The 461,306-nt window shown below is 40.3% G+C and overlaps 29 protein-coding genes and 2 long non-coding RNA genes across 61 annotated transcripts in view; 16 read left to right on the plus strand and 15 right to left on the minus strand.

Annotated features, from left to right (window-relative positions):
- Nucleotides 1–3,781: 3,781 nt before the first annotated feature.
- Nucleotides 3,782–11,457, minus strand: mlycd (malonyl-CoA decarboxylase). 2 transcript variants are annotated; one of them, XM_061283443.1, is made up of 5 exons: nucleotides 11,004–11,457; nucleotides 9,059–9,171; nucleotides 8,785–8,941; nucleotides 8,353–8,505; nucleotides 3,782–6,286 (listed from the first exon to the last, which is right to left on the minus strand). In XM_061283443.1, exons 1-5 carry the CDS (start codon nucleotides 11,391–11,393, stop codon nucleotides 5,741–5,743), a joined length of 1,359 nt encoding a protein of 452 aa, XP_061139427.1. In that variant the 5' UTR covers nucleotides 11,394–11,457; the 3' UTR covers nucleotides 3,782–5,740. The 2 variants fall into 2 exon arrangements, with proteins under 2 accessions (XP_061139427.1, XP_061139426.1); XM_061283442.1 differs by having other exon boundaries at nucleotides 10,848–11,456.
- An 842-nt stretch (nucleotides 11,458–12,299) lies between these two features.
- zgc:173742 (DNA topoisomerase I, mitochondrial) lies at nucleotides 12,300–28,766 on the plus strand. Its single transcript, XM_061282571.1, has 20 exons — nucleotides 12,300–12,522; nucleotides 12,601–12,718; nucleotides 14,812–14,863; nucleotides 15,396–15,442; nucleotides 16,106–16,210; nucleotides 16,786–16,876; nucleotides 16,988–17,115; nucleotides 17,257–17,372; nucleotides 17,987–18,108; nucleotides 20,589–20,711; nucleotides 20,815–21,002; nucleotides 21,334–21,478; nucleotides 21,805–21,948; nucleotides 22,864–23,049; nucleotides 23,692–23,760; nucleotides 25,748–25,862; nucleotides 26,489–26,619; nucleotides 27,391–27,491; nucleotides 27,794–27,943; nucleotides 28,418–28,766. The coding sequence occupies exons 2-20, from the start codon at nucleotides 12,675–12,677 to the stop codon at nucleotides 28,518–28,520; spliced, it is 2,160 nt and encodes a 719-aa protein (XP_061138555.1). The 5' UTR covers nucleotides 12,300–12,522; nucleotides 12,601–12,674; the 3' UTR covers nucleotides 28,521–28,766.
- Nucleotides 28,767–28,776: 10 nt separating this feature from the next.
- Nucleotides 28,777–31,551, minus strand: hsbp1b (heat shock factor binding protein 1b). Its single transcript, XM_061282576.1, has 4 exons — nucleotides 31,359–31,551; nucleotides 30,087–30,153; nucleotides 29,744–29,870; nucleotides 28,777–29,414 (listed from the first exon to the last, which is right to left on the minus strand). The coding sequence occupies exons 1-3, from the start codon at nucleotides 31,401–31,403 to the stop codon at nucleotides 29,746–29,748; spliced, it is 237 nt and encodes a 78-aa protein (XP_061138560.1). The 5' UTR covers nucleotides 31,404–31,551; the 3' UTR covers nucleotides 28,777–29,414; nucleotides 29,744–29,745.
- A 22-nt stretch (nucleotides 31,552–31,573) lies between these two features.
- si:dkey-246g23.2 (solute carrier family 66 member 2) lies at nucleotides 31,574–56,875 on the plus strand. 3 transcript variants are annotated; one of them, XM_061282573.1, is made up of 6 exons: nucleotides 31,574–31,708; nucleotides 31,778–31,940; nucleotides 33,577–33,810; nucleotides 33,989–34,122; nucleotides 46,901–47,117; nucleotides 54,255–56,875. In XM_061282573.1, exons 3-6 carry the CDS (start codon nucleotides 33,611–33,613, stop codon nucleotides 54,427–54,429), a joined length of 726 nt encoding a protein of 241 aa, XP_061138557.1. In that variant the 5' UTR covers nucleotides 31,574–31,708; nucleotides 31,778–31,940; nucleotides 33,577–33,610; the 3' UTR covers nucleotides 54,430–56,875. The 3 variants fall into 3 exon arrangements, with proteins under 3 accessions (XP_061138557.1, XP_061138558.1, XP_061138556.1); XM_061282574.1 differs by adding an exon at nucleotides 32,123–32,189 and having other exon boundaries at nucleotides 31,581–31,940; XM_061282572.1 differs by having other exon boundaries at nucleotides 31,581–31,940.
- Nucleotides 56,876–71,316: 14,441 nt separating this feature from the next.
- On the plus strand, nucleotides 71,317–92,023 carry kcng4a (potassium voltage-gated channel, subfamily G, member 4a). Its single transcript, XM_061284268.1, has 4 exons — nucleotides 71,317–71,539; nucleotides 74,837–75,480; nucleotides 76,911–77,552; nucleotides 90,174–92,023. The coding sequence occupies exons 2-4, from the start codon at nucleotides 75,373–75,375 to the stop codon at nucleotides 91,089–91,091; spliced, it is 1,668 nt and encodes a 555-aa protein (XP_061140252.1). The 5' UTR covers nucleotides 71,317–71,539; nucleotides 74,837–75,372; the 3' UTR covers nucleotides 91,092–92,023.
- A 15,384-nt stretch (nucleotides 92,024–107,407) lies between these two features.
- Nucleotides 107,408–114,731, plus strand: wfdc1 (WAP four-disulfide core domain 1). Its single transcript, XM_061283941.1, has 6 exons — nucleotides 107,408–107,858; nucleotides 112,483–112,678; nucleotides 112,752–112,835; nucleotides 113,154–113,294; nucleotides 113,578–113,628; nucleotides 113,725–114,731. Exons 1-6 carry the CDS (start codon nucleotides 107,763–107,765, stop codon nucleotides 113,778–113,780), a joined length of 624 nt encoding a protein of 207 aa, XP_061139925.1. The 5' UTR covers nucleotides 107,408–107,762; the 3' UTR covers nucleotides 113,781–114,731.
- Nucleotides 114,732–120,780: 6,049 nt separating this feature from the next.
- Nucleotides 120,781–130,137, plus strand: dyrk4 (dual-specificity tyrosine-(Y)-phosphorylation regulated kinase 4). 2 transcript variants are annotated; one of them, XM_061284227.1, is made up of 14 exons: nucleotides 120,781–121,275; nucleotides 123,210–123,287; nucleotides 124,167–124,322; nucleotides 124,531–124,681; nucleotides 124,855–125,018; nucleotides 125,385–125,521; nucleotides 125,591–125,731; nucleotides 126,221–126,359; nucleotides 126,843–126,924; nucleotides 127,564–127,736; nucleotides 127,831–127,891; nucleotides 128,185–128,314; nucleotides 128,402–128,583; nucleotides 128,755–130,137. In XM_061284227.1, the coding sequence occupies exons 1-14, from the start codon at nucleotides 121,255–121,257 to the stop codon at nucleotides 129,009–129,011; spliced, it is 1,872 nt and encodes a 623-aa protein (XP_061140211.1). In that variant the 5' UTR covers nucleotides 120,781–121,254; the 3' UTR covers nucleotides 129,012–130,137. The 2 variants fall into 2 exon arrangements, with proteins under 2 accessions (XP_061140211.1, XP_061140210.1); XM_061284226.1 differs by having other exon boundaries at nucleotides 120,783–121,275; nucleotides 128,752–130,137.
- A 728-nt stretch (nucleotides 130,138–130,865) lies between these two features.
- On the plus strand, nucleotides 130,866–133,911 carry ndufa9a (NADH:ubiquinone oxidoreductase subunit A9a). The gene is made up of 11 exons (XM_061283424.1): nucleotides 130,866–130,984; nucleotides 131,538–131,714; nucleotides 131,887–131,984; nucleotides 132,086–132,177; nucleotides 132,262–132,403; nucleotides 132,548–132,650; nucleotides 132,721–132,791; nucleotides 132,959–133,035; nucleotides 133,161–133,256; nucleotides 133,496–133,562; nucleotides 133,657–133,911. The coding sequence occupies exons 1-11, from the start codon at nucleotides 130,930–130,932 to the stop codon at nucleotides 133,825–133,827; spliced, it is 1,149 nt and encodes a 382-aa protein (XP_061139408.1). The 5' UTR covers nucleotides 130,866–130,929; the 3' UTR covers nucleotides 133,828–133,911.
- A 90-nt stretch (nucleotides 133,912–134,001) lies between these two features.
- On the plus strand, nucleotides 134,002–135,508 carry LOC133157137 (apelin receptor B-like). Of its 3 annotated transcripts, none has more exons than XM_061283429.1 (2): nucleotides 134,002–135,017; nucleotides 135,176–135,508. In XM_061283429.1, the coding sequence occupies exons 1-2, from the start codon at nucleotides 134,220–134,222 to the stop codon at nucleotides 135,284–135,286; spliced, it is 909 nt and encodes a 302-aa protein (XP_061139413.1). In that variant the 5' UTR covers nucleotides 134,002–134,219; the 3' UTR covers nucleotides 135,287–135,508. The 3 variants fall into 3 exon arrangements, with proteins under 3 accessions (XP_061139413.1, XP_061139412.1, XP_061139411.1); XM_061283428.1 differs by having other exon boundaries at nucleotides 134,002–134,563; nucleotides 134,651–135,508; XM_061283427.1 differs by having other exon boundaries at nucleotides 134,002–135,508.
- A 729-nt stretch (nucleotides 135,509–136,237) lies between these two features.
- On the plus strand, nucleotides 136,238–137,942 carry LOC133157138 (apelin receptor B-like). The gene has a single exon (XM_061283430.1). The coding sequence runs from the start codon at nucleotides 136,314–136,316 to the stop codon at nucleotides 137,328–137,330; it is 1,017 nt and encodes a 338-aa protein (XP_061139414.1). The 5' UTR covers nucleotides 136,238–136,313; the 3' UTR covers nucleotides 137,331–137,942.
- A 983-nt stretch (nucleotides 137,943–138,925) lies between these two features.
- Nucleotides 138,926–141,342, plus strand: ribc2 (RIB43A domain with coiled-coils 2). Of its 2 annotated transcripts, none has more exons than XM_061283425.1 (7): nucleotides 138,926–139,157; nucleotides 139,240–139,321; nucleotides 140,079–140,366; nucleotides 140,438–140,556; nucleotides 140,699–140,872; nucleotides 140,958–141,124; nucleotides 141,199–141,342. In XM_061283425.1, the coding sequence occupies exons 1-7, from the start codon at nucleotides 139,035–139,037 to the stop codon at nucleotides 141,266–141,268; spliced, it is 1,023 nt and encodes a 340-aa protein (XP_061139409.1). In that variant the 5' UTR covers nucleotides 138,926–139,034; the 3' UTR covers nucleotides 141,269–141,342. The 2 variants fall into 2 exon arrangements, with proteins under 2 accessions (XP_061139409.1, XP_061139410.1); XM_061283426.1 differs by having other exon boundaries at nucleotides 139,143–139,157; nucleotides 140,066–140,366.
- Nucleotides 141,336–145,687, minus strand: ada2a (adenosine deaminase 2a). Of its 6 annotated transcripts, none has more exons than XM_061283419.1 (10): nucleotides 145,626–145,687; nucleotides 144,844–145,178; nucleotides 144,413–144,632; nucleotides 144,097–144,310; nucleotides 143,894–144,021; nucleotides 143,731–143,821; nucleotides 143,055–143,163; nucleotides 142,797–142,954; nucleotides 142,168–142,370; nucleotides 141,336–142,099 (listed from the first exon to the last, which is right to left on the minus strand). In XM_061283419.1, the coding sequence occupies exons 2-10, from the start codon at nucleotides 145,148–145,150 to the stop codon at nucleotides 141,952–141,954; spliced, it is 1,578 nt and encodes a 525-aa protein (XP_061139403.1). In that variant the 5' UTR covers nucleotides 145,151–145,178; nucleotides 145,626–145,687; the 3' UTR covers nucleotides 141,336–141,951. The 6 variants fall into 6 exon arrangements, with proteins under 6 accessions (XP_061139403.1, XP_061139401.1, XP_061139404.1 ...); XM_061283417.1 differs by having other exon boundaries at nucleotides 144,844–145,153; nucleotides 145,626–145,676; XM_061283420.1 differs by having other exon boundaries at nucleotides 144,844–145,191; nucleotides 145,626–145,654.
- A 430-nt stretch (nucleotides 145,688–146,117) lies between these two features.
- LOC133156785 (chromatin remodeling regulator CECR2) lies at nucleotides 146,118–169,965 on the minus strand. Of its 5 annotated transcripts, XM_061282753.1 has the most exons (20): nucleotides 169,682–169,719; nucleotides 162,721–162,815; nucleotides 160,939–160,992; nucleotides 160,138–160,321; nucleotides 159,777–159,904; nucleotides 159,544–159,627; nucleotides 158,310–158,368; nucleotides 158,050–158,213; nucleotides 155,153–155,239; nucleotides 154,863–155,013; nucleotides 153,961–154,090; nucleotides 153,839–153,876; nucleotides 153,678–153,769; nucleotides 153,465–153,591; nucleotides 152,638–152,990; nucleotides 152,427–152,558; nucleotides 151,464–152,247; nucleotides 148,810–150,673; nucleotides 148,574–148,616; nucleotides 146,118–148,224 (listed from the first exon to the last, which is right to left on the minus strand). In XM_061282753.1, the coding sequence occupies exons 5-20, from the start codon at nucleotides 159,818–159,820 to the stop codon at nucleotides 148,219–148,221; spliced, it is 4,158 nt and encodes a 1,385-aa protein (XP_061138737.1). In that variant the 5' UTR covers nucleotides 159,821–159,904; nucleotides 160,138–160,321; nucleotides 160,939–160,992; nucleotides 162,721–162,815; nucleotides 169,682–169,719; the 3' UTR covers nucleotides 146,118–148,218. The 5 variants fall into 5 exon arrangements, with proteins under 5 accessions (XP_061138737.1, XP_061138734.1, XP_061138733.1 ...); XM_061282750.1 differs by lacking the exon at nucleotides 160,939–160,992 and having other exon boundaries at nucleotides 158,050–158,210; nucleotides 169,682–169,965; XM_061282749.1 differs by lacking the exon at nucleotides 160,939–160,992 and having other exon boundaries at nucleotides 169,682–169,965.
- Nucleotides 169,966–172,655: 2,690 nt separating this feature from the next.
- On the plus strand, nucleotides 172,656–180,203 carry slc25a18 (solute carrier family 25 member 18). Its single transcript, XM_061284323.1, has 10 exons — nucleotides 172,656–172,788; nucleotides 173,559–173,880; nucleotides 174,180–174,302; nucleotides 175,043–175,098; nucleotides 175,257–175,347; nucleotides 177,446–177,561; nucleotides 177,686–177,869; nucleotides 178,519–178,691; nucleotides 179,000–179,075; nucleotides 179,150–180,203. The coding sequence occupies exons 2-10, from the start codon at nucleotides 173,861–173,863 to the stop codon at nucleotides 179,289–179,291; spliced, it is 981 nt and encodes a 326-aa protein (XP_061140307.1). The 5' UTR covers nucleotides 172,656–172,788; nucleotides 173,559–173,860; the 3' UTR covers nucleotides 179,292–180,203.
- A 2-nt stretch (nucleotides 180,204–180,205) lies between these two features.
- Nucleotides 180,206–183,114, minus strand: atp6v1e1a (ATPase H+ transporting V1 subunit E1a). The gene is made up of 9 exons (XM_061284325.1): nucleotides 182,943–183,114; nucleotides 182,676–182,741; nucleotides 182,455–182,564; nucleotides 181,785–181,851; nucleotides 181,563–181,652; nucleotides 181,162–181,230; nucleotides 180,985–181,079; nucleotides 180,766–180,853; nucleotides 180,206–180,490 (listed from the first exon to the last, which is right to left on the minus strand). The coding sequence occupies exons 1-9, from the start codon at nucleotides 182,973–182,975 to the stop codon at nucleotides 180,428–180,430; spliced, it is 681 nt and encodes a 226-aa protein (XP_061140309.1). The 5' UTR covers nucleotides 182,976–183,114; the 3' UTR covers nucleotides 180,206–180,427.
- A 252-nt stretch (nucleotides 183,115–183,366) lies between these two features.
- On the plus strand, nucleotides 183,367–193,006 carry bcl2l13 (BCL2 like 13). The gene is made up of 7 exons (XM_061284321.1): nucleotides 183,367–183,501; nucleotides 183,994–184,196; nucleotides 186,101–186,181; nucleotides 186,271–186,427; nucleotides 186,915–186,987; nucleotides 187,345–187,476; nucleotides 191,633–193,006. Exons 2-7 carry the CDS (start codon nucleotides 184,049–184,051, stop codon nucleotides 192,632–192,634), a joined length of 1,593 nt encoding a protein of 530 aa, XP_061140305.1. The 5' UTR covers nucleotides 183,367–183,501; nucleotides 183,994–184,048; the 3' UTR covers nucleotides 192,635–193,006.
- A 272-nt stretch (nucleotides 193,007–193,278) lies between these two features.
- Nucleotides 193,279–194,852, minus strand: LOC133157636 (BH3-interacting domain death agonist-like). 2 transcript variants are annotated; one of them, XM_061284327.1, is made up of 4 exons: nucleotides 194,692–194,852; nucleotides 194,167–194,435; nucleotides 193,859–193,992; nucleotides 193,279–193,768 (listed from the first exon to the last, which is right to left on the minus strand). In XM_061284327.1, the coding sequence occupies exons 2-4, from the start codon at nucleotides 194,411–194,413 to the stop codon at nucleotides 193,574–193,576; spliced, it is 576 nt and encodes a 191-aa protein (XP_061140311.1). In that variant the 5' UTR covers nucleotides 194,414–194,435; nucleotides 194,692–194,852; the 3' UTR covers nucleotides 193,279–193,573. The 2 variants fall into 2 exon arrangements, with proteins under 2 accessions (XP_061140311.1, XP_061140310.1); XM_061284326.1 differs by having other exon boundaries at nucleotides 194,167–194,462; nucleotides 194,692–194,851.
- A 279-nt stretch (nucleotides 194,853–195,131) lies between these two features.
- On the minus strand, nucleotides 195,132–201,020 carry wee2 (WEE2 oocyte meiosis inhibiting kinase). Of its 3 annotated transcripts, none has more exons than XM_061284320.1 (12): nucleotides 200,570–201,020; nucleotides 199,779–200,068; nucleotides 199,468–199,676; nucleotides 198,846–198,903; nucleotides 198,385–198,554; nucleotides 197,833–197,954; nucleotides 197,497–197,643; nucleotides 197,240–197,347; nucleotides 196,915–197,000; nucleotides 196,662–196,832; nucleotides 196,417–196,565; nucleotides 195,132–195,464 (listed from the first exon to the last, which is right to left on the minus strand). In XM_061284320.1, exons 2-12 carry the CDS (start codon nucleotides 200,058–200,060, stop codon nucleotides 195,302–195,304), a joined length of 1,665 nt encoding a protein of 554 aa, XP_061140304.1. In that variant the 5' UTR covers nucleotides 200,061–200,068; nucleotides 200,570–201,020; the 3' UTR covers nucleotides 195,132–195,301. The 3 variants fall into 3 exon arrangements, with proteins under 3 accessions (XP_061140304.1, XP_061140302.1, XP_061140301.1); XM_061284318.1 differs by having other exon boundaries at nucleotides 200,481–201,020; XM_061284317.1 differs by having other exon boundaries at nucleotides 199,779–201,020.
- Nucleotides 201,021–201,199: 179 nt separating this feature from the next.
- dennd11 (DENN domain containing 11) lies at nucleotides 201,200–206,565 on the plus strand. The gene is made up of 9 exons (XM_061284322.1): nucleotides 201,200–201,569; nucleotides 202,309–202,408; nucleotides 202,503–202,661; nucleotides 203,136–203,289; nucleotides 203,368–203,506; nucleotides 203,663–203,794; nucleotides 203,894–204,044; nucleotides 204,268–204,336; nucleotides 204,500–206,565. Exons 1-9 carry the CDS (start codon nucleotides 201,200–201,202, stop codon nucleotides 204,693–204,695), a joined length of 1,470 nt encoding a protein of 489 aa, XP_061140306.1. The 3' UTR covers nucleotides 204,696–206,565.
- Nucleotides 206,566–207,118: 553 nt separating this feature from the next.
- Nucleotides 207,119–210,615, minus strand: agk (acylglycerol kinase). The gene is made up of 14 exons (XM_061284114.1): nucleotides 210,182–210,615; nucleotides 210,062–210,101; nucleotides 209,890–209,969; nucleotides 209,738–209,813; nucleotides 209,528–209,653; nucleotides 209,343–209,437; nucleotides 208,754–208,823; nucleotides 208,579–208,658; nucleotides 208,300–208,357; nucleotides 208,071–208,218; nucleotides 207,899–207,996; nucleotides 207,738–207,808; nucleotides 207,574–207,658; nucleotides 207,119–207,492 (listed from the first exon to the last, which is right to left on the minus strand). The coding sequence occupies exons 1-14, from the start codon at nucleotides 210,289–210,291 to the stop codon at nucleotides 207,358–207,360; spliced, it is 1,272 nt and encodes a 423-aa protein (XP_061140098.1). The 5' UTR covers nucleotides 210,292–210,615; the 3' UTR covers nucleotides 207,119–207,357.
- Nucleotides 210,616–210,795: 180 nt separating this feature from the next.
- nup205 (nucleoporin 205) lies at nucleotides 210,796–234,216 on the plus strand. The gene is made up of 42 exons (XM_061284140.1): nucleotides 210,796–210,869; nucleotides 220,065–220,207; nucleotides 220,318–220,489; nucleotides 220,595–220,739; nucleotides 220,873–221,032; nucleotides 221,128–221,356; nucleotides 221,708–221,872; nucleotides 221,967–222,142; nucleotides 222,236–222,352; nucleotides 222,703–222,840; nucleotides 222,956–223,106; nucleotides 223,214–223,419; nucleotides 223,510–223,692; nucleotides 223,898–223,948; nucleotides 224,221–224,430; nucleotides 224,504–224,741; nucleotides 224,834–225,023; nucleotides 225,106–225,226; nucleotides 225,535–225,616; nucleotides 225,697–225,861; nucleotides 225,960–226,084; nucleotides 226,190–226,304; nucleotides 226,571–226,720; nucleotides 227,250–227,324; nucleotides 227,560–227,717; nucleotides 227,791–227,871; nucleotides 227,986–228,177; nucleotides 228,507–228,708; nucleotides 228,779–228,877; nucleotides 228,992–229,140; nucleotides 229,272–229,463; nucleotides 229,539–229,660; nucleotides 229,743–229,875; nucleotides 230,019–230,145; nucleotides 230,217–230,290; nucleotides 230,373–230,501; nucleotides 230,824–230,950; nucleotides 231,273–231,445; nucleotides 231,533–231,662; nucleotides 231,847–231,975; nucleotides 232,451–232,524; nucleotides 232,605–234,216. Exons 1-42 carry the CDS (start codon nucleotides 210,842–210,844, stop codon nucleotides 232,755–232,757), a joined length of 5,979 nt encoding a protein of 1,992 aa, XP_061140124.1. The 5' UTR covers nucleotides 210,796–210,841; the 3' UTR covers nucleotides 232,758–234,216.
- Nucleotides 211,702–219,154, minus strand: LOC133157530 (uncharacterized). 4 transcript variants are annotated; one of them, XR_009715027.1, is made up of 2 exons: nucleotides 212,166–219,154; nucleotides 211,702–211,792 (listed from the first exon to the last, which is right to left on the minus strand). XR_009715027.1 is itself a non-coding variant. In XM_061284142.1 (2 exons), exon 2 carries the CDS (start codon nucleotides 218,322–218,324, stop codon nucleotides 212,445–212,447), a length of 5,880 nt encoding a protein of 1,959 aa, XP_061140126.1. In that variant the 5' UTR covers nucleotides 218,325–218,551; nucleotides 218,925–219,154; the 3' UTR covers nucleotides 211,702–212,444. The 4 variants fall into 4 exon arrangements, 2 of the variants coding, with proteins under 2 accessions (XP_061140126.1, XP_061140125.1); XR_009715026.1 differs by having other exon boundaries at nucleotides 211,918–219,154; XM_061284142.1 differs by having other exon boundaries at nucleotides 211,702–218,551; nucleotides 218,925–219,154.
- Nucleotides 233,448–266,404, minus strand: fgd4a (FYVE, RhoGEF and PH domain containing 4a). Its single transcript, XM_061284143.1, has 19 exons — nucleotides 266,053–266,404; nucleotides 252,152–252,235; nucleotides 251,879–251,962; nucleotides 244,879–245,031; nucleotides 243,767–243,962; nucleotides 240,892–241,318; nucleotides 238,903–238,992; nucleotides 238,669–238,814; nucleotides 238,357–238,513; nucleotides 238,128–238,266; nucleotides 237,689–237,747; nucleotides 237,471–237,617; nucleotides 237,028–237,200; nucleotides 236,709–236,739; nucleotides 236,523–236,603; nucleotides 236,316–236,441; nucleotides 235,455–235,592; nucleotides 235,234–235,374; nucleotides 233,448–234,990 (listed from the first exon to the last, which is right to left on the minus strand). Exons 1-19 carry the CDS (start codon nucleotides 266,201–266,203, stop codon nucleotides 234,730–234,732), a joined length of 2,784 nt encoding a protein of 927 aa, XP_061140127.1. The 5' UTR covers nucleotides 266,204–266,404; the 3' UTR covers nucleotides 233,448–234,729.
- A 4,201-nt stretch (nucleotides 266,405–270,605) lies between these two features.
- On the minus strand, nucleotides 270,606–289,458 carry bicd1a (bicaudal D homolog 1a). 2 transcript variants are annotated; one of them, XM_061284214.1, is made up of 10 exons: nucleotides 289,137–289,458; nucleotides 279,398–279,610; nucleotides 277,859–278,011; nucleotides 277,196–277,687; nucleotides 275,904–276,296; nucleotides 274,926–275,684; nucleotides 274,516–274,667; nucleotides 274,213–274,423; nucleotides 273,274–273,349; nucleotides 270,606–272,302 (listed from the first exon to the last, which is right to left on the minus strand). In XM_061284214.1, the coding sequence occupies exons 1-9, from the start codon at nucleotides 289,350–289,352 to the stop codon at nucleotides 273,302–273,304; spliced, it is 2,637 nt and encodes an 878-aa protein (XP_061140198.1). In that variant the 5' UTR covers nucleotides 289,353–289,458; the 3' UTR covers nucleotides 270,606–272,302; nucleotides 273,274–273,301. The 2 variants fall into 2 exon arrangements, with proteins under 2 accessions (XP_061140198.1, XP_061140199.1); XM_061284215.1 differs by lacking the exon at nucleotides 273,274–273,349.
- Nucleotides 289,459–290,426: 968 nt separating this feature from the next.
- Nucleotides 290,427–293,675, minus strand: LOC133157404 (ALX homeobox protein 1). The gene is made up of 5 exons (XM_061283904.1): nucleotides 292,162–293,675; nucleotides 292,022–292,078; nucleotides 291,727–291,875; nucleotides 291,409–291,522; nucleotides 290,427–291,019 (listed from the first exon to the last, which is right to left on the minus strand). The coding sequence occupies exons 1-5, from the start codon at nucleotides 292,346–292,348 to the stop codon at nucleotides 290,834–290,836; spliced, it is 693 nt and encodes a 230-aa protein (XP_061139888.1). The 5' UTR covers nucleotides 292,349–293,675; the 3' UTR covers nucleotides 290,427–290,833.
- Nucleotides 293,676–296,550: 2,875 nt separating this feature from the next.
- Nucleotides 296,551–304,719, plus strand: slc23a4 (solute carrier family 23 member 4). Its single transcript, XM_061284090.1, has 12 exons — nucleotides 296,551–296,788; nucleotides 297,872–298,012; nucleotides 298,673–298,830; nucleotides 300,153–300,312; nucleotides 300,744–300,925; nucleotides 301,271–301,391; nucleotides 301,962–302,118; nucleotides 302,197–302,450; nucleotides 302,526–302,690; nucleotides 303,091–303,199; nucleotides 303,308–303,403; nucleotides 303,950–304,719. The coding sequence occupies exons 1-12, from the start codon at nucleotides 296,741–296,743 to the stop codon at nucleotides 304,222–304,224; spliced, it is 1,866 nt and encodes a 621-aa protein (XP_061140074.1). The 5' UTR covers nucleotides 296,551–296,740; the 3' UTR covers nucleotides 304,225–304,719.
- Nucleotides 304,720–326,883: 22,164 nt separating this feature from the next.
- On the minus strand, nucleotides 326,884–391,033 carry tmtc2b (transmembrane O-mannosyltransferase targeting cadherins 2b). Of its 2 annotated transcripts, XM_061283583.1 has the most exons (12): nucleotides 390,578–391,033; nucleotides 362,030–362,606; nucleotides 348,439–349,279; nucleotides 346,719–346,833; nucleotides 345,457–345,542; nucleotides 344,148–344,332; nucleotides 342,993–343,071; nucleotides 339,970–340,091; nucleotides 335,985–336,066; nucleotides 334,601–334,715; nucleotides 330,780–330,843; nucleotides 326,884–328,961 (listed from the first exon to the last, which is right to left on the minus strand). In XM_061283583.1, the coding sequence occupies exons 1-12, from the start codon at nucleotides 390,658–390,660 to the stop codon at nucleotides 328,782–328,784; spliced, it is 2,529 nt and encodes an 842-aa protein (XP_061139567.1). In that variant the 5' UTR covers nucleotides 390,661–391,033; the 3' UTR covers nucleotides 326,884–328,781. The 2 variants fall into 2 exon arrangements, with proteins under 2 accessions (XP_061139567.1, XP_061139568.1); XM_061283584.1 differs by lacking the exon at nucleotides 362,030–362,606.
- Nucleotides 391,034–401,638: 10,605 nt separating this feature from the next.
- LOC133157570 (uncharacterized) lies at nucleotides 401,639–408,754 on the plus strand. The gene is made up of 2 exons (XR_009715032.1): nucleotides 401,639–401,910; nucleotides 407,858–408,754. It is a non-coding gene; the product is annotated as an uncharacterized LOC133157570 (long non-coding RNA).
- A 3,710-nt stretch (nucleotides 408,755–412,464) lies between these two features.
- Nucleotides 412,465–423,086, plus strand: cracr2aa (calcium release activated channel regulator 2Aa). Of its 7 annotated transcripts, none has more exons than XM_061283568.1 (20): nucleotides 412,489–412,603; nucleotides 413,587–413,628; nucleotides 414,017–414,147; nucleotides 414,225–414,423; nucleotides 416,064–416,175; nucleotides 416,264–416,450; nucleotides 417,717–417,863; nucleotides 418,124–418,214; nucleotides 418,320–418,415; nucleotides 418,837–419,024; nucleotides 419,156–419,227; nucleotides 419,616–419,661; nucleotides 419,776–419,855; nucleotides 420,435–420,756; nucleotides 420,857–420,989; nucleotides 421,129–421,210; nucleotides 421,432–421,546; nucleotides 421,642–421,743; nucleotides 421,848–421,924; nucleotides 422,308–423,086. In XM_061283568.1, exons 4-20 carry the CDS (start codon nucleotides 414,244–414,246, stop codon nucleotides 422,393–422,395), a joined length of 2,118 nt encoding a protein of 705 aa, XP_061139552.1. In that variant the 5' UTR covers nucleotides 412,489–412,603; nucleotides 413,587–413,628; nucleotides 414,017–414,147; nucleotides 414,225–414,243; the 3' UTR covers nucleotides 422,396–423,086. The 7 variants fall into 7 exon arrangements, with proteins under 7 accessions (XP_061139553.1, XP_061139551.1, XP_061139554.1 ...); XM_061283572.1 differs by having other exon boundaries at nucleotides 414,017–414,095; XM_061283569.1 differs by lacking the exon at nucleotides 413,587–413,628 and having other exon boundaries at nucleotides 412,465–412,603; nucleotides 414,017–414,158.
- Nucleotides 423,087–423,821: 735 nt separating this feature from the next.
- Nucleotides 423,822–440,243, minus strand: LOC133157204 (protein arginine N-methyltransferase 8). The gene is given in 10 exon segments (XM_061283574.1): nucleotides 423,822–425,047; nucleotides 425,473–425,594; nucleotides 427,055–427,205; nucleotides 428,883–428,998; nucleotides 431,182–431,269; nucleotides 432,387–432,529; nucleotides 433,747–433,810; nucleotides 435,850–436,005; nucleotides 437,324–437,563; nucleotides 439,826–440,243. Coding segments are annotated over 10 exon segments (1,245 nt in total). The 5' UTR covers nucleotides 439,907–440,243; the 3' UTR covers nucleotides 423,822–424,963.
- Nucleotides 440,244–459,933: 19,690 nt separating this feature from the next.
- Nucleotides 459,934–461,306, minus strand: part of LOC133156411 (uncharacterized) — a 2,230-nt gene continuing 857 nt past the window's right edge. Inside the window, exon 3 of the long non-coding RNA XR_009714861.1 lies at nucleotides 459,934–460,250. This is a non-coding gene — a long non-coding RNA (uncharacterized LOC133156411). The remainder of the gene's footprint in view (nucleotides 460,251–461,306) is intronic.

A 461,306-nucleotide genomic window follows, 5' to 3' on the forward strand; every position in this document is an offset into this window, starting at 1 on the left:
ATTTAATCTCGATCATAACCACCATTATAAGCCTTCAATCCCACTGTGTAGTGCAAGAAGTGAAACAAGATGGTTGTTGCTGTTGGCTGCCAGTGTAGTGAAATACTGGCAAGAAATGAATCAGTGAAATGAGAAATGCTTGTCATTCCAGCAGCTTGCAGCATCTTTTAAATGAGACAACACTAAGTGGAACCTGTGCTTCCTTTCAATATGTGAAGCTGCAACCAGTGAGCAGTTTGGATGAAGGGTGCTAGCAAAATAAATCCCGAAAGCGGCATAGATGGTATGTCGTTATGACGGAAAGACATAGTTTTTGAGAACACATCTCAAAGGAGTAATGAATGAGAACATCTTAAGGAGGTCTCAGGAATGCAACTTGACAAAATGCACTTGGATAGTCCTTGGCAGACTGTTGACAAGAAAAGCTTCACCACAGCAAACACAACAGAGGTAATGCATCGTTAAGATTCTAATTTAATTAACGTCTTTTTACTTGATTCATTGTACGGTGTTTTCAAATTAGCCTACACTACATAATTCAAATAAATTCATCATATAAGGTACACCGACCTTTTAAGTGCAGTCTGAAACAGACCTTGTTTGGATTACTCTAATATGAAAGATGAGGACATATTTGTCAGTTTTCTGTTTATTTCTTTACATGAGATTTGATGGTATAAAAGATGAAAGAAACAAGGTTATAGGTTTTTTTATGAGGCACTGAACTACCTTATCATGGTTGTTACTCATGATTCATAGTCAAACCTTATTTACGTAAATTTTCCATTCATCCATTTTCTATACTGCTTTTCCTCATTAGGCTGCTGGTGATAAGAGGCCTCATTTATCAAAAGTGTAGATGCACAGAGATGTGCGTAAAGCATACAAACAAACATGCCCACTCAAAGTATGAGATATATCAACTTGGATTTTTGCACGTGGATGTGCGTAAATTTACACACAGCTCACAAAACCTTGTGATAGAACAGTGACTGTAAGAGCCATTTCTGTTTTTATTTTACAAAACATGTAACAGTGTGCTACAGAAGCACTTGAAACTTTGATTGAGCTTTAGTTGACTTTTTATTGATCTTACATTGAGTTGTTATTGGACTCTTATTTTGATATTATTATTAAAGTACCTTAGACTCTTATTTTGAAGTACTTTAGAGGTAAGATGACTGACAGTCACCTTTGACCTTATGAGGCACACCTAGGCAGTAGAATTGTTTGAAGACCTGGTGGTCACACAGCTCTTTACAAGCCTTTTGGGAAGCCTGTGGAAATCATTACGAAATCACGAGAAAGCTTTTTTGAAACCTACTTGAAAGTTTAAATTTCAGACTAATACCGGACTCTGGGAAACTCACCAATACAGAGCCACTTCACTGGATTGTTGATTTCCTTGGAACCTTGCCTGCTAACTTGGCCTGCTACCCTTGCTCGCTGACCCTACCCTACCCCATCAACCACCTGACAAGGTACATACAAAGCTTGTTAAAGAAAGCCACAAGGTCTGCTAGAGCCTTTGAAATTGGACGCAACAGTGATTACATTTATGTATATGCGTTCAATAATTAAATTTGATAACCCTTTTGAAACCCAAACATTGGCAGTATTGTGGATTTTAAAAGCCATATAAATATATGTAAAAAATACGCTTTTATTCAGTTTATTAAAAACCTGAATAAGTTACCTCGTTTCTAACTAACCAATATTGTGTCATGTAAACACGATCAAATTAGCTCCTTAAAACGGGGCATTGGTTTGCGTTTTGCCCATGCTCAATCTATCTGCACAGAATTTTGGTTTCTATAAGTGAGAAAGGTTTTTCTTTTTTAACCATGTATCCTAAGGCATTAAAAAAATTGACCATCTATGGTAAGGCTTTTTTAAATTATCATGTATAGTGGGGCTTTTTTTTTTTTTCCCGAAATGACCATGTATAGTAAGGATTATTTTTGTAAAAAAAAAAAAAGCATGTATAGTAAGGCATTTTTTAATGACCATGTATAGTGAGGCTTTTTAGTAAAAAAAACACACGTAATGTAATGCTTTTATTTAATAATAATAAAAAAAATGCCCTTGTATGGTAAAGCTTTAAAACAATGACCATGTAAAGTAAGGCTTTTTACATTATATTTCAGTCCAGTAAATGAATTTAGGACCTGCTTTATTCACGCTTTGAATAATGAATGTCTTACACAGCTGTATTTGAATGGATGAGATGTCATTCCTTCAGAGTCTACACACTTTAAACACAAAGGTCATGATTTATTTAAGGATTGTGTTTGTAAAACAGGCACAAACAAGTTGTTGCTTGCACAGTCAAACAGATGTGGCTGCTGGTAAAACAATAGCTATGCAGTACATCACATTGGCATAAGATAACCAGATGTACTCTCATTTCAAGTTATGTATTAATCCTGAGAAGGTTGTCTCTATTTGTTGCCAATATTACATTTGTCTGTTAACCTTTTCCCCCGATTTAATAATTCAAAATGATACAAGACATCAGGTCAGCTAATGATGACTAATTGGAATAGATGAAGAGGGGATACCATCAGCAATTCAAATGAGTTTGCAACCTCCAACCAGATGTGGAAGCTTTGTCAATCTCCAACTCATTCACTTGAGGACCGAGAGTGTGATAGAAGTGAAGTGAGAAAAATAACAGTATTGAAGCACAATGGAAGCTCTCAGTCTACAGACATGAGAAATAAGTTGTAGAAACAATTAGAGAACATATAAGTTGTGGACTCGTGATCAAACGCCATATGAAGGAATGGAACGCCACTGCCCCCTATAGGTGATAATAAGCACGATAAGATGGGTTAAATGGCTGAGAATGGAGTCTATTTGTCATAATTGCTCCCAAAGCATAGAAGGAACCCTTGGTTAAGAGGGAACTTTGATTGGCATGGCTGTAGAGGCAAGGCAAGCAGAGCAGGACTTATGGAAGAAGGCAAATGGTGACAGTGCTGTGAGATGAGATGCATGACGGAGAGCAAGCGGCAGCCTACCAATATGGATGATCACACTCAAACACCCTTTTTCCTTTACTAAATGACATACATACATACTGTACACTATATTCAAGGCGCTGCCAATTGTTGGAAAGTTTTCCCTCCCACCCCCGTCAAGTGAAAATGTAATTTTCTTCATCAAATACTGCAAGTGCTGCTATGAATACATATTTCAAACAGCACAAATGCAAAAGTCACAGTCATTAAATTGGCCCCAAGCCTAGCTGGCAAGAGTATAGGTTTTCTTAAATGTCAGGCATACTTTTAAAAATATGACATTCCCTAATAATTATTCAATTGATCGGAGTTTTTACAACAACACATCTGATACTTTTAAACTTGAAAGTGTGTGCAACTCTGAAAAGTCATTAATGGGCAACCAAGAAGTAGTTCTGTTGGATGGATGCTGGCTAAAGGAGAACAAGCCACCCACACAACCCAACCCAAGCTTAGCTCTCGCCAACATTGTTTTGATTGTTGCATTGGTGTTTTTATCAGCACACATCTCTTCAAAAGCCTGATAACAATCTTGATCATTTGAATTAGGGGTGTCGAAGGAGGGAAAAATACCATGGTAGATTCAACATGAACTGTATCAAAGAAGCTGCTTTAGTTTCTACAACCACAAAAGAAATTACATGAATTTCTAATTAACGTGACGGCACTGGGGTGTTACGGAATGTCAGACAAACGCCATTGAGGGGACATGAGTCACTGAAAAAGTGCAGTAATGAGATCAACTTAAAGACAGAAAGTGCACAAAGAGATTTTATTATTTTCACATATGCACATAGGTCAGCACATTGGCAAACACCGCTGTAGGAAGAACAGAAGGCAAGATGATTCTTGTTGGGATGTGAATTAGGATTTCGGCTTTCTTTTTTTATCTGCATTTTGTCTATTAACTTGTATTGTTAAAATACCTCCAGTATCATTGCATTTGAGGGATGGGATGTATCGATAAATCAAATTACAGTGCTGTAACCACTCACTGAACAAGCAATTTGTCTTCTTTCTCCTACAGGAAATGCCAGACTGACAAAAAAAAAAAAACTAACTGTACAGCATTCAATAATATTTCAAAAATGATGAATTACAGTTGATTTCCTCAAAAACTGCTTTATGGTTATTTATTTAAAGAAATAATTAAATATGGCACAGTTTTTTTTTCCCACTGGTACCCACTCCACACGTGCATGGAGCACCGCGGGCGTTTGAAGAGACAAACAGGTCTCTCAAGGGCATCCTATAACCAACAGTCCTTTTTATGGTTCTTTGTTCTCCTCCCCCCTGCTTCACAATTGAACCCCATCAATCTAACCATTTACTTTAATTTTATTTCTCACTCCATTAGTTTCAGGACATAGAGCAGCACTGTGAGAGAAAAGGGTGGAGAAAAAGCACGGTAAGAAAAAAAAGAGAAGAAAGTTTGGCTCCTTGGAGACATAAAATGTAATTTCACAGTCAACTTGCTGCGATGTATTATTTCACAACAATGGGGTGTGGGCCGATATGAGTCCTCCTTGGCACCTGCACAGAACTGTTAGAACAGCACCGATGGCTCTCTGGGGGAGCTCGGTGCTGTGTGTGTCAGCAAAATTATCGGAAGAAAAAGGGGGGAAATACATCAAGCGGATCCTTCCTAACGCTTCAGGTGAGAAACTGGTGAACTACGAAGGTCACAATAGATCGTAAAAATAATTAAAGTCATGTTCTATGTTTATTGTCACGGTCTGACATACTTTACTGCCCCGCAAATGATTTATGTGGATGGATTACGTCTATTAATTTCAAACATTTTTCCTGAATTTGACAGTGACAGGATAATAAAAGCCTCACTTGTTACCATAACATTTAGCCCCCCTAACATCTGGGGTCATCCAGAAGGTACAAAAGTATTACTGTATTTTCCGGACAATAAGGCGCACCTAAAAACCTAAAATTTACTCAAAAGCCGACAGTGCCCCTTATAGTCCGGTGCGCCTTATATATGGACTAAATTCCTAAATTTAAACTGTCCGGAAGCATTGTGTCATGAAATCAATCATAAGTGGCCCGCTGAAGACTATGAATCATAAATCAAAAAGACTATGGATCATTATTTTGTGATTATAAAGTAATTTGTTGCATCTGAAGTTGAAATAAAGATAAAATTGAGATCGATTTGGATTAAAAATCTGACGTGACGCATTAATGGTGCGCCTTATAGAAGGACAAAGTTTTAAAATAGGCCATTCATTGAAGGTGCGCCTTATAGTCTGGAAAATACGGTAATAGAAACATCTTTTGTTTGTGTTTTGGAGGATTTGAAGTTCATTTGTGGGAAAGTGAAGCATGTGAAGCATAACAGCAGGTGTTTTTTAGACATTAAAACGATACTCTATGCGCTCCCTTATTGTTTTCTAAGAAACTGCAACAAAGTGTACGGACCATTTATTCCAGTAGCTGCACAGCTTCGTTGCTCCTACTTAAACCATTACACTGTTATCCTGGAACACGCTAAATCGTATAAAGATGCAGGGTGCTTCATTAGCTGCAGTCTCTTATCATCAACTACTAAGCCAACCAGATGCAAACACCTAACCCATGAATGTACTTCAAATGAGCCAACAAAACCAGTAGAGGATGCTCACCAAGCTGGCCCGCAACCAAAAGCAGATTATTTTATCGTGCAGGCGTTACTCTGGATTCATAAATGCACACGGTGTCTTTTTTCAGAGTTTACTGTTTTTCTGAAATTGCGAGACCAATCCGAGAACTTCATCTGATGCCAAGATGACTTTATTCTGCAAGTAAAGAGCGCTGTTTTTTGACGTCTCATTCAAGAAGTAACGATAGTTCACCATAATCCCGCAGGAGTTGGACACGCCTTTTGGGCTTGTGTCTGCGTGCCAGTTGAGCCGCCACATGGTAGCGCCATTTTGAAGGTGGAAGTTGGCCACTGGGTTAAGTGCATAACCTCGCCTCTTCTCCCCGTAAAGATACCAGGCACAAAGTCGCATCAGGACAGGCTCCAGTAAACGCGAGAGACGTTCGGAGCGCATCCATTCACCGGTGGCTATTAACATGCGAAGGGCATCTATGGCACTAGCGTCTGAGGATAGGTCAGTGAATTGCCTCATTTCCTCCCACTCCTGCTCAGAGAGGAGGTCCGAGGCACGTCCTTCTTTCCGGTACTGGCTCAGGAGGCCTTGAAGCCACAGGGAAAAGCCTGGAATGGGGGATAGGCTGGAAAACTGGGCCATGTGGGGAAACTCACTCTAGAGAGAGAAAAGAAAACAAAGTATGCATAGAACAATTGTGGAAAAAAACAACTCAATGTTTTCAAATGTGTGCATGATCCTGCTGCTGATGGTTACACAAACACACATACAAATCCGCATACACTTCCTCAACGGTCACTTCCACGATTCTCACCTTCAATTTTACTTCAAAAATGCTCCCCCCTTATTTATTTGTACACTATCCAACTCTCACGCTTTGATTTAGCCTTCTTCTAAAACCATCTTGGCAAGCTGGCATCTTGGCAAGTTGATGTAACAGAGGTGAAAAAAGCTTCAGATGAAAGAGCAAGCACCAGACAGCCCCCAGAGAGTTGACTTTGTCGTTGAGCTGTATAACTCTGCTGAGTTAGCCTTCCTTGCTATCATCATCCAGATGGTTGCAGACTTTCTTTTCATATCAGGATCATTCTTCTATTTCTTCCATAGTGTGTGATTCTTGGGAGGGCTGACAATGAAAGATGGCATTGGAAATAATGCTAAAAAAAACCTATAATACAGATAATGTATTTGAAGAAGATCAAAACGCAATTTGAGCAGCAGGATATTTGGGAAAAGTTGTCACGTACGTGCTTAGTTGAAGGCTTTTCCCCACATTGGACCAGCAAAGTTTTGACAGAAGGGGATCGAAATGATTTTAAAAACTTATTTTTTTTTAATAAAATTCACCATTACACTTAATGGAGTTGTCGTAATAAGTGGGAGCCTTGTGATTGTTCCAGAAAGCCAGTCTCCTTTTGGGCTAGTGAAAGACACGGGCACCCAAAGTGATTTTATTTTTATTTAATTTGGTTAATGTTATTTATCTCCCGCATGAGCCACCACCTTTTTGATAGTTTGAAGGCTTCACTGGATGTGCGGATGTGTAAAACTGAAATAACCGGTGACTTGAGCACCACTACTGGTAGTCAAGAGAGACATTTTCAACAGATTAGATTGGTCAATAGAAATAACACCCACCACGTGTAGACTGACCATTTTGAAACAAAACATGGAAATGACCAAATTGTCACTTATGAGGTTTCAGTCCGAGGGCAGCAATATATTATTTTCAAAGAGGAGAAACGTTTTCTGCATGTGCAACTGATAATTATGTGGTACCCCCCCCCCCCCCCCCCCGGACAAGCCTTGGACAAACTGTTTTGTATTGTATTAAAGGGTAAAAAAAAAAAAACTATTTGCGGTGCTTACTCTTCCATGTAAATTAAAATGCCAATAAATAAATTGCAGCAGTCTCCTTGAACTAAAAACTAAAGTGCACTGCAAAGCTGGAAAACAGATTTTATGAGGGTGCATTACAAAGACGCATATTCCCCCCCATTTGTTGGGCATAGTGGCCACTTGAATCTTGATGGTCCATTCAATGCATCTAATCATTTCATAAGAGCTGGCAAGAGTCCGCGGACTTTTCTAGACTTATTAAAAAAGATGGATGGGATTTCATTACAGTGTCAATGTGGTAGTCACTGTTTTGTCTCTCTTCATTCAGCAATCTCAGTTTGTAAACAAATGCTTGAATAGCAGGAGATTAATACTTTATGTAAGAGATTGAAAGAAAGACCATTAAATGTTTGAAGAACAACAAAACTCTTGTCAGGTAATTTTGCACACGAAAAAATATAGCGACATGGGCCGCACCTGAAGGCTACAGACCAAGTAGGTTAGTTCCAGTTTGGCATTGTTGCTTACGTAGTGTATACAAAAGTCGAGAACGGAGAGGAGAGCACAGCTGAATCGTTGCAATCTTTGGGCTTATTTTACTCATGTATGTATAAGAAAACTAACAGAATTTGATTTGATTTTCAGAAAACAAAGCTCTAAAGTCACTGCCAGACCTCCCAGTTTGATACCAATGGTATTACAGTGGCTTGCCTGTTAACGGCAGCTAATGAGTTCATTTGTACCATTCACCAAACTAATACTTTATAAAATTGCAGCTAAACTGCCGTTCCCATCTGGGAATGCATCATTCAGAACTGTGGATGATTAGTTTGGACAGAGCATTGACTTGCAGCATCTAATACCAACTACAAAACTACACCCACCTGCAGTTCCCGCACCACCCGCTTGATGAGATAGTTTCCCAGCTCAACACCTTGTAGACCAGCTTGGGTGGAGGAGATGGAGTAGAAGATTGCTGCATTTACCTTGTTTACATCTTCTTCCAGGTCCAGGGCTGAAAATTCCCGAACAATACTCTAAAAAAAGAGGCCACAGTATGCTGTAAAACTCTGCACGTCACCAAGATGAATTAGAAACACTATAATGTGGTAAAAGAAATACTCATTCTTATGTGTTGCTTTAATACGGTTACAATACCTTAACTAGTATTATAAGAAATTAATTTACAGTATGACAGAAAATGTATGAATCAATTTCCGAGTTAATATGAATTTAATGAATATATATCATGAATTTCCGTTTTCCTTTACAGTGTGAAAATTTGATAGGAATTCTCCAAATCCTTTCCTTCTAACCTGTATGTTGTCTGAGATTTCATCGGTGAGGGCTACATGCAGCACGACCAGAGGCTCCCCGGGCATTGCGGCATGGGTGAAGGCGTAGCAACGACGGTATGGCCCCACTCTGCGTTTCAGATCAGCCCAGTTCCTAACAGGGTGCACCGCCTCATACCTGACAGAAGATTTGTCATTATACTTTTCATTTCTCAAATTGAGTTGCATGATTCAGACATTTGTTTATTATGGACCTCAAAAATGACAAATTGACGAATCACATTTGCTGCCTTACTGGCTGATCTTTTGTAGGATCTCACAGGGTGACTGCCAAGTGATCCGCTCTAGTCGGAGTAGACCGACAGAGAACCACTCAGACAGCAAGCTCTTCAGGGTTCCATTCAGGTCCTAAGAAGGAGGATAGAGAGTCATTCCACACTTGTGTAGTACTTGAGATATCTTCTCAAAATGACTACTGAAAAACAGGACAACCAAAAGAATGACAGCAGAGTCACTTAATACCAGATAAATCACATCCTTGTTGGAGCCGTGTGTTCCCTTCCCTTGATGTATGTTTGCTTTTTGAGTCTTCTCACATGATGAGAAATGGGGTTTCTGAGCTTGTAATATTTACACAGGAGCCTCTTCAATAAGCAACTTGCCATTTGAAAGCAGGACTGATGCCCTTGAAAGATCAGATTTCATTTAAAAGCGCTATCTTGCAAACACACAAACTGCAAAGTTTATGAACCCAGACACTATATAGACAGCTCCATAGGAAGACTACAGGTTTGCGTTTCAGTTGTATCATTAGCAAGCTCCGCTCAGCTTCACTCCTGCTGTGTGTGCTACAATAATATTGTGAACATGAGAGCAAACATAACTGCAGTAAGTTAAAAGGAAGTGTCCATCTAAATGACCAGACCACTGACACCTTTACCCCAGTAGGATGGGTGCACAGATCCATCCCAGGATTCTTTCAGTAGGGGCAAAAAATAGCCAGCCTGACTTTTGTAACCCACACCACCCACTGATGTCACTAACAGTAGACTGAGACAGCGGCAAGATTAATTGGAATGTTAATTACTTGATGACCAATGCAAGTTGGGATTTGTCTAAAAATGGATTTACCCTCTTAAAATCTACAGACGGCACCAAGAGCAAAGCCATTAGCAGTCTAATACAAGTGTGGAAATCGTTTTAAGAGTTACACACAAAAAAAAGCATGGGTATTATTGGGATCCTATTAATCACAAACTTCTTAAGATTAATATAAATGGCCAGATGGCTTGTGCCTAAAGTGTGGCTTTGAACTCTAGATAAACTCGTGGAGGAATTCCATTTAATTATACTACAAGCAAGGGATGAAAATAAGAGCTGTAAAAATATTATATAAAGTTACACTTAAATGTTCACAAAGTTTATGACGTGTAAGAAATACTAGTTCATGAAATTTAAACAACTCAAATAAGGCTGATTTACAAATTATGATGGATAATTTATTTTTATGTAGGCAATCACTTTGTAATTATTGAGTTTGGCTTTGCTGGAGTTATTCTTGCAATTGAACTGAAAACATACCTTTAAATTAATTGGCAATTCAACTACATGACATTTCACTGGGATGAGTTAACAGTAAATGATTCATAGCCTCTAATTACAATAAAAAGGTCTTGAATATTTCTAATAGCGCTATGCAGTTCAAAATCGTGATGTTATGATAAACAACTCAGAAATCAGGGTGTTTTTCATGTGGCAAATTATTTGGGCATGCTTACTTGCAAAAAACAACAACAAAACAACTCCACAGGGAGAATAAAATGTAACTAGGGTAAAGGGCACTGTGGCAGTGCGTTCTGAAATGTGAACCATGTGAGTCGGCCTTGTTTGGGGGGGGTATGACGTCTCTGTGGGTTAACCGCCCACCACCAAAATGTTATCCATGTGGGGATGTCAAACTACATTGGAATACTAAGTTAAAAATCAACTAATAGATAGAGCCTTTGGAGATCTTGCAAACATGCAATTTGTATGTATTGAGTCATGCGAGCTTCCGTAGAATATGTAAACAAACCAATGCTTACCCTTAAGTGAGGGCTCTCGCTACTTTTGGATGAGATAATTTCAAGCACGTCGGCTCTAAGGTCAACCAGAAACTTCACCCCCCCTTCCACCTTGCTTATGTGGTTCAGAAGCTGCTTATATCGGGGTGTCAAGCTATATCGAAGTCTGTCCTCCACCTGCAAAATGGTCGCCAAGTCCCTGAGTTGGGTGTGTAGAAGCTTCCCAGCGAACTCCGAAACGCTTTTATGATCCACTCCAAATTCATGTGAGAGCTTTGCCAGAAAATTTAGTTTTTCTTCCTTGTCAAGACTTGTGTAGAAATGCATGAACTCCAAGCTGTTGGCTTCTGGAGGAGGCGGAGATTTCTCTCTTGTTTCGTATGTCGGTAAAGGTGATACGACTCTTGCCAATATTTCCTCCATACCAGTAACGGCTCTACTTGATGGTGAAGACAACCAACGGCACTTGCCGAAGTCCAACAACCCCAGAGTAGCTTTTCGGACAGCCCAATGTCGCCAACACTTCAGACTGGCACGAAAAGCACACATTGCGGGTTGGGATAGCATTGCTGGGAGGGATCACGGGTTGTTTATGGACCCAAGGCTTGATAACGTAGACCGTAACTGTTTCCGGGTATCTTAAAGTGACAGTGTATCTAATTGTGAGGTTGTTTTCTTTTATGAACGTGCCTCCCTGAAGTGGATCATAAGGGAGGGCGAGGTGACCTATTTTCCATTCACAAACTCTCACCGTGTATTTTGTGACCGGGTAAATAATATTAGCTTGAATTTGTAATTTTATCAATGTGTTTTGTTGAAATCAGTAAATGACAAATCGCCAGCAGAATGGTCCCTTTCCACGGTAACGCCCCTTTCCAAGATCACGCCCTGGTGGTCACGCAGTCTGCTGGGACCCGTCACCCCTCTCTCTTTTTCATCAGCAATATGCCAATCAATGGTGCCTCTAATAAGAAAATGCGATACGTGTATCGATCAAAGCTTTATTATGAACTCATAGTATTGTAGGGATTTATTCTCTCAACTGCCCCATCCATCCATCCATCCATCCATCCATCCATCCATCCATCCATCCATCCATCCATCCATCCATCCATCCATCCATCCATCCATCCATCCATCCATCCATGCCACTTTACAAACTAGTCACTGCTGTATCAGATCAGACGTACTGCGTCACCATCTTAATTAATGTCATGGAACCTGTCATCAGCCAGCCAAATTGAACAATTCTTAACAAGATTTTTTTGTTCACATAAATTGTTATTGTCGAAGGACGTCAGTTTGAATCACTCAGTGAAGTTGGGATCCATATTTTCTTCTCGACCTTTCTTTTTCATGGTCACGGCCCACAGTTTAACTCGCTGGTCGGAGGTCTGAAGACTCCGACTTCCCACTGTCATGGAATGCAGCACTCGTCCCTCGTTTTTTTCATAGTGATTGAATGACGTAAAGTGTTTCTGGCTTTTTATCATATAGGCCTATCTTGTACTCTCGTGTTTTGAAAACGCTGGACGTTTCTTGCCCACAGTTGGGTACATAAAATACTTTTGTACGGATACTGCATCATTTTATTCACTATTACCTGCAGCTTAATGGAATTGCAGCTGGATAGAATTGATGCGTTAATTGGCTAACACCTCGAAGTTTAGCCGAGTGCGACTGAGTGTACTAGCTGGTATGGTAATATCAAGACGTTAATCGTGGCGTTTTCTTGGCCTGTTGATTCATTCTTTCTATCATCTGTCTCTCATAGGAACTTGTGAGGGAAGGGAAGAGATAAGGACGCGAAAGAAGACAGGAAGACCAAACAAAGTTACAAAACTGAACATGAGGCCAAACGGCAATGAGGTTGCTGAAGCTGGGGGCGACACGTGAGTACTCTTGACCACAAATACATGCAATGAAAGACGCTGTATTTTTATGATGCATACATTAACCTCGATGTTTAACAACAACAATAAAAAATAATGGAAGGGAAACTGGACACATCGTAAAAACTGCACATTGGAAAGTGAACAAATACAATTGAGGTAAATATGCAAGGTTCCATGCCATCTGAGTGCATGTTTATGGCGTTCGATTTGTGCCAAAAACTCGAACGTATCGTCATGACGTGTCATTTGACAAAGTACTGTTGCTAATCGTCGTCTGACGATGTCGCCTCACTCGGCTAATGTTAAGAGACTGCGCAATCTGCCTGCACCCTCATTTACACACTGCACAATATCTTTACACTAAAACAAAGAGCTATATATGTGTACATTTGCAGTCTTTGTTACAGTGCACAATTTCTTATTCTTTAATGGAAGCACTAATTTTTCTTGCAATTTTTGGGGGGCTCGCACTCTTCCTTTCTCACTCTTTTTTTTTTTTATATAAATCCTATTTCTGTCTATGTTGGGGGAAACGTCCAAGTTGAATAACTGCATGAGCGGCCAGGACCGCATAAACTAATATTTAAAATTTATTCAAGTATAAATTAAGTTAGTGTTAGAGTACAGTTGCAGTGGGACATTTCCTCAGGGAGTGTCCCTCCGCGCACTGCGAAAGGTAAGACGTGGCACCTAGTGTAACAGCACATAGCAAAAGCACTTGCAATGGCATTGTCTGGTGACACTTAACGGCAGCACTTAAGGCAGTGGTGCTTAACCTTGTCGGAGGTACCGAACCCCACCAGTTTCATATGCGCGTTCACCGAACCCCTCTTTAGTGAAAGATTCACCCCAAAAAATCTAATTCAAGACATTGATGTTTTTTACTGGTGCACAAAATGAGCCGTGCATGATCGTCATCTTGTTCAAAGAAAAACAACAACACAATGCATGAACTCAACGAATTACATACCTGCAAATCAGTGTGCCTCTGCAAGACTAGTTCCGATATGCGTTATCACAAATTTACATGATAGATCACGTGTGTTCGGACCTCCCCATTGGAGGCTCTGCCGAACCCCTGAGACCGACTTACCGAACCCCTAGGGTTCGATCAAACCCAGGTTAAGAGCCACTGACTTAAGCATAGGGAGAAAACAGGTAAAATCGCAGAGTGAGATGACAGAGTAGTACAACCAGAGAATCACATTGCGTGTGCGGGCTGAGAGGCTGAATAAAGACTTGTGGAATAATATTGACTGATGTTAAATGATATCCAGTACAATGACTGAGAATGACCTGAGCATGTTGAATTGTTCTAATTTCTCCCCAAATATTTTTTGCTGGTCATTTTCATTGAGAAAATGTTTGTTTTTTTATGCTTTTTGGTAAGTGTGAACAGGTTGAAAGGACAATATGAAGTGTGACAGAAAGATTTGAATAGGTCAAAAAAATGTAGAATTGATAGGTGTAACACCCAATAAATCATAAACATTTAATATTTTTGTTGGTATTTTTGAATTTTTGAATTCTGATTTTTTGGTGTGTGAAAAATTTACTCCATGAGGGCATGCATTTGTTGAAATTCAAATGATGATAATCGGTCAAAAATGTAGACTTAGAGGAATAAAATCCAATGTATAATAATAATAAAGTGAATGGTGTAGAATAACATGTGATAGATTCATATAACAGATTTTTATTGTATGGACTACAACCTTTTGAATTTTTCTTTTCTCAAAAGAATACAATAAAGGCGCCGGGGTCATAATTACAACCCGGTGTCTTGTTTCTCAAGCGTGAAAAGGTTAGACAGAGAAGAAACATGCAAGAGCTCCGTGAAGAACCTCTTGCATGCTGCTTGACTAATTTGTGGCATTTTACTGCATTGTCTGGCTAGAATATCAACCAGGTCAAGATACAAGCCTAACAACTGCTTTGGCTTTTTTTGTAAAGCACAAAGAGTCATTAAAGGGACCAATACGTCAACTTAAAGCAAGTCTTTAATCAGATGCTTCAGTTCCAACTACTTGTTTTTCATACTCTTGGATTCTCATCTCTTAAATGTCTCCTCTTTTTCGTATGACCTGCAGTGCAAAGTCAACCAAATCTACAGAGAAAACTCCTAATGGAAAAATCAAGAAGGTAAAATCACCATTGCTCTCTACTGTGGAACTCAAGGATTCTTTTTCATCATTATGAGGAAGCATGCTTATCAACCTCAATGAACATTCAAAGTTAAACAGCTACGTTTTTCTTAGAGGTACAAGTGTGTGCACTAGCGCTGATGCTTTTTGACGTCCACTTAATTTTCTTTGTAATTACTAGACTACATTTACACTAACCAGCTGCAATATTAAGTAGATCTACACAAGCCAATGCATTCTAATACAATCATTGAATTGCATTGCTCTCAAAGACAGCCTTGCCCTATACTGTTACTGACAAGGACTTGTCCCCATGGGTAGCTGTGGCTGAGAAGAAATCCCAAATTTAATTTTTCCAGACCAGCAAAAGGATAGACAGGGATAAACTAATGAGTCTCACTTGTCTCAACCTATTCATGTCTGAGTTGCCCTTTAGAAAAATACCCAGATTAGCATACATCCCATGTCAATCAGCTCATGTAGCAAGTGTGTTTCATCGGTCCGCTGAGCTTTGATTTGTCTCCCTGCAGATAAAAGCGCCAAAAACTGAGAAGCTGGAATCACCAAGCAATTTCAGGTAGAAATGAAATTTTAACGCCAGGCCCAGATAATATCTGACAAGCCATGCTGAAATGATTGAACCTAAAATCTTCCCCCCCCCCCCCCCCCCATTCCTGGTTCATTTCTTTCATTTTGATATTCAATGATATTCAAACAACTTGCACAAAATTCATCCACATTTTATAGCGTTTTCCCACGGAAATAATTATACCTGTATTAAGAATGACATTTCAAAGACAGAATCGACTTCTAAAACATTATTCGTATTTGTGGCTTCACATGGTTCTGTCCAATGGTTTGGGTAACAATTGAGCGAGTTCACACAGGGGGTAAATTATGGTTGCAATGATTCGGTAATAAACGTACATTTGGGTAGAAAACAAGAAAATGTGGGTATTGTCACAATACAAAATTTTTTACTTCTCTACTCTTCCTGCATATAGTACCTTGATGCTGAGACGGAAATGATGCTATGGCAAAAACCTAATAGTACAATTGAAACACACTCGTTTTCGCTCCCATTTTTTTGTGCACTGGACGAAAGAAATTCCAACATACCCAAAAGGCCATTCCCTTTAAATATTCTTTACACATCTGCCTAAATGTGTTTGTGATCATTTCCCCTTTGTCTAGAATCAGACTCTAAATGGATGGTGTTTGTGTGCATGCATGTTTGTAGTAGTCGTGAGCCAGATGATGGTAATTTCACTACAAAGAAGAAAGGAGTGAAAAGAAGAAGAACCAAGGATGAACCTGCAGATGTTCCCACCAGTGAAGCACTAAAGTAAGTCAGTGTTAGCAATCTAAGGTGTTGAGTATCCTATAAAAGAAAGCACTGACTAAGACAGACTTGCCAAGAATTTAAGTTTTTTTTCTAATAAAGTACAGTGTCATGGCAATTGGTCTATAAAATGGAACTACGTGTGTCACCTTTCTATTGGAATATTAACGAATGCTGCACTACATTTAGGATAACATTTGACACCACTGTTGGGAGAATTTTCATTTTTGTGCTACAGTAGGATTGTAATGGTATAAGTGGAAAAATAAAAAACTAAATGGATTGCAACGGAGAGTGGGGTTATACGGAGCTTTGTGAGCTGTGCTTTCTTCCAGTGATGCAATCTCTTAACTGTTGCAGTGTTTCTCAGTTGAGTCCTGGGAATGAAAGCAGGTTTATGGCAAGGATGTTTTTTGACAGGATTCAAGACCATTCAACCTAAGCAAGCCAAATTGTATACAGGACATTGTCGATTGTTTGTTTGTTTTTTCCCCTTACAGGAATTCCTTCTCGACTAAAAGATGTCTGCTGAATTGCACTGCCTCATTGTAAAATCATTTGATATTCTGTTTGCGTAGAAACGGCGGCAAACATAGAAAACGGCATCATTCAGAGGAAGAAAGCGATGGAGAACCTCTGAAAAAGCATGCTAAGAAAAAAACTAAAACGGTAAACCTGTCTCCTCGGCTTGATCTGTCATCAACAATAATGTGCGAGTTATAAGATTGGTCAATGCTGGAACGTATTGAATTCACCTTTTGAATGTACTTTTGCGTACAGGATGTGAAGATAGAGGAAGGAGAGCAGCCGATTTCCAAAAAGTCTAAGAAGACAAAGGAGGAGATTAAAGAAGCAAGAGAATTGAAGATTCGACAGAAGGAAGAGGAGGAACAGAAGCGCTGGCGATGGTTTGGAGATGCTGCTTTTCAACTTTTCAACCTTTCCTCATATTTCTCTTGCTCTTGGGCTCGCTTTCTCTCCCTCACACATGCGCACACACACTTGGGCAATTAGAATTGTCAAATATATCCTCATATCACATCCGTCAGGTGGGAAGAAGAGAAGTATGAAGCTGGGGTAAAATGGAGGTTTCTGGAACACAAAGGGCCCTATTTTCCGCCTGACTACCAGCCCCTACCAGACAACGTTCACTTCTACTACAAAGGTAAACGATCTGCCCAAGAGAATGTGCAAACATTTACCCAAGAAGAATCTCTCTCCTAAAAGTAATCAAACATTATTGAAAAAAAACATAGGCTTCCAATGTGTAACATTGCTGTTTTGTTCAGTCTGTTCAAACAATGTCTTCAGGAAATGTTTCAGTCATCCGCATTGACCCTCAATCAGATAATCTTGTGATCTTTTCTTTACCATTTGCATAATATACAGTTCCGTTCGGCCACCCTGATTTCGTTCACTTTTCTCTACCTCATAAGCTCGCTTACACTGTATATATTGACTTTTGGAGAAATGTTGAGAATTTTTCAAACTAAACCACCATATGACAAATGTGTAAGAAGTTGCATCACTGTCAAGACAAAAACAATGATTGATTGTACTAAAGGCCTGTTACACAAAGGGTGTAAGGGGGAAAAATGATTATTTTTAAGATGAGTCAATTGAATTGTTCCACTTCAAAGTATATAGATGTGTATTGGTTTGTGTTTTTGCTGAAGAACAATATCTTAAAAGAAATGCTACATTTGACCCCACTACTGCTACCCTACCATTAAATAGAAACAAATCATCTTGCTTTGTTTTGTTTGTGTTTGTGCGCAGGGGATCCAGTGAAGCTGAGCCTGGCAGCTGAGGAGGTGGCTGTGTTTTTTGCTCAGATGTTAGATCATGAATACACCACAAAAAAGGTTTTTCGGGAGAACTTCTTCAAATCTTGGAGACGGGTAAATATAAACTTGGGATTAAACATGAATTCTCCACAATATGAACAACCCCAATAGTATATTTTGTACTGCTATCTTGTAATTCTTATATTTGATTGAGTCTAAATGTTCTTGAATCTAGTTTTATCTCCCCTTTCAAGATGCTTAAAGATACACTTAGGAATTATAAAAACTTGAAATGTGCATGACACTCCATATATGTTGAATTTCCCTATATCTGGTGAATCAATTTTACTGCGTCGTTCTAAAGAAATTGTGTCCTTCTAAATTCTACACACAACACCCCATAATAGAAACAGAAAAACATTTTGAAATTCATAAAACTTTACTGAGAATAAAAAGGTAATCACCTGGTACAGACATTTGCCTTTGTCAATCTATTATTCCTGCACATATAACAGCGATGACATTTTGGAAAAATATGTCTCAAGCTTTGGAAAAGCCTAATTGGTGGATTTCTGCAGAAATGGCTCTTATTCTGGTTAGTTCTTGGTTTCTACAGAGAAACGCTGCCTAGAGCCTTGACAGACTGACCAAATGATGGAGGCCACTGTGGTCAATGGGAAGTTCAAAACAACCGAAATCTTTCTCAACCCTTATCCAAACGACTAACTCAAGACAATCTTGTCTCGAAAGTCAAGGCTTCAACTTCATGTTTAGTTTGTGCAGTGACGTTTAATATGCACTGTCAATTTGATTACTCTTTATTAACCGGTGTCCGCCAATCCAAACAAAAAAGTTCATTTCCCTTCTCTGATCTGAGAACTCCAATTACGCTTGTAGAAACAGCTCGAGGAATATGAATGGATATGAGTGAGCTCTGTGAGAACTGTTTTCTTCTACCGAAAATAGAGTTTTTAAGATTTCAAGAAAACGTTTCATGTTTGCATTATTGGGTGGGGTTTGGAATTTTAATGGAGAAACTAATGCATTCATTCATTTTAGATCAAGGCTGTAAACGTACAAAATGGAAACACACCGAATACTTTTAAGATGTACAGTTCTTTTCCCATGTCTGGTGACATGGATCTTGCTAGTACTATTTAACTGCCTTACTGGTTACATTGACAAATGTTGATAATACCTGCATGTTTTCCAGGTTTGCGTAAAATGTGACGTATGTTTTCTAAATATTGAAATGATGTGCAAGTAAGACTACCACCATTGACACTGCTGTCAGTCAGAGGTGTCTTTTGTGGAGGGGAAATGATGCGCCAAGCTTGGGGGCATATCATGCAGAATTAATTTTGCACTGCTTAGTGCTCAATGCACTTGAAAATATAATTTGTAGCAATGCATTGATATGCTAATCCATACAAGTAGCTTCTCTGCATATGAACAAATCCAATTAAACTGTTATATTAGAGGCGGAAAAAACTCTTCTCGCTCCACTGCCCTCAGTGCCCACCTCCTGTCGTTTGTCAGTCATGCTTAGATACGCTGACTGACTGGATGTCCATACAGCCACCGTGTTTTTCCAAGCGTACACTGTTAAGTATGTTACTCGACACTTGAGGTTTTGCATTTTTAAACTCTTTTGACCTAGAGACTGCATTGGTGGAAATTGATGACAAAGATGATCAACTCATTAAAGTCCTCTTCAATGTTTGTCACTAGTTTGGGCCAAGCCATTTGCTATACAGTAGTTGCTGTATACTTTCCCACCTTATATGATACATAAATCTCCTTCCATATAATCTAGTTGGTACAGCACAAACCGTTAACAAGTGCAGGTTGAAAAATAAGTGATTTGTTTTGGTAGCTTGGTTCTATCTTCTCCTTAGGCATTAATGGTATGTCCTGGTGTAAGATGGTTCATTAGGTTGCAATTGCGTGACTAACATGGAAAAGCACTTGATGCTTTTGACTTAATACATTTTTTGTCTTTTAATTTCTCTACAAAGAAAAAGATCAAGTCAAAAATGTACTTTAATGTGTAACGTACATGTTCTATGCTGTCGACTGAAAATGACATCACTATTACTCAGGGCTGAGGTAACAACCAACTATGGTGTTTTTTAGATATGTGGACAGAGTCCAGTTTTATATATTTTTTTGGGTTTCACATTTTGGTCCCACACGTTGCCATGACATTTTTTCAACCTTAACATCTTAGATAATCAAGTGTCCACCGAAAGCAAGCGTTTATTGATGCCAAGTTACAGCAGTCTTTTTTAAGAGTAAAATCTTTTGTGCAAAAAGCTCAGCTCAACTGCCTAACATGCAGATACGCCAAACTGCATCTTCTTTCATATGTCACATTACAGTGTCACAAATGCTGCATGTTGGTCAAAGATGGCTCTAGACACAGTTCCAATGTAATTGTTTTTGTGTTGAAATGATAATGACAACAAATCAATAAACCAGAGAGGGCCATGCAACAATAATGTCGTGTCAAACCTTTTTGCACTCAATCGTGTTTATTTTCCCCCATGCCCTTGTAACAGACTTGTCTGTAACAAACCTTTCACTTGTTATAGGAGATGACGCATGAGGAGCAGTTGTTGATTCAAGACCTTGACAAATGTGATTTTGGAGAGATTCATGCAATGCATAAAGCCAAGGTAGAGGAAAAGCGAAACTTAAGCAAGGAGGAAAAACTGGTAAGATTACGTTCTAATATGTGTGAGCATCGAGTGGACTTGTCGGTATTAAGTGTCTATGCCATAGTTTCTATCATTTGGCATTTGGGTGTGTGTCGTGCAGGTTTTGAAAGAGGCCAATCAGAAGATATTGGAGGAGTTTGGCTACTGTACGCTAGACCACCACAGAGAGCGAATTGGCAACTTTAAGATTGAACCTCCAGGGCTGTTCAGAGGTAGAGGCGAGCATCCCAAACAAGGCAAGCTGAAGAAAAGGATCCAGCCTGAAGATGTCATAATCAACTGCAGCAGGTGAGCGAGAGGCCAAGTTTGTCCATGTGTGATATTAATTTGACGTAAATGTGAAGAACGACTTGCCAAAAAGCTTAGTGATTGAAGTCGACGCCCAAATTGAAAATCCGAGTATCAGTCATCTATCAGTTTTGATCGGATTTAGCGATAACCCGAGCAGTCCCACTCCCTTCTGAAAATCAAGCTCTTTTCTAAATCTACTAACACAAAGAGGTGAAGTATGATCATTTCTGGCAGATTTGGAAAGATAAAGCATGTATATCTGAGAGGTTGCTTCCAAAACATTACGCTTGGTGTACTTTGTGATTCTTTTTTGCTCCGTTTGCCTCAGAGAATCCTGCATCCCTGTACCTCCTGCCGGCCATCACTGGAAGGAAGTCCGCCATGACAACACTGTGACATGGTTGGCCAGTTGGACAGAAAACATCCAGGGGAGCATTAAATATGTCATGCTGAATGCCAACTCCAAACTCAAAGTCAGTCTGGGAAAATCTTGTTTTGGTGTAACAGACATGAACAACACGCATTATGTTCTAAGACTTAGACTCAACTTTATTTATCCCTTAGAAGTACTGCCTCGAGAAATTCCGATTCCAGTAGCAAATACAGAAAAACAGAACAAAACAATAGTGCACATGTAATAAAGAGTCAATCAAGCATTGAGTAATAAAGTACTGTAGATTTTGTTAGTAAATGAACTGTTTGCAGTAGTTTCTTTGATTTGTTTAGATTGCTGTTTGTCCTTTTGACTCTTTACCAACATTGGTTGTCTCCACTTTTGCGTTACTTTCTTGGATTGCAGGGTGAAAAGGACTGGGAGAAATATGAGGTTGCTCGCAAACTGAAGCAGCATGTGGATGGCATCCGTGAACAGTACCTTATTGATATGAAGTCCAAAGAGATGCGTATTCGACAGAGAGCTGTGGCCCTCTACTTCATTGACAAGGTCTGATTATGTATAAATCAATTAATGCAAATACCAAGTTTTCCATTATTACACACCGTTAAGATGAACTTATCACACGGGTCCTTCTTAACACTCGGGTCTAATTGGAAGACACATGAGCAAATGGAAAAATCCATCTCTGTGTGTCTGGATAACTTTTCTGCCTTCTCACGTACAATACAATGCATTTTGCAAGGACAATAATTGATTGGATGTAAACTTTCTTTCCTCCTGTGTTTCCATCTCCTACTTTTTCCTTATTGGCTTTTTGGAAGTTTTGTTTCCTGCCCACAGGGTGCAGTTTAGGCAATTTGTACATACTACTGCTGTATTTACAATTGCCATATCAAAGATAATAAATATTTTGGCATTTCCAAATGCTTTATATTTTGGACAGGTAAGGAGTGTAAACCTCAAATAGTGTGTTGGTCTTGTAAATGTGTTAAAGGGGAAGTCAAGTCACAAATTTTCTTGACAATAGAATGTGCTGTGCGCCCCCCACTAGTCTAAAAAAAGCATTCTGATGAACATTTCTTCAGTGGAATATGAACTAACCTGTTTTGACCTAATTACGACGCCCATGGGGACAAGCGGTACGGATAATGGATGGATGAATGGAGGGGAAAAAAAATCAAACTGCCTAAGGGCTCATGTAGTGACCCATCATGGCGGACCTGTTTTCTGGGTTTGGTCATGTGACATTCGCAAGCCTTTCGACCCTCTGTCGATTTCAGTTGACAGCGAGTCACAAAATGGCCACCCCACTAAAGAGAAGAAGAAAAAGTATGACTTGATTTCCCCGTAAAGCTCTGCATGTTGTTGGTTTTACTGCTTGTTCTGAAATTTTGTACTGAAGATGAAAGCATCCCTACTGTGGATTTGATATTGATCTCTTCATCTTTTGACCTGGAAAAGCTGGCGCTGAGAGCTGGTAATGAAAAGGAGGAGGGAGAGACGGCAGACACAGTGGGCTGCTGTTCACTACGTGTTGAGCACATCACACTCCATAAGCAGCTGGATGGCAACGAATGTGTAGTGGAATTTGATTTCCTGGGTAAAGATTCCATTCGCTATTACAACAAGGTCCCAGTCATCAGTAAGGTAAAGGAACAAAAGTCTTCTTCACTCGTGTATACATACAATACATACACATGTGTACACGCACTCACGCACATGCAAACTTTTTGATTTGTGACCATGCAAAGAACAGTGTGAAGAAAAAAGAGTTATTGTCTTGGTGTTCACAAGCATCTTGCAACTTTTGCTTGCCTGCAGTTTTTGTCTGATGAAAAGCACATCTCTGTTTTTCAGAAATTTGTGAGGGTTGTATTTTGTATGCTTGGCAATCTGATATTTCTTTTACTGTATCTGTTTTTTCTGTGCGCGTGAAATGAAACGAGCGTGTACAAAAGCAATATACTCGACAGGATGACTTGGTTTCCTGCCAAATAGCGAACCTCATTCTCAGGAAATGGGAGATTGCTAAATGTCACTGAATTTTAAACATTTCTATTTGTGAAACCAGTGAGTCAGGAATGCACAGGATGGTATTCCTCTGGTATGCCTTATCTATGCATTTAAAATTGAAGGGTAATGTCATGCAGCAGAAGCTGGGAGCTCAGATGACCCTGCGTTTTAATTTGTGAGGTTGTCTTGGCACGCAAGCTGCAAATTGGAGAATCGTATCATTATGCAACTGTGAACATAAACATTTTGTTTAAACAACTGTTTTTCCTTTGCCAGGCATTTAAGAATCTCAAGATTTTCATGGAAAACAAGGACCCTGGCGATGAGCTCTTTGACCGCCTCACTGTGAGTGTCCCGAGTTTCCTTTCTGTCCCTCTTTCTCTCAAGTTTTTGTAATTTATAGAACAACTTTAATTGAAAGCACTCAAGACTCCATTGAATTGAAAATACGATTATTTGAGATTTTTATATATATATATATATATATATATATATATATATATATATATATATATATATATATTCCTTTATATTCCATTCAAAAAAAAAAGGAATATATATATATATATATATATATATATATATATATAATTTCTTAATATAAATATCCCTTTTCAGTCTGTCATAGAGTTGCAGGCAACAAATTCCAACGGTTCCTTCACCGTTAGGACACAGAGCTTGTCAATGTTAGTCATTTGTCATATAAAAACATAACCCAGGCTAACAGATTGTCTTGACTGCGAGGCCAGGAGTCTCCCCCTTAGTATTAATTCTTGTAGTGCAGTAATGCTGACAACCTGCTGACAGGTGACCCTGTGTTAAGTGCTTGGACGGTTGCGGAGCACATTAGTTTCTGTAGCGTAACAGAGCCGGAGGTGAGAGCAGATACAACAGTTGAGTTGACATTTTGTAGCAAAATACGTAGTTAAATGAAGCTGAAAGAAAATCAATTAGATAAGCTCAAGAGCGTCTGCCAGCCCGCTACCTCTATCTTGTGGCAAAGGGAAAAGACGAGACAGGATTAGATAGGGGACAATTGGCAGCAAAAGTGCACTGCTTATGTTGTGTAGCCTTCGGCCTGTTCGAAAATGTCAAGTTGTGTTAGAGGTGGCAAAGTAATGGCTGCTTTGGGCAGATTGTTTGATTGACATGCCGAAAGGTAAGGTCACGCAAAAAGCGGAAGGTGGACAGTGAGGGGAGTGGAGGAGTAAGAAATGTTATATGATGGCCGGACTAAAAGAGGAATGAGAGAAGGGATGTCGAAGGGTCAAGAGCAGCCCAAAATCCCATTGACTGTTTATTACTCTAAGTCGTAACAGTGACTAGATTGGGGTTAGTATGGTAAGATTACTCTCAACTGCATGTAAACATGAAATGCAACTGCTGCTAGAATTTCCCTTTACTTCAATCTATGGCCACGTTACCAACATAAGTATATTGATAGGGGTTTGTGCCGATTTCGAAAATGCTTCCATCAAGCTGATCTGAAACTCTTCACACTCTTATGAGGGACGCTGGCGTGCTTATGCAGTCTTTGACTTTCACCACCAGCCCAAATGTGTAGTTTGAGTTCCAATTGACGCGCACACACACACGTCAAACAACTCAAAATGACTACGCTGACTTAAATCAAGATGTTTGCTTTGACCTATGTCTATAGTGGCCGTCATTAAATATCTCCCATTACTTTATATGCAATAAGGATGGATTTGCCAGCAGCACGTTAGAGATTCTCAAAACCTTCATTAGCATGGCCAATGATGAGTTGGCTCCCTCATTAGTAAGGTAGAAGCTGCAGTAGCCGTGTGCCGGTCGGTGTCCTTCATCATGTGAATGCACATGTAAACATACATGTCACAGGCAAGGTCGATTTAATAGGCTCACATTCATCCAAAAGTGTGGCCTCAGAAAGCCGGGTGCTGGACCCGCTTTGATTAAACCAAGCTTCATCATTATTGCAATCTTAATCTGAATAATTTATTCTTTTGCCAGACCTGTAATGACCCACCCACAAGTGAATGTTAGCACGGGGGCATTGCAGCCTTTCATCCCTGCTGCGGTGTTGAGGCTCCAGCCAATGGCTGGCTGCTGCCTACAACACGTCAAACTTGTTATGATACCACCACACTGCCAGAGGGTGGAAGATCTTCTGAACTTTTTAAAAATGAAATACTATGACTGGGTACAGAATAGACGTGGGTTCTAAATACCACAGTGCCACCCAGTGGTAGTAAAGAGATATTCCATTTGTATAATGACCGTGTACGTACCTTTTAGTCAAATGGGGTATTTAATCTGTCTCTCTGTTCTGTTTTGTTTCTCCCCGTGACAGACCACCATGTTAAATAAGCATCTGAGTTCCCTCATGCCAGGTCTGACTGCAAAGGTTTTCAGGACATACAATGCCTCGACCACTCTGCAGCAGCAACTGAAAGAACTCACAAATGGTAATCAAAGATGTTCTAAACACACATAAACCTAACCAATATATCTGGTTTTCCCTGAGTTGGTACCAGCACCCTGTTGGTACATTTTGTGTTAATTATTCACAAATGGCATGCTTATTACATATTGCTTAAAAGTCACAAATACATTACAAACAAAATACAATTTTATTCATACGCTGGTTTCAATTTAAATTCAAATGTGATCATGGATACGCATTTACCTACTAGTCCATGTGACAGTTTATATTCTAAAGAACACTGATGTCACTCCGCCTTTCCATTTTGACAGGTTGACCTTCACAGTTAACCATTCAGATACTTATTAGCGGGTTGAATCCTTTTGCGTGATATATAGCCTCCCACTTTATACTTTGACCTAAGTCATAGTTTCCTCAAGATGGGCTATCTGTAATCTTACTTAAGTACGGCTACTCTACCCACCACGGTAGAAGAGATCTAGTCGATTTTAGTACCGTGAAATTCTGAATGCTTGTATGATTTTTGTGAGCAGATAGTTGAGCTGGCGGTAATTAAACCAGCAGTCCCCCCAATTAGATTGCAGTGAATGACAGTGATACTCATCACAATTGTCTAAATGCAAATTATTATTCCGTCACCCTCCACAGACTCGATGGTCAATGATGCAGAGAAACTTCTCGGCTACAACAGAGCGAACAGAGCGGTTGCAATCCTCTGTAACCATCAGCGGGCGCCGCCAAAGACCTTTGAACAGTCTATGGCGAACCTTCAGGCCAAGGTACGATTTTTTGTACAAGTGTAGTAGTTTATGGCATATTTATAGGGTGGAGGCAACATTTTCTGTTACCGTTGTTACTGTACAATTCATTGTCACGAGTGGCATTTCACTATATATATTCTTTTTTATTTTAATTTTCAGACAGGTGTCAACTTTTTTTTTTTTTGTTAAAGGAATAGAATTACTGCAGATTTAAATTGGCAGTATATGAATTGTCACAAAAATACATTTCAAATGCAAACAGAGGACCTTGTGGCATGTGAAGCATAGAGGGTGACACAAGAGTGGGTTTTCATTTGCGCCCCACTCCCAATACAAAAAATCATGTCCTGTCCTGGTGGAAAAAGACTCCTGCCCCATGTTCTATTTTGGAGGTCAGCTACATAAAAAATAAATCATTCATTCTCCGAGCCCCCCGCCCCTACTGGATAATCCTGCTCCCTCGAAATGTTCATTCTGTACGGTCCAGATCCCTGTATTAAAGGGAAAGGTGACTCCCGCGTTGTGGGAATCCCTCAGGATTTCCCAAAAATGTCAGCCTCTAGCAAAGCTTCTGGCTGCATCATAATGACAACACTCCTGCTCACAAGGCCCTGAGCATCTCACAGTTCCTGGCTGAGAACGTCGCTGAAGCAAACTACCTACTCACCTGACTTGGCTCCATGGGATTGTTAGACTCCGAGTTCAGAGCAGTTTGGATTTGAAATGTGACTTTTGTGACACCGGTTCTGGAACTTTGCTGACCCATTGTGTATCACAACTGTCTTTCAGATTACTGCAAGAAAAGAGCAACTGGCACATGCCAAGACGGAGCTGGAGCAAGCTAAGAAGGACGCAAAGGTTAAACGCAGCTCAGACCCCAAGCTGGAGATGTATGTATTGCACTTAAAAAGAGACCGCTTTACTGGGTTACAGGACAGGTTTAAGAAAATTAAGAGGAGTTTTTTTTGTGACTACTGAAGCAGGAATATATGAGGGTCCAGTATATTTTAGTACTTCATATCACCTCGTTGAGTTTTTCATTGCCATAATCAGCCAACTTGGCCTGCTGCCCGTCGTTCAGTAGCTCATTAACAAAACTTTCGTGATAATTATTGTAAGATTTTTCTGATCAGCGGTAGAATTCCTGAAAATGAAGTATTATTGTGATTTGTTTCTGATCCATAATACTCAGACTGGTGGAGAAGAAGAAAGCAGCTGTGAAGCGTTGTTCGGAGAGTCTTTTGAAGCTGGAAGTCCAGGCCACCGATCGAGAGGAGAACAAGCAGATTGCACTGGGTACCTCCAAGCTTAACTATCTGGATCCACGCATCAGTGTGGCCTGGTGAGTGGATAAGGCAACCAGTCAAATTGATAGCGAGATGGCAAAATTACATTGGGACACCTTACAATCGACAAACAGTGCCTGCAAGAGCCAATTATTGAAAGAGCCAAAGTTATAACTGTTATGTGACGATTTTTATTATTGCTCATTTGTTATTTCACCTTAAACTGGCAATGATTATAGTCAATGTATCCAGTCAAACATCTGAACTAGTAAATAGCAGTTGTTAATGGGGCAGAAAAAGCGTGTCCTAGCTGTAAATGAATAGGATAAACTGATTTAATTGTATAACACACCATGTCAAGTTGCTTCTATTACGCTTCTGTGAAGCGATTATTGAAGGATGGCAGTAATGAATGCTTTTCAGATTGTCTAGATTTTTGAGGCAAAGGCATGTTGCACTTCAAACTCAATTTGTTCATATATAATTTTGCTGAAAGTAATCTGACTATGTATTTTTTGTACTTGTTTCAGGTGCAAAAAAATGGGGGTGCCAATTGAAAAAATCTACAATAAGACCCAGAGGGACAAGTTTGCCTGGGCAATTGACATGACAGAGACAAACTTTGAGTTCTGAATATTTACTTGGACAGTTTTATTTGCGCAAATGCAATTAAGGGACCTCTGTCGTTAACATTCAGTAGTTTAACGTTACATTCATAATGTTCTCTGGCTGTTTTTGTTTTCTCTCCATGCAGTGTTGTGACATGACCAATGACTGCTTGATGTTTTGACAGGTTTGCTTTGTTTGGCACTTTATTCATTAGATTACTGTAGTGTTATGTTTGTACAGTTTTGTTTGCATTCATCTGAATAAAGGTTCCTATTGTGCATTCAAGTGCCAAGTGTGTTTCAGTTGAACACAGTTTATTTGGATTAAATATTAAACAGAGTGAACATGTATCGATTGGATTGTAAAATGGTTGTTTACAAAAAGCACCTCCTGATTAGTATATTTAAAAGCACCTAGCACCAAATATATACTATGCAATTCAACAGCATTTTAGTCAATATATTTAATAGAAGAAAACCTGTTAAGACGGAATGCATCTCACCGCTGATGAACAGTGGCTGTCAAATAATGCAAGCATCGGATGTTAATTTTCCTGTCTTTGAAAGGCAGTTCTTGAAATCTATCAGCCCACAGTGTGATGTCATCATGACAGGGCTGGACAACAGTAACTCCCATCAGCCAGCATTTCATTTCACAAGAATCGATTACAATATAGGACAACATCCCTGTCAGTGCACAAACTGCATTAATTTGTATCTTTGCAGAACTAAAATTTTAACAGGCAGAACACACTATTCTAGCTTACAAATAACGTTCTATTTGTCTTTATTTCACCACAAACATTTCTCATAATAGTCAATATATGTATATAAAAAAAACATCACACAAGTCAATGTCATTATCAGGACTGGAATTCCGCTGCTCCAGTACCTAGAATGCAGCGTATGGTCTCTGGAGCTGTGGGGAACACACAAGTGTTTACTTAGTAATACATAAACAGGACATCACATAATTGGTCATTTGTATGTAAATATCATTCCGTCGGGCTCAATCAAAATGACAACTTTTTAAGAAATCAAAATGCCAGCCCAGAAACCACATTGTCCAAGCTGTATTATGTCTTACTGTATCTTGCTATCATGTACCTAGGTCTGTCACCATTTAATATTTTTAGAACCGATTATCGATTTCTTTGGTTGAATAATCTTTGCATGTTTTCCTGGATTACTGTGCATTAACCAATTATTTTTGTTTATTTGGTATTTAGATTGGACAAAATGGCTTACTTTCATGAGGAGCCTTGACCTTCTTTCGGCTTTTCTGGTATGGCCCCATTTTCTTCTACACCCGCCTGTGTCATCAGGTCAGCAATGTTCTTCTCCAAGTCATCAATCCGCGTGCTCATCTCATCAAGTAAAGAGGCAGTTAAGGTAAACTGTATCAATGACTCTTAGGTGGGGTGAAATGATTGCCTTCATCACACTCTGCATCCATGTCTACAAATTAGATGGAAGTATGAGGACGCTAGTATGATCATTTGCATCATTAATGCCCTGGCGCACAATAAATACTAGCTTTATATTCAGTCCATAAAACACATTTCCCAATGATAATTTGAAATTAGGATATTCCTTCCGATGATTTGGTCCGACATGGTCTGGAACTTGTCTTGCATTTGTTGCAGCAAAGTTTGGACCTGGAAAACAATCAGCAATAGTCCATCCATCTATTTTCCATACCGCTTGTCCCCAGGGGGGTCGCGGGAGTGCTGGGGCATATCTCAGCAGTAACACCCTGAACTGGTTGCCAGAAAATCACATGGCACACGGGGAACAACCACAATCAGCAATAATTTAACAATTTATTTTCCATTATACCAGAGTCACACCTGAGCAACAGAATGGCCTAATTCGCCTGTGAGCTTTTCCATCACCCTTTTTGGGGGCTGTGCAATCACAATAAAACTGTTTTTCGAAATCCCCGCCACCGGACGGCTTCAGACACCGGAGAGTGAAGGACCACATGTCGGTAACATGGATGTGCGAAAATATGAAAGTCCAACCTCTCTACTCAGAGTGATTAGGAGAGAGTGGCGTGCTTTACATGCCGCTTGCAAAATATTTCATCTCAAGCTTCAATATTCTCTCTCTCTTGCCTTCTACTGCTCGTTCCCATTCATACTAAATGGAGAGTAAGGGCTCATTCAAGTGGTCGCTTTTCCCAGTCCCCGGCATGTTGTCCTCACTACCGGCGTCCGAAGCTTTTCAGCGGTTCTCTGAAGAAGAAGATCTCAATTGAAATGCGACGGTGCATGATTTTCTTAACATCAAACCAAACTGAATTAAGCAAACATGGGAGAGATAATGCTTTAAAAATCATAAGCCACACTGCATACTCTAGTTCAGGGGTCACCAAATGCACTCCATGGAGAGCCCCTATCTAGTCAAGTCAATAATGTAATGTTTTAGACAAACGTACGGCAAGAAAAAGAGTGATACAACGTGAAGGTTTGGGAGGAAAGCCTCTTGGAATCGTTTCCATGGCAATCAGACTAACCCATCCGCTACTAACAAACGTATTTTTTATGTATTCTGTATTACGATCAAAATCAACAAAGGGATAGTTACGGTGTTTAGTATCCCCTACACCCACTAAATAATGTATTATTAAAAATAATGAATTAAAGAGCCTAAACACGGTTTTGCAGCCCCTTGTAGCCGCGAATAAAAATGCGAATTTATAACACGTTATTACCGCTAAATAGGTTAATTGAAATGCACGTCATATATTTGTATACAACTTGAGTAACACACTGGCTAGCCAGCTGCGATAGCTTTGTTAGCCAGCTTGAGCTAAGATGGTGTAGCTAACGCAAGCTTGCTTTCAAAGCTTACGACTCACCACGTTTGTAAAGTCCTGAACGGACTTGGGATCCGTCTCGGCCATTGACAGTTGGGAATAAATATCTAAAACCCTAAAGGTCAGTTCGTAATTTACACAAAATGATCTTGTCCTGCTCGGAATGGATATTGGCTAGCAATCCGTTTGCACAAGCCACTGCGTAGTCAGCTGTTCCGCTCGAGAAAATGAAATCACGCGAGAGTTCACAGCGCCACTCAAAGGAATGTGGGACTTTGTGTTTTTAAGGAGGGACATAAACAGTAGCGTGTAGTTTTCTTTTGCGATTTGAAACCTTTATCTCAGGAAGCTCACAAGACTTGCTGATAAGCTCCGTGGACGAACTCATATCGGTATTTTGTGCGCTATCGGAATGTTTGGTGCACAAACTGTATTGACTGCTATTATTATCCGGCCTTTAGGAAAGGAGCGTGTACGTGTGCGCGCATGGGGGCGCGTCCCTGCAGCTTTAAATTTTAAAGTTGCAAGTGTCAAGAATCTTCGATTGTTGTTCTGACGCCACTTTTGCTCCAGTGAACCGACTGGTGTTTGGTTTCGGTGCAGAAAACTGGATGACGCCAACAGGTAAAGCAGCAAGTTGCTCAGCAAAGTGTCGTCTCAACCGGTTACAATTGCTGTTTTTATATTAACAAAATAAATGATGATATTCGGCCTAATTTAAACTGTTTTCTGACAATAAAGCAATCTATTCAGATATTGTCATGAGCATGTTTGTTATTAATACTTTTTATGTACCGCCAAAACAGTACTCAGTGGCCCAACCCCATGAAGCTATGCTTTGCAAGACTGTTCCTCGGGGGGCAGTAATTCCAGGTGACGATGCAGTGATGGGTCACTCATAACATGACAAGGCTATAGAATCGGTATTGACGAATAACTAGTAAACGATCTAAAACACCATTTGACAGGTTCCAGAATGATCTGTCTTGTAAAATCTCTCAATCTTCTGACGTCTGTCTTTTGCAATGCCCCCTTTGTTTATGTGTGTATTCATTCTTTCTTTCATTTAAGGCTTGCCCTTGGAGAACTTGTTTTGGAGTTTTTTCTTGTTCTCTACCATTTGACCAGTTTGGTCTTTCTGCAGCCACTTTAAGCTGTAAAGTGTGACAAAAGTGTGACACTGATCCCTTATTTAAAATGGGAAAAAGCTATGCTTCCAGTGCTGGTGTGACGGTCACATTCACCAAGTGCATACATTTACTAGTGACTGAAGAATGAGCGATCAGCAGCTCTTGGCTCATCTTTGCATTTTTTTTTTTTTTGCAAAGTATTCAGTGGCGGCATAAACATTTTTTTGGGAATTAATTAAGTCCTTTATTTCAATTAAGTCCTGTTTAGTGGACATGAGAATTTATTAATTCTGGGATTAGGGTGTATATAAATACCGTAGCTGGTCTAAATGTGTAATATTTAATGAGATCTTGACAGGGAGGAGGCCAGAAATGTATCTTCATGCTGAGGCAGCTAATAGCGAAACCTCGCCCCCGCAGTTGTCTGCAGTATATCATGTCCGTTAGCATTAGTGAGGCTGTGACGCACTCGCTTCGGGTCAGGTCATCTGCATTTTCACATGAACATATAAACACCCAGCTGTGATGTTGAAAATTGTTATATTTTGATTTCTGCACTAGAGTTAGTTAGCACGATGATGCAAACACGACAGTATGGTTCCACAAATCTTTTTTGGATCAGTGGCCCATGGGTCAAGGAAGAACCTGTTGCACTTGTGTGACGATGCAAATAAAAACACGGATTTCGGAAAATATTTTTTATTTTTGCTTGCATTGGGGCGTTCTCAGCAGTTACTCGATAGATCCAGCAGGGAGAGCTATAGAGAAAGAATATCTGTGCAGCAGACTGAAATACTTATTACCATGACCTTTAGGACTGAAGCTCTCCAGTTTTCATTAGCATTTTACAATTTAAAAAAAGTTGAATCTGGGGTCTTCACGTGTTGTTCTTAAACACCTTGACTGCCTACCACATTTCAAATAGTAAAACAAAGTAGGCAGAGTACTGTAATTTATCTACCAAGGATCCTCAGTTTATAAGGAACATAGTCCGTCAGCACTACTGTTGGGGGGGAAAAAAACAGTTGACGTGCCAACTGTCACCATGAAACGATTTATGTTGATTGTTGAGACAGTTAAAAAGCAAGCTCATGATGCTCACCAAACCTCATGACTTCTGTTCTTCTCAGGTTCCTTGGACACTTCTGATCCCCTCCTAGCATAATGAATCCTCAGGAGGAGGAGGAAACTGAAGGCTCGTGGATGCTATTGTCCTGGCTGGCTTCTTGCCTCATGGTGATTGGAGGTGCCCTGCCTTACGTGCCCCAATACCAGGAGATCCAGAGGAGCAGCAACACTGAAGGCTTCTCCACCAGAGTGTGTCTAGTCTTGCTCATAGCCAACATCCTGCGAATCTTCTTCTGGTAAGGGAAAACACAGATGTTCTGAATTTTGTCAGCAGTCATCATGCTAACAAAAGCTCACTTCCTCATTAAATTGAATCTTGACGCACTCCAGCTCAGTGGTTACACTGGCCTACTGCTTCAAAGAAATTGACGACCTGGTGCCTTAAGTGATTTGTTTCCTTTTCGGCCTGTGCAGGATTGGAAAGCAGTTTGAGTTCACCTTGCTGCTCCAAAGTGTGGTGATGATACTCACCATGTTTGCTATGCTCCACCTCTGCTGCTTTGTCCAAAACAGCAACCGCGTGAGCACCAAGCAGCACCGAATTACAGGTAACCAGCATGACACTTGAAGGTTTCAGAAGCAGTGATAAGAAATGGTGTCGCATGCAGCACAATTCCTACTTTTTGCTGAAAGATAGACCCAATGCAAAACTTGGAATGCCCTAACCTCTTTTGAAGAGTATTTTCTCCTCTCTCTCTGACCCCTTCCACACACTTCAATTCTCATTTCTTTTACAGCACCTTTAGTTGTTTATACACAAAATTAGTTTAGTTGATTGCTTTTGGAAGGAGCCCCGCAGAAACTCAGGCTTTGGTTCACATTTTATTCGGTAGGTTATTGGTATGAAACTGATTTAATCGATTTAAAACAAAAAGGGAAACTTTGCTTTCCAATGTGTTTCCTCTTGTCTTGTTACTTGGCTCAGGCAATACAGACTGGCTGCATTCTGCCACATAATGTTATGAGAGCTGGCCTATAGCTACTCTGGGATAAAACAGGGGAGCCCATTTATCACACAAGACACTGTACACTCTTCTATGCTGATATGCTAACAATATACAATGCCAAGTGAAGAAGTTAAACATAGAAGTGAAAAAGAACAAGTATTCCTTCTATGACTACATGCCAAACTACTCAATCCTTGCTTTGTAAGTGTCCCTGGAGGTTCGGTTTCACTGTAAAGGGGGGATGGTGGGCTCTGAACGAGAATAGATCAGAGCTGCCTTCAAATGAAAATGAGCTGTCTTCTCTCCACTGGCAAACATGTCCCAACAAATCAGAATCAGCGTCATGTGAAGTTAACTTCCTCTAAAAGGTGTGTGTGTGTGTGTCAATACGTTTTCCAAATATGCAACTATTTCATACTCTCTTTCTTGAGAAACAACGTTCACTTCAATTTGGACACTTCTGATCTGCTCCCAGCACTATCATTGTATTTGTATAGAAATAATTTATTTCTCCTCTCTGACCCTTTCCACTGTAAACAACATAATGTATGTAATATAACTGCCAATTAAACTGTAAAACACACGTCACACAAAATCACTTGAATGTGATTTACTGTCTTCTGAGCAAATAACGGCTACTTGGATTCCCCCTAAACATCCATGTCTTATGTTTGTCAAGGCAATGTCAGTTTTGATGGATTTAAACCAGGCCAAGCATTTTACAAAACACTTTCATTCAACTTTATGTTCACTTAATGTGTGCTACACTTTCTCCATCTCACGGCTGATGGTGGTATTGCCAAACTGGCAAAGATCATTTCATTTGGAAAGTTGCTTTGAATTGGAATGAGTTGAAATCAGTGCATAATTGTTTTTATTCATCGCTATTACAGAATCAATCAAAACTAATTGTTAGTTTTAATCACCCAGCTCTACTATATAAGGATTATTCTGTGGAGAAAAATGAATACAAATGAGATTCGCTTAATTATTTCAAACATTTTAAAGGGCACCATCAATACTTTATTGCTTATTTTTTTTGTGTACAATCGCCTTCTGAATTCTAGTGAGAATATGTTGCATTAGTAGTCACTGCGAGGGTAAATTGTTAATAGATGTAGTGATTGAATAATATACATAATGGCTTTTTGATGGCTAGGGTACCTTTTGGCCAAAAGGGGGCAGTATTTACCAAGTTATAAATTAAACTACCGTACTGATTGCAGCTAGTCTTGGTTGTAACAAATTGGACTAAACAATTACCGTAATTGAAATTGCCACACAAAGGTACTTGTGCACACTTCTGTCTGTAAATATAAACTACACCACATTAAGTTTTGTGCTCAACCTCTAAAACACCTATCGACACAAAATGCCTCATCAACTCACTGTTATTGTTCTATAAATGTACTGTACTTAGCAGAAATATTATTTAAATTTATCTTATTCATTGTATTTAAATTAAGTCTTGTTTACATCACACATTATTATTGGACTTCTGGATTCCGTTCAGTCAGCAATGCGGTTTCCCAAAATTGTGTGTAATGCACTCAAGGAAGCACACGCACTAAATACCCATGATATAGCCCATCCATGCTTTCACACACGGAAAAAGTGTTCTGTATGCTTCCAGTGTGCTTAATTAACCCCCTGATGAAGTTGATTAGCAAGGCAAATTAAATCAGCAGAAGCACTGTAGTTCAAGAGCAGTCATGTTTTTAGAGTTGCTTGCACAGAATCATTTAGAAATGCAAAAGATTGTCCCTGCGGGAGAACGCCTGGACACAATTTTCTTTTTACACTACAGTGCATTTTTTAACCTAGCTATGATTCAGTAATTGTAATAAGTGTGGGGGTTTTTGTTATTTTGCTGAGAAGACATTTCTGGGCCTGTCTAATTAGTTTTGTCTTAAATCACGTCTGCAATTGATCTTTTGTTGAGTTTCTAACTGTTTTTATTTTTGCAAGTTTTTGAATTTAGTGCTGTAAGAGATCGAAATCTTTATTGTCTTTGAGTGTAGTTGAGTTTTCATCACTGGACATTATTTGAGCACCAATATAAAAAAAAATAAAAAAACTCTCCAGCTTGTAGTTTTTTTCTCAGATTTTTCTCTCTAACCTAGTCCAATGTCATCTATGTATTGTAACAGGGACTCATTTTGGTTGAAATTGCACAAAAATGTCAATGAATTGCCCTTCAAGCCCATGTGCATAAATTCTGAGTGTTTGTTTTTTACTTGCATTACATGTCATTCTTGGAAGCTGAGTGCATGTCGCTCCTTGACTCTGCAATGTCAAGGAGGAGCTGTGATGGGCACACATCCCTGTGATCTTTAAGATCATTATTCTCCCCGTTAAGCTAAACTGAAGCACCAACAATTGCTCCTCCACTCTCACGGCTTTGTTTCGCAGCGCACTCTGATTAAACCCCATCACAGTGAATGATGTGATAAGAGTAAAACTTGAACGCCCTCCGGCATTCATGCTATAACATGCTCTTTGTTTCTCATGCACACAGTTCAAACTAAATCTACTATAGGTTGTGTCTACCCTTACGTAAACCACAGTCGAAATCCACCTTTCCATACAACGGGCTTGTCATTTCGTTTGAGCAACTTCTTCCATATCCAGTTATGGATATGCATCGCTTAAAAGTCAGAGGGATGCTGGAATATTAATTTCTACTTCACAAAAATGGAAAGGTTTTGAGCTATAACAAAGAACTGCATGGTACAGGATAGAATATTTATCAGGGCATCTTCTGGGAACATCACTCCCCGTGGGACAAGAAGACGAAGCGCAGGCAGGCGTTTGCTTCATTTGCATGGGAGAGTTCTAACCCCAAGCTCGCTATCAAGTGCTCTGTCACTGGTTTGCCGTGCTGCGTTGCTCTTGTTGTCGGCCTTGATGGATTGCTGGGTACCCGCTGTTCATCCCAGTTCGGTCATTGATCTTGACCCCACACTGAAACGGCTGTGAGATTGTTTTAAAAGATGCTGACAAATCACTTTACAGAGACTTACTGAACATGGCTTATACAAAATAGCACATGACAAAAAAAAAGATGAGGATATTATATTGACAGTATTTGGATCATCACCCTGATGGCTTCTTGCGTTATTGTCCTGAAACATACAAATAAACAAACCACCAGAAGAGGTCAAGACAATATTACTACCCCTTTATTTGCTTCTTTCTTGACGACTATAAACCCGATAATGTGACAGTAAAGATAAATGCACGGATATTGTAAAAACACTATTTAGAAATTATATTAAAAACATCATTTTGCTTAAAACACCACATCATAAAGTTTGTATTATATCTTTTATTGATATTCTGTTGCACCAAAATCTGCAACATCTCTCCATAATCATGTTCAATCACTCATGACACTGTCACTGATGTGACGGACACGTCGCCACTGTCAAAGTCGGCAAAAGCTATCGACTGTGCTAACGTCATCTTCCCAGACTTTTTTTTTTTTTAAAGGTCAGGGACAATCTTTTCCATTTCTAAACTATAAAGTGACCTTCATGCTTTTGAGTCTTCCTTCTGAAACTACAAAGCAGCAAAAGTTCCCACGTATGTAGCTTACCTACATCTGTGTCTTTCACAGTGACGAGTCCTCCAAAAGCACGGCACAGTATGTTGAACTACAGAACAAACTTGTAATTCAGGCAAGGGTAGAGTTGAGTCTTGAATAATCGACCAGTCAAAGCCAAGAAGAGTATTTCAAAAATTTAGTAAAGCAAGTTCTAAAAATTGGCGGTTTGTGCCTTCCTCCTCACTTCTGTCGTATTGTTTGCAGTATAGCTCTGGCTGTGTTGGAGAGCAGCTAAATAGGGTCACATGAAGGTCAATTTACTCTTCAACTAAATAACTTCTAATGAGGCCCTCCTGTGCTAATTATTATTCTGCTCTTGGACTGTGTTAGGGTAATTGTAAATTGAGGAGATTAATTGAGCACATGAAGTACCCTATGGAGCTGTGCATTTTTCCCCAATTTAAATTTTTATTGTTGTTTTTCTTGCATTGCTCATACAAAACTCCCTGTTTGTTTTTCTGTTAGCAAATTGGACTAATTGTGTGTATGTGCAGTGAGGAGTGGTTTCCTGCCCCTTCTCCGATCCAGGCAATTGGCGGGTTCTGTGGGTAATGGGCAGTAGAAGAGTGCACATACAATGTATTGTGTATGCAGGGTGTGTATGAGAGGAAACGACACGGCTTTGAGCAATGTGACTGAAGAGAATTGCCACTTACATGTTTCTGTATTAATGGGAAATGTAATCATGTGTTCTACAAAAGATCTTTGCCTGTAGTACCAAAGTCACCCTATGAAGGTCAATTTGTTTGAACCGTTCGACGCACCGTGTTATTGTGCCTCCAATAACAGTCGTTTATCAATTGCTGTCTACCCCAAGCTTTGTTTTCAAGACACAATATCTTTGATTTATACCTGCTTATCTCATGAGGAAGAAAGCCTCCATTGATGATGTGTCTGCCCTAGAGGACCCTATTAAATAGTTTGCTCTACTGGGCTGTTATCTCAACCCCAGGACTGCTCCCCCTATTTAACAATTGATTATCAGACCCGATCACCTTCACCTTCACACGCACACGCACACGCGCGCACAAGCTTAGTCTTGAATAAATGTTCTTAATTGCGGTATTTTCCGGACTATAAGGCGCACCTGACTATAAAGCGCACCTTCAATGAATGGCCCATTTTAAAACTTTGTTCTTATATAAGGACCATTAATGCATCATGTCAGATTTTTAATCCAAATCAAATCCTTCTCCATTTTATCCTTTTTATTTCAACTTCAGACGCAAGAAATTATTTTATAATCACAAAATAATGATCCATAGTCTTTTTGATTCATGATCCATAGTCTTTAGCAGGCCACTTATGATTGATTTCATGATACAATACTTCGAGCCAGTTTAAATTTAGGAATTTGGTCCATATGTAAGGCACACCGGACTACAAGGCGCACTGTCGGTGTTTGAGAAAATTTTAGGTTTTTAGTTGCGCCTTATAGTCCGGAAAATACGGTAGAAGAAAATTGGTGTGCATAATCAAATGTTAAGTGTACATGCTGATTCATAAACACAAATACAAGCAATATTAAAGTTTAGTATGCACATTTACAAAGGAGGTTTTGCAATTTTTCAATTTGTCATGACATGTCAGTACTGATCTGTTATGTGTCTGCCTGTGATTGACACTGCATTGGTCAAAGACTGGTGAGCATCAATTCACGTGTACGGTAATATTAGGGTTAGGATGCATACATCATGCATAATTTAATATTGAGATTTTTTTCCAAGGAAAAATATCTGTGCTCAAGATATATAAGCTATAGTACAGTAAATGCGTAAAAATGTAAGAACTTGCCCCCGCCCCCCCAAAAATGTTCCCGCCACAACTGTCACACTTGTCCACTCTATTTTTCAAAAACATTTCCCACAATCACCACATCGCTTTACACTCACACTTGATCACTGCTTACACCAAGTGATGTTGATACATAAGAAATACGCCTCATCCGCAGAGAGCAATTTGTTTCCGACTTCAAACTACTAGCTCAGCTGTGTAAATACATGAAATCTTTGAAATCTATCTCTACCTTGACATGAGTATTAACACGGCAAAAATTCCAAAAGTCTTGGACTGCGTTTGTGAGATATGAGTTAGATAGAACAAGTCAAATCAAAACAAAAGAACAAGAGAAGCCAAGTGTAGCTAATTGGATGTCCTGCTGCTGTCTTTGTCCAGCTCTCCCAGCATATGTTAGGAGGAGTAAAGCGCTCCAGTGATGCATTACCTCTTTCATGCCATCCTCCTCTATCAGCAACTCTTTCAAACTCAGCACCAAGGTCAGTGCTGTTCAGCAACTTTGGCTTCTCCTCAGCATGCCCATCAAAAACATACAGTACATGCTGCAAAATAATTGGATTGACAAACTATTTTTCGAATTATTTGAATAGTTGACATACCATGATTGTAAATTTCATTTCTCATTGCAGCATTCTTGACAACTTCAAAATGAAATATTATCGAGCAAATGCTAAAAAATAAATAAATGTGTATTTACACCATAAAATTATAGCCAACTATAAAAGTAATAAGTGCAGCACTGTTTTTAGATTACATTTATGTCATTGGCTTCTCGCTGGAATAATAATTTATTGAGTTTTATTCCACAAATACGTTCTTTAGAAGGGAGAAACTGCAGAGTAATTAAAAAAAAAAAAATGGTGCATACCAAAATCCAACATCCTCAATACATCCAATATACAGTATGTATGTATATCCTCGACTCCAACATACCGCATTAGCCCGGAGCAAGCTACATTTATAAGAGATAATGAGTCCAAGCAATTGCACGATTGCACACCTGGGGGAAGCTGTTACCTTTGACACATTCTGTGCATTTGTAATGCGGATGGATAAATGTTTTTCACCTGCAGGGCTGTCTTCAAAGTTGAACGTTCCATTCCCCCTCTAGCACTCTCTGTAGAACACACAGACACTTCCACATGCAGGCAGGCACTCACATGTCTCTCCCTTGCTGCACGCACACAAATCCAAAGCTATGCACCAATGTTAATAGCTTCTTTTTAAGGCTTTAGAAAATGCAATTTTGAAATATTTTTCGAGTGGTCACGGTACAATTCCTTTCTGAAAATAATGTATTAATCCATGGAGTGAAATTTCTCTTTATAGTCACGCACACAATTGAATCATTGACTTGCAGGCAAGGGAGAGATGTCAGAGTGAAGAGGTTGTGTAACAGCGTCGCAACAACACTGTGCAAGCAGTACAGTATCTTTCAAACAACCAGTGCTAATTGTTTCCCTTTTCACCCTATTTTCCGTACGGCTTATGTTGTTCAGGGTGGAGGGAAATTGTATCCCAGATGATTTTAGGGGAAAAGGTGGGTAAACTGGACTGATTGCATATCAGTCACAGGACTGAGTGAATGGAACACGGAGTTGATTGACACAGATGTAATTATCAGATTGTCATCGTTGAATGCTTGCATTTGAAGATGCAAATTTGAACATTTAATCGCCCACTGACAGCATACTGTGGGTCAGCAAGTGTACCCTGGCTGGGTGGGAATCCGTTGAGCGGCTTGCAGGTTTGGGGGTGTTTTACTATGTGTGTGACAATCAGTGAGGTTGTCATTGTGGTGGTGGTGTTGAGGAGGATGTTGGCAGACACTCTGTGGCAGATGTCATCAAACGGTTTAGACAGACATGACTTTTTTTCTCACAGTGTGAAATGATGTGGTCGGTCCACAGGCAGAATCTTAATTTGTTTGGCTATTCATTGTACACAAAAGATGCTAACGTATTTGTGACAAGTCGGGCAGTGAAGCAACAAATTGAAAACTGGATTAAGCATCAAAGCGGCAACCATGTGTGAAAAATAAATAACTGTGTCTGCTGTTGTGAACCCAATACAGCGCTGCGGTAGATTGAAAAAAACCAAACATAATTATGGTAATTTAGATTTAGCCTTTCTTTCAGTGGACACGTGTGTGGGAATTTGTGTCTGCTACTGTCTAATTAAATGTTATGCTTTTAATGCAGAGAGACAAAATTAGAAAAGGTACACAAGTCAGGCAACAATAGTCCTACATAAACAAAAATATCGCCGAAGTCTCCAAAGTCACAAATTCTGAAATTTCATATTTTTTCACAAATCAATCCTAGTGGCCACTCCACATTTGTGTGTTATTATTTTGTAAGAAATTAATTAACAATCTAGAATGTTGACAAACGCTTGCCCTTTTTTTCAGAATGCAATGTGTTAATGATTGCATGTTTTGGGGGGCCTCTCAAAGTGAGGTCTTTGACGGGACAAGAATTCGGCTGGATGCCAGCGATATATAATTAGTTTGGAACCTTGGCTTCGGGTGCTTGGGGTACTATGCACGTGAAGTGTCGACACCTGGCTATAGTGGCAAAGTTCCTCTGATTAGTTATTATTCATGCATTAATTGTGGAGGGTGCTATTTAGCTCAGGTCAAAGGAAAAACTAATTAAGTGCTATCAACCTTTCATTTGCTTGTGCTGTCAATCTTTAATTGCGTTTGGTAAAATTGATTGTTTGAAATAACTTTTTCTTCCCAAATAATCTCAAACTTGTTTTTATGACACAGAAACAGCCTCAAGATTAAAGAGAGCAAGTGAGTGTTGAGGTCTGAGCTACTAATTGCAGAGCACCTTAGGTGATCCCAGTGAAACTTGACAAAAAAAAAGAGCTTCTACTTTTGGCTCATATTCTGTGAGAAGAAGGTTATCAGCCAGAAATTCTGGGTTAGGTGTTGTAGGTGTACGTAGATTTGAACAAAGTGAAAAAATAAAATGAGTTTCATTGCAAAAGCTCGATCAGAAATTCTGCCTTTTCAATGATAATAATGCTCGGTTTTGACTTACACTGCCCAGAGATGTAGTGTGCTCGATTTGAGTCACGTAAAATTGTGCCTCATCCTCCTAAAAGGTAAACAAAATCTGTTACCGCTAAATGACATCAAAGTATCTGAAACAGCTGCGATATCATTGTGAACTAAAATCCCCATAACAAACACTAAAATGTTCGACTGTTCATCCATATGAGAGAGCGCAAAAATAACATGACAAGCTGGTGATGTCGGACCAACTTGAGACCAGTGAGCTCTGACAAACGGCCAACAGGAGAATAGCATCTTCCACGCATCTTAAAAGCAGCAGACAGACTTCATTCTCACAGTGCTGAGTCAGCATGTCTTCAAGCCCCGTAATCTGTCACTCTTTATCTCCGTCTCAGCGCCTCTCCTCTCTCCTCTGTGCTGTACTCTCAGCTCGGCGTAATGGGAGATGCCTGCACTATGCTGTGATATTCGTACATCTCCTTGAAGGATTCACGGCCACTCTCTCCCTCCCTGAATCACTCTTGCTCAGTTCTGTCAGTGCTGCAAAGACTCCAGAAGACGATAAACTGTCAAATGGTTGCCAGACTTTACATCTAACTGGGAACTGATATGAGGATACAGTCCCCTAGCCCACAGACCTCTTTGGATGTTGTTATGGTGATTTAATTGTTTTATCTTGATTGTGCTTGAAGAGTGAAAAGATCCTTACCTTCTTGGAGACATTTGAAGCATCTTCTTTACCTCATTACACATCAAAACAGGGTCATTTGTTGAAGGCCACATCCTTCAGCTGGCAGCATCACAAACACAGATCCAGTTCTCAATCAATAAAAGTTGATAATGTCTCGCCAAGTGGCAATCGATCCTTTTTTGTAGATTCCTTAATTTATTCAATTATTTGTTGTTATTTATTTATTGAGTTTGTGGGCTTTTCCTCAATTTCCTTTAGGAGAATTTTGGGAGAATTGATTTTTTTCTTTGTTTCTTTCTTTGTTTCTTTGTTTCTTTGTTTCTTTCTTTCTTTGTTTCTTTCTTTCTTTCTTTCTTTCTTTGTTTCTTTGTTTCTTTCTTTCTTTCTTTCTTTCTTTCTTTCTTTCTTTCTTTCTTTCTTTCTTTCTTTCTTTCTTTCTTTCTTTCTTTCTTTCTTTCTTTCTTTCTTTCTTTCTTTCTTTCTTTCTTTCTTTCTTTCTTTCTTTCTTTCTTTCTTTCTTTCTTTCTTTCTTTCGCAAATCCAAATCAATGGGTTTCAATCATATGTGGATTTTGGCTATTCATTGGCCCGGTCGAAATCTCCACTTCATTCTGAAGGCATTTGGAGAACATGGAAACGGCCTCAAAGTTGGGTACTGGTCCAGAGATCTGTTAGTCTTCTCATTGACTGGTGATCATTCGAGATTGTTCTCAGCATATGTGTTTTCTGATGTGACAAAGATCAAGTAAAATACAGAATAGATGGAATTTCAATTGACCGTGTCTTCACACTTAAGGTGCACCACAGCTTGCAAGGTTCTAAAATGTGTCAAGTAGTTATTTTCGTCACTCTTTCAAACTTTTAACAATGGAAAAGCAAAACATTGCATGCGTTACTGCTTGATGAAACTTTTAGTGTCAGCGAGTCAGAAGAAAAAAAAACTTTGGAGTTGGCTTGTTTTGCTTGTCCAGATAAAGCTTGGGATGCTGTATGGAGAAAGTGGGTGGAGTGGAAAAATAAAAGAAAAGCCCTCATGAATGATGCATGACTTTTCTTAGCAATTTCATTATTCTGGTAAACATAGCAGGCAGACTGACTGGGGGAAATGGGACGGACAGATACGTAATAGGAAAGGAAGTAGTTGTGTAGCACTGAATGATGGACCTGAGTGTGGGTATGAGGGAGAGTGCTTAAGTGTTTCCATCGGAACACAAAATCATGTTGACGTTGCAGGAAAAAGTTCACGAGTTGGTGGTGTCAGCATGGTTTTACTTGAACATCTCAGCCTGACTGGAAAGTTGATTAATGGACTTTGTTAATGACTAAGGACAATCTACAAATGTCGTTGCAGTCTCTGCTATCCATGATGGGTTTTCAGTAAATCCAGGTCCAGGGGTGCGGTCTGGTCATTTTGTTTTTGTACTGTTACAAAATGTTATGTTTTAAATCTAGTCTATTGTTGGTGTAATTCTATTCTCAATTCTATTTTACCATCTCATTGGTATCGGGCTTTTAGTCTGCAACAGTCAATGGGTGCACGGTGGACATGAATGGTTTTATGTTTGTGTAACTCCTTTCCTTGTTTGATCAGCTGTGAGCAATGTTCAATTTCTTGTTGTTTGTGGTAATAAAGCTATTAATCATGTTCACTGTTTGCCACAAATGTGCCACAGTGCACTCGCTTACAAGACGTCTCCTCTCTGACATTTGAAATGCAAAAAGAGATGTGTAACATTCCAGAGTGCTTGGAGGGGGTGCCCACGTGCATATCTCATATTGATTATCCATCCCTGCTGACTTCGGGCAGTGACAAACAACCAGTCGCACTGGCCCACGGACAATTTGGAGTGGTCAATTGGCCTAGCACGCGTGTCTTTGGAATGTGGGGGGAAACTGGAGTACCTGTAGGAAACCCACGCAGGCACGGGGAGAACATGCAAACGCCACACAGGAAGGCCAGGGCCGGAATCGAACCTATAACCTTCACACTGTGAGGCGGACGTGCCAACCAGTGCGTCACCGTGCCGCCCCATATTGATTATTTGTACAACAAAAAAATAGCACTAATATAAGACCATTTCAAAGCTCAGAGCTGTGACTGCATGAGCAGAAAGAGAAAAGCTTGAATGCCATTGTTTCCTCTTGTCTCCTGTCACTCACTGACAGGTGACATTTGTTTTTTTTCCTCCATGCTATCAGCAGTACATCTTCATCTGCTAGTCTCCATGACAACTAAGTAAACACCTTAAAAAGGATCAATTCCCAGATGTGTTTCCCACAAATATTAAACCCAGACATTTCTTTTTTGGTCATCGGCACAATCTAAAATGATAATTAATAAAAGATTTGAATCATAAATTGTTTATTAATACCACCATATGTGTTATGGGTAACATTTCCAAAGCCAATTTACTGTTGACATGTGAAAAACACCATCTTTCAACAGTTTTCTTCAAGGAAACATCTCGGGTGCGGGGCGTCACTAAAAAAACTTAAAAACATATCTTACAAACCCAACAAATTCTTTGAAATCGCTGATATACATCCATCAGATGTTCTCTACGGACAATGGGGAGAAATGCGGGAAAACAATTGCGGTAAAAATGGAAAACACCAAATTATCTGACCTGGCAAGCGTATGTCAGGTGGGGCCAGTGACTCCCCCCCCCCCCTAGCTCTGCCAATGAACATGACTAAAATGTGTTGAAATATTGAGAAACGCAGATAGTATCTGAGAATTGTAATCTTGTCATCTGCTTCAAATTTGACCTTTTTCTTGGTTATTGGTGATTGCGTCTTTCTATATTCAAGAAGAGAATCTGCTCTTTGGAAAAAAAAAATACTTTGAACTGCTTTGAACTGCAGACATATTTCTATGGGTCTGTCTTTCTAAAGTAGAATGTGATAAATGAATTTTGTAAGTGGAAAAATGGCAAGAAAGCCTTTTAACCTCATGTAATAAACTTTCTAAATCTTCGACCCACTCTTACCAAAGGCCAGGTTATACTAAAGTAATTGAAATGTAAGAGCGTTGGATCTCCTCATTTGTCTTGTGCTATTCCTTCACGTCTGTGTGCAATATTGATTTAGGTTTGCTGTTTTTGCCGAATTTCTATACATCCTTTATAGTGTATTGCTTTCAATCATTTCTTGTCTCTGCTATTCTTACCCTTTCATATTTGCAAACTGTCACCACACATGTACTCCTGCATACCTAAAGTTCTGCTTTTCTTTTTTTCTTCTTTTTTGCCCTTGCTAGACTTAGATCTACACTACTTCTGGAAGTGGAATGCGTTTGAGGACTACCTACTCTTCTGTTTCGGCCTCAGTGTCCTATGTGCAGTGGTCACCATAATCCTGCTGGACTCTGCCGTGTTTGTAGAGATGCTGGGCTCCCTGGCTGTGATGTTTGAGGCCATGCTGGGCCTCCCGCAACTAATGCAGAACTTCCAGAACCGCTCTACCAAAGGCATGAGGTATGGCACCGATCGAGGTCAAATAGGATTTAGGAATGAGCTGCAATTTTGCACCTTTTCTCCCTCACTGACCACAAAATCAAGTAATTGAATTTACATGAACAAAGTATGCAAATCGGGTAATTTATAATCACATGGGGCAATGTGAGAAAAAAAAGAACACTTGAGTCAAGGTTTTTTTCTTTTACACCCATAATCTGCATACATTTAGACCTTGGTATATTAAAGATAGCAGTTTATCACAGCAAGCTTCTGCAGTGCCTTTAGGATAAAATCTATGGATACATCCTTCGAGTGAAAGAGCTCATTATGATTCACAGCTTGCCCTTCCTCGCTCTACAGCAGAGCTGCCGAATGAATTGTCCATATTTTGTTACGGTGATCACTCAAGGCTGACTCGCTACGTTTGTGACACTTATTGTTCCAGAGAGTTAATTTTTTTTTAATGCTGGCCAGTATGGCGCTAGCAAGCCAGTGGCGGGCCGTGCTTTTCACACGTAGGCTTTCACTAAGCCATCGCATGACATATTATACTATCTGTACTGTGTTTTGACAAACTATAACAAATGTATGGAAATGCAGGTATGTTACAAAAGTGATTTACTAATTACTATCAATTGACAGCTCTGCTACATGCATGTCAAATGGTGTCTTTACACTAATAATGTTGGGTAGCTTTTGCTCTTTACTTGGCTTTGAAGGGTTACTTTCTAACTCAGCTTCCACAGTCACTCAGGCATCCCCTCCCAAATATGTTCTCAATGTTCTTTTGCAGTTGGCTATGCTTTATTTGCTGGATGTTGATTCCCCGAGGAATCTTAAATATACTTATATCGATCTTGTTTGAACATGAAGAAGAGAAAGGCGGGCATGGCCTTGGTTCCAGCTGCTTTTCGCCTTGAAAGACCGTTCCCTTTAACTGCTGCAGAAACGAGGCAAAGATAACATCTATTTAATATTTTCCAAACATACTGCATGTTTTGCTGTAATGCTGCAGCTCGACTGCTTTTCGTTTTCCATCTAGACTTCATCTCAGTGAACAGAGACTATATTTTCGGGGAACACATGCAGCTTGGACATTACCAATGACTTCATATTAGCCATATGTCTGTCCAAATTTTTTTTCAAGCTTTATTTTTTTAATACAAAGAAGCAGTGCACAGTCGTGTCTGTCTGTAATGACCTAAGGTTCCCTTTGTCTCCCATTTCACATAGTGTCCTCAGAGGTTACAGCTGGGGTTTGAATGCAGCAGCCATAAAACCAATCAAGTAAAAACCTTGGTGAAGAAAACCGTTAACAATTATGAATGATTTAGAACTACATTGCTTGCTTCCAAGCTGATATTATTACCTTCTCAGAGCACCACCTGCACAACACAACTGTCTTTCCTCATCTCTTATACTCCTGAAAATGTAGTTTCACTCAATTTGATTTGTTTTGTCTGCTCTGTTACATTCCCGTCGCCTACAGGCTTTGTCCACACTGACATTCATGGTTAATTAAATTGCTTTTCACTGTTGTAACAAAGCGCACAAACAACTGCATATACCAACAAGTAACCAGATTCATAAAACAATGATGCGAAGACACAAACGATGTAGATTCTGTGTCGGTGTTTGACTCCCACTCCCACGCAAATTCAGATTTTCCCCTTATCTCTTCTACCCATACTGCTGACCAAAGTCAGTTACGCAGATGAGGGCTTTGAATTTGCAAGAGCATAGACCAATTTGTGTGCAATCATTCATGTGGATTAAATTCACATACATCCACACTTTTTAGGTAGAAAAAAGAATTACAGTCAGTCTTTGCCTTCAGGTTTGTGTGCATGTACGTGTGTGATGTCCTTGACACACCTTCGCAGCCAACAGCTTATTTCGTTCTCCCAATTGTGAGCAGAACTGAACAGTAGCCTGATGACGGTTACATGTTTCTGTCAAGGTGGCCTTTACCTCACAGCTATTTCAGACAAGGGACCAATACCTTTACAGTCAGACCCTGGAGGATATAGAGCAAACATGGTGATGACCTCAAATTGTTTTGTGACCTATAAATCAGTGTTATTCCCCAGAGGGAAGTTTTTGTTAGGAAGGTGAAAGATGCACTGTCTTTGCAAAAGTGGAATAGCATCTGTTTTTTGCAATCATGCATTTATTTATTTGGGGAAGGTGACTTTACAAAAGTTGAGTCTTTTCCATCCAGATGCGATGTAAGTCAGTGTGACACAACATTCGTGTTATACATTCATGTTAGTCTGCTCATACCCATTACTATTTACACATTAACAGCAGTACCGTAATTTTCGGACTATAAATCGCACCGGAGTATAAGTCGCACCAGCCATAAAATGCCCAAAAAAGTGAAAAAAACATATATGTATATAAGTTGCTCCTGAGTATAAGTCGCCCCCCCACCCAAAGTATGAAAAAAAAAAAACCGCGACTTATAGTCCGAAAATTACGGTAAATACACATTTAATTCCACTACTCCTGCTTTCTGCAAAAATATTGGGAATAACTTCAGGCAAACCGAGTGATACGCCTCTTCGCCTAACCTTTGTTTCATTTTGTAGAATCCATTATGATACACGTATTGTGACTTTTCTGCATTTGCCCATGTGCGATCAATAAACATGCATTATTCATAGTTAGTGGGCCTGCAAGCGCTTCTACGGTATCTCCACACACATCCTTATGTGTGGGCATACAGACAGATGCACAAACAAGCATGCGTGAACTCATCGTCCTGCCGGATGCGAGCAAAGTTGTGCTGAAAAAAGCAGCCATTGAAGCTTCACACATCTGCACATTGGCTCCAGGCTATATGTGGAGAGAGTACATACGCACTATTGGTTGCTGGCTGCCAAATTCCACTCTCTGATACAAGCCATACAAAGCTCATATGTCAACGTCATGATTTTAGAAACAGTTTAGTGACTATGAATTCTCATCACTCAACATTTAATGCCCAAACATGCAAAGGACAAGCACATAGTGTACTGAAGTGCCAAGGACACTTTGGCCATTTGGCTGTCATTCAAGCCCACATTAAGACATCCAAGCATGTCTTGGTCAGTGGACTGTGCAAATCAGGAGGCTAGAAAGAAATAAGATGAAAGTAGCTGATGGAAATTGAGTCTGAAGAGTGAAAGAAGGGTGAGGGGGGAAAAGGGATTGTGAGGAATTTTAATTTGATATCGGTTTATGATAATTTAGTTTATCACGAGAGTCAGGTATACGTTTGCAGAGACGAAGCGATGGTATACTGTAGTATAAATACTGTCATTAAAACAAATATTATTTCTAATTGACATAATCAAATATTTCTCCATAATCTGGGTGGGTGATGATTTTCAGTGACGATAGTTTGCGACCCTTATCTTAATATAAAAGGTGTATGTTTGTGTGGCCCGTGATTTTGATATGAATGGTTGTGTGCGGTGCTGATTTGAATGTGTCTTTTTGGGAGCACATAGTGCTTGTGCAAAAAGCTCTTTTCTACCTTGAACTTCATTAAATCTAAATAGAGGTCCAGACTTACTGATGCGCATCTTCAAGCCCTAATGAGGGTCTCAACTGCTTCCTCCCTCACGCCAAATGTGGCTCAGCTATGCGAGAGGAAGCGCTGCCAGGTCTTTTGTAGCAAGACGTAGGCAGAAGCCATGTTCAGAACAATGTTAAATTTGTGGTTTAATCTTGAGAACAGGGGTGTAAATGTTTTTATCCGGGCCTAAAGAAACCTAATGCGGCCCAGGCTCACCCCAGACTCTACCTCTAGTGGCCCCCAGGTAAATTGAGTTTGAGACCCCTGCTCCACACTTACTGAGACTTGAAATGAGTAAACTGCAAATTGCCCACCATTGTCCTTTGAATTCCTCCTGTGTATTTGTGTCTCTTTCCAAATGCCACTCCAACCCAGATTGAACACTCGTCCACCCAAGCTGAGCCCGTGAGCTAACAGTTGTCCTGACGGCCTCAATCAATATCTGTCCCAGTTGTGGCTTGCTTGCATGTATTGCAGGCGTTCATGATACAGTCAGACCTCCATCATTTTGTTCATTGCTTTCTCCTGTCCCGTCACTCTGACCATTAAAGTGGTTTTGTTATTCACCTTTTGCAATATTTACAGTTACATACACCAGAATGTCATCCATCTCTCGCCATTTTCCCCTCGCCTCCATGTATTGTCATCATCTGCTCTTTTTATAGCTATCCTTCAAGTACCCGGTTCACCATCTCACCCTTTCCTCTCTCATTTCTCAGCACTTAGCTCAAATCAGTGCTTCTCAATTATTTTCTGTTACGCCCCCCCCTAGCAAGAAGAAAACTATTCGCGCCCCCCCTCCCCACCGTGACTATCCTAACTTGTCTTGTAAGTCGTAAAATGTTGCACTGTCGCAAACGTGACAGAAGTAACAATGAGAGCGCCACTGCCCCCTGCTGTAGTAAACGCGCAATTACACTTTATTCTAGTACTGCCAAAAAAACAGCCTGTTCCCCAGGGTCACACGCGCCCCCCCAGGAATAGCACCGCGCCCCCCAAGGGGGGCGCGCCCCACTATTTGAGAAGCACTGGCTCAAATGAAGGTGTCGGGTCAAGACTGATCAATGCAACTTGACCAGGCTGAGTTATGGTGTTTGCTTGTGTGTGTGTGCGTTTACACTGCGTATACACGTTGGTGAGAATGAAAGGTTAGTATGCAATTTCATGGTTTGCACATTTGGTTTCGCTTGGTTTCTTGTATTGTGCAAATAAAAGCATACACTGCTGGTTAATATGTGTGTGTGTTACTGTAAAAGGTGGTATAGTCACTTACTTAGTCTTTTGAATCAATACTATAATCATTTCCTCTCTGTGTGCATATAGAAAGCATGACTATGGCCCAAATTCCATCATTTGTTCTCAAGGTCATTCATCAGTTGTCAGCACAGCCAAGCCGCATCAAGGCCTACTATGAATGCGCCCGCTGTCACCTGGCGCTATGTGAGACTAGCATGATAAAGAGTAAAGAGTAAATTGTGGAAATTGGATGCCAGCCAAAGTTAAATGACCCCCAATGGGGTTTGGTTCCCTTTCTGCTGCATTGCATCCGAGACTATACATGTACAAGTGACCTGCCCTCTATTTTTGCTATTCACTTGAGTTATGAATAAATTTTAGAATAAAATGGCTCACACAAGGCTCAAGAAATTATCTATGAAAGGTGATTCTTCCCAAAACTTAATTCTTCATCTTTACAAGACACTTTAGAAAATAAATAAATACACTTCCTCCCAGTGTGTACGTAATATGTTTGGAACACAGCAAATCATATTTTTCAATAAAGAACTTAATACATACTTATAATAGTACTTAATAAATATTGACAAGTATCAGGAGTCTGATTTCTTTTATTTACCATTTTGGAGCAGCTCTAGCAAAATCTGCAATGTTTACTCGAAAGTTTAAATTGTTAAGGGGGCAAAACGTCAGTGAGAATCCCGTGTTCTAAACAAGCGCTCCTCTGGCAGCCTTGGGAGGAGGATAATGAAGCAGACTGAGACTGACAAAAGCCTGCTGCCGGATTTGGAGTTAGAGGAGAATGGAGGCAGGGATCATGTGTTGACAAAGATGAAGTTTGTTTTGTCATCAGGTTGTCGTGCTTAAGGTCGACTGTTATCAAACGTGTAACTGAAATTAGTTCAGTCAATGTAACCTTTTGAAGATCAAAACCTTCTGAAGAAACAAGCTACGTATACGTTACTGTGGAGAGGCAAGCATTCATATCGCGTGACGATCATAGCTCTTTGAAAGCAACCAATCAGGAAGCCCTGATGTCACGACAGAAATTTTGGGGCTCTATTTGTATGCTTTCTGAGTATTGCAACGATGCGCGCTTATCTTCTTCATGAACATTATAAACTTGTATTTTTCTTTTTGGCATTTTGACGCAACAACAGCAACATGGCATTTACTCACAGATTTAGAGAAATATTGTGTATTCTTTTTACTAAACTTATTCACAGTTTGCACTACAGCAACTTTGCCCATGCAGCCATTATCTGCTTGGTACTAGGAACTTGGTTTATAATGTTATTGTTTTTCCTTGCCAATGTTTCCGTTCCTTGTCAGTGCCTTTAGGGACCCCAGGGGAGAAATGGCAGTTTGACGTGACTCTGCAAGGACAGCCCAAGGATAGTACAGTCCATACATCCCTATGGTCATTAGGCTGCTTCCTAACCCATGCAGACTCATCATCCGTATCATTCTCATCTCTGTCTCTCGTGATTTCCTGGTTGCGCCATTGCGCGTTGGATAGACATTATTTTTTGACTTTCCGTTCTCCTCCACCTCTGCAAGACCCCCCACATATCTCTTTGATGACTGATGGCCTTTCTTTTTTTGCTTTGGTCCAGTCAAGTCCAATAAAAGTATAAACTCATGTTCCATTCATACCAATGAGTAGTCACTGTCGGGGGATCGAGGTGGAGAACAGCAGGAGCAGAGTTGTTGGAGCAGAAGTGAGGTACAGACGATCAAGTGTGAAGGGTAACAAAGTAAAGAAACATGACAGTAAGTGAGGCCAAAGGGGCACCGAATGTAAAGGAAGGAAGGAGAGCATGAATAATACAGAAATTACGCGAGACGAAGAATGAGATACAATTCAGATGAAATAAAACGGCATGGGTGTGAAGATGTGATGCAAGATGAAGAACATGTTGCATATTCTGTCTGCCTGCTGTGCTTGCATCAGGCTGATAACTAGACTTTTTCCTTACAGCTCGTGGGTACATTAGTGTATGGTAGGCTATACTGTATGGCAATCATTAGCAGAAAAAATGTTGAAGTTATTTCAGGGTGTTAAAGAAGCCCACTTTGACCTTGAGTGAGCTCTGTTTGTTTATCACTCATTTACCTACAGTTTCTTTACAAAAATTAAGTATTTAACCCAAACACACATACAGCACTGAAGGTCCACTGACGTCCACCAGAGGAGGGTTGCCATGGCAACTAGATGATCACATTTAGAGGGTAGTTGTATGTAATGGAGATTGGGCTACTGCTCCCAAACCTGCCATGGTTGTTTGCTCTGATCATGTCTCACCTGTATCAACCAATATGATTGATACTTATCTTTTTGCGTCTCCTTGCTGCAGTGTGAAGATGGTGCTGCTGTGGATGGCCGGAGATGTCTTCAAGACATCCTACTTTCTGATCAACCAAAGCCCATCTCAGTTCTGGGTGTGTGGTTCTGTCCAGATCCTAATTGACGTGGCCATTCTCCTCCAGGTGCTCTTCTACAGCCAGGACAGCCGTATCAAGCTCGGCTGAAGAAGACAGCACAGGAACTTTTCTTCAGGTGTGAACATATAAAACCATAAGTGAAATGTTGTTATTTGCTGGGAAGACTTTAGCTCTAAATGGAACTTTTATTTTTATACACCACAGTTTTATCCACGAGGAACCTCCAACTTAGCTTTCCAAAGATAAAGCAACACTTACTGTCGATGTGCTTTTAGTTGTTTTTAGTTATAAGAGACTGAATCGGACAGTTCTTTTTCGTGGGCATAGGGAGTGTAAAAGGCAGACATTACTCACATTGGCAGCTCCCTAACGGCAGTTCTGTGAAGCTCTAATGCCAGCTGTAACACACAGTCTTGCACCAGTAGACCTCCACTGGCCTCTATCACTTGACTGATGGGTCTCCCACTCCACATTTCACCAGATTGGTCCCATGTCACGCAATGTGTGTTTGTGTGTGTGTGCACATGTGTCCAAGCCAGGCAGCACAATGTTCAGCTACTAATGCGCTCTGCAAAAGCCACCAGTCTGTGTGTTAAGACTCAATTTATGAGCTTGATTGACAAGGACTGAAGTTATTAACATATAAAACAATGAACGAATTTCCCCTTCTCGGTCCAAATTCGTACCATCTCCCGGACTGCGCGCACAGTGTCAGACCCTTGGAGAACGCAATGTGGGAAAAACATACGGCTCACTGCATTGTCACCCTTTGTTGCATTCACGCCACATGACCACAGCCAATCATGTTTCTTCGCACAGTGACTACCATGACACAGTTTTATTTTTTTACATTTTCAAACTTTGGCCCGGCAATCAGCTCCTGTTGTATTTGCCCATTTCATCACCCCACATTCATTCATGTCCATCTTGTTTTGGACACAGTTGCCTCAAATGTGATTACCATGACTGCTCAGAACACAGTGTCAATGTAGCATAGAAATGTGCACATCACGTTTATAACACACCAAGCACTGAGTGTATGTTTTGCATCATTCAGGAATTAGTTAAATCAGCAAATTGCAATCTCCAGAAAGAATGTACAATGCCAAAAATCCTTTGTGTATCATGAATCTTTGAGCCTGTATTGTATTTATATATTTCAAGAATATTTATATATCTTACATTTTTAGGTTAACATTGCACCCCCAATCAACCCACAGTATAGTTAGTGTATGTGAAATCATATAAAACTCATATGGGGTGACATGCTAGTATAGACTATCTGTGAAACATCAGCACATATGTGATGTGTGCGCTAATTTGCAGCCCATATAGTATGCATATATGACCCCGTCACATACTATGTGTTGGTATCACATCTTTGATGGATGTGGAACTCACAGTGCCACATTATGCATGAGCTGCAAAAGCATCCCGACCCGGGCTTTACATGTCAAATTCTTATATTTATAGAAGTGTCCAAGCGGTAGATAGATTTTTTTTCAGATGTCCGGTTAATACTGCAGCTGTCAGCATTGTTTGCCTGTGACCTTCTATTGTTTATTTGCTCTCTGTGTTTTTTGCACTTGGGTTTCTTGTGTGCATGCATTTTGCAAATCCATGTATCTCAATTTACATATAGTTGGTAATATCTTGCACTTCTTTGTGTTGTTTCTTTTTCAAAAAGTATTCATCATCAGATATGTTGTATTTCTGAATACCTTATTAATAGGATTTATTTTCCACTTGACTTCAATTCCATTGGCTAATACACCTAAATCTCGATCTTACGCGGTCTTTGGTGTCCAGGATTTGGGAATCACGTTAACCTCGATAGCGCGTTGTATAGAAATATTTTTATTTTTATTTTTTTTAGAAAGGCATGTTTTTAGGCTGTCAAAGGGGTTCATTGTTACAATAATTCAAGTCAGCCATGTTGTTTGGCAGCCCAAGGGGTCAGGTTGCTCCACACACATCGAAGTCTATTGACATTTTATTAAAAGAGAAGCAACACGCAGATGACAATATCAGGCGGACTGAGTAAGTCATTTTAATGCTACGTATGTGAATTGGATGGAAGAGGGAATAAAACCACATATTCTACTACTTAAAAATGTATTTATGATAAAAAAAAATGGAGGTCCATGACCAAACCGCATTAGACAAAGTCGAGTAGGATTTAAGCGAGTAAAATCGAGATTTAAGTGTACATGTTTGCCTCATGTTCATTGATTTTCATCTTGCGTTTCTTACCATTTTGTTACATAGTATGGAGAGAAAAATGTCAGAATGTTACATCTTTTACTTTGAATGTTTTTGCTCTGGAAACGTGTGTAATTGACTTATAATACAAAGAGAAGAGACAAACTGCTTTGCTAGTAAATTCAACACTATTAAGGTTACATTTGTGAAATGAAACGATGCAAATTTACTGTCCGCATTTTTCAATGAATGTTTTTCAGTCTTCTAGAGACCGTATGTTGGCAAATATTGATGGTGTTACTTGTTTCAAGCATAAAATATGTATATTGCAGTATGCTGGTTTGCGTTGTTCTTGGTAGTGTGATTGCAACACAGTGACAATGACAAACAATGGAAAAACAAACAGAGAGCTTCTCTGTGCTCACCAGGCTGCCGCCACAGCTTCAAACTGGACTAATGTAGGATTCTGAAAACCTCATGTGATCCTTTCAAGGTCCAACTGTCTGAACATACAGAGAAGCACATGTGTGTGTCATGGAAAAACCTAGTGTATCTTTTTCATAGAATTCAGAGGTAGTCTGTTTGAACCTTATAAATCTGGCTGGTTTGATGTCAGCTGCTACTGCTGCTGGACACATGGCAGAATTTTGTAATTGTCTTTTGAAGATGTTTCAAAACCAGATGCACAAAAATAGATCTTATATTCTACTGCTCAGCAAAGAGTATTCCTTTGGTTTGTTTTTAGATGATGTTATTTATAAAGCTGTACCAGCTCGCCTTCACTTTAAAACCTAGAGGCTCATTGTGTGAAAATGTAGAGGACATCAAGTAAGGCATCATCCACTTATCCTTTCTTACATAAAGCTCTTGTATTTTAAAACATAAGCTCTTCAATAGGTATCTACTATGAAAATGAAGTCATATTCCTATTTTTTCTTTTCAAAAAACCCTTCACATATGTGGGTGAAAGGTAAAACCATCATATGCACTTTTATAGTTTCAAACACAAGTAAACGGCACATGATTACATTTTCCAAATGCCTTTCAGGGCACCTTAAGAAACATAACAAATGCTGATGGCAAAATCATTTATAAAATTACATATCACAATTGCACAAAATAGACTCAAAATCTTCTCATTCTGTCATTCCCAAAAATCAAAATAGTAGACTTTGAACAGAGATAATATACGTACGTACATAGAGAAAACGATAATCATCAGACTTAACATCATGTTAACATTTAATTTTTTTTTATTTAATATAGTTTAAAATAAAAAAAAAAACTACTTCTATGATAGGTGAAACATCTATGACAAAAAGAGCTGTCCAATTGCAATCAATTAATTGCCTTGCAAAGGAAATGACCTTGGTGAATGACACAAGCATGAAGTGTTTGACTGATTCAAAGGCTAATTGTCCAATCTTGACAATGCCATTTCTAGTGGGCTACTTGCATAACGTCATTGTATTATAATTTAATTAATTTTAAGTTTTTATCTTCAGACCAACCTGATAAAAATGATCAGTCAAATCAATGAAGCCCTTCTGTCTCACGTCAAGTTTAAACTACTCTACACATCATGCCAGTAGGTAAGTCAAGATGTAACCACATGCACCTGTCTTGTCTTCCTCCTTCTCGAAAATGACTCCATAAGTTGCCCTAATGGGGTGAGAGGCAGAGTGCGAGTGAAATATCCACCATGTCACAGAGCCACAGCTGGCCGGCAAATTGAAACCGAGCATTTTTGTGTCGTTTGCCTCATATGTTGTCGCTGTTGTATTTGTGTGGGGGGTTGCACCCTTTTGCCTCGTGATTGCTTCTGCCCATCTTTGCTATACTTTCTCTCCTCTACTCGTCAGACGGGATGTCAGGTCACGCATTCAGCGCAGTAGTCATCTACTCACGCAGCAGTTGTTTTCTTAGCGTTCAAAGTCTGAACAGGGGTGTCAAACTCATTTTTCTCGCGGGCCGCATTGTAATCATAGCTTCTTTCGAAGGGCCATTATGACTGTCAACCCAAATAAATGTATGAGCACCTAACATTATATACAGTAAAAGCTACAAAACAAACTGACAAATAACTCGTTTTCAAATCAGACGAGTAAAAACTGGTCAATTTTTAAAAAAATAGATATTTTTAAAAGTGAAGACAATTTGCAATTCTAGTAATGACACAAATTTGATGCACAATTTGTCTTCGCGGGCCACATAAGATGATGTGGTATCTGTATCTGGCCCCCAGGCCTTGAGTTTGACACCTGTGGTTTAGACAAAGCAGCGGAGCAAGGTGCTATGGTGAAAACCTCAGTTCTATATTGGAGACTCCTCTGCCTCCATTCGTTCACTGGGTTTTGATAAGCCTTCTCGTGTGCTTGATTCATTTATTCCTTCTGCCATTAGCTGGGGATGAATGTGAGGTCTGAGGTCTACTACACTCTCTTTTTAGGTCACTTCTTCAATGAATTACGATTTCTTTGCCGCTTCAATTTACAGTCACTGAATCCGTTTTTGAGCTTGGCTTTAAAGTGAGCTCTGGGACTCTTTTGTCACTTCTTGGCCTATTCCTTTTTTAATTCTCAGCACTCGTGATTGTATTCATAGAGCCATTGTATCAGGAGGGAAGTTGAAGCCACAAACCATACTATTTGGGACTATGGGTGATATGCAGGACAAATGATGGAAAGAGGTGTTGGTGCATGACAGTGTGGAGATGATTATGTGAGCTATAACCCTCATGGCCATTGCAGTAAAATGATCCTGTCATTGGAGGAAAAAGCAGGGCAGCTATTGGCCATGTTTCACACTCTGTCGCGTTGACAAACTATCATTGACAATCTCTAGTAGTCATTGCACCCAGCGTCATTTGCATACTTTTCTCTTGCGTGACAGTATCGCAGGGCGCATGGCTGTTGGCTGTTGGCCGGTGGCCATTTAACAAAAGGGCATCGGTGCAATTTATATGCCGATATACATCATCTGATCGAAAACACACTATGCACTTATGGCTATAACAACAATGTTGAGGTCAAGTTGCTCAAGCATTTCCTGAAGATTTCTTCAAGATTAAATAGAATGAATTTATGTTGACTACACGGAACCATAAAACATAGTATTAAATATTTCTTCAGACACTCAGACTTTTTCTTTTAACTTAGAGAGTGCAATCTCCACCCAGACAGCTCTATTTCCCAATAGTACCATAATCCTCTGAAAGCAGGGAATTGCTGCAGGGCGAATAATCTTGCAAAACGACAGACAAAACATAAAAAAAAAATAATAATAATAATAAAAAACAAAATCTGCGCATTCATAACGAGACGTGAACCGAATTGAGGTCCATGAGTCAGCTGTGCAATGCATTTGCAGCGTGTAAGCTCTATTATAATGTTCCCAAGCGGGAAAGTAAAAATCCAGGCACAGATGTTGGCGCTGCTCTTCAGATCCAAGGGCAATGGGGTCCTCACGGTTTTCACCCTGAGCGGGAACACTGATGGCTTCGGGGTGGGAGGACAGGAGAGAGGTTGGGAGGCTTAGAGGATGATGAGGAATGAAAAAACGGTGAATTGGACTGAGAAAAGAGGGCTAGGGTTAGAAAGACATGAAAGGAGGAGAAACGTGAAGATGGTTGGCCCGACGAGATAATGAAAAGGAAATGAGGTTATAGGCCATCAGCATAAGTGTATGGATGCTTTATACATGCATCATTGGCTTGACTCCTTCTTCTATAATTCTTCCATGTCATTACTCATAAGTCTTTTAGAAATAGAGTAGTGAACGTATATTGGTAATCACAACCACGCCATCACATTAAAGGCTTGTTTGGGCAACAGCAGATCACAAATGGCCTACTCATCTGCTATAAATCTTGCTTTTGCAGTCTAGGTACTTGTTAACAGTGCAGATTAATGTTCAATCACACTTTTGTACTCCTAATTTTCTCAAGTACAATATTTATGTTCGCAAACTCTGAAATTACATCCCCCCGTAGGGCTGTTTGTAATGTTTATTGTGATGCTAAATCATCCTCATTAGTGTGACTCACATTTATTCCACTGCCATGTAAAATAACTGATTCCAGCTTGATGTAGCAGTTGTTGTTTTTTTAAAGGTGCCTTTACTGAACAATTATTTTCCGGTAACATTTTTTTTCCCGTATTGATTAGCAGAGATTGTGCAAACATGTGGACGTATGATCTAATACGGGGCGACAAGTGCCGTATGCACGGTGGCACTGCTGCCTCACTACAACACGGTTTGGTGGAATCAGCCTTCAAATCTCTTGGGCATGTCTGTGGGAAGTTTGCATGGTCTCTCATATTTTGCTTGGTTGAGTTTCCTCTGGGTACTCTTTCTTCTCCCACTGTTCAAAAACATCAAATTCGCTGAAGATGTTAGTTATATTTATTGGGGCCCCTTTAAAGTATAAACTAGTTTGTCAAGACCAGTAAAATTCATTTCACCCTCCCCTTTGACTGATGATTTGATGATTATACTACAATTGGAGCAACTAACATCTCACATTTTTACAACCACACAAAGCTAGAATATTTGAGATGGATAGAATTGCAAGCGACTTGCTGCCTTTGTTAATCATGTTGCTTTTAAGGGATTAGAGCAGGCGACAGCTCAGTGGAACAATGTCATTTTGGCTAGTGCGCTGAAAATGTATGCTCATCAGTATTGAGAATATGAACGACCAAGGAGGATTATAGCTGTAAAAAATGAACATTTCATTATCATAGTGGGGTTAAGCATTAATATGTAAATTTCAGGCAGCACAGAGAACAACCGGTTAGCACTTCAATCGCGCCGTTCTTATATCAGTGCTTCAAATCCTGTTCCAGCCTCTTTTTTGAACTTTGCATATTTTTCCAGCGCTTGTGTGACTTTTCTCCAGGCACTTCTTTCCACATTCCAAATACATGCATGTTAGATACAGTGTATACTTATCCGAAGTCATCTGGTAGCGGCTTGAGCTCAACTGCAAATAGAAGTGGTATAGAAATGGATGGGAGGAATTACATTGACTTTTGAAAACCCCCTGAGGTTTTCATGGGTTTAATTGCATTTCAAAGGATGTATCCGTATAATTACTTGAATTAGCAATATATTGTGCCGTGTTGAATATATACTACAAAATAATACTTAACAAGTAGTGAACAATACATTTATTTAGTTCACTTGGACAGCCTAATGGGATCAATAAATCAATTTTCTTCTTCTGTGTGGCAAAAAATAACACCCTTCATTATAATGTGGTCCACTTACAAAAACCACAAGCCAAGAACATAAACACACACACACATTCACGTGTGGGTGCACATCACACAGGGGATGCCCACAGCGTCTCCAGTCTGGTGGTAAACAACTCCGTGACCTTTTTCCATATGTCCATCCACTGTGGGACGTACCAGCTCACATTAAGAGTATGCCTGATTGCGTCACGTGCCGGCTCACACATACAAATGCACTCCAATTGTGCTTTCTTTGCACTTGTTTCCTTTTAGAAACACGGCGCCGAGAAGGAGAGGTTGAGCAGGAAAGAGTAGACTTTTCTCCTCCCACACTGGTGCATAAAAACGAGCTTGCCTCTTTTCATCTTCTGTGCTATATCATTGCAGCCTTTATGGACCTCTAGCTCCCAGTGTGAATTATTAACTACCACGCTACAAGCCCAGACAAGCGACTTGAGAATCTCTCACTCCATTTAAAAGAAGAGAGCTTCACTTTGTTTTTAGCTGCCTCCCACTTTCCATTCAGTCATGGAAGCACTTGTGGAAAATGTGCTGGTTGTGTTAGTGTGTTTGGGGAGTCCATTACAGGCGGCTGAAGATGGAATAGCTATAAAACTCTTTGGATATATTAGTGAATAGTTTGTTGACATTATTTCGACTATTGAACATAACATATAGTTTGTAGAGGAAAGTTTTATAAAGAAAGATTAGGTGACTAATTTCACTTTGGCAGCTTCATATTTGTAATATTATTTGCCTAATCACTGTAGGGATTATTGTTTTCCTGTTATGTGACTTTAAAGGATCAGTTTCTGATTTTATTGAGCTTGGTCACACACGGACTCTCTGCCTGAGGGGTCCATTGGTATGTGATCTTTTTGACCGCTTGCTGTGGTGATATTTTAGACTCTTGCTGAGCCCTGACCGGGACCAACGGCCACAGAAAGTCGAGAGCATCACTAAATGGCCAGTCACCAGCCGACATGATATAAAGACAGACATTATATATGCTTTTTTTTATCGATAGTGGTTTTCATCAAATATTCTATGAACAAAGTGGTTGTCAACAACCGGTAGGCTTTATTACATTACTCTGTTTTGGGTGCTGTGTGCTTTTCTGTTCACAATTTTTCTTCCAAGTCACAAAAAGATAGCAGAATCCCAGATGACCAGTCAGTCGGGTTATTATCGATGGATTTCCTGGCAGTCACGAAGAGAATGTTTTATAGAGCGGAAGTCAGTGGGTCATGGGATTATTATAGATCTCCAGCTCCATTCATCATATCATTTCAAGAGTGTGGAATTTGACTCTTGTCCTGCTCGATGATCACATGTGTGACAGAGAGTGGCAGATATTGACATTGTTCATTTACTACTTCATTACAAGATGTCAGGGTATTTAAATTGCAAAATAGAAGTTAAGGTTCAGAGCACTAAAGCTAGTAGTAGGCACGAAAATATGCTAACAAACACAATTTACTAAAACATAAATTATCTAAGGTATTGAGACATAGTTACCTTTCCCTACATCACCTCAAAATGAGTGTCATCACAAATAACATGCATAATCTCTTTATTCTGATAAATGTGATATTTCTCTGTTTTGAGATACTTGTCTTAGATAAAGAATTCTAACCATAAACACTTGAACATTTCTGATATATTTTTATTTTAGAAAGAATGACACAAAATGATTGGGCACTTGGTGACAGTAACCGACTCAAGACTTTCATCCTTTTTCCTCTCATCCCTCATGGTGGTGTGTCCTCTGCTTACCTCCTGATGTAGCATGTTTGCCACGCAGCAATGTGTCCCTTGTTTGGAAACTTGCGTGTTAATTAGAGAGAACAGTTGGCCTTTCCCCAAAGCAGCTCTTTCCATCCATATGTTGATGCTGCTTAAAACATTGCTGTATTTTATACACTGAACAATAACTGGGGGTTAATTGTCATTGAATACACATCCCACTCCCCCTTTTGTCGGTACATTATTGGTTTAGTAGACAAGGAGTCTTGAGTCAGAAAAGTACGAGGCAAGGAAAAAAGGGAAAACTCAAGGGAGAAAGACATGAAGAGTGGTATTAAAACAAAAAAGTGACAACGGTAAACTGTAAGCACAATTTCTTTGGCTACCCAGATAATCTAATTGGATTCATGTATTCATTTGTTCATTTTCTGCCACCTGTCCCTTTTCGGGATCACTGAATGTAAATAGATAGTGGTCAACAATTTTGACACAACATAGTTTAAATCCACACTATCACATTTTGTAGCATGGGAAGAAAAACCTCTACAATATAAATAAATCCACAATTCTGCAAGTATGTATGTCATGAAAAAAAATCCCAAAACATCTCTATTTTGGTTGTAGTGTAACCAAGCTTCAAGTCAAGTCAAGTCAAGTCAAGTTTATTTGTATAGCCCCAAATCACAAGCAGTCTCAAAGGGCTTCACATAGACAGAAATTGACAATTATTCTCAAAGCATCCCCTGATCTTAAGCTTAAGCTTCAATATATGTCAGTTTTATTTATCACAACAAAACATTTCCTCCCATCCAAGTCTGTGTATGGTGTTGCGTTACAATGTCATTTCTGCTATTGTGATGCTCACTGCACATATATCAGCGCAGTCAATCTTGCATAGTAGAGTAGGTGAGGAGGAGCTGCTTCCTCCTGCTGATTGTGCATGTATAGATAAGACAAGGATCAAATGTTTCCGCTCCCTAGCTTCCTCCAAGAATTTTGTATGTTCCATTATTCCTAATCCATCAAGAAAAAGAATTGTGGATGCAAGGTATGATAATTTTTTTAACCCAACCTCATGTAACAGTGTAGCAGACATTTAAACAGTTTTTAAATAGAATCTTTCCAATCAGATAGATGGACAAGACAAATGAATAGCTTTTTCAAGCACAATAATATTATCCATACCCCCTGGATATTTTCAGCCTTGACTACATTAATCATTTTGCATCACTGTTTTTCTTTTTAACAGAAAGTTTAAGGCATGTAAACCATGTCGTATGTTTATTTTTGAGGAATTTTTGGCTTCGGTAATATCAATAAATATATTGAGACTCGGCTAATCTGTGTTGCGTTAAATCCAAGGAGGCTTTTGACGGGATGCTAATCTATTTCCGACAATATGACAGGCTGCTTTACAGTAGCGGACCAATGCGTGTGGTTAACCTCAGATGTGGTCAAATATTATGCATGTTTCTCCACCTCTAAGAGACTGACAGATTTGACAAAGTCTGCCATTTTTAACCTCCAGTTAGCACACTTTAGCCACAGTCTTTCTCACTCTGTCGACACACCAATTGCATGTATGCCTATGGCATGGGAGAGCACGGCTAAACCTGCTCAGAAGCCAACCAGGTAAGAGAAATCATCATTCTGCCTGAATTATACCTTGCTGACATGTTTAGAGGGGACGCTCTGATGAACCGTGAGGACAGCTGGCTTGAGCACACCAGGCTGCCCAAGTTAAATAGGAAAGGTGCAAAAAGACCTCAAGCGAGACACAGATGCACATCAGCAACTGGCCAACGAATCACATCACAGGCCACAAGCATGATCATGAGATTTCATTCTTATTGTCGATAGTTCCAAGTATATAAGTTAACATTTGGTTGTGCAATACTCGCAATGGAATTCATCATACCCATCCGGTCGGTGTACATCAAAGCTTTATATTTGGTCTTGTGTGCAAATATTCATATGCAACTGTGGCTAAAACCAAATCATGGCGGAGTTTTTACTTTCTGGACGTGGACCTTGACACCTCGATCCATTACAGAAGCCTGGCTTTTCTGTGGACAGATTTATGAGACTCTTTTGTGAATTAGTAGACCTGATCACCTCTTGTTCACCCTATTACATGCTCCCTTTTCATCCTAGAGTCCATTGGTGTGTATTCTGTTACCCAGTAATGAAAGTGCATAGGACAGACAAATATCTGAGCAATGAGAATGTAATGAGATTTGTATAGCCCTCATATTTGGAGTTGAACGGTCGCACTTTCTTTTCTGTCCCTGTGGAAGGGGAATTTTGATCATCAAATCAGGGCAATGAGCAGGAACAACACTTCTGGATGATTAAATATCTGAAAATGTCATTAAAACGTTCTGGCATGCAGGTAACCTCATTACCACTATAATTGTACAACTTTAGGTCAATGTGTTTAAAATTAAAATGAGTCCGTTATGACAGTAGTGATCTAATACAGGCATGGCGTATGATTGCAAAGGGCTCCAAACATTTTAGGGCTCCTGCAAAAAATAGCTGCTAAACTTTCAGCCCAAAAGTTAAGGCTTTTTTTTTTCATTTTTCTTCAGGAGCTTCTTAATAGTTTTGAAAAATACATTTTGAACTTACCTGGCCTCTGAGAATGTGAGATAGAGAAAGAGAAGGAAGGCGCTTTTTTTTTTTTTTTTTTACTTCCTTTTAACGTCAAATGAAAAATACCAGACATTACCCCTCTGCATTTCAATTTCAGTAAAGCCTCGACACTGTTCTGACAAAAGAGTTAGTTTAATGGCTTGAGTACAGCTTGAGCTTCAATGGGATGAAATAGCTTGGCTAGAGCAACGGTTAAAAAAAAAAGAGGACTTTGAAATTGGTGACATACTAAATGGATACATTGAGAAGACTGCAATCTGCAACTTTTCTGTTGTCCCGCCGTGGAGAAATGTCTGTTCGTTTAAAGCTGAGACAGACTGTGAAGTCAGTCGGAAACCTTGATAAGCTGTGAAAGTGCTCTGAATATGAATGCGGTTTATCTTACACCGCTGGCACTTTTGGAATGGTTCAGCTTTATGATCTCCATTTGTTTGGACTGTAAATCTGCTATAGCTCATTATTTAAGAAGGATTGATCTCAAATAGAATGCTGCACAATTAGCAACAACATCTGTCCTGCTTTATTCACTTCAAACCAGCTGTCCACAATGAAATGCCAGGATGTGACTCACTGTCTTGGCAGGAGTCATATGGTGGTGTATTTTTTTTTTTTTTTACTGAAATCTCTTTGCACAGACGGCAACCAATAAAATCCTACTGTAGTCCATGGTAAACACATTCAATTGTGTTTGGCAACTAAATATACACACACGAGCTCTAAATATGACACAGCATGAGAGGACAAGATAAACTTCCCATGAGAAAATTCCATTGACTTTATTGTAATTAGAGACAGTACCTGCACAATATAATGGAATCCAATACTGGAGCTGTATTGATAACAGCGTTTGCAAAAAGAAATACAGTATGCTAATTTCTTATTGACATTGATAGCCCATCGCATTGCACGGAGGAAATCCTTCCCGAGTTTAACGTTTTGAATCGCTTTCATATTGCTGGAAACATGATGTAGTATGGTAACCCAAGGAGTCCAAACATCTCGCTGTTGGATGTTTGGACGCCAAGCTAAGCTTACAGGTCCACATGTTTGTTCGACATAAATAATTGATCGGACGTGATATCACTGCGGTATATTTTGATAGAACAATACGTTTGCTGGAACTGCACCCGCATCGTGTTTTGATAATTTGGCTAATTAAGGTATTCTGATGGATCGTTAGATTATGCAGGCATACTTAATGGTCTGGCTGATGTTTGTCTTCGGTGAGTTAGATCTTTTAATGACCACTCAATCAACTACCCATCATTGCGACGTAGGAATATTATCACGAGTGTAAAAGAAAGTTGTGAAAAGGTAATTGGGTAATGATGTCATGTCTTCGAAAGAAATGAAAGCAAAATAATATTGTTTCTGTCCTCATGTATGTACAGTGATTGATTCCTTCTCTGTTCATCTTGTGAGGTTCTCAGTCATTACGTTCCATTGATTTCCATACCCACTCTACTCCAATATCCCAATCCAAAATACCATTTCTCCCAATGCAGCTATACAGTAGCTTCCATTTGTCACCTAGATCTTGAGGGTTAATCTTTCTTTTCACCCTATTGGCTGACGGACGAATTTACCTGATTAAAATGTAAGAGGTGGTAAGGCATTCCCTGAGCGAGGACTGCAATTACAGAAGACTCAGATGGAGGCTAAAAGTCAGGAGTGACATTGTGACAGTGTTTGTTTTAAATAGTCAGTGACTCCATCTTGACTCATTGCACTTCTCCTGCATGCACCTCACATCGCCGTAGACCCCAGCAGACCGGCTGCCGTGATTCAATCTCATCCTTGCTTGCCTGTGAGGGATTAAACCCTTAATCCACCAGAGTGAGGCCTGCTTGTGCAGACCAGGCTGCAGTTTTCTTTTGTTTGTTGCTGTGTTCTCTACCGTGTGTGTATAGTGTGTCGCATTGTGCGCTGCATGAGTTAATAATAAAACCTTTTAGGAGGAAAACACATTCCATAGTGGAGAGGGTAGAAAACATTTTCCTGTTGAAATTTCAGAATGCCACACATGTGCCAAATACACTTTGTGTATAACCTGAAACCTAAAACATGGAATTAAGTGTTATTGTCACATAAAGGCAAACTGCAGCACAGCTAATACATTCAACTCCAACTGAGGAATTGTCTTCTTTGAGCAAAAAAAAGGAAAAAGCAGTCCGAAAATTGATAGCCCAGAATGTGTGATCAGTGTCATGTTACATATACAAGGTAGCCGCAGGCACATGTTGCACTGGAGGTTAATGAATAGTGATGGGGGGATTCGATGATTTCAACATGACCAGTACACAAATGCACACACATATACATGCGTTCAATTTGAGTCCACTCCTGCTAATGTGTTTTTCACTCTATTAGCATCCATACACTCCTGGACAAACAAGTGTTTCCTTGTAAGAGTTGTTCTCTTAGCCATAGGCGACCAAATGAGGAACCTCTCAAGGACAAAGTGGGTGTGTTAGGTCACACTGTTAAGCTGTTTTCTGAGTATAATGACAGAAGTTTTCGGACTGTTAACTTTTGTGTCGCACTGCAGTGTCGTCAGCGGACTACCACTTATTATTTATTGTTGAAGGTGAAAATACGGTACTTGTCATACGGCACGAGTAGGCATGTTCAATTAGGGCAGGGGTGTCAAACTCATTTTTGTTTTGTTAAATTGTAGTCGAAGTTTCCTTCGGAGGGCCATTATGGCTGTCAACCCAAATAAATGTATTAACGCCTCATATTATCTACGGCAGCGGTCCCCAACCACCGGGCCGCGGACCAGTACCGGTCCGTGGGTCATTTGGTAACGGGCCGCACAGAAAAAAAAAATGTATCGACAATCAATTAATTCAGCTCAAGATCCAGTTGAGCCCGCAAAGCTAGAAAAAATAAGTAAGAATTCATCGCTGACTTAACAGTGAAATTGCATGTACAAGGTGTTAAAGGATTTATAGTGCCTTTAATGTCCAATTTAAAATAATTTGTTTCATGTTATCTTTTCCACCAAGTTTAAGAATGACATTCACAAGCAATGAAAGGGTGTGTAGAATTTACATGAAATATAGAATATACTTGAACATATCATCAAACAAAAGTCTGCAGTGTGCATTTCGGAAGACATTTAATGAAAATAATCCAAATAAAGGGCTGATGTGGCACTATGTACAAATTCAAAAGGAGGCAACACGTAAAAGGTGCACGGAATCATCCGTGAATCCATTATACAGATTTTATAACAGAGTGAAGATGGGCTTGTCTTTTGAGATAAGGGAAACTTCACACCAGGTGATTCGTGCTGGCTTTAAGCAGACGAAACACCGAAAAGTCACTTTATTTGGCTCGTGTGAGCTTTAGCCAGTGATTAGTGCCGAAGCGTGTAATACATTTCCCTGGCCCCACCCTGTGGCACAATTACTCATGCGTGAAGGCACTCACACGAGCTCCCCATCCTAGACATCTTGAGAAATCAACGCAGTTAATATCTACCTTGCATAATCGAAATACCCCCAAATATTCCAGATCCACTGCTCGACTTAAAAATAACAACCACGCGCTGCCCCCTGAGCCTCCTAATAAAAACTGCTTTCTTGATTAAAAAAACTCATTTAAAAATAGTACAGAAATGCTGAACAACAAAATATTTAATGCAAGAACTCACGTTGTGCACGTTTCCATAAAAATCAACTTACTCAAAGATTTAAACTTTTTCTACCACGTGCTTTTCCTCCCAAACAAATAGGCTGGCTCACTTACCTATGTGAACAGCATGGTAAAATTGGTCCTGGATCCGTTTCCTCGGTGAGTCCATCTCAAACGACGGTTTGTCCAATTTAGCAACTGCATGTGTTTGTAACAGTGTTGACGACATCAACCATGTTTTTGGAGGATGCAAATTTACTAATCCTCATACTCACTGTTGTTTGTTCATTTTTGAGATTGTATAAGTCTACAGAACAACTAGCTGTGTCAAGGTGTCTAACATTAAGAAATAAAGAGCAAAAATAAGGACTATAAAAACAATGACAGCATTTTGTTGTTGTTTATTTTTAAGAAACAATGCAAATAATTGTCAGGATTTTCCAAGGTTGAGGACCCAAGTTCAGGAAAGCACATGGGCAAGACCAGGGAGCAAAAAAAAAGCACAAACCAAGTATGAGAATTTATTGAAAGATGAACAAAAGTTCAAAAACAAGCATCAAAATAACAAACAAATACTCGGACAAGACTTGAGCACCTGACTACTGACAGGAGCCGATGCGGCAAACGCAATGAACCAACAAAGATAGCAAGAAACCACAGAACTAAATGCTGTACACACAGTCTGACAAGACCAAATTGGATGCTGAGAAACACTTGGACAAAACACGAGGGGCTGAGAGAGCTGACTGGAAGATACAAGGGGATCGGACCAGCCCATGAGGAACCAAAAAACCCCAAAGACAACAGGACAAGATAAAAGCACGAAGCAAAACCAACTACATATATAACAACAAAAACACAGATCACAAATCTAATCATGTCCCATGTCCATAATGAGATATGGGAATTTTATTTTGTGGAGTACCAAGTCTAGAAGGCTGAGAAATGTTTGAACTGCATGAATTCTTACTGTAGGCTAAATGTAAAATAAAAACATTTGAATGCTGTACGCACTGTAGGAAAACCTCAATAGTACTACAATACTTCTCTTACAATATTCAAAACGGGAATTGCATGTACATTTTCTTTTGTAAATGAATTGTTGTTTATACTAGAGTTCATTCACAAATCTTACAATTATTTTGGTGGGTGATTGGCATTCCAGACAAATAACATTTTCAGCACTTATACGACGAATGTTGTTGATGATGATTTTTTCAATGCCTTTTAAGTAACTAGCAGGAAAGACAGAGTGCAATGAAGACCGAATGTCCTTGAATTTCAAAGACAAAGGGAAGAGTTTGTCTGCGTGCATATTTTGTTGCGTGTCTGTCTGTACCCTTCAAATATGCACTACAGTAAGGATGTGGATTCTGGCCACCTTTGTGCAAACTTTAACTTTTGACGCTCCTGCTCCTCCTCCTCCTCCTCCTCCTCCTCCTCCTCCTCTTCTTCATCCCCATCTTTCTTCTCTTCCTGCTGCTGCAGCAACACGAACCGAGCTGAAACGGGATACTGTGAGCTCCCCTAGCTCGTGGGCGCATCCTGTCGCGGTGTGCTTCCAGAGCCAGTGCGCCATGCGCCGATACCGGACAGGTGTATCCATCTGCGGTACTACCAAGCTGCCATTCGCACCCTCTCGCTTTGGGCGTTAAGCGACCGATTATCCCATACCGAGCAGGTTCAATCGCATGAAGAGGAGTTCGAAGCCCGGGACGGTAAGTTAGGTTGATGTTCGCAATAGCGCCAGTCATCGCAGTGCAAGTTGAGATGTGTTCTCTATACTTCAATGCAAAGCTGTCTTGTTGTGCTTCTTCTCCCGCATTACAATCTATCGCACGTTCATTGAATTATTTCTGCAAAATTACTCATTTTTACAAGCGTCATTTAACTTTTTCCCTCGTCCCGATTCCCGTGAAATACGGGCGCGCAATTGTTTGCTTGCGCACGAAATGCGGGATCCAATTGCATTGTCACTTTTCTAAAAACAAAGATCAGATTTACGATCAATAACCTTTTATTGACATTTGACCATATACTAGCAATTCTTTACTTGGATGTTAATAATTGTTCCCATCACACCGTTTTCATACAACAAATTCACCATTGCAAGTATGTTTTTAAATTATATTTCAAACAGGATGTGATGGTTTCAGAAGGATAAGGTGGCCACTACAAGATAGCAACATCTGCTATCCAAAATGAATACATTCACCCCAAGGTGATTCCAAAACTTTGTTCAAAGCAAATTCCCTCATGCCATCATTTCCTTTTAAATGCAAAGTTGTATTGAGCAGCCGAGGCAGAGATGCATGTACTTCTTTCCCATGGTCTGCATCCATTTCTGGTCCTCTATTCTGATTGGTCGTTAACATGCCAAAGAAAAGGTAAATACACTTGTGGAGCTAATTCTTTAGATTCTCACTAAGACGAAGTCTTCTGAGATGTGTCAAAAATTTGTGAGACTTTTTTCAATCTTTTTACCCCATTGCTGAATTTTTCATTAGCGTGGTCTCAGCTCAATGATTCCACATTATCATATATTGATAAATGGGTCTCTTGATGTGTTTAGTGTTTTCCATGAGGCTTTAATGTGTTTAGAATTGGTTGAAGTTTCAATGGATATAAGATTGATGTAGACCGATCAAAGCTGTTCGTGCCAGTGTGCTACCAAAACCACCATCATCAATTAACCTCCCTCATAAAAATATCCACAGGGAATTCAAATTGATGTTGAAATAGTTGATCACGCTTTCCGCTCTCTGTGATGTGGTGCTGAAATGCCAACATTGTGACAGGCATGATTTATTGCTTTCACCAAATGTGAGTCGCTCTCCTGGTTCGGAATGAGCATTGCATATTGCCTGTCCAAGTCATTCACTGTAGACGTAATCTGCAGATTGTACTGTATACAACTGGTTAAGTATGCAGGTTGGCCTTGTATGACAAATTCCAGTGGGTCAATTATAAATAACTGTATGCTGTGTTGACATGGAAATGTGTATGTTAACAGTATATGGCACCTGGGCTGCCAGGCGATCATAAAATGTACTGACTGTTCTTAAAACTGTTTAGAATATACAGCAGAAACTATTTTATTTCAATTCTGTCACTGGATCATTGCTACCTTTTCAATGTGGTCTTCTTTACCATAATATGTTCTATCCATCCATATGATTGGTCATTATCTGAGCCCTGAGCAACTGGGATGTCATTTTCAGTCGACAATAAGTGGCAAAATGGCCACCCCCAAAAAGGGTGAAAATGGATGGATTTCGCTGCATAATTCATATTGCACAAACATGATATTCATCAGAATATCGTGTTTACACTGGTGCGTAGAACATTATGTAAAGACCATTTTTGAGTTTCTTCCTCTTTAATAATGTACAGCTTTGATCACTGATGTCTATCACCGATGCTTCAATGGGTGAACGTGACCTTTTCATCTAGAAAAAGATTTGGGATTATTATACTGTATGAAGATAAGTAAAGTGAGCATGTTTTTTTGTTATGGACACTGTTACGGCATCTTCAATTCTTTGAAGTTGACAAGGGTGAAATTATTATTTTGTCTTGCTTATTGAATGATAACGATTGCAAAATTCATGTTTTGGCATGTCAGCCGAGAAAAATATGTCTATTCACAAGGAGTATTTAATAGCCAGTTTGATTTGCGGCTAGCTACAGACAAGGTGGAAATTATAATGAGAAAATGGAGTTGATAACTATTAGGGCCTTGATACAGGGCAAGCCATTCTGGGCAACTGCAATCACTGTGTGTGCCAATAAGTTTCAGGGCAATCGTACTGCCAAGAAACACATTTCGAGCCTCCATCGACTTCACTCTGGGTGTGAATTACATTATTAAACCTGAATGTTCTCTTTTCCTCCTGTTCCTTAGTTTTAAATAGTACTCATGATGATCAAACCAACGTGATGAATGTTTCTTATGTTCTCACTCAAGTCCAGTATTGATCATGGTGACAAGATTGATTTTATTTTTATTATACCAAGTAAATTCAGTCGTGTGTCTAACATACAGCACATACTCTATTTGATTGAAAATAGCACGACAGGCATTTTTTGCTCTCTTTGACATGTTTTTTTTCTTTGAACCACCCAAAGTGTAAATCACCTACAAGTTTTGTTTTCAAGTACCGCCACCAAATATTCCCAAAGATAAAGGACTATTGTTTGGATTGTCATTGTTAAACAAGATTTATGCAAATAATAAACGAGCAATTTCCATGAAACTTGGTCAAGGTGTGGCACGGGCCGAGCGCATGTTGGTGCAAAACCAGAAAATATTGATTGATTGACAATCAATTGAGTCACCACTGTAAATGGTTTAATCCCATCTGTCATCCTAATGTACATTTTTTTTTAAAGTGACTAAGAACAGTGACTAAACCTTTCCATCCAGGCTGCAAATGAATAGTGTTGCTAAACTTGTCACAACTTTGAAAAACTCAGAATGGGGTTTCTCACAGGCACATTTTAGGAAATTTGTTAGTCCTTAATGTTTCCCCAACACTATTTAAAATTGCTCTACTGAATGCTATTATATTTTGTTGGTAAAATAATTTGTTGAATTGATGACAAAAAAAATTGATTCTGCTCATAAATCCAAATTGTAAGCATGATTTAGTTGCTTTTCATATTGCCATTAAAAGTCCTAGCATTGCCTTTGCCCACTTAATAATGTATATGATTGTATTATTTGGACATAAAAGTGTTTGACACAGAGTAACAGTTAAAAAGTTGTTAAAGATGTTAACAATTAGAATATTATGAGTCAGTTGTAACTGTAAAATAAAAGAATGGCAATTTATTTGTTGTTGGGTGGTATTAAGTATTTTGTGCTGTTTGGGGTTTTTTTTGCTCTGAAAAAAAAAAGTATGCATGCGTTAGATTTTATAATTAAATATCAAAATATCAGTATGTAATCCGAGTCAGCCATCTTAGCTCCTCACTGACATTTGTCCTTGTCTTTCTCTCGTTCTCTCTCCCAGATCCCGAATGATGCCACCACAGGCCCTCACTAATTCTGCCTGGGCCTCAGAGGATCACCATCTCTCCCTGGACACATCAGTACCACATTTGGCTCCTTGACGTATCCCTCTCATTCTCCACACTTGTCAGCCACTGATCCATCTAAATGCGCTCTTGCTTCACTCAAAGATTACACACTGATTTGCTGGTGGCTGCTGTTAAAGCAGGCAAGTCCATTTTATCCTCTGGTGGCAACATCAAAGTCACCCAAATGTGACAGCAGGTTGCCCGACACGCTCCCTCCTCCAATTTTGGGGTTTTGCCTCATCAGTTTAAAGCAAATGGACATCCATCGTCTATCACTGAAAAGGAGACTCGATAGCTCTGAGGTCAAAGAGACCTTGATGACGCTAAAGAAGGCTTTTGCTCAATTTGTTGACCTCTGACCTGGAAAAGGACTATAGACTGGAGATCTCTATCCTGAAAATTAAAACTAAAGAAAAAGCTTGCTCATCTTCCCAACTTTAGCTAAGCTGCCTACATTCCGGATGCTGCCATGCCCATCATCAGCAATGCTAACCACGACTTCAGCAATCTGTCCGTCAGTGACGACAGCAGTCTCGACCGCATATTCACCGAGATTCCCGAGACTGAGACCATCAAGGTATGAAACTTTGGATGTGATTGTCCCTGACAAATGTGTGGCAGATCTTCATACAGATCTGACACCCCGTGCATTTTCTTCTTTGTTCTTTTTTTCACGACACAAAATATCACCACAATCAAAACCAGCACCTCTTCCTCCATGATTGTTTTGTTGGCGCTATGAGAAGTTTATTTCTAGTAGCGTTGACCCATTTTTAGGTCGCACCTCTACTGGCCGCTTGAGTTGACCATATTAGTCCAATAATCTCAAAACGGAGTAAGATTGTGGCTTTGTATCTAATGGACTGTGCGGCACTAGTGTGACATGAGACATTGTGAGAGAGCAAATTGTCTTGCAGTCTGATCCAGGCACAAGGCTGAAACAAACACAACACCCAAGACAATTACAGGTACTGCTGCAGGATATAGAAACTAATAAAAACACATAATTTAGTGGAAATAGTACAATAAAGAAATGTGGGACACAATTCGGCATTAATTTTATCATGTGTCCAGTGAACAGCAATTGCATTGATCTGAAAGGGGCGGGGGGAGTAATTCATCTCCTTACAGATAATCCGCTGCAGAGGCAACCACCTTCTGCTTTGAATATCTTTACTGCAGCAACAACATCACTGCAAGCGGAAGGCAAATGTGCGTGCAAGCTCTGATGCTTAAAAGTTCAAACTTGTCATGATAACTACATACTTTAATCACATTGTGACTAGCACTGTTGGTTATATACTATAAATTACAGATTACATTTATTTAATAATGTGCAATTCATTGTTCTCTCATTTCAATATCATAAATTTAAGTCATTCTTTCCTACTCACCTTCTTTAGTATTGCCACCTGCCAAGTACAGGAATATTCAGCTTGCATTTAAATTTCCAATAGTGTACTCCATGGTGCAGCAAGCACATGCCAATGATTGTTTGACTGATGGGCCATGGCGTATCCTTGGTGTCTATGGGGTCTTATATTGCATCTCCTTATCTCAAGTGGATCTGGGGCCTACCACATTCAAAGTTTATCTATGGTTCCGAGAATGGAAAGGTGTTTGTGACAGCGTCTTAGTGGTGACGTTTGAGTTGTCTGTTGTACCAGGCATCAAAGCCTTCATGACCTATAGAATCTTGCACACAAAGCACACCAGTCTTATTCTAGTGTAAAGGAAACTTACGAGAAATGGACTGAATGCAAGTGCGAGCAATTGCGCCTTTTCAAAAAAAACGTTGTGGATCAAAGTCATTTAAAAGATGAACATATCATTGTATTTTAAAATCTGAAATATTAACTGTGGCGTTGGTGATTCATGAATTGTTATCGCTACATTTCAAAAATGATTGTGTGACTGTGAACGATACACAATGTCAACCGTATTGAAATCCGCAAATGTTCTATTTCTGGTGAAGTTGAGTTATACAAGTCCTGAACTTTTCCATAGGGCGTTTATTACCAAAGGGCTCAGTTCATCCGGCAGCCGGAGGACCTCGTCTCCGTCGACCACCGCTTGCTGGCAGTGATCAACGTTGGGGGGAACCGCTACACCTTCCCTTGGAGCACGCTGGAGCAGTTTCCTCTCACACGGCTTGGCCGCTTGTGCGGCTGCAGGTCACCTGAGGACATTGCCAGCGTCTGTGACGACTACGATGAAGCACGCAAGGAATTCTTCTTTGATCGCTCGCCATCCGCCTTCAGGGTTATTCTCAACTTCCTGGCCGCAGGTAAACTTCGCCTGTTGCGGGAGATGTGCATCCTCTCCCTCCATGACGAACTCACCTACTGGGGCGTGGAGATGGCGTACATGGAGCGCTGTTGCAAGAGGAAGATGTACACACGAATCGAGGAGGTGCACGAGCAAGAACGACAGGAGGAGGAGCGCAGGCAGAGGAACGCCATGCCGCGTGTTATCGTGGAGGAGACGACGTACCGAAAAATCATGAACTGGCTCCGAGATATGGTGGAGAATCCGCAGTCTGGCTTACCGGGGAAGATCTTTGCTTGCCTGTCAGTCATCATGGTCGCAGTGACTGTGGTGAGCTTGTGTATCAGCACCATGCCTGACCTCAGAGAGGAGGAGGAAAGGGTGAGTGTGTTACATAACGTGAACATTCAGTGAATATCCACCCCTGCGCAACCGTCGCAGGCCACCTCAATATTCTTCTTTTTCAGCAATACTGTAATGAGCATATATATATTGAAAATGTCCCTTCACAAAAGGCTTAACTAGAAACAAAAGTTGTGCATTTTGCGTGTGTGAGTACCGGGCATGAGTATCCCGTGAACTGCCTACCCATAACAGCGTGGATAACGAAGCCTCGTGCTCACTGAGGCCTGTCCAGAATCTGTCAGTAAACACTGGAGAAATAATTAAATGGCTTCACTTTGTCACTTACATAAGGAACAAGCAGACATGCAGATGTGCACATTAGCAGAGCCATCAAGTCATATAAAAAGCGACTGATAAAAAGTCATGCACACACAAATAGCATTGAACGTGTGCTTTTTGAATTAGGTTTACATTTACAAATACAACTCTAATGAAGTTGGGATGTTGTTTAAAAGTGGCGTATAAAGCTGTCGACAAACTTTATAATTATTCCTCAATATGTCGCGTAAACTAAATACCCAATATTTCAAATAATTAGATCACAAATGTCCCTTTTGCTAACCTAGGTGGAAGACAGAACAGACTGTAATGTCTCTGTGGAAATTAAAATCAAAATCGGTCAGAGTGTGACACCAGGAAGATTTTGCAGGAGAATTTGCAGAGGACCTTATTATTTAAAAGGCCTGAAAATAAGAATTTTGATTTCACGACCAGGAGGAGGTCTTGTCTGTCCAAGCAAAACTAATAAAGAAGCTCAGACAAAAGATTGAAACATAGCCTACCAATAAGCTCCATTGCAGGGATACTGAGAACCTTTGCATGATGTTGTCGATATGATGGAATGAATCTCAGAGGATAAAAACAGCCGAGTGGTGCATTGTGGTAGATATTTTCTTGTACACAAGGCTGAGAAGCAGCTAACGAGGCAAACAGGACTTATATTCTGAGAAATGTACTGTTTACAGTTTCATTGTCAAGACTGAGAGGAATTGGGCTTTTCCCTTTGTTGGTTCATCACAGCCAAAGTAAAACAGTGGCACACCATCAGAGAAAGTAAGCTATCCTCGGGGGCCACTACGCTCCAATGTGAACAGAGCACCTTACCCATCGACTCTTATTCACACAGCATTTTATTGATCCTTGGCAAGACATCCAGTGTGTTAGGAAACAATTTACAATGTACGGCTGACTGTATCTTCATACGTTTTCAACATTGTAGAGTGCGTATCGCCAGCTATTTGGAAAGTAAGACAATTTCATGCATCCATTTATCTGACTTGACCAGTGTCCAAGTGAAGCCTGGTGATAGCAGTGAGAGTCTTGTCATCTTTAATTCAAATGGTCCATCTCTGTGCTCCTTCCTGCTGGAGAGTGGCCAAAATTCCCTCATACGCTCATCATTCACCTGAGTCGAGTGTGGCTGTGTGAAAGAGTGCAGAGATGGATAAAGTAAGTCGAAGATGTCGGGTGAAAATGGGTTGGTTGCCTGAGAGAATGAACTATATGAACTAAGTATGGAGCTTCAAAAAGACAACATAATTGAATGAACTTTTTACCCCTGATTCTGTTCCTGCATAGACTTGCGCTTATGCTTGTCTTCAGCTCGTCACTTCAATCACTTAGTGATCTCGAAAGTTTTGGTTGCAATGCTATATTTTAGACATTTGGTTCATCCTTTGTCTGCTTTTTCATGAGTGCTCTTAATGTAAAACCTCTAAATTCTTTGTAATGGATTATCTGGATTTTGTTCTGTTGGGAAGCAGAGCCCTTCCTTGATGTGCTCCGTAAATGTATGAAACATTGATACCTGTCAAAAAGTTATCATCAGATCAAAATAGAAAACAAGATGCGAGAAGGATTGCTTGAGGAGGTCTGCAATCTGTTTGTCGAAAACAAAAACTTTAAAGTCACTAATTATAGCAGTGAAGTTTTGAAATATACTTGCATGTAAAGTACGTTAATGGACCACATTCCTCCAACACATCAGAATCAGGATTTTGGAGTCAAAATTCAATAGGTTACTAAGAAAAAGAGCAATTCTTTTACCTTTGCACCGCAATATAACACAGAAGAATAATAGGGTATTTTTGTCAAAGGAAGGCAAAAAAGGGCAGCTGTCGCCAAAAGCTGCTTTTCTCCTTCTGCGCCAGTCCATTTGAAGGTTAAATCGGTATCAGGGTGGAACAACTCTCACAACAAATCTCTTTCGGTCAAGCTCATAATAATTCACAGTTTATGGAGAAATACTGCCACAGATAAAAGTTTTAAAAGTTCATAAGCCTTCTCGCTGCCATACGCATTTTCACTTAGACTGTTCAATTGGGATGAAGGTCAATGTACTGATACCTAGTGCTGCTTTAATACTATTTTATTGCTAGTCCTGCAGTTCATGGCCCATTTGCTGTTTGAAGACAAAGATTTAACGGATTTCTGACTCGGGTTTTTTGGGGGGACTGATGAATGTGTCTGGGTATGTCTAATACCTGGATAGCAATTAACTTTATGAAGTGGAGTAGTCCCTCTTGCAGTCACTGTCACAAATCAGAACAATATGTTGCTAACAGATGATATGAGCTTGATCCTGTCTTTATTTGGTTTAGCTTTACGTGCCTACGTTTGTCTCACTACTTCAGACACATAGTGTATGAACATACAATTTCCACTCTAACTGGGTTATGTTTGACGCTAGCATTGATTTGACTGCACTGTGACCGCTAACCCAGCACTGACCCCGGTAAGCTCTCTCAGTAAAATCTCAGACATGATGTCTGCAGTACAAAAAGAGTTCGGTTCTGTGCAGTGGGAATCACACATCGATAACCTACTGCTGTATGCTGATGGTCCGAGTTTTTTTCCCATACCGTCACCCCCGCCGTCACTTGTAAGATGTCATTCTGCTCCTGCATACTCTGTTTTCATTTTTCTCACCCAATGACATTGTCTTTTAAAAGGACCATCAGATTTGCTCTTGTTTTGTAATTCGGTCATTTTATGGCCCGAGGAGTAATTGAAGTGGCCATTTACAACGTAGGATTTGCTGTTCAGTAATTACGCTCCCCAGCATCAATTTCAAGTATAGAGAGAGAAAAAGAGGTAGAGGATAATAAGAAAACCAACATCGTGAGAGCAATGTTGTGGTCAGTCTTGATACGATGAACATTTAGGATCTTTTTTATTTTATATTTTTTTTGTACGTACCCAAAAATATTTCTTCTTGGCTAAATAATTAAAATGAGGGTCAGTAGATTTTTTTATATGTACTGTGTAGTGCTCATTAAGTATTCATGTGGTGGATTGAAACAGAACTTTAAGGAAGACAGGGGCTGCAAGTCAAAAAGTTAAGAGAAAAATAAACTAAAAAGCGATGATCAAACATCAAACCAGCGATGTAAAGCCTCTTTTCTTTTTTTTTTCCTCATTCATCTCCTAGCATAGGGAAGTTATTAAAATTTTAGACCGTCTGACAATGCAAATGCCGTCTACTTTACATACGATGTTTTTGCAGTGGAATTATTTCAGTCCAAACCTGTTCAAGGGTAATTTAACATAGAAATGCTTGGTGGAATAGATTCTTAACACATTTGCCTCACAGTCAATAGGTCTTGGTAGCACTGATTATGAATTTAGGCCTTCCTGCGTGGAGTCTGCATGTTCTTCCAGCGGTTACATGGTTTTCTGCACGCACTTGAAAAACATGCACATTATGGCAAAACTGTAAAGGGAATGAGTCAATTAAATTAAATGGCTGTATTTCTGTGCAGTGTATGCCCCGTGATTGACCAGAAATCAGTCCATGGTGTGCACTGCCTTTTGCCCATAAGCAGCTGGGAGCTCCAACTCAAACATGGTCCCAGTGAGGACAATAAGTGCTATAGAAAATGGATGGATGGAATTGAATGCTAGGCAAATTAGTGCAAAACATCCCCAAGGGCTGGAAGTAAGGTAAAAGGTATTTGTAGTATAATTGCTAATTGCACTTAAGATAGTAGCCTGGATGTTGTGAGTCCTTGAAGGTATACTTGATTTTGCACAGGATGCAAGCATCTCAACGGTAGGTCTCACATGAACTAACAGAGGCACAGATCATTCAGACAAAATATCCACTAGTCCACTTCAGACCTTCAGGGGGCAGCGAAAAAAACTGCCATATCGCAATTTACCAAACTTCCTGTTAAATGCCAGGGACGGCCATATTGCCAACAGAACAGCATGCAAGTTGGGGGAACAAATAAAGGAAAGCCTGTTAGTGAAAGAAAAAAAAGCTTAAACAGTGAAAGCAAAGGAAAAAGACCCCAACAAGACTCCTCGGTTCCTGGTCAAACGCAACTGGTAGGAAATGGACTTGGATGTTAAGTTTGGTTAATGGTTTGAAATGTTTGGTTCAAGCTACAAGCTGTGTTTATCTGAACTTTGAGTGGCTCAATCAATTTGAAGTATTCACAAAGGCAAAGTGGATGTTTATGTTTGGCATATGCTTATGTTTAAACACTCAGTTAAGTTGCTCATTTACTTTATTAGTTACTTATGTTTCATACTTTCCCGGTATATGTATGCAATTACTGAACTTAGTTAAACTTAAAATAATGCCATGTTGTCTTTGTTTAAGGTTATCAACCTAACCACCCTCTAACCTTGCAATAAACTGTGAAAAGAAAAGGAAAAAGAGGAAGATCTGAGTTGTTCTAAGAACCAAGGCCCTTTTTCAAGTTGGAGCAAAGAACTCGGGAAAAATCAGGGCAACTTGACAGAAGAAATGCGATGATACAGTATGTACAAAAGTTGGCTTGAGCATGGTTCTAGTTTATTGGTCGTTTCTGTTGATTGTGTTAAATCCAAGCAACCGATGCAAAATGTGCACTACTAGCACAAGCGCCGTTGATTCACTATCAATCAGATTTTACATCGGCGATTGAGCCACATCCATGCAGACTTTCGATTGCACAACTCTCCAAGCAGCATTCTAGTGCAGCCGAAACAGGAGTTCAGAAGATTTGTCCCAGTATGAAGAGAAGTTAATTGTTAATATAAGAAAATACAGAATAGATCAAGAAAATTTTGTCGAACATCAACCTTGGTGTGCTACATGTTTATTTTCCCCTCATAATTTTCTTCATTAGGCTGATAAGTGAGGAGCACCACTTTGACTGTTCCGTTGAGATTGACATGAGCAGACTGCAAAAAAAGAAAACAAAATGACATTAGGCACAATGTGGCAGCTTGAAGGGAAAACAGATATGGAAACCATTGAACAGTCCCTGAGGCATTCATTCATTCATTCTATGATTTTCCAAACGCTTATCCTCGTGAGAGTCGTTGATGTGCTGGAGCCTATCCCAGCTGACTTCGGGCAGTAGGCGGAAGACACCCCAAAACAGTCGCCGGTTAATCACAGGGCGCACATAGACAAACAACCATTCACACTCACAATTACACCTACGGGTAATTGGAGTGGTCAATCGACTTACCTTGCATATTTTTGTAATGTTGAAGGATACCAGAGTACCTGGAGGAAACCCACGCAGGCACGGGGAGAACATGCAAACTCCACACAGGAAGGCCGGAGCTGAAATAGAACCGGCAAACTGTGCACTGAGGCAGACGTGCAGCCACTGTGCTGCAATCAGAGCAATCTTTCTGTCTGCCAATTGTATTGTTATCAAATCCGAGTCTTGTGATGTTTGTGTGTATTTGTGTGTGCATGCATGTGTGTGTGGTGTCACTTTTGAAGTGGTGCCTCGCTATCGTTTTAAAAATATGTGGCATCTCTCTTTAGAATCTGAAGTATCTGTGTGGATGAATACCAATATCCAGACTATCAAATATCAAACAATGCTTAGACATTTAATGTGAATGCTCAGGCATTCCCTGTGTGTTCGAGGATGTTTAACTCAGTTTGACAGTATCAGTGTGCAGCAGATTTTATGCCTATTATAGCCTATCTGGTTAGGAGATGTTTTCTTTCCATTCTTCGCTGCATGGCTGCCAAGTGGGATTAGGGGAGAGAACAGAAGTATGAGGTATTTATCTTGTCCGTGCCAGAACAGGATTGGACAGCTAACAGAGTACAGATATTCAACACAATGCAGGGCATTTCTTAGAGCTGAGCGATATATATGAGGGCAGGTAATGTTGTATGAACTTGACCAGTGATTACGGCAACTTCTTCACATGTAACGCTTAGATAAGGACACCTGTACATTATAAAAATGTGAAGCATTCATATTTATTTATTCATATACGTGCCGTCACGTCACGTTTCAACCAAATGAAAAATAACTGGCCATTTGTTAGAAGAGGTGGTTAGTATGCGTCACTTCTGCTCAAATCTGAACACAATCATGTTAAATTCAAATCAAAATTAAAGCATCACAGGAAATGAGGAAAACACATGCATCATCGGTGACGCTTGTCTGAGTCAGCATTTCTCAAAATACCTTTTAGAAGCTTCTAAACTGGTGAAAATAATGGCATAACAAACAGCATTTTTGGCTGGATAATATTAATTATATAATGCATGACAAATGTGCACCATTCACGTCTTGACATTATAGTCACAACTTTTGTTTGTATGAAAAAATGCCAGTGTAATTGCTAAGTGAAGAGCTAATGTATCTCTATTTATTTACTTTGGTCCAGACCACAAAACACCTGCCAGTATGAATGCTAAATGAAGGGCTAATGTATCTCTATTTATTTGATTTGGTCCAGACCACAAAAAAACAATGTTGTTCAACAAACAATGGTGAATTGTGCAGTCTCTTTAAAAATGTGCCAGGCCTCCAATACACAGCAAGTCATTTGGGGCCCATCGCAGAAGAGTTAGTGTTGAGTAAGTACACTCATTGATTTTTCACCAAGTCTTTGTTTATTAACAAGGTCTTTAACCGAATTGGAATTAATCCTTTACTGAAAAATGCTGTTGGCATTAAAATCAAAAGCAAAGGAGTGTGATTTTCCCAAGTGTGAAATGAAGATCTTTATCGCAGTTGGTGTGTAGTGTGATTGTTAAGTGAAGAGCTAATGTTCCATACTTGCACACAAAAGCAGCTTTCTGTGCAAGTATGGAACTATTCTCTGAAGGACCTTTGCCACAGTTTTCTTTTACGTTGCGGAGCGGCGTGGTGGCTTAGTTTGCATTTTACACAAAATTTATAGTTTGGGGTTCAAATCCCACCTCTGACTTTTCTGTGCAGCATTTGCATATTGTCCCTATGCTTGCCTTAACAGGGGTTTGTGGGATTGTTGGGTTAATTGAAGACTAATTCAGGCGTGCATGTGAGTTCATGTTTGTCTATACTGTATGTACCCGAGATTAACTAGTGACTATTTAGTCAGCTCGGATAAGCATTACTCCCGCGGAAAGAGAAAATTGATGGATGGAATGTTATCGACAAAGATGAACACCTTCCACTGTGCGTACGCGTACTTACAGCTCTCAGGTTACAAGGGGACAGTGCTGGTGACGGATGGAGATGTCACATAATACAAGGCCTTTAATAACCCATGACGCATGGACGCAGTACTTCTTTCTTTCTGTCATTGCTCCTCGCCGTTTGACTGACTTTGACCAAAGTGCTAGGTACGTATAGCAGCGGGCTCGGTGAAGTATGGCCAAGGTCCGTCACAAGGTAACGCTGATTGATGGTCCAAATATTTTGTTCCTATTTCTACCCACAACCTTTGAACACAGTGGGATTACAAGATTGATTCATCATCTTTTTTATGAATTGAAATATCGAACCTGCAATAAGATGAGGTATAATAGAGTTGCAGTAGATGCTGGACACTATGGTCTACTGTATTTTTATGTTGCTAGGGCAGACGTATCTAAGCTTTAACCTTGAAGCCCAAAAGACTTTTCTACAATTTTTTATTATGCTATTTATAATACTTCATCCATCTACTCTCTGTACCGCTGTCCTCACGATGCCAGATGACTTTGGGCAAGTGGCAAGGTAGACTCATGGACTTCCTGGTTACCGTGTAACTGCAGGACTTACATGAACAGATACAAGCAACAATTAAGGGTCTTCAGTTAACTTAATGGAACATGTTTTTGGAATGTAAGATGAAGCCAGACTACTGAAAGTAAACCCAAGCAAGTATGCAAGTAACATAAACCTCATACAGAAAGGCCGGAACCCAGATTCAAATCCTCAGCCTTAGAAGTGTAAGGCGCCTTATTGTAATACTGACACTATATTAGCTTAATATATTTTGATTTCATTATCCATCCATTTATGCAGTTATCCTGTTTGGAGTTGCATGGACAAGCATTGTTTTGACAAACAAGCATTGCACTCACATGGGGTATTATAAGCACAGGGACATTATACAAACTACACATAAAAAGTTCCGACTCAAGATTCGAACCCTCATGTGTGAATCTGATTCTGAATTAAGCTTCTTCATAGCAGGTTTGCTTATCTCTGAATATGCTTTATTTCCTGACTATTATTATCTATCACACATGTACTTTACATCTTTTATTTATAATAATAATAATAATAAATTATATTTATAACGCACTTTACATTTGGGGAAATCTCAAAGTGCTACATGGCAGATAAAAAACAAGAAAACAAAACAAGGACAAGTTTAGAACAACTGGACGACAACCAAGATATGAGAAAGAAAATTACGGAAATGCTAAGGTAAAGAGGTGAGTTTTAAGTCCAGTTTTGAAAGTGTCAGTGGATTGGGGTGCTCTTAGGTGGTCGGGGAGGGAGTTCCACAGTGTAGGGGCTGTATAGCAGAAGGCTCGGTCGCCCATGGTGCGCAGCTTGGTTTTAGGAACGTGGAGAAGGTGAGAATTGGATGAGCGGAGGCTTCGGGTGGCAGGTTTTGGGGCAAGGAGTTCTTTATCTTGTGGAATTTGTCAAAGACGGTACATAATATAGCGCATTAACTGATCCACTAGTGAAAAAAACAATAGAAGCTTCTTCTTGTCTTACAAGAAGAGGACACATTTACGCTTTAAACCCTGCATGCAATGTTCACATCTTGGTCCCATTGATGAGGCAGTTGCCTGTAAACCAAATCGTGAGGCGATGGTCCTCAATCCCAGTGGATGGCAGTGAACAAGAATTCTTACAAAAATCAATTCTGAATAGAATACAAAAGCCAGCAGCTGTCATATGCTTGACCGAGCGTGTTTGTGTGCGTGCGTGTGTGTGTGTATTTGATTCTGACTCAAAACCCAGCACAAATTAGATCCCTTCCAGTATCTTGACTAATTTCAATTGGAGCACATTATCACAGAAAGACAGATGTTTATGATACAGCAACTGACTATATTTCCTCACTTCTAGGTCCCTTACCATCTGTGCTACCATTAGTACCGACATCAAAGTAAAGCATATATTTTCCCCAAGTGCTAGGTGTTTACATTCAATTCTATGTGAATTACAGCAAACAGAGACAACTGCTACAGTTTCCATTATTAGCATTTACAGCTTTTTCAATGCTATCTGTATTATGTATTTTTTAGGGGTCAGAATTGTTCTCAAATTTACTAATCTCAACACATCAGGCTATGGCGTATAATGTTTTTGGAAGCTTTTAGACTCTTGATCCCAACACAGCACACATTTTTGTGACGTGTTAAAAACAAATGTGATCTCAATTGTGATTGTGTCTTCAAGCATCACAGTTGCAAGCTTCTAATGTTAATCCAAAACTCACTGGCGGGAAATGACGCGTTGAGTGTTGACGACAGCTGCTTTCCACTCATTAATGTTAATCAGGGGAGAAATCGAATGCGGCCACTTGCGTGTGTCTGCTGCATGACTGTCTGTGTGAGTATCAAGTTTGTTCCCGTGGTTCTTGGCAAACATTCCGCCATATTATATTGCCATTACACTAAACTTCCTTTGAAGAAGAGAACTGACCATCAAGCCATACATTTTCCATACTGCTTATCCTGTTCTAGGTCATGGACGGATAGATTACATGAAGCATATCACTACCCAAGGAAAATATGTCAAAGAATCAATCGTTTCACCTGAGTGATTCTGTCTCCTCCTCTTTTCTCACCATGGTGGAGTTTGACTAAATTTGACAATGAATCTGGATGAAATGAAAATTCAAAAACCCGTTTGGGTCGTCTGCTGCGTTCATGTTGAAATGAGCTGTCACAAAGTTCCAGGGAGAGTAACACAAAGGAGATAAGGTCAGCCACTCGCTGTGACTGTTTGAAGAGACAGAAGAAGAAATCCTGTCACTGTAACAAATGGCCTTTCATACCAGGGGTGAGAACAGTGGCACAAAGCCCTAATGGGACAAATGTCGGCACGCAAGACAGAAAGAGCAAAGAGGAGGGAAATAAATGAGAGATAGAAAGTGCACATGAGAGACAAAACATGTGAGCAGAGGGCACAAAGTGTCCGAAAGATTGATGTGGGAATGGCAGCCCTGAATTCCCACAGTGCTTTAAGGGCTGGATGTCACACCGAGGCAGTGTGAAGAATGTTGGCTTGTTTGAGGAAGACGGCAGGTGTAGAAGCTGATGTTTACTTTGCTTTACCACTTGCTTTTCTCAGATAAAGACTTCTTTTAATTATATTTGTCCTTTCCTTCAATACAAATCTGCTTGAAGTTGCTTCGGTGATTAGGAATACATTGTTCATTTTCTGGGCTATATTTGTGGTATTTGATTGATTCTAGATGAATAATATCCACATTTTATTTATTTGGGCATTAAGTTGAAGAGAGTAGTCATGGTACTATTACAGTATCAGCAGTTTTTCCATAATGCTGGCTCGGTATTGAAAATCACAATCGCTGTTCTATTTCGTTCCTAATGGGGTTAGCTTCTTATGTTTGTGCACACCACACTCATCCAACCATGACTTATGTACGGACACCTGGGCATGGTCAAGCTCCTTCCTCAGACTGTTCGCACTAATTTGCATGCATAGAATTGCCAACGTTTTAATCGTGATGATTTTGCATTTGCTAAACGTAACACATCTATTTTGTATTGCATACCGGGTAAACAACCATTTGAGGACATTAGCTATATATATAAAAAAGAAAAAGTAAGGGAAATATTCATGATTTTATGTTGGATGACGCATGCAGGATGCTGATGCTGCAATTTCCAGCTTGAAAAGAACATTCCCATAAAACCTCTTAATGCTACTTACCCAAGAACTGAATGGAAGGCTGACCGTGCCCAAGCTGCTAATAGAAATAATTTGTTTCGCTGCCAAAAACAGCTCATCTCAGCTAAATAATAGAAATATGCCCAAAGGGAGGCTAGTGAAGCCCACACGGCAGACGTCAAAGACTTAAAGTCACATTGAGTTTAGAGATTCAGAGGGGAAAGAAGTGATAAATGAGAATCAGAGGAATGGGACGCATATGTGTCATGTAGAGAAACAACCGAGGGAGTTGTCTTTCACTTGGGGGGGAACTGAAACCGATGAAGACTTTAAAGGAGAAAGGGTGAGCTGCATCTGGGACGACCGGCAAATGACGGATGAGAGGGTGGGAGTGCGGAGAGGCTGATGAAGGAGGAACCGCAATGAATGATGAGGAGGAGTTGAAAATGAGAGGGAGATGGTTGCTGGGTGAGGAAATACAAGAGAATGGAAATACATGAGCACAGAGTCAATGCCCAAAGGGCAGAGAGAAGCTGTTGGTAGCCAAATGTCTTTCCTTTATATAATTTTAAGCATCTAATTCAGATATGCACAAGCTAGAAAATTAAAAATACGCACACTGGAAAAATCTAGATTCTGGATCTGCTTCACACTTATCAATCAAGTAAAAAAATATATATTATGCAACCCCACTAGTCTAAAACATTCTGATGAATCTTGCACTTTTGGAATATGAACTAAGCAGAAAAATCCATCTCATTGCCGTGTTGCCTTTTGTCAACTGATAATGACATCACAGAGCCTAACGGCTCAGCTTGCGAACGGCACATGAGCAACCCCAGAAAACAGGGAAGTCATGATGCCATTTGGAGTCGACAGCAAGTGGCAGTGCAAGGAAAAGCCCCGAGATGAATAAAAACAGGATGCTTCTGCTTAATTAATAATCCATAAATCCAATATCAAGCCGAATTCAGCGTTTTGACTACTTGGTGGGAGTGAATGGACCATTTTATTTTAAAGAATTTGGGGGTACTTGACTTCTTCCCCTTTAAGTATTCACTCTCTATAGTATTTCTTCAAAATTGAAGAGATTATCATCCGTGTTTACTGAAAACGAAAATAGCATTCTTAATATGTTCAATATTGCATATTTTTTGCAACTGAATTTGGTGGATTAACATGGTGGTGAGAATCCTTGTCTGAAGCGTGATTTAGTATTTGTACATTGTGTTATCGCAACCTTTATCTCATTATTTAGTTGCGCTAGTGTGTCTTTCTGCCAGTCTTCATTTTCTCGATCATAAAAGTGATTTATTGTGTCCCATTTCTGTCGATTCAATGCAGCTGTAGCAGTTTGGGTTTCCCCGTTATGATTTGTTACGGATAACAAAGAGTGACAGTTACGTGTGAGGCTTGCTAATGATTCTTCCCTTCATCTCACACTTTCCTCTTCCGTTTTTTTTCTCGTCATCCAACCCTCTGTCCTCTCCAGGGCGAGTGCTCGTCCAAGTGCCAGAACATGTTCATCATCGAAACGGTGTGCGTGGCCTGGTTCTCTCTGGAGTTCATCCTACGCTTCATTCAGGCTCGCAGCAAGTTAGAATTCCTGCGCGGGCCACTCAACATCATCGACGCCATGGCCATCTTGCCTTACTATGTGTCCCTGGTGGTAAAAGAAGACCCCAACCTGGAGAGCGATCGTCCAGGGGGAGGTAAAGGCTACTTGGACAAGCTGGGTCTGGTGCTGAGGATCTTGCGGGCGTTGAGAATTCTTTACGTGATGCGGCTGGCTCGCCACTCCCTCGGCCTGCAGACGCTCGGATTGACAGTGAGACGCAGCACTCGTGAGTTTGGCCTGCTCCTGCTTTTCCTCTGCGTGGCAGTCACCCTTTTCTCACCGTTGGTCCACCTGGCTGAAAGTGAACTTACGGGCCCTCACGACTTTAGCAGCATCCCCGCCTCCTACTGGTGGGCTATCATCTCCATGACAACAGTGGGCTATGGTGACATGGTGCCTCGATCCATCCCTGGGCAGGTTGTAGCGCTGAGCAGCATCCTGAGCGGGATCCTGATCATGGCCTTCCCTGCGACCTCCATCTTCCACATGTTCTCCCGCTCCTACCAAGAACTCAAGATGGAGCACGACCGTTTGTTCAAAGAGGAGTGCGCCGCCGCCGCAGCTGCCGCCGCCGCAGCTGGTGCCACCGCAGCTGGTGCCACTGGCGAGTTGCAGGAGGTAGGGATGGCCGGAGAAGAAGGTGGGAACGTGAAACTAGAGGGCTCGGCCGCTATTGGACTTGCCTACCATCTGGACAAGGATAGTGTGCACTCACTAGAATATCTGGCTCTTTTAGGAAAAGGGGACGATGCTGCAGCAAATAATCACAGCCTCCCAGCATCAGCTTTCTGAATGAACATCTCCTTGCTGTCAATTCAAACATTCCAATCCCCATGTTACATGAAGAAAATAAACTCATCTCTTTCCACGTGTATTTTAAATGCATTCAAAATAAGGAGATTACATCTGCTGCATTTATTTGGCTCTTCAGTGTGACGCACTGGCACAGACCTTTCGAAAGACTCTTTAAAACCCTTTAAACCCTTTGGTACAGGTTGACCTCTTGAAAGCCTTCGCTGCAATATTCGTGACTCTTTACTTCCATGAACATGCAATATCAATCCAAAGTTGCTTTTTTTTTTTCTTCCACTGTGAAAAATACTGTGCAACTTCAAATGTAATACTCACTAGCCTCAATGTCAATGTATCAAATGACTCATATTCTCGCGCTTCATTGGACATACGTGCACATCTAATTCGCCCGGAAGCAGTTTCACTGCAATGCAAACAAATATAAACATTATTCCACAAATTAATCTAAGCTATGTAAACGCACAATTTTTGGCATACAAAGGGATATCCAAAGCCAAGCTAGAATGTGGTGAAACAATTGTATGGAAAAATGCGCTTTAAAAAAACTCAAGCAAAATGTTACGTTGTTCGAGACATGAAAAATAATGTAATGGATCCTTTTAGTTCCTTTCTGAGATGCCTATTGCCATGTAATCTGATTTGGTTAATGCATGTATGTCTAACCATTTCTTGTCGGTTTTCAAAAATATTTTGGGGACTTTTTTTAATTCTGAGCATAGAAGTGAAAACCTATACAATACAAATGACGAGAGATAGATTTAAAAAAAAAAATCAAACATGATACTTTTATAAACTGCTAGAGAGAAAGGGACAAACGAAGGCATGATTTTTGTGAGTGACTAGTAGAGAATGAGCGCTAACAACCATGAAATGTACTTTGCAAGGCTCCAAATAAAAGCTCTTTCAATAATCAGAGGCAAATCCAATTTTTGTCTCAAGTGTAAGCCTCAGTGATGTGCAGAGTCACGCTGCGGAACATTTCAAAGAAGAAATAGAAGAGAGCTTCTCCAGCCAGCCTTGTAGATAAGTATTCCACAAACAACAATCTTCATCTGTTCGTCGTCACACGCACAATTACACTCAAGGTAGATGAATGCCATTTCTCTGTCAAGCCCTATAAAGTAGTGTGATAGGTAACATCTCCAAGTTAGGGATAAAGCCACTACATACTGTTAAGGGGAGTAACCTGCCCCTCCCCAATGAAAGCACACAAGGACGTACCAGATGTGAGCACAACCTAGATTAAATTTAGGATTATGGGACACAGCCAAATTGTCAGAAACTCAACTGTAACCAATGGTTTGAAATGTGATCTTCTGGATAGTGTTTTCTCTCCACAGATTACCAGTGATTCTTTTTTTTTGGCCATATGGTGTCCTATTTCATTTCAGTGACAATTTTGATTCATGTGATCAACATATGGTTTGGAGTATATATCTATTTGGATTGGGTAATCCTGATTCACACAAATAGGTGTGATGGATTACACAAGGTATAGAAGTCAGTTTTAGAGTTTAGAATTAATCTAAATAGTCAATATCTCAGTGAAAAGCTTTTGAAATGCCATGTCTTGAATTTTTTAAAAAGTTTTTATTTTGATTTTATGATTATTTTGAGGTCTTCACTAGAACTGTTAATTCTGCTTTTGTTTGCTGTAACGTTGAGTTATATGCTCCACCCGGGAGTGGAAAATAAGATAAAGACATGTCCTGCAAAACACATCCTCCTTGTTGAGAATAATAAGATTGCTGCGGGAGCAGAGTTCGGAGTTGCTTTCAAGCACTTTTGTGTTGCACAAAAGCGATGCTGGCTCTCCCATGGATATTTATTTCATGCCGAGAGCAAGAGGTACACCTCCTTCCAGACGGACTTGCTGTCAGGCCAAACAGTTCAATGAGTTGTCCCAGATTTTCCACTCTCGACTAGACTCATTTTACCTCAACCCATAAATCCACCAATATTTAATGTGTGTGGTTTTGATGAGCTCTACCATCACACAGTGCCCCATGGTCAAATAGCACCACTGAGCACAAATTCAGTCATGGCCCATTTCCTCCACACTCCGTTTAAAACAAATATGTGCTTCACTCCAAGCAGAGAAGTAAAAGTAGCTGTTCTTATCCATGTTAAATATGTGGCTTTCACAAATAAAGCCCAACTCACTCCCCTCTGCAGTTTGGTAAATATAAATACCCGAAGACACAAGATGAGAAAATATCTTCACATTTCGGTTTTTAAAGTTGGCTGGCTTTATGCTCTCTGCAGATTATGTCAATGTAAGTGAACTCCACAAGACATCTGATAAGAAATTAAATCTAATTAAACCAAGCAGCCAATCTGTAGGAATTCCCCCCACACACAGGCAACATCCCCTCATTGACGAGATCAAAAGCACAGAAGTACAACTTTAAATTATTATCTGCTCAGTCAGTCTAAAGTGAACCCGGGAGAAACTTTAGCTCCTAATTGAAGTGACAGAAATGAAAATGGAATGACAATCCGTGCCACAGTCTGACAAGCATTTTGTGGACGTGTGAAGCAATCTAGGGAGATATAAAAAATATGTAACTGAAAAAATGGTTTTACAAAGCGTACTGGATTTCTGGGAAAGGAATGAGTTATATAGACACACTGTTCATGTGCTATTTCGAGGTTATTTATTTTGCAAGAAAATCCAACTAAGTTGGCTAAAGCACTCAGAACGAACTCACATTTGTTTGTTTTGGGTGAACCCTAATTTTCTGCAGAAAAATTCACTCTTCCGAAAAGTTCCATTAGGAAAGAGTTGGACTCCAAATAAAACTCAATGCATTTCAATGTGAAAATGTAACAATGCAACCATGCACACAATGCAAGTGTCAAAACACAATAACAACAGCCAATTTCCAGGGTACATGGAGACAGTCAAACAACTGTGTTCAAAAATTGGGATTGCAAAAGCTTTTTATCAATCAAATTTAAAAACAAAACACAAAATCTCCCAAAAACTGATCTGATTAAAATTTGCTGCTGACCAGGGTAGTCTCATAATATATTTGCTACTGGCAGTATTATGCAATGCAATTTGACCAATATTTAACAGAGCAATTGTATTAAAATGTGTTTTCTCGCTGTGACTATTCTAAAATAAATGTTTGCTCGCAAGGAAACGTTCCCTCGCCCACATATTAGTAGAAATGGGAGTGATTAAAGTTTGTGTTGTAGTTTAAGAGTGAGGAAAGGGTCCGGCATGTCTGGTGGGTGACCTGCGTGCGCTGTGAGATTGTTGGCTGCTTCCCCTCAGCATCGGCAGCGTGGCCATCTGGGTAATCCCACACATACACCTGCGCTTTCTGAGAGGGTGCCATCAGAGGTCATGCATAGGCCGCTACCCTGAAGCGAAGGAAGGGGGGTGGGAGACATGGCTTATAAAAAGTAGAGACTTTTGTGGTAATGCTATCTCCCCAATTTGTTTGTTTAGTTGCGTGCTTTCTTTCAATCTTTGCCGGATCATTGTGGCTGTCACAATTCATATATCATGATGCCCTCCTGGTTATATCACGAGGATCACGGGTGAGCCTAAAGTAATCCACTCATAGACCATAGAACAGAAAGACAATATACAGACAATTTAGTGTTAAATTAACCTCCTATCACATTCTCACTGTAAGACCAAAGACCAAAGCCAGCATTCAATCCCAATCTATCCTTCGAACAAAAGAAATGAATGGAAAGAAATGCACTGGGTTATTTTGGGATCTTCAAATTCCTTTGCACATGGATGACCATGTTATGGAAGAGAAGATTAAAGAGGTTGTGTAATCTGTAATAGGGGATGATGATATGATCTGTCTTTTTATCCGTTCCAAAATCAGCTCGCGCTCAGCAAACAAAGGAGGGGTGGTGGGCCATACACCTGTTGTCATGCCTACTTGGGCACGTACAGTCCAGACTGATCCACAGATCATTACTTATTCACATCTAAAGGTCAGATCTTCTTCCCCTGAGGTTTGCTGTGAGTGCTGGCTGAGTTTGTGTGTGTCTGCAGATTTTTTTGACAAGGACTGTCAGACACCAACTATAATAACTTCCTCAATTCTCACCAGCATCACTTCACTCTGAACATCCACTGTGGTTGGTGCTAGACAGTACATCCAAATAGATAAAAGCAAGTCTGTAAGCTGCCCTGTTGGGAAACTCCACAGTCAGGATTGTCTTTGTTCATCTCACACAAGGCAGAAAGAGACTGACCGAGCTCAGATCTGGCCAACATGCCCAGCTTAACAATTACAGAGTTCAACTTTCTTGAAAGTTTTCCACACACAAAGAAAGCAGCAATGAGGGTTTGCATACTGATGAATCTTGCTAAAAGCAAACATTGCAATGCTGCTTCTCGTAATTTACAAAGATATTGTCATAATTGTTCTTTATGCAAACTGCGACGACACCTGACATTACAACAAACTTTGCAGATATACTATGTAAGCAGGCACCTGGCCTAGCAGTTAGCACTGTCTAGCAAAAATCTTCTCCTCATTTTGGCATACTTTCGCCAACATGTTGGAGCTTGTGGAGAATTACTGTCCATTCACCCAGAAGGAGGCTTGTGAGGTCAAATATAATTGATGTTGGTTCACACTCTCTGATATAGTCCCTCACAAAGGAGTTGGATGGGGTGAAGGTCAGGGCTCTCAAATTTGCACCAAACCCAGCCAACCGGGCCTTAATGAACCTTGCAGTGTGCAAAATTTGCCTCAAATATAGTAATTCCACAAGACTTTATCTGACCCCTGATCTACACCATACGGTTCCCAAAATGTTTTAAAAAGCCAGATAGATTATTTGAAAATGTATTAGGCAAACGTATTGCTGACTTACCATAAGTAGAATCTAACATCGCATTGTGGCCAACGGTGCAATCTGGGTCGCTTATTGCAAATGTTGGCGTCGCAAAATAGTGATTAAAAAGTCTTCACGGCAAACGCTGGATGGGTTAGCGTGCATGTTTCTTCTACTTGGTAGCTGGTTGCCAAGATCATAGACAGACAACAGCTAAAATGTTTGTGTGGATCTTGTGAAAAAAATAATTATTCAAAGTTTAAATTGCTCCAATAATAAGGTGTTCTCAAATGTACTTTGTACCTCTATATCTGATGTGTGTTTTGAAGGCTATTTTCATGTGATTGGGGGAGGGGAATACTATGTGATTTGACTTCTATAAAAGTGCATCCTAACGTAATAATCACCATAGAAGAATTAGAATCCTTGAGTGAGACCAGTTAAATTAGAATTACTGTCTGTCATTGACAGTGATTGTGTCTTTCTCAATTACGTTTCTCTCAGGGGGGCATCTACAAAGACTGAGCCATTGTAAACACTCAAGCAGACACTTTTCCAGATGAGAAAACAACTGTGACTTTGTTGATAAGGTGTGTCATTGGGTGCTTGTGTGCATCTGTCATCTCCTCAGCGGACACGGAGATAAAACTAGACAACAAATATGCAGAGAAGTGAGGCCAACAGTGGGAGTAGGTCACTCGGTGATGGTAGAGTGTCCTCCCCCCCAAATAATTACAATGTTTTACAATGCTTACACAATGACCTTGGATCACAATCAAGTCACACATGCACACAAACACCCACGCACACATATGCATGTTATCTTTTGTGGTAATTACATATATTTACAAATCTGTCCAACTGTTGATGTAAATGTAACATTGCAGTATAACAATATGGTGCCTAAATAACACAACACTTGAGCTAATTCTTATGGGGATTCTATACCAGCACACAAGCACAAGTCACAAGTGTATATTAGTAGTGTAGAAATGTGCACATAATTGTAAATCAAAAGATTTTTTTTCTCAGACAAAAAAGTCCTCTACATTCATTCAAGGTCAGGAAAGCTCAATGATTTGTATCACAAAATTCAATATAGAAAATACCAGTTTTCCCCTTGACTATAAGCCAGCCAATCAACTGAGACGTCTACAATGAGATTGTGCAATGTTTGCTTCGTTCAGTGCATGAGTAGCGCGAGAGTTGTGGCAGGACAATTCCACTTAATCGTGATATTATGGCTGCTCACAATACCCCGAGTATTAGACAATTCCTGGTAGAAAATATAAAAAAGTTGCCAGAAGGCTGGGGAAGCGCATTTGATACCAGGGGGATTATTTCAAAGGAGAAAATCTAAAGTTTGAATATGTGCATTTGCTCACTACTTGACAACTCCAAGCCACTGCTTCTCTTATGCTCTACATGCTAGGCTGTTACATTATACTGTTAGGTAGCAATGTTATGCTACAATGTATACGTTATCTTGCAGTACCTTATATCGTATTTGTTGTGTAATGCTACATTACTTTATGCAAATTTAGGCTACACTGCATCACATTATGTTGTGTTGCGTGGCCAGCGCTACCATTTATTAATGGTGGTAGGAAAATCCAGAAATGAAAAATTATTAGTATTTTAGAAATCCAAATGTTGTTTATTAAATTCTGTTTCGGTCTATCCAAGACTATATAGCTTACAGTAGTTGGATCTATGCAACATGACCACCTATCAAGAAAGCCTTTTTGATGATGTGTTTGTCCCGAGACAAGCAAGTGCAAAACAACCTGATGCCAAAGACAGTGACGCATGCTCAAGACACACGGCGGTGGAACAGTCCTTCAGCAGATAACACTTCCCTCTGGCCTATAGTGTGTCACTCCTCCTCTGCACATATTTATAATTCAGGAGGTGTTCCTCACCGTCTTTACCACTGCTGCAACCTTCCCAGTCATCCCCACCACAGATTTATAATTTATCAGCCATGCCTATAAATCTTTGATTGTTTTTAGAGCACCCGTTGGGGATGTACTGTATAATTTAATATTCTGTAGCCGACGTAAGCCTATTCAGTCAGAACATTCAAACTTTTTTTGTTTTAATTGCAAGGTCATGGAATTTCCATCAATAGACCGTTCACAGTATGTCAACCAAACAGGGCAATTTTTAAATACCGAATCATTTTGTTATTCATCAAGTAAAAGGAGTATTTTTGCTATTCACCAACTGCATGCATTTTAGAAGCCTGTTGACGAGGGGGTGAAGTTTATACAGGAGCATTTAATTCTCATTGGGAGCTTCATCAGAGCAACCGCCGAAAGGCAAATACATTGTGATTCTTCCAAAAAAATGTTTGATTTGGCTCGGGCTGCAGAATTCTCATAATATGACAACATCAAATCAAGTTCATTTCATAAACAGAGGCATACAATAAGAACTGTACCCTTAGTTGTGGGACTAAATGCAGATGCACCCAGCAGAGCACCATTCTGGGAATCACGCCAATTTGCTGCTTAAGTGTTGCTTTGACATTACCAAAAGCTCCAGTGTTATCAGAAGACCATAAATACAAAATTGTTGTCATATTAAGGATACACTGTAAATTAACTGCTCTCACTGCTGCTGTTGATTTTGCTGACTCAGGTGCCTGCAGAGTTTTGGCTTCAATAAAGTGCACATGGCTGATTGTGGCCAGTAATGATTTGGCCCACTCCAAACGTCACGGTCAAAGTCTCAATTAATAGACTCAAGACTCAATTAATAGTTTGGTAAAGTTTGTTGGTACCCGCACTTAAGGGCAGCACAGGGTAATTTAGGAACAACTGCTGATTGGATGAAATGGACTCTATTTTCAGATATGTCACAGTCAATATAAACCTTTGATATCAGTCAAGGATGTATCAATGTGTTTTTATTCAAATGAACGTTTTGTTCTCAGTCATTTTATGACCTACAATACAACCATCCATGAGAGTACGTTTTAGCTATGTGGAGTTTGTATTGACACCAGAATCTTTTGGAAAATATCGCTATTGATATTCTTTTTAAAACAATGTACCAGACTGTTGATATGACCGCCTTAACTATTTTTACCAAGTCTTAATTTTTGTTTGTTTTTAAGCATTGTGATGACTTTCTTTATCTTGCTTGGTCCTAGGACTTTATATAAGTAGCTTCTGTCAAAAAGTTGTCAAATGCCAACTCAAAACTTTATATATATATATATATATATATATATATATATATATATATATATATAGTATATATATCCTTATATATAGATACACTACCGTTCAAAAGTTTGGGGTCACAAAATTGTTTGGGTGACCCCAAACTTTTGAACGGTAGTGTAAATATTATTATAATAAAATATTATGAATTAAATATTATAAATTATATCTTATATTTGTATAAGATTATATATAATCTATGAATATAAATTTACATATATATTATAAGATTTTTTACACAGAAGATTATATATATAATCTATAAATAATTATCAAAATAAATATATACACTACCGTTCAAAAGTTTGGGGTCACCCAAACAATTTTTTGACCCCAAACTTTTGAACGGTAGTGTATATATATATATGTATATATATATATACATACACACACACACTATAAAAAGGATCTTCTTTTATTTTTGTACGTTTTTGTCAATGCAAGAAGATATACGTATATCTCTTCTCATTAGTGTTTTGCTATGTCAAAATGACCATTGCTTTATAAGAATGTTAGTGCGGCCATTTGTAAGGACGTTTGCAAGGACATTTGCACAGTAGGCTACTGCATATATTAGTCTTACTTTCTTTTTGCTGAAGGTAAGAAAAGTAGGCGAGTACTCTTTTCATGCTGAGACTTCTAAAACGTCATCTAAGTAGATTTGCAAAGACGCTGAAAGACCGGTGTCTTTGTCAATCTTTGGAAAATGTCAGCAGTTGGCTATCAAATGCGTATTGACCATCGAATTTAACACCCTACAAGAAAACACAACAAGTGCACACTGATGATAAACTGCTGCAACTACCAAACATTAAGTGTCTGGTTGTACAGTTGGTTTTAATGGTTGTTGGAAATGGACCAATGATGCTTGTGCTGCTTTTGCTCTAACATGCAGGTCCCGCATCTGAAACCCACCATTCAGCGGCGTTTATTTCCTGGTCCACGGCACCACACTCACCAACATCATAGTGCTAGTGGGGAGTCGTGAGCGGATGCATGCTTAGAAGTTTACTGAGCTTTTTAATGCTCATACGAGCCAGAGGAGGCTTGCTCAGATCGCCACTGCGAGTTAAGTGAGAAGGCTGCTGTAAAATTCCTCAAGAACCCTCCCACCATGCACCTGGTTATCATGAACATTTAACATTACTAAAGGAACATATTCCATTATTTGCAAAAGGAACTAAATTAGAAAAGTTGTCGCTCTTTAACATTAGCACAATCATTATTGAAATATATGAACACAAAGTCAATTGTTTTCCTGTCGAATTTGATAACTTCTATTTTGTTGCTTAATGACACGGTTTTCTCCACTGGATCAAAGCAAATGACTCTTAAAAAAAAGCGGCTAATTTGGTTCTCTGCTTTAGGCTGAAACTGACCTTGACTACAGTTAAATGCTAATTACAGCGTCGTTGCTGTAAACACCGCCTGGTGCCTTATTTAGAACTACATAGTCCCTCTGACACATGAACTATTTCAAATGTAGTCTTTAGTCCTGTGAATTCCTAATACACTGATGAGCACAAAGATGATAGATGTTGAGGATGCTCAAAGCATACTAATTATGTTTGACTCGCGCAAGGAAGGAACTGCCGGTAAGCGTTTAGATAAAAATGAATCTTGTTGCAATCTTCTGTGCCTTATCTTGAACTCACTCTTTTGTCGCCTTCTTATCAAGCAGTATGTCAGTGAATGAAGATCGTATGATAACGGATCATTGTGTATTCTGGTGCTATGGGGTGCATGACAAAGTACTCACGGACAATCGCTCCCTTTTCAGGATTCTTTATTGACAAGAAGAGTGATTATGGAATGAGTTTCCTTGCGGCAGGTGTGGCTCTCGTTCCATTCTCTTCCTGCATCAAATGGATCACGAAGGTCAAGGGATGGAACAACAAGGACCGTGAGTTACGTCAAGTCGTGACACACTGAGTGAAAGACAGCGGGTGACCTTGCTGTGTGACCCAGCAGTGAAAAAGAAAAGATGCTGTCAAAATGCAGTAATAAAAAACGGTGTCTTTCGCAAAAAACACTCACCATTACACAGGAACGCAAAATGAGTCTTCAATAACTAATTAAATGAAAAACGTCTAAAATATTGTGACTTGCATAAAAAAATTACGATTCTTGATTTTGTAAATTAGACGGATTCCTTTCTTGTCTTCCAAATAATGAAATCCAGGCAATGATTTGGATCAATTCATTGGAAGGAACGATTGCCTCAAAGTTACCTATGCTAGTTACGTAAACTATAACTAGCAGCTCTCAGTGTCAAATGGTAAACCACTTCAATCTATCCATGCATCCATGCTCTTTTAAAGAACATGTCCTTATTAGGGTTGTGAGTAACTGGAGTCTATCCCAGCCCGAGGTATCAAATCCAGGTCCAGAAGGTGGAGATTCTTCCACAGGTGCTTCTAACTAACTGAGCCAGACTAACTGGTTTACCTGCTGGTTGATTAGAAGCATCTATCTTAAAGCCAAACTGCAGAAGATTTCTACTTTCTGGACCTGGATTTGACATCTCTGATCAGAGTTGGGAATGGAATGGAATGTTGCCAATTATATTGTTAAGTGTGTGCTGAATATAGGGACACGCAAGGGGTAGGGCCAACAGGGCTAGTGCCCTGGGATCCACCCTTTGCCTTGTTCTTTTTATGCCACACATTTTTGGTCTAAATGCATAAGTGACTTTTCCCAAGACACGTCTCTGTGTGCCCTGCGATTGGCTGGCAACCGTTTCATGGTGTCACCCGCTTACTGCCCGATGACTGCTGGGATAGGCTCCAGCACGCCCGCAAACCCCGTGGGGACAAGCGGTATAGAAAATGGATGGATGGACTATTGTATGTGTGGCAAGTGGCACCACAGGAGGGCGATCTGGGACAGGGTATAAATAGGAAGTCCCTAATTGTTGCGAGATGCCAGCTTCTTGTGGGTGGCCACAGAGATTGCTGGGCCCACGTGGTACGGTAGTGACTCTTGATAATTTGGTAATTATTGTATTTGTATTTCAGTAATTTTTTATGATTATCTGTGGTAAATGTGTTTTTATGTGACAGGGTCGATTGGTGGTCAAGGCATGGTGTGTGAGTGACCTCTCAGGTATGCGGTATTTTAATTAAGCGTTGTATTAAAACGTATTTTTAACTGTTTAGTGACACCTGTTTTACTTTTTACAGTTGTTCACATTTACCAATGCCTGCTGTCCTTTTTCTTTTTATGTTCATCCTGTCCTTCTTTTTTTTTTATCACTTACCGTTAATGTGTTCCTAATACATTTTGTAAACTTTAATTTTCTCCTGCATTACATTAGTATGAAGAGTTAATATACTGGTCACTTGTAAAATCTTTTTAAAACTGTCTTGACTAATGTTCTTATAATTGATTGCAATTGGACAGACTAGTGAGAGTGTTTATCAGTGTATTACTAATCAAATTATTTCAAGGGGTCATGTGATATGGTACCTGCATTATTATTAATATCAGTATTAGTATCATTACAGACGTATGATTACTCTATATTAAAAATAAACACCGTATTACACCACAATCTATTAAAAAGGCTTGAAGAAAATAAATGTCCTATGTTACGAGAGTGAAAATGAGTCTTGATTGCCCTCTAGTGAAATCCCTCTATGCATTGGCCACTGTAAATGTTTCAAGTGTTTTTAAAATCACAAGCAAATGAATAACGGATTCGTTCTTGCCCAGTGAAATTCATAGTATGCCAATTGAATAGTTTAATTAAATTAGTGAAGTGAAATAGTTGAAACAAATTATTGCTGAAACACTCAAATTGCAAACAGTATCTGTTAATAAAGTAGCTAACAGCAAATGCTATAATGACAATCTCACTAACATCCTAAAATGACTTTACAGCAACAACAACACATTAAGTTGGAAGCAGCGTAATGAATTCTCTTCCCCAATGCTGACTGGAATGTAACTAAAAAAAACTTTTCATCATTTTCTTTGTCTGCAGAATGCTTGGTATGTGCAACGGTCGAGAAAAGTAGCCTTTATATTCCTGAACAAGCAAGAGGCCCCAACTCTTCACGGTCTAACGCAAATGCAGTTGTTTGAATAAACAGATCACCCTCCATAAAATTACAATAACAAATTCTCAACTGAAGTGTATAAACACTCTTCTACCTCTGACTCACTCCACAAACCAATAGACACAAAGTTGTATGAAATCAGTGAAATCAGAATTTAAAGAAACTCAACATTAAAACACACACATGCCGTAATGGCTGAAGGCCAACAGGAAAGGGAGGCCACTCATTATTAGAGAGGAAAGGAGCCATTTCTAATCTCTCTGAGCACTTCCTGCTGTAGTGAACCGATAAGTTGCTGCCTCAAGGTCGACGTGAAATTTGCGCTTTTACAGTCTGCACCTCATAAGATCCCAGGTACAGGTGAAGTTAGACATCATTTATGAAGTTATACCAAGTGATGAAACATGTAAGAATAGATGGTGACATCACGGTAAGCACAGCTGCTCCAAATAATTCACCGATAATCTATTTGATCACAAAATCCAACAACTGAGAATCGCATTCATCATGACCTGCGGTTAGTTTTGTTGAAGCCAGAAAAAGGTTATTTACTTGAATCTTCTGTGTGCGAGGTTAAGAGGACCGGCTTGCTTTTCACACTCTGGGCTAGAATGTGCAGGATCTCATGCATGTGCTTTCACTTTGGGCAAATGCATGGGCCACTTTTCACATTCACCTCCCACTGTGCCTTGTATTTGCAACAAAAAAAAGGCGAACCGACTGAGCTCTATCTGAACCCTCTCAGCATTGCGGCCCATAAAGCAGAAAAGAAAAGAAAAGAAAAGAAAAGAAAAGAAAAGAAAAGAAAAGAAAAGAAAAGAAAAGAAAAGAAAAGAAAAGAAAAGAAAAGAAAAGAAAAGAAAAGAAAAGAAAAGAAAAGCTTTGAAGTCTGTGAAGACTTGGTGAAGCATCTCCTGGTCATTTTCACTTCCCAGAAGTGAACCGTGACCAAAAGATCTCCATGGAAACAAGTGAAAGTGTTGGAGTTGTTTACTGACGTTACTTTTTTTCCATCTTCTTCCGTGAACTACCTGCTTAGGGTCATGTTAAGAAATGCTGCACTGGTATGATAGCTTAAGTAAGTAACAGGGTAATGACAAAGTGGAGGTAAGAGGAGGAGGAGGAGTATGATGAAGAAAAGGCAAAACCCAGCATGAGGAAGAAAGTTGGGTAAGAAATCCTCTGAAGCCACAAGATGATGGCTGGGTCTTCTATTGGAACACGGTATGCAGGCTTTGCTTCAGATTAGGGTTGGCAGGGAGGGGCGGGTTCAAAGCGAGACGGAAGAAAGTGCAGAAAGAAGCAATTATGGTGGGAAAACTTTGAGGTAACTGAACGTATGTAAAGACTTGGTGCTGGTTAGGGCCATTAAAGGATTAGGAGACAGTCATTAAAAGGGAGCAGCCAGGCTTTGCAGTAGTCACTGATTCGAAGAGAGCAGATAAACAGGATTTTAATGACGAATGATTAGCTCTACTTCTGAGAGTTTAGTTTAATGACTATATAAGTAGCAACCTGATATGCATAACACTCCCGGCAAAGGCACACTTGCACATTTCTAGTTCTAGCTCTTTCTACTGGCTTCCTTTATTTTCTACGTTGCTTAAAGCTTGCCTAAAAAGATATGTGAACCTGTGCATATTCAGTTTAATTTTGAACGTTATTTTGATTACATATTTGTTGTTTGTGTATAATTCAAGGCAGTGGACCTTTATCTCAGTGAAGCTATTATTGCCCGTTTTATTCAACAATTTATTCCAATTCCCTTTGTTTAGTTCAGCCTCCCTCTGCCTCTTATTTTGTGCACATTTTGAGATCATTCCTTGGCCAGGTCCTCTTCTCTAATCGAATAACTCTTTTTAGTTCTGCTGTTGCCAACTCACAACATGTAAAATGGCCCGCTGTCAAAGTTTTGTATTTCAGAAAGCACGTTTCTTTGATTTACAGAAATGCCGCAGGAAAGAGGCAATGGTCTCACTAAGGAAAGTGTCAACAAGCCAAACAAGATAAAGACAGCCAATAGCAATCTGCACTCAAACAGCATTATGTTCCACCCAAAGCAAATCAAAACCAAATGCTCACTGGGCCTTTATAGCACTTTTATTGCTGCAGAAATGCAGCGCATTAAAAAACAGAAAAACCAAACCACTCTGTCATCTAGTAAAACTGATACCAAACTGTTGCGTTTTGGTGAAGACCACGTAAAATCACTGGCACCCTTAGTTAATTGTAGCATCGGGTAAAACAAATGCAGCATGTACGGCAACTAGTGGCTTCAATAAAATGACATGAGCTTGAAAAACTGGTGGACGCTGTTTAGAAAACGTGATGAGTCACTGCTTTAAATATTTGCAATTTTTTTCCTACACTCACACACGCACTTCAGTGTTGGAAAAAAGTCACTTCAAATGGGATACTCAATTGCATCAGTTTTTCCTCATATTAAGTGTCCATTTAGACAGATTTCAACAGATGAAAACACTCTTGTGTTATTTCTACATTGTGGCCTCCAACTTTATTTGTGTAATTTCTCCGCAGCTTAAAAGATTTTACAAAAAATAATAAAAATATGCACAGACACTTACTGGCCACCACATTTGGTACAACCGCACAATTTTATTTTTTATGGGTCTGGATAAGTTACACAGTACTGTGTTTACGCTTACTTGCCATGCGAGAGCTGTACACCACTACAAACAACATTCACAATAAGAGTTAAAACGACACAAATTCTAACCAGATGCATTTGGAAGCTATTTAGACAATTTGGCTCAAATCAGCTCACTCGTCATTGCCAATAGTCATCACACAAAGCAACGGCCAATTCTTCACTTTTACACCATAAGTTTATTCATAGATGAAAATCTTGCATGTTCATCAGTCACTATCATTGCGTTTTGCTTTAATTTGTTACATACAGCATTATACATAGTGTAAGTAAGTTCAGATGGAGCATGCAAGTGTGACCTGCATACTTCAGTGTGCAACTGTTTATGCAATATAAATGTTTACATTCCAGAAATAGCAATTGAGCAGGATGATGATATACGTGAGACGAGGTCAGCAAATATCATTTGAAGGATCACAGTGGGGAAACTTGCCAGTGACAAATTCCCTTGTTAACTGTGGAAGAGAAAGAAAGCACTCTGATAATAACAGTAAAGGCCTTGCATTTTTACCATGCTACAAAAAAATCTAGGATTAAAAATAACTTCAAGATGCATTTGTGATAGTTTTTGTGTCTGTACGCAAAGTCACCGATTAGGCTGTCTGTCACACAGGTTGCAAGTTCCAATAAAAATGATCAAAATACAAAATGCAAGCTATTTGGAACATTAAAATGTTACCGCTGTAATTTATTCTTAGTAAATGAAGGAAAAACTTAACTAGAGCTAAATTCAGTCAACATTGTATTAGATTTATTCCATTGCAGTTCTCTTGTTCTCTTTTTTGTTTTTAAATCTACCTAGGTTTAAGGTCAAATGAGACTGTATTTGCTCAACCAGACACTGAATAACAGTACACTGACTATTTACACACTGCTTGTCACTCTTTCACCCATTCACTGGAGTTGTACATATTTAGTGGCCCCTTCCTGTACTTCCCTCTTGACTCTTTTGTTCAAGTGTAGCTGGGGCCTCCCAATGACATGATGGCTTGTTCCTGTAAAACTAATAATGACTGAGATTTGTGCGGGCTTAGCATTCTTTCACCCCTTCACGGCTTGCCACTGGGAACGGAACAAGGGGAGGGGTAGAAGGGTCCGAGTGAGGTTTGCTTAACACACGTTTGTGGAAAAGAAAGAAAATGCAAAAGGTCAGTTAAAAGTTTTTTTTTAAAAAGCTAATGTCACAAAGTGGTCAGTTTCATTTTCCAGAAGCACAACGGATGCACTACTGCAGGATCACCGAGTTGAACGTATGAAAACTCCTCTGCTGCTTTCCCAGCCGCACTCTCGTAAATCATCCTCTCCCGGAGATGCAGTCACCGGCGTCCGCCGAGGGGGTCAGCAAAGCTCACCAGCAACATGTGTAAATCTAAACTGCAAACTATGAAACACATTTCACATATTCTTGACCTAGAAATCCACATAAGGATCCCCAGATGTGGGAGGAGATAAAACGAAAGGGCAAAGGGGGAGGCCTCACTGGGACTCCCCTCTTGCTGGGACATGTGCGCACAGTGTGCCAGCAGACAACTCTGATGCACAGACAGCTGCCATTTCTCTCTTCTCCCTCTTATGTTTCTCTCCTGCACCGCCACCACCACCCCCCCCCCCCCCCTCTCTCAACTACGTATTCCCTTTCCTTCAGTCTACTGCTGGCCCGCACTTTTCCTCAGGCGAATATAAAGGCAGGTCCTGTTGGAGAGCGCTTGTGTAATCTTGGCTGCACATGAGCACCGGGGTCTCTTTGCCTGATTCAGCTGCAAAAGCTCACACGGATGAGCTCTCGCTGCTCGGTGGACAAGGTTGAGAGAGGGAAGAAGGAGCACCTTTAAGGACAAAGTTGGAATTAAGGTACTGGAACTTTACGCGCACCATGACGGGATCTCTGCTGCTGCTGCTGCTGTCCCTGTTGGTGCTCTCCACAGGAAGTGATAGCAGAAGAATCAGGAAAAGAGGACTGAACCAAAAGGTGGGATTAATGATGTCACCTTCACAGCCTCACAATGATTCAACTCAAACAGGTGTGAGTTAGAAGGGACTCCATTTATGATTTTTGTTTGCGGAAGGAGGTGAAAGCTCCAGGTGATACAGCACAACGGCTGCTCTGTTACAAAGAATGTGATGAGGTGAAAGGTCATCAAAGTTGGATGGCTATTTGATTTTTATTCTTGTTTGGCAGTTCAATGCTATGTGTGATTTAAATGATAGGTTAATGAATAAACAGGTGTACTATTAGATATTTTATATGATGCTTTATGAAAAATACCGGAGACTGATTACTAAATTACTTAACAGGAACTCTACATTTCATTAAGTGGCTGGGCAGAATTAGTGGAGCACAATTATTTGTACCCCGTAGCCACGGTGGGAAAAACTAACCATAAAACCCTAAATGTGATTATATGTATTCATCATCAAGTTCCATACAGTGAGTGTAAATTGTGCAAGCAGGTTGGAATAAGTCACCCATTTTCATATTTCATGTGAGCTTGTGAAGAGGAGACTGTGTGCATTCGAATGTGCGTGTGTGCGTGCGTACGTGTGTGTGCGTGTGTGTGTGTGTGTAGGGACAGAGCGGGCCCCTGCTTGTTAAGTCAGCTCAGTGTGGCTGAGTGATCAAAAGTTCAGTGTAGCGTGATGCCTTGTCATCCTCTTGTGCTTCAATGTTCTCCCTTTCTGACCAGTTGAGGATATTGTCGGCTCTTCCTCTTCCCTTGACTTAGCTGGTAACCATTCCACCTCTCCTTAAAAATACTTTCTCTCCTACCCTCGGCCGTGTGCTTCTTTTACGCTCACACGGCGTGCCCATCTTAGTTTATGGAATGGGCTCAAAGTTTGGACTTCAGCCTCAAAGCTGCTCCAATTGGAATGTGCTGAGATGGCTGTTCGCAGGCAATTTGCCTCTTTTCTTTTCATCTCTATCAGTCTCTTTCAGTCTGTCATTTCTTTCAAAATCACCCCCATACTCCATACTAAGTCATACTTCAGCCAAATCCAGTTCCAATGCATTTTATGAAGGCAGAGGAGATATTTGTTCAGCGACTTTTCCAATAGTTTTTCTTCTACACCTTCTTATATATGACATTTATGTAGTTGAAGTTAAGACTATATATTTGACTGCTTTTACAATTTCATATTAACAGTGGTCAACTTAATCTTTACAAAAAAAATAAAGCAGGAGATGCATCTGAGAATGATGCCATTATACATTTGCCATTTTTTGTGTTTGTTATTTTTACTTGATTTCTTCACTTCTTTTTACACTTGCAAATATAATCGGTCCAAAACTTTAAAGTAGTCAGGTCCTAATAATTCGAGCAGCAAACAAGCCAACATGAATAGGAAACTTGAGTTAAGACCACAATCTATTTTATAGTTGTTTTACTGTCACAAAACCTCAAGAGGGTCAGAATAGTTGGCTTTTTTTCTAATTGAAACGCTCTCTCTTGGTCATACTAAAGATGACAAGTTCAGCAAAGTACACCTCCATGTCTGCCTTCTTTCGATGGTATGACTCATTGTTTATTCATTATTTCATCATTACCCATTTGACCTGGTGTCAGATAGTTTCTCTCACTTAAATTGTGTACATCACCTCCTCCCTTATCTAAACCTCTTGTGACCAAGGTCAAAGGTCAACAATAGCAGTTACTCAACATTGTCTCCGTGTTTGAAAGGGAGTGGAGCCAGACATGCTTGACAGACAGACTAAAGAGCTAATGGAAAAATAGATTCCATGTGACAATAAGTGGTAAGACAAGTAAATAGAAAAGCTTGTGTGTGATGTAAAGATTGAACACAAGATTTCCACCGCAGCGAGTTCTTTGAAAGTACCTGAACTTGCACACACATGCACATCATGAGACTCGTGCAGACACAACACAGTCGTCTGGCTCACACCTGCATGGGCACTGGTGATGTGCATTCCAGTTCGTTTAGGTGAACTGGATCTTTAGAATCAGTTCACTCAAAAGATTCGTACCAAACGAATCGTCAGCTCTGCAGACAGTCACAAATATATGCTTACCTTGGCCTGGGCCCTCTGGGAAAAGAAACTTGCAAGCGGGAAGAATTTCAGCATTTATGAAAAGGAATATAATGCTATGCTATCCTATGCTAGGCAGATGGAAAGATGTATGGAAGGGTTATTTTGCAAGAGTAGGCAAATTGCAGAACTTTGACTGCATTTACCGTACATGAAATTGAGTGGAGCTGCAGAAAATGAGGCCTGACAACCCAAGAGCTAACCAGATGTCTGCTGTGGGCAATGACACTTGGAAGACATGTTCTTTCCTGTCCACGCAAGAGTGGGTTTGACTGGGACCTTGGTCTCAAGAGGCTATAGCATTCAAACATTGTGTGTTAGTGTGTGCATTCACGTGCAAAGCCAACCCTATATTTATTTTTTATATTTAAAATAAGGACATGTTAGCCAAACTTGTAAGCAACTACTCAGACATCTCCAAGCAACTTGATGTTCCTGTGACTACAGTTGCACAGATTCTGTTTAGTAATTAAACATCCACAAGACTATAGCTAACCTCCTGGCTGTAGCCACAGGAGGTATATTGCTGACGGATTGAAGAGACGGATTATCCAAATGGTAACAAAGAGCCCAGAAGAATTGCCAAAGGAATTAGACATTAGCCTATTCCAAATGACCTTGAGCAAAAGGCTGACTGCAATGTGGACTGGTCGTTGGCCAGCTAATCACACATTTGCAGGGTCAAAGTGGAAACAACCCACCCACCCTGCCTGCATTAAAATCAGGCAAATGTACCATGATGATGTTGAATAAAGATGGAGTACGCTGTGTATGAAACCCATACATCATGTCAGACAGGAAGGAAATATCCTACATCTTGATGGAGAGTTTTGCAGGAGCAATTGGGATGTGATCGGATACAAGATAATGGGTAGTTACACTATTACGCAGTCCCAGTCGACTTTGTGCTCCTTGTGCACGAGTTTAACTGTACTAAAGTTGGTTATTGTATGTAATATTCTAGATATATTACAAACAGAAAACAAAATATTTTGGCTTTTTGTAAAAAGACGACAAACAACGATAAGCAAGAAAGATTTAAACTGTCTCTCACAAAGTAATACAATGTAATAATTAGCACATTTTGAAAGTCCCTTCCAACTTCACATAATGTGAATCAAGCACTCAAATAGCCATCAGCCCACTTAGCTAAATGCTGCCAGACAAACTAATTTGTGTCTAACACACATTCTCAGTGTGTGATGGCACTTCCCGTGCCAAACGTGGTTGGCTTTTATTTTCCGAGCTGAATTGCAAGCACGTTTGTCTACGCTGCCAAAAAAAAAAAAAAAATCCCATCACAGTGTGAGGCATTGTGTGCAGCCTACATAGGCTGATTACTGATTTAAGACAGAGTTCACAGAAGGATCCAAAGAAGTTGAGAATGCAATGAGACACAAATTGAATTACTTTGATTTCTGCTTATCAAAAGGAAACCAAAAGAAAAAAAGTTTTCAGTCTACCATCACATAAACCACACAGACTACCATGACCGTAGCATAGCAGAAAGACCATGAAACCTGTGTTGGATATGAGGAACATTATTTTCCCACGGTACAGTTCACTCGTTTTGCCACAGCTCAACTCACCATTGACACCATTTTTGGACATGTGGCTTATAATACCATAAAATAACCTATACGCTGCTTCTCTTGTTATATTGTGGCTGTCATGAGTTGTGCAGTCAACCCTATAAAATAATATGGCGCCATGAGGTTATTCCAAAGCGAAAATGAGAAAATGGGATTTTAGGAACAATGACCTTACCCCGGAAAAGGAATTCAAGTCTCAAATAACAGAATCCAAGTTTTCACAACATCAAACCACAGACACAATGGCTGTGATGCACATTCCATCACGTTAGCACACAAGAGCAGATGTCAGCAGCAGTGTGTGCATTCCTGGCTGCACGCAATTGTCCACGCAGGCCTCGAAAATTTATGTTTGTCGAAGTCTGATGTGAGGTTGCTTGCCTCCGGGTTTTGTGGCCTACTTTCCGTTCACTCTCAGATACACCATGGAAATGTGTGTGCGTGTTCCAACTGTAAACTACCTACTCGATCCAGGTCAAGACATTTAGAAGGCAGCGTGCAGTCTGTACTAAAGCCAAATCTTAGAACACAGTGACTGATGGGTCAGGACCCAAAAGTGGGTCGTGGGAACATTTTAGGTGGGTCACAGACAGATAGTAAAAATGTGTAGCATAGCAAAATAGTGTATATTTAGATAATTCCGGTCTTATATGCACTTATTCATTTTTCAACGCAATGCTGCAAAGTGTTAGATACCAAGTTAAACATTAATGTTTACAATTGTTACAACAATTGTTGGTACACTGAAAGTCACTTTCAACATGTAAGCACATGTTCATGTTTTTAAAGGGTATTGTTGAAAGAGAAATATTTTGTACAATAAGGCCCGTATCTCTGAATTATATACGGGTCCTCGGGTGACAAGGGTTCAGAATCAACACGAGAAGACATTTTGCTGCTCTCTAGCGGCCGATTTTGCAAAGACAAATTCACCAACTTATTTTCTGGGCTCCTAGGACTACGAGCATCCCAACCACCCGCAATCCACACAGCACCAGAAGAATGACCGCTGCCCACCACCCCCTCAGATGCTCCCAGAAAGGGCCTGTGAGGTCCCAGGCTGCCGTTCAGACTCAGAGTGTGAGCGCCACAAACGCTGCTGCTACAACGGCTGCATCTACGCCTGCCTGGAGTCTGTTCAGCCCCCACCAGGTCTGTGTAACCAACAAATCCAATCCTTCATCAATGTTTATAACTGCTTCTGTGTCTTTGTCATCACGAGTAGTCCTTGACTGGCTCGTGCAGCCCAAGCCTAGGTGGTTGGGAGGCAACGGCTGGCTACTGGATGGTCCTGAGGAGGTGCTGCAGGGTGAGTGTGCAGTTACTGGAATCATTGCAATGTCAACCTGCAAGTTCACCGAGAAATTAAAACCATTAACCAACAAGTGCAGGGCTTCACTAAATGGGAGAAATTTAATAACTGCTGCCTTTGTATGAACATTAACTACCTAGAACAGTGGTTTTCACATTATTTACAAAAAATATTCAACGAGTGCCATCATCACGACCGACAATAAAATACAGTAGCACTGTATCATTACAAGGCCCGAAGGCTTATCCACCCTTTGCTAAAAATGTTTCATTCCCTTATGCTGGACATGCACTAATATGTATTTTTAATGAGCAGCCGAGGCGTGCAGTACAACAGAAGATGGCGACGAACCTCTCCACTGTCCCACTGGATACGAGTGCCACATCATCAACCCAGGAAACCCCGCCACTGGCATCCCTAACCGGGGACAGTGCATCAAGCAACGTGCCAACTCTGGTAGAACTTCATGAACTCTTGGACATACTGTATTCTTCATTTGAATCTAGAGCTTCAAATGACCTAAACTAATAATCACCAGAGTTAAAAAAGGACTAAATCCTTATGATAGAAACAAAAGCTGATGAGATCCCGGATTGGCAATCCGTGAACAGTGCTAAATAAAATCCTTAGTCCATTTTTGCTGCATTCATTTTGGCTCAATTACGTAAAGCATTTTTCAGTATTTGCATGCATTGATTAAGTGCTGCGATACAACTTTGTTACCTCTTTTTCCTTTAAGATGGACGCGGTCTAAGACACAAATTTTTCAAGGACTACAAGGACTACTTAGGTAAGTGTGGTAATAAGACCAAATGGTAGCACACAACCATCATGACTAAGTCTGAAGCATTAACAGTTCACCTGACCTGATACTTTTTCCTTGCAGGTACCAGTACAAACAATGCAGTGGGCTATGAGAAGCATCACAAGCACCTGGGATAAGCAACACCTAGTACTCTTTTTTTTTCTTCTCTTATGCTCTTGCTTTCAAACTACACTTTCCTTTTTATGTTGTAAGTTCTCCAATTAAACAACCCCAACACTTGCACTGGTGTTGAAGCTGCTTTTCACCACACATCAGTCAGAAGAGAGTAAACGCTACTACCTCTTCTCGTCTCTACGCTCCACAAAGCCCTAATCTCAGGCATGCTACTATCTGACAGCCAAAGAAAGTTGGTGCTTTTCCACATTATGTATCATCTCTGAGTAAAGGTCAAGTCGAGAAGTTGTGAGGGTATCAATGATGCTTACCAAATATCTCAAGTAGTAATTCTATTACCATAGTCTTAGGACCATTCCTATTTGGAAAATTTCCTCCACTCTACTCAAGGCCTGGGGGCCATATCTGGCACACAACATTTTATGTGGCCCCCAGTAGCAACTCAATGTTTTTGCAGATTGTGCCTGCGTGCGTGCGTATAACAAATCCATCTTCCTGGCAAGGTTAAAGTTTTAAGGCTGGTCAATTGGAAAAAAAGGAAGACAATCTGGTTCTAGAGGATTCTCTCTCTTTCTCTGAAGGCCAAATTTCCTGCCCTGAAAGCTGGAATGTTTCACGGGCAAACTGAACATTTCCATATGTGGTAGTTGAAATTTAAGATTTTCAGATTGAATATATTAGCAACAAATGTGTCACAAATAATACACGCCATAGCAATTTGATTTGTAGACTTGCATGGCTTCACCGGTGCAACGCTATCGACCAAGAAAACATGCAATTTTACGTCATTGATGCTGCTCAATTTTTTTCTGCCTGCAATAACTAACAGCAGGATAAGCTGTTTTCCATCATTAATGCACAAAACAAGATGACTGTGTTGAACAAAAGCCGTAACATTGACTCTGTGGTGCTCTCTTGTTTTTAGTAAATAAAACATAATATGTGAAATAAGAGAGCAATGTGTCAAGTTTTTAAGGAGACACTGCATGAATCACACATTTCTCTTTCTTTATTCTTTTCTTCATTTCTTCATTCAACATTAGGTTTTGTTTGAATTGGACACAGACAAGTATTAATATAACAATATTTATGTAATTGTGAGGTGAGGAACTGCCCTGCGCAATAATCTCTCCACGTCTAACATTTGATGCTATCTTTTCAACTTAATTTTATGTACATCAGGGGGGAAAAACTGACATTTTCATCTGACACCACACAACTCCAGCCTTTTTAGATATGGTTATTTAGTTAAGATTTGTTTTATGTGTTTGCCCTAGTGGTGTTACCGTAACACCAAAGGCTGCAACAAAACACACTTTTAATTTAGTCTCCAATGACTCCGGTTTGTACAATTTATAAATTCAAGTCTACATGTGTCCACTAGATGTCAGTGTGATTTAAAGTAGATCTACTGAACCGCCAAGAATCCTCACACAGCAACTTGTACATTATTTCACGTCATCCCTGTAAAGTTTTTTCATTTTGTTAAATGGGGATGGGATGATGACTTTTGCTTCAGGACTGGCTTGCCAGATGGAATTCTGCAGCTGCAGCCCATGTCATGTTTGTATGTGCTGGTACTTTATGCATTTGACTATCAAAGGGTTTGATGGTGAGCAATTTACACGAGTAAAACGTGACAACCAACAAACCTTTCACCTACTGTATGTAATAAAGGCCTTGTATGGAAGTTCAAAGATGGTAATGAAAACAAGTCCATGCAGTCCTGTCCTGTACTATGTGCACAAAGTACGCTTGGCCTTGTGGGGATTGTGCATCTTTTATTCTGATGAACCTCTGACCCTGATAAGGTTTCACACCACATCTTTGTCTCTTGAATAAAATACAACTATTAGTGAGAGCACTCAGCTCTTCTGGGCAATATACTTATATCAATATCCCCGAGTAGAGTATTGGTGTTGATACGATCATTTCATCCACTATTTGGTTCAAGTGTGCTTATTCTCATTTCAACACATTATTCATGCACCCTAGTTTTGCATGCCTTTCGCAACAGAACCGCCTGGGGCTTGTTGTTGGGGAGCTGTCACATGGCTCGGGCATCACTGCACGTGAGTCTCCATGTGGTAGCATAGCAGCCTCCTTTGAGATCTTAAATCGCTTTATCACTCCCACTGCTTCACCGAGCAATCTGGAAGCGTGTGTAGCAGCCAGCCAAATTCTTTCAAAGTGCTGGAAAAGATAAACATTAATTGGATACACAAGGAATTGTGGCTCACCACCCAGGGAGATTTGTTAATGAATGCCTAGCTTGCATCCAGTGCCTGTTTTCCTTTAACAGTGAGTCACGCAAAAGAGAACGGCTACGTCGCGTATGCCAACATCCTCCCCCATTGCACCTTCTCCTTCTATCGCCGTAGACCCAGGAGAATTGTTGTGTAATAAAATGTGAGGCGTTATCTAAAATGTTATATATAAAAAGATCTCCTTGTTTACCATGTTTGACTCACCAATCTATTTTTGTTGTAACATCAGATTTAAATCTGTAATCATGTTAAGCAAAGAGACAAAAAGAGACTTGGCTGTTCAGATGTTTGACATCATTGTAAAGACGGTCACTTTGAGAGCATGGAACTCTACCACAACTCTTGAGTTATTATAAATGCACCAATGATATATTGTCTTGACATTTTATTGATCATATCAAGACGACTCAACCTGTAACCTCTGGGAACAGATCTGTGGACTCTGCTCATCTCGTTCTGTCCCGTTGGACTTTTCCTGACTAAATATATGGACTGTATGTATTAAGTTGTATACTTTATGGGAATATTTCTTAGCACTGGCCGTGTTTGTGTTCATGTTTGGAGTCTTGTATAAAAAAAAAAACAATAGAATAAAACCTTATTGCAAATTAAAAGTCAATCGTAGACTGATGGTGAATCTTATTTTGAGTGCAGCTTGCCAGCTGCACAAAAGTGAGCTATGTGAACCACTTCCCTACCAGTGGCAATAGGACAAGCCACAAGTGAAAAGGTTGCTTCCTGATTGTGTGTCAATCTATGTGACATCTGGAGATTGACAAAGTTCTGCATGCCAGTACAGAAGATTACGCCTGAGTCTTTGACAGTAATGCAATTAACATCTAAGAGGCTTTGCATACTCCAAATGTTATCCCAATACGTTTGTCTGAATGGGACCGAGTGAAATACTATCACCTCATGAAACAAGCGTTTCAGTAACTATTGTCTAGATGTCATTATTTAAGCCCGGCAATTTCTTGTATTTGTTGTGATTTGAAGACAGTGGATTGTCTGCGTATCAAGTGAGCCAGGACAAAGGGGGATCACCTTGCTGGGTTTTCTGTGGAGGGTGACAGGAAGGTTAGCACTTAAAGACTAACAGTGCTCATTTTACATGCGTGACAAAGCTCACAATTACGCATTGCCTCCCAAGGACCAAATGAGAACCCTAAGTCAGTCACTGGCTAATTTTGGGGGGGGGTTCCCATTGCTGCGTAAACTCCTGTAATGTGATCACACTATAGTGTAATCACCACGCCTATGGTTTTTAAAATCAAGAAGAGAACCAGCGCAAGCTCTCCGACATAGAGTGGATCTGAGACTCATGCTTATCTTTCGGCGCGGTTATTGTAAAAATAATGAATAATGTATTCCGGATCATGAGTGGATTATGTGTTTGTAGGTGGTCTACTCGGGCTGGCACAGTTGACACAGATATACAATACTAGGTCAGCCTCTACCTGGATCAGCAGACAAGCACAAATGAAATGAATATCTCATAATGTCTTCCTTAACTCTTTAGTAAGTAAAATAATGGGACAAGTAGGATCCCATTTAGCCTATCCTTACAAATATTTATCAAAGCAGATTCAAAGTAGATTAGACATATTCACTCCAGAAGGAAAATTTCAAGGAGAAATGTGTTGACCTATATTTTAAATAAGGCCAGAGAGCCATTGAGAAGCTTACTGTGTATCTAAAAATTCACCTCGTACCCGCTGGTGAGGGTGAGCTACACCCCTCCGCTTCTCTGGCAAACGGCAACGGTCATTGATGCTATATCATTTGCCTGCGATGTCGCTGCACTTTGCTTCATCAGACAACTTGCAGCAATAAACCCATGCTCCAAGGGCACAGCTTGTTATTCTCCAAACTGAATTTTGTGTGACCAGTCTCCTTTAGCCCTGGCTAGCCCTTCTAACACCTGCTGTTCATTGTTGTTACCAACTTTGGCTTAATGACCCAAATTTGTGAGCCAACTATCAAAGCATGAGCAGAACAACCAAGATGGTCTGAGTGAGCTGTAATGGAATACACTATGCTTCAGAAATAGCAAGATATTACCTGTCACCAAAACAAAGTGATATACTGTTTTTATTTTTGGCCAAACGACTGCAAGCGAAGGTATTACAGCTCCTAAGAGGATGGAGTAGGATTGCGGTCATTTCAGTGGGAAACATTGCGCTGATTCGCAAAGTGGAGGTTCCGAAAGAAGTCTGTTTGTCAACCGAGGTTCCGCTGAATTTTAATTTATTTGGTGTGCTAGAGATGAGGACCAATGGGAGGCAATCTGACAGCTTCCGCTGACTTTGTCTCCAAGATACGGTGAGAAGAGAGAAGGCAGAGGAAAGTCTGAACCTCAGGGGGGATCCACTGTAGTGACACTACCTCCCATTCTGACTTCCTTGTTCACATGGGAAGTTCTCCTGAGATAGGTATCTATAGTAACTCTGTCTCTCCTCCGATACCCACCCAACCCCTTTTATCAAGATACACTCCCTGAGGCCTCCATCGCAGGAAGCCAAGTGCCAGGCCCGTCACCGATGTCTCCGGCTGCACGATGGGTCCCTTGTTGAATCACATACACACATCATTGTCAGCAGCAAAACAGAGGCAAACTCCCTCACTGGGTACAGTGACAGAGCAAAAAAAAGAAAGTTGCGTCTCTCTGGGTGTCAGTACCTGCCTTACTCAGTGCATCCTGAGTCGTGGGGGAATCAGACAAGAAACACCTGCACGATAGCTGGATACGGAATGGAAGCATAAGTGATTGCTTTCTACATTATGTAGAAAGATCTGAAGTAAAGTCACCGGTTTGCGTTGAAAGATACTCGACTCTATTTCATCAGCATCCAGTGAATAGCAATGGAACAAAACTGGGACCTTACAGGATGCAGTCATTCTAGACAAGGCGATCGTAATATGTCGTCTTTGACATGCTGAGTACTCCAAATCTCTCCGGCTGACAGTGGACGGGTAGAGGTTGACTTCAGTGCGTGGTTGTGGAAGCATGGATGGGTTGCATGATGCGGGATGACGGGAACTCACCTGCCTGTGGTGGCTTTAATGTCCTCCGAGGCTGCTGTTGGAGCAGGAAGAGGAGGATCCAACCTGAGGTAAAACGTGAGCGATCAATACATAAGTTTATGCACTATTTTGTATTGCTGGTGCACAGCTTTTTATTTTCACTGACTTTTTTTTCCAAATAATAATATTAGGGTTGCTTTAGACAATGCTTTGTCACCATGGTGAAGATTAACTACGACTGGTGAACAATGGCAAAGCTTGTTGTAAACGGTTATTTGACCATTGCTCATACCTTTAGGCTTAAGTTATGGATAACATACGCTCAGAAAAAAACCTATGTAAGTTTGTTGAAAATGGCCATGTATTTCTAAATATTACATAAGTGAAGAGTGATAGAATGGGGCCTTCAAAAATCCTTTTTTTTTAACTTGAAAGAAATGTCCAACATATCTTTTCATCCTGATCCTGGTCCATTCAGCTGCAATTACGTTTGAGCTTTTCAAAGATGGATGCCTACTGATTGTTAATCAAGCTACACGGAAAGAAGGTCCACATAAGTGTACTCTGTCTTCCCCTTGCGAGCGCTCCACTCCACCAGCTCAGCCCAATCAGTCTCAGCACCAAATCCGGACTATGGCATCAGGGCCCGCAGGCTCGTTGCTTTGTACAGCAACCTGATATACATGAAACCTGCACACAACAGTTGCTTAGGGGCTTGACTAGCGTAATAAGCAGCTTTTTGAATAGGTACACATCGTGTCCCGGGGAAGAGATGGATTACTGAAGTGACCACGTCCATTGCATAAGAACTATCAGCTAATCATACTCAGCTCCTGGGCCCCTTATCACATGGATAAAGAGTGTTGCTTCCCCCCGCTCAGGGAATTAGTCAATGGAAGATAAATGTCCATCACTCACTTGCATGTGCAACAGTTCGTTTCAAAATCGACCTGTTACATTACGAGCGGTTTTGAATAGCTGACCTTGCAACAATTCCCCTTTTAAAATGCACCCTCAATATTCTCTTTTTGTTCATCCATTAATGAAATGCTGTTTCTGTGATGGTTGTATTTGTCTTTTTTTGAGTGGTGATAATCATCTAATTTGATCGATCCGACACATATAGCTGTTTAGTCGCTGCTTCACTTGGCCCAAGGCAAGCAGACTTTTAAAGCACAAATGAACAAATTCCTTGATGCACACCATTTTGTACACTAGAGCTGTACCCAAACTGCTAACAAATCATCCATCCATCCATCCATCCATCCATCCATCCATCCATCCATCCATCCATCCATCATCCATCCATCCATCCATCCATCCATCCATCCATCCATCCATTTGAAAACAGCAATGACATTTTCTTGGCAAAATATTGCTCGTTCAATGCCACATTTTCGGCGAGGCGAGAAAAGGAATGATTCATGTAACTCCCATTGCTGTATTAAGACATTTTTTTTAAAACTGTCAGTCATAATTGAGGATGACCATTTTGGTTGAGGCAGAATGTTTCCACAGCTCTTGTTTTGTTTATGTGAATCTCATGTGGTCATTAGCAAACCTATAATATTTCCTTAGGCGTAAGGTGATATAGTCTTGTGATGACATAGAAGGGGTTGTTATGTGGGAAATGCTGCAAAGCACGCTTGTCTGCCAGGTAATCATGTATCTCCATCCCATAGTGGAGATAGTGAGCAAGGAGAATTCTAAGCGGCGCGGCTGACGTGCGTGAGTGCGTCGGTGGAAATCTGCTCCTCGGAGCGTCGGTGTTAAGAGGGGCAGCACGGTGTAGGTGGACAGAGGGAGAGGGATAGAGAAGACACATGCGCGTCTATATCGGGACATCCCCAGCTGTCCGCGGCAGAAACCAAGCGGACCAGGTGGCGTATCACGACGCACAGAGCCTACAACAGCTTGCCTCTCACTAATCTCCACCTTGGTGACGGCAGCACTGCACGTAAAAATCCTGGAATGCGATATGTTCCATTTCGTTTGGTCTTCTTTGTCATCCGTGGTTCCGATCAGCTTCTAAGGTACTCAACGCACTCATCACTGGAGGACTCGGACAGCGGGGCTTTGCCATTTGACGCTCCTGAATGAGTTGGATACAATGAGTCTTTTTGCCTGGATTTGATCCAAGTCTCTCGAGTCAGAGTCACTTTTTTTTATTATTCTCGCTGTAGTTATGTTGCCAGAAATAAATAAGGTGAGGAAACTTGTTTTTATTAACATTCGTATATAGTTTTCGAATTGCACTTAGATTTATTTAGGCTATCACTCCTGATGTCACATATATCATCTTGTTTTACTGACTAACAAGACAATACTTAAAATATAGACAACATATTGTATGCAATTTAATATTAACTTAGATATTTGCTAAGGCAACATGTTTTATGCCACTCATTTGAGCTCATATAATTTTGTGGCAATATTGTCTGTATTTGCTTCACTATCCATGAATTTAGTTTCCCAGTAAATGCCAGCTTAGTCGAATGTTGGGAAAGCCCTGCGGTGCATTTGTTATGATGATACTATCGCTGCACACTGATGCATAATGTCAATTCCTCATCCACAAATTCCACAGAGATGATCATTCGCCTGTGTCTCCTGACCACATATTTTAGCTGCGCAATCACATCCCATTCTATTTCAATTGTTGGCACTTTGTATGGCAAAATTCAAGTAGTGATTTGAATTAAATATGACTTTGCCTTTGATGCATATTTTGACCCTCTGACCAAGTAACCAGAGAGGCTCACACTGAGGCTTCTGAGCTTCCCTCGTGCACCTGATGGGATGACCCTTCATTCTAATTCTTTTGCCCAGGCAACATTAATGAATTGGATTCTCTCACATCTTGAGAGATGAGTATTTGACGACCTTTATTGAGCTGAGGCAGATAGAGATATTTTAGCTTAGTAACATCTTATGGCACACCACAAAACAAACATTTCCACAAAAGATCAATACTCACTGTCACTTTTGTCTGTGGAAAAAACATTTCATTATTGTACCTCTAGCTACATTAACACTATATATGAAATTATTTTTGTCAAAGAATTTTGAGATTATATTATTCAAATATTTTTTTGCAGCACACTGATTGTAAATGATTGTCTCAGCATATAAGCATGAAAACAAAGAGAACCAGGATCTGTCGAGTGACCCAAACAAGAAAATACTGACGAGTTTTGGGTTTCCAGTGGAGAATGAGACGTATGAAAAGCATTTATGTGAATAAATTGTTTCCTAAAACTTATTGACAGTCAAGTTGGCATCTGGTTACATGACGTCATAGGGCTTCTACAAGCTCATCACTCCTTAGTCAGCTCATCTATCCAGGTGTTTTTTTTAACGTCAGAGTGACCTACATGGCCCTGCTGCTTCAAGTGAAGACCAGCCATGGTTTTATCCACCTACCAAAGGAATGGCTTTAATGGCGAGACTGACGCTATTTCTTTTACTTAGCACAGATGATTCTTTTGGAATGAATTTATTTTCAAGTTTGTCTCACAAAAACAGAATAAGCTTTATATTATAATGTATGTTTTTCCAGTATATTGGTGAGCATGGCTGTTCCAGTTCTACCTATTCCTTCCATTCTGGGCACGTGCTGTATCTTGAAATTGGGTTAAGCTTTATTTCACCCGTATGGAGCCAACAGGCTCACACGTTGATTAAAAAGGCACGTGCCGGGCAGATTGGTGACAAAGGCGCTTCATCCCAAATATCCCAGTTCCTTTTTATAGATTGTTGCTTCTCTTGAACACATTCAGGCATACACGTGCACATGCAAAGGCAAGCACGTGGATGTGCACATGTTCAGAAACTGCACAGCAGGAGGGAAAAGTGCAGCATATGAGAGCGATTGGTTGTTGCTGGGTTTTTGCGGGAGTGGTATATTTTTAGATCGCATTATTTTTGGTAGCATGGCTGTTGTTCAGCTGCCCTTCTGTGTGTGTTAGTTTGTGACTGGAGAAAGAATGTGAAAAGCAATTTCCGCTAGAATCCTAAAACTGATATTGTGTGTGTGACTTTCTAAGTGTTGCTCCATTCCAACTTTGCCACAAATAAACAGAAGTAGATAAGCTTCAGCTATCTCGCCGTGGATTTTAAACGTTATTGTTCCACCCACAGACATCACGCCCGGAGGCCTTCCCTCACAGACAGCAAGCAGAGGGCAGTCGTCTTGGGACCAACCGTTCCTGCTTACAGGTCAGATTTTAACCCCTGCAAGATGCTGCAGAAACTTGAATATTCTTCTACATAAATTAGATTTAATTAGATAATTTGATATTTTTGTAACTTACAGGACCCCCAAATAAACCAATCCTGTATGTCTGCATTGCATATGAGCAAAGCACATCTCACACCAATGATACTTAACGGTGGTGTTGTGTTTGATTCTTGTCATATTTAAGAAGAATGTTATTCTAATCGATTTAACTGAACGTATTGTCACGGAATGTCAGCCAACAAAATAAAGGCTTGTCCTAAATTCTCTCTCTAATCCCCCCCATGATACCGATATGGATCTTTACGATATCTAATTCTTCCTAGCGGACTTGGCATTGCAAAGGGGTTTAATTTTACCCATCAGGCTATCAGAGTATGCCTGATGGCAGCCAGAGAGAAACAAGTTGCCGCTCTTCTCCCCCACAAAGCTCCCAGAGAAGGCACCACGAGCCGGCTTGTCCCCATTACCCTCTGTAACTCCAGCCGCTCCCTGCTGGGGGTTCTTTATCACCTGAGCCTCCAACTAAAAAGCGATCAGCCTAACACAAAGATATACAGCTGAATGGGGCCGTGACAGGCGTGCAAGGACAGTGTAAAAAAGATATCATTCATTTATAGGTCACATTCACTGACACACTCTACTTCTTTGGTTTTTACAAGTGTGCTGTATTTGGGCCATTGTGAATATTTATTTTCTATCTCTCTGTGTCTGTCTTTATCAATGTCAACTATAAACCAGTAGAAGTGAAAAGATTTTAAAAAAAAAAAAATTCTATCCAATTACTGTAAATAGTATTCATTGTCAGCCTTTTTGGTTTAGTGGAAGTTGGTAGTAAAACCTTTTTCTTCCATTTACAGAAGTTTGGTGGAGGTGTGGAAACTTTGCCTCAGCTTGAGCCTCCAGTTGTCCAGATGGTTGTCAGCAATGCCAAGAACCAGCACCAGCAGCAGTCCGACCACATCCTGCCCCAAATTGTCAATCAGGGGGTCCAGAACCACTACCAAACAAACACAGTAAGTATATCATTAGAGCAGCTTTTAAACTTTCATTTTGTTGATAATATTAAAAGTGAGGTGACTGGTTTAGTGTATGATTTTTGAGGAGCAGCTTGAAGGTCAATGTGTTGTCTTACGTTGTAGACGTGCGACTGTAAGCTCTTTTAATAGCTTTGTGTGGATGAGTAAGATGACACAGAGCTAAAATCTGAATCTCCGTGAACAGATTGAGAGGCCAAATCCCACTCAACAGTTCACCATGCGATTTGGTGCAGCCATGGATAAAATATCAGCATCCCGCAACAACAAACTCTTCAGTAACAGACTGAACAAAGAAAAAGCACCCGAGGGTCGAAGGCTACCCATGTCTCCCACAGGTATGATTTTGTGGAGCACAGAAAAACACGATATACTCAAAAGTAAATCTATTCCTTGACTCATAGTTTGCATCACAGGCACTTGTTCATCCTCCTCTGCTCTTTGATCAATATGATAACATGACTCATCTGGTCCTCCTCTTCCACCTCCTCCTCTTCCAATCTGCTAACAGACTCAGTCAACACTTTCCAAGATCGTCTGACTGACTTTGAGAAGGAGGAAATCATGGACTACTCAGAGATCTGGTTCCTCGGGCTTGGCGCTCAGAAGATTGAGGCCTCCCAAAGTGCGCCGCAGAACAGCGGATATGATGACGAGCATGGGAGCTACATCAGGGTAAATTCATGATGCCGCCTACCATCATCTTTCACCTTTTATAAATGCCCTCTTAAAGGACAGAATGAGTTGGAAACGGTTGATCTGCTGTGTGCCGAAAGAAGAAGATGGAGCAGACGTTCAAATTTGGCAAAGCGTTATTGTTTGTATTTTGGGGTTGATTTAATTAGAACGCTAGCACAGCGTCCACTTTTCTTGGAAATCTCTGCCCCATAGTTTACCCCAAAGGGATTCGAGTCAGGGCTACATTCGACTCACCAGGGTCATTAACAGTGGCCTGATGACCCAAAGCCACTGTGACCGTGTAGGGCCATCCGATGTTCACTGACGTCAATGTCAAGTTATGTGATCCTTTTGTTGTCACAGGTCCTGCACGACCACATTGCCTACAGATTTGAAGTACTCGAAGTGATTGGCAAAGGCTCCTTTGGGCAGGTTCTGAAATGCTTGGACCACAAGACAAACGAACTTGTGGCTGTTAAAATGATACGCAACAAGAAGAGGTGCATATTGGGAATTTTGTTTTAATTTTTGGGTGGCCAATGGTAAATACATGTTACTTTCCTCTCCAGGTTTCATCACCAAGCTTTAGTTGAGCTGAAGATCCTGGATGTGATAAAGAGGAAAGATAAAGACAATCTTCATAACGTCATCCACATGAAGGAGTACTTCTACTTTCGAAATCACCTCTGCATCTCTTTTGAGCTTCTCGGGTTGGTGCATACTTTTGTTTTTTGCTGCTCAACATCCACAAAAACACAGACAAAACTGGTCCAATCACTCTTGGCCTATCACATTGATGTCAGTGTGTGACTTGAAGGGATTAGGGGTAACGTGATTAGTGTGTACCGTAGGCACAGTTTTGTGTCTCCCTTTAAATGGATGTCCTTTAGAGGACGTCTTGGACTGCCACCTTGTCTTACGTTACTGTCACCAAATCCTTTAGTTAAAGCCTTGATCAGAGCGCTATCTCTTACCCCTTCGAGCTTCATGGTGCGGCCGCTCAAATTACACCATCCATAGAGCAGCTCATCACAACAGACAGAAGGACAACATTGCTGGCACAATCATGTAATATTCCCAAGAGGAGGGGACTCTACTCAACTGTAAAGTGTGCAAAAATGTTTGAAACCTTAATAAAGTGACAAAAATGCAACCTTGATCTTGATCTTCACTTTACCAAATGGTTCATTTCTTTTCAGGGTGAACTTGTACGAGCTCATCAAAAAGAACAACTTCCAGGGCTTCAGTGTGGCTCTCATCCGTCGCTTCACTCACGCTCTGCTCAGGTGCCTGCAGATGCTGCACAGAGAGAAGATCATCCACTGCGATCTCAAACCGGTATTGATTCGTGCAGATGGTTGCATAAAACTGGAGTGAAAGTACATTCAAGGCACAATTGAGCTACTTTTTAAGTGCCCTGCCCAGCTCGGTCTGTAAAAATAATGTCGTAGTGCAGGGATTATCAACAGGTGGTCTGCGGCCCTCTAGTAATCATGGAAAATAATTGTAACATTTTTAAAAAATAAAATAGATGTATTATTTGGACTTGATTTATTTTCCAGCTAATTTTGTGAATCATTTACCCATCCAAATGATGTCAAATGTAGCTGAGATTCCCAAAATAGACATACAGATGCAAATAAATAGCCCTAATATGTCTATCCTCCTTCGGTGAAAAAAAAAAAAAAAATCCGCCAAAGCAGTGGTTCCCGAGTTGCTTGTTGAAAACGCCTGTTACGAGAATATCTGTGCTACCCTGTGGAGCAGTATAGTATTACAACAAGACTGCAGCTGAGAAACTAAAGAGGTTTTCTTCCACAGGAGAATATCCTATTGTCTCAGAGAGGACCAGGGAACATCAAGGTGATTGATTTTGGATCAAGCTGTTACGAACAACAAAGAGGTAAGAGCTTGCTGCATGTGAACATTTATCTTGTAAACAAAATGAGCTTGTGGAGTAAATTAAGTACCGTATTTTCCGCCCTATAAGGCGCACCTAAAAACCTCAAATCTTCTCAAAAACCAACAGTGCGCCTTATAGTCCGGTGCGCCTTATATATGGACCAAATTCCTAAATTCAAACTGGCCCGAAGTATTGTGTCATGAAATCAATCATAAGTGGCCCGCTGAAGACTATGAATCATGACTCAAAAAGACTATGGATCATTATTTTATGATTATAAAGTAATTTGTTCCGTCTGAAGTTGAAATAAAAAAGATAAAATGGAGAATGATTTGATTTGGATTAAAAATCTGACATGATGCATTAATGGTGCGCCTTATAGTCCGGTGCGCCTTATATAAGGATAAAGTTTTAAAATGGGCCATTCATTGAAGGTGCGCCTTATAGTCCGGTGCGCCTTATAGGCCGGAAAATACGGTAGTAGTAGTAAAGAGTGGTGGTAACTCATACCTTCATCAATAGACTGGAAGAACCGTAACAATGTAACTGAAGATAAAAAAAACATATAGGAACGGAGTTCTTCAGTCAAATTCAAAGTATGTGTAGGTGAAGTAAATCTCTCCTCTCTTCACCTCGTAGTGTACACCTACATCCAGAGCCGCTTCTACCGCTCCCCAGAGGTCATCCTGGGTCACCCCTACAGCATGGCCATTGACATGTGGAGCCTGGGCTGCATCCTGGCTGAGCTCTACACTGGTTACCCGCTCTTCCCTGGGGAGAGTGAAGTGGAGCAGATAGCATGTATCATGGAGGTGTGCATGTGATTAATCACTCTCTCACATGTGTTGTAAATTCTACTTCTTTTGGTTGTTTGATTCAAGAGTCCTATTTCCTTTTTGTTTGCAGCTTCTTGGAATGCCACCAAATGATTTTGTTCAGTCTGCATCCAGGAGGAGATTGTTCTTTGGTAAGAGGTTATCCTCACCCTTTTTGTATTACATTTTGTGACGATTATACAAATAGCTTGTCGAGTTTTTTTAGATGTTAAAAACTTATTTGAGCAATACTTTTTAACTGAAAGAAGAAGCCAAATGAGAGAAAAAAATAATGGTCACGAAAGCATTATTCCACTAATTATCTTGTTGAAGTGCTGAGATTTAAAGTGCTTGTGGGTAAGACTAAAAACATTTGAAAAAGTAGGATTCATTCATGAGTGTAATATTCACCTCTAACAACACCTCTGCTTGTATTGATGTTCAGACTCAAAAGGAAATCCCAGAAACACAACAAATAGTAAGGGGAAGAAACGAAGACCCAATTCCAAGGACCTGTCAACTACTTTGAAGACAAATGATGCTTTATTCTTGGACTTCATCACACGCTGCCTTACGTATGCTGCTGCTCTAGTTTCGAAATAGGCACCATTTTAATTCCGTTGCTCTAAAAACACTCTTTTCTTATCCCTTGGGCCTTTCAGTTGGGATCCAACTAAACGTATGACACCAGATGAGGGGTTACAGCATGGCTGGATCCTGGAGGGGAATTTCAACAAGGCAAAGCCCAGAACCAAACCATCAGGGAAGAAGCCTACGGACAGTGTGACTACCACAGAGAAAAATGGTGACTACAGTTACAGCAAACAAGCAAACAGCAAATCTGGTGAGTAAATATTGTAAGTGCTGCTAAAATATGGCAACAGTTTGAATCTGGAATTGATTACTATTTCCAAATCCGAACACCAGGAGCAGGAATATGATGCACATTTTCCAAATGTGTAAAGCATCCCCACTTTGCAGGAATTTAATATTCTTTGTTGTGGCGGTTCAGCAGAGAGGTTCAGCTCAGAAGAAAACTGTGACGAAGGCAAGTTGCAGAAACACAGTTCAGAGTCAAAGACAACCCCCGGTGAGCGTCTGCGACCTATCGGGGCTTCAGCGGAGGACGAAGTGTGCGAGAGTGAGGATTCCAAGCTTCAAGATGGTGGTTTAGAGAGGCCTGTTCACATCGTCATCAAAACTCGGGAAGAAGAGTGCACGGAAAGGCAAGACAGCCTCGTGTCATCTCAGTGTTTGCCTCCTATCATCTAAGAGCAGAGGAGAGCGGTGCTGCGTTCAAGAAAAACAGGAAAGTCATGTGGCCGCTGAGATTTGCTCCTGCTTTTGCATTCATCAGTCAGGAATACAAACTAAAACGGTATTAGCCAAGTTTTCCTGCAGGGTGGTTGTGATAGATTATTGAAACACTGCCATGTTGTGTTGTCTGAACACGACAAAAAACAATTCTGAGAATGGACGAACAATTGTTCTACAAGTGACCGACAAGATTTTAGATGATGTATAGAAGAGGTTACAATTAAAATATCCATGAAAATATTGCACTTTTGTTATTTATAATGTTTGTATGTTTGTTAACCACATGTGATGCTCGGAGAATGTAGTTTAAATCTTAGTTTATTATTATTATTATTATGGCATAGTCTTGGTTGAGTGTTGAAATCTGTGATAAATGTTTATTTTGTAAGGGGAGAAAAAATAAGGCAAATTTTTAAAACACCAAGAACAATAAAATTCTTATATTCATTCTTTTTTTTTCATTTTTATCCTCTTTTACAATCATTCTCATGTTAAACTACGAAAGTGTGTGTGCAATAAAGTTGAGCCAAAACTGTTTTTGTATGCAGACACGCAATGTCATGTACATTTTAACTGGAACACATATACTGCTTAAATTATTATTTAATTTATTTGCTTTAGCTAATGTATCTTGTATGATTGGCAAAACATGTGCACCTCAACCATTATGTATCTGTGTCCAAAATAAGTGTAGTTCAGAATACCCATTTATTGTTACTGAATGATAATACTTTGGATGTCTGTGTTTTTACACTAGAAACTGAAAGACAATCTTAGTTTGTGCCTTGCAGTATTAGACATATTGCACTTTACTGGTGTTTAGAAACTGTTGGCTAACTTCTTATAATTGTGCAGTACAATACGAAACCTTCCCACAGTTGTCTAATAGTGAAGAAATGCTTTTTTGTCTTATTGATTATTTTTGTTGTGAGTCAACGCCAGGTTGAAACAGGCAGTAAAGTCATATAGTGACAATCAGGCCAACAATCAGAAACTCTAATAGGAAAGAGACTGACGGTGATATATGAAAATTGAATCCTATTTATGTACTCAATGCTTAAATAAAATGGTTTTTAAAATGTGCGTGTCTATGAATTTGATACTGTGTTTAGAATATTCAGAGCTGTCTTTCGGAAGAAGGAACATATCAATATTTGAGTTGTAATTTGAAGAATAAGAAAAAGTCAGCCCTCCACTTTATAGCTGTAATGTGCTGCTTATTATGTTTGGGCAAACCAATCAACCAATCATACATTATGAATAAGTAAGTATTTATATCATTGAAAATTGATAATGATAATGCAACATTTCATAAATACTCATAAAATAAAATACAGTACAGCTAAAATACATTTGTCAGCTAGAAATATATATATTTTTTTTAATTTAATTTAAATCCCTCGTAGAAACATAAATATAGGAAAATACAAGGTGTGTCAGCAGTTTTAGGACCGCTTTCACCAAAGACAATGAATATATACATTCTGATACATTTATCAGAAATTGTCAACATAGTTACAGTTGAATTAAAAACGATCCTTTTCAAAAATAAATACATAATATAGGAACATAGTATCTGAAGAGATTCCAAATATTTGAACTGTACTATGCCAAAGGCACCAGATGGCAGCATTTAAACAATACTATATTTCAGGATCATTCTCCCACTTTGTTTTTATTTTTTGAAGGGAACAAACTAATAAACGTACAAATAACTATGCAAATGTCATTATTAGTATGTGTGCATACAGTGCGGTGTGAACGTGGTCTTTCTTGGCCCTTCAATGTGTTTTAGTGGTCCTCTGAACACTGTTGACACTTTCGCAAAATCGCTTTGCAAATTTGGTCGTCAACGGATGCCGTAGACGAAAACATGGCGACTGTTTTGCTGGTTGGCCGTCCTGCGAGTGTCCTTCCGAAAATTACGAGTGAGTAACGTCAAAATAGTCCTTAGCATGCGTCTACGTGGTTTTGTAAACTTTAGGCATGGTTCATACAATAGCTTCACACAGACTCACACTGGAAGCAAGCTCGTATTTTGAATGACCTTGCTAATCTGCTTGCCTTAAGATCCGCCGGCTAACGCTAGCAAGGTGCTAATGTTAGCTGTTTTTATTTCACTAGCTGCCTGACAGAACATAAAGACACTCGCTTCACATTAAGTCATGTGTAACTGTAATGTAGTACTTTGTTGTACGACTGGGCTTACTAGCCTAAACCCATGCCAATCGAATATTTCTTCTCTTTCCATTGTAATTATTGAAATCAAATGTAGAATTAAGTCCAACACAGTGTACACCAAAATAAATGAAATAACTGCTTATTATTTCTTGCGAAACCAACGTGTCATTTAAACAGTTTCAATTTAGTTTATTCTTATCATGAATTACTTAGATCTTAATTTATATTCTACCAAAATGATTACCGCTGACCCATAATAGCTGGCATCCCAAATGTAGTAATCTACCTTCTTCCAATTAGAGGGTAGCTGTCCTCCCGCTGTGTTGTCAGCCTCTGGCTTGGGCCCAGTTCAGCAGAGGAAGGTGCACCATGCTGTCATCCCCAAAGGCAAAGGAGGCCGCTCGTCGTCCAGTGGCATCGCCGCCACCGTGTTTGGCGCTACCGGCTTCCTGGGGCGATATGTGGTCAATCGGCTAGGTGAGCAGATAAGAAAATAGACTCTCACTTCCTTCAATGCAAAACCAACATTAAATGCCAATAATAAACCTAATGTTGCTTGTTATTTTTACTAAATTGAAATGGGGGGAAAAAAACTTGAATGACTTATTTTCTGACAGTTACACACAGATTTGATTTTATTGGTTTACAGGTCGGATTGGCTCTCAGATCGTAGTCCCTCATCGCTGTGATCAGTATGACACCATGTATTTCAAGCCTATGGGGGACCTCGGACAAATCATTTTTATGGTGCGTAAATTACATAGGAGTTCAACAATGATCCACCCAACCAGAATGGTGGAATATTTCTCAAATACCTCAGATTGACTTTATTTGGAATTCTGCTACAGGAGTGGGATGCCAAGAACAAAGACTCCATCAAACGAGCTTTGGAGCACTCCAACGTTGTCATCAATCTTGTGAGTAAAGAGTGGGAAACAAGGTATGACCTGTATTGACATCATTACTAACTACAACATTGAATACTAGCATTTATTGATTTTTTTGTTTGCCTCTATTTGTGAAGGAACTTCCCATTTGAGGAGGTCTTTGTGAGCATTCCTCAGCAGATCGCCAAGGCAACCAGAGAAGCTGGCATTACTAAGTTCATTCACATGTCTCACCTCAACGCTGACATCCGCAGCTCGTCCAAATACCTGAGGAACAAGGTTTGAAACATGTTATGAGATAATGGATGACATTGTAGTCATGCTTGCCCTCAGTGGGGTGGTTGTTATGGTAAAATGATGTCGAGGGTTGGATCTGGTTGGCAGGTCTCGTATGAAACCTTTGTGTTCTATTGTGTGTCCCAGGCTGTGGGAGAGACGGCAGTGAGAGATGAGTTTCCTGACGCTATCATCATGAAGCCCTCAGAGATGTTTGGGAGGGAAGACAGGTTCTTCAACTACTACGCAAGTAAGACTAACCACTTATCAACAGTGATGGGCAAATCAAAGCTTTGCTGACGATTATGTCATTCCTGCAGACATGCGTTGGTTTGGCAATGCCATTCCGCTCATCAGCCTTGGAAAGAAAACTGTCAAGCAGCCGATTCACGTAAGTGGACTTTCTTTCCTCCTTCATTATTCCGTCATCTCCCTGCTCCGTTGCTGTGTAGTGCAGAGCAGCGGACTCTATGGGAGCTAAAGCCTGTTCTTACATACATAGTATTTGCGTCTCTAAATCAACAAACATATAGAATAAAAAGTCATCCTCTTCGTTAGGTTGTCGACGTGGCAAAGGCCATCATCAGCGCAGTCAGAGACCCAGAGGCCAATGGCAAGACGTACGCATTAGTCGGGTAAGTGACCGAATGTTTGTATTGAAGGTGTCCATGATTTCTGCATGCCTTAGTGGCGTGAGACATCCAGTTGATTGAGACGATATCATGATGTAACATTTTTGAGGGGGGTTTCTGTCTCACAGTCCCAACCGGTACCTGCTCCACGACCTGGTGGAGTACATTTACGCCGTTGCTCACAGACGCTTTGTGCCCTATCCACTCCCCCGCCCACTCTTTCAGTAAGTTTTTAACATTCATACACATTTGTGGTTGGTCCTCATCAGATACACTTCAAAGTTGAGGATCCGATGCTTGTTTTAAAGGATCATAATTTCACAGTTGTTTGTATCCACATTGACAAAGATACATAGAGGAGCGGTGACTCCCTTCTTAATGCTTTTCTACATGCCTCGACCAAATAATCTGGCAGCTGAAAATCTGTATGAATCTCTTCATGTGCTTCTGTTTGTCTTTTCAGCCTGGCCGCTCAGTTCTTTGCATTGAACCCATTTGAGCCTTGGACAACCCCAGATAAAGTAGAAAGGGTAAGAAAGAAAATTTTTGGGGGAGTTCAGAGTAAAGGTTGCAGCTTACTGCAGTTCATCGGAGTTTAGCGTGATGAAAACGTTTTTTTCCCAGTTTCACACAACTGACATGAAGTACCCAGGACTCCCTGGTCTAGAGGATCTTGGTATCAGTCCCTCCACCGTCGAGCAAAGGGCGATTGAGATTCTGAGGCGCCATCGCCGATACCGTTTCCTGGAAGCTGATCTAGATGCAACCAAGCCAGCAAAAACCGTCAACTATTAAAGTCCTAAATTAGTGGCTTATTGTCACTTCAGAATGCTTTAGCTATTCTGTATGTAAATAAAAAAAATACTTGTATCCTTAAAAGTGTTTTATGTTTGTCTCTTGGTAGATATAGTATCCAGTGTTGGCCATATAGAATCAGCCCAAGTAGAGGAGACAGGCAAATATTCATCTATCTAACCAATTTTATGTAGTGCGTGTCTTCATTCATCTCATGGGAGTGTCTAACCACAGACCCAGATAGATAAGCATTCAAACTTCACACGTAAAGGTTTAGAGGTTTTTCGCAGATCGTGTATCTCATTCGTGTCAAACTCAAGGCCCGGAAGCCAGATACGGCCCACCACATCATTTTACGTGGCCTGCGAAGACAAGACCAAGAAAGAAAAGAAATGGAGCCTACTGAGACGCCCGACGAGTACCATTACTACGAGGAGACTGAAAACAACACCACGTGCAACTACACCATGGGGACGGCGTCCCGGACGCTCATTTCAGTGTTCCTCATGCTCATCTTCATTTTGAGCCTGTTTGGCAACAGCGTGGTCATTTCCACCGTGTGGAAGGTGCAAAGGAAGCGGCGAACGGCCTTCCTCTATATCGGCAACCTGGCCCTGGCCGACCTGGCCTTCACCGTCTCACTGCCCCTGTGGGCGGTGTACATGGCCATGGACAACCACTGGCCCTTCGGGATGGCCCTGTGCAAGATCCTCAGCTATGTGGAGCTCCTCAACATGTACGCCAGCGTCTTCCTCCTCACCTGCTTGAGCTTTGACCGCTACCTGGCCATTGTGCACTCACTGTCCTGGCTGTGCACCGGCAGCCACATCTACGCTTCCATTGCTGCCGTCTGGATGCTGTCGGGACTCCTGCCAACCCCCGCCCTCGTCTTCCTCACCACCTTGGACGAGCTGAGGGGCAACCGCACTCTCTGCACGTTCGACTTCAGCTTTGTCACGACCAGTAAGCATCAGGCGAGTTTGCTGTATATCGGGTTTGGCTTTTCCTTATCCACCCTGGGGTTCCTGCTCCCCTTACTGACCATGGTGGTGTGCTATGGGTTGATCGGCTGTACGGTGTTTCGCCACTTCAACACTTGCCGCAAAGGAGACCAACGCAAGTGGCAACTCTTGAAGGTCATCACCACAATGGTTGTGGTTTTCGCCGTCTGCTGGATCCCCTACCATGTGGTGAGAACCGTGGACATCCTCTCTGATTTGAACCTGTTTCCAGCCACCTGTGCTTTCCGGCGCTCTCTGCTGCTGGCCTACCCATACGCCGCCTGCCTGGCCTATTTCAACAGCTGCCTCAATCCCTTCCTCTACGCCTTCTTGGACCTGCGTTTCAGGTCACGTTGCCTGCACTTGCTTCAGCTCAAGAAGTACTGCCACAAACCCACCAGGGTCTAGTGGGCCTGGAGGACTCAATCAACACTAGGTGTTTACTCCCAGGTTCTTGACTCTGTACTTTCCTGACAAATAAATCTCAAGGGATGAAATGTGAATCGTCTTTGTGTAATGCAGGGATAAACAGGCCTGCGTGATAAGTAAAAATAAAAACAAAATACAAATGTTTATCTGATATTTTTCCCCACTCTCATTCTGTGTTCTCTCCTTTATAGAAACTGTTTTTTTTAAGCCAATCATTTTTATGAACCAACAATAAAACTGAATTTGCATATTACCTGTTCAAATACTTGTCAAAGTCTGCTTTATTGTCAATTTCTTCACATGCCAAGACACACAAAGAGATTGAAATAACGTTCCCACTATCCCACGGTGACAAGACATAGTACACAATATGTGTGAGACAGGAAGTGTGACAACGAGCAACCAGCCTCACCTCAAATTGCGGAGTTGGGCACAGAAGTCAGAAATAGCCCTGTTATTGGTCAGATAATATTTATGGATGCTTATGAGTCAGGGGGCAGAAAAAGTCTAATAAGTAAAACAATATTTTATTCTTAAATACAGCTTTGTCTTGTATTTCTTTGTAATGTTTACATATTTTGCATCTGTGTATTTTTTTTCAATTTCTTTTGATCTAACATTTTTGCATTTCTCCCTCCTAGATCTTGATTATAATAATTCAAGCATTTTTTTTGTGTGTTGGCTCTCTTTAAATCGTACAAGTTTACCACATCCAGTTTCACCTTGTTTGTGTGTGTCCAGTTACAACGAGAAAACATGTCGTGTACCTTCTATTCTCTGTCAAATGTATATATGCATACTGTCGCTTCGATAAAACGGAAATACCTTTTTGCATGATATTCATAATACCATGCTTTCAACAAGGCAAGTAAAGAAAAGAGCAATAGTAGATGACATAATAGAAAATAATTTTCTAGGTTAAATAGGTCAGTGGCTGTGTTTGCACCCAAAGTGGGCGGTGGAGGAGGCCATGCATCCTCACGGCACGGGATTGTGCAAGATTAGGCAAATGACACAAGAAGCAACACGTTACCCCGAGACCAAGACAGAAAAGAAATGGAGCCTGCTGAGACGCCCGACGAGTACTATTACTACGAGGAGACTGAGAACAACACCATGTGCGACTACCCCATGTGGACGGCGTCCCGGCCGCTCATTTCAGTGTTCCTCCTGCTCGTCTTCATTTTGAGCCTGTTTGGCAACAGCGTGGTCATTTCCACTGTGTGGAAGGTGCAAAGGAAGCGGCAAGCGGCCTTCCTCTATATCGGCAACCTGGCCCTGGCCGACCTGGCCTTCACCGTCTCACTGCCCCTGTGGGCGGTGTACACGGCCATGGACAACCACTGGCCCTTCGGGATGGCCCTGTGCAAGATCATCAGCTATGTGGATCTCCTCAGCATGTACGCCAGCGTCTTCCTCCTCACCTGCATGAGCTTTGACCGCTACCTGGCCATTGTGCACTCACTGTCCTGGCCGTGCACCGGCAGCCACATCTACGCTTCCATTGTTGCCGTCTGGATACTGTCGGGACTCCTGTCTACACCCGCCCTCGTCTTCCGCACCACCTTGGACGACCTGAGCGGCAACCGCACTTTCTGCAAGTTAGACTTTAGGTTTGTCATCACCAGTGCGCATCAGGCGAGTTTGCTGTATGCCGGGTTTAGCTTTTCCTTATCCACCCTGGGGTTTCTGGTCCCCTTACTGGCCATGGTGGTGTGCTATGGGTTGATCGGCTGTACGGTGTTTCGCCACTTCAACACTTGCCGCAAAGGAGACCAACGCAAGTGGCAACTCTTGAAGGTCATCACCACAGTGGTTGTGGTTTTCGCCGTCTGCTGGATCCCCTACCATGTGGTGAGAACCGTGGGCACCCTCTCTGATTTGAACCTGTTTCCAGACACCTGTGCTTTCAAGCGCTCTCTGCTGCTGGCCTACCCATACACCGCCTGCGTGGCCTATATCAACAGTTGCCTCAACCCCTTCCTCTACGCCTTCTTGGACCTGCGTTTCAGGTCACGTTGCCTGCAATTGCTTCAGCTCAAGAAGTACTGCCACAAACCCACCAGGGTCTAGTGCAGGGGTGGGCAAACTGTTTGACTGGCGGGCCGAATTTGGTTCTAAATTTTGATCGGGGGGCCGAACCAGGAGCAGATGGATGTACCGTAATTTTCGGACTATAAGTCGCACCGGAGTATAAGTCGCACCAGCCATAATATGCCCAAAAAAGTGAAAAAAAACATATATATGTATATAAGTCGCTCCTGAGTATAAGTCGCCCCCCCCACCCGAACTATGAAAAAAAAACCGCGACTTATAGTCCGAAAATTACGGTAGTGTTTGTGTGAAGTAATAGAAATGACATGTAAAGGTCATTGCATAAAAGGTTTGTACTTTTAGTAGGTAGTAAAGCATGACTATTCAAAAAAAGCTTTTAGAAAACAAATGCATTTATCAACAACCATTAAAAAAAAAATCACCAAAAAACTACTACCAGTGATTCTCATTAAATACGACACTGTTATTATGAATAATAGTTTCCATCACTTCAGCGCCTGCAGGTCAGATTTATGGAATATGTTTATCTAATGAGGCAAAATCACATCCAACGGCAAACATTCTGACCAAATACATCATCTTGAAGAATCAATGAAAGAATACTTCTAAATAAAGTAATAAAGAAATCAATAGTATTGTTGGTCTTCCCTTTTTTGCTAGTGCATCATGGTCTGGAGTAAAATTTGTTGTGGTAATTCTTAGGATAGAGCCGAGGTGTCTGTTAACCTAGATCTGTGACGGGCTTTGTTGACGTTCATGTGGCTGAACGTCTGCTCACACACTTAGGTCGAGTCAAATTGTCCTCTCTTTTAAATAAACACTATTTCCAGTGATGCATACGCTTGGTTACAATTTAATCATAACATTGGTTGTCAAATACATTTGAAACCAAAAACATCACTAACCAATCCAATGGTGCATTGTAAAATAGCAAGTTTAGTACCTTTGCTGCTACCCTAAATTGTAAGAACATCCGAATATTGCTTTGGTTTCCTGAGTTGCGCAAAACAACTTGAAATGGCCCTGTGCTGATGAAGCAAAGCAGGATGTGTGACACATAATCAGGACCCAGATCATCATATCAAATCCGAGTGGTTTGCTAAAGTTCCCTTGCTTTGACACTATGATGACAAAATGTTTTCATGTGTAATAGAAGGAAGGATAAGGAGGAAGGTTGCAGAGGGACTATATTTCAAAACACAAAATCACTGAAGAGCACAAGATTACCGTGTAAATCATTCAAGTGGTACCTTGGCAACGTGTATACATGGGATGACCTGCTGGGTGGCCTTCACGTCTACTGAAGTCCCCATCCAACTTCCACTAACTGCAGGCACCTTTCATGAAAACATCAAGAATTATACAATTACTACCTTGTACAGTACACATTTCTGGGCCACATATTTATTAGTGGAGAATTTTGAATAGCCATGTTTAAAAATACTGCAAGGTCTCATGAAAACATCAAATCCGTTTTTAATACCAGCATTGCTGGTACAATTGTAACGGGGGAATCATTGTTGGTGAGAAACCTGTTTTTAAAAAACGTACAGCGAGATGGCATTGTGCAGCTGTCTCGGAGACATCGCGGAAATAGCCGATTTGTTCCGAAGAAGCAGGAAGCGTTGCCTTAGCAACCCGTGTGTTTGGTACAACGCCCACTGGAAAAAAGTGCTCCTAACTTTTCTACGGTGAACATCTTCGACTCGCCAGTGTCTGACGATGATGATGAGCAACACTCAATTGTTATTGGAAGGCCTGTCAAATGTCAAAGTGCAGAGACGTCGAGACATTGAGGCTCGCAGAAGAGCGAGGTTGTTTGACGACAAGTTGAGGTGCATCGGAGTAAGTTTTTTGTGTTGAACATTTTCTTTTGCATTTAAAATTATTTATAACCCCGTACTCCCCCGCAACAAAAAAAAAAAAGGTTGATAAGGAATTTCTTGACAAGCAAGTGGCTGAGAAGATTGCAAGGAAAAAGGCAGAAAAAGAAGAACAAGATGCCTATGGTAAGCAGATAAAAAAAAATTGCCTTGTAGTAAAACTGTTCTCAATGTTTTTCATATTTACCTATTTTCCAAGTTAATTTATTTCTGTGGTTTAATTAAAAAGGTAAAACTGATTCATCTAATCACACGCATGGAAAATACTTTTCAAAAGGTCAGTTCCTGTAATTACTAGAGTAAAATCAATTCTGATTACTTCTTATGTACTATAAAAATATTTTTTGGACATGTTGAATTGGAATCATGAAAATTGTTAAATGAAACTTTTTAAGTGGAAGACTGAAATAAATTATTTTCCATGGTGCTCATGCATCGTACAAAATAACAAATAGAGATGTTAGAGGGGGAACTTTTTAAGTCTACAGCATTTAGGTCCATAATCAGATGTCCTCCAAGGGATATACTGTACTTAACCTTTGCAAATACAATACATGATGGAACTATTTAACATCATTCAGTATTCTATATCACTCTGACCTTTGCGGGTTAAATATTTTAAGCCTATCGGTACAGTTCACCTGGCTGAATCTAATCTTAACAATAGCAACAAGGTGGGGGAGTGGTTAGCACATCTCCTCAAGTTCTGGGGTCAAATCCTTCATCCAATGTGGAGTCTTCCTACACTACCCTGCATCTGGCCTGAAGTCACTTGGGCTGACCAAGTCACCCACTTGTGCGCAAATAAGGACAAACTACTGCAAATCAAACAATAATATTCTATTAGAATGTCTGACTAACCAGTTGTAGGTGCTCCTCGTAGATGCTGCTATGATGGAAGATATCAATCAAGCTTCCTTGCTCCATACTCAACAACTAAAAGTCAAACATGACACGGAGAAGGCCATAGCGGACCTCTGTTGTCAGTACCAGCAGCCTCAGGATGGACAGGAGTTGGGCTCGGAAGCACAGATGACGATGTTCCCTGGTCTGCTTGGGGAGGATCCAGACAGCAGGCCACGAACGCAGAGGCAGAGGGAGCAGCTCCAAAGGTGGCTCATCCAGCAGCAGGAAGAGAAGAGCGCAGAAAAACACAGACAGAAGATGGAGAGTAGGTTTTAATAACATTCACACACGTGCACACAAACCGAAGCTCACTCATTGTGTTGTCCGGGCCTTCAGAACTGCAGGACGACCGAAGCCGAGTAGAAATGGACAATGAAGCTCTGCAGCTCCAGAACAGAGAGCTGGAGAGGAGGAAAGCAGTAGCGGCTGCAACTAAAGAGTGGAATATGAACACAGTGAGTCATGCCTCAAGGTTGGGAATGTGGTTCACCTCAATGGCGTGAGGGCCTGTTACAAATAATTATATTTGTTTCAGAAATGACCAAGCAGAGTTGCAAACTTGAAAAGTCTAAACTTGGATTTGCCTCTGCTGTTAAGATGACAAAGGCAGAAGAAAGGCGTCGTCAAGAGAAGGAGGACATCCAGCAGCACGGTCTGCACACGGGAATGATGGGAGCACCCGGCCTTCATCTTAACAGCGACAGGAAGCCGCCTCCCGAGAGCGTGATGCAGATCTCTCAAATCCACAAGCATCAAATTGAAGAGAAATCGGTAACAGCCGCAAAGTTACACCAAAGTCAAATTTTCTTTCTGTCTAAATAAAAAATGCTTGACTCGAAATGGACACGCATTCTAGAGGGCAGAATTCGCAAAGAAAAGAGAAGAGATGCAACACGATGGCATCCGTCTGAATTCGGCTCGTACGGCCGTGCTCCTGGAGAGGCAGCAGGTTCGATATCGAAAGCAGCTAAGACGACACGTGGACGGCACCAACAAACAGCTGGCTGCATCACAGGAGCACAGGTGGAACACACGCACACGAATCTGAGCCATTGGTTCTTTTAGAGACGCTTCATAAGTCACGTTTCTGTTTTAAGGAAAGAGGACCTTGGGAGGGGACACATTGATGAGCGATTCTTCTCCCAATTCAACACCAGCAGCCGCTGATGATCTAAAGCGGAGTTATTGTGTGTCTCAAAATAAGACTTCAAATGAGGAAATAAAATATAATGCCTTTTAAATATGCAACGTTTTAGTGAGAGTTTTTGACAATTTTCACAGTCAATGCGACAAAACCGCTCTTCTTATAGAAACAGGACAGTTTAAGAATACGCATTGTCAGAGAGCATTTCCTGAGCCACGTCATAAAACACAAGCAAAGCACACACACGACTACATGATCCACAGTTAAAAACATGTTCACCTTACTTTTGGGGTCTTGAGAGCCTCTTCAATAAAAATCTACATTTATAGTGACAAAACAAAAGGAGGTACTATAACCTCACACTCTGAAGTCATCATTATAGCCAATTGGAAACTTGAAAATTGATTTTCAGAAAAGACTCAGTGTGACATTTACTGTACACTTTTGAAAATTTGATCTTGGGCCGAAATGTTCCACTAGTTATAAACACAATTTGTTGTGACCGAAATGCATATGAAATGTTTAAAAATAGTTTTTCCTATGGCGATGGCAAAAGAAAGCATGCTGCATTGCACACTTAAACAAACCCAAAGAACACCATTACAAAGTGAAAATTCAAGTAAAAAACAACGGTGCCTTTTGTCCACACAAAAGCGTGAGCGGTAAAGCCCCACGTTCCTGCTCACAGAACAGCAGTATAGTCTCCTCAAAGAACACATGCTGAGATAAGACCCCAAAATTTGCCAGAATCACACTTTTGTGTTTGGAAAACATTTTCAGAAACAAACTTGTCCCATTTCATCTGCCACAAACCCAAAGCTTTGTTCTGCAGTTCTGGGCTGAGTGAGCTGTACCTGGAAGAAAACAATAACCACATGTCAGCAGGTGAGCACAATTTTCATTTTACATGGGCTGAACTCACAGAATAGAGTTGATGGCCAATTGCTTGAGAGTGCCCAAATGGGAGCCGTTGCCCCCGAAGCCCACGAAGGCTTCATAAAAGTCGTAGGAGAGACCGGAGGAACCGAACATGGCCGGGTCGTCTGAACTGATGACCATCGGGTGGTTCTGGGACATCAGTGCCGCCGCCGGGTGGTTTCGTAGGTCATTTACCAGCTTCAATACCTGCTCCAGGATGAGAGGAATTTCATTGGTAAACTACAACCAGAGATTCACTGACTACTTGGCTTGGAAAATTCTGATGGGAAATTCATTAAAAACACACAAAGAAAAAAAATTCCAACCTAATGTGAACCTTTACAATTATTTTAATTGTTTCTTGTATAACGCTCTCATTTCTTGTGATGGTATTTTTATATCTTGGAATGAGGGTGTCTGTCAGCTATACTCATCAGAATTATAGATGAAGCAAATAATGAAATATTTTATCTATGAGATTTTTTAAATGAAAGACAAAAGTGAAATAAATTGATAATGATGATATAGTGAATGATAAAACTGTGTTTTACGGCTACTGTATTGCTAAATTAATATCATTGTCAAATGCTGAATGACATCAGTTCATGTGTGGAAACACAAGAGCGTGCGTACCTGGTTGGATATGGGGCACACTTCCACAGCCACACCTCTCTTCCTGGACAGTTCTCGAGCCAAAGGGTGACGATTCAGAGCAAACCCATGGCCGATGCGTGAAGTATTAAACAAAATGGCATCAAGCAAGTTCTGGTCCACATCCGTGCCCTCCAGATCTACGATAAGGTAGTCCAAACATATATTTGAAATTCATGGATTCCACTTTTTCTAATGCTCCCCTCAATCCCTTTCATCGGAAGCAGCTCAAGGTCTTACTTGTTTCTCCAGCGTGGAAAAAGTAGGGAAGTGTCACGCCCATCTCTGCAGGTAGCGACAAGGCATCTCGGAAATACCAAAGCGGCTTTCCGGCATCTTCGCGACCGACCTGCGCATAGGGAATTCAACAAAATTCAAAACATAGTTTGCTATCACAACTACATTGAATACAAAAGGTCAAGTGTGGAGCAAGGTTAGCAAAAACTAAAATTGAAAAAAATTAATAAATAAAACACAATGCTTTAAAATTCTAATTGAAAATACATCCGAAGTTTATAAAACTAACTAGAATTCTATGAAAATGTCTGATTTCGTCTTGGTCAATTAAGATCATACATGAGACTTTGGGAGTTCACTTTGAATGTATTCAATTTTGGTATTGTTGTGCATCTTAGAACACATTTTATTTATTGACTTTTGGCTCAGCAGGGCACTTGGACTTGGGTGTACTGTTTTTTGTATTATTTGACATTGTTATTAATTTCTTCTTTTATCTTGTTGTATGACTTAATTTTGCTCCACATTGCTTGCACGAGTGGTTGCTATCAAGACCATATTTTCTTTAGAAAAAAACTATTTTCTCTCATTTCATGTATTTGTATAAATTTTGTTGTTTTAGCCCGATTTGTACTTTTGTACTCAAGTAGCACAATTTATTCCAACTGTAGTTTCTTACCAAATCAAAGCCCACCATCAAGTCTGGGAAATCTCTCTGGAGCTGCATTGCCTTTTGCACTATCCCCTTCAACACTGATGCATCCATTGTTCTGAAAGATAAACCACGATTAATGTTCACTTGCAGTTTGGTTATTCGTAAAAGGCAGGATTCCTTGGGGCACCTGTGGCCAACAACGATGAATCTGCTTCCAAAAAAATCTGGATGGTCAGCTATGAATTGTTTGGTGACATCGCTATAGGTTTTCAGAACCCATGCTGAGTCGTGAATGGTGCCGTCCAGCTCGTATACCTGAATGCAGTCAAGTATGGTATCAGGAAACGACCAACATCAAAACCATTCAACGGAGTCATGAAAACAACTGACCTGCAAAAGTAAAGTGCGCACTTCCACATACATGACATTATCCTTGTAGAATTGACCGAGGCTATGATAGAAATAGTCTCTGAACACTGGAGCATATGTGAGTAGACCCATCACAGCCATGAAGTTCAGATCAAACTTCTCCCAAACCACACCCTGGTCAGGATACAAGGCCTCGGGATCACCATCAGTGAAGAGAGTTAAGTTGGCCAGGATGCTGGGGAAAAAAAACAACAACAAAGGTTTTCATGACATAAAAACTTGATAAATGTGACGACTAAATTTTATATTATGTTGCTTCTACTGTAAGAAAGGTCACCTTCTGTCTAAATCTGTGACGTTGATGACTTTGTTTCTGAGTGTTTCCAAGAGGATCCAGGAAGAGCAGTGAGGCTCACTCTTAGGCTGCCCTGAAGAGAAGATGAACCTGACTGACTGTTTGTCACTGACGCACATATAGCAGTTTGGCCGATATGTCACATTCTTCACTAGCCATTCAGGGTCCCCCAAGGCGAGGTCGTGGACATGCAAGGCTCCACCTAAAAAAAAACCTCCATTACAGGTGTGCCTTTTTTGATGGGTGGGCATCTCAAAATGAGTGATTAAATCAGCGATTACCACCATTATGCAGAAGCGCACCAGTCAATGTACTCAAAAATTATTTAAAACAAATAATGCATTTTTGTTCATCTCTCGGGCAGTACAGATTGGACCAGTGAAGGTTGGGAAACATTAGATCAACTGAATCACCTTTGGGCATTTTCTGCAGCAAGCTAAAGATGGGGCTGCGCTCGATTAAAGTTTTGGCCCGGAAGAAGTGCATGGCAGGGGGGAAATGAGCTTTGGCCATCTCATCTTGCTTCATTTTGTATAGCCGGGCATCCAGAAGCTTCTCCAAGTCCGTTAGCACAATTTCCCCCCCAATTTGCTGGGACGTCTCAAGTTTGATGAGCGCCTCCCTCTTCTTGGGGTCTGGCAGGGAGAAGACACCTGCTGCATGCCACAGCAGTAGATAGGCAACCGCCGCGAGGGGGCGCTGTAACTCAGCCACCATCATACACTGGGAAACCGCAGAAAGTGACGACCTTAAACACAAAACTGCATTTTATTCAACCTTTTTAACGTCCCTGTGGATTTAAAGCAAATGAAACAAATTTTAGAACCAATTGCTTTAACTGGATAAATGTACCGAAATTAGTGCATTCGTGTCAAATTACCAGTAGTACCCGTTGTACGTGTAAATCGTAGTTTAGTGTATCAGGTTTCATGGCGAAAATGGTTACAGTAGTGAAACCTAACAGAGAATGGCTCCCAAATTACATGAAAGCAAAGGGTAAATACAACACACAAAGGATATTATAAACGGAGATGTAAACACTCATTTGCATTTTTACAAAACAAAGGATTGACGGATCCAACGGACCCATTGGGATTTATTCAACAGGATTTACCTTAAAACGTGGCAGTCCCAACAACAAAAATTAAAATAAATACACTGGCGATCAGACAATATAAAATGCTGTAAAACGTACCCTCTTCGCAACCCGGGCTGCGAGTAGTCCTGTCATAAGCAGCTCCCCGAAGCCGGTAAGCCCCGCCCCTTACAAAACCGCGTCTAACACTTGCAATTCTTAATTTCTTCCACCTCCATTAAGTCACATTGTCCCAATAAACGCGGATCACGGCTGGATAAACGGGAAAAATGTCAAAATATGACGCATAACTCACACAAAATATTTGGTATAATTCCGTTCAAAGTTCAATGCTGTTAAATTACATGGTATAATTCCGTTCAAAGTTCATCAGACGCAGCATGCGCAGAGCCGTGCCTAGTAATTTCCAATGGGTGCACAGTTGTATAAAACGCATTAAGAGAAATCATCGGTTTTGCTATGGAGAAATTTTCAATTTCACTGAAATAAATGACAATTCTCAGGCCATTATTACAAGTGTATTTTCTCTCATCTACACATGGCAGCAACTAGTTGTGAGTACATTTCGACAAATCAGTCAACACACATCAATTTGAGGAATTGTTTTTATTTCTAAGAAATGTACAGTATAGAAAATACACCAGTCCATTTCCCAAACAATCTGACATTCAAGTAAAAAAAAAAAATCTGTAAACACCCTTCAAAATTAGGTAATTCCTTACAGATTGACACTTAAAAAGACATGGCCAGCACATTTATATTTAACAAGGAAAAAAAAAAAAAGCAAATAAATATATTTCACATCTAAATGGTTTTGACTAATGAATGACAATGGACTTACACATGCTTAACTGATAACTGGCATCAATTCTGCACAACAGACACACACAGGCATACATTCAGACATACACGCGCACACACACACACCTGTAGATCTTTAGATACCACCACGCACAACTTCACATACTGTAGCCTTGAAAAACAGTTTTCTAAAGATAAAACAGCACTGAAGGCAGTACCCCGAAGTACCCACCCCCTTAGATCCACTACAGTGAGACAATTCACAATTTTAATAGCGTACCACGTCATGCGTCTTGGAAGCTCCTAACTTTTTACTTTTAATCCTGAATCAACATACGATATAAAACGTAGGCAGCTATTGCTATAAATGTTGGTTTCTTGCCAAACTGTCAAACTTGTACTCCTGGCACTGAGCAAAAATGTGTAGTTGGGAAGCCAAACAAATGCATCAACATCATGTAGAGTACCCAATGTTGGTGTCAAAGTTTCATTTAGCATGATTCAATGAGAATTTATTTTGCCAGGGTTATACAGTGTTTTGTAAGTCAAGGAGCAACACCACTTTTACTAAAGATGCTAATGCTGCTAACATCAGCTCAACTGGTAAAAGTGATGGACTCACAGGACCCTGCTGAATCCAGATTTGATCATTGAGGTAGATTGATTTACTTCCAAACAGACTGCGTAATAAAACAAAAACAGTGGTAACTTCGAGGTGAAACCTATCAAAGATCTAATAATCCCCAAACCAATAAATCCACAATCACATCAAATTAAGCCCAGTGTGGAATAAGCAGTTCAAGTTCACGCAAAGTGACTTCATCAAAACGACCTCCTTTAAAAGAGGAGCTTACCAAAAATGTAAACTTGTTTTAAGATGCAACTCTTGAAAATCAGTAGCGAGAAATACCCGTACAAAGTGTGATCCCTGAGAAGCGGAAGTGAATTCCAGAAGCAAATGTAGAACCAGACTGTGCAGTTCACATCAAACACCAAATATCACACTACATGTTTACGTTGCAACCTTCTAACAGCAGGCGGAACGTCACACATTAAGTCATTCCTTTCATTAAAGATAAAACGACTCAAAAAAGGGTTTGCTGATAGATTTGTACTTATACATATACACAAATGAGGATTTACTAAAACAAACTAAAGACTATCCAAGGCCACTCAGTTTCAGGAGATTTAGTCAAAGAAAGCCACAGTGCATAATGGAATCAGGTACAAGCCGATACAAGCAGCGTTGTCTTTGTTTGCCCCAGACGGACGGTCTCACCAGTGAAGGAGCTATTAATAGTGTATTTTTAGTTCACAAAACTCTGTGTCTGGGTGGAAATGGTTAAGTGAGTACAAATAATTAGGTTATTTATCCAGAATCTTTGACTCTCATTCACAGCGAGTGTGCTTATCGATGAAACATTCACTCGTACATTCAAAAAAAGAAACCAAGACAACTGGACCTGGAATTTGTCTTGGTCAGAGAGGCCTCTCACGGTACCGCCTTCTTCCTTTACAGTACCTGAGTTTTTAACAATTTGAGTCAGTAGATAATGGCACAATATAAAAAGGCTCGGCCCCTCTCCCTGTGTATATTTTGATTGTTCACAGTGGACAGGGTAGACCAAAGGTAAAAAGCAATAAAGTGGAAGATGTTGTGAGACGACCACAACTGTTGTTTCCCAACAATGGTAGTTTTAAAGATCTGTAATCTATACACTTTTGTTCACAAGGGCTCAGTAGAATTCAGTATTATGATTATTCACTCCAACCAAAATTGAAAGCCAGGATGACAAATGTGAACAAGTTGCTGTAGACTGGAAGCTGGAAGTCATGCCCTCTGCTGCTGTCTGTCAGGTGGGTCACTATGTCTTTCTTTTGGTTCAATTCATTACACCTGAAAGAGGGAGCGAGGGGGCGAAGAGGGTGAGGGAAGAAATAAGGTTCATCAAGTTAAACATGTAGTTGTGTATGTTTGAAGTAAATGTTGAGGTACTACTATAATGTGCCTTTTGGTGTCCTCGTCTGAATCACTGTCATCATAAAAAATGTAGGGGACTAACTCAGTGGTCGATTATAAAAAATCTTTTTCCTTTTGAGCTCCACTTATTTGAATGAAATTACACTTCATTAAAAGCTCAATCGCACCTTACGATATTTATTCATATAGATGACAATATTATACAGTATTATGAAAAGGAAGATCTACCATTTGAAGTACAATGTAATGTGAGGACCACACTTACTTGCTTGGTGCTTGATCCACCCGGTGCAGTCATCACGTGTTGCCTGTGATGCATGAAAACAAGTGATCAGGTTTATGGTGTTCATTTTGAGACTCTTACTGAATCAAATTGAAAACTTGTGAGTGAGGTAACGGCCTCACACGAAATGCACGAAAATATGGCGTGACAGGCAGATAAAACTAGAATTGCCTTTCGAGATTTGCTTTTTTGCTATGAGAAAAGGAAAATCTTTTTACCCTGGGTGGAGGAAATGTTCAGATGCCAAGCCTCTCTGCTGAATCATCACACTTTGAAAGTGGCCACCAGAGTGAGGGTACATGGCCATGCGCATCTGACCAGGGGAGAGAGGCAACTGCTGGGGCCGCTGAAGAGCCTCCATCAGGTGTGGGTGAGGTCTCTGCACACTAAATCGTCCTGCATCTTGGTATGGTGGTCTAGGGTAAAGGGCTCCATTCCCAACTCCACAGTGGGACGGTGGAGCACCGCCTGGATGCATTGGCGGGTGCACAGTGCGGGTGTCATACATAAAGCCAGGAGGAATGTGTGCAGTGGAGGCGAGCGATTGGTTGCTATGACGGCGAGTGGCGGCGTTGTGGCTATCGAGGTCCAGGATTTCTTTTGGACTTTCAGGCTGCTCCAAGTTCCCCTTAGTGCGACTGCGTTTGGCTGGGCTATCACTTCCACTGTTTCTGCTTTCCCATTTGCTCTCCTCCAAGCCTCCAGAGACTGACCCGGCTTCGGGGGACAACAAACTCACTATAGTGGAGCCCTCAGAGGCTTTTGGTGACACACACCCCTCATTGGCCTGATTGTTCCCTTTTGCACTGGATGCGGGCAGATAGGTTGTAGGCAGCATGGGCTGATGAGATGGCTGCCAACCGTCTGAAGGATAAGCACCTCTACTGTTAACAAAATTATGGGCCTGCGGTAGGGTGTAATACTGTTCCTGCTGGAATGGCGGGTACATGTTGGTGTGGGCATGGAGATGCTGAGGGCCAGGCATATGAATTGAATACACAGTTCTTTGCTGCTGGTGGTACCTGGAATGGTCTTGGGTACTCTGGAGGGGGTTGATGTTCTGCGTGTAATAAGGGTGATGTGAAGAGTGCCTGGTCATGCTTGTCTGGCTATACTGTGGATGTGGAGGGTTCTCTATGGTGTATGGACCCATGTCTCCATTTTCTTGGGAATGAGGAGGCATGGCAGCATTGTGAGGAGGTGCTCGCACTCTTTCTGCCTGCACACTTGCATGACTGTCCACCGTTTGGGTTCCGTGATGGTTTGGACTAAACGCCTGCTGTTGTTTATAAGCAGTATTAGAAAAGTCAAATTTCATTGCATGTGGACCTTCGGTGTCTCGCCAACTTGCAGGTTTGCGCGGTGTTTGTTCTCCATGCTCTGCTGGGCTTGGCTGGGAGGGTAAATGTGGAGGAGGGTGGCTGGGTGTCAGAGAGGTGAGAGGGGTTGGATGAGGGGGTCCAGGTTGGGTTCTCTGTAAGACACCATGTGAAATGCTACGTATAGAGTTGCTCTGAGTGCTTTGCGTGATATGTGGAGCTTGCAGTTGTGTCATATTCAGGGTCATCTGTGGAGGAGAGTTCTGACAGTGGTTGCGAGGTGCTGTCCTATTTAGAATTTCTTGGGTTGGACGTTGCTGGTGTTGTTTTCGAACATTCTGCTCATGCCGTTGTGGCGAGTTGCAGTCTGATGTGGCATTCAAAGATGGTGACGCACACTGCTGAACAAGTGCAGGGCTCTGGAGAGGACTGCTCTGTGCATGCTGAGCAGTGGTAAGTGGATATGGATTCTTAGAATTCTTATTACTAACATGGAAGTGCAAGGGCACAGAAGTGGGACCATTATTTTGAAGTTGGCCACCTACTTCCTGCATAAGGCACTCTGCTCCACTCTCTGACTTCAGTTTTTCCCCAGACACATTTTCCTGAGGTTGTTGAGGGCTGTGCAATCCCTCTGCTGGCCCACTGTGGTGTTGAGTAGGGTTTGGAATGGATGGGTGCTCCTGGTTAAGCGAAACAGTGTTCTCTGATGAAGGAGGTTCATTGGAAATGTCTTTGATACTCGCTTTGTTTTCGGGAGGTCCTGTCAACAAAAACGGAATGGACATAAACTCAAGCGGAAGTAGATGATCACCATAGAGTATGTATCCCATCGGTCATATTTGATACATTTTATGTACAGAGCAATCAAAGTTAGAGATCATCTGTCCAAAAATACATTTCAGAATTTACATTTGTATTGAACTTTAATAATTGCTTTCTTTTTACATTGTGGACTATACTACCTTATCACCTCACCCTCGATTCATTGATGCAGTCAGATACCGTGCAACCCTGTTATTGTTCTAGCAACGTGTTCTGAAAGTTCTCTCACATGCAATATTAAAAAGTAAGACAGAAGCAAAACTATGTGCACAGTAGCACTCAGCAATTGCCAAACCTCAATTTAGTTTTTCTAATATAACCCACGTTCAAGCTATGTACTGGCACAGTACTGCCTTAGTTCCAGTTCATGTATAGTACTGTGCAAAAGACTTTTGTATTAAAAATATATATTGGATTAACAATGCAATAAATTACACAATTACATTAGTAATACGTAATTCTTGAGTTGACTATCTGATTGAATAAACATAAGTGGTGACGTGCCAGTTATTTTGTACTCAAAGCAAAGCGCAAGGCATTCAATCGAGCTTTTGAATACTCAATCTAGCTCTTACTATGAGAAACAATTTGAATTGAATGGACAAATGCTGATGACCTATAGCTGTTCCGAGTCGTTACTGTAAAACACCAGATTAGATTGTTTTCAGGTTATAAGAAGCAGCATAAACAAACCCCCCCCCCAAAAAAAGAACTTGGGTCAGATCTACCTTTGGGCTGAATGTCTGTCTGTGGGGAAGACTGGCTGTCTGGCCCTTTGTCTCCAGCAGGACGCAGCAGCTGAACCTCAGGGGCTGGGGGAGGCTGCTGAGAGGGGCAAGTTGGGACGTTGCCAACCCCTGAGGGGGGCTTGGACTGTTGAAAGTGGCCCATGTCGCGATGGGGGGAACCAACGGGAGGTCTGGAAGAGGCAGACAGCTGCTGTAGAGCTAGCATTTCTGGACTTTCCAACATAGAGGCTAACCGCATCTTGGTGGAGGGGTCCGGGTGGGTTAAGGGAGGGCGTTGCTGCACAGGGCCTGGGGGGCTGGCCACTGCTGCAGAATTTTGATATTGTGAATTTAGAGGAGGATGGGGATATCCGGCAGCTTCCGGCCATGGTTTATGTCCCACTGGAGGTGGCACTCCTCCATAACTCAGGTTGTGCTGATTGACCAAACTAGGGTCTTCTTGCATGTGCATTCCACTAGGTCTCTCTGGACAGTGGTGATTCAAACTAGTCCACATGTTAGAGCGTACCATACCAGGAGAGCTCATGCCTGTGTAATTGTGCTGTTGAGGTCCTGACAACTGGTTCCCCATTGGGTGCATCGTGTGGCTCTCTGGACGGTAATGGGCTGGGTATATGCTGGCTTCAGGAGGAGGTCTCAGTTGAAGGGCCATTGGACGGGGACCCAGAGATGGGCCATGTGTTGGACCCATATAGGGGTGCTGCTGCTGGGGAAGAAGCTGGTTACCATCAGGGCCTATTGGATACCTATGGCCCATAGGATGCTGAAAGTAAAACCAAAGTCACTTTAATTCATTTCCACTTCTTCCTATTTTTTTGTCCAATTATTTTGATTTACCATTAATACTCAAAAAAGCTTTAATGTAAAAGAACCAACATACTCCGATGACCTGACATTTTCCACATAAATATGATATACCATATGTGTACAAGGACTTTGTACCTGCATGTTCAAGTCGTGCTGCATACGATTCAAGCCAGGGCCTCCATGCCTTGGAATGTGACCTGGGAAGGCAAAACGGGGATCCGTGCCCATTCTATGAGCATACATGTGCGGACCATGAGGACGATGTAACTGGCAAGATGAAAAGAAAATTTAAGTGGCAGTTTTTGGAAACAAATAAAATCAAACATTGATACGGATCAAAATATACCCATTGTTCTGGATGGTACATGCCCTTGATGTCGCCATGTCGGTGTTGCTGACTTGGAGGAAAGCCCCAATGAGAATGTGTAAGTGGTCGAACTGGCTTGAGGACCTTGTCCTCCAACAGCATTTGGCCTTTGCCTCCCTGCACACTTCGTTTACGCTGAACATCCTGAGTCGCCTTGATTAGACTTTCAGGTCCCAAATGTTTACTGCTACGATTTCGCTTTTTCTCCTTGCGCTCCTTGTCTTCTTTGCTGATGTAGAATTCTTCATCAGTATCACCCTCCTCTGCTGGCAAGTGTTTTAATTGGGCCCGGTTAAAACAGCGTTCGAGAGACTGTGCCATCACAGTGTATTCTGGGGAGGGGGGCAGAAATTTTATTTAGACTCACAAAACAAGCATGTAGAAAACACAAATACACAACAGCTCACAGATTCTCCTGCATATAGACTCTTTTCAGGCCGAGGCTGATCATTCCAATAGGTCAGAGGGCATATGTTGACCCCTGCTCCTTCTATAAACTCCCATCTACCGTGGTCCATCACCACTCCCACTCACCCCCATCCCAAGGGAAAGTATTCCCCAAGGATGAATAGCTCTAGAAGGGGGTTTAGGAATGGAATGTCTCTCTGGCACTGCAGGGCTCAGCTCCTCCTGAGCATTGGAGCACTGCTCAATCATTTTTCATTAATCACTGTCAAGGCTGCCCTGAACTTAGCCCATTTCAACATTGAGTATGTTTCTTTCTTTTGGGCTGTCATAGCCAACTCTGGTTTACTGCTTGGCATGGTGTGTGTTTAAGTGAATGAAAAAAAAAAAATCATATTTACCACTATCTTCTCCGTTGTACTCAATACAGTTTTTAAATATGAGCTTCACATCAGAAATAAACTCCTCCTTTGCCACATATTCTCCATCATTGAGTTTCCTCTCAATGGTGGAAAGGTCCATGGGAGTCTGAGATAAAAAAAGAAAATAAAATGGTTTATTTTTGAAGAACTGACACATTCTACATTCAACTGATCACTATAGGGATTTTGTACCTGTATTATGTCATGGTAATTGGGGGCATAGGAGTCATCCACAGGTTCTAAGAAAGGCCAAGCATCTTTATGAGCCTTCAAGGCCTCCAGCACTAGGCAGGGAGAGTAGAGGTCAGAGATGACAATCGTTCAGACACTAAGCAAATTCCCTGGACGCCTACCTTTGTATAAACCTGTGTAGTCATCTTCCATGTCAAAGCTGAAAGACATCACATTGACACTCCAAGTTATTAATATTCAAATTGTATGCAAATGAATAATTTGTAACATAAAATCCTCATACAATTCCTTAGTAGTCCGTGTTCTGAGAACTGGTGAAGACGGCTCTAAATTCAGAAGTTCTGGTGGGAGGTCTTTTCCTACAGACAACAGGTAGGCCTTTTCCTCTCGCATCTTCCTTCTCCTGGCCCGCTCTAAGACCAAGAGAATGTCATAGGAGAGTGAGAGAAAGAGAGAAAGAGAGAAAGAGAGAAAGAGAGAAAGAGGAACAACCAACTGTCACATCAGAGAAATAATGCCAGCTGAACAAAAAACACATTTGGCCTTTAGCATCTTGACGACACATGCTGAAAATTGAGGCTGCAGAAAGGGTAGATGCCTTGGCCATTGCCGTAAGAAGTGGCTCCGATTATATGGAGCCCAGATGGAAAAGGAACAGAATCAAATACGGAGCAGAAAGAGCACATGAAAGGCATCCCAGGCCAGCCAAGCTCCCCGTCGTTTGGATTAAACATGTTCGAGGGAGGATTCCACATGTGTGATCCACACAGAACAGCCCAAGTCTAGCAGTTCATCTATAATCCATTAATAAAGCTGCTCAACTCAAACACAATCAGGTCATTAACCCTTGACAGATGACTGAGAGAGGCAGAGTGATCATGTAGCATCATGAATTTTGCCTGTTCAAATTACAATGAGCCGATGGTACTGTACTATCCTTTGGCGGCTTTTCAAGCTTCAAAGTTAAACACAAAATTAGAGAGAAGGACATGTGGAAGCCTTCTTGAAGGGTTCTCTTGATCTATTTGTTACAATTCCACCACGGCGGCCTATTCATTGATGATGATGGGTCTATGACAAAACACTGTGAAATCCTTGCTTAAAATGTATTCATTCCACAAGTGAATGAACTCGTATATCGGCAATGGCTTTGGCTTCTCCCTTTCTGTGTTCTAACCATCGTACCTTCCACAGCTTTGATCTTCTCCATTTTCTCTCGCTGTCGTTGTTCCTGCTGAAGCCTTTCTTCTTCTCGCCTCTGTTCGGCCAGCAAGACCTGCCTGTCCAGCTCTTCATCATTTCTCTTCTCAAACTCAACTGTGGCCTCCACATTATCCTGCGTATAAAGAAACACAAACATCAGAGACTGACAGACAGCGTCTCTATTCACAAGTGGACAGCATGCACAGAAAAATGACAACAGTATGACAAAGGTATACTCCATTACTGCTGCAGTAGAGAAAAATCACACATGCCTCCTCTTGGCTCATGTGTTTTTCAGAGAAACGCTGTGATGCACGGAATGGAGTTGGATCTTCAAGCTTCTGTTTCTGCTCGCGCTCCTGAAACAAGAGTTTAACGTTCAAGACTGCTTTTAGATTGTATTAGATGTTGAATTTATGATTAAAGTGACAAAGTATTGGAACAGCAAGGTCTACTTGTTTTTGTTGTATACTCAAGACATTTGGGGTTCAGATCAAAAGATGAACATGAGACTTAAGTTTAGAAGTCTTTGGAAGAAGCGATGTGGCCCACAACAAAAATTTGTTTGACACCCCCGATTTAAACGGTACAAAAGTACTCTTACAATATTACAACCTGCCAAGGGATGACAAATGGAAACTAGCCAACCGAGATTATCCAGCATCCTTACATGAAATGTTAACATACACTGTTCTCTTTTAAATAAATAAAATGAAAAAAACACAAACCCAACATATACTGTTATTTAAAGAGCGATATTGCTCCATTCTATGATCAAACAGGTTATCGTTTACACAAACCGACTGATAAACCCCCAAAATCCTAATTTGGTACTATGGCCTCATGAAAATACCAGGAAATAAAATCAACAAAAGTTGTTGAGCCTTCAAAACGAACAGAAAACCATCCAAGAAAGATAACTGTGAGGCCCCGGGGGTTTGGGTGAAGGAGCCATGAGTATTGCGAGGTCACTGGCTTTGGTTTTTCCACCCCCAGTTCCTCCTTCTCGCTTAAGATGCCAACATTCCCTCACATCTCCCTGGGGGTGACAGCCAAGCTGTATCAGACAAAAATGCATCTATATCTAACCGTGTCCTCCATACAAAGAGAGTGCGTAGACTCCTGTCTCCTAAATTTTAATACTGAAAAATACACACAACTTGCAGAAAAGTAACAGCAAATGAGTAGTATTTTCTTAAGGCTTAGATATATACTTGTTTTTGCCAAAGTACTACTACAAGTTCCATTTATTTCTGTAATAATTTTGTGACACCCATCAAAACCAGTGACATCTAAGTGAGTCTGTACATAGTAACTAAGCTAAAGTCAAGTTCTTAAAAAGTCTGTCAAAATTGAGAGACACTGTGCATCTCTTGTCAATTCTCACCAGAGAACTAAGACAAACCTGTCAACTCACAAGCCAGTCAAAGTAGGGGCTTCTTATGAAGTACATTTAGAGACATCTAAAAACTGCACATATGCAGGTGGGGGAGTGAAAACATGAGAGGAAGACAATGAAGGATGTGTGGGGGTGTACATGACCAAAAAAAGGAAGCAAGCACAAGAACAAAAGCGGCTGTTCCAGAACTGATCAAGTCTGCTCTGTTGTATTGCTGCCTCTTAAGTAAAGCATTGGGGGAAATGCCACAATTCATAATAATCCTAATAAAATGTTCTACAATGTACTTACCGTATGAGCAACCATAATTTTAAAACACCCATATAATATGACATAATAAACTATAGCAAACAGAATCAAGTGTATTATCTATTGAAGAAGCACAAGCAAGATGACCTCCAGTGTAACCACTTAGGCTGAGAGGATCTCGCAGCACAACAAAGCTGTCATTCAAGAGGCTTCGTCCTGCCTCAAGGTGAACCCCTGCCTGCTGTCACTGTCCATCATACGACTGTTGACTGCAGCTCAAGACACATGGAGGGGTGGATTAAAAAATTTAAGACTCTGTATTTGACAAGTCTGCATGTGTGGAACCGCCCTCACTCTTCCAACTAACAGACACGTTATGCACGTGCAAACACAGACCAAAAAAGTATATTCAATAAAGCGGAAGTGACACTGCATCCATGGTGTGCATGATTTGTGAGCCTTAACAGCAAGTGTCTTTAATGCAGCTGACTGAGCAACACTGTGGCTAAATTTAGTGATTAGTGACTAATTGATATGGGAGTAAAAAGACTAAAGCCTTCTTCAAAATTCTGATACAATCGAAAACAGTACTGTACTGATTTGACATGAAAGAAAATAAGGGAGGGGTCATAAAGCCTTCACTATCTAATAAAATCTAGAAACAGTACTATACTGACTTGACATTGAAGAGAATACGAGAATAAGTCAACATCTCTTTACACAAATACAAAGAATTAAAAATAATTAGGGCAGTTCATCGCCTGCTGATTGAACCAGAAAAATATGCAAGAGATTTGAAGAATTATATTCTCTTTGGTTAATATTAAATGATACTTGGAACTCAGTATGTGATTTCAGTTATCTTGACGCACTGAAGAGAATCCTGAGAAAGTGCCTAGTATATAATGAGTCAAGAAAATGTTTAGTATGTGGCAAGTGCACAGCAATGAAGACATACCCGTAACTCCTCTTTTGTCAGTTGGAAATGAAGGACCTCTTGACAACTAGATTATTTTTCATCTCCTAGCTCAGTGTATAGAGGCTCACTTTCCGTGGCAGCAGTTGGTGGTACTTGCATATAGTATGATGGGAATGGACAGGTGCAAAATACAGGACTGGTGTATGTGGCTTTACATTGTGTATGTAAGTTCACTGTCATGCAGTATGTTGCATTCTGTTTGAATGAATAATTGGATGGTGTTTTATTTGCCTTAAGTAGACCTTGAAGCACTGCACAGCAGGCTTTTGAGTTCATTGATTGTGGTGCTTGTAAGGTTGTAATACAAGGCTTTACAAAATCAGGACCTTGGAGCCGATGACGATCAGCGAGTTAAAGAAAACGGCCGCCAAAAAATAACAACAATGTCTTTCACGCTATTATTTGTCTAGAAATTTAACCATATAGTAACAAAGAACATAAATACAGATAATATTGAATTGTCATATGAATGCTTAAGAGTACAGACCTTGTGAAACACTAATGGTAAGCAAACAAATGGTATTGATTCTTTGGTATCTGACCTTGTGTTCAATCATGTTGCGTATCTCAGGTAGAAAATTCTGGCTGATGACACGGTACAGATGGCGGTCTTGGGGAGCCAGTTTATCCTTAATGCTTTCTGCCAAGTTAACCCACTGTTCTTCTGTTTCGCACACAAGGGACCAGGTACCTCGCTGACAACCTACTGGGAGCCAAAAGCACAAAGGCAGTTGGGAAAACAGGTTCCAAAAAAATAACAACAAATAGATCGCTGTTAATGTACTGCACATATATATTTCACCTTTCGCAGGAGCTATATCTTCCATTCCATTTTCTGTATCCTCTTCACTTTCTGCCTCACTAAAAAGACAAATATGACACAGCAAGTGAGAGGATTGTCACGCAACAGTGATTCATAAATCTGGTGGATCTTCATAAGGACTGGATGAGGCTGCTTTGCCACATATGGACATTTACATGACATGAGCTACAGCTTCAATGTGGCAAGCCATTCCTGAAACAAAAACATCGGAAGGGTCTGGGCTAGGCTATGTAGGAAAAGTACTGGTTGGTACACAGACCTCTTTTTAGATTAAAGTCAGTCTTGCATTTTACTAGGGAATCAAGGTCCCAGAGTCAGAAAAATAACTGGAAAAGCAGCTTTAAGTCCAGTGTTGAGCTGGAGAGCCATGTTATTTATTTCTATTGCTCCGTGGTCTTTTATCACCAAAAAACTTTACAGCACTTCCTGCTGCCGACGATCTATTTGGAGATAATGATTAAATTTTCCGGGAGGATTTAGCCCTTCTCCACAAAGCCCAAACTGCCAATACCTGGTTTGACAGCCATGGACTAAGATAACAGCATTTGATTGGCTAGCAAAGTCACCATTGAAATTGCAAAAAGGGAAAGATGCGAGAATAGAAACCAATTATCAAAGCAGCTTGGAGCACATGCTTGGTACACCCAGCCTGTCTGAGCCACATCCAATATGGGTGTGGAATTCAGCGCTCGACGGTACCTAATCATAAATGCGCATTGCATGAGGACCCACTTTGCCGGTCATATGTTTACAAGAGACTAGGCAATGTTTTTTGTGCTCAATACTCAAGTAAGTTGTCATTTATTACATTTTTATCCCTTTCACCGGGACTCAGCTGGGTGGTAGAACGAGAATCCCCCATTGTTGCAAACAAGAATAAGACTTAATTAGATATCTGTTTCTTTAAATGATATAGTCACATTAAGATTTATTTTGAAAAATGCCTCAAAAAGTCACCAAAGATAATCAGATATTATTCTGAGCAGGCAGGTCATGTAATTTGCCTGCGATTTCTATCGAATTCATTTTTTTTTATGTTCTACAACTGCACAGACTCTTGACGAAACTTTGCAATTGATGGCCACATGGCAATAGACAGCTGTGGAACCATCAACAGCAGTTTCCTTTAGACAAAGGCATCTGTGCAATTTATGCAACCAGATGTACAAGTTCTGCCTGTTATATTGAAATAAACTATTGTGAAAAAAATCACCTTAGCTCAGAGTCTTCCATTCTTTTTTTCTTTGGTGGTCTTCCTCTTTTCTTTTTCTCTGTTAATGTTAACCCGGGATTTTCACTGTAAGGAAGACCACATCAATTGAATTGAATCCTTTAAAAGCCTAGGTCCCAATATGATCAATTAGCACGAATTTAAAATTACTACAAGGGGGATGAACTAATGACCTGTTTTTCATAAGGAAAAGGAGACAACGCCGAGGCATTTACCTGATTTTCTCCACTTTTCTCATGAATATCTCTTCTTTGTACATACGGGTGCCATAAAAATACCAGTAGAGGGCTCCATTTCCATCTTGCCCAAGGGGTTCTACCCGCAGACTGTCTGCATCCAGACCCTGATGGGAGCCAAGGAAACCATTAATTCACTCAATTTTGGACATAATTTGGTCCTTGCAGTCCTTTACAGAAGTGGATGATAATAATAATGAAATGCAGGAGAATGAACATTTTCCACGTGGCTGCCATCGCTGAAATATTGGATATCATTTACAATCTTGAGTGTAGTTTTTGTGGGGGCGAAAATGACACGTAGAACTTTGAAAACATGACAAACATGTTGTGGGTTTACCTTCAGCAGGTCAAAGACATCAGCAGCATCCAGCCGATAATCGCAGAGACGGTGCAGCAGTTCAACCTGAGTGCGAGGGGGCAAGTTTTCAAAGGACTCCTCCCGAAGTGGGTTGGGTTTCCCCTCTTCAAGCTCCCATCTGTAGCTGATGATGTCATCCAGATATCTGCTGAATGCCTGGGGACTGAAATGCTTAAGGATGAGTATGTGATTTATTCTTTTTTTCACAGCAAGTGCTAACTCTACTGATGTGGAATATCGGTTCCGTGACCAATAAGGTCTTTCATATTTCTACATAGACCAATCCAATAATGCCTTGCTTTGTACAGAACGGTCACAAGCAAAGCCACTAAGAATTTTTTTTTTGCCAAAGCCTTCCAGCATCAAGAAGGATACAACGTGTAACTGGTTCATCAAGCCAATGTCTTTTTTTTTTTTTTTAACCAGTTCATTAATGAAATCCTGCTTATCATGTGAACTGATACTTAGTTAACTAAAAGGTGTGTTTATGTATATTCAAAAATAATAATTGTTGATATCTGGCTTTTCAAACACTGGGATTTGGCATATTTTCAAGAAAAAAATGCCTTTCAATTAGTATCAAAAGGTTTTTGAGAATGAATGTCACAATGTCTGACCTTAGTACAGTGAAAAATTGCAGCACGGTGCATCATTCAAGTTGCCCATGCCCGATTTGCACCATTGCTCTGCATAATGTAAGTTAATTGAAATGTCCTTTTTTGTTTTTTCAAAGTTGAATTGGCAAACGTTACGGTTCAGGCATACCCGATTAATCGCTACCTTTTAGTTCCAACTCAGAAGAAAAGAACAGGGCCTTGGGGCAGGGGTGAGCATCTTTGCAACATAGAGAAAGAGGACCAGAGAAAAAAGGCTTATCTTGAAAGAGCAGTGTGCACTTTTGAAACAGCTGTAGGCTCCCCTTCACACTAACCCCATCTAGCTCTTCCTTTCTGTCCCTTGTTCTCGCCAAAAGCCTCCCTCCCTCCCACCTTCCCCCGCTCCGGCAGAGCGTTTAACACGTGTGGATGAAAAGGGCAGCTCTGTGAAAGGCCAGCAGTGAGCAGGCAGCCCCAGGATGCCAGCGCCTGTCCTGTCCAATAAAACAGGTTGTCCTACAGTTGCTGCTTGCCTGGGTGGAGAAACTGGCTCATGCTTGCCTCTCTGTTTATCTGTCTGTTGGTACCATTATATTTCTTCCCAATCTTGAGTAGACAATATTTGTAAGAGAAACACTATCTGGGCATTAATACTTGACTGTGTTGGAGTGACACTCACCGATAATTACTTTGTTCCATATTTGAGAATGTGTCGATGCTATGTTTATAAATTCAATAAGATTATAATGTAATAATGAATAACCTACAATGGGTAGAAATAACTAGAATATTGAATTTATTTTTGGCTTCCTCGAAACACTTATAACCTTATTTTACTGGTTCTTTTATCACAAACCAATTATTTAGGTTTCATTACCTGACATGTTTCGGCTATCACTTCCGCCTTCGTCAGAGTGTCACCGGTGTGGTTGTGACGCGTCTTTATCGGCTGTTGGATGAAGGCGGGGCTCACCTGTCAGATTTGACGGCTGAGTCTTGCCCTCTGCTGTCCGTTCACCCCTCCAAAATGCTGCTCCAGGTGGTAGCGAGCATGAAAGCTCCCTCGTCCCTGTTGATGGTCCTCGGGCCCCGCTTGCCTCCCTGATCATACGCTGATGTTTGTTTTCTTTGGTGCGGATGACTCTGGCCTTTTCCCAGTCCATGATGTGATTTTCTCTTTTGCAGTGGTCGGTAATGGCTGACTTGTAGTGTTCCTGTTCTGCTTGTTGTTTTGTTGCTCTTGTTTGTCTTGTGGCTGTCTCTTTCTCACACTCCTTCCTGTGTTCTGTTTTTCTTGCGATGAAGTTTCTCCCTGTCTGCCCGATGTATGATTTATTGCATGATTTGCATGGGATTTCGTATATGGAGTTGCATTTATTTTCCGGGTGAATCCTGTTCTTTGGGTGACCCAGTGTCTGACGGAGTGTTGTGTGTGGTTTGCTGGGTGTGTTTACGTTGTATTTTTTCATGGCTCTTTTCATGCGTTCCGTAATCCCTCTCACGTACGGCAACGTCACCATTCCGCTGTGTTCTTGTTTACTTGTTTCCCCCCGCCCCCCCCCCCCCTGTGTTGTGTTGTTTTTTCCCTTCCCTGCACCTTTGTGAGCACCGTTGGGAGCTTTCATGCTCTCTACCACCTGGAGCAGCATTTTGGATGGGTGAACGGACGGCAGTTTATCCATCAGCTAATAAAGACGCGTCACAACCACACCGGTGACACTCTGATGAAGGCGGAAGTGATAGCCGAAACATGTCAGATAATGAAACCTAAATAATCGGTTTGTGATAAAAGAACCAGTAAAATAATTGACAATTGAAAACAAGATGAACATAGTACAACTAACATTTATAACCACACATGCCTTTACACCAATACATAATACCTTGTGCATTAATATAAAAATGAAGTGGCTACGTCTAAGATCATTTTACCGATAAATATGATTTCGATTCAATCTTAACATACGTAATGTCAGTGCGCTGGTAACATCCCTGCAGTAGACAAGCAATAAGATCCCCGAGGAAGTTCAAGTCCTGTTCTGAGAGCGCTTTCTCCAATTCCTAGGACACAGAGAAAAAAAATAATTTGTAAAAAAAAAAACATTGTAAAATATTACAGTAGAAACTACAAAAAACAAATGAAATTCATATTAGTGCTTGATGTAAAGAGATCACTGTCACATATTTAACCTGCTTGCTGTTTGTTCATCTGCTTGTCTATGCTACTCGCTTTTACAGCTACATACAGCCAGATAGAGGGTGGAAAAGTAAAAATGTCATGATTGCAGTCTGTGTAAACTGAAAATTATATATACAAAACACGGCCAGCTTTCAAGCCACGTTTTTCCTTACAGCTCTTATGGAGAAACAGTTATGGGAGCTCGAGAATTGAATATTCAATTGAATTCAATTTTATTTGGATTTAAGCTTATTAAAAAACATGTTTCCGCAATTACTGTTCGCTACCCAATTATTTGTGTTTATTGGTATGTTTTTGTGAGTTAAAAAGAAACTAAACAGTAAAGCAACATCACACGAGAGGGATTTCTGGTCATTGATTTCCCAAGTAAAAGCAGATCTTCTTATTTTGTTTCAACATAAATGATAAATCCGTTGTCTTTCATGAAAGACTAGAAACATTTGATAATTACCAACTTTGAGTGCCTGAAATCACAAGATTTGGACAATCTTTAGGTAAGTGTAACGGTTACCCAATTCTAAAAATATGAGGAAATATATTTGAATGAATTGGTCTGTCGATAAATCAATTAATTCTGACACATCTAATGGGAGTGATTTCCTGTAAGACAGCAGAAGTAGCGATGTGGAAGTCGTGGCTACCCTAACAGCAGACAGTTTCCATGTCACTGCTGTTGACAGCTCAACTGGGGTTCACATCACTAATAGTTGGCGTGCGAAGGCGGGAAGGGGGAAGGGATACCTGCTTGTTGAGTATGGACTCCTCCATTACTATGCTTTGATTCTTTCTCCCCCAACACATCCAATTCACTGGTTCCTGCTAGATTACTCACCTGACGAAACCTGCACCCCCGCATGGAAAATGCATGACAAACATGCATGCACAATCACAAAAACCACAGGAAAATGTTTAACATTTCTTGATCAAGCGTGACGAATCCTCTCTCTGGCATAGTTGTTGAGACACTGATGCAAGCCCGACAATGGTAAATTGCCAGATTAGTCATCTTTAAAACATCTGTCAAAGCCACTTCCACACCTCTAGCGCAAGCACGGTGTTGGTGAGACCATCAATCTGTGGGACACCTTTTGCTCATTAAGTCAGAGAAGGACGAGTTAATATTGGGGTCTGTAATAAGCCCCTTTTACATGGTCTGTCAAAGGCGTCTTGTCGTTTTCCTGAACGGCTCAAGCAGAATTGACAATTTCCTGGCTTTGTAGGTAGGTGGTACCCGAACCGTATCAAAGACAAGGTGGTGCTGAAATCATAAAGGTAATGGCACCTTTTAAGTGTGTGGTAAAGAAAACAAGTCCGTTCAATTGGACTGATCAGACGTCAAACGTCAATATTAACAGTCTATACTCAAAACAAAATAATGTTGCTGGTAGATTGAATTGGATAATTAATGCACATATAATATTTCCGTCTTTGACATGCTATTTTTCTATTTCCGGAATGCACGATTGCTGCTAAAACAATACGAATTCCTCGAATGTGGGACCAATAAACGTTCTATTATTTTGAATATGTATTATGTTCGGAGACCCTCTCGCCATCTAAGTTGAGGTGCAAACATGGTCAGAATTTATGGCCCAATTGATTACCTGTCCATAGACATGCCTATGTACTGTAAACTAAGTATATTTCACGTCCATGTTAAGTTTTCCAGACCTCCCATCACATGACTTCCCTCTTATCTCTGCTTTACAACCAGTACCAAAGACAAGTGCCTTTACAACGTTGAAGGGAAGTCGCGCCCAGACTGGAGACAGGGAGAAGGAACCATGGGGAGCTAAGACAATGGGGCTGGCTGAGACAAACCCTAGTGTATGTGCCCCCCTTGCTTCCCCCCATCTGATGCATGTACTGCTGCCCTCAGTTGTCACTCACAACTGGGGGAGGAGGCTGCAGCCTTTTACAAAGCCCCCCACGACTTTATGAATAGCCTGATGTGGAAAGACGAGTGCGAGTGGTTAGTGACTCACAGGTCATCACACAGGCCGAGTTGGAGATGTGTCAGTAGGTGCGAGGGGGGGAAGGATGCAAGTGAGTGAATTGCCTTGAGAATAGAATACGCAAGTATTGCTGTGCAGGGGGGGTTCTTCATGTCACTGGCATTTGACGGAAAGTAAAGGGACTACGGTCGTTTGAGTGTTTAATGTAGACAACTTTGAGGTGTCTGCGATTCTTTTGTGCCCACCAAAGCGTATTCGTTGACGGGGGTAAGCAGCCGACGTGCTAAAACGTATTTGTTGGGGGGGGGGGGGGGGGGGGGCTAGCCCTGGAAAATGGCAGTTCAGGACATCTCACAAAATTCTCAATGGCCACCACATTGCTAGACCGCTAAGGATTAAGGCTAAACGATTCATTGTATTTGCACTGTGATCGTGATTTGACAAAAATGCGGTATTGTAATCTCAAAGACTGGGGTTTACATGTGCATTATCATATAGGCAGGGGGGGATGCACAGAACTCTTTATGCTAATGCAGCCGTGCTGGATTTCAACGATTGTTTTCAAAGCTATTAATTGTTCACTATTAATAAACGTTGTCAAATGTCCTGCAGTGTTATGGTCATTTTGGTATCTAAGATACATTTGGGATGGAGAGGTGGGCCTCCAATTTGGTCAGGAGCAGTCTTGACTCTATGGTGCTAAAGTAAAATGTATCATCTTCCTATCAGTAAAAAAAAAAATTGGATTTGCCAAGGGACTGAGAACACCCATCTAACCATATTCTGAAACACTTAAAGCTTTATTGTCCCTCCGGGGCTAATCCATTTACCTTTTAGACAACAGAAACAAAGACACACTCACAGGCAGCTTGCACACTTATTTACCAAACCTAATAGGACTAAAATATACACAATCAGAGGACTCCATGGAAAAACAACAACAAAAACGCCCCAGAAGCAGCAGCTTGCACCCAGTCAAAGTGGGAAGCCTTCACCTTTCAAGGGGAAGGGAAAGAAATAACCACCATCTGGGGTTTAGTCATGGTAATGCCAGTCAGGGGCTGGGGCTTAGTGATTGGAAAACATCTTAGGGATAAAGAATAGGATAGGGCCGAGGTTCTGTTAGTAGCTATGAGCCCAACAAGTGGCTGCAAATAGTGGACTTGGAGTGAGGTGCACTGAGGCAAGCCTACACAATGTCAAAACATCAAACTGCTGGATGGATGGCGGAAGGCATCCTACATTGTCTAACAATCGGTTACAATAGCAAGAACTTCAATGAACAGCAATCATTCATCACCGTTATGAGCAAAGTAGCAAAGGTTAACAGGTGGGCAGACTATGAAGATGTCTTGTTCATCAGATTCTAAGAACGCAATCAGATTAAATATCAAATCCAGTGAAGCCTCTATTTCTGTCTTGTTTTCGTTACACGGTCTTGACACAGACGAGATAATGGATATGTGGTGCTTCTCGCAATGTGTAACCATAATTTGCAAGTTGCATCAGGCATAAGGCGGAAAGATGTTGCATATGTAGGCTGACGTTCCACTTCAGCATCCAATCACATATCCAGCGCCTAGTTCAAACTGACTACGGAAGACATGCCTTGTAATATAATGCGTGTAAGCAAATCTGCACCCACAACACCAGAAGATCACAGAGGTTCACGCTGAAGAGTTGACAACAGTGTATATAGAGAGCTACTTGTAAACAACAGCCACCCCTGCCTCCCCTTTTGTTTACATTGATATGCTGTATGGACGTCATTTGGGGGACTTGGCTCTTCGAACCAGTGTATGTATGTGCTGTGTTCAGAGTTATTTTGTGTTTAGTTTATTCCAAGCTCCTTTCTTTTGTCTTTTAAATGTCCGACAAGTTTGCAGAACTTGTTGATTTTTAAATCTAACCGATCTACCTTGGATGCTGACCCCTGACTTTCTGTCTGGATAGTGTAATTACTTCAGCTGAAAGAATATACATATTTACAGTTAAAATGTAGCATCTCTAAGAAAATAAAACAATTATGTTGGTGTTCAAATAGACATCCACGCATATCACGAGGCGGAAGCACTGCCGACATCATTTCCCCAATGACAACATCTACAAACTCAGAGGGGAAAGACCTGGTCCCCAGCCATTATGACCATGTTGAAGTGTCCTTGAACAAGACATTGAAGCCCCAGTTGCTCCTGATGGTGTTAATGAGGAAGCGGTGTGACACGCCTTGAGTACCAAAAGGAAAAAAAAAAAAAAAAGTCACTATACAAGTGACCTGAATGAAATAATAATAATAGGATTGCAGTCGGAGCGGTCACCACCCAGCCTTCAAACAAAAGACAGACTATAAAACCGAATAACTTCCTGTTCCGTTTATTTAGTGTAATTGGTTTTTAATTGAGGAAATTAATCTTGACTTCAGCTGGATCTTTACAAGGTGTAATTTCAAACATAGCTTGTAGCAAATGTGAGCGACATCATGCACACTGTAGGCAACATCTGTATGATGCAAAGTACCTTTGACCTCACAACGTTACAAACATCTGTACTTCATACATGGGCAATCGGAGGGGAAGATGGCTGAACTAGAACTCCTCCATGCAAAGTGTCAATATAAAGGTTTTTTTATTGTATTATTCCTATTTTATATTCTATAAACAGCGTCTTGGCAGTTGTGGCTGTTATAAAAGTTGAGTTGATTGATTTAAACTATTTTACAACTAAAACCACGCAACTGGGCTTGTCCATATCAAGGTCGAGAGAAATGACAGTCATTGTAGAGCGTGTTGCTGTTGACAGCTGCCAAACCGGCTTCACCTGTTACAGGGACGTGGCATTGGATAGAACTCAATTTCCTTTTACAGTGGTACCTCAATTTTATAGACACAGAGTTAACAGATTTCAAATTTGACGGGTAAGGATAAATATATTCATCAAATGACTTAATAAATTATTAGAAACAAATAATCTGCAAATAATACATGTCAAACTTTAAATCTACATTCCTGTAGTCCTCCATGAGAGCAGACTAAGGTTGTGTGAACACTGCGCAAGTTTATGTTTTTTTTGGGTCAGAGTTGCTAAAAGCTTACAAACAGTTGTAAAAGGTTGTACTGTATTTCTTGTCACAAAGACATTTGTTTACAACCAGAAAAACTGTTCAGCACCATTAATACTGATGGCAAATGTCTGGCGAACATCTTTGCAATTCATCCCTGAAGAGAAAAATGTCAACATTAGGGTGTGCGCAAACACTAGCCAACCTTCACTACTCTGTTGGAAAATCGGGATCTGTTCTTTTTTTTGTGACAGTCCAGTTCAAGCCAGGTTTCGCCGCACGTGCCCCTGTGCTGCTTGCTGGTTTATCACTAAAGCTTCATAATTTGTCAAGCCACATATGCATAGGAAAGTGTATTTATTTAGTTTTCTATGATTGCATTATTATTTAAATTTAATGTCTTTTATGTTGAGCACTTATAGACAGCTGATTGCTGGCTAAGTACTAGAGCGGTCAAATTAAGAATGTAAAATAAACTGGCACCATGCAGTGGCAGACTGAAGACAGACACTTGACATTTCACTGCTAAAATGGCAAACAAGATATACAACCATTATTTAAGGGCGTCTCAGTCTCAGCTACCAGCTGATTATGTGAAAAGAAAGTATCACTTTTGAACACTTTTTCAATTTCGACAACAAAAAAAAAAAAAGAAGCAGCTCTTTCAAGCGTATTGCGCAAACACGTACAGTACACTACGCTTAGTGAGTCACTATGACGAACGGCGGACGAAGGGTGAATCTTAGCATTCCTTCAAAGAGTTTAAACGTTCCTTATACCAACTATTTAACCGATCGAAAACGCTAACTTTGAAGTTATTCTTGTAATTGCTTTTGGCCTTTTCGCTCTGATTTGAGTTGACAGAGCAATAAAGGAGTCATGGGGTGACCGTAAAATTCTATTTGAAGCCGATCAATTTTCGATTGACTCATAACGCAATGATCGATGATTATGTACCCTTCAATGAATAAAAGGGCTTCTGTGCGTTGGCCATGTGATATAGTTGCCAGGCTGTAAACATTTCGGAATTAATTCACATTGTATTTTGGCTCTCAAAGCGGTATTAGCAGGCACACGCTGAATCCAACTCTTTCACTCAATCCTAAACTGGGGGGAGCAAACAATGCCCCCGAGAAGCATCTGCGTCTCGCTCCACAAGCCAGATGGCTCACGACCGCAAGACAATAAACTCCAAAACCCACGCCATGAACTTAACTTTATGTGACAAATAAGGGGAGGAAATGTTATCTGAAGACACTTGTTCTGTATGATCGTTATCACGCTTATGTAGAATTTAAAAAAGTTTCACTTTGTATCGTAAAGCACATCATCACCCCGAAACTAAGATTTTAAGTGGGATTAAGTATGAACTATATATCTTGAGTGGACGGATCTTTTAGAATATCAATTAAAGTGGGAACATGAATGACTATAGAGAGCACTACGTAACAACAGCAATCTTATTATGAGGTCTCAAATCTCAATTTGGCCTCTCGATCGACCTTTATTGACGATCGATTAAAAGGTTTCACACCTAAGTTTTAGCGTTGCTAATCGGTTAGCTAGGTTGTTGCGGAGTCGTAACGTTCACGAGTAGAAGTTCAAAGGACATTTCTTAGGAGACTAGTAGTTGGTATAGCTGACACAAACAACGTTTAATTTCCACAGTGAGGGCGAGTGGTGTCACTTCCGTGAAGACAAGAATATCGTTTACCTCGATTTCAAAGTCGGGGAGGTTGAACGCTGCCCTGAACAGTGAGCAGAAGTGGGCTATGGCGGGGACTTCCCACCAAGATTGGACTTCTTCCACAGAAACTGTACATCCCCGGGACATTTTCAGACTGGAGGAATGCTGTCAGGTTGATTGCTCACATTAGAAAGGGGTTTGAAGTTCAAAAGTTCAATGAAACACTTCCGACAAAACTTGCTCGCGCAGTCCACTAAGTCCTTGCGTTGCTGCCATTCCGCCTCGCCGGGCTCATCAATCTGTTTCAATCAGTCCGAGCCAAGGCGAACAGATGGGCTGGGCCATACCATTATTCGTCAGAGAGGGGAGAACGTACGATTGACAACAAAGATACTACTACAAATATATAAAGCCATTGACTTTTGCTTCAAATATGATAATAACTTGATTGATTTGACTTAATTTTGATTTAATTCTGGTGATCGAACTGACAAATCCGTATGAACAGAAAGAGTTAAATGTCTATTAATCCCTATCGATTTTGATTGTTCGACCTTAGTTTAAAGGGAATGTTTTGAACGGTAAAATACCGATTCAAGTGTCGATATTGGACTTGTGTCAAGTAATTCTAAATTTAATTAAAAAACATTGATTGGTACACGTTCCTTTCAATGCCTTCACGCAGCGACGTTGTATTACAACATTTAAACCACAACAACAACAACAACAACATCATTGTAATCTCACATATACCTCTGGATTTAGTAAACATCCCATTAAAGAAAAATACCTCCCGCGGGCCAAATTTGGCCCGTGTCTAAATTTAGACCGCGATCGCTTATGATCGGATCGGATGTGAGTGCGTTCCTTCCCAGTTCACGCACACACAAGTTTGCATGATAATCAGTGACCCAGACACTTGCACATTTAAATATCCACACAAAAAGGTGACGCTAAAATCAAAGACGCTGCCAGGGACGTTGCTCACGGAAAGGCAAAATAAAATAAACCACGGACTATTGGTGAGAGCTCCGTCTACTAAACTACTAACTACTGCGCGTCCGTGCTGCCCACTCACAATGATCGCAAACAAACAAAAAGACTATGGGTTATTATTTTGTAATTATGAAGTATTTTGTTGTGTATGGAGTTAAAGTCAAAAAGATAAACCGGAGAATGATTTAGTTTGGATTAAAAATCTGACATGATACAATCGGTATGTAAAATATTAGTTTGTGTTAAAGTGCATGATTTATTGAGCTAAAAATATTTAGAGTACGCGATTAGACTGGTAAAAAGTATCTTTACTTTAATGCATGGAGTGCAAAATTGTACAAAAATCATTATTATAGTTTTGTAAATTCTCGCGTTGAAGGTTTTTCACCTGATGAATTAAAATGAGTGAAACTATGTCTTCGAATCAAGCCCTTCTTTTCATTATTTTAATCTTTAACTATCCTGGTAATGCAATTGGCAATATATTTTCATTTGCAATATGAACCTATCTGCAGACAGCAAAGGATATAGTTACATATTTACAAGTTAATTTACAATGGTAATGGTTCGAGGAATGTCAATCGGTCGGCCCCGATACATTTTTATCTAACCAAATCTGGCACCCTTTGCAAAATGTTTGGACACCCCTGCTTAAAGGCTTTGGCCTTTATACAACATAGGGGCTCCCCCTATCGCACCGAGCATAAATCACATGCATTTGGGAAAACTGACAAGTGAATCCTAACCAGTGAGATAGTCAAGGGTACCAAGTCATCCATGCATCCCTTGTCCGAACGGCATAAACCGGACTATTTAATTTATCAGACGATTCTAATTTCTGATTTGTTTTCCCAAATAAAACACAGTGACACAACAATTCAACACTCTCTGGTATTAGATGGCAGAGGACCTGTTGTCATTCAGGCTCCCTACAAACATATCAAATTTGTGTTAAATTAGACAGATTTCACACTGAGTGAGTTTGTAAGTCAATTCTTACAATATCATAACTTTAGTAATGTGCTGTGAGATTTTTCCAATGTAAAATGGGCGACTCGCTGCAACATCAAAGGTTTCATCAATGTCATTTATAGGTCTAAACTTACGAGGTTTTGCTCTGTTTGTATTATTATTATTATTTATATAGATATTTTTGCTGTTCGGCGACACTATATGTATCAAAAATCAATGGAAACATGATATGACTTTACCATGGATAAACTGACCAACCAATATTTATTTTACACCTTACTCATTTAAAGTAAGTGTTGTAATAAGATATTTTAGAGCAGGAAAATTTGTTTAGATTGGAAAAACTAAACTCTGGGCTATAGCAACTGGGCACAACAGAGTCATCAGTGCAAACGCATGTCTTATCTTGACTGGAACCCTTGGGAGCATCTTTCCTGAGAACAAAGTGAAGAGAAAACATGGCAATTCAGGAGCGGTACTCAAAGTATACGGCACATCAGACAGGGGAAAGAACAGAAATCCAACACACTGAAAGATGCATTTCCTTATTACCAGGAATCAATAGATTAGTCAGGGAGGGGGGAATGTGGTAGTCACATGCTCTTGTGGGTTACCTCCTCATATGAACCCTTGTTTATGCAAATTTGATTTTTAAGATCTTTCTGTACCAGTCAGCACAGTACTCCATCTTTGGCATTGGAGTACCCGAGCAATACATGTACTACAAGTCTGGAAACATTTTTGTTGGTTGATTCGTTTCAGACTGGGGTATTATGTAACGCAGAGGGCAATGAATAAAAGTGCTAATGAATGGATGCTATCTTTGCCTTTGCTTTTACCACCAACTACGCAACAAACACATTAAAAGTGAACCGTTGATGTGATCTTGTTGATTATGTTGGCTCAACAAGTACATGAGTATAGTATATGTCAATTGCGTTAAATGCAATTGTTCAGTTGTGTTAATGCAATTGCTGGGGGCTGTGTCTCACACAGTCACCACAAGAGGGAAGTACTTTGTCAATGAGACAATGGTTGTGTTTGTGCAACGACTGGCCTCTTTCTCAGCTCGCTCTGGGTGGGTTACCAGTACCACCGATGCACGCATGGTTGAAGGGAGAGGAAAGCGGACAGCTTGATCCAGCCTGTGGGATGCAGCCGCAGAGGTAAGGATCCTCATCTCCTCACTGTTACGGAAGAAAATGACTTCATTCTGTCAGAATATCCTAAATAAAGGGTCTTGCAGAGAGAGGTTGTCTAGGGGTGAGGCAGCCCTCTGTGTTTTGCCAGGGTCACTTCTCTGTGTGTGCGTGTGTGAATAGAGCCTGGTTGAAAGAAAGTTTCACTGAAAGGCTCGGGGAAAAGCATGTGCAGAATGTGGCTGGCAGTTGGCAATGAAAACAAATGAGTGGGGGCAAAAGATGAAAAAAATGCAAAAAGATATGCTGTAATGATGAAGCTATCCTAATCCTCGCCTGAGAAATAGTTTCCTGTCGTAAGAGTAAAGCTATAGTGAAGCTTAATGGTGTCAAAAATAGTGGCAGAGTAAAGGTGGAGATTAAGTCAGGTTAATTAGAGAGATGAGTAAAGAGGAAGTCGGGGATGAGTGTTTTAAATAAAGCGAAAGATCTGTGAAGTTTTGCAAAGTTTCCGACAAAACTCATCCTGTTATATAACCTCGACACCTTTAGGCCTACTTTATATATAATTCATAAAAATACTTATGTGTGGCAACAGGATAATGTGTTTTTATTTTGTTTCCAGTGCTTTATCAAAATACTTTTTTTCTGTGTTAGAAGAAAGTTTAGAGAGAGCACTCCCATTTTTTTTTTGTCTTAGTACTGTTATGTATATATTTTTTATTAGTCTTGAGAATGATTCCATAAAGATTTTGATCTCATGCAATCCCTTTTCCTGTATGTGTTTTCTATTCAAGGCAGAAGAAGAGAGTTTCTGCAATGTGGTGAGGGAGAGCAAAAACAGCAGAGGGGCTGGCCTTGGTACAGATCCACCATTGCTGGTTTGGGCCAGAACAGGGAAAAAAAGGCGTCCACCAGTGGGAGGAAAAAGAGCAATCCACTGGTGACACACTCAAAGACTGCATTAGTGGGAAGGACGAAGGGTGAGCCGACCATTTGAAGCTCAGTGCCAAATTGTGGAAGGCAAGAGGAAGAAGAGGAGGAAGTAGGCAGAGGACAACAAAGGGAGTTGAGGGCCAAGAGCCCAAACGCAAACAGGATGACGGAGAACAAAATAAGGTAATCTTTGTTTTGCCAAACATTCCATCTGCTGTTACTCCAGTCACCTGGCTAAACACTACAGAATAAATTGGTCTGACCCTAGAAATCGGTTTGACTTTAATCCTCTAAAGACGGATTTGTTTCCACTTTATTTATTTGCATTCCCTTTAAGCATGTTGATTCCATGATACTGTTTAAAGTCAACCACTGAGACATCTGAGTAGTTATTCAGCCATGCGTGGTGCTTGTGTTGACAGCTGCATGTCGTACATGTCTGTGTCCATGCATGTGTCCAATGTGTGTTGATTCCGTTGCAGTCTCCCAGCTAAGCTGATTAATGGGGGTGTGGCAGGCCTGGTTGGTGTGACATGTGTATTTCCTATCGATCTGGCCAAAACCCGCCTACAGAACCAACAGGGCGCTCAGGTTTACAAAGGAATGTGAGTATGGTTTCCAGAGCAAATCAAACAAATATCAGTTTCCAGCACAACTGCATTGTATCACTCTATTAAATTAGCAACTCGGCTAAACAACAAACCGCATTGTTAGATGGATCACAAAGAATCTAATTGAGAGGAGACTTGCAAAGATAAATGTCTCATCCCATTTTTTTTTTAGTGCTTGAGAAAGTCCCATGGAAAATCAGGATCATAACTAGCTGCATGTTTTGTTTTTATGTAACTCGACTCACTTATTATAAACATTTGTTTTAGTGGTAGAATATGTTTAAAAAGCAAAAATACATGATGTGGATAAATGTGTCAGCGTCCTTATAAGACCCTGAATTTTCTGTGGGGTGGGCAGCCTTGTGATGGTGGGTGTGACTATCCTGTGCTCAGAAGCACAAGATCCAGACCGCAGTTTTCCACAGTGACTCAGAGATGGAAAACTACCCAGAATGGCTTAACTCCCTTTCAAGGCCCAAGAATCAAAGTTGGATTGTGTGCTACCAGTTCAACATTAATCAACATACTAAATCTTTAGCCGTTTATACGATCTAAATTAGCAGCTGCTTGACAAAAGTCATTATTTGGCCAAGTCAGATGTAACTTCCCTCATTCTGGTGGTATAGTTTGACCTTTGGGGCATATCTAAATGGCAGTTGACCTCCAAATTAGGGCCACAGTAGTGAGCTTTACAATCCAACTGAGGCAATGTTATTTCTCTTTGGTCATATCAGGTGGGACTGTCTGGCTAAGACAATTCGCTCAGAAGGATATTTTGGATGCTACAGAGGTATTTTTTGCCTTACTAATGCCTGACACAAAGAAATATACAAGTTTGACTGTTTATTGTGACATTGCAAAGCATGGTAGTAGCCATCAGATAACGGTTCATCATATTTTTGGAGGATGGAAGTGTTTGTCTCTCATTAGCGTGCTTGCCTCCACCAGGCGCAGCAGTCAACCTCACTCTTGTCACACCGGAAAAAGCAATCAAACTGGCAGCTAACGATGCCTTTAGACAAAAACTCTCCAGAGACGGGTAAGCTTTCAAAACATCCATTTGAATACTAAGTTTATTTGCTATCTAGGATTCCATGAGGTGTGTAAATATTTGGACAATGTTGTGGTTTTGCAATTGTCTTATCAGAATGTGTTCCAAGCAATAGCTCTAAGATGTTTCTAAGAATTAACCATTTAGGATAATCTTGATCATTGATTTTGTCATCCACTCATGGCATGAATTTTGATTAAAAACACAAAGATAAGGCTAATTGTTGGAGTTGAAATTTCCCCATATTTGACAGGTTGCCAGGTGTCAATGGCAAACCCTGCATTTAACACCCAGTGCTCTACTTTGGTGACTGGTGTGAATCTGGCGGGGTGCGAAGATTACACCAAATGTTGGTAATTTGGCAGACAAGCGTAGGATGTGCGCAAAAAAAGGAGTGCTGCGATGCTGTGGTCACAATTAAAATCGATCAAAGCAACTGCTTTCCTCCTGTTGGGTTTTTGGTCCACAATTTAGGGAGCGCGCTATCTGCGCCTCACGGCAAAAGCCTTTGCCAATCACCTGTTATCCAATTTACTCACTGCGTTTGATTTCTTCAGATTTAGGAAAATGCTAAGACACTGAAGCAGAAATTAGACTTACACAGGTTGAGTTCAATCACAATTCTTGTTAAGAAAGCTCTGTTTTCAGGAAAGTACAATACAGCGCTGGGCCTTTCGTGCGACCATGCTCAAGAGCAGAAAGTCTCCATTCAGAAAAGGCAACGTTCAAGGTTCTTTGGTCAGCTTATATTCAGTTGCACATGCCGGTGTGGGCCGAGTTTGATGGGTGATGAGTCTTTGTGGTGGGGCAAGTTTGCAGGAGAGTTTGATTCAATGGGAGTGGGTGCTGGTTCGGTGGGGTTGGGTGCTGATTATGGGCGATTCGATGTGTGTGGGGGCTGTTGTTTTCCTTTCCGCCTTTCAGCCTTGACGATCATCTTTGGCCGGGTTCTTGGCTGTCTCCCTCTGGTTTTATCTCCAAGTGACCTTCCTGTAAACATTCTCCTCCATTCTTGCACATACACTGTCGCACCTCATCCATTCATCATTCTTTCAATTTTGTCATTTCGTACGGAATTATGTGAGCTTTTGGCTGTGACATCATCAATTTATTAATGTTCCCTGACTATGCAAAGTTTGTACTCACCACTTACCATGTTTTTGTTTGTTTGTCCTTTGATACTCCATGTACTTGCTTACGTCATCATATTCTTAGTTTAATCATGCTTCCAACCATATGTTTTCTTTGTTAGGCAAAATATTTCCCTCTGTCCTGAACGTTCAGTATTAATCGAAAACTGGCGTCTAGCATTAGTCAAAACATAAGATATAATCAAGTACTGAACATTTTTAGACGACTTCGGCAGTGTCCGTGATTTAGAAAATCATCAGGCATGCATTAAACAGTTCCATTAAGGGTCATTAAGCTATTCAGGCAATATATAAAAAAAACAGTTATTTCAAAGTGCTCAGAAATACATATCAGATCATAAAGTTATAAAAACCTTTGTCATTACCCCCTATCAAAAATGTCTAGTTATGTCTTCTTTATTGATTTGGCGTGTAGGTATAATTATATGTTTAAAATGTTTCTTTTATTGATTTAATATGTGAATATATGTACTTGTCTGCTTATGCACTTTATTCAATGAGGTTTGAGCGTATCTGTTTTTGTAGCTAGCCAGGACTTTGTATTTCGAACCCATTCCTTCACTCCCTAAAGGCAGCATACTAGTTCAGAATCTGTCTGTGCCCTGCATTAGATCAACTGCGCCACATGATCTGAATAGGCCTAAGTTTAGAATGTATTTCTGCCACCAAATTGTCACTCCACCAGGCGCATCTCAAAATGCTGGAAGTAGCGGGAGGCCCTGCTTGGTGGAAAAGGTCTGCCAACTTAGCAAATATGCACAGTGAGCCTTGTGCCTGTATAAAAGTCAAGAGATGTTAGCATTTGCCCATGTGCTGTCTACAAAAATGCTCCCTAGTGGGAGGTAAATAAACCCCAGATATTTGGTGATTCAATAATAATAATAAGAAGAAATGCCTGCCATACAATAATGTTTGTTGTCTTGTTTTGTCATTAGCCATTTGCCCCTTTGGGGGGAAGTTCTGGCAGGGTGTGGGGCCGGGACATGTCAAGTGGTGGTCACGACTCCCATGGAAATGCTCAAAATCCAACTACAAGATGCAGGGAGGCTGGGTGAGATTTATTTCATGTTGAATTCTAACTAATATAGCCAATAAAACGCAAACATTTCTTTTCACTAAGAAAATGACTTACCGTGTCGAGGACGTAAGTTCACAAAATATTTTTTTCTGATCAGCTGCCCAGAGGAAAGTCACACCAGCTCAGGCAACTGCTCCTGGTTCTGCTCCATCATTAGTGGCACCCCAGCCGCCCCGGCCCAGTCCTGCCCTACGGACATCTGCCACCAGCATCACAGCGGAGCTGCTGAGGACCCGAGGTCTTGCGGGCCTGTACAGGGGAGCGGGAGCCACCTTAATGAGGTTCTGCACACACAGGCCACTATATGCTCGTGCAAAATCAACTCAATTGAACTCAATCAGATTATTTGTGATCACAGTTATCATAAATAAGGAATTCCTCCCAAAGTGAGGTCGTTTAAGTGTGGTGAAAACCTCATACAAAGTGTTGCTCTGAATACAAGTACACATCAGGGGATTCAAGAGTTTTTGACTGTTATAGTCAACTTGCATTGGGGTTGAGGGGGCGGCAGTAAAAAGAAGCTTCCTGTATGTGGCACTGAAATAAACATTGCCTCATCCTATTTGACTGCACTAAAACAATCGTTAAAATGTCTGAGTTGGCCTTAATTGGCGGACGTCTGTGCTCTGATTTTATTATGTAAGGGCGAAGGAATTTACACCCAATGGATCTCATAAAAATGTGTCTATTGTTTCTACCACCATTCAACACCCTCATTATTCTGATTGGTGCATTGTGGATTACGTAACTAGACTACAATGTTTGTTGTACAGCAATTCCTGTCACCTCTAATCAACACTGATCAATAGATTCTCCAGCTATGTCTGGTTGCTATGTTACAAAGGGAAAGGCCACAGATCTTTTCTCACACCATTCTTCTCGTACGCGAGCTATACTTTACCTTAACACTTACCAAAATGTATTTTTTAGGGATGTCCCTTTCTCAATGATCTACTTCCCATTGTTTGCCAACCTGAATGCACTGGGGAGGGAAAAACACGGAAGTCCGGGAGAGGTGCAGGCAAAGGCTCCTTTCTGGCAGTCCTTTGTGGCGGGATGCGGCGCAGGCTCAGTGGCAGCTGTGGCTGTCACACCGCTGGATGGTGAGTGGAGAACTGATTGTAGAGAAGCGAGTTAGTGATTCAACTCGTAACAGCCCATTATAGAAGATAAGATTAAACATCGACATATCTGGATTTTATAGCACAGAGTGGTATTTTACAGTAAATGCAATCCTGGTCAATTGACAATTTTAAATGGTAACAGCACGGTACATAATCAACTATCTAAATCAATACATCTTGACAAATGCTGTACTAGGTACGCTGACATAATCTAATCAGTTTTTAGGGTCAGTACTACAGTGATAGTCGGAAGTAGTAACACATCTTTGATTTTGCCAACCGTACAGTGATAAAAACTCGACTGCAAACACTGCAAAAAGGTGAAGGGGAGGACACCTACAGAGGAATTGTAGACTGCACACGGTAAATATTTTACAATTGGATAGTAACTCTGTAGTGTATTGCTCGCCATTATTGATCACATGTATTTTTTGTAGGCGCGTAATGAGGCGAGAGGGACCCTCAGCATTCCTGAAAGGTGCAGCATGCCGCGCATTGGTCATTGCCCCCCTTTTTGGCATTGCGCAAGGTGTCTACTTTCTGGGTGTTGGGGAAGCAGTATTGGGATTTATGGAATAAAACAATCGTCAGTGGGTCGTGTTGTATCTGCACAATTCATTTTGCGCAGTCAATCTGGAGTACACTCATGAAGGCCCCAATGTACGTACGTGTGGACCCAGCAGCTCACACTCTTCTATGTTATCTGGGCTTGCAAGGTGCAGGCAACAGGGTCTTGTGTAATGTGTGTGCTGTGCCGAAGGCATTTTGAGTTTACGTCCGGAGTTATCCCTTCACCTAAAAGAGATCATCGTCTGGTTGCGAAGAAAAAGTTGCATGTCAATCAGGCTGCTGCTAACCATTTGCTTGGTTCCAAATCATTTCAAGTGGTCTCATTGCATGATCCTCAACCTCACAGATTAAAAAATTGGATCTTCTTTACTTGCCCCGTTATGATTTCTTCCCACTCAGTCTGTGTGGTCTGAGTTGTAACCTTGGATTCCCTATACCTGGATTGGGAAATGCTCCCTGTCAGTAGGTCCTTTGTTAATCTGACGGTAATGACTTAATCCCTGCATTAGTGTAAAATATACACACGCAGTTCACTTCCGGCCTAAAAGCGACACACTCTTGGGCTACTGCACTTAAACCATGCTGATGCTTCCTTCTGAACAGGTTTAAAATAAACCCAAAATAATGGGACCAAAACCTACTTCTAACAAATTTAAAAAAGAAAAAAAGGAAATTAAAATGAAAGCCTTATTATTGTTCTTTGTTAAAATAAAATAAAAAACAAGAAATGGTCTTGAATTTTCTAATTTGTGCTGTTCAGTATTCATTTTGTAAAACAAAACACTTAGGCACTTAAATAATTATTTTTAAAAAGTATTTTAAACGCAATGCTGTAGTTTGTATAACTAGGCAAGAATTTTCGCATAGCAAAATTCTGTGTAAAGTTTGTTTACAACTTGTAAATAAAGATACACACAGACAGCTTTGTTGTACTCATTTATTGTTTGGTTGTATACAGTTGTATACATTGTAATACTGTTCATTTCTCTTGAAGCAAAACAATTACACACAAATGGCTGAGACAAATTTAAATCTGTTCCATTATAAAATTAAGGCACTTGAGGAAATATACTAGTTGTCAGAAGTAGTATGCAACACAGTGTTGATCTACACGTGTGTAAATGCTGCGCCCGTCGCATGCGCTATTAATCTGTGAATTTGCGGTTGGGGTTGGCTCCAAATAAGGACACTCTGATTTCAGGCATCATCTGTTTGGAGGAAAAGGAACAAATCACACATAACTAGTCCAATATTTATTTGAATAATAAATATAATTAGACCAACATAATCGAATGCTCCCATGCAACGTTTTTTTTTTTTTTTTCCCTTTGAATGAAATATTCTGAGCCAGTTTGCCTTGAGGGGTCCCACCCGCTATTTTGACATTTTGTGGAGTGGAGCGCCCTCTCCTGACCAGATCTTAGAATAACTCTTGGTGATTTATTTTCAAGTTTTCCATGTTAACATACATGGCGTTCTTTACCTGTTGTGCTAGAAGTTCTAGTCTGTTCTCCAAAGTGTTGGATACTTTTATCTTGCCATTGTTGTTATACACCTCCACTCCCCCACAGCTGTGAAAACAATCATTCATGTGTCCCAAAAATTAAAAACAAGATTAATGAAAATTGTATTCACTATTTTAAAATGAAAGTGTATTATTTGAAATGTAGAATAACTATGATTGTATTTAGAATTTTCTTACATGCTTGATGGTAGAAAATGGTCCATGTCAATTTTGACTACAATGTGTTTTTTCACAGCCTCTTTGAAGATGGGGATGTTCTTATTCACAGCAGCCTACCAACAAAGCGCAAACACATGCAGCACTTACTAAAAACATTTGTGACTCCGCTTCCTTCCTCGGACTTTTCCACCTCACCTGAACCATCTCCACATCCTGCTGTCGACACCGAATGATAACTTTCTCTTCCAGCAGTTGGTAGAAACCCTACATAGTAGAGGAATAAACTCAAAAAAAGCCACCCAGTTTACTAATGCAACAACAGTTGCAATGTTTCCATGCCTGTACCTGTAGGCCATATGTATTGGCACTTTAATCGACAAAGTTACGCAATTCAATTTGCCTGCACGTCTATAGCAGTGTGATGACATGACAATCATACTCGTGTGCACGTTCTGATCAAGATACAATCAAGGGAAACCTGTCAGCAGCAGCCCGTGAACAAAATTATGGTTTGTTAAAGTAATCTCCAGAATGAGAGTGGCATCTTAACTACACAACAAATTAATGTTTCTTTTGCTTCACCCATTTTTTTTTACCTGAAGCACAAGACCCTCTAGCAATGCGGAGTATCTGGCAGAATCCTGAGCAATCGCTGCAAGCTTTTGTCGAGCTTCGAACAACATGTCCTGTGTCACATTGGGGCGTGGGATAGAAACATTTCAAATGAAATCCAAGAAATATTACGCTGATTGATTTTCGGTGCAAGACAAAGGGATATTTAAATATTGTGATATTTGCGAAACAGCATGACCGCTTACCGCTATCATGTCATCACGGGTCTTCAGCACTTTCAGCCTTGCTTGATTCATCAGGTTGGACATCTGGCTGTGGTTCATGGGAAGAAAGGTCACAGATTACTTCAGCGCACTGAAGAGGACAAGACCTTCACCATTCACCATTGTAATCAATGACTAAACAGCTCTGATCTTAAAAGTCTAGAAGAGGTCAAGTTTAATCATAATCCAAATTTCCCATGGAAAAGATCTCATGCTAGGAATTGAAAAGCTATTCGGATGGGATATGAGAGAAATCCATAATAGAAAGTTGCCAAATTTGCAGTATGTCTTAGATTCACATGAATCCCGATTTGACATTAGAGCATGAGTAGTCTGTATATAAATGAGTAACTTTAGTTATAATGGTATGAGATTGGACAGAGGCATATTAAGTCAGGAGTGCCCAACCAGTTGACTGCGGTCGACCTTTCACCAAATGTCAGAGGGGACTGGCTCCAGCTCCCTGCATGTCACCCTGAACAGCTAAAGTGAAGTGACCCTGAATAGGTAAAGTGACAATGTAAAAAAGGGATGTCTAGATGAATAACTTAAAGACAGAGAATACAAAATGTGCCCAATTAGACAAAAAAACAAAAATCAAAACCAGGGTTGTTGTTTCAGTTCTTGAGACCTCCCCTTAAAAGAAACTCACATTTTTTTATGCTGTTCAATCTGCTTTTCCTTTTTCTCATAGTATTCCATTATTTTCACCCTTTGCGTTTGGACCAAACGACCTTTTTCGATGTTGAACTCTTCCTCAGCCTGCAATCATAGAGCATAATAATAATAATGTCATTTTAGCAGTACATAAACATACAAATGTATTAATTGTGTGTGTGTGTGTGTGTGTGTTTGTGTGTGGGAGGCACCTACTCTGGCGTCAATTTCTTCAACCTTTTCATTGGCCTCTTGCTCAATGAAGGCCATCATGTGCTTGATCTGTCACAACAGACATCCAAAGATCTGTCAGATTCAAAGTCTCGACTGATGGAACTTTTAAAGGCTTTTTTCTCAAGGAAAATTTAAAATGAGAAACGTTATTTAGCACGATCATTTGGCAGCGTTAACGGCAGTTCAACGTTTTTACCGTTCATCAAACTTTTAGCTACTGTTAGTTTAGTATCTGATTATGATAGTTACCTGTTTTTGGACGTCCGCATCGGTGAGGGCCATTTTTGTTGTTAGTAAAATTAATGTTTACCCAAAAACAGTTTATAAAACGAGATTTGACGGCAACTTGTGAGATCTCGTTTGCACGACAGTATAACTTAGTGCTTCCGCTCGCAACACACTAAGTTGGGCGAAAATAAGTTATGACAAGAGTTCCGATTTTGTGTTTCAAAATAAAACAATTGGTTTGATTGTGTCTTAAGAAAGCATTAAAAAGTACGATTCAACAAAGTATAACACATTGTTTTTTCCCAATGCAATAAACAATTACGAGTGCATAATTAAAATAATACTTCCCCTGAAACTTGTGATTGTACGTTAAAAAAATTAATTCACTCATGGTTTTTGTATGAAGGCTGAACAAGAACTATTGGTATTCCACTTTTGCTAGCTTATGATTGTTCTTAACGCACACTGCCTTTTTGACGGTAAGGGCTCCCCTGTCGTGCAAAGATATCCTGCACGAGTGTTGCATAGTTCCCCTTCGGCCTCTCGTTTGTCAGTATCTGGCTGCCTTTATTCAAGGACGGTAGGTGTGTCCTTCATTGGGCTTCATTTCACTCAAAGTCAGGGTTGACGTTGCAGAAATAGCAATCGAAAACGCTGCGCTATCGAAACGTATTATTTTTTGTGGCTGTTGTGCGTGGTGGTTTGAAGATGACCTGTCGAACTAAGAATCTACTTTTCCCACTATTAAAAACACGTGTCTGATTTGCCATTGAAAATATTCATAACCACTGTCTGTCATCTTAATAGAGTTTGGCTGTACTTTGACTATAATTAGCATTTATGCATATTGCTAAATCTCAGTCATCTCAACAGTGCTCTATGACACATGGGCAAGTGGCATTATAAATGCCAAAATATATTTATTTATTCCTGCTGTGAGACACTCTTAAGCGTTGTTTTAGGACTAAATACACAAACTTCAATACTGATTTGCATTTAGTATGATGTGAATGGGTGTTTCTAATCATACTTGTGCTACCTCCAAAACTCTGCTGCCTCTTTCTCAATTCAGGTGGAGCGTCCTGCAGCAACATATGTGCCCAGGAGTGTGACACAACTTTTCATCCATGGCTACCTCATACTCCCCCCCTCCTTCTGCCTCGATCGCCGCCACTGTGCCTACAAATTTCCATTATGAAACCAAGTACATAGTGCTCACCTACCTGGGACGGCTGCCTGCAGGTCGACGGCACTCTGCACTCATTTCAGTTGAAGGTGAGCAAAAACAAGTCAAGTGTCCCAGTATAGCTATTCCGCGAACGATAATATGCCAAAATTGCAGCCTAGAGTATATTCCAATGCCGATATCTATCTAATATGGCATTGGCAGGGGGGATGCCTGCTTTTATTTATCATTTGTCCTTATTAGTCATTTGTCAAAATGTGCACACTATTCATTCCCTTTATAGTACACTATTAACGCCAATTTGTACGGGGGTCTAAATGTTCAAAAGAAAAATGCAGAGCACTCAAAATTATACACAGCACACTTGGGAAAGGAGTGAGCATCAACAGGTTAACCACAATACATTTCCAGCATGAGTTTTTAAAATTCATACATTGTCAGAGTTCTTAATGCTTGACTTTTTGTAAACATCTGTTATCCTTCTTAGAATATATTTATTTTTGTTTGTCATAATATAATACAGTAGTTATTGAAATATTCTTATAAAATGCTGATGTGGTAAAGTTGCACAGTAAGCAAAACTTTTGGCCATGACTGATTACATATGTATCAAATATGGAATGTGGTTACGTCCTGTGAGCTAAATTTAAAGATTGTTAGCATAACAAATGGATGATGAACACCACATACTCTCAAAAGTGAATTTACTACAGTGTCCTTGCTGATCAGTAAAATGACATCATACTCCTAAATTATGTTTAGGTTCTATAAATGGAGAGAAGCAGGATTAGAAAGTAAAATGAAAGTAACAGTGTGTTACATAAAATCTGCAAGTTATGTAAAAAAGTGAATTTTCTGTATTTCCCGTCTCCACTGATGTCGTGTGTTTGCTTGCTATAGGCGTGGCCGAGCTGATGAATGTCTGATCCCTGTTTTCCGCATGACCCGGTCCAATTTCTGACGGCTTGTCATGTGTAATCACGGCAGGATCACTCACACATTAATGGAGCCAAGCTGAATAGCTGGCCTTGTAACTGCAGGATTGAATGCTGAAACAGCACAGCAAAAAAAACAGCAGTGATTCTCTGGGTAGTCGTGTCCAAGCCACAGATAGAGACAATGTGTGGACAGTGGCCGCTTTTTGAAAACTGGTTGTATTCCCTCAGTTTAATTTTGCTGTTGCCAACAGTCAAGCTGCCTTTTTCTACAGAAACGCAGATGAATAATGCAAAAAAAAAAAAATCTACTTTATGAAATGCACGTATTTTATCTGTGATTTCTACATTGAAAGATTGTGCTCCGCGCCAGGTCGATGTTGAGTCAGTTGTTTTGTGTACCTTGCGTGATTCATCATGCCCTCAGCTGCGTAGACTGAACCTTATAAATATTTCACTCAGGGCGTGAGCTCGGCATGCGTGTCGTGTCTGTATGCAATATGTGGACACATTTTTCAGCCACGTGTTGAAAAGAGAATGTCTTAATGTTGTGAAACCTAAGGCTGCAGCATTTAGAATGTTTACACACTAATTCGACCGTCCAAAAAGTAGTGCTGCTGTACGCAGATTTCTCTATTATTAGTGAAACACCGCTATTTTCAGGAACTGTAGAGGGACTTGTAAAGCCCCATTACTCCCGTTTGATTGGATTTAGAAAGTGTCCCCTCTTAGGGCCGAATAAATAATGGAACCAAAAGTAATCTATTCCTGAGTCAAGTGTTTGAGAGTCTTTATTAAAAACCTGTACCATTCCACTTTTTTGTGCTCGCGCCTGTCTGATTTAAGTGCTCACTGAGCCTGCAGTTATGATAGTATCTTAAAATGTTGAGGATTATTCAAATCTCCAGGTACTCGCTTTTTAACGGTGTATTACATGACCGAGAGAGAGTAGCCACAAGGTGGCGCAGTTCCCCGGCAAACTCTACACGAAGCATTTTGTTAAAGGTTGTCTATTTGGCTAACAATATGTTGCGTGTTTCAAATTTTATTTTCAACAGACTCAGAAAGCAGGAGCGCCAGCATTGTTAAAGAGCAGGTAGAAAAAGAGCTGAGACAACTTGAAGATGAAATTGAGGCTTGTAAGTCACTCACTGACTGACACAAATAGTCACTCAACCTGTTGCTTTCTTGGCTTGTTTGCAAACCTGACTTCTTTTTGAATTCTCAGCCTTTTCCAGCACAGGGTTTGACCGTGGCACGTCCTTGGTGTTCAGTCCAGTCAACCCTGAGACGTCAATTGAAGACTGTCTCGCTGAGCTCGGAGATCGTCTAGTTGGAGAGCTGGACGCTCAACTGAGAGGAGCTGTCCACGCACTTCTCGCGGGGTCCGTTTGTTACTATGGCAACTTGTAAAAGCACCGTTTAACATTTGTGGGACAAGGACATTTCATTTTATTTAAAAGTCAAATCGAGTAGTTGTTGTTTCAAATGGGCATTTAGCTTTGGGGAAAATTGACCGTCACTAATCAATAAATGTCGGACTGCCTCTACAGCCCGGTAGAGACTTGATCAACCGAATTCTTAATAACATACTATTGAATTAATTTATTAATTTGATCGCTTTAAACTGTTTTAATGTACTTAATATTGCACGTGAGATTGTTATTTAAATATATTCTTGAATGTCTTAAGAAATTGCAAAACCAAAATAGTACATGTCAGACAGTTTTTAGGCAGACATTCCCATCAACTGAGAAAACTCAATTTACTTCACAGTCCAGCCAGCTTTATCAATAATATTCATTTATGTAAATTAAATCTGGATTAAAAGAAATCCCTTTTATATGTCATGACTCCACGTCTGTGTTTAAGGCCTCTCGTGTTTGAGAGATTCCGAGATACAACACTGGACCTGTTAACACACACACAGGGAGGATGGAGCAAGGTGAGCTTTAATTCTATCGAACACCTTTTTATTTATTTATTTGTTTTTTGAAAATCAAAGTGAACCCCATTATTTTGGGGTTTGCAGCATTGCTTGCTGATGTAGTTTCAATGTATATTCTTCTTCTTTGTTTTGACCCTTTCTTGGCGGCTTTAATCCAGCCGATATTTCCTCTGTTTCTTCCTCTTGTACTGCTCTCCCTTATTACAACTTTCTCCACTTCCCCTATATCTCTCGACCATTTAACTTCCTCTATTTCACTTGCTCCTACTTATTTTTGTACATCCTCTCTCCTTCCGCTCGGCTACTATTTCGTTTTCCTTGTTGCTGATTTACTACTTCCTGTCTGTATCCCAGGTGCTTGTGCCTTTGGTGCTGCTTCAGGCTTTGCAAAGTGAAAAAGAGCACAATGTTTCAACCCTGCTTCATCTCGGAGTGCGCTTCTTGGAGGAGGCTCAGGGAGAATACATCAGCCAGCAAGGGGGATACGTAAGTGCGATACATTTCCACTCACTGCATTCCGAGCTTCAAATGAGTGTTTATGTTTTTTAAAATTGCACCCGTACGGGTCGATAAATATCCATGCATTCATTAAGACAAAAAAAAAAAAGTCTCACCGCAAGCTCAAGTTATCCCAGACAATAGAGTGAAGAATAACGATCAGAATTTATAATTATATTTATTAAAGCAAAAAAGGGTATTGCCGGTGTCAGGTGGAAATCCTCCATTTCCAAAACGGGCCCAGCCCTGTTCAGCTATTTCTAACCCTTTAAATGAACAGAGGAGGGCGTCAGTGAGCCACTTTCATAGATCCAGTTTCACATTTTTCAGGTTCAACTGGTTAACAAGACTCAAAAATATAAATTCTATTACATAAGTATACTTAAGTACTATTGTACATACATAGGAATATAAATTTATGACCTACAATCTTGTGCTACTCTTGAGTTAATGTTCTGATTGATTTGCCCTGAGCAGAGAAGAGATGCAAATATTTACCTGCCCAATAGTTTACAACATTCTGCTGTTTGTAGTCATGAGTTGTAATGTCTCTCAGTAGTTACACTGTTACAGGATTTAGGGGGAAAAAATGTGTTTCCACAGGCACTCTACAATTAATAAAGATTTGAATATCCTGCAAGTCATTTTAATACACAGAGAAATTGCTTCTCAATTTCTTCAACTACTGTAGTGTCGCAATAGGAACACCGGCCTTTGTGATATCAGTGAGTTTCTTATAATCCATCATAGTTCACTAAAACATTAGGTCACAAATCATCCATATGAACAAGGTCAAGCTGACGTAAATGTTGCGTCATGAGATTTGACATATTAACCACGGCTTTAGTCCATATTACTACATATATATATATATTGATTTATTTTTTTAACGCAACCGAATAAGAACACAGTGTGCTCGTTCTGTACAAGGCTACATTCTTGCCCCAGCGTTATGTCATAGGGGATGAACAGATGATGTGCTGGGGCAGGATCAGCAACGGAGGGGTGAAGAGAAAGGAGGCGGCTGCCTGTGTACAGGCTTGATCATTGGAAGGGGAGGGAAAGTAGCTTGGTGGCAGCAAGAGTAACGTCGAGCTTGTCCTTGGCACTTTGCAGACTTTGCACTCAGGTAGGATGTACTTTCTCATTGCGTTATTCTATTATAGCTCCTGTAGTAGCATAAATCTTTGGAGCTCGGGTAGTATTTTCTGCCTTTGTCGTTATTCCGTTGGTGCTTCTGAATACAGAGATTAAAATGTTAGGTACTAAAAGATTTGGAGAATGACTGACTTTTAATAGTTTATATAGGAAAATTAGAAAAGAGTTAATAACGGCATAGACCACTTAAGCACTACACACGTTTCTTTCAGTGTCAATCTCCATAGCAAAAAATGGACATTATTGAATTTAATAAATCGCACGCTATATTTCACAGTTTTGTATTTCACACAAATTGGGCATACTTTTTATGGTACATTAAATGAAAAGCAAATCTGCCCTTATACAATCTTTGCGCAGGCGATTGAATGGTTCGGACGGAGTCGTTTGTTCAACATTTCCGAATACAATGCCGATTATTATGACCTGAATGTGGCGTATGCTTCATTTGGCCAGAACAAAACCAGTAGCCCCCAATAAACAGGACATAGCCAGGGGCACGCAAGAGGGGGGGAGGACATATTTGCGAAATGTTTATGAAGAGACTCGTGACCTTAAAGGTCGTCCAGCTAGCTTGTACTTTGTCCGCGATGTTGGTCTCAATGCTTGCAGTAGAAACTGCACATCGGCTATTTCACGGGACAGTCGGCTCGCATTTCGCCCAACTGCCTTTTGGAACCAAGTGTTGCTAGAACAAGAGTCTGTATGTAATGGGTTTGGCTCAGCCCTTGTCACGGCACGTTCCTCCCTCGTGCGACTGTACCCTCCTTATGTTATGTAAGAGCCAGCTCATGTGTGAAATATGTGCATCACCATGGCTTGACTTTGACACGAATCTGGAATAGAGCAGAGTGCCTGACTGGCCGCTCTAAAATAAAAATAGCTCTCACAACCCTGTGGAAGCATCATCAGAAGGGATTAAAATGGCCCACTTGTAATGCGTTTTTTTCTCCTCTACTTATCCTCTATTCAATGCAATAATTAAAATGATGTACTCATTATTACTCCCATGTAATATATTAGTGATCAGGTCCATACAATATTATCAATGGGTTTAGGAATGAAACTAATGTGAGTTCCAAAATGGGGACTGATGTTATTTTATGGCTGAATAGTATGGTATCACAGAAATGTCCCTCCACTGAGCAGGTTAATTTCCCTCATGTTGGCTTCTGTGTAACTCTGTGCTTCAGATGACCTTCACTTGTGAGGTAAAGGTGTCTTTTAAATGGGTGGAGAATGATGTGACGGAAGAATGACAAGAATGACAGACGTTGATATTGAAATGGATTTAGTAAAGTTGCTTGTTTTCTGGGTTCCTCATCTAGTTGTTCATTATTGCGTAAATCGTGGGTCAAGTATCAGCACACTTCTGTATATTCTGGTCCATTTTAACCAGTTTAATTGCTCAGTATAACTTTGTAAAGGTAAAAAGCATTGATTTAGGACTATTATTAAGCCCCCAATCAGATTGCTCTGACAACATCCCTTTGCTGCTCATAGCCACTACTGAGCACTGGAACGTCTTAGGTTGACATTGGTCAACCTTCAACTCCAAATTTTCCTTTAGGAAAGAAAAGCATGTCCATAATTGATATTTATGTATCTATTCCAGGTTTAATTTTCTTTCACCATTTTTAATTACTCCTACTCTCCCCTGATGCATTTTTGAACCTGCACGAAAGCCGAATGCAATACAAATTCCAGTATGGATTTTCTTTTTTCCAATGGATTTAACGCCACATGACAGCACTGTCCCCTCCAGATTAGTTGATGACGATGGATGATGTATCCTGATGGTGGACTCCCCCCCCCAAAGCACTCTCTCATGCAAATCAGCTTACAGCAAAAGCCAATGTTGGATAACGGTTGTGGCTATTAAATTTTAATCTAATTCCTGAATGGTGCAGCTGTTGTTGTTGTGGAGGGGGGGAATAAATAACCAAGCCATTTATGAATTATTGGTCAATCATTTTTAATTGTCAATCTTATCTTCAAACTGTCCTAAATGAGTCGCTCTGTCTTGAAGGTGTTCCCAGTAGGCAGAAAGCATGTCATGCAAATGAATAACTTAGGGCAAGTGTGTGACCTTTATAATGATTTGTTATCAAATGTAAATTCATTGTAACAAAGTTTTATTTGATGACATTGCGCTCACGGCTTTTGGCTTAGGCAGACGAACTGGTGTCATTCAGTTGTCGCACTAGATCATATGATATGTTTGGTTACGTAAGACAGGATGACGCAGCACAGGCATTCATGCTTGTACTGGCCAGTAGCTTTATTGCGCTAGGTGGCACGCAAAGCTAAGAAACAAAAACACAGTGCTGCAGGTGAATGACAGCACTTTTTAGCTTAGCGCAAATTAAAAGCACATTCGCAGATGAAACTATTAAATCAATAAGGCACCCTAAAAAGATGCAATTGGAAGATGTATACATAAACAGCGGGTGACGTTGAAGAATTGTTGTTTTTGCATGTATATTTTTTTCCCTAATTTTTCATCTTTGCGAAAAGGGCGCTTACAGGATGATTCAGTGCAGTTTTACACGATAAACATACTGTATTGAGAAATTCATACCTCTCTTTCCAGTAAATGAAATTGTGGATTTGTCAAGGTGGGTCATCGGTGTACCTTATGAAGTGTCCAGCCCACGAATGTCTGGATCCTTGACAATATTAATGGGTGCAATGAATGAAAAATGATACATTGGTTTGTGTGAGTGTCATTGATATGGTTTAACGGTTCACTTGCCTGACCTTTGAGCAGGCAGTGTGAGTTCAAGTCTCACTCTGTGATGCAAGGTTGTCCGTTATGTGTCCTGTGACTGACGTGACCGACCCAGAATGCACCATAGTCCGCCTTTTGCCCAAAATGTGCATCTGAAATGTACTTTACAGTTTGCTGCTGATCCCAAGTAGACTTGCATGTATTCTAGTTTGCTACTGTCCACAATATAAACTCAATACACTCTGTCCTCCGCAGGGGGAAATATTTGGCCTTAGTTCAGAAGACGAACGAGGCGTTGCCATCGCCGAAGACAGCAACGACATCTACATCCTGTCGGGGGAGCAAGCGCCCGACCGGCTGAGCCCGCAGTTGTCTCTGCTCTGTGCAGCAGACAGCAGCAGCGGGCACAGCTCCTGGCAGGCGGAGAGCTTACCCGTGTCGCTGGCCGGCCACGAGTCGTGGGCGCAGGTGTGCGCAATGGACCCCGAAGATATCAAGAGCCTGGACAGCAACGAGGGCGTAGCCCTGGCCGAAGAGCGCAGCGAAAACAATTCTTCCAACTCGGACATTGTCCATGTGGAGCGCGAGGAAGCCGAGTTGCTGGAGGAAGGAGGTGAAAGCGGTGCGATCGAGGAGAGCATGATGAGTGTGTTGGGTACAGAGAGTGAGCTAGCCCAGCTCAGAGAGGAAATTAGCAGCCAGATTCCTGTTGCTCCCGTGACCTTGGAGGAACCTGCCTCCCTGATTTCACTGGACGAGCCTGTAGTCATAGAAACACCTTTAAGCCTGTCTACAGAACCTTCCCTTATCTCTTTAGAACCAGAGCTTCCTCCTCCAGCCTCAGAGGTTGCTGCTCCTCCTCCACCTGAACCGCAACCTGTGGCCCCCTTACCTGCTCCTATAGTAGAACCAGCACCTGCACCAGAAAGCCCTACTGCTCCTGCTCCTGTGCCTGTAGAGGCTGCGCCCCCATCTCCGGCTAAGCAGGGCCAGACCGCAGAGCCCGAAGCCCCGTCTGAACCACAACTGGAGCCTGTAAGTGTGCCTCCCCAGTATGAACCAGAGGCCCCGAGCGAGCTCGATGTCCCACCAGCTGCAACCCCAGTACCAGAGACCCCCGCGCAGGCCGCTGCAGAAGAGCCCCCAGTGCCGGCAGATCCAACATCAGAGCTCCAGGTTCTGCTGTATGGTGGAGCTGCCTTGGTGCTCCTCACTGCTGTGATGGCGTATGGTGTCATAAACTATAGGAGGAAGTAGAATAGACTCCTTTCCTTCTCAGGGGATTAGATCACACATGAAAAGATGTGGTAGGAATCAATTAATTGAATAGACAAAAGATGCGTTTGCCATCGGTGGTCTATGGCTCCACTTCCCCTGATGTTTAAAACAATCATGGTTTGGGTTTTTGGTTTTTCTCCTTATCGTTTTGTGTGCCATCTGATTCCCTCTACACTTATTAAATTCTCCTAATGATTTGTACCACTAGCGTCACTGTTATGTGTAGTATTTTTAAATGAGTACAGTTCATACTCGTAAGATACTTTAGTCGATGCTTACATCGATCATTGAAAAAGCTGCAGCACATAAAAATGTTGTCTTTTTAAAAATAAACACATGGAAAATTCTTAATTTAGCAGACTTGTTGCTGTTCAGTTAACCTTGCCATATGAAAATCCACTTTAATATTCTGTTTTCCAAGCTGCTGTCTTTTATTTATGCATTTTTATTCAATACAGGTTTGATGTCACTGTGATGTAAACTGCAGAAAGTTTCCCTTTTGGGTGAACATTGAGTGGTGTCCAAAGCAGAAAAGTTAAACATAAAAAAGAATATCCATTGAGATTCCATCAAACTTTGTACCTTGAACAGCACACCACTTGAAAATAAAGAAAATGGCAATGTTTTTGATGGTATGATAAAAAAAAACACCATTTATTTTAACATTTTACAAAGTAGAGGTAATTGAATGCATACAGTGCTCTAATTTTTCTTCATTTTACATGAACATTTGACAAAAATAGAACTCACAAAATCACATGTCAAACGTTACACAAACGTTGCATTCCTGTTTACAAAATAAGACTAACGGTCGAAAACGATATTTCAACAGTCGTTTTTGAGAAGTGGCTTAACATTTCATTTTTTTCACCCTGCCAACATTTCACATTTATTCTTTCTCATCCTTCCCACTTGAAGTCACCTTGGCCTTGGAAGAGTGACATACCGCAGCGCGGTGTTGAAGAGATCTCGAAGCAATTGTGGGCTGTGTACACACACTTGCTTCATCAGGGTGAGGCTGAGGGCCAAGATGACCCTCTCCTGGGGCAGTTGCTCCAACCCAACCATCATCATGGCCCTCTGAACTTCACTTTTTAGGAGGTCCAGCCACTGCTACAAAACCACAGTCAAGCAGCAAATGACACTTTTTGGGAAAATGACTGTTGAGTTTATGGTGAGTATCGTAATTGAGAGAAGACTCACCTCACTGGGTGAGGACAGGATATTCCTGCGCAGGTTTTGGGCAGCCTGGTCCACAACATTCTGCTGAAACTGGGCAGCAATTTCTCTCAGTCTGGCTGCAATCTCCTGCAGGTCTCTTGCTTCCCCATCACCACCTTACAGGAAGTCATAAATGTCTTTTCCTACCACAACCCTCGCAAGATTGTCTGGTCCACGACGAGGGGTTAAACTTATAGTTTATATTTGTCATTTGAGTCACCAGTCCTAAAAATTATTTTTTTAACACAGCTACATTATCGGTACTACTTGAGGACGTGGAGTTCACTCACCAGGCCAGTAGTGCTCCACCCCAGGCTCCATGCCTGCGATGAGATCCGCGTTGGATATGGGCAGGTATCCGTCACTTTCAATGACTCCATCATCTTCTTCGCAACTGCTCCTCCAAGTTTTTGTTAGCTCATTTCCCAAAGAGCAAACTGCCTTGTTATACTGCACGTCACTGCAGTCCGCCTGGAGGAAGCTCAACACTACCAAAGCGGCGTTTTGCTCGCTGGCCAACTTTGTCAGATCATCCATCACTTTGTTGAATACTACCGTCCTGAAGAGGGAGATGGAGGTGGTTTGTCTAACACGGTACACACCGTGACAGAGTTTTAAATCAGTTAAGTGAAGCAACAGTAACAAATATTTGTCAAGCAGTACATCGTTAACCACCAGTCTTCTTCAAAACGCCTAAACAAGCTAGTCAGGTTATCTTAACGCTACGTTGGTCGAGTGCTAGCTGGTTAGCCGTTGTTGAATCAAAACTTTTAAAATCAACTTAATTTAGCCACAGGTAAAATGTTTTTACTTACAATAGGTCGCCTGTAAAGTAGCAAAGCCACCCTGGTTATTAGATGCACCACAACAGTTTCCTCATCTGGGCAAGTGATCATGCCATAGCCACTGAAGTTTGATAGGTGGAGCATCAATTGATCACGTGATCCGAAATATGCTTTCGATTTGAACACAAAAGAAAATGCACACAGGTTACGTCCAAAAAGTTTGCGTACACATATAGGCTTGCATATACCTAGGTTTAAAAAATGGATATCAAATGGACATGAAACATTTTGAAGGACCCAACGAGTTTAAGTGTCAGTGTGGTGACAACCTGACAGTAAGAATAACATGAACAACAACAACTCGGGAAATTCCCCATGGTAGCTTTGAATTTTCTTCTTTGCTTATCCTCATTCCAAATGACACAGGTTCATTTCAATATTTAAACAAACAGAAGAACCAGCAAAAAAAGTTAATTTTCTAAAATGTTTATTCACAGTAAAAAAAAAAAGAAATTAAAAATAGCAAAGTGCACTGTGGTTTAACTAGCACTTGCCAAGTGATTGCAATCACTTATTTTCAGAACTAGCAAAATGGTTGCATGCACACCAATAGACAAGCTTCCAATGGGGCTTCCTCCCATCACACTTGATACCCTGGACAACCAAAGCTCATGGACCGTGCAGTCTTTCTACCCACAAGTTTCCTCCCAGATCTTGGTAGTGACCCTGTATTTTCAAGAAGTTTCAAGTCAGGCAGAGGGCTCATGGGGGGAAGAGCGGCCTGACGTGCCTCTTGGAGCTCTCTGTAAAGAAAAAACATGTTAACAAACGTCCCAATCAGCGATCCGAATACATTAAATAACTATTATTATCAATTCAAAAAATGAAATCATTGTCTCTGGTATGTTTTATTTTATTGAAACGTTTGTGTCTTGATACATTGATTTTGAACTTCTCCAAATGTACATGGCAGAGTTGTGTTATAGTGTTGTATTTTGAAAATATCAATGGCGGTTTTAGTTTCCACTCAATTTCACAGCCTGCCACTGTAATTTAACTCAAGGCCTATCACGTGATTTTGTGCAATGCAAAAGGTTGCCACCATTTTTTTCCTTGACAAAAAAAAAAAAAAAAAAGCCATAAAAACTATAACTAAATTCAGGTTGGGGGGCATCGAGGTTAACTGATGGAGCGGTTGTAAGGACTCCCACACGGAACATATCAGGTGAGTAAGTAAATCAAACTACGTCAAGCCTGGGCCGTAAACATTGGTCGCAGTTCAGCTTCTGGCAAGCAAACATCATGGCCAGCGATACAATTTTGTTTTTGGTCATTTAATTAAAGCTGAACCTGACATGATGTTTAACGTTCAAATGTGATGCTTTGGTAATTCTAAAATATTTTAAATAATATGGATGGCTTTAAATAGAAACATATTTGGAAGAATACCTATCTCCAGGTTGATGTGATTATGCATAATAAAAGAAAAACTAAGAATGCAATCAAAATACAAAAGCGATCCATGATAAAAGTGACATCTGCTGGTCGTATTTAATGGTGCACTTCGATAATGTGACCTTACTTCTGTGATAAAAATGAAGTACATAACAATAATGTAAACAGGGCCATGATAGATATTATAGGTAATGTTAAGGCATAGATATATTTTCTAATTAGATAAGCGCATTCATTTGGAAATCAAAACTTGGAACTGCAGTGTGAATGAGGCTTAACTCATTTGTATTTCTTTCTTACTTTTCCAGCATGGCTGTCCTGAACTTTTCTACGTTTAGCTCACGCCGCAGCTGCGCCGCCAGTCTTCCGGTCTTCTCCTGTCTTAAGACGCTGTGCTTGCACAGCTCCTTGGCTGAGGGCCGTTTGGTGGGATATGGATCCAACATCAACTAAAAGAAAGATGCAAAAGAAATGGTCAGCTTTTGACTGTGCAAGGTGTTCTTCCACAAGATAAACTCAGCCAAACTTTACAAAGTAAGGGGTACCAGAAGCAGGTCTCTTAAAGGAGCACATAGCTCCCTTGGAAGGTTGGGAGGGTTACCCTCTCGGAGCCGATGCCACTCATCTCCATTTTGGGGCATTGGTGGAGCCCCTGCAGCCAACAGCACGGTAAGTCCCAAAGCAAAGATGTCTGCCATGGGAAGATGGGTGAAGTCCTGGTGCATATAAAGATGACCATAAAAAACAATAAAGCTTTACAATGTGTCCTATAGATTATTTTTATGGGCTCCATTTTACCTCATGGAGAATCTCCTTGGCCAAAAAGCGGCTGTCCCCTTCCTCAACTTGAGGATTACTGGTTGATGTCACATGACCCAGATCGCCTGTTGATGATTCATGATAACATATTTAAGACATTCTCTGCCTGAAGTTACACAAACTTCTAGTTAAGTTCCTGAACCTCTTGACAGCATTACAGCACTTGCAAAGTGTTCTTCTGGACCGGATGAATTATACTGAAACTAAATCGTGTCATAGTTCCCATGGGCCAAATACTCAATGGGCCTACATAATTCCTGTAGTGGAAATATACCATGAGTCATTCATCTATCATCATTCGTACCAATTTTGTACACAATTCCTGCTGGGTGGTTTCCTTCATCCTCCTCTTCCTCACTCTCCACCTCACCTGCTGTGCTTGAAACAGTACGCTGGCAGATAAAAATATTACCTAAAGATCCAAAGGAAATTTACAAGTTAACCAAAACTGCACAATTTTGGATGAGCATCAAATTATACAACTCCTGTGTTTATTAATGAATAAATGTGTTAATTTTGTGATTTGACATAATACAGATAGTTTAGAAAATTCAACCTTACTCGGTTTGATGTCCAGGTGCACAAGTCCTAAACTGTGGATGTACTTCAGACCCATAGACACTTGCAATAGCAAATATTTCAACTCCTCTGTAGAAAACATCTGCCCATTCATCTCCTTTGCCTTGATGACATCACTGAGACTTCCACCTAGCTCAAGCACAAACAAAACAAGGGTGTGACATGAGCTAAACCACATATGCAGATAAAATTCCATCCATCCATTTTCTGTACCGCTTAGTCCCCACTGGGGTCGCGGGCGTGCTGGAGCCTATCCCAGCCGTCATCGGGCAGATAAAATTTTAGATTTAAAATCAAGTAAAAAAAACAACACCTTACCATTACAGTATTCATTCTGAATAATCATGTGGTCTTCCTCGGCCCACGCAGAATAATAGCGAACCACATGGGGATGGTGGCCAAGAACTGCGTGTGCATACACTTCTTTAAGAGCCAGCTGCCTAAGAGGACATGAAGTATTACGCATTTGATCAAATTCTGCTGCTCAATCAATATGTATTATAATCCTAGTAAACGTAAAAAAGCAAATCAAAGCTTAGACATCTGTGAGACAATTTACTGAACACTACATATTACGTTCATCCATCCATCCATACAGCGGACGTAAAGTCTCGAAGATACTATATGCATATATGGGTATATTTAAGGAATTAGAGTATGGGTAAATGTTTTATTTTTACTGTCTTTTAATCGAGTAGTATGACTTCCCCTTCAAATAAGATATGACTTTCATAGGTGATGTGAGAACATACGGTTACTACAGGCGGAGGGCAAAGAATAGGTTAGTTTTGCTGGACCATTCTGTAGACCGAACACTGCATACAAACAGGAGCCAGGTAAAATCTCAGCAGCGCCGTGCCGCCAACTCACTCGTTTGCAGAGCCTGCGAGGGGCCGTCGGGATCGTTTGATGGCGTACAGGCAACCGTCCAGCCTCTTCACACACTTGTAAACGGTTCCAAACTCACCCACGCCAATACGTTCCAGCTCCAGGAACTCACTTTCGTACCGTGACAACATGAGGGCTTGGACAGCTTGCCTCTGAGTGGACACACAAGCACACACACACAGAAGGACAAAGCATCTTTAAAGAAAGAACCTGCGTCATCATGCTGAATCTTTAATTTGGTAATAGCCAGGAGGAGATTTGTCATTTGTGCTACCATGTATAGTAATCCACAACCTGTGTGCACATTTTGACAGCTTTGGTTCCGTCAGAGATTCCGCTAAGGAATTCCGGAAGGTGAATTGGAGGCATGCCAGTTTGGAAAGCAAAAAAATGGATGGATGACGCAGCTTTCGATAGGGAGGTGCAGTCAGAGATAAAAATACCTTTGGTGGTAGGAAAGCTTCATCATCCTCCTCTGATGATGTCAGGCTGTGTTTTAATCTAAAAGACAAAATACAGTTAAATTGATTATTATTTTGACCCTTTTTTTTGTATTCATTCTATAGTTGGCTAATTCTTACACAATGCTGATTGTGAATGTTAAGATTCCCTGTGGAGTTAATTAAGGTTGATGGCAACAGTTGAATCCGATTATAATACTTTTTATTATTCTCAGGAATTTTTTTTCTTAAAATTAACGCATTGAAAACCGGTGTCTCACAACAAACAGTGTTCAACCACAGATTCCAAAGCACCATTTTCCCTCCGGGAGGAAACTGGCCGAATAATCAATATGTCTCGTTACACGTGGGCCATTAGGCGAGTGATTAAGAAGGTCGCCTGTGACTGATGGGCTGCAGGTTTGAGGGGCCATAATCTATTTGAAATAAAACAAACGTGACTGTGCGGCAAACTTTCCGCTTTAAATTGAAGCTGATTTCATCCAGATCATGCAAAAAGTTAAGGAATTAAAACACTTTGTATTTATGTTTCCCACTTTATACTGGACCAAAAATGATTGGACAAATATTTTTTAACGCACTGGATTAAAATTCCAGACTTTACCTGTGTCCATAGTCTGCATCAGTATCACTCCGACAGCAACTTTTCCACTGCCGCTCACTGAACCTGTTCTCGGAATTGGGGGTGAATGGGTTCACATTGACTGAAGGCACCTGGATGAGGCTTGAAACAGCCGAGGCGAAACGCAGGGTCCTGGGTTGTCGATTTATTTTAGTGCTGGAAAAAGGCTGCGACGACTTGGACAACAGACTCTGGGGTGGGTGTTGCATAATAGGGATGACAATTTGGCATTACGAATGTATTTTGATAGACTACATTGAATGCTACAAGAGGGAAGGAGTGACTCCCCCTACCTTTGGAGTGCTGGGGGAATCACAAAGCCTCAACTTCTTCCAAGTGGCGTAAGGAATGGGGCTGGTGCAGTTCAAAGGTGAAGATATGGCGTTGTTTCGACTGCGGTGGCGCTGCACCCTGGGTGTTCTGCACGCAGGGCTGCTGGGACTTTGCATCCTAGATGTGCAGTCATCAGAGTTGTAGTCGCTACCACTGCTGCTGCGGCTGCCACTGTCACTGCCGACCTTTCCAGAACTGGAGAAATCCAGCCGCTGGGAGATCTCATCGAACAAATTCGCCATGCTGGGGCCTTCATTTACAACACAGTTGTCAAACAGCTGGCAGCCAACTAAGTCTGACATATCATCTTTATGCGTTTTAAGCATATTATAGGGATCTACATCATGATTCTTGAGATATCAAAATTTCTGTCTTCACTTCCAATAATGTTAAGTAAGCATTTTCTGTGACCAAAACCTTTTATAAAAATAAAGTTGATCTTAAATTAATTTCTTTTTTACTACTTTCTTTTTGCTCCTTATAAACCAACTAAACATCTATTTTTTTAATAGTTAATTGCTTAGATCGGTATATGTAGCGATCATCATTTTTACAAACACATTGCGTGCATCCTATCCTATCATTTGCACATTATGTTATGCGACATTTTGGGCTATAGTCAATACCGGAATTAGTAACATTTGTCTCAAGGGTGAATTTACCTGCTAATCCGATTGTTAATCTATTTATTGAGTTCATAAAACGTCGTATAACCCCTGAATTTTGATGTACTTTTAACACGTATACTCACGAACGACCCACTTTCCTTAACCACCACGCTTGAACTTCGCGCTTCATATGTAAATTACTTCCTGTTTAAATAAATGATGTCACCGGGTTAATGTCTAATTGAACACGTCATCTGTAAACCGAATTTAGTGTTTGCAAACCTTTTTGTTTGTTGGTTGGTTTGTTTTGATTTTTTTAAAAAAAATAAAAACCATGTAGGCTTTATAACTTGTGTTAATCATGTTTTCATGATGCACAATTATTATTATTTTTTCGACAATTGCATGTTTAGTGATGCCTTGCAATGAACGTGTGCGACAGGGTCGTTCTTTTCAAGCAGAAAGCGATTCCGGATTAAATATGAACCAAATTAGGTCACACTATAGACCAAGTGGAGCCAGTAATGTGGGCACGTGGGCGGAAGTGGTTACGTCAGCAAAACAGAGCGAGCGAAAGAGAGAGAGAGAGAGAGAGAGAGCAAGCAGGCGGATCTTCCGCCCCATCACTGATGTGACAAGCTCCCAAATGAAAAGAAAACAACACTGCAAGCCACGGGCAACCATGACGCAGTTGTAGGCTCGTCGATTCGCGTGGACGAACTATAAGTGAATATTCTCTTCTCGGCCTGCCAGCCGTCGACGGCAGCGGCACCATGGTCGAGCAGTCGGACCGAGCCCCGCTCCTGGACTGGGAAGAGATCCCACCGAACCCGAACCAAGCGGCTCCGTCGCTACCTGCGGCGCCCAAGGAAAAGGGAGATGTGACGTCGCGGAAAAAAACTTCGACTCCAGTGTGTCTCCAGGTGACAGAGATTGGCAGAAGGAACAACAATTGCACCGTCATCAGCTGCCCGACAGCTGTTGTTGACGGCCGGGAGAGAAGCCCGATGGGCCGGGAAAAGCGTTCCAGCCATATGCAGGGTCAGCCGGTTCCTCCCTTCCCGGATGTGACAGTGAGAGATCAGTGGGAGGAAAAAGATCACATCGTGGCTGTGTTTGTCGTCACCTTTAATACACGGTCAGGTAAGGAAGACTCAGCATTATAATTCTCTAAAACAGTTGCTGTCAAACTTTGTAAATACCACTACAATGACCTACATTGAAATACAGTAACATAGTAGGCCAATGTGTTCATCAAACAATGAGGTGGTTTTGATCCCTAATATTGACCCAAATTTGTATGAATGTCCATTCCAAATACAAGTCATCAGCCTCTTTGACTACTAATAACCAACCCTGAAAAACCCCAAACGTTTCATATCTTCAGTTAAAATTTTAGAATGTTTAAAAAAGATAATCAGAGTGCATCAAAGAGGCCTTTACATCTTTAGATTTTTCCATATGCAGCCCTTGGAGGAAAACGTTTGGGCAGTCATAATACACTAAGATGAAACGCATGAATGCCTGCATGCAGTGCGGGTGAGAGCACATGGATGAGCAGTCTCGGTGGGACGATATATCAATGTCACTATTGTCAGTTTTGTTAATAGTATGATGATAACAATACCCAATGGCCATATATCGATATTATAAGATGCAAGTCTCAGTGAGCTTGTTCTTTCTTTGTTTGTAATGTTGTCACTTCCCAGCCCAGCTCCTCACGGAGTCTATTTCATTAGCTGAGTCACCGCTTTCTTGCCAGGCCTGACCTCTTCCTACCACTAGAACTGACTGAATAAGAGGAAGCGTTCATGATGAAAGTATAGTACTGTCAGTGAACATGACGACACATCTAACCGTGTGTATTGTACGTCCATGGCAGGGAACATGGTCGAGTGGTGCTTACCTCATGACATTAACCTGGATGGAGTTGAATTCAAGGCAATGGCCAGCGGTTCACATAGGATTACGAATGACTTTGTGTATGTACTACCACCCGCCCTTTTTTCCCCACAAAGTGTTATCATTGCACTTCTATTTCCACGCTCACTCCTGATCCTTGTGTGTCCTTGGTAGATATTTCCGCAAAGGCTCTTACTTTGGGCTGGCCTGCTTTGCTAATATGCCTGTGGACAACGAATTGGAACGGGGAGCCCGGATGAAGTCTGTAGGAATTCTGTCTCCTTCCTACACGCTGCTGTACCGCTACATGCACTTCCTGGAGAACCAAGTCAGGTAAGACAATATGTGTGTTGAAAAAAGTCAGGAAAGCCTTCTGGAACCATTATTTAAAATGTTTTTGAATGTGATTCGTACATTCTGAACACAGCCCCGTCAGTGTTAGTAGACGGTGTGGACAATCACTTCCCTTCTCTAAAAAAATGTGTTGTGCAGGTTACAATAAAGGTGGAAAATGATTTACCTTGGTCTCATTTTTTTACAAAATCCTGCTTCGTGTAGACTTTTTGTGTATTTCAATGTTTAAGTTAACTTCCATGAGGCATATTAATAACACCTTTCAGACACCATTGCAGTCAAAACCATGATAATGAACATAGCATGTACCTAATGTAGTGTCCAGTCAGGATCCTCATCCCCGAAATAATCATGAAATGAAGACCAGTTACATACTGTATCCTAAAACTGGCTTTGTATCCGTGGCATTACATCAAGCTGGATTCATCATCTCACGTTGCAATCACTTTATAGACTCCAGTTAAAGAATCCATACCGCTATTCCGCCCTGGAGGCCTTCTATGAAGACAAGAAGGCCATCCTTCCACCGACAGTAAACGGCCTAGTCACTGCTTGCCCTACCTGGAGTGTGACCACCATCAACCGCTGTATGCATCCAGAAATGAAGGTATGCATCATTGCATCAAACAATGCAAGTCTGTGTTAATCCTCAGCAGCATCTTGAAACATCGTTGACTTTGTGCAGATCACTCACCCGGCCGGCTGCATGTCCCAGTTTGTCCAGTTTTTCGGGGAGCACATAATGGTTTTGTGGAAGTTTGCACTGCTTCGGAAGCGGCTCCTCATCTTCTCCCCACCACCTGTCGGTGTGGTCTGCTATAGAGGTGTGGCGGCTGGAACTTTAAAATACTTGACTGAGTTATGTCTTCCTTTGGCATTTGTCAACTGGTGTCATCACATTGCTTATGGGCACCTGATTGGATAAGGAATGACATGATAAATGGTGACAGATGGTTAATGGGATCCTCTTTCTGTCTCAGTTTACTGCTGTTGCAGCCTGGCCAATGTCTCTTTACCTGGAATTGGAGTGTCTGTGCCTGAATTACGACCTTTCTTTTACATCAACGTAGCTGACATCCCTGCACTGGAAACAGAGATGTCATATGTGGCCTGTGAGTGCACCTTGACAGATAATAAGTGCACCAAAACGTGTATGTATGGTAAATCTAATCTGAAATAGGTATTAAAAACCTGTCCACCTATGCTTTTAGGCACCACCGAGAAGATTTTTGAAGACAAGAAGGATTTGCACGATCTGTATATTGATAACCAAAATGTGAAAACACACAGGAGCCATTTACTGCCCTTGCTGCGATTGAATGCTGCAGATAAAGAGAGATACAGGAAACTGAGCGAACAGAGGTATGCGACACTGTGTAATGTAATGCTGAGCAAGACGATAGGGATGCTTTCAATTTGATTTAGTTATGCATTATTTTGATACACTGAAATAATTAACATTGACAATTGCTGAATCAATATTATGGGGCTTTTTTTTTTTTTTTTATACACGAGTTTCAGTGTAATTATGAATTCCATGTATTGAAAGAACGTACAGGATTTCACAACCAAATAATTTTTCCAGGCAATTGTTGCTGTATTCTCAAGAAGTGGATGGAGATTGTACGTCGAATGAGGAAGATCTTTTTATTGTGTAAGTGTTTGAAATGTTTACCTGAAGAATGCAAAATGGACTGAAAAAGTGTATCCAACTATCTGAAAAATGACACCAAGATAAATATTTTTTTTCTCCACCATTAATGTCACCTGTAACCTTGATGCACTTTTATAACCATGAACCTTTATTCCTCTTCCAGGTTCTTCATGGAGCTTAATAACCGCATCTTCCAGATCCTTTCCGAGGTTGCGAGTAGTGCTGATCCCACCTTAACGGCGGAGCATGTGAGAGCCATGGGGCTGGATCCCCAGGGCGATCGCTGCTTCCTGGGGGAGCTGCTGGAGATGTACGGTGTTGATGTCACTCTGGTTGTAGATAACCTCTGCTGCCACTAGCCTTGGAAATGCAGGATTACACCAGTCGGCGGTGACTTTAAGAAACACACACACAAACACTGAGACACTACTTACACCCCGAGCCTTCATCTGTTGCCTGCTCTTCCATTGTCGGTGTTTGTTTTCGTTTGTGTAAATTGTGTCATCTGGCTGTCTGTCGAAGTGGAATGGACTCAGTCCTGGCTGATGGTGCTGTGCTCTTTTAGCCATCTTATTACTGTACTATTTTTGTTTGTGTTTCCCCCAACACTGGATATGTGCTCGATAATATTATGGTGTGAGCGATCCCTCCCTGTGCACCAATCAGTGAATTGCACAGGAATGGAATTGGACTGTCTGTCATTCTGCTGTGATCCTTGTCCATTTGTGAGAGCATTGACCACTCTTTTGGCTTTACAAAAAAAGAAGCAATAGAAGTGTGCATCTTTGTCGGCGATGGGCTTTTCACATTATTTCGTAAATCGTTCACATTTTGGCACCTTCATCTTGAGTTAGGTTCTCAATGAATGTGATTCTATGACACGTTATTAGGAACGCTGCATCTTTTTACGCCATTTGCCACGGGACTATTTGTCACACTGATCATGCATCTTACACGCTCAGAAAAAAAAAATCATTGTATCCTGGGGTACGATGTTTTCTTACTGCAACTCAAAGGTACTCTTGTATTTGTACTGTTTGTACTTGTACCTCTTGAGTCCAGAAGTGTGTGAATGCTGAGAGACAAGCAATTCCTCAACTGCATTTTGCAACATTTCTGAGATCTCTTAGAATTCACACTTGACTTCTAAGGGAAAATGATTGGCCCTATGGCATACATTAGTGTGGATTACATCTGGGTGGAGAGAAATAGACTTCGATGGGACCCTCATTTCTGACACTTTAAGGGGATTTGTGTGTTGTTACTGAAACACTGTTGAGGCTGTTCATCCGCTTCTCTTTGTTCTCAGCTTTTTGAATGAAGGGTCCTTGATGGAGCGCAGAGGAGATCCTCCTCCTGCCTTGTGTCTCTGTGACAAAGTTCTCTTTGTGTTGCGATGCTAGGCAGCAGCTTCAACTCTTCCTCATTGAAATTCACAAAATTAAAAACCTCCCCCGCTTCTCTCTTTTCATCGCCGTCTCTTTGAGTAAATCCAAGTCTGGAGTGGGATCAAGTGTGTTTGAACACTGCTAGCAAATTGTGGAAGTAATCCATCGCAGTGCCAGTCTCCAATAATTTTGTTCCATGTTGGAACACCAAGGCTGGGGCTAATATAAGTTCACAGAGGTGGTTCTCAAATGTCTCAATAATTAACCCCTATCCAAGCGAGGAACTACTAATTTAGAAGGATGCCAGAAACAGCTTTATTGTGGTTTGACACCATGCTTCCTGGGTTGGTTTATTAAACATCAAGTGCAATTTGTACTGTACATATTTAAAAGAACAAAAACTTAAGCTTTGTTTATTTTTAAACGGGGCCTTAAGGAAATATGACATCAGTGCGACACTGTTATACTGTATGCGATTAAGTATAGTATATATATGAATGCTCTGTTGCCTTGGACCAGTCTATTTACTTTTCAGCAGCCAAGATTATTTGCATTCCTGGTGTACATGAAATGTCAAAAGTGGGTTGACATACACACAAATACACAAATGTGTAAGACTCATTGTGGAGATGCTCACTGATGCATACCAGCATTAGCTACAATTACTGTTTGTATAATGTGCCACTCTGAATGTCCAAGACACACATTGTACATTTTCTACTTGACTGTAGTGTATACCAAGAACAGTCACTGGAATTAAACATTAAACACATCTGAAGACAATAGCATGAGCAACTGTTAATTACACTGTACTTTGTATAACAATAAAACATTTATTGTCTTTTCTGTCCAGATTTATTATGAATCTTACTTATTGGATTGTATTGCTGAGAAGTTTCATGTAGACGTTCAAAGTAGCAGCATAAAATAAGCTCCAACACCTACCTGTGTGACTTCTCATGACCTCCCGTGGGGACAAGCGGTTCAGATAATGGATGGACATGTGACTTCACACCTAATGGACACTTTTTGGTACACTTGCAAAATCCATTATAACAGCTAAATTGGTGAGGAATTTTGACATTCAATTATGGTTCATCAGCATTTTTTTTACTTCAAGAATTTTTGGAGTTGGATAAATGGTTGTCATTTCTATATACAGATTTTTGCTATTTGGCGGTCGGCCCGGTCTTGGGTTCACTCTTTTTCTTTGTAAGTTTGTGAGTTTCAGTAAATTGCTGCTTGAATATCACTGATATGTTTTAGAAGGTTGACTTTAGCACAGTCTTTTGGCACTGAGGCTTACAGATGACTACAATTAATAAACAAACCTTGACTTTGATTACAAGACTATTAATAATAGAAAAGCAGCAGAAAGAAGTGACAAACATAACTGTTGACTAAATTGGCATTTAATAATGTAAGTACTAAGACAATGTATACATGGAATACAGGCTGAGATGAGAATGCAATGTAACTGATGACATGATTTCATCTTTCTTTTCTACAAGATATAGAAAGACACCAGTTGATGACTACCGGTATTTAAAACTGTAAGTTTTCATATTACTTGGTGAGGTGGTTAAGCCTGTCTGTTTTTTGGGGCGTTATTTTTGTCTCCTCCAATTTCTCTTCACTGCGTATGTGACAGAAGCTCTTGTCGACGCTCTGCACTCATGAAAAAATTTAGTTTCCGTGGCAACAGTCTTATCTCCACAGGCATGGCCTCGTACTCCTCGTTGTCGATGTTGAAGAAGCTGCCGGTGTCCTACAGGGTGACAACACAAGGGTCAACTGAAAGACACGCCCTGCCTGACTTCACATGTAGCGGAAGGTTCGTTGAAGCGACCTGTGGTAGCTGCAGCCGGCAAGCACTGGCTTCCATTTTTGTAGAATTTGTAGTGAGAACAGACGGGTCGTTATGTTTTTGTTTTCTGTGAGGAAGAGGAGGGGAAAGTTGATTTTTTTTGTACATTCACACTTTGTTGTGTGAATGTTGACCGTGACACCAACCCGACGGTGATGAATTCGCCCACTGTGAAGTTGTCAGACTCGGCACAAATCATCATGGAGTCATTTATGCGCTGCAAGTTCACAAAAAGACAAATTAAGAGAAAGAATTGCGAGGAAGTGTTACAGGTGCACCAAATGTTCAATTTTGATATTATACTGACGCGCTCAACAGGGTTCTTGTTGTGTGTTTGAATAAACAGCTCGACTGATGATAGCTTCGTTTCCTCCCATTGCTCCGGTTCTTCTGCTTTTGGAGGCTCTGCAGAAAAAATATTGGAGACTGAAAGTACTCTTGGGACACAGTAGTCAGCACTCCCGTATTGTAAACAATACCTTCGAGAGGCGGATTCCAGTAGTTTTTCAGTCTGCGGATAATGCGATGGAGCAGGTTGGGTCTGGGAGGCTTATAAGGAGGCAAGTCAGGCGGCCGAAGTGTGGGAGCCAAGTAGTTCACTGTGACGTCATGTAGTAAGGGCCACTCCTAAGTCAGTTTATAATAGTGACTAACTGATGGCCACACCATATGTTATAGTATAAGTTTGATGCAAACTGACAAACCTACCCGAAGCGTGTGAAACCAATGAGCAGCAATTGTCTTCAGTGGTCCAAGGTACCAATATCTATGCAAAACGTTACGGGGTTTATTTCAAGCTATACGCACAAATTTCACATCATGAATGTAAAGGGGACATAAAAGGTGCTTTAATTTGGTGGAATTGTCATACGACAATGAATTCAGCCACTTTAACCTTACAAAAGATGGTTTGGAGTTATCTGTATGACACTCTACTAAAATACCCTAAAAAATCCCCCCAAAATACTTAGGTGACCAAACTCTTACTTGCTAACAGTTGCAGAAACATCTCGAAAAGCACCCCAACGCAGTGACATCAGGCCATAGACGGGCTTCTCTGTCTCCGCCTGAAAGCATACACCTGAACATTTAAATTCCTCTGAAAACACAGACTAAAAATCATTTCTCATCAAAACAAATGCATTCAAATAAGGTTTCTCACTTTGATTTGAAGTACATCCAAAGGCACGGTTTCTCCCTTCAGGATGGACAGAGTTGCTGACGTAATGTCCCTGCACATTTGTAGGCAATTACAAATAGATAAATAAAAAATGGCTAAACTATTCAACAAGCTATCAATATAATTTTGCTCAATTTTGGATTCCTGCATCAAACAACTGACCAAAAGTCAATTGCCGTAATTTCCTTCACAACTGCCCATGGATCAATCTTGTAATATTTTTTTATTCCGGTCACATAATTTTTCACTTTTTATTGCTGGGATGCAAATAGTTGGGTCTTTGGCCATCCTGACTACCCATCAAGCGTGGAATCCAACAAGTGCATGAATTTTTAGGTACCTGACGACTGTATTTCTAATGTCTGTGAATGAGCATTTCTGCACTTCCATTAATTTACATTCTAATCATCCCCAAGCTTCTTGGACCCTGACATTATCAGCTAGGCTAAAATTCAGAGCTACTTTCCAGCGAAGGCCAGAGTGTGTACTTTATTTTTTGTTTAAACATGTTTTGGCCGATTTTACATATACATATTGCTGTGAATTGCTGCCACCAGTATGTTGTACTCACTTGACTTTGCTGTCACTGCGGATGTAAAGACTGGCACTCAAAGCATTCTGAGAGCCAAGTGGAATAAACCCAATTGGTGTGCGACTGAATGAGTCCTGTGGACATAAACCAGTTTTGGATGAAGTACAAACACTATTTATACATTTCAAAAGTATTCATCATCATCACTACTCAGGCAAACCTACTTGATCTGACCTCCGCAGTAAGCCTGTGACAACTTCCTGCAATGTGCCATCCCCTCCGGCCACTATCAGCATGTCTGTCTGTTCCATGAGATCCATCAATTTTTTGGCTTGACCTTCATAATCCATCTGTAAGGATATAACACACACATACATGGAATTACATCATACTTGTGGCCTGAACATCTCGTCAGGTTTTCAAAATAGAAATACCTTCACTATTGTGATCTCAATGCCAGCTAGGTGTAAAATAGGAGCAGCATTCTTTTCAAACAAACTGTTGGCTTTCCTGTGAACAAATTATGCAAAAGATTATGCAGAAGCATACATTATAGGGTTTTTATAAATAGAAGTCTCTTCCTCACCCATTACAAGCTGCAGGGTTCAGGATCACGGTGGCCTTCTTTAAACCTTCATTCGGCGCAATAATCTGCCGTCCAAATTCCTGACAATATATAAAAAAAAATCAAATAAATTTGGGAGCGTTTTTTTAGCTTCTACTTAATTCATGATCAATGTATACTTTATTAGACTTACCCTAGCTTCCAGGCATGCCTCTCTTCGCAGAACATTGTCACTAAAACGATCATATTAATAAAACCTAAGTCACACATACATATTATGCTGCGTTTTTGTCCGATTGATACTGTTACTCACCAGTGTCTCCCATAAAGCCAGTGGCTTCCGTAAGATAAGACGCACACAGCAAATGTTGACTTCTTCCAATGAGTACGCAGTGTCCGAAAAACTTTCACAACCCGCGCCATTGAACAGTCAAGTCTATACTGCACAAAAGATAAAATAACAAATGCTATAACATGTTTGATTTGTAAAATAGGTTAACTTCACTTGCAGCGGTCACCGCTTGTCACCAACGTGGAGGTGTTACACCAAAATATTACGGCTGGACTCAACATAAAATGATGGGAACTTTAGTTCCACATCTAGTATTATTACAATCCCAGTGTGAGGCGTATTTAAAATCGGGAAAACGACAATCATTATATCAAATTTAAATATCAATACATTAAAGTGTAACGAATAATCTATAAATTGAAGATTTACGGCGAGCAATGGTGGAATAGATTTCCTATTTTTTAAAAAAAGAACCCCAAGACTCTGCCTGATAGATTTGTAAGAATTTTTTGTCATATTTTCAATTATTACGAAATAAAATCACAGTTTGAGCATCCATTTAAAATACATGGTTAAGAAAAACATAATTTAATGAATATCTTAAAGAAAGCTCTGATGTTTTGTATTTCATACAGGCACTAACGGACGGCCCAGTGTCGCGCCCACCCTTCACGTTGTGTCATGGCGGTGCAGATGGCGGTAAATTCGGGTATGAACCACACTTTTGGAACGTTTCATTGTATTCATTTATTGGGCAATAACACAGGAATAAAGCCTTTCGATCTATATTTCTATATCTTTTGAAGACATGATTTCCTTGTGGTTCAAAAGTAACTACCGCATGCTGAGCCCTGCGCTGCTAGGCTAACGCTGCTAATACGTATACCGAGACATGGCGATAGCTTGACTTGTTTTGATGAAATCTTAACTCATAATAATTAACTACATGTCTGGGTGGCGTTTCATTGTCTCCATACTCGCATACGCCATGTCAACGCAGCAGCTCAATTCAACAAGTACTTACAATAGTCAAATATTTTATGAGAAGTTCCTCGCTGGTGTGTTTACTTTGTTTGTTGAGTACTATTTTCTGCAGAAATAGAGGCAACCGAACAAACATGATGCTAAATCAATGGAAGTAGTAAATGCCCAACTTTTTTTTTTTTATATATAAATTATTATATTGAAGTAAGAAGGATTTCACTACTACCCCGTTTAGCTGACCATGTTGAAGTTATTTATTTGCTCAGATCGGTTTTGGTAGTGAAAAGAATAACACTACATTTCAATATTTTAGTTGATTTTGCGGTTCTCTCGAGCGCAACGACAATATCCACAACGATTTTCACTACTAGTCTACATGTGTATTCACAAGTTATGATTGATTGATTGATTGAATATTTATTGTAAAGGAGGATTTGGCGCCCAATGTTGGGGAGGATAATACGCTAGATCTGGGGGTATATAGTGTACAAGATGGTGTATCGGTCAGAATACAGGAGGCAGCAAAGGACGTTTGGACACAGGGAATGGCCAAAAGGTAGATGGAGGGATGGACAGGTTTATTGAGTAGCAGGATTGAAGGTCATAATAGAATTGCAGATTGATAGAATTGCGGAATGATTGCGGAGTCTGCAATAACAAATAATAAGAATAAAGGTAAAGACAATCCCAAACTAAATATTTCAAATATGGCGCAAACATGCTTTAAATGACCCTAAAGGAAATACAGTATAATAACGTCGTTGCCAACGTACATAGTTGAATTCTAACGCTACGAGTGGCCGCATTATACTTATCTTAATGACACTCATCGTAATGTGGGCAATCGGATGGTCTGGGGAGACCTCTAGTGATCGAAATGAGGAACAGGAATGGCGGCAACAGGAAAGTGTCTCTCGTCCGCGAATCCGCTCAGAGTGCCATACAAGGACCCGAACTGACACGATGGCAACAAATACAAACAAATATACTTATTATACGACAACAACGATCTAGGGCTTACCTTTTGGTCATGAACTCGGCTTTTTTACTTGCTTCAACTATAACTAGAAAACTTCTACCCCACCATACCGCGAACTGCTCTCTTCCGGAGTGCCCTGCTCATGCGCAGAGAACGCCGCGTCACCCCATGGAATCACGTGACATGCGGAGCGGGAAAATAGGCAGAGCCGCTGCCAACACAGACATGCACATAGAACAACACAACATGCAAACGATGTCACAGCCTGTTGTACAGCCGCCCCCAAATGTGCAGGGCACATTTGTTTCAAACAAAGGCTCATCAGTCTTTATGAGAGTCCTGAGTCACTTCCGCTGGGAGGGCTGGTAGCACCACCAGTCGAGCTACTGGTCGGGTGTACTGCCGCCCTTTAATGTCGACATCAGCTGACCTTATGTGGCCATCGTCACTGCGATGAACCTTCGTCACATGACCAATAGGCCACATGGCACGGGGTAACTGTGGCTCGGTGATCATGACCACTGACTTCTCCAGGAGGTCGGGGGGGGAGGCTTGCCATTTCTGTCTTGTTTGCAATCCCGGTAGGTAATCCCTGATGAATCTTGACCAAAACTGGTCGGCAAGGACTTGGGAGTGCCGCCAGCGCCTTCGGCTCAGGATTTCGCTCTTCGGGTAGACGATCTGGGGGAGTGATCCATCAGGCCGCCCCAGTAGGAGGCTGTTGGGGGTCACGGGGTCGACGTCAGACAGGTCAGCAGACACATAGCCCAAAGGTTTTGAGTTGAGAATGGCCTCCACTTCCAACAGGACGGTGGAGAGGACGTCCTCATGGATAGGCTCAGTACCTAGACAGGTGCGGAGTGCAGACTTGACTGCTCGTACTTCTCTCTCCCATACTCCACCAAAGTGAGGGGCTGCTGGGGGGTTGAAGTTGAATTTGATTTTACGTGGAGCGAGTTGACTTTGTAGGGTTGGACACATACTTGTGAAGGCTTCCCGAAGCTCCTTCTCTCCCCCCTTGAAATTGGTCCCGTGGTCTGACCACAGTTCCGAGGGGGTTCCTCTTCTGGCAATGAATCGCCTCAAAGCCATCAGGAAAGCATCGGTGTCCATATTTCGTATGAGGTCCAGATGTACCGCTCTGGTGGTCAAGCACTTGAAGATGAGACCCCAGCGTTTCTCATGGCGTCGTCCAACCTTTACTAACATGGGACCGAAACAGTCCATGCCAGTGGCGTGGAAGGCAGGTTTATGCAACTGGAGGCGTGCGGTTGGGAGGTCAGCCATTTTAGGTATGGAAGGCTTGGCCCGCCAGCGCTGACAATCTACACAGGAACGTTGATAGCGACGAACTGCTTCACGGCCGTGAATGATCCAATAGGTCCTCCGCAACTCTGCAAAGACTCGCTCTGGCCCTGGGTGTTTAAGGTCCTGGTCATATTTCTTTATGAGCAGGCGGGTCACAGGGTGTGAGGCGTCGAGGACGATAGGGTGTGGGGTGACCTCGTTCTGGCCCTCTAGACGGCGTAACCGGCCTCCTACTCTGATTAGGTCGATGGAGGTGTCGATGACTGGCGCTAGAGTAAGAAGTCGACTCGAAGTTTTAACAGGCCTCCCTGCAGACAGCTGAGCACAATCGTCTGGGAAGGATTGCTTCTGGGCTCGTTGAAGGATGAGTACTTCAGCTTGTCGGTATTCTTCAGCGGCAGGTGAGTAGATCGGAGGGGCCTGGCCATGAAGTTCCCTTGCAGTAGCGTCCATGAGTTCCTGCCAGGTGTTGCACGTCTTGTCTTGTAGAATGGCAATGTCAGGTGAGGTGACGGTGGACCCACAGAACGTACCTTTCCTTAGTTCAGCGGCATCATCAGGTGGAATACCGTGTGGCATTTCTGGCCAGGTGGTTGGACCCTGTAGAAGGAAGGCGGGTCCTTGTGACCATCGATTGGGCTCCAACAGGGATATCAATGTCTTCCCTCTTGTCAGGTCGTCGGCAGGGTTGTTGTCTGAGTCTACGTAGCGCCAAACAAAGCCTTCCGTAAGCTCCTGTATCTCAGCTACTCTTGACCCTACAAACACCTTGTATCGACAGGATTGCGAGTGTAGCCAGGTGAGTACAGTGGTAGAGTCAGACCACAATACTGTGCTGTGTACTGGGAGAGCAAGCTCTTTCTTGAGGGTGGAAGCCAACTGCGCTGCTACAAGAGCCGCACACAGCTCAAGGCGAGGTACAGAATGCACACGCTTAGGGGCTATGCGGGAGCGAGCCAGAACAAAGGATAAATGTACCTTACCCTGGTTGTCTTCGGTTCGGAGGAAGGCTACAGCCCCGTAGGCCTTTTCTGAGGCGTCAGCAAAGATGTGCACTTGCCGAGTGGTCCCTTCGCGGTGGCTATCCGCAGGCGCATACGGACGTGGCATGGTAATGTCCGGCAGATGCTTGAGCTCCGCCTCCCAACAGGACCAAGCCTGTAGCAGGTCAGGAGGGAGGTTAGGATCGTCCCAACCTCGCTGCTTGTCCCACAGCTGTCTTAGGATGAGCTTGGCGCGAATGGAGAATGGCAGCAGGTATCCCAATGGATCGTACTGTGAGGCTAGGACTCTATAAATGTTCCTCAAGGTTGGTACATCGTAAGGGACTAACCGCTGCTTGTAGCCTAGGGAGTCTGCCTGCCAGTTCCAGCTGAGGCCCAGGGTCGACTCAAACGGGTTGGACTTATCTTGGGCTAGCCACAGGTCTAGACTGGTGGATCTGAGCTCTGAAGGTAGGTGGCTGAGAACATTTGGGTCATTGCAAGCCCACTGTCGCAATTCGAAGCCGCCCGAGGCGAGGAGTTTCCTGAGCCGGTCCACCCGACCCTTTGCTTCGCTGGGTGTAGCCACACTCTGCAGGTAGTTGTCGACATAGAAACAGTGCTCCACGGAGAACCTCATGTCATCGTTTGACTTACTGGGATCCTTGACATGTCTTTGCAGGGCGTATGTCGCACAACATGGGCTACAGGTGGTCCCAAAGGGGAGGACCTGCCATTCAAAGATCTTGGGTGGTTGTTCTACCTCTAGGTCTCTCCATAAAAATCTCAGAAGGGGGCGATCCTCAGGGAGGAGACGGACCTGGTGGAACATCCCTTTAATGTCCCCACTAACTGCAATGGGACCTTCTCGGAACCTCAATAGGACCGCTAGCAGTGAGGCACCTAGAGTTGGGCCTGGTAGGAGGAACTGATTAAGGGACTGGCCCAAAAATTGATGAGAACAGTTAAAGACGAGGCGGTTCTTCCCGTTATGGGTCACGAGGTGATGGGGGATAAACCAGCTCTCCGTTGATGAGGTGTCCTCGCTAATTTCCTGCACTGCGCCTGACTCGATGAGTTTCCGCATCTCCGCTTGGTATGCTTGTCCCTGCTCAGGGTTCTTAAGGAGGCGTCTCTCAGTGCTGCGCAGCAGGGCCATAACTGATTCTTTCGGTGCTTGCAATAGTGGCATAGCCGCATGGCGTAACAGGGGAGTAGCGTATCTAAGGATGCCACTCACCTCGGTACGTCCTGTCTTCGTCTCCAGCAGGGCTATGGCTTGCTGATCCTGCTTGGATCGTGTCACTTCCCTCTCTGGCCTGTAGGGGACTGTATCCACTTGCCAGAGTCTCTCCACATGCCTGTAGAGATCATCCATGGGTGGTGGAACAGAGGTGAACAGGCATTGAGCTGGGTGAGCTGGCCGCCCCGTCGACTGACACGGGCCCTGCAAGGTCCACCCCAGTCTAGTGCGGACAGCTGCTGGGCTACCATGAGGACCAAGCCTGACAGGCTCGATGGGGGTTACGAGGTGGGGCTGGTCTGAACCTATGAGAAGCAAGGGCTTTACTTCTCGGAAGGTAGGAATAGGGATTCCACGCAGGTGCTTGAACTTCCTCTGTAGGTGGCTAACTGGGTAGCTATGTGGGGCTAGATTAAGATGGCTGGCTGTAAAGGCATCAGTGATCTTAAACATAATATTAGGGTTGGTGGGAGAGGAGACCCGGAATGACACTGTATGGCCATGCAAGACTTGGATGTCCGAGCGCACTGTGCGCAGTGGGAGGTCTTCGGGAGCGCCGTTAAGGGCTAGGGACTTAGCAGCGGTGGGGAGCAGCATAGTCCTCTCAGACCCATCATCCAGTATAGCGTAGGTGTCTAACTTCTGACTACCATAGTGCACGTGTACTCGCACCACCTTCAACATGACTCGGTTCCCCACGTGTGGTCGGTCAAGGTAGAAGGACTCGGAGGCACAGGTAGTCAGGCAGCTTTCAGCCTTTGGAGGTGAGTCATCCTTAACTTTCTCAGGTCTTATGTTAATCTCGTGGAGAGCGAGAAGGTGCTTGCCTTGACAAAGGTTACAGGGTTTCTTGAGGTCGCACTGAGCGGCGAAGTGTCGACGGGCACAGCGCCAACACCGCTTGTGCTCTTGGATCCACCTCTTCAGCTCGTCTTTGGTGAGCTGGGCTACACCACTACACTGGCTGAGGTAGTGGTCTGTACTCTCACAATAGGCACAGTATACCTTGGACTTGTCTTTCCCTTTGACAGGTTTCTCTTTAACTAGTTTCACTGAGGGCTCCTGGCTACTATGCAGGACTGCTGTTTGCTTAGCCACAGGACGAATGTTCCATTTAGTGCTCTGCTTCTCCTTGGAGCTCCGGCTACTGGTAGGATCGTCAAAGTCCTGGCACCATGACTCGTGGCGAAGCCACTCTGACAGGTCCCGCAAGGTGGATGTGGCTCCAGATCGAGTGGGCTGGGAACGGCGGAAATCGGCTCGCTGTTCAGGCGGAAGCTTACTCAGTAGGCGAGCTACGTGAGAGCCACAGCTTAGTTCAACTTCTCCTTCGTGGCCCAAGGTCTGGAGGAGACCCACCAGTGATTGTATTTGAAGGGCAAATTTCTGGAACGCCATTGGATCACCCCGCCTGACCTCTGGGCCGTCCAGGACGCTGGATATCTTCTTTAGGGCAAGCTGATGAGGTTGACCATATTTGTCATAGAGAGCTGTCATGGTGTCCGTGTAGGGTGTTGGAGAGTTTAGATAGGCGTCAGATATCAGTTTGGCCTCTTCTAACTTAAGATGGTCTACTAGTACCTGATACTTGAAGAGTTCTGTAGCATTGGAGGGGAGGAGGTTCTCTAATGCTATACGTAGCCGGGCGAACTCACTAGGGTCCGGGAAAGTGAACTTGGGAATGGTCGGTTGGGGTCCTCTGTACACTGGCTCTGGGTATGGAGGTTGCATGTAAGGGGTGGTTCTGTGAGAGTGTGGCACTTGAAGATGTGGTTGACCAGTTGGGGATGCTCCTAGAGGTAAGGGTAAGTTACGTGGCGGTACAGGAGGAACGTGGGAGGACTCACGGCTAGAAGGAATGAACTGTGGATGACGGAATTGGGCTGGTTGTGGCTGAGGCCTGTAGTGTAGAGGCTTGGTCTCCGGTGGAGTCGGGTAAGGAGGTAGCTGATGAGCTCCCAGATTCAAGGCACTGAGGTTGGCGTTTAGGGCTTCCTCGGGTTCAGGCCATGGCGGAGGATCAGGCCAATCCTCCTCTTCCTCTGACTCAGTGAATCTCGAGCTGTTGCTCGTGGTGACGGCCCCATCAGGTGGTTTGGGACTGGAACATGCTGGTAGAGGGATGTTCACTTGACTCATGCCTATTCTTAGAGAGTGGGCCACGTCAATCAGCTGCTGAAGGTCACTACGGGCTTTATTTAGCTCCTTCAGTCCGGCATGGATGGCTTCGTGAGTCTCACGCAGAACCGCATTCCCATCTTGTACGGTGTGGCGGTTCGGGTGGTACTGGTCCTGGTTTGGCTGTTGTTGGTATGACTGGACAGGTGCAGATAAGGTTCTATCATCCGCATTCCTCCTCCGGGTGAAGCTTGAGGCTAGCTGAGGGGCTCTATGCTGAGCAGCATCCTCGAAGCTCTCCGGATGAAATTGAGGTGCACGCAAGGAGATCGTCTGGACTAGTCCCTGCTGTGGGTATGACGGTCTGCCTGTTGGGGTCGGTGTAAACGAGTCCCAACGTGGTTGGCCGCTGTGCTCATATCCCACGTAGTCCACCTCGAAGTCCTGCATCCAAGCTGGGGGGTGCGTCCGACGTTTTGGCCTCACATCCAGGTGTCTTTCTTGATCTTGCTCCATCCTGAACACTATATCCGGCTCGAAGGACCACATTGTAAAGGAGGATTTGGCGCCCAATGTTGGGGAGGATAATACGCTAGATCTGGGGGTATATAGTGTACAAGATGGTGTATCGGTCAGAATACAGGAGGCAGCAAAGGACGTTTGGACACAGGGAATGGCCAAAAGGTAGATGGAGGGATGGACAGGTTTATTGAGTAGCAGGATTGAAGGTCATAATAGAATTGCAGATTGATAGAATTGCGGAATGATTGCGGAGTCTGCAATAACAAATAATAAGAATAAAGGTAAAGACAATCCCAAACTAAATATTTCAAATATGGCGCAAACATGCTTTAAATGACCCTAAAGGAAATACAGTATAATAACGTCGTTGCCAACGTACATAGTTGAATTCTAACGCTACGAGTGGCCGCATTATACTTATCTTAATGACACTCATCGTAATGTGGGCAATCGGATGGTCTGGGGAGACCTCTAGTGATCGAAATGAGGAACAGGAATGGCGGCAACAGGAAAGTGTCTCTCGTCCGCGAATCCGCTCAGAGTGCCATACAAGGACCCGAACTGACACGATGGCAACAAATACAAACAAATATACTTATTATACGACAACAACGATCTAGGGCTTACCTTTTGGTCATGAACTCGGCTTTTTTACTTGCTTCAACTATAACTAGAAAACTTCTACCCCACCATACCGCGAACTGCTCTCTTCCGGAGTGCCCTGCTCATGCGCAGAGAACGCCGCGTCACCCCATGGAATCACGTGACATGCGGAGCGGGAAAATAGGCAGAGCCGCTGCCAACACAGACATGCACATAGAACAACACAACATGCAAACGATGTCACAGCCTGTTGTACATTTATTGATCCCCAGGGGTGGGGAAATTCAGGCCCCAGCAGTATCCATACCACAGAGTGGGTATACAAAAAGACACACAGATGGCATGAGCGCAACTCAATAGGCTCTCACAAGGCTGCCACACAACGGCGCCACAAAGAAAGTCAGAAAGTGCACAAGATAAAAGCCATCAAAGCAAATCAAAGCTAAAAGACAAAGGAAAAAAAAGCAACAGCGGCCACCTAGCACCCCTCAATACAAGAGAACACCCCAAAACACACAAAATAGCCTCCACGGGGTCCATCGACAGGTGTAAGGGCAGTTCAGTTCAACGGCGCCCAATGGACCGTGGTGGTGAATCGGTGAAAACATCACAAAGCAGGCAAACGTGTGAGCAGCGTCCCGGGCACCCTGTCGGGGGACGTGCAGATGGCCACCACGGGGCTAGCATGGCGAAAGTCGTCGGTTCCGACGAGCACGAGGGAGCGGACTCCCCACAGGTGTTGCGGCTGCAAGGCCAATGCGAGGGACCCGGTCATCACTGGTCGGATAAGCAGGAAGCCGTCGTAGAGTTACGCCGGTCTCGACCGATGATCCCGGTCCGGTCCCAGGAAGAAAAAATAAATAAAATAAAATATCCGATCCGAAGAGGTACCGAGGTGCGGTAGAAGGCACCAGCATCGCCGAATGGACAAAAAGACAGAAGAAAAAGGAGAAAAGAAGGAAATAAAGAGGAAAAGAGAGAACACTGCTGGGAGGCAGCCACTCACGGCGCCATACCAAGAGAAATTTTTTTTGGGGGGTCAAATTAACTTCAACTACAAAAGTTAATGTGAATTTTACGTTCATCCTGAAATGTCATCTGAAAGCTGAATGTCCTATGTAGTGTATGTTGTGTACCTGACCTTGGACATCTATTATTACGTAGGAGCCAGTCTGTGGAGGCCACTAAAGGAACTATGGGAGACAGTGGAGGGTGCTGTGTTGGGAAGACAGCCAGGGAGCTTTCGTCTGCTCGACCTTCAGTTGAAAAAACACAAGCCACACTTTCTATCCCTCTTTAAGAACCCGGTGAGTCCATGCATTTATTATAACCCCCCTAGCGTCATTGTATTGTGTGCGTTTTTACTACAGTACCCCACATGATGCACATGCAACATCCTCTCCTTCGTCATTTCTAGCCAAAAAGTGCAGAGCAGAGAGAGAAGGTGCGGAAAGCCAGCACAGAAGGCATCGCCATTCAGGGTCAGCAGGGGTCCCAACTCCTTCCAGAGCACCTTCTTTCAGAGGCCTTCATCGTCAGTGATTTGTTTGACATTGGAGAATTGGCAGCTGTGGAGCTTTTGTTGGCAGGTCCTTACAAAAACAACAGCATAAACCTTTTTGAATAGATACAAAAATCCACTAGGGAGCTGTTTACAGTCATGGTGTTTGATGGTTTGTGTTTTTTGCCCCCAGCTCAGCAGCAACAGTCCCACTTTCCAGATTTGACACGTGGTTTGGTGGCAGTGCTCCTCTATTGGGATGGAAAACTTTGTGTTGCCAACTCTCTGCGCACACTTATCCAGTCACGTCACGGCAAGACATTCACTCTGGACCTCAGGTAACTGCTGACCGTTATTCTGCAGGTTGTTTCAATAGCTCCTGCATATACAGTATGGATCGTTCACGATCTCTGCCGTTCTTTTTAAAAGGTTTTTGATTGCTTTTCTTCCCCTGCCTCCCGGCTCATTTAGTGAAGAGCTGGTGTCTTTGACGACACATTTCACGGATGAATTGATGAGCCAGGGATTGACCAGGCGCATCCTGACCTTAATAAATGAGATCAATCTGACACGTGAGTTTGAGCGGCTGCAGAAGGAGCGAGGCCTGGGCAATGAAAAGCACAGAAAGGAGGTAGGAGTACATATATTATTTTAAACTATTATTTTGTCATGGTTGATCTTTCCGGTTGTAATTGACATGATACCAACTTGACCCCCCGCCCCCAGGTTTCAGACCTTATTAAAGAATGCAGGCAGGCCCTTGCAGACAGCCTGTTTGCATGGACCTGCCAATCACCTTTAACTAGCGATGACACCCTGGCTCTCATCGGCTACTTGGAGACAGTATCGGCTCAAGCTGATGGCTCGCTGGATAGTGTGAACCTGGCTCTGGCCATGGCACTGATGTACTGTTTGGATGTCAGCTTCATTGAGCAAGGCACTGAAGATATAGAAGGTGAGAATTGTTGAAGCTTAGAACAGTTTGACTAAACGTAGAAAATCAGTGCATAGCTTTGTGTAGATCTCTTTATATTTTTATGCCCTCGATGAAAGGTCCGTCAAAATAAACAGAGTACAACATATCATTCAGGCTAGCTCCAGCCTGCCCATTCAGTGATTCCAACCATTGTGCTGCTCTCCATTTTGATTTCAGCTGCTGTTAAGACTTAAATAACTGTGGGAGGCTGCAAGTATTGCAATCCTCAGTGCGATTTCTACACAACTCAACCTCAATATGAAAGTCGACATGATTGACCGAATTGATTGTAACTCAATTATACGTAAGTGTGTGTTTTTCCATCTTCAGATCTGCTCCAGGCACTGCCGCTGCTCTCAGAGAGACAGTATGTGTCAGCACTGCACAGTCGTTTGATGGACAGCCAGCCATGGACGCTTCCTGGCCTGCAGGCTGTGTGTCGCCTAACTTGGGCTCTTTCTTTGAGGGTGCTGTCCCAGCTGCCACAAGGTGCAGGTTAGGATCACATCTTTTTGGGATATTTAGATTGCCACAAGATTTGATGTAGGTGCTGTTGAATTGGAAAACATTTCACATTTGTTCTGGCCAGCCCTCGTGGAGTTCACCGAGGCAGACGAGGCGCTGACAGACCAGGCTGTCCTGGGAGATGTCTTCCTCTTTATTAAAGAGGGTATGCTCGGTTGTGAGAGTTTCTTCCTGGAGGAGTTTTACATCCGCCGCCTCCATTCACTCATCACAGATTTTCTGGCACTAATGCCAATGAAGGTAAGCTGTCACATTTTTGTTGTTGTAGTGAAAGATTGAAGACATTCCTTGCCAAGTTTAATTAAATTGGTTTGGTTTTGAATGCTTTTGTAGGTCAAGCATCTCCGTAACCGTGCCGATGAGGATGCCCGCTTGATGCATATGTCTTTACAAATGGACAATGAGCCTCCATCATCACTACGCAAAGACTTGGACCACCTCATGATGCTTGTAAATCTCCTACGAAGGCACACGCACACACTTAACATAATACATACTCTATTTACACTCACAATTTTACAAGTATAATCTTCAATATTAATAGGATAACGCGTTGTCATTGTCGATTACTTCAAATTAAAACCACAATTCAAAATCTATTCTAAAATGTCAGTGGTGGAATTCACAGCAACTACGTACATCTTCAAAAACGTATTTTATTCCAAATGTGATTTAATGTTGCTTTTACATAATCCAACAATCTCCTCAAAGACTAGTGCTTTAACTCAAGATGGTGTTTCAACTTCCAAAGTCAAAACGTTTTTATACAGCATTGTTACCCTATTTTATTTTTTGTCCAGATAGGAGAGTTCTACAATAAGGATCCATTTGGGATGGAGTTGGGCCTGGAGTTCTGGTGTCCCACAGACCCCCTTCAGCACAACTCATTGCAAGGATCCTACCTGGGAATGGCACTGCAAAGGCCTCCACATAAACAGGTAATATTATTTTTCCATATTATCAGCATAACCATCAAAGTCTTAACCTATACCTCCTTAGATGAGTTCTGTTTGTTGTCAATTTTCAATTTCTCTTTTGATGCGTTGAATGTAGGTGGTTCTGTCCAAGTTTGTGCGGCAAATGGGGGACCTTCTGCCCTCCACACTCTACATCTCCTATTTGCGGATGCTGAAAGGTCTTGCCAATGGTCCTCAATGTGCACACTACTGCTTCAGCCTGCTAAAAACCAACGGACCTTCACATGGTAAGAGGAACGAAATAAAGGTTTTCACCTCAAGCTGATTCTTTTAATTTTAGTGCATGTTATCACATAACATTGGACACCAATTATTCTCATGTCCTTTCATGCAGCTGATAACATCCAGGGAGTTGCAGGCTGTCCAGTATCATGGGAGCATTTTTTCCACGCCCTCATGCTCTACCATGAGAATTTGTGGCAAGACCTACCAAACCCTGATGCAGTTCATTATCGTCACACACCGCTTCAGGGTATCACTCAACGAGAATTGGAAGGACTTGCATCATTTCTGCAGTTACTCACTACAATAATTGCTTGGGTATTTTTGTTTGTCCATTTTATGATATTTTAGGCACACCTTGACCTGAGAACGTTGCGGAAATGTGTATGTTTTCTTGTTTTTTTCTAGAGTGAAAATGCTCGGCTGGCATTGTGTGAGCACCCCCAGTGGACTCCTGTGGTGGTGATGCTGGGTTTGCTTCAGTGCAGTGTTCCACCTGTCCTAAAAGCTGAGATTCTTCGCTGCCTGGCAGCTTTCGGCAAATCACCTGAAATTGCCGCTTCACTCTGGCAGTCACTAGAGTACACACAGGTTGAACATTTTAGTATATATTTTTTAAATGCATTCAGGACTATTGTCAAATAGTTAAATGCTCAGAATATGAATTTGTGATGTGAAATTACCATAGGATTAAATTTAAGTAGGGCTCCGGACTGCCTCAGAATGCTGGAGGCAGGCAGTCTTTGCAATATAAAATTTTAGACGGATACCTTATAGTTTTATTTTCCTTCTACAGATCCTTCAGACGGTCCGTGCTCAAGGACAAAGACAGGCGGCAGGAATTGAGGTAAGTCAACTTGATACACTCGCGTAGTGTCTAGATCAGCGTTTTGCTAAAGAGAAATATGTTAGTGTATTAATACATTTTGTAAGTGGCATTTTTGTAAAACAAACAAAACAAAAAAAGGGGGGGGGACTTCAAACATATTCATTAGACAGGTGCACATCTTTTAATGTGTACTCATCGGTAACATAATGACATTCCAATACCTTGAAGATTGTTATACAAACGCCAACCTCATTTGCCGGGCAATTTGCTTTCTTATTCTGTTCTCTCAGGTGGAGCTTAATGAGATTGAGTCGAGCTGTGAGGAGTACCCTCTGACACGAGGCTTCTGTCATCTAATAAGTACCTTGGTGGAGAGCGGCATTCCCCTCAATTTGGGTGCAGGGCTGCGTGTGCCAGGCTTCCAGCCATACCTGAATTTCTTGCGTGACACCGTCTTCCTAGCTTTCCCCACCAGAGCATATCGACGTCCAGAAGAGAAGGTGTTCTGCAGCTCATTGTTTCTATTCATAGATTTTACACACGTTATACTGATTCGGTTTTGCCTTTTGCCAGTGGGAAGTAGCCGACACTGCACTCGAAGTGTTCCACAAGCTGCTGCGATATTACGAGCCGCAGCCGTCAGACTTTGTCCAAGAGATGGTGGAGCTGCAGGGCGAGCAAGTCCCAGCTCACAAACCACCAGGCCACAGCATCATGTTCCACCTGCTCAATGACTCGCCCATGTTGGCGCTTTGCCTCAGCGTGCTAGAGGAGGGAGTACGCCAGCTGGACACCTATGCCCCTTTTCCTGGTAAAAGAACATGCAGGCTGCTGTCACAATCTCATTGATAAAGCTTGTGACTGTTTGTTTTGAGTGTGATGCAATGCAATCTTGTCTTCCAGGCAAGAAGCATTTGGAATCTGCAGTACTGCACTGCCTCTGCCTACTAGACCTGACCCTGCAGAAGGAGGTGGTGTTCATGAATCTCCTCAGGGAAAGCCAGGCTTCTCTTTTGGTGTCCCCATTAGAGCAGCTTCTACAGGGGGTCAGTCCTCAAACCCGCAAAGCAGATCACATTGTGAATGTGGCCAGGTAAAAATGAACCCGGCGCTCATCTTCAAAACTTGTGGTGGTGCGCTTTTCAAATTATTCATATGATTTTGTTTGCTGTCAGGTATCTCTACCACAATGACTCCAACCCTGAGGCTGCCTTTCACAGTGCCAAGATCTTGCGCCGCATTGCAAACTACCCAAACATTCAAGAAAGGCTTGTTGGAGATTTTACATATGACCAGGTATATTCTAGTGTCTCATAAAGATATTGGTGGTGATGTTAAACAAAACTGAAATATTAGAAGAATATTCCCCATCTGATTCTTGGCACAAAATGGAAAATTATCCGACTGCAAAAAAAACCTGACTCATTCTCTTATAGTGTTGATCAAAATCTTGGGTTGTGTTTCTATCGCATCAGATAGTGCAGGTATTCCTGAAGATTTCATGCTAGGTTGCTGCGCATTTATCAATGTTATTATATTAGATGACATAGCTGTGGGTCATGTCTTTGGTAGGATCAAGTTAAACTTTTTTTCTGTTCCCTTAGGTTGTGAGTGACAAGCTGATGGCAGGCTTTGTGGAGTGTCTGGATAATGACGAGGCAGAAGAAGGAACTGAGACAGAAAATGGTGCATCACCAGCTTCTTGTCTTGCCTCTTCAAAAAATGTGTTTCATTATTTGCCGTGACCAGACTCTTTACACTTCTAGATGCAGACGCCCTAAAGAAGGTGGCACAAATCCGACATGAAACACAAGTTCATATCCTTAACCTTCTCATCAACTCTTTGGAAATGAAGACGCCCAATTTGGCGTTGTATTTACTGGGCTATGACGTCAAGAAGCGTGTGTCCTCCACCAATCTTCAAGATCCAGGTGAAGATGTTGATATTGATCGCAAGACCTTCTTTTGTGATATCCGGCAAAAAATCGAATCCTAACTACAGCAGTGCATTAATAGCTGTATTTTGCAGGTGTGTTAGGGTGCCCACGCAGTTGCCTGCATGCTATCCTGAGTCTCCTGCAGAGAGGCACTGAGAAAAGATCAGGCCCTGCCCTCACTCAAAAGGCTCCACACCTGGCTGAGCTCTGCTACCAGGCAAGCTTTCCCCTTTCACGTAGAGTGCCTTAACAATTGGTACTTCACAATGGCGATTGGGTGCTCTTAAATGTCTTAGTGAATGTTCTTTTATTGTATTCACAGGTGATATACCAGGTGTGCGCTTGCTCTGAAACATCTGGACCCACAATGCGCTATTTAAGGACAAGCCAGGACTTTCTTTTCTCACATCTGCAGCACCTACCATTCATCCTCCCTGGCAAGTACATCCATCTCTATTGACCGCCAGAGGCAGTGCTTAAAGGACTGAAGGTTTCATTCGCCCATACGGAGTTCGATAGCATACAAAAAGGTTCTGGTGACACCAGAACATTTGCCTGTTTTTGGTATGCATACTCAAACTGTGTATGCATGAAGGGAACAACGTTTAGTGCTTTCAGCCCCGCCTCTGCTGGTCATTCAGGTTTTATAGAACTGTAGTTACATTTTGTATGAAAATCTTGTTTTGATGCATGGTGTTCTCAGGGGACCAGATTGCTGCACTGTCCCAGATGTCCTGGCTCATGAAAACTGCAGCAATTGAGCTAAGGATGACATCACTGAACCGCCAGCGCTCATATACACAGCGCCTCGTAAACCTGCTGCTTGATGACCAGCCACACTCGCAGCATGCAGGTGCTACATATGTCGCTGTGTAATTTTATCCATTCATCCACTTGCTCAGTATCTTAGAAACAGGACTAAAACTTTGAAAAATAACAATGGGTGAAATTGTTATTGTTTTTTTGTAGTAGACCTACAGACCTTGTCCAAGACCAAACCATCCTGTATTGTATTGTGATAATATGCACAATTTATGCCGGTAATCGTTTTTCTTGGCCCATGGCCCACCCTCAGCAATTGTTTAATCCTGTTTATATACAAAAATGACAGATTTGCCTTTCTCGCGGAGGTTAAAGTACAAGGTTCCCAATGGTCCAAAACAATATTTATTACAGTGTCAGTGTTCCTAAAGTTCAAGAACAATGGTCTCTTCATAATTTGTTGTGAGAAAAGTGTCTATTGATTGTGGAAAAACACTACTACTATACACAATCTGTAATACTACTATTTCTTTAACAAAAAACGTTTTTTATTATTTTTTTTTTTAATAAAACTAACAGACAAACCTATTATATGCTTTTGTTGATATTTCTCTTTTTAGCTGAAGGAGAAACCGCTATGGAGGAAGAAACTAGATCAGTCAGCGGATTCTTACATTTTGACCACGTTTCCAAAGGTCTGTATAATTTTGTTCACATGTCCAGTAAAAACATGTCACACTGAAACCAGCATATTTTACACATTTAATTTGACAAAATCAATTCCCTCAATATTTCTTTTTCTTTCACTTTTCCTCCCACTTCTCAGAGGTGAAGGGAAAAGCCGGGAATGCCATGAATACTAATGTTTTGCCTGGGCATCTCAGGTGATGGACTTAACCACTTGTCCACTTGTTTTTTTTATGTTACCAGTACGTAGGAAGTTGCTGAGTGTGCTGGATGCCATCGATTTCAGCCAAGACATGCCTGAGCTGCTGCAGCTGGACTTTTTTGAGCGCACTCAGATAGAACAAGTCATCTCCAACTGTGAACATGTCAACGAGCAAGGACACACTGTGTGCAATGTGAAGGTGGGTTTGTTGGTTTAATTTATGGCGCTGTGAAGACATCACTAAATTATCATATTCAAATTGTCTTTCACAGTTGCTCCATAGAGTTTTGGTTGCTGAGGTGAATGCTCTGCAAGGGATGGCCGCGATAGGACAGAGACCACTGTTAATGGAGGTACGTGAACTGAAAATATGCAGGACCATGATTTTACTTTTCAATTTCGTATGTGGTCGGCGTACATCATGCGTTGCATCGTTTAACCTAAATTCAAACACTATGTTTTCCTAGGAGGTGAACTCCATCCTACAGCAGGTGGTGGAACGTAACCGTGTCCGACGAAGTGTCAGTGCAAAGAGACATGCGCTGCAGTCCTGGAGAAGCCTAGTAGAGACGCTGTTGACCGCTTGCCCTGCTGACCTTATGGCAGTTGAAGAGAGACAACTAATCATAAGAGACCTGCTATTAGACCTGCATGACAAGGTTGATAATGATAACCCCCACCCCATACATACATACATACATACATACATACATACATACATACATACATACATACATACATACATACATACATACATACATACATACATACATACATACATACATACATACATACATACATACATACATACATACATACATACATACATACATACATACATACATACATACATACATACATACATACATACATACATACATACATACATACATACATACATACATACATACATACATACATACATACATACATACATACATGGGAATAATGAACTTCCACTTATTTTTATGTAATGTTTGTCACCTAGGTTTTATCTGAGGATGCAGCGGGAGAACTGATGCCCATTGTAGCTGGTGCTGTCTTCACCCTGACTGCCCACCTCAGCCAATCAGTGTTGTTCGAACATCCACAAGGGGCCGGATTAGAATCCTCATCTGGTTTTGGCTCAATAGCAAACTCCGCCCTTCATCTTATCCTTCGCAAGCTGCTGGATTTCATCCTTTCTACAGGTGGTTATCAACCTCCACCACCTTCAAACTCTGCTTATGCAATTTGTAAGATTGTCTTCTACATTTTAAGGTGGAGGATACCAGCGTCTACGTGCACATTTGTATGGGTCTTTGCTGTACTACCTTCAAATTGCCCAAAAGCCTGAGGAACCAGATACTTTACAATCCGGTAAACCAAAAATATAAGCGCACACACATCTGATCATCTGTTTTTTATTAAGCATTTAACCTCGCTTTGTTATATAAATCTAATCATCCCCTTCATTTTCTCGGTGTGTCCTAGCTGGGAAGGCAATGTGGGAGCGTCTCACAGCCCCTGAAGATGGCTTTTCCAAACTACAGCGAGAGAACCTCACTATCATTGAGAGCTACGGCAGAGCACTAATGGAGGTGGTGTGCAGGGACGCATGTGACGGCCATCAAATTAGCAGGGTATGTTTAAGTGTCCGTACCCCCCGAGTTTTCTACAATCAATACAGTTTGAGTTTTGAGCTTGGTCATGGGAGGAACGTGTAAGTCAAGGTATCACTGAAATCTTATCCAATGACAATAATGTCTCTCAGATGCTAGCACTGGCGGTGCTTGACCGAATCCTGTCCATCGACCGCCAGAACCAGTGGCTGGTGTATGTTTGCAACAGTGGCTACTTGCGCTCGCTAGTGGAGAGCCTTCGACAGGATGACACGGCCCTGCAGGCTCTGCTCGCACCTCAGCCTCCCCTCCTCAAGCCACTCTACATATACGAGAGCAAGATGGTGAGGAGCTATTCTATGTATTTGTTCACCAAAGTTTCTTGGTAAGAAGGCTCAACGCCAGCGATGTGTTTACAGGCCCTGCTGACTCGTGTGGCCAAGACGAACCAAGGTGCTATCGAACTACTTCGCTGTGGTCTGGTAGCACAGCTAATTGAGTGTCAAGTGTTTGACATGATACCTGACAGTGAAGCTCACAGGTTAAAGTCACACGCATCACTGCTTCATTAGAAACACCTTTCTTCCTCCAACTGACTTGAATGTGTCTGTTTGTGGGTACAGGATGATGAGGGACCCGTCAGGGTTCATACCCAGCCCTATGGACCGTTATAGACAGATTATTCTACCCACCCTGAGGCTCTTCCAGGTGATACTCACCTCCACCACTATGAATCCCCAGCAGGGGGCAGCACAGGTGAGAATACTGACAAACCTCATAATTTCTGTTAGCTTGCATAGTTTTCGTGTTGCGTGAGGTTAGTTGTTTTGTGTATGTTACTGTTTTGGAGGCCGCCTGTGTTTATGTCTTTGCGTAACATGTATTTGTGTTGTTTGTAGATTCTCCAGTGGCTGATAGTCCACGCAGACACCATCCAGTCACTGTTGCGCTGTCCAGAGCTCAGCTTAGGAGCGTTGCAGGAGCTCTCTTTGCTTACTGGTATCATCAGTAAGACGGCTCTACCAGGTATCAACAGCATACAGCAAATCATTAACAAATTAACATAAGATAGATGACATTTGAACGTTATTTCTCAGGGGGCCCCGAGATGGCCGGCGAGGTCAATGGTGGTGCTTTAATGGAGTTTCAAGGTCACATCAATAGATTCCAGGTTAGCTTGACTATTGTGTCAAAAGCTCAAAGCATAAATTTAGCTTTTTTTGTGAAAACCTTGTGCTGTATTTCCCCCAAAGCGATTGTGCCTGTTGCTGCTCAGCCGCCTGGCAGGCAGTGAGCGAGAGAGGTTACTGAAGCAAGCGGAGGTGACGGCAGCTGGAGACTCAGCAGAAAGGAAAGAGGAGATGGAGGTGGCCATGCAACAGGTAGGATGTGCCATACTTGCTTAACCGAAAGTCATAGTAATATTTTATAGTTAACCAGGATCAAGTACAACATCCAAGATTTATAGGTATAGTAAAGTGGATTTTTGATTCCACCTTTTCCATTACCCTTTTAACTTAATCCAACAGATAAGGGAATGTCAGCAGTGTGTGTGTGATGTCTATAGTTTCTAAATTAATCTCCTTTTTAAAAAATTAAAAAATAATAATTCACTTATACAATTATGGCTGCTGTATACTGTAATTTGGAAAAGTTATGCACATCACTGTTATGTCATTGACGTGTTCTGGGCTCTGACCTCAGGTGTGCGCTAACATCATGGAGTACTGCCAAATTCTGCTGCTGCAGAGCTCGGCTCAGGCCCAGTTCACTATCTGCCTGTTTAGCCCATTTGGCACCGAGCCGGCTGGCAGGGACGGAGGACGCGCAGGTTAGACCCTCATTAGGAATCTATGAATGAATTAATGTGAACATGCTGCTTGTCCTCGTCAGTCATTATGCAGAGGAACTTTGAAAGCTGAATACAATGCAATGGCCTTGGGCCGATTTTTGGCATTTGTAATTATTATGGGTGTAGTTGTGGAATAAATGGGCGGGTGGGTGGGGCGTCCGATTACCAAGAAAAATCTGATTTGAATTGAAGGACAAGTTTCATCATGCGTAATTGCGTATAATATTCCAGCGCATGCTGTTATTATTGAGAAATTATGATCTTTAAAATGTTACTGGTGAAACATGAGTCATGTGCGTAGATCTGACGTCCAGCCAGCCCAACGTGGCGTACTCACAAGCCCCCAGCCTGGGCCTGGTGCTCTTCATGCTGAAGAACAGTGCTGCCGACTTCTTCCACTTTCACCAGAGTCACAGGCAGAGTCTGGGCAAGCTGCAGAGTTTGGATCAGCTGCCCCCCGAGGAGCTCAAGGAGGTAATGACGCCCATGGCCCGGCGGAACCCTAACGCTAGTCCGACTGCAGTGTGCATCATCTAAGCAGACGTGTCGTGTCGTTTGTAGTTGTCTCAAGGCCTGATGTCCGGTTCAGGAGGGGTGGAGAAAATCTCATCGGTGCAAAGAAGTCTGCTGGCCAACGAAAGGCTGGTGCAACTCATCAACAATAGGGCCAAGCTCCTGGCCCTCTGCTCCTGTATCCTTCATGCAGACCTCCTATTTCACGAGCTCATATTAGAGAGGACACAAAACATGTAGAATATCACAATCTCAGCTGATCCTCCAGCTTGCATCTGATTTTCTAATGTGAAGGACTAAATCTAATTTAGCAGCAGCACCTAATGGTGTACTGTCGACAAACCTTAACCCCCCCTTCATAGACATCATCGAGACATGTCTATTTGTGTTGTGGCGCCACCTCGAGTATTACCTGTTACACTGCACCCCCACAGACCCAAAGGATTCTCTACTGCCTGGAACCACTTTGTATCAATCTCGCCTTGGCAACGGTAAGGATTGTAAAGACTAGTCGAGTACTCAAATTGTCTTCTTTAAATACCCCGTAATGACATTCTGAGCGCGATGTCCACAAATCACAACTTGTGTTTTTGCCGATGAGGCAAAACTGCTTGCAGTAACAGAGGAATGAATGAATGAAATTGGACCTCAAATTTGCCCTACTTTCCTATTCCAGTTTTCCCTGCTCTTTCATGCATTACATATATCAAACCGAGTCTGTGACCTATTTGAAGTTTGACATTTGTGCAGTTGGTGGATTGGTTGCAATAGCTGATAAAGCCAAACAAACATTCGGATTTGATTGAGACATGGCCTGCCTGTGAATAGCCAAAGTCTGCTTGTGATTGGCGGCCATTGAAATGCAATGGAGAAAACGTTTAATTTTTTTAAACAAAAATCTTCGAAATATACCAATAAAACTCCAATATGCATTCCCCCTGAACCCCCATTATTTTGGGCCTCCAGACTCGTTGAGCAGCCTGCAAGCAAGAAGCGGACGTGGAGCCATCTCGCGGGTTTCTCAGCAAGATCTGGACTTGGTAAGAAATTAAACTTAAGTAAGCACGTAATGCTGCTCCAGCACTTAAACAGCTTTTTTTTTTTTTCCTGTGGTTTGCAGCTTAAGAGTGACATGGCTGCTGGTTTTGGAGAGGCTCTCCAGAGAAAACTTCTGGAGATAGAAGGCTTGTACAGTCAAGTGCGCTCACGTTACACCTTCATTCAGGCTCTTGTACGCAGGATCCGAGGCCTCTTGAGGCAGCCCAAAAGCTGAGAATTCATAATTCTGGACAATTTTAGTACATTACACCAAGCCAAAATCACAGCAAAAGCAGAATGTCTTTCTATGATTATGTTGGCTTACACTGCAAGTACTGTTCTTTAATAGACAGGAAATTAACTCGTACACAAATAGTTTAAAAATAGTGTTGGTTTGATTTGTCTTTTTTGTGTGTGCAAATACATTTTCTACACGACTTAATGATTCCATTTGACTGACATTTTTCAACAATAAAGTGATATGTGAAAAAAAGCGTAGAAAATATTCCACGTTGGGGGAAAAAAATATTAATTTTACAAATCCTAATTTGAGAAAAAAAACCAATATGAGTGATATACTTTGAGGGGAAAAGATGTACATGGTAAATATCCCCATACTTTCCAGTAGTTTTACAATAGTCAATATTTTGTGGATGATATATTTTGGTTATGTAAAAAATACTTACTATTTATGTACTCAAGAAAATATTTCCATGGAAAACGTGCAATTATTTTTCAAACATAGCCGATTTTTAATTTCATGTGAATCCAAAGTATTTTGGAAACGTTTGGAAACTTGAGTTTCATTTGGTAAAATTTATATTCTGACATACTTAAACATACTTCTTACATTGTTCTAGTTTGTATTCTGTATGACAATACACGAGTGACTAGTCGTCATAAGAACTTGAAATCACACCACAAATGAGCTGGATCCACAAATATTTAATGTAGTTGTACAATTCTGAAACATTTTGGGGTGAGAAGATGCACGCATACAAACAAATGTTGGCTGTACATTCAGAACCTGTGTTGTGCTCTTAATTCATCTAGATATTAACACGAGGATTAAAAGAAAAAATAGGCACATCCATCCCCTCTGTCAGTCCATACAACCACTGCATGTTGTCTCACTGCAGAACACCTTGTAAAATGTGGATTCCTTTCCCTTCTGGAGAAAAGTTTGTGCTACTTTCTGACAGCTCATGCTCCTCCTCATGATCTATAAATTACTTAAATAATACAATTACTTTAATTTAATAAAAAAAAAACATCTACAATTCTTGCAACAGCTTGATTGTGCATTTGCGTCTAAAAAGAAGCTGCTCCATGCAGACTACAGTCATTAGTTAAAAGATTCAGTCCTGCACACGACTGGCTGTGGCTATCAGCTCTTGTTGCACTGCACCGTAACACACGGTTCCTATTTTGATCAACAAACAGAAAGAAGTGAAGTATGATATTCATTGCGATTTTGCTCAGACAGCATGCTCAAGGAGTACGTATTTATTTGCCATGGTTAGCTTAACATGAAGGATCCTTTTCTCAGGCTGTGGCTGCACAAAGTTCAATGTGGAGGAAGTGTAATTGAAGAGGCCAAATTAATTTTCTTACTGCATGACTTTGCTCATTAATTGAGGGGTGTAAAAAAAAAAAAAAAAAAAAAACATGCAGTCCATACCAAGCTGGTCATTGTGTGTGAGGTGATGGCATAGCAGCCCTGCAAAATGACCTGTCGAGAATAACGACCCATTTCTTATTCCATGGCTTTACCCTAAAAAGTCAATGTGAGTATGAATGATGCAATCATCTTATTCACTGGGTTCAGGAGGGAGAATAATGTACTGACAATTTCTATCTCACCGTGTTTTCTTTTTCCTATGTTATCATAACAAGCTGAGGAGCAGAAAAAAACAAAAACAATTGTAATTGTTCCTTTAGAAATAGACATTGATAGTGTACAGTTAAGACTGAGTAGATGGTGCAGTACAAGTCCACAGGCTCAAGGAAACACTGACACAGAAAGCATCTCAGTCCTAGCGTTCAATTAGTGATCCAGCACAGCTCTGGAAGTCATCCAAAACAAGAAAGCATTGGGAGGAAAAGGCAGTTTATCCAGCACTTGCGTTGTCCTTTTTGGCCCAGCAAAGAGAGGAAGTGTTTGTGACCTCAGTCGCACAAATTGCAGACAAACTCCCGGCGGGAGTTTACGAGCTGTCCGAGGCCGCTTCCTGCGCGGCGCCGTCCGCCATGTTGCTGCCATTGGCGTGAGGGCGCTCGGGCACTTCGCCCGTCACGGCCACACGGATCACTTTGAGCCAGCGCTGCTTGAGCTCCTCGCTCTCAGCCGCAAAACTGTGGACGGACTTGGACTGGGAGAGGCGGAAGCTGGCCTGGGGCTCTGCGGGGCGGCTGTTGTCGTCCACCGAATAGCCGAGCAGCGGGATCGTGCTCTGGGCCTTCACGTCCTACCATAAAGTAAATGGGTTAATTTGGTTTGGTTTTGGTAGCAGTCAAGAATCACATTTAAACTCATTAAATTGGAAACAGCACATACTGTAGTTGCCCCATTTAAAGTGTATCGGTTTACATATTATATATTAAGAGCCATTTAAACACGTTAAGGAATCTAAAATGATTGATTTTTGTTCTGTTTTCTTTTTATTTCTGTTGTTGACGGATTCAAGAACTGACATTTCTATTCCTTTTACCTGAGGAGCTCCGTAGAGGTAGAGCACCAGACACTCCTTCTCAGGTATAACACACCACACCTTCTGCCAAGGTTTGTTCTTCTCACAGTACTGCAAGAAGCCACACATGATGCTGCTGCCTGTGAACTGAGCTGCCTCAATCTAAAAGAAAAAAAGTCACAAATAAACATGGGCTGCTCTTCCACAACTGGCGATGCTCCTTTAGATGTTTCTCTGCTCACCTCCAGGATGCCTTTCTTCTTGCCCTCCGCAATTGTTTCTCCTGTTAGGATGGAATAACAGTCCCTGCACACTTTGTTCACTTTGTTGCCATCGTACTCCAGCGGCACCTTGTTGTCGGAGCATTTCCAGCACACCACCTGGGGAGAAGGACAAGTAAGGAAACCTGACACAAAGAGTGGCCACAATTGTAAATAGAAAAATAATCGTGGAACAAGCTCGTTAAGAAACATTAGAATATGGCACCATTATGTTTACAGAAAAAACACAGAACGAATCACTTCTCAGAACGAAATTCGAAAAAAATTGAGGATGCATGCAATAGCTTTGGAACTTAAAGGCATTACGGAAGATCTTTCCGACAGCTCAGAAACCAGAGCCTATTTGTCAGTTTTTGAACACTGCAAATTCCCAATCTCCCCACCCTTCCCTGTTGTTTTTAGGAAACACTTTCACACTCACATGCATGAGCGTCATGTTTCACATATAAGACCTCAAAAACAGGCTTTCTTAGGCGAGAACCATCATCACGACGTTCATCGGTCTTTTTCCATCAGAAGTCAAGCAGGGAACGTTCCGACTAAGCCAGAGCTCCAAATTTTTTAATCACAAGTTACGAGCAAGCATGGATATCAACATGGAAATAAAACCCGGGAAATAGATTGATTGACAAGTTAACTGACCAATGTTGCCATTATTCATGCCATGATTGGTTGAGGGTTTTTGGTCTCACAGCGTGCTTGGTTTATATATTTATGAATATTAAAATTACCTCATTAATATGTGGTTTGTGGGGAGAAATTTGAGAAATATTACAAAATAAATTCTAAATGAGATCCGCTCGAATACCTTTCAATACTTACATAGCCACAAGCTCTGCAGTGATGTCTCCGCCGTGTAAGGGCATTAAAAGTTTCTTTACATTTCATGCACATTGTCACTTCATTGTCTCGTATCCAGCGAGGAGCACGCTTCCCCAGCTCAGCATTCTACAGCACAAAACCAAAACAAAAAACATTGAGTAAGTTGCTCCTAAACATGAGGAGTTGCTCTAAGTACGTGATACGAACCGAAACCTCCTCCACATCCTTGGATGCAGTCTTGAACGACTCGTTTTTTTGCTGGAAGACCTCAATGGTCTCTTGGAATGCCTGAAGAACCCCAAATATAACATACATCAGTAACTTTTCAAGCAAATATAGAATTCAATGAAAGGCTTAATTCGATTTTTATAGCGATGATGTCACCGCACCTACCTTGATCCAGCCCGCCTTGTCCTGCTCTGAGCTGAAAATAAAACAAAAAACATTTCAAGTATGAGAACTTCCTTCTGACCATCATAGTAGTTAGCTGTGGTCATAAAGTTTTTTTTTAGGCATTTATGGGGTCTAAATTTGAACAATGACTTTTCTCATTTAAGCCTAACATTCTCTTTCTAAGTGAATCATAGTGTTTGGCGTACCAAAAGACATCTTGGTTGTGATTCTTATTTGCTGCTCCAGTAAAATATATTTTAATTCCAGAGGCCGGATGATGACATCAGCTGCAATAACTAGGATTCTTATTTAGATCTACCTGGCTTGTAGCTCTAAAGTCCTTTCCTTCCCTGAAACCTGGAAGGTGTGAGGGTAGTCCTCATTGGTGGTTTCCAGAACTTTCATCCCATCGATGCCGATCCGTGTCCTAACCGTGTACTTGGGTCCTCCCAGGCTGAATTTGGGTACGCAATACAGTAGCATGTTGTTGAACTAACAAAAAAAAGAGTTGAACTTTATTACAGCAGTACAAGGATTGGGGGAAAACACAACAGATTTAAACACTGCATGAACCTTAAAGGTGACCTTTTATAATAAATAAAAAAACAAACAAACAGGCTTTATGGTTTAAATGTAAATACTTGTGCATAAAATCAAACCATCAAGGAAAATGTTTGGTTGATTAGTTTCGGTAGGATGCTAATTTACATTTAAAAAAAAAAAAAGTCACTTTAGCACATTTTGCTATTGTGTTGGCCTCACCAGGAAGAGATATCTCTCCATGGCTGAAGTGTTCCTGGCTGCCAGCTTCAGTATGTGACCTTCTTTGATGAACTCGTTAGAAGCATGAACAATGTCCTCCTCCTCCCCGAGCATCTCGTAAATTTCCATCAATTTCTTCAGATTTTCCTGAATAGTGAAAAGTGTCTACTTGAGGCAAGGCTTTTAAATGTGAGTAGTATTTTATTGGGCGTACTTACAGATTTCCGAATGGCACTGTTGGAGTGAGTTGCTGCTGTGGCGATGATTTCTAAGGATTCTAGGAAAGTCGAAGGGAAACTTGGTATTAAATCACAAACGACACATATAAGATAGTTGATGTCCAGAAAATGATTCATTCTATGTTCCTTTGCTGGGCTAAACACGGCATTCCGATTCATATTGCAAAAAAAAATTAAGCAGCAAAATCCACCCGTTTTTATCCATCTCCCTTGCTGTCTGAAAATGACATCACAGTTGCTCGGGGAGCACCAAATAACCAATCATGGCTCATCTTGCAACATGACTAAACTCAGAAAGTAGGTGAGCTGTGATTGGTTGTTACCTAAGACCTGAGCAACTGTGGCCCTCGTCCACAAATACTTGCATTTCCACCCTTGCATCTCCATTACGTGTTCTGAGAAGTGTTTTTCTTCTTACTTTCTGCATCCCGTCTGTCAGGGTCATCCTGAGGAAGTTTCTTCAGGTAGTCTTTGAGGAGCATCTCGTATCGAGGCACTCTCTGGACAGGCTCCAACATGTGATGCTGAAGTGTAAGGCTGCCACAAGCCTCTTGACTCTGCACACGGCAAGAAAACAAATTTCAACCTCACTGAGGCTTTCAGTTTGTGCTTTGCTGTCAAGTAAAAACAAAGAACTTTTAATGGACCTGTATCTCCTGAATGATGGACTTAAACTGCGGAGATCGGTCACTCCACTGTTTCAGCAGCTCCATGGCCTTGTCAAAGTTCTTCACGTATTCCGCATACATTTTGAGGAAGGGTGTGAGCTTCTGCAGGATATCTCCAATGCGAGGGGTGGACTCCCTGCAAGGAGGCAGAGTGCACATTTCGTTTTTTTCTTTTGTGGGATTCAAAACCTAGAGGACTGTGTGTGGAAAGCTCGGCTGGCTTCAGCAGTTATGATCCTCACGTGGCTCTATTAAGAAAATACTAAAATCATTTGAAAACCCCAAACTCACCATTCTCCCATCCGTTTCTCTAAGTCAGGAAGCAAAAACTGACTATGAAAAGTATTGATGGAGGAGATGTTGGAGAAGATGTTTTTCACTACATCCACAGGGAATGTTCCTTTATTTGCCTCCTCCATGAGCTTGGCACAGAATTCCTAAAGAGGAAGAACACATTTAATCACATTTCTACTTCATAGCACATGATTCACCCAAAACAGAGACGTGACATGAAGCAAATCTCACCTGATCCAGCAAGTCGAGTCTCGTAACGTAGGCCTTCTCTGTGTGCAAGAGCTCACTGGCAATCTTAAAGAGTTTCTGCTCATTTGTCTCCTGTAAACCATGAAGACAAATTAGAAAGCAACTTTACATACAAGTCACATCTTGGTTGTTAATGAGACAATACACTCACACAGCTCAGATGGAGAGAGGATTTTAAATTAAAGTACAAGTGTGGTTGTGGCATCAGTCTGGAGCTCTTACGTGGGGCTGTCTTTACAAACCTCTAATGACATGTTCCCTTGTGTTACAAAGATACAAAGCCAAAATGCTAAAATGGACTCAAGGAATACAAATGTCAATACATTCCAACATAGATCAATTCCCGCATACAAGAATGCCCTCGAGTGTCTGCGGGCAGCGCAAGGTTTACTTGAGAGCAATTTGATTTGACATTTAGCGTTATGACATTCTTCCGTTGATTTCGCCTTTGATTGTCATGTGAAAAAAAAAACATCCAATATTTACGGAAAAATACTTCCAGCAACATAACCATAAACACAGAGGAAATGGTTGCCCACTATTAATGAGAGAAAAACCTACAATAATTGCTTGTGATAAGATTAAGAATGTTTTTACTCTTAAATCAAAAATTAATTTAAGATTTGTATTTACTTTATTGTACTAAATCTATCACGAGTGTCTGGTGTTTGATTGCACATACGCTGCATGTTAACATGCAATACAGCTCGGCTGGGCTCTCAATGGGAAGAAGGGAAATTAGTCAAAAACAGAAGTCAAGCATTATGAGGTAGACAACTAAAGGTAACTAGAGAAAACAATCCCAACTAAATGTAACCCAATCAACAACTGTCCAAGTATCAGTTTTTGTGTAAAGATCAGACAAATGTGGATATTTACAGTATAGTCAACGCTGATATCGGGGCCACATTTTGTGATGAAGTATTCTGATCAGTAATGCAATCAAGCCTCTTATTTAACCTAATGGAAGATTCCACCTCAATGTTACATCAATGGTCAGATCAGCTGAGTGAGGCAGTGGCTCCTCTGAATGCTGCCATTGATCTGGACCTGAGATATTTATAATCCGTAGACAGCGACATAATCCTTAGCTCCCGTGGGCTAACTCATTTGTTGTGCCTCTGCCTCACACCATGCGGGGCTTTGCTGTTTTAACCAGCATTATATTCCTGTAGTTGTATTGTTCTCCAGTACAGTCGGCACTATCGAGGAAATGTCATGAGCCTCTTGTGATGTATTAATCAATGTCAGTCATTCCACTAAATTTCTACTTCTAAGCCTGCTCAGAAATGTGGGAGTAAAATAATCCTGTTGAAATTGGGTGAAAGGCAGACCTGACCTGATGTCCAGTCAATTACAGGACACATAAAGACAGACGAGCTTTCATACTGATCACTGCTGCATGCACCGCTACACGAGCAGTAACCTGAAGCCAATGTTCATTGTCATTTCTCTGGCGCATCAGTTTGGTGAACTGCAATCTCGAGTTGAGGATTCACCCAAGGCCATCAATAAATATAAATATCATTACAAAGTGCCTTTGGTGTTCCCATCAAGATCACTTAGAATTCTAGCAGAATAATGAAACTCTCAGGTCTTGAGATAGAGACAAACATTTTGCAAAAACTGATACACTGGCTTTTTGCTAATAGCTCATCAAATGAACATTTTTGATAAGTGATTAATCATTCAGAGAGATTTTTTTAACTTAGAATTGTCCAAATTCTCTGATGTCAGCCTCTGACCAGTAAATATGTTCTGTAGTGGCTAAGGAAAGTGGTATTTTCATGTTATAGACTAAACCAGTAATTGAATCATACTCAATTTACAGGAAAAAAAAACAGCTTAATTAAAAATAATTGTTATCTGTGTGTCTGCAGTATATTTAACATGAAGTTGAACCTGTAGCAACTTCAAACAGCAATGCTTACATGACACACACATGACTACAAACAGCAGTGTTGCACGCACCTTCTGCTCTGTGCTCGCCTCTTCTTTTGCATGTTCCTGTTTGGCTTCACTTCCACTCTCCTCATTCTCATGGGAACTAACCGAACCAGTCCTGTCCGTGCGTGAATTCGAGTCCTCGTCCCTCCTGTTTGTGCGTCCCATATCTCCATCAATCAGCTCTGCACTGTCTATTCGCACTATTTCACCATTGCATGGCTTTTTCTCCTCCTCCTTGCCCTGCTCCATCTGCCCTAGCACCCCGTTAGCTGCGGGCATATGAGCATCCTGCACTTGGGATGACAAAGAAGCCACTTCTAATGTGGAGTGGTTCTCCTCAATCTTGGCCGCTTCCGTCAACTTGTGGGAGTTCCGGTGTGCGGCTGGGCTGCAGTTGGCTGACTTGTTGCTCTGTTTGAAAGACGAGCTGTCCCTCTTGTTGACCGTGTTGCTGCAAAAGCAAAGAAAAAGGAAGACGATTAGGATCGTGAAAATGCAAAAAAGATGAGTATGTCGGTACTTCGAGCTGACATTGTCAATCAGGAAGTGAGGGGGAGAGAAAGCGGAGAGCCTTTGCATGCAAGTTAAAAATAAAACTCGCACTGACTTCCAGACTTCTGTTGGTCTTGTGAGGTTGGTGTGAGGTGTGTGTGTGTGTGTGTGTGTGTGTGTGTGAGGTACAGTAATGAGCAGGACAGGAGCAGCTCACTCCCCAGAGGTAGAAGTTGTCCTAGTTCTGCACACCTGTCTTACAACTTACACATTCATTCCACTAGCTTTATAAGCACAAATCGGATGGGGAAAAAATACATTGTGCCAAAAATAAACAGAAACACACATGCACAGTTGTTCTACATCCTGCATAGAGAGCAGCTGTTTCAAACGTGAGAGCCCTCCAAATAATTGTACTCCTGCACTTAGCCTTATTTCCTCAAAATACATGAGCGCTTTGTATTAGTGCTTGTCATTTCTATCTGTAAAGTAACAAACCATTACAGATATCAGTCAACCAGATCAGAATTTCTGTTTCCATTTTCTAGGAGGCGGTCACCATTTCTCTGCACGTCCGGCAGAAACAGGAAGCGTGTATAAATAGAGGAACAACACGCTGGCGCAACTGCTTGTCCCCTGTTGCGTTTAAATATGAAACGTCATCACCCTTACCTCTCGGCGAGCAAGAGGTTGCTGAATATTCCGCTTTGCGCACGCACAAAGTTCTTCACGCGGTTAAAGCCCAGCAAATGTTAGATGACATACATTAAGGCAGTTTTAAAAGCAGTCCGGGCAGTTGACCACGTGGCCGCCTCGAAGCCGTTAAGTTCCATGTGAACCAGATTAAGACATTAGAAGGCTAATTCTGTTCACAGAAGCTGCGGGGCACTGCCTCTTGTTGCGGGGCGTCTTGGGGACTAATCCCAGCAGTCCTGTTATGGTCCAGAATGATAAGATTCTACTTTTTCTTTAGTCTAAAATAAAAGTTGGTTAAAAAAAGTGACTCCTGGGGTCTATTGTTGGAGTCAGTGCAAGGATACTAGTGATGAGCTTCTAGTAACACGTCTTTGCTTACCTTGAAAAAGGCGGTTATTCACAAAATGTAAACATTTTTGTTTCAAATAATGTGACAACATCACAAAGGTGAATATGATCAAATGACAGATGAGAGTGGTGGTGCCGCCGAATGAGCCATACCTCTTCACCTTGGTTTTCATGTCCCGACACTGACTGCTCTCCCACAACTGAATGAGGAGGCGGGTGTGCCCTCGTCTTCTCAAATCAGCTTTCATCCCCTCGCCAAAGACTGACCTGTAAATGTGTGCTAATCTCTTTCCCAGTTCTTCTCGGCGGCCTTGTCTGAACTACTATCAGTTGGAGCGCTTTGATGGCAGAACTTCTGCTTTCCATCCTTGACATATAGGAAATGTTGGGAAAGACGACGTCTTCCCGTTTGCGCCGCCTCAAGGTGTCAACCTTATTACGACAGCAAAAGTCTTGCTGCATTATTACGTACATTGAGCAGTACAATGTACTCTAAGTGCAAACTGCCTGTGTCCCAATATTTCCTCGGATTGTCGCACGTCACGTAATGACCCTTTTAATTCAATCAATATATTGACAGTGGGAGAGTCGTGCCCTTTGAGACTCTTTTGTGATTGAGGGCCATTCAAATCAAATTGACTTGATGGGATCAACTGAAGCAACAATGTCCCACAAAACTTGTATGATACCTCAACTTGATCATTCAACTTTAGTTCTTGAGTACTTTATCAACAACCACAAGCTGTATATAAAACGTACAAGACAACAATGGAAAAAAATAACAATACAATAATGACTAAAATATTACTTTATAATTAAAATACACAAGAGCTGCCTCATCAAGTTGCCTCTATTTTAACCCAAAGACTCACAAAACCCCCTCCTCTCTCTTTCTACAGTATTTATGCTCCAAAACCAAATTATTTTATTTCTTGTAAAGACTAAACAGTTTTTGGCTCCCAAATTCAAAATGACCTCTGAATTAAGGACAAGTGCTTACTGTCTCTAAAAACACTGCAATCAATTCTACTGTTGACTCTTATTGAGTTCTCAGTAATAATGATTAACCACTATCTTTCCAGGACAGTGAAACAATAGACAGTTAACCAATCAAAAATATCCCCCTTTGGAAACTGAGTACTATTTAATGTTTTTCAGGGACTAACTATTATGTCCTCGTATGTGTGAGGACACTTGAAGAAATGAGGTGCACCAGTTCAAGTGAAATAACGTATTCCCAATAAGACAAATGTAACCATTGGAAGGCTCTCCAATTCGTTCTTATCATGGGCAGAACATAGGCTTGGCCTATGCTTGCAGTTCCTACGCAGCAGAAGAGAGGAAAAGGCTCCTTAATTCCTACCTGTTCTCCTCAAATCGGCTGATGAGGTCTGATACTTTGGAGTGTTTGACTTTCACTCTCTCCCGGTTTGTCGCCCCCCTTCTTCCTCCACCTCCTCCCTCCTCCATCCCCGGTCTAAATTGGGGTTTCTGGTTGTGAGCCAGTGGGGATGAGAGCTCTGTCACCGGGCTCTGAAGGTATGCTGGCTTGGGAGGCACTAAGGACAAAATAAAAAATAAATAATGCTGGATTTTGCTGAGAGCAGCGTATTTCCTGAGGGAGAAACCGCTGCAATGCATATTTAGGGCTGAGGGGGGCACCGTGGGCTACGTGGCATTTACTTTGGGCTTGGAGGAAACGCTCAATTAAACAATATGTTATGAGTAACATGTTTCTCAGGGTTCACGTTTGAAGTGGAAATATCCAGCATGATTAACTGCTGCATAAGGAGTGTCTTATGGGACTTATCTGTGTAGAATGATTAACCGGGAATCATAAAAGCGGGACAAAGGTCAACGTTCACCGGTCTCCTAAAAACTTACATTATCAGATTGACCAGCTCAGTGGCCTAGTGGAAGAGTGTCCGCCCTGAGACTGGAAGGTTGTGGGTTCAAACCCCGGCCGGGTCATACCAAAGACTGTAAAAATGGGACCCATTGCCTCCCTGCTTGGCACTCAGCATTAAGGGTTGGAATTGGGGGGTTAGATCACCAACTGATTCCCGAGCGCGGCACCGCTGCTGCTCACTGCTCCCCTCTCCCCCAGGGGATGGATTAAAATCACATGGGGATGGGTTAAATGCAGAGGACAAATTTCACCACACCCAGGTGTGTGTGTGACGATCATTGGGACTTTAATCTTTTAATCTTTTAATTCCTCTTTTCACCGCTTCCCCTCGCCGGGTGGGACATGAGCACTGCTAAACACTACACTGCGACTGATGTATGAATTACGATGGTGAGAATGCAATGAGGGGGATGTTGTGACACATAAAAATGGTAATGCTTAAAATGAAAACAATGACTTGACAAATTAGTCTGTCAGTGCATTGTTGATCGTGCCTTTTTCTAACCTCTAACTACAGAACAACTGATGTACATGAGTGCAGTCATTAGTCAGCCAACATTGCTTACCTGGCGGTTTGGTCTGTGACAGCGGCCTCTTGCCAGAACTCCTTCCATTGACGCCGGCCCGGCTTCTCTCGCTGCCCTCACTGCTTGCTCGAGTCAGACACACATGCACGCTGGATTTACTACTGTGCGGGCATGACGGACTACTATCTGCAGCTGTACAACACAAGGAGAAAGGAACCATGGCCATTAAAATAGACACTTCCAGTATGATTGCGTTTTGTCATGCCGTGAATTTTTAGATGATTTTATTGCTCAGAAATAGTTTACTTGTGTTGCATGCAAACTCAGGATACGAGTTTAGAGATAGTATTCGATACCGCTTTTTTTTTTAAACTGATAGCAGTGCGAGTATTCACCTTTAAATATTCACCAATACCCATAGCGAGTACTGAAACCACTAATACGTAACTCTGAAAATGACCTTTCGGTCTTTCTGATACACCTAAGGTTTGCCATGTCAAACAGCCGCACTGGCACGAAATACTCAGAATGTCAGATAGATTTCTTTTCCATTTAATTATCGATGGCTGGTATCAGCATCCTTCACAAGGACACAATATCTTAAAATAAGCCATTAGTATCGGTCCCATACTGATATGGTATGACCTCTCCTCTACAGGATTTAGACATCTTAAGATCAATTCAAACTGCAGTCATCAGCCCGAGATAATGGTTGAGCAGCTGATGGTCCAGTGAGGTTCCCATCCAACCAGCTGGTCCCAGCTGGTGCAGCAGTGCTGTTTATTTAGCTAGACAACAGTGAGGTAATGGAGCGACGGACACAGACTGGCAGTGTTAACAGTAGCCTTGATCTATTGCTCCGCTCTCTATCTCTCATGCACACAAATGCCCATTCAGACACACACACACACACACACACACACACACACATCCTTATATGGTCTAAAACTCTCTCATTGTTTAACATTGCATTTTCCATGTAAGGTGTTCACTTAAAGGTGGTGCGTGATTACCAAATAGTATCAATATTCTATACAGAGCTGGATGGAGAAATTAGAGTAGCTTTCTGCTTTCCTTGCTTTGCTTGTTTGAATAAACAGCATGTGCTGGATTATTTGTGGAGGCTGAATCTTAAAGCCTAAAAGTATCCAGGCCACAGAATGTTAAACAACTATCATTTGGGTCAGTCCTTTATCACTAAAGCTTGGAACATTTCCATGTGGAAGTGAGGAAGGCTCCCGTCGGTATAAATCAGGCAATTGTTGTTTTAAATGGTGCAAGAATGTGGTAACTAAAATTGAGGGGGGCGGGGGGGTCGTATTTGGGTAATTTTCCACAGCACACCTAATGACATATCATGACACATTAATTTTTTTAAAAATATTGCATCTTTGGAACAGCTCAACTCGAACAAGTTGACAAGTTTAGCATGTAGACATCCACAAAATAGTGTGTTGCACCTTTACACATATTACTTCTTAAATGTGTGTTTGTAAACCTCGATGGTAATCAGAGTAGAAAGCTTGTATTTTTTGCACACTAATCTCTGTCAATGTCTATGTCTAAAACAGAAAGAAAAAAAGCCACACACTCCTATAGTCAGAGCCTATTTTTACAGGCTGACCGTAATTAAAGACAACAGCACTTGGCATCATCTGAGTGGAAACAGCTCTATGCTAAGTTTGGGGGAGCAAACTCTAAAAAAAGCAGCTAAAAAATGACCGATCAATTCCGAAGACAGCCTCAGGAATTTGATTTACACTGTGTGCGCTTGCCCCTTCTTGCCTCCCACGGTCACATTAAGAGATCATGAGAAAACCTCCAGAAGATAAGCACCATTTTTATCCCCTATCCAGGATGCCATATAAAGCAGTAGCTAGGCTACAGGCTGTGTTTCAGAAAGCACTTTCACCCTTGAGGATGGCAGGGGGTGAGTCTGTCCCAGCCTGGAGGCTTGTTTTCAATGTGTATCATGCCAGTCTGCTCTGGAGCTGGAATGAGACGTTTGCCAAAACCATAGCTCTGCTACTGTGCACTCTTGCAAATAAAAGAAACAGCAATGTTAATCAATGCAAAGTTTAAAGCACCAACTAAATAAACGTAACCCAGACTACTAAACAGCTTGGCAGTTCTTGTTTTTGGTAAATCTGCATGTACTTAATACATTGGAATGCAACTTGTCATGTTTTTGTGACACTTGACAGTATACTGCAACTAACAATAGCTCTCTCGAGTTCGTTACCAAAACACGTGTTGCTCAGCTCGAGCAGCTTCTCATTAAAAGCATCCTGACTTGAATGGTAGAATGCACAGTAAATTAATACCAGCCAGAGGCATCGCCGCCCTGCAGAAACGCTTTGATTCACCTCCTTGGTTTGTGCCTCTGCAGGAATAAGCCCTGCTGGCTGGATCTGAGTCTTGTTAACTTGGGAAAATATAAACCACACAAAAAAGCAAAGCATGTGCTAGACAGGGTGTTCTCGATTGTAAAAAATAATGATCCGTGCGAATATTATGCAAAAAACAAGAACAAGTCAAACCAAACTTCACCTTGGTTTCTGAACTTGAGATTTAACAGCTACCATGACAACCGACCTGTTGCTTTTTGAGGATGTAAAATGTATTTTTATATCCTGCCAAGTTCCTGAAGGCTTCTACTGCAATAACATGTGCATACAAAAAGAAATAACTTTGAAATGCTGATGTCCTGTCAATGCACAAAGTAGTTGAGCAAACTAATTGAGACTGAAACCACAGTGCCTCTGCTGGCTGCATCTATGAAGTGCACTTCATTTTATCTTAACCGCTTTAGCAATGCAGACATGACATGTCAATTTCAGACCAGGTTCACTTCTGTATTTGTTTATTTCAGCCCTTTTGGGTTACTAACCACAGATGTGGTACCTAAACAGTGGCTCACGATGCAGCCCAAAATTTGTAATTTGAATACACAGTGGATTGCAAAAGTTGATTCAAATCTTAATGGGATACTTGTTTACTGATGTTAACAGATGACACTGTACCACGTGAGATCTCATTTGTTGAACTAATTGGTAAACGACATTGCGTAATGCAACTATAATTTCACAGTCACACTAATTGCATAGATAAAACAGGAATCACCACATGACCAACCAAACCCTCTGTAAGAATGCAAACCTTAACACAATTCACTATTACAAACCATAACATGGTGAGCTGAATGAACCTTTACTACACTTGCTGGAAATCTGGTGAGACGAAATGTTGAAAACTAGAGACCTGATAAACGAGATTGGCCTCATTTCATTCCTCTAGCTCCATTTGGGAAACAAAAAGGGCACCTGTATTTTTGCTCCCTCTTTGGCACTTGAAATGCACGCTTTGACCTCACGCCACGTCGTCTCACCACACTCGGACCACAAGGAATGTCACATTGTGCTGCTTGTTGATGGGCGAGCAAATTACACATGCATGCAACGTTAAGCAATGAAAATGGCTCGTGCACACATTGTATTAGAGCCCTGTGTTACATCAGAGTTGAGGTAGAAAAGTCCAGCAAGAACCTAGAGTAGGTCAAAGATGGTGATCTCTGCAATTACGGGAGCAAAACACACTTGGGAGCAAAGTGTTGAACAGGTGCTCTGCCTACGACTAAACATTTTCTCAAGATTGTGGAGTTCACTCACCCAGGTAGAGCAGGAAAAAGAATAAAAATATCACTTTGTTGCCATGTGTATCCTCAGTGAGCAGTTATGTGTGTCCCAAAATGCACCAAGTTTTGGTGACTTGTTGATTCCAGTGCTGGCTGTTGCAGAATGACGCTCAGTGAAGAGACTTTGTTACAGACTCCTCCCTCACTCACTCACACACCTTACATTTTACAAAAAGTGGCGCACACGAGCGGGCGCACACAGACACACACACACACACACACAAAGTAAAGTGTGTAAAAAAAAACAACTTGGTCAATCTTGTCTCTTATCGCATATCATCATTCTGGACCATTTAAAAACTCCACGGGAAAGAATGTTTTCATGCACAAACACACACGTGCACGCTTACACTCATCCACACACAACGTCTAGTCCCCAGGCCAAGTACATGTGCAAACATAGCAAGCCAAAATAAACAAGACAATGCAAACAAAAGCGAGAAACAAGTTGGAATCAATGAAAATTCGGTTAAATAGGAATACAGCAGTGTCACCACCAGCTTGCTGCAACAGAGAAATGCAGGATTTCTATTACTTTATTAACAGTTTTGCTTTTTAGCCAAAGGTACAAATGAGATGAGGAATTATCTGTCTGTGTAGTACCACGTTTCAACATTCTATAGCAGGGCGGTCTTCTAGAAGAGACAAAGCGAAACCAACAGAAAGAAGAATAGGAACACAGGCTCTCACATTTGGCCCTTTTCATTTTTGTTCTTCATTTTTGTGACTGTGTATTGTTGTCTCCTCGGTCTTTGATGTTTCAAAATAACTGACATCTCTGCTCAATTCCCGTTAGTCCATCTTTGGTGTTTCGTCTTAATGTTAGCATTAAGATAGCAGACGTTGATTCGATGAAATGATATGGTTGGGTTGTGTTGAAAGTTGTGGCGTTTAAATACTAAACCTCAACTGGGAGTAATATAGAGCTTGAAATGAGAACATTGACCTCTTTTGGAGAATTGCGAGGGAAAGAGTGAGATTAGGTGCTAAGGAATAATTAAAGTGTATTCCAATAAATTTTTGTTTTCAAAACAAATGGGAGCAGCAAAACCACATATAAACAATCCTTAATGGTCTCTGCATATTTATACCCAACACAAGTGGGTCTGGAATGTACCCCCTGTAATAATAAGTATAAATACAAACCACAACCTACGATAGTATATTGTATGTATTGGTACTGCTTGACGGGGGTGGGTCAGTTCTCAATTGGTACCTGCAAAGACATTGTTGTGAAAGCTCTGACATAACGCCATTTGAAATGGCTGTAACATCTGCGTTTATTTTGAGGCAAGCGTGTGCAACCACCCGACTGCACATGCCATTCTAAAAACATGCAAGCTGATGGAACACCATGTATTACATGTCTCTTTCAGCAAACTGGTTTTTGAATCACTTGCACTTGAGTAAATCCATTGGCAATGCCAAATGCGTTTAAATGAAATGCAAATTTCCCCAAACAAAAGTCTTGCTGTGGATGACGAGTGTTGCTAGGCTGAATGTGACTCGATGGTGCTAAAAATAAATTGCCAGAAACAACCCTGTTGGGTGTCATTAAAACAGAGTGGAAATAAATCGAAACTAATGAGTTTAAGGCCTTGAACACTGATACAAATCAGCATCGCAGTAAAATGTCCACAAATAAACACACTCTCAATGGCTGAAATTATTTTTAATGTTTTTTCTGGACATTTTGGCTTTTAACTGTCGTCACAAATTGATTTTTTTGTCAGATTTTTTTTATCTGAACGTAAAAGTGGTTAAACGATAAGGGACACAGAATTTGCTGCTTTTCAGTTTCAGTGGTGAAATATTGCTCTAAGACATATGTACCCTATTTCCCGCACTATTAGGGGCACCTAAAAACTTACATTTTACTAAAAAAAAAACACAGTGCGTCTTATAATGCAGAGCGCCTTATATACGGATCAATTGATGAATTTGTTGATCCATACTGGTTGTACACATTGCTCTGCCAAAATGTTTCAGTACGTTTTAGTACGACTAGTAAATTACAAGGTCGCATCGCTTCCCAACATTACGGCAACTGTAGTCATGAGACCAAAGAGGCCATCACTAATTTTCACCAGTTTAAGTAGTACAACTTGTCTTGGTTTAAATTCAAAAGCATGTGCCTCTCATTGACGCTGACGGTGACAACCCCTGCTGCTGATGTTGTCCATTATCACGTAAAACGCATCAAACCATTAGACACGTCCATTGGACCTGGTTTCTATCACTGTCAGATGCCCTACATCCCCCTGTGGGATTAGAGGGTGTGTGTCCCATCTGGCTTTATGCGAAGCTTTTGTTGTGTCCACCATAACTCTGTGTGTGTGTGCACACGAGCCTGTGTGTGTATCCCCGCGTGTGGTATAGAAAGTGTGGCAGAGCACCATTAGCAGCCGGCATGGGGGACTACTACCAGACCAGACTCTGTTCAGATTAACCCTGCCTCATTTTCTAATCCAGAAGGCAATATAAGATTAGATGCAGACAATGTCAGCATTGTAAGAAGCTACAACAGCAGGATCAAAATGAGGAAGAATTCAAGAAAAAAGAAGAAGCTGAACAAAAAGGTGAATGAGGCTATGAGAGGCAAAGACAGCAATGCACACCAGTGAGCGAGAGAGAGAGAAAGAGTGAGAGAGAGAAAGAGTGAGAGAGAGAAAGAGTGAAAGAGAGAAAGAGTGAAAGAAAGAGAGAAAGAGTGAAAGAAAGAGTGAAAGAAAGAAAGAAAGAAAGAAAGAAAGAAAGAGTGAAAGAAAGAAAGAGTGAAAGAAAGAAAGAAAGAAAGAAAGAAAGAAAGAAAGAAAGAAAGAAAGAAAGAAAGAAAGAAAGAAAGACAATCATGTCTTCTTTCAAATGCCGTAAACAATGTCTTGTTGGAGAATATATTACGTCTTGCATGTTTGTGGGGTGTTGAGAATAGCTCGGTTTGAACTTTTATATAATGCATGGAGCAAGAGGAAGGCAGGGATAAAAAAATGGACAGACAATGCTCTACAGAACTTGTAGTAACATAACATCCCACCAAATAATCAATGCAAACTGCAAACATTTACTCAACATCAAAAAGTACACCCCAGCACATTTGTTTAAATAGCTGATATTTTCTTTACTTTAATATTTTCTACGGCATACTGTACTAAGAAAACACTACCAGAAAGGTGGACCCTCAAAAATGTTGCAAGCTAAATTAAAAAAAAAAATCTAGAAGGATAAAAAAAAAAGAAGAAGCTTTTCCCACATTTTGTGCCAGCCCAATTTAAATGGTCCTTTGATGTCAATAGCTGTCAATGTCAAAAAGATGGCTGCAAGGTGAGTGCGAGTGAAACATCTTACCTGTGGAAGGCTCACTTTTCACAGTCAAACAGGCTTCTTCATCAGCACACTTGGACTGGAAGCACACCACATCATCGTTCCTCTCTGCAAACAGGTGACAGAATTCACAATTTCAATGATGCAAACTTGATTTCCTTACAGCATGAATATTGAAGCTTAAAAAAGACAAAAGAAAATAAATCAATTGATTGAAATGGACTGTTTTCCCATGACATGAAAGATAGACAAATAAAAGGATGGCTGCAAGGTGAGTGCGAAAGTGAAGCATCTTACCTGTGGTTGGCTCAATTTTCACAGGCACACAGGCTTCTTCATCGCCACACTTGGACTGGAAACACGCCACGTTATCGTTGCTCTCTGCAAGCACATGAGTCGGAATCCACAATTACAATGATGCAAACGAGATGACAGCATCACAGCACATCACAAATCAAATCCACAACCATCACATCGAAAAAATGCAAAGCTGGTGAGGCCCCTGTTAACTCCAACCATAACTTGTTTATTTGAAGAACACAAAGCAACAGTCTTTGGAGACAGAAACTAATTAGCCTGTCTGGGATATGTAGGGCATAGCCTATGGGGACAGCTAACAATAATTATACACAGCCCGTTAATATGCATAGAAAAGATTAAAGAGAAAATAGCATAAAAAACAATGAGGACTCAAAGGAGAAATCAGACATAACTCAAACAATAATGGAGCAACACTCTCAATAGCAAGTAAAAAAAAAAAACCCCTCAAAGAATCAAAGCTGTAAGCAATGCAAAGCAGTAAACATGTAAGTGTGCACGCCACACACAGTGCAATAAATCAGTTGGACATGTATGTAAACACACTCCACTGGGCTCCAGCTGACGCCCTGATGACTGTCACATTGCAGAAAGCCACAATGTGATGTTGACTGACTTCTTGACTCATCAGCCGTCACTCTGTGTTATCCTACGCTACATGACGGAATGTATATCATCATCAGATAAGATACAGCATACTGACCATTAACATTTCTAGAACTTTAATAGTGAATTGCGGATATGGAAATATGAAATAAATGTTGCTTAGTAATCTTATGTTGTTTATTTTCTGCTTTCATATTTTATGACAGCACAGGAGATGTGAACAAATATTTTGTTGATGTTTATTGTGTTTCCATTCTTACATTTTTTTTTATTATTATTGTAGAATTGCTGGATCATGGCATAATTGTTATCCTTGGTGGTTTCTCAGTTTCTTTGACCTGCACTAAAACCTAGTCTTGAACTCAAAATCTTCCGTATGTGTAAACAATGACTCATCCATCCATTCACAGGACCCCATATTTCATTATACCCAGCAATAGTCAAGATTCAATGCTTTATAATTATTGAATAAATGTGCTTTACAGTACTTGGAAATGTATGCGGAAAATCTCTAATTCTTTAACTAGTAATGAGGAAAATAAGCAGACTAAGCCTCAATCCCAATATATGGGTACTATGCTCCTTTACATCTCATCTTGTCCCATCCCCCTAGAAATTCATGAGAACCAAGATTCTCCGTAAACTAGGGGTTGGGCCACAAAAAAGACTGCACGACCCTACAGCACGACGACAGACCCTCGACTTGCCAACACGACATGACTTCTACACAGTTTGCCCCCTCGGCAACAGGCGTCAACATTGGTGCATAAAAATACAGGAGAAGCACATACATGCAGGTAATATTTATTGATTCTCATTGTAATGACACTTATGTTTGGCTTAAAAGTTCCGAAATGTGCTGTATAATTCAGGTTTTATTGTATTTTATATGACATATTCTGAGTTGAGTGTTATGAAGCTTAAACCACATCGGAGCAAACTAGTCTTCCTGGCTCCAAATGATGACGTCATGAGTCGAGTATGTTCCCAATTCCCTTTTATTTTATTTTTTTTTACCCTTTGTCTTCATTTCTCCAAAGAGTAAGGGGAAGGGACGAGACAAAGGTTTCGGGTTAAGAGGAAAGAATGGGATTGAGCCTGAGTCAAATACTGACCTATTACAGACAGAGGCTGTTACAAAACGAGTGTGTGTGTGTGTGTGTGCGTGCGTGCGTGCGTGCACGTGCGTGCGTGTGTGTGTGTAGGTAAAGAAGGGGGTATAATATTGTGGCTCAGGGATTAAACTAGAGCTTTCTCCATTTGCCATCTGGAGTCCTCATGACAGGCACCCTGCTGTTTACATGTGCACCCATAAACACACATGCTGTAAGTTTCTTTATTATAACTATAAACATGTCAAAGCAGCTTAAACATCCATATTCCTATTATAACATTTGCATAAAGAACACACTAAGCGCGATACTGTCACCAGATGCTCGGCTACGTGACCAACATCATCACACTCTTATTATTTCAAGTGGGAAGTGTCACCATGTCAGTACTGAAAGGTGCATGGCATGAAACCCGGAAAACAAAAAGGGTGTCCAGCGTGCCAAAATACAAACTGACAACATCTTTAGTTTCTAGAAAAGGAGGAGGACATTTACTGGCCAGCAAATGGCTTGCTCCAAAACATCCTCTCCATACTATCAACATCCTGTTTTCACATACAGCAACGTTTGGCTAACCTACTAGAAAAAAGGCCACGATAGACTGAACACAATTGGGTACAGGCAGGCAGACGCACAATAGTAAATGGTGCTGACTGGTTGCGAAGGGAAACGGACATCAGATTAATCATTGCCGTTATGCAACCTTGAGCTGACTGTCAACCTTCATGAAATGATAACAGGGCCATGAGAAACACAAAACTGTTGAAGAAAAAAGTCTTCTCTTGTGGTGATGACAAACATTATGTAAAATTACTCAAATTCAAACGTGTTGTTCCGCTTTTTTGTGAGTCAGTCATTCTGTATCACTGCCAGTAAACCATAGCAATGATGGACAATGATATCTACAATACATACCGTCCCTTGCAAAAGTCAATTCCCTTGTTTTTGTTGGAAACTGAAGACATTTGAGTTTCAAATCAAAAGATGAATATGAGACAAAAGTTCAGAATTCCAGCTTTTATTTCATGTCACTGGATGTACATTTATATGTGCTAAACAGCGCAAGACAGAGCACTTTAGGTTTGCGAGCAAAAGTATTGGAACTCAAGGTGGTTTAGACCGTCCCTGTTTTTGGCTTTGTGTTTAGCCTATGAAAACTCTATTTGCTGTTAAGCAAGCATGAAGAGCTGTCCACTTTAAATCCGAGAGAAGATGGGAACTCAATCAGAGCTAACATTGGGAATGATCAATATCGTGGTGGCCGTGGCTCAGGCAGTAGCGCGGGTCGTTCAGAAACCAGAGCGTTGGCAGTTCAAAACCAACTTTGTTCGAACCATGTGTCGTTACGTCCTTGGTCAAGACACTTCACAAACCTTTCCTGAGACTACATATGAAAAATAGCCTGTATGGCAATAATCAGTAACTATACATACTTCTCCAATGTTATATTTTTACTTCATTCTCAAACAAATGGGAGTAAAACACCCCTATAATCTCCATATGCATGCTATTGCAAACCTGTTTTTCTGTGCTTCCCCCCTCCATAGCAACAAGCTGACATGGACAGAGTGAAGACTCTTTTCATGACAACAGCTTTGTAATTCAACAGTGTTCTTATACAGACGGGAACTCAGAGAACACTTTTAAAATGGTTCTGACGTAAAAACAATGCAGCATGTGTGTATGGTTCCTACAATAAAACTCAAAAGCATCCACAATAAACTTCTAATCTGATCATCTCGTAAACTGTAAAGAAGAAAAAAAGAAGTCCACAGTACCTGAGCATACTTCCTTCCAGAACTGCAATGTTTTCCGCATGCTGAATCCGACAATACTATCTGATTTGAATTACATTTGGGCTTTTCCTTTTGAAAATAGACCAGATTTCAACTACAGGTTGACTTGACAGTTCGGTGACTTTATTTACCATAAGAGTACCTGCCCCGTCACTTCACAAACCGGTTTCCAAGAAACCAGGTATGATGAGGGGAAAAAAAAGAGGAGGGCTTCAAAGGTTACACACTCACTGAAATAAATTAAGGGCAAAGCTAGGGTAGGATTCAGAAACAGATAAGGACACCAAAAGAACACCAAAGGACTGAAATCTCTGAGGTGCAGTGTATCACGTACCTGAGAGATTATTCACAAAGAGGAAAATGAGTAAATCTTGTTTAAAATATCTGCAATCCCGCATTTCATGCATTATCTACAAAATTATTCGTCCAGGAAAGTTGCCTCTCCAACGCAACCACGCTAAACAACCACGATATCTAATTATATCAATAAATATGTGTGCCACCCAGATATGGAATCTACTTTTAAATCAGTCCCAAACGCAGAAATAGATCTTAATTTTTATTTACACACCACACATAATCTGACAAAAATCCATTTACGGATCGTGGAGAAGAAACTGCTACACACTGAAGCACCATCCACATAAAACAAGACCCCTCCCCATAAAGCAGCATTTAGCATCCAAATGGAAACATCAGCCAACCGACCACTATTCTAGTGAAAAAGCTTAACGCTATGACTTTGCATTTGCAGAGCTTCCCCATATTAAATTGACAGATTAAGGTATGTTGGGAACACATTTACATGCCAAGTCACACCCCTTTAATCACACCGCAGTTGATGCCGCTTAATAACGCGTGTCTTGCCTTTTCAAGGCTTTCAGACGAGACGTTAGTTATCGAATGGGAGCAGATGTACCCACGTCCTCACTCCGCTGCCCAGACGGAATTGACAATAACCAAAGACCTATAGGTCAGCCACATTCATAATTGAGTGAAAATTAAATGACCTTGTGGAGCTCGTGATACGGCTCAAACAACCAGATGAGACCCTTTGTGTGGACAAAACATAATTAGTTGATTTCTCTCATTTACATAAAAACGGATTCTAGGCACTCTTCCAAAATCGTATACCAATTTGTCTATATTGGAAGGTCTTTAAAGCCAACTTACAACGCACCTTTCAAGACCAAACAGAATATGCCTTTAGTTACAACGAAAACTAAGAAATAATTTCTGACGATTATTTTGCCACCGATATTCATTCAATCACTTTCTATACTGCTTTTGCCAGCCAGCATGGACAAATGAGAGGGAAGTGAACCCACACTGCCTGCACCAACAAAGTCAGGTGATTGTAACACTACACCATCAGTGACCTGCCACCACCATGTGTAGGGATAACATTTTCCCCCTAAATCTTTTGTTTTTGCAGAAACATTGCACATGTCTAACTTTGAACATTAAAACACAACAGCGTTACAGTGGATGAATGCTTTGATGCCGGGATTATGAGCATGCCAGAGATGTCCCTGAGGGGAATGCACAAAGAGCAGCAAGAATTCTATTGGTATCATACAGTAGCTCCAGGAAATTATAATGTAGAGCATGTGGTGGAACTGACAATTGTATAGCTCCTACTGCGACTGGGTTCAAATTAAGCCAACCACGAGCCTCGCGAAGTGTATCTAAAGCAGATACTGGCCATCTCATCTCATCGATGACCGCCAGCATACACACGACTCAGCAAAACAACTCCTTAGCAGAGTTAAAACGTGTACCTCGTGGTCTTATTTTTATTTTAAAAAGTTAATTTAAAGGATAATATAGTGCAAATGAGTGTAAAAAGAGGGATGTAGATAGCACTGACTGATTAATGAGCAAAGAGAAACAGTTTATTGTGAGAATGAGTAGGCGACACTGGTTCTCAGTCTCTATTAATACTTTCCCCTTTTTCATTGTGCCTCTTCTGTCACCCCTTGCTCCATCCCTTGTGACCTACCAGTCTATTGCGGAAAACACATAACAGCCACCCGGCGGCAGCATCTAAATGTGTCAATCAATAGGTTGTTCGACCAATCAGTGCCCCTCGCTGGGCCCAAGCAGACTTCTCATGAAATAAACAAGAGCTTATAATCATGGTCAGCACTTTCATGGCAAGCTAGACTACAAAGGTGAAATCGACACTCAATGTTAAGTACAATGTGATAACCGATCAAGCAGATTCTATGCTGTCATTTCTTTTTTAAGCCTTTTTTCCATTGTCATCCCAAAATAGCCCTTAAAGTTCCATCTATGAAGCAAAAGTACTTCCTGAGTTTAAAACCTCTCCAAAAATAAACCCATGAGAAATTCTTACACACCATACCCTTCTATTGGTCATTTGATGATGGTCTGAGTTCAGTGCAGACTAAAAGTCATCAGGCCGCTGTCATGAGCGGAGGAGGTGTGGATGACATCTGTGAAAGTTTCATGAGGACATGGTGAAATCATACTTTCACAGTGGCTGACACCTACTGTTCTTTTTTTAGCTTTACACCGAGTGACTAGGGCTTTTCCACACACACACACACCTTTGACCTTCAATAAGTGATGGAAAACATACATTTCACACATAATGTCACTGAACCAATATAAATGAGGTTGAGTAAGAGGGATGCCTGCGAATTATGTTTTGCTTAAGTACTAAATTGTACATCATCATAGCAAAGCTCCTTCATATTGTATGTCTGAATGTTGTCAATGCTGAATTGCAAATGGCACAAATCAGATTTCACTTGATGCATAATGCATGAAGTAAATAGGGCAACTAGTAAATGTAGAGCCTCATCAAACAGCGCAGAAAGAACTCAAACAAGATCATTGTGCCCAGCAGGATTCTTGTGCCGAGTATGAATGAGTCTCTCTGACAAGAAGCTCCGGAGCCTACATTCTCAGCACTGAACTGGAATGCGCAGACAAGCTTTCTGCAGAAAGTCGAGCCTGAAGCAACAACATGCCGAAAGATATATAGAAAGAGGAATGAGAACCATTTTACCCGTTAGAAAGCAGCTCCTTTTAGAGGAAATGCAAACAAATTTTTGTTTCTGTTTTATTCCGCATATGTCAAGTTGTGAAGTGTAATTTATTATAAGACCACTTTGGTGTTATTTCATTGGTGAGTTAGATATTTTTGTTCTGAATGAAAAGTACATTTTGTTTTGACTCAAAACCTTTAAGTATAATATTCTGACCTGATCTGCCTTGATAATTGAAACTTTGAATACAGCACAAAAATGTCTTTGACGCCCTTTAGGAAAGTATGTATTTCCTATATTGCTAACAACGATGCTCCACGGTACAATCCAAATGCTTTTGAAACAGCTTTGAAAATGTTATTCTCTGTCTCAAAACCTGTCCCCGCCTACACAAATGTCACATTTCATCTGACACCTCGTGGTGGAATAAGGTGTCAAACGGAATCAACATTTCTGGTTGGTGTCAGCAGAAAGACAAACCACTGTACAAAGAGAACAAAACAGCAACTTGACTCACCAGCGCCTTTGCATTGGGCATGACATAGCATTTTATTTTTACTTTGGCCATTACAGAAAGAGGAAGGGTAAAAAACATTTATAACATCCTTAACTAATTAATGTGGGGGGGAAACATAAGAACGGGAGAAATAAAATAAGTAATGAAATAAGGTGATGAGAGATCACACTTGGTGTACACGAGCAAGTGTTGAGACATCAGCTCTATTTCCATAAGGCTTCCTTCTTCCTTCTTTTTAGTTTTTACTTGCGAAACATGTTCTCTTTTTAATATGCTCATTTTTCACCTCACATCGCATGTTCACTCCTCCGTACCAGTGAAACCACACAATATTTGACTATTTCCACAAAAGAAAAAAATGAACAGTAAATGTCACGACTCATCAAAATCATAAACTCGCATGCCACCCAATGAAACTTGTTCATTGGAGTGCTACAAAATGAATATACTGTATGCATTTATGTTGCACTGGTGTTCCTAAGTCTGAATGTTTCAGAGCTAAGATTTTGCTGATTTATATCCAAGATACCAAGTGTATTTTCTTTCATTAGAACTCTTGGTATTCTTTCACAGTGTCCGAGTATGGCACCTTGTTACACGGGGCCTTGGCAATATAAACTTGTACCTTCTAGAATAATTGTGGAGCCAAAATGGGACTGCATTAAATTTACCTCTAAAACAGCAGAATCTGGCCATGATAGCAAGATGTATTCCTAAGTGGCAAAAAAATGAAATATTGTGTTATGATTTGCAATGAGTGACAAAAAAAAAAAAAACATCTTCAATGAAAGGTGATACCGATAATGACACCGTATTGATATATGCTTCTTAATCAAAGTGTGCCTAAAGGGAGTCATTTATTTAAAGTGCCCCTCCTACAGGTGGGAAATCATTTTTGTGGACATTTGGAACAGATGGGCTCAGTAATATGCATTGTGACCTTCCTTTTCGTTGACACACCCAAATACTACAGGATATTCCAAATTATTCTGGTCAGTTTGACACATGTCAATGTTGCATGCACAACACACGATTCTGAATCAGTATCGGTGCTAACGTAGTAGCTGTTAAACAGATGAGCCGTAGTTGCCATGGGAATGAAGGACACCATTCTACTCATTATGACACCAACAACAAAGTTCAAGTTCAATACAGCCAAAAAGTTTCTTTAAATGCTTCTAATAAAAAAAACAATTGAACTAATGCCCATCTCAACAAGGTCTCTTATGTCCATCATCATGACTTTAAATGACATTGTAGTCAGCTAACCCTAACACAACTCAAGCAGGCAACAGTGAAAATACACACAGTAACACACAAGTGCATGTTTTCCCACAGCTCAAGCAGGGACTGAGGCGCCAATCAAAGGGAGCACACGAAACTGGGGGAAACAGTAGCAGCCTCTCTAATGGAAAACCATAAATGTGTGTGTGTTGCAGACTTTCAGCGCATTTCCCTGCAGCTCAGAGACTCATCTGAAAACACCTTACGACACCCACACACACACATACACACCCACACACACCAAGTGTGCCCCCTCCTTCATTAACCAGCAGCCTCAGCAAAGGGCATCCTAGTGTAAGTGTGTGTGTGTGTGTGTGTGTGTGTGTGTGTGTGTGTGTGTGTGCTGCGCAGACAACACCTTTCTGACGCGGCACTGCTTCATGTCAGCCCGATCAACCCAACGCCCTATGGCTACACTGTGCATGCCGGTATGAAGCACTAACCTGAGTGGAGATTGTGTCCAGTCACAACACAAGTAGGGTACAGAGTGGAAAATAGATCCCCACCCTTAAAAGAAAAAAGGGTTCCCTCCTCTTGTGCGCGATGTTCCAGAGCCGGTGGGCAGGTTCGGAAATCAGGCTGCTGATAGACTGCTGCCTGGCTGCATTTCTCGCATCCTCCCTTCCTTCCGTCGCTCCCTCCTTGCACTGACTCACCCTTCAGCTCAACCTCTCATCTTGCGCTCTCTCTCTCTCTGTGTCCCTCTCACTTTCTGCTTCACACACTGTTCCGCCTTCCACTCCACATGGACTGAAGAAGAGAATCACATTCCAGTAGAGATGGGGCATATGGTGGGGGAGCGCCAGTCAGCCCACAAGCAGAGCAAAGCCCCCTCTGTGCGTGTGTGTCACATGGACAATCAGTCCCATTGTGTAGGAGGAAGGGAGGGTCAGGAATAGGGGAGGAAGCCAATGGCCACACTCATCTGCTGCCCCTGGATACTGCTGCTGGCCAGAGTGCATAGAAGATGCGCAACGCCATGCAAACCAACCCCCTTCTAGGGAAGGGAGAGAGTGACACAAAAGAAGCACAGCGGGTTGGACATGAGATGACGAAGAATTGATCTGTTTGAGAGAAGTCATCCTCGGAGCCCCCTGGGCGCCGTGGCTGGCGGTCTCCTCATACGCTTTCATTTTCAGCCTGAACTGCACACACAAATTGGCCCTATAGAAGATAAGCAAACATCTACGACAATGGCAGAATACTGTGGATATACGTATCCATCTTAATTAAGTTCCACGTAGGATTGTGAAATGATCGAATGAATGCTGAATATGAGATAACTTTCTTTACTAAGTGCTCCAAGAAAAAACTGCAAACTCCAACATAGTAACGCATCTTGTGAAATATTTTGAAAGGGGACAAATGATGACAAAGACTGAGTCAATTGACCTCTTGTGATATTCTCCATTTTTAGTCTTCACTTAACACAACAATACAGTGACAGGATCTCAAAATGTCACACAATTCAGAATTCAATCAAACTCATCTGGCCTTAGTAAGGTTGAAATAAAAAAACAATCAAACTAAACTTTGATGTCATGCATATTCTGCTATGCCAGACCTACGTAGACATCACCAGACCTTTGTTAAGCTAATATAGAAAGTTAACTGATATTTTTGCTTTAACTTTCATCCTTTTTTTTTGGCTATGCATAATCCAAAATACCGTGCGTCACCAAGTGGTGCAAAGAGAAAAAGAAAATGCTTCACCAGAAATGTTACTTGGCAAATAGCCATTGTAGTAAGTAAATATGATGTTGACTGGTTTGACCATGGCACATAGTATTTCAAAATTTATTTCTGTACTATATGCCCCATTCGCGCATTCTTGATTGGATGCCACATACACAACCAATGTACACGCAAAGGTTTGAGGTTGTGCAGGCCTCATTACACTACACAGTAATTAATGCGCCTAAAGTGTACTAAGTGCGCATGTGTGTGTGCGTGCGTGCGTGTGTATAAACCTCTGACAGGATATCTGGTTGCTGTATACAGAAAATGAAGAGTTACTTCCTGGGCATGGATAGTGCAGAGTCGTGAGTGCCAAAAGGTCACACAGTATTCAGGTCGGGTCACACTCAAACACACAATACACAGCAAAGGAATTACCATGCAATTCCAATTTCAGTTTGCTAAAGGTTTATGCAGGTATTTTGATTATTAGGGTCACAAAGTCAGACGCGTTGAAATTATTGGTAGTGATGAAGTTTGTGTGCTATTTTGTGTATGATGACAAATTGTGGCAATCATCACTCAACAGACATTATAATTCATTAACCTATAAATGAATGCTTGATTTGATAAGCCAACACAACATTTATTTGATGGACAGTGTTTCCATGGCAACATTTTGACGGTGTGAATAATGGGCCTATTTAGATCCAACACATGCATGGATGTCATCTGGGAAAGTACCCTTAACCTTGTGATGGCGCGCACTCATGAAGCCACTTTTTAACCTGCACCAGTGCACCTCTATTACAAAACACACACAACCATCTTGTTATGCATAACATTGTCCAAGGGACCACTATTATAATCAAGAAGCTACCCGGGGAACACTGCTTTGGCGGAATATTATTGTATTTTGCACAAAAAGAGGCTAGACCTATACAGGCTATTTATTTGCATGCGTATGTCTATTTTGGGAATCTCAGCTACATTTGACATGATTTGGATGGGCAAACGATTCACAAAATTAGCTGGAATGTTTTTTTAAAAATGTCTATTATTTTCCATTTCCAATTTTGCAGACCACCTGCAATACAGCCACGGACCGCTCGAGGCCCACGGACCCCAGTTGATAATCCCTGCTTTAAATCATACTCTGCTTTAATATTCATTTGCCTCAAAACCTTCCTCAGAGCAATGACAGGAAAAGTATGGTTTTCTATTTTACTCTATTCTAATATGCTCAAGGAGGATGTTAATCATATTTAGGTTAGGCATGTGTTATCAGATTATTTGATATGCACTGTAAATCTAATTGACATTTTTAGATTTGGGCTGAGGGTGTAATATTTTGAAAAATCAAACCAAAAGACATTACAATAAACATTCCCATCTTAAATTTCTCCATTCAACATACCCAGCTGCTAAACATCTTCAGCCTATCAGAAGCATGAAAGCAGTGACAAGTGACAATATTTTTCACACCCTGTCTGCCTGTTTAAAACTGCAGCTGGTGTTCCCTTTGCCACCTTGGCTGTGTGGCCCACACCCACACCACGTTCTCACCACTCTGATCCATCTTTTGTTTTATGCCTGAGGTAATGGGAGGATGGCATCAGCATGGCTCCAGGCTATTGCCCACCACTTGATGAAGATACGAGCGAGAATTTGCAACACACATCATTAATTAATTCCACACAGGCTAATGTGTCCATAGTTCATTTGAACTCTTTTTTTCCTTTTTTTTCCTCTCCCCTGCTGTTTAAGAGGGTCAATGATGAATGGTCGTTTGAAATTGCGCATCCCCCAATGCACACACACACGCACACACACACACACAAAGACTCTGCTTGTGCATCAGAGAACAGCTGACGGCAGGCAACCACAAGCAGTGTGTCTGGTAAGCATCTGCCCCCGCATCACAGCCACAACCTGCACTGGATTGGTTCCCATAATCAGCTTGGGACACAGGCCTACACCCTCACTCCTGTCAATCTGAAACGCAAGCAGCGATAAGCAAATGCATTCAACCATTCACTTCTTCACAAAGCCTCAGGAGCATCTGAGTGCAGAAGATGCCCAGTTAATTTCATTAGCTAGCTATCTTAGCTTTTCTCATCTTTCTCAGCTGGAAACCTGGAGTAAAATAGACTTTGATGCAGATTGCACAATAAATGCTGAAGGGGATCAATGAGACAAACACTTTTATTAATCATATCAATCTGTGTAACTAAAAATAAACTCATTTGCACAATCTAATTTGGATGTAATGCAAAATTCCATATTCACGTTTTGAGCAACTTACTAATGGTTTGTGCCTTTTATTTACAGTGGCTAAATAAAGCCACCAAAACAATAGAAACATCTTTCATGTTGATGTACTGCAGTTCAATGATGAGCATACTTCATTAGTTAATACCTTTATTTTTCTCTGTGCAATGAAATGACTCATGTGTAGCATTTGAATTAGTAGACTGCACCACCAGCCTTCAGTCTCAAATTTAGTTGCCTAAGAGGAGTTACCATTTTCCCCTCTACATGAATAATTGATGCACTGGATGAGCAATCACATTTGATCTAACTTAACGGATTTGACAAGCAGGCTTCAATTCATGCACTTTATTGAAACCATGGCACCTGCATGACGCGTGCAATTGTTAAATATTTGTTCTGCAGTGAGTTTCAGTGTTGTACAATATTAGACATGACTGTGTATGACATCACCAGAGATGAAAGTATCAATAAAATTTATGGTACTTAAAATCCCTGATCATAACTTTTAGTCTCGTTCAAACTTTTGGACTTGTCATTGAACACTTTTAAAAGTGTGGACCCATCCCACACTGATTGTGACAAGTGTTGTCATTTGAGCATGTGACATCCACTCCCACGTTGAAACAATAAGTGTGGTGAAAGGACTCGGGCAGGCTGGCTTACGTTCCCAGCCTTTTCCTTCCTGCCAGTGAGAACGAAAGCAGAATGCTTCAGTGTTTTCTCTCTTTTGCTCTTTAAATAGGAAAAGAAGGGGAACTCGATGGAGCTCTCCAACAATACACGCTAGCCTAAGAAAGGTGCACACTGCAACACACATCCACTCATATAATACGTGCCCTTTAACGCTGCACACAAACACAAACACGGTTGGGTAACGGGCCTCAGGGACAGTGGCCAAAAGGCCAGAGTGGCTGGAAAAAAAATGCATGTGTATGTGTGTGTGGGGGGGGGGGGGGGGGTTGGTTCCCAGGCCTTTATAGACAAAACTGCTTTTTTATCCAGCATTCCCCCTCAAACTGTGCTTCATTACTTTGCAGAGGCAAGCTCGTCCGCATGGAGACAAACAAACGCCACGGCTCAGTGAATCAACTATTGTGATAAGTGTTTTTGCCAAACGTTCACATTAGTAAACCACTCACTGGGGCACTGCAGCGGCACTGCTTAACAAAAGCAACTTTGGAACACAAATTCGAGAGATGATCATTTCCACTTGTTTTGGTCAGATTACATCCCTCCAAATGATCACTCAGCAAGACCGACAGCAAATAAATGGTGAGTTTAGCAAAAAAGCAACATCTTACTTGTGAAGGATTTCGTGTGCAACAAATCGATGTATGAGACATGTTTCATAAAATACAATGCAACCATACCGTACTGTCCGGTAAGAAGGTAAAACACTTCAAAAACATTTCATCCTTCATTCCTCAAATAAAGCCTCTAAATCTTACCATAGCAGCAGAGCAGACACATCTTTGCGTTTTTACCTTTACGTCTCCAAAACCAGTACTTGCGCCGCCGTTTCATTGTCAATACAAATGTCTTTTGCTTTGAAGAAAACAAAATCAAATCTTCTGCCACCTATACTGTGATGGCTCACCTTCCGCTATTGTACCACTCCAGTTGAAATCTCCAATGTTTGCTCCCCAAGTAGTCCACAGTGGTTGTAAAATCAGTGAAAATAGCATAACTGTACATAATGCTCGAGCTTTGATCGTGTAGATTGGGTTAGGTTCTAAAACGCACTCCATTCTTGTAAAGTTCTCATCTCCACTCACAAATAAATAACTACGTCTTAAGGAAAAATGCTAAAAACAGGTATGTAATCCTCTAACACCTTCCTGGAGTTCTGTCCTTCTGCAATGGGGAATTCCTCGAGTTCAGAAAGTTCAGGGAAGAACTCCTCCCGAGTTCCATCCTCAAAAAGCCGAGCGGGCTCAGCTCGGAGCTAAGGTAAAACAGAATACTGTAGTTTTCTGGAAAGAACTTCACAATGGCAGGAGGAGGGGAAACGGTGTACTCAGGAAACGCATGTGGAAAGCCTGAGACAGACTCTCTGCTGCTCACTGATAGTCTTTTGTGTTTCACTATAGTTGTTTGACAAGACTAAAAATGTTTTCAAACGACTTTTAAAATGGACAGACCAGGTGTCATGTAAAATGTAGTCACTACACATTCAAAGCAGAAGGATTGCAGAATCACAATTGGCATTACTGTACATGTTACAAAAAGTTGAGTTCTAAATTTTATACAATTGCCAATCCAGAATGTAACAAATGGAGGTGCACCTGTGACCTGGGACTCTCTACAAACAAAACACCCCATGACTGCTTGAGTTGGTGGCTGCAGTGGCAGTGTGAATGCCCCGCTGAGGATGTGACCATGTCCGCTAATAAGAGACGAGGCGGCATCCCAGGGCAATGACTGCGATAGTTCAAATAAATATGCATATTACAATAAAAATCCATCTGAAGCACATTTTAGAAAAAATACATACTGCCCACGAGTTAAAATGCACACCAGTGCACGCGCTTACGAACAGAAACAAAAATGGCTGTTGGATCTGTTGGAATCTATTGGAAAAGATCCAAAATATCAAATATCACTACTTTTAGTTATACAAAGGTAATTCTAACATTACAAAAATGAATGGTTTTATACCATGGTAAAAAAGGAGCCAACCACCCTTTTGTGTGTGTACATTTCAAGGGATGTCAAAAATGCTGGAATTGGGAGGAGAAAACAAAATCCCACAAAATGTCATGTCACAAGCCAGAATGATCTCCAGATAAAAGCCCCAGACGGTCCTATGGGGGGGATAAACAAGCACCACGCATGATGTGCACCAAGCAGAAAGAGATCGAAAACATTGTATTTACCGCCATCTAGTGGACTACTTACCAATTACATAGACACAATTAAGTGCAATAACATCAGTTGAAAACTGTCATCATAATTGCAATATGGTTAACCTTAATGTTTTTGTTTTGCTTATGGCAATGCTCCATAACTAGGATAAACAAGCACCACGCATGATGTGCACCAAGCAGAAAGAGATCGAAAACATTGTATTTGCCGCCATCTAGTGGACTACTTACCAATTACATAGACACAATTAAGTGCAATAACAGCAGTTGAAAAATGTCATCATAATTGCAATATGGTTAACCTGAATGTTTTTGTTTTGCTTATGGCAATGCTCCATAACTTTGAAATGACCCAGAGTCAGCTCATAAATAGAATTTATGTTTGAGTAGTCAGGAAGTGAATAGAGTCTCCAGAAGTTAAAGCCAGGAGAGGACAGTAGGAGGGTTCAACTAGGATGAATGAGTGTCACTCAGAGCACAACAATGGCTGCAAACACAGTCTTGATTCATATACTATAGACCCACTGCTTCTATCCAAGCAGACACGAAACAAAAAGTTCCATTATGGTACACTGGTTAGGTTGCCCTCACAGTACCACAAGCTCCACTACACTGTCTAGGCTTTTAACAGACTGCACTGTATAGGACCCAGTTCATCATGCCTCGAAGCAAACAAATTAGGGGATGGAAAGCATTTGTTTGGGCTCAATTACAGATCTTGTGAAATTACTAATATAGAATCTGCACACGATCAAGGGATCAACCAATACTGTTCAGTGCTACACAATCAAACAGCACGAGTGACTTCTCCCTGAAAGGCAGTACATATTCGTGGTCTATTTAGAACTGGATCAACAGGGCAGAAAGACAGATGGTTGATTATTAAGAGTCATTCTAAGTCACCATGATAACTTAAAGGTGACAAAAAAATGATTCAGCAGTTCTTGCTATGTGGTTCACATCCACTTAAACAGGAACTAGATCTGAATATAAGCAAATAAACATTATAGATTCACTAGGGACATCTTCACCACCAAATAAAACCCAATACAATTTCAGTGGTAACATTCTGCTTTTAGAAAGAAAATAATGCCCAGTTTTGATTGACAGCCATTATTCCATCCAGTGGTGACAGATGTGTTTTTTTTTTATCGGAGTAGGCTTTGCTGTAACAACTTTTGATGAAACTAACAGGGCGGAAAAAAATCCTGTCATCAGAGGGCTAGCGAGGTGACCCTGCAAAAATGTATTTGAGATTGAGATAGATCTGTTTGGTTCCATTGCTAACTGGGCAGATTAGCCTGACATGTTGGCTTTAAAAAAATATAAATTCAAAATGCAATGATGACTAGTCAGAAGGATATTGTAAAATCTTCAATGTTAATTCTGTAAATCCAACACTGTGCCACCGAGAGAAACCAAATGAAGAGAATAATAACTTTTGAGAATAAAGTACTGTAACTTCATGGGACTAATATTACAATTTATGTTGTAAATATAAATAAGCGGTTCTGATCCTGTTTAGACCGGAAGAAAATCCTTTGCTTAAGGCAAGTAATTGCACGCTGTTGACACCACTATCACAGAGAGCGAAGTTCACATGACAAGTGCAGGCAGTGTTCTTGCGTGCATGTTTGCACACGCAGTTACCAGCGCAGGCATAAGCTACTCCCTTCTAATAAGCTTGCAGTAAGATTGACATGGAACTGGTTCAAAACATTCAGCACTGCAAGTATTAGGGTGCTGAACGTTAACTCATGGAACTAATGTTCAAGCACCACTGGGCACTAGTTTTAACATAGTCACAAGAAAGTTACGAGAAGAAAAACAACCCTACAATTTGCAGATGCTTACACATGCAGGTTGGAACTTGCCTGCAAAACTTCATACCTGCCCTAGAGTTTGCAGCCGTGTGTAAAGATGGGATACATTTCTTTCATTTACACAACATTCACAAATGCATCGACATAGTCATAAATACAAGTAGTCTTGCAGAAGAGCGCCCTTATATTGTCAAGAATCACTCTAAGTAGAAAACATCTCAGCTCACCTGCGTCTTCAATATCCAGACTTTGTGGCTTTCTGCGAAAAGCGACTCTACTAAAGCCCTCCATGCTTTTCTGCAAAAACGCTCCTCCAGCATCGAGACACCCAAATTAGACTCATTCACAAGTAGAAACTGACACGTCAGAAAAAAATCTTTAAACTCTTCTCTTTATATAAAAGGTGACGAGAGAGATGCTCTGATTAAAAGGGAATACTACATGTGGCGTTTTTACGAACGGAGTACGGAATGAATGTGTCAGGTGTCAAGTTCTTCTCCGTCTAGTGACGTCATCACCGGTGAGTGAGGCAGACTCCACCCATTGACTCCCCGATTTACCGTTTTTTTCCGTGTGTAATGCGCCCCCATGTATAATACGCACCCTAAAATGGCATGTTGATGCTGGAAAAAAGCCTGTACCCATGTATAATACGCACCCAATTTTTTTTAATTTAAAAATAAATAAATATTTTTTAGGACACCCCAGATTTTAGGACAATAAATTAGTTAAATTTTGCGCATTATACAAGGAAAAAAACGGTAGCACTTTTATTGAGACTGGCACCTTTTAGACAGACTCCAGCAACTTTACCCTCAAAAGCATCCACTCACGAAATTTGCAAATTTTAAAATTTGTTTGAAAACCGGGAGTCAAACGCTCCACACCAAATGAAACATCGTTTTTTCTTTTGTCATGCAGTCTGAGAACCTCATCCTGTCTGTGGCTATTAAAGTGCAAACGTATTAATTTTGGTAAACTCATTTTAAAGTTTATTTGTTGGGTTAAGGATTAAGTCGGGCACAGTAGAATTAAAATCCGAAAAAGACTAACTAAGCCATTAATAATGACATTACATAAATAATAACACTCACTGCAGATGAAAATCAAGTTAGCCTTACAAAAGGTTTTCAACATGAGTTGGACATTCTGCAGGCCTATATGTATTTCACTGGTAGTTTGGGAATTTTAAATGAATGAATGAATAGGCGGCTCGGTGACGCACGTCTGCCTCACAGTTCGGAGGTTTCGATTTCACCTATGGCCCTCCCTGTGTGGAGTTTTCATGTTCTCCCTGTGCTCCACTTTCCTCCCAAATGCCAAAAACACGCTTGGAATTTTTAAATATTGCATTTAAGTTTGAGTTATAAAATACTGAGCAACACTGCCACCTACAGGACCAAAGTGAAATATCAGTATAATAAATGTTCATTTTCATCGTAAAATTGAGACGTCACAATTCATAAATTAGACAAGTCCATTTTTTATTTCTGAAATCAATTAAATGCAATTTTAAAGAGAAAATTTCAATTGTAGCTTGAGCATTCAGCTATTTTTAATTTACAAAGAGGTTTGTTTATCTTTTTTAGTCTCTCGATTTCTATCCTGCTATATTGTGCAAACAGACCAAGACAGGTTGGTCACCAGTGACCCAGCAGGAATACAGGTATTGCAAATGCACACATACAACCCATCCAGAAATGCATTATACTGGCTTTAGTTCCACGTCATTCACATTTCATTAGACGTTCTGATGATTAGAAAGTGGTGAAGATCAGATCACAGAATGAAGTTACAAAAAAAAGACTAACATTAGAAAGGCTATCCATACCAGTCACTTGTGTCAGATCAGAACTGTTGCAATTGGTGTTAAGGATTAATTACGAGAAGTAACTTACTGCATAACCAATCTTTTTGAACAAAGTGGGAAACACTTTTACCGTCGGTAGAGAGTTTGTGGTGAGCGCGACTGGATAGTGCTGTAATGCATAGATGCTCAGTTGTGCTTGGACAGTACTGCATACTGTGTGAAGGAAGCATATCAACAGAGATACATAATCATTTGCCGTCATCACAATGTGTTACAGGAGGGTAAATAAGGATATTTCATATTTAGGTTTGTATATGATAACATTTGAAGTACATACTTCTAATTAATTTGGAATATTTCCAAAAATCCCAAACTAAGATTCTCATAGAAAGTTTTATTTTCTAACCTTGATAAAACAGAAGAGGACCTCTTAGAAAAGACAATATTTGTTTTGAATAAAATATTTGAAAAATAATGGCAACTGTAAGGAACACAAGAAGAGGCACACCTTGATAAATTACTGTTGACATATTTAAAAAAAAACAGGAGGTCTGGTCCCTACATGGTCACTTGAACCTGTGCAACTCAAAAGGCAACAACTCAGGCCAGCAGCCCTAATCTCATAGATACTCATCTAACTCAGTCTCTGACGAGAAATGAGCCAAGCATGGATTTAGTCACATTCCTCAAGGCTGCTCTAAAATAAAATAAAAAATAAATACAACTAAAAAAACAAATGTTATAAAAGTCTCATGGGTTGCAAAAAGTATTTGTATAAAAACACAAGCATCCAAAGAAAAAACAGAAAAGTTAGCAGTCATGACCATGACAAGAAATTCTTTAACACTGATAAAATCTCCCTTTTAATACTGCTTTCTTTGGGTTCATTTAAACTTTAAGCCATAGTTAAGAAATCGCCAGCCAAAAGAAAAACATCATTTCAATAATAATAAATATCTAATGAATAAATAATTACCAATAGCAGTTAATGTTCAAACATACAATTAGGGGAAAAGAGTCATGTGATTTGTCACTCGTGCGTGTGTGTGTGTGCGTGCATGTGCGTGTGTTCGTGTTTGCGTGCGTTTGCCAGTCTCTTGTGACACGCGGTGTCAGTGGACCAGGAAGCACTTCTATATCATGGAATCCAGTGACATCTTTGTAGGGCTTCGAGGAGCCATGAGGAGACCCACACACAGGAGCACCACTCCCACTCTTAATCAACAAGGGTTATGTTTGGGGACTGGGATTGGTGGGCCGGGCAGTTACGAAGGTCACATAGGGATAAGAAGGCTCCCGCTGCTGGACAAAACTGCTTTGTGTTCTTGAAGGTCAGCACGAAATTTAGGACTGTAAGGATGCAGAAACACAGAGATCACAGTGAAAATACATGCGGTTGGAGAGGGCTGTACAACAAGAAACGGATGGCATTTTTCCCAATTACAGTCAGTGATAAAACCAGAATGAAGGTGGAATATTATGAAAATATTTGTAGCTAGAATAAACAAACAAACAAACAAACAAACAAACAAACAAACAAACAAACAAACAAACAAACAAACAAACAAACAAACTCACTCACTCACTCACTCACTCACTCACTCACTCACTCACTCACTCACTCACTCACTCACTCACTCACTCACTCACTCACTCACTCACTCACTCACTCACTCACTCACTCACTCACTCACTAACCAACAGATCAGGACTGAAGCCAATACTTCTTAAACCCGCACAAATTGTACAACCTGGGAGAAATTGGGAGCCTGTTGACTAAAGGTAAAGTAAATGATTCCATTGAAACAAATATAGCTCCTTATTTTTCCACCCTGTCCAACAAAACTAATTGAGTTGCCAAGCTGGCTGTGCTCCATGTTGACCATGCAAACAAAACATAGGGCTGGAATTATTCATGCAGGCCTCACTGAAGCAGGATAAATGTCCATTGATATTATCTATATCGATATGATCTTCAACGTATAACATCACAGTAACAACGGTTGACTACTAGGCTTTAAGATTGGTCAGCAGCTGCAATGGCGGGCAGACAGACAGGCACACAGGCAAACAGACAGACAGACAGACAGATGGACGGACAGACAGACTACTGTAAATCAGGGGTCACCAACTTGGTGCCCGTGGACAGCAAGTATGGCCGTGGGACTGTTGTAAAGATAGTCCAGCAGTAATGGGGCATTTGGATTGTCTAGGAATTTCCAAAAGTCATCATTTGCAAATGTACTGGAAGTAGGTCTCGGTTTCAAAAAGGCTGGTAACCCCTGCTCTGTCTACACAGACAGAGAACTACAGGATGTTACCTGTATAGGAAGGAAATTCTCCCTCGCCTTAGGTGTGTGGAGAACGACGATACTGAGGCAGCAGGCTGCTGACAATCTACAAGAAACTGATCAATTAGACACACACAGTCACAGTCTGTAGACAAACAGGCAAAAGTAGGGGGACAAGACAGGGGGGAATGCCTGGTCAGGAACCACAAGCTTTAAGCAGGAAAGATCCTGCGTTCTCATGAAAACAGTGATACCTGTTAAGTTTGCAGTTCCGATACAAATAACACACACATGCAATATTGCTTTCAATTTCATAGTACAAAAAGGAGGCAACGGTTCACAAGGTTCATGCAGTACCATGCAATCCCTTTTCAAGTTTCATATAGTCCCAATCTCCAAAACAAACCACTAAAACTTTCAATTGCTACCTATTCATTCTTCACTTATGTGTATGTGTGGTCGTCCGTGCTTCATGTAGTTAATAATAAAATTCATTTGCTACACTTAAACTATAATTCCCAACCAAGTGCAACAGGGCAAGTGTTGAAATGTAAGCAGGGAAGACTGCTCTCTTGTGGTTATGAGTCTACATGTGCACAGATGATACAGGATGCTTGTGTGCTAGTTATATTTGTTTATTTTTCTTTTACAAGTATTATATCAATAAACTTATAACTGTAATATTGAACGAGTAAATGGGTATTAATATCTTGCAGTGGTATTCAAAATAAATAGCAATCTGTATAATTGTCCTGCAGTAGACAACTTTTGCCAGAGGGCAGCACTGCGTACTCAGAAAACAGAGTATAACAATCTGAGTGCATAATAATTAATTTGAATTAATTTATATCTTTCGTTTTAAATGTGTTTGACTGATTCCACAGACGTGCAATTCATCTGAGTCCTATGAAATTTGAATGATTCAATGTGGGAGTCTGGGTCAGACCGATAATTATTTTTGTCACTTACTTTTGGTGGGCTGCTTTTCATTTTGGGTATTTTAGCACCGCGACCACGATGGATCTGCTCATTGTCAAACTCTAGATCCTCCAGCCGTTGGGTCAAGGCCAGTTTCTGGTGGATAGCCATACGGAGGAGCGAGTTTAATGTCTTCTTCTCATCTTCAGCTGCTGCAAGTTGCCTCTGCATCTCATCCAGCTGGATAACATATTCATCACATCTGCAAAGTCACAACAAAACACACCCTGCGTGATGTTTCTTCAAATCAATGAAGTCATCATGATTTCTACCAACGACTGCGCGAACTCTCACCTGGTGGCAAACATAGCTCTGAGTGAGGAGAAGGTGGCGGCGTCTTCTTTGAGGGCCTTCAGCTCATTTCGCGTCTTCATCATGGTTTCAGTCACCATGACTTTTTCATTTTCATACTTGCTCTTCAGATTGGCTAGTGCTACCTCTGCTGTCTGCAATGTGGACAAACGCCAGTGGCATTGGTAAAAATACGTACATATAAATGCATTTGTGAGACACGATTAATATTTTTCAAGTCTATTTGTATCTCTTCCTTGACAAGGACTGTGCATAATAACTGGTTTGCCTGTACAGAATTCTGTTGCGACTGCATAAAGGAACACGCTAGAGATTCGGTTTCCACTATTTTTTTCCAGCCTAACTTTCTGTTCTTTTATGAAGTTCTCAAGCTATAAAGCAGTTTTTTTTACCTGTTTATTGGCCTTCAGAACCAGTCTGAGTGTGGCTATCTGCTCTCTTTTGGTACTAAGGAGGGACTTGAGCTTCAGGATTTCCTCCATACACAATTCCTTGTCTTTATCAAACATGGGAGCTAACTCTCTGGCTGCAGCTCTCTGCCTGGACAGCTGCAGGGAGCGGTCAACAGCCCTCTGCAGGTGCTTGATTTGGTCTTTGATGATGGCGTTCAAGTTGTAGATGTTCATGGGTTCCTTCCGCAGGTCTCCCACTGCCTCCGAGGGCACCGGTGATGGGCAAGGGGATGTGCTGGTGACAAGAGAGCCAATGGGGTTGCGGGTGGGGCTACTGTGGTGAACTGGGGACTCTGGTGTGTTGGTGGTTGTGTCACTGTGTTGGGGCTCTTTGGACGGGGAGTCCAAGGGACAACGCTGCGCCTCGGAGGAGCAGAGCGCCGAAACTGCAGCCAGGCGTCGAGCCAGGCGTGGTGTAAGTAAAGCCCGGAGGTCTTCGGAGCCTTTGAGGCTACCGTTGCGTGTGACTCGGCTCTGGCGGTAATAGTCGAGCATGACGCGGTTGGGTGTCTCATTATTGCATAGACACACGTGGTGGTAGAGCTGCGCCAGCTCCTCGCTGAAAGTCACCAGCTCATCCTGTGCCGTGTTCAGCAGGCCCTGGCTCTCTGCGGCGGTGCTCACAGATGCACGAAGCTCCGCCTCCAGGCTCGCCACCCTCTCACGGCCTTCCTGCAAGCTGCTCTCCAAATGGGTTACCTGAATAGAACATTAACTAGAATTAATTACCCACAATAGAACACATTCACATTCACACCTATGGACAATTTTGATTCTTCAGTCATCCTAGCATGCACGTTTTAGGGCTGTGTGAGGAAGCAACTCACTAGCACCTGGGACAAGATGGTTGATGATTTTACTCATTAACTTATTTTTACACACATCGTCTATTCCTATACTGTTGTAGTGACCACAAACCTGTTCCCCCAGTGCGCGTACTCTGTCGTCACTATGATCCTCCGCTTGCTCCTCCGCAGTCTGGCTATATTTCTCCTTCAAGGCCTTCAGCTCTGTTTTCAGGTTGATCACCTCTGTCACAGCCACCTTGTATTTACACTCCAGGACCTCAAAGCCATGTATGGCCACATCGCCGTGACCATTAGCTTGTGGCGACAGGGAGCCGTCGGCAGGTTTCTCACACTCTTGAGGGTCATCCAGTTCTTTGCCACCGGTAAGATGCTTCATGGCGTTGACGCGCTCCGTGAGGCGATGGACGCGCTCGCTCTGCTCAGTTAGAGCGCCTTGAGTGTGTTGCAGTTGGGTCTGCGATTCCTGCAGGTTCATGAGCAGTGCGGCTTTCTCACGCTCTACCTGGAAGACGACATTAATATTATTAAAGGACAATGCTATATGATTCTGTTTAGGTATGAAGCTCTAAAGAAATGAATTAATGTGGTTATAAAATTAAGAACTGCTAACAAATCTTTATGAAAATACTTCACAATCAGTAAAGTGTTAAAATACTAATTAAGATTAAACATTTGGATTAATAATGATCCGTATTTCTATCTGCGCAATAGGGTGCTGTACAATCGGTAGCTTGGTCTGGTAAAAGCTGAGATGGAGGAGTCCAATTTCCGATTGATTAGTCATTTCATTCAAACATTTATTCATAAAAGTGTTCAGGCTCTGTTGTCAGTGTAGTAGTTCACATAACTGACTTTTATGCGACTTTTGCTAGCTCATTATTGAAGTACCTTAAATTTGTTGATTCAATGTGTTGTATGGAATGATCAAATCATGTTCTTAAAATAGTAAAAGTCTCCAAGATCCTGGCATTTCTAAGGCTTTGCGTTTCTAGTCCAAAAGCAGAAGATGCCAGGCTCTGTCTGTGTCTCTTCTCTGCATCGCTCTGCTGTGCATATCACATCCTGATCACCCTGACAGCACTCCCACTGGCCCACGCACACGCATCACAACACTTTTCCCTGCTGCTGTCGATTTGAGACACAGCATAGCAAATTCCAAATGTCAACATTTCTTGTTTTAACTTTAAGATACAATTTTGCTAAAAGTAACCAAAAGAGATTAAGGGAATTCACAAACCATTGTTTTGTATCTTTCCCACTGTGAAACTATCTCAATTTGTATTAACCGTTAGCACAATATGTGATTAATCCGCCATTATTGTTGTCATTGTGTTAAGAAAATCTTCAGTGGCTGCCAAGTGAGAGAGCCGTCATACCATAATTTCAACTTCCCCCACTGACCTGTAGGAGCTGTTGTTTGAGCTTCTGCATCTCTGAGAGGTTGAGCTCACTAAACAGGTCTGGTACCGGATGCAGACCCTCGCTCTTTCTGCCCGCATGGTAGTCTCCGTTCATTTTGGCCAACATGGCGCCTGCGTGAAGGTGACCGTTGTGTCGACAACTGTCGTCATTGTTGCCGTTGACAGGGACAATACTGCTGCTGTTGGCGCTGGAGCTACCATTGACCTCCTCTGGGAACTTGAGGCCTTCGGTGACCGTGAGGGCAATGTGGGCTCCTGCCACGTAGACGCTGTCACTCAGGCTGAGGTAATGGGCCAACTCTTTTCGCAGATTGTTCTTCTGCTCACGCTCACTCTTGAGGGCATCCAAGGACTCCTCCAGTTGTCCCGCAGAGATTTCTTTCAGACGTAACGCGTCTTCAAGTTGGCTGTTGAGCAAAACGGTTTCCTCTTCCAGCACCTTAATCTCGTGCTTGAGACCCTCATACTCCACCTGAGAACAAGAAGAAGATAAAAAAGAGCAAAATTTCAAAAATATTTTAACGGCATTTATAAAGAAATAGCAGTTGCTATCAAAATTGTTTGTGGATGATAACGGGGGAAAAAAGCTTTCAAGATGTGCCAAAAAACCTTCATTTGAGTATTACGCGGCCTCAGCACTGACCTGGCTCTGCTTGAGCGTAGAGACCAATTTCTGCAAGGTGATGTTCTCCTCCTCGAGCTCTGTGTAATCCTGAAGCAGACGTGTCTCTCTGAATTTATACTCTTTGATCTCTTCCCTCATCCTACTTCTCTGGAGCTCCAGCACATCAATACTCTGAGGGACAGGAAGAGACAAATTGACATTTTAAATCCCCCAAAGGTCTTTAGTGAACTATCTGTATTGTGAAGTGTGGGGAAAATATTTTACTAAAAACAACAACATTAAAAACAAAAGTCTGCTGTATATATTGTTTCATTTGATTAAACAATCAACATATTACTATGCTGACTAGGAATCATTTCAAGACAAAACAATTTCAGATCTTTTAATGTAAATGTTACTGATTGGTGTTCTGATATTTCGTATATGTGTCTGTGCATGTGCGCGCATCTATGTGTGTGTCCTCATTCATGTGGGTGTAGGATGAGAGTGGACAATGCTTTTGCGTTAAATGATGACTAGACCGTACATGCAGATCATTAAGAAACGATTTGAGCTCCACAAATGCTGACAGCAGCTCTAAAACCCTTAAAGCTAATAGAGCCTAAACTAGTTTTCAGCAATAGTTTGAAAACTATATCGCTTTACGAGCTAGCAAACGTTAATATGCTCGATACAATTTATAATACATTAAAATACTCTCTATACAATCATTGTATTTTGCTCTGATGTTTGAAAGTGTGCAGATTTTGTAGTAGTAGCGGCGCAACCTTATTCAGTGTGTCCCGCATGTGCCGAGCTCAGGGTATTTAGAAGTGATTCCACAGTTTAGCCCTGGATTTGCAACATACAATGGGGTCGTGGCCTCCTTGTCTGACCCCAACTCGAACTCCTATGCTCCCCGTCACCATGCCCGCAGACATGCGCATGTTATTGCGTGATGTGTGAAAATGTTTCCCTGTCTGCCAAAACGTTACTAGAAAACACTGAAAACAAACCGAGGAAGAAAATGAGGACTCTTTTCGTCACCTTGTCAAATAAAATGGGAGATAAAAAAAGCATTCATGTGTTCATCTTTGCAAGCGCTTTAAGAGGGACATTAAGGTCAATTTCAATCTGCACGTCCAATTTTGTTGCACTCAAGCGTCACAGTACATCATGTCACAGGGGGCTGACCTCTTTTAGAACATCACTTCGCGTATTCTGTTCCTTTGAGTCATAATAACTTTTGAAATAACTTTTTAAGACCACCCTGAGGCTTTTATAGTAATGAGAGCAAAAAATAATTCCTCTGACTACGACAGAGCAAATCTCACCAAATACAGCTCAATGCCTTTTTAATTAAGGTTCCTGTTTGTTAATTAGAGACGGATCATACTAATGCAAACCAAATTCTGAAACTGTTATTTTCACATTGTTTTTATTAAGAAATATCCGGTCTGTCTCTGTTTGAGAGATGCAGGTAGTGCTTGTTTGCCACACTCTCATTGATAATCCCCCCCATATATATATTTTTTTCTTTGAGAGTAACCTTGTGAAGCGTTCGTTCTGCAAACTCACCTCTCGCAGACCCAGCACGACTTCATTGAGCCTCTCATTCTCTGACTGCGCGTTGGAAGCGACAGAGCGACTCAAGGTGAGCTCCGTCTGCAGCTCCAAAAGACGAGACATGTAGTACGCCTCCTTGGATGCAGACTCTTGCAGCAACGTCTCCTCATTGGTCTCGCCGTCCTCGGCCACCTTGCGCTGTATGCTGTATGCTTGGCCGAATGCCTGAGGAAATGAAAAGCGCAGTTTGTCATCTCAAAACAGCTTTCTAAACAATGGAACAGATTTTGGTAGGTAAGACAACACTTTTCACAATAACGTCTGCGAAGCAAAACTTTCAGGAGTTGTCCTGCAACAATACTTGGGTTAACTTCCATCTATAAGGGATCAGGTTTCATTTGATCAATAGACACACTGTTCTCATTTTCCTGACACAGGTTTCCACAGCAGTGACAGCTGACGTGTCATGAAATATCAGTGAGGTGACAACAACACAACCAAGCTGTCATTCTGTCGCAAGCAAATAAGCCTGCTCTATTACAGTACATGTCAGGCATCATCGAGAATTATCCAAAAATATTTATGCATTTGTTCTGAATAATGTCACCTAAAGGTTGGCAGAGTTTAATTCCCTTATCTGCTACTACTGCGGATACATAAACCTAATAAGCAATCCAACATTTTTGAGCTGAATTTTAAGCTCATACCTATTTGATGCGTAGAAAAAACACGTCTACAAATTAAATTGGATTTTCCATATTACATTGCAATTGTTAAATTAAATTGCATCAATCAACATTGAAGATTTTGACCCTTGCTAAAAAAGAAAAATTGCACCCAAATGTTTGAAAACCATCCCTGGCAGAGCACATGTGTTTGGTACCTGTTTGGTAACACATCTATCTTTTGCATATAGACTACCTTTCTCTCTCATTACCTCTCTTTCCTCTCTCACACTTTCTGTGGTTGGCCTTTTACCCACTTTCCCTCCATGGGGAACCACACTGGGATTCTGGTGAATGATTAACGGAACAAAACCATTAATTAATGCAAAGTATTATTTGAATGAGCTTAAATTCCCACTTCGCAAGAGCGGCTCGCTGCCAACGTCCGAGTAGCAGCTTGGTCACCCACAGCTAAACTCTGTAGGAGGAAGAGGGGAAAAGCTGGCCTCACGGGGCCCTATTTACTGGATTTCCAGCACATTGAGAATACAAAAGGGGGAATTTGCAATATAAAACCAACAGTAGAGCTGTTACATTGCCAAATTTGCACCACTGAGATCCTCATGCGCATACACAGACACACACCAGACAATACTAAGATATGTTTTCGGAAATATGTTTCAAAACATTTGTTAATGTGTGTAAAAAAACGACCCTGCACATTGTGTTCATATACCCCAATTCCAAGAAAGTTGGGATAATAAAGTTGGAAATAAAAACAGACTAAAACCCCTTTTCAACCTATAATCAATTTCATACACTACAAATATATCCAATGTTCAAACTGCTGAATGTTTATTCACCCGTTTGTAACATTCCAAAGATGAACAGGTTAATTGCAAACAGATGAGCATCATGTTTGGGTATAAAAGGAACATCCCCAAGCGGCTCAGTTGTTCCCAAATAAGGATGGAAAAGGCTCACCACTGTGAGCAAGGAATCAAGTAGTTTAAGAATGTTTGTCAATGAATAATTGCAAGTAATTGCAGGAAGTCATCATCTGCGGTACAAAATATTATCAAAAGATTCAGAATATTTGGCAAAATCTCTATGCCAAGCCGAAACCAACAAAGAATACCCATGCTCAGGAACACTTGTGAAAACCATCGTCACGTGACAGTCCGTTGGGTTTCCTTCCAACATGCAGAGCAATATATTCCTTATAGACCACGACATTTGACAACGGCTCACAGAAAGTGACACTCGTGACTCATTTCTCTCACACAACGCTCTGGCCGGCCTGTTGCAGGGCAGGCGCCTCCCAGCTAAAAATATCACAAGGACAGCTCTGTGTTTTTCCAACTCATTATGTATAAAGCAATGACAATGCATGTGTCGTTGTAATGATGGTTCCTCATCATCCTGGGCCTGCTGTGTTCTATGTAATTCTCTTCATGTAAAAAACAGTGTGCCAATGGTGAATAGCACTCCCTCAGGATAAATTTCATTCAAAATCGGTGAAAGGCAGCTCATTTGCAAAAAGAAAACCCCATAATGAATTCCGCCTCAGGCGCCCCAGCCTTATGTGCCTCACTGGGTAAAGTCCAGACAATGGGGATGCACCTGCATGTATTTGGACAGAAGCATGGAGAAGGCTACATGGGACACTAAAGATGCGGAAGATGTGCAAAGCCCAAAATCCTTACCCATCTGTTGTAGCTTCTAATGAGGAGTCATGGGACGGGACTCTAGCTGTGCAGTGTGTGCATGCACCTAGCTATTTTTACACTCTTACAACCCCAATTAAACTCCATCATCTTTGATAATTAACTACACCTTCATAATTAACTGCATACTGATAGTCAATTTTCATGGTGAATGAACAACAGTTGGAGTAAAAAAAAACAAAAAAACACAAACCCTCATCCTCTTCAACTGGGATGTACAATCAACAGCTTAAAGCAAGCACAGCCTTTTTTTTTTTAAGAATTATCCACTCTTTCTTGTCAAGCTTTCTGACACCTTCTAGCTGTCATCACTCAAATTTGTGCTAGCAAGTTACAAATCAAGACAAAATGATTTGTCATGCGACAGCTTTTATACTGACAGGCTCCAAAGTGGGGGGCACTAAGTCGAAATACTTCTGTACTGACGTGAAAACACCAGTTGATTAAAAATGTGCGCTACAGATATGGAATCATAATCCGTCAATCAACATATAATCTTTTCGGTGTAACTCGATTGGAATTTCATCCAATAGGCATCTTGCTGAGCTGTAATCCCCACAAAAAGCATGTAGCAATGAAGCTGTGGAACGTAGCGGTTGTGGGACTGTCATAGTCAACTCACAAGAAGTTGTTATGATTGGTATACATACACATAGACATGAATAGTCCAGATGGTCAGCCCTTCTGATGACATCACAGAGTTTGGTACCATGGAGCGAGACATGCATGGACGGCAGCAGAGGAGCAACACTGCATCAACATCAAATATTACCGTCACACATCGTGCTGAGGTCAAGTCGAACAGTTTGACCCAGGAATAGATTATAATTTATTTCCATTCTTTCCGATTGGATTTTCACATTATACACAAGTGTGCTAATTAAAGGACTGCCAAGGACAGGTTGCTTTAAGTTGTCTTGTTGGAATGATTTCATTTGGCTCATGTCTGCTTATGATAAGAAGAAAGTTGGATTATTTCCCAGAATCACATTTGTGTGCTTGACCGATAGACAATGAACGGGTCGTCTAAGCAGAAGCTTAAAATGTGCTCCAAAGATGGCAATTCACCCCACAAATCTGATTTGACTCTTCTAGATAATTGCAAACTTATCTGTTGAACAGATACGGCCATCAGAACAACTAAATTACAAAATGCTACATCCAGATAATGTAGAGTATACTCTGCCCTCATTAATGTAGATATTATAAACACATACACAATATAATTATTTCTCAATTGATATTTTTCATGTCTACTGCAAGTCGATGGAGTTGCAATAATCAAAAACAGCACAACCAAACAAAACCGTATCTATATAATGGTTCTTCTTTCATCTTATACTAAATCATTGATAATATTTGTCCTTCCATTTTATATTTATATTGGGTGTTTCATTATATGCTGAGTATAGGTATGGATGTTGGGCAACTGCGTGAGCGGATAGAGAGAATATGCATTTTGTAACTGTGTCATATACTCTTCCTCCCTCTGCTTGCTAATGTGCCTGCCAGGACACCAGGAGCAAATCAACCATCATGACAGACGACATAGATGGCCTTCAGGCGACCACGTACACACACATCCGGATGGTTAAAAATACACTTGGATCCAGGCACTCTCATTTAGGGAGTATACTGATTATCACTGCTGAATTGACCATTCATTTGAGGACAGCAAGGTCATCGAGGATAAAAGATGGAAATAAATGAAGAAAAGAAATATGAAAATAAAGAAATGATGCAAAGGTGGAATTATGTTTTGATTACTGTAAGAGAAAAAAAAAATTAGATGCACCCATAAAGAGAAATAGAAAAGAAGAAAGATGTTAACAAGGCTCTGACGTGAGACTGCACACAGTTCAGAACACAAGAACACAAGCTTGATGGCTGACTTGTAATTAAAATGCAGTTTTACATGTATTATTTTATTGTGTGCATATATTCTCATTGATTGCAATGTATTTTCATCTATTTCTGATAGATGGAACATTGCCTTGTGCTCCCCCTTGTGAACAAGCTAGTTCCATTTCAACAAAGTACTGAGTGCATATTTTCCCTTCAGCAACTTGTCTCGGGTGAATAAGAAATAGAGCACTAATGTCAACAGTGCAGAAATCAACCCACAATGTCTCCTCCCTGCTAAAAGCAAAAGTTATTTCATTCATTTGTGTCATGACACGTTATTATTCCCACATTAGATAAGAATTGATCAAGAAATGCACAATGCGGCTGGTGGGTGGGGAGCGTAATTGTCCGCCACTTGCAAAAAATCAACTGATACGAGAGAAACAAAAGTAATGAAAGATGGACTCATGATAGTGTCTCATCTTTCTGCAGCAGAGAAAGAGGAGCTGATGCGGGGGAAAAAAGACACAAGAGAAAGACGAGCATGCCTCCACATATACCAGTCTGACTCATGAGGCTTCCACTGAGTGACTCAAGAATTTGATTGCAGCCACTGACAGTCACTGCAACAACCTGCTGCTAAAACAACACATGCGGTCCACTATCATGATTCAACATGTTTTATTAGTAGCAGTTTGGACTCCTCAAGAAAAATAATTGATCTCAACCCTAAGTGCTATTTTGAAAGTCTCCCAAATTAAAGTGTCCATCATGAAAATTTGAGCTGCCACTCTTCATCCTTGGCCGCATAAACATAAATAAAACACTATTCAAATGTACTATGCTGAGGGGATCTCAACTCAAGGACAACCAGGAGGAGGTTTTGTTTCAGTTTGTTCTGCTACTACCCGACCACTCGTGCTACACAGACCAGTACTGGGTCGCTCTTCCTGCACTCTTCTCCATTACATCAACATAATCATAGAAGCAGATAATACAGTACAAAGGCACACAAGTGAGCTGGAGTCACACACCACACTCTATCCTGCCGTCCCTCCCTCACTGCTTTTCAACACAACATCCGCACCCAAACACCCCCCTTGTGCTCTGCCGCATTTACTGACACGAGACACCCTCATGCAGGGGAAAAAGGTGCTGACGAATGACCTTCACCTCTAGTTCCGAATACAGGCACACAAAAACCAGTGCAGCACAATATATTTAAGGGTAACCACAGGGCTCCTAAGCTCGATGCATAGCCGCCTGGCTGAGCCTGTTGCCGGGGTCAAAGGTAACCTGGTGTCTATAACGCATTACAAACATGGTCCACATACTTACCCGTGTGTGTATAAGTGACTGAACAATAGAACAATTGAGTCTGAGCTATGCTGCCACTAATCATGTGACAAGTCAAATATATTGTAATGTACAATAAAAATTCAAATCGTGTATTTTTTATGTTGCAAGACTCACGTTTTGTGCACAATACATTTTCAGTGAGGTGTGACTTAAACCCACACACATACATGCGCATACACGAACCCACACCCACATCAAAATGTTTGCTAACACTATTTTAAACCGTTTTTGGTTCCTGTGATTCCATTTCATTTCATAGACAGAAAAGTGCAGCTCAGCTCAAAAAATTGCTCACCCCACAAATTGATGCAGAATCCCCACCTCAGCCCAAGGGGGACCGTATACGATAAGGTGTGGGGAGTACAAGGGCCATGTTGGGAGAAGGGGGATGGTGGACTCAACAGAGAGAAGAGTGGGGAACAAAAAAAACATCTCTGGATGTATTGATCCACCTCATTCCTCTACGTTTACTGCTCTCCCACTAGTGCAAGCTACTGTAAGAGGAGACAAAGGAGGAGGCAGACAAACCTGTAATGCATCCTCGGGACAGATTTACGACCGATAATTTATTTCTCGTTTCAAAAGAAATACAAGCAAGAGTTCATCTGTTGTCTAAAAGTGCAAATACATGGATGTAGTCACCCACAAAGCATCCCACCAAGCAAGGCTTAATGTTGTTGCACAAACTAAACAGCTACAACTAAAATATTACATACAACAGATTCAGTATGATGTAGGAAACGTTTAATTCATACATCACTAATAATTACAATAATATATATATTTTTTAATTTGCTCATATTTTACTACATTCAGTTAAAAGTGAGCATTTGTCATTAGTTTTAGAAAGGTAGATTTTTAGATTAAACATTTCATTACACTGTGGGAGTGGTCAGGATGGTGTTGAATGTGCTAACAATTTCTTTTTTTGGAAGGGGGCGGGTGTGATTGATTGATTTTTGGATTTCTACTATACATACAACTCGTCATAAGTGAGTCAGTTAAGTCAAGCGTGGTGAGTCGCAAACTACCTACCTGCCTTTCTACTTACAATACATTAGCAACAAAATAACTGTCTTCAGCCATAAAATATTAACATGCACGAATAATGTAGCGGTCAAGTCAAGCCACAGGGGGAAAGCAAGCCCAAAACATCTTGCAGGCTAGAATAGAATGTTGAAATCAACCCATAATGCTTATAGTCTTTGACACATTTTATGTGGATATACTGCAACAAATGTCAAAGTATTTTCTCTTTCTCTGTTTGGAAAGTCTGGATGAGTCATTATTTACAACATTCACATATCAGTGAGGATACTGTGCAGTCCTGCTGATCATCTTAGCACAGATAATTGCAAAAATATCCACATCAATGTAAATATAGACGAGCACAGTGCCGAAGCAAAAGAGATTGTCCCACTGCCACAGTAACTGCATCCTCATCTTCCTCCTTCATCTCTCAATTCCACTGTCCTGTCTGAGGTTGATCTGCCCAGAGACAGCACTAACAAGCTAGAAACACTGAAGAAATAGGCCCCTGTCATGGACTAGGCAACTAGCCAGCAACATCCAGAGAATACAGGATTGGAGAGAGTGATTGGGCTGAGGGGCATGCAGCGGCAAGTATGTGTGTGTGTGTGTGTGTGATTGCAAAAACACTGGAGACCAAGAGCACTTCTAGTCCCCAAACACAGAGTGCACTTTATGTTTTTTTTTGTGGACTTGCAAAAGCTCCCAAGGGAATCTTATACAATAATACAAATAGTTTTTATTTAACCTATAGCAGCATTACAAAAGCTTTTCAAACCGAGGTGACAAGTTTTTAATATGAAAATATGTATGCATCTCACCAGCTGGGAAGTGGACACAGGGATCTCCAAATCTCCCAGCTCTGAAAATTTGCTGCAGACTTGGACATTAAATCATTTATCATGTAGAGGGCAAACCACTGCTTTCTCTACATAAGGCACGTTTTATAACCCAATTATTTCATAATTTTAAACAGTCTTTATAACATGTCTGTAACATGCTTTGGTCAAAATGCATCAATACAGGACACTATACATACTTCTTTTTTTTTTTTTAGCTCGTTTTTATTCTGTAAATGGACAGTCCCTCCTCTGCTGGGCTAACGCCAAATTTGCTTTTGCTACTAAGCTGACCGGGCACAGCATGCTTTTCAACTGCCCCATGGTCAGGTCAGCAGTGTTTATTTTTGTCCACTTTGCAGGCTATTTATAGTATATGTTCAGCAAGAAGAGTAAAAATATAATACTACACGTAAGTAATGTATTTGGGATTTTCATCATTGCCAATAATCATATGATTCACAGGTAAAGCCACACAACGACTGAATCAGATTACATCAGCGGTTTTGCTGCTGTGTTAAAATGCAAAAGGTAGAGCAGAGGGAATAGATGTAATATTATTGTAGTGGAAGGCTTGCTCTCTGCTATTGTGACACAAGTGTGTGACAAAGAGAAAAGACCGGGAGCTGTTTTTTTCTGTGGAAGTAATATCACCTCCAGAAAATGTTCCCTGTGCCAGGCGACAGGCAGACACGGAGGTCTGAACAGATTACAGAGTACATTTTATAGACAATGTTATTTAAATTTATCCAGACAAGCAGGCCTGATCTGAGATTCAAGCTTGCACTAATCACAACAATTCTCTTTTGTCAATGGCATCCCTCATTGGTGACACCTCTGTTATTTACTCCTCTCATAAACTCAGACGACCACCCATAAAGGTGCAGATGTAAATCTAATCAAACCTAATGTCAACTGGCATTCCAGGCTATGTTGTGCCCAACTTTAGATGTTCCACTGTTATACATGTGAAGCTACTAAACTACCGTACTTTCCGCACTATAAGGCGCACCTAAAAACCTCCAAATTTCTCAAAAGCCTTATAATCAGGTGCGCTTTATATATGGACCAATATTGAGCCACTACAGCAGGCGTGTCCAAAGTCTGGCCCGCGGGCCAAATGTATAGGTCTTATATATGGAGAAAGTTTTAAAATGGGCCATTCATTGAAGGTGCGCCTTATAATCCATCCATCCATTTTCTGAACCGCTTAGTCCCCACGGGGGTGGCGGGAGTGCTGGAGCCTATCCCAGCCGTCATCGGGCAGTAGGCGGGGGACACCCTGAACCGGGACGCTGCTCACACGTTTACCTGCTTTGTGATGTTTTCACCGATTCATGACCACGGTCCATTGGGCGCCGTTGAACTGGACTGCCCTTACACCTGTCGATGGACCCCGTGGAGGCTATTTTGTGTGTTTTGGGGTGTTCTCTTGTATTGAGGGGTGCTGGTTGGCCGCTGTTACTTTTTTTCCTTTGTCTTTTAGCTTTGATTTGCTTTGATGGCTTTTGTCTTGTGCACTTTCTGACTTTGTGGCGCCGTTGTGTGGTCTTTAAGCTTTGATTTGCTTTGGTGGCTTTTATTTTGTGCACTTTCTGACTTTCTTTGTGGCGCCGTTGTGTGGCAGCCTTAAGAGAGCCTATTGAGTTGCGCTCATGCCATCTGTGTGTCTTTTGTATACCCACTCCGTGGTATGGATACTGCTGGGGCCTGAATTTCCCCACCCCTGGGGATCAATAAATATTCAATCAATCAATCAATCAATAAATATTCAATCAATCAATCAATCAATCAATCAATCATTGAAGGTGCGCCTTATAATCCGGTGCGCCTTATATTGCGGAAAATACGGTACTTGTTGTTGAGACTTTTTTTTTCAGAAACTGTCTTTTTAGGCTTCTACAGGTGCTTCTTGAAAATCCTTGGATGTTTAGGCTTGAATAAAGACTGAATTAGAATGCATTTTAAAAAAAACATTATTTTTATCCATCCGATCTAATAGATTGCATGTTTAATGAAGATTCAACAATCCCGTCCCATTTTTGAAGAATATATATAGTGATGCAAAGTAAAATAGATCATAGATTGCAAGGATGCATAGTTGATTGAACAGCATGCTTAATGTATACGACTGCAAAGCTTGAATGAAACTGAATGTAGATGTAAATCCATAATTCAACAGAGGAAGAGATGCAATGAACTCTTTGGTTCTTCATCTGACCCAACACGCCACACAAGTGCACAGACATGATGTGGTCCCCACTGTGAGTGTAGTGCAGGTTCTTACCTCTTGCAATTGTTCCAACTCTTTCCTCAGAGCCTCCTGCTCGCTCTCCAGTTCGGCGCACTTGTTCTTCAGCGCTTGGTTCTCCTCCAGGACCACCAGCCCGCACTCAGCAGCCCGGATCTTCTCCCCGTTCGCTTCGCTCAGCTCCTGGGCCAGCCGTTCCACCTCGGCCCGATACTGATCCACCGACTCTCCGCATCCCGCACCGGCCGCCATCGCCTCTCCCTCGCTCTCTCCGTCCCCCGACCCAGCCTGTTGGTCTGCGGTTGTTCTCCCGGTATGTCTCTCAGCACGCAGGGGCGGACGGGAGGAGGATGGGGATGCGGAATATACGCCCCCTTCCCTGGGGAGCGGCAGAAAAAGATGTGGAGTCAAACTCTTATAATCTCCCCCATTAATAGGACTGGGCAAGACATCAAAAGAACCTTAGCAGCATATAGATAAAGTCGTGATTTTTCCAAACCAGGTCACTCAGAAAAACACGGCGTCATTTCTGCTAATTCATGAATGCAAGGGCGCCACCTCCAGGCTCATATGTGTCCGTACATATTTTGCAACTCCACCCATTGTATAATTTTGTTACTAGTGTCTGTTTGCCTCATCCAAAAGTACGCGATAACATAACACAGGCCATAAACAGAGAATAACCGGGGTGAAAAGTTGAACTGCACACACTACCTTGTCAGACTTTATTGGCTCTTATCCTGTCAAGTCATTTAAGGCATTGATTGTGAGGCTTGTGTTGTCCTAGCTTTGCTATAATTGGCAATTACTACAAAAACAATTATCATAAATCATGTGTGGTTAAAAAGTAGTTTTGAGGTTCAAGGTTAGATTATTTTTGTAACATTTTTGGAACAGTTCCTAGTATGATCCTGAGCAGTTTGGGACAAGCACTATAAAAACAGATCCATGTCCTGCTGGATAATTCTTTCACATTATTATCACTGTATTAGATAGTGTATTTTGAAATGATTAACTGTTAACAATTATGGAAGGTGGAATATAATGTGGCCAAGTTACAAAAGCAAAAAAGATCACATTATTATTATTATGGCTGCTACGCTGGTTCTTAAAAGGCAAAAAGTCAAGCAGAGGGAATAGATGTGATATTATTATTACCTTCGATAAGCCATGATGATATATACATTAAACTGTGTACAGTAGAACTTTATAAAGTAACAACCTCAATGTTGTAATCATGCAAAATGTATTGTGTATTGTTTTACATTCAAAGCCATCAAAAGGAATACATACAAACCTTTATCATGATGAATGGTATTCGTGCATTTGTTTTTCGTTGCCATAGATTTTATTGGGTTGCACAGTTGCACATTCACATTTTTCCAACTCATCCATCTGACCTGTGAGCAACCTCAGTTTACAAGTACAAATTAAGATAAAGGCCAGCAGTTAGAAAGTCAAACTGATGAACACTCACAGGCGGCACATAATCTTATCTCAGACAAAGGAATGTGGTGTTATAAAAATAACATATCTTCTAAACAATAATTCAGTACAAAATAAAATAATGTTGTAGCCTTGATGTGTGATCTGTAATAGACACACACAACTTAAGGCTACATTGTCTATTCTTTAAAGAGGACATTTATTGTACATACAAGGCAAGCACATCAAGTTGGAAATGAGTTTTGTTACTAACCAAAAAGTCCTGAATAAGAAAAGTGATGTTACTGTCACAATCCAGTCGTGTCATCATTTGCAAGAATAGAGGTCGCTATCATAGGGTTAAAATACATGTGATGTGTGAAATGTATGTTGCTCAGCATACTGGGAGGTGAATTTACTGTGAGGAGCAATCTTGAATGCAACGACTCCTGCGAGCAACATGGCGGCCAACACATTGCCTCCAGCCGTGGTTTCTGATGAGAAGGGAGGGGTCAAAGGGGTGCGTAATGATGACATGTTGTCTGACTCCCAATACAACTACAATCTACTTTGTTGATGATAGACTTCATTGATTAGCTATCTGGTTAAGGAATTTGTCATTGTAGCTGTTTTATGTCAACATAAAACATATTCATTTACAGGAAAATTCATTAGGTAACATTTGAGGCCCGTCTCCGCTGCTTTGTATCGTCACAGCGCTCTGTATTTCCAGTTTACAGAGCACAACAATAATAATTAACAGATGACCTCTCTGACAAGGCCATTTAAAACTAAGCATTATCTTCTTTAAAGGCAGAATTTGTGCAGGTGTACCCAATGCCAGTGGATTTATATAATAAACAATAGAGTATTCAAAACATACCTCGTAAAATAACTGGCAATTATTGGGCGAGTGCGTATGCTGTCCGTCCGGTTGCTGAATATCTTTCTGTGTTTCAGTCTTCCTCCATCTGGCCCGACGGTTCTGAAACCAAATCTAAAGAAGGCAACAACAAAATAGGAATGTGTGTTTTTTTTTTTTTGGTTTGTAAACTTGTGGATTCCAGCATAAATAGCATCTTATGTTCATGTTATGTTCATGTGTGAAATAAAATCAGACAGTGAATCTATTAAATGACGTAATAGAATAAATAAAGTCAGGATGATTATGATAATGATTATGAAAAATGAACATGTGTACCTGTATGCGACCCTCACTGAGAAGCAGACATGAGGCCAGCTGCTCTCTGGTGTTAACATCTGGGTAGTGCGTCTGCTGGAAGACCTTCTCCATTGCCTGCACTTGGGACGGTGTAAAAGTGACCCTGCTTTGTCTTTTTTTTCTCCCACCTAAAAAAAACAACGACAAATATTATCACAACTTTCTCCTCATATTATTATAACTTTGCCACTGGCAGTAACTAGCATTTTTTTCCTTGTCTTCATAGCCTCATCATTCACCATCATGATTTTTTTACTTTTTACATGATACTCACTAATGCAGTCTGCAGTGGATTTTGGAGACTCTTCACGTCGCTTGATATCTGGACCTTCTTTAGGGGAAATAAATATGTTTATTGAAAAATGTATAACCTCGCATGGAGCGTTAGAGACGAGGCTGAGGAGAAGAGCATACCTTCGTCTACCAGCTGTTTTGATATCCTGGTGTTCTCCTTGATGACAGACCAGTTGCGATGAACCTTTTCCTTTTCTCTGGTGCAAGAGGGCTTTTTAAGAATCTCCTCAATGGAATGAGATATTTTTTTGCATTGTTCCCGGTCAGACACCATCTCTGTGTGTTCTCTATTCTGTATTTCCAGCATTGCAATCTGTTGTATTCGCGATTGGAATTTTCAGCACACAACCCCTTTAGTTTTGAAATTTCTCTCCGCCTCTCTTTGATAGCCTACTAATCTTGCACTCTGCTCCCTGAAAGGTGAGAATATACAAGTTGTCCTTCCTCTCATGGTGGGATGAGATTTACCTCGATCACATGGTCATCATTGAGGAGGAGTCACGGCGTGTAACAGCTACTTCCAAGAAAACTGTTATCAGCATCTGAAGGTTTTCTTGGCATTGTCTCCAAGGAGCACAGTCAGGTCTTCTCATATTACACTGGTGCCTTTTCACATATTTTGCCACATTAATGTACATTGACCAGCGGTAGGCAAATTGTCATTGATTGAAGTGAGAATAAATTGTAAAAAGCAGCCTGCTGAAAGTGGAACTCCTTTAATCTTATCAGCCTGTTTACAGGCATATCAATCTTTATGACTTTGTCCCTTCAATGGCCTTTCACGCCTAACTTCACCTCTCAGGTCTTGTTGGAAAACAGATTAATACTGACCTCTTGTGTATGCTGAAAAGAACCGCATGTGCGCTATCTTGTCTGTAAAGATTAGATTGATGTTATTAATTAATGTAGATTGAAAATACTTCAATAAATGTCTAAATGAAGCTTGGAAATGAATTTCTCTTCAGAGATGAGATTTAAGATGATGGACATTAGTCTTAATTTGGTCAAATTAAATATAGGTTTTATCTATGGAACAAAAGTACATTACATTTTAAGTTCTATTTATGTTGTTGTTTTGAATGGAAAAAAGCTGCTTCAAATATTATGGCATAATGGCATGTTATCTGATCGACCTCAATAAATAGAACTGCGACTAAAATTCTTTGTGGGCCTTTAAGATTTATATTTGTGTACCTCTGGTCTGGACTGAGTTAGAACCTGCTGCTCTTAATTTATGGATCCAAAAGGGACATAGGGAAAAATAAAACATGAATATTTTGTTTGTAAGCACCAAAAACTTTTTTGTATGAATAAATTAGGTTTTATTATGACCACAGATTGTTTATTTTACCACATTTCTCTGAATGGGCTCTTTTTAAATAGTAATCATATTTGTGTTATTTTTTATTATTATATCTTATTTTTCTCCCATATTACAATTTTATTCCCAAACCCTACAACGTGCTTCTCATAATTTGAATTATGCTCGTGCTGTATGTCCTTACAACTTTGTTGTTTTGAATAGGTTCAGTCTTCTATTTTAAAATCATAGTATAAGTAAATATATGTGTCTCCCAAATAAAATAAACAACAACATTCTGTTTGTTGAGTGCAATTCCAATTCCAATGTAAACTCCCAGAAATGAACTAGAATTTTTCAAAATATTTGGTGACATATGGTGAATATAAACATATCTGCTCAAACATTGCAAATAAACACAGTTAAACAAATAATTGCAATCAATGCCCAGTGGAGTAATGTGGAGGTTAATATCATTTAAATCAATGGAAGGGGTGTCTAACCCTAACCGTAACGCCTATGGGCCAACAATTATTATTTATGCATTAGTGATTACTTCCATGCTGGTGTTGAGAAATATAAAACAATGTACTGTATGGACAATTTTTGCATCTGTGATAAATATTGTTTCATCATGTGTTCAGTGACATATACAGTATGTCTTACTTTAAATGTACACGTATATAAATGCACTGATTTACCGTCATGCATATTGCCATTAAACGGTATTTGGCCATTTGACCCTTCAGTATAAATGCAATACTAAATTCAGGTTTTAGAAATAGTCGCTGAGAGGCTGTAACTGACCTCTGGTGGTGAGTACTGGAAATTACAGTATCTGGTTAAATGATATATGGTTAAATAACCATTTTGTATTAGTCTAAAACACATAGGCAAACATAAAAGCAAAAATGAAGAAACATTTCTAAACAACTAAACTGATCGCCAGCTAAATACATGGCACACGAACAATCACTAACATCTACAGGCAATTTAGAGTGCTCAATCGGCCTACTGTGCATGTTTTTGGAATGTGGGAGGAAACTCACGCCAGCACGGGGAGAGCATGCAAACTCCACACAGGAAGGCCGGAGCCAGAATCGGACCCGCAACCTTCCGTACTGTGAGGCAAACGTGCTATCCAGTGCCCCACCGTGACACCTTGACTCAATTGAAATGCAATTTTCTGGAAATATTGATGCAATTATCCTGTTTTTAGATACAGTACAGACAGCAGACTCACAGTGTACATAATTTCACAGAAATCTTCAACATTAATGAAATCAATCTGTGACATTCACCGTAATAAAATAGAGTCTTAAACCCAGCTAGTCTTGATAAGTATATATAAATAGTTATTCTATACACCATTGTGTTATGATATTTGTATATAGCCTTTTGCTTTGAATGACAAAAAAGTGTTAGATGGCTGTGTTAGGAATAATACATAATTTTGCCACTGCATGACATTACGTCATGCATGCCTCTCAACTGTCACATGTGCACACAACTGAGGGTGTCTAATAAGGTCACAATTCTACACTGCTGTTTTGCTCCCTTCATCATGCTTCACATTTCCCAAATCATGCTGTTTTCACAATGTAAACAGTTAAAACAAATCAGCAATATTAAATCCATGTTTTGGATTTTTCCCCCCAACAATTCTAAACACTTATTTGTGATTCTTTAGATGAGAAACGTCAGTGTAATGTGATGTCACACTTGATGGCCTAATGATTTGAGACCAAATTATTAATCACAACATACTAAATATAAGATGCCAAGTTTCTACATTCAAAGGATAGTCTACTGTTCTCTCAAAGAATTCTGGTATCACCCTCCTCCATGTGACTCGGTGTGGCCTAAATGTTTTATTTAAAACAAAGATAAGGAATCTTGTGACTAGTGTGAGTTGTCCCAAATAAGGAGAAAAGCTCTCCATCTTTGGACCATCTCAGTAATTCAAGGGATGTGGGAATTTATCAAACGCTTGGACGAATAAAGATATCAATACAATTTAAGGGAAATAATGAGGCCAATTAGAAAACTAAGTTAACATTAATAGTTTCTTTGCATCATGTGATAGGTTAGCAGCATGTGTCACGGAAATGTGTCAATGTTCGGTAAAAAGAATAATAAAACTACTGTGCAAGTACAGTATGTGGCCACAATTGATTTAAAATGACTGTACCATGGCTCAAACAATTTCCTTTTTAAAAGGTAATGAACTTTTTGCACTCAACTCTTACTTAAGAAATAGCCCAACTATATTAGGAAATAAAAGCGCAGTTGTAGTATAATTGTAAGGTCCATTTATATGAATGCAGTTAAAACTAACGCTACACTTCAATTATTCACTAGATGACTAAATCAAGTGGAATTAATTATTAATAGCTCATGGTCACTGTGTGATGAAAAGTACAGTGGTTCACAATTTTGGTATTTTTGTGGAACGAAAAAGAAAATTGTGAATCACCATGGGTATTATTTACCATTTCTTCTGGGTTCAAAACTAAAATTCAAAATTTCATATTGACGCTTTGACAGCTCTGTAGAGTTATGTATGTACATGTAGAGCTTGTATAACATGTATAATGTATTAAGATAGATATTCTTTTGGATTCACTTTATAAGGTCTGTAATACTAATTTCGCACAATAAATATCATGTTATGTTAAATTGTGTTATGCTGATGGGAAAAGTACTACTACTAATAATAACCAAGTTACATACATTACTATCATGTTACTTTGATTACATTATGGACAGTATGTTTTTAAATGGGGCAACAAGTAACTATAAAAATAGGTTTTTAAAGCAGCCTTCCAAATCTTTACTATGAAATCAGTTATCCATAGGTAAGAGATACAATACAAATATACAGCACTACTTATATGAGTCTGTATACTCGAAAGACAAGTATACATAAAATACTATTCTATCTGATAAATGTATGAATTGTAAGTCTTGTAAGCATACCAAATGTTTCTTAGTTATGGTTCAAATAAGTCCACCCTGAGAAAGTATGATTTGGAAGGGGTCGCCACTTTTTTCCTCTTTGCTCTGGCTTGTCAAAAATTCCTGCCTCCTAATTGAATAATGAAAACAAACGGATGCTGTCTGAGTGTCCCCTGGTGCCGCCGACCACTGACAAGCGGGTCAGCTGCTATTGACTGTTTTAATGGGCATCACATGGGCTGTGGGTGCGACCCATTTCAACAGACATGAGCAGAGTCTCGTGTTTGAACTTTGATACCTCCTTCTTACACTGCCCAGCTCTCCCTCCCACCTCCCTACATGATCACTTCTACCCAGCAGCAGTCCATTCCCTCCCAGCTAATTGTTTTTCTAAGTTTTGCTCTTATTTGTTTGATTTTGTGACAGCCTCCTGAAGTAAAGATGGCTCCAGAAAAGGAAAGCAATGGTCCTGACAACTACGCATTTGCAGTGAGTAGATCACTTATTTCCTCTTCCACAAATCTTTTTAAGCAATTATTTCCTCATACGCATTTATACTTAATCAAACACTGGATGTGAAAAGGAAACAGTTAAAAGTAACAAAAGTGTTCTATCTATATTTATATCCATATACTATCTATCTGTCCGTCCGTCTGGCCCGCGGGCTAAATTTGACCCGCAGTGTTATAGTGTGTATGAATGTGTATGTGTGTGTGTGAGTGTGTGGGTGTGCGTGTGCGTGTGCGTGTGCGTGTGCGTAACTTAAACTTTTCTCATCCATCAATGCCCTCAAGGGTGGGTGGGTTGGTGTGCGTATGTATAAATTTAAATATTCTCATCCATCAATGCCCTTAAAGGTGATGTGTGTAAAGGAGATAATAATTATCTATCTATCTATCTATCTATCTATCTATCTATCTATCTATCTATCTATCTATCTATCTATCTATCTATCTATCTATCTATCTATCTATCTATCTATCTATCTATCTATCTATCTATCTATCTATCTATCTATCTATCTATCTATCTATCTATCTATCTATCTATCTATCTATCTATCTATCTATCTATCTATCTATCTATCTATCTATCTATCTATCTATCTATCTATCTATCTATCTATCTATCTATCTATCTATCTATCTATCTATCTATCTATCTATCTATCTATCTATCTATCTATCTATCTATCTATCTATCTATCTATCTATCTATCTATCTATCTATCTATCTATCTATCTATCTATCTATCTATCTATCTATCTATCTATCTATCTATCTATCTATCTATCTATCTATCTATCTATCTATCTATCTATCTATCTATCTATCTATCTATCTATCTATCTATCTATCTATCTATCTATCTATCTATCTATCTATCTATCTAAACATGTATATTATTATTATTATTATTATTATTATTAAAGAAGAGAAAAATAATATTCTTTGGAAATTTGTGATTGTTGACAGTGAGAAAGTGTTCACAGTTTGTTCAGGTATTAGTTATGCACACACTATACAATAAGCAGTATTTCTGAGATTATGATCTTTTTGTTTACATTTGAGCTTGAAAGCCGCATCTGTAAATTACATGAAACCAAACATGGAGAGGACGTTGACACTCCAACGGACGAAGAGGGAAGCAAGTTGGCTTATTGCGTAACAGATGTACCGCCTTGGTACTTGTGTATCCTTCTTGGTATTCAGGTATGTCAATAAAACCACGCACCCAAACAAAAGCACTAGAAGACAAGACAATGAAAACCTTTTGTCACATGAGGCATCATGTTACTTAATGTCTTCTTCGTGGTTTGTTAACTTACTTGGTTTTTCTAGTATATGTGGCCCTAATGGTGAAATTTGTTTCAGTCACAGTTGGGATGTTGCCGTCAAGAAGTGCTTGCCTTATGTGTTTAGCAAACTTTCCCATTAAGCTGTATGTAAAATTATATTAGCTTCTATAGGTATACACATACTCATCTATTTTCTATTACGGTTTTCCTCATTAAGGACCAGTACCCATAATGTATAGAATGTTTGTTTGTTCGTTTATTTACTCATTCGTGTTTTTGTAATGGAGACAGTTTCTTTTTTTCCCCCTGAAAAATGTATATTGTGTTTCATTTTATTACTATTAATACAGTTTTATTACTGTTCCAATTTATACTGAAATTCGGTTTACATCGCATACGCAGGAATGGATCAACGTCGTAAATCGAGGACCCCCTGTATATCTACTATACATACAAAATTATTCATACCCCTGGGGTAACTTTGCACTTAACTGTGTATATATTGCCTGTTCAATAATGTGCTTTTTAGCTGATGAACAAGGTCTCAAATTAAGTGTGCATTTTGTTTGTTCAGCACTGCTTGACAGCATTTGGAGGTATCATTGCCATCCCATTGATCCTCTCACAAGGCTTGTGTCTTCAACATGATGCCGTCACACAGAGTCACCTCATTAGCACCATCTTCTTCGTGTCTGGAATCTGCACTCTGCTGCAAGTTACTTTTGGCATCAGGTAGATAAGACTAAAAAATACGGTCTGCAACGTGTCAATGGCATTTTTCGTAAAGCTATTGTTACTATTTGTCTGTCCATCCATCCTGTCCTTCCTGCCATCCATCCTGCCATCCATCCATCCATCCATCCATCCATCCATCCATCCATCCATCCATCCATCCATCCATCCATCCATCCATCCATCCATCCATCCATCCATCCATCCATCCATCCATCCATCCATCCATCCATCCATCCATCCATCCATCCATCCATCCATCCATCCATCCATCCATTTTTGGAACCAGTTTTTCCTCACACAGGTTTACAGGTATGCTGGAGTCTATACCAGCTGACTTTGGGCAGTAGGCGGGCGGGGCACACCCTGAACTGGTTGGCAGCCAATCACAGCTTTATATTTAATGTTAATTACTATTTGTTAAAAGAGTGATACATTATCATTTTCTTATGCCATTGCCGCTAACAGCAGCTTGTCGGGATACATGAAGGCTCTCAGAAAATATCAAACAAATCAATTGAAATCTTGATTTTTTTTTTTAATTTATTTCACATAAGACTGGATGGATGAATGTTTTGCTCTCCATAGGTTCACAATGCTCAGTTTTGGGTTGATTATTGTATTTTGCTTGGTGAGATGCATTGGATTGTTTGGTAGTTTGTGTTTTGACACTGGATGTTATTTTTGAAGAGCCATGAATTCGTAGGAAGTTTTACAATTGTAACACTTGCAGTGCAGTCCGAGTCATGCTGAATATTGGTGTCAGACCAGGATTAGGGAAAGAATTTCCCCAACTTACATATTATCAATAGAATCTTGTTCTCACTAAATCCACACTGCCTTGGCTCAGGGCCACTGGTGCATTTTTGTCTCTCCCTAAATGCTCAGGAAGAGATAAACATGGAATTTGAACAGTGCACATCGGGTTTCGTTTCCTGGTGTTGACATACGTACAGTATGTTTATGGTTCACATTGTCCCGTACCAGCTTTTATATATACTGTATATGCTATTTAATTAGTGTTTATGCACTTTGGTTGGATGCAATCTACTTTTTGTTGTCTTGTATTTGGAACATGCAATGATACTGAAGTTAAATCTAATCTAATCGATCGTAAACTACTTTCGGACTAGATGACATCTGTTTGTTGGGACACATGATAGGATGGGCAGGATGTTTACGTAACATTGTGAACATGTGCCCGGTTCAAGGTGTATCCTACATCTCACTAGTTTTCTCGTGTGTATCAAACAAGGTGTCCTTTCTATTTATCATTGGTGACCCCTGATCTATCATAACCTATTTTCTCTTATGGTTCGCAGATTGCCAATTCTTCAAGGTGGGACATTCACATTGCTTGCACCATCCATGGCGATGCTGTCAATGCCAGAGTGGACTTGTCCTGCTTGGACGCAGAACGCAAGCCTCGTCAATACATCTTCTAGTGAATTCATAGAAGTGTGGCAGACTAGAATGAGAGCAGTAAGTTAATTAGAGGACATAAGAGCTTTCAGTGCATATTGACCACAATGTGCTCTGTCAGTTTTGGTCTTGTTCAAACCAAACCAAACCACACCAAACCAAACCACACCAAACCAAACCACACCAAACCAAACCACACCAAACCAAACCACACCAAACCAAACCACACCAAACCAAACCAAACCAAACCAAACCAAACCAAACCAGTTAAGTTTCCTTCCTGTTTTACACACAATACAATTCTTTGAGAACAGAAAATACTCACGAGTGACTTTTAAACAGGAGTATTTCTTTTTTTTTTAATCGGAATGTTCAATTGGCATGGATGTGCAATAAAAAATGTTGGCCTTTTTAAATGAACCAAAAGTACAAATATCAGTTTGACTACTGACTTGAGGATCATACATACACTGTACCCTGTTTGTGTCCAGGTGCAGGGGTCCATTATGGTGGGCTCACTCTTGCAAGTGTTGATTGGTTTCTCTGGACTGATTGGCATCTTCATGCGTTTCATTGGACCTCTGACCATAGCCCCCACCATCTCTCTCATTGGACTCTCTCTGTTTGACTCTGCTGGTGCCAGTGCAGGGAACCACTGGGGAATCTCAACCTTGTAAGTGATATGACTAAAGTCAGTTTGTAAAGTCTGTGCACTTTCGGACTTCGGATGATCTGGGGTTTCTCTTTTTTAATTGTAATAATACCGTCGAGGTGTTCTTGAAATGTGTTTCTGATCGAATGCATTATTTGTCAAAGCACATACCTCACACATTTGAATAAATGGTTCAGCTGTTCATTGAACTGTGGGGTAAATGCTTAATCTTCACTAGAAGCACAAGAGAAAATCCTATTAAAAGTTTAATGATCCAAGAGCCTACTGTAGTTGCAATACTTGTCAAATGCCTTCAATTCAAAAATGTAGATTAATTATTGTGATATTTCTCTTTTCTTCATCCAGAACCACTGTCCTCATCATCATTTTCTCACAGTACCTTCGTCACATCCCTGTGTCTTTGCTGACGTACAGCAAGGACAAAAAATTACACTCCAGGCGTGTTTACATCTTCCAGATTCTCCCTGTATGTAACATATTTTTAAATATCGTTTTTTTTTTCACAGTATTTTTGAATGAAATCACTATTTTGGGGGGCACGGGATAAGCTATTCTTAGGCAAACTGAATTGCAAAGCAAACAGCAGAGGCGCTATTAATTCAGTCCATGCTAATTTTGGAGTCTCGGGGCCGGGACAAACATCAGGTACAACTCGAAAGCAGGAGTTCAGAACATTTAGACAGAATCTGTCATCCCAAAAGTAACATTTAATTTCATTACATGACCCGTAGCTGATCATCACGCTAAATGCCCATCCCTACTTTGGAACTCTTACCGTATTTTCCGCATTATAAGGCGCACCTAAAAACCTCAAATTTTCTCAAAAGCCGACAATGCGCCTTATAATCAGATGCGCCTTATTAATGGACCAATATTGAGCCACTACAGCAGGCGTGTCCAAAGTCCGGCCCGCGGGCCAAATGTATATGTCTTATATATGGACAAAGTTTTAAAATGGGCCATTCATTGAAGGTGCGCCTTATAATCCGGTGCGCTTTATAGTGCGGAAAATACGGTATTTTGTTTGTCCCTTCAGGTTCTGCTTGGAATCTCCTTGTCCTGGCTCCTGTGCTACATTTTAACAACCTACAGTGTACTTCCCTCTGATCCAGAGCAGTATGGCTACTTGGCTCGCACTGATCTCAAAGGCGACGTCGTGGGTAAAGCTCCTTGGTTTACATTCCCCTATCCAGGTAAGAACCCATGAGGTTGTACTCATTGAATGGGATTTCATAGAATTCCATATCATGAAGCCTCCACTTTTCACTTAGGTCAATGGGGGATGCCCACCGTGAGCGTGGCAGGGGTACTTGGCATTTTTGCCGGTGTGATTTCATCCATGATAGAGTCCGTTGGGGATTACCATGCCTGCGCCAGGCTATCGGGGGCTCCGCCACCACCTAAACATGCAATCAACCGGGGGATTGGGATTGAGGGGATTGGGTGTCTGCTGGCTGGAGCCTGGGGGACAGGAAATGGTACCACCTCATACAGCGAGAATGTGGGAGCACTCGGTATCACCAAGGTGAGTCATGCTGAATGTAGTTTGAATTGTGGACTGAATATAACATTCAAATGACTTTTTTCACTTCCTCCACAGGTTGGCAGTCGTATGGTGATTGTCGCTGCGGGTGTCTTCATGATCGTTATTGGTGTTTTTGGAAAAGTGGGGGCTATTTTTTCAACCATCCCAACACCTGTTGTAGGGGGGATGTTTATGGTTATGTTTGGAGTCATTTCTGCTGCAGGGATTTCTAATCTACAGGTGAGCACATAACATAAGTGTATAAAATATTTGCATTCTTGTGAAAGAGCGAGATGATTACATTTTTTTTTCCTTTTACACTCGCCTACCAGCAAGATAGTATGATCGAGTCCAAAACAGAAACAACAGCAGCAAATATTAAATCTTATTGAGGCCTGTAACAAAATATTTTCTGCATTTTTAAGCGGCTCAACAACAAAGGCAAAATTGTAGTTGCAACAAACCACACCTCCAGCTCACCCAAGATCCTGATGAGGATGATGGATGTATTTCAAGATTAATGAAACACACTGTGGCAAACTGTTCCCGAACAGACTGAAATAATGATAAGGAGGGGCATTTTGACAAGATGTTACAAGTTTGTTATATCGGAACCGTCAAGATATTTTTTTTTTTTTAGTATTTAGATTTGAACTCATCTCGCAACATCTTCGTGTTTGGTTTCTCCATGTTCTCGGGTCTTGTCATACCAAACTGGATACTAAAGAACCCCACGGCAATTTCAACAGGTAACATTTAATTTCACGTTACTTCGAAAAATAATTCAAAAACACACATCAACACGCACACAAACACACACAATACAAGTTGTGTCATGGTGTCACTGTGTTGTTCAGGTGTGACTGAGATAGACCAAGTCCTGCAAGTCCTTCTCACAACCAGCATGTTTGTTGGAGGTTTCTTTGGTTTCTTACTAGACAACACAATTCCAGGTAACACCGCACTCTATGACATGGGGTGATGTTTTTAGAATAACAAAAATCTGAAAAATGGCTTCACAGTGCCTAATGAAAATACAATGAGGCAATGCTAAGAACTAAATTATTTTTTTTTGTTCATATTTTGCATGAACATAGACAATAGACAATGTATTCATCATTGTGGCATTAACAAAAAATGACTCTAGAAAGAGCTATACAGCAAAAATAAACAAATCACAGTATTTGGTCACAATTAGCCCCGTGTAAGAAGTAAAACTACGTGTCAGTAATAGGGTAAATAGTTTCTTATAAAAGCCACAAAATGGCAGAAAAGCACTACTTTTGTCGAAATAAACCTCCCCAACTCACTTCTGCAGAGTCTCCTGGCACGAGAGCAATGTTATTCGGAACATAACAATAATAAAAAAAGAATATATATATTTTCTAATATTCCCAAAACAAGGCTAGAATCGGGTGAATCCATGCGTTGAAAACTTATAAGCAAAGGTGTGTTTAGTATGGCATGCACATTTCTTTCAATTCTTGCATGTTTAACAGGCACAAAGGAAGAGAGAGGCATTCTAGCCTGGAACAAAGCGCGCGAGGACAGCTCCTTCAACACACTGGAGAGTAAAGAAGTCTATGACCTGCCTTTTGGCCTGACTGCTTCCTTGTCTTCTCTGCCATGGAGTCGTTACCTACCATGCTGCCCACCAACTGTGCCTAAAGGACCTGATGGATGTAGAGAAGGCACAACTACTCAGGAACCAAAGAAGGAACTTGGACGTTCAGAGCCTTCACAGATCATTGTTGGAGTTGATTCTAAGTTGTGAACTCGTATCAGCATCCCATTTTGGGGATTTTTTTTTCAATACATGCAATGCCATGAGCGAAATCAGATTTCAATATTTAGTATTAGCTCACTGTGAAAGATGTAATTTTTGTAAACTATATTCATTCATGTAATCTATATTTAATGTCCCAACATTTTGGTTGTGTTATTAGTCTAATAAATGTTTATTGTATTTAATAATGTATTTGTTCAATATGATCAGAGAATCATTTACAATACCAAAGCTTTGTTTATTTCGGCTAGTTCACCATTGTCACCATTCGTCAAAATTTTATTTCATGCACTGTTAACACACGACTTGCTGAAATGGGCAATGGAATGAAGTAATTTTCTTTGTCTAGTACCGCCCTGATTTCAACCATCAATTTACATCACTTAGCTCCATAATTACACATCCTATCTGTTACTTTTGCAACCACAAAAAGAGTGATATTCTAAGTTGTATACAGTCTTTATAATAAAAGTTTATGAGATAGCAATGCAGTCTTTATCTAGGGCAACAGCTCTGCTTGGAATGTTAGCTATAATACAAGCAGATGTAGTAATAATTACTCGGAGATACTGATATTGTTTTAGCAATAAACTCTTCACCGTTTTGTTTTTAAGACCTTCAAATGCACAAACATTATTATTTCAGAGTGGCGATCTCCACAAAGGGAGGCCTACTTTTGGATTCTCCAAGTCCCTGGTATCTTGCCTTCCTTCTTCATTTGATGGGCTTACCAAGCATTAGATGCATTTTGTTTACTGAGATTCTCATTTGTATAAACATTTGATCCCTTCATAGTTTTTCCCTGTTTCAGTAAAGCAATTTTGTGCTTTCTGCTTGTGAATCACAGTAGCATGGCGTGATTGTCGCTGACTCGACTACCGGTGACTCCTCTCTTCAGAAGCAGGTGACATGAGTCCACATTTGCGATATCCAGTGTCATATTTTTCGGTGTCAAGAACTCCACTACTTGTTTTTCACACAGATTGATTGTCCTCATCATCCACACTGCTTGGGTGTCTCAGTGACCCGGCATTGCTTCTAGGTGCGATTGTGAGACCAGTGAGAATTGCATCATTGATCTTATCCTGCTGATCAAGCTCTTCCACTCTGCCGATGTGGGTTTTAATCAGCTGATCCTTCTTGGCATTCTCATTTTTGTGGAATTGGATCCCCTCCATCCGAGCTTCTTTCCCCATCAGTCGCTTCTTGATTTCTTCAAGAGCATCGGAGGTTTCAGCTGATTTTTGATTCCTTCCAGACACTCAGCCGCTCTCTGCTCCTTTGCAAGATCCTTTTTTTGGCGGCATCGCTCTTGGATTTTTGTGGATATAAAAGTTGGAGCTTTTCCGTGTGCGCAGTGAGTGATTTGTAACTATAAATAAAGCATGTACACTACCGTTCAAAAGTTTGGGGTCACAGAATTGTTTGGGTGACCCCAAACTTTTGAACGGTAGTGTAAATATTATTATAATAAAATATTATGAATTAAATATTATGAATTATATTTTATATTTGTATAAGATTATATATAATCTATGAATATAAGTATACATATATATTATAAGATTTTTTACACAGAAGATTATATATATAATCTATAAATAATTATCTAAATAAATATATACACTACCGTTCAAAAGTTTGGGGTCACCCAAACAATTTTGTGACCCCAAACTTTTGAACGGTAGTGTATATAAAGTGAAAGTGTATTGCTGTGCACATAACCAAAACGTGGTTTAAAAAAACACTGGATTTTTAGCGAATTACTTTGTGCAAGATAACAAAAAATTCCAGCTCACCTGTTCAGTAACAGTGAAAGTTGTTTGATAATTTTATGTGGATTCAATGCATTGCTCTTTAGTTGCGCCTACGGAGTTGACCACTAGAGAGCCATATTCAGCCACATTACAAACTACATGAAGCTGACAAAAGTATTGAAGCGCTTCTAATTTTTATCCATTCATTCAGTGGTTGATTTTGCTCCCCGCATAGGGACCGGCTCATCATTTCTGTTCTCATTCCTCTCAAAGGTGTTTGATGGAGTTGAGGTCACTTCTACCATATCAATTAATCTTGCTAGAGAATTGTTCTAGAAATTAACATGAATTCCCCCAGTTCAATGAACCTAACGTGTATAACTTGGGACTCAGGGAGGAAATCAGAGCCATACTTCAAGAGAATCTTCACTTACACAGGCAGCTCATATAATATGCATTCAAGGAACACAAGGCCTTTGTGCAATTACTATTTCATGGTTTGAAACTTGACTTTTAATACCATGTCCTTTTAAAAACAAAACTTCAAACATTAATTTGAATAAAAAAATGATACTGAAAAATATTTGTGCATCATTAAAATTCTTCTGTGACTGTCAATGTCATCTGTTTATTTTAGACACTGCAATTAGCTGCATGAAGTAGAGCTTACAATAAATGTCTGACTGTTTCGAAGAGACTTCATTCAACTTGTGAGTAAAAATAATACAGTGGGAACAGAGCAAGCTCACAACTGTACAAAAGGAAAGGCAAATTACATGTTTATTGCATGTTTATTGCTTGAAAAGTAATCATCACCGCTGAATTATACGCTCATGTTTCAATTTCAGATTTTAGGATCATAACCAATTGTACACTATGTAAAGTTGCCAGGCCAAACAACAAAGTGTATGGTATGACCTCGGTCAGTTCTTGCTCTCAAGAAGAAAAAGAAAGCACTTTACAGACTGAAGCACTAACCAAGAACACGTACTGATGTCGCCACTGACCTCAGCTCCTCTGACATCTTGGGTCCAATATTCTTTATCCAATATCCTTTGTATTTGTAAACAAAAATGAAAAGATCATTTTCACAGATGTGAAACTGGCACTGATGTTTAAGACTCAATGAGGAAGTACTCAATGTGTCATGGGATGTGAGCTCCAAAGTAGGAAAAAGGGACAGGGATATTCCACTGAATGAGTTCTGTTACACGCAAAGTGATGATGTGAATGTTCAGTGACGATAATTGATGATGGTGTTGTATCGTATTGGAAAAAAAACTCAACGATATGGAAATGAAAACAAATACAGAAAGCAGAAAGAGCAATGTGGTTATATTTCCAGGTCCCTGTATTTTGACACCAGAATAAGGGAAACGCTTCCAGCTAAACTTTTGGTGATGCCATCCAAGTCTATAACGTCTTGATTCGGACGACACTGCAGTCATCCTTTTTCTGTACTGCTTGTCCTCTTTAGGACTTTGAGCAGTCAGGAGCCTATCGTCCCAGCTAAATTTGTCCGAAAGCTGTAAGTCGCAGTGAACAAACGATTAACATTCCTACTCATATTCAAATGCATAGATAATTTAAAATCTTCAATTAACCTAACAAACACTTTTGGAACACAGGGGGAAGCCAGAGCTGAGGCTGGAGCACTAAACCTCAAAGCTCAGAGACACAATTACCACTATTCCACCATTCTGGCCCTGGACCACACTCCAAATGTACATAAAAGAGACCCAAACAGCTCCCCAGAGGTCTAACTCTTTGTGGTTAAAAAAAAAAAAAACTAACCAAGGACAAAACCTCAAACAGATCTGAGATTTGGTGTGAGGCTACCATCTGTCTACACCACTTGAAATGAGAGCATGAGAGACAAAGAGAGAGCATAAAAAGCAAACTTCAACAGGGCCAAAATGTTCACATTGAATTTTTCTTTTCTTCAGTATGATATCAAGGTAAACTGAAAAATGTTGCACTTACTGACAGAAATGAATCATGTGTGAACACACCGTGCAATGGGAATAGGATTTGTACAGTCACGGGAATCATTCTTCCCTCGCACGCAACGTAGTTTACAGAAAGACATTCGTGGGTTGGCTCACGCATTCTGTGGGCTGACCTCAAACGAGCTCTGCACTAAAACCAGTGTTTGGTCCTCTTTGCGAGCAGGTATTTAGCTCTTACTGAAAATGACTATCTTGAGTGGATTCATGTTGTCAGTGAGCAAATCATTGCCCTTATTTAGCCTGCGTCATGTTCCTCCTTCTCACTCAGACCAGATGTGCGAGAATACTATTCTTGCAGAAAAAAAGTGCAACTTCAACACATGAATACAATTACAAAGAGCACGTCTATTTTAAGAGATAGCAACACTTTATTATAGAAAATGAGACAGTCTGCAGCAATGTATACAATCAGGAGCCAAAAGAAGTCCAAGTCCAAAATTACACACTGCCACAGCCAGCTGCTTGAAATCAATAGGATCCCCCTCGTGATAAAAGAGAAACTGCTATTTTGTAATTTTGTCCCGAGGTATGTCATTGTCACTTTAGGGGTAAAATGGTTTGTCACTGAGGTGGTACTCTGACAGCTTCCATCTTGACAAGAACAGACCCTCTGACCCCAGAACATGTAAAAATGACTTCTATGGCGTCAAATCGTTTCGCTACTGGCCATTTTATTGCCTGTTAGAAGGAGCTAACACCATCAGCGCAGTATGTGGTAAACACTTTATTTAAGTACGTACTGTTAAGGGAGCACCCAAACATGCATTTGTCTTAATTTTACTGAAGTGTGTTGCTTGTCAGACTAAATGACCCCAGTGAAACCGTGCCCATTACGTCTTGTCCTTTTTCACTCATCATGTTTAATGGCAGTGTGACCCTGTGGGAGGGTTTTCAATTTAAGATTGCTTTATTTCAAGGAATGCATCAGCATAGATTCGTTAGCATAGATTTGTTCAGAGGGGCTGTGTCTCAGAACATTTTATAGGCAATTTAAATCACATGGTTTTAGCATGACTCTACACTAAAATATATTTGTACTTTTTTCCGTAAAATTTCCTCCTAAATCTTTACTGTATTTTCAATGAGTCTTTTAGTTTACTTTTTTCTATATCATTTTAGTTTCTATATATGTATATACAGAAACTAAAAACTAAAATGATAGATATACTGTATGTGTGTATATACACTACCGTTCAAAAGTTTGGGGTCACAAAATTGTTTGGGTGACCCAAAACTTTTGAACGGTAGTGTATATATTTATTTAGATAATTATTTATAGATTATATATATAATCTTCTGTGTAAAAAATCTTATAATATATATGTATACTTATATTCATAGATCATATATAATCTTATACAAATATAAGATATAAGATATAATTTATAATATTTAATTCATAATGTTTTATTATAATAATATTTACACTACCGTTCAAAAGTTTGGGGTCACCCAAACAATTTTGTGACCCCAAACTTTTGAACGGTAGTGTATATATATATTAGAACAAAACCACAACACACACATTGTTCAATTAAGAGCTGTCAAACAAAATAAAAAGCCCACAATTACATAGGGGAAATGTTTTTTTTTGCTTTGGCTATTTTGTTGTTCAATATGCAGCGAGTGAAAATGATGAATTATCTTTATCATGTGGTTATTGCCACCTACTGTTTGACACCACCACCATATCCAAGTTTATACATCCAAAAGTAACAGCAACTGGGGCAGTGGAAAACCATAAAACCTTTGGGATCGGGAAGAGTCACGAGAGCCTTTCCCTCATGATGCACATGATGAACATCTGGAATACTTCTCCTTCCTACTGTGCAATCTATCCACGTATTTCAAGCTGCTTCTGCATGTGTCAAAATGTGAATGTAATTTCACAACGTCAGCACATTACATTTATAGCGTATATAAACATATAAACACGCTCACAGGAACGCATATATATATATATATATATATATATATATATATATATATATATATATATATATATATATATATATATATATATATATATATATATATATATATATATATATATATATACATACACACACACACACACACACATACACGCGCACACGCACACATTTATTTTTTTATACATATACCACTTTGTCATGCTGGTTGGCTATCACCAGTTGGATCTTCAACTGGATGTTGCCAACCACCGTTACTGCGTCCTGCTACCTGTGAGCTTTCAATGTTTTCCCTTGATTGTATTTTTCAATTTTTTTCAGGAATTATGTCCTGTTTTTTAAATTGAATTCACGGGCTGACTATGTTGTTTGTATTGAAGAGCAGCAGTCAGGAAGACACAATCATTTTTCTCTCCCTTCTCTGTGATAAATCTAATGCACATACTGCAAAGATGGAAAGAAACAAAAACATCATCGACTGGGCCCGAGTTGTGGGCAAGGGTCAGCTGAGCAAATTGATCCAAGATGATTTCTTTGTGCTATGCAAAGTTTATGCCATGTCACAATGTGTAGTTCAGAAATAACAGACATGCTAATGTCAAGGGAGCTCTAGTGTCATCCTATTCTAAATGCTCGCGAGCAGAATCAAAAACAGACCTCTGGGCGGGGAATTCCACGCACCTCAGCTGTTCTAGGTTTTTCATCTGCTTTTTGCATCTCATCTCTCAATTCGGAGTGATCACGTATGAGGTCTGACAATCGGCATCTTGATAATGAGGAGAAAATGAGAGGAGCAGAAGCCATAGACAGAAATATCTGTGCTTCTCCTCTCGTTTTACTTCAAAGATCTATTCCCCTGCTGCACCAGACTTAAGAGCACGAAGCTGCACTTACAGCATGCCTCCACGCTGCCAAGGTACAACGTTGTCTGGGACACGCTCGCCACTTTGTCACCCATGAGACAGACTGACAACCCTGAAACTGAGGATTGAACAGATGAGGACAATTATGCATATATTTCATGACTGACCTTGAAAATGAGTTAGCGTTAAATTATGCTGATTATACACAATTTAAACAACTGGGGTCACATTTGGTCACCAGTCCACCATGTGATGTGACCCTTTGCCATGATGACATCTCTGGGAAATAAGCAATCCCCCAGACATTCAATCATGTAATGACTCTATGGTACTGGTATGCAACTTTATAATTGTTAGTGTGGCCGTTTGATTTTAGTCGATCCCACAGAGACATGCATTTTCCTTGAGGGACTATTTTTGAATGAAAATCCAGTAAACCAAAGACAGTTTTATATGTAAATTAAAACCTTGAAATACTGGAAGACTCGCTTCTCCGATTGGTGGTCAAAGACATGACATAGACTTCAATACCGGCGGCTAAATGAAGCAACCTATGATCGAGATACTTCTCTAAAATTAAAAACACACTGGTCACTCGCATTCTTGTGGCTGGGCTAGAGGCTTGTTTTCAAGAGTAGAAACTCTACTTCTGTCCTATTAGTGTCAGCAAGATACGATTTAACATCTTCCTCCAGACCCCAAAAGGATATTTCTCTACAAATGTAAGTCCTGAGGATGCGTATTGAAAAATTGGCACTGTAAGATGATTTTTCAACAACCCCCCAGTGTGTAATCACTACAAAGGCCATTCAAGCGCCTTTACAATAATATCTGTGCAGATTTTCTGGATCTCACGCATCAATTGATGTAAATGAAAGAGGAGAATATGGACGCTTTTGAAGTGTCGCCGTTTGACTGCGATGGCATGACTTGTTGTTTTGTGCGTTAACGGGAAGCAATTTTGCAGTCAGCCTCGTTGTTATTGTTGAGTCAAGAATGTCGGTGCTGCTGAGCTGTCTGTGATGGCTACAAGCAGCAGGACCGCGAGGAACTTTAGCCCCCAACGTGAAGGACCACGAATGCGTCCTGGGAGAGATCGGAATGAGACTTGCCACTAAAAATTTCACATTCATCCTTCTTTCAATCACAAACTCTAGAAGAACATTTCCAAAGCTAAAATTGCTCCCATAGGCTCGTTGAACCCGTGCAAAAGTGCGAAACGTTTCACTTGAAAAAGACAAGACCAAACCAGAGCAAGCCAATGTATTCATGTCATTACTGATGGTGCACATGGAAAGTGGAATTAGTTTTTCATCCTCGCCTGTCATGCGAGAGTCCTCTGCTACTGTGACTGATCCTGATGTTTCAAAGCTGCTTAGCCAATGAGAACGGAGTCCAGCACAGGAATCACTAAGACTTTGTACAAGCTTGCCACATGAGCCTTTTTGGATTTTGTTTTGATCTCCGGTAGGATTAAATCTTAACGTTATAACCGCTCATGTGCATGTAAGATCGAAAATTGGCCTCAATTTTTAAATTATTAACTGCGAGTGCCAGGTTTTGGAAAAAAAAAGCTACAATCTCTTTAGTTTTCATTCAAAACAGATGAATGTTTTTTTTTCTTACAAATAGCACTGAATTGCTGAACAGAATATGCCATGTGAACTATATTGGGACACATGGCCATTAGACCAGCAACAAAAAGACAGAGACAGATTCCATTTTGGCATCCAGGAACATGTGTGAAGTCAACTATCCCCAATGTTGAACCCAAAAGAGGGCTCGATTGGATCAAGATCAGGCCTCTGAAGTTCATCCAAGCACGCCATATTGAACTTTGCTTTGTGCATCAGGGCAAGGTCATGCTGGAAGAAAAATGGGCTTTCCCCAAACTCTTCCTGGAAAATTGAGAATGCTGTTGAAGTGACTCGTCTCAATACTTTTGTCCATATATCAAATGTTTGTATTCTACTTTTACAGGGTCATGGGTAACTGTGTACTCTCATTATGTGGTTTGGAAAACTTGGGCTCATTTGACATTTTTATTGAGTGTTTTTTTTCCATGAAATGCAATTATTGTCTGCAGACTGTTGGATTAGAACTGACTTTTATTTATTTCTCTGTACACATTCTGTGTCCTTATCCAAGCCGCATAATCTGTTCATTTCGTGCTCTCATACCATATTTACATTGGCACAAATCAGGAAATTGTTGTGTGTGGTAAATATACCAGACACCTTGTTATCTCGATGCAGCTGAAAGTAACAGAGTAAACACACAGCGTTGCTACAACAGTTGAACAAACAAGCAAAAGATACAACACCGGCTCGTCAGTTGGAAATATGTCCTTCCATGGTTCAAAAGTGCGTTGTCTGATGCATAAAAGGGTTGATATATTAGTGTGGCGGAATAAGCTTTAAGCATTTTATGGTCAGTGAGGCCAGATGAGAAGGTTGAGGTTGTGCGTGTGTACTTTCCCAAGAGATGACAGTTGTAAAAGCTTACTTAAACTGACAGAAGGTTGCATTAAATCATTTACGGCAGGGAGCCACTCACTGACAATCACATTAAACAGGAAGACATTCTTTTGTATGTTTTCTACCATGTCTGAACTATCCAATTGACATTTTTAACCTAAAAGCTAAATTCCTGATATTGCCACAGTCACAGCATAAAAATAAAATAACCCATCCATTGACTCGCTACTCATGTCGATTTGATCCAAACGCAAATCTAAGTGCAAAACAACCCAGAAGATGGGTCAGATGGACTAATTGGTCCTTTTTTATTTTTTGTATCCATCTGGTTTAGAGCATCCATACCACATACTAACCGTGCTTCTACAAACCTTGCAGGATCTTAAGATATTGAAATGTAACACAGTATTTATTACGTAGGCGTGACTCATTTGGATTCTGACCATGTCTGATTTGTAATTACCACAATACCTTGAAGTAATTTAACATCAAAGCTGTTTGAACAACCCAGGAGCAATAAATATCCCATATACTCCCCCTTTAAATTACACACGATTACTTGTAACACATCTAAATCATAGCCATGGAAAATGTGTTAATGCAGTTTTGGTTGAGGGAGACGACCACCCCTTCGCTGAAGTTCATTCTTCAGAAGAAGGGAGTTTCCTGGCCTCAGCCTTCACAAAACTTGCTCAGCTTACCAGGACCTAAGCCCCATTCCATGTGCAAAGTTTCTCGAGATACATTTCTAGACAAACATTTATGCTCACATTCACAGCTCTGCACTATTACGAATCTTCATTAAACCTAACATGCATTATTTTAGAATGTGGGAGGAAGCCAGTGTCCCTGGAGAAAATCCATACAAGCACATGATGAGTTTTTGGTCCCATGCAACCATTCAATATTGATGCGGTACACCGAGTTGCTTTTAACTTATTATGCAGATATAATGCATATTATATGTGCTCTCTGCAGCTTGAGGAAATCCATTGAATTCTCCAAGGGAGGTGTGGCAATAAACACCCACCTCCTTCCCCACTTCGACTGACTATTGGTTTATTTTGACTGTCGCCCCTTTTCGCCACTGGACGGTTGCTGAATTTCATTGACGTTTCACAGTCCAGTCGCAAGTGCAGCCTGACAATGTGTGTGTGTGTGTGCATGAATGTGTACTCAGCTGCTTCGACTTGGCCCTTATATACTATATTTTGGAACATCTGTGTTTTGCTTCAGTTATCATGACAAACCCTGTAAAGCTTGATATGCAGTTCTGACGACGATTTTTAGTGCCAGTCCCTGCCCTTTGCTTAGATCGCTGTGACAACCTCATTCTGCATCGGAGGTCTTTCATCTTCAGATAACGTGCATATATTATTTTACAGCATATTAAAGTAGAGAGGCGATATTTGCCATTTTTTAATTCATCGGTTGATACCTGTGTTTAGTAGCGCCGATTTAAAGTTGCATGGCAACACATCTTAATCAATCAATTAATTAATCAATCATGACTGGGCTAGACCCCGAATTACAACGCGTCATCTTGCCAAGGACATTCACAGAAGTGTATGCTTTCAAAAATTTGGGAACTTATCTGTCCTGATTGTACCACGGACTACCAAGTGAGGTCCATAGAGACCTTCTTGGATGACTTTGCTGTGGAAGAACTTGACCTTAACTGCTTTTAAAACAAGAACAGAAAAAGTGATACACGCCAGCATGTTGGAGAAAGAACGGAAACTGTCACTGGTGCAAACGGCGATAACGCCTCATTTCATTCTACTGGTACTTATCTGCTTAAGCAGAGGTATGATAGCATTGTTGGGAATTTTTAGCAGTCAGACTAAAGCGGGGGTTTATATTGACCAGCCAATAAAAGTGAATTCCCTGTTGAATTTCTAGATGCGACAAAGCATCCCCAATGACTACCCCTGAAATCCTCCCCCAAATGCCCAAATAGTGATCAGCTCATTTATCATCTACCTACAGTGCGGAGACAGCATACAAATGAGGGAGAAGGCTCTCTTTGTGTGTGTTTCATGCTACAATCAAGACTGCTGGGAGAAGGAAATAGAAGAAGAAGAAGGAAGGCAGGTGCATATGTGTAATCGTCCTAAGGACTTAAACCCATGTCAGTCAGATATTACACACTTTGACTGGAATTAATGACAGGGACGGTATTTTTTTTGGAGTTATTTTTTAAAATAATGACAAATGAAGAAGAAATGAGCTGCAGTTGTATGAAGGGCAACAGGTGGGCACTGGTTTACTGTGCCTTCTTACGTCAAGTGTCACTATATAGATGGCAGGGATATACTTCTTTTATTTGTTTCTTTGTGTTACATTGGGGAAAATCGGAGGTCTCTCTTGAATGTTTTATTCAATTGGATGATCCCTTCAACCACTAATTGAGCCACGCGTCTATTAGAGCAGAGGCTACTATTTGAGGATATGAACTATGTTGAGCACTCCGAATAGCCACAAGCCACTTTCCTTCCATGGCTCAGACTCTCACTTATGGAAATTTATGATACTGAGGCACAGCAGGAAATTAGCCAACAGAAAGGGCACTTTTGCAAACTGTCCTCTGACACACCACCCACACAGTCCTAAATCGGGGTGTTATCCCCACTCATAAATCAACAAGGTCATTAAATCAAACAGCAGACATCCCATCTGCCCTTTTTCATCGCAGCGGTTTGTCTTCATCTTTATTCAATTAGAAGGATTATTGGCCCAGTATGACACGTTGATATTCTGACTGAAATGTCAGCGTGTGACCAAGACAGGAGATCAGGAGGCTGATGTTTACAATGACCACGTACTGATAAGGGACTACTTTCTGCTGATTCACCTGTTGTCATGAGCTCGGCAGAGCAAATGAACCCAGAACTACTCAGTCACAATTCTTCACAAAAACGTCCATATATATATTAACTTGTGTAGTATTTCCACGACCATTCTACCTCACCTACTTGTGGAAACTAGTGCGCTCAACTCCTATTTCTCAGCCCTAAACTTGCATGGATGGGAAGAATGTATTTGCTTTTTGTAATTATCACAACAAAAAATAGACCAAATTTTATTGTTGAGTGAATAAAGGGTTAGTTTCTTTTTGCATTTTTAATTTTAATGTGTGCCCAATGATTGGCTGGCAAGCAGTTCAGGTTGTCCCCCGCCCGCTACCTGATGTCTGCTGGGATAGGCTCCAGTTTGCCTGTGCGGAAAAGCGGTATGGATAATGGATAGATGGGCGTTCTCCCCTGAAATTGATTGACATTTTTCAGTTATACTGCAACAACGGAATACTGCATCTTAACATGGAAATACAATCTAATTGTGACAAAAAAAAAAGATTGCGTTATCTTATTATCTTGCTAACTTAAAAACGGTACCTCCCTTTTTGGCTTGAATCAGAAAATGGCAACCAGCTAAAAATGGCTGTTCTAGACATTTCTGGGACAAGTCAGGCCCCCCCTGGGCAGATTCAACCTTTTCACACATTTGAAAATCTGTGCTACACTGCCAGAAAGCATATTGTCAAAATTGCCATGGCCCCCTGCTGAAGTAGGCTTTTAGGTTTTTCTGAAGAGACACAGGGCCCCTGAAACTAGAACTAACCTTTTAGTGACCATACAGGTCAAAACTGCGGGCAATCTTTGCCGGAATACATGAATTGTAACACGATTGAAATGGGACTTTGCTTATGCAGAACACCAATTACGTCTGGTCTCATTCAATAAAACAAACATTAAAACCCAAAAACATTATAAGCATTTAAAAATCACAGAATGAGCAATAGGCCATTTGTTGTTGTTTTTGATACTCTATTCTGGATCTGTTCATATATTAGGATTATGCCTTTAATAGTGAAGGGAGGTCAGATGGATATTGATTTGGAGTAAACATGTCCATGGGGATACGTTGGGTTTCATCATATCATTGTATTCTTATTCCACAGCATGTGATACCATCTGTGGAATGTGAATTTGTGAATACTAGGTTGCCTTTTTTTGTTTGCTTGTCTTTTAGAAATGATGCTCTTATAAACTTGAAGAGAATTATGCAATATGTCAATTGTGTTGAGTTTGTACAGGCTAGCTGTAATGTGTTTTGCGTTTAAACCTATGCAGTCGCAGATTCACAAACTATAACTATACCGGTAAATTTGTTCCTAATTTGTTTTGCATCTAGTGAGCTATAAAACGAGGCCTTTATTCTGCACATGCATAATGTTTCTTTCTTGTGTCCTTGTTATGTCATTTGCAAGGATCAAAGCCTGCATTTGAAGCCATATTTATTCCGCAATGAGTCAGATCTTCTGTCAGAGCTCTGATGGTCCCAATTTGTGTAGAATTGGCCACAAATTCAGTTTACGGGTGTGCTAAATAGGGTGAAAAATCATTAATTAATCATTGGTCTTGGGAGAAAATATGTTCCTCACATTTCCAAGCGTAAATATGGTCGACCTATTTGTTTTCACATTGTGGGCACTGTTATGGCAATTATTAACGTGATTATAGGCTTCATATGGAGAAAAACACTGTTGATTGGATTAGCTGTCAAGTTGCAGACATTTGGTCTACTCTGAAACAAAGACAGCTGTTACTGCAGTCTATCTGTGAATGACAAGAAAATGGGCTTAAGCCAACAAGTCAGACAAGGCCAATCGTACTTAAAGCTGAATGGAAAAAGGTTAATGTGAAGCATCAAGTCAATATGATTCTTAATATAGATTGGGTGCAACAGAAATGTCACAGCATCTTTTGGGTGTACAAAGTCTAGCTACAATCTTCTCTTCGATAACGTCACCATTACCGCACCACTGTACAGGAAAAAAAAAGCTGCTTTGCACCGCCTCTGTACGCAGGCTAATCTATAATGATGGATCTGAAATGTACATAGTTCCATTTTCTTCAGTAAGAGAAGAAGAGGGCAGACAAACGTCTTTGCAGTCTGTTATTAGCATAATTGCATCATTAAGTGGGAATCCCTTTCACTCTTTGAAAGAGATGGTGGCTGGTCCTAGTTAAGAGAAAGACTCCACAAGCCGAGGTTTGTAATGAGTGCCTGCTTCCTTATTAGTGCAAGATCCCTACGGGGCTTCTCCTCTGAATACATGGGGGGTACGATGCCTGTGAATGACAAATCTATGGTGTTTGGTGGAGTGGAGGCATTCAGGTGAAAGTTATTACACTTTTCTTCCCACACTCAGCTGCATTATTCAGCTTTAGTGTTCCCCCCCACAGGGACACTCCAAGGTCGATTGTATCTCTACGAGCAAAGCGGTTCGCTGGTTTCTAAACTTGGGTTTGAAGAACCCTTCCCAAACTGCTCTCTCCTCCAATAATGAGGACCCTTTCAGAGAAATCCTGCCAGGTTTTGCTCTGAAACAAGAGAAGACTATGGGAAATGGTTGACTGAATGTGTGTTTAGAAGTGTGGGGTTGGTCTTGAATTGGCAACGGAATGACAAGTGTGAAAGGTGGTTTTATTTAAGCCAAGTAAGAAGGCAGTGCACTTTTCACAGGTGTTATTCAAGAAACAGAAAAGGAATTTGTAGGATTCCAACTGTTACGACTTAATTTGCATCAAATTCAAATTCAAAGCACAAAAAGGAGTTGTATAAAAATTCATTCACTTTTTATTCATTCATTTTTGGGGTCTTGCTAAGTTACATGGACAGCAGATTTGTGAGGGTGATATGATGACAAAAGTGGAGTCTTTTTTATTTTTTTATTTAAAATTTGTATCTCAACCTTAGGTGCTCTTTTGGTTTAATAAAGCCTGTTTGATAGCTTAATTCGTATCGAGTTTATTCTGGGTTTTACCATTTGGAGTATTTGTCACCTCATACTGGCTCTCAACATGTTTGCAGTATCAACAACAGACTGCAAGAAAACATGCCAAAGCCTTCCTAAGAAGAATAAAATGCGTGATAATTTCCTTGTCTGCTCTTGGCTAAATGTAATAATGGATATTGAGCGATGAAAGGATTCTCGCTGGACCAACAGAGCATTTCTTTAAAGGTCTGGACAAGACTCCGTAGTAAAATGAGCGGTAAATACTTTAGCCAATGGTAGGTGACACCTGGTTTCTATATACACACAACACAAAGTTCACTGACCAGTTGAGAAAAGGAAAGGCAATTTGGAAAAAAAAATGAAAAATGAAGCAGCTTTATTAATTTCCTCTAATTTTCCTGCAACAGCAAAAAATATTTCCTAATCCCTTAGTTGACCACACATTCGCAAATGATCCCAAGATTGTAATGCTTGTCTGAAACACCAGATGTGGCCATTTTTTAAATAAACAAAATAGTCTTACGAGGTAGACATTTTGAGAAGTAAAATTATTCACATTGGCTCTGAGTTTGTCATACAGTCTTCTGCGTAGTATCAAACACCGACAGGCGAGACGCACAAATGCGTTTCAAATGAGCGATGCCCACATGGGAGCACGCATGGAAAAGTAAAAACAGTACACTAAAAGCTTTGTGTGCTTGTTTTGGATTCTGTGATGAATGTTATAAAAGTGTGCCTTTCAAAACATTTTAACAAGGTGTGGTGGGAAACCATAACACCATTGAAAACCACATAACATAATTTATCATTCTTTTTAACTCTTTAGTGACATATTGTTTCATCACTTTTATGTAATGGCATAAAGGATGTAACAAAGAATACACATGGGGGTTTTGACCCAAAGTGGTCTTTATTATGAGTATTAATATATTCTAAATATCTTTTTAAATGGGTGGAGTAGTGTTCAAAACGAAAAACTAAACTGAGCAGGAAAACAATACATGGCCTAACATTATGGACTAGATCAACCAAACAGGCGGGGCTGAAGAGGAGGGGGTGAGACAAAGCAGCTCAGTGCCATCATGTCCTGGATTTACACAGAAGCTCAAAAAATTCAGATTTAGTGCCTCTATCCAATTTCTGTGATCGTTTTACATTCAGTACATTTAATGGGAACTGACAGTGGGCTGCACTATGCTTCATGGGTTTTGGATCCCTGTGTCCATTAACAAGTTAAATGGTATAGAAAAGGATAGCTAGAGTTCCTGAATACGATAATAACTTTTTTCATTTAAATCAAATAATGTGTAATATTATTCACGCTCAGTAAATGATTCATCAACTTTGTCCATTCTTAGTTCATCCCCCCCCAAAAAAAAACCCACTACATTCACTTTTTTTCCCCCGCTTCCATGGTTAGTATCTAAATCTAAAGTGGGCTATTCATGTCGTATGAATCTAGAACAAGTATGAAAACTCCAGCCTCAGCATATTAGAGAAATGTCTCGTATTTTCATACATGCGCCACACACGGAGGGTTAATGTCCTGTGAAATAATATTAGCACACCACAGCCAGGCTTGTCATTACGTTGTATTTATGTAACGGAGAAAACTTGATGCAAGCGTTCTCCAACTTATCCGTTTAACGTTTGAAGCATCAGGGGCACTGACATGTTTACATTACTCTGTCCATTAGCTCAAGAATTATGAGCCGGAGCGACATTCATCCCAACAGTCTGTTGTAGTGCTTTCTCACTGATATACGCCACACCAATCACAGGCTAGACTGAAATACTGATACATCCAACACTGATGAATCTAGACCATCACCCACATCCTCAACTCTATATTTGGTATGATAAAAATGAGCTTTAGCAAAGAAGATCCATTCCACTGGTTTAATGCTCATAACAAATGAAGCATCCTGCCCACTGGGAGCTTTTTGGGCTCAGATAAGATGCATTTATTTCCCCTGCTTGGTGCAAAGCCATGGACATCTGTTGAACCTGATTATTAAAGCAGACCTTTTTTTTTTCATATGTTGTCAGTTCGTTCCACTCGTGCGGACCTTTTGGGATTGTTTATCAAAAAGTGCACATGCTGTGAAAGAAACTATTCATAGAGAGGATGCTCGTGATCGGACGCAGATGGAAGCGTGTGATATTTTTTGATGATGTCAGTTAACATAGGGCAGACAGGTGCTGAGTAAGCAGCACTCTGAGGGATGACAAAGTCTAGCGAGCTTTCTTTTGGAGCACATCAGCTGGAAATAGAACCATCTGGAACATATGTACGTATTATGTAAGCACAAAACTTTCAGACCACAACAGTACTTGTTTATTCCTAGATATTCTCAAGAGGTTAGTGTCCTATTTTTATCTCAGACCCCAAATGTCTTCAAACTTTTTTTATATTTACAGTCTCCACTTGAGCTAAGACCGATTTTAAATATGTTAAGATGCCCCAGGACTTCCTAAACAAATGCTACGCTCACATGCCTCGCATAAACACCACCTCAAAATAATTTAACATGGGGCCATAAAGTTATGTATGAAGGCCAAGCAAGACCTACCGAAAGTCGGCTAGGAAATTCTTTGGAGACGAGGTATAATCCTGTGGGATATACCAGCACCAATTCAATATTTTGTCAACCTAAACAAATTGGTTAAAGTCTTAAACTTTAGGGATTATAACAGCAATGTATGTTGGCTCGTAACCGGCAAAGAACAGTAGAAGATGTCATGTAGCATACAACATCACTCCTGCTCAAATAACATTTGTACTGCTGTGCTGAGCTTGGTGTCACAACTGCCTTTATAACAAATATCACCCATAACGCTGAATGATGGAAATATCAAGACTGAAGCGACTGTTTTGGAATCCACAAAGCGGCATATGGCCGAAATGTCACACATAGGCAGGCTGGGGAAAGCTGCATAAACTAGGTAAATGCTAGTTTGACGTTTTAGCAGGACAAACATTTTTATTAGTATTTTTATGTTTTGTTGTTGTTTTGCAGGCAGTGCATGATATCCGTTCTGCATTTTTTTTCCCCAAAATACCACAGTTTTGATTTCCCAGTAACTGAGTTGCCAGAGTTTGCCAGTCAAAAACAATACTCCACATTGGCATGCCGAACATTAATTTAGTTGCATTTATACTCCGGTAAACGTTCAATAAACCCCTTTGCACGGGTTTATCACTGTACAGAAAAGGAAATATTTTCCTTGTTATTGTTTGTATTTTAAGGCTCATCCGTGGCCATAAAAACAGTTCATAATTTCCAAATTACTGTGGCAAAAAAAAAAAAAAACACGTTTCTTTTTTGCCTGTTAGCTCAGGTTTTGCATATCTGCTGTAAAGGCCAGGTAGCTTCAAATCCCACTTGCAATACATTATTGTGCTAATCACCAAGTCAGTCCAATGTGGCCCACAGATGTTCATTTGAAGGGTCATTTCTGTTGATGTATTAAGTTCAAGGTGATGACCCAACAGTTATTTATGATCTTCTGGGAATTCCAGGAAACTGGTGAGCATTTAATAGCCTGGAAAATTTGTCAGTACTCACAGACCACTGGACATGCTTGTCTGGCCAAAGGTCTTGCAGCCAGTGTCCACACTATTGAGTTTGTTTTATGAGAGTGAGTGATTTGCCTAATTGGCAAAATCAATCATTTCCAGTCTCATTCAAGTGCATTTGTTATGCATGTGTTTGTCAAGCAGCCATTGAAACCATTATCAGCCCTGTCTTTATGACGCTTTGTGTTTCCACCAAATAAAAAGAGCTGCTTTGTGGGTCAAGACCTACTGTTGGCCATTACCGAGCACAATGAAAACCACATAATGGGGTTCTTTGTCCTGGAGCTTGTTGTTTTGTTTCATTTCTGTTTGGAAAAAGCAAAGTAAACTTTCATCATTGGGTTAATTAAATCTGATTATATTATGTATGAATCACAGCAAAGGACAATATTAAGGCTGAAATATACCACAATACAGAGACTTGTGCGTTGACGGTGTGAAGCAGAAAATAACCAAATCACAGAATTGGGTGATGCCGCAAAAGTAAAACCCCAAATTATCCATTTGCGATTGACTACATCCAAACTATTCTATATGGAATATCCTGTTCTTTTTGTGAGCTAAAATACGTTAAACTTAAGTAATTCAGGTTTTTATTATAGCAGCATTCATGGGAGGGAGTCATACAGGAAAAAAAAAAAAAATCTATTTTTTTAACTTGAGTTGTATTGAAGCAACACAGCAAATTTGACAAACAATTACTGATCTTCCATCAAAAACCTTTATTAGACCTGTCATGAACCCTCTTGTGTGTCCTAAAGAATGTCCTGTGCCAGTGTCAAAGCTAGAATAACAGCCTGTCCAGTCACAGCTACCACAGGGAGATATGCTTTGGGGGCACAACTAAGAAAAGTGTGTGTGTGTGTGTGTCACACTTGACTAACCAAACCTCCCTGATATGAGGCCTATGGCTCACTCCATGCTCAAGAATGGTGTCCCATTTCTGTTGTTGGAGGAGTTTTTCAAAGAAAGTGTCCGGAGTGGTTAACGTTTTACCGGTGTCTCGCATCGGGGCGTAATAAGGCCCTGGCAGACCTGACTGGGGTGTCCACCTCGTGGATTTGCATGATTGATGCAGCCGGTGTTTGAGTGGGACAGGTCGCCAGCTCTAATGGCTCTCTGAGGAACTTAATCAGCAAGTCTCTCAGCTTTGAGGAGAAAAAACACTATAGCTTGAGGGGAGTCCATACAAAGAAACGCTTGATTTGCGGCACTCTTACTCACAGCAAGAAGTCTCTATAGCAAGATAATGAGCTTAATCAAGAGCGAGACACGAACGCTCCTGTGGTGAAGTCTTATGTAAGGTGTGCGGTTTCTTGATCAAACCACACATTCAAGGTTTGGACAGTTAAAATATGAAGTCCTTCATTGCAATTGCACTTTTGTGTCCTAGCATCAGAGCAACTCATAAAAGTGACAGAATAAATACATAACACAGTAAAATATAGCATTTCTAACAAGTGGGTTCTTATGTTTCCGGGCATAAAATACTACAAGTGGGAACAAGGGAAAAAAGCTGTTTTCTGAGTAAAGACGGCAGTGATTACATTTGTACTTAAATTATTATGATTTATGTGGTGGCAAACAGAAAAGCAAAGCAATACACGTTGACATACTTGGCTAAAAATAACAACCTGTAGACAAGCAGATATTATGAACTACAAAAAAGAACAAAATATGAACTACAAAAGTCATGTATTGCAAATAAAATTCAAGGTTGACAGCACAAACATGCTGTTGCACTAACTGGAATAGATATTAACGTGAAGCCCCATGAAGTATAAAATGGTGTGTTGACTTTTTTATGTCCTTTTTTCTGTTGTTCTATCCAACAATTCCGTCGACGTGGCCAATGAAAATGACAAGACCCTGTGTCCAAGCTGTAGGGTTTCTACTAGTAATATCTCCTGCAGCAATCAGCACAATGTAACAGTATAAACACAGAAAGCTAGAAAACAACCTAGTGCATGTGAATTGAGTGATAATGGCCTAGATATATATCACATTAAAATAGGTCAACCAAAAGCTTACTGTATGTAAGCTAATAGCAAGAATCCACATGTAAAATATGCTCATTACGTACTGGAGAAAATATACTGTAGGAATAACTAATCACGTTGTATGATTTTTTCAAGTATATATTTGTAAGGGAAACATACATTTCAACCATATAAGCTAAATTTGTTTTATCGTGGAGGGGATCTACTCATGAGCACTGTTGCTGTCAGTGTGTGTTAAATCATCCGAAAAGACCCCTTACAGGTCAGATGAGTCATTTCTTCACATCACAATGAGGATCTTCAAGTCTTCCTCAAAGGAACGTCAACCTTCTGTGGATTGCGTTCGAACCAGTTGGACATATCGGAATGGTCCCATACTAGTGTTTTTCCTAATGTGCATGCAATGGCATTTGAGATCCTGAATGGAAAGCCAGCTGTCTGGAGAAGCGCTTGTTGTTTTGACAGCACACTTTTGGATGTTCACATCCCCTTCGCTGTCTCTGGAACTAATCAGTCCTGACATGGTGTTATGCACTGGACCAGCTGCAAAAAAAGTGTTCAGAAGGCCTCAAGGGTTATGCTGGTAATAGCGTTCTATAAATCTTCAGGTGTGGCCATCCCGAGAGATCTGTGAATCTCGGTGGTGCCAGACTCCTTCTTTGGATCAACTTTGTAGATCCCTGTGCAAGATCATACTACATCATATTCTTTGGATCAACTTTGTAGATCCCTGTGCAAGATCATATTCTCACTGTGGGAGCCAGTGTTGGTAAACGAGATATTGTGCAAGTTGCTTTTTCTTATACTCAACTCATGAAAATCCACAAGTAGGCTCACAGCATAAGTCATATTTACAATCTGACATCTTAGATCACTAAAATAAATTTCAGGACATAGAAAAATACTTCAATAACATGATGCAAAAAATTCCACATCATGCTTCTTCTATCAAGCAATAACATTGGATACATACTTACATAGTCGTGTAATGTTGAAAATGTATCGAACACTGGTTCAGATCATTGCACTGATAGTCCATCAGACAATATCAAATACGATCTACCTGATGAAACTAGGCAGCTGTGAAAAAAATTCCTTTTGGATTTCTAACCTTTGGTTGAACTTTGACTGCTGCATACTTTCAGTAAAGACTTTGCACGCTTAATATAATTCTTTTGAAGACAAAATACTATATTTATAAGAAGTGCCCAGATGTCATTTTTCAAGACATTTGTGCATCAACACTTCTTTAGATGGTCAAACCTGAGAAATGTCTGCTGAAGGGATGTTATCAATGATCCTTGATTTATCATAATTGCTTCAATTCAAAGCAAACCTCTATTGGTAACATGTGTTGGAATAAGTAGTGAGGCACATGAGGGTGAACATTTTCTTGTTTTTAAACTACAGAAAATAGAAATCACTGTGGCACCTATCGCTAACCTAATATGAAGCAAACATGATTTATGTGGACATAAAATGGAATTGCTTTTCCCTGAGTGGAAAAATACATTTTAATAAGGATGTGTTTAAGTGTATGAAGTGCGCAACAATAAAAAGTTAGAATGTGCTTCCGAATTAAATTGTTTCGTGAAAGTATATTCAGAACTGTAATCCTCATTTAGTGTTGTAATGGTAATAGTGACCCTTCTATTGGTGTTCCGTTTCTCAACGTGAAAACAGAAACATGAGTTCAACATCATTCATTCGTCATGATTTTTTTTTTTTTAAGTCCTCTGTTGGGTGGCGAAGCATCTGCATTATGTATACATCGGGAATCATTCTTCACCTGCTTTTACATTTATTCTGGGAAATCTCAAACTCCAAGTAAACACACATTTCTCTAATAAAGAACACAACTGCCACTGGACAGTTTAAGCAGCTTCTGTGTATTCTACAACAGGAAGTACAAGCAGCGCCATGAGGTCGTACCTGGACTATACTGTACGCCATATGTGGACATGCGCTACCCTCCACACATGGAAATGTTTACATGTCTTCTTTGATGCACAGAGATCAAAGCTGAGTACATCCATTACCATTATTTTTATGACAGGCTTTAACAAATTTGCAATGGAGGCAGTCTTAAATGCGGTGTAAAAGCTGTTGCACAGCCTGCAGTACTACCCAAATAATTTTGGCAGACAAGAAAGCGGGTGTGAAATGTCACTTAATTACAAAAAGAAAAATCCCTGGTGTAAATTGGACCCCAAAGCAAACAAATCCATTCAAATGCATGATAGCATAAATTTATTAGGGGAAAGAAAAGCAACATCAGGGAAAAGTTCTGTTCAAACATTAAAAAAAAAAAAAATTACAAATATCAATATTATATACAACAGCTTTCAAAAATAAATCTATAATTTAGCTCTGTGAAGAATTGTTTCTGCAACAACTCAATGCTTGAGATTCCTGAGCTGAGCCACAGAGTGGGACACTTGACTCAAGCAATTAGCAGTTTGCTCAAAAACACACTACGTAACACTGAAACACACATTGTGGAGTGTCTGAAGTTGGGAAGGAATGTGAATGGAAATGTACTGTACCGGTATTACACGCGTGACTAATCACCAAAAAGACATGAGCAAGTTCAGATACCACATTCAAAACTGCACTATTTATCAAAGTCGTACTTCAAATGAATGTCAAGACTTAATCCATGTAAGAAAACACAAACACTTTCTTCATTAAGCATGTAAAACACAGTGCCAGCTGGTTCCGTTGCTGTGGTAACACAACACAATAACTTACAAAGTAATGGCCACTTTCCACTGCACGGTACCTACTTGGCTCAAGGTGCAATAAATTGTGTCTCTGTGGCCAACATGGCAAGAATAAAAAAAACACCTTGTTCTCTTATTGTTGTCTATTAGCATGTCTTGTTCTGACTGGTGTGTCCAATAAGCATGTTGTTCACAATTTCCTGAAGTATTGTTTTGAAATCGGAAAACGAATTGCACTAATCCACGTGGTGGGATGCAGTAAAAAAAAAAAGTGGCTCCCTCAATGATGACAACTCGTAAATATCACCGATTCTGTACGTTGTTTTCATCTCCAGAAATTGCGTTTTCACTTAATTTAGGCTGACAACAGCAACTATGTTAATGACACAAAATGTACGACATGACACATTGAGACTAACACCAGAAAGAGGAGAAAAACAAATGTAGTGAGGCAAACTAACATATCTCTCACTCTTTGCCGGACTACATTTTTCTTTTTTATTTCTTTTTAAAATACACACTGGGTATAATATATTAGGATTCATTTTATAAAAACACATCAAATTAGTTTAGTGCAATGCAAAAAACGGGGATAAAAACATCTCTTCAGTCTTTGCATCCTTAAATGTAGAAAAGGTCAGCATGGCTATAGATAGCTTTTGTATTTGGCTAGAACATCTCCTTCACTCATTGACGTATTAAATAAAAGCGTGTGACATGTATGACAAGTGGTGACACCCGCACTCCCATACCAGTCCTTAAATTGTTTACAACTTCCATAGGAAGGTAATTTATTTTTCCATTGATAGCTTCCTACTTGTTCTACAAAATCTTCATTCCCGTAGAAGCGCCGACATGACACTTGCACCGCTTCGAAAAAGTCTCAGAAGGCATAATAAATATCACAGGTCCAAGTTCTTTCTCGTTTCCATTTTCAGGCCAAGTGTGTAAACTGTAATTGGCTACAAATATAGTACTTTCTTAAACTCTTGGAGCCTTTGTTGTGCTGCGAGAGCAAATAAATTAATTCCCTTTTCAAGTCTCAAATATTCCAGCTACCTTATTTCTTTATAATATTTCCTTTCAAATTGAATCTAATCTTTTATTGGTTATTGATGTATTGGGTGGCATTCTGAATACCGTACGGTCTTGTCCAACATTTCAGGATGGAAGCTCATTCCTACCTTCATTTCAAGTGCTCTTGTTAGAAAAAAGGAGCTACAATCACACCAAACTTGGGACACTTTTGTCAAAAGTTAAGGTGTGTGCAGGAGCAGTGACATGGGCGCCGAAGCACCATCAGGACCTCTCTGTATTTGCAAACATCCTCCCTGAGTCTCTTTCATGTCAACAAGCTGAGCGTGAATGTCATCCTTTCGCCAAGGAGGCAGTCCACAGGAGTTTAAGGGCTCGTGGTCTTGAGGCCTTGTTTCTCCATGATGTTCCACAGCTTTCGCAAATTGGACTGGGTGATGGTGTCATCCGGTTTGAGGCGCAGCGCTCGGAGGTAATTAGCTTCAGCTTCTTGAAGTTTCCCATTGAGGTGGAGGATTGCTCCCAAGTTCATCAAGGCTGCAGGATACTACAAGACAACAACAGAGGAGATTTCGGATGCAAGTGTGCATAGTTATGGAGGAGCGCCATTTTCACATTTCTGCAGGCATGCCATATTGGGTTCATGTCTGGGCCACTCAAGGACTCTGAGTATCAGAGTTTTTTCACCAGTCTTAAATCCATAGGTCACTTGAAGAGCTTTTCATCAAGGATCTGTCTTTGCACAGTTGGGATACCACTGACCAGGTTCATGGTTGCCTCCAGATAACATTGTTGATGAGCTGTGAGTGGCAACTGTGCCCCACCCGAAGACCCTATTTAGACTTTGTGTCAGCAATTGAAAGAGGAAACTAGGACAAACCAGAGCATCAGGAGAAAGCCTGTTTTTGACATACATGCAGGTACGCTAAGTTGGCAAAGCTAACTGCTTTTGTAAACTAGCGACGCTCTGTTTGCAGCAATGCTGGTGAAAGCAGTGCACTTCAGTGGTGGTACGCTTTGAACTCCGGAAGCTGCTAAAAGAGTTTATTAGGAAAAGTCTTTCTGGCAGATGAATTAAGCGCTAAAAGAAACCTTTGCTAGGTGTCAGGTATGTTTAACCAAGATATATAGAAGCTTTAATATAACAATTATAATAAAATATATATACGTGTGTGTGTATGTGTGCGTGCGTGAGTGCATGTGTGCACACACACACACACACACACACACACACACACACACACACACGTTTAAACGTATGCATACATATATACACATATACATATATAAACATGAACGAATTAAGTAACAAATAGCAGTCAGCAGGGAATAAACCAAATATGGATTTTTTTTCTTCCAAAGATAACAGAAAAAGTCTTTTGGAGAGCAGATCAAGCCCTAAGTTAAATTCCCCCTCGATTCAAAGGTAAAACCTTTAAGCAAAGCTCAGCCAAAAGTCTTCCGCGCTCTGTATCATTCATAGGAGTAAGACGTCTGATTTATATCCATACTCCTGCATTTTTCCTCTTGCCCTGTAGCAGCACATGCGGTATTCCGCAAATGTCCCTTGTCAAAAAGCCTTCATTTTTTTCCCCTCATTTCCTGCAGCTCTGCAACCACTCTTACCTCCCAATCCTCCCCCCAAAACCATCATATAAGCAGCAAAGGCAGAGCCAGATGTGCAGCGCATTAGCCTGCTCTGTACAGCAACATGTGTTCCATGTAAAGTCCGAGTGTGAAATTCAGTTGGGCAATCATTGGCTCAAATAGTGCAGGTAGCTATTAAGATAAAGAATCCCATGATGAGATAGGACACATCAAAGGGGAGATGAAGAGCCATGCAAAGCAAGCATCAGATATGACTAAACTTGCCTCGCGAGAGGCAAAGGCATGACTTTATATGGAGGGAATTGTCCCGCAGACATTGGTTTTTAATACAAAACACTAGTACGTTTGAGTAATTCATGAAACAACAGAAGATGGACAGGGTACGAGGCCTGAGTCAAGACACACTGAAGTGTTAACAAGATGGGGTACACTAGTGATCATGTCATTCTTATAATCCTTGTCTTCTTTACGCTTACAGACCATTTTTTATTTAGAAAACATTACATTTTATCATTAGAAATCTGAAATGTTTTCCTGCCAATATAGACTGAATATTACTACTCAACCCCTCTCTTTGTAGTCCAGGTGTATTTAGCATAAGTGTTTGCTTTTCAAGCTGGTAATGGACCAATAAACCTCCAGTCTGAGTAAAATCCCTAATTTTGCAGAGATTCACTGATAATGAAGGCACATTGAACAGTATGTGATAACCCAGTTGTAATGGTAATACTAATGATTCGCCATAGGCTGCACTTACGTTGGGTCTCAGGCTTGCTGCTTGTCCGTAATACTTCTCAGCTGCTGCATTCAGGCTGGCTTGTCTAAAAAAGGAAACAGAAAGAAGCGATCATGACACATCTTTATTGCGAACATACACAAAGGAAGGCTTCAACCTGCTGCTTATGGTTTGTATGGGTGTCACTGAAAAAATAATGGAGTTGACAACATGAGGGAAGACAATACCCCATTCATTCACCTGAATTATTTCTCACTTAATAGCATATTTCTACATGATTGGATCCTTGCTTTGATAACTGAGTAGGACAATGCAAACACTTTTTTGTTAATTGAGTCGCGAAGTCCAGAATACAACTTCACAGCGAAATGCGGAACCAGTGATGCTTACACTGTAAATTAATCTTTTTAGTTTTAAACTTTCAAACTTGTTCCTTATCAGCTGATGCCTAATATTACGTTGTCACTGTTACCCCATTTGTCTTGTTGCTAAAAGTCTGCTGAAGCACAAATTACAAAGGCCAACTGCATTATTTTCACTGATGGTAACAATTGCTCCATTGAAATGGGCTCTTTTGACAAAGTCAAGGACAGCAGGGCACAAGTGGCTGCTGGTGGAGCTCCTTTTTCTCTCATGATCAAAGAAAGCCAGCTTTCATGTTGGCTCTTGTGGTCCATTATAAGCTCACTGGTTTTTTAACATTCGAGGTAAAAGGGCATTTGACATTAACAATCATCAGTTTTCCATAAAAATCAACAGTGATGGATGTTTGGTTTTGTGCTTGGAAAAAAGAAAAAAATAATAACCTATTGTTATGTGTCTGATTACAGTGAAGTGAAATATGCAATTTTAAGCTATTTGGATGGAAGAAGCACATCTGGCCAAAATACCTTAAAAATGGGGGAAAACCAACAAATGTTTGTTCATTCTACCAGAAGGCTCAAATCGGGGCTTATGTCATGTCGGCCAAACTCATCCACAGATGCTTTGTTAGCTGGGGTCATGCTGGAACAAAAAAGTGCCTTCACTAAACTGCTCCCACAATGATGGAAGCATATTATTGGCCTAAAATGGAAACGAAATGAATCATACTTTTTTTAAAGTCTGCTAACGATGACGGAAGTGAGCATGCTGTAGATTTAAGATAGGGTTGCTTTACCACGGCCAAGCAATAAACTAATGTGCTAGCATTTTTCAAAAAGAATGTCCACGATAGAGCAATCCAGACAGGAGCAGGCAGACATGCTAGATTGTTATAAATGGGTGAGTTTTCCATCTAACCACAACCATATGTTTGTTTGCCATTATTTAGAAACTGATTTTTGAAAAAGGTGATGATTTCTTCTTTAACTCATCACTCTGTCTGGCAGAAATCAACTGGAAAGCTACCAAAAGAGCTCAGGAGCTTTGTAAGTCTGCCAAGCTGTGGTGAACAGAGGAATGTATGCGAGGGGTGGTTTCCAAACACACGAAGATCCTTTATTTAAACCTTAAGTAAAGAATAAGAAGAAAAAGAGACAAATGAACTGCTGGATAACTGATATTGTTGGGACATCTTGTTTTGCAGACAGTTTATCTCCCCAAGGCATGAACAAATCACAGAATTTCAAGCGTGGTAATGTTATTGATTGAGCTAAATGGCAGATGGACTTAAAATCAAAGTCATCCGATCATTTTTTAAATTCACCATTCGACTAAACATCGAAAACTCCATCATAAGAAATCTACGAGTACCTACAGTAGGAGCTGCAGTCATGATGTTTTGTGCTGGAACTGAGATCAACCAAAAGAAGCTCTTATTGGCATACCAAACATCATGCATGCTTGTAATTTTTCTAATATGCTGCTATTTGACATGGCAGACAAGGTCATAAAATATGTGTATTGCAAGTGTATTTTATTTTTTCTCTTGGGTGTGATTATAGTCTATCGTACAATATCACATCATTTGAGACACAAACTGAAAGGTACAGAACTTCATAATGTATTAAACAACATTAAACAGCCTACTTTTTAAAACTGACGCTGCCAAATAGCAGCAATTTACAAGAGGGAAGGAGAAAAAAACTTTTCGAACTTGTTGAAAGGAGACATGCAATTATTCGTTTGGTAGCTAAATGATCAGAAGCACACGAGAGTGCAATAAAAGACATTCACACATGTAAGCATCCTTTTGAGAAGTGTCTCTTCCCTTAAAAACCAGAGGCCTTTCCACGTCTGCACCCAACACAAACACATAAAGTGTGTGAGCTGTAGAGGAGTCAGGCACCAGGCCAGACAGGAAGAGGAAAACCTGACCATTGCTTAAAACTACTCTCTGGTAGCGAAGTCACATACATATAACTAAAGTAAACACAGTTAATGGCTTAGTCTGATTGAAACGGCTTTTACATTACAAAAAATGCCCTCATACCTAAATGAAAAACTCACACCTACGAGTAATTTGGAATGCTCAATCAGCCTCCCATGCATGTTTTCGAGATGTGGGAGGAAAAGCGGAGTGCCCGGAAAAAACCCCACGCAGCCACGGGGAGAACATACAAACTCTATACAGGGAGGGCCGGAGGTGGAACTGAACTCCTCCCTCTGAACTGTGAGGCGGACGTGCTAACCAGTGCTCTGCCGTACTGCCACAATAAAAAGAATAGATGAATCCTGGTTGTGAAAAGCACCGATAATGGATTTAGCATTTAAAATAAAGTCGAAAGTAAAACCAACACACTCACTCCAGTTTGCCGCCTTACTGGGCATCTACTGTATGTACACAAGGCACACAAAGTGAGACTTCCCTTTGACTCCCTATTCAAAGACAATTCATGTAATCCGGTTTAGGGATTTTCTCAAATTATAATCTAACATTGACTAACCATACTGAGAACCAACTATTTTGAAAGATATAGCAGAAGAACAAACTCAGTGAATGTGAGAATACAGTCAGTAAATCCAGATTTATTGGAACATGAATGTTCTGCACTGCAGGCAATAAAGTGCATGGGTAATATTCAACATTTTATAGTAGAGCGCAACCGATACATTTCCACCTAAAAAGGGCATAAAATATTTGACTTTTCTTGGTCAAATAAAATTTAGGATTAAAACCGTGTCTAGGCAGTTTATCACTGCCTTTCTATAATAACACAACCAAGGAAGCACATGTAGAATAATTACAGTAAATGGTATTTGGGGAGAGTGACATCTTGGATGAGAGCCCTGCTGCTGGTGCTGTTGTGTATACGTATGTATGAAACGTCTCTAGCAATGTGTAGATTTACTTATTTGCTACTATATTTAGTTACGTTGCTTTCTTTGCCAATTTCCATTCATCATACTGAATGTACCAGCCATTGAATATTTAAAAGGTTCCATTCAGAAGGACATAACAAACTACTGGTTTATCATGGATAATACAACTTCTGTTTTTTTTTTTTTCTCACAGTAAATAAAGCTTTCATTTCATTCAGCATCAAATCCCATTTGATGGCTTGCATTTAGAAAAGCAACAGAGAGCTGGTGGGCTACAAACACTTCATATTTCAGGCCCCTCAGTTGGACGTTGCTCTTTGATTTTGGAGTGGAAGCCAGTTCCCGCAAAGCAAGAGTGGCAGGGGAAAGTGGGAAAGCACGTATGAAAATATACAGCTGAAAAGCTCACTGAGCTCAGCTGGCAATGCGACCACAGAAGACGATTATAAAGTGGAGTCGAGTCAATTGTACTGGCTGGGGCGAAACTATCCAGACATGGCACACATCCCTCTTTTACAAACTGCCATCCCATTCAAATCAAGCAATAAAGTACACAGTTGAGATACCACAAACTAAACGAATTCTAATTCAAAACTTACCTGAGCATGTGAGCAGCACTGAAGACCACATCAAACTCCTCGCTGTCGAGTCGCGCCGCCTTCTGTGCCATCTCTGCCGCTTCCAGCAGGCGTGACTCTTCCAACAAGAACTGACCTGGAAGCCCAACAGAGAGTTGCATTGTTAGAATGCAAAGGGGAACTCTTGAGAGAAATAGAACTGGCATAATGGCACCCAAGGTGGAAGAACATTAACGAAAACAGGACACAAATGTAAATATTTTGACATTGCTCAGTCTGAACTGTTCAAATTAACATATTTGCTAACAGAGAACGTAACAAGTGTTGTGATTAGATATATAACTAAAGTTGTGTGGGAGAAGTTTTTGTGGGGACTCGTTGACTTCAGCTTTCCCAAAATACTCAATCAGGATGCTTAGTGGACTGGGAAATTATCAGAAAAGTGTGTATTGCTCAAAGCACACAGGCTTGGGGGGGGGAACCCTAAAAAAAACTTTCATAATATAATGCCACCGGACGCATTTATGGAAGGCCGCATTTTCGAAAGCCTATGTGAGCCTTTCCAGAATTCGGAAACTACATGCGGTCAAATTGCGCCGGAAGTGATGTTATGCAGCCGAAAAATGCATTCGATCATGCGGCCTTCCGATGATTTTGGATACAGCAAGTGTTGATGTTGTAAGCTCCTGCTGGTGCATTGTCCCCACAGTTTTGCAAGTGATTTACAAACTCGAGCCAGAAGGAAGTGCTGCGGAATTGATGAAGAAATTGGCTTTTTACTGGATTCTGTCATATTTTTCAGCGAAACGAGGTCATCAATAAATTAGAAACGGCTGTTGGTATAATGCTGTGCGTTCTACGCCTTTACAAACTACAAGCACATTAACAATCAGTGTTGATTTAATATCGCTATAACCCATCCGGTCAACTGAAACAGAACAATATCTTTGTAAATGCAGTGTTTTTGTACTGAGCATCATTGCATTGTCAGTGGTTATAATTTTGCAGCTTGTTGTCTAATCACAAGCCTATAGAAAAGAAATTGCGTTATCTCATGTGTTCTACCCTCGTCTTCTTTTGATCATTTGAGCTAATGACTCTGTTACTGTTCAGTATTCAATATTATTTTTAATATCACTGTTGATGTTCAGGAATTTACTGTCAAAAATGTAAACATAGTAAGAAATATTACTTTTTTTACAAACACATCCACAATAATAATAAATCAACTGACAATAAAATTAAGTTCATTTTGTTCAAATAAGATTCTGTCTGTCAACACACTGGCTTCCTGACTACAAAGACTAATACATAAGCTACTGCATATATGTGTATATTACTTGAGGATATGAGGCTGGGATCAAGATACGTCCAAATGAAGTCGAGAAAACAAACGGCTACTCACCATAATGCATGTAACAGTTGCCCTTTGTGGGATCCAGTTGGATAGCCTTCAAGAAGTACCTCTCTGCTTCTGATTTCTGCCCCTGAGACAGATTAACCACAGTGTCATTATCACTATTTCAATTGCCTCATGAAACTATTCATTCCAATAATACCGCACTCAGCTCAACAGTCCAAATATCTTTGTGTATTCTTAACATGTCTCCCCAAACCGCAGCCTCACTTTAACAATAATCTGAATAAATACGCATTGCACTCTTGCTATTTTTTCAAGCTCATGTGTTGTGTCAACATACTGTAAGTGTGGTTACTCTTGATACGGCCGATCAAACGGGGCAAATAAATCCATTTTATATCTTATCTTCTAACACTTGCGGAACGTAACCACAGAATGTTGGATGTACCTTAGTTTCTATATAATGGAAAATTGATTCAAATTGACCCTGAACCGATAAAACCCAAACACATTTTGGTGGACTTGAATTCAGAGGTGCCCCCTTCTGACCCATGATAAACCTGACACAAAAATTAACTGCAAGAGACTGATGACAACCAATCTATAATCTAGTGAGAATGAGAATGATCACTCAAATGTGCAAGGCATGTGCAGCTGTGTATATACCGTGAATTAACCCCAATGCAAAACAAAACCATTCCCAAATCAGGACGCAATTAAAAACAAACCCACAAAAAAAGACCCTAGTGGCTTTGAATTGTCAATCAAAGTTAAGAAAGCAGAGCAGCTGGCCAATAGAAGTGCAGACTGGGACGTGGACAGATTCAACACAGGCATTAGAAGACATCTGATCAAACAAACCACAAACAGCAGTCATCTATAAGAGCCTGGTTTAGTATTAATAAGGCCGCCATAATTAGAATGTGTTCACTTGAAAGGACAATAAACCCAACATGCATAATGCATTCACAAAGCCTTTATAGGTTTTAGATAGTGAAATACTTCATTGTGGCACCATCCAACCACCAGTCTCATATGAACGCCGGTATGGTTTTAAGTGATCTGCACATTCAATGAATTAATTTATTATTTATTCATCACTCTTATTTATTCATTGTTTGTGCCTTCTTGTTTTTATTTTTTTGTGTTGTTTACTTGTATGTATATTGTGTACTATGTCTTGTCACCGTGGGATAGTGGGAACGTAATTTCGATTTCTTTGTGTATCTTGGCATGTGAAGAAATTGACAATAAAGCAGACTTTGACTAATTTTCTAATGTAAATATACAAGTGTGGTTAGTTTCCTCCCATGCTGTGGAAAATCAAGCCAGTGTGAGGTATACTGCCCAGTAAATATGCCTTGGAGTCAACTTACATTCCAATTGGAAGACGGTCATCTCTGGGTAGTTTCATTCTGCCTTTTGACAGGCTGATGATTTTATAATAACGGAGGCAATGTGTGTGTGTGTGTGTAATTTCTCAAAGTCAGAATAAAGCTCACAAATGGGAGTTGAGAATGGATGGAAGATGTGGCTTCTGACACATCTTGACATAATTTATCAGCTGTAATGAGTTACAGACAAAAAAAAGTAAAGTCACAGTGTATCTTAGACAGATGAAAAGAAACGGACGCATGCATACTGTTGAGTCTGCGACCCTCGTGAGGATAAGCGGTTAGAAAATGGATGGATGGTGAATGCAGATACAAGTGGTTTACTTGGGTGAATAAAAAGGCCTGCCTCAAATTCATCCATCCGTTCATCTTTCATCAAGGGTTGCGACTTGCTGGAGCCTATCACCAATCATAGCTGTCTCAAATCATACCTTTATTAGCCATAAAAGTAGTATATGCCCAAGATATGCAGTGGGGGTTTTGGTTTCCTGAAATGATAAATCATGTCCTGAATGGTCTCTATACAGTGCAGACTCTGCTTAGGCTCACACCATCACAAAAAAAAAAAAAATCAACACAATTCTTAAATTGTCAACTGTTTTTTTAGTTTGCGGTTTGGACTGCACCATTCACACCTAAGATACATGATGACTGTTTCCATAAGGCAAATAGAATCAGAATCAGTATTCAACTACCCAAATACATGGCCTATTTCTACTTTTGTATCTTTCATTCCAGTGAGCTTCTATGCTTCCTTGCATTTTGGCACATATGCTGGCCTTAATGGTGTGTGCCTCACACCTCAAATCTCTGGATAATGTCACACAAGTAGCAAAGGGATCCCTTGGATGAAGCCTGATTTATTAACTGTTGAAAATGACAGCATGTCAAGAAAAACAATTCTATTAGCAACCATTTGCGCCAACATTCTGTCACACATTCTAATCCCTAAGGTGGAGGTGTGGAGTGTTTAGCACAATGAGGCGGTTGAGATTTCATTACATCTCCCTCTTCCTTCCCGACAAGCAATAAACTCCAATTCAATCGCCGTCTGTGCTTCAGCTACCAGTTCTGCACCTCTTGTCCTTTCCCTCAAGCTTTAATGATCCTGCCGCCGAGCTTAATCTCTCAGAATCTCCACCCTGCACCTCAACCATCCGGAATGGCTCTGGAACATTCTCCTGGCTAGTAGTTTTGCCACAGGAGAGTGTGCAAGTGGGCGATGACAGATGACCAGGCTGCAGGGCTCGTCTTATATCCTTCACCCACACTGACTCAGCCTCGTAAGTACAAAGCCTCAAAGATGTTTGATTAAGAATAAACGTGTCACAGCGGTCAAGCCCAATAATTAACTTCCCTCCTGTGCTAGCATTGCACTAATACAATCATATGTGCTTTAGAACTCCTTTTCCATCCATCACTGTCAAAATGTACACAATTACATCCCTGAAGGTTTCGACTTTGAGCTAAAATCAGTAACAGTCTCCTAAATAAAATGCGATTCTCGTCACGGGTAGCTGAGCGCCTTCCCAGAGTGAACTTCACCAAACCATAACACTCTTCTGTGTTATTCCCAGAGACTGTGCTTGAGAAAACAACTTGAGCTCATGTGATTTATGATGAAGGGCTCTTGCACAGAAAGTACTTTATGTCTGCTTAACACGCGACTTTTATTTAAGATCACAGTGGAATAACTCTGAAGTCTCAAGACATCAGTTTGGTTACAAATGGCAGTAATTTGGGTCAGTCATAGTGGTGTAGCAAACATAGCAGCATGCATGTGATCAATATCTGCTCAGTGTGTGCGGGTGTGAATTGGTTTTGTGTCCTGTGATTGACCAATTAGAGTGTAGTCTGCTGGTGCGCAGGGATGAGCTTGAACCTAATCCGTGACATTGTATAGTATGAAAGCAGCAGACAACAAATGAGTGGATGAAAATAGATAAACAATTGAAACTGACTTATTAGAACCCCCAATAGAAAATTGGAGTTGGTTTGAGATGAATGTTTCTTCTTGAATGCCTTTTTTTTCCAATTAGGAAAGGGATCAGTTTCAAAAGGTTCACAATTGAGAAAAACCTTAATTCACAGATGAAATTGTTTGTTTATGGAAATTAAGTCAGGAGATGTTTAGTTCTCCAGAAGAAGTCCAGATGCCATTGCACTGGGCTTTAGTACACACTTATGTCCTTTCTTTACAGGCCTGGCGGAGGTTGCAAATGACGTACAGGAATACAAAAAGTAACAAAAAATATCGAATGAAAAATTGCAATGTCACTGGCTTAATACATTAGACCGTACCAAATGACAACATTGTGCCAAAATAACCATGTATTTTATTAGATAGTCTTCAGGCAGATGAATAATAGCAGGACAGAGGACAGTGAAAAGCTTTGAAAAGAATTCCAGTCTAGAGAAATATTAATCCACTAAGGTGTAGCAAAAGCGTCAAGAAAATATTTATCTTCCCTGACGCTGTAGCAAAAGTGTCAGCAGAACCCCCCTGTGTGTATTGTGTTCAGGTATTTTTGCGTATGACTTCACTTGCAAGAGGCACAATTTGTCATGATTTCCTTCATAAGTAATATAATAGTGGCTTTACAGGCCAAACAAAAGAGTGGAGGGAGAAAGCTTACTGTGGTAGCCAGCAGTTTTCCATAGGTGAGGTGTGCAGGAATGTGGTCCGGCTTGGCTCGCAGGGACTCTCGGTACCAGTGTTCAGCTTCAGTCAGTTTGTTTAGTCTCATATAGGCCTCTCCTGTGAGGGCAAAGGCGGAGATCAGGTCAGGGTTCAAGCTGTCAAAGGTTAAGAAACCACACATCTGCCGCTTGTGCTGCTAAAGCAATCCTGGATAGACAACCAACTTTTGATTACGAGACATCGGATCTGGTACAATTGGGTCCGTAAAAGCTTTATTCAAAATTCTGCGCTCAATCCCAACATCACTGATCACATGTTTTAGAACACGGTGTGTGATTTGAGCAGTGTTATATTAAGCGCTATCTCATCCTGCCTCATGTGTCAGACATCATTTGACACCACCACATCTGACCCTCAACCTGCTCACACCTGGAAAAACAATGACATCTCGTCCAAAGTCATCAGGTGACGCCTGCGTTATTGCCAAGAATTTGACAACATTGCATGGTAACTCTACACAAGGCAGCTCAGAATGCATCCAGGGAAGGAGGCTTTGCGTATTCCAGGTGTTAACGCTTCATTTGAGCTTTTGACATGGTTTGTATATGCAGCTGCTCAGTTTTTACCCACTCTGGAACAACTGGAACCATAGGAACACTTTAATTCTGTAGAGATTACGACTAAGTCTTGCACTGATAAGAAAGTATGACAGGCAACAGGTGACACACACTTCTTGAATTAACAGTCACATTTTGGGGTGGTGTGAGGATGTAATGACATACAAAATTATTATTATGTCCTTAATCTAGTTTTTGCTCATAAGAGTTATTAAATGTGTGTTAGGAATATGCAGACCTAACCTGCAGTATTTCCATAGCACTGTGTTATGAGTTAACAAATACCTGATAACATTTTTGATAAATAAAATCTCGTATGTGACAGCTGATTCTACACAAGACGTGGACATGTTCACTTTTCCTTCATTCCATTGGCAGTTACAATAGTTTAAAATTGAAAATGTAATTAAAAATTAAATTATCATTAAGTAATGCCACCCTTTTGACCGCACTGGACAAATAAGTCAGGCGGGGCAAACAAGCAGTGCGTCAGCGGTCGCATAAAGCGCAAGTCCATCTGTGACTCAGGGAAGGGTCAATCCTTCTTATTTAAATGTGGTGGAAATTGAATTCCACACAGTACTTGTCATTGAATATTTATTTGTCTTATTATTTTCAAGACACTCAAACTTTGTGGTTCATCTCGCGTTCCTTCCGCGAGCTACCTGGGCTGCGTTCAAAGACCGTTCACACCATCAAACAAAAAACAATGCATTAAACGTTGATGGCCACACATTTCCAAGCAATCTGGATTTTCTAACAATCGATAAATGCTGACGCAGTAAATTGGAATTTGTTTTTGTTACAAATTTACTTTATTAGAATCAATAGTCAATTTAGTCTCTCATGTTACAATTAATAATTACATTACATCACTGAGCTTCAATGCTCCATTCTGCAAGTTATCTCAGTATTAGTGGTCGGGATGTCAAACGTTAAATATCGGCATTCTAATAGTAGCGACAAGATAAGCCGAGACAATAATCACAATCTCATGAGTAGCTAAGCAAACTCAATAAAGCTATAAAATCCACTCATCCATTTTGGAAACCACTTGAATGTTTTCAACATTCCACGTATCTAACAAAACCATCAGTGCACACCAAGATGTAACATAGCATCTAAACTAGCCTTGGAGTGGAAAATTCCTCAGCTCGCCAGAGAGCATTGGAGTAGGCCCAGCACAGTGCATGTGATGAAAGGGGCTGCTCATTGGCGACTGACAAATAGCAGGAGGACAGCACAGGGAATAAACGTGAAAATAGTTACGAGCAGGTGCGCCAGTTGTGCAAATTCAGATCTGGGGCGACCCAAAAGTAAAGTGCAGAAAAGAAAATATTGAAGGGCCTGTTACAAAATTGCTGCTTCATGGCGAATTGAGCTTTCGTCGACATTTTGACATCTTCTCAGTAACTCTGTAAAATTGCATCTCGCCAACAAATAAATGAAGCAGTGGCACTACCAAGTCTGGCTTGCAGATGATGAGAAGTGGCCTTATGATAGAGGAAGAAGGGGGAGGCAGGAAGAGAGAAAAAAGGGAGAAGGAGCAACCGAGCATCTGCTCTACAGCTGTAAGCTTGCTTCTGGAGTTGAAATCATTCAACTTCTGTGCAGCACTTTTTTTGCACCATAAGGCCGAAACGTCATGTTGTATGTTCTCATTCATTTCAGCTGCTCCCACAGTCAGTGATTGACTGGCTAACTGTGCAGGGGTTTGGTGGTGGGCACACATTGCTGAAATCGTCACCGACTGCCCAATAACCATAAAGTGTCCAAACATAGATTTAGTCATGAGCGCAGTATTGGGAAACAATTATTTTGACTGAATTGATTAAAAACTGAATGTGAAAACACATGCTGCTTCAACGTATTGTAGATGAGCAGTGCACACGTCACTGGCAACGGTTGGTAACTTCCGAATAATTTCAAAATGTTTCTAAATGGAAGTCACATCTCATGAAAACTCAGAACTGAACGAGTCAAGCCTCTTTGAGGGTTGTGCACAAATTTCCAGGTGATGAATTGCGGGTGTTTCGGTGTAACTTGAATGTGAGCAAATTAGTAGCAAGATACTGACAACTAAACTAGGCCAAGTTATACTCAGGTCTGACACATTATGCTGATGTATGCTTGACAGCTGTTGACTCAACTCATGTTTGGTGTGACTTTCAAGCCATATTTTTTCCCATCACTTAGGTAAAACTCCATTTTTTAATCCAACTTTCAAGGTTGCACTACAATAATAATTTTGAGTTCAAAAAAAGGTACTCTAAGAGTTATAGCGGAGTGGAATCCTCCCAAATATAACCTCATAGCCTTGTTTCCGCAGAGTGTTCTTTCCCCCGCATTGAAAAACAACAGCTGCGATGCTTTCAGCGTTGAAACAAGAAGCAGTTCTTACCCATCATGTTGTAGAGGCTCTGCGGTGCAAATTGCCTTGGCATCTTCTGTATTGCTTGTTTAAAGATGGAGAGGGCCTCCTATGAATGACACACACAAGAAGAAAAGAAGGTGGGATGTTTGCCTTAGACTGGCGCTTGGGTCGCCTGGCGTCAATACAAAGCGTGGAATTGGGGGGTTGCTTGGAGGCTGGTTGATACAGAGCTGAGGAGGAAGGAAGGGTCTGTCCACAATGTCACGGCTATTAAGACGACCGGAGTGTGGTTTCGCATTCTGTGTATGGGGGCAGCGATTCACCTCTCAAATTAAATGGTCAAAGGATCTGGAACCAGTTTACTGCTGAAGCTAATGCTGTGGTCAAGAGGTCAGATTTCAGCCATCACACTGTCTAGAGTGAAATGGAATCTGCAGGGACTCCTGCCAAATTCCCAACTCAACCAGCAGTGCTAGTGCTTCTGTACAGTGGTAATGTGCAGAATTGAAACCACAGCTACACAAGTCTTCAGGGGGTTGAAACCAAATGGAGTGCTTCAAAAACAGCCTAAGGTTTATCTGCTCCGTACATACCCTTTGACAAAGGCAATTATAGAAAATATGTACAGAACACAAGCCCCCCTCAGGGGCCAATTTAGCTACTGCCTACATTTGATTTCACCACTTGTATCGCCAAACTCTTTCTTTTTATTCCCCTTAAGAATTACACAAATATATTAACAAATGCTTTGTGCCTAATTGTTTGAGCAAATTGAAAGCTTTATATATTATATATGTTAATGAGGCTTTGTTCCATTATCAAAATGGAATGCTATTTATGAGTTGGGGGTCAACACGGGGTTTATTGTTACAGTATGCACTGAACAGAAAGACACCACTGAAACAATACGATACAAAACAAATCATATTATTGTAATATGTATGCATTTTTACCGGCCGGAAACATACAGTGCATGTTAATAAGGTCTAAAGTTTAGTTTATTTTTGTTTAGACTCTAAACAAAAATATAAAGAAAGACCTTTGATACAAATCAATAATAGAAGCCACCTTTGTAAGCTATCACCAGAATAATAACCGTGTACTGTAGATATATCATTTGTACTGCATCTCGGGACAAGTATAACTAATGTGCTTGACTGCGAAAAACAGAACTAGCTTCACCTCTTGTTGTCCCTGCTCATGAAGCTGCTTCCCCAAGTTGTACAGGCAGCTGGTGACCGAGCTCTTGTGGGCGTGAGGGTCCTTCAGGTTCTCGTCTGGAATGTCAGCGCAGGTTAGAAAAGTGCGCTTAGACTCCTCCAGGCGACCCTGATTCATCAGGATAATGCCTGTATTCAAGTAGGCGGCTGTATAGAAAAAAGAAAAGACAAAAAGAAAGCACAAAATGTATTCATTTGCATCATAAGCTGAACGAGTGACTCAAGCGGTGCTAATTAGTGCAATTTTCCAACGGACTCCGTCTGTGTTGTGTTTCAAGATTGTTGAGCTAAAACAGCATTTAAAAAAATGTAAATATGCATTCGTGTATTCTGACAGCGTCTAAGAATCTTGCAACTTTCTTTGCAGTATGAAATTGTTTTTGTTGTTTTTATATGACAATGAAGCTATGGCATACAAAATGCACAGACTTTATGAAAACACCTTAATTTGAAGAAATAAAAATCTGTTTTGTTATGTTTCATGGTTGACCTCTGAAGAGGTCCTATGGTATTCGGAATAAAATACACTAATTGGATTTGGCTGCGTGGTTGATTAAAACACCCTTTCCTATTTTTATTCTGTCTGGGAATTTCAACATTAATATTTTAATTATTGTATCAAATAAGTGAAGCAGGCCTGTGACAGAAAACTGCAAACGAGAGCCATAAAATAATTGGGGCATTTTTGCACTACCTCTGTTATTAGGCATTGAGCAATGGAGTAAACGAGAAAAGGCAATACAATTCTCTTGCCTTCAATATGTCAGCTGCTCTGGCTAATTCACTACCTCTGTTATCAACAAATTGATTGGATAATTGCACACCGAATTGAAATGTTCTAGTCCAACTGCGATCGTGATTAGATCTTTAATTACATCAGGGCAGAAGGAACAGACTTCCTGTTTATCTATCATAGAACAATTGGGAGCTAATATATTCTGGTAAAACTGGGAGTCATTTGTAATCATGACAAAGTGAGCCTGGCTGCTGAACACCTTGTGGGAAATCCATTTTCAGACAAACTAGTCAAATGGTGGAGAAAACAAATCCAAAGCAAGTCAAGTACAGAAAAGAACTTCCTTACAGAATTAATCATAGATGACATCATGTGTTTGCTTGTTTAATTGAAAGCACCAGCTGTAGGCCTGCTGCCCTTTGCCTCCCATTCCACTGGCCTCACATAACCGCAGCCTGCCTTCACTGTTGCCTGGACACAGTGCAGCCACAACCAAGCGCTGCAGATTGTCAATACCCGGAGAAGCTGTACTTACAGGCCAGAGTTGGCCGGCTCCCAATAGCCAGCTTATAGTAGTGAAGCGCCTCTGAGAACTTGTTGCTCTCCTGCAGCAGCAAACCACTGCAACATCAAAATGACAATGAATTGCAAGAAACCCCTAAGGTGGAGATGTTTTCAAAGAACACAATCATAGGTAGAGAATACAAGCAGTTAAAGGAAAAAAAAGAGCATGTCAGCAGGTTTGCCGCTGTGTTTTTATTCCAAGGGTAGCTTAGTAAACATTGATCAAAGTTGAACTTGTGAACTCTGAAAAGATTAAGCACAGTATTTGTGTTTGCTTTTTCCATTCATATCAGAGATGGCTGACCACTGCATAACAGTGACTGGAGTTCAGGTCATAATGTACTTCCTTGGACTGCAAAGTACAGTCATGTAATGAGTAAACATTGCTTAAAACCATCACTAGTTGCTTCAAGATATGATTCAACAACAATCAGATCCACGCAAGCTACAGTGCTCTTAAAGATCACATTAACGTTGACGTCCCTGGTCACTTCCTGGTTCACATAGGAGGACAGAACATAAGCATTTTTTATTCTAGGGTAACAAATGTAAAGAAAAGAATCAAAACCTGTTCAGGGGTAATTCCACACAGGGTATTCTAAATTCTGTTTGTTAATTTGTTATCAGGATATTTCAACCTGACTAAGAGGAATTAGTTACATAATGGTTGCAAAAATCAGATTTCTCTATCAGCATTCTTAGCCAGATTTGCACAATAGATTTAGAAGTTTCTTCATCTGTAGATCTTAGGAAACCACAGAACACTACAGTCCGTCATTATTGGGTGTGGGTGTTCTGCAATTTCCCTCAGGCTTCAACACACCACTTATAGCTGTCAGATATTGAGCTCCACTGGGAACATACTGAGGTGGGAGGAAGCCTCCTATGAGAATAGTCTTGTGATCAATGGAACTTGTTAGGAGGCGGGCGCCGCCATTTGATCGAGCAGACATAGAATCAATGATTGAATATGCTTTCGCAAGATGATTAACTAGTGTTTTGTACGGAAAATAATTCGCATTTCACTATAAAGTTCATTGGATTTGGTAGGGAATATAGTGAGTGACACTCATTGTTTGAAAATCATGACACTAATGTATTTAACTCATAAATTCCATCTGAATTCTTGTAAGAACATACTGGAAGACGTAAACAACCCTCATCTATTGGGGTGGTTTTAGTACATTGAAGAAAGAAAGCACTAACACGCAAAATGACAAAATTTCTACTCACAGATTATACAGCATGTCAGCCATGTTGCTGCGGTAGTAGAGCGCATTTCTGTATGCCTGTTCTGCCTCCTCCATCTTGCCCTGGCTCTTCAGGACATTTCCCAGATTGCCCCATGCTGACAAATCCAAAAAGAAAACATTCATTGTGACGCTTGTGTCGCAATATTCATGAATGGCAACGTTTAAATCTCTTTATGAATTGATGACAAAGTAAATAGGTTTTATTTTGCTATCCACAACCGCTCAAGGCTGTTGGATTGTATGTTTTGAGGCCATTAAAAGAATGTTGTCCCGCTGCAGCTGCTCTACAGGGCTGAGGGATGACACACTAGGAGAGCTTTGTGCCAGAGAGAACCACTTATTACTGTGAGAGTGTGCTTGAAAAAGAGACCACCACTGAGCTATTTAACCACTAATGGCATTAGCAATAAATGTAGGAGTGAAAGAAAAAGAAAGAAATACGTAAGTATCTTGAGAGCTTTTTTATACAGTTACAAAATGAGCTGGAAAATGCACACGGAACAATTTAAGGTGCATATAAAGATACATAGATACTTGATACATATAAACTGCACTGTCATTTTAGTTTCAGCAGTCTTAACATTAGTATTGGTAGGTTATTTTCAAAATTCAATGCATCACGCCTTTATACACTGTGATCATTTACTTCCTACCAAGCACGATCCCTGAGGAATATTTAGTAGAAGTAAATAGAATTTCCAAACCTGTCTGACTTATTTGTGCCTTTAGTTGGATGCTTGTTTAGACGTTTGGTTGAAGGTCCGCTGGTGTAGCGTTCAATTTCACAATTCAGACAAATGCTCGATTTTCTTTGAGGTCGAATCCCTGGCTAGGATGAACATGAATGCCCCTTCTGCTCTGTTCGGTTGATGGTTGGCCAAAACAAACAGCCCGTCATGCCTCAGCTCTGGTGCAATATTTGAAAGGGAAATTAGCTTACACAATGTATCCTGCTGTTGCCTCACGAGTCGTAGCCCTACTTCCTTTTTAAGTGGCGATTAGAGCAATGATTTGAACAGAAATCCCTGTCTGTTGGCCTTCAATAAAAGGACTGCTGAATATTTGAATTCCTGTCGAAGGATGCAATTATAAAGTAGTGTCACGGCAGTGGTGCCCTTCCAAGTGAAAAAGGCAAACTTGTGCTATTAAAAAAAGCAGAATACTGAGTACAAAAGAACACTCAGCTTTGTTTCTTTGAATGCTCATTCTGAAGAAAAGACATTTTTGAAACAGCCTTACTTTGAATTATTTAGAGCAGTAACAGCAGAAGATAGAGACCTTGTGGATGTCATTATAATAAAATAGCTTGCAACTTTCATTAATTTGTTGACATGCTTACAGTTTTTACGTTTTGACACTTTGTTGACTCCATTCAGTTACAATTGTTGCTGAGGTTCCAGCACTGGACGTAATGCACTCGGTTGATTTTTTTTTGGGGGGGGGGGGCAACACTACAGTAGCATGTGAGACTCCTCAAGGTGGAGGTGTTCGACAACTTCAATTTACTGTATCTGCAGTAAGTGTATAAAAGTCTAATTTGATTACAAATTGGATCGTCTTAAGTTTCTTCACCTAAAATATTGATTAAATGTAATTGTTTTTCTCTCGTGCAGGCAATTGTTAAAGATGCTTGAATTTGAGAAGCCGCGTCTTTCATCTACATTCAATTTGGCATGCGCATTTCTGTTAAAGTAGTTTACCTTTTGCAGGATTAACTGAAATCCCTGATTTGTAGAGCATCTCTTCATTCTCCCAGTCTCGATTCCTCAAAACAGTCTTAACACCAAAAAGCAAAATCACGGCTGCGCTGCAGTAAACTAACAAAGTCCTAGAGGACCTCTTTCTCAGTCGGATGTAGAGAGACCTCAACCCCACAGCTACCAGCAGGCAGAATCCCATGCTGGGGATGTAAAGTACTCTTTCTGCGATCACAAAGCCTACGTAGAAAAAGAGGTTTGTGGCTGGGAGGAAAGGGATAGCCAAAAGGCCGAGCGAGAACACCACAACATTTTCTGTAGGAGGTAGCGAGGTCCTGCTCTCCTGGAGCTTTTGGGTGCCATTCTGTATTCTGTGAGTGCTCATACAAGAATTGCTCGTATGTTCATTTTCATGATTCTGGTAACTGTGTCCATTGCTGTTTCCATTCTTTCCATTGGTACACAAATGAGCTTTAAGATAAGTCTCCTTGCCCTTGGCTCTTGGCTGCTTCCACACACTGAACCAAGCCAGAAGCAAAAATCCCAAATAGAATAGGAGTGTATGAGCATTCCTCCAATCAGCGAGGCTCTTGATCAAAGGTAGGGTGTCCATGGACCAGTCAAAGCTGAGTGTGATGGGGCAGAGAAGAAGCCAAAAGTTGACGGCAGGTAGGTAGAGAAAGGTCAGTGTCCTGGTGAGGAGGGAGGGGGAGTCCGCTGCTGGGTTGTCGGAGTTGGAGAAGTTTGGGGGCTTGTTACCCATCCAGTATAAACGGCAGCCCAACAGGATTACGCCCCAGGCTGCCAGCAGAAATACATTCATCAGCAGATGGAGGTTATTTCTCTGAAAGACAAACGGCACAAAAGCTCAAACAAATAAAAAACAAAGCAGCTCAAAGACATTATATGCGGCATATTTAACACAAGAAAGACTTGGTTTCCGGCTTATGACGTTCTTTCTTCATTTGGTTTTGAACTTTCTAATCACTTTAAAAATTGTGGTTTGGCAGATTAAACAAAAGGATGTTTGACCTTTAATCACTGAAATGGTTGTGAATTAGAAGACATGAATTTAATCAAAAAACTTCTTGAGTTGTGATCTATCATATCCTTAAAGTGTGTTAAACAAACAACTTGGTTAAATAACCCGTCCAACCCGTCCAGCAACACTTAAATTCAATCATTAAAGTAATTTGTATTTTCAGTACGTTAACCATCGATTTGGTATATCAGAATTACAGTCGTGAGACTCTTTTTGAGGAATACAGAATACAGCCTGAGAAAATGTGTACTGTGATTATATTTTTACTTTTCTCCTTTTTTTTTAAAGCCTCACCAAATGCAACACAGATGCATGTACACATCATTCTCAGATTACTCATGAACCTGATGTGAAAGCCTCGCCTTCCGTAGGATAAAATCATGGATCACAAACCTTTAAAAAAAAACTCAACTTTGGGAGACATTGATTTCCTCTCAGATCCAAGACCACATAACACAACAAAGAATGAACGAGCACATCTAATAGAAGAATTTCTGCTATCTGCTCATCATCACTGCCAATGCAAAGAGAGCAAAACCAAAATGAAGACCACAGGAAATTGCACAATGAACACAGGAGAAAAATGTATAAATATCTAGGCTACTATTGAACTGTTGTATGACTACGCTAAAATAACTGAAAGACAAAGACATATTGAAGAATTAAAAATGCCTCTCCTGGTTCTTTCTTCAACATATAAATGGATCCAGTACAGCACATGAAATTATTTTGGAATGCGAAGAAAGGAAATACCACTACCAAAGGATATTCATTCTTGACTTATGTGGCGACACAGTTCAATATATAAGGCCATAAATTACATTTATTTGTAATTTGAGTCACTGTCAAAAACACAGCATGACAAACCAAATAGAAACATATCTCCATAGTACATTAATGGTAAAACACCAGGAGAGTTGGCTTTAACTTCTCATCCAATGACAAAGAAAAAATATGGAAAAATAGCTAGTAGGACCACTTTTCTACTCAAGAAGGATCTTTGAAAAATACAGGAAGTGCATTGAAGTGGTTGGTGAGGCCCAGGGGTTAAATTCTGCGCAGACTTTACTGGGGAGACTTGCTGGCTGTTATTACACCCCAATCATTACTTTAGGGGGATCCAGAGAGATTTACAAGGCTCATCTTGAGGCTCTCATGACACTTTTGTGGCACAGGTAAAAGTTGTTAAGTCCTTATATAATACAAAACTTGCGTACAGTGGCTGCAGGTGAACAGTTTTCTAGTGGCCACATCTGCATCTGTCATCAAATGCACTTGGGTCAAAAAAAAAAAAAAAGATTGCACCAAGACTTAGTAGTACTATTCTTCATATTATGATAAAACAGATTTGTTTATTTGATATTGGTGAATCTGGACAAAAGTATAAATACAAAGTCCCATACAATAAATATGAGGGCCAGAGCTAAACCTCACCGATTTTACATTGTTGTGATTTGTGTAGCCTATACAGTGTAAAACGCAAAATTAACGGCAATATTAAAGGCAGGTAAACTCCCCAAATTTCATAACAATCAATATATTCTACGCAGGTCTACTGGTCTGAAAATGGTATTCTGGTTAATATTTCGTTTGTGGAATATGATTGAGGCAGCAAATTCCACTTGTTTTTATACATCTCAGGGTGGCCATTTTTCAATTGGTGTGAACTAAAAATGACTTCACATTTGCTCGAGTGGATTTCGTATCAATCAAAATATTAATCAGAATATCATGTTTCGCACAACAGGGCCACTAGGGACATGTAACAAATTTGAGTTGAACTCCGCTTTAAATCTTTTGACAATATTGACAACCCGAAAAAATAATTAGATGTAGCCACATATGTACAGTGATTACTGTGCTTTCAAGATCATTTTTATCGCCTCTTAAAGAAACATATCCTACAGTGAACCACTTATTCTTACTATGGATATTTTTGAATTAAGCTTTTTTTTTTTAGCTATTTTGCTTGATAACAAAGGCTTTCCAGTCTTTTGTCTATGATCTATTATAGTACACCCACGTGAGCTCTGCTTTTTTTAGAATCAGTTCAGAATTGAAACAATTTAGCCATTGTAAGGCATATAGATAAAATATCCTTGAAATGCAAAACGGCCTCATTACCGAAGCTCGGTTTGAGTCTGTGCCTGTCTTTTTTTCAATAAACACACTCATTACTCTGAAATAAATGAGCAGCAACATCAATTTTAAAGATTTTTTGTTCTTAAAGTGCATACAAATTGAATTAATTAGAGTGAAGTATTCTCTGGGTGCACAAACTGGCTCGCTGCACCGCCATTTAAATACCAATCCGTCGAACGACAGACAGCCTCCCGAAACAAGCCCCATCAGATTGGCTCGCACCTCAGACATAACTCTGTGAGACGATGAGGTATGTCTGACCTGTCCGATCCTCTTCATCATCACTCAGATCAACTATCTTGATAGTCTCTTCCACCACGCTCTTTTCTCACAATGATAGACTTGTAGCAGAAGGAAAATGAGCTCGGGGTGTTGCAGACACTCAACTCACAATTCCCCTAGACCACTCGCCTGACTAAATCCCTCCAAGTATTTGATGGATGACTCTGCAACCCACACGTGTCATGTCTCCTTTACTGCCGGATCAAGTAACCATTCAACTTGTGGTCCCAGAACCACAAAGCCTCGGTCAATCTATCTATTACTTTCCTCTTATCTGTTTTAGCTTGTAACATCAAACAGTAAAGTCATTTAGGTGTAAAAAGCTGATTACTTGCACTCAGGACAAGATAAGACGAGCGCAAAGGTTTCATATCCATACTGTTGGAAATTAGCACCATCTGGCTCTCGAGTTTACAAAGAGTGATACCCGAAACCTGGATTTAAGTGAATTGTTGGCTGCTTTAACAGTCATAGCTTAAGTTTAACATTCAGACTCATGAACCACAACCAAGGGGAAACCCTGCTTCTTGTTCAAATCAGATTCCAATTTAGTGGCGTGAATCATTGTGAATAATAAATCACCCATAGTCTTTGTTATATAGTTGAGATAAATTGCACAGCAGTTGTAGTCATAGGGAGACAACTTTATAAAGCCCTTCAAGGTTAGTTTACTTATAGTCAAGGGCGTGACTTGTTGGACCACATGGTGGGAGTGGTCACAGGGTCAAGAGGACTTGGCTGGTTGTGATCAAATCTTTTAACCTGTGTGAACCCATCAGGAAACCCACAAGTTAGATGATTGGTAAGGCCGATAGACTGAGCTCAAAGATTGAGAAGGTTTCAAAGAAAGCAAAAGGCTGCATCTAAAGGGTCAAAAATACACTACGTACATGACACACGTAGATATATGGTGACACTGCAAAATATTTTCAATTAGGTGGGAACATTTTGTATTTAATATGTAAATAATAGTATATAGAAATAATATATAATAAAGGACCACAGATCAACGGAATGCATTAAAAGAAATAAAAAAAATATGGGAAGTAGAAACCTAAGACATTGACGGACTGATTAGAATCTTGTAAAAATATGTTCATTCATACTGCTGGTCAGATTTTTATTAACCATAATGATTGCAGCAACACAGTATGCAACTTTTTATAAACATTCCCGCTTGCCTTTTTTGGCCCAACTTCAAGTCAACCTCTTCAACTATTCTTGTGAATGATTGACCAATCACAAAGCAAACATGCTTCATTTTACAAATGAAGCCAGATAACTCTGGTTTAGGGGTCCATAAATGTTTTATTCTCCTCAGGCTACAATCACAGAACATTTATTTAGCCATCAAAACCAATCAGGGCTAACCTAACAAAAACTGGGTACCCACTGCGTGAATTCTGGAATGTTGTTTTGAAATTCAAACTGACACCCTACAATGAAAGTGAGTGCAACGGAATGCCAAATCAAATAATTCTCACACTGTTAACAAAGACTTGACGTTCCTTCAGATGGTAAGGTTCCATTAAAGTGCGGTAGGAAGGCCTAGGGGCTGAATTTCAAAACACCCACTTAAACAAACCTGGGTTATCAGTCGGACCGACATTGCTACAAAGCAACCAAATCAACACATTTGTCTAAGCAAGGCTCAAACGTTTGAGTAGCTGTTGCTTTTATCTTTGCTTATTTGCAATACAAATCATGATTTCTTTTAATTTCAGACAGGTGATGTCTAGTTTTCAAATACTACATATCACACGACTGACATTCAGTTACACACAAGTTTCTCTAAAGAATACAACATTGTGGTACATTTTGCTTCAATCAAATATAATCAGTTAATATCCAGTTTGTATGGACGCCAACTTTTCCGTAGTGGCTTGAAAACTTAAATGATTATACAAAGCACACAACCACACCAAAATGCTACAAAATTACACGCATTTCAAATGTAATCTTTTTGATGAAATAGACCAATACATATTTTTGCACTGTCATGAATTTGACAGTGAAAACAGTTGCAGAAAATTGGTATAATTTGTGCGGCTGCTTTGATTTAGTAGTAAGAAAAGTTTGCCACTTAATAAAAAACATTCTCATGATCAAAAAAGCCTGCACAGTCAAGATCATTAAACAAAAGAACACACTGACATTACAAAATGTGTGTGTCTTGGCGTGTGAAGAAATTGACAATAAAGCAGACTTTGACTTTGGAAAAAAAAGAGCACTGAACATTTGAAAACGTAGTTTTTTTTCAAACCACGGTAATCATCTTGAACAAAAAGCGGACTGTTCACTCTTACTATTTTCTCGCCATATTTATTTGTCCTGTGAGAGCATAGGAAACGTAACCAAGCTGCAAATCTGATAAGATGCTGATGAAGGGGAGTGTTTTGGAGAAGTGCTTCTCAATCTTTACTGCTACACTGACTGACTTCCATGATAAATTGCGGACTTTACAGAACCAAAAGCAAACAAAATGCATGAACACGGAGCCCCTGAGAGGACAATAAAAATATACTGTTTATGTTTCTGCTTCCGAAAGACTACATTGTGCTCTTTCCCTGCATGGTTCCACATCGTTACTAAGCCTTCGGGAGATGTTGCACTGCAGGTTTTACCACGCATGTAAGCTCCTCAAAACACACACAAAGCAGCTCAACAAGGCCAGGCAGACAGATTATAGGAGGATGTCACATCCTGCATTGATAAAATTACTCCGCTGTGTCATGTAATGGTGGACCACTGTTTTTTAGTGACACCAGAACATTTGTTGTTTATTAAGCTGACCAGCAATACACATGAGATTCATCATCAGGATCATAAAAGTAATGCCTCGAGAGCTTTAATTTGTAGTTCTCAGTCTGAGATGGTAAATCAAAGGTGGCCACAGACAAAAAAAATAAAACTTGATGACACAAAATCAGCCTTAAGATCAAAATGGAGAAACGTTTCAAGTTGTGGTAGCAGAGCTCTTTGTGAGCTGACACGTCTGCATGCCACTTTGGCCACCCACCAAGACATGATAACTTACTTCTACATGCAATCTGCGGATTGGAGAAAAGCTCCCAGATGCTCTGGCACCATGATTTGCGATGTCTCCTCATGGTGTTGCTCCTTTTTAGCAAGGAGGGGGGCGGGTCCCTTCTGGGGCCATGGAGGAGTATGGCAATAACATAGCAATATGATACAGTAGTAAAATATAATGTTTTAGTAATCAAGTACTAGATGTGCTGTGCAGTGCTTGCTGGAGAGCTGTATGTTATTTCATCAAGCTTCATGTGGTGTTATTGTCATTTTGTCACTGTACGTGTTTCTATGCTTGGATTTATACTTAATGTCACAATTTGACTTTGATGAAGCTGCCTATTCTGGAAAATATTTTGTTATTCCATCTTCTGTGACACATTTTAGAAGCATTCCTAAAAATATGAAGCCAATGTCAGGTCCACTCAAATAGAAGTAATTCTAAAAACATTTCTTTGGTGTGTTTTTCTATTGAGTATACAAATCTATGTAAAGAGTACACAATAGTGCTTTTTAATATATTACACGATTACATCACATTGTTTGTTGGCACTTGGCCCCAGATTCACCAGTCCCGTTATGAGTTATGTGTTTATTTTTTTACAAGATCAAACGTTGATCACAGAAAAAGAAAACTTTAAGCAAGGCTACAGAAAATTCATTCCACTTCAACTTTATTGCCCGATTGTGGAGGAGAATTCTTTCCACTACTTATGTGTAGACGAGCCCCGTGTGGTTTTGTTTTACCGCTGTGATAATCAGTCCAATGTGCACAATAAAGACATGAGCACTGAGTGAAGGCCAGCGATCGTGTCCACACATTTAAATTAATGTTAACTGAGAAAAAAGTGGAACCAAGAAACTAAAGCAAATGGAAGAAACAACTGTGAGAGATGCTTGCATTTATTCAATCATTGTTTGCATTTGATGCAAAAGTTATGATAATTCTGTCTCGTAAATGTCAATAAAGCAGGCTACAGGTGGTTGGGAAGAACGATTTATAGATACGAGCCCTACGGTCATCTGAAGGCAGGAAGGCGGAAACACTAATGGATCTGCAGCACTAAATATTACCATGACATCACTCACAGTCCTGTCACATCTTTTCATGCCTGAGTGCACAAGAAAATGATCGGGTAGGCAACAAGTTGTACCAGTTATTGTTTTCTCATGCTGAAATTTGCTTTTTCTTCAAAATAGGTTGTTAAGATTTCGGTTTGGAGTGGGTAGAACATTTTTGGACCCATTCGTTCCACACCTAGTGGGGGCCTATTTGAATTCTGTACTGATGAGTCTTTGTACATTTCTCTGTACATCTGAGAATTTTTATGCTGGTTTTAACAAGAAAAAACACAGTTCAGCGAGACGTATTTTTCATTGCTGTTCATGCAAAGGTCCCCATATTAAAAAGGAGACAAAAGAAGTAGCAAAAAAGATAGTTTATCATTTACAAATGATTTGGCAGAAACTTGGACAGTTTAATTACTAGCCACACTTCCGCCAAATCCACTTTGAGCAGTGTCTTCTTAAACATTTTATCTCTGGTGTGCGTGTATATCAAAGTCAGCACATTGAGACAACGTATTTATTAAGGCTTGCTTCATCGTCTTCATGCCGTCACATGTGAATAAGTCCGCCAAACTAGCACAAATTCCTTCCAGCAGCTCATTTTTTATTATCATCCTTTTTCACCATTTATTCCCCTCTACTTTGCTGCAAGAGTCAACAATGCAGATAAGACCACCGCTGAGAAGTGCTGATGTCCTTTCCAACAGCAGTCCCACAGGGAATTATTGCTGCACTGTTCCAGCACTGCAGCATAGAACCAACTTAATGAGGTAGCTGGAATACTCAGCCTTCAGCAGCTATTCCAAAGTGGATCATCCAATAAATAATAATCTCTGTCAATCACAAACATTTTAATGGCAATTTATAGATCACGATCACTCACTCACATTCTATTGTGATCCCCAACATATGTCGAGAATTAATTAATAAGGTTGTCAAAATTGCACAACTTCTGTAACTCAACTTAAGTATATTTATAATAAGAGTCAAATTCAACATATCACTGAATAGAACTCCCTGAGGACTAAGTTCATTCATCACGTAAAACAAAATGAAGAAATATAACCAAAGCATAACGAGATTTCTTCAGGATGAACAAGGTGTGAGCTTTTATAGAAACTGGTATTTTAGACTGTATTGCTGTCCAGACTGGACCATTTATAGTGGGACCAAAAATAGGGCAAACCAAACCAGAGTGAGCCACATTTTGTGAACTGTGTGCAGAATACCTCTTCTATAAAGTCATCCATGTCATTGTCATCTGCAAATGTTGAATTGAATTTGAATTGAGACCAATTTCCCATTGAAGTGTGCCTCAATTATAATAAATGTAATTATAGTAATTGCTTCACTGATCATGATCCCCTGTGGAAGATTAAAGATTTTAGAGATTTTACAAAAACTAGACAACCAGTGGATTAGTGCTGTGGGACACTGTTGACGTGGGACGTTACAATCTGTGACTGAGGTCTTGCATAACCCACTGCGATTGATTCTCAGACAGCCTTGCTATAAAAAGACTACAGCTGCAACAATGTGAATTATCTCCAGCCTTGTAAAGTTTCTTTTTTTAAATCTTCCAATCTTTTGTTTTCTATTTTGACCTTCCATTTGAAGTGGTAAAGTCGGTCGGGTGCATTGGCAAGTTTAAGTCACTTTCCACTGCAGAAGTTGCACTTGATGCAGAGCTCTGACATACACAGATCCAAAGAGCCGACCTATCCGCTGCCAGTGGAAATAATTCAGGATGAATTCATTGGAAAGGAACCCACTTCAATATCCATTCTGTACAAGCTAAGCCCACTTTTGTTTTTCCATTTATGAGTTTCCATTATGCACCCCCATCTTGCTCTCACGAACAGAAGCAGTGAAGTGTGTCTCCATGAAGGACGCAAGTGGCTGAGGGCATGGGTCACTTGCTGAGCATGATCTATCACACTGGTAGAAGCCACCAGAGCCTGAAAGAGCATGTGTAAAGCCTCAGGTGAGAATATAATGCCTATGTGGGCTGTATTTCTTTTTAAGATAAAAAAAAATATTGTGCTTATCATTTTATCGTAGACAAGAGTAGTAAGTACTATAGGGTAACATCCGGCAACTGTTTGGGACCATTTAACCCTGATGAGAAGGCAACATTTGCTGCCTTTTCAAACACTTCCAATTGTTTGTCGCTCAGTGGGATACTGTAGGAGTTTAAGGCTGAGGACAAATTAAAGAATACTGGATGATTTCGGATTTTCTTGGATTGTCAAACATTTACCCCTTTAGAAAGTAGGTAGTAGAAATAAGAGGAATATGCAAGGTCAAACTGTTAGCATCGTAAAACCTGTAGGCAGCCCATAAATAACATGTCTAGCTTCATAACTGTATTTCCAGAGTAAAAAGAAGTTAACCACTGCTAAGGAAACGTAAAAACAAAAAAGTTCATGCTTGAATTTTACAAACTAAAAGCCAAAGTGTGTAATGCAAAAGTCATGCAGCATTTCACAAATGCTTTTTGCATTTTAAAAAGTTACACGAGTGTAGTCAAATTTACATCATTATTAAAAATGCAAGTTTGATCAGGTTATGTAACTAATTATGCTTCTCTCATAACCCCCTTGTTAAGGCCGGTCCTAATATTTGCCAAAAGCCGAATAAAAAGCAACAAACACTGTATTAATCATAGAATACCAATGTGAAAGTGATTATGGTCCACCACAGCCCAAGTAACCTCTGTCTGTAAATTCACACACACACACACACCTCTAGCAGTGACCTTGTACTAACAACCAAAGTGTGAACAGAAAATGTGAGGTGTAAAAAGATAAAGCATGTCAGTTTGACATTCACTGAAGGCCAGCTGGATCTGGGCCCAGATTTAGAAATTATTTTTTCAGAGTCTGGGTCAGCAGACAGACAAAAGTCTTCTCAGACCAACTTCTCCACTTTCTCTGATGATAAATGGTGAGTTGCACTAATAGATTTTTCTGCTGACATGACATCACCAGCATCATCGTTCTTTATCCAGGTTCTACTTTCAAAGCATCAAATTTCACATATCATGTTTTCAAAGAGTTGTCATCATAGTTCATCACAAGAATGTCAGCCCCTCAGGCCTCCACTGCGCCTCACAAGCTTTCTACAAGGAATTTAGAGCAATGTGGGAAAATTCTACAAAACTTGACTCTTTGATTTCATCTGAAGCTGCAACACCAGACAAAAAGACTAAAACAGTAGAACGGTTTAATCAGAACTACACACCCAATTAGGTATTGCTTTATCTATAATCAAAGTATGTGTAGGCTACTTTGCATTTTTTCATCATAATCAACAAACCAAATATATTCCAGTATGCAATGGCAAGAACATTGTATGATCTGAGTCAAAAGCATCACTTCCAATTTTTGGAAGGCATTTTAGTAGACAGAAAATATTTAAGGAAGTGCATGTTTTTCCACAAACACTTAATATGGCGCACTTAGACTATAAAGTCAGGGCCTACAAGCAACTCAGCACATGGCTAAGCTTTAATCCAGCACACTAGCACATCCGCTTGATTTGATGACACACGGAGACAGCAAGTGTAGAGAAGGCAACACAAGCTGAACCTTACACGGGTGACAGAAAGATGCTGGATATAAATCACAAGACAAGCAATTATTACCTTTTCAGACTGTCAGGTATCAGATATAAGGTTTTTACTAGATTATTTTTTTACTTTACTATTTGCTTTCACACATGCCCCTTTTTGACAAAAAAGGGAATGGCTTTGACATGCAGCATGAAAGGTGCTCTCAAATAATGCTCTGAACAATTTTTATTACAGAAGCTACAATGGTCCTTTGAAAGATTTGCATCTGATATAAACCACTACTGTAATTGACTGAGGGACATAATCAGATAAGCAGACCTCTTCTACCATTCGCAGAGTTAAATGTCAAGCTACTTCAGCTGAGTGAGGAGCAGTGTAATAAAAGACAGCGCCAAATCACTGCGGTCTGTCAGTCTCGCATATAGCCAGACGCTGCAGTCTGACCAGGAAAAAAAGAAAAATTCAATCCACTTAGAAGGCAGAAATAAAAGTCTGTAGTGAATCTTATTACTGGTCATAAATGTTACAATGCACTTTTGTCATTGATGCATTTGCTTTGAGAAATGTGTGGCCTACATGGAAGAAGACAGGCAGAAAAGAAAACCACTTTGGAGATGATGACAGCTCTCTGTTTAGATTTTTTTTTTTTATATATCTGTGATGTCGTAAAATAACGTGTTCTCATAATGACAAATGTCAGTCAACACAACTTTAAGCAATCCTCACTCTCACAATTGATTTATAGCTCTCCCTATACACAATGAGAAGCAGTTTTTTTTTCCAAAAGTATCTGACAAGCCACAGATTGTGCCTCTCAAAGCAACGTACACAATGTGAGCTATAACATCACTTTTTCTCTACATCACATGCATAATTTATTTTTTATTGAAGATATTTAATTGCCACCAAATTTGGACGCAATGACACGCACGACCAAGGTGAAAACAGTCATAGCGACACTGTCACAATCTCTCCTGTTGTTGAAAACGTGTCATGTGGAAACGCTCCCAACTGCAACACAATCTTTTAGTCAAACTCAAAAGTCAATATCAGTGCAATAAGACAGCATGGTGAGATTTAAGAAATCAATCTGGCTCTGGGGACACCCTGTCAAATGATTGACCCACAATGGCAAAAATACACACACAAGGGCCTGAGCTGCTCCAGAAATAAAACAGTGGGTATCTTTTTTTCAGGAAATGTTGAAAAAAATCAGTAACACTTTATTTGAATTGCAACTAATAAGAAAAAAAGCTGTCTGTGTGTGCAGTTCAAAGTAGAGCGTCTTACCGAGGACACACAAAGTCAGATAGCACTTCAATAATGAAGGTCATCAGGGAGCGTCTTTGTTTCCACACTATGCAAAACACTGAAACGATAAATGTTAAATTTTTTTCCAGCTAAAACATTTCCTCTTTGGTAATCTCTGCTGGGTGCCTTCCATTTTGTGTTCTTTGCTTACACATGCCAGATGTGTGCATTTATTATGTAGCAGCTCTTCAAAAACACCTTGGTGTCATTTATGCACACGCCCCACTGAATTTTATTCCGATGTGCGGCAAAGCGTAGCCATCTTAGACAGACAACAGTAAATACTCGAGACGGGTGCTTCAGGGACAATAGTGGCGTGATATTCTGTTGTTTCAAAATAAAATTTATTTTTCACTGGCCTATTATCTTAAGCAATCGCTGTATTGGAATGTTATTATTTCTCAAGTGATTACACACGAACCACTTCATTAATCACTAGATTAATGCTATCATGAGTCATTTTAACAAAACACAGTTTCACAGTAATCAGGGCAAGGAAGGTATGCCATTAAACAGATGACGGGTTAATCTACTAGTCATGTCTCAAGAACCCCCCCCAAAAAATATATGACTGAGCACAGTCATACGAATTGGAGCTAAATAGGACTTGACCAATCTGGTGGCACCAATATGAAACATCTGTTTAATTCTAAGATTGTAGAGGTAACCAGTCAAATAGTATCCACAAGCCGTTTGAATGATGAAATCAAAAAAGTCCATGCCATTATGATATGTTAAGTGCTTGAAAATTGAACAAAAAAGTACATTTCAATTTATCAAATTTTGTTTGGAATTCCCTGCCTTCTTGTACATCAACAACTCCCAATATTGGATTTTATAAAAATATTTTTACTTAAGGGTTTACAGCATGTCGACAGTTGTGATTTGTATTGCGAAAACAGCAATGTTTAAATATTTATATGTTTTCCTGACATTTGTGTTTTGCTGCAGTCTTCAGTTTGTTTTAGCTAGAGAGCAAAGTTCCTTTGATCCCATAAAACAGATATCATTGGAAAGGCCCGAATGAAATCGCAATCACATTGTGTGGTCCCAATTCTGTTTCATATCTCGACAGGTGTTGTTCTACTTGATTGTGAAATCAGACTTTGTGAATAAGCAACATTACAAAGGGGGAACATGTTTACCTTATAGAGAAGAATGAGAATCTGTCGCAGTTTGAGCCTGTGCAAGACGCAGATGTCATAAAGCGCCGATAAGGCCAGCACGGTCACTCCCAGCTCCTTCCACAGCATGCTGCACGCAGCACAACCCAAACTGCCAAGGAACCATGCTAGAGGCTGCAGAGCTCCAGCGTCGCCCTGCAGTTTACAGTAACGAATGTAACATAGCAGGGACAGCAAGAAGAAGAAGGCAGCTCCTTCATCGGCGCGCCCCACGACACCCGCCACCGCCTCGGTGTGGATGGGGTGAGAGGCAAAGAGCAGCCCAGCTAGGAGGCACCATAAGCCTCCTCCGAGCAGCAGGTGAGCCAGCCGTGTGAAAAGGCCAGTCACCGCCCCGTGGAGAGCCACATTCACCAGGTGGTAACCCCAAGGATCCAGTCCGCCAGCAGCATGATTGAGGCGGAAGGAGAGGGTACAGAGTGGCCGGTAAGACTTGTGGCTCCCACTGTGCGTGAGCAATGTGCCCCAGAAGTCATCATAAAAGATATTTGTCCACGGCGTTTCTGAGAGCAGGTCCTGATTGGTCTTGATTGCACGGCTGTGGAGAAAGAGAGAGGGAGGGGAAAAAAAGGTTTAAAATCAACTTTGTGCTAAAATAAGTGATGTGGTCCACACTGTGGACGGGTAAATTACATTTACATTAAATGCAATGTTGAACCTTGACATGTATGTCAGTTCAATTAAAGTCAAACTGCTTCACTGCCAGGCAACTTTATTGGCCTGACATTTTCAATTTATAGAGCTCTCAAAATTGTTAAACACATCTTCCTGTGGATTCTCCAAGGGTGCACTACAGACTAAAAGACTATTAAAGAAAAAAGCAGCATGTTCTAACGGGTGAGGGAGTGGGTCAGGAAGCTTTCACAAACAGAAACTCACCAAGGTTGCACCTCAAATTCTAGACAGCTTTGCCACTGGAGCCACAGCACTTACAGCGGTGCACTTTGGGATTTGGCAAGAGCGCCACACCCACGACCACAAACAAATACAAGCACACAGTAGGGAAATGCCACAATGGCAGGAATCAGTTTTATAGAGAAGATGATGTGGTGATGGTCAACAGTTATTTTCCTGCCAAATGCAGAGGATTACATGTTTAAAAAGCTTCAATGGAATGATCTACACACTTGAAGGCAATTCTAAACAAAAGGGTAAACCCAAACATGTACTTTGAGCTTCTATCAACAGGCAAGGATGCTAAATAAGGAGCCAGTTTGACTTTTCCTCTGTTAGGGATGAACCTCTTTGACCTGATTCAAAGATGGTACATCAGCCGCAAGCTGTGTGAGTGTCAGTGGACTGGAAAAGGGTGGGGGGAAGTCAGCAGGGGTCAGGCGAGGGGAACAGAAAGGCACAGCAGGAGTCCTTCCATTTTTATTCCATCTTCCCTGACAAACAGTGCAGTGTCTGACAGGTGACCTCTGCTTCCCTGGAACATGGCAGCTCAGATGATTTCAAAGCATCAGCATGAGCCTCCTCAAAGGGAAGGTAGAGTACTCGAGCTTAACACGAGTGTTATAATTAGGTGGGACAGATGGGACATGACAAGTGAGAGCAAGCCAAGAGCACCTGATCGGGCTTGTAACGTGCACCAGAGACCCTCGCAATTAACAATGTCAATTAGCTCAAAGAGAGCTGGGTGCAAAAACAATTCATTATGGAAAACATGAAACTACATGCACATTAGCCCAATTTTCAACAGAGCAACCATTTATATTGGCTTAATGTGCATGGTAGAACACACCCATGCATGCACTCACACAAAAAACAAAAACAATCCTCTCCCACCGTGGGGATTTGAAACATAACACTTAATTCGGGCTGCAACCGCCACATCTGCCACATTACAATGCCAGAAGGTTTCTGAGAAGCTAGTTGTGAAGCGGCGGGTGTACTAACCATCAAAGCGCAAAAAGTCTTAAATTAACCAAGTAGAAGCTTGTACTTGATGATGAATCAAAAGGATGTAAAGACCTTCGTGCCTCAAGATGTTGGAAAGGGGAGTAGAATTAGTCAGGGGAGATGTAATGGAAATGTCTTGAATGTCATCACATAAGCTTCCACCAGAATACTCAAAAGCACACTACACCACGATATGACTAATATATGCCAAGCTATTTTATCCAGCCCATTTGTCAAGAAAAATCTTTATTATGCTCACATAAGAGGCAATACGATTCAATTACATCTTAAGGCCGTTTCAGAGTCAGACGTGGTCTCTTTCCATTGTGTAGCACGGAGAAGCCAGTGAGTTATGTATTGCCACAAAACCTCACTGCATTTTCTGGCAACAAAGTAAAGACAAAAGCCCGTGCCAGTGTGTCAAAACCCAATTGTGTTTATAGCTTTGGTTTCCTGAGTCATCTTGCATGAGGTACAAGTCTTCGATTGGCTCTTTACTTACACTGTATTGGGCTGGCGAGCGAGCACCTGTGTCTAACAGAAATAGAAGACCAGACTTTAGAGAAGAACACAGTAGTAACCTCAGAACCAACATTGCAACAATATCTCTAAATGAGTCGCAACACAAATCACTAAACGGCTGGTAGCTAAGCAGAAATTGATGATCAGGCCGTGCTCTTCTACCCGTAAAAGCCCAGATGGGGAAAGCGATTGACTCTCAGCTACAGAGACTTCTCTGTGCACTTAAAACCTTTTTCTTTCGAGGCAGGAGCACATTCTTTGCCTAACCGAGTGCTTGTTCACATACAAACAAGAGGATCCTGAGACCTATTTTGTGGCTCAATCTGTTAAGAGTGTCAGACAATAATAACATTAACATTGGCGCATATGTACAAGCAGAAATCCATAAGGACTCATATAAAGTCATTTAAAGCGGTTATAGGTGGACACTATCCAGAAGACATTTCCCTCATTTCAAAGTTTGAATCAACTGTGAACGGATGACTGTGAATGTATAAGTTATACAAAAGTACTGTCAGATGCAGAAGGACATATGAGCCACCTATTTAAGGAAAAACATAACTCTTGTGCAATCACATGCACCTTCTGTGGTTGAAAACATCATGCAAATGTAGTGCACAATAATTGAGATTCCTGTGGTAAACCTTAAAACGTTTCAAACATTTCCTCAGCTCATTATTTTTAGAGAATGGGTACACAATGTGACCAACAATAAAGCCCACAAAGGGAAGCAACCAGTCTGTTGTTCCGATGTTGAGGTCTGATACTCTTCTTGCAGCATCCACAAAATGACCTAATTTTGCCATCATTTTAGCAAGCGCTTAAAAAAAAACAGTCAAACAAGTTGAAGCAAAATGAAAGCACATTTTTCCGTCAAATATTTCTCGACAAACTCATGTATTGTTTGCGCCGCTAATCCGCAGTGCTGCCTGATAATGCAAGGTTGGAAGCAGCTCGGGAAAAACATTGTGCACTAATTGGCTGAAGCAAGGAGAAGCACTGTTGATAAGTTCTCCACTGAATAAATTGTTTATGAAAAGAGATCATGCAGGTGGGAAATCAATTGGAGGTTTGCCAACTGTGTCTGACTCACCACCCATCTTTAATATTTGAAAAGCACAATGGATGCCCATAGTGTCAGCTCATTCACTGAAGGTTTCTGGAAAGCTCTTTTGGCCTAATGCTTGACTAAGCTAAATCTTAATTTTAACACAATGTTTTGAATGAGTCTATGGCAATTTTGTGCGCCAATTTTATTTCTGTATAGTGGATTTGAGATTGTCTGAGTTTTTTCTTTCAAACAATAATCATTAGGTATTGTTGCAAAAATGTGCCCAATTGGTCCAGGAACTTGTACATGTCGAAATCTTAGAGTATCATCCACTCAAGGATATTTGCATTGATCCACTGGAGCCATCATTCAAAGACGCACTCGCGCACAACATTTCATGGCATAGGAGACACAAAAACTACAGGATACAGAGACACGGTGTCTCGGGCTGCTGTCTAGCATCCACGATCAGGCACTGGGAGCACAAAGGACGGGCACGACATGAATGCTGATCTTTGCCTAAAAAGCAGCAACCAACCAGTTTGGCAGAGCAGGATTTAATACTGGCAGTCCAACATTGCATCCCATGGTGCAGTGTTGCCTGGGACACAAAACCTGATTGATTCTCTGACAGCCAGCAGGAGTCTTAAATTCACTACACTCTTTGAAAAAAGAAACATTAGCAAGTAAAAAGTGAAGCAAACTTTTAATGCTCAATGACACTTTGATTACTAAAATAAAAATACAAGAATCCACAAACATCTGGATTTATGAGAGCTCTGTTTCGATTCACTTGGTGACCTCTCACACTGTTATTCCATCTTTTCTGGAATAAAGATAAAGATTAACATTATGCTTGATCACTGTTCAAGGTGAAATTATAGAAGATAAATCAAAGTTTTCACAGTTAAAGTATGGTTTTAGATATAGGACCCAATTACATTGGTGCGCTGTGCAGAGCGGAGGAGGGTGATATATACTCTGAATATTGCATCCAATAAATCAGACAACAGGACCATGCGTGGCATTGGCTCTTGTGCAAACATGCACGCTCACACACTCACACACACATTTTCAGTGGCATGCCTGCAGGCCAATCTCACAAACAGCTCCATGTTATTGAACAACTCCTGCACCTCCACTCAGTAAAAAACTGTTTGTTCAAACAGTGAGGAAAAAATACCCGACTGACTATGAACTTTCACGTCTAACAAGACTCACAAAACTCTGAGTCCATTTCTCAAATGGATGACCGGAAGTACATCCAAAGATCTATTTAGAAAGGTACTTTTATAATTAGTGTATTAACTCAGATTAGGCTGCAAAACTAATGCATAGTAAATAAAACCTCTGCCCTGTAAATCAGGCGTTATCTGTAACTGTGTACGTCTGTGTGATGGTTTCATTTTCTTCAAGGTCAAACAATTCATCCATCTGTACCGCTTATCTTGTTCAGTGCTGCGAGAAGTTTGGAGCTTATCTAAAATGACTTCAAGTGAAAGGCGGACTACACCGGCGTGGACTGGTTACCAGTCAACCGTTGGGCCCATATCGAGACGACAACCTCTCACACTCACATTGTCATCTATGCTGCTTGCGTGGAAGTCTGCTATTTAACCATCAGTGATGCTGAATATTGTTCCATTCTTTCTTCCTGGATTGGTCAATCTTTTAGTGTTTCGTTTGAGTAAGACCAAAGAAAAATCTCGTGCGAGTAAGCTGCACTTACTTACCATACTCACATCTACAGTACAGTGGACTCTACATACTCGCGGTACAACAAATAATGATTTACAGATTTTTCTTTTTCAATATTATTATTTTTTTACTTAATTTTTTTCAGGGGGCGGGGCAGGGCAAAAAAGTACAGAACATAAGGCCATGAAAAGTTTCAAGGGTTGATTTGCTTTAATGGATCACCCTCCCTTGTTAATGGGTTTAAATAAAATTTACTCTACACTTTAAGCATCATGCATTGAATTATTTTGATCAACACCAATTTAAATTAAAAATAAAAATTAAAAAATAAATTTAGTCCTCAAGATTATACCTTTATCCAGACCTGCTTCATCATTTTAGTGTCTGTGCGCGTACGTGTGTGTGCGTGTGTGTGTATGTAATCCTATTTACTAAAAAGAAGCATCAACAAAACATGACCTCCTTGACAGAAGTAACAAAATCTAATTTCTCAGTCTCAATTAGTTATTTCTAAGTCTCAATTAGTCATTTTTAGCATTCAAATAGATATGTGAACCAAATAGGATTAATTCAATAAACCTCACGGCCCAACATGAAGAGGCTTTTTGTTCCCAATGTCTTCTACTTTTATGTTTACCCTCAGCCTGACCCATGTCTAATCCTTTGGTAATATTCCAGGCTCTGTTAGACGTACTACTAAACAATCAGCCCTCTCACAACAGGAGGGCTTTTTGTCTTGGTCTGACCTTTTTGGTTGCACGCTAATAAATTTGTTTGATTTGTTCCTCCTCACGTATTTACGCTTGTCTTTCTGATAGCAAGGGACCTCGGTGTAAAGGAACCATGCACTGCACTGTGGTCAAGGGAATCTTTCCTTACTTGCCCATCACTGCGCTGGTAATGTATTCTGGTTTGACCCAAAAAGGGGTTCAACAAGCAACCCCCACAAGATGGAGGGACGAGCAGAGTGGGATGGAATGTCCATACAAAGAGGCTACAAATAAGTGAATGGATTGTTAAGTCCAGCCTTTTTGTCATCCTTATTCCCAAAGCTTTTACAATAAGGGGGCTCAAGGCAGGACTGTAGGATGATCTTAAATCACAGCACATCAGCAAAGCGGCCAGTCGCTTACTGATGTTTATTGTATGGGGGCTTAAGTGCCCAAAGAATCTTTGAGAATGCCAGTTGAGCGGAAAAGCGAAGACATCTTTAGTGCAAGCGCCATCTTATATTTGTTTGAAACACAGCATTCAAAACACCTGTCATTTTATGAAAATAATTATCTTCAGTTGAAAGATGAAAAAGCTATCTAAGTGCAGAATAGAATTGGGTGCCTGACTCCTAGCAACCTATGTTTTGGTGAAAATTCTGAAAAATCACCTGCAATCAGACACAAAATATACCGGCAACAACAATCAAATAAAGGCCACCCTAAACAACAACATGGGCTCTTTGGTAAGCACATTCTTCAGCCATCCCACCATGAAGAGCAGATCTCTTTTAGCTTAGCCCTTACCACCACAAGGCTTCCAGCAGAACACAGCGTGAAAGCTTATTTAGTGAAATGGGACACGCATGCATATACAAAGAAGCCTCACATTAATGAATGGCAGCATTCAAGGATGCAGCTCTGAGTGATCTCATTAGATACTATCACAACAGGCCAGTGTTCTTGTGTCACTCTAAAGCCTGACTCACTCCGCTAAACATCCCCATTTGGGCTCCACTTCTAGCCCTTAATTGAAGGCACATGTAGCCTGCCCACATACGAGTGTGTGGAGTGTTGCTGATGGAGCTCTGGTCGTCCTTCGGGGCCTTCTATGACAGACTGGACTAATGCAACACTGAGGGCTGATATTCCTGCCTCATTAACTCCCGTTTGCTCCGAGACACGCTGGACTGATTTGAACTGGAGGGCACAATGATAATATGATGTTTATATTTCAAACAGGAATGATGGATCGGTGAGAGATTTCTAATAGGCAAGTATTGGGGTAAGATTGTACCAACACTGAAAGAGGTCTGTCATGAAGAACATCACCGATTCTTGAGGCTATAATAAACTCGTTTCGGTTAAGTGGAAGCCGTCTGTTAATGCAGCGAAGGCTCTGTCTTCCCACGGGACCAGAATAAACAGGAAATGTACTCAAAACAGCTTTTTCATGTTTTAAATGGGTTCCATTTCCCATGGGGGGCTAATTACCATTTTTTGCAAAGAGGACCATATTTACATGTTGAATCTTTTCTAAAGCAAGGGATTGTTCTACATTCACAGGAACTACTGTAGTTGTGGCTAATTGAGGTTGGAAATATTTAATACACTTATCAGACTTGACTGAAAATATGATAATGTAGTATCTTAACGTTATTTAATTCTTGTCCAGGTCAAATAATTTCTCAGAATTGGCACTATGGCATTTGGAAGCATAATGATGAATCAAGTTGCTGTGGCCGTCGAGTCGGATGCAGTTCTACGCATTTGGGTTTTGGGAAAAGAAAAAGCGTTCTAGGGATGAATGAGGATTGTGAAAATTGCGAAGAAGTTAAATCTTATTTGGGAAAATCTTGTTAACTAAAATATGATGCCAGGAAACGCTGGTTAAATATTTTGCAGGGCTCAGACATATGTTAGCAGAATAAAATACAGCAGATCTCTAACCTAAAAAGCACATGTACTTGGTTAAAACTATATACCACAGGCAGTGCGATGACCTGGATGTATAAAACAGAAACTTTTTTTTCACAGCATCTATTAAAGCAAGCCATAGTCTTTATATTCTCCCATACTGTAATTTTGGTTGGCAATAACAATATTAAAGGACCATGTGGTTTAGATGACTTTGAGGACCATTAACCACTGAATGTTATACTTGACTGGTGCATTTCTAAATTCAGATACATCAAACCTTTCTTCACTGTAGTTGAAGAGCAATCAGGATAGAATTTTCATCAAATTTATATGTATCACTAAAATCTACGACAGTATTTCTCAAGTCTCACTGGTAACATTGCATGATTTGTTACTTCACATATCAGACAAGAATAAAAAAGAAAGACAAATAAAAGGAAAGCTCTCATTGTAACGGGAGACTCATGCTATTTTAAATAATGCAGATTCAGATTGTAAAGATCTGTGAATATTAACAAAGGTAAAACATGTACCACATTGAGACAAGCTTGTTGCCTTTCTAGCAAAGATGCCATGACTTTAAAATACTTAGAAAAATATTATTTCTGTACATAAATGTGAATTCTCTCATTCATTCAACTTCCATACCGCTTATCATGAGGGTTGTGGGCATGCTGTAGAATAAATAAATATATAAATTAAGCAGTTTTTACTTAATTTAATAATTACCTACATTTATTATGTTTTATCCAATGATAATCATGCAAAACTTGCTAAATTAAAATATCTTAACAATTCCACTCTCTCATTTTTCTGACTTCTTGTTGGTGGCATATTGTAGGTGCTGTAAAGAAAACAGAGTTGGTACAGATGCACTAGGCCCCCTAGATAGGAGGACAAAGGCCCCAGCAGAGCTTAGGTTAAGTGAAAGGGCTGAGACAAAAGGCTGAGAAGAAGAGGCCTTTGAGGCAGCTGCATGGAGAATGGCCAGAGCTCAGGCCGGAGCCCAAGCTTCGAGTCCCTGGTCCCAGTGAGAGGCTCGAGCACGACCATGTGTGGTCCATTATCACACCAAGCAAGCCCAGAGCACCACGCCTCTCTGAATTGCAAGATGGATGCCCCCTTTCTGATTGCCCCGAAATCTGGAGAGAACTGCTGGTGAAACAAAAGCGGCCGCTCCATGGGGAGAGTGCCATTGAAAATGCTGCTCAGGACATGTCAGTGTAGCTGCACACGTCTTCACTGGAGGACAATGGCAATGACAGGTGCTGGAGGATGACAAGAGGTTTGAGCCCAACAGCGGATGACACACTGGTGGAAAGAAATGGACAGGCAAGGAAATAGCCAGCAGAGAGGCACACACTGTGTGTTTGCATCAAACAATTTCAGATGTTATTGGTTATTGATGGGACATGACAGAGTCTGGTGCAGAAGCGCCGTGAGAGAATGCATCAGTTGTTTGTGACTAATTATCTGCTTGGATGCTCGACTCACACCCGCATTCAAAGTGCTTTAACAAACATGCCAATATTTCCAGAGCTCTCGCTCAAGCAGAACCACTTGTCATAACAAAAGAATAAAGTAGTGACGCATCCTTCCGTTTGTCGTTCCTCTTCATCTGATACGACTGAGAACACTGCAGCATTCTGTAGCAGGAAACAGATGGAGCTGTGTCCTTCATCAGATGAAAAAGCAATGGGGGTGGGAGGAGGATGGATACATCAGGCCCTTATTGGCAGTTTCGCCAAACAACCAATGTCACAGCCTCAGCCGCACTCTGAGCTGTTTTCAGGTCAGCTGCCAAAAGGGGGCAGGGAGTCTGCATCGTCTCAGGAAACCTTTCCTTAAGGAATTGAGGTCACCAGAGAAGAGCAGCTGACCTCCACAATGCTCAAGGATCAGAGAGCAAGACGGACCGGAAGGAGGAAGAAGGAACTTCGTCATCTCTGTCATGTCTTTGGTTGACCATTGACGCTTACAAAAGTATTTGTATTCAACACCCAACAATCCATGGAGATAAGTCTCAGTGGTTGCGTGCCGCTGATGACAGTCCAAGTACAATCCCTGACCTGTTTGTCCAGCAGGTTATATCACACAACTGTCACTATGCATCAGTCAACACTGAGCGTATATAGTACAAGGACATGCATGTCTTGAGCCTCAAGCAGCTCCTTTTAGTCCGCCCCAAATGTCTAAGGGAAGATTTCTATTCAGTGTTTGCAATAAGGGGAAAGAGGCGCATATAAGGTTGAGAAATCCTAAAATGTTATACAAGACAAGGCTAAAAAAACAAACATTGATTTGTGTGACCGCCTATCTCACTACAGAGTGAAAAAAATGAGCGTGAAAAATGACTGACTGACAGTGAATCGTCAGCCAAACCATGCGTTCACATGTGAGTAACAAGATCAACAATTCACCAGACGGCTGATCCTGTAGAGTTCAGACGGCAGGGAGACTCAAGATGCTCCTGGAAGCTTTTTTGGAGTCGTTTACACACAAAAGCCACAAAGAAGGCACGTGCATCTAAAAAATGCATCCAAAAATTCACTTCATCACATTCCTGGAGTATGTGTTTCAAAATGTTTCCCCTGTCTGGAGGTAAACCTTTTCTTTCCCTCTCGCTTGGTTTATTGGAAACATGTTACATTTACAAGGACTTCATTTAAAATTCAATCCAGAAAATAAATAGATAAATAAATCAGCCATTTTCTTAACTTAAAAACAAATGCCAATATAAAATAAAAAACGTGATTATAAACACATTCCTGTGTTATGAAACAAATGTTTCATTTTGGGATACCATTCACAAGTCATTTAATCGTAATCAAAACAATTGGTATTGGTCACAACAAGGACAACAGTGAGGTTAACAATTCTCGTCACCATTTCATTTTTTTTTTTCTTTTTCTCCAAACAGCTTTGCACCACATAGTCATTAGTGGAAAAAGCCAGATATGATATAAATTAATACATCCCATCTGTATTCAGTCCACGATGCTCAAACAAACTGTACTGGCAGATAAAGATTATAAAAATATCATTTGGGAGGAAGACTTCGCTCTCAAAACATTTATCTGAGTCAAATATTTATTTATGTACACTGTGTGATGCTGGATGTAAATGAGTAGATTGTCCTTCGCATTCCTTATTTTTTTCACTCTGCAACACCTCCGGCTATGTTTCAAGTATAACCCTACGGCATTTGCGGAGTACTAATAAATCAAGACAAAATCACCTACGCTGCTGCTTTTAGATGTTTTCTACACTTTGGGGAACCATTTGTTATTACAGGTGGCCCTTACAAGCACTGTTCCTTCTCAAGTATCTCAAATAAAATATCGAAATACTCTTGTGAGCTTTTTCTCGTCTTTGCACTATGCAGAAACGATGGGGAAAAATGTGGCTTGAGCTGCAAACAATGAAGAGACTTTTTGAAACAATGGACGGAAGATATAAGGTTGAACGTTAATGCACAGAAGCAGATTAGTCTATTTGGGCCATAATCCCTTTGCAGACAAGAACAGATTTATGGGTCATCATGAAGGGGGTGGGTGGCTGTTCTGTGTTTACCACAGCCTTAGGTTAGGGCACTCTAGGATGCTTCAAGTGATCAAGCCAGGCCTCTGTCAGGTTTATGACCACCCACCCACACATGCCCTTCAGGAACAATCTACTGCACCGTGACCTATAAACCACAAACTCATCCATTTACAAATCTTATTTGACTGGGAATCAGTTAAAACTGTTGTGGAGGAGGGGTTATTATTTAATGAGCTTAATGTATTACAACAGTATGGGGATTAAGATGTGGCTAGGACAATAAGGGGGCACTATATTGTGACTTAACCACCATAACAGAAGAATTGTTTTCTGATTAAGTTATAATCAGAACTCAACCATCGATTTTCCCAAGTGCTTTTCCTCACAACCTCAGCTGACTTTAGTGACACCCTGAAATGGTCGCCAGCGAATCGCAGGGCACACACAGGAGACAAACAACCATCCAAACTCACACTTACTGGCAATTTGAAGTGGCCAACCAACCGACCTTGCATGTTTTTGGAATACCCAGAGAAACCCCACGCAAGCACCGGCAGAACACACAGGAAGGCCAGAGCCGGAATCTAACCCACAACCTCCACACTGTGAGGCGGGTGTGCTAACCAGTGCGGTACTGTGCCGCAAAACTCAACCAATACAATTGATTTTAGCCAAAATATGTGCACTGGTAGCTAAAATTGTTTGTTTTGTACTCATACAATGACTAAGACTTCAACCTAAACTTTGGGGAAAACTGTTAAAAATTCAATCCAATTTGGAGTGGAAATCATCATCATTAGAGGTATTTGTGATGTTATTCATATTGCAAAGGACTTCAGTGTACCACTCAAGATCTCTGTTCAGAAAGCATCAAAGCCTCCACTAAATGCAGTAGCAGGCTTCATATTCCAGCGTGGGTGGCAGTAATGCACTCCAAAAGTTGCTTGCCAGCCCGCAATAAATGACAAAAGAAGATGACTCTGGCCTGACTTCTTGGCATATTACAATGAAAAAATTCTAGCCGTCCAGTATGTACAAAGCTTGCCCACACACCCCAGTTTAACATAGATATATTAGCATACAATTCCTCCCAACGTCTGGTAGATGCAATGCTCATTAGGCAGAAAACTTTGGTCTGCCTTAGAGCTGCTTCTATCAAACGCTTTGCATTTTCCTGGAAGAATATGGCTATAAAGCATTATTTCCTGGGAAGTCAGATGATCTTAAATTCTAAGAATCATTATCAAGCATTTTGGGTTTCAGCTCGAGGGACTCCATCATAACAACTAGATTATCTCATCGGGGAGTTAAGTATTTACTAAACATTCATTCGTTTCATGCATAATAAAGAAGTGTGTCGAAGCATGTGGAAAAAAAAGATGAGCAATTCTTTGCGTGGGCTCAATCACAGACATAATTTTGTGTTTTTTCATTTTGTGACTGTGTTAATCTGTGTTCACTCCTTGCTTTCTGAGGTTTGCCTTCCACATTTTATATCTGAAGCCAAAATCATGATGACTAACCAAACTCCGGAGCATTTGATACAGGCTATGTTGAGCACATAATAAATAGCACACCATACAATGATTTCAGCTCTGCATTAAAAAAAACTGTCAATTTGCATTCACAGTTGGTGAAAGGGTCCATACCCAAATGGCAGTGGCAGCAACTACAACGTAAAGTCCCTCTGTCTTTTACAAATGTCAGAATTTGGCTCACAAAATGCAGTAGATTCTATTGAGATGATCTTTAAAATTTCAGCTTGTTTTACGGAGTGTTTCCGTTCATTACTTGCTGCAAACCAACTAGCATGTGTCAGCCCAGAAAAGTGAAAAGCACACTCAGCAGGAACCAGTGCTAGACAAAACAGCATTAAGTACTGGGGTTGCTTGACAGGACAGAAATTCCCTTTGTCAAATCAATTTACAAAGCAGCAGGTAAAATGTCATTGAAAAAAAAGAAAATACTTACAGGAAGTACACACATAATGCTTCCAGCAAACAAAATGTAAATTTGCATTTGTGTCCTGTATTTACAGAGTAAATAAACATAGAGAGACCAAGAAAAGACAACCGATTTACAATGGGCCTGATTAAAGATTTGTGCATGAAGAAACAAACAATTGATTGCTCAAGCAAACATGGAAGCTGTTCTACTAATGAGGTGCATTCTGGATTGTGTCTGCCAAATTGGCACATGGTTAAATTGCCAGTGACAAAAAGGAATCACGCAATATCCCCTAAGATAAAACTCCTTTCCAATGTGCATTTTTGTTTCTTCTTGGTTATTTAAATCAACGATAGCAATGGTGCTGACTTCTTAGAACAGTTTTTCAGGTACGCGAACTCCAGTTTTAAACATAAAATATGCAGTGATGAATTATTGTAGTATTATATTTTTCCATCAATTTATCAATTTCCCAGCTGTCATTGGAAGAGATGGGGGGGGGGGGGGGGGGTTGAGTATGGGACTCATTGAGAAATAATTATTTTCCATCAAATCATGTGTGGCACAATTATTAGCCCCTGATGTATGGGGGTTGATCATGCAATGAGAAGATCTTGATTTTGTCTGGTGAACCATGCCTACAATTTGCAGTATGAGAGTGTGATACTGCAATATAAATTTAGGTCATAACGCTCTTAATGCATCTTATCCAATAATTATGGAGGGCGCACTGCGTGGGCAATTTAGATTCTTCAATTAACCCAAGATTATTTTAAGAGGCATTATAATTGTGAACATGGGAAACTGTTATTCATAGCACAATATTATATTATATTATATTATATTATATTATATTATATTATATTATATTATATTATATTATATTATATTATATTATATTATATTATATTATATTATATTATATTATATTATATTATCCATCCATCCATTTTCTGTACCGCTTAGTCCCCACGGGGGTCGCGGGCTTGCTGGAGCCTATCCCAGCTGTCATCGGGCAGTAGGCAGGGGACACCCTGAACCGGTTGCCAGCCAATCGCAGGGCACACAGAGACGAACAACCATCCGCACACGCACACACACCTAGGGGCAATTTGGAGCGCTCAATTGTCCTACCAAGCATGTTTTTGGGGATGCGGGAGGAAACCGGAGTGCCCGGAGAAAACCCACACGGACACGGGGAGAACATGCAAACTATATTATATTATATTATATTATATTATATTAGATTATATTATATTATATTATATTATATTATATTATATTATATTATATTATATTATATTATATTATATTATATTATATTATATTATATTATATTATATTATATTATATTATATTATATTATATTATATTATATTATATTAAGATGACAACAGGTTAGTAATAACATCACTCATTAAAACAGATATAATATAGAGATTGTCCCTGCTATTTTACCTCAACTCATTTCATTTGGCATTTTGATTTGGAAATAGCTTCCCGAAGCATTAACAGACAATTAGCAATTTTTGGTTCAGTACTATATTCTAAAAAAAATTAATAATGAAAAGAGTTCTCTAGCCTCCAAGCAGTAACTTTGATGATTGTCATTTGAGTGAACCATAAGCACGGGCATGTAACATTAATATGAGATATGGCACAAAATTACATTGAGCTCTATTACTTTGAAAATCTCTCATGATTATTCCAATCTGGCCTTGTGGAGCTGCATAGGCGTTTTAACATTCAGTGTCAAGTAGAGAATAAGAGTGCCGTCCTCTATATAGAACCGATTCAGACCTTCACATTCACAGATGCGCTTAATTGCCCACCCAGCGTGATTAATAATGACACAAGAGACCATGCACTCACTGCAGAGCATATTAAAAGAGAAGAAAATATAGGGAGCGGTCATGTAAAACACAGCTGTGTGCAGTTGTGAACAAAGTAGTGTGTGTTTTATCATACAAACCTGCCTGCATGTCAGATCCCCGATAGCAAAGTTCAGAGGAGGTTGGACTTTCTCAGAAGAAAGATTTACAGGGTTGTTTGAAATAGAGTAAGCCGCTGAATTAAGAACGGGAGGAAAGATTTATTTTAGCCTCTTTCCAAAAGACCCATAGGAACCTTAGATTGATTTTTGGCAATATAGTGGACATACTTCAGTTTTATCTTCGATTTATGGCTCTGGGGTGCAGTCATGCATTTCTTTTTTTATGACTATGACTTTTTGCTAGCACCACTTTCAGCCTTGCTAGAGTAGTCAGGATGGCAATGGACAGTCAGTCGACTAATTGTGCTGTGATTGTAAAATCCTACGTGAACAATATAACAATAGATAATATACCGGACGATGCAAGTTAAAAAATTTTTTGGAGGCATTGCAATGAGTATAAAAAGTTGAACTAAACTGAAAAATACCTTCCTTTGGAGACTCAGAATGACCGGAGGTTCATTCCCGGAAGACTAGATGCCTGTGTATTGTGGAAAATTTTCTTAAGTGAAAAACAATCACTTTTTAAACTACACACTAAAATCCCCCCTAAAAGTCGGTCAATTAATTCCCACATAATTGATTGGTACTAGTTTATTTTATGAATCCGGCCTATCAATACTGCAAAGACTTAGTGCAAATTATCTTTGTTTTCTTGCACATACCTACAAATAGATAAGTTACAGGTTATCACTATCATCAGGAGATTGCTTCACCTCTGACTTCCAGTATAATGTTTGCAACGTTTTAATAGTGCTTTGCTCTACTCTTTCCTAATTTTTTTTCTGTCTACAATTGACCCAATGATTTTACAAAGTCACATCATGATTTATGGCAAGCATACAGCCCATCTGCAATACACACTGATAATGCAGTATCTGGAACAACTACAGGAGTTTCTTGTGAAAGGATTCTTTGAAGGGCCACAGTGCAAGTGGAGCTCATATCTGCAACAATTAAGGTAAATACATTTTGCGCAACCTTGCCAACTCCTGCTCTACCTTCTAAGCTGCATTGTAAAAGAAAAAATGGTGAAAAACACAGTATAGTGCAAGGGATCTTCAAAAACAGTTGATTTTTTTTTTTAATAATTCAATTAAAATGTACTGATAAAAAGAAAACAAGATTAAATTAAAAAGGTGAATATAAGTAGACTGTGCTTTGTGGACTGTTAATAAAAGAAGCAAAACCTACAAGAAGCTTAAGGTGTTCTTATTCATTTTTATGATGTGCTAAGTGTGTTAATACTTTTTCAAGCCCTTCCTAAAAGAAAAAAAGAAATCTCTCGAATCCACCAAATTACTTTTCTATGGGTTTTATGACCTGAAAAAGGCAATTGACCTACCCCCACACTTCTTGGGTAAGAGAATCTGAGTTTGAAGGCACCACTGCCAAATATTGCACTGCACGGTGGGATTAGGTCCATGTAAACAGATTAATGAAATCCTTTGCCATGCTTCAAAGTCAGAGTCCCCATCTAGAGAGGCTACTGTGCAGCATGGCCACTCCATTAGTCTTCTGTGGTTGTATTATTTATGCAGAAGGAACAAATTATTTAGGTTTGCCCTAAGCTTGGTCCATATTTTTTGAAACATTTATGTAATATGCAGTCAGAATAGCACATTAAACTTGATATCTTTAATACTGTTTAAGTAAAATCTGGAAAGATTGAATCACAATCCTGTGATGTCTCTAATCTGCTGTTGTGACATCCGTAAGGAATGAGAACCTTTGTATGAATTTGCGTCCCAATATTAGAGGGAATTAAAAGGTTAGTAAAGTGACACAATGTCAAATCTAGTTTGTTATCACATTCCAGTTGTTACGGAGTGGCTGGACTGACATTTACAAAAAGACATGGTGGTGTGATATGATATAGCCCATAGCTATGAGTATTGATTGGTCATCATTCCTCCTTTTCTTACAAAGGCCTTGGGACTGCACATGTCATTTCATTTTATTTCATCACACCAATGAGCGAGCTAACAAATACATTACTAGCTGCTTGTTGGTATGGTCATTTTACAGTCCTTGGAGATTGTCCAATACTCACAGTTGAAATAATGTTTTGACTGATTAATCAGTATCAGCATTCATCCATATTTTTAAAATGTTAAAACTGTGAGATGCTGATTAATCACATTAATAACTGTGCAACTAGGCATAAGCATCTTTCCAATAAAGGACTATTTAATCTGTATCTCGATACAAGGGGTACGATACATTTGATTCAGTGGGTCCATGAGTCAATTCTATAGGGTATAGCTGTAGCTCGAGTCAAATTTATTAATATGAAACAACATTTGAAAGCTCCCCAAAGCCCAAACTATTCAAGTTAATTGAATTCAAAGATAAAATAAATCACCAGCAAAACAAATTCTATTGAAATGGATTTACACCTGGTGTGCATCTCATAAAAGGCAATTTGATACGTATCATGATATATGGGGTGTGATACTATTCAGTGAAGGTACATTTGATAAGGTAATGATTTGATTCGATTTGGTTGAATCAAAACCATTTTACAGATACAAATCAGTTTTAGTTACCCCCCTATGTGCAACACAATGTATGTGTTTTGACAGAAAACAGATAGTTGGCACAATTATAGCACAGGATTTGTTTTCTAGATTGGCGATTGCTCTCAGACTGCAAAGGAAGCTCAACGTCAAACAAAACAACAAAATCAAGTTTGCTTTCTCTAAGCACCATGAAGTACAAATACATCCATCACACATGCAAGAAATATTCAAATCCTTTATACAACAGAAGAAACACCAGCATGGCATCTACTGAACAAGCAACAATGAGTCTTGATCAAACAAGCATCACACATGAGCAACTCTTCACAATGGCTCTACAGTTCCAACCCAGGCTGACACTACTCATTAAAATGCAAGCACGTCTATGCTTATAAATCCTGTCAACATGTAGTCCACAATACAACAGTGTTTACTTGTTCCACCTCGTCAAGAATGGTGGTGGTGCCAATGGATTAAATGTACTGCTAGGCATTTTATTTATATTAATCCATTTTAAAGGTAACAACCCAAGATTAGACATGATTGTCAACCTTTTCTTTTCTAATGGTTATTATGAACAATCCGTTTAGATAAAAGGAGATGAATTGTAAGAAAGGAAAATAAGGTGGGACAGAAGTAGTAGTGAAAGTAGAGGGTGATGCAGAAAATGACCTGGATGACTGTTGGCAGTGGTAGAAGTTGCCGGCGAGTACTACTACCTGCTACAGGTAAGGTACAGTACATATCAAACACACAAAAAGAGTCATTTGTAATATACAGTAAAATATGTATTCAAAAAAAGAAAAGAGGTCCAATGCAAAGAAATACAATCACTAATAGGAAAGCAGTACCGTATTTTCCGGCCTATAAGGCGCACCGGACTATAAGGCGCACCTTCAATGAATGGCCCATTTTAAAACTTTATCCTTATATAAGGCGCACCGGACTATAAGGTGCACCATTAATGCATCATGTCAGATTTTTAATCCAAATCAAATCATTCTCCATTTTATCTTTTTTATTTCAACTTCAGACGGAACAAATTACTTTATAATCATAAAATAATGATCCATAGTCTTTTTGAGTCATGATTCATAGTCTTCAGCGGGCCACATATGATTGATTTCATGACACAATACTTCGGGCCAGTTTGAATTTAGGAATTTGGTCCATATATAAGGCGCACCGGACTATAAGGCGCACTGTTGGTTTTTGAGAAAATTTTAGGTTTTTAGGTGCGCCTTATAGGGCGGAAAATACGGTACTTTATATTTTAAAGATTGTGAAGCAACAATCTACACACCATCATCCTCATTCTTCCAGTGCATTTATTCTTACATTTAATTAGCTCTAAGCTCTATTTATTTTAAGGGTAATGTTGAATTTATAGTAATGTGGTTTTGGATGATAGTTTGATGTTTATTTAGGGTTTGATCTATTTAAAAAAGAAAACCTCCAATAATTCCATTCTACCTGTATTTAATGCAATTGCCCAGCAGGTTATTAGAACAGTTGAATTTCCCATGAATATAGAAATCATACTTTTTTCTTACATTGTTGAGAATGCAATGCTCTGAAAAGAATGATGGCTCTGTGTGAATTAGGATACTCTAATGGGGGTGAAAAGGTTTGTGATGGAAATTTACCAGAGCAGGCTTTTGCTGACTATTGAGTAACAAGGTTATTTCGCACACTATGTTCCAGGGAACTGTAAACAACTGTATGTTATGGTCACAAGTCTCCTATAAGTGCCGACACAGCCACTCTGTTAATAAGACAATCATATTGCGGCACCTCAGGTGCTGCACCAACATCTTTTTTTACACTCTAACTCAAATTCTAGTGTTGTACAAAATATTAGTCAAATAATAATACATTTTATTTGTAATGCACTTTACACTCGATAGAAATCTCAAAGTGCTAAATAAACATGGGACAATACAAAAATTGCGTTTCGCAATCATTAAAGAGACGGAGAACCTCCTAGTGTGCCAGCAACCAAGGTAGTCATGACAGTGGGGTTTCTTATAGGAGACCTATGATCACAACATACAATTATTTAGTTACTTAGAAGCATTGTGTTAAAGATTAATACAGAGCAGTAGCCTGTTCTGGTAAATTTGTGCTTTACAATTAAAAAAATAAATAAATGCTGGTTTAGACAGGAGGCTGCGTTTGTTTGCCTATCAAACTGTTTTGGGTGGTAAGACCGTTTTACGAGAACTAGGCAGATTCTAACCAAATTTAATTGTGAGATATGAGATGGTTGAAGAAATAATTATAAGTTGCCCTCATGATCTATGAAAATCGTGTTAAAACATTATAAAGTGAGAAGTAAATTGATTTGCAGATCCACCACGTATGATACGAATGTCTTGTTGGTTCTACCAACTATGATTTAAACCATGTCACTTATTACCTTCTTCTGTCTTACATAGTGCTGCCTATACTAATGACTGGAGTGACTTGTGAAAATCTGGTGAAATTGCATAGTATTCCCTTGTGTAAGCACTTATATAGCACCTACTAATGCACAAATACAAATGTGCTCTTCTGCAAAATACCCTTCAGAATACTTTTCTTCCCATTTAGATTGCCGCACCATTGAAAGGATGAATTCATTAGTAGGCTGTATCACAGTGACAAGAACAAATAGAGGGAATCGTAATAAGGGCAAGTCATATCAATTGTCACATGGAAAAATGTGGCAGCTTATTATTTGGTTGAAAACAAATCAATAAATCCTCAATGACCAGCCGCTGATGTATGTTAGCCTCAAGGAGGATGAATAATAACAGCTGAAAGACATTCTATTCAGGATGTGATGCCAGTGGAGATCTATTACTTCCAAACAAGAGAGGTGTGTCTCGAGGGAGTCTACACAGAAGGTACCTGCCGCCATCAATTGGCGTGTGACAGAATCATCAACGGTGTCAGTCAAAACAAATTATGGCCTTAATTTGCAAATGGACCAAATGACCACTCGATATTAGAAGCTAGTTTAACTGAATGAATTGTTCTCTGTGTGATAATCCTTTACTTGCGATCCAATCCCTTTGTTTTATAAGAAAAGCAATTGAATCGTATCTTGACCACTAAACTAAAACAAACACTCAAAAAAGCGTCCTGGGATCAACATTCTTGTGATAGCAAGAAACGTAACTAGTGTGTGATGCTGCTCAAAGTAAGGGTCGGGATCACTGCAGCCTGAAAGTAAACCAAGGCCACAAGTCTTCTAGCTGCTTCCTAATTAAAACAGAAGCTGAAGCTGATGTTTCCACCATGTGCTTATGGGTCTACTGTGCATGCTGGATATTTTAAGAGGTGCCACCTGGGGCAACCGGTTAGGTTTAAGGCCTTCCGAACATCACTTTAGGTTGGTGGTGTAAGCCTTTTAGCAGAAGCGAGTTCACAGTCGGGGTAGGTTGAGATAAACGACAGCCACAACCACACATGTGAATTCAACTTCTCGCACCCTTCAACTTTGGTTCATCCATACTCACAATCACTTTCTCAAAGGCATGTTTTCCTGCAAACCCTCCAATTAGAAACTTATTTTGGGGATCCGAGAATCCTCATTATTCTGTCAGAACCATTCTCTTTAACTTCTTAGACTTAAGGGGCCGGTAAAGGAATAACAGTCATTTTCTCGTTAGCCGTTCCTTGTCAAATCTAAATAAACTCACACAAATTGTGTGTATCCATCTCGGTAGCCGGGAGGAAGTGCTCACTTGGAGGAATAGCTGCAGGGGAAATTGACATGCGGAGGTCAGTGATGAAGAGAAACACAACGGCCGGAGACTCTTGGGGTCAGTGCTCAGCCAAAATAAACCTGTGAAAGCAGACCTGTAAACCATCAAGAATCCATCAATCTGCCTCCTCTGTGATTTTATTTCCAATGACAGTGCGCAAGCAAGAGAGTGAGTGAGAAATTTGGCTACATGTGGGAAATACAATACAAACTGGAGTGGATTTACCATCTGGAGAGATTTTACACTCATTTGCTTCATGAGAACTTGACAACTTATGCCCGAAATCTATCTACAGCAGAGCTGATAAGAAACTGAAAGCAAAATAATCTGCTACAATATGAACTATACGACTGGAAAGGAATTCAAATTTATCCTAAAAGATGGAAATATTTAAAATAGGTCCTCAGTGTTCAGTGGAAAACAAAGTTCTTGTTTGTCAAAAGCAGCCTGTGTATCAGCAGTAACTAATAAATACACGTACAAATTTATATCAAGCATGTCCATGTTGGAAAAAGCCCTCTGAGGAGAAATCTGGGTTAGATGCATTTCATAATAATTTTATTGTTGAGTCCCAGAGGGTGTTTTACTTTAGGCTGTTTCTCACACATTTTGTTGCACCAATACCAAAAACACCGGTTTCGAATTAAAAGAAATCATTTGAACAGAGATCGAAAAAAATGTCTTGCATGTTTTTTTTTTTTTTTTTCAACAATTCAGGCTTGTGTTTGCTCAGTGGTTTAGTGGCCAACAAACAAACAAAATTATGTACTAAATATTTCACGCATTTCGGGCCTAATGGAGCGGCAATCAAAAGTCTGAATAAGAGGAAAGACCATTATCAAGCTTAATAAGTGATTCTCATAACAATTCCAAGAGCGAACCCCTTCATTGCACACATTTTACTCAATGAACTGAAGCTTGCAAAACCTCGATATCTTATTTCCAATATCGCAACCTACCCTGCCAATTGCATCATCTTTGCAGCTACAAAAGAATGCCACCCAAACTAGCAAGATAAACTGCTGGCATACACATAAGAATGACTCTTTTGTTAACGTACTTAACAGTGAATGTTTTACTACATCTCTATGTCTAGTTAAAAAAAAAAAAATCAGAGCATGCATCTCAAGGTCATTAAATTGGTGAAGATTTAGTCCGCAAAGCTATTGCATTTCTGTTCCATTCAAACTGATAACTTTGAAATCTTGCTTCCGTCCAATGACCAATATTTAATTGGCTCATACTTTGAGTCCTCCTGAGGGAATAACAGGAACGCACAACCCTTTCCTCTGACAATAGACAAAGGCGACACAACTGAACTGGCCAACTTAATGAAGCCACTGACTGGTATTTGTTTGAGTGGTAGGCCACCACGAAGGAGAGGATCATTGAAGCCTTCTTGCTTCCTTATAGAAAAGGGCCAATCTATAGCATCTTATTTAGATTTGGTGGTGGCAAACAAGTTTGGGTTTTTGACAGCTCAGGGATCTCTGCTTACACTGTGTGCCCCACTCGCCCCCAGTCTTGTTAATCCTATTAATATGAAGCGGGCCGAAAGCCTGAGAGTGGCCACAGCTTAAAAGCCATCAGCGTGCATTAGCATTGGAAACGCAAACCCAAGTCTAGACCTAATAAGCATTTGGACCCAGGAGTCAAATCACTGTAGGTCTCATGATAGCAGAATAACCTAGAGACAGTATTTATCAATCAAGGCTCCCTAAGGGAATGCAGCGTTGATGCAACAGATGTACCACGTTATTGGATCTAAATCCCACTAATCTCATTTTGTTGGTCTAAGAGCACATTAGAGCCGTCATTTTCACACACTGTATTCCTTGGCAGCATGATGGCTTTTCTCACTTTATTGAGCAGCCGCTATGGATGTCCGCTCTGCTCTACTGACCATGTGAAGGATTTACTTGTTGGATGATCTAGTCTAGCGTTGCATTTTGTTCCCATTTAAGGCGATTATTATCACTGTGTGCAAAACTGTACATGTGCGCTTCTACTTGTACAACCACATGATGTACTTGGAGGGATAATCTGTTGTCTTTTAATTAAAACACATGGCAGAGAGACTCAAGAATACTCAAAGCGGACTAGGGCTGACATGTTGCACCGTGCAGTCAAGTTGATCTTTTATCCTTCAATCCACCAACAGGCACGTTCAGCACAGTTCTACATAAGGCTTCCCGCTGCACACCAGTCAAGTTATTAAAAAGCATCTGATTTATGCAGCTTATTCTGGCTTGGCTTAAGCACAGCGAGGGATTCGAAGATGCGACAGGCTTGGCGACGGCCCATGAGCAGCTTTCAGTTACGTAGGAGGTCCTGCGCCACCAATGTGGTATATCACAAATAACCAGTTGAAGTACATAAGAACTCCTTACAACCACCAAGAGATGTTTATCTTCACGCAGCAGCAGACTGCCACTTGCTCTGGTTAAATGAAAACAAAAAAAAGAGAGGGGGCTTGATGGGGTATCCTCAGGTTCTTACAACAATATGTGATTAGTAAGTCCAAATCATGTTGTGTCTGTATAAATGTCTCAAGAGTCTAGACACCATCTGGACCTGAAGGAAACAAGCATACACTGGTGTCAAGAGATCATAGTGTCTTGTCAAAAATGTTTAGGGTTATTAAGAATGTCAAAAGCTACTAAGATTTTGATGCTAAACATTAACCTCTTGCTGTTAAGTCACAAAATAGTTTTCAGATGTGACTGTGGTGATTCATACAGCAGCTGATAGATGGTAGAAATACAGTAAAACTAATCATATCCTATTTGATTTCATTCTTAACAGAACATCTTTCCATCCATTTATATTTGTTGCTCCTTGCTACAACAATGAGCTCAATTGTATTTGCAATAAATACTTTAAAAGGCATCTTCTTTTGCACATATGAGTACTTTTTAGTTTGTTTACTTTCAAATCACAAAAACACATATTTCACACAAATTTTGGACAAATGTGTTTCTATTGTTAAGCATTGCAATCAAGAAAGGTCATAAAACTGACTGCTCTTATGTAATTTTGGTAGGGGTGTGTGCAGTCATGCACACGTTTGTGCAAATCCACTCTATTTTAGGTTTATGGAAAAAGCTTTGTTTTTCTATAATGAACTTTATGAAAATAGGCCCCAACCATAATCCCCTAACCGCTACTAAATTATGGCAAAGTGGGGCATTTTAATGAGAAAAAAATATAGAGGAGCATGTCCAAAGCATTACTGTGGTCTGACTGCCATGTCGGTAAATTGAAGTCGGGAGTATCTTTAGGACGCAGGCACACAAGGTACCCAGGTTCAATGATGTTCATCCTATGCAAATAGGTTTTTATCCATCCCGCTAAATTATGTTCTGATGAAAAAGAAAGAAAGGACCATTGTATTGTCAGTGCATTCCTATTGACCCGTCTATGAACCCACTCCATGCCGAATGCAATAACATAGGTCATGGTAAACACCCCACAAATATATGGATGGAAATTCCCCTGGTTATAAGTAAATAATTTGATTTTTTTCTGCTATTTACAGAGAGGGTTCAAATCAACCTTTTTTTTTTTTACCCTAGTGACAAATTGGTTGGAAAACGAAGCTCAGGAAAACGGAGCTGCAATCTATTTGCGGTGATAGTCTGAGTGAATTTTTCCAGGCTGATGTATGGAAAGATGATCACACCAGCAGTATCATCATATCATACAATTAACTATTTCTGTGAAATGATTAGACCACACAAGAGGTACTTAGCATTTATAAGGCAATTTGAAAGGACATTTGCATGGGAAAAAACTCTTGACTGCGTTTGACTCTTGGTAAGGCCTATTACCCTCGTCTGAGCCCAAACACAGAAGTAATCCTGTGATCTGCCCACGCGTTCACACTGGTCTAAGTGAATACAACAATAGCATGTGCCGTTGCGGAGCCAATTATCCATCTAATTTCTGTATTCAAATAGATTTCCTTGCGAGAAATTGGTCACAGTTACATTGAAAATGCATTTGCGATCACAACTGCATGAGATCTGCATGCATGTCTGACATCCGAGACTTGCGATGTCTCTATCCTGGCAAGAAAATAATTAAAGCTACCGCAGATCTTTTGCTTCCTCTTCATTCACCTCAAACCCTTGCCTTTCAGCTGCAGAAGGGACTGAAACCACACTGGACCATCTGCAGACAGACGCTGGTTGATGAAGCCAGAGGCCTGAAGGCTTTGGACTACTCAGATGGATGCTTAGCAGACATGTGAGTGTGAGAGAGGAAGACGTAGAGAGTGAGAGAGATGCAAGCACGGCAGTAATTACAGGGAGGAGAGGGAGAGAGCGAAATCCAGACCCGGAAAAATGAGGAGATGCTCAGACTGCTGGGTTGCCGCCCTTGGGCCCTCAACAGAACCACAACCCTAACCAGTCCATCCTTCATATAGAGTTACCGACCACTGCCGTGACACGGGGGGCCAAGAAAGCAACAGCAAAGGATGCAGACAAGTGCTTGGGGGGTTTTGTCTATTTCAAGACGCATTGTGGAGCAGAAGAACTCCACAGATAAAAAATTTATGCTGAAAATGGACTCCACGAGGCAACTCTGAGTTCATTGAGAAAAAAAAAAGAGAATCAGATGGCGAAATAAGTAACTAGTGGCGTGGTTACTGTCCAAAGCTGCTCTGTGTTAGTTGGCACCACCAATTGCAAGCGTAATTGGAAGTACTGGTTCTTCCCAACCTCACTAATAAAACCATCACAGTGCCGTACAACTGTCATACCACGAGACATGACGACCCTGACAATCGACCTTCAAATCAATCAACCTGATTGACTTTGGTTCGAATCACTCTCTTTAAATCCTACCATTACTAAAGAGTAATAAATTCGAAAGTCAAAAACTCATTTTGCATTCCAGTGCTAATCTGATGACATTACAGAATGCTCAGGTGTCTTGTATAGGTATAATGTGTTATTTGCTAAAAATATAGTCACAAAAACACAACCTGTACTTTAATCAGAAACTGAGCAAAGCCAGTGCACTGACCAGAGGCAATGTAAGTGCTGGCTGGTTCTTCATTGAGGATTACTATATCAAAGTATTCCTATTTAATTCTTCTCAGTGCAAATATATTAATGGTGATATTCAAAATCTGCACAACCTGCCGTACAATTCTATCTTCTCCACGTTGACAGCTACATTATCAAATCATATCAGGCCTCTCCTCACACACGTACACCATTAGCAAGTTATATCACCGTATGGGTCTGGGATGGATTTTTACTTGGATAAATTAGATATCTCAGACTCGGATGCCTCCCCTCGCTACTTTCTCACCACCAGCGGAGCCTGAGGGGACAGGAGACTGCTGCTAATTACGAGCCCGAGAGCAACATGTGCTGTTTTAAACACAGATAGTGCTGGCTGGCTGATAGACAGCAAGCAAAGAAAAACCTGTCAAATGTAAGAACATATTGAATAAAATATTGAAAAATACTTGGCTGGGATTGCGGGGTTTGTGTCAGAAGCCCCAACTCGGTTGGATCGCAGCTCAGGTGGCAATAAATAACATCTCTCCACGGACTAATCACGACTTGGCATGCTCTTACTCTAAAACTTTGAAAGCTTTTGGAGCTCTCTAGTAGTCACCTCTCTCTCTATGTTACCACTGTTTGACGGCTTCATGGACATTCAACATCTGTCTTGAACAGGACAGCCGGATCCGCCTATAACGTCCAGAATGCAAACACACTACAGGGAAAGAGAAACTGCACAAACAGAATAAGGTGCCTCGGGATTTTTATTTTTTTTTTCTTGTAGCAAGAAGCGCTGTACATACAGAGCAGTTAGCAGAGTTGTAAAAGGAAACACGGCAGTTGTCAATGTGGAGGGCGTTAATGTCCAGCCTATTTCATGGAGCGTTGTCATCTGGCTGTATTGGAATAGTCATGGAATACATGTCACAAATACACAGGGTGTTGTTGAAACTTTCTGAGCCACGTACGTACAATAGATTAAGAAAGGGAGCTTACCTCTAAAATAGTATTTGTATATGTAAAAAAACTATACAAAAACACACGACATCATTTTAAAAAATGCAGCTTTCAAGTAGTAACGTGAACTGAGATAGGAAGCTGAATATAGAAGGATTTACATTCTAAAAATAAAACTTGAAGCACCTTTTAAGTTCATGAAAGCATTCTGTGTTTTAGGATAGTGATCTATCAGCATGACATATTTTGGCTTGCAAAAGTGCTCCAAATCTATCAGACAGTGAGGGCATTTCCTCATTGGGTCACCCCAAAGTTTTTGAACTGCATTTCTGTCTCCATGTGGCTGGGCCAATCCTTAAATTACATTTTCTGCTCCTTTCTTTTGTCTTTTTTTTTTCAATTTCACTTTTATATGCTTGGTAATCATTCTATTTTCAATTGAAATGCATTCAACCACTCATTTTCTAGCACTGATTCTGTTTTGCAGGTGAGATGGAGCCAAGCCCAGCAGACATTTGGACAAGCATTTTTACAGGAATGTTTTCACTTTAATGTCCCGTGTGTGCTAGATCAAACTAATAAGAACCCTTTATACAATTAATCACATTATGTGAGCAATTAAAAAGGTGTTTTTAGGAGTGACATTCACTCAGCCATCAAATATCAAATGGTGCTTACCCCCCCCCCCCCCCTTCCCGTGAAGAGTGACAAGCCAGTCCATTTTAAGTTGATGGGGCTTATTTAAAAGTTCTAGCAGATTGCACATTTGGACAGTACGCAACTTGTTCTGGAGAATGATTTCTTCTTCGCCAGAGATCGATTATTTCCACTACGGGGATTTTGGAGGATTCTGCTTTGTGGAGAATGCAATTCAGAATATACAGCATCATGCACTTTACTATCCTCCCATTTAATTGATTAATGAGAAGAGGCAGTGTATAGTATGAGTGGCATATGCCCACGCAAAGTACCTGTCATCGTAGCAGAAATCTGCTCCCAGAGTGTTGACATATAGGACCAGAGCCACGGCGCTGCACAGCAATTCTGCAAACATTTCTCTTCGTCTGGGACACACGCGTGATGTTGGTCCAACAATACAACTTCAAAGAAAAAAGCGTGCAAAATCCCAAAATGCGTGTTTCCTCACAGCCGCCGTCTTTGTCAGGATGTGTGCGCGAAAACAAGTCCGGTTGCCCCCATCCTCGCTTCAAGTGCACAAAGTGGACGCTCTGCGGGTCGCGGCGTGTCTAACCCATGTTGGCTGAGAGGCGGGGAGCTCTTTATCCAGCTGGAGGTTAGCCAAGGAGAGGGAAGGAATATTGCACACCAGCAATGTTTAGTCAACGTGTGACGACGCCACGGTTTCACACGCCTTCCCTTCCACAAGCGGATCCGCACTCTGATGCTGAGCGACAGCGGCTTGGACCGCAAAGTTAGCAGTAGTGGCAGGAGCAAGTTCTGTTTGCACTTTCAAAATAAATGTAGGAAGTCAGAACCTTCCCCTGTCGAACCTGATTGCATGAAAGAGAATTAGAAAGCTCTGAACAAGTACTTAAATGTGTAGCATTTGTATTGGCAGTCCTTACGAACTATTTATTTTGTTTTATTTTATAACCGTTACTAAAATAAAGGGTGCACAAACCCATTCGTGCATTTTTACGTTGACACATTTTAACATTGAAATTGTTTGCTTCTAAATAAAACAGCGCTAACAACTGTGATGCTTTCCTACCTACGGAGATCTCCAAAAGAACAATTTTGGGAGTCTTCATAGTCTTGGGTGCTGGATTGGAATTGGAATTACCATGTCCTGATGTCATGTTATCATCTAATTGACAGTTTTTGCATTTCTGAGCATTTTCATCACAAAACAATTTACCGTTTTTTTCCGTGTATAGTGCGCCCCCATGTATAATACGCACCCTAGAAATGGCATGCTGATGCTGGAAAAAAGCCTGTACCCATGTATAATACGCACCCAATTTTTATGATTTTTTTTAATGATTTTTTTTTTGTTTGTTTAAGTCTCAATGATCGTCACACACGCAGGGAGGCAATGGGTCCCATTTTTATAGTCTTTGGTATGCTCTTAACTAGGCTGGATGTAATTTTTTTTGTTGGCGTTGATTTCTCCGACTGCCCATAAACGCACCACCGCGCTCCGTGCGCGCACGGGAAAGAGGCGTGCGGACGTGAAAAAGGCGGCTCTGTATGGGAGAGACGTTGAAGAGGAATAAAAACACCCTTGGAAACCAAAACTTGGTGATTTCAAGTTTCATTTCGAGGGACATTTGTCACGTCTCGTCCCCAGTTTTGCTATGTGTCTAGGTTGCCATAGTTTCTGTTCGCGTCGCCCCTCTCTTCCTGCGTCACCGCAATCGATGTAACGTGTTTTGTATTTAAGTCCTGTCTGCCCCTCGCTCACCGTCGGATCATTGCATGTGTTACTGTCATGATGTCTGTTTGCTTTCTGTTCCTGTCTTTGGTAATGTCACCCTGTCTTTTTGTTCCACGACTTTGTCGGTCAGTCCTGTTGTTGGTTTTGTTTTCTAAAAAAAAATTAAAAAAAAAAAAAAAAGGAAAATTTTTTTGTACCCATGTATAATGCGCACCCCAGATTTTAGGACAATAAATTCGTTAAATTTTGCGCACTATACACGGAAAAAACGGTATTACCTTTTTTAAAAAAAATAAACATATTATATGGTCAGTTTCATACAACTTATCTAGGCTGTATGAAAAATTAGCAAACCTGCAAGCATCAAAGCAAATGGCTCATGATTTTTGTCCTTTGTCATCACACTCACAGAGGTCCGTCATTATATTTCGCCTGGCAAATAGTGCCGTATAATTGACACAAAGAAAAGACAGAACAAGATCAAGACGGACATTACTGAAGAAAGAAAGCTTTTATACACAAACCCTCATTTTGGGGGAGAAAAGAAATGCATATGATGCCGCTTTTATGTTAAAGGCAGCGATTTGTCGCTGCAGTATTACTGCCGCGTCACAGACAGTGTTTGGAAAGAAATTTTAAGGTATGTCATTAAAACTATGTCTTTCTTTGTAAATAACCCGCGTGCACATGCGGCTTTTAGTACGGTGCGGCTTATTTATGACAAAACCAAAAATTTCCCTAATTTTTGCTTGTGCGGTTTATAATCATATGATGCTAATAGTCCAGAAATGACAGTAATTTAGAATGAACACAGTCATTTGCTTACTTAGAATAAACCCTGATTAGTTAGTTAGTTAGTTAGTTAGTTAGTTAGTTAGTTAGTTAGTTAGTTAGTTAGTTAGTTAGTTAGTTAGTTAGTTGGTTGGTTGGTTGGTTGGTTGGTTGGTTGGTTGGTTGGTTGGATGGATGGATGGATGGATGGTTGGTTGGTTGGTTGGTTGGTTGGTTGGTTGGTTGGTTGGTTAGTTAGTTAGTTAGTTAGTTAGTTAGTTAGTTAGTTAAAGAATACTCTGTATGTATTATGGTATACTTATGGTATACCATAAGTGCCTACCTACTGTTTCTATAAAATTTAATTTGTTGTCTGTTTTTTTAAGGAACCTTGGTAACCAAACTTTACAATGATGTCTTAGTGCCACACATGGGAAAAATCCACCACCGTGTAAAAGATATGCATGTGTTGGAAATTGAGGTAGAGAGAGAGAGACAGAGAGAGAGCAAGACAGACAGACAGACAGACAAAGAGAGAGAGAAACAGAGAGAGAAAAGCCTTTAGTTTGCATGCGAGAGAAAGACCTCCCTGAATGTCTTTGGACCGTGGATGGTTTGAAGGAATTACAGGGACACTGCATTGGCAGAAAAATAATTGCTGGTTTGGGATAATGTCCGAGGAGGAAAATCACATCCTTGTGGAAAAGATGAAGACTAAACGTGAGAGTGGTAAAACAGAGAAGTGGTGCTTAAAGCTGGCTTTGGCTTTTCACAGAGCCAAGAGGCTTTATCTAGCTGTGGTTATTTAGGAAGAGTCAGGGGAATATGAAACACATGAAACAATGAGAGTGATATTATGAGCAGATTGTGATAAACCTGATTTTGGGTGTGTTTTTTTAATACATTATAATCACTTTGGGAAAAATTGTGGTTACGTGGTAGCATTACCAATAAAAAACACACACACATATACAAACAGCACACAAATACACAACTTGTTTCCCTTGCAAGGTACTGCGTAGACAACAATTCTAATTTAGAAAAGCAATTAAACTGAGCAGTGTGTACAGTATACAGTATTATGGAAGCACCCAATTGTCACACAATATGATTCCAGAGTTCTACTTTTTAACATGCATCTTCTAATATAAAAGGTTGGATTTCCACAACATGCTTAAAATGATCCCATTTCATTTTTCCCTCATGTGGTTCGGTTCCATGTCATATAAGCAGGAAAAAAATATATAATCCAATTTCCTCAGATCCAAATTAGACTTTAATCATACATGGATATCTGCCAATGGAACTGCAGTGTAAGCGGACCGTCTGACTGTGTTACGATATGTGCTCTCAAATACTAAAAGTATGTTGCTACTGTATTTCATGCACTCTCCAGGTCGGGGTTGAGATCATGTACAACAGGGGTCCCCAAACTTTTTCCTGTGAGGGCCACATAACCTTTCCCTTCTCTGATGGCGGGCCGGTGGCAGTTTGTAACAGAAAAAGTGTGACGATCGTAGGGGAGCTTAAAAAAATTATTGTTTTCCAGAAAGCCACACATAACCAAATAACGGTTATTTAATAACCCTTTCCAGGTTCTTTACAGAAAAAAAGTCAGGAAACAAATAATAACACTATTAATGAAATAAATAATAACTAAACCCTCTCTGAGTTCTTCACAGAAAAAACAGGAAATAAATAACTAAATAACTCTCTCTGGGTTCTTCATAGAAAAAAAAACATGGAACATTAACTTTCTGTTGTGCCATGCACAATCTTAACAGATAAAAGTTCAGCTCAGTTGTCAGAGCAGAACCTCTCTGACACATATGAGCAGTCTCTTAAAGTTCTTGTGTTCCTTCCTTATAATCCTTTTGTAGGTTCCAGTAGGCTTGTAGACACTGCTGTCTTTTTTGTTAAAGTTTGATAGTGCGTCATAGTCTGGAGTAAAATTTGTTGTGGCAATTCTTAGGCGAGATCCGAGGTGTTGGTCCGTTTACCTCGATCTGTGACGGGTAGATGTTGACGTTCATGTGGCTGAACGTCACGTCGCGTACGTCGAGCCAAATTGGCAACTCTTTTAAACGCTCGGCACTGCTTTACTTGGGCGACATTTTAACGGAAGGATTCCAGGGGAAGGTTTGTGGGTGGCTTTAGCGCAAAACTGCATCTGAAAGCTCAGCGCGCAAATTACAAGAATGCTGTCGTCACAGCCCACGCTCTAAATTCGGGACTGATACAAATAGAGCGCGAGTGCGCCATGTCCGTACACGCACTTGTGAGTGTGCACCGAGCTTTCTGACACGGCTTCCGGTAGTAAATGCGCAGGCGAGCGCTTCCCCATCTACTGGGGAAACGCAGTCATTGCAGGCAAAATGAGCAAAAAAAAAAAAAAAGTTTAATAATACAATTTATTCAGGGTTGGCGGGCCAGATTAAACGGTCCCGCGGGCCGTATCCGGCCCGCGGGCCGTAGTTTGGTGACCCCTGATGTACAACATCCAGGAGTTTGAGTATTTTGGGATATGTCCCAAGCATACTTAAAAGTAAAGAATGAGAGATGATACGTTGAAAGAAAACTCCAATATACTTGTGGTTGTAGTACAAAGTGGCACTAAGTTGCTTTTACTGAACATTTTGAATGTGGAACAAAATAGGAGCCACCTTTCAGTTATAGTCATTATCATAACTGTAACACAATACTACCTCTTCTACCTCGTCTTGTGTGATGTTTTTCTCTTCAACTACCGTATTTTCCGCACTATAAGGCGCACCTAAAAACCTCAAGCTTTCTCAAAAGCCGACAGTGCGCCTTATAATCCGGTGCGCCTTATATATGGACCAATATTGAGCCACTACAGCAGGAGTGTCCAAATATATGGACAAAGGTTTAAAATGGGCCATTCATTGAAGGTGCGCCTTATAATCCATTGCGCCTTATATGTGGACAAAGTTTTAAAATGGGCCATTCATTCAAGGTGCGCTTTATAATCCGGTGCGCCTTATAATGCGGAAAATACGGTACTCTTTCTCCTTGTACCACGATGACATTGTCAACCAAAACTGCTGATTATTATATTAATAAAAGAAGCATATTTGACTGTGATGTTGTGGCTGGTTAGCATAAACATCCCTGCAGCCATTTGAAGGAAATTTAATAAGAAATAAAGAGAAGTGTGGCATACCGCCTGGTAAGTGTATTGCTATCATTTCAGGTTTGTCAGATGAGCATTTGCAGACGCACACACGCACGCACACACACACACACACACACACACACACACGCACGCACGCACCCCCGACACACACACATGCACAGCCATGGAAATGTCTTTCCAGCATCTTGAATTGACCACTTCACTCAAGGGACCCTCTCGGTTATTTCAAACTCTCTGCCTCTTAAACCCACACTGACGATTGGCAGGTTTCTAACAGTAGTGCACAACATTCATATTTGGACTCCTTCGCAACCTCAAAAAGTCACACAACTGGTAATTTAGTTCAGACAAGTTTTCCCAATATTTTATCACTGTGATGTGTCATTTTTAGCTCTTGAATGCATCAGAGGTTAAGAGATTGATTCCCTTTATGATCAACACTGACATATTATGATTGATGAATGTCCATGAACGTAAACTTGTGTTTTGTTTAAGTGCTACTACTCATACATCAATTCCAGGGTTTTATTTATTTATTTTTATTCAAATGCCCCCAAAGACAATACCAGCTGATGTGGAATAATGTGCTTAGCAGATGATTGAAAATGACTATTGCAGCAAGGGATCTTTTAAACATCAATTTAGATGTCCCCTGCCCCTGTCTCCTCCCCTACTATCTCGATCTAAAAGACAAGAAAGGTATTTCTTTATTTCTAAGACTAAACATAATTACACGGATACCGACCAACACTCCTGGCCCTATTGCAGTATGACCCATATTCAAATGAGCTGAGTTGTCACTATTCGACAGCCACATAAAATAAATAACGGAAACATGCTCGTGACCACTGCCATGACCAAAAATAAAGCCAAACCATTACTTTCATTTCAGTATCAAAAAGAAAAAAAAAAGTTCCACATGGATCAAGATGTATTTTACAGTTCTATTTCTTGTCTTGTTGAATTTAGCCCATTTTGAGGAGGCAGTCCTGTTTAACACAAGTGAGTCAAGGCTCACCCAACCCCCATAGTGCTTGGCTATTGGTAAGTATGAATGCTTTTACCATGATGATTTGAGGCAGTGCTCAGGGACTTAAACAAGACAAAGAGTTCCTACTTGTGGAAAATGAACCCAGACAGCAGAAAAAAGTACTTGTTTCCTATTGTGATCCTATTAGCACATTGTGTTGTAATTTGATACAATAAATACAATGCAAGATGAACGTTGGAGGGAATGGTAACTATTTTTGATCGGTATACTCACTAATAAATTATACATCTTCCTTAAAATGGTGTTAACTAAAGTGGGCGTCGAACTGTTGGAACGTTTAATTATTATCTACTTCTCTAAGAATGTAATGTCATGCACAACTGAATTGAGGCAAAAGCCCAAATGGGCCACTCAAAAACTAGTTTAACCAATCAACCAATTCAGTTAAACACAATATATGTTTCTGAAATACTCAACTCAGTTGGTTAAATTACAGAAACTAAAAGCGGTTGTCTGACTTTTTTTTGGGGGGCTGCAAATGATCTGTTTACAGTCAAATCAATACATCGAGATATCCCTTGAACTAACCAACAAGCTTTGCTGTGCAAATTTGCAGTTTGATTTTTGCAGCAAGCATGTAGAGTGACAAAAGACTTGCATGCACATATTGCATCCTTCCCCTTTTTGCTAGCCAACACACTTCCATGAACACCCTCTCAGTAGACATTGTGCTGTAGACAAATTATTGGTATGCATATTTTCAGCATGGCGTAGATACCACAGATACCACACAAGCTCAGAACGGGCAAGTAATTCAAATATTATCTTTGTTCTGCTGTTTTCATTGCCGCTTCTATCCAACAACATTCCGAGACACAAATCTGTTACTGTTAAGTGGAGCCACACGTCAGAATGTCAGACCGGATTGATATAATATATATATGATACACACATATGAGGAGAAGCAGACGCTTATTTGATGGTTTATAGGTAGAACATGAAGCCAAATGATACGTATTGTGAAAACCTGGTCATGGGTTTCATCTTTGGCACATGCATTTATAACCCCTATAAATTCTTCTATATTTTATTTTAGTCTTCATCACTTAAAAAGCAGTCAGTATAGTACTAAATATTGACGCCTAGGCAGTGAGATGAGGCCAATTTAGTCATATCCAACTTTGATACAACCACTTCTTGCAGTTATGAAGCGCTTCATTGTTTCTATCCAGTGCAATGACAGTGGAGGTCAACAGTGATGTTTTACAAATATAGGATATAATTTCCTTTACTCACAAAATAGTGTAATACCTTATGTCCCAGGTCTACTTTATACAAAAACATTTGTTGTCAACTCGGATTAGGCAGACATATATGGAATTTCAATCCCCAGAGTAAAATGATCCAGCTGCAGCGAGGAATCCGGCCTTTAATCTGTACATCCTTTCAGCACGTGGGCCGATCCAGCAGACGTGGGTCGAGACAGACATCACGAATGCCGGGGGAAATTTTGGGAATGCTGATAAACAGTGGTTTTGATAGTGTTTGGACATTTTAAGCTTTTGACTTTCAAGTGGGACACACTGTCTTCTTGAAGCAGTGTGAATATTCGTGTCTTTGGTCATCTTTGATGCTTTTGATTTTAGTCTACGTATGACTATATGCACTATAACTTGTTTTATTTACTTCTGAAGTTAATGTAGAGAGTTGACAGAGTGAATGCTTCTAAAATCATCAGCATGAATAACAGGAAAGTGGTTATGGATTATTTTAAATTACCAGTCTCCTTTTTCCACTGCTTGCCTTCCAGCACAGTTCCTTGTTATTCAAATTCTAAGCATGCAGATAGCGAGGTGATATAAACCACTTCTAGCCACTTATCCGCCGAGATCGCTCATCACTCTTTCTTTGTAACTTCTGTACAAGAAAAAAAAGAAAGACATACAAGATACTGTTAACGTCACATATTGCTCTGCCTTAGCGCTGGCCATAACAGTTTTGTATTCTACAGTCTCCATTTGGATGCTGTGGTCTTTTTTTCTAGCTGCCCTCAATTTCCTCTTGAAAAAAATGTGTCTCCTAATTCTGGACAACAGCCACATTCCAAATAGATACAGAAGACCCTTGTTCTCCTCCATTGTTGGTGGTTGTTAAGCAGGTCTTGTTCTGATACATTCCATACAGCATGGTAGTCACAATTTCCTCTCCTATTATTCCTGCTTTACTATTACGAGGGGAGTACTGCTATTTTAGCAAGATGAGTTAGTAAGGACATTTTTAAGATTGTCTATATAGGGTTAGGGTTGGATATGTGTATGAGTACAAAAAAAAGAAAACCAGAAAGAAAGAAAAAAGTCCATGCCATAACAAACAACAGGATGTGACAATGCAATACCCTCAGTGGCCCTTTATTCTGGGCTCTAAACCAACACACAAACATCTTGAAGTGTTTAATCTCATCATAGCTCTCTCCCTCTTTTCTTAGTGCAACGGCTCTCCTTTAGAAGTGGTGGGCTGTGCAGACTTAACACGCTCCATCCATATGTAGAATCTCATAAAGTGAGTGTGGGGGTTTGTGAGTAACTGCTGGTAGAGTCTTGATTTTTGTTACTGGACGCATATTGTGACAGAAACAGCGCCACCCGCAGGTGGTTGATGCCGCTTTGGACAGATTTTTCACAATTTTTCACCCTGGTTTAGTTTAGGACTTTTTCTCATGAAATCATATGATACTAAAATCATTTATGGCAGGGTCAAGCGGTTGCCATCATAAAACGGTACACAGAATGTTTAAACTTGAAATTTTAACGGCTAATTTTAACCACCGTTAATACTGTAACGTATAAAAAACATAAAACGCCTTACCTTAACATTCATAACAATTGACAATGTGGGTGGTAAAGAGGGAGACTTACTGCTGTGAAAGGGAGTCTGTCATTTGTGTTTGTGTAGATTTTCAGTCATCCTGGTCATGGTAAACTGCAATAGCTGAACAGAGTTAACTTGAAGTCTTGTTAAGGATTTTTCACGAGATATTTTTTTTCCACCATTGTTGAGATATTCAAAGATGAATTCCTTAGCTGTGGTGTATATCAATATACTGTAAGTAGAATATCCTGGAAAAAAATGAACCCTTTCTGTACCGAACATTTACAAAAGTACAAATGCTCTTTTTAGAAATGAAGTCTTGGACTTGAGGCACTGACAACTATTGACAGTAAAATTTGCACACAAAGTTTCGAGAAAATAGTGTTTACTTTTCAGGAGAGTGAATGAGCAAAAGGGTCTACTTTCCTATTCATAGCAAACCAAAAAAAGAGCTCAGTGAGATACAGGGCTCTGAATATCAAAAGGCCTCCCGGGAGGAACATATGTGGAGAAGGTCTCATCGCGGTATAGAATCTGCACAGAGATTACAGCACCCCATTCCCACACATTCCCATTACAAAACCACGATTCATCCATAAGTTTCCACCATGCAACCATCTGGAGCCCATCTTCACAACCTCACACCCATAGCCTGATGGAGTTCACAGGGCCAATGCACAGAAAGTATTGGGCCATTTTAGCGTACTCACATGGATCTATTTACATCTTCCCATAAAACTAATTCAATCATCATTTCTGCCTCCGTTAAGCCAAATCACACTTATGCACAGAAGAGTTTAGTAAACAAGTTCGATCCAGTCATAGGCTGATGGCTTTGGTCAAATTAAATTTCAATATCGCGTCCAGGCTGCTTACATTATATATTGAACCTCGTCTGTATTTGTATTGGTCCCTCAAGTGTCTGTGTTTTTCCTAACAGCTACTTTGACCTGACCTCTCACACCTGCTGATTTGTTCTGTTTGTCTGTTTAGTTCATCTGTGTCTATTTGGCCTTTGTCCTCTTTGTCTTCTGCTCCCAGTTCCCTGTTCGAGCCTGTTGTGTTCTGCATTTTTTTTAAATTTCATTTGTTATTTGTAGTAGTAAAAGACCATTTACAAAAATCTAATTAGCCGACGCCATGTTCATGGTGACCATGTTATTTCGAATCAAAGAATACAATACAGAATAAATAAAACACAGATCATCATCATGTGCATACGGAACATTTTACTAATAGCTGAGTTGAAGAATTGATTCCACCAGCTGCATTTATATAGCCAACACATGTATCACATAACAGTCACTGACACCATTTATCTTTTACTTGTATCACTTACCCATAACAGTATTCATATGATCAGGAACTTGTGTCATAAATAAACAAGTATAAAGTGTAAGTAAACTTTCCACATGGCTCTGAAGTACAGCGTGGCAGCGCCAATAAATTTGAAATAATACATTGTCTTCTTTTTTTGTCTCTCTGAGACAATATTCCATTGGCATGATTAACAAAAACATAAAGAAAAAGAAACCATAAAAACGCTATTCATTTAAAAACAAAATGCTTCAATTTCGAATTCCAGCTACTTCAAACATTGTTCGATCAAACAAAATCAATAGGATTCTTTCAGTGACATTGATAAATCATCTCTGAATCTTTAAATAGATGGCATGTGTAATTTACTCATAGTTGTTAGGGCGCCCAGACAAGCAGCCTATTGCAAAATTTGCAATAATATTAATCTTTTTTGGAGCAATCTGTAAATTATTCATTGCTCTCTTTGTTCATGGCCAAAATTGATGCGCCTCCTCGGTGTGTGGTGTCTTGGTGTGACATCAGCAAAAAAAACTAGAAAAAATTCTACAGTCTAAAATGCTTTACATACATCGCTTATGATAGCAAGAAAACAAGCATGTGGACATTCCTTCTTGGACCACTGAAAATTGCACTTGCCATAGCCGCTCACTACAAGAGAACAAGAAAATAAAAGAAACGAACCACTAAGCTTCATTTTGTTTCATGCTGTTTTTACATAGCGCCTTTCAATACACCAAAGGATAGTCCAGCGTCCCAAAAGAAAAAAAGCATTGGCCGGGAAGACCAGAGATCCCCGCTGGTGAGCCTGCTCAAATATGCTTGTTGACTGGTTGCAACTATGGGATGTCGTGAGGCATAACCCTAAGCAAACACCTTTACCCAAATGATCACATCACGTTTGTTTGTCACGTTGCGTATACTGTATATCTGTCCACTGTTACACATAAAGTGACCATCCGACAGTGGACACATAAACATTTATTCATTCCCGTAAATACTAAGTATAAATAGTAATCTGTCCATAGATACACACATAAATGTAAACACACATTCTGCAATCTCACACGTAGACAAACATGTGCAATCATGTGTATGGATGCACGCACACTTGCTCACACACAAACACAAACACACACACACGCGCGCACACACACACAAAAGTTTAGCGTAGTCATGCCAGTAACTCTTTCAGTTGCTCACAGTGTCACCTTTCACAAAAGCAAGGTCCAAACGTTCAAACAATCTGGCCAAATTCAAACCTTTCCCCCTTCTTTGTGATTCTAATGTCCTGAGTGATTATCCTGAGGTGTGGGCTACTTTAAGAGTTATTTGACCTCCGCATTCTTTTTGGAAAATGGCCGATGCCCACAATGAATGTTAAACCTCATTTTAGTGCCGTATTTCTGATCGCAAATCCTGATGTGTGTGGTTAACATTGAGCTCAGCCAAGCCACAGATTCCATGATGGTGAATTGAAATGTTACAGTAGCCAATTAAGAAGCGACCTGAAGCTTGTGCTGTTGCCAGACAAGTGTAAGAGGTTGAGCGGCTGTATAACATCTCCTAAGTTATTCACCACAAAGAAAATGACAAGACGAGCTTGCAACCACAATTTTGAATCTTCTTATATCTTCTACAACAGTTTTTATTTTCCAGTAGACTGGATGCCACCATTCTGCCTTCTACATTCTTGGTACTATGACAGACATATGGTTTGCGGATGGACATATCATCTTGTGTGTGCTGTGCTGTGCTGTGTTGGTCATTTTGAGTATACACCACACGCTATAAGAGCAGCAAGAACACACAAGGCGATTTTTTCCCTCACCATGTGTGGGGTCTCTCACATTTGGAAAAAAAAAAAAGTGTATGTGTAAAGCCTGGTTTGGCCACACCTCTGAAATGTAGACTAATTATATAATTCAGCGCAGATGATAAAACATTTCACTAAATCCAACTCTTCAAATCATCCAAGAAATCATCCACGGTGTCACTTTTAAACAACTCCGCTAACTCTGGAAGTAGTAGATGCAGTGCTTCCTCTTCTACGTCGCTTACGTCTAACTCATTGTCAGTTGCTGTTCCAATTATTCCACAGGCCTAGAGTGCCCTCATGCAGTTTAGTGTGAAAATAACATGTGAAATGATATAATAATGTGTTAATAATTTCACACGTAAATTGCTCCTGAGTATAAGTCGCACCCCCGCCCAAACAATGAAAAAAATTGTGATTTATAGTCTGGAAAATACGGTAAGACTTATACTGTATTAAAAATGAAATACCATTTGGTTGTGCGAGACAGAATCTTTCCCCTCCTCAATTTGAATGAGGCTAACCTCATTATTACTTCACTAACTGTCAAAGGCAATTATATTCACATTATGTATCCGATGTGTCTGTTTATGCTGCAGTGGTATTGGCAGATATCTCATAGCCTATATAATCAACATTTGTACAGGCCCTGACTGATCTGAAAATGATGATTTCCATGGCCATAATGCAAATCAGAATAATGCCATTGAGAAAAAAAAATAGGGAAGTGTCATTTGAGTCGTATAGTGTAAACCAGGCATTAAATTGTCTTGCCAAACAGCTGCTTTAGAGAAATAGTTAATACTAGTGTGTCTGTTATTGTTCTATGAAAACGGCATCCCATATGGACATCACATTTATAATAAAAATTTTAAAAGAATGCCAACCAGGGGCAACAGGGAGCCTGGAACAAATAACTGTGCTAATTTGTACAGTTGAACAAACTGGGAACGTGCCTTTAAATACTGACGCAAGCATTGAAGAATGCCTTTTTGTTGTACGTTTGCTATCATTTCATTCTACTGCATCATCTTCTTGACCTTTCTGGCAGAGAACCAGAGATTGCATTCAGAAAGCATATCATTTTCTAATCCAGGTACAATCCAAGAGAATTTATTGACCATGTGGGCTGCACATTCATGCATATTTCATCACACACTGGGAAAGAGGACATCTGATTGATGGTTTCATGCTAAACCTGAATCTTCTTATCTTCTTGACAATAGTCTGGACATTTTAAAACCAAAACAGCCAAAACCTGAAACATGTGGCGAGACAGAACCAAAAACTCCTGCTGTGCCTTCCTCTCACAGCTACAAAGGCGGTTTTGTTTTCTTCAGCTACTTGATCAGGGAGTGAGTAGAGTGACATAAAATGCTCAATTCTGGCACAAAGCGTGGTTTAACTGCGTGCATATGCGGGGTTTCCTTCGTTTTGATATTGCAGCACATGTGCAAAACAGGTCATTTGCGCCGTTGTGGGCGTTAACACTGCCAACTACCTTCACAGCCAATAGAAGTGGCTCCTCTCATTCACTTTAAATTAAGGATGCGTGATGTGCAGAAGCAAAAACTGAATTTCTGGAGTCCATGCGGGCAAAGTACGTTTATTAGGAATTGCAAGCAGACCTCAGCTGTGTAAAGATTTTATTCAATCAATGCTTTCAGATAACCCTATATAAATTTAGCTACATTTAAATAAAGCTAAAACCATGTTTTGTAAAAAATAATTATACTATATATAGTGATAATATTTGCAGTTTCATTGTTTGCCAGCTGTTCCTTTTTTTTTTTTTTTAATCATTTGAGACAAATCTTACATTAAAAAAAAAAAGTTCATTACCCAGATATGTAATAATCCTGATAGGTACAGTAATGGCGTAACCTAACAAGTAGATCACCATACCAAACCAGAGACAGGTGTTCATCTGGACTTGAACAGGATCAAGGTAGATCTTCGGGCAGCGCCAGATTGCACTGAAACAGATGATTTCTTCAGATTTAAGTCATAACAGACGTCTGGGCAGCTGTTGGATAGTAATTCCATTTCATTTTATCTCCTCAAACACTTGGCGTTGCCCTTTGCCAAACCAGAGCTGGTCTGAAGCCAGTTCTAAACTGTTCCCTGTACTACTGTACATCTCGCCAAATGGATGAAGAGTGGAGGGGCCAGCACAGCAGTGCTGTGAACAAAACTTAATCAGAATCTAAGGTAAAGAAAAGCCTACCCATTTTGGAATGAAATATATTTCAGTATTTTGACAATAATTCAAAGGTGCATATAATTTCAATTGTAAGCTTGTGTGTGTTTACAATGAAATAATGTTCCATAATGCAGTTGGCTCACCATTACAATTTTTGATGTGAAATAAAATGCTCTTGCATGGAAAACCTACAACAGGAAAGTATCAAAGTTGAATGAGCTGGCAGCTGACAAAGGGGGAAATTGTTAGAAATAGGATAAGTGATTTTGCTATTGGAACGCCAAGTACAATATGAGCTATTGACCTTCTCTAATGTCTTGGGAGGTACAACCTCCCACTGGCTGATCAATATTAACTTTCAAAGTAGTGCCCAGTTACTTGGCTCCAAATCCTCTGCTCTGCAGCTGGTTCTTACTGCATTGAAAGTGGTGCATTGCACTCAATTGCGCCTGCCGACGAATGCTACCCAGTATGGTTCTTTAAACTAAGGGTTACTCACTATTCTAAAAATAATTGTGTAAATATTTATGTACCCTGAGGTTTGGAGACCAAATGAATGAGTACATTAATGAATTAACCATTCTTAGTGTTTTCACAGAATTTTGTTTTATTATTTACAAATTTGGGGAGTACAGTACAGTTTTTTTTGTTTTGACTTTGTTTTTGAAGTGGTGAAATATAGTTCATCTTGTACTTGATGGATCATAAGGGACTGCACCTTAAATCCATAAATCTGATTTTGGATGAGAGATGAAGATGCTCAGGACAGACTTTTTTATTGTTGTAATTTTCAACTCAAATCAAGAGACTGTTTAATCACACCATTGACACCTTAGCCTTCTAGCATTTTAAAAACTGCTCTATAATTGTCCACAGTAGATATTCTTTGAGTAAGAATACCCTAATGGACAATTGAGTTTACAATCAGCCACTGCATAAAAATATTCCCATGAGGGAAATGCAAGGGCAAGAACCTCTCAATCTGTGTGGCCATGGCAATGTGTTCAAACAAACCATAACAACTACCAGAGTTATATACACACACGCACGAACAAACACTATTCATATCTATTCATAGGAACATCTGTAACATCTCCAGAATGTGGGTTCAAGAAAGGCACTTCAGCTCGATTTATTTCAAGGCAGACGATAATTACAGTGAAGGGACTTTTTTTTTTCTTCAGATCGTTATGATAGGTCCCACTTAACTTCACACATTGACACTTGTCTTTCATCTATTGTTTGGAAAGAATTGCACCCTATTGTCAAAACATTCATGCAGAATATAATACACATAAAGTATCCAGTATAGTGACTGACTGACTGACTGACTGACTGACTGACTGACTGGGTCTTGCCGTGAACGTTTTTCTTTGGGTATAGGATTGGCTATGTTTTAGTTTGATTTAATTTATAATATAAAACAGACATTTGCTTTGGCGTGCTATGAGTAGAAGACAGACAAATCAAATTAATGTGTCACAACGATAACTGAAACTACAAGATCCTTGGTTAAATCTGGAATGAACAGGAAAAATATATTAAGGGGAGCATGGGAAAAAAGATTAACTAAAATATAAATGGTTGTCACTGCTAAGCATATTCACCATACAGCAACAAGTCATGACAAACTGATTCTTAGAACATTTTAACCCAAGTCTATATATCAAATAGCTTTTAGGTATGGCTGGGCCTCCGTTCAGTGATCTGTGATAATAATTCATTTGGATAAGAAAAAAAAACACCTTAAAATTTCACCAAGTGTGTTACTTCATCCATCTTTAAATTAGGAAAAAAAATACCTTTTTGCTTTAAAATACCATCGATAATGACAACCTTTCGTAGGTCATCCAAACTACTTGGAAGAGTGCAATTTTCCCTAAGGTTAAACTGCTGTGATCCTAAAGCTTATAAATATGTTAACTATTACAGACTAAAGATGCAAAAAGAATAAAACACACAGTTATAACCAAGTGCCTCCCGCATCATTCTTACTTTGTCCCCATTCTCAATTGTGAGTTCAATGAAAAAAAAAAGTTCACCGTAAACAATCCAAAGGAACAGCAAAACGAAATGAGGAGGAAAAACTTGAAAATAAAAAGTAACTAGACAACAACAGCATTTTATAGTATGTTACAACACTGTTTTCTTTCTTATTTTACTGACCGCTATCTGCAAATTTATTCAGATTCAAAGTCAATGAGTGGGAATCAAGCCAATGCTGACTGCACAAAAATAAACTGAGTGCACCAGCACCATCCCGACTTCTGACAAACCAGGGGAAATCATCTTATACCAAGAGATGATTAAAAAGAAATGCTCTTACATGAACTACTTTGTTTGTCCTTGGGTGAGGTTATGAAACCTTTACTTTCTGGCTTGGCCCACAGTACGACTCATACTCAGGTCTTCTTGACTGGCTGTCTCAACTCCTGGCTGGCACTACTGTGGTGTCTGTATTCTGGTCAGAGCAGTTTACATCAGTGCCACCCAGTGAGAAAGCACTGTAATTCCAGAACATTGCAGTATCATCTTTCTATTTTTCTTCCTCCTTTGTTGTACGGCTTAGCATCCCCATACATTCAAAATTCAGAGTAACCCATTCCCGCCATTAGAAGCCATTGCTATCTTCTCCCCCTGCGGTCAAATACCTCTCTGAAATTGTTGAGCTTTGTGCGTGCTACTCGTCAATTTATACTCACTCACAATGTGAAATCATTTTTTTGGCAGGTCTGGAATGGAAAATATCACAAATAGACTGGGCAGGGAATGGAGTTCTACCTCTAATCCCAAGATCCTTGATCCCTTCGAGAAGATACACTGCGTTGTGAGGCGGCAACTCTAGCACTGCGCCAAACCGCCCCAACTAATAACATATGTCAATTGCGGAGAAGGGTCATTTTTATCACATTAATTTTGGTTTAATAATAGCCATTTGATCCAACTGAGTAGTCGAATAAACACAAAACAGACTGTTGATTATTAACTACAAAAGTAGTCATAATTTAGGGGATTGTGAATGGGCAACATGATGTTCACAAGGCACCAATGGTTTGAAGCAGGAGTAGAGAAGACTCAGAAAAAGATTCTACCATCCTATCTAAATACCAAATTAATTGATCATGGATTCCCTCCACAATAAAGAGCAATGTACTTAACTGCCTGTTCCCATTAACTGCAGTAGAAGATTCTTTAGGTGACAATTTCAAACCTAATGTCAACCTGGTACAACTGCTTTCATGAGAAAAACACCTGCATTGGATTTGTGCAAGAATCATTTATCTTGAAGCTGCCTGTAGTTGCCTTTCTTTTTAGCTTTCTTTGAATTCCAAATTCAACCCATGGGTGCTGTTAAAGGTAACATAAAAGATAAAAGTAATTGAAAATAAAGCATAAATTAAAGTTGTGACATACGTACATGTGTTTCTCAAGTACACCAGGCTAGATTCAGTGTTGTCCACATCACTTTGAGGACAGTAAGAATATGTTGAAAGAATAGTTTTGTGACACAAATCATTGTAAATTTTGTACCACCTGTATTTCTTTTCATTTTTTTTTAATTTGATTTAAATAAACATATGGAATGTTTGTGTTTTTTTAGGTTTCAATTAAAAGTTAAATATTGAAGTGTGTTTGACAGGATGTTTCAATTGTATTTGCAAAATACCTCAAATATTTCAACCCTTTGCAAACAAAATATGTCTTATTGGTGGGTTTCGCCACACTATATGCACATATTTATTATATTATTATATATTATATATTATAGTTATAGTGAGCGACATGCTTATGATACGTTTTCCTCCTTTAATTCCAATGTCATTTTCATCCCATTGATTTTAGCTGATTACCCCTTAGCATCATCACTACTTCATCTCTTTCAGGTTACACCATCAAGTGGGATGAGCTCAATTTGACAATGGGAAAGTCAGTGTGGTCAGAGTGTCTGTAAGAAGAAACCATGGTCCAATGAGAAACACATGTTCTCGTATTCCTGTGAGGTTCAGCACATACGGCGAGTGGAACTGCAATCATGTCTACTGGCCTGAATCCAGTCGTTAAATAGCAATGAGAATCCTGATGAATACACATACAATAATATACTGTAGAGTACATATACCGGTGAAGTATTCCATCCAGGTTAACAGGAGTGCTTCAGTAATCAAATGGAGGTCACAAGTGTATTCATGGAAGAAATAAAGATGCGCTGGAAAGCCATGTAAAAAAGACTAAGGCTTGGTTAATGGTGTAACTAATAACTTTCCTGGTGCTATAATACTGTCATCATGCATGTATTCCATGAAATCTACAAATCAGACTTGGAAACCAAAATGTGCCGGGCTGCTTGCTGCATGACTTCATGACTATACCACTTCCTTTGAATACGAGTCAAACTGGTTAGATCTTTCATCAAAGTCATGTAAAATATGGTTGGAGAGGGAGCGCGTAAAGTTTAGAGCAATCTATGACTCACTCAGTAGGGTACCCTGATGGTAACATGCTTATCAAAACGGTTTATAAATGTATGTATAGTTAGGTGGGATCCATTTACCAAGTTTCTACAAAAGACAAATATTCAAATTAGTCTATATTCTTAGATGTATTCAGACAGCTATCCAAAATGGAATGAAAATGACTCACAGAGCAAGAGTTACATCTGTGCTCTGTGGCCAGATTGAGGTATGATGGATTTAAACTACTTGTGGTATAGGGCTATAACTATGAAGAGATCACAGCTTCCATAGAATGTCAGCATTAAAAGCCACTGAATATTTTGTTGCGTGTCTCACAGAAGGACAGCCAACATGTTCAATATTTTTAACTATGATATTCTAACCATTTCAAATTATGGGGCAATACAGCCAGACAACTGCAGAAAGTAAAGTTCATTTGATTGACATATTTTGCATATAATGATGTGCAAATGAGGCAATTTATTCAACTTTTGCAGTACTGTGTTATATTTAAAGCGTACTTCAACATTTGATAACGTGTATGTAAAAGTTCTACATATGTAAATATAATTTATTTCAATTTTTAAGTATTTTAAAAATGATCACTGTTTACATGATTGCTAGACAGGAAATTGGTACAAATAGAAGGACTAGTAAGAGTGCTTAAAACAAATCTCTTTAGCTGTTAAATACCTTTTTTCTGATGAGATAATGGTGTACAATTTTCATGTCGTTGAAAGAGAACAATTGCAAATGTTCTACAAACACTAAAAAGTGGGTTTTGGAAAGCCAACACCGTGTCTGGAGTTTTGGTTTCAGCTGCCAAAGACATGTGGACAAAAGGCCAAAACAAATAGAAAAACAAAGGTTTCTCAACATAGCGGTGCTGGTGTAGACATGACCGAGAACTGGACAGCAGCAAACATGTTGAATAAGGTTTTGTGTTCCCTCTAGAGAGACAACGAAAGCCTAAACTCATAATTACAAAGGCACACAGTGATACAGCATGCACACGTGGCTTGGAAGGGGAAGACTCCAAAGCAAAGTTTCCCCACAAAGATCCACAGGCATAAACTTGATTCGAGCCGCATCGCGTGATCCACCAGGCTAGCAAAGACCTCTAAATCAGCGGCCCAGATGACTCTAAAACCCTCAACCGCACACCCTGCCATCTCTGAGATTGCAGAACAGAATGAATGTCTCCAAGTGTGATGTCAGTCCTTCCAAAGCCGTAAACCAGAGCAACGTGGTGAGACTTGCTCCTCTGCTTATTTCCAACTGAGCCGTGTTTCTTGCTTCGCTGCCCTGTTTCCCCTGTACAAGTATGACTCTGACAGATTTTATCGTCACTCTTAAGTTTCTCCTGGGCTTTATGAATGATCGGGCTGAAAGAATTGGCTACTAAAACAAAGCTCCCGCAGCTCCTCAATGGGAGCCAAACTGTTTCTTTTTAAAAATGGTTAAAGGTAATAACGACTTCAACAAATTACAGGATAAGAAATATGCATGGTCTTAAATTCTGTAATGTCAAAGATCCTTCATTGATTCACCTCATCCATTGGAGTTGCTGGTGAGCTGGAGCCTATCCCATGGCTGACACTAGGCAGAAGATCGGTCACACCACGGACTCTTATTTATTTCATCACTTGTGATCTGTAGTATACTTTCTTTCTTACTATGATGAAGCATCTGTGTAGCTTCCTAAAAAAAAGGGGGGGGGGGAGTGGCAATGGTAGCATTTTTCGTAATGCCTTTTGAACTGTTGCCCTATGGAGCTCATTTATTGTGCATTGCATGACAGGTTACACTGCAGCTTGCACGCAGAGCTTTCCTACTTTTTTTATGCAAGTACACAGTGTCTTTATTTGCAGTACAATATTTACTTTAAACTGTGACCACATACTGGTTTCAAAATCTGAATGGCCAAAATAACAAAACATCCAAAAGACCTACATTTCTCAACAAATAAAGGCTTAAAATAAGTACTGTACTGCCCTCCTGTGTTCATTATTGGGATTACAACAGACCTTTGCTGCAGACTAAGGTCCTGTGTATTCTGAACCAGGTTTTGATCAAGGGCGTCATGCACTCGTCTTTCCATCAATCCTGACCCGTCCGTCTTCCAGTTCTTTCAATTCCCACAGCCTGATGCTAAGATGCTGTGTTAAATGTAATACTTATTATTCGCACGCACGTCTTGCCATCTTAAATTCCTGGGCTGAATTTGGGGCCCACTATATCCAAGGTCCCTCTATTGTTAATTTGATAGGAGTCTGGAAATTTAGATAGCATTTAAGTAGCTGTATTTACTGCATGTATCATGATTGTCTGTAGACAAGATTTACAAAAAAACAAGATGCATGTTTGTGGAATGCAGGAGAAAGTCGGAGTGCCCATGGCAAAAAAAGAAAGGAAAAGAAAAGAAAAAGCAAGCTCGTGGACCAAATGCAGTCATTCAGGAAGGCCGCAACCAAGAGCTGTACTTACGAACTTGGGGGTCGAATTAATAAAGATAAACATGGCCATCTGCTGGATGTTGTTGAGTACTACTCCCTGCCCACCGACCCTAGATGCAGGCACAAACAAAAATGCGCAAAACAACCTGAATTAAAATGCTGCAATGCGCCTTTATGACCGTAAGTTTTAACTGTTATATTATATATGTATTTATTTAATTAGATCTATTCAAATTAGTAACATTTTGCTGATGTTCCGAATAAAAGTTTGGAGACCGTCAAATGTCAATGAGTACTTCAAGTTTTTGTAGATAATACTTATTCAAGATTTATTTTATTATAACATTTTATTGTGGGGATATAATGGACCAGGAACTTGGGTGTCGTTGCTATAGTAATACTTGATAACAGCCCCGCCCCTTTTGTTTGCTCATCCGGCGTGCAGTCTGTCAAATTCCACCACTGCAGCAAGAGTCAAGTCACACTTGTTTTCACTCATCTGCGTGAAACTAAACAGGTTGTCAATGATTTAATCCATCGGGAACGCACTTTTACCCACTGTTCTGGTACGTACGTCGTCTGGGTCATTTGTTATATTTAACACTGAGTTTGAGATCAATTAACTTGGCACTAAGTGAGAGATTTTAACTAGAATGTATTTAAACGTGCACGTACACACGACTGCAATGTCAAGAGACCTGCAACTCTCCTCGGCAGTTTAGCATGACAAGGAAGTGAATTTTAAACAATGGGTAAAATTGCAAAACTCACCGTGGTTTTTGCTCAAGCATTTTAATTTGTTGCGCGGTGAGGTGTGGAGGTCATCCCTCAATAAAATGATCTAATGCGCCTGTTCCGGTTTACCTCTCGTTTCACTATTACTATGGAAGCCTGCTGGTATTTCATTTGAATTGCAAAATATATATTTTTTTATGTAAAACGCGCTATATTTAGTGGCAGCATAGATGAATGTCATAAACAGACAATAATAACAAATAATTTCAATGGCCATCATTAATACTGCTGCTTATGCTTATTCAGCCACAAACTAAGTGTTACCAACAGTAAAGTGCTGTGATATTTTGTGACAAGACAGCAACTTTGAAATCATGATGATATTCTAATAAAATGTACAGGGATTTGTTTATGGTGCTTGGGGGCACAGTCACTGTTTATGTTCTGAACACTAAGCATTAAGCAACCAATATCTGACACCTCTTTCAAGTCAAACAGGAGCCTTTAAACTGAGCTCTACTTATGGGGTCCTCCTATGCTACGTCTACAAAGTTTTGCTGAGCATATGTCGCTGTTCAAATACTCCACAACGTTACTGTGCAATGCATAATGTTAATCTACAGTATGTTGAATTTGGTTTTGTGGCAAGAATTTCAGTTGAAATATAGAAGTTTTTCATCAAACTCAATAAAAACCGAAGGAGTTCTGAACAATACCTTTCCTCCAGACAATACAACACTTTGTTCGAGATGCGACAATGTGGTGTAATGAAGAAAAAAAGACGTTCACTTCCTCTTCATGTTTCCTCTTTTAGACTCGAGGTGGATCCGTTGCGTGTAGTGGCTTTGCCTTCTTTGTGAGTGTTTGTGCGAACAAGAAATTGAAATCTTTCTATGTTGAGTACACTGTGTTAGTGGATCAGATGTCTATCTGGCACTTATTGTGAGTAAATTACACTTTTAACTGTGTAGGAGTACTAACAAAAACTCAATAAAAATCTCTTATCATTAAAAAAAATAACCTGAATATTTGAGATGCGGATACATATATATATACTTATTATCGTTTTGTGGTTGTTGTTTACAATATTTAGTGTTCTGCATCATAATGATGCCATTTTTAATTTTGTGGTGTTATGTTTATTTCACCTATTTGTTTGACTTGCAGTAATTCATAAAAATATATATATCATTTTCCAGGGAAAATGAATATACAAATTAAATATTCTCTTTTCTCTTTTCTAGCACCCGGTGTCAATTAATGAGGCGGTTGCTAAGAGATGATGCATTATACTGCTGAAAGCATCTGATGCTTGTTTAGCCTGTAAGCACGACTTCTTTTGAGATCTGTCTCCGGTGCACCTGACTCATGTGAAGTACGACTGAGGTGCCCACATCACAAGCAACTTATTTCTACCATGGCAGCGTTAACGGTCTCCTCTGCCCTCACCAGCACCGCTACTGGGTTTAGGATGGCGCAGCGAGGGCACGGAAGCACCAAAGAGCCCCTCAAACGTGAGAGTGAGTGGCCAAAGCGGGAGAGCGGGCATGTTGGTCAAAACACTGTCCTGGAGAAAACGCACGAGTTCTTCCAGGTCTGTGACATCGAGAAAAAGGGCTTCATCACCCGACGTGACATGCAGGTGAGTGAGGTGATCAAATTGTTTTTGAATTCATATTTGGAAATTCGAATGCACCCCCCCCTCCATCTAAATAAATCAGCAACATTCTGTCATATAACTGTTTTTGTTTCATTTTTGGGGGGCATGTTTTATTTAATCTGAAACAAGACAATTTGTTCTCTCATCAGTAATGAATTAGACATGAAGATACCTCATGTGGTTTATTCAAAAACAGGACAAGAAAGAGTTAAAGGGGAAGGCGGCATTGATAGAAGAGTGAGCAACACAAATGCTTTGTGATCCAAGCTCCCCACACATATTATTGTGCAGATTTACTTTGTCTCTCTGATGTTACCAATCCATTAATGAAGCACTCATGAATACAAACATGTATAGTGGAGCTTTGATATCACAGCCTGCTCTAGTGAGGCTTTAGAAGCACCACTTGGCGCTGTGAATTATATCATTGGATATTTGTTATGCTGCCGCTTTCAGGAGGCCAGTTTTGTGATGTAATAGATGCGATAACGCACCGCATGCTACCATTTCCTTATCCCTACCCTGGATCAAATGGGTGGCCTCTGTCAACACTTGCAGTAGTGTAAATATATCCTGATACCACACTGCCTACAAAGGTGTGGCTGGGTTTCTTTTTTTCCTTCTTCAAAAATTGCTACTGTCATCGTCACGAGTTGTTGGCTTGACCTCTCCTGGATTTGACCTTTAGCTAAGAGTACCTCCCATGTCAAATAGTCTCTCTTTGCAGTACGTCATGCAGGGCTCAAACTTTAAATTTTCCACTAAGGCCCTTCTTTGTGGAGTTTGCATGTTCTCACCATGCTTGCTCAGATTATCTCTAGGTGCTTGGAATTGCTCTAATGCTTATGTGCAGATGGTTGTTTGTATGTATGTATTGTACTGCCTGGTGACATGTCCAGGGTATATTCTGCCCAAGGACAACTCCAATATTTTTTCTTCCCAGGAACTCAAAAGTGGGTTGGATTGATAAATATGAGGGCTGAGAAAATAATTTCTAAATGTATTTTAGAAGATCACATCATACTGGTAGGGACCGAACTGTAGATAAACTGATTTTTAAGAAATATTTAATCCCTTCACTGCCCTGTAATTTTCCCTCATTAATCCACCGTTAATATAATTTGTCTGTTTTAATCTGGTGAAGTGCAATAATTATTACGTGTATGTATTTGCCACAGTTGTAAAGTATTGGGAAAGTTTTTATCTTGAACGGGTATACTTGCCCCTATATCTGGTTAGCTGTAAAGTATTGGAAAAGTTTTTATCTTGCCCTATTTCTGGTAAGCTGCTCTAGTCAAACATTGAGGAACCTACTGTATCAACTGGGAATATTCCATATGGTTCACGGTGTGCACAGTACATGAACAGAAGTATCACTAAATGGTACGTTACAATTATTGCTGTGTTTAAAAAGAATCAAATTAGCCTCTGCTGGGTTATTTATATTTTATAAGCATCCTAGGTGCATTGCAAAGTGTTATATAAGTATTGTTATTGTTGTGGTTCCTATTATCTATTATTACTGCAGGGAGGCTGCTCTTAGGGCACTTAAATATTAGAGAGCTCCACTTTTGTATTCTCCTTCTGGCCGTGTCTTTGACAATAACAGCTGCTCGCGTCATGTAAAACAGAGACTGCTTGGCGAGCTCCCTCTCAGTGCGGACGAGCTGGAGAAAGTGTTTGACACCCTTGATTCTGACAGCAATGGATTTCTAACCCTCGATGAGTTCTCCACTGGCTTTAGTAGGTTTGACTTGAATGTTCCTATTGGCGACAACACCGATACAGTATGAACATGTGTATTATGTTTTGGATCTCATCCGTTTTCTAGGTGATTTTTTGTCTGGCAGGAATATTTCTTTAAAGGCCGACATGGGGGATAAACCCCACTGCGTAAAGTCTCCTGAGGTCCTTTACCGCAGCCGGTGGGAAGAGAGCACGGTGACCTCAGAGGATGAAGAGGAGAAACATTTTTCCATGCTGATGGAGAGCCTCGGAGCCAACAACGTCTTTGAAGAGTGAGTATTGTGTGTGTTTGCCCACTCATGTGGATAACTTCAAATAGTTTAACACTCAAAATGATTTGTTCTATGTGTTTCCCAAAAGCTTTTCTACTCTATTCATTTGAAAATGGTCCCACAGATTGCTATTCCACTCAACTCAACTATAACAATGTCTCTTTCGTGAAAAAAACACAATCTACTTTTGTTTCATTTTTGAATGTGGTACTATAAGCACACGAGCCATTTCATTAGAAAAATATGTAGTCTGCTGCACTAATTAAAACCCCATTTGTTCTGTGAACCCAAGTTTACCTGCAGTTTTTGTATGATTTATTATACACAATCTCGGTGGATTTTTAGATTTTGCACTTTGGATGTCCTAAAGAGAGGCCCCAAAGTTGAAACCGCAGTGAGCTGTGCGTAACCATTTTAATGTTTTCATTCTTTGTGAAATGCTGTGGCATGCGTATGACCTCCGCCTTGTTCTTCATAAAATTTAGGAAGGGAATTATGCAATGAAGCACAATTTTTTTGTTGATTTACGTTTTGAAAATTACAACTACTTTGATACAATCTTACTTGAAATCTATTCAGAGATAATATCTCTTTTCACGATCCGAATTTTAGTGTTGTTTCTGTCAGTTGTAATTATTTTAGTTGTCTGTTTTGGCCTGGTATGTTATATATGTAGTATATACACTGCACTTGAAATCGGAACTATTTTATTTTCAACCAAGTTTTCACAGGCAACTCAAAAAACAAATTCAAAAAACAGGCGATGCACATCTTGCCCATCAGATCTAAAATTAGTGATGAGACATGACCTTTCAAATCACATCCTTTTGGGCATCACTAACCTTTATTGATCCTAACCAGACATTTGACATTTACTGCAATACATGAAAGACAGTTATGCAGAAATGTGTCTCTGAACTTTATTCTTCAGTGGGATATTTTGTTGTTTCACTTATTTATGCCCTGTCTTAGTCTTTTTACTATTTTTGTGTCACAATTAGATATGATTGAGAGTCGGGATTATTATTTCTGAATGATGCCCCCCAAAAAAGACTCATAAATGATCAATATTTGTTGTAACCTTTGAAAATTACTTCTGAATTGATTAGGCCACTATAATTTGTATGATTGCTTCAGTGTAAGTTATTGCATTTGATCAACACTTAGTTTTTTTCCATGTTGAACATAAGTAACATACATTTTTATCCCAGGATTGGTGCACCTCATCTAATATGCACGTTTACATGTAACCTTCTGTGTCATTAGTCCTGCAGAAGTACGCAGCTTGTGGGCTCAGCTACGGCGAGACGAACCACACCTTTTATCCAATTTTGAAGACTTCCTGGCGAGGGTAACATCCCAGATAATTGAGGCTAACCAGGAAAACAGGGAGATGGAGAGCGCCCTGAAACGGTCAGGGAATATCCTATACCTGTGGATTATTTTGAGTTCAGTCAGTCTTTTATGACATGAGTAACAGCGTTTGACTAACGAGCTGCTTCAATTAAAAAAAATGTCGTTGGCAAGAAATTTCATCCTGTAAAAATCATAGTATATTCTTAGATACTATCAAAAGCAACAACATGAATAAATTCTGCATAAGACTGCTTTAATGAGAAAATCATTTCAACCAACTTTATTGTGATGCAAACAGGACTATGTATGTCTTATAGAAAAGCAGCTACACATGACGATGAGATCCATCGCCTCTACGAAGAAATGGAGCAGCAAATAAAGAATGAAAGAGAAAGGGTTGTTCTGCAAGTAAAAAAAAAGTTATTCTTTTCAAATACAATCACCAAAAAATGCATCTCATTCATTTGATGTCGTTGACCTCTGTGCTTGTAACTTCCTTTCTCGTCTCTGAAGGACTACAAGAGGTTTGTGTCTCGCAGTCAAGACCTTGAAAGAGAGCTGATCACCAAGGAGAAAGACTTAGAGCAGCTCTTTCAGAAGCAAAGGAGGGTGAGTAAAGAGTCGAAGAGTGCACAGTGCATTTTTGCACATAGTTTCACATGTTCAAACACTCACGGCTTTAATTGGACGGATGGATGGGTGAACGGGTGGATGGAAGGATGGGTGAACGGGTGAACGGGTGGATGGGTGAAAGGATGGATGAATGGATGGATGGATGGGTGAACGGGTGGATGGGTGAACGGGTGGATGGATGGATGGGTGAACGGGTGGATGGATGGGTGAACGGGTGGATGGATGGGTGAGCGGGTGGATGGATGGGTGAACGGATGGACGAATGGGTGAACGGAGGGATGGAGAACTGCCTTCACTGATGTCACTGATGCAGTGGGTAGCAATTTATTGAATGATACACATAAAATCTTGGCCTGACTATAATGTGATTGCTTTGCCACCACTGGTCCTTTTACAGTTAGAAGATCAGTGTAAGGAGCTTCACAGTGAGCAACACGTGACCAAGGTGGAGAACGTGAAGCTGAAGAAGACAAATGATGAACTCGCCAAGGAACTGGATCACACTAGTCAAGAGTTGCTCTTGGCACAGGAGCAGCTGAGTCTGCTCCATGAGCAGTCCACAAGACTCAATGAGGAGAGGGAGTTGTGAGTAATGACCCCCAGCTCTTTAATTTCAGCATTTTGCCCTTTATGTTGCACTCACTGTAATGAGCCTGTATAATTAATAAAAAACTATAAAAGTGTTATTAATGATCACAATACTGCATTTGTAATAGGGAAATATACAGACTGACGGAGGGACTCCAGCGTGAGCGAGCAAGCCTCCTCAAACAACTGGACCTGATGAGGTGTGGATATTTGCATGGGTGTTAACAGCGCCTATAAAGACAAAACACTTTGAATATTTTTTGGGAACTTAGTTTGGGTAAACTAACTTATTTGTCTGAAAAGTCAACTGGATACAAGAAGATATGTCACAATGTTTTGATTTATTTTTGTTGACAGTTTTATTTTGCGCTGTCAATTTCACTGGCGCTGAGTCAGTGAATCAAGCTGTAGCCCATTTCTGAAACTTTTATTCCACTCTTGTGTCGCTTTCATCTCTGAGACATTCTGGCTGTTTTCAAGAGCTGGCCCTGTATGTGTCGCCTTTGTTCTTTATTTTTATAATCACTGAATACTAATCCGCAGTATCATTGAAAATATCTAACTATCTTCAGTATTTTCTTTTTTCAGGGAAATGAACAAACATCTACGAGATGAAAAAGACATTTTCATTCAGGTTCGTGACTTGCATGAAACAAGACTCTCATGTTACTTTGTTGTATGACTCTAAAAATTGAAAAGATAGAGAGACAAATGATGAATCTGATCACTCATGTGTTTGGCATTACAGAAACCCCCAAATTGTAAAAATACAGGATTACAACCAAGGTCTTTATTTCATGCTGGGAGACACACCTACTTGCCTGAAAGGTAAAAGCATCGAGTATGTGCAGAGGAACCTCCAAAGTTAAACACAAATATTTTCAATAACCCTTGATTGACTTGGCGTTGCTGTAATTTAAAAAGAAACCAAATTAAATGAATATTCCTGCTTACTAACTGTACAAACACTGTTTTGTATCCATAACCATGATAAATGGAATAAAAAGGAGATTAAATATATTTTTTTAAATATAGGAAACTTACTCAGGCTTTTGGGATGCCAGACAATTACAAAGTGGTCTTTAATAAATACTGCAGGAATTAATAAGTGGCCGTTGGCAGGTAACTCCTCTTTACCTTTGTGGTTCATTATTATGTAACGTTTGAGTGACTGCATGTTTAACATGGCAGCTGCTTAGGAAAATATTTTTTATAATATTGTACTGAGAAGCCAATGTTGTGTATTTGTACTGTTTATTTTCCTGACAAAATAGATTGAACTTCAAATTGGACCACTTTTTTGGTGTTTGATTTAGGAAGTTCCTCTTTACTTTTGTTCAATTTTTGTCAAGAACAAAATATAAAGTATACTTTAATCTCTGCTTGTTTTTAAAATGTTGTATACAGTGAGGAGGAAGATGTAAGGCAGAATCCGGTCAACGTGTCAAGCAATTCAGGTAGTCCTAAAATGACCAGAGGTTACCTGCAGAGGATCATCTCTATTGAGGAGGACCATCTCCCACATTTGCTCCAAAATGCCACTCAGACCCAAATCGTTCTGCAGCCATTTATTGAAGGCGAGGAAGTGTCAGACCATGACGAGAATATAGACTTGGTGATGAGTGATATTTACCCTGTTCAGTTGCAACTGTTTAAGGGAGCTGGAGAAAGAAGTCAAACTCCATTGTCTCCAAGGGGCCAACCTGTCGGCAAGGAGACCAGCATAAATGTGAGCTTATCAGCATTTTTGTACTATTTCCTCCCTTTTTTTAGTGGGGAGTCAACTATGTCACTCCTTCATTTGATCAGCATTGCTTTTGTATGTGTAGGAGGAAAGCAGTCTGTCACTGCCCGAGCGGCTCTTTAAAATCGTTCTGGTGGGAAACTCTAGTGTCGGAAAGACCTCCCTCCTTCGACGCTTTTGTGATGGCTGTTTCCACCCCGACACTTGTGCTACAGTTGGTATGAATCCCTGAGCTATATCAGTCCATAAATTAGAATTGTGAAGCTGGGTAGGAGATAATGTAAAATGCAGAAATCAAAAATGTTGGTTAGATTTTTATCTTTTGTTTAAAATGTCTCTATCAATTTGTATTTGCAGGTATAGATTACAGCGTGAAGACAATAATGGTGGACAACAGCCAGGTGGCGCTGCAGGTCTGGGATACCGCAGGGCAGGAACGGTAAATCAGCCACTTGACACATGAATACATTTTACTTTTGATGATTTATGGTGACATGTGTTTTGAAAGTGCTGTGCTTTTAATCAAAAGAATCATCTACTTTTAATCAAAAACCAAAGATCTGTCATGTTTTGAGTTTGGCGCTGCTTTGAAAGTTCTTTTTTTTCTTTTCTTTCATAACAACCTCTGCTTTTTCATTTTAACGTTTCATCCCTTCTCAGGTATCGAAGCATCACCAAGCAATTTTTCCGCAAAGCTGATGGTGTGGTTGTGATGTATGACATAACAGTTGAGCAGAGTTTCACAGCTGTTAGACAGTGGCTGACAAGCGTGAAGGTAAAACTTAATGTTTGACGTTATTCCCCCGTTTTATGATAGCAGCAATATGTCGATTTCCGTGATTGTCTATATTTCCTGTCTCTTGTTTATAGGAGGGCTCAGGCGAAGACATACCTTTAATGCTGCTGGGAAACAAAACTGACTTAGAAATTACGAGACAAGTGCATAAAGCAATGGGCATGAGACTAGCTAAGGTATGTCTATTGGTGAAATAGAAAACGATACTATTGAGGCACTTCTGTTTGCAGCTATAGATCAATTGTATTAAACTCATGATTTGTGTGTGTGTTCTTTTAAGGACTGTCAGATGACTTTCTTTGAGTGCAGTGCATGCTCAGGGTATAATGTGATGGAGGCTATGCTTCATTTGGCTAGGTAGGACATTTCTCTTTATTGCAAAAAAATAATAAAATAAAACACACTCGCACCAAAATTCATTTGCTAAGTGTGCTGAAACGAGGTGGGAATTTTTCTCCAGAGATCATTTGTTCCTCGCGAAATGCCTTTTTGAAGGGATGATACATGAGTAAAGTTCTGATTTTAGCAACATCTAATTGTTTGAAAGAATATTTTGGCAAAATGAGATTGACATTGTATTATTCGCAACCACTCAACATATTTGATTAAAAAAAAAAATCAGAGTTTGTAACAAATCATGCTTTCAACAAATAGGATACAGACTGTACACATTATGTAGTACATATGGATGTACTGAAGAGTTTATGACCTCTTGGTTTTCATCCCATTGTGTCTCTCAGAACCCTGAAAGAGCAAGAGGATCGAGACAAAGAGAAGACTGTCCAGTTGGTCAGAAGCTCACTGGAGAAGAAAAAATCCTGCTGCTAACAAATACTCTCTTTGCACACTTGCCTTTATTATTCTAAATGTCAACAAAACTCTCATCGGTCGGTGCACGTCAAATTATTATCATATCAAAGAAAGACAAATAATTGAACGTTTTAAAAGTTGACTTTGTGTCTATCACATCCTGGCAGGATTTTTATTAGATATAGATTAATCCACGGGGATATTTTTCCACACAATTCCTTATTTTGGAGTCAAGTGTAACATATCTGTAAAATGTGAAATACTGCTGAGTTTTCTTGAGGCCGGTTTTTAAGTTATCGGTGTCCTGGGGCTATTCTGAACACTGCATAATTCAATTGTTTACTGGGTTTATCTGAATGTTGTCGTGTGATTTGCTGCTTATTTGTTCCTTTGTAATTTAATGTTTGTAATATTATGGAAAGCAATTTGTTGGATAGTTGCAATTATTGACTTTTTGGAGACAGTCAAATTTGTTTGATTGTAAAAATACATGCATCTACTTGCCAAGTATTTTATACATATTATGCCCCTCATTATTTAATGTAATACCAAGTATGTATGTGATTTTGGAATTCAAATACTATTGTATTGTTATTGTAATTGAGTCACTATTTGTGGTTCACTCCCACAACTCTCTAGCACTTCACTCTTATGTGTACACTGAGATGTTTAATTATTGTAACAAAAATAAAGAATTGGGTGTAAAGGATGGCAGTTTGGACCTTTTTCACAGCACCAACCAGTGGATGATTTTACACATTGCAGTTTATTCCATTTTTAAGATGACATAAAAACAAGAAAAAAATATTTGAGTTTAATTTAAATGATTAAATAAATTAATAAACAAATGAGACTATGCAGAAAAAAATGTGCTAGTTTATTATTAGTCTACTGAGTTTAATTTAATTGTGTGTGTGTGTGCGTGTGTGTGTACTTTTCTAAAGCTTGGTGATGAGCTGATCATTTTAATCAGGTGTGCCGTAGTAGGGCAGTACCTAAAACAGGCTGGATAAGGGCTCCGAAGACCAGACTTGGGTTGACAGTCATAATGGCCCTCCAAAGGAAACTATGACTATGATGCAGCGCGTGACAAAAATGAGTTTGACACCCCTGGACTAGACATTCCCAAAAGTTCCCAGTAAGTAATATATTCTAAGCCATCGAGGATTACTTTTAATGTTTACTATGTAACTATGTGAAGCACCCAGCCATGATTCTGCGAAGTTTAACTCTCAAAGGTTTGACATGACCAACTAAAGTGTACCTTGAATTAAGTCATGTAAATGCAGCATCAAGAAATTGAATCAGGAACACTTGGGAACTTAGTAAAGGCATTAAGGGGAAAAAGACTCTTCATAGAGGATCCAATACAAGAGCAATATTTAAGAAAGGCCTTTAGAAGGACTTTTCATTGCACAGTGGCATGCGAAAGTATTCACCCCCTTGACCTTTTGCCACATGTCAGGCTTAATACAAAGATATAGCTTTAAGATAAAAGAAATTTCAGTTCATGGAATGTGCAAAACCGATAGAGACATATACCAAAAATATTCAGAGCTATAATAACAGTAAAAGGGGATTCTACAAAGTATTAACTCATAGTAGCTAAATAATTTTGCACACCCCACTTCAGTTTATATTTAAGAAGTCGAAAATATCATTTGAATTGCGCCCCACTTCACAATTGTGTCCCCATATGGTATTGATTGTTTATCCTAAAAAAAGATCTAATTTTATGTCTTTGTTTGAAGCCTGAAATGTGGCAAAAGGTCAAAAAGTTCAAAGGGCTAAATACTTTAGCAAGCAAATATCTTTTTATTATTATAGTTGTAATTTCCAGTGGTGCAAACCTACACAGCATCCTCCTGATTTTGTTAAGCATATTTTCTTTTATACAGCCCTTGTACTGGATCACGTACTAGGCTTGTAGACATCGAAGCAGGTCAAACAATACCAGACATATAAAACATACCTTTTCCAGCTAACGACAAGAAGAATTACAGTACGGATTGTGAAACACTTTCACCTTTGACACTGTCCATGACGCGAGGTATGAGCACTGTACACCAACTATTTAACACGATACCCTTCACGGTACACACACATTTAGAGTAGCCCTGCTGCTTTTGAGCTCACATATTTTTTTTCACCATTACTGAGCTTTAACTGACACAAGAACAAATGGTTTATCTGACAGCCAGCACAGGGTCAAAACTAATCAAATAAAAATCTTACAAACAAAATGTGGACCCTACAGTCATTTGACATATATCTCTACCCGATGAGTTTCAAGTTATGGTGAAAAACCAAACAACACAGATACATCACTCCGTTTCACCAAGCAGGAATCTAACTCTGAACAAGATAGAAAAATCCCCATGCCCACTATTACATTCAAAGTTGTTTAACAGTCTGTGCCCATGGCTTCCTGACTAGCAACATATTTAGCAAGTTGTTAGTGGGGCCACCACCTCTGTACAATGGCCCATCCTTCTGCCCTCATTGCACCTATTTGAAACCGGTCCAGGAAGGGTCTAGGCTTCCTCTGCTTCTTGCAGGTGTCTTTAATGCCTGTTTCCTGCAAAACTAGCGCATCTTGTAATCGTGGACAATAGCTGCCTCACACAGTTGTCCTTTAAAATCCAGCTCAAAGGTGAAGTCCAAGTCCCGCTGGAGGCAGAGATAAAAAGAAACATTTTAAGTGAGTTGTGGAAAAGTCACCGTCAGATCACATTTTAAACTTTTAGAATCAGAGGTGCTGGTTACAGGAGACATATTAGAGGACTAAGTTAACGTACTTTAGCAAACTGCCGTATTTTCCGCACTATAAAGCGCACCGGATTATAAGGCGCACCTTCAATGAATGACCCATTTTAAAACTTTGTCCATATATAAGGCGCACCGGAATATAAGGCACACCTTCAATGAATGGTTGTGACTGGTTAACATACAAAGAAGATTCTGCTGCGGATGGGCAGCTCATAGGTTGAGTCACGGGTTATGATTCGTTAATGCCACTCAATGTGATGTATCTATATTCATTTCTATATCTTTCCATCCACTTCCTACTGAGAAAGAAGCTGTGTGACACTTACAATATTTTTGTCATTTGGCTTCATTGCAATGCTGCCAGTGATTTCCTCTCCTCTTCGCACAGTTAAGTAGTCCTCCAGGTAGAACACGGTCTGCTTCCAGTGTGTGTATGTAGTATTAGGAGCTAGGACCGATACACAAAGTTAGGTGTCTTTCGACAAGATTTTCTTTCACACAAAGCTTATCCAACCGTGCAAGAATGGATATCATCGACATAATGGTTTGCAGCCCAAGAAATCTAGGGTCAAATCCCCTTTGGCATATGTGTGTGGTTCGTTCAGGGTACTCCAGCTTCCTTGCACAGAACCAGAGCATGCTTCTCAGGTTTTCAGGAACAACACATTGATCTTGGCGAAAAATGAAAATGTGTGCTACAATTTTCTGATGTCTTACTGATTGTCTTGTTGTGAAGTAATGGTCCAAAGTGGCACATAATAGCGCTTCTTGAAACCCCTTGCTTCTTTTCCATTTTTGTTTGCCGTGCGTGTGTATTTGTTTTTAACGGAATGATAGTGTGTGTGCACGTTTTCTTTTGTTTGTATCTCAATGCCAACACAATTCAGAGCACGCTCTACTGCCCTGACCACCACTGACAATAGCTTGGCTGTCATTCAAATATGAGGTGCACTTGAATCAGATGTTCAGCCTACTGTGCTGTGCTGTGCTGTGGGCTAACATACTGCATATCTTTTCCATAACTTATCTTGTTCGTAGAAACAGTTCCTTGTATGAAGCATTATAAAAGGACCTGCCAAATGAATCCTTCTTTGGTCAGGCCTCTTTCTTTTTTTTTTAAATTAGGAGCTGAGTTTGCATTTCTTCCTCTTTGCTTTTCCTTGGGCAGGCAAGAGCGTGTGGTCTCCATCAAATCCTTGGGGGTTAATTGCTTTTTGTCCGAGTGTAGAGCACTTTCTCAGCATATGCTTAGTGATGGATTCTAAAAGATTGGGATTGGGATACTTGGACTTTTTAAGGAAATAGGTTAAGAAAATGACATCTATTATTACATTGCTGTATTCTTGATTTGGGTTGGTGCATTATTTGAGTATTTGACTCATCAAAATTACCAGTGCCTGCGCTTTGTAAAAGATGCAATTTATCTTAACCCCACTAGAGGTCAGCCTCAAAGCGCTATTCCCCAGTCAAGTCTTGAAATGTGGTGTAAATCTTGGCAACAAACGTTACAAAGGTAATTGTTGCTGTTGTAGTTTGCAATGATTTGAGCATCACAGTGTAATCAGCCTAAAAAAAAATATTATGTAGATCATAACTGTACGTTGTGAGAGTGCTTGGTCATTGTGATTGTGTCCCTGTTGATTAGACAAAATCCAGTGAGCCTGACAAAGGAGACAAAGTGCATAATGTCTGGAGTTCCACAATTAAATTACAGTTTAGTGAGACTGTTGCAGATGAAACTCCCTCCATTTATTACATCTACCCTGCATTTCCTTTGTTTTTTGGTTGGAAAAAGGTTAAATGTGTGCTGTGTACAATGAACACACATTATTTTTTATTTTCAACAATATCATTCCAACAATTAGCTTCATTAAGTAAACAGAAAAAAAAATAGCCGTGGCATCTTACCAGTAGAGAAACCAGTTTTTTTGTGACATTTGGTGAATTCGATGTTGAAATATGTAACCAGTGCATGGATGTAGTCATTTCTCTGGATCTGCAGGCAGAATGCTGATGTGAATGAAAGGTCTTCAGTCTTCACTGTGTAGATGTCCACCTCCTGTTAGAGGAAACAGATGGATCTCTCACTTACACAGTAAACTCACAAGTCATTTATCATTCAGCCATCTGTACATTGTCACCTGATCTCCTTATTCTGGTAAAAAGTTGTGGTAAGCCATATTTGTTCAAATATAGAAAATATACCAGTGAGTACAAACACTAAGCTGACTGTAACTGCAATCAAGAGAAAAAATATAGCTTATTAATGCACAGGACAACAACTATATTTTATTTTTTCTGAAAGCAGAAAAATGTGTAACATATATGCATGAAGTAGTGTATTGGAGAAAGTAATCATACCACCCAAATTGAGTTAGTCAATAAAGACATTCATTTTTCTGGCCGCATGCTAATAATGCATTCTCACTGTTAATATAAACATTATTAACATCCATGTACATATGTAGAAGTTGCATTTTTAAGGTCATATGAGAGGATTGACCTGATTGCAGTTCAGAAAAATGATCTAGGTCACATTTCAAAGTTTAAGACACAAATCTTCACAATCCTTTATAGCATGCGTGTCTGTGTTTGTGTATGCGTGTGTGTGCACTTGTTGTGCGTGCACTTATGTGCATGTTTACAAAACTTTGCAGTGCAGTAGGGCACGTTTTAGGGAAATAATACAATTGTACGTGACAAGTACATAACTTATCCAAACGGAGACTTTTTCATGCAAAATATGAAGGCAAAAAAAAATTAATCGTGGCATTAAAGTAATCACTTAATTAAGTGTTAACAATCAGCCCTCTATTTTTTCAAATTGTGTACATTCTGATGAATTTTCTAAAATGGAAAGATATTGACACCAGTATTTGCATTTGTTCTTAAAAAGCATTTAAAAAATTGAAGTGAAGACTTCAGTAAATTATTATTATTATTATTATTATTATTATTATTATTATTATTATTAAATGTGATTATTATTATTATATGTCAAGCTTGTGTAAAAATCCACTAAATACATCTACCATGGCATCTACCAAATAAGTCCTTGCATATACCAGCAGTCAGTCTGTCTTTAATGTGACGAGGTGCAACAAAAGCAGTTCACACGAAAATAGAACTTACAGAAAGTAGGGCGTCATTGTTTGAGCGACTGCATGACCACTAGCTTCCAGTTGTTATTTTTACAGTCACACTGCATTTGCATCAAATGTCATTTTTGATCAAAGAATAGAATAGTGCCTGCTGACCAGCAAGCAGGCAGAGAGCACCGATGTAACGCTCACATCACAAGACAGAATGAAATTGGATTGAATCAATTGGAGCAACTAAACATTAACTGAGTTGCAGAAAGGTCACTGGTGTCATGCAAGGCAACGCGACAAAGCAGGCAAAATATTTGATGCACAAAACACATCCATCTTACTCAGAGTTCTGGCACCCAAAAAGTTACACCCAAGAATTATATATATATCAATATATTCACACAGAATTTCAAATCTTCTGGCATGATTGCTCCATGTGAGTGAAAGAATGAATAGTCAGGGTACACGAGTACCTCTATCTGTTTTAATTGCAAAAGTTGACAAATTTGCACTTTAGAATCTTCGTAAATCCAAAATTGCTGTTATGTCTAGCTTTATCTCATTTTATTATCTAATCACATGTTTTCAACTTTACTCAGACACATTTTACACAAGAAAACTATCAAATTCAGAATTTGACCTACCTTGACAAGGCAGGCGTTGGTCACCACCTGCTTAGGGTCCACAATGTCAACCAGGGGCTCCTTCATTGCCACATTGCGAATACAAGTCATGTCGAAGCCATACACGTTCTCCCACCCTTGAAAAACCGCATAATTACTATAGCATGTTAAATGTTAAAATATGTACCACCCATGCAAATTGCCACTTGGCAATTGTTTTAGCGTATGTTGAAAAGCCAAGAGAAATAAGCGTTGTGCAATACAGTGCAGCTATAAAACCACAACAGGCCTCGTCACTGAGTTTCTCAGAATGGAGGGCTCCTAATTCTCTGAGTGAGAATTTGCAGTGTTAGGAAGCAATTTACTATAATTTGACACAAGGTAAGGTAGATACTTTTTAAACGCTGTTTTCACCATCTTAGTGAAAATCAGGACACGAGATTACTGTACATTAATCATTGGAACAAACAAATGTGTGAGCCAAACAAAAGAGCAAACAAAGAATATTTGTGGATAACGTATCCTACAATGTTCTACATTAGAATTAATGATGGTCCTCAAAATATTGCTCAGAGTAGCAATAACAAGCACAGCATCTTGACTGAGAGCAACATAAGGGCCACTTCTACCTCAGCGCAAAGGTCAAATGAGGCCATCTGCCCATAGAAGGAGGAGACGAGTGCAGTTTGTGCACCGCTCTTTTCAGTTTGCTCATGTGTGAAATTCACATTTACACAACTCCACTGCGTCAAATAAATAAATAAATAGCATCTGAAGACTAAAAATGTTCTGACGTCCCGGCAAAGCTGCGGGCCGGCTTAATATAGTGACACTTCCACGCAACTAGCCGCACGCTGCAAATTGCATGGAATATAATTATCACGCATCTTAGCAGTTACATAAAGTCAGACAGAAATAACACAAGTCACCATGCTTGCTTGTCACCTTCTTAACAAAGCAAAAACAACCTCTTGTACACGTTTAAAGATATTTTATCCAGCAGACATTTTTGAGAAATTGCAAGCGGTAATCTCTGACTGCTGTTTTCTTTCATGTAATAAATTTTAGCTCCATCACTTTCTTATTCAATTATATATGTTTGTTATCTGGCACTGGTAATGAATGCGCATTTTTTTGGTTTGTTTTTTAACGATTATTGAGATGCAGGAAGAAGATGGGAGACGTCATTTCTAACCTCTTGCCGACAATACTGAACTTATTCTTCTGAGACGATTGAAGCAAGTTCAACCTGGCATATTTCATAAATTGTGACTGACAGTTGAATGAAGATTCCTCCGCGGAGCTTAAGGTTTTGCAGCTGTTGGAGTTTAGTAATGTACTGCAGGAGATCGTTGTGAAAAGTTCAAATAATCTATGGTCAGGGTTTCACATGAAAGATTTATGTTTGAGGACGACAATGGCTTTGGAACTTCTTTTGCTTGTGATTTTGGAGTGAAATGATTCAAGATGGCTTCAGCCTTGTTGACTAATATTAGACATTGCAAAAAGGTAATCATGAAAACCAATAAAAAAATAATAATGTAGGACTGAAATAGTTAGATCCTGTTCACATTGTGCACATGTACACATTTTTCATATCTGGTCCCTTACTTAAAATAAATGAATTTGAAATAAAACAAGACATGGCAGTACACTGGTATATATGCAAATTAAATGTTTTGTACCCTCTCGAGTTTGCATGTTCTGGCCGTGCTCGCCTGGGTTTTCTCCAGGTATTCAATCTTTAGTTTACATTGCAAATGAATGCTGTACTGTACTGCACTTTATTTTCATTCCAGACTTGCTTTCACAATATGTTCACAGTCGTTATTCATCCGCACAGTGAAGTGCAGTCCTATCCTTTGTAGCATTTGAGTGGAACATGGCTCAATACGCCTCACCTGGTTCTGTCAAAAGTGACATCAATAACTCACCAGTGATCCTCTTTCAATTGCACTGTCTTAAACAAGTTTGATACCTGATATGGTATGTTTTGGACAATGAGATTTTCCTTTCCTTCAATAAAAGGAATGCGTCGTGATATCCTACACTTTTGTTATCATACTGCGAATTGCTGCTTAATATACCTCGAGATATTTTTAAGGCCAAAAAAATGGGCTGTTCTTCATTAGCCAAGTCAATTGCCTAGTCTCAACCCAAATAGAGCAGGGCATATTATTAGGCATGCTGTGTACAAAATGTCACATCACTAATTGCAGTCGATGAAGGTACGTGTTGATTAAGATAACATCATAAATCCAGTCACAATCTAAATATTTTGTACCTAGTTGTAACACACACATCCTTGCATTGAACTTACAATGAATCTTGAAGTCTTTATACTGCCTGTCCTCAATGGCCAACACATACAAAGAGGCACGGTCGGGAAACATGAGTCCACCTGGTTTCTTTTAGACAAAGGAGAAAAAAAACACAGTAATGTTCAGGATTCACAGTCATAGCAGAGATTCTTCCTGCACACAAAACAGGTCGCAGTTTTAATTCAAATTTGGTCAATTGTAAACATTTTTCCTGAAGTTTTTATCTTCAACTTTTTAATTACTACTGTAATAAATATTTGGAGGCTGGCCAGTGGAATGCACTGTGGTCTCCTACACATTTCTGGTTCTTTACCTCAGAATTATGTGATGCTACTGTTTTTTCAATGAAGTACAGTATCTAAAATATTAGCAACTTCTCCCATCAGTGGTTGCCACAGCTATCTTTCTTTTCCACTGCTTATCTTTCTTTTCCACTGAAGTCTGTGTCTGCCCTCACCAACTGCCCTCATATCTTCCCTGCCTACATTGATCAACTGTCTTAAGTCTTTCTCATGCTCTCTTTACTGACAACCCCATCCTCATCCACCATCTACCGATATACTGACGATTCCTCTGGACGTACCAAAACCTTTTAAGTTGGCTCTCTAACTTTCCTCCCAAAACATCAAACCTTGGCTGTCTCTCTGGATGAGCTCAACTCTGTCCAACGTGTTCACTCAACTTCTTCATTTCTGCCACCTCTTCTCTGTTTCCTGTCTTCAATCTGTACATCACCACAGTCTTACAAACGTTTCACCTTTCATTTGAGCCGAGACTCTTTGATCACATAACAGCCCTTCCTTGATCCCTCGGGCATCTTCTGGCCCTGTAGAATTCGATTAAACCTGGTGGAAAAACTCCACAGCCGAGATGCTTTTCTATCTCGATTCCATACTGACGACAAGATGCTTCATACCGCCACAGGTATGTCATCGGGAACAACTGCTGTTCAATTTTGTATCTTTTACAGTGGCTTTTGATTTGTTTTCCTTACCAGTCATTGTTCATTCTTGTTCCACCACAAGTGTTTCTTCTACTCTCTCATTTTTCATATCCACCTGTTTGTCTACCTGACCTGCAAAAATCTTTCTCTGATTATTTTCTGTCCAACCTGCTTCATTGTTGGCCTTTGCCGACTGACACTTATATGCTTAAGCCAATTACATTCTCTTCAAATATAAATACAAATATGAAGAGTGCGTACCAGCCACTTGTCTCTGGCAAAGATGACAGTGTTCAGCATGGATTCGTAGAAAAGAGAATAACCCATCCACTCGGATATAATGATGTCAACATCCTCCACAGGGAGCTCCACCTCTTCCACTTTTCCGCTGATGATGGTGATCACTAAAACACACATAATGAATCTCATAAAAATGCCGAGTCTCTCCAGCCATTCAAAAATCTTGAATCCATCATTATAATCATATCAAAATGCTATCTATGCTACTCTCAAAGGAATGCATGCAGATGTCAAGGCTGGAAATATAGAGAATTTTATGTGGAAACATGGGAGAAATGAAACCACAAAGATCAAGTGCTTATACAAAATTTCTACCAGTCCTTATGGAAATGTGTGGCCCAGCTGGAGGTTCACCAAAGATCTTGTGAAACTGTGGCGTGGGAGTCAGGAGCTGACTACAGATTTTGGTGGTTCTGTTTTTGAGGCGTTATACAAAGGTCTGTCATCTGAACCCCAATATCCCATAAGGCCATTGCCTAGATGTGCTATTTTTATAATACCAAAAATCTGATTATATTCTTCTCGGATTCAATTGTTTTTAAGTGGTTGTCATAGACATATATTACTGTACGATATTAATGCTTCCAGGCTGTTTGATGGAGCTACAGTACTTTATTGAATTCAGTAGCTTGGCAACTAATTATTTTTCAAAAAGGGTATGGGAAGGCTTGTTTGGTCTCCAGAGACATTTCCATATTGTGGAAATATGATATGGAATTTAATCCAGCCAAAATGCTGAGCAGTGAGATACTATGACTACTCTTGGCTCCATCATTATTTTGCTTCATTTTTTTTTTCAAAGACTGTGTTGCTACTATGAGGCACATGGTATTCACTGAAAAAGCCTTTTCCAACACACTATAAATTTTCAATTTTGATGAATTGTTATTTGCATTTGATTTGTAGATTTTAGAAAGATTATTTTTGCCGTGCTAAAATAATTCACTGGTTTAATTTAAATATGTAAAGTAAAACATGAGATGAGCTTTCCGTGTCGCCCCCTACCTGTTTGTTTTTCACTGCAGATAAATAAATTAAAAATCCATAACTTGAAGGACCTTTCATAATTTTCTGAGTTATTAAATTAAAGCAATCTGGGTTTGGAGAATAAATTAATGAAAATACTAATTGTTGGGAAAAATTAAGCAAAATTGGATACTTTCCCATGGCGCCGCTGATAATCTTTCGCAGCACTCGGGTGCCACAGCACCCAGTTTGGAATTACTGGTTTACTCCATACAGCCATATGACCATGTAAAGGTGTCAGTTAAGATGTCAGATAGATTATGCATTGTCATTTTTAAAGTAGAATAGCTCTTACTGCTGTCAAGATGGTTGGATTTGATGATCCTTTCTGAATACTCAGAAATACTGGAACATTCAATCTGAGGAAGACAGGAAAAGAAAAAATAACTTTTTTCAAATAGTATGTCATTGAGAAGAGACATTATTTCAATTTAGATGTCTTGTAGTATTAGGTGTGAGGTTACATTCTCAACTGCTCTGTGAAAAAAAAATCTACTGCACATTGTAATCTATTTCTCTGAGGTAATTTGGGAAGTAAAGCCATCATACGACTGGGGGGCCATCTGGACAACATGGAGACATCGGAAGAGAAAGGAGATGTATAAAGTCTCGGTGTGTTGTATTGGAGGACTTCAAGTTAGGACTCAACGAAAGCCTTTTGGCATGAATACAAGGAAGAATGAGGTCTTTTGTTTTAGGGACAAGACACTGACTGTGAGGAAACACCAACTGTGAGACAGACCACAATAGGGATATCCTGATGGTTATTTATTTAGAAATGAAGATCAAACCTTTGTCTTTTCTGTGAAGGATTTTCTCCATAATTCAAGACAGACAATCAATGTACAATACATACAGATTTTATCGGAATTGTTTTTATAACAATTAAAACACTGCAACAATGTCCATATGAAAACAATTAGGATTTGCTTTTTACTTTTTTTGCATTTTCTTAAAAGGCCAACCACTGATTCATACTTAACTTCTTAACATTAGGGAATCAATGCATTTACTTTGTAATTTATATATATATATATATATATATATATATATATATATATATATATATATATATATATATATATATATATATATATATATATATATATATATATATATATATATATATATATATGTACAGTATTACCTCTCAGCTAATGACAATAATTTGATTCACCCTATATTTGCGGAATATGAATATTTTTTTTATATTTCATATTTATGCTGTAGTGGCGAGAAACCACACTGTACTGAGAATGGTTTGGATTGTTTTGGCCGCCTCATGTTAGGATATAAATTCATATTTTGAACAGTGCATACCTTTTTTAGAATATTATATGGACAAGATGCAAAATAGATGACGTAACAGAATAAACATTATATACACCTAGCAACAACATGTAATACTACTAGCAGTGGCCTGCTATACACATTCGTTCTGCAGTGCACCCAATAGCTGCCATCACAGACGAATTGACCACAAACTTGAAACAAGTTTAGCAAGTCAAGACCAATCATTAGCTGAAAATTTACCAGTAAAATGTAAGGCACATGTGACCTTACTACAGGAATAGAATTGCAGTACATAGGACATACATATGGGCATATGGAATGGAGCAAGTGATTTATTGTCATTGCGGAATATGAATTTATTTTTTATTATTGCAGACGTGATGAAATACATGATGTTGAGTTGGACTGTTTCACCACAATGGCTGGCTCATCTTTCATATGATGCCTTATTAACTTTTTAGTTGAACAGCATAGTCCTGACTTTAGTGCAGATTGTCATGTTCAAAATGGATTCAATCCCTTAAATCATAGTTCCATTTTTGGTGTTTTTGAGCACAGCCAGATGGACTGACACAAAAATGAGCCGAAGCAGAAAGGTAAAGAGAGAGCGAGAGTGACAGGGAGCGAAAGAGAGAGAGCTTCAAATGCAACTACACATGGAAGCACATAATGTCAAGGAGTATTACAAATCTTTTGGCAATTCTAAGTTCATCAGTCCTCCCGTGAATCAAATATATGCTCTCTGGCACAGTCTCAAAATAGGATCCAGGTTATCCTAAACCAGTGGTGTTTATCCACAGACATGACCTGACTAGCAATTACCTGTGCCCCCAGCACACGATAACAGAGAGGGCTCTTAAATCGTTCCTGCGTGGCATGTGTACTGGCCTGAGAGGCTGTAATACTTTTATCACCTGTCTGAGACAGGAGATTCCTCTAAGATTATAGTAAACCTCAACCAAGGCGCAGCAGTTCAAATATATGTCCAGATACACATGGAACATGTCACAAATAACCTACAATGCTACCAAGATAGCCTCCAGCATGGAATTCGAAGATGTTGCTCTTCCCACAATAAACCTCCATTGAATATAGAATCACTTACCCCATACACATGCTTTGCTCCTGCTTTGGCTGCAAACATGGATAAGATCCCAGTGCCACTTCCAACATCCAGAACTATTTTGTCCTTGAACACATGCTTGTTGTGGTACATGGAATTGCGGTAGGTGAGTGTCCTCACTTCATCCTTTAACATCTCCTGTTTTAAATGAAAATAAAAAGGTCAAAAAGATGCTGCTGTGAGTACCGCCTTGGGAAAATGGCAATTTGTTTCCCTGCATTTAAAATATGTGGTCTGCGTTTGTGGATTTGTTTTAATGTATGCACTACGCCTTTTTGTATTGTATCAAAGTTGCATGGTTTTGCATTCAAATCAATAAACGGCGTTTCGAGTGGACTCCCATGGGCCTCCGAGTTCAATAAATCCATTTCTACTTTTTCTCTTTACTTCATCTTGGGGGATGTGGACAGAAGTGACATAAAAGTGACCCAACTCTGCTCCTAAATCATTAGGAGGAGGTTAATGACACAGGTCAGACAGAAAGTTCCCATTCTACTTTAGTACAGCCTTACTAATACTTTCTAAACAGTCTGTTCTATTGAATTGCAATACGTAGCTTCTGCTGGAAAGTTAACATTTATCTTCATTAAATGAAATGTGTGGAATAAAAAAAGCCAGGCGTTCAATATGCGTAACAATAATATATTGGTGTGATTGTTTTGTTTTATTCATGGGAGCTACAGCTGGATGAACAGGATGTTCTGACTCAATTGGAATATTTGTATTATATTAGACCACAGTTTTGTTTTATTAGATCCTGAACAGTCAAGAATCAGTTTTCTGCCAGTAGTGGTGGTAATGTGGTCAAGAATGACCTGATCCAGGAAACTGGTGAAACAATATTGCTGTCAGTTGGCCCCCACTTTGTGCCTTGTTGCAAACTACAGAGGTAGCGTGTAATTAGTTTTCCCTAAACAGATCAAGAGTATACTTTGGCCTTAGCAGAGGTCTGCGGTCTTCTTATTCCACTTTACACAACATAAAAATATTGTTTGGCATTTGCAAATAGAAATATTTGTGGATTATTTTTTTTGGACAGCGAACCCATCCTGGGTTATTTGCAAAAAGAAAGTATTTGTTTGCCGTCATTTTGTGGTATCTTGATGCCAAACAACTATGTTGAAGAAAAATTGAAGAGCTTCATTCAGAGAAAAGTCAGGCTTTTTTGCCATCTTGTGGCATTTTGTTGACAGTATAGCGAGTGTTTCAGTTCCATTATGCTCTTATTTTCACTATGTGTGACAGGGCTTGGTCTCTATCCCCATCAAATGACAGGGACATATTCACATAAAAAGTACTACCCAAAATGGAAAAATTAGCTGATCAGTTATTAATATTGTTTCCCCTGCACAGGTCCAATGTGTAAGTGTACAGACCTCTGCAGCAAGGGATGACTAACCAAGTAATGTACATATGTCCAATAAGTGTGCTACAGCAGGATACAGTACCAACATACCTCATGTATACCAAAGTGGGCATAAGAGTCAAAGTAGTAGTCTTTTGAGGTCATCTCCTCAGGATTACACAGCTTTCCCATCCTTCCCCGTCCAGGGCAGCTTGGAAAGCTGGCAGCATGTGGTGTATGTGATGGGTGAAGAGGTCTTGGGATGGGCTGGATGCAAGGCACAGGTTTTGGCAAAGAGGTTGGCTGAGCCGACTGTGATGCAATGATGCGGACCGGCTGTGGCTGTGTCGGCTAGAGAAACAGTAGATTCAAATGATTTAAATAAAATAAAGATATGATTATGCTTTGTGATCTTAGCAATGTACCTTAAAATCACAGACATGTTTAACATTCAAATTAACTGTGTGAAATTTAAAGGAAGAAGTGACTGTTAGTGAGTTGAATCTGATTATTCTTTAAAGCGCTTAGCTGACAGTTTGTTGATCCATGTGCCCGTTTAGTACGTCCAAACAGTTCACCGATTCTGGAGCATACTCGTATCGCCAGCTTGAAGTCAGACTGTTTGGTAGCACAAGGAAAAAAAAAATGTTCTGCACAGAAGGGATGCTCATAATGCAGTGATTATCTTCTCTAAGGCCTGCTCAGAAGGCTGCATCAGGCTCTGAATTTGTGAGTGAGTGAGTGGGTGAAAATGAGAGCCCGTTATGGAAAAAAAAACTAAACATTGAACAGTTAAATCATTCTAACCTTGTCATTTTTTTACCTTAATAGTTACCACTGGCAAAAGCAAAAAAAAAATTAGCACAGAAGAGTCAACACAAAGCAAATGTGGACAATTACAATTTGGGGCTCTGAAATTATTAAATAATGCTCTGAAGACATTTTATAAATTGTTTGCACTCTATGTATGATTTTATTGTATGTGTTGTACTTGGTGCATTTTCTATGACAGCAATGTTAAAAAAAAATCAAATGGCACACACTAGCTCTTTTGTTCAGAGGGAAAAATGGCTAAATGGCTATTAGAAATACTGATTGGTTAGTCACTTCAGAGGCTTGTGGGACTTGTTGGATTATTTTCAACCACTATGACCTTCAGGAATAGAAACACATTGCACTGGAATATATCAAGTATTGCATGAACACTCAAAGTAAACAAACATATCAAGGGTCTGTCCTGGATGACATAGTATGGTCCAGACCCTGCTAAGACATACATGACTAACACACACACACACACACACACACTTGAAAATAAGAGAACACGTCTCTGTACAGGTCAGCCAGGTCCCAAGTGAGATGAGAGATCAAAATGACAAATTGGCATACAAAAAGAAAATGGAGAACCACTTCTCAGAGAAACACACAAGGTAAGACTGGGCATCAAACACATCACCAATTACAGAAGCAGACAGATAATACACTGGCTGAGGAGCTCAACCTGTTTCTTTTCATGATTTGAGACTCAATGTGACCACAGTGACAAATACATATATATAGAGCCTTCACTAAAATATTCAAACTGTTCCCTGACACAAGTCACCATTCCTTCATGTCTGAAGTCATCCAACACCTAAAAAGCAAGCGATCAGCCTCAAGGAATGTAGACCGGTTGCGCTCAGGCTCTGACATAACTAAATCAGTGGCATTAACAAATTATACTATCTTGATAGTTTCTGGGAAAATCTATATAATCCAGAAGAAAATCTAGTAGTTTGATTCTGGTGTATCAAAAAAAACCTGCCTCTTCTTTGATGCACCATAATACATTATAATTTAACATACATAGGGTTTCTGTTTAAAACAGTATTGAGGCTTACAATACACTGTGAGCATTGACCTTTCAGCTTGCTGATACAGGATGTTCTAAGCAAGCAGTTTTACATTATCCAGCCATCCATCTGCAAGGTGCAGCAGTACCATGGACAGCGTCATAGGGGATGAAGGTACATTAACCATCATCATCCATTGGTCAAATCTAATTAGATACAGAAAGAGTTTCTAATATCTCTCCCCTCTCGTCTAGCTAAAAAAATAAAGCATATAACTAGAGACATATGATGCACCACTGCAAACTACTATCGGCAACATAAAGTAACACCTTTCTGATAGTGTAGACTCGACACCATGTGATTTAGGATTATTTTGTGTCGGGCACATCTGATGCATTGCAACATATATACATGTATGTTGTATGCATGTGGTGTCTTTTTTAATGGTCAATTGTCCAATGTGTAAAAAGGTGAAAGCAGGCATTGACGATTTTTTGGAAGGTGCATTATTCCTAATGCTGAAATGATCCCTACACGGGCTACAACAAATCTCGGTGTAGACCTGACAGTGAATGTCCGTACTTGTCTGGTGGATGTTTGGAAAAACACTTATCGCAGCTGCACAGGTTTGTGTAGAATCAAATAACCGTGCGAGAAGAAACCCTTGCTTGCCCGAGATGCACCTTTAACGCAGGAGGGAGGACCTCGGGACACATGTGGGCGTCAGGGTCCGAACAACTAAGTGCAGCGAAGCGGTTTTGCACAAGAAAAAAAAAGACACTTACTGACTTACCTCACTACTCTCAGATTCCGCCATTTTTCTCCCGAGGAGCATGCAACGGGACGAGTGCTTAATTCCCATAAGAAAAAAATGTTTTTTTCACGCTTGACAGGTGAGAAAGCGGCGTGCACCTCCTGCGCTGATGTGTCATTCAATACTCTTCATTTTCATTCCGAAATGCAATGTTCTCTTGACAGGTGGTGAAACTGAATAAAACTATCCGATCTACCAAAGGCGAGCAACGGGTTGTTGCCCCGAAGTAGTGCAGATTCCACCATGGCGCAAAAGTTTGCATCCACCGGTGTTCTTTGCCACGACGAAACGCCAACAAATTTGAGCTGAGATGGAAAAAAACATCAAGCGATGCCCTGTCCCATGATGATCAAGTGCACGGAAGCTGTGCGGGAGGCACAAAAAGGAGCAGCAGCAGCACCACCACCACCACCATATGACAGTGAATGCCAACCCACTTTGATTGATTCCACCACCGCAACGTTGCTTCTAAAAATAGTAACAGTGCGGTTACCTCACACAGACTCACACGCACCATCGCCGACATGCACGGAAATCTGATGAGTGCGCGCTTTGATACGCGTTCAGGTCTCCCTCAGCATCAGAGTCCACACGTCTCGTCACTGTCTGACTCCTCAAGTTTACTTCAAGTTGTCACACCAAGTCACTTCTCCCTCTGGCTGTTAATACGACTATTAATGACATGAGGGCTGATGTTGGCACGCTTATGCTATGCTTCGCATTCTATGCACGTCAACAGGATCCTTTACGCATTCCTATGTCTTTTTTTTTTTTTTTAATTAGTTGACACAAAATATGCGCATCAGTCTGCAGCACTTGATCTTGAGTTAATAGTGCCTAGGGGGACAGGCAAGGTTTGCTTCCCCAGCTGCAAAACCATTTTGATGTTGACCTCCTATCTATCTATCTATCTATCTATCTATCTATCTATCTATCTATCTATCTATCTATCTATCTATCTATCTATCTATCTATCTATCTATCTATCTATCTATCTATCTATCTATCTATCTATCTATCTATCTATCTATCTATCTATCTATCTATCTATCTATCTATCTATCTATCTATCTATCTATCTATCTATCTATCTATCTATCTATCTATCTATCTATCTATCTATCTATCTATCTATCTATCTATCTATCTATCTATCTATCTATCTATCTATCTATCTATCTATCTATCTATCTATCTATTGCCTACCTCCAACCCAATTAATCCATCCATCCATCCATCCATCCATCCATCCATCCATCCATCCATCCATCCATCCATCCATCCATCCATCCATCCATCCATCCATCCATCCATCCATCCATCCATCCATCCATCCATCCATCCATCCATCCATCCATCCATCCATCCATCCATCCATCCATCCATCCAGTATCTTGGGGTCTTGTTCACGAGCGAGGGCAGGATGGAGCGTGAGATTGACAGCCGGATTGGTGCAACGTCGGCTGTAATGCGGACTCTGGCAAAGCAAAGGCAAAGCACTCAATTTACCGGTCGAGCTAAGCTCCTCCCCTCACCTAAGGTCACGATCTATGGGTCGTGACAGAAAGAACGAGATCCCGGATACAAGCGGCCAAAATGAGTTTCCTCCGCAGGTTGTCCGGGCTCTCCCTTAGAGATGGGGTGAGAAGCTCGATCATCCGGGAGAGACTCGGAATAGAGCCGCTGCTGGTCAGGCACCTTGAGAGGAGAAGGATGAGGTGGCTCAGGCATCTCATCAGGATGCCTTCTGAACACCTCCGAGGTGTTCAGGGCATCTTCCACCAGCAGGAGACCCCGTGGACAACCAAGGACACGCTGGAGAGACTACGCCTTTGGATCCCCTGGAATGAGCTGAACGAAGTGGCTGCGGAGAGGGAAATCTGGGAGTCCCTCCTAAAGCTGCTAACTGATTTTCTCTCTGCAGTCTTTTGACTTAACTTTAGCCTAACCCATCTTTACTGGGTTTTCAAAAACTAAACAATTTCTCTGTGGAATTGGAATATTCTGGGAGTTTGCATAGGTTTTCTCTGGGTTCTTCAAGTTTCTCCCAAATCCCAGTAACTTGGATGTTTGGCTAATTCAATACTTTAAACAGCCCATAGATGTGGGTTAGAAACCACATTGTCTATATGTGACCGGCAATAGACAGCATGGCGACTAGTTTGAAGTGTGCCCTTCCACTCAACCAAACACATCTGCGATAGACTCGGGCTCTGAGCTCACACTAATGAAGACAAACAATACAGAAAATGGATGGATGGAATTAATTTACTTTCAGTGCAAATACCATATAAGACGTTTCCAGGTTTGTCCACCATTATTACAGACCAATAAAGTAAGGGATAAAATGGTCATCGGCATGTATTAGCTGTAAAAAGCCTTTATAACTTTGTACATTGTACCTTTCAAATGATTTTTGCAGCCAGTTCAAAGTGAGATAATGACATACTGTCACTTTAACTATTCTTCCACTGCAGCTATACCGACGTACTGATTTTTCTTTGTCTCTGAAGTACTTTTTTTTTTGCATTGGACTATAGTCTATTTTAAGTAGTGGCCATTCCACTTCCCCACCCACACTACTCACCATTTGTTACATTATTCAGCAGTGAGAGTAGGCAGAAAGCTGCAAAGGCATCAAAACGTACCTCACTGCGCCATTCTGGCGCCCTTACCTTGTGCCATCGTACATGCTGTTAAGCCTTTTTAATAATACAAGCACATTACTCTATATACCCATGCAAGGACATGTACAGTGCATTTGTGTGCTAACTTGCTAATTGACGATTCATTCATATGAATGTGATAGAATATTTCATCATGCTGTTGGTTCATTACTTAGTCAACACGATTACTTTTAAACTCAGTCACCTCAGTCTAAATATTTGATTAATGAGCAGTAGAATTTCTGACAATGTCAGCAAAGGTCCTATCTTTCTCAGTGTCAGTTTCTTAAGGGAGCAAAAGAAGCACTGGGATTTCTTCAGTTAATTCCTTTTCCCTTTGTTTGCTGTATCTCATTTTCTTTTTTTCTTTTTTTTATCATTGCACTGCTTGCTATAGCTCAAAACTTACTTCTGATATTCTATGAATTAACAATTGATTGCTTCTGTCAGATTAGGGTTTATAGCAGAGATGTTTTTAAAGTGCACAAGCGTGAGAGCATGGCAGGGATTCATTATCTTTAGGAGAGAGTACGGCAGCTCTGCAAAGCTTAATTGGGCCTACACCGCCCATTTCATTATAACACAAATGCTTTCACTTGAACATTTGTACAGATAAGGTACGAACAGAATGTGTCGCAGTTCATTAAAGCCAATGTGCTATGTATTGTTAGTGCCATAGCAAAACAAAGGTTATCTCTGGCATTTGCAGCATTACGTCTATTCCCAGGAAATCTCATTAAACCCACACTGGACACATTCCATTGAACGAGAATACCTTTCACATTTCTCGGAAACTGACTTTGCATTCTGACTATTCTTCTGTACACAGTGTACAGGAGAAAAGGCTGAAGGATTATTTAGTCACTGTAAGCCAAAGCAACACAATCGCTCCAAGGCTTGTCATAAAATGTAAAGTGCTTTTGTTATCGTCAGGACAGAGATGTGCATACTTCTTTCCTACAAGAGAATTTAGTTTCCTTATCTTAAACTCTAATATTGGTAAAGATTGGCTGGCTTTGGGCCATGGACTTTTATTTTGAACTTTGGTTAAGATTGGCTGGCCTTGAGCCATGGACTTTAATTTTGACACAGCCTTTGGTCACACCTGATCAGGTAAAGATGGCTCCTCCCACACAGGGGTCAGCCTCAGTTAGACAAAGGAAGGTAGTAGTGATATACATAGTTCTTTACCGCTTTGGAATTTAGGAATTTGAACTTGGAAGAATAAACTTTCGTTTATTCTTGGAACCCTTTATGTTGAAACATCGTATTCCGATTATTTGGCTTTAGTTGGATTACAAACTATTTGGATTGGCTGTAACTGTATGCCACCTGCTTGCCTGCCTGCCACGCCTCACTCCTCTTCTCCTTGCCTGCCTGCCATTGCCTACCTTCTCCTGGCCTGTCTATCACCTCTCTACCTCTGCCATGCTTGCCTACATGTTGGACATTCTTCCTCCATCTTCAACAAGGTATGAGCAACAGCTGTACACAGTGTTTTAAGATAAGCGTGTGACTAGTAACCAACATAAACCGTTGACACTAACACAATTGTAGTTCACCAATAAGCAAAAGTTGAAAACAACGAAATATTTAACATGCTCCGTCATTGGTCCCATTCTTCATTTCTAGTCCTCACATCTCTCCCAAACGTTCATGCAGCAGCGACACACTCAGGGGAGAGGATCCATATTTTATGACCCGACTGCACCAGTATTCTCTGCTTGGAAGTGGGCCATTGTAGAACCCAGAAACTGGATAGGATCATTTGCTCATAATAGTACCACAAAGGAATTTTAATGGGGGGAGGGAGGATAATTAAACCGTTTAGAGAACAACTGACAAGTCATTTTTATGTAGGCTCGAGAAATGTTAACAACGTGGTCTGTAGTTTTTTAACGTGTGACCTGATTTGGCCTGATGAAAGCTAAGGCACAAAATATGAGAGATTTCTGCATGATTCAGTGAAAAAATGCCTGATAGAATTCTTGCCAGTGTCCATATAGATACATCTTTTTTCAGTATTCTTTTAATGACTGACTAAATATTATGATTTTTTTTTTGTTAATCTTCTTTGTTTTTAATGACAACTTGTTTGTGTGTGTTATGTGCATTGTTGATCTCCATCTCAAAGAGAAAGTGAAGCACGAAAATACAGATTGATGTACAACAAGCCTTTTAAATTCTACCTCGTAAAACAACTGCGTGCCAGTGTAGATCATTCAGCAGACGGAGTATAAATAATCCAAATGGTGCTTGGCAAAAGGTCTTTTTAAACATTTTAAAGTTGTTGATCAAAAGTACACAGTGAGTAGACCTCCTAAGGTTTTGTGTGCACTCACCTTGTCAATCTTAATGTACAATATAGTAATCTACAAGACTTGGACCTCTATTTACACTCAGTCTGCTCTCTATCATTACGTTTACATGCAGTCATTAACCCAATTATTGCCAGTATTCAGGTTTTTAAACTCCACGTAAATGGGTGCAGGATCCCGAATATGCCCTTATAAAATCCTCGGGTTAACCTCTTTTCTAACTCAAATATCTCGGCTTGTAAACGCGATGGGGTTAGCTCCGAATTTTGCATGGTCTTATGCCGTTCGCGTGGAAGGGGATCTTGGTCTTTGTTGTACTTGCAGGATCCTCGGCCCAAACTTGAATTCAGTGATTTCTCCTTGGCAATTCACATTATTATTTTGTCTCTACAGCAAAAATAATGCTGCTTTGAGTTTAGAAGTCTGTACTTCTAGCACGCAACTCACACAAGTAGATATAAACAACTATATTGGTGCTCGGAGAAGTGGCAGAAAAGCATACTTTTAGAGCGAGAGGGGAAACCTACTGCTTTATTCCTGTGGACTGGTCTGGTGTGTATATTCGGCGCAGAGACCATGTCACGGTGACTTCCGGACAAATTGGTCTCCACAAGACATCGCTCTAATGAGAGCTCAAACAATATTTTGGTTTCCTCAGTCACCTCCGATGACGTCGCCGCCGATAAGCCCTTAAATGAAAGAATGCGGCAATTCAATATCTGGCCATCGTACTCAAGGCTGAAATGAATATTGATAAGTGATTCTTTCACTCTTATGATTTGTCTGTTTGAACGAATTGTTTGCAAGCCAATGACCCAACATTAGCTATACTCCGAAACTGTCAGTTTTAGTAACTGTAGAAGTGCTAAAAGAACCCTACTGAACCATAATAATCACCCGGCTGGCATTATGTAAAACCTTTAACCCGTAAACAGATATCCTTCAAGTACCGAGAGCCAGTTGGCCTTGTTTGGTATGCAGGAGAGAGGAGGGCAATAAAAAGCCTCATTGCAGGTGACATCCTCCTTGAGGCACTCAGCCAACATAAAGGCTGATAGCTCATTCATTCTGGAGCATCAATTCATATTCATTATCTTGGCAAGTCATTGGAACAGGACAGCTTGATGGAAACTGAAAATGAAGACCCAAAGCTGGTGAGCCAACTACGTATATGCCAGAAACAACCATATCTGTGTGACTTAATTCGTCCCGATTGCAGCCTTTTAGACACAGCAACAACAAAAATGTCATGTCATTTTAAAAAGAGGACACAGGTCTTAGCTGAGTCATTGTTGATAAAACATGTCAAGTTAAAACAATGTGTGTTTTTCTACTTTGTAGACTTTTCCACTGATATTTGACTCGACGACCCTGCTGTGCTTCCCATCTTTTAAAAAAAAAAAACTCAGTGATGTTTAACATTCTTAAGAATCCATCCATTTTCGATACCACTTGTCCTGTTCAGTGTGGGAACTGGAGGGTATCACAGCTGGCTTTGAGTAAGACAGACTACACACACACACACACACACACACATACTGTATAAAAGACTAACAACCATTTACACAATAGCTTAGGGGAGAGTGAACCAATGCTGCCTGTTGCTGCCCAAATCAGGTGACTGTACCACTAACTCATCAGTGATACTCTTGATATTTGGCTGCAGAATGTAGCACTTATCCCGTTCAATATTGAAGCTTTTCCATAAGAAAGTTTGTCAAATCATCTCACGGGAGCTGTATTTCAATAGTAAATTAATTAAAACGTGCCAAAAATGTAGGCGTCATGCCGTGGAATGTCACAGGTGAAGTTGGAAGAGTCCAACTTTTGACATGTCCTGTTTACTAGTACAAAAGGTCCTTGTTATTGACACTAGGCTATATGAATTACACATTTCCAAGCAAGTATTAAACTTAGGCATATCTTCAAAACAATCCCATGGCACATTTTCAGATAAAAGTAGAGTAAATTATAGGTAATAATGATGTAATTTATCATCAAGCTATTTATGACTGTACTTACCCTTACTAACATACTAGATCTGATATAATTGCAGAAATGCAATGACTTATTCTGTTGCATCACTAACAAGTGGATACACATGAACTTTCTGTTACATAGTAGCAGAAAATGTCATAACATGTCAGGAGTGTAGAGAGATGATGACTGTTTGACATTACATGAAGTAAATGATCATTTTCCCAGCAAATAAAGGGCAGGATAATTTCCCATGACAAACTTGCTGATTTTTTACAACCACTAATGTGCTGCGCCGCAGCGGTTGGAATCACTAAATTACGCAACAATACAATGCTAATGTGAAAAACAAGGGTGGTACTTAGCTGCACAGAGATGAAGCATACTTCACTCCACCACTGATGCCGCAGGGGCCTCCTCTTGCCTCTTATAACTCCCCAAATGGCCGTCCACTGCCAGGCCTTCAGTGCTGTGTGCACACTGCACCAGCGCCTACACTTTGATTTCACCCCTTGGCCATGAGCCGTTATTTTCATGGAGGTCTCATGTTCGTGTGAGAAATATAATTTTGACTTTTACAGCAAATCGGTCCTCAGAAATTAAACAATAATTCACCCCCCAAAATGAACAATAAAGAAAATCACAAAACTGTAATTTGACATTTTCAACATTAAACAATAGTGTTTTTGTTCTATTTTCATATCCATCAATAATTTCAATTATATCAGTATTCGCTTCTGGAGTATTTACTATTGACAGTCTCATGGGTAAGCCTATCTTTCCTGGCATTGAGATTAGCTCCAGCCATTTCTATTATAAACCTTTCTCTGAAGACTGCAGCGTTTGCATTTAAAAATGTTTACTCCATGTCTGATTCAAACTCTTTTGTTGTGGGTGGAGATGAGATCATGAAGGCCTTGAGGACTGTGTGTGACCTAATTCTTTGTTCAGGCTCTATACTATTGTGCAACTTGTCTTTTGTCTGGGCATCATGAAATGATGAGCATGAATTCGCAAATTGCGGTGGCATATCTTTGGACCAATTTCTACTTTTTAACTAGATGTTAATCACCCTTTTCAATAAAGGGTTAAAACTCCTATTGTTCCAATTCTTTGTATGACCTCCAACAATCTGATATTTGATACAATATGAACATTCGCCAGAAGAATGGAAGGCACGGCCGGGCGAGCTGGGTTGGCCGCCAGCCGGGCCCGGACGCCCCCGCTCTCGCCCCTCTTCAGCCTCCTCGCACACCGCTTCCGACGCTTCCCAACCGGGGGAGGAATAGTAGGCGAGTCCGGCGACGCTTCAGGACGGAGCAGACCGAGCGCCTTTAATGTCATCGCTTCGAAGTCCAGAATGCCACAAAACTCACTTTCGCCGATGTCGAGCAGAACCAGCCCGCTGTACTTGTAGCACAACCCAGTACAACGAGACGAACACACAAAACTGTCGGACAAACCCACATTAAACGACAAAACAAAACACCGTTCGGGACAGAGAGAGGCCGCTGCGTGTGCATGCGTCGCCATCTTACTTAGTTACTTTATTATTTATTCATCACTCTTATTGTTCATTGTTTGTGGCTTCTTGTTTTTATCTTGCGTTGTTTTACTTGTATGCTTATTGTGTACTGTGTCTCGTCACCGTGGGATAGGGGAAACGTAATTTCAATTTCTTTGTGTGTCTTGGCATGAAGGAATTGATAATAAAGCTGACTCTGACTCTGATATAATTGATACGTCTTTTCTTTGTTCACCTTTTCGTCATGTGAGACCTTTATTCTGACACTTAACTGATATTGCTTTATCGCGCCCTGTCATTGGATCTTCATTGTCATTTTCTTCCATTTTAATGTTTTCATGATTTGGTCCCACACATTATCCTCTTCATGAATTCAAATCTTTTGTTCCTCTTTGTACTCCATCTAGCTGATCTTTTTATTGACATTCCATAACGAGTATGCGTATGACAGTTTGTGCCTCTTTTCCTAAATGTCTTTTTTGACATGTTCCAGTCTAAAAAATAAACCTCAATTAATTCTTCAATCAACATAGCTTGTTATTGATCAGGCCCATTTGCACAAGAACAGATTGGCAAAAATCAAGAATGGATAACAAACTCAACGAGATAACAAAAGTCAAAATACAATTTTATGATGTTTTAGAGGTGAAAATTGCATGTAATGAAACAGAGATGGAGGAATGAAATCATCACATGGATCATACTACAAGACTCAAATCAACCTGTGGGTGGAGGCAGGATTAGTTTAAGTGTCAACGCTACAGAATACACAGTAACGGTCTTCATCGCGGCAACAACAATAATCATGTTGACAATGGCGACCAAGGAAGGTCGTTACAAGGTTAAACTCTATCCGTCAATGTGAAGGTGCTATGTCGCAAGGTTCTCAAGGATTTGTCACGCTACATGAAAGATATCTCCAACAAGTTGGAGTTTTATTTGGGAAAATTATTTTTGGAAAATTATTCATAACAGAGACTGTTTTCCATTTTAAGACAAATAACTCCCAAACAACCAGCTGAACAAAACAATAAGCACGGACAATCATAAATAAATGCTTTTATTGGCTTTCAGGGGGCTTCTACTTTATTAGATTTGACATTTCTGCCATTATGTTAATGGTCATATGAAACATTGATCATTAGATCAAACACAGGCATTGAACCGCAGCAATGTTTTATTACTCTCATGTGCTCTCCTTGGTAAGCCAATCAGCTCCTTCCCTTGTGGCTTTACCAGTTGTCTTTTGTTGTATAATTATATTTAGGACCCATGCTTTACTTTTTTGTTGTTCCTTCTATCAAAGTTTAGTTACGGCTTTGAGGAAGATGGAAACTGAGAAAACTAGAGGTTTGAGGGATTAATCGCCCAAAGCCCCAAAAATATGCTTACACCAGCAATACAAAGAAAAGCACCACGGGTAGCTACAAGGAACATGAAAAAAAAAAAGTTTTATTAAGTGACACGGAAATCCATGCAACACAAGACCAGACAAAGAGAATGAAGGTCAATGGGGAAAAAGAGCACAACTCAAAAGCTCAACACCCACCAAATCTATGACAAATGTAAATAAAGGTCATAAAGCATGAAATCATTGGACAATTAGCTCATTCTTTATTTCACTATAATTTGGATTTACCTGTGGCAACCCTGCCTAAATGATGAAAGTCACACATCAACAACTCCTGACCCTGAAAATGCTCGTACATATACCTTTCCAGCTTGCTAGGGGGGGGAAATGAAGGTTTAATGAGCTCATGCTAGTCCACAAACAATGAAAGTCAATCCACGGATTATCAGACAGTTGAAGATGGAAGTGACAGAAGACAGAGACAATCTATTTTATTAGATTGACAGTTTGATTCTAGATTTGGTTCCCAATCCTATACCACTTACCCTGTTCAGCACCACGCGTGAGCTGGGACATATTCCACTGAACCTTGGGTAAAAGGATAAAATTGACCGGTTGCTGACTGGTAGTGACCAGTCTACATGTACAGTAGACAACCAGTCATTCACATCCATGGGGAATAAAGCACATCTTGATTTGTGTCAGATAGCAAATCATTACAGTTGGACATATCGTCATTGTTTGCCTTGGTCTCTTTTTAGCTGGTCATTAGTAAGATGAGAACTGGCGGCTGATGGATAGCAGATGACTGTAAAAGATGGATTGAAAATAGAAAGCATTATGGATTACCAGTTCAGAAGGATCAAAGGCGCCTACCAGGGGGCTGATGAAAACTGACTTCTGGAATATGGCTCTGCTTTTCAATTCCATTAGTATCAGTGCTCTTTAAAGGAGATACAATTAAGGGAGACTCAATTCTTGTCGTTGACAATAGATTTACTGAAAGGTTTGTTCCTTTTTCTTTTTGTTTGGGGGCTATCTCATGATTTGCAGACAAATAAAGGTTGTCCGTGAAATGTGACCACTCACCTTGATACATTAAAATTCTACTCCATGCTTCTTGAAGCTTATCTTGGCATTGTGAGCCTCAATGAAAAGGCTCCCCAGATAACCAAACTCATAAAATAGGAGTACATCGAGTGAATCAATGACAAGAGCTCCAAGGACAGGTGAACCCCAAGCAGCTCAAAACACGTTGATACTTCTTCCCCTTGTGGCAGTATTAAGTGCTTCTTGGTCTGATATAATTGACCGATAAGGGCATTTTAAGTATTGCAGAGTAGATCCGATCAGGAAAGCAAGTAGCTTATTGTTATTCACAGTTTTACACAAGATAAATTAAGGATTCAGTTGTCCATTTTCCGACTTTTACATCATCAATAAATAAGTTCTCTGAAAGAACAAATATTGGAAACATATCCTACTCAACTGTGATAAAAAGCAAAAAAAAAACTCCAAAGCAAGCCAGTTGTAAATATTATTTTAATAGTGACGCTAGTTAAACTTTTCCTTGTAATACTGATAAAATCTTCACGGTTGCAGCCTCTGTTAATTTAGTAGTCTAGAATGTTGGAAGACCAATTCTGCAACGTTTTATAGTTTCGTACCATTTAAACTGAGACTACAGTTACTATAAGACTTTATGAACTTTACCTCGGCTTATTACAATCGAAATGGAAGTATTTCCAAAACAATGAAGCTCATTGTTAGTTGGATTGTGTAATACTGATCTCCCCCATCCATCCATTTTTAATATACTTTATCTTAATTAAAGTCTTGGATAAACTTTTTCCAGCAGACTTACGGAAGAGAGATTGGGCAAACCTTTTACTGGTTGCCAGCCAAACACAGGGGTACTTTGACCTTAAAAATAAAAAAATACAGGTTGTAGAAAGTTACCTTTCTAGGGCAATCAATAAAATCAAGACAAGTGGTTGGACAGTGGGAGGTGGCAGAAACTTTCAGGTGACGCACAAAGAGTTTGAGAAAGGTAAAGGTTTGTTCATGTTTTCTTTCTACTATAGTGCTTCCTTTCCAAGGTGTGCCTGCAGCTCGCTACCTGCATCTAATGTGAGCTGGTGGCTCCAACTCTGTGACTTTAAAGACGTCTAGTGATATATAAAATTGTTGTTAACATTGCATATATCTATGTCTTAAAAACTAAAATGTATCACTCCAGGCTATTAATTGGCACATTGTTTTCTTTGAAAAACTCGAGTACAGACTGAATTATTCTAACAACAATCATCAAATGTGTACTGCTCTCACACAAAAGTTAATGAGAAAATAGTGTTGACAAGAAACAAGTCCAATGTTTGCGGGCTATTTTTCCATCAGACACAATCGTTTCTAATCAGGTTTTACTTCAATTTAGTGAGCTTGTGTTTTCCGTCATACTGAGTGTTTCCACTCTGTATGCTACCTGATCAGGATAATGTGTTTTGCCACTAATGCGATGAAAGTTCAGGAACATGCTTCAAAGCTGATTCCAACTTAAACCCATGGTTAGAAGGAATGCATTGTTGATCCTAATTTGGAAGGATGTCATATGGACAAATGTTGAAGGGAATAAAGATGATTTCCATTTTCATTGTGCTTAAACCCACTTGCAAGCCATTTGCACATAAATATTTTACAAGTGCTCCTGTTGAAATGTACTCTGTACATCACTTCCACTAGGAGCCGAGGTAAGAAGCCAGGTGTCTCAAAGGTCTCCGTTTTTGTTGTCATCTCCATGTCGAAGCACCATTTCACAGGATTCAACCTGCTAGGAGAAACATGTATAGCACTGCAAATGCGTTCTTACAATCTCTAATGGAAGGTAGTAACTACTTTGTACATCCGCATGCAAGGACGGACTTCCCATCACGGCCGTTGCTGCTTTTTTATGTACAGAGTTGAGCACATCCATCATTCAGTGGACAGGGAAGCAATTATTGCAGGCTAATGTAATGCAGATTTTTATTGCCAATTGATTCACCCACAGGCAAAAATATTCACAAATGGAAGATGAATGAAAGCAATAAGTAAACTAAGTAGTACCTTGACTTTAGCGTTCAATTTGTATTATCAACCATGCAACTCAGACTTTATTGTACTTTTTTCCCCAGTGCCTTTTCCACGACAGTGTTCTGTATTACAAGTACATAGTATATAGTTCTGTGTTAATAAGATGTGAAGAAACAGCATAAAGTTAGTTCCAAGATCACATTCCTTCACTTGTCTTGTACAATTGTCGAATCATGCTATCAAAGCGGTAATGTGCAATATACGGCATTGCAATACAAATACCAAAACGTGAAACAAGTTTGGTACTGTGACTTTAGTGTGTATCTACAATGGTGCATATGGATATGTGTGTGTTTTGGCTAGAGTGTGTGCATTTCCTTTAATTAATTTGACACTATTTATTGTACACAATTAGAACCTCTCTGATGATACCCATAATGAGGGAGCCATCACTTGGGGATTAACATCATTAACCTCATCTGCCTCTTCAGGCGTCTGCTTTCTTTCAGCCATATGTTTTGTTCTCATGCATTTGGAGAGTTGGCAGTCTATTTTTTCCTGAGGTTCCATTAGGTTTACATGCGAATGAGCCAAATGAACTATTTTTTTAGTATTTTAATATTGGGCATAGAGATCACCTGTGCGCTTAGTGTAAAAACTGGCTCATCTTGATTTTTGTGACGGGGTAGGTCTTGTTTGCTGTGTTTAGGAATTTGGCACACCAGATCCAATGCAAAATCGGTGTACGCCGACTCACAAGTCATACCAATGAGTCTTGTCATGTGAATCTGCTGTTACAAACACTCAAAGTTTGTTCTCAGGATGAATGAAATATGAAAAAGCTTATAAAAGTTGAAAATTAGGTAACTGGATATGTTCTCGCATCTGTTTGAGGTTTCATACCTACATGGTCATTAAAGCCACACTGAAGCAATTTTATGTTGCTTCTACCATACACTTATGCAACCCAATTTTTATTTACCAAGTCAAGGAATTATGAATTGGAGTCCATTATTTTTAGGCATTACAGGTCTGTCTGCACTTTTCATCTCCTAACTTGAAGCATTCCTGCTCAGTCAGCTCAGATGGATAAGTCCTCCTATTATTGTATTGCAGTTACGAAAAGGAAGAACATTCTAAAAGCCTAAAACACGAAAAACGGAAAGATAGACTTGTTATAATTCCACGACCCTCAGCCACGTATAGCATAGAGAGCTTCACATGGGCTACCAACTGATAAATGAGCTGACAAGCTTTCTCTCCAGTATGCTTTTGCTCCAGAGGGAGGCTAAAGGAAAAAACGGACAGGGAGACAAAGAGAATAAGGAAATGACTATGCGCCAGGGCTATTTTTAGTAAGCCTGAAATGTGCTCTGCTACTATCTTGGCAGGGTTATGGGGTTGGTAAAGGGTGAAGCGAATGAGAGCTAAAGCAGTGTTTCCTAGTCTTGATTGAGCCAAGATACATTTTACATTAGAAAAAGGTCATGGCGCATCACCAAACGAAAATCTCACAAAAAGTATACACTATATAGTACTGAAATAAAAATGAAGTGGTCTCAATTTAGTTGAACACAAACCAATTATTGTGATTCAAATAAATAAAACTTGATAATTTGATCATTTCTGGCAGCATGGTAGCAAACTTGTTCACACATGCGCTTCACAGTACTGAGGTTGTGGATTTAAATTCACAATCTCTACAGATTTCTTGTGTGGATTTTTGGGTGTTGTCCTCGTGCCTTTTTGGGTTTCGTACGGGTTCTCCCATTTACCGCTTTCTCGTCAGTTGACTCTTGTCCGTTGGTACAAATAGATGTTTATTTGTGCCCTGCAGTGGTCTGGCGACCAGTTCACGGTGTCGCTCAAAGACAAATGTAAACCCACAAGCCCAATGAGCATATGGTTAACAAAATGGACAGATAGACTTCTCATATCACACCTGATTATATTCTATTGTGCACATTAATGGGCTAGAAATCACTTAGTTAAAGAGTACGACAATGATAATGAGATTTAAAAACCACCACTTTTTAAAGCAAGCAAATATTTGGTTTGAACTATTTTAGGCAGTCAGCATGGTTGTCAATCAGTTTTAAGATGGTATTTAGTCTGCTGGGATAATTTCTATCTATGCTGCTACCCTACCCTCAGCAGTACAAGTGATGGATCGAAAGCAAGATGGCACTCATTCAAGAACTCGGGTGTCAAATAAAAAGGCCACTACTTTAGCGTAATTTACTCTGGTATCAGAGTGGCTTTTAACACAACTCAAAGAAAGGCTGCCTTCCAGTAAATGGTGGGAGGATTTGTTGACAGATACTCTTATCGCTTTCCCTCTGCACTCCCCACAACACGAACCATCTTGCAATTATTTTGTTCTTTAATGGTGACGCGGAATTGGATAAACATACATTATTTGCAGCCAGCTTCACTTCAGCTGTGGTTTCATCATATAGTCTTTTGACGCTATCTCATAAGGTAGCCAACATTTAGACACAGCTCTCATAATCTTGCTGTACAGTTCAAATTGCAAACTACAACTAAATAATAAAACAATGTTAAATGAATAGGTTATCCTCAATAGGTACTCTAGTTCTATTTGTAAAGGTGGAGTATTTGATACAGCTCTTATACTGGAAATCTTTACTTTGTGCAAGTGGTTCTAACATTGTGATTGGCAACAGTATAAAATAACATAATATATGAAGATAAAGAAATAACTTTGAAGAGACAACAATATCACAAAAACAGGGCTGCAATGTTTGAGAAATACCCTGTCAAGGGTACATGGAGGTTTGTTGATTTTTCAAACCAATTGTTAAGTGTGAGTGAATAGAAGATTATCTCCTCGATCATGCCTCAGTGAAAACAATCATTTACGCTCAGTAGCCTTTTCCCCATTTCTCTCCATTAAGTTGATTTAGAGGGCATGTAGTGCAAAGTTTTAGTATCAGCAAACCCCAACAAATTCACAAGAAGATTCTTTTCCACAGTTGTTACAAAAGTAAGAATAGTGACTATACTTTAAAGTAGGCATACTACTCGTGTGCCAAAACCAAATAGTCTGTGTTGCTGTATACGCAGATGATAATTGGAAAATTGAATGTTTGGTGAAAAAGTCGATGTTTGTTAATTTAGCCTATGGCTGATGAGAAAGATGATAATAAAGGAAGATAATATTGGCAAGAGAGGCTATGCAGATAAGATGATAAACTAAATTTCTCTGAAGACGTATTGCAGCAAGACCTATAAGATATCATCCAATAACGATCTGGTTGACGACCAGAATTTTTTTTGACTTGAGACGGGATAAGAGCATATTCACTTTCGTCACATTTCTGACAGGTCCCATCCACCCCCGCCTTATCTCTGCTATCAATCTGTCATCATGGCCACCAACACACCTTTGACTGTCTCTCTTACTTGACCACTCGAGAGGAGGATGTGAGTCAGTTCTTCAAGCCATTAAATATCAAGATGGTCTCTAGCCTAGATGACACACCTCCTACACAAAATTCTTCACCGTCTGGCTCCAGTCTTCACTCAAATCATCAACAGATCTTTCAAACTGATATACCCATTTCAATCCTCTTCAACTGCTCCACCATTATCCCAGTCAACAAGAAATCTGCACCTTTTCTGAGATAATTCTGGTAGTCGTATACGAGAAAATGTCATTTGCCTAGGGTGGATGTACAAGGATATGTAAAAACAAGATGTCTGTATGACCTGACAGGAGAATATTATTACAATAATATTGACACGACACAAACTTGCTTTGACAAATCCAATCTGTGATCCAACAACACACATTATTATTATTATTATTGTCATTAATATTATTATTATTATTATCATTATTGTCATGAATATTATAATTATTATTAGCATTACTGTCATTATTATTATTATTAATGTTGTTATTATTATCATTATTATTATTATCATTATTGTTATAGTTATTTTATTTTTTTATTTTTTATAATGTTTCATTGACAAGAAACTCTAATCCAAGGCAAGAAAATCTTGACACTCATTCTCCCTCGCAGCCACATCGAGGCCTGTTGCTGACACATTCTCTTTAGTACCATCTGGGAGCCAAATGGAAAAAGGCGTGATTAGATCTATCCCTTATCCTTGTGTTTCCGCTTTGGTTTCCCAACATTTTCCTTCTTTTACGAGAGTTTTATGTAATCCGTCACCGCCATGTCTGCCACACACGATGTAATTCAAATCCCTTTGTCTAAATTTGTGCCGTCATGTTTTTGTTTATGCACATACTAGATACCTTGTGGCACAACAAATTCACTGCCTTCTTAATTTCACTAAAATCACTGAATGTTTTGCGACCTTGAACAAATGGTGACGAACTATGATATGCATGTGCATTTTGCTACCTTTGACAGACGCCATTTCTATGAAATGTTCGTGCCTCTGTGGGATAGGCGCTTAAGATGCATGAAGGCAAATAAGCACACTGTGGCTGCTGAAGACTGTAGAAAAAACTTCATCAGTGAGTTTAATGCAGTGTCACGGACAGCCAATGCAGCAGCAGTTGCAACTTCAATGGCTAAATTGTCAAACTTGGATGCATTTAACATGACGAAGAGACAAGTTCTAAAAAGCTGAAGAAAAATGTTGAACTCTAATAGTCAGAAGACGTCGCTTGTCTTTTGCAAGTAATGTTTCCTGTGAGCCAGATTGTCAGCAAATTTGCTTCTATAAATCAAAATAGAGTACTATTTAGTATTTTCATTTATTATGTTAAACATAAATTCTTTAATTTGCTAAATAAGGAGATCATGTTCATCGCTCCAAACACACATTTTTGTTCTCCATTTTAAATGCATGTAGTGATGGGGAGAGGTCTGATGATTCATCTGATAATGTGACGAATAAATCTGTTAGTGTTTCTGCTGTGGCAATTAAAATGCAAAAATTGTTTCAAGACGTGGATGTGGTTTTATTAAAGTACGCGACTAGAATAGTTCAGATTATTCCCATGGTATTTTTTGTTTGTGTGTACCTCAATTTTCAGAGATTTTGTAATGCATTCCCTCCACATCGATGATCTCAACATCCATCTATCACCATTTTGATATGGCAACATTGTTTCAGAATATGACCCCTGAGGTTTCTGTGATAATCCCACAGATTAAGATATGCACTGCAGTACCAAAATAAATGCAGACCTCCACCCAGGCTAAAACATTTGGCTACTGTTAAATAATGGATTGAATGGTGACAATTTGAAATCGTAATTGAAATGTTGAATAGGAAGGTGCTCAAGGCTCTAATTGTTGAATGATGGATCTAAAATTCAAACAGAGCTCACTCATTTTTTATATAAACCTGGATTAGATCATGTCTTGACCTTGAAGGAAATAGCATGACATTAAAAATGTTAATCTGAAATGATTTGGAGTTCACAAAAGAGATTTTACGATATTGTTAACATGTGTATTGTCTCTATTAAAAAATATCTAAATGGTAATAGAAATAAAACTGCTGAGGTTGTACACAGACCAACAAACAAACCCGTACAGATTAAAACACAACTTCCTTGGCAGAGGTTGCAAATAATTTTACAGCTGGCAATCTACAGTAGACTTTGACTACATTTAAACATGTTGACTATAATTTGTTAAAGCAAAATGCTTTTCCGCATTTTAAGACCACACACCGCACAAAAAAAGTGGTGTGTAAAGTTCAAGTCTGCCATTTGTAATTTGTCCGCATCTTTATAAATGTTAATAATAATAATAAAATAGATGCACGATAAATTATGTTGGAATTACGCCACAGACTTTAGCATGTGCAAGTGTGTGGATAGGAAGTCATATGGGAGCCAAAGAGGAAATATAAATCTAATACATTGTATAAATAGGACCACAACACATTGCTACTGAAACCAGTGTAGCCTACCTCTGAGTCAATTCATTAAATATCTCTAATTTGTATTCTGTGGCCCACCGTCAAAGAGTTAGTTATTCATTTGGTAGATCTCATACGTTGACATATGTTTTTGCTTTTGTGTTTTCATCTGTGCATTGTCACGGGTGAATACAGTTAACATGTGCACATCATATGTTAGAACTGTAAAGCCACGCAAAGTCAAATGTATACGTTTGTTGAGGTCGTCTGGAAACCATGGACGAGGCCAAAAGTCTTCTCCAAAGTATTCTGGTTTTTATAGCACACAATGGAAACCAATTAGTCATCTTGAAAATAATATAGCTTGTGACAGTTTTAAGAAAATATGTGTTGCCGAGTTAGGCAATAGACCTATTCATTGGTGCAACATGAACCATAAACTAGAGTCGGCATGCATTCAAAGCGGCTACAGCAGACAGCCCAAAAAAAAAAACTGAGGTAATCACATGAAAGCATCATGCCTTCATGTTCTACAAGAATTTGAGCATTTTGCTCAAAAATTATATTGCTCGTAGTGTATCAAATTCCGCTAAATCTTCCCATTTTTATTCAACACACAGCAAAACTGTGGCAATGAACATAAGCCAACATGATTACTGTCACTTGCTATATTTGTTATTATTAATTTGTAATGATATCTTTTTGTAGGCTTTGAGGGATGAACTGTGCCTGGTCAAAGTCACATGGAAAAGCTGATCAATTGGATGTTTCCAAAACTATCCACTGGTGGCAGTGAATGTCTTTTTTGTTTTTTTGTTTTTTATTAATATGTTGCACTGCTAAACTTGTGTGTTGAGGGACTTCATATTGGTGGTTGATGCTGGATAAGACAATTGGGTGTTGTGCAAGTGGTCTGCAACATGCGGGGGCCTAATTCTGCTTGTGTCTATTTTATTAAGCGACCATCAATGTGTGCAGAATAACCTGAAGGGTGCAAATTGAGTGTCTGTACAGTAATGCTGTCGTGTACCACTTGGGGCAGAATTTAATTGAGCATCTGTATCTCATAACGTGAATGAAGATGAAAGTTAAATTATATCTTATCTGATCAAAATCAAGGGGTGTTGTGAAGCCACCCCAAAGCACTGCACATTGAGTGCATCTGGAAGTTATTTCCAGCACTTCACTTTTTCCACATTGTTATGTTACAGCCTCATTTTCAAATATGTGCGTTAAACATCACAATAACAACGTCATGATAATTTAAATCAAGAATAAAGTTTATTGTATGATGTTATTGATGGAAAATGTAGTCGACCAGTACAGTTATTTTTGGATGACTACGAAAACCGAATTGCAATCGTCAAACCAGTTCGGAGAGACAGGTCCCAAGCCAATGTTTGTAATGCTAGCTAAGGTGACTATTAACAGTTCAACAGAACTGTTCAATCGTCTGAGCACTTACCTTGTGCTTTCCACGTCTTCTCCCATGACAGGCTGTCAAATTTTGAGAAAAGGGGTTGTGATCTCCTTTTGCATGCCCTGTCTCAAAGCTGCTGTCTGAAGAGGGGCTTGCTCACAAAAGTCATCAGCATTCATGTCAGGAACCCTGGGGAAAACAATTCACCATTATGACACAGAAACAACACATTTCGTTTTATGGTTAAGCAGCTTTATTGTTGCAGAAAGTTGAGGGAAAAAAGACAGAGGAAGCATCTGATTGCTAAGACTTAGAAAGAAAGACTTGGGATTATGTTGGAAAGATAACTCAAAGATCTAAAACAAAAAGCATCAACAACCAAGATAGCTTTGTGTTCACAAATCTTTGTTCCCAGAGGGCCAGAGAGCCTCGGTTAGTCGAGGGGCTGGGTGGCACACAGGTTGACCATACATCAAGTTGGTCAATGTCCTGTGGCTAATGTGTGTAAGGAGTAAAGGGCTTTTTCTTAAGGGAACCACCCAGATGGCTTCATCAACACGGATTAATTGGATGATGTTGATAAAATGACCTGGCTGGCTTGCCTGTAATTTGCCATTTTTTGGATCACGCGGGTCCATTTAAACTCTGTTTCTTTGCATCCTTTCATGCACTATTTGAATTAATAATAATGATAATAATAATGGATTTCTGCAAACATAGCTTAGTTGAATAGAATTTGTCCTTGAGTAAGTAACTGAAATGCTCTCAACTACTTGGCTTTGCACAGGTCTAACTCACCATTATGATTAAATCACTTTTTGTTGGATGCTTGTAAAAATGACAATTTTGACAGCATGTACTGACAATTGTATTACATTTCAAATAAAAAAAACAACTGTAATTCTCAGGAATTACTTTTTTTTTTTTTTTAGGCCATTCCATACCCCCAAAAGATTTTTTATCTGGTCAATGTGTATCCCTTTGCCGAAAAAAAAAAAAAGTAGTAATATCTTGGATATGGAGTTTTTATTCACAAAATATAAACACATTTTTTAAGTGGGAAATGTATATTATGTAAACTCTAGTTACTATAGACTGCTTTTGTATTTATTTAAGGACACAGAGAGGAAGCACAAAAAACATGAACAAAAAAGAAATGTGAATGAAATGAAGGAAATATCAGGACAATATCATGAGTCAGGAAATGGACTGAGGAAATTTGGAAGGATTACTGAAAGCATATAC

Source organism: Syngnathus typhle, linkage group LG7, assembly GCF_033458585.1.
Source record: "Syngnathus typhle isolate RoL2023-S1 ecotype Sweden linkage group LG7, RoL_Styp_1.0, whole genome shotgun sequence".
In the NCBI taxonomy this organism is placed as follows: Eukaryota; Metazoa; Chordata; class Actinopteri; order Syngnathiformes; family Syngnathidae; genus Syngnathus; species Syngnathus typhle.

What these genes read in the sequence shown, in the direction of transcription:
- LOC133157404 (XM_061283904.1), bottom strand. Translation starts at nt 292,348, where the DNA reads ATGCTGGAAATACAGAATAGAGAACACACAGAGATGGTGTCTGACCGG. An exon ending in AAAACAGCTGGTAGACGAAG is followed by an intron (nt 292,079 to 292,161) that starts GTATGCTCTTCT and finishes TTTCCCCTAAAG; the next exon opens with AAGGTCCAGATATCAAGCGA. An exon ending in ATTGCCAGTTATTTTACGAG is followed by an intron (nt 291,020 to 291,408) that starts GTATGTTTTGAA and finishes CCTTCTCATCAG; the next exon opens with AAACCACGGCTGGAGGCAAT.
- cracr2aa (XM_061283566.1), top strand. Translation starts at nt 414,190, where the DNA reads ATGGCAGCGTTAACGGTCTCCTCTGCCCTCACCAGCACCGCTACTGGG. An exon ending in TGAGTTCTCCACTGGCTTTA is followed by an intron (nt 416,176 to 416,263) that starts GTAGGTTTGACT and finishes TCCGTTTTCTAG; the next exon opens with GTGATTTTTTGTCTGGCAGG. An exon ending in ATGGAGAGCGCCCTGAAACG is followed by an intron (nt 417,864 to 418,123) that starts GTCAGGGAATAT and finishes TATGTCTTATAG; the next exon opens with AAAAGCAGCTACACATGACG.
- si:dkey-246g23.2 (XM_061282573.1), top strand. Translation starts at nt 33,611, where the DNA reads ATGAATCCTCAGGAGGAGGAGGAAACTGAAGGCTCGTGGATGCTATTG. An exon ending in ATCCTGCGAATCTTCTTCTG is followed by an intron (nt 33,811 to 33,988) that starts GTAAGGGAAAAC and finishes CGGCCTGTGCAG; the next exon opens with GATTGGAAAGCAGTTTGAGT. An exon ending in CGCTCTACCAAAGGCATGAG is followed by an intron (nt 47,118 to 54,254) that starts GTATGGCACCGA and finishes TCCTTGCTGCAG; the next exon opens with TGTGAAGATGGTGCTGCTGT.
- wee2 (XM_061284317.1), bottom strand. Translation starts at nt 200,144, where the DNA reads ATGCTTAAAACGCATAAAGATGATATGTCAGACTTAGTTGGCTGCCAG. An exon ending in ATTCCCCCAGCACTCCAAAG is followed by an intron (nt 199,677 to 199,778) that starts GTAGGGGGAGTC and finishes CACCCACCCCAG; the next exon opens with AGTCTGTTGTCCAAGTCGTC. An exon ending in GCACCTGGACATCAAACCGA is followed by an intron (nt 197,348 to 197,496) that starts GTAAGGTTGAAT and finishes TTGGATCTTTAG; the next exon opens with GTAATATTTTTATCTGCCAG.
- slc23a4 (XM_061284090.1), top strand. Translation starts at nt 296,741, where the DNA reads ATGGCTCCAGAAAAGGAAAGCAATGGTCCTGACAACTACGCATTTGCA. An exon ending in GTTTACATTCCCCTATCCAG is followed by an intron (nt 302,119 to 302,196) that starts GTAAGAACCCAT and finishes CTTTTCACTTAG; the next exon opens with GTCAATGGGGGATGCCCACC. An exon ending in CCCCACGGCAATTTCAACAG is followed by an intron (nt 303,200 to 303,307) that starts GTAACATTTAAT and finishes TGTGTTGTTCAG; the next exon opens with GTGTGACTGAGATAGACCAA.
- LOC133157138 (XM_061283430.1), top strand. Translation starts at nt 136,314, where the DNA reads ATGGAGCCTGCTGAGACGCCCGACGAGTACTATTACTACGAGGAGACT.
- agk (XM_061284114.1), bottom strand. Translation starts at nt 210,291, where the DNA reads ATGGCGCGGGTTGTGAAAGTTTTTCGGACACTGCGTACTCATTGGAAG. An exon ending in TGGCTTTATGGGAGACACTG is followed by an intron (nt 210,102 to 210,181) that starts GTGAGTAACAGT and finishes TGATCGTTTTAG; the next exon opens with TGACAATGTTCTGCGAAGAG. An exon ending in CTGGAATCCGCCTCTCGAAG is followed by an intron (nt 207,997 to 208,070) that starts GTATTGTTTACA and finishes TTTTTTCTGCAG; the next exon opens with AGCCTCCAAAAGCAGAAGAA.
- LOC133156785 (XM_061282749.1), bottom strand. Translation starts at nt 169,801, where the DNA reads ATGTCCCGGGGATGTACAGTTTCTGTGGAAGAAGTCCAATCTTGGTGG. An exon ending in AGAAAAGTGGAGAAAATCAG is followed by an intron (nt 159,628 to 159,776) that starts GTAAATGCCTCG and finishes TCTTCCTTACAG; the next exon opens with TGAAAATCCCGGGTTAACAT. An exon ending in GACAGACATTCAGCCCAAAG is followed by an intron (nt 150,674 to 151,463) that starts GTAGATCTGACC and finishes TTTTGTTGACAG; the next exon opens with GACCTCCCGAAAACAAAGCG.
- mlycd (XM_061283442.1), bottom strand. Translation starts at nt 11,393, where the DNA reads ATGCTATCCCAACCCGCAATGTGTGCTTTTCGTGCCAGTCTGAAGTGT. An exon ending in GCGAGAGCCCTCACTTAAGG is followed by an intron (nt 9,172 to 10,847) that starts GTAAGCATTGGT and finishes CCTCCTTCTTAG; the next exon opens with GACCTGAATGGAACCCTGAA. An exon ending in AAATCTCAGACAACATACAG is followed by an intron (nt 8,506 to 8,784) that starts GTTAGAAGGAAA and finishes CTCTTTTTTTAG; the next exon opens with AGTATTGTTCGGGAATTTTC.
- fgd4a (XM_061284143.1), bottom strand. Translation starts at nt 266,203, where the DNA reads ATGGAGTGCGTTTTAGAACCTAACCCAATCTACACGATCAAAGCTCGA. An exon ending in GAGAAACGGATGGGAGAATG is followed by an intron (nt 238,514 to 238,668) that starts GTGAGTTTGGGG and finishes GCCTCCTTGCAG; the next exon opens with GGAGTCCACCCCTCGCATTG. An exon ending in CCATCATTCAGGAGATACAG is followed by an intron (nt 238,267 to 238,356) that starts GTCCATTAAAAG and finishes TGCCGTGTGCAG; the next exon opens with AGTCAAGAGGCTTGTGGCAG.
- ndufa9a (XM_061283424.1), top strand. Translation starts at nt 130,930, where the DNA reads ATGGCGACTGTTTTGCTGGTTGGCCGTCCTGCGAGTGTCCTTCCGAAA. An exon ending in AAGACGTACGCATTAGTCGG is followed by an intron (nt 133,036 to 133,160) that starts GTAAGTGACCGA and finishes TCTGTCTCACAG; the next exon opens with TCCCAACCGGTACCTGCTCC. An exon ending in CCCCAGATAAAGTAGAAAGG is followed by an intron (nt 133,563 to 133,656) that starts GTAAGAAAGAAA and finishes TTTTTTTCCCAG; the next exon opens with TTTCACACAACTGACATGAA.
- dyrk4 (XM_061284226.1), top strand. Translation starts at nt 121,255, where the DNA reads ATGTTGCCAGAAATAAATAAG. An exon ending in GCTACCCATGTCTCCCACAG is followed by an intron (nt 124,682 to 124,854) that starts GTATGATTTTGT and finishes ATCTGCTAACAG; the next exon opens with ACTCAGTCAACACTTTCCAA. An exon ending in AGATAGCATGTATCATGGAG is followed by an intron (nt 127,737 to 127,830) that starts GTGTGCATGTGA and finishes TTTTGTTTGCAG; the next exon opens with CTTCTTGGAATGCCACCAAA.
- LOC133157137 (XM_061283427.1), top strand. Translation starts at nt 134,220, where the DNA reads ATGGAGCCTACTGAGACGCCCGACGAGTACCATTACTACGAGGAGACT.
- kcng4a (XM_061284268.1), top strand. Translation starts at nt 75,373, where the DNA reads ATGCCCATCATCAGCAATGCTAACCACGACTTCAGCAATCTGTCCGTC. An exon ending in CCGAGACTGAGACCATCAAG is followed by an intron (nt 75,481 to 76,910) that starts GTATGAAACTTT and finishes ACTTTTCCATAG; the next exon opens with GGCGTTTATTACCAAAGGGC. An exon ending in TCAGAGAGGAGGAGGAAAGG is followed by an intron (nt 77,553 to 90,173) that starts GTGAGTGTGTTA and finishes TGTCCTCTCCAG; the next exon opens with GGCGAGTGCTCGTCCAAGTG.
- wfdc1 (XM_061283941.1), top strand. Translation starts at nt 107,763, where the DNA reads ATGACGGGATCTCTGCTGCTGCTGCTGCTGTCCCTGTTGGTGCTCTCC. An exon ending in CAAGCAACGTGCCAACTCTG is followed by an intron (nt 113,295 to 113,577) that starts GTAGAACTTCAT and finishes TTTTCCTTTAAG; the next exon opens with ATGGACGCGGTCTAAGACAC. An exon ending in GGACTACAAGGACTACTTAG is followed by an intron (nt 113,629 to 113,724) that starts GTAAGTGTGGTA and finishes TTTTCCTTGCAG; the next exon opens with GTACCAGTACAAACAATGCA.
- hsbp1b (XM_061282576.1), bottom strand. Translation starts at nt 31,403, where the DNA reads ATGGCCGAGACGGATCCCAAGTCCGTTCAGGACTTTACAAACGTG. An exon ending in TTCAGGACTTTACAAACGTG is followed by an intron (nt 30,154 to 31,358) that starts GTGAGTCGTAAG and finishes ATTGTTTTCCAG; the next exon opens with GTCCAAACTTTGCTGCAACA. An exon ending in GGACCAAATCATCGGAAGGA is followed by an intron (nt 29,871 to 30,086) that starts ATATCCTAATTT and finishes CTGCCTCTTTAC; the next exon opens with TTGATGAGATGAGCACGCGG.
- dennd11 (XM_061284322.1), top strand. Translation starts at nt 201,200, where the DNA reads ATGGTCGAGCAGTCGGACCGAGCCCCGCTCCTGGACTGGGAAGAGATC. An exon ending in AGGATTACGAATGACTTTGT is followed by an intron (nt 202,409 to 202,502) that starts GTATGTACTACC and finishes TGTCCTTGGTAG; the next exon opens with ATATTTCCGCAAAGGCTCTT. An exon ending in GTATGCATCCAGAAATGAAG is followed by an intron (nt 203,290 to 203,367) that starts GTATGCATCATT and finishes GACTTTGTGCAG; the next exon opens with ATCACTCACCCGGCCGGCTG.
- atp6v1e1a (XM_061284325.1), bottom strand. Translation starts at nt 182,975, where the DNA reads ATGGCCCTCACCGATGCGGACGTCCAAAAACAG. An exon ending in ATGCGGACGTCCAAAAACAG is followed by an intron (nt 182,742 to 182,942) that starts GTAACTATCATA and finishes CTGTTGTGACAG; the next exon opens with ATCAAGCACATGATGGCCTT. An exon ending in TAGAGGGTCTTGTGCTTCAG is followed by an intron (nt 181,231 to 181,562) that starts GTAAAAAAAAAT and finishes TCTACTATGTAG; the next exon opens with GGTTTCTACCAACTGCTGGA.
- nup205 (XM_061284140.1), top strand. Translation starts at nt 210,842, where the DNA reads ATGGCGGTGCAGATGGCGGTAAATTCGG. An exon ending in GCCACACTCGCAGCATGCAG is followed by an intron (nt 226,721 to 227,249) that starts GTGCTACATATG and finishes TTCTCTTTTTAG; the next exon opens with CTGAAGGAGAAACCGCTATG. An exon ending in ACACTGTGTGCAATGTGAAG is followed by an intron (nt 227,718 to 227,790) that starts GTGGGTTTGTTG and finishes TGTCTTTCACAG; the next exon opens with TTGCTCCATAGAGTTTTGGT.
- ada2a (XM_061283417.1), bottom strand. Translation starts at nt 145,661, where the DNA reads ATGACAGGACTACTCGCAGCCCGGGTTGCGAAGAGG. An exon ending in GTCACAGATTTAGACAGAAG is followed by an intron (nt 144,311 to 144,412) that starts GTGACCTTTCTT and finishes TTTTTTCCCCAG; the next exon opens with CATCCTGGCCAACTTAACTC. An exon ending in TGTGCCCCATATCCAACCAG is followed by an intron (nt 142,371 to 142,796) that starts GTACGCACGCTC and finishes ATCCTGGAGCAG; the next exon opens with GTATTGAAGCTGGTAAATGA.
- LOC133157636 (XM_061284327.1), bottom strand. Translation starts at nt 194,413, where the DNA reads ATGGATGATCTGACAAAGTTGGCCAGCGAGCAAAACGCCGCTTTGGTA. An exon ending in GGTGGAGCACTACTGGCCTG is followed by an intron (nt 193,993 to 194,166) that starts GTGAGTGAACTC and finishes ACTTCCTGTAAG; the next exon opens with GTGGTGATGGGGAAGCAAGA. An exon ending in TCCTGTCCTCACCCAGTGAG is followed by an intron (nt 193,769 to 193,858) that starts GTGAGTCTTCTC and finishes GTGGTTTTGTAG; the next exon opens with CAGTGGCTGGACCTCCTAAA.
- LOC133157530 (XM_061284142.1), bottom strand. Translation starts at nt 218,324, where the DNA reads ATGTGGTCCTTCGAGCCGGATATAGTGTTCAGGATGGAGCAAGATCAA.
- bcl2l13 (XM_061284321.1), top strand. Translation starts at nt 184,049, where the DNA reads ATGGCTACCTCATACTCCCCCCCTCCTTCTGCCTCGATCGCCGCCACT. An exon ending in TGCACTCATTTCAGTTGAAG is followed by an intron (nt 184,197 to 186,100) that starts GTGAGCAAAAAC and finishes TATTTTCAACAG; the next exon opens with ACTCAGAAAGCAGGAGCGCC. An exon ending in CACAGGGAGGATGGAGCAAG is followed by an intron (nt 186,988 to 187,344) that starts GTGAGCTTTAAT and finishes TCTGTATCCCAG; the next exon opens with GTGCTTGTGCCTTTGGTGCT.
- bicd1a (XM_061284214.1), bottom strand. Translation starts at nt 289,352, where the DNA reads ATGGCGGCCGGTGCGGGATGCGGAGAGTCGGTGGATCAGTATCGGGCC. An exon ending in AGTTGGAACAATTGCAAGAG is followed by an intron (nt 279,611 to 289,136) that starts GTAAGAACCTGC and finishes TCATTTCCTCAG; the next exon opens with GCATTCGGCCAAGCATACAG. An exon ending in TACGCGCACTGGGGGAACAG is followed by an intron (nt 275,685 to 275,903) that starts GTTTGTGGTCAC and finishes TGTTCTATTCAG; the next exon opens with GTAACCCATTTGGAGAGCAG.
- slc25a18 (XM_061284323.1), top strand. Translation starts at nt 173,861, where the DNA reads ATGACGGAGAACAAAATAAG. An exon ending in ATATTTTGGATGCTACAGAG is followed by an intron (nt 175,099 to 175,256) that starts GTATTTTTTGCC and finishes TGCCTCCACCAG; the next exon opens with GCGCAGCAGTCAACCTCACT. An exon ending in ACAAGATGCAGGGAGGCTGG is followed by an intron (nt 177,562 to 177,685) that starts GTGAGATTTATT and finishes TTTTCTGATCAG; the next exon opens with CTGCCCAGAGGAAAGTCACA.
- ribc2 (XM_061283425.1), top strand. Translation starts at nt 139,035, where the DNA reads ATGATGATGAGCAACACTCAATTGTTATTGGAAGGCCTGTCAAATGTC. An exon ending in AGAAGAACAAGATGCCTATG is followed by an intron (nt 139,322 to 140,078) that starts GTAAGCAGATAA and finishes TGCTCCTCGTAG; the next exon opens with ATGCTGCTATGATGGAAGAT. An exon ending in AAGAGTGGAATATGAACACA is followed by an intron (nt 140,557 to 140,698) that starts GTGAGTCATGCC and finishes TCTGCTGTTAAG; the next exon opens with ATGACAAAGGCAGAAGAAAG.
- zgc:173742 (XM_061282571.1), top strand. Translation starts at nt 12,675, where the DNA reads ATGAGGCCAAACGGCAATGAGGTTGCTGAAGCTGGGGGCGACAC. An exon ending in CTAAGAAAAAAACTAAAACG is followed by an intron (nt 16,877 to 16,987) that starts GTAAACCTGTCT and finishes TTTTGCGTACAG; the next exon opens with GATGTGAAGATAGAGGAAGG. An exon ending in CGTTCACTTCTACTACAAAG is followed by an intron (nt 17,373 to 17,986) that starts GTAAACGATCTG and finishes GTTTGTGCGCAG; the next exon opens with GGGATCCAGTGAAGCTGAGC.
- tmtc2b (XM_061283583.1), bottom strand. Translation starts at nt 390,660, where the DNA reads ATGTTTGCAGAATTGCTGTGCAGCGCCGTGGCTCTGGTCCTATATGTC. An exon ending in GATTTCTGCTACGATGACAG is followed by an intron (nt 362,607 to 390,577) that starts GTACTTTGCGTG and finishes CTTTCTCCACAG; the next exon opens with CCGTGCAATCAAGACCAATC. An exon ending in GAGCCGGCCAACTCTGGCCT is followed by an intron (nt 344,333 to 345,456) that starts GTAAGTACAGCT and finishes TTTTCTATACAG; the next exon opens with CCGCCTACTTGAATACAGGC.